Source organism: Microcaecilia unicolor, chromosome 6 (assembly GCF_901765095.1).
Source record: "Microcaecilia unicolor chromosome 6, aMicUni1.1, whole genome shotgun sequence".
NCBI classification, from domain to species: Eukaryota; Metazoa; Chordata; class Amphibia; order Gymnophiona; family Siphonopidae; genus Microcaecilia; species Microcaecilia unicolor.
The window spans coordinates 201,285,422-201,862,137 of NC_044036.1; the positions used below are offsets into that span (position 1 = coordinate 201,285,422).

Below are 576,716 nucleotides of genomic sequence, written 5' to 3' on the forward strand. Positions count from 1 at the left end.
GGGAGTTAGCTAGTTAGAACTCTAGCTTGGAAAGTACATCCATTTTCCACCTCCACTTACAGGGTGAACAGCTTTAGCTAGTCAGAACTGGGGCAGGACTGGAGTTGTTCCTGGAGTAAGTTTCTAGTACAGGCAGATTTTCAGCATTAGCAATCTCCAAATCTGGTTTATATTGTTTAGATTGCTAGAAAGTTTTATCCACAAGTTATGTTTTACTGATTGTGCAGTTTATCAAATACTCAAATAAATAGATAAATAAATGTAGCCAGACTACTTTGGTCACACAATTAGTTGCTCTAAACAAACCAGCTGTTTTTTTTAACTTAGCCATCAATCTTCATTAATTGCATTTCATTACTTTCTAAGAAAAAAAGCACTAAATAAATCGCACAATATACCATATAAGCTAAAGACACTTGAAGGCGCCTGGAAGAGAAATGGGGGTCATTGAACCAGGAAGAACTCTTGTTGTTTTGAAATAAAGCAGTGGAAAAAATCTTTGAGGAGGGCGATAGTAAAAAAAAAATACGGGGTCTGATATTCGGCCAGCGGCGCTCAGCATTCTGCTGACTGCCACTGGCGTTATACCTGGAATTTCAATACTGGACCATATCCGGACTTCGGCATTAAATTTCTGGGTTTGTGGAGCCAGCTAAAACATAGCCAGTTAAGTGCAATATTCAGTACTTAGGGGTCCTTTTATTATGCAGCAGTAAAAAGCGACCTGCGGTAGTGTGGATAAGTGAAATTGGCGCACACTGGGACATTTTTTACCATGGCTGGGGAAAAGGGCTTTTTTAATGGGGGCAGTAAATGGTCGTGCGCTAAAATTAAAAGTAGTGTGTGGCTATTTACTGCCTGAATCCTTACACCATCCATTGACCTCGCGGTAAGGGGTCACGAACTACTCGTGCAGTAATCAGGCAGTACTCGCCAATGTGGCCGCGCTGCTGAATATCGCTGGGAACGCTCGATGGTAGAAAATAGAAAAATATTTTCTACTATGGGAAACAGCACATGTCAACTTCAAAACTACTGCAGAGCTAACACGCTACCCCTGCGGTAATGCCATGTTGGCACACGCTACCCACACATCAGCCCTACTGTTCCTTTCTAAAAGAACCCCTTAATCAGCTGTGGGATAGTGGTTACCTTGGCTGGTTAAGTGCTGACTATCAGCAATTAACCAGCCCAAAATAGCTGATTTTGAGTTAGGAGCCAATCAGACATTTTCAGCAGCACTAACCAATTAAGTGCTTCTTAAAATGATCAGTTAGCTTCAAATAGGTAATTTTAACTGGCCAGGAGCTGTTTCTAGCCAGCTAAATCGCTTTGAATATTGACCTGATCTACATTTTATCTATTTATTGGGTTTCATTTGCCGCCTTTATGAAGAGATTCACCCAAGGCAGTGCACAGCAGGTACAGTTTAACCTAAAACTTAACAGTTTTGTTAACAGCATAACAATAGTAAAAATGGCCAAATATAAACATAAATACAATAAATGAGGTAAACTTGAGAACAGCAAATTAAAACCTAATAATAGGACTACCATGAAACAGTATCAAGAATATACACATTTATCATCGCTGAAGTTCAAATAACAGAGATATAATACATTGTTAGCATGATACTAATGAACATCTAATAAGCACACATTACAATATTCAAATAACATAGATATGATGCTAATTGTTTCATACAATACAGCTTACCATGTAGCTGAGAGGCAGTGCAGATATATAGATGGGGACAAGATGGATGGTACAGAGTCAGTTGGGATAAATAGATTGGTGGCTAAACTCAAGGCAAGTTCTTTGTACAGTTAAACAAGATATAAAGAGCTGGTCTAAGTTACAATGTGTGTTGCAAGCTAGTCCAGATGTAGAGCGGTGTATGCGTTAAAGGCTTGGGAGAAGAGCTAGGCTTTCACCTGCTTCCTGAAGTAGAGGTAGTTTTGAGTTAGACCTAGTCCTTCTGGGAGTAAATCCCAGAGAGTGGGAGCTATTCCTAAGAAGGCTTGCTGGCAGGTATCACATTGTACAATTTCTTTTGATGAGGATACAGAGAGTGATGCTCCTTGAGAGGACCTTACAGGTCTCAAAGATGTATAAAGGGCTAACTTATTCTTTATCTACTCTGGCCCATTTTGTCTGAGGACCATGAAAGTCAAATTTAGAGTTTTAAATCTCTCTGTCAGATACTGGTAGCTAGTGTAGTTTTTGCAGGAAGAGTGTGATGTGGTCACGACACTTGCAACCTGCTATCAGTCGTGCTGTAACATTCTGAATTGGATGGATCTGATGCAAACTCTTTTTAGTTTGACCAGTGTACAGGGCATTACAATAGTCTAGTTGTGATATTATCATGGCCTGGACCACTGTGGTCAGACTCTTATCAATATATGAAGAGAGATATTGTATCTACCGCAGATGACACAGACAATTTTTAAAGGTTGTTTGAATTTGTGGGATCAGAGTAAGTGCTGAGTCTAGCAGTATCCCGAGATTCCTAACCTGTGATTTTAGGGGGAATCCATATTTCCCAAAATATATTTTGAAGTCAGGAATTTGTCCACTTGTGTTAAGTTCCCAAAGAATCTCTGTTTTGCTTGGGTTCAGGCAGAGTTTGCTGTTTGCCCATTCCGAGTTGCAGTTACATAGAGGGGCATAATCGAACAGCGCCGGCCATCTATATGGGCGGCACATAAATCGTAATAAATGTCAATTAGTACTGATAATTGCTTGCTAACATCCAATTGACTGTTCTGATTAGCTACTTAACCAATTAAGTTACGCGCATTTATATAGAATACACTTCGATTTCCACATGGAAATTAAGGCACAATAAATAGAATTTGGAGGTAGCTGCATACTGTGTTACTACTACTACTTATCATTTCTATAGCGCTACTAGACGTACGCAGCGCTGTACACTTGAACATGAAGAGACAGTCCCTGCTCGACAGAGCTTACAATCTAATTAGGAGAGACAAACAAGAGATAAGTGAATATTAAAGTGAGGATGATAAAATAAGGGTTCTGAACAAGTGAATAAGGGTTAGGAGCTAAAAACAGCAGCAAAAAGGTGGGCTTTTAGCTTAGATTTGAAGACGGCCAGAGATAGAGCTTGACGTACCGGCTCAGGAAGTCTATTCCAGGCATATGGTGCAGCAAGATAAAAGGAACGGAGTCTGGAGTTAGTCTTGGAGGAGAAGGGTGCAGATAAGAGAGATTTACCCGGGGAGGAATGTAGGGAGAGATGAGAGTGGAGAGGTACTGAGGAGCTGCAGAGTGAATGCACTTATAGGTCAATAAGAGGAGTTTATGGGGTTATATAGCACACAGTACTTAAGCATCTACCATCACTGGTGCAGATAGAACAGATGCACAGGAGACAGTTTGTACAACTGCACTATTTGTAAGTACACTTACCTCTGGGCAGAGAGTGTCAGGAATATGATGGGAATGCCCCCCTACAGGTTAGTGCAGAGGCTTTGCACTTATTATACAGCAACTAAGATATTTATCGCATGGTAAATGCATATTGCACTTTAATAAAAGGATCCCACGCTTAATCCAACAAAGCAAAATGTAGACAAGTATACAGTGTATCACATATCCACTTAACACATTCCCATGTCACTGTTTTTATGTCATGCCAAAAGAGGATCACAAAACCTATCATACCTAATATGAAAGGATTAATCCCAAAGTCAATCAAGAGTTTGTTTGCGTCTACATGTCCAGACTGGAGTCACACTATTTCATATCATATACTTCAGCCGTAAGATTCCTTTAAATTAAATATCATATCGTCACGAGTAATTAAAAATCAGTTCAAAGATGCCCTATTTGAATGTTCAAAAATTGTCTTATCCTTCAAAAAATAAAATAAATTTTCCTCAAGTATTTGTGAAATCTGAAGGCCTCAATCAGAATAAATCTCACAACCCAATTTAAAGCATAGTCCCTGCAGATAGTCCAGTGCAAAAGGCTTCCAAAGATGCTGTAACTTCCTTGCAAAAGAACATATAGCCTGACTCCTCTTTCAGCCTTGCTTGGTGTTTGGGCAGAGATCTGCCTGTACCAGGGGCCTGATTTTATGAAACTCTAGGGGTTTGTCCTTTAATATTAGTCACAATAGATTTTCCGATACTCCCTTTGACCTTACATAAAATCTGACATGAGAATGTTTTTAATAAATGTATACGTGATGTGCTATACACTGCTCCACGTTTTCCTTTCTTTAGTATTCTTTTGCAAGGTAAAGAATATGTTGTCTATCTCTAGATAGATGTGTAATTTACCCTGTACTTTATTTCATCTTTGCAGCATCAGTAGAATTACAAAGTGAACTTTTGTCTCCATATCTGATACAATAAACCTTTGCAGACAAAATCCCAGAACTCGCAATGCTTAACACCAATTCCAGTCAAGCAAAATAATAAAAATTCCATCAGAACAAGTATGTTTATACCTAAATATCATTTCATGTCCAAATTTGAGACAGATCATCTCATCGTGAGGTAATAAACATATATCTATAAACATTGCCTAAGAGTTCTGGATTAGATGAAAGCCAACAGAGGTGTTTCACCTGACATGAACAAAGCAAAACTGTGTGTGAAAATGGACTGTTGGAATGTAAACACTGGAGTTTTACTTTGGGAAAATCAATAGAAATCAAACAAAATAAAACATGGAAAAGAAAATAAGATGATACCTTTTTTATTGGACATAACTTAATACATTTCTTGATTAGCTTTCGAAGGTTGCCCTTCTTCCTCAGATCGGAAATAAGCAAATGTGCTAGCTGACAGTGTATATAAGTGAAAACATTCAAGCATTACTATGACAGTCTGACAGGGTGGGAGGAGGGGGTGGGTAGGAAGTATGCATGGGGACATCAAAGCATATCATTGATATTCTAACAGGGTGGGTGTGGATAGGTGAGGGGAGGGTGATCAACAGAGACATACAGCTTTATGGTTTATAATGGGCTAGGAACCCCAGATCCTTGTTAAGTCCTTTCTGTTGGGTGTTAAAATATTCAATCATTCTGACTTCAAAGGTCTTACGTTCTTGTATGGTTTTAAAGTTACCTTTGAGGATTCTCACTGTGAAGTCACTGGTACAGTGTCCTGGTCCTGTAAAATGTTGACCAACAGGCGTGGGAACCCTGCTGGCACCAGTATTGTTCATATGATGTCTATGTAAATTGAATCTTGTCTTAAGCATCTGGCCTGTTTCTCCAATATAGCATCCTTCGTTACATTTTTTACACTGAATGATATATACCACATTGGAAGATGAGCAAGTGAAAGATCCCTTTATGTTGAATATCTTTCCTTTGTGGATGACTTTGGGGTCCTGTGAAATATTTTGGCATAGTTTGCAACTGGATAAATTACAGGGAAGTGTGCCCTTCTGTTCCTTTTCAGTCTGTGAAGGAAGTTTACTTCTGATTAGCTTGTGTTTTAAATTGGGTGGCTGTCGGAAGGCCAGTACTGGTGGGGATGGGAATATCTCTTTCAGTAATTCATCCTCCTGGAGTATAGGTTGTAGATCTCTTATGATTTTCCTCAGTTTTTCCAGCTCTGGATTGTATGTCACTACAAGCGGGATTCTGTCTGTGGATTTTTTCTTTTTGTACTGTAGCAGATTCTCCCTGATGACTTGCTTGGGGAGAAAGCTGATAAAATCATTACATGGCAAGGTACATTTAGGCACCCACTTCACACAGGCTCTGAGTCTGTTATATAATGGCACTTACACATCTAAGTACCATTATAGACTAGAAGTGTAAGTTGGCACCAACACTTACATTTAACAGGTCTATGGCTGGCATAAATGTTGGCTTCTAACTGGGCCAATGATGTGCATAATTTATAGCATTCTATAAGTTAAGCATATAAATGTTGGCCCCACAACTTCGAGATCTGTAAGGTCCTCTCAAGGAACATCACTATCTGTACCCTAATCAAAAGAAATTGTACGATGTGATACCCACCAGCAAGCCTTCTCAGGAGTAGTCCCCACACTCTGGAATTTACTCCCAGAGGGGCTATGTCTAACTTGAGACTACCTCTACTTGAGGAAGCAGGTGAAAGCCTGGCTCTTCTCCCAAGCCTTTAATACATAGTGTGGCTGATTATACACCACTCTGCACCTGGTCTAGCTTGCAACACACACTGTACGTTAGACCAGTTTCTTATACCTTGTTTAACTGTACAAAGAACTTACCTTGAGTTTAGCCACCCATCTATTTATCCCAACTGATTCTGTACCACCCAACATGTTCCCAACATGGCCCCTCGGCTGCACAGTAAGCTGTATTGCAGAAAATCATTAGCATCATATCTATGATATTTGAATATTCGAATGCATGCTTATTAGATGTTTCATTAGTATTATGCTATTTCTCTGTTATTTGAATTTCACTGCTGTTAAATATGTATATTTTTTATTCTATTCCATGGTAGTCCTATTATTAGGTTTTAATTTGCTGTTCTCAAGTTTACCTCACATTACATTTATGTTTATATTTGGTCATTTTCACTATTGTTACACAGTTAACAGAATTATAAGTTTTATGTTAAACTGTACCTGCTGTATACCATCTTGGGTGAATCCCTTCATAAAGGCAGTTAATAAATCCCAATAAATAAATACATTCTCTTCCCTAAATAAGAGCAGCAGCAACACCAAACTATGACAGAATTCTTTGAGCTGGCACACTTCTCCTCCGTGTTCAGGACAATACACTGCATCTACATTACCAATATTCTTTATTTGGATTTGCTATGCCGCCTTAACTGATTCACAGAACAAAGCAGTATGCAGACTAGGGGGAGAAATGGAAAAGAACTACAATAATCCAGACAGGAAAGTTCACACACATAGAGACAGCAGCATTCTAGATTTTGAATAAAGTGATAAAGGCTTAGACCACCTGCAGGCAAGAAGGCCATTTATAGTAACCATAAGTCCTACTGCTCTCCTAATATGCAGGTGACCTACAGAGCTGTCAAGGGGGTCAGCCTCCCGAGCGGGAGATTTAGGGCCCATCGATATCTCCGCCCCAACCTGCCCATAGCCCCCGCCCCTACCCACCCATGGCTCTGCCCAGCCCACCCATAGCTCCGCCCATGACAGCCCACAGCTCCACACAGAACTGCCCACAACCACCACAGTTCTGCCCCAGTAAAGCCTCCCTTTCCAGCAACAGCAGGAGACACCTTGTAAAACATCACTTCCTGCTGCTGTGAGACTAGCAGCAGCAGGATATGACATTTAGTGAAGGCATTTCCTGCTGTCCCTGGAAAGTGGAAATGAAGCTGTTCAGCGGGAGATGCCAGCACTCTGGCGGGAGATGACTCGTAAAAGTGGGAGACTTGGCAGGTCTGGGTCTTCAATGCCTCCAACATTATTTATTTATTTTAGTTACATTTGTACCCCATGCTTTCCCACTCATAGCAGGCTCAATGCGGCAATGGAGGGTTAAGTGACTTGCCCAGAGTCACAAGGAGCTGCCTGTGCCTGAAGTGGGAATCAAACTCAGTTCCTCAGGACCAAAGTCCACCACCCTAACCACTAGGCCACTCATTATGTGTGTGCATGCTACCCAGGTTCCTGTCAAGATGTCTGCATTCTGTCACAATCTGGCAGCTTTGAAAGCAGCAAGAACTCCTGTCCATTCATTAAACCAGACTGTATGGCAATGCCCTAGACATGGATGGGGGGCTGCAGCAGGGATAGGATCTTTCATATGATAACTGTAATACCTGTTCTCATTTAGGGGGGGATTCATCAAGGTACAGTAAAAGTTCTTCCTTTACCTCACCTTGATGGAGGGACCCAAGTTGCCTTTGGCTCTGCCTCCATGTTTTCAGGGGGTGGGGGGGCCAGGCCTGAACCCTCTTCTCCAGGGGTTCTGCAGCTTCTGGGCATGAAAAATAAAGGCAGCTGTTAGATGCATGGTCCTCTTGAAACTACAATAAGAATATCATTAATGTCTGTCCATTTGGGGGTTGATATACAGTTGGCATCAGCCTACTAGGGGGGTGTGTGCATGTGAGAGACAGAAACATAATTTTTTGCTGTATTTTGAGTACTCACCAGTGGTGGACCGACCACTGAGAAACAGGGCAGTGCTATAGGGCCCACACTAATAGGGGGCCCACTCTCTCCTAGCTTCTATCTAGTTTAATCGCTTTTGATAGGTGGTTAGGGGCCCATGAACCTTATTGCCTGAGGTCCCAGATTACTGTCAGTCTGCCCCTGGTACTCACAGAACAGAAATCCCCAAGGCACTTGGATAGAGATGATGCTGGAGAGGCCTTAGGTATAGGGGAGGGGAGGGATAGAGGATAAATGTGATCAGGACCGGTCTTAGGGTGAGGCGACCGCATAGGGCCTTGCGCTCAAGGGGGCCCCGCGTGGCGCGCCTGAAGTAGCCCCGCCCCAACCACCCAAGCTCTAGTCCCCCCACCCTCTGAATTTTAAGTTGCCTCGTCGTCAACGTCGGAGCGGCTGGCAGGTAGCAGCAGCACTGCAGCAGTGAAAAGCGTGCGAGCTGCTGGGTGGCGCTTCGGGAACCTGCCTTTCTCTCATTCAGCTCTGGTCCCGCCCTCATTTGAGGGCGGGACCAGAGCTGAGCGAGGGAAAGGCAGGCTCCCGAAGCGCCGCCCAGCAGCTCGCACGCTTTTCACTGCTGCTGCTACCTGCCGGCCGCTCCGACGTCAGTCAACGATGAGGTAACTTTTAAAATTCAGAGGGAGGGGGGCCTGGGAGCTGGGTGGGGGGCCTTAGAGCTGGTGGGTGGGAGAGAGGGGGGCCTTGGAACTGGGTGGGAGCTCGGTGGGGGGCCTTGGAGCTGGTGGGTGGGAGAGAGAGAGAGAGGCCGGCCGGCCTTGGAGCTGGGAGGGAGGGGGGCCTTGGAGCTGGTGTGTTTAGAGAGAGAGAGAGACCGGCCTTGGAGCTGGGTGGGAGGCTGGGAGGCCCTGGAGCTGGGAGGGAGGGAGCTGGGGAGCCCTGGGGATGGCCCGGGAGCTCGGAGGGAGGGGTGGCCGGCCCTGGAGCTAGGGTGGGGGCAGAGCTAGGATGGGGCCCCCATCAGATTGGTCTGCATAGGGCCCCGCACTTGCTAAGACTTGCCCTGAATGTGATCCAGACATGATGAGCTGTGGGGGGTTTTATCAGTCAGGAGATAGGTTTTCTGTGATATTTACTTTGTCGATAGCGAGTGCTTGGCATGGAATTGGGTTGGGTACAGGAACCATGGCTCTCAGGATACTGCTATCCACGCCTTCAGAGACAGCAGGACAATGGAGCAAGGCAGGACATAAGATATTTATCCCCTCTAGCCCAACAGAGGTTTCCTTCCCCCTGAGAATGAAGGGGGGGGGGGGGGGACTGTGCTATGGGAACACCAGGGCGGGTTCTAGAATGAGGTGACAGCATTGAGTGGTGTGCCTGCTGTGTGTGTGTACTTTAGGCTGACATACACTGGAAGTGGGATCTCACTGTGGCAGGTCACTGTTCAATATATCTGTTACAGCTGGCACTAGTGCTGAGCCTGCTGTGGTAATAACACACATATGTGGAGTCCTTCATTTTGGCAACTTATATACAGTAAGTGCTTGGTACTGACCTACTTCCTCCTCTATCTAGCCATAGACCCTGCCCATGCTGGTTCCATCCACAAAATGGCTGCTGGGATCTCCCATGGCAGTCTCGGCAGACATATCCATTGGAGCAGCACATTGGGCAGGAATGAGTGGGGTTCTTTCCTGCACCCCAAGAAGCCAGTAGACCACTAGGGCTTCCTAAGGTAGGCCCAGGGAGGGCCTACCAGTGTCAGACAGAGAGAGATCACGGGGGAAGGGGGAGTTTTCATTTCAGCTGAAAATGCACAGTCATTTTTGGCCAAAACCCAAACCTGGATTTTGAGTCAGTTTTGGTGCCGAATCCAAAACCACCACCAAAATTCAGTTGGCCTCTACTCTGCCCTTCCATTGGCACTTATCTCTCTAGGGTGTGAGGCATTCCTTTTTGTACCTTTTTTGCAGTCTCTTCCACGCTATCCTCATTCTCAAATGATCCATCATCAGGCCAGACACAGGGAACAATTTCCCATGACTGGAACAGCCTGGCCAAGAGGAGAGTTGTTGTGACAGCCATTTTTCAAGTGTCCCTTCACCTGGCATGTCAATATGTTTACATCATGTACATACATATGTGAACACATGTATCGATCACTGGGCAGGCCACCACTTATGGGTACATACATTTGGTACAGCATATACACCTATTCTGTACAGTATGCCTCCACCTGCATGTATCCTTTTGTACCACCATTTTTGCACACTCCCTTACATATGAGCAACCTTTATAGAATTGCTTGATACTGCTCATTGAAATCAGTCCTGCAAGTCCCACAATGCACCAGAATGGAGTGGTCAGAAATCTAGGACTGTCCCAAAATCTCCAGCTGGAACTGGGTAACTTGGAATCTCTGCCTTAGAGGTAGTTTGAAGTAACTAGCCTATGGAATAAAGATAAAAGTTGAAAATATGAAATGGTCTGCAAACTAGGGAAACTCCTACTATTAAACACCAATAGAGCATTACAAGGTGTACACAGCACTGTACAGATACACATTAAGGGCTGTTTAGGATTCAAATCCTACTTCTCCCTCTGACATTCCTTGTGATCTTGAACAAAACAATTCATTTCCATTGCTTCAAGTAGCCTTTTAGATTGTAAGCTCTTTGGACCAGGGACCTATCAGGCCTAAAAATAATGTGTTAAACCACACTGAGGTAAAATTGGAAAGGCAGTCTAGAAATCCACATTATGTTTATCATTATACAGGGAGCAGGTCTGCTTATAGCTAAGGCATAAGAACCCAGCAGCAATTGTAAGACGAGCTGAACAGGATGCAAGCTAAGTGTACAGAATTATAATGGCATGTTAACTAAACCTATCTACAATCTTATTGAGTTCTCTATGGCATCTCCATGACAACCATTCCTTGTGCTCTTATTCATAACAAGCCTTGTTTGTGAAATAGGTGAATGTAGACAGCACTCTGCAAGGTACTTCTATCAGCAACTTCAATCACATCTGCTTTTCAGGAGAATGAAAAGACCTAGAAACTTAAGCATGTTGCTTCCACTGTGAAGGTAAAATATAGATAAACATTTTAAATCTGATTTAGCGAGGATTCTTTCCATATGTGCAGCATAATATTATAAATGAGGCCCATGATATTTAATAGCTCACTGCCATGGTTAAGCCTGAGTTTAAACGCATTGCAAGGAAGGTTCATGGTAGACCATAATCTCTAGAATATTTGAAAATTTTAGGTGTGTTTTAATCTGATAAGAAAAAAACATTCATGGTAATTAGGTGTATTTCTCTTAAGCAATAGCACCTGTTGGGGAGGGTCCAACCATCTGTCTGTTTGACCATCCATCCATATGCATCTGTTTGTACAGTTTAAGGAAGGACCTGTAAGATGCAGTTGTTGGGGAGACCAGGTCACATCGCATGAACAAAGAAAGAGCCATCGATGGAGTGATGGAGGAGCCATAGGTAGTGGGAGGCCAGGCCTCATCATTCAGAGAGAAGCAGTGGAAATGTCATAAAGAAAGTAACAGAGAAAACAGCAAAGTAGGGTAGTGCAATAGGTCTTCCAAGTAAAAACAGAAACAAGGAATCCACTGAGGGTTATATTTATTGAACATCAATTCAGTTAAGGACTCGAAATGGATCCATGTTTCGGCAAGGAGCGCCTGCTTCAGGTGTCACATGAACTTCTTCCAGTTGTAAGAGTATATATAGAAAACAAAGAATTCCACAAGGCAGATTGCAAAAGGAACTTTCAATCTCACTCTTTGCGAAATGTCAGCTTATGAAGAAACAAAAACACAAACAGCAAAGGTGACAAAAAAGTCCCAAACAAATGGTGCAATTTATTGTGGATATCAATGACTCATTGTAGGTATCGATGACTCAACACGAACCGTGTTTGAGCCGCAAGGCCTGTCTCAGGAGTCAATCCCAAATGTCTCACTTGATTTAAATGTACCTTTCAAAAAACATAACTGCATCAAAGTAGCACATAAATGTAGTCTGCCTTGTAATAGTGCTGGCAACCAAGGTGACTTTTTTGTCACCTTTATGTTTTTCTTTGTTTGTATGCAAAGGTTAGTTCTTCTTCTGTTGTTTAGCTTATGAAGAAAGCAAGGGCATCCTGAGAGATCCAGCCCCCACCAGCACAGGAAGAGATGCATAGTCATAGCCACAGGGAAGAATACAAGGGAGAGGGCGGGATACAGTATAAGGGGGGAAAGAGGGGAGTGTACAAGAGAGAGAGTGCCAAGGAGGATGGGCAGGAAAGAGAGAAGGAGAGTGGAAGAAGGGGAGAGTTCACGGAGAAAAAGGGAAGGGAGGAGAGAAAGTGAGAGAATTGAGACTGTAGTGGGGAGAGCAGAAAAAGTAGAAGGGGATGGGAAGGACCAGGAGTAAGTACAGGAAGAGAAAACTATGCTTGCCCACTTTACACTTAACATTCATATTCGCTATAACCTTTACATGCCAATCACTGAACATCCTGACACAATAAAACATGGGATTAGAGGAGTAGCCTAATGGTTAGTATAATGGGCTATGAACCTAAGGAACAAGGCTCAGTTCCCACTGCAGCTCCCTGTGACCCTAGGCAGTCATTTAACCCTTCATTGCCCCAGTCACAAAGCTAAAATTGTGAGCTCACTAGAGAAAGTACTTGAATTCAATATGCAAACTGCTTTGATTGTACCACAAAAAGACAGTATATAAAGAATCTAATAATAATATCTGTTCTTCTCCACAGTACATGCATCCACTCACTGGCACCATCTCCTCCCAACTGCTTGAATTAGCTGTTTGGAATTTTGAGGAGCCTCAGCTGCTACAGGCTTGTGCACGCTCAAGATGCTCAGAGCATGCGCCAGCAGCCAGCCTTAGCCCCTTCTGTGTCAGCACAAGTAAATTTTGCACATGCACACAAACAAAATTAAAGCATTGCTTCACTAAATATTTTCCCGGCAGATCTCCAAAATCTTCTGGGGTTTTTTCCCTCCTTCTTCTTCCTGTCCTGCATCTTGAGGTCATTGCACGCTCATTGCACGGCTCTGCTCTACAGCTGTCATTCAAACATGCCCAGTGCTCTGAGTGCATGCATCTCCCCCATGCCTGCTCCTCTTTTCCTCCCGTCTCCTCTCCACTTCTCCTGGCTCCTTTCAGACCCAAAACTGGCACCACAGAGCCATGCAGGCTGTGGCCTTCCCGATTGCCTCTGCACAAGCGCCAGGACATCCAGGAGCACGCACATACGCAAAGGATAACTATGTTTTATTTTAACCAGTAGTATTGTGTAACATCCTCTATCATTGCAGAAATGAAAACAGTAAACATCCATAGGTACATGAAAATAGCAATATATGTCTCCTATATTAATGCAACTTCTCCAGTCTTAACATCAGACAATTAAGAAGCATCTCCATGACAGCGAACAAGTTGAGTGTGACAGCACCCAGATGTAAAGAAGCACCTGGGTGAAAAATACTGGCTGTTCAAGAAGAGTAAGGGGCCAGGAGGTGACATCACTGGTCCTCATGTTCCAGCCTATGGTCAAGTTCTCCTGGTTGAATGTGTATGCAATGAGTCACAATACCCATCCTGGGATTACATCACACAGGCTAGATTTTAAAAAATCCTAGTGACTGCACAGGAGCAGGAGGTGGCTTGGCCTGCTCTCAGATTAGTGTCTGCTTCTATTTGTAATATAACAGTCTTACCAATATCTCTCACACAGACTTGTACACATCTGCATGCACACCCCCTACAATTAATACCAGTACCAAAATATTGCTTGTGTGGACTCAAGGATGGCATCTATATGTGAAATTAAAATTTGATTTCTAAAACTCAATAGATCAACATTTACGGTGGAATACCTTATACAAACAGGCTTATTTTCAAAAGAGAAGGGAGCCCCATCTTTCGACACAAATTGGGAGATGGGCGTCCTTCTCCCAGGATTGCCCAAATCGGCATAATCGAAAGCCGATTTTAAGCGCCCTCAACTGCTTTCCGTTGCAGGGATGACCAAAGTTCCCGTGGGCGTGTTGGAAACATAGCGAAGGCAGGACTGGGGCGTGCTTAACACATGGGCGTCCTCGGCCAATAATGGAAAAAAGAAGGGCATCCCTGACAAGCACTTGGCTGACTTTACTTGGTCCATTTTTTCTTGTGACCAAGCCTCAAAAAGGTGCCTGAACTGACCAGATAACCTTCGGAGGGAATCGGGGATGACCTCCCCTTACTCCCCCAGTGGTCACTAACCACCTCCCACCCTAAAAAAAAAAACTTTAAAAATATTTTTCCAGCCTCTATGCCAGCCTCAAATGTCATACTTTGCTCCATGACAGCAGTATGCAGGTCCCTGGAGCAGTTTTAGTGGGTGCAGTGCACTTCAGGCAGGCAGACCCAAGCCCATACCCCCCCTACCTGTTACACTTGTAGTGGTAAATGTGAGCCCTTCAAATCCCACCACAAACCCACTGTACCTACATGTAGGTGCCCCCTTCACCCCTTAGGGCTATGGTAGTGTTGTGCAGTTGTGGGTATTGGGTTTTGGGGGGCTCAGCACACACGGTAAGGGAGCTATGCACCTGGGAGCAATTTTTGAAGTCCACTGCAGTGCCCCCTAGGGTGCACGGTTGGTGTCCTGGCATGTGAGGACAACCAGTGCACTACGAATGCTGGCTCCTTTCATGACCAAAGGACTTGGATTTGGTCGTTTCTGAGATGGGCGTCCTCGGTTTCCATTATCGCCGAAAACCGGGGACGACCATCTCTAAGGTCGACCTAAATGTTGAGATTTGGGCATCCCCGACCGTATTATTGAAACGAAAGATGGACGCCTATCTTGTTTCGATAATACGGGTTTCCCCACCCCTTCGCCAGGACGTCCTGCGAGGACGCCCTCAGGGTAACTTGGGCGCCCCGTTCGATTATGCCCCTCCACGTGTCCCAAAGTAATTCTTCTCTATATCTTTCCCAAGCTTTGAGAAAGGGTCTCAGTGGGCAAGCAGGTTTAAGAAAAAAATCCCCTAACCTTTCTTCAGGTAAATCACAGTTTAGATCTAGAAACCTGTGTGTATCTTCTTTCTATTCCTTTGCCCCAGCTCCTACACCCAGACTTTTAATGTTGCACAGTATTTTATACACATTACCGAATCACAAAGTACTCATTTTATATAGCTTAGAAAGATGGAAAAATTGGCATGGCCCTCTCAGTGTATTACAAATGTTGTGGGCAGGGACAGACTCAGGAAGTCACAAAATCCAAGGGTGATGCTTTGCTCTACTCTCTAACCATCTCATATAGACATGCATATTTCAATTCCTGAAGTAAACAGAGAACACTACTACCAATTTGCTTAATATCTCACTAAAAACAGCCAAAAATAATCTTTTTTCTCACAGAAAGCAACGGTCAATGTAACTGCTGTGAATTATGCAGATAATTGACAGTATTCTAAAAGGTTAGCACATAAGTACTTGGTAGACCCCTGTTCCATCAATGCCCTACCACATCCACACTCCTCTTGCAGTTAAACTCTATAGAACAGGGTTGTCCAGCTTCGGTCCTCGAGGTCCACAACCCAGTCAGGTTTCTAGGATTTTCGCAATGAATATGCATTAGATCTATCTGCATGCACTGCTTCCATTGTATGCAAATAGATCTCATGCATATTCATTGGGGAAGGCCTGAAAACCCAACCCGGTGAGGGCCAAGGTTGGGCACCCCTGCTAGAGAACTTAGACGCTAAAATTATAGAATGTACTTAAACGAAGATACACATTTAACTACAAACTAGGGTCAATTAATGCCAATTAACTCTAATAATCACTGACATTACAGTGTCTCTTGGCCACTGACCAGGTGAAGAGGTAACCACTTGGGATTCCTCTGCTACCAGAAGAACAGGAGGAAAGGATGTAGTATGTTCCAGAGAGCTCAAGGAAATTTCTATTAGGGATAGTACCTGCACTCTTGAAGCAATCAAAAAGCCAGATGATATCAGGTGTTTATCCACTGGGCTTGCAACATTTAGGGTGGAGAGTTTAGCTTTAGTATTGCGTTTCCCCATGATAAGCCAAGCAATCCAAATATAAATTAATATATAATTCTCTCCTCAGAACTCCTTGGTGCTCCCAAGGGGCAGGACATGCACCTTTGGGCATGCCCCTTCAGTCTGCGCCACAAAAGTGCCGGTCTCAAATAGCAAGAAAGAGAAAAGCCCTGAATGATGTCACGAGGCATCCAACCCAGTGTCTGATGAAAAGAGGCACCCGGTAACCCACCAAAAGTCTCCTTGCTAACCACCTAATGGAAGAGGCAGATATGCGTACCTCCAACAAAATGCCACCAGGTAGATTCTCATTTGATGTTCTCAAAAGGTACTGGCTTCAAATAGCAAGGAAGAGCAAAGCCCTTGATGAGGTCACAAGGCGTCCAGCCTCCAGAATGATATGGGAAAGTGACCTGCAGTTAACTGCGGGGACGGGGATAGAGCTTGCGAGGATGGGACAGGGACATAGCCTGCGGGATGGCACTGGGATGGGGATGGAGCCCATGGGGACAGGGATGGGACTGAGCATGTGGGGATGAGGACAAACTTTATTCCTGTCCCTGTGTCACTCTCTAATGCAGATTACAATATTTTGATTCTTTGGAAAAAGAAGTAAAAGTCCTGGCCAAAACTGGCAAAACTTGCACAGGTGTTTTTGTGCATTCCTGCTACCAACACATCTTCTGAGAGGACATTTTCTATTATGGGAAGGACTGTGGAAGACAGGAGAGCTAGACTGAATCCTGAGATTGTTGATGATTTATTATTCATCCACAGATTTAAAAAATAATAAGTGCTTCATAGGGCATATTTCATCCCCACTAGGGCGTACAGAGTGGGTTGTATTTTGTACCCCTGGATATTTTAACAGGGTGGAATAGGGTTTCTTGGGGTAGTAGAAGTCATCTATTGTTGGGGTTGGAAGGGTAGAGGGTGGCGGGGGGGGGGGGTATTTCAGTTGCTCATTGTTATTATTTTCAATTTGTGATTTATAAACAACAGTTATAAAGAATATTGTTCCATTTTATATTTTAATAAAAAGATTTAAATATAAAATCAAGGCTTGTGCAGATGAGGAGAGAGCCCACGGGTACGGAGACAGAATGCACAGAGATGGAGCTGGGATGGGGACAAACGTTGGCCCCCCCATGTCATTCTCTAATCCAGGAAAGATCACACATGTTTTCAATTCAAAATTGCCTATGGAAGAAGTGCCTACAGAGATGTGCATCTATTATTTTCTGTAGGTAACTTTATAACTAAAAGAATGCACATGGCTTAGAAAATACAAAACTATAAGTATTGTACTAATGCCTCCATGTGTCAAAAATTACCATATTTAGATGTCTTGTGAGAAAATCATTTTAATTGTAATTTTATCCTCTCTTAAAGTCATGAGGAGTTTTGGTGGAGTTACAAGAAAAGACCCTGTGGAAAGAAAATCAATCATTACATTTCCCAAAAAGGTATTGCAAATATGGGTTTTGGAGTATAACACAGGAACTCACACATAAACGTATCAGAAATAGATGAGAGAGATAGAGAGAGGTTCATAATAATTGTAATTACTCTTCCAGTTAAACAGAACATGAATATGGACCTCATTAGTATTTCTTTCAACATTCATGTTTCTCACTGTCTGCACAAATCCAACAAAGTAAATTTCCATGCGAGAACAAAAACAGTATCTTTTGCAATGTTACTACTTTCACAATACGTAATTATGACACCATTTCTTCCTCTGCTTCACAACACGTGAGACTTAAAAAGAATCATCTGTGTACTAAAATAAATAAAGCAAAAAGAAATAAAGCATGTTTGGTAAATAAAAAAGAAGATTTATATAGAACCCAGTGTTTCTGTTTGTTCTATTTGACTATTTTTCTTGGCCTAATCTCATTTTTATAACCTTTGGTCTCTCTCCTTTGTCTTTTTGTCCTCTGTCTTTCCATCTTCTGCCTTCCATTGCTATTTCCATTTTCTTCCTTTGTGTGATTCTCTCCCCCCACCCCTCTAGTAATAGGCCTCATAAGTGTCCTGGCCTCATAAGTGCCCTATAGAAGAGGTTTGGGGAGGCTAAGCCTCTCTAACCCCAACTGTGACTGCCCCCTCCCTCCCATCCACCCACTTATTGCAACCTCAACCAGCCTGCTCTGTTCCTGGGTCTATAGCAGCACTGGTGGCAAAAACAACAAGTAAGGTGTATGGGTATCATTGCCCTGTGCGCACCACCATTAGCTCTGCTGGTTTTCCCCCTCTGATATAACTTACTGTTTCAGAGGTGTGGGACTGACAGAACTGGCCATAGCAGACATAAGGCAGTGGTCCTATGTGTCCTTTCTGTTGTTTTTGCCTCCGCATCAGACCAAGAAATCAATAGTTCACAAAGGTGGCAGAGAGTGACGTGAAGAGAGAGTGAGAGAGGGGATGATACTGTTATGGGGTGAGGGGAAGAGAGAGACATAGACAGAGATGGAGACAGGAAGGAGCTGCTAGATGGCAGGGGAAATAGAAAGAAGAGATGTTGGATGGTAGGGGAAGAGAGAGAGATAGAGAGGTGGTGCTGTATGGTGAAAGGAGAGATTGAGAGAGTAGTTGTTGGATGGTAGGGGAGAGAGACAGAGAGAACAAGCTGGGGGCAGAGGAGAGAGAGATAGAGAGGAAATGTATGGTAGGATGAAAGAGGAGAGAGAGAGAGAACAAGCTGCAAGAGAGAAAGAAAGGAGATTCTAGATGGCAGGGGGATAGAGAGAGAGAGAAGATGCTGGATGACGGGGGAGAGAGGGAAGACTGGGAAATAAGAGGAAGAAAAATGGGAGGACCGGGTTTAGAAAAAAAGATGGAAAACTGTAAGTAGTTGCAGTAAAAAAGGGGGGGGGGGAGATTAAAGACTGGATACTAAAAGTGAATGAAATCTGAGTGAACAGAGAGGCAGATCGTGGAAGAAAGATGAAAGGAATAGATCAATGTCAGAGATGAAGTGAAGGAGTGAAGAAGCCAGGAGGAGAGAAAAAATGACAAATGGAGGTCAATGACTGAACTATTTGGGGAGGCTAAAGTGAGCAGGATTAAGGTGAGGGGGCAAGTTAAAATCCTTAGGGTGGGCGGAGGGCAACACCTGTGTTAGCAGTTACTGGGAGCACTATCAGTTACTGGGGGCACTATTGAACACCATAGGGAAGTACTCCATCACTGTGTCTCTGGCGCAGTAGACTTACACCAACTGTCTCCCTCTAGTATCTCATTTCTGATGGTATCATGAACTCTGATCAGACTCCAGGGAATGATGTAACAAAATAAAATAATGCACACCAAAATAATACAGTCCATCATATACATTGTATAATTCACTTCAGTTCACTTCAATTGTCTATATTTTATATTTAATATCATATCAAATGTGATCATATCTCAATATGAACTGCTGCAATGCCAACACAGAAAAGCTTCTGGTATAACACTATGTTTCTTGATGGCTGCATCAGGGAAGCATTCTAAATTTTTTTATTTTTATTTTTTTTATTTTATATATTTATTAGTTTAACATTTTACCAAGCATACACTTGAAATTTGCAATACAGGAATAAGAAAAATGGTAATAACACAAATTATAGAACTTAAATACATATTTCCCTCTTTAGACCACAAAATCATTAACAGGGGGAGGAGATCGTTATTTCTGGAGAAGAAATCGGTTAAAATAAGAAAAAGGAAAATCAATTTAGCATAGCACTACGCTCAGCCTAATATTATTATACAATCCTTTTATCATTAGACAATAAACTACCAACTACTTTAACACTTTTTTATGATTAATGAAAGCCTTCAGTTGTTCTGGTTGAAAAAAGACATATTTCAAACCTAAATATTTAACCACACATTTGCACGGATAATTCAGGTAATAGAAAGCACCCAACTCTAAAGTGTCTTTCCTCAATGCTAAGAAGGCTTTCCTTCTTTCTTGTGTTTGTCTAGTTACATCGGGATATAACCATACTTTTTTGCCATAGAATAAGGATTGTGAGTTTTTAAAGAACAGTCTCTTAACAGCTTCCATATCTTGCTCAAAGACAAATGAAATAACCAGAGTCTGGCGTTCGGTATCCTCTGTTATTGTAGATTCCAATATCTCTGTTATATTCAAAGTTTTTTCATTTAAGTCTTTTTGTGTAGAAAACCTTTCCGCAATTTCTTCATCCTGGTTCTTTTTAAGAGGCACATAATAAATCCGGTTTATAGGGGGAATGTGTTCAGAAGAATAGTGCAAAATTTCCACTAAGTATTTTTTGAAGATATCTATAGGGGCATATCCCAGGCATTTAGGAAAATTTAAAATTCGTATATTCAATCTGCGATTATAATTTTCTATTTGCTCCAATTTTCTATGAAGAATAGTTTTATCTTTTATAGTCGCTACAGAGAACTCTTGGAGTTTCTTAACTTCGTCTTTTACTATCGATATCTGAGTTGAAGATTCAGTTTTAAATGTTTCTAGCGATTTTGTTAATGAGTCAACCGTTGCAACTAGAACAGAAATTTCTTGCGTTGAGTTGGAAAGTTTAGTATCTAAACTTTGGAGAACTTGCCATATTCGCTCCAAAGTAACCGGCTCCATAGGTGGATTAGTTCTAATAATAACCTGTTGACCCAGGTCTCCGCATGCTATTCCCCCAGCAGCGCCTCTTACCTGAGGCCTTTCTAGTCCAACTTCGGGGTTCGAAGACCTCTGCTGCAACGGGGAAGCTGCGGGTGGAGGCGGCGGATTGATTTCCGGGGGAGAAAGGGTGACATCAAGCCCCAAGACGAAGGGTTCTCCTTCTCCTAAGTCAGCGGGGTCACTCCCGGTTTTCGCGCTGGGCGTCTTCACCGCAAACCTCTCAATACTCATCTGAGAAGGCGACGAGGTTCTAACCGTTGAGGCTCCGGTTTTAACCAGGCCTTTTCGTTTGGTATGCGGCATAATCAAGTAAGTAAAAAGTATACTTCCAGATTGTAAAGAGTAGCTCTCAAGCAAGTGAAGTGCGTGCCGCCATCTTAGCTCCGCCCCCGCATTCTAAATTTTTATATTTCTTCAGGCACTCAGTCCATGTTACTTGTTTGTTGCATAACCAAAATAATACAACTTATTAAACAGAATAGTATTTCCAATATTCTGTAAATATCACTTTATCACTTGCTTCCGAGTTAGCCATAACTCCCCAGTCCAGCATCTTCCTGTTGGTCAACACTGGAGTTTGGCAGTACTGTAACAAAAATTCTGTGAATACTGACAACCATGCTTATCTTGGGGAATTCTTGCCTGACCAATTTACTTCAATTCTTTCAAGGAGTAAACAAACATGTGGACAAAGGGGAGCCAGTTGAAAATGTGTATCTGGATTTTCAAAAGGCATTTGATAAGGTACCTCTTGAAAGGCTACAGAGGAAATTGGAGGGTCATGGGATAGGAGGAAATGACCTATTGTGGATTAAAAACTGGTTGAAGGATAGGAAACAGAGAGTGGGGTTAAATGGGCAGTATTCACAATGGAGAAGGGTAGTTAGTGGGGTTCCTCAGGGGTCTGTGCTAGGACTGCTGCTTTTTAATATATTTATAAATGATTTAGAGATGGGAGTAACTAGCGAGGTAATTAAATTTGCTGATAACACAAGGTTATTCAAAGTCGTTAACTCGCGACAGGATTGTGAAAAATTACAAGAGGACCTTACGAGACTGGGAGACTGGGCGGCTAAATGGCAGATGACGTTTAATGTGAGCAAGTGCAAGGTGATGCATGTGGGAAAAAAGAACCCAAATTATAGCTACGTCATGCAAGGTTCCACGTTAGGAGTTACGGACCAAGAAAGGGATCTGGGTGTTGTCGTCGATAATACACTGAAACTTTCTGCTCAGTGTGCTGCTGCGGCTAGGAAAGCAAATAGAATGTTGGGTATTATTAGGAAAGGTATGGAAAACAAATGTGAGGATGTTATAATGCCATTGTATCGTTCCATGGTGCGACTGCACCTTGAGTACAGTGTTCAATTCTGGTCGCCGCATCTCAAGAAAGATATAGTAGAATTGGAAAAGGTGCAGCGAAGGGCGACTAAAATGATAGCGGGGATGGGACGACTTCCCTATGAAGAAAGACAAAGGAGGCTAGGGCTTTTCAGCTTGGAGAACAGATGGCTGAGGGGAGACATGATACTAGGACTAGGGGGCATGCGATGAAACTACAGTAGTAAATTTAAAACAAATCGGAGAAAATGTTTCTTCACCCAACGCATTATTAAACTCTGGAATTCGTTGCTGGAAAACGTGGTGAAGGCGGTTAGCTTAGCAGAGTTTAAAAAGGGGTTAGATGGTTTCCTAAAGGACAAGTCCATAAAAATCCACAATTCCAGGAATCACATGTATAGAATGTTTGTACGTTTGGGAAGCTTGCCAGGTGCCCTTGGCCTGGATTGGCCGCTGTCGTGGACAGGATGCTGGGCTCGATGGACCCTTCGTCTTTTCCCAGTGTGGCATTATTTATGTACTTATCTTTTTTTTTGGTAGGTGGCCAAGTGACCATCAGGGTTCAATCCGCTTTCATTTAGTTTATTGTTGAGTTGCCAAACATGTTTGGACTATGCTTTTTTGTATTAGCTGGACCTAATGGTTAGAGCAGCAGACTGAGAACTAAGGAAACCAGGGTTCAAATTCCACTACTGCTCCTTGAGATCTTGGACAAGTCACTTAACTCTCTGTTGCCTCGTGTACAAAATAGATTGTAAGCTCTTGATGGACAAAATAATATGTACTGTACCTGAGTTACTGCTGAGAAAAGTGTGAACTAAATTCAAATCTAAAATCCAATATCAGACATATTCTGAAGTAATACAATACAATACAATACACTAAGGGGCCCTTTTACTAAGTCATGATAGGCCTCCCCGGGCCTATCAGTACCACAGGATGCACTACTCCCAAAGTAAAAAATAGATTTTAATTTTTTTGCCACAGGAAGCATGTCTGGGAGCGAACAGTAGGTGTGCATTTGTTAATCAGGTAGTGCAGGCCTATTACTGTTCGCTACCCGATTAGCACAGGAGCAACACAGAAGCCCTTACCACCTCCTAAATAGGTGGCAGTAAGGGTTCTCAGCAGTAATGACCAGGTGCTAATAGGAAAATTAGCGCATGGCCATTAAAAGAAAAACAACCATGGCCATTTTTTAGCGAGCAGCAAACTCACATGCTAATCACAACAGCAGCCCCTTTTTAGAGTGCCTTAGTAAAAGGACCCCTAAAAATGTTAATCAGGACTTATAGAGCATTTCTACTATAGCATAAAAGCAGTAACTTCCAAGAGTCACACAAAAAGGGCCTACCTAGGAAAAGCTAACACTGTAAATATTGCAGTGACACCAAAACATCAATACATCTATAGGAAAATTAACCAAGGCAGGTTAATACTGATTGATCTTACACATATATTCAGTGCTAACAAAATACCTGGTCTTTTACACACATGCAGAATGCAGATAGACTCTCGCCAAGTGCAGAATAAGCAACTACAAACTAAAAATAGAAATATGTAAACATAAATATAAACAGAGGCAAAAATTAAACTGTACCCCCAAGAAACCAGATGCTACATAAAATTCAACAACTGAGAAAGAGAAATAGTGACAGCATGTCCCCCTGTAGTGTGCAAAATATAAAGATAGCAGATATAAATGTCAAGAAATGGCATATTCCAATCACTATAAATAAAATTAAAACAAAAAATGGAAAATAAAATGATACCTTAAGTCACAGATGTTGACATGTGATAGACATTTTAGGAAACTCCTAGAGCCTGTGATGTATTTTACAAACACAGGACTAAACAAGGAAGCCTAATGTAAAATCAACGTATCTCCACCCCCTGATCAAGGCATCCTAAAGACATTCAAAAACATACAGCACATCAACGGCAAACGGTGATGTCTCAAAATGTAGTAATGTAAAATACCTGAAATAAAAAGTGTACACAAGGGTTCCCATGAAGCAGAAAATGGTCCACATGAGCTCACACTATCATGCCCTGCCCCTATAGGACAAGTACATAGGGGGTCTTTAACAAAGCGTTGGTAAGCCCAATGGGGGCTTACCGAATGTTAAATCAGGACTAACGCCGGCCCAACGCAGCTGCCGGCAGTAGTTCCACCCCAAGCGTGCACTATTTCTGGAGGAAAAAGAAAACCTCCAGAAATGGCTTGTCCGGTAGTAACCTGGCAGTAATTGGGCATTGCTGTGTGCTGCCCAGTTACCACCGGGTTACCGTGAGAGCCCTTATTGCCACTTCAATGGGTGGCGGTAAGGGCTCCTGCCGCATGGACATGAGGTAAGAGTTCTCTTACTGCAAGGCCATGTTTGTCTGGGGGCTTTTTACCCACTGAGTTAAAATGGGCCCTGGTGCATGGGGAAAATGACCCCCAACACTAGTGCAGGGCCCTTTTTCCAGTAACTTAGTAAAAGGACCCCCATAGTGTCGACAAGGTACCCGCTGTGTCCCTGGTGTCCATTCAGTGCCTGCAGGGGAAAATGTCTAGTGCTGCCTGTGGTGCTAGTACAAAATGTATAACATGTGCAAAATGTTTAGCATTGCCAAACATTTTGCACTGATCTGGGGTACAGGATGTTTATCCATTTATGACACCCCTTTTGCAGTGGTAGCTCAACCTCTGTTGGGCTCACAATCTAATTTTGCATTTGAGACAATGGTGGGTTAAGTGACATACCCAAGATTACAAGGAGCAGCAGTGGGATTTGAACTGGGCACTTCTGGTTACCTAGCCTTGTACTCTAACCACTAAGATACTTCCCCAAGCCATTCTGCACTGCAAAATGTTTAGTCCTACTCTGACCTGCAAACTCACTACCAGCACTCAAGGTGATGTCATGTCCGATTTCCTATTTGAATCAGCCCTCGCCAAGGCACCTGTGTTGCAGTGCACACAAGGAGCAGATCCAGCTCCTTGGGCACTCCATAGGACACTTCCTTGAGCCTGACTGGGTCAGGCTGTTCTCATTTCTGCTACCTCTGTCTCATTCTCCTTGGCTTTCTGGTGCTTGTCTCCTTCCCTTCTTTTAGAACGGGTATGTCATCTATCTCGGTTCTTTGGGGATGGCGCCCCTCATCTTTTCTTTGACCCCTGCCTTCTAGTCATGCTCTGCTCCCTGTTCCCATCCTACCTGACTGCAAACTGCGGTTCCTCCCACCCCACCACTCCCGCTTTCATTCTTAAGAATGTGCTCCTTAATACATGCTGTCTTCACGACAAGGGTACCCTAGTGGCTGACCTTATTTACCTGCATGCACTTTCCATGCCTGGTTTACGGGGGGGGGGGGGGGGGGGCATTGCCTTCATTTATTCCAATACTCTCTGTTCCTCTTCCTGCACCTTCTCACCCCTTTCCCTCTCTGACATTGACATTCTTCAATTCTCCACCGTTGACTTGGTGTTTTATATTGCTCTTGTCTATCATCCACCTCCTCCTACTTCTACCACTTTAGATGAGCTCGTTGCCTTTATGTCCAGGGTTAGTGTCCTCTTCAGCCTGCTTCTTATTCTTGGAGACTTCAACCATCCATTTACCGACACCGATATGCCTTTTCTTTTGCTATCCCAGCAACTTGGCCTCATACAACACAGTGCTTCCCCGACTCACGTTGCTGGTAATATTCTAGATCTGGTCTTTTCTCCTGGACCAATCATGCTCTTCTTCACTTCTCAATCCCCTTTCTCTCTCTTTATCTCCACCTCCATCCACCCCCCCCCCCCCCACCCCACCACAGCTTGTTAATGGATGAGAATCTTTCTTTCACTCTCCAGCCTGCTTTCCTCTCCTCCAATGTCTTCCCTCCGGACTCACTTTCCCCTTGACTCTAGAATCTCAATTCTTCCCTCTGCCATGCTCTTGATACAGTTGTTCCTCTGCTCCCTTCAATTCATAAGTGCTTTACTAATGTGCTTTAGTTCTTATAAGCTCTCAAACCCCTCAAGATTCAATTATGTAGTGCTGAGCGTGGGTGGCATAAGCGTCATTCCCTTTCTACTCTTCGTCTTTTTTGTTCCCACTAGCAGCAGTATCGCGCCCTACTTCAGAAATTAAAAAGTACTACTTTTCGCAATGAATTTCTGAGGCAGCCAGCAAGTCTCAAGCCCTTTTTCAGCTGATTAATTATGCTGCATCCTCAAGATCTTCTGTCCCATCTTATGATCATTCTATCACTCACCTTCTACTTCCATGTGGAAGTATCTTTTTTTTGTTATATCTTGAGCAGAAGAAGCTTACTGTGCTTCTGTTTTGGTTTTAAGTGTTTGGACTTCTAACATGCCCTCTTCCTAGGACAGAGCTGAAGGGGGGGGGGGGAAGCTTGGCATATTTATGAGAAAAGCCAAGAGGAGGTTATCCTAAAATGCTGAAATACTGTGGTAAGACTGCCTAGAATTAAGAGAGGCAAAACTAGGCTAATTTTATGTGGACTTGACAATTGAACCTGAACTAATTTGCATAAAGCTTCTCCCAATCTTTGATCAAGGTTATTGCTGTGCTTTCTTCCTTCTCAAGGGGAAAAGAGAAAGATGTGATTGGAAAGATTAAAAAAAAACCTCTAATTTCTGATTGAGGGGAGGAGGCCAGAAGACTTCTTAAACTATTCACTCTGCAGTAAAAGGGAGCCTTCTAGCTTGACTTGGAGCATACAAGAAAGCCTTGAATAAAGAATTTTCCTAGTGACTTCTTTTTTTAAGAAGACGTTCTGGTTTTCTAGAATCTGCTGTTTGAAAGAGTAGGAGTGGGAAGGCCTTCTCTGGTTGAAAGGAGGAGAGATCTGTGGGCATTTTTGTTTTGTTATACTGACTATCTTTATTCAATTTTTATATCAAAATCCCATTAAATCCTTTAAAATATCCACCACTCATCATAATCCTTAAAAATCAAACATACTTCAAATACTGCTCTCACTGCCTGAATTGGATTGCTTCCTGAGTTTGTGTCCATGAAAGCGAGAGTTAAAATTAAGCTAAAACCCCTGATGATGCATAATAGCAAAACACAGGACTGTTAGGTTTAAGCAGGTGGAATAATGCTGATACATTCAACTAGACAATCAAGAATTAAAGGAGAGTAAGGAGTAGTTGATGTTCATGTTTAATTACATTGTTGGACATTTGAATCCACAATAGTATACCAACTGGAGTTACACACAAAGCAGTTTATTTGAGGTGGAGTTTTTGTTGGAGCAACCTGGACATCAAAATTTTGATATGGTATACTAATGTGGTGGATGATAGGACTCAAGAACAAAAGGAAAATGCTATGGATAAAGATATATGAGATCAAAACATAATACTATGATGTGAAAGGGATTATGATATGTTGATACTGAACCACAAGCATTCTAATAGAGGAAAAATGATGTAGTGTTAGGTCCATATTTACAACAAATATTGCTGTTATAACCCATTTGTTATAAGTGTGTGTGTATTTGGAGTATGTTTGATTTTTAAGGTACAGTAGTATGAAAGATTATGTTTAATGGTGGATATTTTAAAGGATTTAATGGAATTTAATTAAGAAAGGAGATTTAAGAATTTAGAGAAATTTTAATTGGACAATTTTGATATAAAAATTGAATAAAGATAGCTAAATATATTGTATGGTTACATAAAGTTTAAATAAAAAGATATAATGGAATAAGAAAAGGTAAAGAGAAGGGCGATGAAAATTATAAAGGGGATGGGACAACTTCACTATAAGGAAAGGCTAAAGAGGCTAGGGCTCTTCAGCTTGAAGAAGAGGAGGTTGAGGGGAGATATGATAGAGGTCTATAAAATACTGAATGGATCTGCGCCGCTAACTTGTCCATCGTATCGGAGCTTTTCCCCATGTTATTCATGGGGAAAAGGAAAACCAGAGGCCAGTCCTCCTCTAACCCTGGAGCAAACCTTACCCTGAGACAGGTGACTTTGGAGAGGTTTGGCATCCAGACATTTGAAATGCCGACACCTGCTTCAATTGGATCCGCGATGTTGTTGGCAGATCACAGCATAGAGGGAGCTTCGTTAAGCACTCCCTCGAATACAGCTCCCCCGCGACCTGGAAGCAGTTTGGTGTCGGCTGGGGAACAGCGTTGTGAGACACCTGAAGTGGGGTTGATCTCCCAAACTGCTGGAGGAGGACCCACTGCCACCTCGACCCCAGAAGTGGTAACAACAAGGGATATGCGGGCTAGTAAGCCCTCTTCTTCCTTCGATCTGGGAGCTGCCTCCATTGGTGTCGGGGGAAATAGAAAACCTGTTGTGGTGACTATGGATGCCCTGTGGGATGCTATACAGGGATTGAACTCTTCCCTTCTCCAGGTAACTAACTCCTTCAGGGGAGAAGTTTCTGATCTAAAACAATCACAGCAAACTTTGTCTGGGAAAATTGAATTACAAGAGGAAAAAACTGAACTACTAGAAGGAGAACTTGACAATCATTAAGGAGAGAGATATTCTAGCTAGGAAGCTTGAATATTTAGATAATCACGGGAGGAGGAATAATTTGAGATTTCTAAATTTCCCTAAATCACCATTAATTCCTGCTATAGAAATGTTGAAAAGATATTTGGAGAAATATTGGGAGTCCCGGCTGAGGGTTTTCCACCCATAGTCAGAGCCCAATATATAACTGGAATTAGAACTCCAACCATGAAGGCTCAACTTGAACTAAATCTGACTGAATTTTTGGAGAGCTCTTTGGAGGTAATTACGGAACAAATAACTCTTCTAGTAACTTTTGCCTTAGAACCAGAAAGAAACAACATATTTCGACTATATTTTAGACATATGGATGCAATGTTCTTTAGAGCTAAGGTCCAGTTTTTTCCTAATTTAGCTAAAGACACACAAAAAAGAAGACAAGAATTCTTGGGTTTCAAACCAAGAATACTCGCTTTAGGTGGTACATTTGTATTAAAATTTGCATGTAGATGTTTGGTGCCTTTAAACTTGATAAACCACGTGTTCTTTGACCCGAAGAAATTGCAGGAATTTGTAATATCTAAGGAAGGTGAAAGAGATACCTTCCTGAATGCTCCCACAAGTTAAAATATGCTGGATAAATTGGCTGCAAGTGTCGACATCTCCCTACTCTAATTGATTTGATTTATGTTTCCTTTTTTAATTTTCCTTGTATCTTGTCTAATTATTGTGGACTAAGTTGGGGGCATTTTTCCTACCTTGGTTAAGGGTTTAAAAAAATTATGTCCTATTTTGTTATGTTTCTGATATTTCAAATGCATTTATGTATATGAATGTAATACTGAAAACTTATAAATAAATACAAAAAATACTGAGTGGAGTGGAATGAGTAGATGTGAATCACAAGTTTACTCTTTCCAAAAATACTAGGACTAGGGGGCACAATGAAGCTATTAAGTAGAAATTTTGAAACAAACCAGAGAAAAATATTTATTCACTCAACCTATAATTAAACTCTGGAATTCATTGACAGAGAACATGGTAAAAGCAGTTAGCTTAGCGACGTATAAAAAAGGTTTGGATAATTTCCTATAAGAAAAGTCCATGATCCATTATTAAGATGGACTTGGGAAAATCCACTGCTTATTTCTAGGATAAGCAGCACAAAATCTGTTTTATTCTTTTGGGATCTTGCCAGGTACTTGTGAACTGGATTGGATACTGTTGGAAACAGGATACTGGCCTTGATGGACTTTTGGCCTATCCCAGTATGGCAATGCTTATGTTCTTATGTTCTCTACTTAGCAGAATGGATAAGTATGCAGAGGAAATATCAATGGTGTACATGGTGAGAGAAGAAATACCAAATAAACAGAAGACCCTGGATAGAGAGCTAGGAAAAAAACAGAGAAAAGCAGAAAAGAGACACTGGGTCCAAAGTGAATAGAAAAATAAAATGTTCAGACAACAAAGGTTTTAAAAAAGCATTTTATTCTTAATATATTCATTGAAATAGATCAGCATGGGTAAATGAAATATCTCTGATATCTTGCATTTCAGTTTCCATTTATCTAGTTTTGCTATAAATGTAAATCTGACTTCTTAAAATCTCCAGTTCATTTTTGCCTTTATATTTCTATTACTGATATGTGGTTCCCCCTCCCTTTCTCCCCAACTCCACTTGGGAGAGATGATGTCATAGGGGGCCATCTTGATTATTCTGCCCAGAGCCTATTCAATCCTAGCTAAGCCATTGTCTGAAGAACAGTTACATTTCTTCCAGTGATGGTTGGGCCTGTGCATTAGCACTTTTTATGGAATGATACTTAAATCTGCATTCATAAGTAACAAACCTATTTAAATAATTTTTCAGCTAATTAACTACTTCTCACGAAATGCCTAGCCACCCACCTGGGGTTACCCCATGGCCTCTTAGAGGGTCTATCCCCAGCACAGCTCAGGTCCGCCTGCACCTGCCGCTTGTGTTATACACTAGCACCCTCCTCTCACCGAATGGGTCACAAACACCTCTGGACGAGTCTCCCACTCTCAAATTATCCCCAGTGATTTATAGGTTCTAGAGGCCACACTCCCAGTGGTCCCACAGTTCCCAGAACGCACTCACAGACTCAATACACATACCACCAAGATTCTTTATCAGTCCAGACAGGCAGAGGCAACAGACTAATAGTGTTTATTGACACAGAACTTGGAACAGTGAAACAGAAAAAGAGCAATTAGCAGAACAATTACAGGTAACTGAAATATGGATCAATTATAATACTAAGTAGTACTTGGGAAGATCAGAAAATATAACTTTTCACAGAGCCTCAGCAAGGAGATCCTACTCTCATAAGTACATAAGTACATAAGCACCACCATACTGGGAAAAGACCAAGGGTCCATCAAGCCCAGCATCCTGTCTCCGACAGTGGCCAATCCAGGCTTCAAGAACCCAGCAACCCCCCCCCCCCCCCCCCAAAAAAAAAAAAAAAAAAAAATTTAAAATGTTCAATGGACTTTTCCCTCAGGAATCTGTCCAAACCCCCTTTAAATTCCATAAGGCCAGCTGCTGTCACTACATTCTCCGGCAACGAGTTCCAGAGTCTAACTACACGCTGAGTAAAGAAAAACTTTCTCCTAGTTGTTTTAAATCTACCATATTCTAGCTTCATCTTGTGTCCCCTGGTTTTGTTGTTGTTTGAAAGTGTAAACAAATGCTTCACATCTTTCCGCTGTACTCCGCTCATTATCTTGTAGACTTCTATCATATCACCCCTCAGCCACCTTTTCTCCAAGCTGAAGAGCCCTAACTTTCTCAGCCTTTCCTCATAGGGAAGTCGTTCCATTCCCTTTATCATTTTTGTCGCCCTTCTCTGCACCTTCTCTAATTCCTTTATATCTTTTTTCAGATGCGGCGACCAGAATTGGACACAATACTCAAGGTGCGGTCGCACCATGGAGCGATACAACAGCATTATAACATCCTCATGTTTGTTTTCCATCCCTTTCCTAATAATACTCAACATTCTATGCACTTTCTTAGCCACGGCAGCACACTGGGCAGACGTTTTTAACGTCTTATCAACGATGACTCCCAGATCCCTTTCTAGGTGCATAACTCCTAACGCGGAACCTTGCATGACATAGCTGTAATTCGGGTTTTTCTTACCCACATGCATCACTTTGCACTTGTCAACATTGAACATCATCTGCCACTTGGACGCCCAATCCCCCAGTCTTGAGAGGTCCTCCTGTAATCTTTCACATTCCTCCTGCGTCTTGATGACCCTGAATAATTTTGTGTCATCTGCGAATTTAATTACCTCACTAGTTACTCCCATCTCTAGCTCTAAGACTACAGCAACAGCTAGTATCAATTATTTCTGTATTATTATTATAACTCAGTTTTTGAAGGCTCAGACTAAGAAAAACATTTATTTGAAACTGGTGTGACTTTAAAGTCCATAATACCCATTCAGAAAATAACCAGAGCACAGAGTTGTTTTACATGGACAGCTGACTCAGTTTAATAATATCGAAGTCTGCTGATCTTCTCTGAGAAAAATTACTTACTTTAAAAGTAATTAAATTGAAACACCTGTATGAATACTGATGCGCCATTAAAATTTCAGAGAGAATTAAGGGCTCTCTGAACTACATTTTTAGTGCCTGGTAACTGTTAAGTTTGGTACCTGGCATACAATAAAAAAAAATACGTTCTGAATTAAGAGTTGGTTCCATATATTTATTTAACTATTAAAATGCCAACTTTGAGTTTTTTTAAATTCATTTTGAGAGAATTAATTGAGGGTGGGTGTTAGCATAGGGAATCTTAATTATAAATTTATTTTACTTGGGTAGCTAGTATAAGAAGAAGTTTCAAACAAATTTATAAATAGGGAATAGGTTCTCTCCTTTTGAGTTCTTTGAGATAGTGAATTAGGTGTCTGGATCAGATCTACTATCAAGTCTGTATAAACAGGAAGCGATGGTACCCATCTAAAAGAAAGACCAAGAAAGAAGATTAATACAAGAAAGCTAGAAGATCTCAGCTAAGTTGCCATCATAATTTAAGAGTGGTAGTAGAATATAGAAAAAAATACTTTGAAAGTAATTTTACAGAAGTAGAGGAGAGGAGAAAAGGAGATAAAAAATAAAAAATTATATACGTACCTGTTTCAGCTGAAGTAGCTTTAATACTTGTGCATCTTATTTCCCGTTTTTGTTTAAATTCATCTGAGGTAATTCTATTGGGTACAGTAGGGTGAGTTTGAACTCTTGAGAGTGAGCTCATACCTTCATACATGGAATTTATATCCATAAGGATTTCACGGTGTATTGTTTCCTGCAGAACTTTAATTCTGTTTGACTCAATGGCCTCTTAAATATACAACACACCCCTCCACCAATCTGAGCTACCCTATCATTGCAATGTAATTTGTATCCTGGTGTCACAGAATTGGTTATCCTTCTTCCCCCAGGTCTTCATGATGCCTATTATATGTACTTCATCATTCAGTGTTATATATTCTGACTCTCCTATCTTCTAGCATTTGTATACTACACATTTCAAAGTATGCTTTTTGCCTATATTTACAACCCATTTAGCTACTAACAGGGATTATTGGCAATCTTTCAACTCTGTTCATTACTAAAAGGCATCTCAGCTACTTTTGCAACCCATTTAGCTATTGACAGCAATGATTTTTAATCTTTCAACTCTGTTCTTTAATAAAAGGCATCTGGGCTACTTTTGTCTTTATTGCAACCTACCTCTCTATCTTCCCTATTCTGATGGTTTCCTTCAAAGACACCTCACTCTGAATTCATTCCTAAGCAACTGTCGGCTAGCCCTCAAGTTCCAGTTTCAAAGCGGCTCTATCTCCTTTTAATCAGCAAACTGATTCCACCTGATTAAGGTAGAGCCCAACTTTGGAGGGAAAGGACATCGCTCCCTCCCCCACCCTCAAGAATGTTGCCCTGATCCTAACATAATGAAAAAAGTAGATTATCTATAATAATGCATTGGCCATCTGATCTTCGAATATACTCAAGCTTGTCTAATGAAAGCATGTTAGGGTAATTTTTACTATTAGGCTCCAAGGATAGCAAATTAACAATGACTAACCATTTCAGTGTATCATTAGTGATATTAATCATGGAAGCTTCTATTTTAGTCAAAGTTTTCCTCTTCACGCATCTGACACAATTTTTAAATTGTGATTCTACAGCTACCATTATTTTAGGCCAAAAGAATCTGTTCTGCCTTCATTACATAGGAGGGACAGCTTGTGCTTCCTGTGTGTAACAGTTTACATTGTTCTCTGTGGTTAGCCTTTATGGACACCTGTTTTCTGCCCTCTGTTTCTTTTGGAGCTTGGTTATTATTTCCTGCCTCTGGGTATGCTGGGAGGAGCAGAATTCTCTCCTCTTTCCGATTGCTCTCTTGAGGGAAATTATGAGTGATGGCAGCTGTACCTAAGTCATAGATCTAGCGTGTTGAGAGCTTTAACTCTCCATGCTGAGGCAGTAAACTACTGCTTTTTTTTTTTTTAACTCTCAGGGTAGTAATTTATATTGAGTTGTTACCTGTCACAGCTGCTGAAGTTGCTGTTGCAGCTCTTGTTGTGGTCACTGTTAGTGCTGTGTTTTAGTATTTCATATTTTCCAGCCACAGACAGTTCCTCCTCTCTGAGAGAGGGGCTTATCACAGACACAGACTCACTCTGTATGTATAGAATCCCTAATCCTGCTCAATTTTCTCTTGTCATTAACTGGATTAAGGATTGGAGTCTCTTCTTGGTAATAGTAGCCCCAGGTTTAATTCTCTGAATAGACTCAGTACATCACACTGAGTTGAGGTCAGAAGAGAATCTGTCTTTTGCTGGATTAGATTTCTTCTGTAGTCCCAGAAGACATTCTAATAATATAGAAGTAGAGTAGTAGCCTAGTGGTCAGAGCACCAGTTTGATAAACAGTAAAACCCAGTTCAAATCATGCTGCTACTTCTTGTGATTTGGGGTATATAACTCAACCCATTGACTTAGATACAAAATTAGATTGTAAGCCCTCTGGGGACAGAGAAATACCTATTATACCTGAGTATAACTTATCTTGAACTACCTCTGAAAAGGTGTAAGCTAAATCCAAAGGGGCCGATGCAGAAAGCTTTGTGGTAGGGCTACAGCACTACTACAAAATTACCATTGCATACTATAAGCAATGAGCATTCAAATTACTGCTGTGTTATAATTATGGCAGTAATCTATAGCTCATTGTGAAATGTCACACTTTCTGTCAGTGCCTCATTGTTGATTGAATTAGGAACTAACAGGAAGGGTGATATTAACTGGATTAATGGAGGCAGTGCATACAATTAGATCTCAAGCATATTCATTGGGAAAATCCTAAAAAACCTGACTAGATTGCAGTTCTCGAGGATTGAGGTTGGACACACCTGATCTAGCTGCACGTTGCTATATGTTCAATAATTTTACGTTTTAAAGTGGGGTGATATTTTAAGGTGGCTGGGGTGGGCAGATGTTATGGATAGCAATGATATAGCCCTCTGCCCCTCCTCCATAATAGACTCATGCATATTCATAGTGGAAATCCTGAAAACCCAATCTGGTGAGGGCCGAGGTTGGACAGCCCTGAACTAGATGATATGGCAGCCATGCTGGGAAGGCGAAAAAAAATAAAAGCTCATATGCAGGCAGTATCTATTGCAGACCACATAAGTGGTTCTGATTTATATCCCTTTATATTTTTACTAAAAATTGCCTTTATTGTAATATTTTGAATTTATAGCTATAAATAACTGCCAGGTAGCAAACACTGATGGTTATTTCCAGCACTTGATGTCATCAAGGCCTTGCAAATATTCACAGCAGCGTTTGGATTATGGTACACTGTGTAGAAATATTTAGACAGCAGACTCTTAGAACTATGTCTTGCCTCTGATTAAAAGAAATTTGTATAGCACAGAAAGCACTTAACACCAATAAATATATATATATATTGCTATGAGAATGCTAGCTCCCAGAAATTCTGGCGCTAATGGATGGTAGTACTTACTGCTCAGTGAGAAGTAGCAACACTTTTCCATTTCTCCATCTGTTCCTGTCAAGAACAGAATATGTACTTGTACACTCTGGAGTCATCAAACCAGCACCATGACTCATTTCCCCAAGTAAACTCTGAAAATCTCACAAGTGGAAGGCTGGGATTTCCTCACTGTTTTATTTGACTTAGGAGTTCATTTTCAAAAGCGAAAAATGTCCAAAAAGTGGCATAAATCTGTATTTGGATGTTTTTCTCACAAAAAGTCCAAAATGGTATTTCAAAACCAATTTTTAGACTTTTTCTATGAAGTCCGTCAGAAGTGCATTCAAATCACAAGGAAGCATGTCAGGGGAGTGTTAAGGGTAAGATCTTGGCATTCCTAACACTTAGATGTTTTTCAGCCATAATGCCGCTATGAGGAAACAGGAGACTACCTTGACACAGCGTACAGCAAAACATAGACCTATGTCGGTGAAACCGAGTCTCCAGTATGAACTCTACTAAAGCTGAGAAAGCTAAGTACTCAATTAAAGATTAAATAGTGAGATTATATATAATAGAGAAAAAATAGATAAAAAGAAAGATACAAACATTGAAAATATGTATATGAGGATCAATGAGGATTGCGGTGGTGCCCCCTGAATTATGCTTGGCTCAGTTTAGCCATTTGGGAAACACACATGCTGATCGGACGATCCTATTGAAAGAAAATTGCCTAATTAGACCATAATGTTTGATTAAGTGTTAATTCGATGTGAAGCTGAGTATAATTAAGTAGTTGATTGATGCACTCCCTTCACCTTTAAATAGTGATGTATGCCTAATGAACACATTGACTACTGAGTCTATGGCATTTGAACTTTATAGCATGGCCAGTTCTTTCTAGAACTTCATTTCTAAATAAAAATGCTTGGTTCTTGTGTCTTATTTAAACCTTAGACGGATTTTAAAATGTCTGTTTTATCCCTCTTTCACTCTAGACTGTTGTCTTCAGATGATTGGTAGCACGAATCCTGTTGTTTTATCCTTTTCCTGAGTGTGTTTTTGTCATTTAAATTATTTATCTATGTTAATTTGTATTTTTATCTTTTGTTGTTTTTGGCTTGTGTATTCATCATGTATTTTTACAATTTTTGGTTTTGGTATGTACACATATTTGATGTCTGTTTTCAATTAGTGTTTTATACAGTTTATTAAACATTATGCAGTTGATATTCAGCAGGCCTTATCCAGGAATGGCTCTCCTGAGAGGTGAAGAGTTTGTAATGTCTTTTTTGGATGTCACAGCTGTTTTTGATATTCTTAAGGCCCCTTTTACTAATTCTTAGTATGTACTAATGGCATTAGCGAATGCTATCTACCACCACATCCCATTATATTCCTTTGGCAGACCCCACATGCTAATAGCCATTAGCATGCATTAGTCCTATATAATAATTCTCACCTCCAACGTTCTGACTTGCCTGGGACTGTGGCTCATTCCGAGTTGGTCTGCTAGGCTCCGTAGATCAGGCTGACATCACCGTAGCCATTATGATGTCAACTTCAGAACCCAGGGGGGAAAAAAAACATGCCTCACAGCTAATCCATGTCCAGAGGAGGGTCTCTGTACATGGGTGGCTGGAGGGGGTGCAGGGGAGAGAGGAGGGTCGCTGGACATGGGTGGCTGCAGGGGGTCACTGGACATGGGTGGTGGGAGGGGGGGCAGTGGAGAGAGGAGGGTCACTGGACATGGGTGGCAGGAGGGGGGCAGGGGAGAGAGGAGGTTCGCTGGACATGGGTGGCTGCAGAGGGAGAGGAGGGTCGCTGGACATGGGTGGCTGCAGGGGGGGCAGGGGGGTCACTGGACATGGGTGGCTGCAGGGGGCAGGGGTCACTGGACCTGGGTGGCTGGAGGTTGGCAGTGGAGAGAGGAGGGTCGCTGGACATGGGTGGCAGGAGGGGGGCAGGGGAGAGAGGAGGTTCGCTGGACATGGGTGGCTGCAGGGGGAGAGGAGGGTCGCTGGACATGGGTGGCTGCAGGGGAGCCGAGGAAAACCTTGCTAGCTCCCATTTCATTTGTGTCAGAAACGGGCCTTTTTTACTAGTCATTAATAAAAGGTGTCCTTAGTCACATAATTATGTCACCACATTTGGAGGAGTTAGGTCTGGTCAAGTATTAACCATGGTTTGAACCGCATTTAGGAGCCCTTTTACTAATGTCGGTTAGCACACGCTAAGCTTTATTAAAAGGGTCCCTTAACTGGGAATTGGCATCAGGTAAAAATTTTGAGGAAAAACACACAGATTGGTATATTTTTTAATTTGAATTTTGCTCACACTTTTTTCAGTAGTAGCTCAAGGTGAGTTACATTCAGATACACTAGGTATTTCCCTGCTGGGCTCACAATCTAATTTTATACCAAAAGCAATGGAGGGTTAAGTGACTTGCCCAAGATCACAAGGAGCAGCAGTGGGATTTGAAGTGGACACCTCTGGATGTCAAGACTAGTGCTCTAGCCACTAGGCTACTCCTCGACTATATGCTGGATGCATGAGTTCCACAGAGGTCTGTATTTTTGCCTCTGTTGTTTAACACTTATTTACAATCATTGGCCCAATTGCTAACAGATAGAGGAGTATGTTTCTATGTTTTTATGTAGATTTTAGAACTTACGCTGATAAAATTCAATAGGAATTTGCACAGGTTAAAAAATCGTAGATTTTGCTTTGGAAAATTTGGCTTTTTTTCTCCCATTTTTATTAATTTATTACAGTTTGCTTTAGAACATTTTATTGTTGGTTAAAGTGTACTAAATCAATTTTGAACACACAAATATTTTTCATTTTATTTTTAAGGGGACAATACAATTTCCCCTACTTCCTGTTCCAAATTGCCTCTTCTTTGACCTGGTAGTCAGTTGGCCACTCTGTTGGAAACTTAATACCTCCATTAAATACTTCTTGAAAGTCGCCTTTGGTATTTGGTCTAAGACTCTAAGGAAGTTCACGAAGATTGTGATTCCTCCAAATATTCTCCATTTGTTCTAGTTGCCATTCACGTGCTTTGCATCCTCCAAACCCTGCTCGAGAGCCTCAATCCTAGTAGTCACCCCAGATAAACTATACCTCTGCTGCTGGGCTGATAGTTCCACATTCCTGGCAAGTAAAGAAATATCTTTTGCTCAGATCCTGACAGAATCATTCAGTCTCACCAACGCAGTCCAAATAGAATTCAAGGTGATGATAGGCAGCTTCAGCTCTCCTTAAGAAGCCTTCACTTGACCCTACTTGTCCCTCTAATTACAGACCCATCTCCCTCCTTCCTTTTCTCTCCAAATTACTTGAGCGTGCTGTTCACCGCCGCTGCCTTGATTTTCTCTCCTCACATGCTATTCTTGACCCATTACAATCTGGTTTTCGCCCTCTCCACTCAACCGAAACTGCGCTTAATAAAGTCTCCAATGACCTATTACTGGCTAAATCCAAAGGTCAATATTCCATCCTCATTTTTCTTGATCTTTCCGCTGCTTTTGACACTGTCGATCACAGCATACTTCTCGATACCCTGTCCTCACTTGGATTCCAGGGCTCTGTCCTTTCCTGGTTCTCTTCCTACCTCTCCCTCCGCACCTTTAGTGTTCACTCTGGTGGATCCTCTTCTACTTCCATCCCTTTGCCTGTCGGCGTACCTCAGGGTTCTGTTCTTGGTCCCCTCCTCTTTTCTATCTACACTTCTTCCCTTGGTTCATTAATCTCATCCCATGGCTTTTCCTACCATCTCTATGCTGATGACTCCCAAATCTACCTTTCTACCCCTGATATCTCACCTTGCATCCAAACCAAAGTTTCAGCATGCTTGTCTGACATTGCTGCCTGGATGTCTCAACGCCACCTGAAATTAAATATGACCAAAACCGAGCTTCTCATTTTCCCCCCCAAACCCACCTCCCCGCTCCCCCCGTTTTCTATTTCTGTTGATGGCTCTCTCATTCTCCCTGTCTCCTCAGCTCGAAACCTTGGGGTCATCTTTGACTCTTCTCTCTCCTTCTCTGCTCATATCCAGCAGACCGCCAAGACCTGTCATTTCTTTCTTTACAACATCCGTAAAATCCGCCCCTTCTTTCCGAGCACTCTACCAAAACCCTCATCCACACCCTTGTCACCTCTCGTTTAGACTACTGCAATCTGCTTCTTGCTGGCCTCCCACTTAGTCACCTCTCCCCTCTCCAGTCGGTTCAAAACTCTGCTGCCCGTCTCATCTTCCGCCAGGGTCGCTTTATTCATACTACCCCTCTCCTCAAGACCCTTCACTGGCTCCCTATCCGTTTTCGCATCCTGTTCAAACTTCTTCTACTAACCTATAAATGTATTCACTCTGCTGCTCCCCAGTATCTCTCCACACTCGTCCTTCCCTACACCCCTTCCCGTGCACTCCGCTCCATGGATAAATCCTTCTTATCTGTTCCCTTCTCCACTACTGCCAACTCCAGACTTCGCGCCTTCTGTCTCGCTGCACCCTACACCTGGAATAAACTTCCTGAGCCCTTACGTCTTGCCCCATCCTTGGCCACCTTTAAATCTAGACTGAAAGCCCACCTCTTTAACATTGCTTTTGACTCATAACCACTCGCCTCCACCTACCCTCCTCTCTTCCTTCCCGTTCACATTAATTGATTTGATTTGCTTACTTTATTTATTTTTTGTCTATTAGATTGTAAGCTCTTTGAGCAGGGACTGTCTTTCTTCTATGTTTGTGCAGCGCTGCGTATGCCTTGTAGCGCTATAGAAATGCTAAGTAGTAGTAGTAGTAGGGTAGGAAGAGCCTTGATGCAGGAAGGATATACCTGAGATCAAGGCCTGTACTACTTCTTCTGCCACTATTAGACCATTCATTGAGTCACTGCCACACCTTCAGTCTAAACAGCGGGCACTGCAGATGCTACTGCTGCTCCAGTCACACTGGCAGATGGCCCTCCCAGCAGGGTGCACCAAGTGACTTCATTGGTCTGTGCCAGCAATACCGCAGCTCTAGAGCTCAATTTAAGCTGTCATACATGGAGCAAATCCAGGAACGGTAGCGTGACACCTCTTCTCCCAAAAAGGCAGATCCTCCGTCTTTCCTTGGGGCCCTCACCAAGGGCCATACCATCAGCTGGAGGCTGAAGAAGTCGAATTATTTTTGTTTGTACCAGTATTGGAGTGAAAGCAGGTGGAGGATAATTCAGAAAAACGTTCCTGTTCCAAGGCATAACTGTAGTGAACCAGGTCAATCTAACAGCAAGGGGGAGGGGGAGGGATAGGGGGGATGGGATTTGATATACCGCCGTTCTGTGGTTACAATCAAAGCAATTTACATATTATATACAGGTACTCATTTTGTACCTGGGGCAATGGAGGGTTAAGTGATTTGCCCAGAGTCACAAGGAGCTGCAGTGTTTATTTTATTTATTTATTAAAAACTTGATTACCACCGATTCAAGCAGGTCTCAGTGGTTTACATTCTAAAAACAACTCTTTGGGAAAAGAACGCCATAATAAATAGGATAGTGGGAGGTACACACCACACTCATTCAAGATATAACTTCTAAAAATTACTCACTCAGAACTGATTGCTGGAGAAATGCAGTTTCATCAGAACCCAGTACCGAAACATCCAACTGGATTTTAAAAACCTGTTCAAAAAAATGTGACTTAAGTAATGATTTAAAATGGGGAAATGATAATCCAGTCCGCAGTTACGGGGGCAAATGATTCCAGTTCCCCAGGTACTCAGGCCACTGCACTAACCATTAGGCTACTCCTCCACTCCACGGGAACAATGTGGCTAAAAGGCAGCCTTCTTGCCACCATCTTGCTCCACACCCTAAAACATTCAAGACACCTTAAGCAACCAAATGCACATACCTAATATTAACTCATCATTCCAGCTAACTACTTTAAATGATACTCAGTCCTTAATGGCAGAGTGTTCTGATTATATTAAAGCGTGATTAAAGCATGATAATCAATTAACTCTTAACACCCTCATTGTGGGGCCCTTTTACAAAGGCACATAAGGGCCTATGTGCATCCAGCACATGCCAAATCAGCATTACCCCTGGCTACCACATGCCCCGAATTTGTCATGTACCAAAAACATGGGGTAGAAAATAATTTTCTATTTTGTACTGCAGGGGCATTCCTTATGGTAATTGGCAGCTGGCGCGTGCTGGACGGTTATCGCATGGGTAACACGTGAGCCCTTACTGCTAAGTCAATGGGTGGCATAAATAGAAGTGCACTGATTTTCATTTGGCTGCACGTACATTTCCCAGCCTTAATAAAAAAAAACCTTTTTTCCAGACGCGGTGGAAAAATGGTCCACCTTGCATCCATTACACATGCCCACACTACCGTAGGCCACTTTTTGGCGCACCTTTGTAAAAGGGCCCCTCTAGAATCTTGCACATACATTTTCATGTTTAGAATGCAGAATTGCTTGCACAGGTTATAGAATAGTGTCTGTTACATGCATAAGTCAGTTAGGGGCTTTTTACCAAGCTGCGGCAAAATGGGGCCTGTACTGGCATTGATGCGTGATTTTGTTGCGCACTGAGACTCCCCTTTTACCTCAGTGGGTAAAAAGTAGGTCTTTCTTTTTTCAAAGAAATGGCCGTGCGGCAAGAGAAGCACTTGCTGCGGGGCCATTTCGGGGGGGGGGAGCCCTTACCACCACCCATTGAAATGGCGCTAAGGGCTCCCGTGCTAACCCGGTGGTAAATAGGCAGCACATGGCACTGCCCTATTACTACTAGGTACACACCAGCCAGATATGACAGCACGCTGGGGCCAGGCTGCTGCAGTAGCCCGGCAGTACTTCCTTTTTAGCGAGAATTGTCCAAATTGGGCAGTGACGATAGAGACTAGGGAAACTTAGGTTGCCGCCAAAAACTCAGAGGACACCTCAAGATAAGGCCGGAAGTGCCAGCAATGTTCACTATCCTGGCAGAATGGGTGCAAACCACAGCTATGCTTGATGGTGAATGAGACTCTTTCACCCTCTTTTGACTTACAGTGGGGCACCTGTCAGGGGTGTCCCTTATCTTCCCTATTGTTTCTCTTAGCAATAGAACCCCTGGCTATTAAGATTCGCTCAGTGGTGGATGTCCAGGGGATAGAGGTTGGGGGGGGAGGGGCGTGGAATGCAAAATTAATTTATTTGCAGATGACATCCTTCTTTGCTTGGCACAGGTGAATAAACATTTTGACCCTGCCCTGGCGATAGTTAAGGCATTCGGTCAACTTTCTGGACTGCAGGTTAACTGCAGTACATCAGAGTTATTGCTGCTGGCAGGTGGCCCATGGGCTATATGACATGCAGATCTGTTGAGAGATAGAAGTGTGAGTTTTGGCCTGTGGGAAGATGGGACATGTCTTAAATGCAAACATGTCACAGGGACATTGGTGCATTCATTTCTGGAGCGTGAGTCTCTGGTCAGGCTCTTGAGATACTGGCCGGTGTTCTCCAGCAGGCACCGGAGTGGGACTATGATTCTTTCCTCTTGGGGTCACAGGACTCCCTGATAGCGTAGGATTTTTCATTCCCCCACCAACGTTACTTGTTGATCCTGTCTTATTGGGTATCAACCAAATCGCCACCATTGCAGCAATGGTCGGCCAATACGATCTTGCCCGCTTTGAAATTCAAAATTACCAACATGCGTCTCAGAGATAAGCGCTGTTATGTGGAGATGTGGTGCAGATTCTTGGATGGCCACACTGTACCCACCAAGACTAGTTAAAAACCATATGAGTGCTCAGGGACGGGGGGATGTGAGGGGTGGGGGATGCCTAAGGGTTTGCATGGATTATGGACCACATATGTGGTGGTGTGTTTGTTTGGTATGATTTGGTATATTTTTACATTATAAAAAAGCTCAATGGTGGGAGGCAGAGACATATTGTCAGTTCTTCTTGATGCATTGGTTAGAGTGTATATCCAGGGCCCATTCATGCTCCTGTTTCTTATAGATTAGCTAGTCCTGATTTCTATGGTATTTTGTTTCACTGTTTTGTTCTTTCTGTTGCTTTTCTCTGTTCTTGACCATTGCAATAAAATACATATTAAAAAAAAAAAAAAAGAATACTAGCATGAGTTTGTACTGATACGCCTAAATGTAAGCACGGACAGTTACACCAGATCTATGGTAGACATAACTGTTCATTCCTAAGTGTAACACTTACAGTATTCTGTAAATTTCACAAATAACTGGGAACCCAGCCCATGCACTGCCCACATGTATGCCCCCTTACCTTGTGCGTAAATTATAACAGCTCTCTAGCACTTATGTGCATAAATGAGCATTATTCCCCTTATTCTATAAAAGTTGCCAAAAATTGTGCACACAAATTTGGACATGCGTCCAATTTGCACACATAATTTAACGGAATGAGCCAATTAGTGCCAATAATTGGCTTTTTAACAAGCAATTATTGGCACTAATTGAAATTGGTTAACATATATGTGCATAAATTTAGGCGCATGATGCGCACCTAAATGTTACGCGCATGCTGGAAAATGAGGCATGGAAATAGGAGGGTCATGGTAGTTTCTGGGCAGGGCATGGGCATGGATTCCAGTTACACACACAATTATAGAATAAGGGGACTCTACGCATAAAGTTAGGTAGGGGCATATGCACCACATTTTCATTGGTGCAAATGGATGCGCCTAAATTTACGCACAACTCTTGTGCTTAAGTGCTATTCTATAAACCATGCCTAACTTTAGTCATAGCTTATAGAATTAGTGCTTAATGATTTTTTCAGTGCTAATTCTTAGGCGCGATTTACAGAATTCACCCTTAAATGCATGTAAATTCTATAACATACATGCACAAATGACACCAAATTTTAGGCACCCTGTTATACAATTAGGGGGTATGTGATTTACATAAATTTTACTAATAAATTGGTGTGGGAACAGGAGATGGAGCTGGGATGGAGCTAGGCTTTCTCCAAACAAAAAGGCATTCTGCTGTCCCTGAGGAGGGGAGGATAGAAAGAAGGAGAATACTAGATGAGGGGGGTATAGGAGGAGTGATGAGAGAGAAAAGATGTTGGATGGGGGGTAGAGCACACATGTATGCCCCCACATGTATGCACCCCAGAAAGGATAGATAGCAAGGGGCACCAGAAACCCTAGCACAGGCCCTGGTGACATATCACGTATCTTAATTATTTCAAGCACTTAACAACACTAAACCTCATATATAGTACGACACTGATTAACCAGACTATCCTCTGCAGGGGGTGGTCAGATAATCATAAATCCGGATAATTGGACATACCTAATTTTTAAAAAGAACACACAATCAGAGAATTGTATGTTGAACATAATTTTATTTTCAACAATAAGTTGAGAGAAAAAGGGAAATGTGCTGTAATAAAGTAAACTATAGTATTTAAAAGTAAAGTACATACAGGTATACACACTAATGTACATTAAAAAGGAAGTAATTCTTAATTGCTTCAAGGCCGATTTTAGTTTCTGCGCTGCAAGATCACGTAGTCTTTTCAGATAAAGAAGCTGAATCACATTACTTTCTTCCTGCTTTTCCAGCCAATCCATTGCTATATTTAAACATTCAAAGGCTTCTGCAAGTGTCATTCCCGTATCAGTATTAACCTGGTGATCATCATCAGTTTCTGATTCTTCATTGCTCCTGTGTCGCTGTCCCTGTGCTCCCTCCCAATCCAGCATCTCTTCTGTGGTACCTCCTTGCATCCAGCTTCTCTCCTTTTTTCTTTCCTTTCTCCTGCACCCCAGAACCAGCATCACTCCTTGTCTATCCCTCCCTCCCTCCCTCCCTCCCTCCCTCCATGGGTCCAGTATCTCTCCCCCACTTCCCCCTCCCCTACTTTGTGGTCCTCCAAACTTGTGTATATTTGCCAGCAGTGGCAGTGATTGAGCCAGGCTGCATCCAGCCAGCCCCAAGACATTCCTTCTGCCATACTCCACTCATTTGGCAACAGGAATTTGCATCAGAAGTGGGGCATGGCAGAGGGAATTCTTTAGGGTCAGCTAGAAGCAGCTTGACTTAATCACTACCACTTCCACAAGGGCACATAAATTTGGAGGACTGCGGTGGGCAGGGGTGAATATAGGTAGGAAGGTAGGGAGAGATCCTAGACCTGCAGTTTGGGGGAAAGGGAAGGGAAAGGAAGAAAGAAGCCAGATGATGATGACTGCAGGGGAGCAGGAAAGAACATATAAGAGAAGGTCCCTTCAGCATGGGAGTTGGAGGAGGGGGCCAAATGTGTAACTTTGGCATGTCTGGTGTTGAAAAGACAAAGGCAGGATGGAGGATTCAAGGTAAGCAAAGGGAGTGATGACAGAATACTGTGGCAAGTGGGGGGTGTTTCCCAGTATTCATCTAGTAAACACCTATTCTACTGCTTTTTCTCCAAAAGTATTTTATCAATTAAAACCTAAAATCAGAATTCCTAATTATAATGCAGTTTCCTTATCATCCTGCTAGACCAGTCCAGACATATGAGTCATATTCCCCAACAAGCAGATGGAGGCAGAAAACACCAACAAATCAATAATATTAGAATAATGGATGGTAAAGTCTTGGAACTTGCCAGTATTATTCTGCCTCCAGCAGATAGTGCAAATGGATTGGTACAACAGGACAAATTTTGGTTTTTGCTGGGACTCTCTGGGGCACACTCTATGGCTTGTAACCCCATAGTCAGGTTCCTGACCAGAGAATTTCTCATGAATCAGTCTAAAAACCTTTGCCCTAATTGAGAAGTAGGAGTTTCCTCTGTGAGCCTCAAACCTCAGCTCTGGGCCATGGCTTGATGAGGCATTGGTCTTACACAGCAGAGACCCAGAAAACAGGTCCAGGGGGCCCCAGGTCTTGGTCTCCAGGCATTGATCAGGTGTGGGTGGCTGGAAGCAGTCCCAAATATGACTTGGTTTATCTCTGGTCCCCCTTCACACACCCCTCCCCCAATGAAGATTCTCCTTGTTCCTCTCTCTTGTTTCCTCCCACCAGCTAAGGGCTGAGGCAGAGGTTGTAAGACTTTTTTAAAGTGATTACAGGGAATGGCACAGGTAAGGAGGACAGTCAGGAACCAGTTATCTGAGAGATAGAGATGCTGGTTAACCTCATCCACTCCAAAGAGACGGGAAGCCCCAGGGTCCCAAAGCATTGCCAGCTGTGATACCCAGCAAAGGGGAGTGGACAGTGGTTTGAGGCATGCTTCTGTATTGGCTGCAGGAAAGATTTCCACAGTGGTTGGAAGTGAAATGCTGTCAACACTATGTGGTTTGAGAAATCTTTGGTTTCCCACAGGGGAGACTGCTGAAGAATGATATGGTTGACCCTGCTGGTTTCAGTCTTTCCTTCTGGGTAACCCAATGGCAAAGCATACTGCGGTGTTTGCTTTTTCTTCTGAGGTGGTCTGCAGTTTGCACAGCAAGCCATGTTTCCACACACAGGATCGCAACCATATGGCCCAGCTGAGAGACTTCCCATGCAGGCTGGAAAATGGAGTGCTGGTGAGTTGTTAAGGGTGCTTCAGGTTGTGTACGCATTACATTACACTTTCTGTAAGCCTCATAAAATGCTGACTAATATGCTTTTGCCGTGGCAGCAGGCAAGATTGTTGGCCTGCTTTAGGCTGTACTATATGGCAGTTGGATCACCTGGCCAGGAATTCTGTCTAAGGGGCTCCATTTAGATGTCCCAGTAGTCATATTAGGATGCTATTGGAAAATAAAGAGAAACAGCCATTTGAGAGTGTCTAACACCAAAAACGTGTGTGGTCAAGCATACAGAACCTGTTAGCCTCCCAGTTTTTTCCTACAATCAGTTAGTATTGAAGTATGGGAAGATTCCCTTTCCCCTTTCGGGCATGGTGTGGCTGGTGAAGCCCCTGATCCCTGAGATACATTTACAACAGCTGTCCTCTCATGCAGGTTAGGGGTTCCTACCGTAGCCAAGGGAGGTGATTGAGTGTGACATGCAATGCCTTTTCCCTGTTATTGTTGTGTGCAGTTGCCCAAATTGCCTTTAGCCAGGTTTATAGGGAAGAAAAACAGGATGGTGTCCACTCTGTGCCCCTGCAAGCCAGGAACCATATGCTACTTTTGACAAAGTTCAGGGAACTGGAATGTGCTACTGTATTGGGCTACAGAAAGAGGCAATACAGTGAGGAAAAAAAGCTTCCTCAGACTGAGCATACCATCTCAGTCATACTTCTTCTCACACCACAGTAGTGGTAGCCATTGGTGCATGAAGAATGGCATGATAAAGAACATCTGGACATCATAAAGATGTAAATGACATCTAATGATGCTTTTTTTTCTGGGAAATAATCCTTTTGGAGACAAGGGATAGGTCACTATTTCACAGGTCAAGAATAGCTGTCTCACCATTTCTCCCTAGGAATAGTCCCATTACAAAGCCTGGGGTCCAGGTCCTTGGTCTTGGGAATTTATTCCTTGAGTGGAGAACTATTGGTCCCATCTATCCTCAATAAAGAGAAGCATTGGGCTCACCTAATCAATAGCAGCGGATACATGTTTTTATTTATTTATTACATTTGTATCCCACATTTTCCCACCTATTGGTAGGCTCAGTGGCTACACATTTTCAGAGAGGTGGTTACAGGTTCCGGTGTGAACAAATACAGTGTAGGAGTACAGTTAAAGAGATTTGGAATGGTTCATCCCCAGCGGATTACTAGAGTGGGCTTATGTGTCGGGGGATAAAGAACTGTTCGTTTTCTAGTTCATGTGTTGTATTTCATTGTTCTGTCTTTATATTATTTTCTTCAGTTGCAGTACTCTGGAAGTGCAGTGGGGGTCCAGTGTAGCCCAGTGGGGTTGACATTCCTCCCTGGACCATTTGTTTCTAGTTAACAATTCTCAGCTAGCCCAGAGGTCAGGCTTGGGCAGGGATTAAGTTAGAGTTTGAAGCTTCCTTGCGCCCATTAGTTTCTGAGAGCTCTGGTTCTTGCATGCAGTTGCCCCTTAGTGGATTGCAAGCAAGAAGAGTTTGGTCAAGCTTGGCCTTGTGAGTCCTGATGAAAAGTTCCAACACATTTCCCTGGCATTATGTTGCTCAGGATGGTTGTCAGGGATACTCTAGTCCATCCCAAGCATTATTCTGTTCCTTTGCTGGACCCTAGCCTTCTCCCATGTTCCCAAGGCATCTCTGTAGCCATACATTAGGGACATGGCAAGATATTTCCCTTTCAGTTTCAATAAGGTCGCCTTTCAAATGTAGCCTAATTCAGGCCAGACTGTGTTACAGTGCTTTGGAATTCAGGGTTCTTCGTACAGCTTTAACTTTGTTTGCACAACAATTTTGTGCTGCTGTACCTGAGCTTGATATCCTATCCCAGGTGAAGGTCGTCATTCACAGTAGCAACTTGTGACTCCTTTCTTACAGGTACCTGTCCCTTCATGGCTCAGGCCGAATGTTGGTGTTGGTGTTTTATTCCTAGGTCCTATGGAACGCAAGGCCCTCCTCGTTTGTTTAAAGTGAAGGGTCCATCTGTGCTACCTTAATGGTTGTCTTCACCTCAACCTGGGCCTGGATAGCATACAGCACTAGGTTGGACATTAGACTAGATGGTATACCCGTTTTCCCTCATGGCTGAATTTTGCAATGAGGGTGTATGACAAAGGAAAGTTCACACTATGGATGATGGTGCCTAAGGGCTATTTTGATCTTCCCTCCTGGGGCCTTAAAGGTTTGGCATGTCCCACTTGTATGGACTGGTCTAGAAGGATTCAAGGAAAGAAAATTAGCAGATAAAAACACATTTCACCTTTTATGGGCCAATTGCAAACTTCCATGCAAGCCCTACCATTATTTCAGAATACAGCATGATTACTGACTGGGGCAAATGTATTATCACTATTGTTACTGCCATACTGCAGCTTTGATATTTTTATTTATTTATTTATTTATTTTGATATATTTTTTTTTTTTGCTCACACCTTTTTCAGTAGTAGCTCAAGGTGAGTTACATTCAGGTACACTGGATATTTCTCTGTCCCAGGAGAGCTCACAATCTAAGTTTGTACCTGAGGCAATGGAGGGTTAAGTGATGTCTCTTCAAATGCACCATCATGATAATATTTTCTACCAAAACCTGAAGCCATTTGTAATGAATTGAAGTCATAGAAACCCAAGACAGATGCTCTTTGCTACGAAACTGAGACACCTAAAATGGTAAGAATTCCCAGGAGACAAAACAGACTCAGGTAAACACGCTCTTTGCTGTGTATTTTCTACCCAGATCCTAGAGAAGTTTATTTCACACATGGTTACAAAGATACATTGTTGATTTTTTTGCGTAATTGAATGTGTAATTTACGTTAATGGTTTGTGGAAAATTGCACAAGCAGGGAGCACTACAGACCTGAGCTATGGGCCAGCAAGGAGCACTCAGACTGTGGAAACAAAAGAGCACTTTACGTTAACATGCAAGATGAAACAGCTGGCTTTATTTTTCTACACAAATCTCACTGCCAACTCAGAATTACTAATGCAACAAATTTGCGGAACCAAGATTTTCAATCTTGCTAAGTAGTTCTGCCTATTATATTGCATTGATATGGTGACTGCTGTCTACTAAGATCTCTATTGGGTCAAGCAATCCTCATCTTTATAAATAAAATGGTTGGCAGTATGCAGTGACAAATCATTTGAGTGCAGAGCTGCAGAACTAGGTTCAGTTCCTATAACTGCTGTTATCTTGGGGAAAATCATTTCATTCACTTGTGCTTAAAAGCAGAATGGAAGCGATTGAAGAGGGGGACATTGGAATTATGAGCTACAAAGGTGATGATAATAATAATAATAATACACATGAATGTCATTCCCCACAGCCCTGATAAACTGTGTTCATCTATAATAGGAAACAATGCCACTTAGAGTGAGTAAGCTTAATAGAGAAGTGCAGAAGGAAGACGCCAACACTGTCTACCTTGTAATTCTTCATTGCATACTAAATACAGGCCATTATTTTAGAAATGTATCCATGTGTAAATAGCAGCTTTCACCTGCATATACTACTACTACTATTTAACATTTCTAAAGCGCTACTAGGGTTACGCAGCGCTGTACAATTTAACATATAGGGGACCGATTTCAAAAAGCCGCTGTGTGCATGTGGAAAACCATAGCATGCAGAGATTTCAAGAAGGCATGGCTTGAGCATGCTTTGGGATGGGACTAAAATTTACAAGTGGATTCCCCATTTTGCAAGGGGAATACAAGTGTATAGAGAAAAATATCCATGTTGAGTTTTAAACCGTTCAAACAACCATAGGCTTTTAAAAAGTGCAGGGCTGTGTACAAGAAATTATGGGAGTCATTCTCCTTAATCCTCTGTTGTTTATTTTTGCCTCCAAAATGAATTATGTTCAGACTGTGGCCTCATTACTTAATTGGCAGTACTTACAGGTATAGATTTGTAAACTGGGGCAGCTACACATGAAAGTTGTGAAATCGCAACTTCTACATGGAAGTGTCAACAGCTCCACATGGAAGTTGCCAGTCTGTGCTGAGGAAACAGCAATCATTGATCATTCTTGAACACTATAAAGATGTTCTACATCAATACAAACAGAAGGTAAAATAAGCTAAACAGAACTATATTTCCTCATTAACATACCTGGATTGTGGAGTAGCCTAATGGTTAGCATAGCAGACGTTGATCCTGTCAGCCTGGGTTTGATTCCCACTGGAGTGCCTTGTGACTTTGCACAAGTCACTTAACCCTCCATTACCCCAGGTTAAAAAAAAACTTAGATTATGAGCCCTCTGCATATAATGTACACATCTAGTAGTACTATAGAAATGATGATTAGTTGTAGTAACAACTATATCAACTAGTACATATCCTTTCCCCTTATGACAAAGGAACACCTTCTTTACCAGAAATCCTGCCTAATCAATTTGGTCAGTTTTTATTATAGAAAGTTTTGAACCTATATGGGCACACTTTTCCTAGTTTCTCACCATTTTGAACTGCTTCCCACTGAATCTGTTTGAGATGATGCTCCTGATCATGTTCGATCTAGTGACCTATTATGCTTTATTCCTTTGACGTCTTTCTCACAGGGAAAATTGTTATCATCGGTTCAAAGTACTACTTTTTTAGTAAATAAAATTCCTCCAAAATTACTAAAGGAATGCTGGTCTTTTTCCTCTATATTCCTGGAACTGTTGAATTCTAGTCTATTGACAGAGCATCACCATGGATAGGCAGGATGTGATCCTGTAGCCAGGACCTGCACTCCAGGGGATGCAGTATCCTCTCACAATAAGGATGTCCCTCCAGGAAGGAAGAGTTAGGATGGCTGTTGTAGTTGGAGATTCAATCACTAGGCATGTAGATAGCTGGGTGGCTGGTGGATGTGAGGATTGCCTGGTCACCTAGATAGGATTTTAGATAGTGCTGGGGAGGAGCCGGCTGTCTTGGTACATGTGGGTACCAATGACAGGAAAATGTGGGAGAGAGGTTTTAGAAGCCAAATTTAGGCTCTTATGTACAAAGCTCAAACCCAGAAACTCTAGGGTAGCATTTTCTGATGTGCTACCCATTCCATTGACAAGGCCCAAGAGACAGGCAGAGCTCCAGAGTCTCAATGCATGGACAAGATGATGGTGCAGGGAGGAGGGTTTTAGATTTGTTACGAACTGGGCAATATTCTGGGGAAGGGGGATTATTCCAAAAGGATGGGCTCCACCTTAACCAGGGTGGGACCAGGCTGCTGGCATCAGCATTTAAAAATGAGATAGAGCAGCTTTTAAACTAGAACCTGGGGGAAGGCCAACAGTCGCTCAAAAGCACATGGTTAGGAATATGGTATCTTTCAAAGATATCTCCAAAACAGGGAAGATAGGGTATCCTGATAGTGAGGTTGCAGAAGAGACCATAGTAGATCAGGTGTCCTTAAACAAACATAAAAATCAGACAAAAGATTGCAAATTAATACTGTCAAGTACTGAGCATGATGTAAATAGGAACAACAAACATAGTTTGAAATGTCTATATACGAATGCCTGCCTAATGCAAAGGTGACGGATCTCACAAATCATCTAGATAAGATTTTAGACAGTGCCAGCAAGGAACCTGCTGTCTTGGTACATGTGGGTACCAATAACATAGGATATTGTGAGAGAGAGGTTTTGAAAGCCAAATTTAGGCTCTTAAGTAGAAAACTGAAATCCAGGACCTCTAGGGTAGCATTTTCAAAAGTGCTCTCTGTTCCACATGCAAGACCCCAGAAACAGAGAGGGCTCTGGAGTCTCAATGCATAGATAAGATGATAGAAGGGTTTTAGATTTGTTATGAACTGGGCAACATTCTGGGGATAGAACAGTTTTTAAATTAGAAATTGGTGGAAGGCCGAAAGTCGCTCAAAAGCGCATGGTCCGGAACTAAGTATCCTTAAAATATATCACCAAAACTGGGAAGACAGGGCATCCCAATAGCAAGGTTGCAATAAAGGTCATAGTAGACATGGAGGGACATTTTCGATATATCTAAATCTGATTTTGAACCTGTTGCACAAAATATTCAAAATCCAAATAGGAAAGAAGGTCATTTTTGAAACAAGAAAAACGTCTATCTTTTTTCCCCAAAATACCATTTCAAACAAGGTTTCGTGCTTTGTACATTTTTTTGGACCATTTTTGTAAAAAAAAACATCCAAATGAAAAACAGAGAAAATCAAGCCATTGGGATGCAGAAGGGGCTAGAAGTTTTACTAGACTGGACCCCTAGACATACCAGGAAAGCAATGAGGCACTGCAGTGAACTTCAAATAAATGCCACCAAAGCATTCAGCGTATCCATGATTGCAATGTAGGGGTTTCACCACCAAAGGTACAACCCACTGACCCCAGAAACACCACTGTGCACACCTCCACCTACTGCACCTGGTGAGACCCAGTACCAGCACCCTCACCAGTACAGTCATGAGACACACAAGCAACTTCCCAAAACACTCGCTCTCCCACCAACAAACAACCCACACAGCTGCAACACTAAGCACTCACTCTCCCAGCACCAGCATATAGTCCTCACACACATTGCAGCAGCACAAAGCACTCACTCTCCCAGGAACAGCACACAGCCCTCACACAAACAGCAGCAGCACACAACACAGTGACAAACTGGGAGTGGACAAAACAGAGGAACAATGAGAGATAGGAGACAAGCAGGTAGGGATGTAGAATGGGAGGTGTGGGGGTTTGGGGACAGTGAGGGTTTGATGGGGGAAGGTGACGAGATACAGAGGAAGAGATGGGTGTGGCTAGGGGAATAGCAGGTGTGGGCAAGGACTGGAGGATGCAAGTCAAGAAATGTAAGAGTCAAAAGGTTCAGACTGGAGCAAACACACAAAGGTAACAAAGCACTCGACAACTCTCCACTATTTCTCAGAAATGACCACTTCCACCTCTCCAGTCTCCAACTCAGCAAAATCACAAATGGGTCTAAAGACAGGTATAGCCTTAACCTAGGCATTTTTAAAGCAGGTCTAATTCCGTACCTTTTTCTTTCTGTCCCCAAGAAGTCATTTTGCTGTAAACCTTCATCATGTAACACCATCCATGTCACGCCCCCTCTGGGAACGTCTTCTTTTCAACAGCTAGCGACTTGGGTTGGGTTTTTTTGTGTTGGTTTGATTATATGCTTTAGACACTTTTCTGTGAGAAATATGTTTATCTGCTTGTCATGCCATTTTTTTAGATGTTTTTCTGTTTCAGAATTGAGCCCCTAAATGCAATAAAAAGTCAATCATCAAGATGCCTATTTTAGTTGTATGTTGAACAAAATAATTAAATGTAATTAAAAAAAATCAATGAATGTGAAAGCAAATGGACTAAAAATGGACACTTGTGATGTTTCAGCAATCCTAGAGACCTGATAGCGAGGAATTATTTCCTGGTACTTTACTTGTACAGCTTGCTTTGGCAGTAGATAGGGATTGATTGCTTCATCTGTATTTTAGACATCATGACCTTAAATCATTACACTTAAACCTGATTGCTATGTCTGTTACTTGTTTATTAGACAAATTTGTTGCTAAAATTATCATGGCTTCTCACAGAGCCTCTCTTTTTTACAAAACTTTCCAATTTTGTAAGAGACACTTTTGTCTGGATACACAGAAAGTTTGGGAACAAGACTAAAAAGATACTCTTCCTACAAAAACATGGAATACTTTCTGGTCTCGGGGTCCACGATCCTCTCTTTCTGCCTCAATCACTCAATCACTGTATTTCATGCAATACAGACTGTCCAATATTCAAAAGTATTTAACTGGCCAGGGATGGCAGCTACTTGCCGATATTCAGTGGGAGATAACCAGCTATCTCCCACTGAATATTCCAGTCAGCGACTAGCCCGGTCAGCAGTTATGTCACATGACATAGCTGGCTACCGTCGATTTTAATTGGCTGACCGGTTAAGTTTAGTAGTCAGGCCCACGTAAATAGCAGGTCTATCTTTGGTTGCTATAACTTAGCCAGTTAGCCGATAAATATCGCCTGAACTGGCTATTTATTCATTTACTTATTGCATTTGTATCCTACATTTTCCCACCTCTTTGCAGGCTCAATGTGGCTTACAATACATCATAAATAATGGAAATGTGTTAGAAAATATACATTTAGTATTGCAGTAGGATCTTGGGCAACATGATAAAGAAGAAACATTATAGTAGTAAAACAAGCAGATTTTGTAATACAGTTCTGGGTATATTTATAGGAGTTATATATGTTCACATTTGTTAATTTTTGTGGTATGCCTTGTTGAAGAGATGGCTATGTTTGCAGTGCCCCCCCCCCCCCCCCCCAAAAGCCAAAAATTCAATTCTGGTGGCCAGATACAGCCCTAGCATTGAATTTCGCCAGTGACTGAAGGAGTTATCAAGTCTCTCCCGTGGTCTCAATATTTTCCCACCTATTTGCAGGCTCAATGTGGCTTACATGGTACCGTAACGGCGTTCGCCAGTTGCAGTGTGGAAATCTTGTGCTCTTATGTACCTGCTTACTGATGATGACAAATGCTTTTTTGATTTTCTAATTTCTGTAGCATTAAAATTAGTTATTAGCCATTGAAAAGATAACTCTATGCTAGATATTAATATGTGATGGAACTGCAAAGTTCTAATTAGGAAATATGAGAAAATTTTGGAAATCCATTCTCCCTATTCTAACAGACAATATCGTTGATTCATATCTCTCTTCTTAATGTATTTCTTTTGTCTTGGGATATCTGTCCTTCATCTGGCGATTTCACTCTGCTGTCACTTTTATTTATCTAATAATTAACCTATGATACTCATGTGATACCCATGTTCTTGTTTTCTAATGTTCAAGCTTTGTTTTCTTACAAAATTCAGTAAACATTCTTTGGAAAAAAAAAATCATTTTTCCTGAGGTTTCTCAAGATACTCAAAAAAGAAGGAAGCAGTTTCTTTTGTTTCGTCCAGCTCTTTTGCAAACAGGTGCATTGTTCTAATTGAAGTTTCCCTGTAAGTATATAATTAAGTTTAAAGATAAGGGGGACAATATTCAGACTATGGCAGGCAGGGCCGGTCTTAGCAAGTGCGGGGCCCTATGCAGACCAATTTGGTGGGGCCCCACCATAGCCCCGCCCCACCGTAGCCCCACCCCACCGTAGCCCCACCCACTGTAGCCCCACCTTGCCCTGGTTCCGCCCCACCCTAGCTCCGCTCCATTGATAAGATTATTCCATTTTTAGAAATTTTTTTTATTTATGAAATTTCAAATAAAGACAAATGAAGCTAAACTTATACAAAAAAACTGATTGAAATAATAAGCACAATGCTATCATGAAACCTCCCCTCCCCAGAAATTATTCAGTTCAAGTCCACTACAATTAGTAGTTCAAATTCTCATAACAATTAGAATAAAGGAAAAATATTAAGAAACGATTCAGTACTTTCAAATTCACCACCAACAAAAATCTGCTTCCATGCTAGATTATAGTTTCTTTTGTTACATTTGTACCCCGCGCTTTCCCACTCATGGCAGGCTCAATGCCAGTTGTTAACTTGGTTTGGTTTTGGTTTATTTTTTTAAATAAATAACCACTGTGCCAGGGCTTTTTAAAAACTCTGTTTACCAAAAGACCACTGTCTTATCTTATTTAGGGTATTTTAAAGAACCTTTTTGCATTAAAAAGTTTGGTTTAGAGGCCAGCCCAGCCCAGACAGTTAATCTGCTATGTAGAAGACCTGGTACCTGGGTTTGACTCCAGAGACCAGAGCTAAGCTTCTTTTTTTTTTTAATGTTTTTATTAGTAAGAGTAATCGTAACAGACTTCCATCAGACAAGACAACCACTTTTTCGCTCATCTAAGCGCACATGCAGCTGCAGGGTAAGGGTTCCAGAAAGAACTACCAAAGTAGCATCAATCATCATCATTCATACATGCTTGCTTCCTTGCCCGAATCACTGGGCAAACTTGCTCCAGGCGGCGGTGATGGGTCAGTGGTGTGTGGGTTGCTCCACTGGCACTTGACAATCTTCTTCTAGTCGCACTAGTTCTGACTCCCCAGCGGGCCCAGCGAATCCACGACATCGATGGCTCACCGAGAGGCTCCAACCACGCTCCTCGCTCTTCTATTTCTCCCTTCCCGCTCAATGACTCCCGCCCACAGGAAATACCATCAGAAGGAGGCGGGACATTGAGCGGGAAGGCTGGGGTGAGCTGTTCGTCGTGCTTGCTGGCTGCTGCTGTCTGTGCTGCAAGTTACTCTGTGTCGGGGCTGGGCCGCCATTGAGTTCTGTACTGTGCTGCTGCGACTGGCAGACGGGAGCTGACGGCGGGCAGAGCGGGGGGGGGTGGGCTGTGTGGGCACTGGTGGCGGCGGGAGGCAGCGGAGCGAATCGGCACTTTTGATGATGTGATGCCGCATGCGGTCCGACGAGCGAGCGGGGGTTGGAGGGAGAGGCAGAGTTGAGGCGCGCCGCGTGGGGCCCTATGCGGCCGCCTCGGTCACCTTTGCCTAAGACCGGCCCTGATGGCAGAAAATCTGGCTAACTCCTGTGGTCAGCAGTCAGCCCAGATTTTCAATGCTGAGCAGTTTCAGGTGACCGGCATTGAATATCAGGTTTATTTTTGGATGGTTTAAACATAGCCAGTAACTGGTTAAATTTAAACCATCCAAAGATATTCCAGCTATTTCTGCGGCCCAATGTGGCCACTTACAATAGTGGGCAATGCACTGAATATTCAGAGATAACCAGCTATATTGTGCGATATTGCTGGTTATCTCCTAGTCACTAACCAGGAATATCACCAGACAGCCGGTTAAGTGCCATTTAACCAGCCAGGTGTCGTTCCTGGCTGGTTAAATGGTTTTGAATATTGGAGAAAATAAATATATTTTCTTTGATCCTTCCCAACTATCTGCTTTTGTAACTGCTAACAGACCAATAGGGACTCCTGTAGAAAGCTCCTCTAATGTTTCCTCTTGACTAGTATTTGGATATCCGGATTAGGTAATGCTGATATTGTCTTTTGTAATTGAAAAATAATTTCTTTGTTCTTTTAATCCTTGGATCTCTTCACATTTTGTAGACTGGAATTTGAGTTTTGTTCTTTATTTCTATACAAGTTTTGCTTGATTAAGGCCCCTGTTTACAAAGCCACACCAGCTACTGGCAGTGTGGTACTGCCGACACAGCCCATTCATTTTGAATGGGCTGCGTCAGCTTTGCCACGTGGCAGCCACTAGCGCAGATTTGTAAACAGGAGGGTAAGTTTGTAATTTCATTAAAATAATAATTTTAAAAAACCCAGATATGCTAACTGCTGTTACCGCATCCTCTGGCAATGAGTTCCAGAGCTAAACTATTCGTTGAGTGAAAAAATATTCCCTCCTTTTTGTTTTAAAAGTATTTCCATGTAACTTCATTGAGTGTCCCCTATCTTTGTGCTTTTTGAAAGAGTAAAAATTTGATTCATGTTTACCCTTTCTAAACCGCTCAGGATTTTGTACACCTCAATCATATCCCCCTCAGCCATCTCTATTCCAAGCTGAAGAGCCCTAACCTCTTTAGCCTTTCTTCATATGAGAGGAGTTTCATCCCCTTTAACATTTTGGTCGCTTTTCTTTGAACCTTTTCTAATTCTGCTTAATCTTTTTTTGAGATTATGGTGACCAGAATTGAATGCAATACTCAAGGTGAGGTCGCACCATGGAGCAATTCAGAGGCATTATAATATTCTTGGACTTATTTTCCATCCCTTTCCTAATAATTCCTAGCATCCTGATTGTTTTCTTGACCACCACCACTCACTGGGCAGAAGGTTTCAGTGTAATAACACCTAGATCATTTTCTTGGGTTCTCACTCCAAAGGTGGACCCTAGCATCAGGTAGCTTTGACTCAGATTATTCTTCCCAATGTACATCACGTTGCATTTGTCCATATTAAATTTAATCTGCCATTTGGATGCCCTGTTTTCCAATTTCCTAAGGTCTTCCTGCAATTTGTTACAATCCACATATGTATTAACAATTTTAGATAGTTTTGTTTCATCACCTCACTTGTCATTCTGATTTCTGATCCTTCATAAATATGTTAAATAGCACTGATCCCCTCTGTGTCCATATAATCTTCCTTCGTGTCCAGCATTGTCTCTCTTTGTCCATATACCATCCCCATACAGCCTCTCCCCTTTGTGCCCCTATCCCTCTTCCCCCAGCCCATCATCTGCCCTCTGTTTCTGTGAACCTCCTTGTTTCCAGTTTCTCCCCCTTGTCATCCCACACACCCATGTGACCCTTTCATCTCCGGTTTGACCCCATCCATCTTCTTTCCCTCTAACTTCCCTCCCCCTTCCTCCAGCATTTGGCTCACCCACCATCTCTCCCTTTCTCCCTCCTGCTGTGGGTTCAGTATTTGACCCCCCTCTTCCATCATTCCCCTTGGTACGGCATCTCCAGATTACAATTTCAGCACCACCCAGCAGTGATTCACACAGGCTAGTTATGGGTTCTTACTCTGCAATGTCCCACCTTCTCTGATGTAACTTTTTGTTTACACAAGGGCAGAATATGGCAGAGGGAATGCCCCAGAGCAGTGGCGTACCTAGGTTGGCTGTCACCCAGGGCAGGTTACCACTAACCCACCTCCAGTGCATCGCCCCCCCCCCCAGTTCATCACCCACCTCCCCTACTGAAGCACATCATCTTCACCACCTAGGGTGCACAGAGTAGTCATGTGGCTATCGGCTATGTTGGTCCCCTACCCAGGAACAGGAAGTAACGTCAGAGAGGGTAGGGAACCGGCAGAGCCGACAGCCACACGACTGCTCCATGCACCCCCTTGCTGCCTGCACCCGGGGTGGACTGCACTCACCGCCCTGCCCTTGAAAGCATATTTTCAAAGCACTTAGACTTACAAAGTTATGTGGTAACCTATGAAACTTTGTAAGTCTAAGTGCTTTGAAAATGAGCCCCTTGTTACACTAGATCCTCAGACCCAGCCTGTATGAATCACTGTTGAGTAGTGCCAATAATGTAAGCTAGAAGCACCATGGTGGGGTGAAGGAGAGAAAAAGATAGAGAAGTGTCAGACCCACAGGAGAGGGTGGGAGTGAAGGGAAGAGAGAGAGGTGCTGGACCCATGGAAGGAGGGAGGGAAGGTATTGAGGGATTCCCCACACATGGATTATGCTCCTGGAGCACACCTTTGGTATGCTGAAGAGCTGCTTCAGGTGTCTCAACAGAACCATTCCCTGCTTGACCTGATTTTTTTAAAGTTCCTGGTGTCCCTTATATGGCACCTTGGCCCCACCCAGTAAATTCTAGAATGCACCTTGCAGGCAAGACCATTTTAAAGATGACGGCATTGAGGCACTAGACACCAGGAACTAAAAAATCAAGTTAGGTCAGGAGGAGGGAGAAGGGTGCCACCAGACATCAAGGAATTTGGGTTTGTATTATTTTTAGTCCGGGGAGGGATGGGTAATAGGTGGGGTATCCTAGACACCAAAGCCATTTTAAAGGCAGGACAGAAGCTAGGCCTGACGGTGGGGAGGGTGCAGTTTCAGTCATATTGGAATGAGAGGAATAGGGTGTTAATCTGTTCATGAGCCCTTGTGCCTAGACTGAGGCTAGGATGGATCTTGGCCAAGGCTTAGGGCAGACCAAACGGACGCTAAGCAATATCACAGCCACAAAGCCCCGCACACTCAGGACACTCAACTTGATTTGCATACACTGCCTCCATGGTATGCAAATCTATCTCCTGCATATTCATTGTAGATATCCTGAAAACCTGACCTGCCTGTGGCTCTCGTGGCCCGGAGTTGCCTACCCCTGCTCTAGGCTGTACCATACAGCACTCAAATGCACTAAGCTGTGCCACACAGCGCTCAAGGGGAAAGGGAAGCCACTCACAGGAACACTCTAGGCTGTACCATACAGCACTCAAGGGTAAAGGGAAGCCACCTATATGAATACACAAGGCTGTGCCACAGAGTCAAAGAACAGACATTAGAGACAAAGGAAAAGCAAGCAAACAGTAAAAGCTGCCTTTAAATACACCAAACAGATAAGGGCAATGCTCACCAGAATCAGGAGACACACACAGCAGACAAAGAGTTAAAGCAGGCTAAAGGGAAGGACTGCTATTAACACAAGTCAGGAAGAAGCAGGGCTTACACTGCAGTCAAAGGATTAAAGCTAACAAAGGGGAAAAAACAATGTTCTTACCAGAACTCAGTCAGCACACAGACCACCCACAGGTGCATGGAAGTAAGGTAATCAGGGAAAGCAGCTTGGCTAGGGAAACAAACAAGCATACGCTGGGAACAACCAGCACACAGAGAAGCTACAAGCAATGAGAGGAGTAAGTAAACTCCCACGAAAGCACAGGGTGCTACTAACACAGACAAAGAGAGGGAAACAGGCTTCAACTGAAAGGAATCAATGCTAAAGCATAAGCTGTAGGGAGAGGTAGGGTTAAATAGATCTGGCTTCTGACGTCTGCTGCTTCAGATGTCAGCTCAATCCCTGACAGGCCAATCATAAGCGAGTCCCAGTCATTCCCCTGCCTGTCTTAGCAGAATCATAACATCAGGTAGGGTTGGGTTGGATTGGAGGGGAGGGGAAATCGGGCAGATGCTGACTGCCAGCAAGTTTTTTTGTCACCTTTTCTGTCAGTGCCTGAGCCAATCATGGCTCAGGCACTGATAGGAAGGGTGACATTTCACAATGAGCTGTCAATTACTGCCACAATTTTAACATGGCAGTAATTTGTATGCTTATTGCTTATAGCATGCCACAGTATGTGTTGCAGGCTAATTTCAGATAGAGCTGCAGGTCTACCATGAGGCTTTCTGCATCAACCCCTGAATCTTTGAGCCAATCTAAGGCATAACCTTCCCAGTACACTGTTTGTTCAAGGAGTGGGCACACAACTATTGTTATCAGGGCCAGTCTTAGGCCGAGGCGACCGAGGCGGCCGCATAGAGCCTTGTGCTTAGGGGGGCCCCGCGCAGCGCGCCTCGACTCCGCCTCCTCCATCCTGCTCCGGCCTCCAGGTGCTGCCTTCAACAGTTCTGCTGCGCTGCGAGTCCCGCCGCCGCCAGACCCAGCCAGATGAGACTGCTGGTGCCTGAGTGACTTCTGCGCTCCCAGCGCCATGACACACTGTGTCACCCCCATGACACCTCCTCCTGACCGCTGATGCGGCGTGTGATCCCGCCCACCCCCGTGACGCGCAGCCCACCCACCCCCATGACGCGCCAACTTCCTCTTTCCTGCAGGGTGGAACGCGTCAGAGGGGGCGGGGTGTCGGAGAAGGGAAACTGTGAGAGTGGTGGCGACTCTGGCGAGTGACTACAGGCATGAGTTTGATGGTAGGATGGGCAGGGGGAGCTTCAGATTGTGGGAGAGTTGCCGCAGAATCAAAATACTGGTGGGAAAGTTCATGTATAACTCAAGTTCTGTTACTTGGCATACTCAGTTCTGTCCAGTTAGATTTTAGTGAGAACATATTATCTTTTAATCCTCTGATTTAAGTAATCTAGCTACAACAAGTATATCTGGCTCTCTTCTGAGCACAGAAATTTGAGTGGTAATAATGGGAGAAGAATAGAGATATTGCAGAGGTATTAGATCCCCAAGAGGCTTGATGAGTAAAAGAAAAATACTCTTAAAAAGTGAAAGAAATTCAGAGAAATAAAGAAATGGCTTCCACCCCCCCCCCCCCCCCCCCCCAGATGACATCTTAAGTTTTTAGATATAATTCTAGGCAGCACTGATATATATTTTTTTGTCACTTCAAAGATAGTTTAGAGTGAGGGGCATGGTCAGCATAAATATGCAGAGATGGTTCTTGAGGTTATCTGCATTTTAACTTTGTTTTGTAAATATCTGTTGTGTTAGGGTTACCATATGGCTCCAGAAAAGGGAGGACGGATTGAGCCAGCCGGGTTTTACTTCCATTGCTTGAAAACAATGGAAGTAAAACCCGGCTGGCTCAATTACTTCCATTGAAAGCAATTGCTTTCCATTGAAATCAATGGAAGTAAAACCCGGCTGGCTCAATCCGTCCTCCTTTTTCTGGAGCCATATGGTAACCCTATGTTGTGTCATGTGTTTTTCATGTGTGATCAAGGTGAAGTATTCTGCTAGTGTGTAGTATTTGCAGCCCTTTTTGTTTTGGGTTTTTTTTTCATTAGAGCCTGGTGTAATTATAGTGCTGCCTTTCCACGTATAAGGTTGTAGCTCGTCTTGTCCTTGAAATTAGTGTTGTTATGGTTTGGTAAGGTTATGAGTGTGTTTTTGCACAAGTTTGTGTATAGTGTTTTGCAGTGGAGAGATTGTGTGTTGGCCTTACTGAAGTGGCACCAAAACATCAGAAAGGGTGTAGAGCCTAAATCATGATGGACTACCTCCAGTGGCGTACCAAGGGGGGGCGGTGGGGGCGGTCCGCCCCGGGTGCACGCTGCTGGGGGGTGCCGCTGCGCGCCCCTTCTGCGAGAGTTCGCTAACTTCTCTTGTTCACTGCAGCTCCCTCTGCCTCGGAACAGGTTACTTCCTGTTCCGGGGCAGAGGGAGCTGCAGCGAACGAGCAAAGTTAGTAAACTCGCAGCAGACACGCGCTGTGGCACCCCCTGGGGGGGGGTGCTGCACCCGGGGGGTGGGGCGCCGCCCCGGGTGTCCACCCCCCTAGGAACGCCATTGACTACCTCTTGAAGGATCTACATATGGCTGTTAATAAAAGGAGCTCATTTGTTGCTTGTATCATATATTTTAAAACAATTTTAATACCTTGGGGTGGAGCTAGGGTGGGGCGGGGCTAGGGTAGGTGGAGGTAGGTGGGGGGGGGCTAGGATGGGGCCCCACCAAGTTGGTCTGCACAGGGCCCCGCACTTGCTAAGACCGGCCCTGGTTGTTATGCACCTTGTGTATGTATACATTTGCACAGTGGGTGCCTTGTGCCTCATCCCAGTCCTCAGGGCGCATCCTGTCAGTCAGGTTTTCTGTATCTCCACAATGAATAGGCATGTGTTATATTTACATACCAGAGTGGCAGTGCATGTTAGAGTATGTGGTGATATTTTATTCAGGTAATCTGACTGTCCGGACCCAGTTTTTTGTCTTCTATAATGATAACAATTGCTGGTCTCTTGGAAGCAGATGCCCGCTGTGAATGTCTCGCCTAGTCAAATGGCCAGCATGATGCCTCGATATGCCAGAGGGACAATCCACTACATAATACCATGCTTACTTGTCCAAGTGAGCAGGTCTTTGAGCATCTGGAATTTACCCCTAGAAGCATAGAGTATCATCAGCTCTTTTACTTGTTGACACTCTTCTTCAGACAATGGATGTTCCTGTAAGTTCAGGATGAAGTTGTAAAACCATCTATTGATAGGATCTTCCTTTTGAGCTGTGACAAGATCAAAGGTTGGCACTTCACTACACCATTGCAAAGTTGGGGTTTCTACAGCCAGTTTTGCCTGCTATTGGGTTTATCAGCATGCACTCCTAAGGTCTTAGGCTCCTGGAACTGCCATAGTTCTCCCGTCAGGGCACCTTCTTTGGCAAGTTGGTCTGCCAGGTCATTTCCTTGTTTGTCAGTATTATTGACTCTGGCATTGCCTTTCATCTTCTTCCAGTACATGGTCATGTCATTTTCCTTCAACAGTTGAACTGGTTTTCCTTGGGAGTTTAACATGTTGTTGGTCTTCCAAATGGGTAGGTGGGAAACAAAATTCAGACAAACATAATCAGAATCTGTGCAAATGATTAAGTCCTGTATTCCTTTCTGAATCACAGACTGTACAGCCACCAAGGTGTTGACAATTTTGGCATATTGGTTGGTCTTGGAACCTAATCGGTACTTCAGAGACTCTTCAGGAGTAGCTTGGTCCCAAACCACTCCAACTCCTGCGACCAGTTCATGGTCAGAGTCATGGCGGAGGAAAAGCCATCTACATAGACCTTAGGAATATCAACACAGATCTTCTCTTCATATAGATGATGACAATGAGGCTCCAATTCTTCCAGTGGTGAGTCTGGTGCCTGTATACCTACAAAGTACAATCATGCAATTCTGCCAAACATTGAGCTACTTCATTTCAATGTTTCTGAGCATACCTTATCTCCAATGCCCATCCTTGGAGTGCCAGCATCCAGAAACTATCCTGCTGTTGCAAACTCAACTAGACTTGGTCCAGTCACTACCCAAGAAACTTATGGGCTGATAGCAAGTTTCCACAATCAACTTCTCATCATAGATGTAACTCCTAAAGCGCTGGATGGCCCAAATAGTAGACAGCAATGCCTTCTCACAATCAGAGTACTTCTAACAGGCTTTTGCTAGCATAAGCAATGACCCATTTGTTAGAGTCATACTTCCGATACAAAGTTGCGCTAATAGAATGTTCTGAGAATCCCAGGTCAAAGTAGAACTCGTAACCCCCTTCTGGATATGAAAGACAAGCAAAGTGGCTTAGTTGATCCTTCTGCTCTTGCATGGCAGATTCCTGTTCAGGACCCCCACCTCCAGACATAGGAGCCAACTTTTCTAAATAATTGGGGGTGCTTAATTCAGCACAAATTACCAAGTCTATGTAACCCCCTCTGAAGGGGTTAAATGTTTTTTTTAATATATTTTTGGTTACGTGGGGGGAGGCCTGAGGTGAGAGTCCCTGGTGGTCAGTGGCTTCATTGATAGCCAGCTAGTAAGTTGCCTGGGGGTCCAGAGGCGTTTTGGGATCCCCATGGAGGAGATTGCGCCAGGCTCAACTATTCTGGACACTGTCTGGCCTGGGAATGAGGTTTCCCAAGGCCGGAACAGTTAAGAAAACTACAAAACAGGAAAAAAAGTAGGACTGGGTTCATCTCTCAGCTGAGGGCAGTTATACTAGTGGATATGGGGGTTATAGGCACTCTGTAATGAGGATAGCTGCATACTCAGGCCTTGATCCAGGACAGAGCTATTATAGGGGAGCAATGTCTGTGGTACTTACATCAGGCCCTGAGGCGCTCCCTCATGCACCAGGGCCTGGATCTTCCAACAATGGAAGGGTCCCTGTGTAAACCGAATTATCTACCAAACACAAGTTAGAAGAGACAGGATTCAGGTGATGGGCCTTCTTGGCGTCACATACATAATTTTTTAAATGATGTGTAATGTTCCTTACATAGCCTGTGACAGATGGCTACATCCAGATTGTGTGTGTGGGGGGGGGGGGGGGGGGGCGCTGAAGAGTGGGTATCCAGTATACAGGCACAGATGCTGTGTGAGCTGAGTTGGCCAGAGGATGACATGGTGGTCTTTCTGTGGAGCATGTGTTGTGCAATGTTGCTAGGAGGTGGAGATTGGCAGTGGGGTAAACTAGGTGAGCCTTTGAGTGGATCAATGTACTTTAGTGATCTGTTGGCAACATTCTCATGAGTATGTAGGCAGGGGGCAGCATGCTTGCACTGGGGGGGAGGGGTAGACATGTGAAGACCTTCATTTCAGCATTGAAGGGTTAGTGGGGCTCCATAATTACTTGTCATTGGATATTCTGAGTTCAGCAGTGTTTTGTTATTCTTTCTTATGGATGTGACCCTGCCTATGTATGGAGCTTTCACATGATTGCTGATATGATCCTGGGGACACTACTTCACACTCACCTTTCAGGCTGCTCCTTTTGGATCCCCATGCCCTCATGGAGACATTGTGGGGTGACACATGAGTACCAGGAATTCTGACTCTGGCTCAGAAAAGTTTGGCTCCCTGTTCAGAGACATAATCGAGCACACTGAGGAATGTTCCTTCACATGCAGAGGTATATATGCACATTTTGCACATAAAGGGAACATGCTGCCATTCCCACAGACGTTTTCTCGACATGGGGTCCAGTACCACCATTGCATGTTTTGTGTAGTGTATTTCTGATTGGCGGTGGCATTTATCTCTAAACGTCTATGACTTTTGCAGTGCATCTTCTTACTAAAACATTTTTTTGCATATTCGAATATCGGAAAATGTTTATTTACTTCTTCCATTATGGACTTGGGGCCCTGTTTACTAAGCCGTGCTGTAGGCACACTAACATTTTTAACGCGTGCAAAAAATTGGCGCATTCTAATGCTACAGACACCCATATATGGGCATCTCTAGGGTTAGGGCGCACTAATTTTTAGCACATGCTAAAAATTCTAGTGCACCTTAGTAAACAGGGCCCTTGGTTTTTTAAACATTTTCCAATTATTTTTTTTTTTTGCCATTTGGACAGCATATCGAAAATGCTCCTTTCAGCATCACCCTCAAGCAGAGTAACCAATGGTGACAAGTTTTTCTGAGGGCCACTGTCAGTAACTTCTTGTGCCGGATAATACAAGTAAAATTAGTATGGCTTTGATATCACTTTTATAGCTGCTCATCCTGAGCACTCTCTAAAGACAAACCACTCAATCTTCAGCGCTATTTAACCGGCCAGGAATGACTCCTGGCTGGTTAAATAGCACTTAACGGCTATCTGCAAATATTCAGCAGGAGGTAGCTAGTCAGTGCTTAGCAGATAACTGGCTATATCACACGATATAACCGGTAATCTGTGAATATTCAGCGTATCACTAGCTAAGTTTGGTGGTCAAATTGGGCTGCCGAAATAACAGGCCCATCTTTGGCTGGTTTAAATTTAACCGGCCAGCGCTGAATATCGACTTGGCTGGTTAAGTTTAAACTGGCCAAAAATAAACCGGATATTCAATGCCAGTCACCAGAAAGTGCCCGGCATTGGATATCCAGGGTCAGCACCAACCATGGAAGGCAGCCCATCTAACTCCCACGGTCTGAATATCGTCCCTAAAATGACTATGAAGGTCCCAAGCAGTTTGTCATAAACTAAACTCAAACTAACACCTTTAAATAAAGCTATACTAAACTTCAAAATGGTCATTCTCTTTAAGTTTGGAACTATGTCTGTCATAACAATACTGTGCTATAAAAATACAAAAACAAGCAAGCTCTGGAAAAAAAATAGAATAGAATAAAGGAAATCCTTTGAAACTCTAAAGAAGCAATTTGAAAGCTTTGAGGCTTAATGGGATTATTTATACAGTGGATTAGAAGATGTTCAAGTCAATGTATTTTTCAATGCAATTCAGCCAAAGGCTCAAATCAGTGTCATTTGAATGCATGTAGACTCTGCACACAATAATGACTTTACTTATTCCAAACCACCTGGAAATATCGACTGTGGACATGGAAAGTCAGAAATACCACTTTGTTGATCCTTTGCAATCCTGAAAACAACAACATAAAGATGTTCAAACATTGGTAATTAAATCAGTTCATAAGTGACTATTCAAAGAATGTCGTAAACAAGCTATTTGTACAAAACATTCCCTCAACCATAGACACAAAAGGCTTGGTTAAGTAATAGGATATCTATGTGAGAGACCAAAAATCTACCTATTTTATAAAGGTAATAGAGGTATCTATGTTCATAAAATAGGCACCCAGAACCAGCCAGAAAAGTATGTAAAAGCTCAAGCTGATGTACATATTTATACCCTGCTCCAAAGTTGGTGTGTACATTAAAACTCCACCTCCACTCCACCCAAACTATATCTCTCAGAACACCTACACCTTGATTATGTAAAAGTAGGCATCCACTTTCCATTTGTGTACTTTTTACATTGCTGTTAGGTGGCTTTCAATAAGTAGGAGATTTTTTCATATCAATCACTATCACATAATGGTGGTTATTATAGAAGTTCTATTCTTGTTTTGGATGTCTTAAAACTGGCATTTAGACATACATATTGAAAGGAAGTCCAAATCCAGGATATGGACATCTAACACTGCAGTATGTCCATGTGGCAAGGGGGTGTGGCTTGGTAATGTTTTGGGCAGGACTAGGGAGAGGCTAAAATATGAACATCCAACTCCAATCACAAAAAAGGAAGGGACCACTATGTCTAAAAAGATAGACATTGGTACTTAGACCTGATATTTGACACATCCAGATTATAGAAAGGTTCTCTGATTGAACAGCTAATCACTGGAGGGATTAAGGCATGCCACCTTCCTAATTCCCCAGTGGTTGCACTCCCCTGAATATGAAACAGGCAAGGGATATGTACAGATCTGAGGAGTAGCCCAATGGTTAGTATAATGGACTGAGAACCAAGGGACCCAGGTTCAACTCCCTTTCCAGCTTTTTTTTCTTTTAATTTTATTTCAAAATAGTGAGTCCTCTAGGGACAGAAAAATACCTACTGTACTTTAGAGAGTGGTCAAAACTGGGGCTTTCAATTTCAACTAAAATTAACCATGGTTTCAACTGGAACCGAAGCCAAAAACAAAACCATAACCCCACCCCTGGCACAACCACAAGCCTCTCCCCCCAGGTCAGCCTCCCCCTGACAAAAAATCTGTCTCTCCTGGAACACCCACCAACTGTGCCCTCTCCTACCCTCCACCTGTCGGCCCTCCCCAGGCCTACCTTCTAAAATCCCTAGTACTCTAATGGCCTCTTTGGAGCAGAAGCAATCCTGAGTTGCTCCTCCCCCTACCTGCTGTATAGTCAAAATAGCAGCCATGACTTCCAGCGACAATTTCGTGAGACTGCCAGGGGAGGTCATAGCCATCTTTTTGGGATTGGAGCCAGGGCAGGCGCAATCCCCAGGCACTCCTGCTCATGTAATTTCCAATCTCAAAACGGTAGTTGTGACCTCCCATGGTAGTCTTGCAAGAGGAGGCACCAGCAGGCAAGAGTGGTGCTGTGTTATGCGTCCCACTGGATGAAGAGGTGATGGAAAGGGGGGGAAGAATCACAGACAGACAGCTCTGCATCCAGTTGCAGCAGGTGGGCTACTGTGGGAGTGAGTGGCACTGAATGGTCACTGCAAATATAGCTTATCCCTTCCCCATTAAAATAAAATTACATTATCCACTGGTGCACTGAAGAAGGGTGGTGTAGTTTTATGTTATTGAGGTCACTGGGAAGATCAAGTTACCCTTCTCCCCTCCGATGCAGAGTTTGATCTTGAAACATCAGCTATATTGAAGTTGTTGTAAGGATTTTGGTCAGTCAGTGTCTGACACTTAGGACATTCATCACTGAATTGTGGAACTGTTAAGGATGGATTGAAGAAACTATGATAAGTTTTAAAACATTTTTAATTGTATTGAAAAAAATACATAAAAAGACAATCATTTCATGCATGAGTGATATTGGCTCCCAGGACATCCTGAACTCTATGGGTTTGATGGTGATACACTTGGAGGGGATAAGGGCAGAGCTACTGTAATGGAGCTGCATCCATGTGTTTTACAGTTAGACAAAGTGAATATTTCATAAAATATTTTTATGAACTCTGCCTTAAGTCTGATCTTTTCATTTTTCAGGGGCTACACATGTTTCTGCCATTACAAGCTGGTTTTCCACAACATCTGTGAACAATCACCTGCACACAACTATCAGATAATTATGTGCACTCTCCATGGGCATGGCAACATAGGCCACTGTACCTGGATGGTGGGGTTTTCTCTTTTACTATGTAGTTCAGACAGCTCTAGGTCACCCTCTATGTGGTCTTGTCACTACATCCTGCCATAGAGGCCTATATATGAGATACCACTTGCACAGAAAATCAGGTAAATAAAATAATAAATAAATAATAATAAATAAAATTAATAAAGCAATCTTAAAGTGGAGGAGTAGCCTAGTGGTTAGTGCAGTGGACTTTGATCCTGGGGAACTGAGTTTGATTCCCACTGCAGCTCCTTGTGACTCTGGGCAAGTCACTTAACCCTCCATTGCCCCTGGTACAAAATAAGTACCTGAATATATGTAAACCACTTTGAATGTAGTTGCAAAAACCTCAGAAAGGCAGTATATCAAGTCCCATTTCCATTTCCCTTATTGAGGAAAATATCTAGAACTGTCAACTTTTATTATGGTTGTTCAATCTGTACTGTTATTGCAACTTGACTACTGCAATATAGTTTATTTGGGATATTATTTGAATGTTTTTACTGCTGTAATTGTCAATTGCTCATATTTGATTTATTCTTATTGTACACCACCTTGTGTGAACTCCTTCAAAAAACGGTAAATAAATCCTAATAATTCCTAATAAATAAATAAATATTCTAAAGCTTTAGTTAAGCCTTATGGCTGTGATTTGAATTCTTTTACATTTTTTATCTTATCTATTCATAAGTTTGATAATATAACACCATTTTTTAACTGCACTGGCTATTGATTATATTTGATAGATTATGTCCATGTTTTAAAAGGGAGTAATAGATATTCTTTACAAAATCAGATATTACTATCTTTTCCAGCTAATAATAAGATAAGATCTTAGCAAAAATTAACATCTTCTTTTCTGTATCAGGCAGTTCTTATATGGAATTCTCTTTTATCTCCAATCAGATTGCAAACAAATTATAGGTTATTTAGCAAGGCAATAAAAACCTTCCTATTTCAAAAATATTTGTTATCTAGAAAGTGATTCAGGCTATGTGTGTATACATATTTTTTTTATATTGTTACATTGTTTAAGTTTAAAGTCAACGCCAAAAAAATAAGTGCTAAGTGCTATTCTATAAACAGTACTCCGAGGTGGGTGCCATTTATAGAATAGCACCTAACACTAAGATCCACGCCTTATTTTTAGGTGCAAGGATTTATACCAACTGAAACCTGGTATAAATCCCTGCACCTAAATTAAGCACAGATTGGGTGCATTCTGAAACAGTGCATGCAAATTCTTGGATCAACCCTGTCCTGCGAATCTAGATCCAGTTGGCAGCCTTAGTCTAGAATGGAACCTCACCATTTCAACACACAGTTCAGCTCTGGTAAAAGCAGTTAATGTAGTTGGGTTTAAAAAACAAAGCCTTGAACAACAGGATCTAGTCTACGACCATGTTGTCTCTCTCTACAAAAAGACAAAAAAAAGGTTGTCAGTGAATGCAATGACACCATGTGACGCATATCCCTGTAACTGATCACTTTGATGAAAGTGTGGTTGCCTGTCCTAAACTATCATGAGTGCACAGCTCCATTACATAGCCTTGCAGGTTAGATACATAAATGGGAATGACACCCCCATCAGTGATCTCAATGATCCCATCACATATGTGTTAATAGTTCTGGGGTGGTGGTCGATGAGGAGCAGATGCACAGGACCCTTGGCTTGTTTGGTCAGTGGTACTGAAATCATCATGAAAGATCTGCCAGAAATGACCTTGAACTATGTACAAACATTATATACATGTATAACCCATTCAAAATCTGTTGGCAACCATGTGTAACTACTAAATATATGCACAATTGCCAGCTATTTCAAAAAGAGCTATATGTAAAATGTGGGCAAATATGCAGCAGCTTTTACACATGTAAAAAAAAGTACCATTTATACTGGAATCCATCCATTTTAGAAGCCAAGACATTGCTGCGGTTATACATCATAAAAGAAAACACATAGAAACCTAGTAAAATAGAAAAATGAAGACCATGTGGCCTATCCAGTCTGCCCATCCATGCCTTCTACTGTCCCTTCCTTTCCCTTAGAGATCCTATGTACTTGCCACAAGCTTGCTTGAATTCAGATACAGTCTCCATCTCCACCATCTCCACAGGAAGGCCATTCCATGAATTCCTTTCTGTGAAGAAGTGTTTTCTCAGGTTACTCCCAACTCTGTCCCCTTTAACCTTCATCCTATGCCTCCTCATTCCAGAGCTTCCTTTCAATTGAAAAAGACCCGCCTCGTGTGCATTTATGTCACAGTTGTATTTAAACATCTCTATAGTATTTCCCCACACTAGAAAGGTCAACTTCAGTCCACGGGGAATTAATGTGATGGTCTCAGAGGTCTTAAAACATCGCAGAGCCCTGTTTGGACAGCCAAGACAGAAAGTCAGCACCTACATGAAATAAAAGCCGTGGGTGGGGATCTGCCACAAGGCCAATGGCATATTCTATAATAACAGAGAAGAATGGAGGGAGCTGAGTTGCATTGCAAAGAAAAAGGCAAGTAACAGATCCCTATCCGGGCAGGTGGAAGCACTCACAGCCCAGAAGCAAAATGTACTGGAAACCCTGGCTAAGGACTCTCTGCAGGAGGTCTGCAAACTGGATATATCATGGACCTACAAAGACCACCAGTATGATGCCAGTTCTATTCTGTTCTTATATCCAATTATTCTCAGGCATACAACCGCAATATGTGAGGCATCCTCCCTATCTACCTCTACTACTGTATGGTGCTGTCATGAAATATTCACAGGGACATTACTCCAAACTAGCTTCTTGTTTATAAATTATTTGCTATATAATTATGAACATAAGCATAAACAACCAAGCATATCTCACTTGTACAGAAAGTGATTAAATCCATACACCATACATCAAAAACAGGAAAAAAATAAAGGAAAACAACCAGAAAACTCTGGAACCTAAGGGGGTCTTTACTAAAGCTTAGCTCGAGTTATCTGCAGCCGGACCCATAGGAATAAGCTTTAGTAAAAGACTACATTTTTAACAACTGAAGTCCACAAAATGTGGAGGTGAGGTCCATCACTTAAGCTGAAGAAATTTTCTAGTACATTAAAGAAAAAGTCTGAATTAATGTGAATGTACTGGCCACTAAAGACTCTACGCAGATCCAACCTTCTTATTAGCAGTCAGGAAGCTGGATAACTGAACAGGATAGAAAAAAGCATACTTAATAACCCTGAACTTTACAATATCAAACAATGCTAGCAAATCCCACGCAGCAATGCCGACAAAGGGCTTTCTCAGCATTGCTGCACCGGGAATCAGTAACGCAGTTTAGTAAAAGAGGCCCTACATTTGCAAGGAAATTTTTTTAAGAAAAGCACTCCTAACTGGAACACTACAGGTCTCATCAACAAGAAATCTTTTCTACGTTTTTGGGTCTCCCTTGAGACATCTGGATATAGCCTTATTTTAGTATCCATGAAGAAATCTTCCTTGTATTTATAGAAAAGAGGTACAACCAGGTCCCTATCAGTTTTTAAGGCAAAAGTAACCATCAGCATTGTAAGCTCTTTCAGTTCTGTATCAGAAGTTTCCAAAACCTGTGAAACGTTTGAAGCTGCTGCTCCCATATCAGATTGTTTTCCATGTAGTAGTTTCTTCTTAGATAACTTGCATCATAGCTGGTAATGACTCTTTCAGTGTATAAAAATCACCTTTTAATAATACTTCCCCTTTCATAGCTATATTTTGAATGTCTTCAGTTACATCTCTGTCCTTCTACCTGTGAAGAAGGCCTGTATATAACACCAATGAAAATACATTTGCCATTCCCTCTTTCCAGATTGACCCATGGCCTCCTCCATTCCCTATGTGCCTCCTATAGAATGAACTGCACAATTCATTCAGGGTGTTCATAACTCCTGGCTCCCTACACCAATATCCTATGAACCCCCCACCACCTCCAGCACTCTAGCAGTCCACACACTATGGGGTCCATTTACTAAAGCATGCCAAAAAATGGCCTGCGCTGTCATAGGCGTGTATGCTGGACACGCGAAGGCTCATTTTTTAGTGCACCAGTTTTAATGTCCTGTAATTTCTTATGAGTTGTATTGTTGATCATTTTTTGAAAAGCATAAATTAAAAAAAAAAAAAAAGAAAGAAAACCAGTAATGAGGGGAGATATGATAGAGGTATATAAAATAATGAGTGGAGTGGAACAGGTGGATGTGAAGCATCTGTTCACGCTTTCCAAAAATACTAGGACTAGGGGGCATGCGATGAAACTACAGTGTAGTAAATTTAAAAGAAATCAGAAAACATTTCTTCACCCAATGCGTAATTAAACTCTGGAATTCGTTGCCGGAGAACGTGGTGAAGGCGGTTAGCTTAGCAGAGTTTTAAAAGGGGTTAGACGGTTTCCTAAAGGACAAGTCCATAAACCACTACTAAATGGACTTGGGAAAAATCCACAATTCCAGGAATAACATGTATAGAATGTTTTTACGTTTGGGAAGCTTGCCAGGTGCCCTTGGCCAGGATTGGCCGCTGTCGTGGACAGGAAGCTGGGCTCGATGGACCCTTGGTCTTTTCCCAGTGTGGCATTACTTATGTACTTATGTGTATTTTAGAACAGCAAAACCCTGCTTGACAGCGTACTTCCTGCATATTCCAGCTTTGTAAATCAGCACAAAGTTGTACTATGAGAAAGTTGCTTTTGGAGTCCAGATAAATATACTGATTGAACGCTTACTGCTATTGTGCAAATTGGTTGCAGAAATATAAAAGTATTATAACAAAATAATCTCACAGGGAAAAGTGCCTAGCGTGGGATGCTTTAAATCACCATGAAATGCTTAGTCCTAGTCATACCTTTGTTAAAAATTATAAGAAAATACAATACAATATTATGTAAACTTCTAAAACATATGAAGAAAAAAGCAAGTGATTGCTGTAGAATTGTGAATTTAGTAACAGCCTTAGAAAGAATGTGTCATCTGCTCTTATGTGCTGTGCTTCTAAATGGTCCAAACACCTACATCATAATCAGTTTGAAAAGCTCCCATACGTCTGTCTAAAGAGTTTCCTCTGATTTGAATCACTCATGTGAAGCTGCCTATGCATGAACACACAAATCATGAGCCGTGGTGGTATACAAAAAGCAGGAGACCTAAAAGGCTTTTCCATGGAACCTGTTACAGCAAAACGTGACCCGCATTAATCTAAACAGCCTTGCTTGTAAGGAACAAGAAGGTTGTTTTCTTTCTAAACATATTGCAATATCATTTCAGGCTAGCCAACCCATATTAAAAAACAAATAAACATAAATACACTCATGCAATCAAGGGAGTAGTGAGAACCAAGTCAGTAAGAGCAAAATAAAGAACAAAATTACAGAGCATATACCTAAGCATGGATTAATGAGACAAAGTCAACATGGATTTAGTGAAGGAAAATCTTGCCTCACCAATCTACTACATTTCTTTGAAGGGGTGAACAAACATGTGGATAAAGGGGAGCCAGTCGATATAGTGTATCTGGATTTTCAAAAGGCGTTTGACAAAGTACCTCATGAAAGACTCCAGAGGAAATTGGAGAGTCGTGGGATAGGAGGTAGTTTCTATTGTGGATTAAAAACTGGTTAAAAGATAGAAAACAGAGTATTTTTATTTATTTTTTGGATACATTTGTACCCCACACTTTCCCACTCATGGCAGGCTCAATGTGGCTTTAAATGGGGCAATGGAGGGTTAAGTGACTTGCCCAGAGTCACAAGGAGCTGCCTGTGCAGGGAATCAAACTCAGCTCCTCAGTTCCCCAGGACCAAAGTCCACCACCCTAACCACTAGGCCACTCCTCTGGTCAGTATTCTCAATGGAGAAGGGTAGTTAGTGGGGTTCCCCAGGGGTCTGTGCTCAGACCGCTGCTTTTTAACGTATTTATAAATGACCTAGAGATGGGAGTAACTAGTGAGGTAATTAAATTTGCTGATGACACAAAGTTATTCAAAGTCATTAAATCAGGGGAGGATTGTGAAAAATTACAAGAGGACCTTACAAGACTGGGAGATTGGGCATCTAAATGGCAGATGACGTTTAATGTGAGCAAGTGCAAAGTGATGCATGTGGGAAAGAGGAACCCAAATTATAGCTATATCATGCAAGGTTCCACGTTAGGAGTCACGGACCAAGAAAGGGATCTAGGTGTCGTCATTGACTTCTGCTCAGCGTGCTGCTGCGGCTAAGAAAGCAAATAGAATGTTAGGTATTATTAAGAAAGGAATGGAAAACAAAAATGAGGATATTATAATGCCTTTGTATTGCTCCATGGTGCGACCGCACCTCGAATATTGTGTTCAATTCTGGTCACCGCATCTCAAAAAAGATATAGTGGAATTAGAAAATGATAAAGGGGATGGGACGACTTCCCTATGAGGAAAGGCTAAAGCAGTTAGGGCTCTTCAGCTTGGAGAAAAGGTGACTGAGGGGAGATATGATAGAGGTCTATAAAATAATGAGTGGAGTTGAATGGGTAGATGTGAAGCATCTGTTTACGCTTTCCAAAAATACTAGAACTAGGGGGCATGCGATGAAGCTACAATGTAGTAAATTTAAAACGAATCAGAGAAAATATTTCTTCACTCAACGTGTAATTAAACTCTGGAATTCGTTGGCAGAGAATGTGGTAAAGGCGGTTAGATTAGCGGAGTTTTAAAAAGGTTTGGACGGCTTCCTAAAAGAAAAGTCCATAGACCATTATTAAATGGACTTGGGGACAATCCACTATTTCTGGGGTAAGCAGTATAAAATGTTTTGTACTTTTTTGGGATCTTGCCAGGTATTTGTGACCTGGATTGGCCTCTGTTGGAAATGGGATGCTGGGCTTGATGGACCCACCTTTGGTCTGTCCCAGTGTGGCAGTACTTATGTACTTATGAGGAAGGAAATCAGAATAATCAGCAAAAGGGAAAAGCATATGCAGTTCTGAAAAGGTGAGTCTTTAGTGCCAGTTTGAAAGATGCAATGGTGGGTTGAACCTGAATCTGACGTAGGAGCTCATTCCAGAGTTTAGGACCTGAAGATCTAAAAGCAGAATCTTGAGTACTGGTGAGACAGTTAGAAGAGGGCAATGGTAAGAAAAGAAGATTATTATCAGCTGATCTAAGACAACGTAAAGGGGAGGAGGGAATAAGATACCTGTTCAGATAGAGAGGGGCAGAAGGGGACTTAGATTTATATACCAACAGTAGAATGTTGAATTTTATTTGGGAGGAAATAGAAGCCAGTGTTCAGAAATAGCGGAATTAGAAAAAGTTCAAAGAAGAGTGACCAAAATGATAGAGGGAATGGAACTGCTCCCACATGAGAAAAGGCTAAAGAGGATAGGTCTCTTCAGCTTGGAAAAGAGACGGCTGAGGGGGGATATGATTGAGGTTTACAAAATCCTGAGTAGTGTGGAGCGGATGGGTGCAAATCGATTTTTCACTCATTCAAAAAGTACAAAAACCGGGGACACTCAATGAAATACTTTAAAAACAATTAGGAGGAAATATTTTTTCATTCAAAGAATAGTTAAGCTCTGGAACTCGTTCAGGATGTGGAAATGGCAGTTAACGTATCTGGCTTTAAAAAAAAGTTTGGACAAGTTCTTGGAGGAAAAGTCCAAAGTCTGTTATTGAGATGGACAAGGGGAAGCCACTGCTTGCCCTGGGATTGGTAGCATTGTATAGTGCTACTAATTGGGTTTCTGCCAGGTACTTGTGACCTGGATTGATCACTGTTAGAAGCAGGATACTGGGTTAGATGGACCACTGGTCTGACCCAGTATGGCTATTCTTATATTCTTCTGTACCCTCCACCCCAGGGCTAGTATCTCTCCCTCTCTGTCCATTGCCCACCTCCCTCCAGTGCAGCATCTTTCTCTCTTTTCCCCTCCCTCTCTCCCTCTGTGGGTTCAGTATCTCACTCACATCCACCCTCCAGTCTGGAATCTCTCCTCTCTCTGCTCCCAAACCCAGTCCCAGTATTTCTCCCTCTTCCCGTCTCCCTCATCTGATCTCTCTCTTCTCTTCTCTTCTCTCCACTCCACCCCCACACATCCAGCATGTCTCTCCCTCCCCACCACTCCTATGGTCAGACATATCTCTTTCCCCTTCCCTTCCTTTCCCCACTCATGGGTATTTTTTTTATTTATGGTTCGCTTATATCCCACATTTTCCCACTCATGCAGGCACAATGTGGCTTACAGAAAGTTAAAATTACTGAGTGAGGTGGACATGAATCACTTGTTTACTCTTTCCAAAAATACTATGACTAGGGGGCATGCAATGAAGCTACTAAGTAGTAAATTAAAAACAAATGTTTCTTCACTTAATGTATAATTATATTCTAGAATTCATTGCTGGAGAATGTGGTAAAAGCAGTTAGCTTAGCAGGGTTTAAAAAAAGGTTTGGCTAATTTCCTTAAAAAAAGTCCATAAGCCATTATTAAGATGGACTTGGGAAAATCCACTGCTTATTTCTAGGTTAAGCAGCTACCTGTTTTACTTCTGGCGTCTCTTGCTCTCACTTCCCCCTCTCCCCACATGGGTCATTATCTCTTTCTCTCCACTTCCTACCCCCATCCATCTGGCATCTCTCTCTCTTCCCTACTCCCCCACCCTCATATAGTTGGTATCTGTCTCCCCTCCCACCTCCCCCCTCTCCTTCAGTCATCTACCCTTCCCCCAGGTCAACCAATAACATTAGTGACCAAGGCAATTTGCCTCCAGCTGGTCCTGGATGCCTTCCCTCTGCCACATCCTGCCTACAAAGAAACAGGATGCTGTAGGAAGATTGGAGGACTGGTGGGGGGGAGGAAAGAAGGGGAGAGAGAGATGCCAGACTGTGTGGAAGGGGAGTTGGAAGAAGGAGATGCCAGACTTCACATGGGGGGATCGAGGCATTCTGTTCTGCTGTCCCCATCCCCCAAACTACCTGGGATGGCAAAGGGGTGTCAAATCATTTTTTTGGAAGTGGCCCTTGCCACTCATGTCATCCTGTAATCAATACCTATATTTTGTTCCCCTAAAGAATAACTATTCACTGGCTTCCACCTTTGCTGTACAGCTAAGCTCCTTTGGTTTAAGCTGCTAGTGCCTAGCCTGCAATTTCAAGGATCGTAGTTGGGTCACTGATGATTACTACTACTACTTATCATGTCTAAAGTGCTACTAGACGTACACAGTGCTGTATACTTGAACATGAAGAGACAGTCCCTGCTCAACAGCTTACAATCTAATTAGGACAGACAAACAGGACAAACAAGAGATAAGGGAATATTAAAGTGAAGATGATAAAATAAGGGTTCTGAACAAGTAAATAAAGGTTAGGAGTTAAAAGCAGCATCAAAAAGGTGGGCTTTTAGCTTAGATTTGAAGACGGCCAGAGATGGAGCTTGACGTACCGGCTCAGGAAGTCTATTCCAGGCATATGGTACAGCAAGATAAAAGATCTTGAGGTGAAATATGAAAAATCTTGAGGTATTTTGCCAAGAAGTATGAGAGTGAGACACTTATCCTGAATGACTCATGACTGTTATTGAAGCTAAATGGATTTCCACATAGTACTAATTGAAAAGATATGCAGTTTTATGCAATCAAAAATGTTTGATTTCTTAATCTTAATTACTTTTTGCATGTTTCTGTAATTGTTCTTTTACTTTGAAAGTGCAGAATATATTGGGTAGATCAGTTTACAAAACATAATTTAATGCAAAAAATGTTCAGAAGTGGGAAGACTTTCAGAAGGCACTACATCTTAAATACCTGAACGACAGATTGAAAACAACTTATCAGATGCAAATTTTCCAAATTTGTCATTCTATTATGCAAGAGCAAATTGTTCTTAACCAACAAAATCTTATTGGTTTCAAGTTCCTTCCATCTACCTTCTTGTACGTCAAATTTGCCCTCAGTTCCAGTATCTAAGATTTCATTATTGCAGATTCTTAGACCACTGTGTCCAACTGACTGGACAGTTGCTGAATCTGCCCAGGTAGAAAGAACTGCGTTGCAGCTGTGACTTCTTAAAGAGCCAAATGTTTCAGGTGGGGATACAACTTCATTCGCATGCATTTGGCTTTTAAGATGCCTTAAAAAATCAATTTAACACATATTAACCTAAGAATTAATGTGTTTACAGTCCATTTTCATGCATTGAAAGGCTCCAATGTGAGTTAGACCATTTTTGTTAACATGAATGTAAGAAATCAACTAAAACATACCTAGTTTCAAGGCATTTTAATATTTCCAACTGCAAAAAAGAGACTTGCATGTTCCACAAAGAGATCTCCTCAGATCTTTCCTATTTGTCCAACTCACCACCTTATTGTTCTATTACTTTGCATCCATTTAGTTCCAGCCTGTTTTATTCATCTCATCATTGTATCTCCATAGAGAAATTCTGCTGCTCTGAGTTAGGCCTAGTACTGTTTCCTCCTCCTGCAACTCCAAGGATGACATCACAGTAAGGGCTCTGATTAATCTCTGTGCCAGTGCTACTCTAGCAACCCAAGCCTCAAGAGACAGAATTGCTCCCTTGAGGGAAGGTATAGGCATTTCCACTACACTTGCCTCCCCCACTGAGAACATCATTGAGGCACCTAGAACTGTACCATAGACCACAAAGGTGACAGGCCAGAAAGGAGAACAAGTCCAAGCTCAAGGGGAAAAGTCTGAACCTTTTCCCTATGCTTAATCATGTTGTTAGAGACCAACTACATGCCACCTTGTCTGGTCTACCATTTTGGAATGACTCCTCATTTGTTTTATTCTAAAATAGCATAAAACTTGCATTCTAAATTATTATCATTAAAGTAGTCAGTTATTTAAAGTCTCACTTGGTTCATTATCTTTAGAATCAGCCTCCCAGCCACTAAGCAGAAGCTTTCTGAAGTGTCTTTAGAATTATACAACTGATGACTAGGTAGAATTACCTTTGTTCTCTCAGGCTCAGGAAACAAATTAATGTATGGTCAGTATTGATTGGTTTATTCGTATTGTAATTTGCAATACAGTTTGCAAACAACATTTCAAAGCACATAAACACTGAAAAAAAGAAAAATAAAACATTTATTAAACCTAAATGAATACATATCCAGAGTAAAGAAAAGGAAAAACAAGTGAAAAAAAATCAACCTTGCAAAACCATTCATAATATAGTTGGAAGATATCCAAGGAAAGAAAATATAATAAAAATGAAATAAAGTCAAAAATCATTTCTACGCTAATCTAGAAATGTAACAAATAGCTAGAGAGAAAGCAGTATTAATGGATTTCAAAGCACTAAATATGAGTTTGTCTACACATGAAAAAAACTTGTTAACTATCTGGAGGAGACCTCTAAGGTTCTGCTTTGCTTAGATGGGTTTTCCTGACCAGTGAGGTAATGGTGGGAGGAGACCTCTCTTGGAGAGAAAATGGGCAGACCCAATGTTTATCTGGGTCTTTGACTAGCTATGCAATTGCACCATAAGGAGCAAAAGAGTGTTGAGGAGTTGCTTAGGCCTCTGAACTTCTAGTTAACTAATCCCTGCTCTTAAGGAGAAGATTGAGAAACAGAAGGAAGAAGCCTTGAAGTAACTAGGATAGGGGAGCCTTGATCCTGGAAGAGGAGAAATCAATGGACATCCCTGAGATCTTTGACAAACATGGCCAAGGTCCACAAAAAGTGATGCATATTCATTGTGGATATCTTGAAAACTAGACTGGCTTGGGGTTTCCCAAGGACTGGATTAATAAACCCTGCTCCAGAAAGTACTCCTAGGGAGAAGTAAGAGTGTCTTATTCTAAATGTTTCTACTCTACCAACTATTTTGGCAGTTTATTGACTCTTAAAGAATTTCCATACAACTTTTGGTTCAGAACAAACTCTGATCTGGACTGAGTTACTGGAAGTGAAAGGCAGGATTGAGTAGATTCTGGTGCCAACACCCTCTCAATTTTATTGGTCATAACATGGAACATTAAAATCCTAGAAAGGTAGACTTGAATAGCTCCCTGAAATTGTGCTGCCCCCCGCCCACACCCCATACAGCAGGAAATAGCAGCTGTAAGGGTCCCTAGTCTAGTAACAACTGGCTAGATCTGCAAGAATAGCAACTTTACCGCACATCAGAACTGCTAGTTTCACTAGATTTAGCCAAGATAGAAATAGGCCATTTCAGGAGTGGAGATGAATCAGTTATAAAAATGTTTAACAGGCTTTGCAACTTTGTGAGGTAAACTTGGAATTAACTTCTGTTATAAAATGCAGATAAATGTGGAGGTCATTTAACAAAAGCATATTTTCCTGTTATTCCACCAGAATGTCCCAACTGAACTGGAGCAGGCTGTAAGGTCAAAACAGTTTCCATTTCACTTGAGAGAATTTGTGATATGTCACAGGCAAACTATAAATGTTATAGACTAGAAGCCAAAAATCCATTTCACAAAAATTCAGCTTTTGAAGCCATATCCAGTTCTATAGTAGCTACCAGGAAGGTCACTGCTCCAGTTTAATCACCTCATTCTGATTTGGTCTCCTGGACTCAGTCTGAAGCTCCTTCCTCCTCTTGCTAATATCACTAGTACTTTGAATCTTTCCCCACAAACGTTGGAAGGCAATATACTTTGAAAGTGGGTGGTATAACCACACATTAACCCCCTCATTCTATAACTTGGTGTCAAGTATTAGGCACCAGGTGCATGCGTGTCAGAGGCACAAATAAGTACATAAGTATAGCCATACTGGGACAGACCGAAGGTCCATCAAGCCTAGCATCCTGTTTCCAACAGTGGCCAATCCAGGTCACAAGTACCTGGGGCAAGATCCCAAAACAGTACAATACATTTTATGCTGCTTAATCTAGAAAAAAGCAGTGGATTTTCTCCAAGTCCATCTTAATAATGGTCTATGGACTTTTCCTTTAGGAAGCCATCTGAACCTTTTTTAAACCCCTCTAAGCTAACCACTTTTATTATATTCTCTGGCAACAAATTCCAGAGTTTAATTACATGTTGAGTGAAAAAATATTTTCTCTGATTTGTTTTAAATTTACTACTTTGTAGCTTCATTGTGTGCGCCCTAGTCCTAGTATTTTTTGGAAAGAGTAAACAAGAGAGCGATTCATATCTACCCATTCCACTCCACTCATTATTTTATAGACTTCTATCATATCTCCTTTCAGACGTCTTTTCTCCAAGCTGAAGAGCCCTAGCTGCTTTAGCCTTTCTTGATAGAAAGTCGTCCCATCCCCTTTATCATTTTTGTCGCTCTTCTCTGTATCTTTTCTAATTCCATTATATCTTTTTTGAGATGCCGTGACCAGAATTAAACACAATATTTGAGGTGCAGTCGCACATGGAGCGATACAAAGGCATTATGATGTCCTCATTTTTGTTTTCCATTCCTTTCCTAAGATTACCTAACATTCTATTTGCTTTCTTAGCTGCCATCACACACTGAGCAGAGGGTTTCAACATATCAACGATGATGCCTAGATGCCTTTCCTGATCGGTGACTCCTAATGTGGAACCTTGCATTACATAACTATAAATTCAGGTTTCTCTTTCCCACATGCATTATTTTGCACTTGTTCACATTAAACATCATCTGCCATTTAGATGCCCAGTCTCCCAGTCTCGTAAGGTCCTCTTGTAATTTTTCACAATACTCTTGCGATTTAACAACCTTAAATAACTGTGTGTCATCAGCAAATTTAATTACCTCACTAGTTACTTCCAATCTCTAGATCATTTATAAATATGTTAAAAAGCAGCGGTCCCAGCACAGACCACTTGGGAACTCCACTATCTACCCTTCTCCATTGAGATAACTGACCATTTAATCCTACTCTCTGTTTTCTATCTTTTAACCATTTTTAATCCACAATAGGACACTGCCTCCTATCCCATGACTTTCCAATTTCCTCTGGAGTCTTAATGAGGTACTTTGTCAAATGCCTTTTGAAAATCCAGATACACAATATTGACTGGTTCACCTTTATCCACATGTTTGTTCACCCCTTCAAAGAAATGTAATAGAGTGGAGAGGCAAGATTTCCTTTCACTAAATCCATGTTGACTTTGTCTCATTAATCCATGCTTTTGAATATGCTCAGTAATTTTGTTCTTTATAATAGTCTCTACCATTTTGCCCGGCACCTTACAAGCATTAATGTTAGGCACTATTCTGTAAAGTACATGCCAAAGTTACTTAGCATATAACTGTGAGGGGGGTGTATGCACAGAAGGAGCATGAACTGACCATAAGCGTGTCACCAAGCAATGAATTTAACATAGAATATACTATCAGTTGTGTGCATTGCATGGTGTTCTTAGGCCTGTTGTAAGTGGACGTGCATAAATTTTAGTGTGCCAACACGGCTTTGCACTAGTCCTCTATAACGGCTTAGGAAATTAAGGCAATTAAGATTGGTAAGATCATATTTTGACCAGTCTGTTTATGCTCTATTGGTCCAGATGTTGATCCTTCCACACCTGGATTATTGTAATATGCTTTATGTGGGACTGTTGTCTAAATTATTAAGGAAACTGCAACATATTCAAAACACACCTTTTAGGCTGATATTTAACCTGTGGAAATGTGATAATTTTTCTTCTCATAGATTAATAGTACATTGGCTTAGTACAGCAGAGAATCTTGTTCAAATCTGGTGCATACGCCACTGGTGTATACTGTAAAAAAAATGTAAGAGTTTGGTCTGCCCCCATTGCATGGGGACAGCTTGGGCTGTCTGTGTGTGACAGATTACATGTCTGTGTAATTATTAAACTATGTATATGAACCAGGTCCCTGTATTTCTGAAGTCCTCTATGATTAGCCTTTATGAACACTTGTGTTCTGCTCTCAATGTCTTTTGAAGCTTTGTTGTTGCTGCCTTCCTCAGAGCATGCTGGGAGGATCAGAATCCCCTACCACCACCACCTTCTTTCTTAAGTAAACTTGAGAGATATGGTAGCTGTACCTAGGTCATAGATCAAATATGTAGAGGGCTTGAACTCTCCATGTTGAAGCAGTAAACTACTGCTTGTTTTGTCCTCTCAGTGTAGTAATTCATACTGATTCTTTATCTCTGTGGTTGTGCAGTTCCCAGTGCTGCTGCTGTGAATTCTGCTAGTCCTGTGTTTCAGTATTCAAATTGCCAGGTCTCACACTTTCTCTCTTCTCAGGGAGAGAGGTTAATCACAGGCATAGACTCACTCTGTATGAACAGAATCTTTAATCCATCAGAATACAACTATGAAAGTGATTTGTTTTATCTTGTCAACAACTGATTAAATAAAGAATGGGATTAAGGATTGGAGTCAATTCTGGTATTTAGCAGTTCCAGGTTGAAGTCTCTAAATAGACTTGGTACATAATACTGAGTTTAGGAATGGACTCAGGGCATAACACTGAACTGAGGTCAGCAAAGTGCTCATATGCAGTGGGGCATCTAGTGGTCTCCCTGATTAAATCACACTAAGTGCCTCAGAAGGCGTTATTCAGTCACACCTAACCTTTGACTGCCATGGCAATGCCTGGGCAGCACCAGGGTGGTCCAGAGGCAGAGTCAGATAGATCCTGGAAGTAATGTAGGCACCAACAATATTAAGTGCTGGTGCCACATTGCTAATTTGCTGTATTTGACCAGATTTCTTGAACATACCTTACTTCATATTATGCACTCCTGAGTGACTGTCAGCTTTCCCCCAAGTTCTGGTTTAACAGCTGTTCTGTCTTCTTTTTAAAGGTTAGTGCCAGCAAGTTCCTATCCTCCCTAGTTAAGCTAAAGTCCATCCTATTTACTATGTCATGCATAGGAGCCAACTTTTCAAAATTATTGGGGGTGCTAATCCCAATGAAAATAACCCCTCCCTGGACACATACAAGGAATATTCTCACAGAGTCGGCTCCAATGATGTCATGGGACCCCTCTGTCCTTCTCATTTACATTTCCACCAGTAATTGCTGTACTAGCTTATAATACAAAGTTGTGCTCTTCTCTATACCTTATTTAAAAGGAGGGGGTGGCTTCCCATCACTGGGAGGTTGAGCAGAAAAATATACAGTGCAGTACAAAAGTGAGAGAAGCCTACAACCTAGACAAGAAAGCCTCAGTAGATTCCTATGAATTTTTAGTACGTAAAACTATAAAATGGGATATGAAAACTAAGCAAAGCCAGGGTTATCCCAGTCAGCACCTAGCATTTCTACTTTCAGGCAACAGTAGAGCCAGATGAAAGCAGGTCCCGCTCTTCAGATCTCCAGCTAGTAAAATAGGTCGTAGCACTGAAGAAGGCTACAGTAATTGAGCCTCTTCATTCTGTAAGGGCACAGCACATTGCTCTTCCCTTACATTTTTCTTTTGCAGAAACTAGGGCATTGCTCTCCCTTAATAGGCACCATCTCCTACAGCCTTCAAATAACAGACAATAAAAATCAATATTCAGTTAATTGTAGTAGCAGTGAGAGCAGTGTCCAACTGAGCATTCAGTCCACAAAAGCCAACCTTTTCTTTGGAACATAACTGCTATTCTTTATTATTATTATCCCCCACCCCACCCCGATATTCAGCACTATTCAACTAGCCACAAATGGCTCCTGGCAGGTTAACACTTAACTGCGAATATTCAGTAGGAGATAGTTGGTTATCCTCCACTGAATATCAATTTCATACTTATAGACCGCTAATTTCCTATCATCAGGGTTCAATGCAGTATACATAGTAAACAAAATATAATTTACAAAGACATTCTACAAGCACAAAACATCAAAATATTAACTAGCAATTAAAATTGAAACAGATCTACTGTAATTCAGAAAGTTAAATATTACAGAGGAGGGTAGTTAGTGGGGTCCCGCAGGGGTCTGTGCTGGGTCCGTTGCTTTTTAATGTATTTATAAATGACCTAGAGATGGGAATAACTAGTGAGGTAATTAAATTCGCCGATGACACAAAATTATTCAGGGTCGTCAAGTCGCAGGAGGAATGTGAACGATTACAGGAGGACCTTGCGAGACTGGGAGAATGGGCGTGCAAGTGGCAGATGAAGTTCAATGTTGACAAGTGCAAAGTGATGCATGTGAGTAAGAGGAACCCGAATTATAGCTACGTCTTGCAAGGTTCCGCGTTAGGAGTTACGGATCAAGAAAGGGATCTGGGTGTCGTCGTCGATGATACGCTGAAACCTTCTGCTCAGTGTGCTGCTGCGGCTAGGAAAGCGAATAGAATGTTGGGTGTTATTAGGAAGGGTATGGAGTCCAGGTGTGCGGATGTTATAATGCCGTTGTATCGCTCCATGGTGCGACCGCACCTGGAGTATTGTGTTCAGTACTGGTCTCCGTATCTCAAAAAAGATATAGTAGAATTGGAAAAGGTACAGCGAAGGGCGACGAAAATGATAGTGGGGATGGGACGACTTTCCTATGAAGAGAGGCTGAGAAGGCTAGGGCTTTTCAGCTTGGAGAAGAGACGGCTGAGGGGAGATATAAGTGTATAAAATAATGAGTGGAATGGATCGGGTGGATGTGAAGCGACTGTTCACGCTATCCAAAAATACTAGGACTAGAGGGCATGAGTTGAAGCTACAGTGTGGTAAATTTAAAACGAATCGGAGAAAATTTTTCTTCACCCAACGTGTAATTAGACTCTGGAATTCGTTGCCGGAGAACGTGGTACGGGCGGTTAGCTTGACGGAGTTTAAAAAGGAGTTAGATAGATTCCTAAAGGACAAGTCCATAGACCGCTATTAAATGGACTTGGAAAAATTCCGCATTTTTAGACCTTTGGTCTTTCCCAGTATGGCACTACTTATGTACTTATGTACTAAGTTACAAAATAAAAAATTTTACACATGAAATTGCTTTTATTTATTTTGTTACATCTGTACCCCACATTTCTCCACCTATTTGCAGGCTCAATGTGGCTTACATAGTATCGTAGAGGCGGTTGCCAATACGGTTGATAACAAATACAAAGTTATGTTAAGGTCAAATGAGGTAGCTATGAATCAAGCGTTATGGGGTCGAGGGGAATGAGGATAGTAGATTGTCCAGTACGATCAACAGTTATGCTGTGTTGCTGGGTATGGAGATTTACGTTGGATCGGTGGGATAGGCCTTTTTGAAGAGGTGAGTTTTTACTGATTTCCTGAAGTTTAGGTAGTCTTGGATTGTTTTCACAGCATTTGGGAGTCCATTCCATAGTTGTGTGCTTATGTAGGAGAAGCTAGATGCGTATGTTGTTTTGTATTTTATATATTACATGATATAACCGGCTATTTGCAAATATTCATCACATCACCGGCTAATTTTGGCGACCAAATTGGGCCGCCCAAATAGCAGGCCTATCTTTGGCCACTGTCCCCCAGCTTCTATATAGCATGCCTAGAGATCCACGCCAAACTCCAGGCGTATTCTATAACAATATATGTAACTTAATTGGCTTAACAAGTTAATTAGCGTTGATAACAGCACTTAAGCAATAATAAGCACTAATTGGTAATAATTAGAATGTATGCACAGAACTTGCTAAGGGCCTCTTTTACCAAGCTGCAGCAAAAAGGGACCTGCGATGCATTAGCACGTGTTTTTGACACACTCTGAGGCTCCCTTTTACTGCAGCAGATAAAAGGTAGGTCTTGCTTTTCTGCCACCCATTGAGTCTGTGGTAAGGACTCCCACGCTAACCTGGTGGTAACAGGGTAGTCAACAATACCTACTCAGGAATCTAAACAATCAAAATTTACCCCAATTGAAACTCAAATACAAAACAGGAAAATATTACTAAAAATCATAATTAAATTTTCATATACATTTTTTTTATTCCCAAACAAATCATATATTAAACTTATCAAAATACCTTATTTTTACTATACAAATGCACAACAATCCCTAACAAAATTACCTAAAACATATCTTCACATCCATCCATTCATTACCCTTATAAGTTCACTAAAAAAAACTCCTCTGGAATCGGAAACAGTCCGTGATAGAGACTTTTCTTCTTAATGAATCACCAGTCCATCTGGTGAACCACATCTGGTTCTGCCCATATCATAGTTCCAATTTTAACCACGGAACTCTTCCCATATTCCGTCATTTCAAAACAGATTTAGAGTCAAACACTCCTATTTCTCCAAAAGATTGTCCAGACAGGATTATACAAAGCAGCTGAAAGACCTGATCAGAACATTTCCTAAACAAGTACAGCCATATCTGAAGAAACTCATACCAAACCAGCCTTCTGTGGGCACATTCTACATGCTACCCAAAATCCACAAACCTGGACACTCTGGCAGACCAATCATATCGGGTATTGGCACACTCACGGAGGAAATATCGACTCGTAGAGGGAATTCTGAAACCCCTCGTGCACAAAACAAACAGCTTCACACAAGACACCACAGACTTTCTGAATAAATTGAAAAGCATCAAGCAATTACCACCAAGCACCCTTCTGGTCATGATGGTCTGCATGTGAGAAACTCCTAAAAACAGCCACATTGGACCATCAATACTCACCAGAAACCATTACAAAACTAATCAAATTTATTTTAACTCACAACTATTTCCACTTTAACAATGATATCTATCTACAAATAATGGGCACTGCGATGGGCACCAGGACAGCACCCCAATATGCCAACCTCTTTATGGCTGAGCTGGAAGAGACATTTCTGAATAGATACCAGACCAAACCCCTAAAATACTAACGGTACATTGATGACATTTTTATGATTTGGACTGAGGGGAAAGAAACTCTGAAACAATTTTACAATTCTTTCAATACATACCATCCTACAATCAGATTCAAAATTGACTACTCCCCAGAAAAAGTCAATTTTTTGGACACCACAGTCTCAATCAGCGATGGCTATATACAAACATCCACATACAAGAAACCCACAGACAAATGCAGCTACCTCTACAACTCCAGCTTCCACCCTTCATATACAAAAAGATCCATTATTTACAGCAAAGCCACAAGATACCACCGTATCTGCTCTGACCCTGGAGACAGAGACAGACACCTTGAAACCCTGACTGCATCCTTTGAACAGAAAGGCTACAACCCCAAAATAATCTCCAAGAATATTGCCTCCTCCCTCAAAACACCCAGGGAAAATCTGCTACAGTACAAAGAAAACAAATGCCACATACAGAATCCCCGTTATGACATACAACCCAGAGCTGGAAAAATTAAGAAAAATCATAAAAGATCTGCAGCCTCTACTCCAGGAGGATGAATTCCTGAAAGAGATATTCCCATCCCCACCAGTGCTGGCCTTCCGACAGCCACCCAACTTAAAAAGAAAAGAATGGCACATATTCTTGCAATATATCCAGCTGCAAACCATGCCAAAACATTTCGCAGGACCCCACAGTCATTCAGAAAGGAAAAATATTCAACATTAAGGAATCTTTCACGTGCTCATCTTCAAATGTGGTATATAGCATTCAGTGTAAAAAATGCAACAAAGGCTGCTACATTGGAGAAACCAGTCAGATGCTAAAGAAAATATTTAATTTACATAGACACCATATATAAAATGGCAGTACTAATAAAGATGTCACGCCTGTGGGGCAGCAATTTACAAAACCAGAACACTGTACCAGTGATTTCATGGTAAGAATCCTAAAAGGGAACTTTAAAACAATACAGGAACGTAATACCTTTGAAGTCAGAATGATTAAATATTTTGACACCTACCAGACAGGACTTAAAGATCTGGGTTTTCTAGCCCATTATAAACCATAAAATTGTATTGCTTTGACACCCACCTGTCTCCATGCATATCTCCCTGTCTCTCACCTACCCACCCCCATCCTGTTAGATTGTCACTGGAATGCTTTGATGTTTCACTTATATATACTAGGAGAAGATCCACCAACAGGTGGAAAACTCGAGCACCCCACGGAAAAGTACAAAAATGTATAAAAAAGTGGGAGTACGACCAAGGAAACCAAAAACTGGAAGATGTTCTTAAAAAAGACTTTATTAAAGGTTGGAAGACTCGACACGTCGTGTTTCGGCCGTCAGGCCTGCATCAGGAGTCTATAAAAAGTACATTTATATGTGATATGTGTAATACAGGAACAGAAAAAATATTTTAAATAAAAAGTTAAATCAATAACTACAGTAAATTATATGAACTCATAAAATGGTACAAATGATAATTTTGTAAAATGATATAAGGAAATATAAAGAAAATTTTTTTGAGAAATATATATAGTAATAATGAGAATGAACAACATACATATAATAAATTGATAAGAATACTATATATGAATTTATAAAGTACAAGAACATATCTTATATAGGCAATAACTGTTAAAAATCGACAATGTATATGTGAATGTAAATCTGAACAATAAAAACAAAACAATATGGAATATACATACATAATAAATAGTAAAAACAAGTGACGAATTATAATGGTAAATATTTAAAATTAAATTTAATAATGAAATATGTATGTCAATACATCTATATATGTGCTAAAATAGAATGATATACATATGTAAACTATGATGATATTGAACAGAGGCGTAATGACAACCACATAAATAAAAATAAACATAAAAAGTATAGGGAAACCATGAGAAAAATTTCTGACATAATACATAACCACATAGCATAAGGAAGAGAAATATGTAAAAAATGGCAAATTTGAATGGAAAGGTAAGGTCACACAATTGAGATATTTTAATAGGAGACAAAATTGTGTTTATTAATAAAACTGACCTGCTATGTAGGATACTGAAGAGCAATGACAATGAAAATCCTCCGAAAGTATTGCATCAAATCTATCAAATAATATATAGAAAAGATAGAAAGAAAGAGAGATAAAGAGAGAGAGAGAGAGAGAGAGGGAAAAAAAAAAAAAAAGGACTATGAACTAAATAAAATTCAAACAAAAAATATAAACCAAAAATATTGTGTGATATAATAAAGAAAACTAACCTCTTGTGCTGTAAATTGATGAAAAATAGTAAAGTTGATTCTTCAGAGATATCGTATTAATCTGATGCAAATATACAAGTCTGTTGCGAATATACAAGTGGAAAAGTGTTTCACAAGAAAGAAAACTCAAAAAGAACTCAAAAAAAGGATTCAGATTTAGATTGAAAGGGAAAAAAGGTAAAGAGAGGGGGCAAAATTTAATACTTCTATATAAACAGTTGTATATGGAATACTAGTACTGGAGAAGCTATTTAAACCGTCAAATACATAAATGAGCGTGTATAAAATGGACAGGAAAGACAAAGGGAGTAAGAAATGTGATTGGCGATACTGACCTTTAAAAAGACTGTTTTAGGAAAAGTACGTCGGAGGCGCTGCTCGCTCTATCGGTAGTATAATTGAAAAAATCTCTCTCAATGGAGCTGCACTTTAAACAAGAAAAGGCGCCAAAGGGAAACGCTAAAACGGAAATGACATATCACGAAAAAAGTAGTCATTAAATGTTTAAAAGTCCGTCGAACGCGCTGCTCACTCTGTTGATTAATATAAATGTAAAAAATGAAAAAAATGAAAAAAATGTCCCAATGGAGCTGCACTTTAAAACAAAACAGAACACCAAAGTAAAAAAACCGCCAAACCGGAAGTGACGTAACGCGAAAAAAGTGGACACATAATATTTAGAAGATTAATACGAGAATACGCTAAAAAGTCAAAAGTTTATAATGATATAGTTGAAATTTAATATTAATGCATATAAAATGGAAAATAGATACCGATATATTGTACCTGAAAAAATGAACGTAAAACCGGAAATGACATCACCTCAAGAGACTTAATGCTTTTCAATGATATGTGATATATTGAAACTGAACATATTTAAAAACGGAAATCTATGGTATTTTAATCAATGTGACTAAAAATGGAATAAAAACAATAATGGAAAGATTGAATAAAAATGTAAAAAATAATTAATGAGGAAAAAAGGATGACGGTGACCCAATACTGGGAAATCACATATGGTGGAGTAAAAATGAGGTTAAATGCTGCCTGGAAGCCAGAGACTGAATGAAAAATGTTATGACCAAAAACACAGATAGGAAAACACTATATAAATTTAGAGAAGAAAAAATGATGCATGAATGTTATGACATACATCTCTAATCGTATAAAATATTAGTATTAAAAAGGAGAAAAAAATTATGAATTATAAAAATTTTTATAAAGAATGTATTAGATAGTAATATATCAAAAAAACATAAAATAATTGAACAAAATATAGAAATGCGCTATTATAAAATATGAATAGAGCAAGTATCGTGAATTGTTATTGATAATAAGTGCTACAAAATATGATTCGAGAAAAGAAAAGAAAAAAGAAAAAGAGAAAAGAAAGAAAAAAAGAAAGAAAAGATGCTAGCTTATGAGGAATTGCTAAAAGGAGGTTGGGAAAATGAAAGGATAATAAACGTAAAAATTGTGTGAAAAGGAAATACGTAATGATTCTTTTTGAGTATCCAAACTTATGAATGTGTTGAGAAAAATATTCATAAAAATGGCCGATAATCGATTTCATTATTTAATCCTTCTGGTGTTAAGGTATTGAGGTCAAAAATCAGTTTCTGTTCTTCCTGTAGTAATTGTTTATCCAAATCTCCTCCTCTCCATTTTTTAACAAAAGTTTTAAAAACAAGATATTTTAGATCTGAAATGGAGTGATTTGCTGAATACCAATGTTCAACCAAGGGAGCAGATTCAATCTTTCGTTTAATACAGCTCCTGTGTTCGATAATGCGGGTTTTTACTGCTCTCAGAGTTTTGCCCACATATATCATTGGGCATGGGCAAACAATAATGTAGATGACGGATGCAGTGGTGCAATCTGAGGTATGATTCAATTTAAATGATTTCCTAGTTTTTGGATGGATAAAGTTGATGGTTTCGATGCAATGGATGCATACGCTGCAATGTCCACATTTCTGGTGACCAAGTGGTGGTGTAACCGTGGTGACATCTGGTAATGTAGAAGGCACGAGATGTTCCTTCAGGTTTTTATTCCTAGAGTAAGCAACAACCAATTGTTTGTTCTGAAAACATTCTAGACCTTCTAGAATGTGCCAATGTTTTCTAATTGATCGTGAGATATGCTTAGCTAGAAAAGAATATTTTAATGTGCAAACTATGTCAGGTATTTTTTTCTTTGTAGATGACTGTAATAATTCTGAACGTTCTTTCTCTATGGCTTTATTAAATCCATTGCTGATATGCTGTGGTGGATAGCCTCTTGCTGAGAATCTATCTTTCAAAATTCTTGCTTGATCATAAAAATCATCAAAATCTGAACAGAGGCGACGAAGGCGAAGGAATTGACTCAAAGGTAAGTTACTCTTCACATATAAATGCACTCACTTATATATACTGTCATCTACCAACATTTGCCTATTTCCGATCTGACGAAGAAGGGCAACCTTCGAAAGCTAATCAAGAAATGTATTAAGTTATGTCCAATAAAAAAAGGTATCATCTTCTTTTCCATGTTTTATTTTGTTTTATTTCTATTGATTACCTTTAAAAGTGGACTAACATGGCAACCACACCTCTCTACCTTAACTCTAGAAATGCAAATTACTCTAGTAATGTGTAACGTGAACAATTCAAGAATTTGGCATCCAGAAGTTGGGCTCCACAATGGGGCATGCTTAGCACCAATTCTATAACAGCTCATACGCACACCAAAGTCATTATAGAATACTAGTGCAAACCCGCTTTAGCACTCCAAAAGTTAGGTTCAATGGGCCAGATTCTACATAAGGCACCTAAAAAATCAGAGTGGTAAATATTTCGCCTAAGCATATTCTGTTAAGTGGTGCCTAGGTTTAAGTACAGTATATAGAATATGCTTAGTTAATATCTTAGCGGCTAAAACTATGCACCTCCATTTACACCAATGAAAATGTGACGCAAATCCCCACATATAGATTTACATGCACTGGGCCATACTCTATAATTATGTGCACAAATTTGGGAACACCCATTTCCCTGCCTATAACCATGCCCCTTTTGAACTGCGCACATTAGAATTTAGGCGCAGTTAATTACAGAATATGCTTAGAGAGTTGTGCGTGCAAATTCTAAATATTGCCAATTAGTGTTCAATATTGTTTAAGTGCTGTTATCAATGCTGATTAGCATGTTAAGCCAATTAAATTACATGTGTTATAGAATATGGGTGGATTTTGACATGGATCTGTAGGCGTGCTATTTAGAATCCAGAAGAATACTACTTACTTGTAGTAGTAAGTACTTATCATTTCTATAACACTACTAGATATATGATTGGTTTAAGTGGGCACACCTAGTGCCCTGATAGAATTCTATAAATTGTGTGCATTGGTCCATCCATGCTGTACACCCATATGTGCCCCCTTGCAGTTATTCATTATAGCATACAGGGCTAGATTCTATATATGGCACCTGAAAATTCCGCACGGAAAAATAAGTCTAGGTATATTCTCTAAAGCACGCCTATAGTTTATAGATTAGGCTTAAATTTCCATGTGATATATAGAATAATGCTGAGCGCCTCTCCACGTGACCAAAATATAGTCGTGGCCATTTATGCCATGTTTTACTTGGTGTAAATTCCAACACCTACATTAGGCACAGAGTGTGTGTATTCTACAACAACGAGCATAGATTTTAGAAACACCCATATCCTGCCCGTTGCCACGCCCCCTTTCCAACTATGTGACTTAGAATTTAGGCTCACCACGTTACAGAATACGCTTAGTGAGTTATGTGTGTAAATCTTAATTAGTCAATTAGTGATGATAATTTTTAACATTCAATTAACAGCACTGATTAGCTAGTTAACCAAGTTACGTGTATTATTATAGAATACGCTTTGATTTACATGCAGAAATTATGGCGCCATATATAGAATCCTGGGGATATGGGCTACCTTATAGAATAGCACCTAGGGGTATATTCTAAAAGTAGCACCTAAAAATCAGTGCTAAAAATGTAACGCGCTTAGTGTAATTCTAAAAGAGTATACATCATTTATAGAATCGTGCTTAGGCATAAATTGCGCCTAACTGTAGGCACCTCAATTGGACCTGCTATGAGCAGCCTTAAATGCCAGTTAGGCGCAGTTTAGCCATATTCTATATCAACGCACATAACATTTGGGAATACCCCAGAAATGCCCGTATCCACACCCACAAAATGTATACACATTAGGATTTACTCGCACATCGTTACAGAATACGATGTGTGTGTAAATCCCAATATTGCCAATTAGTGCTGATAATTGGTTGTTATCAACCAGTTATCAGGACAGATTGGCTTGTTATTCAAGTGGGCACATGTAACTCTTAGCACCAGATATAAATTCTGGCACCTAGTGAATATACCTGCATCACTGCCAACTCTTGGTGCCAATGACATGAGCAAGTGGCGCGGTGCATTCTTCATAGTGCCCTTTATATGATTTCCCTGAAAGTCTTTTATATACTTGGACAATCACATTTGATCAAAAAATATTTACCACTGGAACATTTTTAAATGACTGTTCAAGCATATATATTGATTCAGCAGGAGACTCGTGAGACTGCCGTGAGAGGTCCCGGTGGCCATTTTGAGCTTAGAACCAACAGCATAAGGGAGAGCAATCTCTTGTCGTTCCTGCTTATACTGTTTCCAATCTCAAAATGGCCACCAAGACTGTGGAACCAGCGAAGGCAAGAGTGACTGTGGATTGCTCTTGCCCTGAAGAGCCACTAGATCACCAGAAAATTTAAAGACAGGCCCGGGGAGAGCCTTTGGATGATGGGTGGAGGGTGGTAGTGAGTGGGCATGGGTGCCAAGAATGATCATGAGTTGAGTGGAGAGGGGGTGACAAGAGCAATCACAGTGGGGGTTTGGTTTCAGCAAAAACCAAAGTGCAAATTTCAGTTGCTGGTTTGATTTTGGTCAAATACGAGAATCCCGGTTTCGGTCACCTACACCCTATGCTCTATATTAAAATATTTCTCTATGTTGCTACACATAATATGCCATACTTTGTACTGTTATTTAATTATTTTTACTGCTGTAATTGTCTCTTACTTATATTTGACTTATTTTTCTGTACACCACCTTGAGTGAATTTCTTCAAAAAGGCAGTAAATAAATCCTAATACATACAAATAAAATAAATAAATAAAAATATTATGGTGGAATTAGAAAAGGTACAGAGAAGGGTGACAAAAATGATACAGGGGACAGAATGACTTCCTTTAAGGAAAGATTTAAGATGTTAGGGCTGTTCAGCCTCGAGAAGAAATGAACTTTATCATGTCTCCTTTCAGTCTACAGAATCAGGAGTTGAGTAAAAAGGGTAAATGCAAATCAGTTGTGTACTCTTTCAAAAAGTACAAAGACTAAGGGACACGTCATTAAGGCCCAGATGCATCAACCAAACGTTAAAAAATAAGAAACGTAAAAGTGCTTAACGATTTTTTAAAAACGAGGAATGCACTACAAAAACACTCCAGAAATGTTCGGATCGGTATTGCAAAGTAGGATGTATCACTGAATCGTTAACCTCATCGTTAATCAGCGCCTAAAGCATGCGCAGAGCAGCCAAGCGTTATGCTGGCTGCTCTGCGCATGCCACAAAGGCCCAGCTGTCAACCCCCCCCCCCCCCACACACACACACACACACAAACAGGTGTGTTTCGGGAGGGGGCAAAGGCACTCGTCATGAGCATCCTGTATGGATGCCTTGCCCCCCCCCCCCCCCGCTGCTCTCCGCTCCCCCCCCCCCCACGAAAAATCTCCAATTTTAGCAGCCTCGGGCCGGCTCTCCGCTCTTCCTGTGTATTCTCCCACACTAGCTCCGCCTCCTGCCATGCTCCGGTCCCGTGCCCCACCCCCGCCGCCCCCCCTTTGGTCATGGCTGCCGCTCCCCCCTCCAACGACCCCCCCCCCCTTTGCCTTACCGGCCCATGCAGCGCCTGTCACCTCTGCTGCACGGGCAAGAACAGCTGATCGGCAATTCAGAAGGCCTCCTCAGATGTCCCTTCTTTCTTCCTGGGCCCGCCCTCCTCTGACGTTGATAAAATACGTAGTTTTTTGTGGGGGGGGGGGAAGCGGAGAGCAGCGGGGGGGGGGGCAAGGCGTTCATACAGGACGCTCATGACGAGCGCCCTTGCCCCCTCCCGATCCTTTTTTTTTTGTTTGTTTCTTTTTTGGTGCTGAGGGAGAGGGGAGCAGCGGCGACCTGGGGCGTCAATAAAGGACGCCCCTGACGCGTTTTCGCCCCCCCCCAGTTATTTTTTTTAATGGATTTTGTAAACTTCTAGCAGACAGACAGCCCTAATGAGAGGTACAGACTCTCGTTAGATTTCACGGTGTTTCCTGCGTTAAACGAATCGGAAAAGGTTAGGGCATGTCATTTCAATGGGATTTGTAGAAGAATTGCTCATCTGCATTCAGTTTTCGTTAGCTGCTACTATCGTCGGAAAATAGGCTTTAGTGCATGGAAAGGATAGGAAATTCTGCCTTAAGGGCTCATTTAACGATGAAAAACGTTTAGTGCATCTGGGCCTAAGTTACTAAGGACTTCTTTTACAAAGCTATGTTAGTGATTCCTATGCAGCACATGAGAGGAAGCCCATTCAATTCCTATGGGCTTCCTCTCATTTGCTGTGCAAGAATCACTAGCACGGCTTTGTAAAAGAAGCCCTAAGTGTACAATTTTTAAAAAATTGAAAAAAATATGTTTTTTCTCAATGCATAATTAAGTTCTAGAATTCATTGCCAGATGATGTAGCAAAAAGCAGTTACTGTGGTTGGTTTAAAAAAAAAAAACATTTGGATAAGTTCCCAGAGAAAAGGTTCACACACCATTATTACAGTAGACTGAGGGAAATCCACAGCACAAAATTTAGCTACATTTTGGAATCCTGCCAGGCATACTTTGGCCTGGATTGGTTACTGCTGGAAACAGGATACTGGGCTTTATGGACCTTTGTTCTGACCTAGTAGGGCGTTTTTTATGCTTATATGTCAGCCCAGATTTCCCTTCGACAACATATATTAACATGGACCATCTTCTTGTTTGTGTGTGAATATAAGTACATAAGTTTTTCCACACTGACAAACAAAAGGTCCATCAAACCCAGCATCCTGTTTCCAACAGTGGCCAATCCAGGTCACAAATACCTGACAAGATCCCAAAAAAGTTCATGCTGCTTACCTCAGAAATAAGCAGTGGATTTTCCCGAAGTCATTTTAATAATGCTGTATGGACTTTTCCTTTAGGAAGCCATCCAAACCTTTTTTAAACCCTACTAAGCTAACCACCTTTAGTACATTCTCATGCAACGAATTTCAGAGTTTAATTACATGTTGAGTGAAGAAAACTTTTTCTCAGATTCATTTTAAATTTACTACTTTGCAGCTTTATATATATATACTCATATTCACCTTCTCTGTCTTCCAGCACACCATCATTCAGTGATAGATATCTTACTATCTGTTTTCTTATCACACAACTCTTTCCCGCATAGCTCTCCATGATGGCCGATCCTACCATGCCCTTTAGACAAGCCAGTCTGCAACTATACTGGTATACTGTTACTTAGTTAGAAAACAACGAAGCAGATCAGTGGAAAATTAAAATAGACTTAATTAATAAAATAACACCTAGAGTATATTGCCCGACACAAGCCATGTTTCGCCCAGCAGGGCTGCGTCAGGGGCTACTCAATGATTCTTACTATCAATGTTTATAAATGTGTGTACCAGTAACCATAAATGCTCAGGAAACAAAAACGTTTTTCCACTTAGGCTTAAAGTAAAAAAAAAAAAAAAAACAGCACAAACCATATGACTTAGATGATGACATGCAGGAGTCTTCATACATCCTCGCGTCTCAGTAGCAGCCGAAAAAAAGGCAATACTGTTACTTAGCTCTGATTTTTTTTTCACTATTCAAAACATCACCAGTTCTGTTCCATGAGCCTGCATTTCTTTACGAAACATAATCCCTTAGAATTAATTTTCCAGAGCAGTTTACTTTTTTGTATGTGCAAGGGGATTACGCTAAACTAAATTATGACCATGTTGGCCATCTGCCTCTGTTGATAAGTAAGTGGAGCCAGCTCTTCCATTCTGGCAAAAGGCAGTTAGTAGCATCAGAAGGAATCCCAAAATAGCTTTTCAGTGCGACAACATTGCATTATCAAGTTGACTTTGTCATAGAACTAAAAGGTCCCAGGGCAGTAAGCTCTTAAATCCTTACAGCAGTTTTTTGGGGCAGCAAACATTTGTATTTGGCAGGTGCAAAACATATGCTGTTTACTGCAGGGATATCAAGTTCTTTTAACCTGGCATTGTTTAATGTCATAAAATATGGCTCTATTTTTTCCTCTTCTAAACTTTGTTCAAATAGAACAGGAAAGACAAATATGTGGATATTGTCCCTTTGCTGTGCAGCTGTATTTGTAATTAGGTAGAAAGGCATATTACTAGCTCCATTTATTAAGTTATTATAATGACAGCAAGTACTTTTAGAATTTTAATTGCAAAGCATATTTGGATTGGTGCTCGTCATGGTGCCAAATTGATGGGATGCTGCAGAGTATTTAATTTCACCCCACTACTACAACCTGGAGTATAACCATCATGGCTCATTTATGGCACTAGGGGAGTACTTATTATTAAATGTTTTTTTAAACAATTTATCATCTTCAATCAAAGACGCATATAAGGTTCATAAAACTGCTGGAAATACTTTACATAAATTACATTGGCATCAGTGGAAATTTCCACAATCCAAACGATAGAGCACATTTTCTCTATATACATGTCTGAATGATTTGCAGCTAAGTAACACCTTCCCCCTCCCCAAGCTTTCAAAAACAGCAGCCCTAGAAGGAGGCTCTTAACTGGCTTCAGATTTGCCCAGGAGGGATGGTCCATTCCTGGGTTTACTCCATTGCCTCTATACTCCAGAGGCTATGCCATGCTGGGATCTATACACAGTATTTACATAAGTACATAAATGTTGCCATACTGAGACAGCCCAGTATCTTGTTTCCAACAGTAGCCAATTCAGGTCACAAGTATTTTTTTTTTCATTTGTACCCTGCGCATTCCCACTCATGGCAGGCTCAATGTGGCTTACATGGGGCAATGGAGGGTTATGTGACTTGCCCAGAGTCACAAGGAGCTGCCTGTGCCTGAAGTGGGAATCAAACTCAGTTCCCCAGGACCAAAGTCCACCACCCTAACCACTAGGCCACTCCTCCACTCCTGGCAGGATCCTAAAACAATACATTTTATGCTGCTTATCACAGAAATAAGCAGTGGATTTTCCCAATTTAATAATTGTCTATGGACTTTTCTTTAGACAATTTAGAACCGTCAGCTGACTTTTCTCCCATGACCCTTCCCATGCTCTCTTCCTATCAATGGCTATGCCTAAACTCAATTATTGTAACAGTCTATTCTGGCTGCCTTCAAACTATCCTAAAGAACTTACAAACTCTTCACAAAACCATTATATGTCTTCTGTGTCATGTTTGGACAAGGTTCCTTTTTTTGCCTTCAGTTGAAATGCTGGGCATTGTATTGTTGATGCCAAGCGACCTCTGACGCAGGCGCTGTGTGCAGAAATACGGCCCGTGTTGGGTCACTGATGTACAAAACTGTGTGAATGACTGATCTATGCTGTGAAATAAAATGACCTGTCCCGGTTTTGAAGGCTCTTGGTACTTTTTGTGTTTTGGATTTTACTCCAATGCATACAGGGATTTGGAGTCTTAATTTTTTTTTTTAGGGAAGCCAACTGAAAAATCAGGACTACAAGTCCCTACCTGCAGTGGGGTAGATCTAGAACTGGATTAATCCTGTCAGGCAAAACTGGAACCAGCTGGCAACCCCATTTATAAAAGAACCTTTGTTTTTAACAAATGTGTTTATTCCTTTAAAAGAAAATCAGTGCTCGCACAGCATTTATTATACCAGTTACATTTTCTTATAACAAATTCTCTAACAAGCTACTTGTCTTCAATAATGACAAGCCAAAGTAACTGGCTGATGACACAAATGAAATTTCCACTGAGACTATAATCACTGTTTGCTTGCTGTTTGAGGGATTCAGAGTACTCTTTGCTGACCTAGTGCCTTTTCTTTTGTGATTATATTGGGTTCTGTTTGTCACAAGAGTTTTGACAATAAGCCCCATTAGTATTTTGTGAGAAGGTATTTATTTATTCATTATTTATTTTATAAATTTTTATACCGCACAATCTACAAAATATGCAAAATCATTGTATACAACGAAGCCATACAAAATCATACATAAGACAGACAATGCTCCCTTCTTATTACATCATGACCTAACTTTTAACAAAATAGCACAGTCTACAGCCTGATTAACTACTCAGAAAATATGAGAAAGCATACTAAAAGAGATATGTCTTCAGCATCCATTTAAACTGAGCCAAAGATCTAATCATTCGCATTGTTGAAAGTCACTTATTCCACAATAAAGGTCCCACGATATATAAAAATTGAGGCTCTATACTGTTGCACCACCCGTAAAGTAGGTATATCAAATAAATTTGCTGTATTGGATATCAAGGATCTAACAGGCTGATAAAGATGCAGATAGCAGAGATAGTAGATGGTGCAGAATTAGTTTCAACTTTAAATAGTAATAACAGTAATGCAGCTTCATCAGTATTGCAGAGATACGATCAAACCGACTTAATTCAAACAAAATTCTAGCAGTAGCATTATATGCAATCTATAAAGCTCTTAGGGGATCTTTTACAAAGGCGTGGCACGCCTACCATGGACTTGAAGCATGTCAATTTGGCAGTATCTCCAGGCTAACACAGAAGCACGATGGGTAGTTCCTGCCCCCACCGTATGCCATTTCCATTGCTTGAAAAGTATTTTCATATTTTTAGCACTGGAGGGCTTACCCAGCAGTAATAGAGCAGTGCTGCACATTGCCCGGTTACCGCCAGGTTAGCACGGTAGCCCTTACTGCCTTCTAAATAGGTGGCACTAAGGACTCCCCCAGGAAATGGCCATGCAGCAAGTGTTTAACTTACTGCATGGCCATTTCCTTTTTTAAAGAAAAGCCTTTTACCTGCTGCAGTAAAAGTGGGTGTCGGCGTCCAGCAAATCCACACGCTGACACCACCGCAGCTTGGTAAAAGGTTCCTTAATGTCTGTTTAGAAACTCCAATTAAAAGACTATTACAATAGGCAAACAGGGGCATCACAATACTTTGAATCACTAATCTAAAATTCTCAATTGTCAAAAAGTCCCGCAAATGCCTAATTATCTTCAATTTCATAAAAATGGTACTAGTTATCTTTTTCAAATGCTCCCTCATAATCAAAGATGAATCAAGAACACCACCTAAAGTACACAATTTCTGTACAATCTTAACATCACACCCAACAGAAAAAAGCAAGGAGCAACTAGAATAGCAGAACCCGCTAATACCATTACTTGAATCTTAGACGTGTTCAACTTTAAGTGGTTCCCTTTTAACCAACATTTTAATAGTACTCAGGTATAAGCATAATTGCTTAATACTATCTGCTACAGACTTATTAATTTTAAAAAAGAACTGTATGTTATTTGTATAAATTCTATATTGGAACCCAAGACCACACAATAATTTACATAAAGGGTGCAGATAGATGTTGAACAATGTCACAGATCGTGCAGATCCTTGAGGCGTACCAATAACATTCTCAAAAAATCTGGATAGCTATTGACAATCAATTACACAAAAGTGTCTATTAGCCAGAAAATGAAAACCATTGTAAAACAGTTCCACTAATACCAATCTCCTTCAGTCTTTGCAAAACTTATGCCTAACAGTTATCTACCTTGTTGCTTCCCTCATGCTCCAGCCTATTTGAAGAAATTGCTCATTCCCTATGCCCCTCCAAGATGTCTGTACTCATCCACAGATAATCTTCTTTGTGTCTCCTCTTTATCTGCCTTGTGACACCACATTTAGGGGTCCTTTTACTAAGCCTTGTAAGCGCTTATGCACCCAACGCGCATCAATTCTGAGTTATCACCCGGCTACCACATGGCCTGGGCGTTAATTTCACCTTTGACACGCATCCGATACACGCTTCAGAAAATATTTTTATTTTCTGGCGAGCAGGCAGTAATCGGCATTTGGATGCGCATTGACCATTACTGCCCGATTAACACATGAGACCTTATTGCTAAATCAATGGCTGGTGATAAGGTCTCAGACCCAAAATGGACGCGCCAATTTTCATTTTGCCGCACGTCCATTTTGGCCCCCCCCCCCCCCAAAAGGCATTTTTTACAGGTGTGCTGAAACACACGCCTCCACTACTGCAGGCCATTTTTCAGCACACCTTAGTAAAAGGGCCCCTTAGCTATCTGGGCCCCAAGCTTCAAAATAGTCTCCCTGCTGCAATGAGAGCACTCCAATCCTTTGCAGTTCTTCAAGACTCTCCTGAAGCACAAACTTTTTTCTGACTCCTTTGATTCTCTCAACTTGAAACTTGTCTCTCTCTTTTTGATCTGCTACCTCTCCTTTCTGCCCTTGCATTCCCCATTTCTCCCTCCCTGACCCCCTTTTCCCTCCCATCTATCGCACTCCTTCCTTTCCCCCTTTATCTTCCCCTTCATCAGCAGTGTCAGAATTTTTATTTTAAATATTATTGTAAACCACTTAGTCACCTCTCAAGGATCTATAACTACCAGGCTATACCACTATGGAATCCACTACATTACATGGAGGGGCATAATCGAACAGGGACGACCATCTCTAAGGGCGCCCATCTCTGAGGATGTCCCCACGAATGGGCGGGACATCCCATATTATCGAAACAAGATGGGCATCCATTTTTCATTTCGATAATACGGTCGGGGATGTCCAAATCAAAACATTTAGGTCGACCATCTGAGATGGGCGACCTTAGAGATGGGCGACCTCGGTTTTCGCCAATAATGGAAACCAAGGACGCCCATCTCAAAAATGACCAAATCCAAGGCATTTGGTCATGGGAGGAGCCAACAATCGTAGTGCACTGGTCCCCCTCACATGCACTGGTCCCCCTCACATGCCAGGACACCAACCGGGCACCCTAGGGGGCACTATAATGGACTTCACAAATTGCTCCCAGGTGTGTAGCTCCCTTACCTTCGGTGCTGAGCCCCTCAAAACCAACTCCCCACAACTGTACACCACTACCATAGCCCTTAGGGATGAAGAGGGGCACCTACATGTGGGTACAGTGGGTTTCGGGTGGGTTTTGGAGGGCTCCCATTTACCACCACAAGTGTAACAGGTGGGGGGGGGGGGGATGGGACTGGGTCCGCCTGCCTGAAGTGCACTGCACCCACTAAAAACTGCTCCAGGAACCTGCATACTGCTGTGATGGAGTTGGGTATGACATTTGAAGCTAGCATAGAGGCTAGAAAAATGTTATTAAATTTGTTTTTTGAGTGGGAGGGGGTTGGTGACCACTGGGGGAGGTCATCCCCGATTCCCTCCGGTGGTCATCTGGTCAGTTTGGGCACCTTTTCGAGGCTTGGTCGTGAAAAAAAAAGGGACCAAGTCGGCCAAATGTTTGTCAGGGATGCCCTTCTTTTTTTCCATTATCGGCCAAGGACGCCCATTTCTTGACCACGCCCCGTCCCACCTTCACTACGCTGCCAACACGCCCCCATGAACTTTGGTCATCCCCGCGATGGAAAGCAGTTGAGGATGCCCAAAATCAGCTTTCAATTATGCCGATTTGGGCGACCCTGAGAGAAGGATGCCCATCTTCCGATTTGTGTCGAAAAATGGGTGCCCTTCTTTTCGATTATGCCCCTGCCAGTCTCCCAGCCAATATTTTTGCTAAAATTTTAACATCCAAATTTATTAGGGAGATCCCCCACTGTGGAATTAACTACCTTACCCAGTCTACCAGCCAATATTTTTCCTAAAATGTTAACATTCAAATTTATTAGGGAGATAGGTTGATAAGACCCACACTAGGAAGGATCCTTGCCTGGCTTGGGCAGGACTGTCACTCTTGCCTCCATCGTAGAGGCCATAAGCTGTTTGCCCTGCAAACACATGGGATAAACACAAAGGAATCCCGTTTGGTAGGAATGGATCCAATGAAGCATAGCGGAGATTAGGTAGCAACACTGCTAATTGGGAAGCAAAGTCAATGCTGGGCAAGACTTCTATGGTCTGTGCCCTGATTGTGGCTAAATAGATTTGGATGGGCTGCAGTGGAGCTTTTCAGAGGCTTCAACAACTTCAAAAATTTAGAACAAGGGGGCTGGGCAAACTTCTACAGTCTGTGCCCTGAAAAAGGCAAAAACAAATCAGGATCAGGTATACATATGAAGTATCACATCATATGCATTGAGTTTATCATGTTGGGCAGACTGAATGGACCATATGAATTTTATCTGTAGTCATCTACTATGTTATGTTAAAAATATTCTTATATCCCAAGCAGTCTCACATATAAATTGCAAATAACCACATCTACTCAGAATGCTAAAATAGATCTATATCCTTTCTAACAGACCTCAGCAGTTCCTTGATAAAGTCATGGGGCGAAACACAGCAAGTATTGGATAAATAGCCCCATAGGCGCCCGGTATAAGAGGCTTGGGGAGGCTAAGCCTCCCCAGCCGCAGCAGGAAAGGGTTAGGCATCCGGGGGGGGTTTGGGCAAGCGAACAGCGCCATGAGTGTCCCCTTCCCTCCCTTTACCTTGCTTACTATCTGCCCTGCGCCATCTTTAATTTACCTCCATCCCAGCGTCGGCCGCATCATTTCAAAGCCCGCCCTGCTACCCATCTCTATTCTTCCCTCCCTTCACAACGTGAGTTCATTCCACAGAGTCCCGCCCTCGAGGAAATGATGTCAGAAGGCGGGACTCTGCGGAATGAATCACGTCGCGAAGGGAGGGAAGAATAGAGATGGGCAGCAGAGCGGGCTTTGAAATGACGCGGCCGACGCTGGGACGGAGGTAAATTAAAGATGGCGCGGGGCAGATAGTAAGCAAGGGGAGGGAAAGGGGAGACCCACGGTGCCGCTCGCCCAGGTGGATGGAGGCAGGGGAGAGGAGAATCATGCTGGGTATGGATGGAGGGGGGCAGGGGACAGCTGGATATGCATGGAGGGCAGGGGAGAGGAGGGTTGCTGGACATGGATGGAGGGGAGGTGAGGGGAGAGGAGATTTGCTGGACATAGATGGATGGAGGGAAGAGTAGAGTTGCTGGACATGGGTGGGTGGCTAGAGGGGAGAGGAGGGTTGCTGGACATGGGTGGATGGAGGGGAGGGCAGGGGAGAGAGAGGAGGGTTGCTGGACATGAGTGACTAGAGGGGAGAAGAGGGTTGCTGGACATGGATGGATGGAGGGCAGGGGAGAGAGGAGGGTTGCTGGACATGGATGGAGGGAAGGGAAGACAGGAAGGAGATGCACATGAATGAAGGGGAGAAATTCTGGACATGCATGGAGGGGAGGGAAGACAGAGGAAGGAGATGCACATGGATGGAGGGGAAGGGAGAGAGAAGAAATGCTGGACATGGATGGAGGGGAGAGAAGAGAGAGGAAGGAGATGAGATGAGGGAAAAGGGAGAAAACCTGCACATCGATGGAGAAAACAGGCAGAAGCTGGATCCACTGGACAGTCAAGTCTGCAGAGGACCCAGCTTTTACTTACGGATGTAAGGCAAGAAATGAAGAAGAAAGGCGGAAAGTAAAGAAATAAATAGAAAGGAAGCCCTGGAAACGGAGTTAAGAGGACAGATAGCAGCAGAATCGGATACTTGGCCAGCATGATCAGAAAAACAAAGTCACCAGACAACAAAGGTAGAAAAGATCATTTTATTTTCATTATAGTGTTTGGAATATGTTCACTTTGAGAATCAGGTGCTCAACATTAAAAGTTTATATTTATTTACTTATTTTTGGCATTTTATCCCACATTAAACATGAATTAGGGTGTTTTGTGGCTCTACATGAGAATTGTGATATTATGATCCCTTGTTTCATATTGTTGATGGTCTGCATTTTCCATATGGGTGGTATATTGGTGTATTAGGTTCTGCCCAGTGTAATATTTATGGTGCAGTAAGGTTCTGAGTGTGTTTGTGCACAAAGTTGTGCATAGTGTTTTGCAGTTGAGCGATTGTGGTTAGTATATGCTTTGAGCAACCACTTTATTCTTTGACATATGATACATAGCTAATATCTAAATTTAATAAAAGGTATTAATTGTGACTTTTATTTTTATTTATTTTTTCTGTGTGTTATCAGACAATTATGGATTTAAGTTCCACCCCTGGCCCCACCCCTAACCCACACCTTTTAGCCTCCCCAAACAGTTGGGCCACCGACCGCCTATGAATAGCCTCCTTGCCGATTTAAACTTCTTACCATTTAAAGATAAGTGTAGATTTTTGTAAATGTTTTCAGCATTGAATTTCAATAATATATTATATGGAAATGCAGTTTTGATAGTGTGCTGCCTGAGGGAATTATTGTGCATATTTAATAGGAATATTATTTATATAAATAGCATTGTTTACTGGGGGCTTCCCTTCCCCCCTGTCTACAGTTGCAGTGAGAGGCTTGGGGAAAATCCACTGCTTATTTCTAGGATAAGCAACATAAAATGTATTGTACTGTTTTGGGATCTTGCCAGGTACTTGTGACCTAGGATAAGCAGTATAAAATGTATTGTACTGTTTTGGGATCTTGCCAGGTACTTGTGACCTGGGTTAGCCACTGTTGGAAACAGGATGCTGGCTTGATGGACCTTCAGTCTGTCCCAGTATGGCAATACTTATGTATTTATGTACCTTGTATGCTATGTGCTAGCAGCTTTTCTGAGAGCTGACCTTTCTTGGTTCCACTGTGCTTCCATCAAGGTTTTTTACCTTCTCTTTCTCCTTTCTCTCCTTTAGGCTCTTTCGTTAGAGCAAATCCCTTCCCATAAGTACATAAGTATTACCATGCTGGGACAGACCAAAAGTCCATCAAGCCCAGCATCCAGTTTCCAACAGTGGCCAATCCAGGTCACAAATACCTGGCAAAATCCCAAAAAAGTACAAAACATTTTATATTGCTTATTCCAGAAATAAGCAGTGGATTTTCCCCAAGTCCATTTTAATAATGGTCTGTGGACTTTTCCTTTAGGAAGCCGTCCAAGCTTTTTTTAAACCCCACAAAGCTAACCTCCTTTACCACATTCTCTGGCAATGAATTCCAGAGTTTAATTACACATTGAGTGAAGAAAAGTTTTCTCCAATTTGTTTTATACTTACTAACTTTGTAGTTTCATTGCATGTACTCTAGTCCCAGTATTTTTGGAAACAGTAAACAGACGCTTCATGTCTACCCGTTCCACTCCACTCATTATTTTATAGAGCTCTATCATATCTCCCCTTAGCCGTCTTTTCTCCAAGCTGAAGAGCCCTAGCCGCTTTAGCCTTTCCTCATAGGGAAGTCATCCCATCCCCTTTATCATTTTTGTTGCCCTTCTCTGCACCTTTTCTAATTCCACTATATTTTGTTTGAGATGCTGTGACCAGAATTGAACACAATATTCAAAGTACGGTCGCACCATGGAGTGATACAAGGCATTATAACGTCCTCACTTTTGTTTTCCATTCCTTTCCTAATAATACCTATTTCCTTTCTTAGCCTAACATGGAACCTTGCATTATGCAGCTATAATTCAGGTTCCTCTTTCACACATGCATCACTTTCCACTTGCTCACATTAAACGTCATCTGCCATTTAGACGCCCAGTCTCCCAGTCTTGTAAGGTCCTCTTGTAATTTAACAACTTTGAATAACTTTGTGTCATCAGCAAATTTAATTACCTCACTAGTTACTCCCATCTCTAGGTCATTTATAAATATGTTAAAAAGCAGCGGTCCTAGCACAGACTCCTGGGGAACCCCACTAACTACCCTTCTCCATTGAGAGTACTGACCATTTAACCCTACTCTCTGTTTTCTATCTTTTAACCAATTTTTAATCCACAGTAGTACACTACCTCCTATCCCATGACTCTCCAATTTCCTCTGGAGTCTTTTTTTTTTTTTTTTTGTTACATTTGTACCCCACGCTTTCCCACTCATAGCAGGCTCAATGCGGCTTACATGGGGCAATGGAGGGTTAAGTGACTTGCCCAGAGTCACAAGGAGCTGCCTGAGGTGGGAATCGAACTCAGTTCCTCAGTTCCCCAGGACCAAAGTCCACCACTCTAACCACTAGGCCACTCCTCCACTCATGAGATACTTTGTCAAACGCCTGTTGAAAATCCAGATACACAATATCAACCGGCTCACCTTTATCCACATGATTTTTTCACCCTTACAAAGAAATGTTATAAATTGGTGAGGCAAGATTTCCCTTTTCTAAATGCATGTTGGCTTTGTCTCATTAATCCATGCTTTTGAATATGCTCTGTAATTTTGTTATTTATAATAGTCTTTACCATTTTGCCCAGCACTGACGTCAGGCTCACCAGTCTATAATTTCCCGGATCTCCTCTGGAACCTTTTTTTAAAAAATCGGCAGTACATTGGCCACCCTCCAATCTTCCAGTACCACACTCGATTTCAAAGAAAAATTATATATTACTAACAATAGTTCTACAAGTTCATTTTTCAATTCTGTCAGTACTCTGGGATGAATACCATCCGGTCTAGGAGATTTGCTACTCTTCAATTTATCAAATTGCCCCATTACATCCTCCAGTTTTAGGGAGATTTCATTCAGTTCCTCCGACTTCTCAGTTTTGAATACCATTTCTGGCACCGGTATCTCTCCCAAATCTTCCTCGGTGAAGACCAATGCAAAGAATTCATTTCATCGCTCCACTATGGCTTTGTCTTCCATGATTGCCCCTTTTACCCCTCAGTCATCTACCGGTCCAACCGATTCTTTTGCCAGATTCCTGCTTTTACTATGTGTTTTTGCCTCCATCGCAATCTTTTTTTCAAAGTCCCTCTTTGCCCTCCTTATCAGTGCCTTGCATTTGACTTGCCCCTTTGTTTTAGAGACTTGCATGGGAACGGGGTTTGCACGGGAACGCAGGTTCCACGGGATTCGCACAGGGATGGAAGCAGTTCTGCGGGGATCCCATGGGGACGGAAGCAGTTCCTGTGGGGTTCCCATGGAAGTGTATTCTGCACTTGCGCCAGCCTCTCACCTACCGAGTACCAAGTTCTTTGAGTGCTGTCTCCTCCTCCTCCTCCTTGCTTTAACAGCACAGATGTGGAAAGCCTCCATTAAGGAGGTGGTAGAGATACAAATGGTGACGAAATTCAAAAAGGCATGGGATGAACACAGAGGATCTCTATTTAGAAAATGGAAGTTATAAAAAACCTAAACTTAAATGGCTGCATGTGTGTGGATGTGTCGTGTGACACATGGTGACTCTGGCTGTGATGAACTAGGGCCGATACTGGGAGACCTGTACAGTCTGTGTCTCATATATGGCAATCTGGTTTTGGATGGGCTGGAAAGGGTTTAGACAGCTACTTTAGTGGCTGGAACATGAGGACAGTTCTGGACAGACTTTTACGGTCTGTGTCCCGCAAATGAGAAGATGAATAGGCAGGAGTGGGCTTTGAGGGCAACTCCAGCAGTTGGAACATAAGGATAGGGCCAGGCAGACTTCTATGGTCTATGTCCCAGAAACGCCACAGAAAGACCATAATCACGTATATAATATCATAGTCATTGTTGATTTAATCATGAATTGATAATGATTGTGACTATTGGGCAGACTGGATGGACCGATCCGGTTTTTATCTGCTGTCATTTACTATTACTATTAATCCTCTCTGCTTCCGGGCTGATGCGCAGACCTCAGCTCTGACATAAGCATGAGCATCAGATGTCACCTGACCTACTGGCGCATGTATGTGGTGATCTCTTAGCACACAATGCCAGTGAATCAGAGAAGTCTTATATGTGCGCACCAGAATGTTCCAACTTCCATTCCTTCCTTGCCTGCAGTGCTGCGGCTCAAACCCAGAGACTGAGAGAGCTGACAGGAATTTTTTTTAATGTACCATTAAATTCTTGTGGGTGAGGACAGGTTAAATTCTTGCGGGGACGGGTAAGATTCCCCACTGGGATGGGCGGGGATGGGTTAGATTCCCTACGGGGATGAATGGGGACGGGTTGGATTTCTGTCCCCATGCAACTCTCTACTTTGTTTCTCCCTGTTTCAGTTTACAGCTTTGCTTCTCAGCAGTGCTGAGATCTGGCCTCTCCTTGCCTCTGAAGTAGCTGAGTACAGATTCCATGTTGCAACAGGCACAGTTCTTACAGGCAGCTGAATTGTAGATTGGATTCTCTTTGTGTATTGGGAGAATTGCAATAAAGAAGATTTGCCTAAGAATTGAGAGTCTAGTGGTAAATTTTATATTTGTGCTGCTGAGGTCTATTAGAAAGGATATAGATCTATTTTAGCATCCTGGGTAGATGTGGCTATTTGCAAGATCTAATGTACATATCAAATGTACAAATAAAAAATAAATGATGCCGTCATGCAAACATGCTTTAAAAAGTTTATTAAGCATTCAATATTTCATGTGCTCTCATTTGTGCTATGCAGTCCTGGTACAATTGACCTGACAAGCCAGTTCAAGGGGCAATTTTATAACTTGGCACAATGGGGCACATTTAGCATCGATTCTATAAGGATATTTGGGTGCACCTAAGCCATTATAGAATACTAGAATAAAGGCTCATAGGTGCATCGACACTTTGGTGCACCAACTTACAGCAGGTCAATGGCTGATGTAAATTGGTGTGCCAAAGAGTGGTATACAATGCACAAAACTGATAGTATTCTGTAAGTTGTCTGCTTTATGTGGCAACATGCCCATAGCTCACCCATAATCCAACCACACTAAGCAAATATGGCACACACTTTATAGATTTAGGTTTATTATTTATAACTTGCCCTTATCCAGGGCAAGGTACAAAATATACTTACATAAAATACATAAATCACAGAAACCTAAAAACACAACTAAATATTACAAACTCAAACCTACTTTATAGTCCATAAGCACAAAAAAATGCCAATTATTGGCGACACTGATGCTCGTTAGAGTTAGTACTATAACCTACATGCATATTTGGCTCTAACATTAGGTGCCAGCTTGTAGAATTGACTAAGCCAGTGGTTCCCAAACCAGGTCCTGGAGGAACCCCAGCCAGTCAGGTTTTCAGGATATCTGCAATGAAAATTCAAGAGAAAAATTTGCATGTACTACATGCAAATGTATCAATATTCATTGTGGATATCCTGAAAACCTGAGTGGCTGAGGTACCTCCAAGACCAGGTTTGGGAACCACTGGACTAAGTGTTGAGACTCTTATCACCAAATGAATTACAATCAACAGCAGAAGACAAAATTAAGATAGACAGAAACTAGATGACTGAAGAAATATAATATCCCCTCTCTCTTATGCCGTTTCCACTTTTCTTATAAATATTTAAAGTATTGTGAACACTGGAGCTCCTGTATGGCCAACATTTTTTCACAAGGGGTGGGGATGGTGATTTCTTCCATTCAATCAAAGTAAATTGCCACTCATAAATCTGTGTCCCTTTTACGTGTCATTGTAAGGAAAATGGGTTTTACATGCAAACACCACATTTTATTCACCAATTTCTCTTTGAGCTTTAGAATGTTAGGCCACACATATTAGCCATTATCACCTTGAGACAAATTCCAAAAGCAAAATGGCCAAACTATGTGACAAGTTCAAACAGCAACTTTTCTATTCCATCCAACACCTTATTTAGAAATGCAGGTCAGACTCAAACAAGGCGTCTCTCTTGGTGATATTCATAATGTCATTAAACAAATACACAGCACAGCTGACACTTATCACATGCTTTGTGCCAGCCCTGATCTGTTCAAGGCAATTTCCTGTCATAATCACTGTTTACTTGACTACTTGTTAAAATATTTGAATTTATAAAATCCACATAACAAAATGCTCAAAGCATGAAATAACACAGGTTTCCATGGTGAGTACCGGGGCTAATGTACTCTTGACTGCACTTTAGCTCAAGGAATACCAGTTCTGCATTCAGGCCCTACAACAACTCTTGTAAACTCATTCAGGCATTCCAGAAAGCTTATGTAAGGCCTCCTTGATACCTTCTTTTAATTATGTCTCTAGAGGACTATTAAGTGAAGGGAAAAGCTTTCTTCTTACCTTCAGGGCTCATATGGGATTGGGGAGAAGGATTCAATCAACTCCATTCCTCTTCCCTATGCACCCATGCATCGTTCTGGCTTTTGCTGTCACTTCTTCTACCTGTTTGGTCCTCTTAAGATCATCAGATATGATCATTCCTAGGTCACACTCTTCTTTCATGCACATAAGAACTTCATCCCTACACAGTACTGTTCCCTTGGATTTTGCAGCCCAAAAGCATGCCCTTGCATTTTTTTTTTGCATTAAGTCTTAGCTACTAAATTCTAGAGCATCCTCTATGCTTTACTAGATCCCTCCTCATGTTATCAACACAATCATAGAAACATAGCAAATGAAGATAGATAAAGACTATATTGTCTATCCAGTCTGCCCATCCATGCCATCTATTCTCCCTTTTACTCCCTTAGAGATCCTATGTACTTGTCCCAAGCTTTCATGAATTCAGATACAGTTTTCATCTCCACCACTTCCACCAGGAGGCTGTTCCACAAATGCACCACTCTTTCTGTGAAGAAGTATTTTCTAAGATTACTTCTGAGTCTGTCTCCTCTTACCTTCATCCTCTGCCCCTCATTCCAGACTTCCTTTGAAAGAAGCTCACCTCCTGTGCATGACACATAGGTATTTCAACATCTTTATCATATCTCCCTCTCCCGCCTTTCATTTTAGTAGCCACCCTCTGGGCCAACTCTATCCTGTTTATATCTTTTTGAAGGTGCAGTCTCCAGAATTACACACAATATTCTAAACAAGATCTCACCAGAGTCTTACACAGGGGCATCATTATCTCCTTTTTCCTACTGACTGTTCCTCTCTCTATGCATCTTTCTAGCTTTCACCATCGCTTTTTCTACCTGTTTGGCCACCTTAAGGTTATCACATATGATCACACTCAAGTCTTGCTCCTCTCATGCACAAAAGTTCTTCACCCCCCTAAACTATACCGTTCCCTTGGGTTTTTGCATCCCAAATGCATGACCCTGCACGTTTTTAGCATTAAATCTTGGCTTTAAAATTTTGGACCATTCCTCAAGCTTTGCATCCATCCTCATGTTATCCACACATCAAGGGTGTCTACCCTATTGGCCGATTTTACAGCACAAATGCATGACCCTGCATTTTTGAGCATTAAATCTTGGTGCCAAATTCCGGACCATTCCTGAAGCTTTGCTAGGTTCTTCCTCATGGTATCCACATCATCAGGGGAGTCTACCCTCTTGCAGATTTTGGTATCATTTGCAAGAGGCAAGCCTTACCAAACTGCTCTTCAGTAACATAACTTACAAAAATGTTAAAAGAACTGGCCCAAGAAGTGAACCTTGTAGCACACCACTGGAAACATCCTTTTCCTCAGAGTGAACTCCATTTACCATTACCTTCTGTCACCTTCCACTCAACCAGTTCCTAATCCAGTCAGTCAATTAGAGCCCATACCGAGGGCACTCAGTTTACTTACCATTCGTCTATGCAGAACCGTGTCAAAGGCTTTGCTAAAATCTAAATACACCAAATCTAGTGCTCTCCCTTGATTCAACTGTCTTCTCACCCAGTCACAGAAATAATCAGATTTGTCTGACAAGACCTGCCTCTAGTGAAGCAATATTGCTTCAGATTCTGTAACCCATTGGATTCGAAAAACTTCACTATACTCCATTTTAAAAAGCATTTCCATTAATTTACTTACTACAGAAGACAGAACCTCAGGGGTATCTACCCTATTGAATATTTTGGTATCATCCCACAAGAGGAAAAACAGCCCTGTCATATGCTCACAAAATATTTTACAAAGAAACAGACTGAGAACTAACCCTGGGGCTTACCCTTTTCTCAGAGTGATCTCCATTATCCTTTGTTAATTTCCACTGAAACTGGTTCTTACCCAGTATGTCCCTTTAAGACCAGCAGAAATGGAAGAACTGTTAAATTCACTGCTTCATGTTTAGAGCCACCTATTGAATGAACTTCTTTTGCAAATATAGTCAGACTACGTTGGGAACCACATGAGCTCCCTAATCCCTTATTTGTCCTGTTTATCTGTCTTGAACAGATTGAAAGCTCTATCAAGCAGCGAAGGTCTTTTATGTGTTTTGTGTATAGCTCTGTGTATATAGCGCTATAGAAATTGATAAATAGTAGTAGCAGTAGTAGTAGTAATTGAGTATGTCTGAAATTATCAACAATCCATTCAGGTAGAATTTGACTTTGCAACCCAGAGAACTTCTACTTTATCATGATTCTACCTGCTGGAGGTAGGTGGGATTGCTCCTGCCCCTGTGACCCCTAGAATCACCATTGGATTTAAAAGGTAGGCCAGGTGCGAATGGGGGGGGGTGGCCTGTGGAGGTCTAAAAGGCTCTGAGGGAGTGGGAGGAAGGGGATCAATTTGGGGGTGGGACTTTGACCTTGGAGGATAGGGATCAGATTTAGCAGGGGGGGGGGGAGGAGAAGGGGAACTGACCAGAGACACTTATGTGGGTCTCTGCCATATTCAGCCAGAACCCTCAAATGTTTCGTATGCAAGTGCCCACCTGAAATTGTGTGCAATCTGCAAAAGTACAGGGGTTAGTTCAGTCTGGTCAGACAGTCTAAACTGCACTGCAATGATTTTGCTGCATATTTTGCAAAACAAAATTAGTCTCCATCATGATGTACAGGCAATCTCACCCAGTTGCCCAACCAGTCAACCAGGGGTGCACAAACTCGCCCCCTCCTAACAGAGACAGATGGAACACTTTAACCTAATGACAGAGGAGAGCCTTGACAAAATCCTAAGAGACCTTCGACCAACTACCTGCTCCCTCGATCCCTGCCCATCAAAGATAGCGCAGCAGGCAAGTAGTGCTTATAGAAGGCGCCACAAAATTGTGAACACCTCTCTTTCTAATGGGCAACTATCAACAGCATTAAAAAGGGCAGTGGTTCGCCCTCTGCTGAAGAAAAACAACCTTGACCAGGACAAACTGAAAGTTACAGGCCAGTATCCAACATCCCCTTTCTAGGAAACTCATAGAACAAACAGTCTGTGTTCAACTAATGAATGGTTAGAAAAGAGTAACTGGCTAGATCCATGTCAATCTGGATTCAGACCTGGTTATGGAATAGAAACGGTCCTTGTATCCCTGCTAGATGATCTTCACAGAAACCGAGACAAGTGATTTGCCTCGATGTTAGTACTGCTAGATTTCTCAGCAGCTTTTCACACTGTGGATCATGATACTTGCTAGCACGACTGACAGAAACAGGTATCAATGGAACAATACTTGCCTGGTTCAGATCATATCTATCTTCTATCAGACAGGCAACAATCCATAATGATTGGCAGCAACTCATCACCACCATGGACATTGACCTGTGGGTATCACAAGGATCAATACTATCACCTATTCTGTTCAATATCTACCTCAAGACCACTAGCTGAGCTGAGTCGGTCAATGGACACTCAGTTCTACATCTATGCGGATGATGTGCAGCTACTCATACCCATTGAACCTGACTTACCTACAGCCTTGAATAAACTGATCACTTGTCTAACATCAATTCAAGAATGGGCTAAACACAACAAACTTTGCCTGAACCCAAGTAAAGAGAGCTTCTCTGGGTCCCTAACACAAGTAGATGCATACCTGACATCAAAATCCCTTTTGGGAAGTATGAACTCCCCCTCAAATCACAAGTCAGGAACCTTGGAATACAGTTAGATTCAACACTTTGATTTCCCAATCCAAACAACCTTCAAGAGCTGCTTCTATTATTTGTGACAGCTACGCTGCCTCTCTCCTTACATCGAGAAGGTAAATCTTATCCCAGTTGTGCATGCCATGGTAACATCAAGACTGTACTGCAATGCACTGTACAATGATCTGACTACAAAGGGCCTGCACCAGCTCCAGTTGATTCAGAATGCAGTAGCAAGACTCATAGAAGGTTGCAAGCGACGTGACCACATCACACCATTTTTGCAAAATCTTCATTGGATACCAGTACAATACAGGGCTAAATTTAAAACTCTATGTCTGATCTTCAAGGCCCTGAAAGGAAATGGCCCCGAGTATCTGAAGAATAAGATGATCCTCCACACACCGCCAAGGACACTAAGGTCCTCCCAAGGACACCCTCTCCACAAGACATTACACGATGTGATTACCCACAAGCAAGCCTTCTCTGGAGTAGCCACCACACTCTGGAATGCATTGCCTGAAAGACTCCGCTTAACACAAGACACTACTCTACTTCAGAAGCAGGTGAAAGCTTGGCTCTTCAACAAGCCTTTAATGAAGAAGTAACTAAGTTGTTAGTCTCACTCACACACACAAGGATTGACTCGGGCTGCACATACTGCAGTGGGACATGTTTATCCACTTCCTACCCTAGCTGAGATAATATTTACCATCTCATGTGCAACTTTCTTCAATCAATCACCTTACTTTCTAATTCTTCCTACTTTCTTACTCATCTACAACTTTGCCTTACCCTCACCACCAATTATAATGTTCTAGTATATATTGTGTTGTCATTGCAGTAGTATACCATGCCATACCTTATATTGTTGTTCAAATATTTTTACTGCTCTAATTGCCTACTGCTCATGTTTGATCTATTCTTACTGTACACCGCCTTGAGTGAATTCCTTCAAAAAGGCGGTAAATAAATCCTAACAAATAAATTTGATGCTGATGCCTGCACATGGTCTGGTATTGGATATCTAGGTCTTCATTTGCCTAGATTTGTGAGCCTAGTGCTGAAATTCAATGCTAAGCTCCTAATTTCTTGGCCATATGCTAGCGCAGTATCTTAAGGGGTGTAAAGATAAGGCTAGAGTCCCTGTCATTGTTGACTATCTTGGTGATTCTCATTTTAAGGACCCTGGTATTTTGCCACACAGTTTTGAACCTTTTATGAGATATTATACTATTCATAGGAGAATTCTTCAGAAGTAGGCTTTGCAAACTCATGGGCATCTTCATCCGATGCTATCTCCACAAAAATGAACAGTTTTGGACAAGGATCTGGGAATAGATAAGATTAATGAAGCCATTAAGACACTCCTGACTGCAAGGCACCAATGCCCTAATGCCTGAAGGGCTTATAGCAGAGTTTTATAAAGTTTTTTTTTTTAGAGTTGCTGGCACCTTATCTGGTGCAGCTTTATCAAGCACTGTTGGATCAAGGGAGAACTGAAGGTTCTTTTATGGAGTCTCGAATAATTGTAATCCCAAAGCCTGAGCATGATCATGCTAAAGTGCAGAATTATAAGCCTATTTCCCTTATTAATGTGGATTATAAGATTTATGTGAAGATTTTAGCAATGAGGCTAGCTACTTTTAATACACAGGGATCAGAGTGGATTCACGCCAGGGAAATTAGCTGCGATAATTCTCAAACTTTTTGGACTGATAGATCTATGGCTTCTGCATTACCTGACTCTTTTGTTGCCTTGTCACTAGATGCTGAGAAGGCATTTGACAGGATTGAGTGGAGTTATTTGTTTAGCGTACTACATTGGTTTGGGATGGGTTCACAGTATATAAATATGATTCAACTTTTGTATTCTGTGCCAAGTGAACGAGTGTTCATTAATGTTTTTTTTAAATCACAACCATTTCCCCCTACTTAAAGGTACTAAGCAAGATTGTCCACTATCCCCTCTTTTGTTTAATTTAGCCTTAGAGCTTCTTACTATTGCCATTAGGGAGGCTGGTAATGTCATAAGGTTGCAGTGCTGTGGTGCCACTTATAAATTGTCTGTTATGTAGGTGATTTGCTACTTTATCTGCACATTCATTCTTGGTTTATTGGTCCTGATTGAGCAGTTCTCTAGAATTTCTGGGTATAATTTCAGTGGGGAAAGTCAGTAGTTATGCATCTCAATGTACCTGTGAACAGGCAGCATTTGAAAGATTTTCCTTTTGTGTGGCCATCTAATAAGGTTGAAATATTTAGGAGTATTGAACTTGGTTAAGGACAAGGGGTGGAATTAATTTTCTAGATTTAAGTTGGACCATTATTCTTATCTGGTGGTCACTGTCGCTACATGGTTTACAGATAGTGGTTAATGATTGGACGCAAGGTGCTTGCAGTTGGAAAGGGCTCAACAGGTCCGTTTTCTTTGCATAGCTTGGTCACGGCTCAAAAGTTGTGCCTCGTTTTCCAATAATGCTTGCTACATCAAAAGTAGTATGGTATACTGCCCAAATGTTTGAAACTATCTTGGCCTGATATAGGGTCTATTTCCCTTTGGTTCAATCTGACTTGAGGATACAAGATAAAGGGAGAAAATTCTATAAATGGTACTCAAAATTTGCTGCAAAAAAAAAAAAACAAAAACTGGTGCTAATCGTGATTCTATAAAGGGCACATACCTTTTATAGAATTAAGCTTGGAGCAAATTCCTGTGCCTAAGTTTTGGTGCGAGATTTATGCCTGCTAAACCCTGGCATGCTCATGCTCCTCCATGGTCACACCTCTTTTTAAGTTACATGCTATTAGAGTTAGGCACCATGCTTTATAGACAGCACACAGCCAGACGTGGGTGCCAATTATCAATAATTGGTTAGCACCCAATTAGACATTAATTGGCTCATTAGCCAATTTGCATACTCAGGAGTGCATCCACATTTTGGCATGCACATCTAGATGTCATATATAGAATTTAGGGAAAAGTGTTTAGCTAATGTGAATGGCAGGATAGGGGTGTTGATATGTGCACCACCGTTTGCATAGTGGTAAGTTTAAGCTACGTGAGACACTTAGTAGAAAGTATAAACATCACCATCAGTTATGCTTATGATGCTCTTAAGAGGGTTGAAGAGTATGATTTGGAGGGGGGCCTATCTGAAACACAATGGAAAGGTTTTTGGACTAAAGACTGTAGAGCGTCATATCAGCAGTGGTCGCTCAATCTTTGTATTATGTAATCCACTGGACTTTGTGGACCCCTTCAAAGGTCACAAATTGATTGTCAAAGGTTCTACTAGATGTTGGTCTTGCAGGTCTGCTGTGGGTACTTTATCTCTTATGTTGTATTCTTGAGTGAATTTGAAATAGTTTTGGGTGCCAGTATGAGAGTGGATTACAAATGTGTTAGAAATCTGGTCTGATATCAGTCATAAAATTGTTATTTGGAGGTCAGCTGCTTTAATCTCATTTACCAAGTAAAAAGAAGGCTAGATTTTTTTATGTATTTATTGCTATAACAATACAGATCTTATTGTTGATGTGGGTGAAGAATAGTGCTTTGTCCATGAATGCTTATTGAAATGTAGTATGTTTCATTAGAAAGTATGGCAAAGCTGTTACTATGAAAAGGTGGAGCTTCTCAATGTTTAAAACAGTTTGGAGTCCTTTGGATTTGTATTGTCAAAATGCTAAAGTATGATTTTGAATAAAATTTCAGGTATTTGTGATGTGTTTGTATAAACCAAGGTTATTGAGAGGTTGTATTGTTTTCTTTGTTAATAAAGATAGAGGCCAACAAACTGTTTTTCCTAGTTACGTCCAAAACCAAAACTGTCTGAAAGCTTTCGGCCAAAACTGCAGTCAAAAATTATCACCTGCTTTTGGCCAAAGCCGAAACCCAAACTAAAAGCTCAAATATGGTTGTGTGAATGTGAACCAGTGAGGGCCACTAGGGATTGTCAGAGTTGTAGTCTTCATCCTTCTGGTAAATCCAAGACAGTATATAATTTAAATAATGAAAGACTATTTTATCTCCAAACAAAATAGCCTCCACACACATGGACTGCAGCTAATGGAAATTGGAACTAAAAACAAATGGGCTTTTATACTTGGAGTGACAGGTGACATCATAACTCTACATAAAGGCCAGTTCCTAAGGAGCTTTATCATCCCAAATTTATAGGCTTAAATTCCTGCTAAAATGTACTCTATTTACCATATAAAGCATTTTGCAAGGTCATAACTGCATTACTTACAATCCCAGTACAAAAAAAAAAGTTAATACGTCCCTCCCCCCCCCCCCCCCCCCCCCCCCCCCCCCGGATTAGGTTACAATCTTTGATGATCTAATTATGCAGTCAAGGAAGCCATTTTGAGAGTAGAGTTCAAATCAGTGGAATTAACTCAAGATTGCTCATGTTCCAACTACACCCTAGACCACCAGGGACAGTAAAACAGGCCCAGTGAGGCATATGGGTGGGGGGAAAGGCACTCGAAAGACAAATGGAACAAAGCACAAATTTTCAGCTTCCATTGAAAACACATGGTCATTTTGGCTGATACCGAAACCATGGTTGAAGATTAAAATGACCTTTTGCCACTCACAAATTTTGAGAATAAATTTAGGCACTCAGGCCTAGTAAATTTTCAAAGAGGCCAATTTAGGAGCATGGGCAGTAATTCTCAAAAGGTTGCCTAAGGTTAGATGTCGGGATGCTGCATGTAAGTGCAAATTCTATATCAGCAATTACACATGTAACTGTTATTACAGACTACTGGCATATGTCTGCATTTAGGTGCACTTACACTAGCTCAATATATGGTGTAAATTATGTGCATAATTGTCAGAAATCTGTAAGTATAGCACATAAGTGATGGGCATGCTCCTGACCTGCCCATGCTCCTCCCACAGCAACACCTCCCTGGAAGTTGCATGCTATGGTCATAGAGTGCTGACTATGTGGATAACTGCTATGTGGATAACTGCAAATTAGTGTTGATTAGCACAAGTCCACACCAATTAGCACCTTATTAAAAATTAATTTTATGAGCATAACCGATACTATTCTAGAATTTATGCACACAAATTTGTTCCCAGTTGAAAAATTGTGCATGCAAGTTTATAGAATGAAGGGGATGACCTTCAAAGTTAGGAGTATAAATCTATTGGATTCTCCTCATACACCTACTGACCTCCTTCCTCGGAGTGAGGACACCTCTTCAATGCCTCTCCAGAATTCTCTCATAGGTAAATTCCCTTAATAGCAGCTCTATGTCTTTTTTTCCTCTCTCTCTGCTACTACTTAAGCAACCTATAATATAAAATTTTTTCAGGCAGGGAATGTAACTGAGAACACACCTTCCCACTAGTTTTTGGGTGACAGTGGTAGTTTGAATTCTATTTCTAAAGAGTATATTCTATAAAAGGAATAGCTTATACAGGAACTAGAAGGCAAACCCTTCTAAACTAGGGTTGCATTTTGATTAAAATTTTTATTTCATGTGATTAAAGGCTGGGCATAGCCAGCAGTCCATGGGGGGGGGTAACACAGGGGTGGACTGGGGCACACATTTCCTCCCCTACCCTTCCATTAGGTATACCTTTGCTTGTGGGGATGCTGAAGCCCCACAAGTTGAAGAAATCCACTGCCTCAGTCACCCCCTTCCTTCTTGTACTGCCTCAAGGGCGAGAAGTTGGCGGGGTGCCTCCAGTTGCTATTGCCTGAGCATGCTCAGTTCGCGCACAAACTTAGGGAGTGCATCAGTGGCTGGAGGAATGCCACTGACTTCCTCATTCCTGAGGCAGTACAAGGAGGAAGGGGGTGACTCAGGCAGCTGATTTCTTCAGATGGAGGGGCTTCAGCACCCCCCACCACCCCAGGTCTATTCTCTCTCCCTCCACTATTCTCCTCAGGTCAATTACCTCTCTCTCTCTCCCAACTCCCCTTCCCTAACACTTCTCTCTTTTCTTCCCTCTACTCTCTCCACCCCAGGTCCGTTATCTTTCTCTCTGCATAATCAGCATCTCACCCTTCCCTCCAGCTCCCCTTGCAGGTCCACATCTGTGTCCCATTCCTCCAGCCCTCCCCTGCATATCCAGCACCTCTCTCCTTCCCTTCCACCCAACCCCCTGTCCCTTGCAAGTCCAGCACCTCCTCCTTCCCTCCAACCCCCTGCATGTCCAGCACCTCTCTCCCTTTCCTCCAACCTCCCCTCTCGCAAGTTCAATAGCTCTATCGCTTCCTTTTCCTCCAACCCCATGCCCCTCATGTCCAGCACCTTTCCCTTCCCTTCAGGCCTCTCCCCTCCCAGGGCCAACACCGCTGTATCTTCCTTACCCCACCTCCAAAAAGTCCGGCACCTCCATGTATTCCGTACCCTCCTGCAAGCCCAGCACCTCTGCGTCTTCCTTAAACCCACACACACACATCTGCAAGTCCAGCACCTCTCCCTTCCCTTCAGCCTCCTACCCCTTGCAGGACCAGCACCCCACTGTCTTCCTCACATCTCCGTTGTAGCACTTGCATTTAACGCTATCACAGCCTGGCAGCAACTCACAGATGCAGCGTCCTGCTACAGGCCTTCCCTCTGCTGCGTCCCGCCCTGCAAAAAACAGGAAGTTGTATCAGTGCGACAGAGGGAAGGCCCCAGAACAGAACACCACGTGTGAGTTGCTGCCAGGCAGTGCCAATAGCAAAGTGCAAATGCTGCGGCAGGGGTAGGACAGTGAGGCAGGGGCGTAGCCACGGGCGGGCCCAGGTGGGCCTGGGCCCACCCAATTTCGGGTCAGGCCCGCCCAGCAGCAAACTTCCTGACGGCGATTCTAGTCGCAGAGATTCCCACACGCTGCCTGCCAGTGCCGGCTGCCACTCATTCTCCTTGCGCTACTAAGCGCTAATTCCGGAAGTCTCTCCTCTGCAGGAGAGACTTCCGGGTTTGCGCTTAGTAGCGCGAGGAGATTGTTGAGCGGCAGCCGGCAGGCAGCGTGTGGGAATCACTGCTACTGGAATCGCCGTCAGGAACTTTGCTGCTGGGCGGGCCTGCAAGGAGGGTGAGATGCTGCAGTTGCACGGGGGGGGGGGGAGGGGAAGATGTCGCATGGGGGAGGGAAGATGGGGGGACACAGCAGCTGCACAGGGGGCAGGGAAGATGGAAAGAAAGATGCTGCACAGGGGGGAGGGAAGATGGAAAGATGAGGCTTGGGGTTGGTGGGTGAGGGAGATGCAGCAAAGGGGTGGAGGGGTGAGGAAGGGAGAAGTCTTGGCTGTGTATGAGGTTGAGGGGAGGGACACATGCTGCATACAGAGGGGAGGTGGGGAGGGGGAGAAATGGTAGGCATAGGAGTGGAGAGGAGGGAGAAATGATGGGTATAGTGGTGGAGGGAGGGCGGAGCAGAGAAAATTTTGTGCCCACCCACTTTGGGCTCAGGCCCACCAAAACTGGCTGTCTGGCTACGCCACTGCAGTGAGGAAGACACAGAGGTGTTAGAATTGCAGGAGGAGATTGTGCTTCATTCAGACCCACCCATAGCTATGCCCCTGGTCCTTGCTCTGCTCTATATCTATTGTTGGTGGAGGACCAGGAGGTTCTCTGGGTGCGGAATGTGTATGGCTTCAATACACATGTGTGTTGGAGGACAATGGTTCAATGGGGCTGCAGAGTGCAGTATATTGTACTTCCCTTAACTCTCAATTGGCCCACAGCCACTTAAGCTTGCACTGCCACCCTCATTGAAGTTATTGGGAGTGAGGTAGAGGTCAGCATGGAGTGGAGTAGGGCCAGAGCATGGGTGCATTAGATTGCTGTTTTTTCTCTTTCAAAAAAGTTGGCTACTCTAGTGTCCACCCATCCAACCTGTTCGCCCACCTAAAAATTGCCTTCTGGCTATGCCACTGCTCTCAGGTTCCCCACCTCTGTGGGTCTCCCAAGCACCATCCCCTTGTACACACCTGTAGCTCGCTCTCCTTCCCCTCACACACCTGCCCCACACCCACTCTAGACTTGCCTGTGGCTCTGGTTCTCACTCCCTGCATCCCCCAGACATGCCCATGGCTCTGGCTCTCCATTCCCTTCGCCCCCCCCCCCCCAAATGTACCTTTCTAAATAGACGTCTTCAACCCTACAAGCCAGCAGCAGCTGTACTCAAAGGCCTATATGGGCCTTTCCCTCTGATCCGGCAAGCCCCTTCTGTAAACAGGAATTTGCGTCAGAAGGGGAGGTTGGGTCAGAAGGAAAGGCCTATGCAGGTCGTAGGCAGCCTTCGAGCACAGCTGCTGCTGGCTTGCAGGGCTAAAGACTTCTGTTTAGAAAGGTGCATCGGGGTGGGGTGTGGAAAGGGAGAGCCAAGTGGAGGCGAGGGAGGGAGGTAGAAGGCAGGTAGCACGTGATTAAAATTTTTTTTAAGTCTTTCTGATTTTTGCAAAAAGACACAATAAGTAATAGATATCTTTACAAAATACATGAGTAAGTACAGTGCACTATAAATGGCAAACTGCCAAATATATTAAAAACAAAAGTAAAAACAATAAACCAAAACTAATATAATAAACCTAACATATCAGTAGGTTATCGAAATGAAATGAACAGTAAATGTATAGTCATAAAAGAAAAAAGGATCTATATAAAATGATATAGATGTATCAGTTAGCAAAGTTGTCTAATAGTGACCATGTCTTATGAAAAGATAAAATATGACCATCTTTATGGCAGCTCTCTCCTCAATCACTGGCTGACTACTTCCGCGACAAGGTGCAAAAGATCACCTTGAGTTCACTACCAAGCCACCTCCTCCTCTTCACCCTTCAACCCTCTCACTCAACCAACCAACCCAGACCTCCTTCTCCTCCTTTCCTGATATCTCCGAGGAGGAAACCGCCCACCTTCTTTCCTCCTCAAAATGCACCACTTGTTCCTCTGATCCCTTCCCCACCAACTTACTTAACACCATCTCTCCTACTATCACCCCCTCCATCTGTCATATCCTCAACCTCTCTCTCTCCACTGCAACTGTCCCCGACACCTTCAAACATGCCGTAGTCATGCCACTCCTCAAAAATCCATCACTAGACCCTACCTGTCCTTCCAACTACCGCCCCTCTCCCTCCTACCCTTCCTCTCCAAGATACTTGAGCGCGCAGTCCACAGCCGCTGCCTTGATTTTCTCTCCTCTCATGCCATCCTCGATCCGCTTCAATCCGGTTTTCGCCCTCTTCACTCGACAGAAACGGCACTCTCTAAAGTCTGTAATGACCTGTTCCTTGCCAAATCAGAGGCCACTACTCCATCCTCATCCTCCTCGATCTATCCGCCGCTTTTGACACTGTCAATCATGACTTACTTCTTGCCACACTGTCCCTCATTTGGGTTCCAGGGCTCTGTCCTCTCCTGGTTCTCCTCCTATCTCTCCCACCGCACCTTCAAAGTTCACTCTCATGGATCTTCCTCCACCCCCATCCCCTTATCTGTTGGTGTTCCCCAGGGATCTGTCCTTGGACCCCTTCTCTTCTCAATCTACACCTCTTCCCTGGGCTCCCTGATCTCATCTCATGGTTTCCAGTATTATCTCTATGCTGATGACACCCAACTGTATCTCTCCACACCAGACATCGCCGCGGAGACCCAGGCAAAGGTATTGGCCTGCTTATCTGACATTGCTGCCTGGATGTCCAACCGCCACCTGAAACTGAACATGTCCAAGACCGAGCTTATCGTCTTTCCACCAAAACCCACTTCTCCTCTTCCTCCACTTTCTATCTCAGTTGATAACACCCTTATCCTCCCCGTTTCATCTGCCCGCAACCTTGGAGTCATCTTTGACTCCTCTCTCTCCTTCTCTGCGCATAGCCAAGACCTGTCGCTTCTTCCTCTTTAACATCAGCAAAATTCGCCCTTTCCTCTCTGAACACACCACCCGAACTCTCGTCCACGCTCTCATTACCTCTCGCCTGGACTACTGCAACTTACTCCTCACCGGCCTCCCACTTAGCCATCTATCCCCCCTTCAATCTGTTCAGAACTCTGCTGCACGTCTCATATTCCGCCAGAACAGATATACTCATATCACCCCTCTCCTCAGGTCACTTCACTGGCTTCCGATCAGATACCGCATTCAATTCAAGCTTCTCCTTCTTACCTACAAATGCACTCAGTCTGCTGCCCCTCACACTATCTTTCTACCCTCATCTCCCCTTACGTTCCCGCCCGTAACCTCCGTTCACAGGATAAATCCCTCCTCTCAGTACCCTTCTCCACCACCGCCAACTCCAGGCTCCGCTCATTCTGCCTCGCCTCACCCTATGCTTGGAACAACCTTCCTGAGCCCTTACGCCAAGCCCCCTCCCTGCCCGTCTTCAAGTCTTTGCTTAAAGCCCACCTCTTCAATGCTGCATTTGGCACCTAACCCTTACCGTTCAGTGAATCCAGACTGCCCCAATTTGACTGCCCCTATCGGACCGACCGTTCACTTGTCTATTAGATTGTAAGCTCTTTGAGCAGGGACTGTCTCTCTTTGTTAAATTGTACAGCGCTGCGTAACCCTAGTAGTGCTCTAGAAATGTTAAGTAGTAGTAGTATTTCCTTATACCGCCTATACGAACAAATTAAGTTCCACCATTTATGAAATGAAACGTGTGAATTGTTTTTCCAATACAGAGCAATTAGCTGAAGAGCAAGTGAAATCATCAAGTTGAATAATTTTGCATATTTTAATGAGATTTGTAAACCAGGAGAGGATGCTTTTAAAATTAAAATGTTAAATGACAAAGTTATTTGTAATATTGAATCATTTTTTAAAAATATCCCATATCGATTTCCAATATGATTGTAGGTTATGACAAAGAAATATATGGTCAAGAGATCCCACTGCAGACTGGCATGACCAACATAAATTTGATATGATTTAATAAGTTTTATAGGTGTCCAATATGATTTGTGAAAAATGTAGTAAGTAGATTGTAAAAGGACAGCTGATAATGAAGAACGCATGGTTTTGGTCCAAAAGAATTCCCACTCTTTTTTGGAAAGTGAGACATTCAATTCCTTTTCCCAGGCAGAAGTAAGAGTGGAGCATATATTCAGTTTACACTATTGCAGGAGCTTATATGTTTTTGATGCAGATTTGGGAACCATAAGAGTTTGACATAAATTACTAAAGCTTGAAGTCAAAGTCTGACAAACTAGTGACGTAGGATCAGTGGCGTAGCTAGGGTAGTTGACACCCGGGGCAGGTCATTTTTTTAACACCCCCCCCCCCCCCCAATCCAGTACTAGGCATACCGAGAATACAAAACACGACCTATAGAGCAATTTTACCATAGCATAAGCAGTCGTTTCTATGAGTCACACAAGGAAAAGGAAAGCATCTTAAGCACTACAGTGAGCACTAGAACATCAATTCACCTATTGTAAAACGAAAACAGACAGATTAGTACAGATCATCAATCCTGCACAGTCAATGCCAACTGAAAGCCATGTCTTTTTCACAAACACAGATACATCCTAATCCACTATAGAATAAGTAATCATAAACTTTCTATTTAGACAAAAATTAAACTGAACCCCCGATGCCAGACTCTGCATACAATGCAACACCACAGAAACAGAAAATGTCCCCTAGTACTGTGCAAAATATAAAGACAGCAGATGTAAATTTGAAAAAACTAACAAATACCAATCACCACTTTACAAATTAACAAATAGAAATAAAACAAATACAGAAAATAAAATAATACCATTTTATTGGACTAATACATTTGGCTTCCAGAAGCCAAAATCTCCTTCCTCAGGTCAATACAGTATAGTAGTGTTACAGTATCCTATCCTGACCTGAGGAAGGGGGCTTTCTTCTCTGAAAGTTAAGTCGAAATGTATTAAAATTAGTCCAATAAAAAGATTACCTTATTTACATGTTCTATTTATAAACATTTATTAACACAGCTATAATACTATATCCTAAAGCAAAAAATAAAAATATATATTTTATTTACAGTTTGTTGTCTCTGGTTTCTGCTTTCCTCATCTTCTTTTCAATGTCTTCCTTCCATCCAGCATCTGTCTTCGCTCTCTGCCATCCAGTGTTTGCCCTCTCTAATGTCCCTTCCATCCACTGTCTGCCCCTTCCATTCACTGTCTGCCCTCTCTCTCTGCCCCTTCCATCCACTGTCTGCCCTCTATTTCTGCCCCTTCCATCCACCATCTGCCCCAGTCTGCCATCTCTCTCCCATCCACATCTGCCCTCTATCTCTGCCCCTTCCATCCACCATTTGCCCCAGGCTGCCCTCTTTCTCTCTCCCCATTCCACCCACCATCTGCCCTTTCTCTCTGCCCCTTCAATCAGTCTGCCCTCCCTCTCCCATCCATCCAGGGTCTGCCCTCCCTCACACTCCCCACTTCCATCCAGGGTCTGTCCCCTCTCTCTCTGCCCGCTCTTTTCAGCCCCCTTCATCCACCACATGCCTTGCATCCCCCTTTTTTCAGCCCCAGACCCATTCTCCCACCTGCCCCAGGCATGGATCCATTTTCCCTCCTGCCCCCTTGTCAGACCCCAGTTACAGCTTCAGACCCCTTCTCCCCTCTGAGCACTCCTCTCCCCAGTCCCCTTCTACCCTCTAAGCTCTGCCACCCTCCCCAATCCTTCTCCCCTGAGCACCCCTCTAAGCTCCCCCACCCTCCCCAATCCCCTTCTCCCTTCTGAGCACCCAGTGACCAATCTAAGCTCCCCCACCCTCCCCAATCCCCTGCTCCCCTAAGCACCCCTCTAAGCTCACCCACCCTCCCCAATCCCCTTCTCCCCTGAGCACCCCTCTAGGCTCACTCACCCTCCCCAATCCCCTTCTCCCCTGAGCACCCGTCTAGGCTCTCCCACCCTCCCAAATCCCCTTCTCCCCTGAGCACCCGTCTAGGCTCTCCCACCCTCCCAAATCCCCTTCTCCCCTGAGCACCCCTCTAAGCTCACCCACCCTCCCCAATCCCCTTCTCCCCTGAGCACCCCTCTAGGCTCTCCCACCCTCCCCAATCCCCTTCTCCCCTCTGAGCTTCCCCCTCCCCCGAGCCGGTCCCGTCCTGTGCCCCCTCCGTTGAGAGCCGACAGCTCTCGTCTCCTGCCGCTACCCTGCTTTTTTTTTTTTTAATCCATTGCACCGACGCAGGCAGCACTTCCAGTCTGCCCTGTGAAGGAGAAAATCGCGTCGCTGGCGTCGGGCCTTCCCTCATTGTGTCCCGCCCTCTTCTGAGGTAACTTCCTATTTCCTCGAGGGCGGGACACAACGAGGGAAGGCCCGACGCCAGCGACGCAATTTTCTCCTTCACAGGGCAGACGGGAAGCGCTGCCTGCGTCGCTGCAATGGATTAAAAAAAAAAAGCAGGGTAGCGGCAGGAGACGAGAGCTGTTGGCTCTCGACGGAGCACCCCCCCCCCCACCCGCCGACACCCGGGGCGGACCGCCCCCACCGCCCCGCCCTTGCTACGCCACTGCGTAGGATAAAGGTGATTGATAAGTTGAACAAGATGATCCCAAAAAGCTCTAAGGGTATAAGGGATATTATGACACGTACAAAATTTAAAAGAAAACAAGGTTAATTGAACGTGAGGTAATATTAAATGGTCTACAGCAAAATGAAACTTGTTCATGGCTAGAAGTAAGTTTAAAGGTAAAGGAAATATGTTTTTTTTTCTCAAAAATCACCCATCTAGGAATGTCATATGAGAAAGATAATGAGTACCACTGTTTGTCCTGAGAAATCTCAAAGGCTAAATGGTAAAGTCTGGAATATTTAAGCCCCCAAGACTTTTAGGAAGTTGAAGTTTTTTGATAGCAATACAAGGCGTGGAGGATTTCCAGAGAAATTTGGAAATTAACACATTAGAGCCTATGTTTACTAAGGTGCGCTATAGGTACGTTAGCGGTTAACGCACATTAAACGCTAACATGCCTATAGAAATGTATTGGTGCGTTAGCGTTTAGCATGTCTTAACTTTAAAGGTGCGTTTAAAACGCTAATGCACCTTAGTAAACATACCCCTAAGCTTTTTATAAAATGAATCTTTAAATAGTATAGGAATCATACTAAAGACATAATTAAGTATCAGTACTAACCATAGGCGTAGACTGGGGGGGGCGAGGGGGGGCAATGCCCCCCCAAACAATGCGAGGCGCCGCTGTGCCATTAGTTTAAAAAAAAAAAACACATGTAGGCACGCACTCCTCTCCATGCGCTTGGCTTCCCTGCCGTCTCTATCTGCGTCCTGCCTTCCTCTGACGTCATTTCCTTTCGGGCGGGACGCAGACAGAGAGGGCAGGGAAGCCAAGCGGATGGAGAGGAGCGTGTCCGTCTACCCCTCTCTCTTCCTCCCTCCCTCCGGCGCAGGCAGCAGTTTTTTTCCAGCATTCCTGGCATCAGTAGCGTTGTACACGCTGCCTTTGGCTCTGCCCCGAAGCCTTCTCTTCAAGTTCCTGTTCCCGCATAGGTGGGAACAGGAACTTTAAGAGAAGGCTTCCGGGGCAGACCGAAGGCAGCGTGTACATCGCTACCGCTGCCAGGAATGCTGGAAAAGACTGCTGCCTGCGCCGGAGGAGGGAGGAAGAGAGGGGGTAAACGGAGTCACCATCTTGGACCTCGCGGGGGGGGGGGGGGGGGAGCAGAGGGAAGATGGATGGGACGGAGGGATGGTGAGCAGAGGGAAGGACCAGGAGATGGATTGGACTGGGAGGGGTGGGGAGCAGAGGGAAGGAGCAACAGATGGATGGGACTGGGAGCTTTGGGAGCAGAGGGAAGGAGCAAGAGATGGTTGGGACTGGGAGGGGTGGGGAGCAGAGGGAAGGAGCAACAGATGGATGGGACTGGGAGGGTGAAGAGCAGAGGGAAGCCTACTGGAAAGAAGACACTGGGATCAAAGCGAATAGAAAAACTAAATAATCAGACAACAAAGGTAAATAAAAGTATTTTATTCATAATTTATTAATTGAAATGTGTCAGCTTTTTGAAATGTGCATCTGTGATATTTTGCCTGTAAATTTCATTTCCTTCCTCCATATTAGCATATTCATTTGCATATGTATATATGCAAATGATATGCTAATATGCTCCGCCCATTCTTTGCCCCCCCAAATGAAACAGTCAAACTACGCCTATGGTACTAACACCATTTTTAAAAGTTTCAATTTTACCCCACCAAGATAAATAGAGCTTGGTCCATGAGTTTTAAGAGATCATTAGTAATCTGTAGGATATTGGATTCATTAATTTTGAGTGTATCTTTTGGAGAGGTGCTGTAATTTATTCCTAAATATTTTAGATTATTAGATTCCCAAATAAATGGATATTGAGTAACATTAGATTTTAATACAAATTTATCAATAGAAATCAAACAAAATAAAACATGGAAAAGAAAATAAGATGATACCTTTTTTATTGGACATAACTTAATACATTTCTTGATTAGCTTTCGAAGGTTGCCCTTCTTCGTCAGATCGGAAATAAGCAAATGTGCTGACAGTGTATATAAGTGAAAACATTCAAGCATTACTATGACAGTCTGACAGGGTGGGAGGATGGGGGTGGGTAGGAGGTATGCATGGGGACATCAAAGCATATCATTGATATTCTAACAGGATAGGTGTGGGGAGGGTGGTCAACAGAGAAATATAGCTTTATGGTTTATAATGGGCTAGGAACCCCAGATCCTTGTTAAGTCCTTTCTGTTGGGTGTTAAAATATTCAATCATTCTGACTTTAAAACCATACAAGAACGTAAGACCTTTGAAGTTACCTTTCAGGATTCTCACTGTGAAGTCACTGTTGGGGTGGGAGCCCTACTGGCACCAGTATTGTTCATGTGATGTCTATGTAAATTGAATCTTGTCTTAAGCATCTGGCCTGTTTCTCCAATATAGCATCCTTCATTACATCTCGTACACAAAACTAACAGCTTCATACAAGACACCACAGACTTTCTGAATAAATTGAAAAATATCAAGCAACTACCACCTAACACCCTTCTGGTCACGATGGATGTAGAATCACTATACAGCAACATTCCACATGCGGATGGCATAGCTGTATGTGGAAGACTCCTAAAAAAATCCACACTGGACCATCAATTCTCACCAGAAACTATAACAAAATTAATCAAATTCATTTTAACTTACAATTACTTCCGCTTTAACAATGATATCTATCTACAAATAATGGGCACTGCGATGGGCACCAGGACAGCACCCCAATATGCCAACCTTTTTATGGCTGAGCTGGAAGAGACATTTCTGAATACACACCAGACCAAACCTCTAAAATACTACCGGTACATCAATGACATTTTTATGATTTGGACGGAGGGTGAAGAAACTCTGAAACAATTTTATTCTTCCTTCAATACATACCATCCTACAATCAGATTCAAAATTGACTACTCCCCAGAAAAAGTCAATTTTTTAGACACCACGGTCTCAATCAGTGATGGCTGTATACAAACATCTATATACAAGAAACCCACAGACAGATGCAGCTACCTCCACAACTCCAGCAGCCACAGACAGAATCCCCCTTGTAGTGACATACAATCCAGAGCTGGAAAAACTGAGGAAAATCATAAGAGATCTACAACCTATACTCCAGGCAGATGAATTACTGAAAGAGATATTCCCATCCCCACCAGTACTGGCCTTCCGACAGCCACCCAACTTAAAACACAAGCTAATCAGAAGTAAACTTCCATCACAGACTGAAAAGGAACAGAAGGGCACACTTCCCTGTAATTTATCCAGTTGCAAACTATGCCAAAACATTTCACAGGACCCCAGTCATCCACAAAGGAAAGATATTCAACATAAAGGAATCTTTCACTTGCTCATCTTCCAATGTGGTATATATCATTCAGTGTAAAAAACGTAATGAAGGATGCTATATTGGAGAAACAGGCCAGATGCTTAAGACAAGACTCAATTTACATAGACATCACATGAACAATACTGGTGCCAGTAGGGCTCCCACGCCTGTTGGTCAGCATTTTACAGGACCAGGACACTGTACCAGTGACTTCACAGTGAGAATCCTGTAAAGTAACTTTAAAACCATACAAGAACGTAAGTCCTTTGAAGTCAGAATGATTGAATATTTTAACACCCAACAGAAAGGACTTAACAAGGATCTGGGGTTCCTAGCCCATTATAAACCATAAAGCTATATTTCTCTGTTGATCACCCTCCCCTCACCTATCCACACCTATCCTGTTAGAATATCAATGATATGCTTTGATGTCCCCTTGCATACCTCCGACCCACCCCCATCCTCCCACCCTGTCAGACTGTCATAATAATGCTTGAATGTTTTCACTTATATACACTGTCAGCTAGCACATTTGCTTATTTCCGATCTGACAAAGAAGGGCAACCTTCGAAAGCTAATCAAGAAATGTATTAAGTTATGTCCAATAAAAAAGGTATCATCTTATTTTCTTTTCCATGTTTTATTTTGTTTGATTTCTATTGATAACCTTAAGAGTGGACTAATATGGCTACCACACTCCTCTACTTAATACAAATTTAGAAAGTGGCATAACAGCTGATTTTGACCAATTGACTTTATACCCTGATATTTGTGAGACTACATTAATGCAATTAAAGATGTGGAGAATAGAGTCAGTAGTTGCATACATTAAAATACTATCAGCATATTTTATTTTTGATACATTTGTACCCCGCGCTTTCCCACTCATGGCAGGCTCAATGCGGCTTACATGGGGCAATGGAGGGTTAAGTGACTTGCCCAGAGTCACAAGGAGCTGCCTGTGCCGGGAATTGAACTCAGTTCCTCAGGACCAAAGTCCACCACTCTAACCACTAGGCCACTCCTCCATTGGCCAATTTAAATGATTTATCACGTAATTTAACTCCTAATATGTTTTGGTTAGCAGGAAAAGAAATTGCAAGAGGCTCTAAGGCCTGTTTAAATAATAATGGTGAAAGAGGGCAATTTTGTTTAGTTCCTCTTTTAAGAAACATTTTTTAAAAAGAAATGACATTAGCAGACATGAATGCTTGAGAAGAATTAAAAAGCTTAATCATATTCAAAAAATGGAAAGCCAAACCAGTGAAGAACTTTAAAGAGATAAGACCATTTGATACGATCAAATGCTTTCTCAGCATCAAGGGACAAAACAATCAATGGGTGATCGCTATCAATAGAGTGTGCAAGTATATTTCAGAATAACCTAGAATTATCTGATGGTAATCTTCAAAGTGTAAAACCATTTTGGTCTCAATGTATAAGAAAGGGTAGAATCTATTGCAAATAACTGGCTAAAATATTGGCATAAATTGTATTATTTACATTTATAAGAGAGAGGGTGATAATTAGAAACATTAGTTAGATCTCTCCCTGGTTTAAGTATAACTACAATTTTAGATTCCAGAAATGAGCCCATTTCCCCATTATGCTGAATCATATGCTCATACAATGTGAGGAATCTGAGACTAAGAACAGTTGCTAAGGCATTATAAAATTCAATCGTTAAACCATCTCTGCTAGGGCATTTATTTTTAGGCAATTCTTAATTGCTGCTAATATTTCTGACAGTGAGATATTTGCAACTAAGGATGCCTTTAGCTCAAGAGAGAGAGAGGGATGAGTAAGTTTACCCATAAAAGAATGATAAAGGGATTCAGAGGAAATTATTTCAAAGTTATATAGATGTTGAAAGTAATCCGGAAATTGTTGAGCAATTTTAAATTCAGTATGTGTAACTCCATCAGCATCTGTAATGTGTGAGACCCTAGAGTAATTTATTTTAGTCTTCAGATACTGCACAAGCATGTGACCTGCTTTGCTATGTTCTGTATAATAGAAGGAGTTTTGCAGAAAAATAGATACTGCTTCTTTACTTGAAATTGTATTTGGCTTTAAGCAGTTTCTGATAGGTAATACAATCTTGCATATACAAACAAGCATTTTCCAAAGATTTAATATTCTGTTCAAGATCATCCAATTCTTTCCTTTGCTTTTTAGCTATTCCTGTTGTATAGTTAAATTATAACTCCACGTATCATAGTAACATAGTAGATGACGGCAGAAAAAGACCTGCACGGTCCATCTAGTCTGCCCAACAAGATAAACTCATATGTGCTACTTCTTGTTTATACCTTACCTTGATTTGTATCTGCCATTTTCAGGACACAGACCGTAGAAGTCTTGCCCAGAACTAGCCCCATTTTCAGGACACAGACCGTAGAAGTCTTGCCCAGAACTAGCCGCACCACCCAAACACCAGCCCCGCCTCCCAATCTCGGCTAAGCTTCTGAGGATCCATTTCTTCTGCACAGGATTCCTTTATGTTTATCCCACGCATGCTTGAATTCCGCTACCGTTTTTATCTCCACCACCTCCTGCGGGAGGGCATTCCAAGTATCTACCACTCTCTCCGTGAAAAAATACTTCCTGACATTTTTCTTGAGTCTGCCCCCCTTCACTCTCATATCATGTTCTACCGCCTTCCCATCTCCGGAAAAGGTTAGTTTGCGGATTAATACCTTTCAAATATTTGAACGTCTGTATCATATCACCCCTGTTTTTCCTTTCCTCCAGGGTATACATGTTCAGGTCCGCAAGTCTCTCCTCATACGTCTTGTAACGCAAATCCCATACCATCCTCGTAGCTTTTCTTACACCGCTTCAATTCTTTTTACATCCTTAGCAAGATACGGCCTCCAAAACTGAACACAATACTCCAGGTGGGGCCTCACCAACGACTTGTACAGGGGCATCAACACCTCTTTTCTTCTGCTGGTCACACCTCTCTCTATACAGCCTAGTAACCTTCTAGCTACGGCCACCGCCTTGTCACACTGTTTTATCGCCTTCAGATCCTCAGATACTATGACCCCAAGATCCCTCTCCCCATCCGTACCTAGCAGACTCTCACCGCCTAACACATAAGCCTCTCTTGGATTTCTACTCCCTAAGTGCATCACTTTGCATTTCTTCGCATTGAATTTTAATTGCCAAACCTTAGACCATTCTTCTAGTTTCCGCAGATCCTTTTTCATGTTTTCCACTCCCTCCCCGGTGTCCACTCTGTTACAAATCTTAGTATCATCCACAAAAAGGCAAATTTTACCTTCTAACCCTTTGGCAATGTTACTCAAATATATTGAACAGAATCGGTCCCAGCACCGATCCCTGAGGCACTCCACTACTCACCTTCCCCTCCTCCGAGCGAATTCCATTCACCACCACCCTCTGGTTTCTGTCCATCAACCAGTTCCTAATCCATTTCACCACTTCAGGTCCTATCTTCAGCCTGTCCAGTTTATTCAAGAGCCTTCTGTGGGGAACCGTGTCAAAAGCTTTGCTGAAATCTAAGTAGATTACGTCCATAGCACATCCTTGATTCAATTCTCCAGTCACCCAGTCAAAGAATTCAATGATATTCGTTTGACATGATTTCCCTTTGGTAAAACCATGTTGTTTCGGATCTTGCAACTTATTGGCTTGCAGGAAATTCACTATCCTGTCCTTTAGCATTGCTTCCATTACTTTTCCAATTCCAATAACTGAAGTGAGGCTTACCGGCCTGTAGTTTCCAGCTTCTTCCCTATCACCACTTTTGTGAAGAGGGACCACCTCCGCCGTTCTCCAATCCCACGGAACCTCTCCCGTCTCCAAGGATTTATTAAATCTTTAAGAGGACCCGCCAGAACCTCTTTGAGCTCCCTCAATATCCTGGGGTGGATCCCGTCCGGTCCCATGGCTTTGTCCACCTTTAGGTTTCCTAGTTGTTCATACTAGTTTCCTAGTTGTTCATGTATCGTGGCTTTATAAGCAACCCACCAAACATGTATAGGATAATCAGTAAATTTATTATTATTAAAATAATCTGTAGTGGATTGCTCTAGTAAAGAAATAAAGGATTCATCTTTAAGAAGAGCAGCATTAAATCTCCAAGAAAAGCTTGTATTTGGTGAGGTGACTCCTGAGACATTGATAGAGATAGCAGAGTGATCTGAAATATAAGTACCAAAAATAGTTGGCTCAGGCTGCTTGCTATCTGAATATTCAATCACTGTTTCATTATTGCTACCAAGTATTACATATTAAGGGGATTCATTTTAATTCATTTATCCAGTCCTTACATGCACATGGTTTGGCTTTTTAAAACCAAAGATTTCCTATTATAGCATTTTACATGTTTGAATTAGTTTTTCTATACAATTTTGCTTGATTTGTCTTTATTTGAAATAAAAGAAAATGTTTAAAACAAATCTTGTCAACAAGGGGCGGGGCTAGGTAGGGTGGGGCTAGGTGGGACGGGGGGGGGGGGCACCAAACTGGTCTGCATAGGGCCCTGGAATTGCCCTGCCTCCCTTGCCAAAATTACATTTGAATTATGAGAATTATTAATTTCCAATGCCAGGAGGTGAAAGAATTCTGGGGAATCTTTATTTGGAGAATACACATGCAAAAGGGTATAATCAATATCATCAACTTTTACAGAATATGCAGATTGATTGATAATATGTAAAGGAAAGGATTTATGATAAAGTATAGCCACCCCATTTTTCTTATTTAAGGCTGGGGATTGACCTGCAAGTATATAATTTTTATCAAAAAGATGCTTAATATCTGCTGCTAGCAAATGGGTCACTTGAACAAAGACTAAAATCAGCATTCATATGAGAGAGGTATAGTAATAATTTCTTCCTTTTTATTGGGTTATTTAACCCTTTGATATTAACGGAAACAATTCTCATAAAACAGAATGAAGAAAATCCTGTGTAAAGACAACTTCAGAATACTCCCAACATAGGTTTTGATACACAAACTGTGCATAGCAATTAAAATAACTGAAATACCTACTGACTTAAAAAAAGACCAAAGAAACAATATGAAAACCTGGAATTGAAAAAGTGCCAATTATTGACATTATAACTGGGTCCAACAAGGCAAAATGAGACAATAGCGCCACAAAATATATAATAATCTGAGCAGATTACAGCATATAATAACACAAACCAAGTACATAGAGGTATTGTAATTCACAATGTAATCAGTAGCAATAAACCAACAGAGGAAACAAGGCAGCAGCATTGCTAACATTTATAACATAGCTGTACTGAATCATTTAACAAGGAGTAATGTAATAAGTAGAATAACACACTGGAAAGTTCAGAGAGGGTACTATTAACCCCACTATCACTAAAGAGCCACAAAATATACATGGAGAGTTACATCAGTCAGAGTGTGTCCAGAAATTGTTTAAGAGCCTCCGGATCATCAAAGGTACCGTACGGGTGTTATTGTGCACCGTTACTCTCATATGAGCTGGATATAAAAAAACAAATTGTGCACCTAAAGATTTCAAACAATCTCTCTGTAGAAGAAATTGCTTCTTCCTTTATACTGTGGTCTTACTGAGATCTGGAAAAATTAAGATTTTCAATCCATCATGAAAAAGAGGATACTTTAACTTCACTTTTTGTAAAATCATAAGCGCTTGGGGGTACCAAAGGATTTTAATAACCATCGGCGAGGCAAAGCTTGTTTCGTGGGTTTGCCAGCAGATACTGGAGCAGATTCTGCATGGAAGTGATAGGGTCCAAACCTTCAGAATCCTCACGAATCCCAAGAACCCAGACATTACTACATCTGGCTCTGTTATTTAGATCCTTAAGTTCTTTCTTCAAAATGGCGATTTCGCTTGTGTTCTTCCTCAGCCAAGTTATCCCCTGAGTATTAGCCTCACAGCGCAAAGAAAATGAATCCAATAGAAACTGTGTTTGAATCAATTGCATTTTAATCTTTGTATCTTCTAATTGAGGCAAGATGCACAAAAGTCCTCGTTAGAGCCGTTCCGTATCGAATTCCATAATGAAGGCTATGCACAAGGATAGGGAATGCAAATGAGCTGCTCGTTGCAGCTCACTTGCATTCACTAACCCTTCATTAAAACCATCGGTAATCGGCCCGTAAAGCATGCGCAGAGCAGCCAAGCGTTATGTTGGCTGCTCTGCGCATGCCAAAAACGTCTAAAAAAAATCAAAACAAACACGTCCTTAAGGACGGCCTTGCACCCCCCCTGCCGCCCGAGATCGTCGCTGCTCCCCACTGCAGTAAAATCATGACTTTTTTAGGCAGCCCCGGACCCCAGTCCTCCCTCCCTTCCTGTTTCTGCTTTTTTAGAAGAAACACCTCCCGCCATCCTCCGCCCCTGTGCCTCGCCCCCACCATCCCCCCTGAGGTCGTCGCCGCCGCTCCCCCCCTCCACCGGGTCCCCCTCCATCTGAAACTGGGTCCGTGCAGCGCCTCTCATCTCTGTGTGAAGGCGCTGCACGGACAAGAACAGCTTATCGCCTCCTCCGAGTCTCCGACGTCCCTCCGTTCCTCCTGGGCCCGCCCTCATCTGAATGTGGAGGGGGGGAGTGGCGACGACGACCTCAGGGGGGATGGCGGGGGCGGGGCACAGGGGCGGAGGATGGTGGGAGCTGTTTTTTCTAAAAAAGCAGAAAGATAGGAAGAGAGGGAGAGAGGGGGGAGCGGGGGCTGCTTAAAAAAAAAGTCACGATTTTAATGCAGGGGGGAGCGGGGAGCAGCGGCGACCTCAGGTGGGGGGCGGCAAGGCCGTCCATAAAGGACGCTCCTGACGAGCGTTTTTGCCCCCTCCTGTTTTTTTTTTACATTGTTTTTGAAGCCGGGCAGCCCCAACAAGAGGTACAGACCTCTCGTTAGCTTTCCCGGAGTTTTCCTGCGTTAGGGCAAGCAGAAAACTTTAGTGCATCCCGTTTCAATAGGGTTTCTACACAATTTGCTCATCTGCATTCCGTTTTCGTTTGCTGCTACCGTCGTCGGATATTGGGCTTTAGTATATGCCAGGGTTAAAAACTTGTTCGTTAAAGTGTGGTTAAAGGCTCGTTAAAGGCTCATTTAGTTTAGTGCATCTTGTCCTGAGAGAATAAATTGAATCTTGTAAGAGCCCCCAATGCAATAGTAATTCTCTCATTATAGACTGAAGGGAGACATCTATTGGATCTACCTCTGCCGCCATAACTTCTGAGCTTGACGGATCTTGTCTAAGCTTTTTCAGAGCAGGTGACTGGAAATGTTTAACATCTGATTTTGGAGGTTTAGCCGGCATCCTTTCTTAAAACGAAAGTTAGCTATAATTTGAAATTCCTCCCAAATAGAACAGCAATCTGCAGGATTCTTAATTCCCAAATGGGAGACATAAAATTAGGCAGCCATTTTATTTGTGCTTACTAGCACCCCCGTAATTAAATTTTTTTATTGTGATTAATTATTAACATGTTAACCACAATTAACATGCAGACCTACTCTAAACCACTCTACTTGGTATGTCCCCCTACATAGATACAATACTGTTAGTAGGGATCCAAAAAGGATCCTACATGTAAAAATGTAGAAAACCCTCTATGTTTGAGTATTTGCTCCAGTGCTCTCTCTTCAGAAGGGAGGGACTATGGAGAAGTCGCTCCTGAGTAAGCTCCTAGCTTGTTGTAAGCCCAGGCTCCGGCAATAAGGTGAGCAGAGTGGCGATTGGAGCGGCCAGGCCGAGTAAAGGCGGCAAGCAAAACCGCCTTCACCCCGGTGCAGGGAGAAGTTGTTGACCCTCTCCCCAGGGGGACCACGCAAGGCCTGTGCAACGGTGCAACGCTTATACGTCCACCCACTAGAAGTCCAACTCTCCACTTTCAGCAGTGATTACAACTTCCAGACTGACTGAGTAAATCACCTATACTCATTAAAAAAAAAAAAAAACAGACCTAATCCTACCATGCGGCCTGCCAGAAGCCAAACTAATCTATCACCAAAATGCACACCTTCAAATTATCCCTAGTAATCTACTCCTTATGGAGAAGTAGCCTAGTGGTTAGTGCAGTGGACTTTGATGCTGGAGAACTGAGTTTGATTCCCACTGCAGCTCCTTGTGACTCTGGGCAAGTCACTTAACCCTCCATTGCTTCTGGTACAAAATAAGTACCTGAATACATGTAAACCGCTTTGAATGTAGTTGCAAAAAACTCAGAAAGGCGGTATATCAAATCCCATTTCCCTTTCCCCCTTATCACTGATCCACCTAGCATTAACTACCCCACTCGCAAAAAACATCATTCCCATACTACACTATCCCCAAAGACTGATCAGACACACCTCGCCTCATCAAACCAACAATAACCAAAACAAAGGAAGTACATCAACATGCGGAAACCCCCAACAGAAGAGAAAGGTCCCTCACAATAAACCCACTATAACAAAGAAATGCCAACTAACAAAAATCCACATTACACCAAACACAGCTGACCCATACCAAACAATTCAAATGGGCTACATCAACGCCAGATCCGTAGTAAACAAAAATGACACTAATAACAGACTGTATCACGTCAGGAAACCTTGATCTTCTCTTCATCAACGAAACATGGATCCATGACCAAAATGACCCCATAATCTTATATCTCTGTCTCCCAGGATACAAAATCGTTCACTGGACCAGGAAGGAAAAGAGAGGCGAAGACCTAGCATTAATCTATCGATCCCAGTTTACCATCGAAAGCACTGCTGAGTCCATAACATCCCAACTTGAAATTGCCTCATTCAGAATCTACAACAAAACCTTACTTGATCATCTGAACTCTGTCCTATTTTATAGACCACCAGGAAAGTGGAACGAAAGTCATACTATCTTCACCGACTTCATTTCAAACACATGTGCGACCAACTCCAATATACTAATACTAGGAGATATCAACCTTCACCTAGAAGACCCAACCTCCACCAACGTACGAAAATGTAAGGAATTCCTCCACTCTTGGGACCTCACATAGCCACTAACACAAGCAACCCACGTCAAAGGGCATACACTGAACCTCATCTCACACAAACTGCCAACAAACAAGACCCTAATATTAAGACATTAACTGGACAGAAACACCTTGGACCGACCACTATAAACTAATCTTATCACTAAAATGGAGGAAGAAGGGCTCATACCACACACAAGACCACACTACCTACAGCACTAGAGGTCAAATAGATCCGGAAGCATTCTGGTTACAGATATACAATAACAAATGGAAAGCTCAAACGAACTCCACAGACTACCTTACAGAATGGGACAACAGATGCAGAAGCACACTAGACGAAATAGCGCCTTTACGAACAAGAACATCAGGTAGGCATACCTCCATACCATGGTTTTATGATGAATTGAAAAGACTAAAAACTCAATCCAGGAACCTCAAACGAGCTTGGAAAAAACTAAAAGACGAACACACACTTAACACATGGAAACAGACACAAAGAAAATATAAATACGCAATAAGACAAACCAAAAGAATACTATAAAACTAAAATAGGGCCAGACTATAAAGACACAAAGAAGCTATATTAACTTGTGAACAAACTTCTAGACACCACAGCGGTCACTGCTACCAATATAGACATCCCATCCGCAGACAAACTCACTAAATACTTCAAAGAAAAAATCACAAACCTACGCAAAACGCTACCCCAGGTCAATACTGATACAGATAACTTCATCAATAGTTTGAATCCAAACCCTGGAGAACATCCAGTCGACCGAACTTGGTCAAATTTCACATGCCTCACCATCGAAACAGTCACCCAGGCGATCAAAAGATTCTCCAGCACCCACTGCAAACTGGATACCTGCCCCAGCCACCTACTAAAATCCACCTCGGGCCGCTTCTTAACAGACCTCACATCCCACCTAAACTACCTGCTCCAACAAGGTCTTTTCCCAGCGGAACATGGAAACATCCTACTCACCCCAATCCCAAAAGATACCAAGAAAAAAAACAACCGAACTTGCCAATTATCATCCAGTTGCATCTAGTCCACTAGCAGTCAAACTGATGGAGAGCATGGTGACCAACCAGGTCACTGACTACATGGACAAGTTCTCAATACTACATGAATCACAATCGGGATTTCACCCCCTCCATAGTACCGAAACTGTGCTAGTCACTCTCCTGGCCAAATTCAAGCAAGAAATAGCCATACGTAACAGTATACTCCTCCTCCAATTCGATATGTCGAGCGCATTCGACATGGTCAACCACAATATATTACTAAAACTCTTAGACTATTTCGGGATTACTGGAAACATACTTAACTGGATTAAGGGTTTTCTAACCACCAGAACAGACCAAGTGAAATCAAACCTAAACATATCACCACCTTGGAAAGCAGACTGCGGAGTACCTCAAGGATCACCACTATCACCAATACTATTCAACATAATGATGATCCCACCGGCCAAATCCTTATCTAAGCAAGGCCTCAATCTGTTCATCTACGCAGATGACGTTACTATATACATTCCCTTCAGATACGATCTAACAGAGATCACCAACAAAATCAAACTTGGATTGAACATCATGGACTCATGGGCAAACTCTTTTCAACTGAACACTGAAAAAACACACTGCCTCATCCTCTCATCTGAACACAATATGTACAAACCCACAACCTTAACCACTCCAGAACACACCCTCCCCATTTCAGACAACTTGAAAATACTCAGCATCACAATCAACCGTAATCTTACGCTCGAAAGCCAAGTGAACTCCACAATAAAGAAAATGTTCCACTCAATGTGGAAACTTAAACGAGTAAAACCTTTCCTCCTGAGGGACTCATTTCGTAACCTAATACAATCAATGGTACTAAGCCACGCAGACTACTGCAACGGAATCTATGTGGGATGCAAAGAACAACTCACAAAGAAACTTCAGACCACTCAAAACACAGCAGCCAGGCTGATATTTGGCAAATCACGATTCGACAGTGCCAAACCCCTCCGAGAAAAACTGCACTGGCTTCCAATCAAAGAGCGCATCACCTTCAAAATCTGCACCCTGGTCCACAAAATCATCTACGGCCAAGTCCCAGGTTACATGACAGACCTCATAGACCTACCACTCAGAAACCTAACCAGATCATCCCGAACATACCTAAACCTCCACTACCCAAACTGCAAAGGACTTAAATACAGTCTATGCATCCAGCTTCTCCTACATAAGCACACAACTATGGAACGCACTACCAAAAGCTGTAAAAACAACAAATGACCACCTAAACTTCAGGAAATCATTAAAAACCAATCTGTTCAAAAAGGCATACCCCACTGACCCAATATAACCACTTACACACTGCAACACAGCAAAACCAAAGATCGTAATGGACACTACACAGCCTCCACTCCTCAATCCCCATTGTAATGGACACTATTTAACCTTCCTCTCCTCTATCTTCATTGTACCTGAAACACATGTATCTATATTCGACTTTATCACCTTGTATTTGTTTCCCTACCGAACTTGGCGAATGCCTTTACGGTATTATGTAAGCCACATTGAGCCTGCAAATAGGTGGGAAAATGTGGGATACAAATGAGACAAATAATATTTACCCTTTCTGACCTTCACCTCCAATCTATGTCTGATCTCCTATCCATGTCCCCTTGACTCCCTTCCCAGCCTCCAACAGTATATCTTCCTCTCCCTCCTCCAAAATACTTTATCCATCTGAGTCTCCAGCTCTTGCCCCCTTGATAGCTATGCTTCTGATGGCAATCCAAGGCAATGAAAACCCTGGCTTACTTATCCCTTGGCCACTCTCCTTCCTGGTCTTATCATGCGCATTACCGGACAAGGATGGGGATGAGGGAAAGCTGCATTAGCATCAGGTTAGGGTCATTGTACAGAACTGCTGCCTTCTACTGCTCATGGCACTCAGCTGGCTCGAAGGTAGTAAGACCAGGAGGAAGGATTGACAGAGTTCACATCATTCAGTGCCACCTACTACCAAAGTGACAGCACCTGCAGTCTACATACATGCTGGTATGCTTACTGGGCTATACTGACTGAAAGACATGCAGGAGGAGAATGAAACAGTGTTTTAAGAAGGGGCCCTCATGCCAATACAAATAAAATCATACACAACTTTAAGCAGTGTCCCTCCCCTCTGGCATGTGTGTGACTTCGGTGTTTTGTTAAATCAGCCATCTCTGATGTCATTCCTATATTTTTCTTCTTTTTGGGAATAAAAAGACATTATAGCTGCACCTTCACTTTTCAAACATCTCCTTCCTGAGGGTGCTCTTAGCTGCTCAAAGGTAATGGTGGGATGCTGGAATGAGGTCAACGAGGAAAAAACACCAATATCTTAAATTCATAATGGTAGAAGCAGTTCAGTGAGAGAAACTTTCAAAATACTCTTCAGAATCAAAGTTTTTAAAAAAATACGCAAAACAAGAGGATAATTCACTCAACAAAATCATTCAAGGAAAGAAAAACAATGCTATTATACTGCTATAACATTCAGCACTGGCAACTCACATTCAGACTGTCCGATATTGTGTTCCTAATGAACCACTATTTTATAACTTACTTGTAAGCCTTCCAAGACCCATTTTTGAGTCATGAGCCATGTGGAGATCATTGTTTGAACATTTAGGCAGTGGCTGATGCATTGTTGTCAGTGGCAAAAATCAGACGTTTTGTACTCTCAGATGGATAAAAGAATAGCCATACTGGGTCAGATCAAAGATCCATCAAGTCCAGCATCCTGTTTCCAAAAGTGACCAATCCAGGTCATAAATGCCCAGTACAGACACAAAGAACAGATCCAATCCTTGTTACTTACACTCCAGGATAAGCAGTAGTTTTTAAAAGTGAGAACACCAAAACACACAAAGGAGAACAGCACAACACATTTCTTCTTTATATATTCTTTTAATGAAACAGCTAGACAAGTTTATCATGGTTATACAGCATATTACTCTACTGCTAATTTTCTATAAAACTATGATGAAAATTTAACAAGTGGGGTAAGTAGGCAGAGCATAGCTCATGGAATTCTTTATGATCCCTTTGCATCTACATGCATTTGTGTTTAAGGCAGTAGCGGGGAGTTGCTTGTAAGTGAAGGAAGCTTTCAGAGTAGTGGGGCAGTTGTGGGGATAGATTTTGAAGCTGAAGAACAGTGCAGGGTTGTGGGAAGTTGTAGGGAGTAGTTTTGGGGGTGAGAGAAATTTGCAGGATGGTGGGGCAGTTGCACAAGGGTAGTTTTTAGGGGTGGGGCAGTTTGTAGGGTTGTAGGTCAGTTTGCAGGGTGGTGGGTCAGCTGTGAGAATTACGTTTGAGGAGTGAGGCAGTTTGTGGGACGGTAAGAAAGTTGTAGAGGTTAGTTTTTAGGAGTAGGGGCAATTGCAGGTGTAGTATTTGGTGTGGGAGCATTTTATTTATTTTCCGTATTTATATACCGCCTAAACCTAAGCTGTTTACAATTTTCTTTTTCAGGTACTGGTACTGTCCCTAATTGGCTTACAATCTAGTATTACATTGTACCTGGGGCAATGGAGGGCTAAGTCACTTGCCTAGGGTCACATGGAGTTGCAGAGGAATATGAACCTGGTTCTCCAGGATCTCACCCACTGCTGACAATTATGCAACTGTGGGAGTCGAACCCAGTTCCCCAGGTCCACAACCCACTTCACTGCAGGGTGGTGGCTCAGCTGCAGAGAATATTTTCGGGAGTGGAGCTGTGAGGTGGTGGATTTATTCATTTATTTGTGACATTTATATCCCACAGTATCCCAAAAAGGTTTGAGTTCAATGTGGCTTATAATAAACAGTATAGGATACATAACAAAGAATAATGAATAAGAAAGTAATTTGTTGTGAGAATCCAATTTTACAATATACTGGGAACTATGGAAGTTTAACATTTAGTAAATCTATTATGAATGAGAAATTGTACATGAAGCAAAGAGAAAGTTAATGGTAAATAGAGTAATAAACAATTCAGGTAATAATAAATTGTTTGAGATATGGTTGTTCTTTGTGGGGGTTTGTTTGAAAAGGAACGATTTGAGGATTTTGCAGAATCTAATATATTCTCGTGTATTTCTTATTTTGGGTGGTAAGGAGTTCCACCATTTGGTTTCTAGGTAAATTAAATCTGCAGAGTGGACAGTTTTGTACATCACCTTTTTGCAATTTGGGAGGTGTAATCGGAGATAGTTTCTTGCCTCATATTTAGTGTTTCTTTGAGGTAAGTTTATTAATGGTACCATATAGTCTGGAGCTGTGCCACTTAGTATTTGAAAGATAAAGGTACATAATTTGAAGGTGATTGTCACTTTGATGGGAAGCCAGTGTAATTTGATTAATAAAGGGGAGGCACTTTCAAAACGAGAAATTTTGTATATGAATCTGGCTGCAGTGTTTTGAGATGTTTGGAGTTTTTTCAACAGGTACTCTTTACAGCCAACATATATGGCATTACAATAATCGAACTGGGATAATGTCTTTTTTTTATTTTTTATTTATCATTTTAAACATTTTACAAGCCTTCACTTGAGTAGGAAAAACAGATTTAACAATATTGTAAGAATATATTCAACAAAGAAATCTAATCTTTTCATCTTATCTTAGACCACTTTTCAGGGATGTAAGCCAAAAACTCTCAGGAGAAGAGAATTAAAGAAACTAAAAAGAAAGGCATTAACGGATTTCCACTGTATTCCTACATTCTTATCCCAAGGATTAATGTGGTAGTTTCTCAACAGTTTTCATGATATTTTTTTCTGATCTATAAATTGTTTTAAGTAATCCGGTAAAAGAAAAACATATTTAACATTCATATATTTTATAATGCATTACACAGATAATTTAGATTGAAAGTAGCGCCTAACGCCAAAACAGCAGGTCGTAAAGATAAAAATTCTTTCCTTCTCATTTGTGTTATTTTAGTAACGTCTGGGAAAACCCAGATTTTCCCTCCATAAAAAAGATTATGGAGGTTTCTTAGAGCCAGTTTCCTCACCAGCTCCAAGTCCTGTTGAAATACAAATGAGACCAACAATGTTTGTCTATCAGTTGTAGAAGTCAAAGAGGTTTCCAACAGTTTTGAAACATTTAAATCACTTTGCGGAATCTGTTGAGCCTCATTAAGATTTTTTGATGGCAGGTAATAGATTTTATTCAGACGAACTGGGATAATGTTAATAATTGTACCAATAGTCTGAATGTTTCTGATAAGAAATAGGGTCTGATTGTTTTTAGTAAGAGACCTGAAAGATTTTGCGATTACTGAGGAAACCTGAGTATCAAATGTTAAATGTTTGTCTAGAATTTTCAGATTATTGTCAATGGGGAATGAAGTGTTGTCAATTGTGAAACTGTTGTAGTCATTTTGGTCAAATAGGTTGATAATGACCATGAATTTATTTTTTTTTCTTTATTTAGCTTTAGTTTGGATTCTGAGGTCCAGGTTTCCATCAAATTTAAGCCAACCTTTGCCTTTGTAAGATGTCTTGAATGTTCCTTTGAAGATTATGTATATGGTAACATCGTCAGCATATATGAATATCTTGAATCCTGCTATTTCTAGTCTGTTACCTAGTGGTAACATCATTAAATTAAACAGAACCACGAGAGGCAAAATAGATCCGCTAACATTTTGGCAACAATTCTATAACGACGAATGGACAACACCTACAGATTCACCCCAATTTCTTCTGTGAATGGGACAACAGATGTAGAACCATACTAGACAACATAGCACCGCTTCAAACCAGAACCTCATGTAGAAAAAACTCAATACCATGGTTTACTGAAGAACTGAAAACACTAAAAACACAAGTCAGAAGATTAGAATGAGCATGGATCAAGAAAAAAGACGACTCCACACTCAAGACTAGAAACAACTACAAAGAAAATACAAATACATCATCAGACAAACAAAGAACATATTATAAAACCAAAATCGGACCAAACTACAAGGATACCCATAACTCTTCTTACTCATAAACAAACTACTAAATACTACACCTGTTACTTCCTAACAACATAGAAACCCCATCTGCAACCAATCTTGCGAATTACTTCAGAGAAAAAAATATACAGCTACGACTCCTGATACCTACCAACATAACTGATTATGCAAACCTCCTTGAGTGTTTAGACCCAATACCTGGGGAATACCCTGCAGACCGATCATGGACCAACTTTGATACACTCTCATTCGACTACAAAAAATTATACAGCTACGACTCCTGATACCTACCAACATAACTGATTATGCAAACCTCCTTGAGTGTTTAGACCCAATACCTGGGGAATACCCTGCAGACCGATCAAGGACCAACTTTGATACACTCTCATTCGACTACATCTCACAATTGATTGGAAAATATGCCAAATCGCAATGCAAATTAGACATTTGCCCTGCCAGCCTTATTAGATCCGCCCCCCAACAATTCAAAACAGACCTCATGGAACATCTAAACCACATGCTACAAAATGGCCTCTTCCCCACAGATAAAGGAAACATACTACTCACTCCTCTACCCAAAGATGCGAAAAAAAGCACAATGGACCTAACCAACTATCGCCCAGCAGCATCTATCCCGCTCATAACCAAACTCATGGAAGGAGTAGTAACGAAACAACTCACAGAACACCTAGATAAATACTCAATTCTACACGAGTCCCAGTCAGGATTTTGGTCAAATCACAGCACGGAAACTGTACTAGTGTCTGTAATGAACTCATTTAAACAAGCAACTGCAACTGGCAACAACATACTCCTCCTACAATTCGACATGTCCAGTGCCTTCGACATGGTCAATCATTGAATACTACTACATATGCTAGAATACTTTGGAACTGGAGGTAAAGTTCTTAACTGGTTCAGAGGATTCCTGACCACAAGATCATATCAAGTAACAATGCACACAGACATATCAGCCCCTTGGACACCTGAATGTGGAGTCCCCCAAGGATCGCCCCCCTCTCACCAACCCTCTTCAACCTAATGATGATACCCTTAGCCAAATTTCTAGCCAATCAAAACCTCAACCCCTACATATATGCAGACGTCACGATCTATATCCCGTTTAAACATGATCTAAATGAAATCACCAATGAGATCAACCAAAGCCTCCAAATCATGCACTCCTGGGCAGATGCATTCCAGTTAAAACTCAATGCAGAAAAAACACAATATCTTGTACTCACCTCGCAACACAATACTAGGACCTTCACCACCATAACCACACCAAAATTCTCTCTTCCCGTCTCAAACAATCTGAAAATCCTTGGAGTTATCATCGACCGAAACCTCACACTCGAAACCCACGTAAAGAACACAACGAAAAAGATGTTCCACTCCATGTGGAAACTCAAAAGAATAAAACCTTTTTTCCCCCGAGATCCATATTCCCTAACCTGGTACAGTCAATGGTACTAAGTCACCTGGACTATTGCAATGCACTGTACGCCGGCTGCAAAGAACATACTATCAAGAAACTCCAAACAGCCCAGAATACCGCCACCAAACTCATAGTTGGTAAAACAAAATATGAAAGTGCTAAACCCCTCAGAGAGAAACTCCACTGGCTCCCACTCAAGGAATGTATCGCGTTCAAGATCTGCACGATGGTACACAAAATCATCCATGGAGACGCCCTGACCTACATGCTAGACCTCGTAGACCTGCCTCCTAGAAATGCCAAAAGATCATCCCGCAAATTTCTTAACCTACACTTCCCCAGCTGTAAAGGACTAAAATACAAGCTAACACATGCGACTACCTTCTCTTACATGAACACGCAGCTATGGAATGCCCTACCAACCCGATCTGAAACAATCAAACGAAACAACAAACTTTCGTAATCTCTGAAGGTTATCAATAGAAATCAAACAAATAAAATATGGAAAGAAATAAGATGATACCTTTTTTATTGGGACATAATACATTTCTTGATTAGCTTTCGAAGGTTGCCCTTCTTCCTCAGATCGGAAATAAGCAAATGTGCTAGCTGACAGTGTATATAAGTGAAAACATTCAAGCATTACTATGACAGTCTGACAGGGTGGGAGGATGGGGGTGGGTAGGAGGTTATGCATGGGGACATCAAAGCATATCATTGATATTCTAACAGGATGGGTGTGGATAGGTGAGGGGTGGGGTGATCAACAGAGACATACAGCTTTATGGTTTATAATGGGCTAGGAACCCCAGATCCTTGTTAAGTCCTTTCTGTTGGGTGTTAAAATATTCAATCATTCTGACTTCAAAGGTCTTACGTTCTTGTATGGTTTTAAAGTACCTTTCAGGATTCTCACTGTGAAGTCACTGGTACAGTGTCCTGGTCCTGTAAAATGCTGACCAACAGGCGTGGGAGCCCTCTGAAAAAAGTACCTCTTCAACAAGGCCTACAAAGCGAACACGTAGCTAATCTGCACCACACCGCTAATCCACCCCAGCTCTGAAAGTCATCTTTCTATAACTATCTGCTTAGACCTCTTTTCTTATCCATAATCTTTTTCCAATACAAACTGTATCTGACAACCTGGAATGGCTATGCTATAACAGGTTTCTGTAAGCCACATTGAGCCTGCAAAACAGGTGGGAAAATGTGGGATACAAAATCCAATAAAATAAATAATAAATAATGGGAGCCCTGAGGGACGCCACAGTTCAGTGACCAAGGAGAGGATAAGGTTCCTTCATTTTCACTTTGTAAGATCTTGATTTCAGGAATCCTTGAAACCATTTGTGGACTGTGCCACATAAAGCAAAGTTTTCTAGTATGTTCAGTAGGATATTATGATCTACTACATCGAATGTGCTAGACATTATCGAATTGCATTATTAAGATCTTAGACCCTATGGATCAGTTGTGGGGAATAGTTTTGTGGGGATGGGATAATTTGTGGAGCAGTGGGACAGTCATAGGGATACATTTTTGGGAGTAGGACAATTTGAAGGGTGATGGGGCAGTTGCAAGGGAGTAGCTTTTGGAGGTGGGGGCAGGTTATAGGGTGGTGAGACCACTGCTAGAGGGAACAGTTTTAGGGTTGGGATAGTTTGCAAGGGAGAGTAGTTTTTTGGAGGTTGAAGCAATTTGGTGGTTAGAACAGGGGGGGGGGGGGGTACAGTTTGAAAGAAATTTCCTAACTGCTGTTTTACTGTATATGTTTCTATGCTACAGAATCTGGAAGTCCTTCTCCCATCAAAATGCACTGAGCCATTGAGCCATGGGGTGGGGGGGGGGGGGGCACTTACAGAATTTCTCTGGAACTCACAGATTGATTTGGCACATTTTCAAACTTGGTGTGTCTTTTTACTTTTTCCCCACATACCAAGTTTCATACCATGCCATTACATTTTCAATGAATTATTTTCACTCTAGATGGACATACATTCTCAAACCCTTTTTACACAATTCTTTCCAACTTTCATTGGATTGGAAAGGAGGATTGGAAAGGAATTTAAAAAAAAACAGAGAGAGAGAAGTAAAGCCAGCAGAAGAAAGGAGGTGGTGGAGATGCTTCTACCTAAACCATTGGCAAGAGCCAACGTGAAGCACTGTGTCCAGCACTGGAGACTGAAAAACAGGAAAACAAAGGACTAGTACAATGGACCCATAACAGTAGGGCAGCATTGGGAAAAAGCAAATATCAAGTGGGGTCTAAAGTACTTTGGAGAAAAAGACAGAGTCGAACGATCTTGTGATTTATTTTTACACTCGCTTTCTATGAACAGATGGACAAACTTCTTAAGCTTTTCTCAGTTTGAAAATGATGTAAACAAAGTGGAAAATATTCCACTCAAACTCAATGGAGAAACTCAAACGCATAAAACAATACTGCCCACAAGACACATTTCGCAACCTGATTCAGACCATGATCTTGACTCATGTTGACTACTGCAATGGAATTTACACAGGGTACAAAGAGCAAATCCTAATAAAATTACAAACAGCACAAAATACAGTAGTGAGATATCCTCGGAAAAACAAAATTCGATAGTGCCAAACCCCTCCTCCTGAAACTACACTGGCTACTGATTAAGGATCGCATAGCTTTCAAGATCTGTTCGCTGGTATACAGAATAATCTTCGGCCTCTCTCCAGGCTATATGACCAATCTAATAGATTTACCAATCTGGAACACAAACAAATCAGCACAATCCTACCTTACCCTCCACTTTCCAATATTTAAAGACATCAAGTACAAATCAGCTCTCACATCTACTTTCTCCTATGCACCAAAACCTGGAATACACTTCCAAAAGACCTAAAACTGAAAGACAACTATCTAACCTTCCGAAAACACCTGAAGGCCCCCCTTTTCAGAAAACACATCCCTGCTGAACCAACCTAACCAGTGGACTGATCATATCTACCCCTAAATGCACAGCTGAATGGAAAAGGCACAAGTTCACAGCGACCAACCCGAATCCAATCACTAAATACAACTTTCTGAAAACTTATAATTTAACCTACCCTAACGTCCTTAAACATTCACAACCAGGACCCATTTTAATCCCATTGACCCACACAATCTCTTTGCTCATTATGTATTACATAGATTCTACTACGTACCCAATGTCCACCTGAACTGTAACTCTGCCTGACCAATGCTGTAACCTTATTTGACTCTTTCTGTAACTTTCTAACAATGATGAATCATGTAAACCCCATTGAACCTCCTAAGGACTTAACCTGGCTCAATACTTCCATGAGAGAGCTCTACAGACTCTCACTGTCTCTCTCGAACTGTTAATCCCACTCGATACTTAGTAACTGCCTCCCATTGTTCCATGTAAGCCACATTGAGCCTACCAATACGTTGGAAAATGCGGAATACAAATGTAATAAATAAATAAAAAGAAGTGCAAAGGTCTGAACAGTTGCTTTGTGTAAACACTATTATTGATCTGTTGGAACATGGAGGAGGGATTATGCAGAACTCCCTGACAAAGGCTGCAAATCTGGCTGTGGCAGTTCTAGATTCAGGCTCTACTTTAGCCTCCCTGTTGGAGGTGCATTGCTTGCAGGCTACATAATAGGGCTGATGAAGCACTCTACAAAGTAGGCAACTACCTAGAATGCCACAAGTTCTTAACTTGCACTCATTGCCTGCCTGCTGTGCCTCCCCAAGAGTTTTAAATGGATGAGGCTCCATCCACCCCAGGCCAAAATGTACAGGGACAAATGTCAAGCAGCAGTTACCTTGGTGCGGACTGCAAAGTTTTGGCCATTGAAGTCCTGCTTAGTGCTCCTAGCATAACGGCATCACATCTGTGACATAATTGAAGGGGTGGGACAAATTCAGTGAGGATTCTGAGTGAAGATGATTGCAATGCCAAACATTTCCAGCTCAACCACTGTCCATGGCCTGGCAACGTATGGTGGATTTTGTGTAAGGGAGCAAGCGGCTCAGCAGCAGCAGTTGCACCTCAGTGTTAAGTGAGTAGTTCAGCTCAGCAGGCTCCAGAGAGGCAATGCAGCAGCCAGAGGAGCCCAGTGAGGATGAGAAGCACTCACCATCACACCCAATTTGCCCATCTCAAATTGTTGCAGGCTGCAACAGCGATAGCTTGCTGCATTAATTAACCTGGTGGGCCTGCTCTTACTGAGACAAGAGGGGAAACCAGGAGGGAGGGTTTGTCTCTGGGGTTTTGTCTGTGCCACTAAGAAGAATGCTCCTAGGGTCTGAGGGTGGGGAGTACAAAAAGAGGAGAATATTCCTGGGGTGGTCAGAGAGGGGAATGCTTCTGAGGTTAAGATTAGATCAAGAGACAAAGAATGCTCCTGCAGAGTAGTAAGGGGATATGGAAGAGTGTTTGTGTGCCTGCAGGTAGTAAGGGGATGAGTACTGCTGGGCATAGGAAAACAGAGGGGATGCAGAGCAGAGGGTGATGAGGAGGGAAAGAGAGGGATGGAAAATTTTCTTCCTTATTAATTTAAATTGTTGGATGTTATCTGATGTGTGATATTTTGAAATTTTGCTCTGTATTAAAATGTTCATGATTTTTTTTTAATTGTTGGTGGTTCTATTCATCAGGTGCCTAAAAATATTTTAATAGGTTTTATAATTATACTTCTGGTATTTTTAAGCTTATCATTACTGAATGATAATTTTCCAAAAGTATAGGAAGGGGAACATGGCTAAAGATTCACCAATGATGACCAACACCCTCAACCTGCCCTATCATAAAATAATTACAAAAGTGTGCTGTACTTGTAATTTCAGGGTCTTTACTAGTACTGAGTTATGAGGTCAAAGAGGATGTGCTTTAAATTTACATATCCCTTACCCTCCCAGGCATAATCACCTTTTATCCACCCTTCCTTACAATCTCTTTACAAAATTACCTTTCCTCAAGGACTGCTCTATTAGGCACCTGAGATAGAGGCCTCAGACAGCAGTTTACAGCGAGCACCATCACAGACAGCAAGACAATGAAAAGTAAAACATAATTCGAATTTCCTGATGCCGAATAGCCCTACAAATGAGCTGCAGCAGAGAGCAAGACACAACACTTTGTTGCTGTTCCTGCTCTTTAGCTCCAGTGATTGCTGCTGTAGCCACCACAATCTAAGGCCATATTGGATTCAGGAGCAGAGGAGAGGGCGGTGCACAAGACAGGAAGGAAAATGAGATTTTTTTTTCCATGCCCAAGGCCCCCTTTTACAACCGCCTGGTAAAAGGTAATTTCTGGCCAAAAAGGAAATGGCTGTATGGTAAATGAAAAACTTGCCACGCAGACATTTCCTGGGGTAAAAAAAAAACAAAACCAACCATCTGATATGCTTGGACCACTGTTTTTCCACTTTTCCTACGCCTTCCCACACCAATACCTCCTTCTTCAGGTATTCCCCCATATTATCAAAATCAGTATGTCTGAAATCCAGTACTTTGAGTTTTGTGCATCTGCACTCCGCCTTCTTCCTTATATCAAACCATATGGGCAGTATCAACTGGAACATTTTAAAGGATGTGAGTCAGTTGAAGGATATTTTAGGAATACCAAATGACACAACATGAGATTTACAAGATTGGACAGACTTTCATGCTCACAAATGGTAAGTCCATCCCCGTGCCCCAAGTACACAGACCCAGGAAATAGAGGGATGGAACTGAAGCAGTGGTTGCTGGCAGGAGAAAATATGGTGAGTCTGCTGAAGAGAAGGAGGGGAAACAAGGTTTGCTGGGGCAAGAATTGACATTAGTACATGGTTATTCAAGAGAGGAGGGATAATTTTCTTTCCTTTAATCATACCAGACCAGTCCAGACTAATGGGTTGTGTCCATCTACCAGCGGAAGGCGACAGAGAAAATAGTTCCAAGTAAACCACCCCTTAAGGGTATTGTGCAGCCTGGAATGTTCAGTATTTGAATAACCAAGCAATGGTGCTCTGAAGTCTAGAAGAAACACAGTTAATACCAAACAGGCAAACTCTTGGAGCCAATATGCAGAACCTCACTGTTCCTGCTGGCCAAAGGCAACTGCACCTCCCCTCACAGTAAATTAAGTGTGAGGGAATGGTCCATACTGAGCTTGCCCAAGCACATAGAGATCTATCCCTGAATCTGGAGAAAGATGCCGTGATCCCAAGTAACAGGAGATACAGAGCTGGCACAACAACAAGTGGCAGGAGACTGAATAGAGAAGATGAAGTAGGCAGTGCTGTAGGACATCCCACCATACTGCAGTATCTTGGAACCAGCCAGGGATACCTAAAGGAAACAACACTCTGACACACTTTAGACAGGGAGGGCATCTGGACTGGTCTGGTATGATTAAAGGAAAGAAAATTATCAGGTAAGAACATAATTTGTCCTTCCTTGTCATCTATACCAGACCAGTCCAGACTAATGGGATGTAGCAAAGCAGTTTCCCAAGAGGGAGGGGAGAAAAAGAAGAATGCAGAAGGTTGAAAAATCAACAAAGCTATACACACAGCAAAAACTGATCAGCAGAAAAGGATTCAAATATCCAAACCACCAGGCTACCAAAATGGAACAGAGTTAGGACACTAGAAAATGAACTGAAGCCGTAGGATGTAAAACAAACATCCTGAGCAAAGAAAAAAATTATGTACCCCTGTCCCGAGAGTAGCAAAATATACTCATGCCAAAGGACCCCCCCTTGGAAAGAAGGCAACAGTCGTATCCGTAGCAACAAGGAGAAGAACTGTTCTCCTAGACCACGATCCACTTCTCCGAACCCTAGCAGGCCAAGACTAACTCCCAAACCTGCCAGTCTGCCTTGAGTACAAGATGGTCAGATGAAGCGACCCTAACAAGGTACTAGGAGTACGCAACCCCAAACAGTACACCACACTTCATAAAAGAAAGGAGCAAAGCCCAGGAACCACCCAGACCCGCGCCTAGTGAGAGAATCTAACTCCACAGAACAAGAAGAGACTCCAGAGTCGAGAGAACCAACTAACTGGAGCGCTAGTCTCTCCAGGAGAACCATAAAGAAATGGGCAGCAGCATACCAGGGTACAACTGTAGAAAGAGAGTACTCCTCAACCAGCTCGCTCTGGACTTAGGGATGAAATAACAGAGCCAAAAGAACAAAGGAGACAAAAAGAAAGCGTCGAGAGCCACACTGTGGAGAATAGACCCCCAAGGTGCCAAGTAGCCACAAAAGGAGCAGAGACTAATTCAAACTCCAGCAATGGAGAAGCTTCTTGCCAGCCACCAAGAGGCTACGGTAAAAAAAGGTGCCACAGGAATGGTAGCTAACAGGAGACAAGACAGCCTTGTCTAGCAACCTAACTGCGGTATGCCACAGCTGCCGAGAAGTTACTGTATCCAACGCACAGAAAAGAGCTGGGGTTGACTGACAAGGTGAAACAGTGCCAACAGGCAAAGGTGAAAATACGCTCCACAGTCAAGAGACTGAACTGTGCTGAAGGGACAGAAACGAAGCTGCGCTCATCAGGCAGAGTAGGATCCGTGCGCAACGAGAACGGATTGCACTCAAAGCACACAAACTGAGCCACACACCATGGGCAGAGAAAGAGTTTCACACCTCTGGCAAGATAGAAATGCACTGAACAAGCAGAGAAGCTGAGAGTAACAGACAGAAGATGAGCAGTGCCCCACTGAAAGAGCTGGATGTTAGAGGTACCTGCAGAACTGGAGCTGCGGTAGCAATGGAACTGTGTATAAAGCACAGACAAGGAGCCGCTTTCCACACGCAAACAAGGAGCTGTGCTCCTGACACCGGCAAGGAACTGAGCTCCAGACGCCGGCAAGAAGCAGCGCTCCACACGCCAAGGAGCTATGCTTCCTATGCAGACATGAAGCTGTGCAGCACCTGCAATCACAGAGCTGTGCTCTACTACTACTACTGTGTTTCCCCGAAAATAAGACACTGTCTTATATTTATTTTTCCTCCCCAAAACGCGCTAGGTCTTATTTTCAGGGGGATGTCTTATTTTCTTGGAAACATCGGTCCCGTCCCGCCCCCCCCCCCCGCCCCACACCTGAGGTCACCGGGCCCCCCCCCCTCCGTCGCTCCCAGAACTAACCTGAAGATCCTTTCACCTTCGCAAGTTCGGATTCGAAGCAGCAGCGCAGCAGGGCAGACCTCTCCTTCCTTCCGTGTCCCGCCCTCGCCTGACATAATGTAACGTCAGGCGAGGGCGGGACACAGAAGGAAGGAGAGGTCTGCCCTGCTGCGCTGCTGCTTCGAATCCGAACTTGTGAAGGTGAAAGGAGCTTCAGGTTAGTTCCGGGAGCGACGGAGGGGGGGCCCGGTGACCTCGGGTGGGGGGGGGGGGGCCGACCTCGGGTGGCTCTCGGCGGCCCTGCTTAAAAAAAGGTTTGGTAGGTCTTACTTTTGGGGGGGGATGTCTTATATTTTAAATTTGCAGGAAAACCCTGGTAGGTCTTATTTTCGGGGTAGGTCCTATTTTCGGGGAAACACGGTACTACTATTTAGCATTTCTATAGCGCTACAAAGCATACGCAGCGCTGCACAAACATAGAAGAAAGACAGTCCCTGCTCAAAGACCTTACAATCTAATAGACAAAAATAAAGCAAGCAAATCAATTAATGTGTAGAGGAAAGAGGAGAGGGGGTAGGTGGGGAGAGTGGTTACAAATCAAAAGCAATGTTAAAGAGGTGGGCTCCACATACTACCCTGGAACTGCACCCAATCTGCAGAGTTGTGCTAAACACACAGAGATGGAGCTATACAACAGGCGGTGGAGTTACGCTCTGCACGTAGAAAGGGAGCTGCATGCCACAGACAGACAAGGAGCTGCGTTCCACAGGCAGACAGAGCCGTGTTCTACACGCAGACACAGGACTGAGCCCCACACTGAGACCTGCAGAGAAAGAACTACACTCAACATGTGACAATGGAGCTGCGTTCAACATGCAGAGATGAAAGGTTGCAGAATAAGCAGCGAAGGAACGTCACTCAACATGCCATGAGCTGTCCTCAACATACAGCGATGGAGTTAAAGCCAACCTGGAACTACGGAACTGTGCCCAATACAGTGAAACTGCATGGAACAATGAAGCCACACTCACCATGCAGCGATGGAGCCGCGCTAAACAAGCAAAATGCATAGACGGAGCCCCGGGGAACAGCCAGAGAAGAAGGTGCTGCCAGGAGGCCAACAAGAAAGGAGAACAACCTGTGGAAATGCAGACCTTGCATTGCACTCCCCTGGCCCAGAGGGACTAAAACTACAAGAAGGGAAAGTCCCATGCCCCAAGAGACACTCTCGGCCCCCAAGAGGTCCCTTGAGCCACAATGACCGCCCTCCTAGGCAACTGAGACGGAGCAGCAGTCAAAGTAGAGACAAAACCTCCCACCAAGAGGGAGGTAAGCACCACAGATCTGAATTCTCAGACCATAGGGAGCAAAATGCAGCCATAAGGCAGTGAGGAAGAAACAACTCTCGCCAGGCAGGAAACAAAGAGGAAGCTGGCTGCTAACACCAAACCGAGCAAAAACCAGCTAAAGGAGAGTCAAACTCCAGACCTAGAACAGAGCCACTTCCCTGCAGAAAAGTAGAGAAAAGCATAGAGCTAAGAGATGATAATCCAGATTGCACAGCAATAGATCTGCTCAGCAGGAAAGAACTGTGTCCCTTACAGAAAAGGAAGGAGTGCCAAATGTGCCCGGAGAGAGGCGCCTGAAACTAGAAAAGGCAAAATCCGCCTGTGCCAGGCTAAAACTCCCATCTGAAAGCAAGGAAGAGCTGTTGTACACTAGTCCTAAAAAAGCAAATTCCCATAGACAGTGAACTGAGTCCAAGCAAAAGACTGGCAAGAATGGTGCTCCCGGGGGGTACTCAGAAGAGGGATTTGAGCTAGCAGTTGCACACCAAGGGCAACTTGGACCCCCGCCAGAAGGAAAGTACCCTGCAGACAAACCAGAGCAGACAGGAGGGATCCATGGGTACGAGAGAACCAGAACCTCCCTAAGGAAGGGAGGAAAACTGCTACCAAAACAAGAATCAAATAGCAGGGGCGTCTCAAGATAACCTGAAGCAGCAGAGACCAGACGTCTGAAAAAGAACTGACCAACAGCCGCTGACAGGAATGAAAAAATAGCCCTGGACTAAAAAGACAGAGCCTGCAGCCAAACGGAGCCAGCGAGAGACTTCCCCCACTTTGGAAATGGCAGACTAAGACCTCCGAACCACAAAGGTACAAGTTCCAGCAACAAGGCTGCCCTCTGAACCAGCCGCCGTCTAGGGCCGTGAAGAGGAGAAAAAACACCGAATTTCGTGATCCAGACACGAGCCATGCCCCACAACAAAAAATCAAAGCAACTGGTACAGCTCGAAGGGTCCAAGATCAGAATCAGACGCTGGCCAGTGAAATTCAAAGAAACTTCGCAAGCGGCTCCCTAGAATACCTTGCCAAAGGAAGGAAAATAAATCAGGCAAGGAAAGAAGGGAAAAAAAGTTTATTTTTTTTAAACAGTCTTCTTCACTAGTAACAGGATAAATAAAGATTTACCTCAGAGGCAAAAAGAGGAGGAGGAAAAAACCCAAAGTTCTTTCTCCTTTTTTTTTTTGTAAACAACCTTCTTCACTAGTGGACAGGAATAATGGCTTACCACAGAGGCAGAAATTCAGATATACCTACCACCACAGAAGAGAACAACCTCCACAGGGGAGACAAGTTACTCCATGCCACAATCAACCATCACCCTATCTAGAAAGACAGCCAGGGGAGGTAGGGGAGGGGAGGGAACCAGGGTCACTGGATATCACCCTAGCTGGCAGATGAGGAACTCAGGACCACTGAGTATCATCTAAAAGTAGCCCCAACACGGTACCAGCACACCCTTGGCTCCACTGTCACCAAGACAAATCTGGACAGGAGCTACCAGCCAGCAATTAGAGCAGCTTCACAATCCGTCCACCATCCGCTAGGAGACATAGAAAATACTGAAACATTCCAGGCTGCACGATACCCTTAAGGGGCGGTTTACCCTTGGAACTATTTCTCTGTTTCCTTCTGCTGGTAGATGGAGCACAACCCATTAGTCTGGACTGGTCTAGTATAGATGACAAGGAAATGATGATTGAATGGCAGGAGAGAATGAGTATTAAACATACACGCATAGGATTATTATAGAATTCATACACTTGGGCTCTGATGAAAACAGGAAAGCATGAATCTGGCAAAAGATGCACCAAGGGGTTTAAATCTCAGGAAAAAAAACATTCCAACCAGCCAGCCTCTGCAAGTAAGGAATCTTGAGATACCCAGGGCAGAGGGCTATACTAAAGGAAAGGGGGGGGGGGGGGAATAAGTACATACTTAGTGCATCTAGCATGAATTTCCATAAGATATATGACCACCCTGTGCTGGATGCAGTAAACGCACTTTGTGAGGCAAATAATACAGAGCTCTGTGCCACAAGAGGCAAGCTAACCCAGTTACAGTCTTACCCCAAAGAATCTATATCTATATATAGGTTCTGATTCCTAAAAAAAAACACGGGTACATCCGCCCTGCATGCAAAGTGGGTAAAACCAGGACAGGTAGCTTGTCCAGCTGGATGTGCAACCCTGGTACACACATTCCTCCAATGTACCATAGGAAACAGTGCAGTCAGTCCTTACAGACATGTTGATGTTTTGATCAGAGACACACTTTAAGGCAGTTTGCCAAAATAAAAATGGGAATATTTTATTATCATTTGTACAGTCAATCATTAAACATTGGATCATTGCAAACATTTTAAAGCAGATAAAATTATAGCTCAACCACCAACACAGAAATCAGAGGACAATAACCGATACAAGTCAGACATATAAGCAGACTTGGGAAGAGCTACTAAATATGAAGGAAAAGGGTGCTGTGGAAAACTGAACTTTCCCTACATTTGTGATTTGCCTGTAAAAGAAGAAGGGTAGGTGGTATCATGGGGAAGGAACTAGACACCCTCTGCAGGATAGGGGTGCAGGATAAACAGAAGGATAACAATTTTCCACCTATTACATGCACATGATGCAGAGATCTCCTTTCCACACACCCTCTCAGGAAACAAATGTATAACTCAGATCTGTGCATACAGGGCAGCTGGCTGAAATGGGCTGTGCACAATGAAGGATCTTTTTATGAGTCCCATCTTTAATACTCCTGGCTCCAAGACAAAACACTCCTCTCATGCTCTCCACTAGACAGGTCTGATCATTTAGCTTCCTGTGCTTTCTTCGCATTCTGTTTTTCTTTTGCCTAAGGGGAAAAAAAATGAACACACACCACATTATAAATGGCAATATATTTTAAGCACGTTGGGTCTACTCACTCAGCTTTTCCATTGCCTTAAGTTCACCAGGCACACAGCATTTTCTTACAGCTGCTTTTGTGACTTACTGGATAATTGAACATCCTGGTGTTCTATTAGAAGTAATAAAAATACCTTAGCAAAAGGGCAGGAGGCATGTGAATGTTGGGTCTAGGGAGGGGCTACATTCCCTATCTTCCATGGGTAGGACATAAAACTACCGGACAAAACAAGACTTTACAAACCCTACCACTGCTGGAAAACTTTGAACCAACCACAAAAGTTCACTAAGAGCCAAGAATCTGAGTTTCTAGCCTATAAAATTCCATACATTCAAGTGAAATTATAGGCACCTGGGTAAGGAGATAGTTGGTCTTTCCATGCAGAATACTCATTTCATATACTATGCATGTCTATATGCATTGAAAGCCTATACAATGCAACATGATGCACTGATCCAAGCCTTCCCAAACAATGAAGCCCTGACACTGACAAACCATCCTGTAAAAAGACATGATCCATGTCCATAGTGAAGTGAATTCTGTATGTTTTCTGGCAAACAATACAAGATGGTACTGCAATCATGAAACCATGTCCTTTGATTTTATATAGCTTCAAGAGTCCTTTCCAGTTCTCATAGCAATTGTTTCAGTAAGGAAAGCATAAAAAGTAATCAAGATACAGAGACTATATTAACTTCCTATTTTCTCAGGGCATGCACCAATATTTAATTACAACTAGTACGCTTTTACAGGGATTAGTCACTTTGTAAGCTGTTTCCACTTCCCTCCTCTTCTGTATCTCAGCAGTAAGCCTAAGGATTGGGCGATTCAGCTGACCACCACCACCACCACTAGCAAATCTCTGTGATCACTGTGTCACAGTCACAGCACTTGTCAGCAGTCAGAGCTGAAATGCATCTAGTTCTGGCTGCTTGACCATAAATATCCAGCGGCTTTCAAGGAAATTACATTTATAATTACGAATGTACTTGGTGTGCTTGCCAGTCACTGGAACTGTCCAGTTTTAGACCATTATCATAAATTTATCTGCTGGATGGACTGAGTTGGATTGATATCTTTACTAAAGTCAATACAACATATGATGATATAATCAGGATTTCAACATTTTCAAAATTTATAGCAAAGACACAGTTGAAATCTACCAAAATAAAATGCAATATTTCAACAAGATCAAGCACAAGAATATTCCTCCTTACAGTTATTCATGTTCTCATTAAAGCTTCTGGATCTGCTTCTCCTCAGGCCTCACTGAGCTTGGGACTGCCATTTGGACTTGTATGTACTGTGAGGATGAGTAAAACTCCACAGTGCCCTTTCAGCAGACTCAAGAAAAGGTGTATTCTGGAACACTACTCTAATCCCTCCTCTCCCTTTCAAATGTGTTGAAAGAGAGTGCCTTTGGATGTCAGCACTTTGCAGACTTCCTTTAAGTCTGATCATGAGGACTGCACTTGACAGTGTCCCTGGGTTTCAATATCAGCCTGATCAGATTATTCAAGGCTCTGTACAGATGGGTCTGATTGTCTGATAACAGCTCCTCCCCTATTTTATGCTTATTAGAGATCTGTGCTGAATTGCCACTTCTGGTGCTGTGAGCCTGGGTCTGGGTGAACCGTTTCAAGACCCTGTTAGTATTATAATCTGTTCCTGTGGGTGCCTTAGTAGGGCTTGACAGGAGAAACAAGGGAATCTTCCTTGGGCAATGCCCTCTGGAACTTCTCCTGGGTCCACTGGGGTTTGCTTATGGGCAAAGAAGTAGACTTTCCTTTTTTTTTCTTTAGCACCTCTGGGCTATCACGTGCATAGTTGAAAATTGAATGAACAAGCAGCTGATGGGTGCAAGGGAGCCCCTGTACATTAGAAACTGCTCCTGAGTAAAGGAGAGCAAATTCATGTTGGTACCACCAGGAAGACACCATCAGTACCAGGAATGGATCACTTGCTTGTCAACAGAGCCTGTTAAGATAAGCAACTTCACTTTTCTAGCCTGAAACAGAACTGCTACTGCTATGGAAGGACTCTCTTCCAGTATTGTCACAGATGTCTTATGATAAACATTAAAAAGAAACCACTCACATAGAAAACAAATGGAGAACACATCAGGTCAGCTGAACAAGGGGAGAAAGCAAAGATACTTACCTGTAGGAGGTATTCTCCAAGGACAGCAGGCCTTATATTCACACAGATGGGCAATGTGGGTCTGCATTGCCAGTCCGGCGCTTCAGTCCAGAGCTTGAAACAAGCTTAAAAATATGTCTTTGAGGATCCACCGAGCATATGCGAGTGCCTTCCTGCCTGCTGCGAGAAGAGAACAGGACCAGCAGTACAATATAAAGCATAATAATAAGAAGGACAACTTCAAGGGGGAGATGGGAGGGTATGTGAGAATATAAAGCCTGTTGTCCTTCACTAAACCCATGTTGGCTTTGTCTCATTAATCCATGCTACAGATAAGTATCTTTGCTTTCTCCAGGGACAGGCAGGCCTATAATTCTCACAGATGGGAATCCCTAGCTACCAGACTCACTAAGAACCACCACCACCAGTCAACTGGACCTCACAACGGCTATGACAAAAAAGTAGCCTAAAACCATATACATCTGAGTGAATGTAGCCTGCAACAGAACAAAAGAGCCTAGGAGGGTGGAGTTCGACTCTAACCCCAACAAATTCCTGCAGAACTGTCTGTCCAAACCGCTGTTGCATTGGGTATACTGCTCAAGGCAGTAATGAGATGTGAATTTATGGACTGAAGACCATGTCACAACCTTACAAATTTCTTTAATGGAGGCTGATCTCAGATGGGCTACTGACGCAGCCATGGCTCTGACATTGTGAGCCTTGATATAACCCTCAAGGTCAGCCCAGGCACGTGAAAGAAATGCAATCTGCCAGCCAACTGGAAACTGTGCATTTTTGGTGACCCCCATCCTGTTGGGATCTAAAAGAAACAAAAAGTTGGGTGGACTGTAGAGCCTAGTCTGCTCAAGTAAAAGGCCAATGCTCACTTTCAGTTCAAGGTGTGCAGTGTGATTTTGCCAGGATGGGCATGAGGTTGGGAGAAGAATGTTGGCAAGACAATCCCACTGGTTCAGAACGAACTCCGACACAACCTTAGGCAGGAACTTAGGATGCATGCAGAGGACTACTCTGTTATGATGAAACTTCATATAAGGTGCATCCGCCACTAAGACCTCAAGCTCACTGATCCTGCATGTGAAGTAACAGCCACCAAAAATATGACCTTCCAGGTCAAGTACTTCAGATGACAGGAATTCAAGTGGCTCAAAGGAGCTATCAGCTGGATGAAAACAATGTTAAGGTCCCATGACAGAGGTGGAGGTTTGACAGGGAACTTTATCAACAGGAAACTTCTCATGAGGTGAACAACTAGAGGCTGTCCAGAGATGGGCTAACCCTCTACATATTGATAAGCACTAAGTGCACAGAGGTGAATCCTTAGAGTTGGTCATGAGAGATGCAGAAGGTATTCAAGTAGGGTCTGTGTAGGGCAGGAAGTAGATGGCAAACCTCTTCCATTTGAAAGAGTAACACCCCTTAATGTAATCTTTTCTGGAAGCCAGCAAGACTCTGGGCATCCTCAGAAAGATTCAAGTAAGCAAATTCTAAGCTCTCACCATTCAGGCTGTGAGGCCAGAGACCAGAGGTTGGGATGCAGTAGAGACTCCTTGTTCTGCGTGATGATGGCAGAAAACACTCCAATCTCCATGGTTCTTCGGAGGATAACTTCAAAAGAAAAGGGAACCAGATCTGCCAGGGCCAGTAGGGAGCGATCAAGATCATGGTCCTGCAGTCTTGCTTGAGTTTCAGCAAAGTCTTCCCCAGAAAGGAAAAATACACATACAGAAGTCCTGTCCCCCAGTGAAAGAGTAAGGAATCAGACACTAGTCTGTCATGAGCCTGGAACAGAACTGAGGGACTTTGTGATTGGACTGAGTGGCAGAGATCCACCTGTTCTATAATTTTTAGCTATAATGCTAAAATGTTCTACCTCAGGTATGCTGCACTACTCCCATCCCCCATCTTTGCTTTCTGTGTGTTTCTGCTAGCCTCTACTATCAGCTACATGCAGGAATGTTTACCTATCCATAAATTCTGGAAAGACCCCCGTTGCTATGGCAGCCCTATAACTTTTTTCAGTTACGAGATGATAAGGACCCTATTTTAAGTTTCCAGCACATATGCTGGATCTATGATTGGTGTAGGGGAAGGGAGAGGTGACTGCATCATTAGTACTATAAACGTACGCGGGAGGACAAAGAGCCCTTGGAATGAGCCTCTAGCAAGAGAGGTTTCCTGTTCTGACTTAGGGCGTTGTCCTTGCTTAGTGGCAAATTCTCCAGGAAATACTCTTTCCTTATTTACTCTTATTGAGAATTATTTCTTTACAACAGACAACTATTTACCTCTCTCTTTATAATTTATTTCCCTTCTCTTTGTCATCTGATTTTTAGACCAAATGGTATTTCTTGTCATTGGTCTCTTTCTCTCTTCTTCTTTCTCCTGTTCTTTACATAATAAGCTGAGGTTTTACAATTACCAAAGCTACAGATGTTAGATTTTGTAAGTTTGCTATTATTTTTCCACAGCTTGCTACTGATATCTGATCACTGTGCTGGTGAGTAATAAAATACATTTCCTCTTTCTGAATCTTGTCTAACCTTTTTCTGTTGTCAATAGCATAGCCAAATGAAACGCAGCCAGAACACACTGAGGCCGCTGACTTTCCCACAAGGTAAGAGGCCTTGAGGAGCATCCTGTGCTGGTGCACCCAACACTACATCGGACGGCCTCCTGACACAGAGGGCTTGATCCAGTGCCCCCAGCTTGTTTGTAAAGTACATGGCAACCTGATTGTCTGTTTGAAACGAGTACCATGTGGTGGTTCAGCCTATTCCTGAAAGCCTTTAGAAATCTCCAGATCACCCGGAGCTCCAGAAGGTTGATTTGGAGAGCTGTTTCCTGGGTTGATCCAAGCACCTTGTGTGTGAAGCCCATCCAAATAAGCTCCCCACCCTAGGCGGGATGCATCCATCGTCAGCACTTTAGTGGGTTGTGGAATTTGGAAATGAAGTCCCAAGACTGACTATTTGAAGAAACCCACTGATCAGGACATTACAAGAGGGGGCCACCTTTTTTTTGGTAAACTTCAGCCTCCCCCTGACCTGCAAGTACCTGGGATGTTCACTTTTATGGCGGCTATGCTCTGCTGTAGCCAAAGCTCGTCCCCTGCTTTGACTGGGGAGCCGTCTGGGCCTTAGGTGCATGCTGTTGACAAGAAAGCAGGCTCAGCCCCAGCGTGCTCAGACATGACGAAAAAGAGAGTACCTACACCTCTGCAAGTAATAAGTACTCTTGCTAAAAAACTTTTAAAGGAGGCAGCATGTGTAGAAGGTGCCCGAAGGGAGAGAGAATCTACGGTATCAGTGTGCTTCTTCATGAGGTCAGCAACCTCCTCCACCTTCTCTCCAAAAGATTATCCCCCCAGCACGTGACATCCACCAATCTCAGTTGGACTACCGGGTCCAAGTCAGTCACAACACAGCCGTGAGAGTCTGCCCATTGCTATACTCTGGGCAAGATCCTAGAGGCCACATCAAAGTGTCGTAGGTTGCCCTGGTCAAGAACTTCAACATGCCTTCTGCTGCTTGGCCAGCTGGAGAAGGAGATTCAGCCTGTTGCAGTGGGAGAGAAAGTCTGCTAAATCAGACATACTGTGCACCAAAGACCGCAAGTACAGGCTCGTGTACAGCTGGTATGATTCGATACAGGCAATGAGCATGGAGGCCTGATACATCTTCCACCCAAAAGAATCCAGGATTCTAGTTTCTCTGCCAGGGGGAACTGAAGCACAGTCCCTAGAATTCCTGGCCCTTTTGAGCACGGATTCCACTAATAGGGAATGAGGCAACTGGGGCCTATCAAACCCAGGGGAAGACTGAATCCGGTACATGGTGTCAATCTTCTTGGGGAGAAGAGGGACTGAAAGAGGAGACTCCCAGTTCTTCACCTGAACGTCCTGAAAGATCTTGTAAGCGGAAGTGTCACAGCCTCTCTAAGAGGATAGTAATAGTCCATCTTAGCCTTAGGCTCCTCTTCTGCTTACAAAGGAATTAGGATGGCAGCCACCATCTCATTTACAAAAATGAGGGGCTCTCAGGTGGACATTTCTCTTTTCCTGTGGAGGGGAGGGATCAGATGGGATGCCATAGGTTTTCCTCCTCTGCGAAGTACATGGATCCTCTTCTGAGTCCCATGAGTGCTTCTCAATGGAGTCAGCCAAGATCTCCCCGTGGAGGTGCTGAGACCAAGCATGTCGGCCTTGGCTCCAGAGAAGCTTCCTCCACTGACGTCGAGGGTGTGCCAACACGGGTAGCAGTCAACGATGAGACCGCAAGCTTCATCGGAGACCTCACCGCAGGCTGATAGACATGTGGGACTGTAGCAAGAGGCATGGCAAGCATAAGCACCCCAGACGCCAATGCACTCTGCAAGAACCCCACCAACATCTCAGGGAGCAAGGTCTGGAGGCACTCATCGAGGGCCGACATAGGAAAAGGCTGCTGAATCTGCGGACTCGAAGTGGGTGCCTAATCCTGGCTGTCTGAAGACCCACACTTCAGCACCTCCTGTATGGAGAGGGAGTGGTCCTCCAGACTCAGGCGCTTCTTGGAGACTGGTGAAATTCTCAGTGCCATGGAGCTCCCAGCATCATATGTCAAGCAGAATCGATGCTGATGATTTCTCCGATGCCTGGCATCAACGTTCCCAGTGCCGAAGAGGATGACCGAATCCTTATGTCGTCTCGGGGTCAGGTCCGACGCCGAACAGTCCCAGGGGGCCTGCATAGCGACCAGCGTGAAGGCAGAAGGTGACCCACTCAATGAGCAGTCACTCCCAACGTGCAAGGGTCTCACAGCCATATGGACCAACACAACTGATGCAATATCCGATGCCGATCTGGCTCCAAAAATCTTCTCTCTGAGCCTCTCTGGCCAACTGTATTTTCTTCATACAAAGACAAAGAATACAGTTTGCAGGGGTATGATCAGGCCCCAAACACTGTAGACACCAAGAATGATGTACTTGTCAGAGATGGTCCTGTTGCACCAAGTACAGTGCTTGAGGCCACTGGGAACCTTCAATGACATGAAAGGAAAAGCAGAAGTGGCCAAATCAAGTGACTCAATAATGCTACAGAGAAGAGCACCAAAAAAAAAGAGAAAAAGGAAAAATCCAAGTGGAGCTCAGGCCTAGACGCGGCCTAGTGAACAAGGTAAAACAAAGAAAACTTGATCCAAGATGGCTGCCTGAGCAGACGTGCAGGAAGAGTTCCAGATATCCTCCGAAAGTTTGCTAATTGAAAAACCACGGTCCCGTAATGGGAAAGCGGAAGGGTAAACTCGGAGTACCTACCTCCACAGGTAGAGATGAGCCCTCTCTCCTGCAGCAACTAACGTTGGAAGAATCGGACTCCGAATGCCGGGAACCGGAGAGATGCTTTGGTGGTCCGGGAGAACATGCGGACCTAAGGTGCTGAAGGAGTGTCTTTGAGCCCTCTGTCGATAACGGCGCCTCCAAGACCAGGAAGGGAAACCGCGGGAGCGAGTACACAGCCAGCTGAATCCGGGAAGTCGGTCCTCAGCGGCCGTGCGTGGAGACCCCGTTGCCGCATCGACGCCAGTGAGAATACCATCTCAGGCATTGTTACCTGATAGAAAATCCTGACGGACCCTTTTACAGCCTCGGAGTTTTGATTAACCCTAGAACGCATGACGTTAAAAATATACATATTAACGTCATGGGGGCCTTTTAGGCCCCCATGCACATAATGTAGAAAAACACACTTAATAACTTTCACAAGTTTATTTCAAAATTGCTCAATAAAATATGAATAGTGGACAACATTTTAATTATAATTTTTCACAGAAACACCAAAAAATCTTTTTTTCCCCAAATTTCACGCAAAGACATGAAAACACACAAAAATGCATAGAAATCTATAGCAAACTAGCTGCAGCTACATTTTTATTCTAACTTTCTTTTCTATTATATTAGTCTTCCAAACAATTCTGAATGTTATTTTTTTCAGAAGAGTGTTCTTTGCAAACAGTTTCCTTACAAGTGGAACAATATCGCTCAGTTTTCCTCTCTATGTTTCTTGGACACATGAAACAACGCTTTCGTTTTCTTTCTCCTGGCTCTGGAGTAATCTGAAACGTACGCCACACCGTTTCATTGCTTCTTTAGTTTTCTTTGGCAAGCATTTCAAGTCGCTTCGCTCTATCATGTGAGGTATTACAAGTTCATGACAAAGGTCCTTCAAGAATAAGCGTCTCCTGTCCTTCCTCTGTGCATGAAATTCAGGATGAGTTTCTGTATAAATAATGAATGAATTTAGGGCTGCTACATCAAGCATATTTGAAAATAGTACTACAGGCCATCGTTTTGTTTGCCTCTTACACGAATATTCTCCCACCATCTCATCCATTTTATCTACACCTCCTTTTGTTGGCATTGTAATGCAGGATGATTTCTGGTTTCAATTTTTGGTTATTGCTGTCAACACTGCAATCGTGATGCATGGTACTGAGTAAAATTACAGATTTCTCCTTCTTTGCCTTGTAAGATACCAAAGTCGCTTTGTTATTGAATCCAAAGACACTCTCATAAAGTGCTCGCTGACGATTGTGTTTGAGTGCTGCTGGAATTTCTCGTCTGTTTGCTTTATAGTACCAACAAGTGTAATAGCTTTTGCAAGCAGAAAATTGCCTAGTTCAACATTGGTGAAATAATTGTCCATGGTGATGTTTCTACCTGAATTGAATATTGGAACAGCAAGAGTTTTGACTATTTCAGACCCCAGATCCTTCTGTACTGGTGCCACACAACCTCTTTGCCACAGTAGATTACGCCATTTATGCCATAATAATTTGCAGAATCACACATCCAGAAGATTTTTATACCGTACTTGGCTGGCTTGCTGGGCATGTATTGTATGAATTTGCAGCGTCCTCTGAACGGTACAAGTTGCTCATCTACAGTAACATTAGTACTAGGATTGTAAAGTTTTTGTGCAATTTTTGATAAATATGTTCACGATATAACTGATAGGGGCTATTTGTCTGTTTCAAAACCTCGCTGCACGAGTTCGCTTATCATCAAAGCGAATGATCCTTCTAATTTCCTCATATCTGCCCACTGACATTGTCGCCTTATAGTGTGGATCAGAAAGGGGTCCAGAAATAATTCTCGTATTGGGACATCATACGATTTTTGACTCCCTGCCAGCAGGAAAAGTCCAATATATGCATAAAGTTCCTCTTTTGAGATATTTTCTAGGACTTATTTTTTGCTGAAGCGATACGTCTTCCTTCTAGGTTTGAACATAATAGGACCTCTTCTGCAATATTGTCAGAAAAATAAGTACAGAATACATCTTTAGGGTAAAGTAACTGGGACTTCCCACAGCTCCTTGAGCCTGTCTCACAATATTGTGTATTGGAGTACGTCCGACTAATGTAGGATTACTGTCCCAAAAAACATTTGTTTTGGATGTTCTACTTATCACTTCTTGAGGATCCACTAGATTCACTTCTTCATCATCAGAAGAATCACTGGATGAGGATGTTTGATTAGCTGGTGGCAGATATTCTTCATCAGACAAGATAGTTCACTTTCATCATCGCTTTGAAACATAATCGCTTCAATCTCTTGGTCAGATCAGACACTTGGAGGAAGACTGTGCCATTGCTGACTAGATGTTAGAAAATGAAACAGATTTCCTCTCACAGCTTATCTTATCACAGGTCCTTCAGCAATTAGCTCACAGTGTATACTGTCCTCAGTGTTCAGAGGACCTGAGGTGATGTCATGGCCTTATCACATCCCTCCAAAAATCACATGACATCCTCACATGTTATTATCCACACCCTGGCCCCTCCACCAGCATTACTGAGTACAAATAAAGTAACTTGAGACACAAACACTTCTGAGAACATGATAAAAACAGCGGGGGCCTAAAAGGCCCCCAATTCGTACAGATGTAGTTTTCACCAAACAAGCATTGTTACACCATAATGCCTATGAAAAAGAATTATATGAACAACTGGATATTATCAACAATGACATACTTGAGTAATACCTTGAGGTTTCAAAATTCTAACTAAAGTAATTTTGCAGATAATAGCAAAAATGTAAGCATGGGGGCCTAAAAGGCCCCCAATATGCGTTCTAGGGTTAAACCATCAACCGTTACACTGGATTCCTTGTGGGAAGCACTACAGGGACTAACTACCAACCTGCAGCAAATAACAGGTACTTTGAGGGGTGAAGTAGTGGAGGTAAAACAACTACAAAATGACCTTGTAACAAAAACTGCTGAACAAGTTACGAAGATGGAGCATTTTGATGAAGAATTTAAAACTGTGAATTCCATTACACAGACATTGATGAGGGACAATAGTCTCCAAAAGCGGAAGATAAGAGTATCTGGAAAATCAGATTTGGGGAAATAATCTGCGCTTTTTGAATTTTCCGAAGTCTCCTCTTATGCCAGCTCTAGATATGTTAAAAAAGTATTTTAATGAAGTACTAGGTATTCTCCCTGAGGGGTATCCACCTATTACAAAAGCATTATATATTTCTGGAGCTGGAGAGACTAGATTGCCTAACCCCCAATCTGATTTAAATTTAACAGAATTTTTAGAGTCCTCATTAGACGTTGTGACCGAGAGAACCACGCTTCTGGTTACTTTCGCATTGCAATTAGATCAAAATAATGTCTTTAAACTTTACTTCCGTCACACAAATTCACCGTTCTTGGGTTCAAAAATACAAGTATTTCCTGATTTTGCACGAGACTCAAAGAAAAAGGAAGACATTTTTGTTGTTAAAAGAAAGAGTATTGCGTATAGGTGGAACCTTTATGTTAAGGTTCCCCTGTAAGTGTTATATTTCTTTGAATTCTGTTAATTATATCTTTTTTGAACCTGAGAAATTATCAGATTTTGTTTCCTCTAAAGAAAGTACTGCAGTAGTTCCTGAGTGATAGCGTGAAGCCCAGCTGCAATCCTCTAGGCTCTGTCTCAAAAATGTATTAATTTACCTTTAGTTTACCTATACTTATATTTCCTAGTTCTTGGATCAATATTATGTGGACTAAATTGTTATTGATTTTGCCTTTATTAAGGGAATTAATTCCCATTTCAGATATTTGTTTTATTTCTAGAAGTGAATTTATGTTGATCGCATAAATGTATTGAATAAATGTAAAAATAAAATAAAAACAAAAAAAAAACAAAGAAAACTTAGAAAAAAGGCAAAAATAATCTAATAAAATACAGGGAAGGAATAAATTAAGAAAGACACCAAAAGAGGTATCAAAAAAACAAAACAAACAAAAAAAGGAAAAGGAGGTACAAAACGACGAAATCCAAACCAGCGTGAGGAGTGGATAAACACTCCATTACAGAAAAATGAAAATACATACCTGTAGCAGATATTCTCCGAGGACAGCAGGCTGGATATCATCACGCATGGGTCATCGTCCGCAACGGCCAGGAGACTGGAACAATAACAAACTTTAGAAAGTTCCAGAGCAGCGCGCCGCGCACGGGGACAATAGCACCGTGCATGCGCGAGTGACTTCCCACCGACGACACCCGCGTGCTTCCCTCAGTTATATAAAAAGCAAAAAGAGAAGACAACAACTCCAAAGGGGAGGAGGGTGGGTTGTGATGATATCCAGCCTGCTGTCCTCGGAAAATACCTGCTACAGGTATGTATCTTCATTTTCTCCGAAGACAAGCAGGCTGGAAATCATCACGCATGGGGTATCCCTAGCACCCAGGCTCACTTAAAACAATGAACATTGGTCAATTGGGCCTCACAACGGCAAGGACATAACAGAGATTGACCTGAAAATAAAATTCAACTAAGTGAGGAGTGCAGCCTGGAACAGAACAGAATTGGGCCTAGGAGGGTGGAGTTGGATTCTAAACCCCAAACAGATTCCGTAACACCGACTGCCCGAACCGACTGTCGCGTTGGGTGTCCTGCTGAAGGCAGTAGTGAAATGTGAATGTGTGGACAGATGACAACGTTGCAGCCTTGCAAATCTCTTCAATGGAGGCTGACTTTAAATGAGCCACTGACGCCGCCATGGTTCTAACATTATGAGCCGTGACATGGCCCTCCAAAGTCAGCCAGCTTGGGCATAAGAGAAGGAAATGCAATCTGCTAGCCAATTGGAGATGGTGCGTCTTCCGATGACAACTCCCATCCTGTTGGGCTTAAAGAAACAAACAACTGGGTGGACTGTCGATAGGGCTTTGTCCACTCCACGTAAAAGGCCAATGCTCTCTTACAGTCCAAGGTATACAACTTGTCCTCACCAGGGCGGGTTATGTGGACGGGGGAAAAAATGTTGGCAAGACAACTGACTGGTTCAGATGGAACTCCGACCCACCTTCGGCAGGAACTTAGGGTGAGTGTGGAGGACTACTCTGTTATGATGAAACTTAATGTAAGGAGCATGGTCTACCAGGGCTTGGAGCTCACTGACTCTATGAGCTGAAGTAACAGCCACCAAGAAAATGACCTTCCAGGTTAAGTACTTCAGATGACAGGAATTCAGCGGCTCAAAAGGAGGCTTCATCAGCTTGGTGAGAACGACATTGAGATCCTATGACACTGGTGGAGGTTTGACAGGGGGCTTTGTCAAAAGCAAACCTCTCATGAAGCGAACAACTGAAGGCTGTCCAGAGATAGGCTGAGTTTCTACATGTTGATGATAAGCACTAATTGCACTAAGATGAACCCTAACCGAGTTGGTCTTGAGACCAGACTCTGATAAGTGTAGAAGGTATTCAAGCAGGGTCCGTGTAGGACAAGAAAAAGGATCTAGGGCCTTGCTGTCACACCAGACGGCAAACCTCCTCCATTTAAATAATTTTTCATGGAATCTTTCCTGGAAGCAAGCAAGACTCAGGAGACACCCTCTGAAAGGCCTAAAGAAGCAACTTCTAAGTTCTCAGCATCCAGGCCGTGAGAGCCAGAGACTGGAGGTTGGGATATAGAAGCAACCCCTCGTTCTGAGTGATGAGGGTCGGAAAACACTCCAATCTCCACGGTTCTTCAGAGGATAACTCCAGAAGAAGAGGGAACCAGATCTGACAGGGCCAGAAAGGTGCAATCAGAATCACAGTTCCGCGGTCTTGCCTGAGTTTCAGCAGAGTTTTCCCTACTAAAGGTATGGGAGGGTACACATACAGAAGGCCTGTCCCCCAATGTAGGAGAAAGGCATCTGACGCTAGTCTGTCATGGGCCTGAAGCCTGGAACAGAATTGAGGGACCTTGTGATTGATCTGAGTGGCAAAAAGATCCACCGAGGGGGTGCCCCACGTTCGGAAGATCTTTCGGACAACGTCCATGTTCAGTGACCACTCATGAGGCTGCATGATCCTGCTCAACCTGTCGGCCAGACTGTTGTTTACGCCTGCCAAATACGTGGCTTGGAGAAACACGCCGTGGTGATGAGCCCAAAGCCACATGCTGACGGCTTCCTGACACAGGGGGCAAGATCCGGTGCCCCCCTGCTTGTTTGTGTAATACATAGCAACCTGATTGTCTGTCTGAATTAGGGTAATTTGATTGGACAGCTGATCTCTGAAAGCCTTGAGAGCGTTCCAGATCGCTCGTAATTCCAGGAAGTTGATCTGAAAAACCTTCTCCTGAAACGACCAAGCTCCCTGAGTGTGAAGCCCATCTACATGAGCTCCCCACCCTAGGAGGGATGCATCCGTCAGCACTTTTTGTGGCTGAGGAATTTGGAATGGACGTCCCAAGATCAGATTGGAGCGAATGGTCCACCACTGAAGGGAACTGCAAAAATCGGTGAAAAGATGGATGACATCCTCTAGATCCCCCGTGGCTTGGCACCACTGGGAAGCTAGGGTCCATTGTGCTGATCTCATATGTAGACGTGCCATGGGAGTCACATGAACTGTGGAGGCCATGTGCCCTAAAAATCTCATCATCTGCCGAACTGTGATCTGTGGAGCAGAGGACCCTAAGACCAGAAGATTGTGTGCCCTTGCCTGGGGAAGATAAGCTTGAGACGTCCGTGTGTCCAACAGAGCTCCTATGAATTCCAACTTCTGCAGTGGAACAAGATTGGACTTGGGATAATTTATTACAAACCTCAGTAGCTCGAGCAGTTGAATAGTCATGTGCATGGGTTGTAGAGGCTCCTGCCTCTGAGGTGTTCTTCACCAGCCAATCGTCGAGATACGGGAACACATGCACTCCCAGTCTGCGTAGCAATGCTGCAACAACTGCCAAGCACTTTGTAAAGACCCTGGGCACAGATACTAGACCAAAGGGTAGTACGCAGTACTGAAAGTGCTGGGTTCCCAGATGAAATCGAAGGTACTTCCTGTGAGTTGGGAGCACCAAGATGTGAGTATAGGCGTCCTTTAAGTCCAGAGAGCATAGCCAATCATTTTCCTGAATCTTGGGAAGAAGGGTGCCCAGGGAAAGCATCCTGAACTTTTCTCGGAGCAGGAATTTGTTCAGGCCCCTTAGGTCTAGGATGGGACGCATCCCCCCTGTTTTCTTTTGCACAAGGAAGTATCTGGAATAGAATCCCAGCCCTTCTTCCCCTGGTGGAACGGGTTCAACCGCATTGGCCTTTAGAAGGGCGGAGAGTTCCTCTGCAAGTACCTGCTTGTGCTGGGAGCTGAAGGATTGAGCTCCCGGTGGGCAATTTGGAGACTTGGATGCCAGATTGAGAGTGTATCCTAACTGGACTATTTGAAAAACCCACCTGTCGGAGGTTATGAGAGGCCACCTTTGGTGAAAAAATATCAACCTCCCCCCAACAGGCAGATTGTCCGGCACGGCTACTTTTACTGCAGCTATGGTGCTCTGGAGCCAGTCAAAAGCCTGCCCCTTGCTTTTGCTGGGGAGCCAGAGGGGCCTTAGGCGCACGTTGCTGACAAGAGCGAGCCTGCTGGGAGCGAGCTTGAACAGGCTGCCGAGAGGTAGAAGTGTACCTACGCCTATTATAGGAATAGGGAGCACTCCTCCTCCCTCCAAAAAACCTCCTAGTGGAGGAGGTAGTAGCAGAAGGCGTCCTGTGGGAGAGAGAATCCATCGCATCATGGTGCTTCTTGAAGGTATCAACCATATCCTCAACCTTCTCTCCAAAAAGATCATCTCCCCAGCAAGGAACATCCGCCATTCGCTGCTGGGTCTTCTGATCCAGGTCAGAGACACGCAGCCATGAGAGTCTGTGCATCACTATACCTTGAGCAGCTACTCGGGATGCAGCATCAAAAGTGTCATAAGCTCCCATGGCCAGGAATTTGCAATACACCTTCTGCTGCCTGACCACCTGGTGAAAAGGTTCAGCAAGCTCCAGAGGAAGAGCTTCAACTAAACTGGACAGTTGCCTCACCGAGTTCCGTAAGTGAATGCTCGTGTACAGCTGGTAAGTTTGGATCTTGGCGGTGAGCATTCCAGCCTGATACGTACGCCTCCCAAAAGAATCCAAGGTCCTAGACTCTCTGCCTGGGGGCGCCGAGGCATAGTCTCTAGTACTCTTGGCTCTTCTGAGAGCAGAGTCCACCACCATGGAATTGTGAGGAAGCTGGGCCTTCACCATTACAGGCTCTCCATGGACTCTGTACTGGGACTCGGACTTCTTGTGGACAACTGAATTAGAGAGAGGGCAAGACAAATTCTGCATCAGCACTTCCCTGCGTGTATTGTGCAGGGGGGCCGTTGCAACCTCTGCAGGTGGAGAAGGATAATCCAGGACCTCGAGCTTCTCAGCCCTGGGCTCATCCACAACCTCTATAGGGAATGGAATGTCCTTAGACATTTCCCATACAAAGGATGAAAAAGTAAGACTCTCAGGCGGAGACTGTCTGACTTCAATAGGTGGAGTAGGATCAGAGGGAAGCCCACAGGAGTCTTCCTCCGAAAAATACCTGGGGTCTTCCTCCTCTCCCCCATAAGCGCTCCTCTTCGGTATCGGACAGAAGCTCCTTAAGAGCAGCCAGAACCAGAGCCTGTCTCGACCTTGAGGATCGACGTCCTCGTGGGGGATGTCGAGAAGTCGACTCCTGCCTGGACTCCGGCGAGGCTTCCTCTACCGACATCGAGGGGGAGTCAACCCGGGTGGTAACCGGCTCCAGTATCACAAGTGGTACCGAGGACGGGGACCTCCTCACAGCTGATGGCACAGATGCCGTCTCAGCAGTCGGTATGGGAGGCATAAGCACCCCCGACACCGAGGCAGACTGACGAAGCAATCCCTCTAGAAGTTCCGGAAGAAGGGCCCAGAGACGCTCATCGAGAGCTACCATCGGAAAAGTTGTGGGGTCGGTGCAGAAGTCGGTGCCAGAATTTGAGGGGGTTCGAGAGCCGGTACCAGGCTGCCGGCACCTCCTGAATGGATGAGAGGTCCCTCCCGGCGCCGACGCTTCTTGGGTGCCGACTTCCTCGGCTCCTCGGAGCTCTCGGTACAGTGTCTGGAAGGAGATCGATGACTATGCTTCTTCGCCTTCGCTCGACACCCGTCATCGACATTCCTCAGTACCGCGGAGGATGTGGAATCCTCACGCCTCCTCAGAGCCGGGTCCGACTCAGGTCGGTGCCGGGAGGCCTGCATAGCAGTAGGCCTCTGGAGGTGGAGACCCATTCGATGCCTCGCTGCTCCCAGCTCTAAGTGGTCTCTTGGCAGCCATTACCTGGACTCTCGGTGCTGCTTCCCTCAACGTCGATGTCGACGTCAAAGGACCAGACCGATCAGGAAAAAGTCTCTCGCGCCGAGCCTCTCGAGCCACCTGGGTCCTTTTTTTCATCAACTTACACGCAGCTGGAAGATGATCGGGCCCAAGACACTGGAGACACCTCGCGTGAGGGTCGGCACTGGAGATGGGCGGGAAAATAGTGTCCGCGAAATTAAAAGGCTCGACTGTGCCAATTAACAAAGGCACAAAGAAGGGGAAAGGAGACGCGGCTGAGCGGACTAAGGACGGCCGCAATGAAAAAGAAAGAAAACTTTAGAAAAAGAAGGAAAAGGAGCACGATAAACGCGAAAAAATTCGATCTCCTGGGTAAACAGATGAGGAGCAGCGAAAAGCACCACTCCTTCGCAGCACGGAGAAAAGAAACTGAGGGAAGCTGCACGGTGTCACCGGCAGGAAGTCACTCGCGCATGCGCGGTGCGATTGTCCCCGTGCGCGCCGTGCCGCTCTGGAACTTTCTAAAGTTTGTTGTTATTGTTCTGGTCTCCTGGGCCATCGCGGACAACGACCCTTGCGTGATGATATCCAGCCTGCTTGTCCTCGAAGAAAAAAAAACTACCAATCTCGCACTTTCGCAATAGGCTGGAAGGTGTGTCTAATGCTCAAAGACCTATTTTTATGCTTGTTATAAGCTCCGGACTGCCGACACGGACCCGTGTTACCCATATGTGAGAATTTTAGGCCTGCTTGTCCTCGGAGAAAAGTGTATATTAATATCTAGGAATGGAAGCAAGCAATAATAGAATATCAGTTACTGAAAGAAAGATCAAAGATCTCATTGTTGGCTACAAGTTTCTGGTGGGACAAAATCTGTATGCAGAAAGGCAGCACATCCCATCCCATCCACTAACACTGATGTAGCAGAAAAGCACTGATACAGAGGTTGTCACATAGGTTGCGCCCATTCCAACTGAGAAACTTGATGGGGGGGGGGGGGGGGGGGGGGGGGGGGGGGGGAAACAGGACAGTGAGAGGAGAAAAGCACAAGAACAAAATGTACCAGTGAAATATTTCCCAAAGCCCTGGGTATCATAGATCTGCCTAAAAAATACAATTTTCAAGCAAAGTTACCTATTCACAATGTATCCTACAAATTCTAGAGAGATCTCTTTGGTACAATGCAAGTATTAAGGCATGCACTAGCACTAAACCCGAGATTGAGACCAGCAATATGCTTAGGAGTGAGGTTTATTACTGTAATGATATCATTAAAACTAACCCATCTGAAGAAATACCTTCTTCCTTTTCATTTCCCCTCCTCTCCCACCTAAAAGCTTCCTAGAGCAGTTTCACACATCACTTAGGTAGGAAATGAATCTCATTGTACATACAAGTTCAAATGCCTGCTTATTCAGACCAGAGAAACAGATTCAGAAGCTATAACCATTCACACACAGCTACCTCACTGTTCAAGGAATAACACTGGAAGTCACAGCTTCCTACTCCCTGAACCATGGCAGTATGAATCAAACTCTACACTTCAAGGTATGTGGTTGGGACACAGCTTTAAAAAGATATTCATTTCATACCCGAGTACACAGTTTGACCTGCTCTATAAAAAAATGTCAAACTAATAAGAGTGCCAAATCTCAGCCCATCGCCCCGTGTGTAACAGATGGCTTTCAGAAAGGGAGACATGGTGAGTGTGAGAGATATACTGGCATTTCTAAGTAATATGGAACAACACTGCCACCTAGCGTCACCACCATACAATTTCTAAGTTAAAATGCATCAAATGATTCTAAGGAGTGGAATCATTCCAAAAGACTAGAACACCCCACCCCAACACACAAATACAAATCACACAAAACAGAAAAAAAATTGGGATGTGTCAATGCCACATAAGGTAAAATTATGTATCATACCTGATAATTTTCTTTCCATTAATCATAGCTGATCAATCCATAGACTGGTGGGTTGTGTCCATCTACCAGCAGGTGGAGATAGAGAGCAAACTTTTGCCTCCCTATATGTGGTCATGTGCTGCCGGAAACTCCTCAGTATGCGATATCAAAGCTCCATCCGCAGGACTCAGCACTTAGAGAATTACACCCACGAAGGGACACTCTGCCCAGCTCACCACCGCCGAAACGGGGGAGGGGAATTACCCAGCTCATCCCCACACAAGTGGGGGAGGGGAATCCGTCCAGCTCATCCCCGCGGAGCGGGGAGGGACACCACACCCGCCGATGCGGGGGGATCTGGCTTATCCTGCAACCGCAACCGCGGGAGGAGCTGACTGACCCTAACACCGCCGAAGCGGGAGGGGTACAAAGCTGCCCTACAGCCGCACGAAGCGGGAGGGAGTGCCGGCAGAATTTAAATCTCAATCCAGCCCCGTAAAACGGAGGGGAGAGGAATGCAGCAGCTCACTGTAACACAAACTCGTCTCAACTCTTGAAGAATCCAAGTGAAAGAAGAACTTGAACACGAAGTCCTCCTGAAGTAACTGAAGGCTAAACTTGAACCTAAAATTCAACCAGAATATAAACAGTACAGATATCTGGGAGGGGCTATGGATTGATCAGCTATGATTAATGGAAAGAAAATTATCAGGTATGATACATAATTTTACCTTCCATATCATCAAGCTGATCAATCCATAGACTGGTGGGATGTACCGAAGCAGTACTCACCCAGGGCGGGACATAGAAATCCCTGACCGCAACACTGAAGCTCCAAACCGGGCCTCCGCCCGAGCAGCCACAGTCAAGCGGTAATGCCTGGCAAAGGTATGGGCCGAAGCCCAAGTTGCCTCCTTGCAAATCTCTTCCAAGGAGACGGACCCTAAGCCGCTGCAATGGCTTCCTTGCCCATCTTGCCACTGTAGGCTTAGAAGCCTGCAGACCCTTACGAGGACCTGTAACAGGACAAACAGATGATCCGATTTCCGGAAATCATTGGTCACTTCCAAGTATCTGATGATGACTCGTCTCACATCCAGAAACTGAGAGCAGAGTATTCCTCTGGGAAGTCCTCCCTCCGAAAGGAAGGGAGACAGAGCTGCTGATTCACATGGCAGCGAGAAAACAATCTGGGCAGGAAGGAAGGCACTGTGCGAATAGTCACTCCTGCCTCAGTGAACTGCAGAAAAAGCTCTCGACATGAGAGTGCCTGGAGCTCGGAAAACTCTTCTGGCTGAAGTGATAGCCACCAAAAAGACTGCTTTCAACGTCAGGTCTTTCAGAGATGCCCTCGACAAGGGTTCAAAAGGCGGCTTCTGCAATGCTCTTAGCACCAGGTTGAGATTCCACGCAGGCACCACTGAGTGCAGAGGAGGGCGCAGGTGATTAACTCCCTTGAGAAAGCGCACCACATCTGGCTGCGAAGCCAGGGAAGCACCCTTCAGGCGGCCCCTGAAGCAAGCCAGAGCCGCTACCTGAACTTTCAGGGAACCTGAGCGACAGGCCTTTGTCCAGACCTTCTTGCAGGAACGCCAACACTGAAGAAATTGGAGCAGTGAAGGGAGAAAGTGAGCCTGCTTCACACCACGCTGCAAAGATACGCCAAACCCTGGCGTAAGCAGTAGAAGTAGAGCGCTTCCTCGCTCTCAGCATAGTGGTGATGACCTTGTCTGAGAAGCCCTTCTTTCTCAGACGCTGCCGCTCAATAGCCAGGCCGTAAAACCAAAGGGGGAGGGATCCTCCATCACCACGGGACCCTGATGCAACAGGCCCTGCTCCACTGGCAGCCGCAGAGGATCGCCGACTGAGAGCCTGATCAAGTCCGCATACCAGGGACGTCTGGGCCAATCCGGACCCACCAGGATTACCCTGCCGGGATGCTTTGCCACCCGGTCTAGCACCCTGCCCAACATGGGCCAGGGCGGGAACACATAGAGAAGCTCTTGTGTCGGCCACTGTTGGAGAAGAGCATCTACTCCCAGGGATCGAGGGTCCCGTCCTCTGCTGAAAAAGCGCGGCACTTGGCAATTGGCCGATGACGCCATCAGATCTAGGCTCGGCTGGCCCCAGCGCTTCGTGATGTCCAAGAACGCCTGAGCAGATAGCTGCCACTCTCCGGGCTCCAAGGTATGGCGACTGAGAAAGTCCGCCTTGACATTCATGACTCCGGCAATGTGGGCCGCTGAAAGCTGCTCCAGGTTCGCTTCCGCCCACTGGCATAGATTCATAGCCTCCTTGGCTAGAGGGGCGCTCTTGGTACCTCCCTGGCGGTTGACATAGGCCACAGCCGTGGCATTGTCCGACAGGACCCGTACTGGCTTCAACACCAGTACCGGGATGAACTCCAACAACACCAACCGAATGGCTCTGAGTTCCAGGAGGTTGATAGACCACTTGACTCTGCAGGAGACCAGAGCCCCTGCGCTGTCCTTCCCAAGCAGTGGGCTCCCCAGCCCATCAAAGAGGCGTCTGTCGTGACGACAATCCACTCCGGGGTCACCAGAGGCATTCCTGCAGACAACTTGTCTGTCTGCGTCCACCAGCTCAGCGCCTTGCGCACTGCTGGGTCCAAGGGAAGGCGCACAGCATAATCCTCCGACATCGGAGTCCAGCGCAGCAGCAGAGATTGTTGTAGTGGTCTCATATGAGCCCTGGCCCAGGGCACTACTTCCATCGTGGCCGTCATAGAGCCCAACAGCTGCACATAGTCCCAAGCCCGAATAGGAGAGGCTACTAGGAACTAGTCCACCTGAGCCTGAAGCTTGACAATCCGATTGTCTGGCAGGAACACTCTGCCCACTTGGGTGTCGAATCGAACTCCCAGATACTCCAGGGACTGAGTCGGGCGCAGCTGGCTTTACTCCCAGTTGATGATCCACCCCAGGGAGCTCAAAAGAGCAACCACCCGGTTCACAGCTTTGCCGCACTCTGCATAAGAGGGGGCTTGGATCAACCAGTCGTCCAGATAAGGATGGACTTGAACTCCTTCCTTCCTCAGGAAGCCCGCGATGACCACCATTACTTTGGAGAAGGTCTGCGGAGCAGTAGCCAACCCGAACGGGAGGGCTCTGAACTGGAAGTGTCGGCCCAGTACTGCAAAACGCAGAAAGCGTTGATGAGGAGGCCAGATGGGAATATGCAAGTACGCTTCCTTGATGTCCAAGGATGCCAGGAACTCTCCTGCCTTCACTGCCGCTATAACAGAGCGGAGGGTCTCCATGCGAAAGTGCCGAACTTTCAAGGCCCAATTGACCCCTTTGAGGTCGAGGATAGGCCGTACAGAACCTCCTTTCTTTGGTATCACAAAGTAAATGGAGTAACGTCCCTTGCCAAGCTGATTTTCTGGCACCGGAACGACCGCCCCCAGGCGGATCAGATTGTCCAAGGTCTGCTGCACTGCCACAGCTTGACCGGAGACTTGCAGGGAGAGAGTACAAAACCGTCTTTTAAGGGTCGGCAGAACTCTAGCTTGTAGCCGTCTCTGATGACTTCCAGCACCCAAGCGTCTGAAGTTATTGTGGTCCACTCACCCATAAACGAGGACAGCCGTCCTCCAATCTGCACTGAGGCGTGGACCAAGGCCCCGTCATTGGGTACGAGACCCTGGGGGAGGACCGGAGGGAGCACCTCCGGGACGGCGGTCTCTGCGAAAGGAATGCTGCTTGGGGGAGAAGTTCCTCTTGAAGGGAGAGGGGGCAGAGGAGCCCGACCTGCCCGGGCGGTACCGACGGGCTTCCTGAAACCGTCCTCTGGAGGTACCAGGGCAAGTACTAGCCCGACCTCTGGTAACTTCTTGCCCTTAGACGTGCCGAGATCGGTCACGATTTTGTCCAGCTCGACCCCAAAGAGCAGCTTGCCTTTAAAAGGCAATCTATCCAGGCGGGATTTAGAGGCTTGGTCAGCAGACCAATGCTTCAGCCAAAGCCACCGCCGCGCAGAGATTGTCTGAGCCATGCTTTTAGCTGAGGCTCTCAAGACATCATACAGCAAGTCTGCCAAATAGGCTAAGCCCGATTCCAGGGCCAGCCAATCAGCCCTCAAGGAATGATCCGAGGGGAAAGCCCGCTGCACCATAGTCAGGCACGCCCTGGCCACATAGGAGCCGCAAACTGAGGCCTGCAAACTTAAAGCAGCCGCCTCAAAGGACGACCTTAAGGCCGCCTCCAATCTTCTGTCTTGGGCGTCCTTTAGGGCCGTGCCACCTTCCACCGGCAACATCGTTTTCTTAGTCACCGCAGTGATTAAAGAATCCACGGTAGGCCACAGAAAGGCCTCACGTTCACTTACAGGCAAAGGATAGAGGCGGGACATAGCCCTAGCCACTTTAAGGCTCGCTTCCGGGACATCCCATTGAGCCGAAATTAAGGTGTGCATGGCATCATGCACGTGGAAGGTTCTAGGCGGGCGTTTCGTCCCCAGCATAATGGCAGAGCCAACAGGGGCTGAGGGAGAGACGTCCTCCGGAGAGGAAATCTTCAAAATGCCCATGGCCTGCACAAACAGGTTGGGCAAATCCTCTGAGCTAAAAAGTCGCGCTGCAGAGGGGTCATCCGCTCCATCCGAGCGGGGATCCGTCTCCTCCAAGGAATCCGCAAAGGACCGTTGGGAGAACTCAGATACGCTGCCCTCATCTACATCGGAGGAGACAAAGTCCTCCAAGGCCTGGGAATCAACCCGAGGGCGTTTACCTCCGGGGGCCTCAACCTCTTTACCTGACGAGGGAGCAGGGGCAGCGTTCTGCATAAGGAAGGCCTGATGCAGCAGCAAAATAAACTCGGGGGAGAAACCCCCCAGACTGTGCACTTCCGCAGCCTGGGCAACAGCCCTAGACGCACCCTCAACCGGCGCTTGCAAGAGCGGGGGAGAGACATGCTGCGCATCCAAGATGGCGTCCGGCGCGACACTCCGCGAAGGAGCCGCGCGGGAAAAATGGCGCTTAATTTTAGCCGCCTTTGTGCTGTCGCCCAAATTAAGGGCGTTCATGGCATTAATGTCTCCTACCTCAAGGGCGGCCCAAGAAGAAGCCGTCCGAGCCGCGTGGCCGGCCAAGATGGCGGAGGCGAGGAGCGGGGGATGGGCGTTTATGGCGGGAAAACCGCCACACCGGAGGAAGGACCGGGACACTCATCGGTCACAAAACTGTCACCCAACAAGGGCGAATCAGACTTTAAGACCCCTGCATCCCCTCTAGAAGCGCCCAAGCGATCCGGGGAGCGACTCTTTACGCCCTCGCCCTCCGACGCCATATGCCACGTGGAGATAAATCGGGGAACCCCCTGCCCGCTATAAAAAGGTAAAAATTACCTGCTTTCCACTCCGAGCTGTAACGACCTGGTGTCCCAGTGAGTAGCTGCAATGAACGTTTAAATAAACGTCGAAATAAACGCCTTTAAGGACGTTCAAAATGTTTTGTTTTGTTTTTTAACAGAGCCAGCGGGAGGGGGGAGAAAAGGAGGGACCTGGCACCACCAGGTTTGCACTTGCTCAAAAGAGCCCTCAACCCCAGGCACTCAACAAAACCTAAGAATTAGGCTTGGAGGCCTAGCCAGAGCTGCTGCTGTGTGTGACCACCACCTGCTGAGATAGAGAACATACTGAGGAGTTTCCGGCAGCACATGACCACATATAGGGAGGCAAAAGTTTGCTCTCTATCTCCACCTGCTGGTAGATGGACACAACCCACCAGTCTATGGATTGATCAGCTTGATGATATGGAATTTAAAATTATATAGAAAAAACATTAACAGGACTAAGGGCACAATTCATGACACATGTTGCACCCTGTCTCACAAGGAAAGCAAGGAGGCCCACATTATAATTCCTCTAGAACAGGGGTTCTCAAGCCAGTTCTCAGGACACACCTAGCCAGTCAGGTTTTCAGGATACCTACAATGAATATGCATAAGATAGATCTGCATACAATGGAAGTAGGGCATGCAAATCTATCTCATGCATATTCACTGTGGGTATCCTGAAAAACTGATTGGCTTGAGAACCCCTGGTCTAAAACAACAGAGGCATAATTAACACAACGTGATCCTGACACCTGTAAAACGGCAAACCTTGGTATGAATGGGGTGCTAGAGATACAAGCAAATACTTGTGATTATCCTGGTGGATGGACAGACAAATAACTAGGGGGATTGGAGATATGCGAGTCCAAACACCAGGATTACTTCTGTTAGTATTCTACCTTTGTTTCTCAAGGATGTAGGGTCAGTATTTTCTTGCTTTCCCTGTACTGCATGAGACTTGAGTACCCTTTCTGAGACCTTCTCTTGCAAAATGCATTTCCTCACTGACAATTTATCCACATATTTTCACTTCTGTTGAAGAATGAAAGTGAAAAACCGCCCTTGAAGCTCCTTTGCCCAAACACTGAGCCCGCAAATAGGTGAGAAAATGTGGGATACAAATGCAATAAATAAATAAATAAAACAGGATTCAGAGTCTGTAAACAAAGTTGGACAAACACCGCACAAACATTTTCTTTTATATTCAAAAAATGTTATCGCTAGAAAAGAAAGAAAACTGCCAATAGAACGTATTTTATACAACTAATAACCAGTGAAAAGCAAAAGGAAAAACAAGATCCAGTGTCCCTCAAAGCATCTGAATGTGTTCATGGATCTTCTGACAAACCAGTGAAATCCCTCCCCCCACCCAAGCAAAAACAAATACTATGCAATTTCACTCACATTCTCATGACTCAGACTATTGCTACATGCTGATTTGAAAAAGGGAAAAAAATGCTACCACCTTTTCACTAGGATTTCCCAATGTGATTCTACCTTGCTATACCTCATAAAATAGCAAGACCTAGAAACCAAAGGAATTAAACCATTTAAAAGCTGGGTTAATGACTTCCAGCTGTGAAGAGAACAGAAAAACAAAGTAATCCCCTCCCTCAGGAATGTATATGACCAAGGCTGACTGACAGACTTTTGCCTCAAGTGTTTAAATGTTCACACATGGATTAACTGAAAATTATGCTTGATGGCCCTCCTCAAAATACAATTTAAACAGGTACACACCAGGGAATTAAGTACATGCACAAATCTGTATGGATTTGCCTGGAAACCTCATCCTCATCACCACCACCTCTAAAGGCTCCACTTTGGAAGGAGAGAGGCTAGACCTGGGGAGGGGCAGGGTTTACCAAGAAAGGGACAGAAAAGACGATAGTGAGGGTATGCCATGGGCACAGGGGGTACAGAAACAGCACCTGGGGAGTGGCAGATGCATCATTCCCTGGGGTTGGAGGCAGACTTAGACGTTGTTACAATCACAGAGACATGGCTCAATGGTTCCCATGAATGGGATGCAAACATACCAGGCTATAATCTATTTAGGAAGGATAGAGAGGGTCATAAAGGTGGAGGAGTAGCTCTATATGTGAGAAATGATATCACAGCAACCGAAATGACAGGGACCTGGGGTAAGGAAGAAGCGATATGGATCACCTTAAAAAGAGATGATAGAACCTCTGTCCACGTGGGTGTTGTCTACAGACCTCCAACACAATTGGAAGAATTAGATAAAGACCTGATCGCAGATATTCAAAAGTTGGGAAAGAAGAAAGAGGTGCTGTTGCTGGGAGATTTCAATCTGCCGGATGTAGATTGGAAGGTTCCGTCTGCGGAATCGGAAAGAAGTAGAGAGATTGTGGATGCTTTCCAAAGTGCTCTGCTCAGACAAATGGTCATGGAACCCACAAGGGAGGGAGCGACGCTGGATCTGGTGCTCACAAATGCGGATAGCGTGTCAAATGTCCGAGTGGGTGCCCACCTGGGCGGCAGTGACCATCAAACAGTTTGGTTTGATAAACTCAAAGTCCTGGATTTCAAGCGTGCTGACTTTAGTAAAATGGGGGAATACCTAAGGAAGGAACTGATGGGCTGGGAGGACGTACGAGAAGTGGAAGGACAGTGGTCCAGGCTGAAAGAAGCTATAAATAGGGCCACAAACCTTTATGTAAGGAAAGTAAATAAAAGCAAGAGAAAAAGGAAACCGCTATGATTCTCCAAGCAAGTGGCTGAGAAAATAAAGGCTAAAGAGTTCGCATTCCAGAAATACAAAGTAGAGGAGTGTGGTAGCCGTGTTAGTCCACTCTTAAGGTTATCAATAGAAATCAAACAAAATAAAACATGGAAAAGAAAATAAGATGATACCTTTTTTATTGGACATAACTTAATACATTTCTTGATTAGCTTTCGAAGGTTGCCCTTCTTCCTCAGATCGGAAATAAGCAAATGTCACAGAAATACAAAAAAACTCAAGACGAGGAACACGGGGAGGAATACCGGAGGAAACTGAAAGAAGCCAAGAGAGAGGTATGTCTGGCGAAAGCGCAAGCGGAAGAACAAATGGCTAGAAAGGTAAGGAGGGGTGACAAAAATTTCTTCAGGTATATTAGTGAAAGAAGAATGACTAAAAAGGGAATTGTGAGACTAAAGATACTGCAAACCGCTATGTAGATAATGATGAAGAAAAGGCAAATTTGCTAAATAGATACTTTTGTTCTGTTTTTACTGAAGAAAATCCGGGAGAAGGACCACGATGGACTGGCAAAAGTTCATTTGAGAATGGAGTGGATATAGCACCGTTCACGGAAGAAAGTGTGTATCAACAACTAGAAAAACTAAAGGTGGACAAAGCCATGGGACCGGATGGGATCCACCCCAGGATATTGAGGGAGCTCAGAGAGGTTCTGGCGGGTCCTCTTAAAGATTTGTTTAATAAATCCTTAGAAATGGGAGAGGTTCCGAGGGATTGGAAAACGGCGGAGGTGGTCCCTCTTCACAAAAGTGGTGATAGGGAAGAAGCTGGAAACTACAGGCCGGTAAGCCTCACTTTGATTATTGGAAAAGTAATGGAAGCGATGCTGAAGGAAAGGATAGTGAATTTCCTGGAAGAAAATGAGTTGCAAGATCCGAGACAACATGGTTTTACCAAAGAGAAATCGTGCCAAACGAATCTCATTGAATTCTTTGATTGGGTGACCGGAGAATTGAACCGTGGACGTGCTATAGACGTAATCTACTTAGATTTCAGCAAGGCTTTTGACATGGTTCCCCACAGGAGGCTCTTAAATAAACTGGATGGGCTGAAGATAGAACCCAAAGTGGTGAACTGGATTAGGAACTGGTTGACGGACAGGCGCCAGAGGGTGGTGGTGAATGGAGTTCGCTCGGAGGAGGGAAAGGTGAGTAGTGGAGTGCCTCAGGGATCGGTGCTGGGGCCGATTCTGTTCAATATATTTGTGAGTAACATTGCCGAAGGGTTAGAAGGTAAAGTTTGCCTATTTGCGGATGATACTAAGATTTGTAACAGAATGGACACCCCGGAGGGAGTGGAAAACATGAAAAAGGATCTGCGGAAACTAGAAGAATGGTCTAAGGTTTGGCAATTAAAATTCAATGCGAAGAAATGCAAAGTGATGCACTTAGGGAGTAGAAATCCAAGAGAGGCGTATGTGTTAGGCGGTGAGAGTCTGCTAGGTACGGATGGGGAGAGGGATCTTGGGGTCATAGTATCTGAGGATCTGAAGGCGACGAAACAGTGTGACAAGGCGGTGGCCGTAGCTAGAAGGTTACTAGGCTGTATAGAGAGAGGTGTGACCAGCAGAAGAAAAGAGGTGTTGATGCCCCTGTACAAGTCGTTGGTGAGGCCCCACCTGGAGTATTGTGTTCAGTTTTGGAGGCCGTATCTTGCTAAGGATGTAAAAAGAATTGAAGCGGTGCAAAGAAAAGCTACGAGGATGGTATGGGATTTGCGTTACAAGACGTATGAGGAGAGACTTGCGGACCTGAACATGTATACCCTGGAGGAAGGAGGAACAGGGGTGATATGATACAGATGTTCAAATATTTGAAAGGTATTAATCCGCAAACAAACCTTTTTCGGAGATGGGAAGGCGGTAGAACGAGAGGGCATGAAATGAGATTGAAGAGGGGCAGACTCAAGAAGAATGTCAGGAAGTATTTTTTCACGGAGAGGGTGGTGGATGCTTGGAATGCCCTCCCGCGGGAGGTGGTGGAGATGAAAACGGTAACAGAATTCAAACATGCGTGGGATAAACATAAAGGAATCCTGTGCAGAAGGAAGGGATCCTCAGGAGCTGAGCCTAGAATGGGTGGCAGAGCTGGTGGTTGGGAAGCGGGGCTAGTGCTGGGCAGACATATACGGTCTGTGCTGGGGCTGGTGGTTGGGAGGCGGGACTAGTGCTGGGCAGACTTATACGGTCTGTGCCAGAGCTGGTGGTTGGGAGGCGGGGTTGGTGGTTGGGAGGCGGGGATAGGGCTGGCCAGAGTTATATGGTCTGTGCACTGAAGAGGACAGTACAAATAAAAAAAGTAGCACATATGAATTTATCTTCTTGGGCAGACTGGATGGACCGTGCAGGTCTTTTTCTGCCGTCATCTACTATGTGTATCTTTCATAAATTTAGGAAGTTTGGCAAATAGTTCTCTAGAACATAAAGAGAGGAAACTTGTGCACTCCTCCTGTTGTTATGGCTATTTCAAGGTTCACACTAGAGAATGACACGGGAGCGGGTAACTGCAGTAAAACCGAAGGAAAGGGAAAATTTTTCAAAGTTTTACCACGGGTGCAAACAGAGGTTATATTCCCACGGTAATAACCCCTGCACCCACGGTAAAACGGATGCCTACTTTTTTCCCATCCTCCCTCTCTTCCTTACAAGTCCAGTGCCGCTCACTCGCGCCCCCCCCCCCCCCCCCCCCCCCCCCGCTGCCACCAGATCATGTATCTCACTCTCCCTCCCCCCCTGTAAGCTCCGGTGTCACTCCTCCACCTCTCCACTGTGCTCCTGCTGCAGCCTTTCCATCTTCTGGGCTGCCGGCAGCGTTAGCAATGAATGCACGCTGCCTTCGCCCGGCCCAGAAGCCTTCTCTCTATTGCGACTTCCTGTTTCTGTGTAGGCAGGTCGCTCGCTGCAGAGAGAAGGCTTCCTTGCACGCGAAGGCAGTGTGCTTACATTGCTAACGCTGCTGGCAGCCCGGAAGATGGAAAGGCTGCAGGAAGTATAGCGGAGAGATGGAGAGTGACACCGACCCTGTGGGGGGGAGGGGGGGAAGAGGCAGTAGGATTGGGAGAGCGACATCAAACTTGGGAGGGGGAGGGAGGGAAAGTGACACCAGACTTTGAGGGGGGGTGTGGTATGGAGGGAAAGCAACACCAGACTTTGTGGAGGGGGAGAGGGAGGAAAAGTGACACCAGACCTTGGAAGGAAGGAAGAAGGGAGGGAGGGAGAGTGACAAGACCTTGCAAGGAGGAAATAGGAAGGAAGGGCATGGGGTATAGGGCCTTGGAAGAAAGGGAATGAAAGAAAGACAAGGATGGAGCTGGGGACTGATAGGGTGATGAGATCCAGTGGAAGGTAGATGAGCACTAATAGGATGGGAATAGGGGCTAAGGAAGTGGGTGAAAGATGGGGAAAAATAGGGGTTTAGAAGACTGGATATTAAGTGAGACACAGAGGAAGCAACGGTAATAGCTAGTAGGTAGTTGAGAAGTGAAACAGAGACTAAGGTGAGAGAAAGGGGAATAAACACAAATAAGGCAGGGGACGGACATGAAATGAAAGGTCACTGTCAGACAGATGTAGAAAAGGAACGGAAGAAGCCAAGAGAAGAAATGGAAACGCTAATGTGGAAAAGAATTTAGAGAAGACTGACATGTGGAAAGTGGAAAAGAGACTGGGACCAGCCCAATTAGAAAAATAGAGTGCTCGGACAGCGAAGGTACAAAAGAAATATTTTTATTTAATACTTTTTAAGGACTGAGATGTGCCTGCTTTGTGAAATGTACGTCTTTTCTGTTTTTGTATTTTGCAGAGTGCAGGAGAACATACATTTCTGTTTCTCTTTTACCAGTGTTTACACAGCTTACAGAGTTTGGATTTCTTGAGGGAGATCTCTATTTCAGTTTTTCTGTGGTGCCCTGTTTTGTATAGTGAGAAAAGAATTAAATGTGCTTGGAGTTGTAGAATGATTAGAAAAATTAGTGCTCATTATTGCTTGTTATGTGAATGAATATTCCATCACTGTTTCATTATTGCTTGCCAGATCAGTCCAGCATTATTACATTTTAAGGGCATTTGTTTTAATTCGTTTATGCAGTCCTTGCATATGCACATGATTTTGCTTTTTAAACCCAAAGATAAATCTTAAGGGTGGTTAAACAGTGAGGCGTCTGTGGATAGGGATAGAGTTCACAGGGACGGGGCAGGGACAGAGTTCGCGGAGATGGGTACAAACTTTGTCCCTGCGTCATTCTCTAACTCACACATTACTGAGGACATTAATATATCCAGACTCTCCAACCCAATTGTACTGTGTGAAAGAAATCCTTAAAAAGGACTAAACTCATTACAGTATTAGTCTAAATAACTAGACCTCATTGCCTGCCTAAGCAATAACCCCACTCATCTTGTTGGACTTTGATAATTTACCAGCTGTATGTGTCTGACAAAAACATGTGGTACTCTCAGCCATAACTGGATATTGACAGAAGTGGAATTCCTCCTTTCCCTTTTTCCCTTCAAAAGCTACTACACAGACAATGAAAGTGTCTTGCCAATCTCAGAGTCCCTAAAAATATTAGGTGTCATGGTTGATAGAAACTTAACCCTGGAGCAGCAAGCGAACTCTACTACCAGGCAAATGTTCTTCTCTCTCTGGAAACTAAAATGTATACAACCTTATTTCCCTAGTTCAATCTCTAGTCATAAGCCGCCTTGATTACTGCAATGAAATTTATGGGGGGTGCACAGATATGCTCCTAAAAAAAAAAAACTACAAATTGCCCAGAACATAGCGGCTAGGCTCATCTTTGATAAATCGAGATTCGATAGTTCAAGACCACTGCGTGAAAAGCTGCACTGGCTTCCTGTGAAGGACCGAATCGCTTTTAAAATTTGCACTCTGGTGCACAAAATCATCTACGGTGAAGCCTCTGCTTATATGGACACCCTAATTAACCTGCCGCCTAGGAACTCTCACAAATCAGCTCGTTTGTACTTAAATCTCCATTACCCAGTATTTTGTGTCCTCAAGTATAAGACCACCTATGCATCCACCTTCTCCTATATTAGCACTCAATTGTGGAATGGGCTGCCTCAATTGGTCAAACTTACTCCTGATCACCCGACCTTCAAGAAGCACCTCAAGACCTTCCTTTTTGGTAGAGCTTTCGCTCCAAACCCGCCTGGCATCTCTTCCTTCTGAATTACTACTGTCGTAGCGACATACTGATCACTGCTACTCTTTCCCCCTTTCCCTCCTTAGCTATTTCCCTTTTTCTCTTACGACATTGATTGTTTGATGAATTGTTGTATGTTTTTATAGAATGTTGTATGCCACATTAAGCCTGCCCATGAGTGGGAATATTGTGGGATATAAATGCTATAAATAAATATACCAAATGATTTACCAAAGGCTAGCCTGGGCTATGGCACCAGGAGGCAGTTTTTTTTTCTCTTCCCTTGTTACCCTCCCAACCTCATCTAGCCACCAGTGATAAATGTTGGCCAAATTCACTGGCCCGCACCAAGATGATACGGAAGCTTTAGAAAGTGTCCATCAACTTTTCAGGAAAACAACAGAATTTTAACAGTACGTGTGCAGGCTGAGCCATCAGACAATGGCTGAGATTCCTTCTGTCCATTACCTCCACAGCACCTTCAATCTCCTGTTGACCCTGGGAGCAGGAACCAAACCTCAGCCTCCCACACAGTAGTGCAGAGCTGCCACTAACTATCAAGGTATCTCATTATCCCCTAGAAACATGACAGTAGAAAAATGCCATATGACTCATCCAGTCTGCCCATGTAGTCCCTAATTATTCTTGTTCCTAAGCGATCCCACATGCTTATATCATGCCTTTTTAAATTCTGGAAGTCCTCGACTCCACCACCTCCACCGGGAGGCCATTCCACGCCTCCACCATCCTTTCTGTGAAATAATACTTCCTTCGGTTACTCCTAAGCCTATGCCCTCTTATCTTTGTAATATGCCTCCTCATCCCAGCACTCTCCTTCATTTGAAAAAGGCTCTCTTCCTGTACATAAATACCCTTGAGATAGGTTAACTAATATGAAAATGCAATAGCCAGTTTAAGATGTTTGCATTATTTATGTGCTTAGTGGTACCAGGTATAAGTAGTATTGTAAGACACACATAAGATATGGTTCAAGGCCTCTTTTAAGTCTATATGGGGATAGCATATACTGGGCTGTATGTAACAAATCTGATAAATTAATATTGTACCCTGTAATCCTTGAAGCACAAGAGAACGAATTTAAGAGATACATGCAGAGACAAAGTCACTTCCCTTCAACAGCTCAAACACAAACTGCTCTGTTGTTAAAGAACAGACTCCAGCTTATAAACACAGGGCATGCAAGAGAAACATCTGCCAAGCTTTGTGGAGCCTGGAAGCTCAACTCAATGACCTTTAGCTGGAATGTGTCAATAATCTGAATATAAAGGATATACAGCAACCAAAATACATTTCATTTCAGGTACCTATGATCACTACTTAATAAAGGAGAAAAAGGAAACAAACAAACAAACAAAAAAAAACAAAAACAAATTTCTGGCACTGAAGGTACACATGTACACACTGTTCCCTGTGTTCCCTCATTTCACTACCACATTTGACTCTTTCCTGGACAGTCAGCTGAAAAAAGGCACACGAATGAGTGTTGGAGACAACAGTTCAGGAGTCAGCAACCTGTGGCCCACGAGACCATAGAAAGATACACAGAAAACATTATTAACCAGCATTCTTTGGCCCATTTTAAAAACAGCATTTTGCAAATATTTTCAGAATAGCCAACTTGATTCCATCATTTTAGTTAATTTTTTACTTATTTATCATAGTAGCTCTATGGAGCTTTGTGCATTTCTGGTACTGACATTACATAATACTGCAGTCCACTAGAGATAGTACTGACATTCAAGAGGCCTTCTCCCACAATACTTAGTCTTTTGGTCCAATACTAGAGATATTACCTCTGTTTTCACTAGAACCACCTCAACGTTCATTAGTTCTAAGCCTGCAAAAGTGGATGTTATCTCACAAGCTGCACCTTTAAAGGAAAAAGAGACTCTTCCACCTTACACTGAAATTCAACCAACTTTGGGGAATAAGAAACTGGAGCATTAAGTATCCCCAGTCAAAACAAGTCAATTTTGTGGTCTGCATGTACATTTTGTTAATACTGTATTGCATTTGAATTTTTAATTCTGTACAGCACTTTGGATGACTCCATCCAAAGTAAGGGAAGTGGATTATAAAAGGTTTCAAATGGTTATTTTCTAGAAGTCCTGCCCTAAGGCCTGTGGGATAGAGACAACAGCCAAGTACTACGGACAGAAAGGCTAATTTGCATCAGAAGTGTGCAAATGTCAACACAACACGGAAAGCACAAGGAGGACTGGCTTACTTTTTCTACCAGTGGTATTAATTGCTGATGTTCTGCTAACGTCTTGAGCAATTCCATGATAAAAGGCAGATAGTTATGTTTTCTTCTTATGTTTTCAACCTGAAAAATAAAATTGAACACACAATCATGAGTTGAGAGTTTCTGTTTTACTGCCACCAAGACGAGATATAGATGCACCAAATGTTCATTGGTAGACTGGTGCCAAGAATAACTGAAAGATTTGAGGAAAGCCACCAGCTGTTTTGGAACACTAGTAAACCACTTGAATATCCCAAGTTAGAAAATCATTCAGAGATATTAGGTCCCTTCTTCAGACAAATCTGTAGCCACACTACAGAAAATGGGCTTTAAAGTGAAAGAAGTGTATTGCTATTCCCCATGAACTGCAACTGAGGGAAGGATGTGCAGACTAAGAAACAGAAGCTGTGAGCAAGTTCATGATAAACCATTCATCCACTACAGCCATTCAAGAGCTGAAAAATAAATCCTAAAGGGTTCTTCTCAGGGGCCAATGTAATAAACTGCCTTCAAGATTTGAGTACAGTTAGCACAGTTTAAGCACACAATTTTGTGGGTGCATGATGCAGAAAGTGTTTTTTGCACCCTGAGCAAAGCTTTAACTTAAACCAGAGATTCTTAACAAGGGGGTGTGGGACGAGATCAAATGGGGTATGGAGAAGGGTCTTGAAATCTGAACCAATTTATCATTTGTAAACAGTAATTTTATTCAACATTATGTGCAATTTACATAGCACTAAGCGAATGCTACATACCTGTAGAAGGTATTCTCCGAGGACAGCAGGCTGATTGTTCTCACTGATGGGTTGACGTCCCCGGCAGCCCCCTCCATCGGAAAGTTTACTAGCAAAGGCCTTTGCTAGTCCTCGCGCGCCCATGCGCACCGCGCATGCGCGGCCGTCTTCCCGCCCGAAACCGGCTCGAGCCGGCCAGTCCAGTATGTAGCAAGACAATACACTTCAAGGGAAGACTCAACTCCAAAGGGGAGGCGGGCGGGTTTGTGAGAACAATCAGCCTGCTGTCCTCGGAGAATACCTTCTACAGGTATGTAGCATTCGCTTTCTCCGAGGACAAGCAGGCTGCTTGTTCTCACTGATGGGGTATCCCTAGCCCCCAGGCTCACTCAAAACAACAACCATGGTCAATTGGGCCTCGCAACGGCGAGGACATAACTGAGATTGACCTAAAAAATTTACCAACTAACTGAGAGTGTAGCCTGGAACAGAACAAACAGGGCCCTCGGGGGGTGGAGTTGGATCCTAAAGCCCAAACAGGTTCTGAAGAACTGACTGCCCGAACCGACTGTCGCGTCGGGTATCCTGCTGCAGGCAGTAATGAGATGTGAATGTGTGGACAGATGACCACGTCGCAGCTTTGCAAATTTCTTCAATGGAGGCTGACTTCAAGTGGGCTACCGACGCAGCCATGGCTCTAACATTATGAGCCGTGACATGACCCTCAAGAGCCAGCCCCGCCTGGGCGTAAGTGAAGGAAATGCAATCTGCTAGCCAATTGGATATGGTGCGTTTCCCTACAGCCACTCCCCTCCTATTGGGATCAAAAGAAACAAACAATTGGGCGGACTGTCTGTGGGGCTGTGTCCGCTCCAGGTAGAAGGCCAATGCTCTCTTGCAGTCCAATGTGTGCAGCTGACGTTCAGCAGGGCAGGAATGAGGACGGGGAAAGAATGTTGGCAAGACAATTGACTGGTTCAGATGGAACTCCGACACAACCTTTGGCAAGAACTTAGGGTGAGTGCGGAGGACTACTCTGTTATGATGAAATTTGGTGTAAGGGGCCTGGGCTACCAGGGCCTGAAGCTCACTGACTCTACGAGCTGAAGTAACTGCCACCAAGAAAATGACCTTCCAGGTCAAGTACTTCAGATGGCAGGAGTTCAGTGGCTCAAAAGGAGGTTTCATCAGCTGGGTGAGAACGACATTGAGATCCCATGACACTGTAGGAGGCTTGACAGGGGGCTTTGACAAAAGCAAGCCTCTCATGAAGCGAACAACTAAAGGCTGTCCTGAGATCGGCTTACCTTCCACATGGTAATGGTAAGCACTGATTGCACTAAGGTGAACCCTTACAGAGTTGGTCTTGAGACCAGACTCAGACAAGTGCAGAAGGTATTCAAGCAGGGTCTGTGTAGGACAAGAGCGAGGATCTAGGGCCTTGCTGTCACACCAGACGGCAAACCTCCTCCAATGGAAGAAGTAACTTCTCTTAGTGGAATCTTTCCTGGAAGCAAGCAAGATGCGGGAGACACCCTCGGACAGACCCAAAGAGGCAAAGTCTACGCCCTCAACATCCAGGCCGTAAGAGCCAGCGACTGGAGGCTGGGATGCAGAAGTGCCCCTTCGTCCTGTGTGATGAGGGTCGGAAAACACTCCAATCTCCACGGTTCTTCGGAGGACAACTCCAGAAGAAGAGGGAACCAGATCTGACGTGGCCAAAAAGGAGCAATCAGAATCATGGTGCCTCGGTCTTGCTTGAGTTTCAACAAAGTCTTCCCCACCAGAGGTATGGGAGGATAAGCATACAGCAGGCCCTCCCCCCAGTCCAGGAGGAAGGCATCCGATGCCAGTCTGCCGTGGGCCTGAAGCCTGGAACAGAACTGAGGGACTTTGTGGTTCACTCGAGATGCGAAGAGATCTACCAAGGGGGTGCCCCACACCTGGAAGATCTGTCGTACCACACGGGAATTGAGCGACCACTCGTGAGGTTGCATAATCCTGCTCAACCTGTCGGCCAGACTGTTGTTTACGCCTGCCAGATATGTGGCTTGGAGCCCCATGCCGTGACGGCGAGCCCAGAGCCACATGCTGACGGCTTCCTGACACAGGGGGCGAGATCCGGTGCCCCCTGCTTGTTGACATAGTACATGGCAACCTGGTTGTCTGTCTGAATTTGGATAATTTGGTGGGACAGCCGATCTCTGAAAGCCTTCAGAGCGTTCCAGATCGCTCGTAACTCCAGGAGATTGATCTGCAGATCGCGTTCCTGGAGGGACCAGCTTCCTTGGGTGTGAAGCCCATCGACATGAGCTCCCCATCCCAGGAGGGACGCATCCGTGGTCAGCACCTTTTGTGGCTGAGGAATTTGGAAGGGACGTCCCAGAGTCAAATTGGAGCAAATCGTCCACCAATATAGGGATTTGAGAAAACTCGTGGACAGGTGGATCACGTCCTCTAGACCCCCAGCGGCCTGATACCACTGGGAGGCTAGGGTCCATTGAGCAGATCTCATGTGAAGACGGGCCATGGGCGTCACATGAACTGTGGAGGCCATGTGGCCCAGCAATCTCAACATCTGCCGAGCTGTGATCTGCTGGGACGCTCGCACCCGCGAGACGAGGGACAACAAGTTGGTGGCTCTCGTCTCTGGGAGATAGGCGCGAGCCGTCCGAGAATCCAGCAGAGCTCCTATGAATTCGAGTCTCTGCACTGGGAGAAGATGGGACTTTGGATAATTTATCACAAACCCCAGTAGCTCCAGGAGGCGAATAGTCATCTGCATGGACTGCAGGGCTCCTGCCTCGGATGTGTTCTTCACCAGCCAATCGTCGAGATATGGGAACACGTGCACCCCCAGCCTGCGAAGTGCCGCTGCTACTACAGCCAAGCACTTTGTGAACACCCTGGGCGCAGAGGCGAGCCCAAAGGGTAGCACACAGTACTGGAAGTGGCGTGTGCCCAGCTGAAATCGCAGATACTGTCTGTGAGCTGGCAGTATCGGGATGTGAGTGTAGGCATCCTTCAAGTCCAGAGAGCATAGCCAATCGTTTTGCTGAATCATGGGGAGGAGGGTGCCCAGGGAAAGCATCCTGAACTTTTCTTTTACGAGATATTTGTTCAGGGCCCTTAGGTCTAGGATGGGACGCATCCCCCCTGTTTTCTTTTCCACAAGGAAGTACCTGGAATAGAATCCCAGCCCTTCCTGCCCGGATGGCACGGGCTCGACCGCATTGGCGCTGAGAAGGGCGGAGAGTTCCTCTGCAAGTACCTGCTTGTGCTGGAAGCTGTAAGACTGAGCTCCCGGTGGACAATTTGGAGGTTTTGAGGCCAAATTGAGGGTGTATCCTTGCCGGACTATTTGCAGAACCCACTGATCGGAGGTTATGAGAGGCCACCTTTGGTGAAAAGCTATCAACCTCCCCCCGACCGGCAGGTCGCCCGGCACTGACACTTGGATGTCGGCTATGCCCTGCTGGAGCCAGTCAAAAGCTCGCCCCTTGCTTTTGCTGGGGAGCCGCGGGGCCTTGCTGAGGCGCACGCTGCTGACGAGAGCGAGCGCGCTGGGGCTTAGCCTGGGCCGCAGGCTGTCGGGAAGGAGGATTGTACCTACGCTTACCAGAAGCATAGGGACCAGTCTTCCTTCCCCCGAAAAATCTTCTACCTGTAGAGGTAGATGCTGAAGGCTGCTGGCGGGAGAACTTGTCGAATGCGGTGTCCCGCTGGTGGAGAGACTCTACCACCTGCTCGACTTTTTCCCCAAAAATGTTGTCCGCACGGCAAGGCGAGTCCGCAATCCGCTGCTGGATTCTATTCTCCAGGTCGGCGGCACGCAGCCATGAGAGCCTGCGCATCACCACACCTTGAGCAGCGGCCCTGGACGCAACATCAAAAGTGTCATAAACTCCTCTGGCCAGGAATTTTCTGCACGCCTTCAGCTGCCTGACCACCTCCTGAAAAGGCTTGGCTTGCTCAGGGGGAAGAGCATCAACCAAGCCCGCCAACTGCCGCACATTGTTCCGCATGTGTATGCTCGTGTAGAGCTGGTAAGACTGGATCTTGGCCACGAGCATAGAAGAATGGTAGGCCTTCCTCCCAAAGGAGTTCTAGGGTCTTTGCCCGGGGGCGCCGAAGCATGCTCCCTAGAACTCTTAGCCTTCTTTAGGGCCAAATCCACAACTCCAGAGTCATGAGGCAACTGAGTGCGCATCAGCTCTGGGTCCCCATGGATCCGGTACTGGGACTCGATCTTCTTGGGAATGTGGGGATTACTTAATGGCTTGGTCCAGTTCGCAAGCAATGTCTTTTTCAGGACATGGTGCAAGGGAACAGTGGACGCTTCCTTAGGTGGAGAAGGATAGTCCAGGAGCTCAAACATTTCAGCCCTGGGCTCGTCCTCCACAACCACCGGGAAGGGGATGGCCGTAGACATCTCCCGGACAAAGGAAGCGAAAGACAGACTCTCAGGAGGAGAAAGCTGCCTTTCAGGAGAGGGAGTGGGATCAGAAGGAAGACCCCCAGACTCCTCGTCAGAGAAATATCTGGGGTCTTCTTCGTCCTCCCACGAGGCCTCACCCTCGGTGTCAGACACAAGTTCACGGACCTGTGTCTGCAACCTTGCCCGGCTCGACTCCGTGGAGCCACGTCCACGATGGGGGCGTCGAGAGGTAGACTCCCTCGCCCGCATCGGCGAAGCTCCCTCCGCCGACGTAGTCGGGGAGCCTTCCTGGGAGGTGGCCGCGGTCGGCACCGCACGCGGTACCGACGTCGGGGACCTCAACCTGGGCGATGGACCAGCCGGCGCCACGCTCGACGGTACCGGAGGCGCAAGCACCGCCGGTACCGGAGGGGTAGGGCGCAACAGCTCTCCCAGAATCTCTGGGAGAACGGCCCGGAGGCACTCGTTCAGAGTGGCTGCAGAAAAAGGCTGAGAGGTCGATGCAGGCGTCGACGTCAGAACCTGTTCCGGGCAAGGAGGCTGTTCCGGGCTGTCCAGAGTGGAGCGCATCGACACCTCCTGAACAGAGGGTGAGCGGTCCTCTCGGTGCCGATGCCTGCTGGGTGCCGACTCCCTCGGCGACCCAGAGCTCTCGGTGCCGACACGGGGAGGAGACCGGTGTCGATGCTTCTTCGACTTCTTCCGAAGCATGTCACCGGAGCTCCCCGGCACCGACGAGGAGGACGTAGAATCCATCCGTCGCTTCCTCGGGGCCGAGACCGAAGAGGGTCGATCCCGGGGGGGCTGTACCGCAGGAGCCCTCAGGGTAGGAGGAGACCCACCCGAAGGCTCACCGCCACCAGCAGGGGAATGGACAGCCCTCACCTGCACTCCTGACGATGCACCTCCGTCCGACGACATCAGCAGACGAAGTCTCGGTACCACCGACGTCGATGCAGTCGCCCGATGCCTCGGCGCCGATGCAGAGGTCCTATGCCTCGATGCAGTCGATGGAGCGGCAGCCAAGGAAGATGGTCCGGACGCTGACGACGTCGATGCACTCGATGCCTCCGGTGCCGATGCCGACAAAGAGCCCGAGAACAAAACGTTCCACTGGGCTAATCTCGCTACCTGAGTCCGCCTTTGTAACAGGGAACACAGACTGCAGTTCTGAGGGCGGTGCTGGGCCCCTAGACACTGAAGACACGCAGAGTGCCTATCAGTGAGCGAGATTACCCGGGCGCACTGGGTGCACTTCTTGAAGCCGCTGGAAGGCTTCGATGTTATGGGCGGAAAAATCACGCCGGCGAAATCAAAGGCCGAAATGGCGAAAATTGAAGCACCAAAATTTAAAGGGAGAAAAATCTCGACCGAGGCCAAACTAGGCCTACCCCGACAACGAAAGAAAACTTACGGGGCAAAAGCTGTGAAAATTACGGGAAGGGCAGAAAACCCGAAAGGGTCTTCCGGAACACTTCCGGAGCGCTTCCCGAACTTTTTCAACGAAAAACAAGGAAAAAACACGTCGAAAAGGACGCGCGAGGTCGACTCTCTGGGGCACGAACGGCGTAACACGACCGTACCGAGCGCGGACGAAAGAAGACTGGCCGGCTCGAGCCGGTTTCGGGCGGGAAGACGGCCGCGCATGGGCGCGCGAGGACTAGCAAAGGCCTTTGCTAGTAAACTTTCCGATGGAGGGGGCTGCCGGGGACGTCAACCCATCAGTGAGAACAAGCAGCCTGCTTGTCCTCGGAGAATAGCTTTAAGTGTGACTTTTTTGGTACTACTGTAATTTTAGCAAAATGTTAGCAGCAAACTTTTCTATCAACATACACAGCTGTCAGTGGTCACTAGTGGACACATGTTTAGGAAGGGTGTGCAGGAGGTTTCACTGATCAGTTAAAGGGGTGCAGGAACCAAAAACGGTTAAGAAAATCTGCCTTAGATACTAGAACACAGTCATTTAAAACCACGGGTAATGAGGCCAATTAGCTATTCTACTCTGATGTACAGAAGTGCAAAGAAGATTTAAAGCCTGAGCACAATGCCAGGGCTTTAATGCCAAGTCTGATAAGGTGTGGGAAGGTTAGCTCGTTCTTCTACAGTAGCATCTATGAGATGTAATGCCTGTTTTTCCTACAAGCGAACCAGACCCACCAACTTTTCTTGTGGCCTCAATGAAGAACACGGATAAAAATGACAGAATGAAGTAGGTGGCAGTTCTGTGCTAAAGGCAGCTATGGCAGTGCAGAAGTCTGAGCAGAAAAGAAAAATCCACTGGCACATCGGCTCATGTGCTGGAAATACATTCTGCAAGTAAGTATCTACATTGCAAAAAATTTTAGGTGCAAAACATTCCACCACATGCGCTGATGTGTGCCGATACATTTTTCTGCTCAGACATGCACACAGCACTAGCTGCAATTAGTGCAGAACCGTGTGCAGCATGCATCTGGTCAGCTTTCCCTAGTTAATGCACAAGTTCTTCACAGATCCTATTTGCATATACTTTGTTTACTGCACTGGCGAGGAAAACTAATGTTACACCTGAATTAGGAAACTATGCGCTAAGCCATCAATGCATGCTTTCTGCATCTGCCCCTCAGTATCTACACCAAGCTCACAAATTCTCTGATAGACCCAGTAAGAGATACACATGGCATTCCTTCTCCATACTGCTTGGTACAATGGAAGCCTTGTGATCTATCAAACAGATGTGCTAGTCCTGGTCTCACTTTCAGTAGGCTATCAAGGGTCAACAGAAGGATAAAGGCAAAGAAATAGTCAGGTCCCAACAGTGTACCAGAGGCATGCTGAGTTCAGTGCTCTGCTCCTTGCAGTAAACAACCAAACTGCTCATGTTTTGTCAACCATCAAGGAATTACAGAATCTGCAAAAAGACTTTTCTTTTGTACACCTTTACGAACTTTGAACAAAGTGCTTGAAAAAAAAAATTCTGCTGTAGAATGCTTACCATGACTTTCAAAGTGAGATCCCAAATATAAACAGCAACAGAGAGAAAACACCAACCCTATGTACAGAGCATCAAAATAAACCCTCACTACTAAAGGAGATTAAGCCTTGGCTTGCCTTCTTCCCATCCCTGCTCCAATGATGCTGTGAGATAACCTTTACCCCTTTCACAAAGCCAGCACTGGCTTTATACATGCACCCGTCAGCATTTCTAGTTTTTATTTTGGTTTAGAAGACCACAAAGGAGTGAGTTTGGTGATTCTCTTATACATATTAATATTTTTTTTAAGTTTGAAGAAGGGGTGTTTTCTAAGTTATAGAAATGAGGATTATTTTCCTCATACCATCCTTGCCATTTTCAGTTTAAGAGGGGATGTTCTCTAAGTTTAAGAGCTGAAGTCTGTTTTTTTCTTTCTTTGAATATCACCCTTAATCCCTAAATTTAAAAAATGAAATTTGATTTTTTTTTTTTAAATATCATCCCTTTTCCCTTTTTAATACCATCCTTGTCAGTGTTTCTTTGCTCCATCATAAAAACGAAACTATTTGAACATGTTTTTGCAGTACTCTTGGAAGTTCCGGCTTCAGCTAGCTGGAGGGGTTTGGTTATAGAGTTATAGTCAGCCATTAAACCCCATTCATATTCATACATACGGTTACCTGAATCATACAGTCCAGAGCAGGGGTAGGCAAACCTTGGTCCTCAAGGGCCGCAACCAATTTTCCCTCTAAGCGGAGCACATGAGCGATTGCTCATACATTTTAGGAGTATCGTTCACAGTTTTTACATGGCTGCTCACAAAAATGTTTTTTTGTGCTATATACAGCAATGCATTGCTAATACTGGCACTCAAAAATTTTTGGTTTTTAAAACTTACTCCTCACACGAAAAAAAAACATTTGCACACACCAAGCCACTCAGAGGAAACACTGGCTGCAATTCAATTGGATTGTCAGGATTTCCCCAATGAATATGTATGAGATCTCCTTGCATACAATGGAGACAGTGCATGCAAATAGATCTCATACATAGCCACTAGGAAAATCCTGAAAACCCAACTGGGTTGCAGCCCTTGAGGACTGAGGTTGCCCACCCCTGATGTACAGTGACAACAGCATTAGAAATCCTTATTTTGCTTTGGCTCCTTCAAGTAAAGATTTTCTGTCTCAATGCCATTTTGAATAATATAGCAGTATTTGCTGGACCAACCGATTGTAAGCACACTTTTTTTAACCAATAATTTTGCATTTATAATTTTATTCTTATTTATTATCCTTTACATATGAGAGGCTAAGGTCAGCTGTAACATAACTTACAAATTTCTCTATATAACAGTATAACAAGAAACCTCTATATAGGCATTATATTTGCTTTAGAACTTTTTTCCTTAAAATTATGTATATCTATTCATTTAATTCAGTATTTTTAATAAGGTGTGCTTTTTTAAAATTCTTTTTAAAGTATTGCTTATGTTTAAATTATGTTTTCATATGACTTTTTTAAAATTTAAAATGTATGAAGCACTTTGCAACAATTTATTTATATGTTATGTTAATGCTAGGAACCCTGATGCAGGCACTTTCAGAAAACATGGACGTGTTGGGTCAACAATATATTTTATAACCTACCTTGTATCTTTTCAATTTTTGGTTTTCTTCATCAATTAGCATCTGGTATTTTGCAACTTCTGACTGTATAGAACTTAGTATACTGCTGCTCTGATCTGTATCCATTGGCTCTTCCTAGAATTAAAAAGAAATAATAATACATCATGAAAACCTGAACAAAATGAAGAGTACAACAATGTACACACACACTGCCTAAAACTCCCCCTTTCCTGTTTCCCATTAGTCTTTCACAGCATCTTGGTTTCTATTGTGCTTAGGGGCCTGTTTACTAAAGTACAGTAAGTTTTTCCATTTATTGTATTAGTTACCAAACTTACTGTGCATTAAGTGCAAGTCTGTGTGATAATTGTTGGGGACATTCCTGGCATCTTCTCACACAGTTAATGCATTAGCAGATGGTGTGGTTAAAGTATATCTGTGCTACCTCCCACTGTATTTACTGCAGCCCCATGCATTTATTGACCACAATTCCCTAGTATCACGCCCCTTGCCTTTCAATCCCTTGCAGAAGTAGGTTGCTGTCCCCCATCACATACTGGAGTCTTGCTTGATGGTTTAGTGTGGGGCAGGAGCAATCCTATGTTCAAAATGGCAATGCTGAGCTCTAGCTGTAGACTTCTGGTATCACCACTAGGTGAAACTGAGGTGGGGGCAGGGTTGGGAGAACTTGATTGTTCCCCTCAAGGAAGTTTAAAGTGAAGTTACTTACCTGTAGCAGGTATTCTCCGAGGACAGCAGGCTGATTGTTCTCACGACTGGGGGTGACGTCCGACGGCAGCCCCAGGTCCGGAAATCTTCCTAGCAACAAAGCTTGCTAGAGCCCTCGTGCGCACGAGTGCGCGCATGCACGGCCGTCTTCCCGCCCGTCGAGCGAGCGTGGCACTCAGTCAAGTTACATGCAAGACCAGGGAAGAGACAACTCCAAAGGCGAGGCGGGCGGGTTGGTGAGAACAATCAGCCTGCTGTCCTCGGAGAATACCTGCTACAGGTAAGTAACTTCGCTTTCTCCGAGGACAAGCAGGCTGCTTGTTCTCACGACTGGGGTATCCCTAGCTCCCAGGCTCACTCAAAACAACAAATAGGGTCAATTGGGCCTTGCAACGGCGAGGACATAACTGAGATTGACCTAAAACCAGAAACAACTAACTGAGAGTGCAGCCTGGAACAGAATAAAAATGGGCCTAGGGGGGTGGAGTTGGATTCTAAACCCCAAACAGATTCTGCAGCACCTACTGCCGCTTCAAGTATCCTACTGAAGGCAGTAATGAGATGTGAATGTGTGCACTGAAGACCACTTCGCATCCTTGCAAATCTCTTCAGTAGTGGCTGACTTCAAGTGGGCCATTGACGCTGCCATGGCTCTAACACTGTAGCCGTGACATGACCCTCAAGAGTCAGCCCAGCCTGGGCATAAGTGAAGGAATTATGCAATCTGCTAGCCAATTGGAAATGGTGCGTTTCCCGACAGCCACTCCCCTTCTGTTGGGATCAAAAGAAACAAACATTTGGGCAGACTGTATGAAGGGGCTTGTCCGCTCCACATAGGCGGCCAATGCTCTTTTGCAGTCCAATGTGTGCAAATGACGTTCAGAAGGGCGGGTATGAGGCCGGGGAAAAAACGTTGTCAAGACAATTGACTGGCTCAGATGGAACTCCCTCTCATGAATCGAACAACTAAAGTCTGTCCTGAGATAGGCTTACCTTCCACACGATAATGATAAGCACTAATTGCACTAAGATGAACTCTTACGGAGTTGGTCTTAAGACCAGACAAGTGCAGAAGGTATTCAAGAAGGGTCTGTGTAGGACAAGAGCGAGGATCTAGGGCCTTGCTGTCACACCAGACGGCAAAGCCTCCTCCATTTGAAAGAGTAACTCTTTTTAATGGAATCTTTCCTGGAAGCAAGCAAGACTCGGGAGACACCCTCAGAAAGACCCAAGGAGGCGAAGTCTACACTCTCAACATCCAGGCCGTGAGCGCCAGGGACCGGAGGTTGGGATGCAAGAGGCACGGCGTCGAAGACCTCACCACAGGCGGGGAGCCAGTCACCGCATCTCTCACCGGTACCGGCGGCGTAAACACCTCCGGTACCAGAACAGACGGTCGCAGCAGCCCTTCCAGAATCTCCGGAAGAATGGCTCAGAGGCGCTCGTCTAGAGTGTCTGTCGAGCAAGGCTGTGGGGTCGGTACCGGAGATGAAGCCAGAATCTGTCTGGGGCGAGGAGACGGTACCGGGCTGTCCGGAGAGGAGTGCATCGACACCTCCTGTATGGAGGGTGAGCGGTCCTCCCAGCGTCAACGCTTCAAGGGTGCCGAATCCTTCGGCGCCCCGGAGCTCTCCGTACCATGATGGGAGGGTGACCGATGAGGTGCTTCTTCGCCTTTGCTCGAAGCACGTCACTGGTACCCCCCCCCCCCCCCCCCCCCCGGTACCAACGAGGAAGATGTGGAATCCAAACGTCTCCTCGGGGTCGGGTCCAAAGAAGGGCGGTCCCAATGGGCCTGTACCGCAGGAGCCCTCGAGGTAGGTGCAGACCCACTCGATGGTTCACTGCTGCCAGCGTGGGGTGGTCTCTGGACAGCCATTACCTGCGCTTCTGAGGTCGATGCACTCTCCAGTGCCGACATCGACACCGCCAATTTCGGTACCGCTGCCGACGTCGATGCCGAAGTGCCGGGCAAAGCTCCAAACAGGCGCTCCCACTGAGCTAATCTCGACGCTTGTGTCCGCTTTTTAAGGCGGAGACACAAAGTACAAGCGTCGGGGCAATGACCGGCCCCAAGACACTGAATACACGAAGAGTGTGGATCAGTGGCTGAGATTGCCCGGCTGCACCGAGTGCAATTCTTGAAGTCGCTGGCAATCCTTGATGTCATCGACGGAAAAATAGCGGCAGCAAAATCAAAAGTCGCGATGGTGTCAAAAAGAAAGGCACAAAAGGGAAAAACCCTGTACGGGCGGCTAAAATGGCCGCATACGAAAACGAAAACTTACCGGCAAAACTAAGAAGTTAAAGGGAAAAGTTTTGGGGAAGTTTTTTTTTTTTTTTTTTTTTAACAAGGGCAACGCGAATGAGCTCGCGGAAAAGAAAAAAACGAAAAAGACGCTAATGGTTGAAGAGGGCTTTCTCCTGAGGCACAGAGCGACCGAAAAACGGCCACTCTGACCGCGGAAAAAAAAGAGACTGAGTGCCACGCTCACATGACGAGCGGGAAGACGGCCGCGGGCTCTAGCAAGCTTTGTTGCTAGGAAGATTTCCGGACCTGGGGCTGCCGTTGGACGTCACCCAGTCGTGAGAACAAGCAGCCTGCTTGTCCTCGGAGAAATTAAAAGGAGCCATTTTTTTGGGAGGGGGACCCCAGGTGTACCCCTTAGAAAGGCGGAAATTGAAGCCTTTTTCCCATGAGCTCAACTGAACTAGGAATCCTAGAACAGGAGCCAGGGTCCAGACAATAGACCAACAGTGGCTAGAAGCACACATCTACCACCTGCTAGAAATAAATATTAACATAGTAACATAGTAAATGACGGCAGATAAAGACCTGTACGGTCCATCCAGTCTGCCCAACAAGATAAATTCATTTTACATGGTATGTGATATTTTATAAGTATTCCCGAGTTTGATTTGTCCTTGCCTTTATCAGGGCACACACCGTAGAAGTCTGCCCAGTACTGTTCTTGTACTAATTTCTGAAGCTTAACTGACCCAGATGCATACCATTTTATATGGCAGACCTCAGTTTGTATCTCTCTATATCCACCTGTATGTAGATGGACATAATGGACTGATCTAATCTAATATGGAACTTATTTACCGTGTAAATCTCAACTGGTGGGAAGAAGTCCATGTAATACATAAGGAGAATTACATCAGACATAATATATGAGCAGAAATACATTAAAACATCACAATTATCAAAGAACAAAAAAACACACAAAATAAAGTTTTCAGTTTCCCTCAAAACTGAAGATGGTTTGGCTCAGTACTGATACACTGGGGTAGATCATTCCATGTAATGATGGCATGGTAAGAAAACATCAAAGCTGATGATTGCATCATAGTTCTTTAACAACAGAATACCTTAATAGAAATGTATTGAATATCTGAGATGAAGAAAGATGATTGACACAGAAGTTGAATTAATAGATCTGGTGAAGAAGTATGTAATATATTTTAAAAAAATGCAAGCAATTTTAAAAATAATTTGAGTTTTTAAAGGTAGCCAATGGAGCTTATGAAGATAGCCAAAAATGCTATCGTATTTCTTAATCCAGAAAATTAGTCGGGTCACTGTATTCTGTATCAGGTGGAATTTTCTTAACTATACAGAGTTTAATCCCATATACAGAGTTACAATAATCCAAATAGGACAAAACCAATATTTGGACCAATAGGGAAAAACGATGCTCATGAAAATATCTTGACAGATACTCCTCTTCCCAGCTTAAGCCTTTTCTGTCCCCATTCAATACACTGGCCTTCTCTTCCTCTCCCCATCCCAACTGCCAATATACACAAATGTATATACTCATTCTCCTCCTTCCACCTCAAGTCCCCTCACCCCTTTCATAAAACTTTCATCCACTAAATCCTTTTCATAACCCCCATATCCATCAGCCCCTCTCTCACACAAACCTCTATCCTCCTTCACATAGTCCCTCTTCCCTCTTTGCTCCTACCCTGTTTCCCCGAAAGTAAGACATCCCCCGAAAATAAGACCTAGTAGAGGTTTTCCTGAATTGGTAGATATAAGGCCTCCCCCGAAAGTAAGACCTAGCAAATTTTTGTTTGAAAGCAGGGCCATCGAGAGCCGGACAAGGCCGCCCCCCCCCCCCCCCACCCCCCCCCACCCGAGGTCGCCGGGCCCCCCCCCCCCTCCACCCACCCTCCGTCGCTCCTGGAACTAACCTTAAACGCCTCCTTTCACCTTCGCAGCAGCAGGGCAGACCTCTCCTTCCTTCCGTGCCCCGCCCTCGCGGACGTTACGTCAGGCGAGGGCAGGACACGGAAAGAAGGAGTTGCCTGCCCTGCTGCTGCGAAGGTGAAAGGAGGCGTTTAAGGTTAGTTCCGGGAGTGACGGAGGGCGGGCGGGCCAACCCCGATGTTTCCCCAAAAAATAAGACAGCCCCTGAAAATAAGACCTAGCACATTTTGGGGGGCAAAAATTAATATAAGACAGTGTCTTATTTTCGGGGAAACACGGTAATGCAGTCTCCCACCACCATCCCCCAGCCCTTTTTTGGCATACCAATCCCCTGCTCTCTCCAGCAAATAGCAACCAGCAGGTGGTAAGGGGAGCACAGCATCCTAGATCACATCCATCAATACCTGTTGTCTGAAAGGAATGGCTGTTTTGAACTACACAGGATACCATTCTACCATGTGTTCAAAGCAGTATTTGTGGTCTAGGAAGCAGAGGACATGCTCCAATAGGCTGCAGCTCTCCTCCTCCTAATGGCCTGATCATTATGGGGGAGAAGTGAGCATAATGCATATATAGGATAGCACCACTTCCCAGACTCAGCTCATCTCCTGTAGCAATTCTGGCAAAGTTCCATGAAAATCTAAGTCACTGACCTCTGCAAGCTGTCGCTGTAACTCTGCTATTTTTTGTTCATAAATCATTTTCCTGTCAGATACAATGGCCATCAGATTGAACCGGATCTCCCCCTCACTGTATCTGAAAGAGAAAAATGCAAGTTAGTGTAGGTCAATTTAATTTAAGTAAAAAAAAAAACAAAAAAAAAAACCACACACACACACAAAAACCTTTCAAATAAAGTCCTACAGTGCAGGGTACAAAAACCCAAAATGAACTAAATATCAGCTTTTTATGCACTACAGTCTCAATCTGCAATGACCCCTTACAAATATCAGTACAAAGGAAACAAAATGATGCATGCAACAGCTCCAGTTTCCATCCACCACACAACAAAATGCACACTGTTCTAATGCACCAAAGTACCCTTCACCTTACCTCAGACAAGAAAGGGCCGCAACCTAAACCTTGAGAGAGTTTAATGTCAGCCCCTTATGAAGGCTAAACTGAATGGCGCCTATGCTTGCCAAGCCACACATTCTCCACACCAGTGCTCAAAAGACATGCCGCATGCCGATGTACGTCAAAGACTAGAATTCCTATATGCCTTAAGAATAACTATGATCAGTGTCAAATAGCTCTTGCACATCAAATGTCACGTCTCAAAAGGCCAAGCTGTAAGTCAAAAGGGATCAGGATTCCTCAAGAATGCCAGACCCCTTGGCAACAGAAGTGGGGAGCCTTCCCACAAGCAAGCCAGATCCACATACCATGGGGTCTGTACTGTCAGTGTGGCACCACCGGAATGCCTCATTATGCCTTGAAGAACCTTGCCAATCAGAGATCATGGTGGACAGGTAGAGGCTCCCACCTTGGTCAGGGTTGTAACTATCACAGCTGCTCCTTCCAGCAGATAAAATGGCAAAACAACATCTCTATGTATCACCATTCTATCAGGGAGTGGAAGCCTTCAACAGTCCACCACCAGCTGGAAGGTTTTGGGCCATTTCCGTTCTCTCAGGTCAAGCATCTAAAAAAAGTTGCCCAGATGTTTTCTACCTCCAAATGTGGGTTGCACAAAGCATTATGAGATGGATTGCCACTGATCTCCCAGGCTACCACTGTACTCTATGCCTCCCTGCTTGTTCATGTAAGCTACTTCAGTCTCATTGCAGGACATTACTTGGACTGCCATCCTTCTTACTAATGGCAGGAACCTTTCCAAGGCCAAGAGAATAGCTTTTGCCTCCTAATAGACCACAATGCCTCCAAATGTGATTGATGACCCTGTGCAAGACTGTTCAATGGGCTCCCCAGTCTCTCAAGCTGGTATTGGTCGTTACCATCATCCAGTCTGGTGAATCCAAGGGAATTCCCTTGATCAGATAAAGTAGGTCCCATCAGGCCACTTGTTCCTGAAGAGTCACAGAGTGGAAGCTCAACCTTGAACTACTGGGGCTTGGAGGAGGAGGGGGAACCAATCAGAAGGTAGAGCACACCAAAGAGGCCTCATGTTTAAGTTTATTTTAAGATCTCGATATACTGCCTAGACTGGCACCATATCAAAGTAGCCACCATGGAGCTGATCAGCTGCAGGTAGTCCCAAGCTCCTGGAACCCACCTTGTGCAAACTGACCTCTTGTGAGTAAGATCATGTCCACTCTGTCTTGGGTAAGGTATACTATCCCTGCTCTAGTGTTAAAGTGAACTTGCATGTACTCCAGAACTTGTGATGGAAACAGATGGCTCTTGGCGTACTTGATCACCCAACTGAGGTGTTCCAGCAGCCCAAATATCCTGATCATCATATAGCTCATACATCAATTTCCAAGCTGGTCTGAGTCAACCAACTGTCCAAATTAGAATGAACCTACCCCACCCCTTGTGTAGCAACGTCACCAGAACTGCCATAAAAATTTGGAGGTGGTTTGTGGAGCTGTCACAAGCCCAAAGGGGAGTGCCCTGAACCAAAAATGCTTGCTCAGGATGCAAAACTTGACAACTTGTGATTTCCCCTAATAGCAATGTAGAAATAAGGTTCAACAAGATCCAGGCACATCAAGAACTCTCCCAGCATGACCCCAGGGATAACTGATCACATCTCCATGAAAAACTATGGGACCCAGAGGAAGAAACTGATCCCTTTCAAATCCAGAATGAGATGAAAACATTCTCCCTTTGAGACCACAAAGTAGATGGAATAGCATTCCAAATTCTGCTCTTGGGAAGGCACCAGCTCTACCACTCTCAGCTGGATCAACCATTGAAGCGTGTCCAAGATAGCACCTCACTTGAGAGCCAAACTGAAAGGCAACATCATCAAACCAATCTATTGGTTCTGTGAGCTCCAGAGCATATCCATGTTGAATTACTTTCAGGACTGGTCAAAAGAGATTAAGGGACCACTCCTGGTAGAACACGTGATTCTCCCCTCCCACCTGTACCTTTGCAGAGAGGGCTGTCCCTCACTGAAGGCACTTGGCAGTAGAGGAGAAGGATAAGAAACCATCTTTCCTCATCCTCCTTGCTTCATGAAAAGGCTGCCTTTTCTGCAATCTTGACAAAAAGGATGCTGCCTCTATGTACACTGTCTTTGGAAAGTTGCTGTAGTTTGGCTTCCCATAGATCTCTGACAAGCTTTTCTGAATACTCACCAAACAGCAATCACTTCCAAAAGGGAAGCTTGATTAGGCGTTAATTGGAGGCTGAATTCACAGACCAGTTATGCGGTCATAGACATCTGCAAGCAACAACCAAGGTCACTGCCTGACAGCTTATTCAAATTAAGTCACAGGACATCAGCCAGGGAGAGAGCATCACCTTCTGCAATACCGAGATCAGCCGAGTCCAGAACATGACCTGTGCCTACCACCACCTGAGCACCAAGTGCATAAGTGCTGAATGCCTTCTTTAGAAGCAATTCCACTTTCTTGTCCTGCAAGTCCTTCAATGGGAATAGTAGCCTTCTTGGTCACTATCAGCAAGGTGTCAACTCTGGGAACCCAAAGGAGCTGTTTAGCTCCTCTTGAGGGTAAAGTTTACACATCATAATGTTCATGTCTCAAAGCACCAAGTCTAGAGTCTTCCATGATTTGAGGGTGCTTTCTGAAGGCAGTAATGAATTGGGGCCCCAGGTCTGAGAGCTCCAGGCCACCCCTATATTTGGAGGAGCTGGAAGCTGTCCCCCCTCCCCACCAAATGAGCCACATAGCGGTTTGGTGCCCAAATGGCCAACATTATTATAAATATCAGGATAGCTGCAACATGATCCACCACACCCTGGGGAATCTTGCCTATATAAATTTTGATAGCTTGGGCAACTCTCTGGAACCACAAACTGCTGCTGCTGTCTCTCCACCACTAATCGAGGAAGGAAGTTCCAGAAGCACTATTAATCTTCTAGCCCCCAAATACCCAGCCAGAAAGCACTACAGGAATAATCTGCTGACCCAGAACACAATCACAAACACTCCCTTTCCCCAGGATCCCCAGTGTACTCACCCTCAATGGAGAATCTCTTCAGCTCTGCTGGCTTGCCTGCCTTTCTTTAGACAGGAACTGCCTCTTTTTTTGTCAAAACTCAACAAGCCAATTGAAATTTGTATTTATATGGGGTCTATGCTTTTGGGGCTCCTGGGGAGGGGTGGGGGACAGAGGACACTCAAACCTGCTGACAGAGGTCCCATGGAACACTTGCCAGCGATGTCACCATAAGCAAAGGACCATGGGCCAAGGCTTGAGGGTATAGAAGAGCATGGGCTCCTCTGGTTCAACCAGGGTAAAGACCATGGAATGATCCCCAGGAAGAAGACACCAGCAAAGGAACTCAACCACGGGTCACAGGCCATGTTACTGTACTGCTCAGCTTCTCTGTCACCATCAGCTGGTAAGGTCTGGACTGTCTAGCAGACTGGCTGTATATAATGGATTTGATCTTTCAATCTAAAAGATAACTCTGTATTTGTTCCCTACCTTGTGGGTCAGAGCAAACAACTTAAGGTTCTAACAGAACTCTAAATAAATGGGCTACCACCCAAAAAATCATCTTCTGGAAAACTATCCTCATCCAAAACATCTAGGGAAAGCCTATTACAAGGAAAGGAAAACAATGGAACGTATACCACTTGTATTAATATAACAGAAAACCTAATGAAAATTGTAAGAAGATCTTCAACCCCTATTTCTAGAGAATGAATTACTAAAAAGACATAAGAACATAAGAGTAGCCATACTGGGGTCTGACCAATGGTCCATCTAGCCCAGTATCATGTTTTCCAAACAGTGGCCAAGACAGGTCACAAGTACATGGCAGAAAACACAAATCGTGGCAACACTCCAAACTACAAATCCCAGTGCACGCAGTTGCTTCCCATGTCTGTCTCAATAGCAGACTATGGACTTTTCCTCCAGAAATTTGTCCAAACCTTTTTAAACCCAGATACACTAACCACTGTTACCACATCCTCCGGCAAAGAGTTCCAGAGCTTAACTATTCCTACTACCAATTGTAACCTTGTATCAACCACCTAACCAGAAACAGTCAGTTATAAGTTGTAAAATCCAAACAAAAGGAAAAAATGGCACAAATCCTGCAAGATATCACAATGAAAGTCATGTTTACACATATCACAGGACCTAATGGCTACTCACATGGGAAAGACATTAAAAATAAAAGGCCCACATTCATACTCCTTTATGAATATAAAATATATGATTCAATGCAAAAAAAAAAAAAAAAAAAAAAAGAGGGCTTCAACAATAAGCCAAAAACTGAGGATATGTATCAAATCTTCATAAGCAAGCTATTATAGAAACACACGGCAGCTCAGTGGGTGAGCATTTCACAAAGGAAGATTGCTCCCTTCGTGGCTTTACAGAAAAAGATGCTTAGAGGAAACTTCAGGAGCATACAGTTACAGAAAACTTTTGAAATTAGAAATAACACTGAGGGCCCTATGCAGAAAGCTGTCACAGATGGAAATGCAGTTGGCACGACACCTCTGCACAAAGCAGAAAAGGGTTTTGCACAGAAACTAATCCTGACCAAAACCTCAAATTAGACACCAGTGCAGAGCATATTAAACAACTGGTAATGAGGCTATTGGTTATTCTGTACTGATGCAGAGGAATATACAGAAGACTATGGTAAGAACAACGCAGTAATATGAATACTAGGTCTGAGGCGACGTAGAGTCTGAAAATTTAATGCCTGTTTTTCAAGCATTAACAGCACCCTCAACTTTTTAAGACAGAGCGGGAAGGAGATGGCTCTGTGCACATGCTTGAACAGGGGGAAAACAACACTATTTTGCATATAATACACAGGTATCGACATTACAAAAATTTCATATGCAGAGCAACATTCCAGCACATATGCAGATATGCAATTACTTTCTCTTGCTCAGATATGTGCAGTTCTAGCTGCCCCAAGCACAGAACCTTGTGCACATGCATCCGTTCTGCTATCCCTGATTAGTGGACAAGTTCTGCACGAATCAAATATGAATATAGATAGCTTACTGAATTGGCTCGCAGAACTGTGGCATCATGGCTGAGCACGTGATATCTAAAGTGAACACAATGCATGGCTTTAGCGCAAGCTTTTTTGCATCAGTCTAAGAGACTGGTTCAAAAGGACTCAAAACACTGGCTCTCTCACCAGTTATCAGATATATGGTCTCTGATGTGTAAAGTGTTACTGTCTCATCACCTGTCTATCCCCCCACCCCTTTCACTGAGCTTTACTAACATAAGCAGACAACCTAAAACCTAGATGGGTTTGAAAACTATTTAAACCCAACTGCATCATTTCTTTATTGACCTGATGGAGAAGGTAACTCTCTAAAGCTCAAAGAAAAGTTAATCCAATAACAATTATTCACCTGCAACTTGATTGTTGCCGTTATTTCCACAGAATTAAGAAACTAAAAGGCTTGACTGTGTAAGTCTCCACACCCTTTGTCAAAACAAACCCAAATTAGTTCATTTCCAAAACCTGCCCTAACAAAGCCTGTAAGTTAAATAGACCATTTGAGCCCAATCACAAGAGCTCAGCAGATTCAAATCTCCTGATGCAGATCAAGCTGTTTCCATTGTATGATATGAATGAGATGCAATGGTCTATACGTGCCAAACAGAGAGCTGCCAAAAGAACTCTGGTATAAAGTTACTGAAAGGTAGAGATTGGAGAAAGGCTATAAGAAAATTTCAGGGTATTTGAACGTCCCTTGGAACCAGGGCTGTGGAGTCGGTACAAAAATCCTTCGACTCCGACTCTTCAGTTTATGGTACCTCCGACTCTGACTCCGACTCCTCAGTTTTTAATATGTATTTTTTTTGCATGTTGACTGAAAGAGTGCAGCATGCAAGGCTGCATGTTAATGTTTGGGTTTAAAAGCTATGTCATTGTGACTTTATTTTATTTATTAAAGAAACTATAAATATTCATTAATCCTAAAGTTTAAACAAAAAAACACACATAAAAAAAACAAGGTTATGTTTATTGTTTTTTTTATCAAGTATAAAGTCATCATAGCAAGTATAAAAATCTGGAACCACCACATCCTTTGGAAATTCTAGAACAACATCCTTTGGAAATCAGAACAAAATCAAAGTTAACCTACATAAACCAAAAACATTTGGAAAACCTAAAACAACTTATATATTATTTAAACTTCGCATAGCTGTAGAATAGCTGTTAAACATAATCCAAAATTAACTAATATATTGTTCTTAGAAACAGATTTGCTTCTGCCAGATCCTCCTTCATAGAAGCCCTTAAATCTGATTTGATTATTTTCAGTGCTGAAAACAGTCTTTCAACACTGACTTGGGTGGGTGGCATTGCTGTTACGGTTCTAGCTGCATCACTGACAATCTCTGGATAAACAATGATGGCTTCTTCTATAGTCAGTTTTGATGAGCGGTCAAACTTTTCCACTTCTTTTAATCCTTTAAAATAACTCTTGCATGAATTTCTTTATATGGACAGGTTGCTTTTCCATGCTTAACCGACATTGCTTTGCTTTTGAAGCTTCCATTTTGTCCAAATAGGCTTGAAAATTCTCTTCATTTGAAGATGATGAACCTGAGTTACCATTACCACCAGTATTTATAGCTTTAGCTTCATCCAGTGGTTTATGAGTTTCAGGTAGCAACCCTTTCATGCGAACTGCTATGTCATAGAGTGCCTGTTTTCCTGTAGCAATTTGGTCACTGCTCAACAAAATTCGGCTCATTGGATCAACATAAATAGCAGCTAAGAGAATTTGATTATCCAGCAAGAGCTCCTCTCTTTTCCTCATTGAAGATACAATGCCATCAGCAATTAACCCCCCACTTTTGTTAAGGTTATATATCAAGCCCTTCCATTCCAAGAAGAATTTACCTGGTGTTAAATCTTCATATTGCAGCTTCTTGGTAACAGCAAAAGGGTAAGAAAGTAGCCTAATTCTGTAACTTGAGCCCACTGGTTTTCTTTTAATGAAACATTTACATTGTCCAGTTCTTCAAGAAAGTCTTTTAGTTCAAGCAAACGCTTTATCATCAAGTAAGTGCTTCCCCAGCGCGTTGCTTGATCCAAAATGGCTCCTTTTCCAGCACGTCTCTTCAGAATAGCATCTGTTTTAGGGATCCTGGCTGCAACAGCTACTTGCCTCAACTTGCTAATTAGTGTAGCCGAATGACGATCCTTCAATCCATCTCTTATTGCTAGTTCCAGAGTATGAACAGCACAACGCATATGTTGAATGGTAATAAGCTTAGATGCTTCTTCAGCAATATCATCCAAACTTTCACAGCTTTCTTGAATTGCAGAACTGTCATCTTCTGATATTTGTATGCTGCTTTCTTCATCAACTTCCTTCATTTTTTCAATTGTGCTTAACATATTTGAAGCATTATCAGTTACAATACATAGAATGTGTTCCTTTTTAATTTCAAAATCTTCTAAAACACCTTCCACTAACTTCTGCAGATACTCACTGGTATGATGTGCCTGAGTGTCCTTTACTCCTAATGTCCGGGTTATTGTTTTTTTGTTTTCATCAGCAAATCTAACATTAATTGCAAAATAATTGACTCCGTGACGTGTGCATGCATCCATTTTAATAAAGACAAAACGTCCCTTCAGACTTTTTCTTAGTTCTTCCTTCTTACATTTGGCCTCTTCAGGTATAAGTCTCCTTATACTTTCTCGTTCCAGAGAAACTCCAAGCTTTTTAGCCATTTCTCCATTTAAGCCTAAAAAGGCTGGTTGTGAAAAAAAAAAAGATAGTGGTATACTATTCTTTACTGCCATTTCAATGATGTGGTTTTTGAATTTTTCTGGTGTCATTGTTATAGTAACTTTGTCAGCTGTAAAAAATCTTGATAGTTGTGTCTGGCCTCCAGTAGATTTCTGATCTTTTATTGACCCTGAAGTAGATGGAATGTTTTCATTGCTATCTTTCTCAATCACAGCTTCTAACACTTTAGGATGGAAATGCTGCAAGTGTCTTTTTAAATTTGATGCTCTTGTAGGTGCATTTTTTTCATAACCACTGAAACTGCTAATTTTTGCATCACATGCTTTTTCACCATCATCATCTTCTATAATACATTGACATACATAATGTTTCCCATCTGTTGATATTGTAAAGTGTTCATAAACAGCAGACTTTGTCATGTTTCCTGACATTCTTTTTGCCATTGTGAATGGTGTGCCACTTCCACTAAAATATAAAGCTCTTCTTGCAGAGAGAGAGGAAGTTGGGTGGAGTCTCTCTGCTGCCTTTTTCTGTGTGTGCTGAATGATCTTCTCTTGGAGCTTAAGTTCTCTGTGGGGTCAGAGAGGAGGTGCTCTACAGCAGGTCAGTAAATACAAAGGGAGACTGAGCAGAGGGAAGCTCTCCAGCAAAATAGTTCAGCTGGACTTCACACTAGTGAAACAACTAGGTACTAAGCTTTATTCACAGCAGAGAAGTACTTTATTCAAATGTATGAGGAGTCGGAGTCGGTACATTTTTGCCGACTCCAACTCTGACTCAATGTACCCAAATTTGCTGCCGACTCAGACTCCACAGCCCTGCTTGGAACGGTCACGTCCATCCATTTGAAATAGAAATAGTTTGACAGTACCAAAATTAAGGAACCAAGGAATTTGAGAATGCAGCACTTGCATCCCTGAAGAGGTTTTGAAACAGGGATTCCTGTAGGACGTTTAAGGAGCAGGCGGTGTTGGAGCAAGGAAACAGAAGTTTTAGGTAAGTTATCGCCCATGTCTGGTGGTCTCCAATATGTCCGGTGCTCTGCTATTTTTGAAGTATATTTTGATATAATTCATTTTTTGCACGTTTTTGTTTTGAGCCAGCTTTAAGGGTTCCTTTACATAGTAACATAGTAAATGACGGCAGATAAAGACCTGTACAGTCCATCCAGTCTGCCCAACAAGATAAACTCATTTTACATGGTATGTGATACTTTATATGTATTCCCAAGTTTGATTTGTCCTTGCCTTTATCATTGTCCTTGCCTTTATCAGGGCACACACCGTAGAAGTCTGCCCAGTACTGTTCTTGTACTAAGTTCTGAAGCTAACATCAAAGCCCCTTAAAATTTACAGTCCAGCCCACCCCTATCTATTCAGTCACAATCAGGGCGCAGACCATAGAAGTCTGCCCAGCTCCCGTTTTGTTTCCCAATTAACGGCGTCGCCACCCAATCTCCGCTAAGATTCCACGGAACCATTCCTTCTAAACAGGATTCCTTTGTGTTTATCCCACGCATGTTTAAATTTCATTACCGTTTTCATCTCCTCCACCTCCCGCGAGAGGGCATTACACATATCCACCACCCTTCGTGAAAAAATACTTCCTGACATTACTCCTGAGTCTGCCCCCCTTCAACCTCAATTCATGTCCTCTAGTTCTACAGCCTTCCCGTCTCCGGAAAAGGTTCATTTGTGGATTAATACCTTTCAAATATTTGAACGTCTGTATCATGCCACCCCTGTTTCTCCTTTCCTCCAAGGTATACATATGTTCAGGTCAGCAAGTTTCTCCTCGTATGGCTTGCAACACAAATCCCATACCATTTTTGTAGCTTTTCTTTGCACCACTTCCAGTCTTTTTACATCTTTAGCAAGATACGGCCTCCAAAACTGAACACAATACTCCAAGTGAGGCCTCACCAACGACTTGTAGAGGAGCATCAACATCTCCTTTCTTCTGCTGGTTACACCCCCTCTCTACGCAGCCTAGCATCCTTCTGGCCATGGCCATCGCCTTGTCACATTGTTTCTTCACCTTCAGAGCCTCCGACACCAACACCCCAAGGTCTCTCTCCTGAGTCGAGCTTACTAATCGCTCCCCTCCTATCCGGTATCTCTCTTTTGGGTTTCCACACCCCAAGTACATCACTCCAACCCGCAGTGTGAAACTGCTGTCTACCCGCTTTTACATCATTGCACCCCCTGCCGCCACCTTTTCAACAATGTGGTTACCGCGCTAAACTGTTCCCGCTACTGGTCAGTCGAACAGTATTTAATTATGGAAGAATTTTGGGTATACTTATTTCAGAGTGTAGTGGATTTACGAAATGTTGACAGAGAAATAATCCCATAACATGCTATTGATTGATCACATTGCATTTGTTTCAGTATAACGTTCCCCGGAAGACGCCAGTGGGCGAAACATGCTCGCATGTAGGGAACCGAAGTAACCTTAGGAGAAACAAGCGCTGAGGACCAGGATACAGCATTCATTTTAAAGCACATTAAATCAAGGACTGGGATCTCAACAGGACTAACTCTCAGCAATCCCTGCAACCACCTCACATCAAGATAAGTAGCACGCCTGACATACAAGTATATACTACAATAACATATTGTGACAAACAACAAAGAGACAACATTTGACCCGGTTTAAACGTGACTGGATTGTAACTAATACTTTAGTGTATCGGGGATAGGAGAATAAACAGTCACAGAACTGATAATATTGAAAAGGTGGCGGCAGGGGGTACAATGATGTAAAAGCAGGTAGACAGCAGTTTCACACTGCGGGTTGGTTCAGCGCAAAATACCCAGTCACTGAGCACCATTAGCATATATCAAAAAAAAGAAAACAATTGTGTATCACAACACAAATAGTTTTTAGGTAGTTTTTTTAGTGTGTTAATATGATTTGTTTTTTTGGTAGAAATTAAATTTTAACTGCCAGACCCTCGACCATTCTTTTAACGATCGGAGATCCCTTCTCATCGTTTCTACTCCCTCAAGGGTTATATAGTCTCTATAAAGTTTTTCACACTCGTTCCTGAATATCTTAAAATTTGTAATTTTATATTAAGAGATAAAGTTTTGAAGGGTTTCAAGGCAAGGAGTACAAATGATTTACAGAATATGTGAGCAGTTGATACGGCTAAAAAGTGACGGCTATTGGAACAGCCTATACTGAATTCTCCTTTTGTTCCTCTTCTTTATTAGAATTGGTATGATAATATATATTTGGGAGTGTGAAATCCTTTTTTGAGTGTCCTATATACTCATAGGGCTTGCCCATTGTTTATTTTTGTATTTGGGAGTGTCTCTTCCTTGGGATTCTACAACTGAAAGTGATCAAAAATTAGCAGCGGTGGGTTAAGGAAACTGCTGAGGAAGGTCATTGTGAGGATTAAGCTAATAATAAAGAAAAACCATATGATGTGTAGCATACCGTTCCCAAACCTACTCAAGAAGATATTGCACACAAGAGGAAGATGGTCAGATTTGACCGTTTGGTCTCAACGATATGTGATGTGAAACACAGCACATCACTCCTAACACCTACAGTAACTACGGTGGTGGCAGTAGAGTTATGTTGTGGATTTGGTCTATTGGACCATTCGTCTTCCATTTATATTTGTCATTCTAAGAATCATTATTACTTCTTTTCCCTTCACCTGTAGGTCCTTAGGTATAGTAAATATTGGAAGGCATCCTTCATATTTTTCAGTTTCTCTCTGGAAAAATTTACCTTAGTTCTAAAGGATTGGATCCTTTTTTTATATTTTTTAAATAATTTAGGAAGAAATTGAAAACACACCTTTTAAAGAAGTACTTGAATGTGTAGAATTATAACTTAATAGCAGTGTTTTTGCTTTTAATGATATCTTAACCCATTTTTATTATGGGTATGTTACTTTGTAAACCACTTAGGACCGGAAGGATCTAGCGATCTAGAAATGTTTGGATTAGATTAGATTGGCAAGAACAAGAGGATTGTAAAGACTGAAAAAAAAATATGGTGTGAAGTCAGGAAAACCTATTACGAATCTGCCACAGACTTTGAATGGGGGAGAATATTCACTTTTCAGCAGGACAATAATCTTAAGCACAGAACAAAAGCAACAATAGAGTAACTCCACAAGAACAAAGTCAATGCCTGAGTTGGCTACAAAGTTAAGACTTGAACTCAACAGAAAATCTATGGCAAGAACTAAAGCAGGGGATAGGATTTGATATACCGCCTTTCTGTGGTTACAATCAAAGCAGTTTACATATTATACACAGGTACTTATTTTGTACTTCGGACAACGAAGGGTTAAAGGAGTTACCCAGAATCACAAGGAGCTACAGTGGGAACTGAACCCAGTTCCCCAGGCTGTCAGGCCACTCCTCTAGAAACAATCCCCACACAACCTGAGAGAGCTCGAGTCGTTCTGCTAAGAACGGGTGAGAACTGTACCATACCACTGTGCAAACTTGACAAACGTATCCAAAATGACTCATGGCTATTACTGCTGCAAAGAGGGCTTCTACCAAATATTCAATCAAGGTGTGAAGACTTGTGCAATCAATTTTTGGTTTCTCATTCTTTATTATTTTTGTGAATTTCAGTTAATAGTTTTTCCGTACTGAAAGTTTAGAGCATGCTGTGAAAGCTACTTTAATGTATTCCAATTTTTTTAACAAGACACAAGAATATAAAAAATGTAGATAGGGGTGAAGAATTTGCAAGGCACTGTATAAATAATGGCCAAGGCATGATTGTTCTGAACAGATTCTGATAAAGTTTATGAGCTTATGCTATAAAGAAATTTGTTAGTGAAGGTTAATGCAAAAAAAAAAAAAAAAAAAAAAAAACGGTCATTGCTTACTGATCAGTTTACAGAGCAACGACTGGCACTACACCACATTGCGGTAATCAAGTTTTCTGCCTATGCTAAGGAAGAGGAACAAAAATGCGACCATCACTGCTGGTGGGAGGTTGGCACTGAAGGACTACCCTCAAGTTCTTGGCAAGTGAGCGTGCTGATAATTAAATGTCAAGGAGGCACATAGTTACTATTAGGAGGAGAAAACATACTTATTCCAACAATCCACGTCTGCAACAGAAAAATGGCAAATATTATACTCTAACTACATTTCTCTCTGCATTTATTTCTAATGGCATCAGCTGTATGACAGTAGCCCAGCCATGAACATGGTCCAAGTTGGACCAAACAGTATCTACCTTACAGTACAAACATTTAGCATATCAGAAAACAGACATGAGGAAAATAAAATGCATTTACTTCTGTATTCGTTTCTCTATGACTGGTCGTACAGCACTAATCCAGTCATCTTGATTGCAAGCACCTATTAAAAGAAATAGAAAATAAATAGACATTGCCAAACCAGTAAACACAAGTAAACACAAAGACCAATAATGAAATGAGAAACAATACAACTTAATAAAAAGACAGTAGCCAGAGGAAATGAATCCAGTATATTTCAACTGAGCGGTTAAGAAGCAGACCTTCACATTAAAAAGAAATGGGGAGATACTTGATTCCTTAACAAGGCTGGTGAAGTCTGAAGTATCTTTAAAATCTACTTTGCTGGTATTTTGCAATTAACAGTAATGTTCTCCAATTTTAACAAATCTAAAATTTCAAATCACTTAAATGCTATGCTAACCTGAACTATGACAATTCCATTTGTGAGGAACAATTTTATATTTAGAAATGGTTTTAGTCTAAAGAGAATTTAGTTTACAGCATTCCATAAAAACAGAGTACAGCAAATCTACAATAAACCAAAATTATAAACCTTCACCTCCCCAGGGACAAAGACAGGGGAGCAATGTAAAACACCTCCAATTAAAAAAAAAATCCCTTCCACACCAAAAATACCTTTGTCCTCATCCTGTCTCCCAAATTGAGACTGGATCTTCCTGGAGCCTACATGAAACAAGTAAAAGCAGTAACAGCAGAAATCTAGTACCTATACTGAAACAAATGTTTATCCTATCATGTGTTATTAAAAACATACTTGATTTTTTATTATTAAAAAAAAAATCTACCCCATGCCACCTACAATTCTGGGTGGCTTATAACACACGTATATTTAAATAAAAAACAAATACATACAAAACACACAAAAAAACTAATAATTAAAAAGTCCAATATCTGAAAGCCTCAAAGGCTTTTTTTTTTTAATTTAAAAAATCTACCCCGTACCATCTACAATCCTGGGTGGCTTACAACCAACACATATTGAAACAAAAACACACAAATACATACAAAACATAAGAAAAATTAATAAATAAAAAAAACTCCAATATCTGAAAGCCTCAAAGGCTTTTTCAAAAGAGAAAGCTTGCTGAAACAAGTGGGGAAAGAATGCAGAGCATAGCACATGGACATCTTTCCACCATGTCTAGAGAAGAGGGGAGGGGGGTTGGTTGAATGTAGAGACCTGCACAGGAACAGGGTTTGCGGGAAAGCCACAGAACCTGCAGGGTTCCCATGGGGACGGAGGAAGTTCCTGCGAGGTTCCCGTGGAAATGTAAGCTGCACCTGCGCCAGCCTCTCACCTACCAATTTCTTGAGTGCTGTCTCTTCATCCTCCTCGCTTTAATAGTGCAGATGTGGAGAGTCTTCCGTTAAGGAGGTAGTAGAGACACAAATGTTGAAGGAATTCAAAAAGGCGTGGGATGAACACAGAGGATCTCTGATTAGAATTTATTTATTTATTTATTGCATTTGTATCCCACATTTTCCCACCTATTTGCAGGCTCAATGTGGCTTACAGAGTATGGTTATGACATAGTCATTTCGTGATAACAGGTACAATTCTTAATGTTTGAAGATTAGGTAAGGGAAGATAGACGGAAGGTGTTAGGTAGGATATAGGTGAAATGTAATAAGTGTGTGGATTGTTGAGGTAGTTTCGTAGGCTATGTGTTTTCTTTGTAGGTCTTTTGGAAGAGATGAGACTTCAGAGATTTGCGGAAGTTAGCTATTTCGTCAGTAGCTTTCAGGTCTGTAGCATTCCACAGCTGCGTGCTCAAGTAGGAGAAAGTGGTGGCGTGTATCAGCTTGTATTTTAGTCCTTTACAACTGGGGAAGTGCAGATTGAGAAATTTGCAGAATGATCTTACAGCGTTTATGGGAGGTAAGTCCACAAGGTTTAACATGTAGATTGGGGTGTCTGCATGAATGATTTTGTGTACAATCGTGCAGATCTTGAATGTCATGCGTTCTTTGAGTGGGAGCCAATGAAGGTATAAAAAACCTAAACTTAAATGGCTGCATGTGTGTGAATGTGTTGAGTGATTTAGATGGTGACTCCAGTTGTGATGAACTAGGGCCGATACCGGGCAGACTTGCATGGTCTGTCTCTCATATATGGCAATCTGATTTAGGATGGGCTGAAAGGGCTTAGAACGCAAAAAGATCATCACGCACATTCCTCAATCTCCACTATCCTAATTGTAAAGGGCTAAAATACAAATCCACATACAGGACCAGTTTCTCATACATCTGCACGCAGCTATGGAACGCACTACCGAAGGCCATAAAAACAATACAAGACCTAATCATCTTCCGAAGGCTACTGAAAACAGATCTTTTCAAGAAAGCATACCATAAACATCCATCTTAAACACCAAATAATAACACTATACACGATCTATATAAAACCGAACTCCAATCACATGACTGATTAACCTCTTTGCTATGAACAATCAAGCATTACCACTTTAAACCTTATATCGAATAGGGTCTCTCTATAGTCGATGACCTAATGTATGTTACAATCTAATTCATTACTTCGGAACCTTCATGCAATACCATAACGTATTCTTCTTTACCATGTATGTATGCACATGGCATATATACATACCATGATCTGTTCCATATATGTTATATTCCATGTATGTTCCTTGTATGTTACCATGTATGTTTGCACCTTAACGCAATACCATTTGTAATTCTGTTACCCGGAAATGGCAACCACCATTACGGCAAATGTAAGCCACATTGAGCCTGCAAATTGGTGGGAAAATGTGGGATACAAATGCTACAAATAAATAAATAAACAAACTTCACTGGCTGGAACATGACGACAGTGCTGGATAGACTTTTACGGTCTGTGTCCCGCAAATGAGATGTTGAATAGGCTCAAGTGGGCTTTAACAGCAACTCTAGCAGTTGGAACATAAGGATAGGGTGGGGTGGACTTATATGGTCTATGTCCCAGAAACACCAAAGAAAAACCATAATCAATCATCACGTTCATTGTTGATTTAATCATGAATTAATAAGGAGTGTGACTATTGGGCAGACTGGATGGACCATTCAAGTCTTTATCTGCTGTCACTTACTATGTTACTAATAATCCTCTCTGCTCCTGGGCTGATGCACAGACCTCAGCTCTGACACAAACATCAGGTGTCACATAACGTACTGGCACATGCATGTGGCGACCTCTCAGCACACAGTACCAGTGGATCAGAAACAAGTCTTATATGTGCACACCACAGAGTTCCAAGTTCCAACTTTCGTTCCTTCCTTGCCTGCAGTGCTGCAGCTCGAACCCAGAGATTGACCGAGAAAGCCAACCGGAATTTGTGTCCACCAGCAGGTGGAGATAGAGAGCAATCTTTTGCCTCCCTATATGTGGTCATGTGCTGCCGGAAACTCCTCAGTATATCGATATCAAAGCTCCATCCGCAGGACTCAGCACTTAGAGAATTACACCCACAAAGGGACACTCTGCCCAGCTCACCACCGCCGAAGCGGGGGAGGGGAATCAATCCAGCTCACCACCGCCAAAACGGGGGAGAGGAACCCACGCCCGCCGACGCGGGGGGGGGGGGGGGACTGGCTTATCCTGCTACTGCAACCACGGGAGGAGCTGGCTTACCCTAGCACCGCCGAAGCAGGAGGGATACAAAGCTACCCTATTGCCGCACAAAGCGGGAGGGAGCGCCGGCATAATTTAATTATCAATCCAGCCACCGTCGAAACGGGGGGAGAGGAAGCAGCAGCTCACTGTAACACAAAATCGTTTCAACTCAAGGAAATTCCAATTGAAGAACTTGAACACGACATCCTCCTGAACAGGAACTGAAGAAGATTAAACTTGAACCCGAAACATAACCAGAACACAAACAATACAGATATCTGGGAGGGGCTATAGATTGATCTGCTATGATTAATGGAAAGAAAATTATCAGGTATGATACATAATTTTACCTTCCATTTCATCAAGCAGATCAATCCATAGACTGGTGGGATGTACCGAAGCCGTACCGGAATTTTAATTAATTAAATTTATTTATTTATTAATGTACCATTTAACTTTTGCGAGGACAAGTTAAATTCTTGTGGGGATGGTAAAATTGTGCATTATACCTGATAATTTTCTTTCCGTTAATCATAGCAGATCAATCCATAGACTGGTGGGTTGTGTCCATCTACCAGCAGTATGTTCTCTATCTGCTGGTAGATGGACACAACCCACCAGTCTATGGATTGATCTGCTTGATGAAATGGAAGGGTAAGATTTCTGTCCCCGTGCAGCTCTCTAGTTGAATGTTCACTACCCAACCATTCTGTTGGGTAGGAAAGAACAACAAAAATTAACACACACACATAACATATCAAACCATTATGGGGGCAATCCAAAAATGGGAACCTCCAATTAAATGCCCTGATGCCATGTGGTGAGAGCCTATTCTATAATGGCATGTGAGCACTCTGATTCCTTTATAGAATATTAGAGTTAACTGGTATCAGCAGTACATCTTACATTTAAGTACCCGTACACCAGTCAGTGCTGATGTGCATAAGTGGGAGCTCCTCCCATGTGAAAGGTTCCTTTGAATGTACATGCTATGCCACTTACATGGGTCCTTACAAAATAGCACTAAGGTGTTTGCTGCCACTTGCACATGTAAGAGTACACACACTTGAAACTGAGAATTCTGTATACGCTCAAGTGGCGTGAAACTGTGGGCGCCCTATTACAGAACTGTCCTTTAAATAAAACCAACTGATGTCAAAAGATGGATTTTACAGTTTTAGTACTGGCTTCCGATCAGATACCGCATACAATTCAAGATTCTCCTCCTTACCTACAAATGCACCCGGTCTGCGGCTCCTCACTACCTCTCTACCCTCATCTCCCCCTATGTTCTCGCCCGTAACCTCCGCTCACAGGACAAATCCCTCCTTTCAGTTCCCTTCTCCACCACTGCCAACTCCAGGCTCCGCTCATTCTGCCTTGCCTCACCCTATGCTTGGAACAATCTTCCTCAACCCCTACGCCAAGCCCCTCCCTACCCATCTTCAAATCTCTACTTAAAACTCACCTCTTCAAGGCTGCTTTCGGCACCTAACCTTTCGTGAAATATAGTATGCCCTATCAGACGGACTCTACACTTGTCTTTTGACTGTACACTTGTCTTTAAATTGTTTAGATTGTCTTTAGATTGTACACCTGTCTTTTAGATTGTAAGCTTTAGATTGCACACCTGTCTTTTAGATTGTAAGCTCTTTGAGCAGGGACTGTCCTTCCATGTTAAATTGTAAAGCGCTGCGTAACCCTAGTAGCGCTTTAGAAATGTTAAGTAGTAGTAGTAATACCTATGTGCCTGACAGAAAATCGAACGGAGAAAACTCCAGGGTGAAGTCAATTGCAAGAAAACAAAACAAGGCAACCCGACACAGCTGTGTTTCAGGTACTGTGTGCGCCAAAACACAGTTGTCAGATCGCCTTGTAGACACTGTTTACGCTGGGAATAAAGTTGTCTCTGGTTCCATCAGTGGACTGCGTGCTCCACTTTTGTTTTCTTACCACTGTGCCAGATCCAGGACCAGATTAACTCTATGGTGGGACCTAAGCAACCATAACATGGACCCTCATTTATTTTTCACCCTCCTCAGCCCTGCCCCCCATGGATTTTCATTCACTCTTCCTCTCCTCCCCCCAATCACCCATGATCTTTGTTCATGGTTCTCTTCACACACATTTCACCTCTCCAGAAGTTTTTTTAACTATTAATTTTTCTTATGTTTTGTATGTATTTGTGTGTTTTTGTTTCAATATGTGTTGGTGTGAGTCTTTGAGTAAAGTGGTAAAATGCTGAGAGAAGGTTTGAATGGGAAAGCATGTTCAGGGAAGGGGGCAGAGGAAAAGAAGCGATTATGGTGGTGATGGGGGAGCACTCACTGAGCACATAAGCTGCAGCACAACATCAGTGGTGATTTTATGAGGAACAAAAAAGTGCATGTGTGTGTCTGGTCTCCACAGTGTCACGATTTCCCTTTGAAAATATGGGCTGGAGAAATTGACTGCAGATATATCTGCGTGCACACTAAATGGAAGGAAACTTTCAATCTGCAGAATTTAACTAAACTATTTAATTACCTGGGGAAATTCTTTAGAAAACTGTCTTAATATTGCTTCCACCATATCCTTTGAGGCCCCAAAGAAAGCTAAATATTTTTCTGCTTCTGACTCTTAAATCTTTCTAGATTTATTGCTCACACATAACCTATTATTCTAATTTTAGGGCTGTCTGCTCTTGGTATCTTTGGTTTGTACCAAAGGGAGCGATGGTGGTGAAAATGACTTCTCCAACTTTGTTTCTCGACCCATTATTCCGACCCAGTGATTCCAAAACCTGTCCTTGGGATTCCCTAGCCAGTCAGGTTTTCAGGATATCCACAATAAATATTTGTTTTAAATTTACTACACTGTAGTTTCATCGCATGCCCCCTAGTCCTAGTATTTTTGGAAAGCGTGAACAGACGCTTCACATCCACCTGTTCCACTCCACTCATTATTTTATGTACCTCTATCATGTCTCCCCTCAGTCGTCTCTTCTCCAAGCTGAAAAGCCCTAGCCTCCTTAATCTTTCCTCATAGGGAAGTCGTCCCATCCCAGTTATCATTTTTGTCGCCCTTCGCTGCACTTTTTCCAATTCTACTATATCTTTCTTGAGATGCGGCGACCAGAATTGAACACAATACTCAAGGTGCGGTCGCACCAGGGAGCGATACAATGGCATTATAACATCCTCACATCTGTTCTCCATACCTTTCCTAATAATACCCAACATTCTATTCGCTTTCCTAGCCGCAGCAACACACTGAGCAGAAGGTTTCAGTGTATTATCAAGGATGACACCCAGATCCCTTTCTTGGTCCGTAACTCCTAAGACCATAGTGGAGAAAGCATGCAAAGCATCCTCAAACTATTTCTAATGCCTGTCTACCAGCCTACGTCTCTATGTGTCTATGCATAGGAGAGAAGCATTTATTTTGAAAGGAGAAATTTCCTAACTGCTATGAAGGACTGCCCCGAGCTGGAAATGCACCCCATACAACACACCCCCTAGAGCCCCAATCCCACCAACTGCATCACAGCCAAGCAGGGAAGGCAATGGACAGGACACAATTTTGGAGCCCCCACCTGCCTTGCACACTGTATGGCTGCACTGCCAACACATAGCTCACTAGGGCCCTGCTGCTATGTTTCACTGTATCAAAGTTCACATGCTGCAGAAGCTGGAACTGCTTCTTCCACAAAGGCACTGGGGCATTATTTTTGGGAGGGGAGGAGGGAACAGAACAGACTTCATCTGGACCCCTGGTGTATGAGCTGGCCCTTTTTCAATTTTAATCTGTCTTTTCACAGGTTCTTCCTGCTAAAAATGTGGTCCCATTCATTTCAATGTTTTGAGTTATTTTGTCCCCATTCTCAATGCTTATGTATCACTGTTCAACTTCCAATGGACTGGAAAGAATACAAAAGCTAAAATACTTTCAAACAGGTCTCAATTCCCTTGAGAAAGTATATTACCCAAGTCCACAAGCACAAATACTTTAAATCCTGAAAAAAAGCCATACACCTCGGTCCAACTTCCTATTAATCTACTACATTCTGAAACACCAACAAAAAAAGTGGTGAATTGTGGTCATGAAATTGCTGACAACTACAGGCTGAATTCCTCAAGACCTGTATGGGTTTACTATTGTACTAATATAAGGTAGTGGAATTCAAAACAATAGAAAAATCAAAATACCTCACACCAAGATAAAACTATTTGTCCTCTTACTTATGTTTAACAAACAGTAGGAGAAAAAAGTCTCAGCAGACTCAGATCAGCTTAATACACAATGGTTTTTAAGGGCTCTATGTTTCAATCATTGGCATAAAAACCTCCTGCATTTTTGTATCAATGCTATATAAGGAAGTTCCTTTCAAAAGTGCTTTAAAGAAAGCATGACTACTTAGCTTTAGCTTCAGTAGTTATGCTTTCTTTAAGCACTTTTGAAAGGAGCTTCTTTATAACACTGATATAAAAATCATTCTTTATGCCAATGATTGAAACAGAGCCCTTAAAAACCATTGTGCATTAAGCTGGTCTGGATCTGCAGAGACTTTTTCCTTCTGTTTATTAAATTATTTGTCCTCTTCTAAGTATCTTGATGTGAGGTATTTTGATTTTTTTTTTTACTATTGTAATTACACAAAGATAATGCAGTATTGGAACTTTTATGTTGATTCCGGCTGTCAGACGTACTCTTGGAGACTACCTTGAAACAGCGTTTTAACGCGAAACATGGATCTATGTCGGTAACATTCTGTCTCCAGTACTAAGAACCCAGTAAAAGCTAAGTACTACCTTGAAAGTACTATATGAATATAACATATATATATATACAAAATTGAAATATTGAAATTAAAATGCCACAAAAGCTAAAAAATATTGAAAAAAATATATAAAGTGGAACATCTTGGGATTGATAAGGATTGCGTTACTACCCTTGAAAGACATATGCCTGGCTCATTTTAGCCAAATTAGGGGAATGTACGCTGATCTGATAGATCCTACTATGATCCCATGTCTCAATTGACCTTTGAATAATTAGATGAATTTGAACATGATGAAGCAGAGTGTATGTTAAGTTATTAGATTGTAAGCTCCCTTCTATACTAATGATAATTGGTGCTTTATGACTATTTGGATCTTTTATATTAGGCCATTAAAAAAATGTAGCAGACTAATAAGATTTCTAGCATTAGATACCAATCATCATATGACGAATATAATTTTATTTGGTTAAAGAGAATTCTTCTGTATCTGGTATATGGGGTCATTTTTCAAGTAACTTACATGTTTTCCAGTGGACATTAAATATCTACCTTCCCTAGCCATATTTTTATCCACCCTGGCGCTATCTGTATGGAAAGGGGTGGAAAGATGGTAAAATGAAGGTTAGTACCAAGGTGGCCTGTATAGAAAGGACATTCACCTACTATACAGCTAATTCATAGCTTTAAAATCACACCTGTTCAAAAGCCGGCCCAAAGTAAACTAGCAATAGTGCTGACCACATACCTTTATTCACCACTGCAGACCTTGTTAGGTACAAAAAGATCTGGTATACTGTAACCAACCAGTAGAAAAAAAGATCACGTTCTGTTCTGTGCACCTGGGAACCTGAGCAGCCACAAGCAGATGTATATTAAGCCTGTGCATATGCTTTTATGTGCCTTTTGCCTCATAAGCACCAAGAGGAGTGCAGGAAACTGTTCAGACTGAATGAATCCTTATTCGTTTTTTTTTTTTTTTTTTTAATACTACCAAAGAATAGTAAACGAACAACACTGCTCTCCCCGAACACCACCAAGAAACTAACTGGTCAGGAAAAACCAACAGACAGAATAAACAGTGGGAAGGTTCTGGGCCAGTCTGGAGGAACTAAAGGAAAGCAAATTAGCAGGTAAGACCTAATTTTTCCTTCCCTAGCGTCCCTCCGGACTGGCCCAGATTGTGACTGATGGGAAGTAAAGCAGTAAAATCATGGGCTGGAACCCCAGCAAACCTGCTGCGAGAACATTTACCAGAGAATGTAGTAAAGGCAGTTAGCTTAGCGGAGTTTTAAAAAGGTTTGGACGGCTTCCTAAAGGAAAGGTCCATAGACAGTTATTAAATGGACTTGGGGAAAATCCACTATTTCTGGGATAAGCAGTATAAAATGTTTTGTACTTTTTTGGGATCTTGCCAGGTATTTGTGACCTGGATTGGCCACTGTTGGAAACAAGATGCTGGGCTTGATGGACCTTTGGTCTTTCCCAGTATGGCAAAACTTATGTACTTATGTAAAAACTGCATCCTGATGACTGCACATCCAATCAGTAATGCTTAGAAAAAGAATACAAAGAAGACAAGTTGCCGCCCTACAAATCTCCAAAGGCGGAACTAAAAGATGCTCAGCCCAAGAAGCTGCCTGCCCCCTAGTAGAATGAGCCTTCACTCCTTCGGGCACCAGTTTGCCTGCTAGAAGGTAGGCAGAAGCTATCATTTCCTTAAGCCATCTAGAAAGAGTGGGTTTGGAGACCGCAAACCTCTTCCAAGATCCTCCAATCAACACAGACAGGCGAACTCTTCCGTAACCATCAAAAAATGCTTGAGGGCCCTCCTGACATCGAGACACTTCAGGCAACGCTGCTCCTCCAACCTAGAAGAGCCCAGAACAGCCAAGACCATGGACTGAGACACATGAAAACACGACAAGACCTTAGGAAGAAAAGAATGTACTGGCCGCAATATTATCCAGTTTTTAGCGAATTCCAAAACTGGAGAACAGCAAAAAGAACCTGCAACTCTGACACCCTCTGAGCTGAGGCAATGGCCACCAGAAAAATCACCTTGAAAGTCAGATCCTTCAAAGTTCAGGCTGCCAAAGGCTCAAAAGGAGACCGAGAAAGAGCTGAGAGAACAAGATTAAGGGAAAGACCGACTGCAAGGGAAGCCACAGAATACCTGCCCTTCTTAAAAACCGAGACCATATCCAGATGAGAAGCCAGGGACGTCCCCTGAACGTGCCTCCTGAAACAGGATAAGGCTGCCACCTGAACCTTAAGCGAAGAGCACTAAACCTTTCTCCAAACCCCGTTGCAAAAAAATCTAGAATCTGCACAGAGGCCCAAAAGGGAGAAATACTTGACTCATCATACCATGCCTCAAACACTCTCCATATCCTGATATAGTTAAAAGAAGTGGAGCGGTGCTGGGACCAAAGCATGTTGGAAACCACACTTGAAGAATAACCTCTTCTTGTCAATCTTGCCACAAATCATCTGAAAATCTATCCAGAACTCTCTCAGACCATCGAAAACAAGCTCTAGCCATTAAGGAACCGCAGAAGGCCACCTGCACTGCCAAGGCCAACATATCGAAGCTGCTCTTCAACAATGCCTCCATGCGCCGGTCCTGCACATCTTTAAGCGATGTACCTCCATCCACGGGCACTATATTCTGCTTAGTGACAGCCGAGACCACTGCATCCACCACAGGTAGCTTCAAGAGGGATTTGTCAGCCTCAGGGACCAGACAGAGACGGACCATTGACTTAGCTGGTCTAAAAGCTGAGTCAGGGACATCCCTGATATCCTGGTTTACGGACCCCTTTTATTAAAAGATCTACTTTAGATGGCTCTGAAGATTCCTCTTCCTCAAAATGCAAGGTCGAGGAGCGTAAGAGATTAATTCCTGCAAATCTTCTTTATGAAAGATTCTAAGGACAGAAGGATCCTCTCCAGGTATAAAAGGATCAGCTCCTGAATCCCCTTGACCAGAGTCCTCCTTTAAATTGTCTGCCTGAGAAAACTCCTGTTCCTGCAAGGCTGACATCAACTGATCTAGGTCAGACATTAGGTCCTCCTCCAGAGCGCAGGATTCCACTAGCTGTCCTTCTGAAGGCCTTTTCCCTGTTACTACAGGAAAAGGAATAGATTGGTGAAACATTAATGCCTTATACATTTGCAGCACAAATTCTGGAGGAAACCCCCCTATCCGACCCTGTAGGTAAGAGGGAAAGACGATCCGAAGGTGGCTAGTCTGAAAGAGCTGCCAGAGAAGCAGCTGTTCTGCCTGCCTGGCAGGAGCAGACAATTTGGTGGTGATTCCTGCTGAAATCGGGACCGCCGATTCCTCCCTTCCCACTGCCAAGTCTTTGCCCCCCCCCCCCCCCCCAACAGAGCCAGCAAAATCACAACCGAGAGACCTGCCTCAGAGGAGCTTGTCGATGGCTGTGCAGTACTTGCAGCAGCCGCTACCATCTAAACTGCGGCGCTGACAGAGCAGCAGCGGAGTTTTTCAGCCATCACAGAGCAAACGGCGACACAGTACCTTTTTAAAAATTTAACTCAGACCGCCGGAGGAAAGAGGGAGAAGACAGCAGACAACAAACCACATCAGGAGAGCCGGTATGCACGCTGTACAGAAGGAAAGGAAACTACTCACAAAAATCTAGACTAATAAATTAACAGAAAGAAATAGAAGAAAATTAGAGAAACTGAAGGATTCACCACCTTCCACCTGCTGGAGACTGAGATTACTGGATCTTTCTTTACCTGGCAAGGGCTCTTATTGGGTCACTCTGTAGAGTCATAATTCTCAGTTTCCACCTGCTGGAAGGCGTGCACAGCCCATCAGTCAGAATCTGGGCCAGTCCGTAGGGACGCCAAGGAAGTAACAGTATAAAAGGGTACACTGCTATTAGAATTTAAACAGCCCAAGTCCCTGAGAACTACACAGTTTACATACGTCTATGCTCCAGTCTGATCATATTAACATAAAAAGAAGACATTTCTATTTTGATGGTTCCATTTCTCCTAGCAAATGCACACAAACATATCAGCAGAAACAAAGTTAATGGTGTCATCATCCTTACATATCTAGCTTTCTTATTCATCATGTCAACATGTTAGAGTCTACAAATACAAAACGTACAGTTCTAAATGCAGTAAATATAGATTTTACCTAAATCAATTGGTCCTTCTCTTAGTCCATCTAATTCATATAACCTTCCATTTACAGGAACGTAGCTAACAAAATGGAAGGCATCTTCATCTTTGGTTGATGACTTGGCATCAAATTCAAACATTTGCTGTCTGGTGTAAGAAAAAACAAAATTCAAGTTATACTTCAGAAAAGCAAAGATACCTGTAGCAGGTATTCAAGGACAGCAGGCCAAGTATTCTCAGAGTAGAGTGACATCATCCAGTGTGGACATGGACTAACGAGATCAAGAACTTTCTAGCAGCATCCCACCACTCATATGCTGGTGCCTTCCTGCCTGACGCACGAGTGACGGTCATTGTAAAAAAGCTAAAGAATTGAACTCCAAGAGAAGGTGGGAAGGTTTCTGGGAATACTTGGCCTGCTGTCCTCGGAGAATACCTGCTACAGGTAACTTCGCTTTCTTCGAGGACAGGCAGGTCCTTGTATTGTCACAGCTGGGAATCCCTAGCTACCAGGCTCTCTAAAAACAAAGCTAGGACAATAGAGACTCGAAACATCAAGATCTGTTATTCAATCAATCTGAAATAATTTGTTTACTAGTTGAGGAGATGCAGCCTGGAACAGAAGAAAACTAAGCCTAGAGGGGTGGAATTGGATTCTAGACACAAATTCTGCAGGACTGCTTCCCCCAACCGACTGTCTCATGAGGTATCCTGCTCAAGCAAATAATGAGATGTGAATGTGTGGACAGATGACCACATCGCAGCTTTGCAAATTTCCTTTATGGAGGCTGACCTCATGTGGAATATCAACATAGCCATGGCTCTGACACTATGAGCCCTGACATGTCCTTCTAGAGTCAGTCCAGCCTGAAGATCCAGTAAAGAAGATGCAATCTGCTAGCCAATTGGAAATTGTGCATTTGCCAATGGCTACCCCTGTCCTGTTTGGTTCAAGAGAAACAAAAAGCTGGGTGGGCTATGGGTTTTGCCCTCACAACAGACAGCAAACCTCCTTCACTTAGAACAGTAACACCTCTTACTCAAGTCTTTCCTGAAAGCCAGCAAGATGCGGGAGACACCCTCCAGCAAATCCAAGGTTTCAAATTCAATGCTCACAACATCTAAGCCATGAGGGCCAGGAATTGGAGTTGGAGATGCATAAGAGACCCCTTGTTCGTTCTACGTGATGAGGGTTGGAAAACAGTCCAATCTCCACAGATCTTCAGAGGATAACTTCAGAAGAGGAAACCATATCTGCCTCAGCCAGCAAGATGTGATTAGGACCACAGTTCCCTGGTCTTGCTTGAGTTTCAGCAGTCTTCTGTATGAGAGGTATTGGAGGGTCTTCTGTATGTGTATCCTCCCCCCAATGCAGAAGAAAGGCATCTGATGCTAGTCTACTGTGCGATCTGAGCAAGGAACAGAACTGGGGTCCTTGTTGTTGAGATGAGTGGCAAAAAGACCACTGAGGGAGTGCCACACTCTCGAAATCTTGCGGGTTACACCCGTACTGTGAGACCACTCATGAGGCTGCAAAACCCTGCTCAGTCTGTCCACAAGGCACGTGTCCTTTCCTGGGAGGTATGTGGCTCAGCAATCCAACCCTTGAAAGAGGGCTCACTGCATCCCCACTGCTTCCTGACACAAGAGGTAGGATCCTGTACCCTCATGCTTGGTTACATAAAACATTGCAACCTGGTTGTCCATTTGGACAAATAGCCCTGAGCTTGAGGAAATTGATATGGAGATCTGTTTCCTGAACAGAACCAAGTCCCCTGGGTGTGAAGCCCATCCACATGACCTCTCCATCCTAGGATGGATATTCATCCATTGTTAGCACCTTCTGAGGAGGTGGATTTTGGAATGGTAGTCCCACAGTCAAACTCGCCTGAATTGTCCACCAGAGAAGAGCATGAGTCAACTCTGGAGAAACGTGGATGAGATCCGTAAGTTTCCAGCCACATGAGACCACTGGGAAGATAGGGTCCACTGGGATTCTCTCAAGTGGAGACGTGCCCATGTGGCCCATCAACCTCAACATTTGCTGAGCTGTGACCTGCTTGCTGCTTTGGACTTGCAAGGCGAGAACTAATAAGGTCTCTGCTCTCGCTTGTAGAAGAAAAGCTCAAGCTTGCAATGTATTTAGCAGGGCTCCTATGTACTCCAATCGCTGAAATGGGAGAAGGTGGGACTTGGGATAGTTTATGATGAACCTTAGTAACTTCAATACCCAAATAGTTAGGAATATTGACTGTGATGTGCTCTTGACCAGCTAATCGTCCAGATAGGAAACACACACTCCCAGCCTTGGTAGATACTCTGGGAGATGATGCTAGGCCAAATGGCAGTAAGCAATTGTGGCAAAACAAGGGGTTTTCAAGTCTGTGAATTGTATTGTTTCCATGTAGTGTATTTTCTCTTGTTTGGCCAGCAGATGGTGTTTGTTTTCTGTTTTAAAGCTGTTGCAGAAAGGCTGTTTTCTTTTCAGTTTAAACCCCGAGAAAAGGCAACCTGCAGTGCTATTAGCCAGATATTTTCAAAGTTCATGCCCTGGCTCTGATTGGTCCTGGAGGTCAAAATCTAGCCAGGAGGTACTGGATTGTCCCCCGTCTCAGATAGGGAGTGCAGAGGGTAACAGCTCTGCTCTGAGGCCCCATTCAGACCTGTGAGCAGTTATTTTCCTAAAACTCCCTAGGTGCTACCCAGGTAGCGACAAAGTCTTTAGATAGTTTTAAATACTGGTCCTTATTCAGTTACCTGTTATTGCTTATTGTTTTTCCACCTGTTTTATATCATTCACTGTTCTATTTCTGTGACAATAAACCCATTAATTATTAGCTCTGATTTCTTGAACTAAGAAACCTGGTGGTTTGTGTTTTGGGTCTCTTGAGTGCTTTCTAGGAACTGTGAGACCCCTGGGAATATGGCCCCATTGTCCTAGAAATTACCGGGGAATAACTTGAGTGGGAGACTAGCCCAGAGGCAAGTGGGACCCATTCAGTGGGAGGAAGGTGCAGTGTAGAGCATATGCCCAAGTGCAGGCAGGCCTCAGCAGTGCTGGGGACAGACCCTCCAGGTGGCCACAGGGTTAACCTCAGGAGGGTGCTAAGCATTTTATGACAGCAATACTGGCAATGGCGTTTCCCTATTCGAAACCTGAGATACTTCCTGTGAATGGGAAGTATTGAAATGTGGATATAGACATCTTTTAAGACCAGAGAGATGGAACAGCCAATCATTGTCCTGAATCATGGGGAGAAGGGTGCCCAGGCAAATCATCCTGAACTTTTGACCAGGAATTTGTTCAGGGCCCTTAGATCTAGGACAGGACGAAATCTCCCCGACTTCTTAGGCACAAGAAGTACCTGAAATAGAATCCTTTCCCTTCATCCCCTGATGGCATGAGTTTGACTGCATTGGCCTGGAAAAGGTGGAGATTTCTTCTACAAGTACCTGCTTATGCCGATAGCTGAGTGACAACGCTCTCTGTGGACAATTTGGTGGTCTCTAATACCAACGCAGGGAGTAACCGAGCTGGACTACTTGAAGAACCAATCAGTGGGAGGTTACAAGGGGCCACCTGTAATGGAAAAATATTCAGCCTCCCCCCTACAAGTAGGCCATCTGAATGGTTACTCTGTGTGCATCTATACTCCTGGAGCCAGTCAAAAGTTCATCCCTTGCTCCAACTGGAGCATCTAAGGATGGGGTTGGCGAAATCAGAGAATGCTGGGCAAAGCAAGAAGGCAGCTGGAATCTACACCTTTGAAAGAGTAGGTTCATCGACTAGGCCCACTCAAAACCCTCCATGTGGAAGAGGATGCAGCTGTATGGTGCCGAGAGACTTTGGATGGTGTCCATATGTTTCATTATGAGGTCAGCAATCTCCTCCACCTCATCTCCAAAGAAGTTGTCAGCCCAGCAAGGAATGTCTGCCAACCTTTCCTGAACTGCCGGTCAGAGACACGCAGCCATGAAAGTCTGCGCATCCCCACACCCACAGCAGAGAGTCTGAATGCCTCATTAAAAAAAAAAAAAAATCATACTCGCCCCTGGCCAGATATTTTCTACACTTCAGCTGCTTACTGGCTAATTGGCAAAGCTCTGAAGCCTGCTCCTGTGGGAGTGTATCCACAAGAATTACTGTACTGCAGACCAAAGACTGCAAGTAAAGGCTCGTGTAAAGCTGGTAGGACTGGATACTGGCAATGAGCATGGAGGCCTGAAAGGTTTTCCTCCCAAACGAGTCTAGTGCCCTGCCCTCTCTATTTGCGGGATCTGGGGCATGAGTCCTGGAGCTTCTATCTTGATTGCGAGCAGATTTGACGACCAGAGAATGATGTGGCAGTGGAGATTTCCAGTTCTTCATCAGTGCATCTACAAAAATAGGGTACAATGGTATAGTGACCCCATCCTTAAGAGGACAGTCGCAGACCTGGAGAGTCAACATCTTTTCCTGGGCTCTTCCTCCATTTCTAACTTATATGGGATGACAGAAGCCATCTCCCTGATAAGATCAGTGAAAGACCCTCAGGTGGAGATTCTCATCTCTTGAGGTAGGGAGGGTCAGAAGGTATCCCATAAGATCCATCCTCTAAGAAGTAATGTAGGTCCTCTACTGAATCCCACGAGAGCTCCCATTCAGATTTCACCATACTCAGACTGCACTGAACAAGTCTGTGCCTGCCTAGACTCAGTTGACTTATGTGCATGCCCTGAAGAGTGCCAAGGTACAGTCCTACTCGGACACCAGGGAAGCTTCCTCCCCAGTCATCAAAAGCGATCCTGTATGCGCCGAGGTAGACACCCTATGGGGATCTCTGCACCAGCATGGCAGGAGCCTCGGGGATCTCTGCACCAGCATGGCAGGAGCCTCAGGGAGAATCTGGAATCTGGGCCGGATCTACAGTTTGCACAAGCACCCTTGAAGACTGAGCACTTTGTAACTGCAGCATCTGTGCCAACTCCTCCATGAGCATGGCTCAGAACCACTCATCAAAGGAAGGTACCAGCAATGGCAGTGAGCGAAGAAGGCAGCCTGAGATGTGGTGTCAGGCAGGCAGTGGGGACCTGGTGCTGGGAATCTTGTGCACTGGCACCTCTTCCAAGGAGGAGGAGCACTCCTCCTGGTGCCAGCACTTCTCGGGTATCAGCGATGCCAATGCCTTGGCACGCCCAGCACCAGGCTTCGAGGAGGACCAATGCTTATGCTTCTTTGGCTTCCCCTGATACACAGCATCAGAGTTCATTGGTGCCAACAAGGACAACGTTCAGGGCCTATTCTCAGCACTCAATGTCGAGGAAGGTGGAAATCCCCCCTCGATGCCAGTGCACTCCCAGTGGATGCTGAATTCTTGGGAGCCATTCAGGTCAATGCTTCTGGTGCCGATGTATCGGCCTTCAAGGAGCCAAAAGCTGTTGAATCTGCCTCATCCTCTGTGTCCTCAGCTACATTTGCAGAGAGAAGGTAAAATTATGTATCATACCTGATAATTTTCTTTCCATTAATCATAGCTGATCAATCCATAGACTGGTGGGTTGTGTCCATCTACCAGCAGGTGGAGATAGAGAGCAAACTTTTGCCTCTCTATATGTGGTCATGTGCTGCCGGAAACTCCTCAGTATGTCGATATCAAAGCTCCATCCGCAGGACTCAGCACTTAGAGAATTACACCCACGAAGGGACACTCTGCCCAGCTCACCACCGCCGAAACGGGGGAGGGGAATTAACCCAGCTCATCCCCACACAAGTGGGGGAGGGGAATCCGTCCAGCTCATCCCCGCGGAGCGGGGGAGGGACACCACACCCGCCGATGCGGGGGGATCTGGCTTATCCTGCAACCGCAACCGCGGGAGGAGCTGACTGACCCTAACACCGCCGAAGCGTGAGGGGTACAAAGCTGCCCTACAGCCGCACGAAGCGGGAGGGAGTGCCGGCAGAATTCAAATCTCAATCCAGCCCCGTAAAACGGAGGGGAAAGGAATGCAGCAGCTCACTGTAACACAAACTCGTCTCAACTCTTGAAGAATCCAAGTGAAAGAAGAACTTGAACACGAAGTCCTCCTGAAGTAACTGAAGGCTAAACTTGAACCTAAAATTCAACCAGAATATAAACAGTACAGATATCTGGGAGGGGCTATGGATTGATCAGCTATGATTAATGGAAAGAAAATTATCAGGTATGATACATAATTTTACCTTCCATATCATCAAGCTGATCAATCCATAGACTGGTGGGATGTACCGAAGCAGTACTCACCCAGGGCGGGACATAGAAATCCCTGACCGCAACACTGAAGCTCCAAACCGGGCCTCCGCCCGAGCAGCCACAGTCAAGCGGTAATGCCTGGCAAAGGTATGGGCCTTCCCCGCGGCAATGGCTTCCTTGCCCATCTTGCCACTGTAGGCTTAGAAGCCTGCAGACCCTTACGAGGACCTGTAAACAGGACAAACAGATGATCCGATTTCCGGAAATCATTGGTCACTTCCAAGTATCTGATGATGACTCGTCTCACATCCAGAAATTGAGAGCAGAGTATTCCTCTGGGTAGACCTCCCTACGAAAGGAAGGGAGACAGAGCTGCTGAATCACATGGAAGCGAAAAACAATCTTGGGCAGGAAGGAAGGCACTGTGCGAATAGTCACTCCTGCCTCAGTGAACTGCAGAAAAAGCTCTCGACATGAGAGTGCCTGGAGCTCGGAAACTCTTCTGGCTGAAGTGATAGCCACCAAAAAGACTGCTTTCAACGTCAGGTCTTTCAGAGATGCCCTCGACAAGGGTTCAAAAGGCGGCTTCTGCAATGCTCTTAGCACCAGGTTGAGATTCCACGCAGGCACCACTGAGTGCAGAGGAGGGCGCAGGTGATTAACTCCCTTGAGAAAGCGCACCACATCTGGCTGCGAAGCCAGGGAAGCACCCTTCAGGCGGCACCTGAAGCAAGCCAGAGCCGCTACCTGAACTTTCAGGGAACTGAGCGACAGGCCTTTCTCCAGACCTTCTTGCAGGAACGCCAACACTGAAGAAATTGGAGCAGTGAAGGGAGAAAGTGAGCCTGCTTCACACCACGCTGCAAAGATACGCCAAACCCTGGCGTAAGCAGTAGAAGTAGAGCGCTTCCTCGCTCTCAGCATAGTGGCGATGACCTTGTCTGAGAAGCCCTTCTTTCTCAGACGCTGCCGCTCAATAGCCAGGCCGTAAGACCAAAGGGGGAGGGATCCTCCATCACCACGGGACCCTGATGAAACAGGCCCTGCTCCACTGGCAGCCGCAGAGGATCGCCGACTGAGAGCCTGATCAAGTCCGCATACCAGGGACGTCTGGGCCAATCCGGACCCACCAGGATTACCCTGCCGGGATGCTTTGCCACCCGGTCTAGCACCCTGCCCAACATGGGCCAGGGCGGGAACACATAGAGAAGCTCTTGTGTCGGCCACTGTTGGAGAAGAGCATCTACTCCCAGGGATCGAGGGTCCCGTCCTCTGCTGAAAAAGCGCGGCACTTGACAATTGGCCGATGACGCCATCAGATCTAGGCTCGGCTGGCCCCAGCGCTTCGTGATGCCCAAGAACGCCTGAGCAGATAGCTGCCACTCTCCGGGCTCCAAGGTATGGCGACTGAGAAAGTCCGCCTTGACATTCATGACTCCGGCAATGTGGGCCGCTGACAGCTGTTCCAGGTTCGCTTCCGCCCACTGGCATAGATTCATGGCCTCCTTGGCTAGAGGGGCGCTCTTGGTACCTCCCTGGCAGTTGACATAGGCCACAGCCGTGGCATTGTCCGACAGGACCCGTACAGGCTTCAACACCAGTACCGGGATGAACTCCAACAACACCAACCGAATGGCTCTGAGTTCCAGGAGGTTGATAGACCACTTGCCTCTGCAGGAGACCAGAGCCCCTGCGCTGTCCTTCCCAAGCAGTGGGCTCCCCAGCCCATCAAAGAGGCTTCTGTCATGACGACAATCCACTCCGGGGTCACCAGAGGCATTCCTGCAGACAACTTGTCTGTCTGCGTCCACCAGCTCAGCGCCTTGCGCACTGCTGGGTCCAAGGGAAGGCGCACAGCATAATCCTCCGACATCGGAGTCCAGCGCAGCAGCAGAGATTGTTGTAGTGGTCTCATATGAGCCCTGGCCCAGGGCACTACTTCCATCGTGGCCGTCATAGAGCCCAACAGCTGCACGTAGTCCCAAGCCCGAATAGGAGAGGCTACTAGGAACTAGTCCACCTGAGCCTGAAACTTGACAATCCGATTGTCCGGCAGGAACACTCTGCCCACTTGGGTGTCGAATCGAACTCCCAGATACTCCAGGGACTGAGTCGGGCGCAGCTGGCTTTACTCCCAGTTGATGATCCACCCCAGGGAGCTCAAAAGAGCAACCACCCGGTTCACAGCTTTGCCGCACTCTGCATAAGAGGGGGCTTGGATCAACCAGTCGTCCAGATAAGGATGGACTTGAACTCCTTCCTTCCTCAGGAAGGCCGCGATGACCACCATTACTTTGGAGAAGGTCCGCGGAGCAGTAGCCAACCCGAACGGGAGGGCTCTGAACTGGAAGTGTCGGCCCAGTACTGCAAAACGCAGAAAGCGTTGATGAGGAGGCCAGATGGGAATATGCAAGTACGCTTCCTTGATGTCCAAGGATGCCAGGAACTCTCCTGCCTTCACTGCCGCTATAACAGAGCGGAGGGTCTCCATGCGAAAGTGCTGAACTTTCAAGGCCCAATTGACCCCTTTGAGGTCGAGGATAGGCCGTACAGAACCTCCTTTCTTTGGTATCACAAAGAAAAAAGAGTAACATCCCTTGCCAAGCTGATTTTCTGGCACCGGAACGACCGCCCCCAGGCGGATCAGATTGTTCAAGGTCTGCTGCACTACCACAGCTTTGACCGGAGACTTGCAGGGAGAGAGTACAAACCCGTCTTTTAAGGGTCGGCAGAACTGTAGCTTGTAGCCGTCTCTGATGACTTCCAGCACCCAAGCGTCTGAAGTTATTGTGGTCCACTCGCCCATAAACGAGGACAGCCGTCCTCCAATCTGCACTGGGGCGTGGACCAAGGCCCCGTCATTGGGTACGAGACCCTGGGGGAGGACCGGAGGGAGCACCTCCGGGACGGCGGTCTCTGCGAAAGGAATGCTGCTTGGGGGAGAAGTTCCTCTTGAAGGAAGAGGGGGCAGAGGAGCCCGACCTGCCCGGACGGTACCGACGGGCTTCCTGAAACCGTCCTCTGGAGGTACCAGGGCGAGTACTAGCCCGAACCCTGACCTCTGGTAACTTCTTGCCCTTAGACGTGCCGAGATCAGTCACGATTTTGTCCAGCTCGACCCCAAAGAGCAGCTTGCCTTTAAAAGGCAATCTAGCCAGGCGGGATTTAGAGGCGTGGTCAGCAGACCAATGTTTCAGCCAAAGCCACCGCCGCGCAGAGATTGTCTGAGCCATGCCTTTCGCTGAGGCCCTCAAGACATCATACAGCAAGTCTGCCAAATAGGCTAAGCCCGATTCCAGGGCCGGCCAATCAGCCCTCAAGGAAAGATCCGAGGGGAAAGCCCGCTGCACCATAGCCAGGCACGCCCTGGCCACATAGGAGCCGCAAATTGAGGCCTGCAAACTTAAAGCAGCTGCCTCAAAGGACGACCTTAAGGTGGCCTCCAATCTTCTATCTTGGGCGTCCTTTAGGGCCGTGCCACCTTCCACCGGCAACGCCGTTTTCTTAGTCACCGCAGTGATTAAAGAATCCACGGTAGGCCACAGATAGGCCTCACGTTCACTTTCAGTCAAAGGATAGAGGCGGGAAATAGCCCTAGCCACTTTAAGGCTCGCTTCCGGGACATCCCATTGAGCCGCAATTAAGGTGTGCATGGCATCATGCACGTGGAAGGTTCTAGGCGGGCGCTTCGTCCCCAGCATAATGGCAGAGCCAACAGGGGCTGAGGGAGAGACGTCCTCCGGAGAGGAAATCTTCAAAGTGTCCATGGCCTGTACCAACAGGTTGGACAAATCCTCTGAGCTAAAAAACCGCGCTGCAGAGGGGTCATCCGCTCCATCCGAGCGGGGATCCGTCTCCTCCAAGGAATCCGCAAAGGACCGTTGGGAGACCTCAGATACGCTGCCCTCATCTACATCGGAGGAGACAAAGTCCTCCAAGGCCTGGGAATCAACCTGAGGGCGTTTACCTCTGGGAACCTCAACCTCTTTACCAGACGAGGGAGCAGGGGCAGCGTTTTGCATAAGGAAAGCCTGATGCAGCAGCAAAACAAACTCGGGGGAGAAACCCCCCAGACTGTGTACTTCCGCAGCCTGGGCAACAGCCCTAGACGCACCCTCAACCGGCGCTCGCAAGAGCGGGGGAGAGACATGCTGCGCATCCAAAATGGCGTCCGGCGCGACACTCCGCGAAGGAGCCGCGCGGGAAGAACGGCGCTTAACTTTAGCCGCTTTTGTGCCGTCGCCCAAATTAAGGGCGTTCATGGCATTAATGTCTCCCACCTCAAGGGCGGCCCAAGAAGAAGCCGTCCGAGCCGCGTGGCCGGCCAAGATGGCGGAGGCGAGGAGCGGGGGATGGGCGTTTATGGCGGGAAAAATCGCCACGCCGGAGGAAGGACCGGGACATTCATCGGCCACGAAACTGTCACCCAACAAGGGCGAATCAAGCTTTAAGACCCCCGCATCCCCTCTAGAAGCGCCCAAGCGATCCGGGGAGCGACTCTTTACGCCCTCGCCCTCCGACGCCATATGCCACGTGGAGATAAATCGGGGAACCCCCTGCCCGCTATAAAAAGGTAAAAATTACCTGCTGTCCGCTCCGAGCTGTAACGACCTGGTGTCCCAGTGAGTAGCTGCAATGAACGTTTAAATAAACGTCGAAATAAACGCCTTTAAGGACGTTCAAAAATTTTTTTTTTTTTCCTTTAACGGAGCCAGCGGGAGGGGGGAGAAAAGGAGGGACCTGGCACCACCAGGTTTGCACTTGCTCAAAAGAGCCCTCAACCCCAGGCACTCAACAAAACCTAAAAATTAGGCTTGGAGGCCTAGCCAGAGCTGCTGCTGTGTGTGACCACCACCTGCTGAGATAGAGAACATACTGAGGAGTTTCCGGCAGCACATGACCACATATAGGGAGGCAAAAGTTTGCTCTCTATCTCCACCTGCTGGTAGATGGACACAACCCACCAGTCTATGGATTGATCAGCTTGATGATATGGAATAATAGTTAGACTCATGGTCAAGTCCAAGGCACCCGATGCACCAGTTGTGTGAGTCTGTCAATGGAAATCACCCGAGTACACTGGGCACACTTTTTGAAGTCACTGGGAGCCTTCTTGGACATCAAGACAAGAATCGCGACCAAATTAAGCTCCTCGATCTTGAACCGGAAAAAGGGGCAGTGTTCAAATCAGGGTTGGGGCTATGGCCTAAAAGGGCCTACCAATATGTGAAAAATAAAGGAAACTAAGGGCTGAAAAACTAAAACAAATTAAAAGGGAAACTGAAGAAAGGGAAAATTAAAGGAAAAATTATCCGAGAGGACTTAAAAACCCGCATGGGAAGGCACAAGGAAAAAAAACCCCACAATCGCACATGCGGAGAACACGTAGACGCGTCTCCCTGCTCCGCAAAAAACACAGGCTGAGGGACCTGCGCTTGTGCATGGGGCGGGAACACACTATAGCATAAACGGTGGGATGTTGCTAGAAAGTTCTTCTCACTACAACATCCGAACCGGGCTCAGTCAAATGATGTAACCAATTTGAAGGCCTGCTTGTCCTTGGGAAATAGTGGCTATTAACACGTTTTACAAGATGAATATCTGAACTCTCAGATAAATCACCCAAAGTTCAGTCTGAAAGGAGCAAATCAGATGTTCTGTGGGACCATGTCTGGTATTTGCCAAAAGTTACATTTCTACTGTGTCTGTACAAATACGCTTCACAGGTATGTCCTCTACTCCAGTCCAGTCAGCTCAGAGTACTTTATCCCAATTTAGTCAACTTGTGCAGCTCATGAAATCACCATATACTGATTAGGAGTCCCTTTTGCCTCATGTGGGGCAGACTTCAAACATTTCTAAGGCATCTCCCATATTCCCCCACTTGTCATGCTAACTCAAAATTGATAGGGGCTAGTACACACCCATCCTTCAGAATCTTCCACATTTTGCTTCACGTAGTCCCTTCAGGAGTTAAGCTTTCCTGTCCATTTCTGGGATTGTCTTATTGCTGTTTTAAAAAAATCTCCCATTACCCGAGAGCAACACTGCTTACTTATAATGTGCTCTCTGTGGACAGCAGAGGAAAACACTTCTGGGTGGATATCATTACAAAATGTCCTTGGTCAATCACCCCCTACTTGTTAACTCAAAGCTGGAAGACAGTCACACTATCCCTCCACATCATCCCCACTGAATTTGCTTTGCTTCAGGCCATTTAGTATCTGAGGCTAATATGCTATGGGCCTTTATTTAGATGGGTCTACCCGAAGAATGCAATATGTCTTTTTACACTGGTATCACAGAACAAGCCCCAAGCTTGGGATATTAGGAGGCAAAAGCTGAAATCAAGAGGTAAAAGGATGGGTAGAGCTATCTGGTTCTCTCGAGGTGTTTGGGCTTCAGTTTATTTAACCACAGGAGAACATATGAGACCTAAAGCATGCAAAGAGAGGAGAGCCAGAGGAACATGTAATGACACACAGAACTATAGAATCACAGCCAGGTGGCTGCTCTTCGGACAGCAGTATGCGGGCACATGGCCAGCACAGCCTAGAATCGATTAGACTAACAATTCTGCAGGACACGAAACACATCTTGGAATCCCTATGGATAGAAAGTCCAGGTGTAAAGGGGAAAAGGATAGTGATAGGAGTGTACTACTGTCCATCTGACCAGGATGAACAGACAGAAGAAGAACAGTTATCAGAAATTAGGGAGGCTAATAAACTGGAGAACACAATAATAATGGTGATTTCAATTACCCTGATATTGACTGGGGCATGCTAGGGAGGTAAAATTCTTTGACAAAATCAAGAGCTGCTTTATGGAGCAGCTGGTACAGGAACCAACAAGAGAAGGAACAATTCTAGACCTAGTCCTTAATGAAGCGCATGACCTGGTGCAGGAGGTAATGGTGCCGGAGCCGCTTGATAACAGTGGTCATAACATGATCAAATGTGATATAAGCTCTGGAGTAAGTACACACAGGAAATCCAATACAGTAGCATTTAACTTTCAAAAAGGAGACTATGGAGGAAATGCTAAAGCGGCTAGGGCTTGTCAGATAGGAGAAAAGACTCACAACTTAGAGGAGCAGCTGCAGGCATAGATGCTGTTCAAAAATATCATCCTGGAAGCCCAAGCCAAATATATTCCATGTATTAAAAAAGGAGGAAGAAGGAAGGAAGCCCAAACGACAGCTAGCACGGTTAAAAAACAAGGTGAAGGAAGCTATTAGAGCTAAAAGAAAATTCTTCAGAAAATAGAATAAGGATGTGACTGAAATTAATAGGAAACAGCATAAGGAATGGCAAGCCAAATGCAGAGCACTGATAAGGATGGCAAAGAAAGACTTTGAAAAGATGATTGCATTGGAGGCAAAAAACACATAGTAAAAACTTTTTCAGGTATATTAAAAGCAAGAAGCTAACAAAAGAATCAACTGGATCGCTAAATAACCAAGGGGTAAAAGGGGAACTCAGAGAAAAAAAGGCCATAGTGGAGAGATTAAATGAATTCTTTGCTTTGGTCTTCAACGAGGAAGATATCGGAGAGATACCGGTGCCAGAAATGGTACTCAATGCAGAGTCAGAGAAAATCAAAACTCTGTAAACCTGGAAGATGTAATGGGGCAATCTGACAAATAGCCTGAACCGGATGGTACAGAACCCAGAGTATTGATAAAATTGAAAAAAGAACTTGCAGAACTATTGTTACTAATATGTAATTTAACTTTAAAAATCAAGCATGGTACCGGAAGATTGGAGGGTATGCAATTGTATATGCCTTCCTATGCTTGGCCTAAGGCCTGTACAGTCAGTTTGGTTCTCACAAGTTAGCCTACTAACTCAGCATCTTGTGTAACAATCATTGCCTTCTCAGGAGCTGAGAACTGACACTTCATAACATTTGTTTGCAGCTGAGTATGTTTTTCATATAAGGTGGATGTAACCTTGATAGTTGCTAAGGGACTGAGGACACAGTGAAGCCTACCAGTATGTTGCATTTGTGGAGAGACACAGAGAGAGGACACAAGGGTATTGTTCTGACTGTGCACGCAGAACAGATCACTGACTAGCCAATAGGTACCGATTTTGCACGTGAACTCCCATCAGGAGAGACTGATAGAATACAGGAACAATCCATATATGGTAGAAGGCAACCTACTGGTGCTAGTTTACGGGAAATCACACGATTTATGAGAAATGGAATTTGCAACAGTATATATGTGATGTCCGGGAGGTGTTAGCTGAGCAGTCCTTGTCTTTCAGGATGCGCATTTGCTGACTGACAACCTGCTTCAGGGAGAGAACTATTGTTTGTATTTTTTTGGTTCTGTGATAATAAAGGTAATTACTGACTGCATCTAACAGAGTCTAAGTTATCTTTCTTATTTTTCCAGCTGTTGGGGCTGTAATGCTTTCGTAATGCCGATTTTTTAAAAAGGGTTCCAGAGGTGATCCTGGAAATTACAGACCAGTGAGCCTAACATCAGTGGCAGGTAACATGGTAGAGAGTATAATTAACAACATTGCACAGCATATAAATAAAGCATAAGACAAAGCCAACATGGATTTAGTGAAGTGAAATCTTGCCTCACCAATCTATTATATTATATTTCTTTGAAGGGGTGAACAAACATGTGGATAAAGGTCATCCGGTTGAAATTGTGTATCTAAATTTAAGGAAATTAGAAAGTCATGGGATAGGAGGTAGTGTTCTATTGTGGATTAAAAACTGGTTAAAAGCTATGGTTAAACAGTCAGTATTTTCAATGGAGAAGGGTTGATAGTGGGATACCGAAAGGGTCCTGCTGGGACTGCTGCTTTTTAACATAATGATCTAGAGATGGGAATAACTAGTTGAGGGAATTAAATTTGCTCATGACACAAAGTTATTCAAAGTTGTTAAATCTCAAAAGGACTGTGAAAAATTGCAAGAGGACGATACTAAACTGGGACACTGGACATCCAAATGGCAGATGACAATTAACATGAGCAAGTGCAAAGTGATGCATGTGGGAAAGAGGAACCAGACTATAGCTACATGATGCAAGGTTCCACATTAGGAGTCACTGACCCGAAAAAGGATCTAGGTGTCATCGATGACGATACGTTGAAAGCCTCTGCTCAGTGTGCAGTAGCGGTGAAGAAAGCAAAATAGAATGTTAGATATTATTAGGAAAGGCATGGAAAACAAAGATGAGGATGTTATAATGCCTTTGTATGGCTCCATAGTGCAACCGCACCTCGAATACTGTGTGCAATTCTGGTCACCACATCTCAAAATAGAAATACCGGAATTAGAAAAGGTACAGACAAGGGCAACAAAAATGATAAAGGGGATGGGACGACTTCACTATGAGGAAAGGATAAAGTGGCTAAGGCTCTTCAGCTTGGAAGGAAGATATGATAGAGGTATATAAAATAATGAGTGGAGTGGAACGGGTAGACATAAGTACATAACCATATTGGGACAGACCGAGGGTCCATCAAGCCCAGTATCCTATTTCAAACGGTGGCAAATCCAGGTCACAAGTACAATACATTTTATGCTGCTTATCCCAGAAATGTGCAGTGGATTTTCCCAAATCCAATTTAATAATGGCTAATGAACTTCTTTTAGGAAGCTAGCCAAACCTTTTTTAAACCCCGCTAAGCTAACTGCTTTCACCACATTCTCTGGCAACGAATTCCAAAGTTTAATTACATGTTGAATGAATAAATTTTCTCCAATTCATTTTAAATTTACTACTTTGTAGCTTTATTGCGTGCCCCCTAATCCTAGTATTTTTGGAAAGAGTACACAAGCGATTCACGTACCTGTTCCACTCCACTCAGTATTTTATATACCTCTATCATATCTCCCCTCAGCCGTCTTTTCTCCAAGCTGAACAGCACAAGCCATTTCAGCCTTTCCTCATAGGGAAGTGAATCGCTTGTTTACTCTTTCCAAAATACTAGGGCAAGAGGACATGCAATGAAGCTACAAAGTAGTAAATTTAAAACAATTCATAGAAAATAATTTTTCACTTAAGCCATTATTAAGGTGGAGTTGGGAAAATCCACTATTTCTAGAATAAGCAGGATAAAATGTATTATGTTCTTTTGGGATCTTGTCAGGTACTTATGACCTGAACTGGCAACTGTTGGAATCAGGATACTGGGCTTGATGGACCTTTGGTCTGTCCCAGTATAGCAACACTTATGTTAAGAGAGAAGATGTTTATGAAGAACAAAGAAACACAATTGCTTCAGGAGCAGATAACATGAAAGCTGAAGAAAATGAACAAGATAAAAGGAGATAAATTATAAAGAAAAATAACATTTAATTGTAAGTAAATAAATCAAGCATCTAGTTTTGAGGAAAATCACCACCAGGAGCCCTGCTACTGGACTGGCATCAGCTGCATTATTTCATCACACAGGACAATTGCAAGAAAACTATCAAAATGCTGCTATTCATAAATCAACAGTCATGACAAAAAAAAAAAAAAGAGAGAGATGTAAATTGTACCTTTTATGTCTCATTTGTAAAACATGACTGAAGCCCTGGATTAACCATTAAGGAAAATAAGCATGTATTTAGGGCATCAAGGGAAGGGAGGCACCACAGTTTTTTCCCTGGCTCTCATGCCCTTAACTCTTTCACTGCCATCTGCCACACCCTTTATCCAACATGAATTTCAGTATTTTTCTAATCATTCATATATATGTTATTGTTTCATACAATGATATTATGATATTTCTTAGCATTTGAATCTGTCTTTATCAGTTAAGCCCTTGGTTTCCAAACCTGGTCCTGGAGGCACCCCGCCAGTCAGGTTTTCAGGATATCCACAATGAATATGCATGCGAGAGATTTGCATACAGTGGAGGTAGTGCATGCAAATATCTTTCATGAATATTCATTGTGGATATCCTAAAATCCTGACTGGGGTGCCTCCAGGACCAGGTTTGGGAACCACAGAGTTAAGCAATGAAATGGCCAAGGAGCACCACTGTTGGGCTGTGCTTAGGGCATTACTTGGCCTTAATCTGGCCCAGTATGACTACTGAAAGAGTGAAAAAGTATAAGGACAGGAATTTTTTTTAATACTACAGCTGATCAGAGTTATCCTGCATTTCAGGTGTGGGAAGAACCAATTTTGTAGCCAATAAAAATCAATTAAGAGGTTTTCTCCAATTGATTCTAATGCTGGGGACTAGAAGAAGCAAACAAAAAAAGTGAGGTGAAAGAAGATGAGAATTCCAAAGGATTAAATTGAAACCTTTAATATTGTCAACAAGACCGATGGTCTAACACAGTGTTTCCCAAGTCAAGTCCTGGAGTACCCCTTGCCAGTCAGGTTTTCAGGCTATACACAATGAATATGAATGAAGATTTGTATATAATAGAGGAAGTGCATGAAAATGAAGTTCATGCATATTCATTGTGGATAGCCTGAAAACCTGACTGGCAAGGGGTACTCCAGGACTGGACTTGGGAAACATTGGTCTAACATATAAAACTCGATACAGCTATGTTTCAGAATGTGTGCCTGCGTTAGGAGTCAGTAGTGTCCATCGCTATTGCTGGTGTGATCTAATGCTGTGTATATGTAAATAATGCTGGCAACAACTGGCTCTTGACAACAAAAAAACAAATGAGGTCGTCAGCAGCATTCTTACTGCAAAGAAAATCCGGCAGCGTCTTCTTGTGTTACCTCACTTTTTTGTTTGCTGCTGCACGTCCACGAGGATTGGATTCTCTCCTTCTTTTTGGGGACTAGAAGAAGGCATCACTCTATAAAGCTAATCGCAAATACTGTAATGAAAAGCTATCACCTTGGCCTCTATTTCTACTATAATGACTATTACCAGCTTTCTTCAAAGGCCACTACCTAAATAAAATGACCCCACAACCAGCAAGAGCAATTCAATTAGAATAGAATCCTTCATAATTACCTGGCAAAACCATTATGCACTTGTCTTATTACTTCTGAATTGCTTAATGCCAAACCCTTCATCTAGGGAAGAAGAAAAGGGGGAGAAAAGTTAGAGAACACAACCCACACTTCAGAGTGACCAGAAAAAGGAAATCCACACTTCTTTACTTACAGCTGCATCAAAGCTGTTGGAGAACTCCTTAAACTCCGACAGTGTCTCCCCGAGTTGTATATCTGAATGGCTGCAATTTAACAACACGCTGACTATAGCCTGAGTCGCACAAGCATTATTTATAACCTTTAAGGAAAAAAGAAAAAAAGCTTAGTTGCATAATTAGAAACCGTCACCGGGTAGCATTGCTCAGGTTATTTTTGCTACAGCAGATTATTACCCTTGAAAGTGTCTCAGATCTGTTAACCTGTAAAGTATTACGGCTGGTCAAGCTGAAAGGAGATGGGCAGTCCAAGTTCGATCTAATGGACGTCTAATCTACTTGTTAAATCCAGTCTGCCCATCCTCAGTAACCACTAAGAGATCAAACATGCTTGTCCCAATTCAGACACAGTCCTTGTCTCCACAACCTCCACTGGGAGGCTATTCCACATGTACACCACCCTGTGAAAAATTATTTTCTTAGATTAGCATGAGATGAAGCAAAGAGGTTATAAGCTCAGAAGATATTTCCTTCATTTGAAAAAGGCTCACCTCCTAATCATTAATGCCACAGAAGTATTTAAATGTCTCTAAAATCCCCCTTCTCCCACCATTCTTCTAGAGTATACATATCGAGGCCTATAAGTCTGTTCCCATACGCTTTATATACGTCTAATATAATAAAAAGGCCTTATTTGTGCCACTTTACTTGGTTCAAGCAAGTAAGCAACCACTCTAAGGCAAGTGACACTTTTTAGCTGCATAAGGCAAGGTTGATTTTTGCCCTCACTGGATTTTATTGGATTTTAGCTCTATTGCATGTATGTGCCATTTGGGACCGCAATAGCTGTCTTAGCCCCTGACGCAGCCTCTACTGAGGCGAAACGTGGCCACATCGGGACATTTTACAGAGTGGCACAAATAAGCAATTATCATATTAGACGAATGCTCTGCTCTTCTTGGACTGCTTTCTGCATTGCAGAGCATTCTGTTCCTCTTCTGGTGTTCCCATACACTTTATGACAGAGACCATTAACCAATTTTGTAGCTGCCTTCTCAACCGACTCCATCCTGTTTATATCTTTTTGCAGGTGAAGTCTCTAGAATTGCACACAGTACTCTAAATGGAGCCTTAGAGACTTATACAAGAGAAGGCACAAAAAGCTGTGAAAAATAAGCACTGTACCAGACGCAGTGAGGCAGCTGTGAAACAGCACTTCTTTCCCTCAAAGAAGATGAGAGAACACTGCTGGTCCCACGCTTTTGCAGCAGGCACCCACTCATACTTGGTGGGGACACTGGCGCATGTCTTAAACCTGTAGTATGCTATTTCAAGCGTTCTGCACCAGGCATCACCCACACATGTGAGAACATGGCCTACTTGTCCTCTGAGACAGCGAAGACACTTAGCTGCAACAGGCACTCTCCAAGGACAGCAGGCCTTATATTCTCACATGTGGGTAACATGAGTTCATGTTGCCTGTCCGAAGCGTATAAAGCGAATGCTACATACCTGTAGAAGGTATTCTCTGAGGACAGCAGGCTGATTGTTCTCACTGATGGGTGACGTCCACGGCAGCCCCCTCCAATCGGAATCTTCACTAGCAAAGTCCTTTGCTAGCCCTCGCGCGCCGATGCACACCGCGCATGCGCGGCCGTCTTCCCGCCCGAAACCGGCTTGAGCCGGCCAGTCTCATATGTAGCACAACAAAGACCAGGGAAGACACAACTCCAAAGGGGAGGCGGGTGGGTTTGTGAGAACAATCAGCCTGCTGTCCTCGGAGAATACCTTCTACAGGTATGTAGCATTCGCTTTCTCCGAGGACAAGCAGGCTGCTTGTTCTCACTGATGGGGTATCCCTAGCCCCCAGGCTCACGCAAAACAACAACCATGGTCAATTGGGCCTCGCAACGGCGAGGACATAACTGAGATTGACCTAAAAAATTTACCAACTAACTGAGAGTGCAGCCTGGAACAGAACAAACAGGGCCCTCGGGGGGTGGAGTTGGATCCTAAAGCCCAAACAGGTTCTGAAGAACTGACTGCCCGAACCGACTGTCGCGTCGGGTATCCTGCTGCAGGCAGTAATGGGATGTGAATGTGTGGACAGAAGACAATGTCGCAGCTTTGCAAATCTCTTCAATAGTGGCTGACTTCAAGTGGGCTACCGACGCTGCCATGGCTCTAACATTATAAGCCGTGACATGACCCTCAAGAGCCAGCCCAGCCTGGGCGTAAGTGAAGGAAATGCAATCTGCTAGCCAATTGGATATGGTGCGTTTTCCTACAGCCACTCCCCTCCTATTGGGATCAAAAGAAACAAACAATTGGGCGGACTGTCTGTTGGGCTGTGTCCGCTCCAAATAGAAGGCCAATGCTCTCTTGCAGTCCAATGTGTGCAGCTGACGTTCAGCAGGGCAGGAATGAGGAAGGGGAAAAAATGTTGGCAAGACAATTGACTGGTTCAGATGGAACTCCGACACAACCTTCGGCAGAAACTTAGGGTGAGTGCGGAGGACTACTCTGTTATGATGAAATTTGGTGTAAGGGGCCTGGGCTACCAGGGGCTGAAGCTCACTGACTCTACGAGCTGAAGTAACTGCCACCAAGAATATGACCTTCCAGGTCAAGTACTTCAGATGGCAGGAGTTCAGTGGCTCAAAAGGAGGTTTCATCAGCTGGGTGAGAACGACATTGAGATCCCATGACACTGTAGGAGGCTTGACAGGGGGCTTTGACAAAAGCAAACCTCTCATGAAGCGAACAACTAAAGGCTGTCCTGAGATCGGCTTACCTTCCACACGGTAATGGTATGCACTGATTGCACTAAGGTGAACCCTTACAGAGTTGGTCTTAAGACCCGACTCAGAGAGGTGCAGAAGGTATTCAAGCAGGGTCTGTGTAGGACAAGAGCGAGGATCTAGGGCCTTGCTGTCACACCAGACGGCAAACCTACTCCACAGAAAGAAATAACTCCTCTTAGTGGAATCTTTCCTGGAAGCAAGCAAGATACGGGAGACACCCTCTGACAGACCCAAAGAGGCAAAATCTACGCTCTCAACATCCAGGCCTTGAGAGCCAGGGACCGGAGGCTGGGATGCAGAAGCGCCCCTTCGTCCTGTGTGATGAGGGTCGGAAAACAGTCCAATCTCCACGGTTCTTCGGAGGACAACTCCAGAAGAAGAGGGAACCAGATCTGACGCGGCCAAAAAGGAGCAATCAGAATCATGGTGCCTCGGTCTTGCTTGAGTTTCAACAAAGTCTTCCCCACCAGAGGTATGGGAGGATAAGCATACAGCAGACCCTCCCCCCAATCCAGGAGGAAGGCATCCGATGCCAGTCTGCCGTGGGCCTGAAGCCTGGAACAGAACTGAGGGACTTTGTGGTTGGCTCGAGATGCGAAGAGGTCTACCAAGGGGGTGCCCCACACTTGGAAGATCTGTCGCACTGCACGGGAATTGAGCGACCACTCGTGAGGTTGCATAATCCTGCTCAACCTGTCGGCCAGACTGTTGTTTACGCCTGCCAGATATGTGGCTTGGAGCACCATGCCGTGACGGCGAGCCCAGAGCCACATGCTGACGGCTTCCTGACACAGGGGGCGAGATCCGGTGCCCCCCTGCTTGTTGATGTAGTACATGGCAACCTGGTTGTCTGTCTGAATTTGGATAATTTGGTGGGACAGCCGATCTCTGAAAGCCTTCAGAGCGTTCCAGATCGCTCGCAACTCCAGAAGATTGATCTGCAAATCGCGTTCCTGGAGGGACCAGCTTCCTTGGGTGTGAAGCCCATCGACATGAGCTCCCCAGCCCAGGAGAGACGCATCCGTGGTCAGCACTTTTTGTGGCTGAGGAATTTGGAAAGGACGTCCCAGAGTCAAATTGGACCAAATCGTCCACCAATACAGGGATTTGAGAAAACTCATGGACAGGTGGATCACATCTTCTAGATCCCCAGCAGCCTGAAACCACTGGGAAGCTAGGGTCCATTGAGCAGATCTCATGTGAAGGCGGGCCATGGGAGTCACATGAACTGTGGAGGCCATGTGGCCCAGCAATCTCAACATCTGCCGAGCTGTGATCTGCTGGGACGCTCGCACCCGCGAGACGAGGGACAACAAGTTGTTGGCTCTCGCCTCTGGGAGATAGGCGCGAGCTGTCCGAGAATCCAGCAGAGCTCCTATGAATTCGAGTTTCTGCACTGGGAGAAGATGGGACTTTGGGTAATTTATCACAAACCCCAGTAGCTCCAGGAGGCGAATAGTCATCTGCATGGACTGCAGGGCTCCTGCCTCGGATATGTTCTTCACCAGCCAATCGTCGAGATATGGGAACACGTGTACCCCCAGTCTGCGAAGTGCCGCTGCTACTACAGCCAGGCACTTTGTGAACACCCTGGGCGCAGAGGCGAGCCCAAAGGGTAGCACACAGTACTGGAAGTGACGTGTGCCCAGCTGAAATCGCAGATACTGTCTGTGAGCTGGCAGTATCGGGATGTGCGTATAGGCGTCCTTCAAGTCCAGAGAGCATAGCCAATCGTTTTCCTGAATCATGGGAAGAAGGGTGCCCAGGGAAAGCATCCTGAACTTTTCTTTTACGAGATATTTGTTCAGGGCCCTTAGGTCTAGGATGGGACGCATCCCCCCTGTTTTCTTTTCCACAAGGAAGTACCTGGAATAGAATCCCAGCCCTTCCTGCCCGGATGGCACGGGCTCGACCGCATTGGCGCTAAGAAGGGCGGAGAGTTCCTCTGCAAGTACCTGCTTGTGCTGGAAGCTGTAAGACTGGGCTCCCGGTGGACAATTTGGAGGTTTGGAGGCCAAATTGAGGGTGTATCCTTGCCGGACTATTTGCAGAACCCACTGATCGGAGGTTATGAGAGGCCACCTTTGGTGAAAAGCTTTCAACCTCCCCCCGACCGGCAGGTCGCCCGGCACTGACACTTGGATGTCGGCTATGCTCTGCTGGAGCCAGTCAAAAGCCCGTCCCTTGCTTTTGCTGGGGAGCCGAGGGGCCTTGCTGAGTCGCACGCTGCTGATGAGAGCGAGCGCGCTGGGGCTTAGCCTGGGCCACAGGCTGTCGAGAAGGAGGATTGTACCTACGCTTGCCAGAAGAGTAGGGACCAGTCTTCCTTCCCCCGAAAAATCTTCTACCTGTAGAGGTAGATGCTGAAGGCTGCCGGCGGGAGAACTTGTCGAATGCGGTATCCCGCTGGTGGAGATGCTCTACCACCTGTTCGACCTTCTCTCCAAAAATATTGTCCGCACGGCAAGGCGAGTCCACAATCCGCTGCTGGAGTCTGTTCTCCAGGTCGGAGGCACGCAGCCATGAGAGCCTGCGCATCACCACACCTTGAGCAGCGGCCCTGGACGCAACATCAAAGGTGTCATAGACCCCTCTGGCCAGGAATTTTCTGCACGCCTTCAGCTGCCTGACCACCTCCTGAAATGGCTTGGCTTGCTCAGGGGGGAGCGCATCAACCAAGCCCGCCAACTGCCGCACATTGTTCCGCATGTGTATGCTCGTGTAGAGCTGGTAAGACTGAATTTTGGCCACGAGCATAGAAGAATGGTAGGCCTTCCTCCCAAAGGAGTCTAAGGTTCTAGAGTCTTTGCCCGGGGGCGCCGAAGCATGCTCCCTAGAACTCTTAGCCTTCTTTAGGGCCAAATCCACAACTCCAGAGTCATGAGGCAACTGGGTGCGCATCAGCTCTGGGTCCCCATGGATCCGGTACTGGGACTCGATCTTCTTGGGAATGTGGGGATTAGTTAGAGGTTTTGTCCAGTTCGCCAGCAATGTCTTCTTAAGGACATGGTGCATGGGTACAGTGGACGCTTCCTTAGGTGGAGAAGGATAGTCCAGGAGCTCAAACATTTCAGCCCTGGGCTCGTCCTCCACAACCACCGGGAAGGGGATGGCCGTAGACATCTCCCGGACAAAGGAAGCGAAAGACAGACTCTCAGGAGGAGGAAAGCTGCCTTTCAGGAGAGGGAGTGGGGTCAGAGGGAAGACCTTCAGACTCCTCGTCAGAGAAATACCTGATGTCTTCCTCTTCCTCCCACGAGGCCTCACCCTCGGTGTCAGACACAAGTTCACGAACCTGTGTCTGCAACCGCGCCCGACTCGACTCCGTGGAGCCACGTCCATGATGGGGGCGTCGAGAGGTAGACTCCCTCGCCCGCATCGGCGAAGCTCCCTCCGCCGACGTAGTCGGGGAGCCCTCCTGGGAGGCGACGGCAGTCGGTACCGCAAGCGGCACCGACGCCGGTGACCTCACCTCGGGCGATGGACCAGCCGGCGCCACGCTCGACGGTACCGGAGGCGCAAGCACCGCCGGTACCGGAGGGGTAGGGCGCAACAGCTCTCCCAGAATCTCTGGAAGAACGGCCCGGAGGCTCTCGTTCAGAGCGGCTGCAGAAAAAGGCATGGAAGTCGATGCAGGCGTCGACGTCAGAACCTGTTCCGGGCGTGGAGGCTGTTCCGGGCTGTCCAGAGTGGAGCGCATCGACACCTCCTGAACAGAGGGTGAGCGGTCCTCTCGGTGCCGATGCCTACTGGGTGCCAACTCCCTCGGCGACCCAGAGCTCTCGGTGCCGACACGGGAAGGGGACCGGTGTCGATGCTTCTTAGATTTTTTGCGAAGCACGTCACCGGCGCTTCCCGGCACCGACGAGGAGGACGTAGAATCCAGTCGTCTCTTCCTCGGGGCCGAGACCGAAGAGGGCCGATCTCGGGGGGGCTGTACCGCAGGAGCCCTCAGGGTAGGGGGAGACCCACCCGAAGGCTCACCGCCACCAGCAGGGGAGTGGACAGCCCTCACCTGCACTCCAGACGAAGCACCACCGTCCGACGACATCAGCAGACGAGGTCCCGGTACCACCGACGTCGATGCAGTCACCCGATGTCTCGGCGCCGATGCAGAGCTTCGATGCCTCGATGCACTCGATGCACTGGCCGCTGAGGATGAAGATCTGGACGCTGCAGACGTCGATGCACTTGATACCCCCGGTGCCGATGCCGACGAAGAGCCCGAGAACAAAAAGTTCCACTGGGCCAACCTCGCTACCTGAGTCCACTTCTGTAAAAGGGAACACAGACTACAGGCCTGAGGGCGGTGCTCGGCCCCCAGACACCGAAGACACGAAGCGTGCCTGTCAGTGAGTGAGATTAGTCTTGACCCATAAGGCCTTTTATACACTAAATCCTGACTATCTGTCAAATCTAACTATTCCTTACACTGCCACACGAACCCTTAGATCCCTGACAGATAACAGGTTAGTGATTCCTCCTCTTGCTAGGGCTAGATGGGAATCTACACGGAATTCGGCTTTTTTCTATCTGTCTCCCTCTCTTTGGAATGGCCTTCCAAAAGAGATCAGACTTGAGAAATCTTACTTTCATTTCGGAAACTTTTGAAAACCTTCTACTTTATCGAGTATGTAGATCAGAATTTAGAATAATGGAAGAAAGGTTATAAATGGGCATCTGTAATATATACTAAGTCAAAACTGTATTATCTGTCTGTGTAGATTATATTATGTATTTAATTTTGTATCTGCAGTGTTCTCCTGTGTATTAATCATGAGTTATATTGTTTTCATCTTATGTAGCTAGTTTGTTGGGTTTGCTGTGCTTTCCTGTAATGATTGGAGTTCTAATGTTTGTCCAATTTGTACTTATTGTACTGCTTTTTTTTTTTTTTTTTTATAAATTGTAAACCGTTCTGTCTTGCAGTAGCAATAAGATACGGTATATAAATTGATGTAAATAAAAAATAAATAAATAAATAAATTACCCGGGCGCACGGGGTGCACTTCTTGAAGCCGCTGGAAGGCTTCGATGTCATGGGCGGAAAAATCACGCCGGCGAGATCGAAAGACGAAATGGCGAAATTTGGCACCAGCAGAAAAAAGCGGGAAGGAAATTTCGACCGGGGCCTAAGTAAGGCCTACCCCGACGACGAAAGAAAACTTACCGGGGTGAAAAACTCGAACTAGAGGAAGGGAAAAAGCCAAAAAAGGGTTTTTCCAACACTTTTGAAGTGAAACGAGTCGAAAAACGACGCGCGAGGTCGACTTTTACGGGGCACGAAACGGAAACACAACCGTCCCGAGCGCGGAGAAAAGAAGACTGGCCGGCTCAAACCGGTTTCGGGCGGGAAGACGGCCGCGCATGCTTGGTGCGCATCGGCGCGCGAGGGCTAGCAAAGGACTTTGCTAGTGAAGATTCCGATTGGAGGGGGCTGCCGTGGACGTCACCCATCAGTGAGAACAAGCTTTAAACAGGTCTTGGAGTGTGAGATTCGCTCCACTGGGCATGCGCGAGTGCCTTCCCACCGGCCACGAGTGTGGGACCAACAGTACAATATAAAACATAAGAAAAAATAAAAAAGGAAACAATTCCAATGGGAGGTGGGAGGGTATGTGAGAATATAAGGCCTGCTGTCTTTGAAGAATACCTGCTACAGGTAAGTATCTTCACTTTGTCCAAGGACAAGCAGGCCTATAATTCTCACATGTGGGAATCCCTAGCTACTAGGCTCATCGAAAACAACAACCAGCGATCAACTGGACCTCGCAACGGTGAGGGCAAAAAAGTAATTAACTTGAAACTATATACAATCTGAGTGCAAGTGCAGCCTGGAACAGAACAAAACAGGCCTAGGAGGGTAAAATTGGACTCTAGACCCCAAACAAATTCTGCAGAACTGTCTGTCCAGACAGACTGTTGCGTCGGGTATCCTCCTGAAGGTGGTAATGAGATGTGAATGTGTGGTCTGAAGACCATGTTGCAGCCTGGCAAATTTCTTCAATGGAGGCTGACCTCAAGTGGGCAACTAATGCCACCATAGCTCTGACATGACCCCCAAGAGTCAGCCCAGCCTGGGCATAAGTGAAAGAGAAGCAATCTGCCAGCCAATTGAAAATGGTGAGTTTCCCCGACGGTGACCCCCATCCTGTTGAGATCAAAAGAAACAAAAAAAGTTGAGTAGACTGTCTGTAGGGCCTAGTCCGCTCCAAGTAAAAGGCCAATGCTCACTTGCAGTCCAAGGTGTGCAGTGTGCTTTCACCAGGATGGGCATGAGGACAGGGGAACAATGTTGGCAAGACAATTGACTGGTTCAGAAGAAACTCCACAAAATATGGAGAATATCCAGATACTAGTAAAAAAAAGGCTCATTTCTGTCAGAAATGAAACGGGCGCTAGCAAGGTTTTCCTCGGCGTTTATGTTAGAGACAGAGAGTGTGATAGACAGAGAGTGTGTCATAGAGAGTATATATGAGAGACAGAGAGTGAGTGAGTGCCCCCTCCCCCTCCCTTTATGGTCTGAGGCCCCCCCCTTCCACCCCCACCTCCTCTCCCCTACCCCCCCCTCCAGCCACCCATGTCCTGCGACCCTCATCTCCCCCTGCCCCCCTGCAGCCACCCATGTCCAACGACCCTGCTCTCTCACCTGCCCCTCCTTCATCCACCCAGGTTGTGTAACCAATTCTTTGGGGCAGGCAGGAAAGATCCCCAGTCCTGCCTGCCCGCTGCTGGCGCTGACGCTCCCCCGCTGCCGGATCGCTGTTCAAAATGGCCACCGAGATTCTGTTGAAGTCTTGGAGGCCACCCTTGTAAGGGCGTTTCCCTACTCCTCCCCCTGCTTAGGAATCAGCTGTGAGTGACGTCAGCCTGGCTACGGAGCCTAGCTCAGGAACTCCGAAGGCGCCACGGACACAGGCAGACACATTAGAACGTTGGTGGTGAGAATTATTATATAGGATAGTGCCTTCACTCCCACTCAGTTCAAATGCAATCTTTCTTCTTAAAAGGATACACATATGCATCACTTTTCCATATATAGAGAGATATTTTTGCATAATGTCTCGTCATTTAAATTGGTGACCTCAGCAGTGAAACCTGCTAATGTGTTACCACTATTGCAAGGCTGTCCTGCACCCATCTCTCTTCAATGGTACACCCAGCTAACAAGCTTCAATGTGCCTTAAATGTTTAAGTTATTTTGTACTCATCTTAAGAGAAAAATGCCAGACGGGGGACACCACGACCAACATGCATGCTTCGCCTCCTCAGGCTGTTTCAAAAAAACCCACTGTGTGAGACATATTCTTTATATTTTCCAAAAGGTGATCTCATTTTATTTCTAACTCTTACCTCAATCTCCACTACCCCAACTGTAAAGGACTAAAATATAAATCCACATACGCAACCAGTTTCTCCTACATTAGCACGCAACTATGGAACGCATTACCGAAGGCCGTAAAAACAACGCAAGACCTAACCATCTTTCGAAGGCTTCTGAAAACTGATTTGTTCAAAAGGCATACCAATAACACTCGCCTTCAATACTAAATAATAAGTCTGTACGTGAACTAGAATAACCGAACCCCTATCATTTGACTGTTTAACCTCTCTATATTAATGAACAAGCATTACCAATCTAATCCTTACGTCGAATATGGCCTTTCTATAGTCGACAACCTAATGTATGTTACAATCCAATCTATCACTCATGAACCAATATACAATACTATAATGTATGTAATGCACCTTAATGCAATACCTTTGTAATTCTATTACCCGGAAATGGCAACCGCCATTATGGCAAATGTAAGCCACATTGAGCCTGCAAATCGGTGGGAAAATGTGGGATACAAATGCTACAAATAAATAAATAAATAAAATATATCAGTCATTAGTGCCAGCTTAGCTATAATTAATGGAAAAATCCATGCCAAGATGGCAAAGGCATTTAACTGCTAATTAATATACTACTTCCTGATATACGTCAACCACCTTCTCCATTCTTATTGGACTATAACACTGACATCTACTCTAATTCTAAAGTTAAACCTCCCAGTATCACAGTTCGAAGCTTAAAAATCATCTGTTCCCTGTAATTTAGCAGCAAATGCCCCTGTAATCTGGGAGGCTAAGTAGTCGTCCTATTAAATTACGTCTCACTGAACATAAGTCACGTATAGTAACTTAGAATGTCCAAGTCCCTTTAGTACAGCATTGGGTGGCTTGTCAACATACAGTTAAAGATTTACGGTGGAGGATAATAGAGCAGATACAGCCAGGGAGGGAGGCTCCATAGATGCAATGCTAAATTACAGAAAACAACAGATGATTTTTAAGCTTCAAACTGTGATACCAGGAGGTTTAAATTTAGAGATGGACTGGATGTCAGTGTTATAGTCCAATCAGAATGGAGGGCGTGAGTGACGTATATCAGGAAGTAGTATATTAAATTAGCAGAACGCCATTGTGGTATGGATTTTTCCATTAATTAAAGCTAAACTGGCGCTAACGATGGTTACAAGAGTTAAAACTAAAATAAAAAAAAGAAGATCACTGTTTGGGAAATATAAAGAATATGGTTCACACAATGTTTTTTTGTAATATGTTTAGGGGACAGTCCTTGAAACAGCCTGGGGAGGAGAAACATGCATTACGGATGCCATGTTCTCCGTCTGGCATTTTTCTCTTAAGAAGAGTACAAAATAACAAACATTTAAGGCTTATTGAAGCTTGTTAGCTGGGTGTACTGATGAAAAGGAGGGTGCAGGATAGCTTTTTAATAGTGGCAACAGACTAGCAGGTTGCACCACCGATGTCACCAACTTAAGTGAAGAGACATTATGCAAAAAAAATATATATCTATATCTATATATAGATATCTACACATATCTCTACTATAATAAAAAGCACCTCCAACGTTCTGAAGCTGACTCCGTGGCTTCACTGAAATGAAGGGTTTGTAAGGTTCGTCAGATTCGTCAGTCTGTCACCATCTCTCTCGGCCCTGCCCTCGCGTCAAAATGTGATGACGTTGAGGGCGGCGGACCTATCAGAGTCGCGAGGGCGGGGCCGAGAGAGATGGTGACAGACTGACGAATCTGACGAACCTTACGAACCCTTCACTTCAGTGAAGCCACAGAGTCAGCTTCACAACGTTGCAGGTGCGTTTTATTACACTACACAGCTCCCTAATTTTGCAGTTAAACATTGCAGGGTGGCTGGAGGGGGGGGGGAGAGAGGGGGGGCAACAACCCTGGAACTGGGAGGGAGGGAGAGAGGGGGGCAACGACCCTGAAACTGGGAGGGAGGGGGAGTGGGAGCTGACCCTGAAACTGGAAGGAAGGGAGGGGAGGGGGGAGCTGACCCTGAAACTGGGAGAAAGGGAGGGAGGGAGGGGGGAGCTGACCCTGAAACTGGGAGGGAGGGGATGGCCCTGGCACACACTCATTCTCACACACACTCTCGCACCCAGTCTCACTCTCTTTGTCACACACACTCCGAGGAAAACCTTGCTAGCGCCTGTTTCATTTGTGTCAAACGGGCCTTTTTTCCAACTATATACATATATATATATATACACACACACATATGGAAAAAAGTGATGCACATAAGTGTATTCTTTAAGAAGACAGATTGCATTTGAACTGAGTGGGAGTGAAGGCACTATATTCAGATGGAACTCTAATACAACCTTAGTTAGGAACTTGGGTGCATCCGCCACTAAGGCCTAAAGCTCACTGACCCTGCGAGCTGAATTAAGAGCCACCAAAAATATGACCTTCCAGGTCAAGTATGTCAGATGACAGGAATCAAGTGGCTCAAAAGGATCTTTCATCAGCTGGGTGATAATGACATTGAGGTCCCATAACACAGGTGCAGGTTTGACAATGGCTCTGTCAACAGCAAACCTCTCATGAAGCAAACAACCAGAGGCTGTCCAGAGATGGGCTTACCCTCTACATGTTGATAAGCACTAATTGCACTGAGGTGAACCCTTATGGAGTTGGTCTCGAGACCAGACTCAGAGGTGCAGAAAGTATTCAAGCAGGGTCTGTGTAGGGCAGTAAACAGGATATAGGACTTTGCCATCATCCCAGACAGCAAACCTCCTCCATTTGAAAGAACATCTCTTAGTGGAATCTTTCCTGGAAGCCAGCAAGACCTTGGAGACACTCTTAGGAAGATGCAGATGCAAGGAAGCAAAATCTAAGCTCACAACATCCAGGCCATGAGGGACAGAGACCGGAGGTTGGGTTGCAGAAGAGATCCCTCATTCTGTGCGATGAGGGTCAAAAAACACTAATCTCCAGAGTTCTTCGGAGGATAACTCCAGAAGAAACGGGAACCAGATCTGCCAAGACCAGTAGGGAGCAATCAGGATCATGGTCCAGTGGTCTTGCTCAAGTTTCAGCAAAGTCTTCCCCACAAGAGGAATGGGAGGATAGGCACACAGAAGTCCTGTCCCCCAATAGAGGAAAGCATCCGACCCTAGCCTGTCGTGGGCCTAAAGCCTAGAATAGAACTTAGGGACTTTGTGATTGAACTGAGTGACTAAGAGATCTACCGAGGGGGTGCCCCACAATCGGAAGATACGGGCAGACTGTTGGATTTGCCCACAGGTAAGTGGCCTTGAGGAGCATCCCATGCCGGTGCACCCAATGGCACATCCAGACAGCCTCCTGACACAGAAGGCGTGATTCGGTGCCCTCCTGCTTGTTAGTGCAATACATGGCAACCTGCCTGTTTGAATGAGTACAATTCGGTTGTTCAGCCAATCCCTGAAAGCCTTTAAAGCGTTTCAGATTGCTCAAAGCTCCAAGAAGTTTGATGTGCAAATCTGTTTCCTGGGCTGCCAAAGCACCTTAAGTGTGAAGCCCATCTAAGTGAGCTCCCCACCCTAGTTGGGATGCATCCATCATGAACACTTTCATGGGCTGTGGAATTTGGACTGGGAATCTCAGAGCCAAACTGGATCAAGTTGTCCATTAGAGAAAGGACTGAACCACCTCTGGCGAACTCAAATGACATTCTCTAGGTTTCCCGTGGCCTGACACCACTGGGAAGCTACAGTCCACTCAGCAGTTCTCATGTGAAGACATGCCATGGGTGTCGCATGAACAGTAGAGGCCATGTGGCCAAACAAGCTCAACATCTGCCGGGCTGTGACCGGCTGAGCTGCTCAGACTCGAGTGGCAAGGATGACAAAAATGTCTGCCTGCGCCACAGGGAGAAAAGCCTGAATTGGTCGAGTGTCTAGAGGGCTCCAATGAACTCCAATAGCTGGACAGGGAGCAGATGGGACTTGGGGTAGTTTAAAAATGAACCCCAGTAGCTAACATCTGAATACTTCGGAATCCTGAGCACCATTCTGCGACATGCTCTTGACCAGCCAGTCATCGAGATACAGGTACACATGGACTCCCAGTCTGTATAGCAACGTTGCAACTACTGCAAGACACTTGGCGAAAACTCTGGGAGCAAACACGAGAGCAAAAGGCAACACGCAATACTGAAAGTGATGTGTCCCCAGACAAAACCAGATACTTCCTGTGAGCTGGAAGTATTTGGATTTGAGTATAAGCATCCTTTAAGTCCAGAGAGCATAGCCAATTGTCTTTCTAAAGCATGGGAAGAAGGGTGCCCAGGGAAACCATCCTGCACTGTTCTTTTGACCAGGAATTTGTTCAGGCCCTTTAGATCTAGGATGGGTCGCATACCGTTTTCTATTGCACAAGGAAGTACCTGGAATAGAAACCCTTCACTTCTCCTGCATGGGCCTTGAGAGTGATAGAGAGTTCCTCTGTGAACACCTGCTTGTGCTGAGAACTGGAGCGATATGCTCTTGGTGGGCAATCTGGTGGTCTCTATAGTCAATTCAGGGTGTAACCAAGCTGGACTATTCGAAGAACCCACCGGTCGGAGATTATAAGGCGCACATAAAATTTCAGCCTCCTCCCAACCGACAAGTCATCTGGGACATTCACTTCTATAATGCCTATGCTCTGCTGGAGCCAGTGAAAAGTTCATCTCCCTGCTTTCACTGGGGAGCTGCCTTGGCCTTAGGCGCACGCTGTTGATGAGAACGAGAATGCTGGGGCTGAGCCTGCTTAGGCTGGAAAGAAGTGGTGTTTCCCTTGCCTCTGCGAGTATAAGTACTCCTCTTTGACTTGCCAAAAAACCTCTTAGAGGAGGAGGCAGGAGCACAAGGCATCCGATGTGAGAAAAAAATAAAATAAAATTGATGGTATCAGTGTGTTTTCTGATGAGGTCCGTGACCTCCTCCACCTTCTCTCCCAAAAGATTATTCCCCTGGCCCGTGACACCCACCAACCTCTGCTGGACTGCCAGGTCCAAGTCAAGAGACATGCAGCCACTGGAGTCTGCATATTGCTATACTCTGGGCAGATATCCTAGAAACCACATAAAAAGTGTCATAGGCACCCCTGGTGGGAGAGTCTGCCAAACCAGACAGACATACTGTGCACCAAGGATCTCAAGTACAGACTCGTGTATGGCAGCTGTTTTATAAAGTTTTTAATCTAATGGGACTGCTTCAAACAGACCCTTTCAAGCTAACTCAGTAATTAGATTGCCCTTAGTAACCATTGAGACTCTCTCTCTCTGCACTTCATGGTTATGCAATCCTCTCCAGAGAGGTTAGAATGCGAGGATGTATGACTGGGCCACTGACATCAAAAATGTATGCTTCCGTACCAGACAGGTCATACCACACATAGCCTGCATTTTATAAAAGATAGCCACGGTGAAATAATATATTTTAAAACAAAAGGCCCATATGAATCACTAAGCATTAAAAAGGGCATACCTAGAGGTAAAAACAGAAAAGAGAAAAAAGGAAACTTTAAAAACATGGAATCGGAACCTAAGGAGGCCCCATGTATGTCAGAAAACTTCTATGCAGAAAATTACACATATTTAGAAAGTGTACCATGAGGGGAAAGACATTTTTGTGGGTCTGTGGAAAAATGAAGACCAAGACCCTGCTTGGTAGCTTTAGAAATAAGTAGTCCTATGATGCACATGCACAGTAGGGTCCAAAAGCTTCTAGAACAGTGGTTCCCTAACCTGCCTTGAGGGAACTGCCGTCAGGTTTTTAGGATATTCACCACAAATGAGAATGAGAAAAATGTGCATACCATGCAGGCAGTGCATGCAAATCTCTCAAGAATATTAACTATAGACATCCTGAAAATTTGAAAATCTGGGGATCCTCTGGATAAGTATGAGAACTATTATTCCAACAGTCACTCCAAGCTGTGGAATCTCCCTCCCTCCTTCCCAGGTAACTAAACTTCGACATCTTGCTTGTCCTCAAAGAAATAAATAGCACAACACAAAGGCTACTTTTGCATGCAAAAGCCTAAAACAAGTCAGCCCAAGGACCACCGATGCCTGAAACAGCCAACAGGGAAACATCCCCAATTTTGCTTTCATTAAATTTAATCTGACATTTACTCATATATCATCATTTTAAATAAAGTGAATCAAAGTATGGAAAGGAGGCAGAAGTATGTCATATCAAGTTGGTATTCTTATATACCAATAAAATCTTTGCCTACATGTTCATTCTTACTAGATTGTTTTTCTCCAATGATTTTTGTTCAAGAGACTTACCGTACCTGCTTAGCAAAAAATAGTGTGTCAAGTCGAGAATCTTGAACAATGGAGCCAGCTGGTTCTTCCCCTGGCTGCCATTTGAAGAGGAAAATTAATCCATGAACTGGTCTGCAAAATAAAAGTATCACAGTGACACAAACAAAAAGTGTGTTAGAGGCATGTCAAGAGCCAGAGTGCACTGCAGGTTCCACCCCCCACCCCCATCAAGAAGCCAAATACATTTACAAACTAAAAATAGTAGTGGGACCTAAACAGTTAGGTGAATGGTCTTGAGATCTCCACTTGGAAAATTTATCTAGTCCCAAGTGTAATGTTTGCTCCACCATCAGCGGACATAATGTGAAATAATAGAGCACTACTATGTACACAAATGCTTGCACAATGGAGATAACCAGAAGAGATCAGAAAAAGGCACACGATGTAACCTTCCAAGAGCAGGAACCAACAAACTATTAAATACAGGAACACATTTAGCAAATAAAAGCAGAAAGGAAAACTTATTCCAACTTATCTGGCACAGCAGCCAATTAAATGCTATTCTCTTCATAGCACTGTATTTCTGAGAAAGTACATTTTCCTAATTTCTATATAGTACGACGTTGCACGCGCAAATCTGGTCATATTCTGGATTTGCGCATGCAACTTAACTAGTCAATCAGTGCCAAAGCAATTGACAGTAATTGGCATTAAAATTTACACGCACAATTAAGCATATTCTATAAAGTGATGTATGTAAATTCTAAGTCACATAGTTGAAAAGGTATGTACGTTGTTACCCGGTCTGTACCTAATTTAGGCATCAGCATTTACAGCAAGTTTTATTTGGCACAACTGCCCAACGACTAAAATTTAGTCGCACGGATAAGCGCTTGGCGTATTCTATAAACCACTTGGAAATTTAGGTGTACTTTATAGAATACACCTAGGCGTATTTTATTTCAAAGCTGATTTTTAGGTGTGATACAGAATCCAGCCCATTATGTCTGAAAAGTGATTATGCCTCCCTGCAAAGCTATGGTCGTGAACAGGCTACAGCAGAGGTTTTCAACCCAGTCCTCAGGGCACACCTAGCCAGACGAGGTTTTCAGTATATCCCCATCTGGCTGGGTGTGTCCCAAGGACTGGGTTGAAAACCTCTGGGCTAGAGTCTGGCAGACTAGCGAAATAAGTTATTTACATAGCTTTTAAGGTAAAATTAGTTCTTACTTGATAATTTTCTTTTCATTAGTACCAACAAATCAATCCAGAGACTGGTGGGTTATGTCCCTCTGCCAGCAGGTGGAGAGAGAGAGAGAGAGAGAATTTCCAAGGTTCACTATATGTGGTCATGTGTAGCCACCTAAACCTCAGTATTGTCGATACCAAAGCCATGTGGATCTTCAAATCACCACTAAAATCGTATTCCTTTGCCTTCAGAAATACTAAAAACACCCTGCAACCGCAAATGCGGGAGGAACTCAAGCAGCTCACAGCAAGTAAAGAGATTTGCTCCAACCTTCATTGAACCTAGAACAAATAACCTGTAACCATAAAACTGAAACACAAACAAGAAACCCAACAAATAATACCAGCAGTAAATCTTAGGGTGGGTCTCTGGATTGATCTGTTGGGACTAATGGAAAGAAAATTATCAGGTAAGAACTAATTTTAACTTCCATAGCGTCCCACAGATCAATCCAGAGACTGGTGGGATGTACCCAAGAAGTTCTTAAGTAGGGTGGGACACAGAGATCACAGTTTGCAGGACAAAAGCCATCAGTCCGCGCTACTACGTCCACTCGATAGTGCTTTGCAAAGGTATGCACAGACGACCAAGTCGCCGACTTGCAAATCTCCAAAGAGACTAACCTCGACTCTGTCGTAAAAGTGGCCTGTGATCTCGCAGAATGCGCTCGCAACCGAGCGGGAGGATCTTTCCCTGAAGAGATGTAAGCCGAAGAAATAGCCTCTTTTAACCAGCGAGCCACCATGGCCTTAGAGGTTTGCTGCCCTTTCCTCTGACCCGCAAAAAGAACAAACAGGTGATCCAAATGACGAAAGTCATTCGTAACTTCCAAGTACCTGATGAGAACTCGTCTCACGTCCAGACACCTTAGAACCCGAAACTCCGTAGGATAGTCCTCCCTAGGAAAAGTGGGAAGACAGTTGTTGATTTACAAGAAATCGTGACACGATCTTCGGTAGAAAAGAAAGAACCGTCCGCAGAGTAACTCCTGCCTCCGTAAACCGGAGGAATGGATCTCTACAGGATAAAGCCTGCAACTCCAAAACTCTCCTCGCGGAGGAAATAGCTACCAAAAACACCGTTTTCAACGTCAAGTCCTTTAACGATAAAAGAGACAGAGGCTCAAAAGGAGGCCGCTGAAAGGCCCACAGCACCAAATTAAGATTCCATGTTGGAAACACCGAGGTACGCGGTGGACGATAATGATTCACTCCCTGCAGAAATCGAATGATGTCCAGATGTGAGGCCAGAGAGGACCCTTGAAGACAACCCCTAAAATACGCTAGGGCCACCACCTGAACCTTCAGGGAACTCAAGGATAGGCATTTTTCAAGGCCATCCTGCAAAAAAGCCAAAATAGAAGCCAGCGAAGCAGACGCTGCAGTCAGAGCTGCTACCTCACATCACGACTCAAAGGTCCGCCACACTCGAGCGTAAGGTGTATTAGTGGAATGCTTCCTAGCCCTTAACATAGTGGCAATGACCCTGTTTGGATAGCACTTCTTTCTCAACCTTGCCCTCTCAATAGCCAGGCTGTAAGACCAAACGGGGAGGGATCATCCATAACGACTGGACCCCGATGCAGCAACTCCCGATGAGCCGGCAGATGCAACGAACTGTCGACTTGAAGACTAACCAGATCTGCATACCACGGACGCCTGGGCCAATCTGGAGCCACTACAATCACCCGGCCTGGGTGACGAGCCACATGACCTATTAGCCCATCGTGGGCCACAGCAGAAACACATACAGGAGGTTGAACAGAGGCCACGGTTGAAGAACTGCATCGATTCCCCGTGAGAGAGGATCCCTGCCCCTGCTGAAAAATTGAGGCACTTTCACATCGACACCCCCCTCCCCTCCGCGTCTCTGAAACTCGCTCTCCAGTCATGGAGCTGCGAGGGCAGGCTGAGTACATAAGTACATAAGTACATAAGTAGTGCCATACTGGGAAAGACCAAAGGTCCATCTAGCCCAGCATCCTGTCACCGACAGTGGCCAATCCAGGTCAAGGGCACCTGGCACGCTCCCCAAACGTAAAAACATTCCAGACAAGTTATACCTAAAAATGCGGAATTTTTCCAAGTCCATTTAATAGCGGTCTATGGACTTGTCCTTTAGGAATCTATCTAACCCCTTTTTAAACTCCGTCAAGCTAACCGCCCGTACCACGTTCTCCGGCAACGAATTCCAGAGTCTAATTACACGTTGGGTGAAGAAAATTTTCTCCGATTCGTTTTTAAATTTACCACACTGTAGCTTCAACTCATGCCCTCTAGTCCTAGTATTTTTGGATAGCGTGAACAGTCGCTTCACATCCACCCGATCCATTCCACTCATTATTTTATACACTTCTATCATATCTCCCCTCAGCCGTCTCTTCTCCAAGCTGAAAAGCCCTAGCCTTCTCAGCCTCTCTTCATAGGAAAGTCGTCCCATCCCCACTATCATTTTCGTCGCCCTTCGCTGTACCTTTCCAATTCTACTATATCTTTTTTGAGATACGGAGACCAGTACTGAACACAATACTCCAGGTGCGGTCGCACCATGGAGCGATACAACGGCATTATAACATCCGCACACCTGGACTCCATACCCTTCCTAATAACACCCAACATTCTATTCGCTTTCCTAGCCGCAGCAGCACACTGAGCAGAAGGTTTCAGCGTATCATCGACGACGACACCCAGATCCCTTTCTTGATCCGTAACTCCTAACGCGGAACCTTGCAAGACGTAGCTATAATTCGGGTTCCTCTTACCCACATGCATCACTTTGCACTTGTCAACATTGAACTTCATCTGCCACTTGCACGCCCATTCTCCCAGTCTCGCAAGGTCCTCCTGTAATCGTTCACATTCCTCCTGCGACTTGACGACCCTGAATAATTTTGTGTCATCGGCGAATTTAATTACCTCACTAGTTATTCCCATCTCTAGGTCATTTATAAATACATTAAAAAGCAACGGACCCAGCACAGACCCCTGCGGGACCCCACTAACTACCCTCCTCCACTGAGAATACTGGCCACGCAATCCTACTCTCTGCTTCCTATCTTTCAACCAGTTCTTAATCCATAATAATACCCTACCTCCGATTCCATGACTCTGCAATTTCTTCAGGAGTCTTTCGTGCGGCACTTTGTCAAACGCCTTCTGAAAATCCAGATATACAATATCAACCGGCTCCCCATTGTCCACATGTTTGCTTACCCCCTCAAAAAAATGCATTAGATTGGTGAGGCAAGACTTCCCTTCACTAAATCCGTGCTGACTTTGTCTCATCAGTCCATGTTTTTGTATGTTTTTGTATGAGCATGCTCCTAATGCTGCTCTCCAGCTCCCACACCGGGAGCAGCGTTTAACTGTATCTAAGGGAGCTGCCATGTGCTTCAGCTGAAGTAGCTGAAGTACCAGGGCTAACCCCCCCCCCCCCCCCGCCAGAAACAAGGAACTTACCCCAACGAACTGTTCAGCTACAAAATGAAGCCCTTCCTTCTGTGAGTGCCAAGCTGACAAAAAATATTTTTTTTCCCAAAGACTCACGTGAGGCTGCAAAAAAGTAGGGTTCTCATGGGGAGGGGGGAGGAAGGAAGGGACCTGGCACCACCACAGTGAGCCCTCAACCTCCTAAGGTATGCTCAACTCGGCCCGAGGGAACGGGTGAGAAGCCCAGGATCAAGAGCTGCAGAGTTATGACCCTCCACCTGCTAGAAAGAGAGAATACTGAGGTTTAGGTGGCTACACATGACCACATATAGTGAACCACAGAAGTTCTCTCTATATCCACCTGCTGGCAGAGGGACATAACCCACCAGTCTCTGGATTGATCTGTGGGACGCTATGGAATGCTCAGTATCATTCAACTTTGAAGAGCATAAAGTGCCCAGGAGAACAAAGCAGAAGGAACTGACTTTTTTTTTATGCCCTCCAAACAACTGCAATTTATTCTGTAAGGTATTGGGAAGGATCTGAGTAGCCTTATTAGTATAAGGGTTGGCTCACTCTTTGACCAGAATGCACCACTGTACCAATGAGCATACAGCGCAGAACTAAAAACAACCCAGAGATTTAACCCCATCCCCTCATTTCAAATCAAGTCACTTTGATTTAAGACTTTGTAACATGGTTATTAAAAACTGTACCATGGATACTGGTCATTGAAATACTATCAAGTCAGAAAATGGAACACTTCCCAGCAAGTTCACCTGCAACAAAACAGCATATTTTATCTGGGTTCAGAAGACACAAGGAATTTAAAGGGGAAGGAGAAATTGTGTCTTATCCGATAATTTTCTTTCCTTTAGTCCTACCAGACCAGTCTAGAACCTGTGGGTTATGTCTGATGAGCGGATAGAGACAAAGAAACAAAGTAGTTCCATGTGATTTGCCCCTCAAGAGCATTATGCAGACATATAATATTCAGTATTTTGAAGACAAGCAATGGTACTCATGCTGATACAAAAATCAATCAATGAATAGAGTTATTCCCTTATTAACCTGGTATTGCTATCCTCTATTAACTGAAGTTCTCCATCTGGGTCAGGAGACTTCTTGAGCCATCCTCCAGTCCAAGAATGTATTCATTCATCACATTTACCAAGAAAGCACTAGGACTCCAACACAAATATATCCAACTATGTTAAGAGGCACCTCATCATCAAATAAGATCAGCTAGTTGAAACGTAAAACAGAATAATCTGGAGCTGAGAAATGAGAAAACAGTAGAATAGACCAGAATGGAAACGTAAAACAGAATAATCTGGAGCTGAGAAATGAGAAAACAGTAGAATAGACCAGAATGGAAACGTAAAACAATCTGGAGCTGAGAAATGAGAAAACAGTAGAATAGACCAGAATGGAAACGTAAAACAGAATAATCTGGAGCTGAGAAATGAGAAAACAGTAGAATAGACCAGAATGGAAACGTAAAACAGAATAATCTGGAGCTGAGAAATGAGAAAACAGTAGAATAGACCAGAATGGAAACATGTTGAATAATAATCACTAAGAGACAGCTTCTGGACTGGTGGGGGGGAAAAAAAAGACAAAATTTCTCCTTCCTTAAGAGTCCCATACCAGACCACTACAGAACCTGTGGGATGTGGGAAGGCAGTTTCCAAATAGAGTGGGACTTCATTGAAGCCAGAGGCCAAACAAGATGAAACCCAAAGGAGGGGAAAGGCTGAAGGCATAAGAACTGGAAAGAACTCACTTAAGTAATAAAAAAGACTTTTGAGACATAATGTAAAGTAGAATTCAAGTGGGGAAAAGTATAACAGTGGATATCTTGTACTAGGGTAAGGAACACCACAAAGGGAAAAAAACTATACTTATTATACAACATTATCCAATGACATAGGGCCTGCAGAAAAAAAGTGGCTAGAAGAAAATCTCCCTCAGCAGACTCCTCCAAAAAGGCCAGAAACATAGAAAACAGAAAATGATGGCAGATAAACGCCATATGGCCTATCTAGTCTGCCCATCCATATCATCTGCTATCTCTTCCTCCCACTAAGAGATCCCACATGCCTGTCCCATGCTTTCTTAAATTCAGATACTGTGCTTGTCTCCATCACATCCACCACTCTTTCCATAATGAGAAATGTAAAAATGAAAACCTCAGGAGATAAAGATGAGTACAAATAAAGTCCTTCAACTACTGGACCAGAATAGAAAGAACCCCAAATTAACAGACTGGAAACCGATATAATTATCATATGAGGAAGCTAAAGCTGATAGTTCAGATCAGAATGCTAAACTGGTAAAGTCAGGATTTCCAAGGATAGACCATACTTGTAGCTCAGCAATTACAGAGAATTGCAACATGATACAATACAGTAACATTCTGTGAAATACCTCTCAGGTTCTTTACAGATTACAAAACAATAACTAGGTAAATAACTAGAATGTCAGAAATCAAAGTATAAATTCACAGTCACAATAAACAGCAAAATTAACATTTTCCAAAGAGATGAATCTCTGCGTTAGCTGGAAGGCAAACTGTTAAGTTGCAGACAATGGAAGCCACTGGAATGGTTCACATCAGGGCTGTGAGGCTGTTACAGTAAACCTTAAATTTTGATTCCTGTTTTTCTACCATCTGACCCCCCTACTCCTATAATAAATCTAAGAGAAATTTAATTACAAATACATATTTATGTACAAAATTAGGCCTAATAGACCACACAATATATTTAAGTTTGAACAAAGAACCTGAATGACTGCAGTCAAATAAAAATATGAAAAAACACCATTATAAATTGTTATTGTGAAGCTGGAGTCAGCGTAAGTACATTTTTATGGACTAACTCCAACCAAAATGTGAACCGAGAACCTTTCTGGCAGTAGACAGCTTGGTAACTTACATAGGAAAGAATCAGAGGTAAAGGAAATTATACTTCTTAATTGGCTTCTGCAAGCTGGCCTAATCACAGGCCAAGGCCAAAACTTAATAGATACACCAAAGGTCTACAAGTGCTCAGAAGCAATTAAATCCTTCTTATTTCAAGTTACTGTAAGCCGCTGGTAAAACAGGCATGGAATAGACTGTAGAGACAACCTTTCACAAATAAGAAGGATAAAGTAGGTGGGGTGGGGAGATCAGGGACAGGTCCCCACAAATCCAAGACCCGCAGTGTGCTATAAATGCATAGAGTTGGTGAATTTTTATAGGAAGGAGATTAAGACTGCAGATCCAAGAGGAGGATCACTAGCAAACAGTTGCATCCTGTGATATGCCTGTATGATGTTGTAGAGTACCCCCTGAAGGAGGCAGAAGCTGCAACACAGAACTGAGGTAAAGGAAACTTCAAAGACTGCAGTGTTTTTCAAGTACACTGAAAGAGATATGCTGCCTCCATAAGGTGGCAAAAGAGACTAAAGAGACACCATGACCAAAACAGGTGTCTACAGTTTTTTGGGTTTGGGAAGGGTGGGGTTTGAAGGATGCTAGAACTATGAAAGAGTATGCCCTGCAAAATGAAACCTTCCAGGATGGTGCAGAATATCGTCAAGGGTGCTGCATTAGCTGTACCCTTAAGGTGAAATAATAGTTATGACCTCTTTCAAAAGAGCGTAAGTCATTTGGGGGAAAGGAAACTGCTTGCTGACAGTCAAGAATGTCCTTACAGGACATTGATTCCAGAAGTTGTAGAATGAGTGCTGCATTGTATCCAAGCCTAAGACTTACAAAAGTAAGGGACATGCATTGATTTAATCGCCCTTCTGTGGTACAACCACAGCTGTTTACACAAAATATAAAAAAAAGATACTTCCTCCGACTAAAGTGGGCTTACTATATAAGTTTTGTACCTGGGGCAATGGATGGCCAAGCAACTTGCACAGGGTCAGAAGAAGCCACTTCCCCAGTTTCTCAGGCCACAATGCTAATCATTAGGCTATTCCTGCAAAGGTAATAGTCTCAGAATGCAATACAGCAGAGAAACCCAAGATAACAAATGGATGATGATTTTAGAGCACATCATAGCAGAAACTCCAGAGTACAGCCGAAGGTTACATTTCTAAGCCAAAGTACTGAAAGCTGCAACACAGCCAATTCCTTCAGGCTGTAATGCAGATGAATCCTCAAGGTGAGAATGCAGCTGAATAGCTGACTTCAAAAGGGAAATAACGTATATGGTCATTTAGACTGCCAATGCAGTTGACTGCTTTCAATCATGTATACAGCCATCTCTGCCAGAGTGCCACCTCTGCCTGTATGCCAAGACATTCCTTTTTTTTGTAGTCCCGCCAATAGGAAACTATTACTATCTTGTAAAGGGTATAGAAATTCACATTAAAAAAATAAGACTTCAACTGAATACCAAGATCACTTACTAAACAGCAAATTGTAGAATTTTCCAGATGACAAATTCTCTAAAAAGCCCTGTTCGCCTTGCTGCGTATGCCTTGTAGCGCTATAGAAGTGTTAAGTAGTAGTAATTTGCAATTGACACAGAAAAAAGGTATGTTGTTTATTAGTAGCTGTGCAAGATGGAAGCCAGAGAATACCTCAGGGATGCAGGGAAAACATAAAAACAAGATACTTACTGAAAGTACTTCGGCCTACATGCTCAAGTAAAGTGAGATCTTTGTTACATACTAAAACCAGAGACCACAGCATAAGTGCAGATCTGTACTGGATGAAATCCTCCTAAAGAACAAAGCTATGGCATCAGTTTAAACTCCCCTGGGAACAGCCTCAGTGCAAAAGAACTGGAAGGAAACAACAACTGTCTTCATGGATACGCTTAAAGAAAAGAGAGATGTGTAGTTTAATGCCTGAGAATCCACGTACCAACTGAAGCAAAAATCAAATGAGCAACTATATTGCAGGCAAAAAATAAAAATCTCGGCCTGGAGTTTAGCAGACCGAAGTAGACTGTGTAGCTTTAATGGGCACCCACAATGAGATTTCCCACTCTCCTTCTGGTCATTGCTACTTAAATGTGTTGTGACAAATGAGAAGTCTAACAGATAAAGAAGGCAAACAAGCCATAGTGGCGGCATGTATAACATAAGAGCTATGCTGGTTAGAGCTCTCAGCTCCAAACTCAAGCTGACAGGCCACTACCGGAATCTTGAAAATGACATGCAGAGCATAACCTACCTCACTCTGAAGTCACAGAGTACAGTGAGCAGTGTAAAACCCAGCTGTCTTGCTTCAATGGAAATATATATAAAACTAAGCACTGAAACTGATGTAGAGAAGACTGTGAAGAAATGAAAGCTCCTCTGAAGTCTGCCAAAGAAAGCACCAACTGTCTCAAAAAGAAACCATAAAAGAAATAAGGCAGTGTAAAACCCAAGTTCCACTGGGTACTGCCAGAATAGAGCAGTTTGCCACCAAAATAAAAAAATGCACTGTTTGCAAATACAAAACCTGAGGCATTAGAAAGAACCTCCCTTTTGCGTTTCATAAATTATCAAAGAAGCCAAGGAAGGGGAAGGTCTCAACACAACCGAGTGTCACCTCAGCTCCAAGCAATTTCTATTTATATTCTTCAGAATTCCTTAAAGCATAAATCTCCACAGGAGATACACAACTGGGTGTCAGTAGAGCAGATGGGATAACTGGAGCAAGAGCTGCCTCAGAACAGCCAAGGAGCTGCACAATCCATCATCTGCTCGAGACAGAGAAATACCGAGCATTCTATGGCTGCACAATACCTTTGAGAGGCAAATCTCATGGAACTATTTTGTTTCTCTGTCTCCATCTGGTGGTCCACAGACACAACCCTCTGGACTGGTCTGGTACAGACACTAAGGAAGTTAAGGTTTTTATCATATTTTTTTAATCATTCCCTATTTACTCTGAAAGCAAGATAAACTATTTTGATGCCATTAATCGTCTGCTGCTATAAGATCCACTGAACACCCATAAACCATGATTTACTTATGCAGGTAGGTAAAAAGCAACAGCATACCATGTGAAATACTTTCAGAGGCTGTGAGGCCAAAATTCAAAGCAATTTAAGCAGACCTCTCCTGCTCGCTTAAATAGCTTCCCGGTGCCTAACTGGGGATATTCAACAGCACTTAACCAGACAGTACCGTTGAATACCGCACCCCCTCACCCCCCCCCCCCCCGAGACTACCCAAACAAAAAAAAAATGGGAAGGTTAGGGGCAGCGCTGGGGGCAGAACTGGGGAAGGGCCCCAGTTTATGTAGGTGCCGCCAATATTCAGTGCCGACACCCACTTAGATACCCAGCTTCATTTAGGACAGCTCAAGAGTTGTCCTAAACAAGGCCGCTTACCTATGTGGGTGCCGGCTCTGAATATCGGGCCGGCACCCGCGTAACTTTTATTTTGTTTGTTTAAAAAAAAAAAAAAGCCTTCAAGCTCCCTCCTGCTCCAATGCCCCCTTTTAACCTCCTTCCCTCCCCTCCGTGCATAAGACACCTCCGCGCATTAAAGACGCCCCCCTGCAAGACCCACTATCCCCCCCCCTCCAACGGTGAAGGTAAGTTCCCAGGCATACCTACATCTCTGATGGTACGGCGGGGTCGTTAGACAGCAGAAGCACAGCTCCGTCACTCCTGCCCCTTGCGGCGCCTCAGTAAAATGGCTGTCGCAACCTCTCACAGTAGTTTGCGGTACTTTGTGTAGTACACACAAGCTGCTGCGAGAGGACACAGCAGCCATTCTACAAAGGCAACATTAAGGGGCAGGAGTGAGGGAGCTGAACTCCTGTCCCACACAACCCCACTGGACCACCAGGGATGTAGGCAAACCCGGGTTACCTTCACCATGGGGGGGGGGGGGGAGAGGGAAGGAGGGAAAAAGGGTACACTGGAGCGGGGGGGGGGGAGCTCAAGGGATTTTTTTTTTAAAGTTATGCAGGCCGGAGCAGCCCGATATATTCGGCTGGGGCCACATCTCTTATGCGGCACGGGCTGAATATTAGCCAGACCTGCATAACCTCTGGCAACCTGCCGGTCCCAAATTATCCCCCAAAATTCAACGCCAGTGCTTGGACATGGCCCGACACTGAATATTGGGATAATTTAGCCAGCTGAATATTGTAAGGGGGGGGGGGGGGTCCAGGCAGTGCAATATATTTTTCGGTGTAAGCTTTGGATAAAATTTCTTAAGGCTAATCAGCATGTTTAGAGTCAGAAGCTGTGTCAAGGTCCCACATATGCTGAGAAATGTGCACAGTTTTTTTTTCTTTTTATTTGCATATTTCTTAGAACGTTAAAAGAAAACTTATCAGTGCACTCTTAGCACAAAGGTCCCTAAAAATCCAAAGAGTTGTGTTCCATTCACCCTGCAGATTCTGAAGTACTGGAACCTCACAATATGTCAATCAACAAACTGTCAGAATATATATACGGGAGGGGGGGGGTGTCAGGGAGGTTTTACAAACATGTAGTGTCAGGGTGAAGCCAAAAGCAACAAAAACCAAGCAAAGCACGTAATTCCAATGACGTTTACCTGATATGCTCACCAACTGCACATAAACAGCCAGTTTATATCCCAAAGTAAAACAAGATTACAAACTAATCATTAAATCTTAGAAAGAACTTTTAGTCTATGAATCTCCAATGCTTACTTAAGTTTTTCAAAGTTTTCTGGCTCCAAACTCCAAATTTCTTCAACTTGAGCTCCCCTACAACCTGCAAATAGAAAATGATGTTTTTACCATTACACCAACTTAAAATCTCTTCCAAAAAAAAGAATTCACACAGAACTATAAAAATGAAATGCAAATGAAGTATTATTAGTGTGGTTACCTTGTTCGTTAAGCTACCACCTCCTATGATCTATTCAAATTATTGCAACCCTTCAAAATGGTTTTACACGTAATTTGGATTTTATAGCACTTTACAACTCTTTAATTGGAGTAATCATCTGCTCTTGGTGAAACTCTGAATGATTTTGGGATGGCCACTGAACAGTTCCGATAAATATCAACAGCGGATTCCTGACCCACAGCTACCTCAGCATGAATTACGAACTTTATCGTCCACTTCACTGAACTTTCTTTCATACCCTTTAGATCAGCAATTCTGAGACCTATCCCGGGGAAGCACCATACAGTCAGGTTTTCTGGATGCCCATATTTATTTCATGAATATTCATGCAAACCTTATAGGGTGATGCCTCCTCAGGAGAAGTCCGAGAACTACACTTCCAAACGGAGACAAAATCACAACTGCTTTTCTAGAAGTACTATAACCCAACTGAGGGGGACATATTTAAAGACTTAGGCACTAATCCAAATGTTAACTCAATTAAAATAGTTTATAGGCTTTTTTTGTAATAATTTCTTCCCCCCCAAGCTCCTCAGCCTGTCTTGGCCCTAATGGTGGCTCCTCTAGTTGCCTAAAATTCAGTGCTTGTAATTAGTATCTGGGATTCTATCAGCCCTGCTGATGCTCTACACTTTTACACATTCCTCCCTCAACTGCCGTTTTCATGTCTTTCCCTCCTCTCCACTGACCCGCATCCCTGCAATGGTATGTAGAGTGTTGCTATGTGGAACTGATCAGCAGTAAGTTTATAACACAAGCTAATGCAGTCCCAGCATAGTCCCTCTTCCCAGGGGACTCAGGAAGGGGAAAAAGTGAAGAATGAACATGCACTCCCCCACCCTACTGCTGTCTCAATTCCTTAGAATAACATCCTGCACATTTCTGCCACAGCACAAGCGGAGAAAGAGGTTGCAAAAAAAAAAAAAAAAAAATCTAGTTACTAGCAATACCTTTTCATTGAAAAAACCAAATGGCACACACATTAACTTGAGACCTCTGCAGAACATGTTGAGAACAGTGTTACCCAGGTATACAACTAAATTATAGCTTGCATTACTATGAAAAAATAAGAGGAACCAGGACAAATGATATATAGATATACTATATTACTTTAATTTGTTTTTGCAGAGCACAAGGAATGTGGGGGAGGGGGAGGAGACAAGACAGTTTAAGTGACACTTGTTTACAGATCATAGAACTGCCCTGGTCACCATGATGGCAAAACAGTATGCCATCTCTTTATAGTACATTTGGAAGAGACCAGATCTTTCAGATATCCTCAGTACATCAATAATATTTGGATGATTTGAACAGAGAGCGAAGAAAATCTTAATGTCACACCATCTTTCAAAGAGACATTATACATTAGTATTTAACTTTCAAAAAGGAAACTATTATAAAATGAGAACGGTGAAGGAAAAAAAAAAACGTAGAAGAGCAGCTGCGAGGGTCAAAAATTTACATCAGGCGTGGATGCTCTTCAAAAATACCATCCTGGAAGACCAGACCAAATATAATTCCGTGTATTAAAAAAGGAGGGAGGAAGACCAAACGACAGCCGGCATAGTTAAAAAGTGAGGTGAAGGAAGCTATCGGTGCTAAAAGAAAATCCTTCAGAAAATGGAAGGAGGAACAGACTGAAAATAATAAGAAACAGCATAAGGAACGTCAAGTCAAATGCAAAGCGCTGATAAGGAAGGCAAAGAGGGACGTTGAAAAAAATATTGCGTTGGAGGCAAAAACACATAGTAAGAATTTTTTTAGGTATATTAAAAGCAAGCCGGCAAAAGAATCAGTTGGACCGCTAGATGACTGAGGGGTAAAAGGGGCGATCGGGGAAGAAAAAGCCGTATCGGAAAAATTAAAATTAATTCTTTGATTCGGTCTTCATCGAGGAAAGATTTGGGAGCGATACCGGTGCCAGAAATGGTATTCGAAGCTGACGAGTCGGAGAAACTGAATGAAATCTCTATAAACCTAGAGGATGTAATGGGGCAATTTGACAAATTGAAGAGCAGCAAACCTCCTGGACCGAATGATATTTATCCCAGAGTACTGACAGAATTGAAAAATGAACTGGCGGAACTATTGTTAGTAATATGTAAATTATCTTTAAAATTGAACGTGGTACCGGAAGATTGGAGGGTAGCCCATGTAACGCTGATATTTTAAAAAGGTTACAGAGGGGATCCGGGAAATTATAGACCGGTGAGCCTGACGTTGGTGCCGGGCAAAATGGTAGAGACTATTATAAAGAACAAAATTACAGAGCATATTCAAAAGCATGGATTAATGAGACAAACCCAACATGGATTTAGTGAAGGGAAATCTTGCCTCACCAATCTATTATAATTCTTTGAAGGGTTGAACAAACATGTTGATAAAGGCAAGCTGGTTGATATCGTGTATCTGGATTTTCAGAAGGCGTTTGACAAAGTACCTCATGAAAGACTCCAGAGGAAATTGGAGAGTCATGTGATAGGAGGTAGTGTCCTATTGTGGATTAAAAACTGGTTAAAGGATAGAAAACAGAGAGTAGGGTTAAATGGTCAGTATTCTCAATAAAGAGTAGAAGTGGGGTTTCTCAGGGGACTGTGCTGGGACCGCTGCTTTTTAACATATTTATAAATGATTTAGAAATGGGAGTAATTAGTGAGGTAATTAAATTTGCTGACGACACAAACTGGAGGCATGGCCTAGTGGTTAGTGTGGTGGACTTTGGTCCTGGGGAACTGGATTCGATTCCCACTTCAGGCACAGGCAGCTCCTTGTGACTCTGGGCAAGTCACTTAACCCTCCATTGCCCCAGGTACAAATAAGGACCTGTATAAAATATGTAAGCCACACTGAACCTGCTATGAGTGGGAAAGCGCGGGGTACAAATGTAACAAAAATAAAAAGTTGTTAAATTGCAAGAGGACCTTATGAGACTGGGCATCTAAATGGCAGATGACGTTTAATGTGAGCTAGTACAAAGTGATGCATGTGGGAAAGAGGAACCCAAACTATAGCTACGTAATGCAAGGTTCCACATTAGGAGTCACCGACCAAGAAAGGGATCTCATCGTTACTGATAATACGTTGAAATCCTCTGCTCAGTGTGTTGCGGCAGCTAAGAAAGCAAATAGAATGTTAGGTATTATTAGGAAAGGAATAGAAAACAAAAAAGTGAGGACATTATAATGCCTTTGAATCGGTTCATGGTGCGACCGCACCTTGAATATTGTGTTCAATTAAGGTCACCGCATCTCCCATTGTAATGTTATGCACATGACAATTGTATAAGTATGTCTTGTATTGCTGTTAATAAAGATAAATTTAAAAAAAAAAAGGTACAGAGAAGGGCAACGAAAATGATAAAGGGGATGGGACGACTTCCCTATGAGGAAAGGCTGAAGCTGCTAGGGCTCTTCAGCTTGGAGAAGAGATGGTGAGGGGAGATATGATAGAGGTCTATAAATGAGTGGAGTGGAACGGGTAGACGTGAACAGTTTGTTTACTCTTTCCAAAAATACTAGGATTAGGGGGCATGCGAAGAAGCTACAAAGTAGTACGAATCAGAGAAACTTTTTCTTCACTCAACGTGTAATTAAACTCTGGAATTCGTTGCCAGTTTGTTTACTCTTTCCAAAAATACTAGGATTAGGGGGCATGCGAAGAAGCTACAAAGTAGTACGAATCAGAGAAACTTTTTCTTCACTCAACGTGTAATTAAACTCTGGAATTCGTTGCCAGAGAATGTGGTAAAGGAGGTTAGCTTAGCGGGGTTTAAAAAGGGTCTGGACGGCTTCCTAAAGGAAAAGTCCATAGACCATTATTAAATTAACTTGGGAAAATCCACTGCTTATTTCTGGGATAAGCATCATAAAATGTATTGAGCTTTTCTAGGATCTTGCCATGTATTTGTGACCTGGATTGGCCACTGTTGGAAACAGGATACTGGGCATGATGGACCTTTGGTCTGTCCCAGTGTGGCAATACTTACGTACAATATTGAAAAAAAGTTAATTTAGACACCCTCTATCATCAACCGACGTTTACAAACACCAATATACAGAAAACAAAGCATTATTGCAGGAACCACATATCAATCAAAACCGGATACATAAATAGCTAAGGACAGGTCAAGTAAACCTAAGGACTGGTGCAGCCAAGGATTGTGGATTACAGACAAGATGATTCTCAGCACATACAGGAGGAAAAAAAAACCCACCCAGTAAACTGATACATGTAGATTCTCTATGAAAGAGCTGGAAAGGGTTACTCTAACATCTGACTGCTACATTCAGATGGCTGAAAATTTCAATATGGAAAGGCACAATAAAGAGGGATGTTTCATCCACTGGAAACTTTGCACACAATATATTATTAAAGGTAAAAGGTAGTCAGTCCCATTTATTAAAGTACCAAATCATTAATGACTTATGGGCGCTGCTGTAGTTCTCTCCCCCTTTAACTCCCAGCAAGATCCCCAATTCTGCCCCCTGTCTTCTCCCACATGCAATACCTCCACACTTTACTTTTCCTCCCCCCAGGCATACCCCCAACCTCACCTTATCTCTTTCTCCTCCTCTTCCCCCCCTCCCCATGTCACAACCTCAGCTTTCTCTTTCCCCTTTTCCAAAATCCACATGGCACACCCTGAGCTTTCTCTGCCCTGCTGCACCCAAATCCCCAGAATAGTCTCACCTTGCTGTATTTGGGCAACATCAGTCTTAACTCATTCTGCTCTCAAATGCTAATCACAAATAGTGGTGTGCAGCCTCCAAATCTTTTTTTTTTTTTATCTCATTGCCCATATTATTTATGGAAATTTTCATTTTGTTCATATCTCTTTCAATTTTTTTTCATTATAGCAGAAACTAACAATTTACCCTCTTTTGGGAAAAAGATGTCCTAGTAATGACACACTAGGGAGCACAAAGTTTTGTGGGGTTTTAATGTCATTTTGGGCATAAAACATAGGCATTGTAATTAGCACTTCCCATGTAGTGTTCTCCTCAGAAATGTTTTCCAGCTAGTTGGGCATGAAGGAGCAGCTAGGTGGGGGCAGGGGAGTAATGAACAGTATTATACATTTTTCTGTTAAGTTAGCCAGGGCATCAGTAAAATCAGCTGGGTGGAATGCCCATTCAAAAGGTCCTGGAGAAAATACATCCATGTAATTTCAAATGAATACACATCCCTAGTCAGAACTATACCAAAGACCCTATCGAACTTATTTTCAAAAGAGAAAGACGCCCATATTTCGACTCAAATCGGGAGATGGGCGTCTTTCTCCCGTGGGCGAACAAATCGGTATAATCGAAAGCCGATTTTGGTCGTCTTCAACTGCACTCCGTCACAGGAATGAACAAAGTGGACGGGGGCGTGTCAGAGGTGTGGTGAAGGCGGGACTGGGGTGTGGTTATCGGCTGAGGAGAGATGGGCGTCATTAGGTGATAATCGGAACAAGGGCTTTTTGGACGAGAATTTGGTCCGCTTTATTTGGACCCTTTTTTTCTAGGTCCAAGTCCCAAAAAAAGTGCCACAACTGACCAGATGACCACCGGAGGGAATTGGGGATCACCTCCCCTGACTCCCCCAGTGGTCACTAACCCCCTCCCACAAAAACAAAAACCCACTTTACAAACTTTTTTTCCCAGCCTGTATGCCAGCCTCAAATGCCGTACCCACCTCCATGACAGCAGAATGTGTTCTATCCTCTGACAGCCTTTCCCTGGTTCTGATGTGGCTCTCGGGTGAGTGTGACAACTTTTCCGTTAAGGGCACTGCAGAGTCACATCAGCAATACACTGTGGTGGGTGTAGGGTATTGGGCTCCGTGATTCCACTAGCTTGTGTTAAATGCTCACGATGTTGGTAGTTGGTAGGCTCTACTCCCATGGTGCTTTTCCTTCTGCTTACTGGGTCAAAGTGTGCCCTGTTTTGTTTCCGGTAGTCCATGAGGTAGTGGCCATTTTTGTAAGCCAGTTTTAGCTCCCTTTCATGTGTTACCCATGTTACTGAAAGTGGGCATTGTACAGCATTCTGCCAGTTCTGACCTACTGCTAATCTCAGTACTAGGAAGACTCTTTGCCAGTGGGGCACAACTTCTGATCTGCAGTTAAATGTGAGTAAACGTGCTTATTCAAATAAAGGACTTTTTCAAAGAGATTAGTCTTCAGGTGTCAACTGGTGTGCCAAGGTTCTACAGCAGCAACAAGTCCTAGAGGCCTGCGTTTATGCAGGTCCCTGGAGCACTTTTAGTGGGTACTGCCGTGCACTTCAGGCAGGCGGACCCAGGCCCATCCCCCCTACCTGTAACACTTGTGCTGGTAAATGGGAGGCCTCCAAAACCCACTGTACCCACATGTAGGTGCCCCCTTCACCCCTAAGAGCTATGGTAGTGTTGTACATTTGTGGGTAGTGGGTTTTGGGGGAGGGGGTTGGAGGCTCACCACCCGTGGTAAGGGAGCTATGCATGTGGGAGCTGTTTCTTAAGTCCACCGCACTGACCTCTAGGATGCCCAGTTGGTGTCCTGGCATGTCAGGGGGGCCAGTGTACTATGAATCCTGGCCCCGCCCACGACCAAATGGCTCAGATTAGGATGTTTTTGAGCTGGCCGGTTTTAGTTTCCATTATCACTAATAAAAAAAAACGCCCAGCTCAGAAACAGAACAAATCCATGGCATTTGGTCCATACAAACCGTATTTTCGGGGGGGGGGGGGGGGGGGGGGGGAAGACATCCATTTTTTTTTTAAATACGGTCTGTCCCTCCTCTTCACGTACCCGTTTTCAGACATAGACGCCCATGGAGATAGGCGTTCGCATTCGATTATGCTCCTCCACATGCTCTAAACATTTTCCCCCCACCACACACAGTAGGGGCCTGTGCACCAACTCCCTAATTCTATAACCTTGAGTGCTAAGCATGCAGGTTATAGGATAATAGCAGTTACACTTGCAACTTGCTACTTTAGACGCTAATTTGCATCAATAACTGGAGTTAATTGTGGTAATTGGTCTTAATTTGCAGGTACACATATACCTGCTCTAAGTTCATATTCTATAACCTTAGCAAGTAATTCCTCCAGCACGCAACTACTAAGTAGTGCAGATGTGGGAGGGACATGGGTGGGTCAGGGATGTGCCCAGCACTTATGTGCTAAGGTTATAGAATACTGTCAATTACACATGAACATTTACACCAGCCTCTGACATAGTGTTAAGAGCTCACAACTAAAGTTAGAGGCTAAAATGCGTAACTTGTGCATGTAATTGTCACAGAGTACTAGTGTAATTGCCAGTACAGAATTTGCGCTTCTTGGCCAGGATTTCAGGATCTCACTTTAGACGACTTTTAGAGGATCACCCTCTGAATATTTTCTCCTTGCTAGGCCTATAATATACTTACCAATCTACCTTCCTTAACACATGGCAATGGACACAGACTAATTTACTGAATGGCATTTGCATGTCTAATGTTAATATTCGTTAGTGGTGGATGTGTGTTTAATCATCCCATCCTCCCATCTGTTACGTGAGGGAGGGAGTTATGCTATTGTTAAGAGGTTTACTAGATTCAGGAGGGGAATTGAGGTATCTAGAAACATTAAAGTTTCTCACTATTTTCTGATCCATATCTCCTCTCCGTACGTCCCATTTATTTAACTCATGTTTCAGAAGTTACCTACATTTACGATACAAACTCTAGCCTTAACATTCAACTGAACTAATTAAAATGCTAGTTTACTAACTACACACAGACTACTGCAACCCCAGGAATAAGGGAATATAGATTTTATAATGCACCCAAAACTTGTACAGCTGAAAGCCAACTTTCTCAGTAACTTCAAAAACTGAAGTTTACACACTTCCTGAATATCTTCAACTGGGGTCTATTATCTTTATTACTATTATTTATTGCATTTGTATCCCACATTATCCCACCTATTTGCAGGCTCAATGTGGCTTACATAGTTTTGTTATGACATTGTCATTACAGAATATCAGATACAGTTAGTAGTGTGTAGAGATTAAGTAGGGAAGAAAGAGGAAATGATTAAGCGGGTGATAGTAGAAGTGGATTTTCCTAACTGGTTGAGTTGGGAAAGTGAATTAGTGAAGCTGTTGGCTTACAATCACATCACAACTGTGAAGTTCAAAGTTTTAATAAAATGTACAGCAAGTTGATATTAAGTTATCCTGTACAGCTGTAGTTTGGTTATTTGTATTCAATTTGATCCAGCTCCAAATACATTATTTGTATTTGGCTGAATACTGATGGCTCTACTATGCTAACTCCCACTCAAATAAAACATGGATCTCTGATTTGACTTGCTTCCTTCATTGTTTATGTTAAAGATCAATGCCCATTATTCATATTTGGTCAAATAGTAAAATATGCGATTTGGTACAGCTTCAAGTCCTCACAAACTGTGAAATTGAGCAAATACTCAAATTCCTAAACGAAAATACCATTAATAAATATTTACACCAACACACGTATATAGTTTGACACATTGTTTATGAGTAGCAGAGATCCAGACCAAACTACTTTTTCCACCCATCAGCAGAAGAGGAACCCGAAGGGACCCGAGTGGTAATATTCCCATATTAGGGTGCTGTGCAGGAAAACAAAGACAACACCATCCACGACCTGTGCGATGCACCCATCAATAAATCACGGCAAAAGAAAAGGTTTTGTCCCAGTGGGAAATCAGGCCTGAGTCCGGGCCCTGCAGCGTCCTTTCTCGCTTAGCCCTAGTAAAGGACAAATGATGCCAGGAATAAACCCAGCACCCAGCGTGGCTATTCCCGGGCAAAGTGGAAAGCGCAGCCGCTATTGCTCACCGAACCCCTTGATAAGCTCGGTGAAGACGCCCGGGTCGCTCTCCATCAGACACCATTCACCAGCGCTCCCGGCCATTCTTGACGCGGGCTGAAGAGCACTTCCCTACTATATCACCAACGCTAACGCTGCCTCAGCAACCGCACTCTTTCCCAGCAACCTTTGCGCCGTCATAGAGTTCAGTCAGCCTTCACCAGCGCGACACAGTAGAGCCGCGCTTTCCTCAATACCAGGAAACTCTATAGCTCGCTCGCGAGCGGTGCTTTCGATATTCGTAGGAGGACTCTTCCAAGCAGTTTTCATCCAACCTCCTTGGCCTCGTGCGTCAAGAAATGTGACGCAACCTGCGCGAACGAACCAATCATCGCAGCCGCCTGGGAACCTAGAAACGAAAGCCCAATCGGAGAGTTTGTCTCAGGCGCACCGCTCAGCAGACGCCGGGAGAAAGGGAACTCGGGTAGCCGGTGCAGGTTCCCTAGTGACGTCACGCGACAGGTAAGGGCGGTACGGGAGCGGAGCAGAGGGGGCTCCTAGCTAGTGACGCGGTGCACCTACGCCGCCTCTCAGCTCGGGAGCCTGAGTTTCACGGGAACGGCCTCCCAGTCCTTCGCTTCTATTCCTGCGAGGAAAGAAATGGCAGACGTGACGTAATACCACATGGGCTGGGAGCGCTATAGGGAGGGTGGCGCTTGCCGCGGCTGCTGTTCTGTAATACTGCTACTGATTGGCCTGGGATAGCAAAATAAAACAAGCTCATAGTGAAAAACTAAGAGTGCCCCCCGCCCCAGCCCTTGCTGTGAATGGGACAGGAGGGCGAAAGTTCAGTAGGCTATTCATACGGAGAAATGTTAAAAAGCAGGGCTTGGCTTCCACTAGTTCACTGAAAACATTTTCTCGTTTTCTGTGATGGTTAGTGTATTGAATCAGGGAAACGGGGTTTAATTCCCACTACAGTTTAGAGGCCAACCGAAACTGCTTTTTTTTCAGTTTCTGCCAAAACTGAAACTGTGTAAATACTTTTAGCCGAAGCAAAGCGTATCGCCCAAAACCAATACCGAAAGCTGAAGGTTGGCTGTGTGAATGTGAACCAACGAGGCCCATTGGGAATTGTCAGAGCTTGTAGTTAGCAGCCCTCCCTTAAACCTATAGGTGATTATTACTCTCCAGTCACAGGGGACTCACCTGGACCATTCCCACCCATCAATTACCATCTGGACAATTCCCACCCGTAACTAAAAACAAACAAAAAAAAAACAGTAGAGCAATTAATCTCCTTCCCTTTCCCCTTCCAGATCACTTGGGGGGGGGGGGGGGGGCAATGTCCACTCACCCCCCCCCCCCCAAACATTACCTTTTACATATCTCTTTCCCCTTCTAGACATTCAGGCCATGTGGGGGGGAGGTAATGCCCCCAACATCCCCCAAACTAAACCCACTATGCACAGGAAAAAAAGATTTTAAACGCTCCCGGGTTTCCATTGTTGCAGGAATTGAGATAGGAATTTGTGATACTTCAGGAGTCAGACAGCACACACCAGTATGAGAGAGAAATCTTCTTTATTTGCCAGCAAACACAGTAGGACATCAGTTCTAGCTCTCTCCTCTTCTCTTAGCTCTTTTTGTGTCATGTGGCTTCTGTCTCAGCTGCTTCTCTTCTGCTGTCTCTCCTGTTGTCTTCCAGCTTTCTTCCTTTCTTCTGACGTAAACTGCTTCTGCTCTTACTTAAATACAGTTTCTAGCCCCCCCTTACTCTCCAATTGGTTAAGGAATAGATTGGTTACCTGGCCTCAACCAATCATTACTTTAAAAATATCAGTTACATAGGTTCCAGACATCCTAAACTGACCTGTGACCTGGGGCCCCTTACACCAGACATTTGGTCTCCAGAACTCTTGCATGTTCATTATGATTGATTTCTCATCTATAGCTTAAACTGGGTTCCCTTAGAGACCAAGAGGCCCAATCTAACATTGGTTATTCTCATATTCCTAATCAGCTTCATACTACCTGCTAGCTGAACTCTGGCATTCATTAAAGGGGTCAAAAGCCAATCTTACTTAATGGCATTCAGGACCATTTCTACATTTACCTACAATTAATCAAGGAGAAGAGAGCTGACTAGTCCTGACCTCTTTCACCTATCAGCTTCCTTCACAGAACTAGCTAAGACCGTAGTTAATTCAAAACACATGTTGGCCTCTTCACTACAGTCTTTGCTTAGAACGTCAGACAAAGAATAATACAGAATTTAGAAAGGTATCCTACATATTAATTACACAGAAAAACATATTCTAAAATAAGCATCCTTATAAGACATATTCTAAATATCAAAAACTTGTAAATACTAATCTATTGCCTCTCTCTCTAAATAGTATTTTCTTCTAAGCATTTTAAACTAATCCTAAACAAACTGCCTGCAATATGCCGGCTCATAATAGAATACATATGTGTTTGCTTAGCAATCCATCAATCACAAGGGTCTTTCTGACCTTTCTAACCCAGCCCGGCAAACGCTAGACTTCTAGTAATTAATTCCAGCCTGCATTCCTTTATCTTGCTTGCAAGGTAAAAAGCTAGAATTCAAACACCACTTTTAAACCCCAGATTTTAACAGAATTAACCCTTAGTATGATTTCTCAGAATTATTCTTTGCCCATGGCTGCCTCATTCCCCCCTTTGAGACTAAAATCAGCTTATGCAGAGATAAGTCTCACAACTCAAACTCTGGAGATTATAGTGATCCTAACTGGGAATAGACTTATGAACCACCATTACCCTACTTGTTAAGGTCCGACGGCATACTGCCGAAGCACATGAGGCCAGGAAACAAAACAAAAACCCTGCTAAAACTAAGACTATTAGGGAAATGAACAAAGGACGTATCCAGGAGGTCAATGACCACCACCAGGAGGTAAGGTCTAATCCTCCTCGGTAATCCTCCACATTAAGGCTAGCCAACTGTAGGACTTTATCCATGGCATGCCTAACTACATGCGTCCTATTTATGACAATAGTACAGCACTCTGAAGAATTTAACACTGTGCAGAGACCACCCTGGGCTGCAAAGAGGTAGTCAAGACCCATACGATTATACCGAGAAACTATACTTAATTCATTAATTTGATCCTGCAATGCATTGACTACCACGTTCAGCTCATGAACTAAAACATGAAGTAGGGACTGAAGTCTCCGGGTAGCCATACCTAGTTCAGTAATACCCGCTACCGGGCCTCCAATTGGAATCCAGGCCGTGGCAGAAAGGGCTACAAGTCTCTTTTTAGTCAGAGGATAAGTAGAATTGATATACTGGAGGGCTAATTCAATCGCCTCATCCTCTGTGGCAACGGAGGAAGGTAAGGACAAAGCCTCTCGCTTAGAGCGGTGCGGGGATGGTGGCTTGAGAAGAGGAATAACTTTAGGAAAATAATTCAAGGTTACCAATACACAAAAATCATATGTGGAGGGAAGAATCATGTGGAGGACATTATCACAGAGCCAGTAATGACCAAGGAGAGGGTGAGGAAAGTTCCCAATAAATGTTGGCTCAGGCTGGACAGGGTACTTAGGGTGCCCATAATGCGAGCCCCTATCCCAGGGGGAACGAAGACGAAATGGAGACTTTGCACACCATAGGCGCCAATCCCCAATTGTGACAGGCTGCTCATTTGTTAGTAACTCTTCATACCCCGGGGACTTATGAAAGTAGAAAATAAGCTTGGACACTATAGTCTTCTCAGTGGTACGCTTAGGAGCCAGATAATCACCTGGGTCATAATCTGCAGGTACGGTAGCAGGGCACATAGGAGTACCTGGAGAAACTACCCACACAGATTCTCCTTTTTCTGGGAGAACATTAGTATAGTTACAGGGAATGGGAAGAACAGTTGAGATGCTTCTTGTTAAACAAAACACTCCAGAGGCTGGATAGGGAGACGTAAAAACTGGCCTTAGAGAAGAGTCAGAGGGGGAAGTAGCATTATAAAAGGACCACCAAGTATAATCCTGGCTCCAAGGACCTGAACTCGAAAAATAGGGAGGTATAAGAGCTGGGAGTTGCACAGGGACAGGAACAGCTGGGACATCTGTGGTATAAGGAGAAAATCGGGAACACACAATACAAGGGGAAGTAATCTTTGCCTGGCTAATTAGTTCCTGGACTGAGTGTAACCAAAGGTTGGAGCGAGTTGGGGTATTAGGAACAAGGAGGCAAGGAGTAGAAAACAACAAAAGCATCCAAACTACTAACATTTTCTTTCTTCCTAATCTAAAACAAATACAGCAAACTAATTAAGCAATAATATTTCAACAGTCTGTGCTAATCACAGATTACTCTCATATAGTGTTCTCAGTCTTTGAGTTCTTATACCAGTTGGGATAGACCCTCAACTGACAAGGATCAAGCTTTCAAATTCCAAGAAAGCCAGAATCAGGCAAGAAAGAGTCTCAGTGTGAAGCCGAAGTTCAGCCGCTCCTGCAGTATACAGTTGACCCTTCTTTTCAGCTAGTAGATTCTTTGGTTCGGGTCAAGCGCAACTTCAATGGCTCCGCTGGATCTCTTTCTGCTCTCCACTGTCTAGGCTCCGTCTGATCCGTGCTGGGCTCAGTCTGGTCAGCAGACTTAATTCGAGACCAATGGACCCATGGAGTTATCCCTGCGACCTTCACAGCTGTAGGAGTAGAAAGCAAAACAGTAAAAGGTCCTTTCCACCGGGGCCCCAAAGGCTGGAGCCTCCAGTCTTTCACCCAAACTCTATCCCCTGGCAGGAAGGAATGTACCTGAGCCTGGAAGGGGACAGGGTTTATTTCTCTCACATAAGACTGAAGCTCAGAAATTATCTTACCCAGGAGGGCTACCTGCTCCTGCACCTGGGCAGACCCTAAAGTCCCTATGTCTCCCTTAATTCCCTGTAAAATGGCTGGGGGCTTCCCAAACACAATTTCAAAGGGAGAGAGGGCTGTTCCTTTAGTTGGGGTACATCGGAGGCGAAAGAGGGCTAGTGGCAATGCCTGTGGCCATTTCAATTGGGTTTCCTGACAAATCTTTGCTAGGCTATTTTTCAAGGTTCTGTTTGCCCGCTCAACCTGCCCTGAACTCTGGGGACGATAGGCACAATGCAATTTCCAGGTAATGCGCAATGCGCGGGACAGGGCCTGAAGTGTAGCTTCAACAAAGGCGGGACCATTATCTGAACCTATGGCAAGGGGCAGTCCATACCTGGGGATGACATCCCTAAGGAGGGCTCGAGCTACTTCTGTGGCTTTCTCAGTGACTGTAGGATATGCTTCCACCCACCCAGAAAAGGTACAAACCATAACTAAGAGGTATCGGAGCCTACCGCTCCTGGGCATTTCTGTGAAGTCTATAACTAGGGACTCAAAGGGTGTTAGTCCTCTAGACTGAACTCCTGGTGGAATACGGGGTCCCTGACGAGCATTATTCTGGGCACAGAGAGTACATCGGGCAGAGGCGGTGGCAACCAGACTATCCAATCCTTCCAGCACCACTACTCGATTGAGTAGGCGGGCTAGTGCTGTTTTCCCTAAGTGTGATAGGTCATGAGCTTGAGACACTACAGGCCAAGCTAGATGGCGTGGCACCAGAACTCTGGTATCAGGGAGATGTAACCAGCCATCAGGTCTCCTTACTGCACCTTCTTCTTGAGCCCATCTCTCTTCCATTTGGGTATACATAGGTGTCCATTCTTGCAATCGAATTTGGAACAGGGGAGTCACAGTACTTGCTGGGGGTCCTCGAGCAGCTTCCTTGGCCACCCGATCAGCATGGCGGTTCCCTCGGGCCACTGGAGTATCTATTCTTTGGTGTCCCCTACAGTGAATGACAGCTACCTTCTTGGGGGCCCAAACAGCCTCTAGCAGCTGAAGTATTTCAGGTCCATACTTAACAGGTTGGCCTGCAGCATTTATGAGTCCCTTTTCCTTATACAAAGCTCCATGAGCATGTAGGGTTGTGAAGGCATACTTAGAATCAGTATAAATGTTGGTTACCAGTCCTGCTGCTAGCTCCAGAGCTCGTATGAGGGCCACAAGTTCTGCTTTCTGGGCTGAAGTTCCTTGGGGCAGGGCTCTTGCTTCTATCACCTTGTCCTCTGTCACCACAGCATAGCCTGCCAGTCGCTTAGAGTTCTCCACATAACTGCTTCCATCTGTGAAATAAATTACATCTGGGTCCCTCCACGGAACATCTTTAAGATCTGGTCGACTGGAGTACACTTCATCCATAGTTTGGATACAGTCATGATCCGGTGGTCCCTCAGATGCTGGCAAAAGAGTGGCAGGATTAAATGTAGCCACTGTTTCCAGGTGTATCCGTGGATTCTCACACAAACTGGCTTGGTACTTAACCATGCGGTTATTTGTAAACCAGTGGTTGCCCTTATACTCCATGAGGGTGAGAACTGCATGGGGGACTTTAACAACCAGTTCTTGCCCCAAAGTCAACTTATCAGCTTCCTGGACCAGTAAGGCTGTTGCTGCAATGGCCCTCATGCAGGCTGGCCATCCTTTAGCCACTCCATCCAGCTGTTTAGACAGGTATGCAACAGGCCTCTGCCAGGATCCCATCATCTGGGTCAGCACACCCAGAGCAACCCCCTGTCGCTCGTGGACATACAATGAGAAAGGTTTCTCCACATCAGGAAGGCCTAACGCAGGGGCTTGGAGTAGGGCTTTCTTTATGGCAATGAAGGATTGTTGAGCTGTAGGTCCCCATTCAAATGGTTCCTTTTCACCCCCCTTTGTGGCTTGGTAAAGGGGTTTCGCCATCAGTGCAAAATTTGGAATCCAAATTCTGCAGAATCCAGCTGCTCCCAGGAATTCCCTAACTTCCCTTCTGGACTTGGGTTGGGGAATTGCAGCTACCGCTTGCTTCCTACTAGCATCCAGTCTCCGACTTCCCTGGGAAATGCAAAAGCCCAAATACTTCACTTCTGACTGACAGAGTTGGGCCTTTGAGCGTGAGACCTTATAGCCTGCATCCAAGAGTAGCTCCAGCAATTCTCTGGTAGCCTCAAAACACTCTTCCTGGGTCACTGCTGCAATCAGGAGGTCATCTACATACTGGAGTAAAACTCGCCTGGAAGGCTCAGATTTAAAAGTCTTAAGGTCTTGCCCTAGGGCAGTCCCAAAAATGGTGGGGGAGTTCTTGAACCCCTGTGGCAGGCGAGTCCATGTATACTGAAGCTTCCTTCCTGTTACTGGGTTTTCCCATTGAAAGGCAAAAAGCAATTGACTGGCTGGGGCCACCCGAATACAAAAGAAGGCATCTTTTAGATCTAGTGTCGTGAAATGGGTAGCTCCAGAAGGTATCAATCCTAGCAGGACATATGGATTAGGCACTACAGGGTGTAATGAGATAGTGGATTTGTTGACCACTCGTAAGTCTTGGACTGGCCGGTAGTCCTCAGTCCCTGGCTTCTGAACTGGCAATAGTGGCGTATTCCATGGAGACTGGCAAGGACGAATAATTCCATGGGATAACAAACGATTCAGATGTGCTTGAATCCCTTCCAGAGCCTTTCGGGGAATTGGGTATTGGCGAAGATGGATTGGCCGGGCACTTGGAAGTAAATCTACATGAACAGGAGGAATATTTCGGGCCAACCCTGGGGGATTATCTTCTGCCCATACCCCACTAACCTGAAAGCTGTCTGCCAGGGGTAGGTCAACTTGGCCCTGCGACTGATGCAGCCGCCATTCTTCCTCAAGGGGGCAGCAGAAACTCAATATACCCTTAGGGCTGGATGCTGGGGGCCGAAAGGAGACTGAAGTCTGGCCATCAGAGTCAAAGGAAATTTGGGCCCTAAGCTTGGACAGCAGGTCTCGACCTAACAAAGGGATTGGACAGTCTGGCATATACAGGAATTCATGAGTGACTATGTGTGAGCCTAATTGGCATCTACGGGTTGTCAGGAAGGGCCTCCGGTTCTGCACCCCCGTGGCACCCACCACTCGGACAGTTTTTCCAGACACAGGCGCTAATCGCTCCGTCACAACAGAATGTTCAGCTCCTGTATCAATCATGAATGGAATTGAGCGGCTCCCTATAGTTAGCTTGACCATAGGTTCCTGGGAGCCCAGTTTGTAGGAACCCGGTCTGTCCTATTCGTCCCATTCTGCCATCTCGGCTATCCCGATGATGTCAGATTCAGGAGGCTCATATCTTCCCTCTCGAACTCGGCCTCGGCTTCCTCGATCTCCTGGTCCCCTTCTCAGTCCCTGGCGCCTCTGGGGGCATTCATCTTTCCAGTGCCCTCTTTCCTTACAGTAGGCACACTGATCCCTCTCCAATCTTGGTCTGGGATTCTCCCCCCTTGGCCGGGATTGATTGAAGGAATCTCGGGGCCTGGCTGGTGGTCCGGGGTCCCACTTTGGCTTCCCATTAGCTAGAGGTCGACCTCGGTTAAGGGTGGAATTAGTAATGGCTGCCGCTAAAAGGTCGGCCTTCTTCTGCATCTTCCGGTCAGCCTCTCGGCGCACCTCCTGATCTCTATTAATGAAAACCTTGGTTGCGATCTCAATTAGCTGGGTGGTATTCATCCCTGCGAATCCCTCCTGACGCTGCAACTTCTTCCGGATATCTGGCATACTCTGGGCCACCAATGCGCTATTCACCATTCTCTGGTTTTCTTGGGCTTCAGGGTCAAATGGGGTGTATGTTCTGTAGGCTTCAATTAGTCGCTCTAGAAAGGCCCCAGGGGATTCAGTTGCCCCTTGGAGAATTTCAGAGACCTTTGCCAGATTAATGGGCCTCTTTATGCCTTTCCTCATACCTTCCAGTAAGTCCCGGCGATAGCCAGACAACAGTTCATAGTGCTGCCCATCATTTGGATCCCAAACTGGAGCTGCGCGAGGAAACCGAGCTCTAACCCACCCCTCTGGGTCCTGTGTCCCCCCGGGGACACGCTCTCGCGTGATGGCCTCAGCATTTTGCAAGATCTTCCGCCTCTCCTCAGTTGTGAAGAGGGTCAGGAGAAGTTGTTGACAATCAGTCCAGGTTGGGTTATGGGTGGCCATAATGCTAGTCACTAGGTCCACCACTGCCTGAGGCTTTTCAGTATAAGAGGGGTAATGCGTCTTCCAATTCAGGAGATCGGTGGTTGTGAAGGGTACATACTGATAGGCCTGTGCCTGTATAACCTGACCCTCATTATTAGGATCCGGTCGAGTGATGGTTACCTGTCGGAGTGGCAGAACTCTCGAGGAGGTGGGAATGGAACCTGAGGTAGAGCTAGGAGCTACCCTCCTATCATGCTCAAAAGTAATTGCAGCGGGTCTAACCCATTCAGTGGAGGTAGGTTGAACCCCTGAGGGATGGGGAGGGGTACTCATAGACTGAGAGGTGGTCACAGGTGATTCAGTCCATTGAAAGGGATGCCGGGCCCCTAATGAATGGGTAGGGGTATTAGAGGGAGAGGCTGGGCTGTCAGGAGTTGAGGAGTCAGGGAGTGGAACCCAAAGCGGGTCTTCAGAGGTTAACAGGAGAGGATGTGGCACAGAAGGGTAGAGACTGGGTGAAAAGTCCAACCTAGGGTGTGGCAGGTGTGGCACAGGAGGGGAAGAACTATCCGGAGAAGCCTGTGCTGGAGAGGCTTGGGCTGGGCGGCGTGGATCTCTGGGGGTGGCACGGAACCCCAACAATGGGCCATAAGGTGGTGGCTCAAGATCTGAGGGGTCATCAGAGAGTATGGGTTTCTCGGACAGGGTAGGGGCGGAAGCCACCGATTGGGTGGTAGGCTTCCTGGGGCTCTTTCCCTCTTCTAGTTTAGATTTTCTAATCTTTCTTTGAACTTGGCCTAACATGAATTTTACTGGGGATCCCATATAAGTTTTCAACCATAAGGGAGGGTCAGTCACAAGGCTGTCCCAGGAATCTATATAAGGGAGTTGTTCAGAATATTCTGGTTCTCCTACAACTATGCTGTAGACCTGGGTGAATCGGATTGGTGGAGGGGTAGCATTGTATATTAACGAGAGCCTTGAATCAAATAGATTGAAAATTCTGCAGGAAGCAAAACACTCCTTGGAATCACTGTGGATTGAAATTCCATGTGCAAAGGGGAAAAGGATAGTGATAGGAGTGTACTACCGTCCGCCTGGCCAGGACGAACAGACGGATGCGGAAATGTTAAAGGAAATCAGGGACGCAAACAAACTGGGCAACACAATAATAATGGGGGATTTCAATTACCCGCATATAGACTGGGGTAATGTAACATCTGTACACGCAAGGGACATAAGATTTCTTGATGAAATCAAGGACAGCTTCATGGAACAGCTAGTTCAGGAGCCGACAAGAGAAGGAAAAATACTAGACTTAGTCCTTAGTGGTGCTCATGATCTAGTGCAGGGGGTAACGATACGAGGGCCGCTTGATAACAGTGATCATAATATGATCGGTTTTGATATTGGCATTGAAGGAAGTGAAACTAGGAAATCAAGTACGCTAGCGTTTAACTATAGAAAAGGTGATTACGACAAAATGAGAAAAATGGTGAAAAAAAGACTGAAAGGAGCAGCTCACAGAGTAAAAAACTTGCATCAGGCGTGGATGCTGTTTAAAAACACCATCCTGGAGGTTCAGGACAAATATATTCCACGTATTAGAAAAAAGGGAAAAAAGACTAAACGTCAGCCGGCGTGGCTAAACAGTAAGATAAAGGAAATCATTAGAGCCAAAAAACAATCCTTCAGAAAGTGGAGAAGAGAACCAACTGAAAGTAACAGGATAGATCATAAGGAATGCCAAGCCAAATGCAAAGCGGAGATAAGGAGGGCAAAAAAGGACTTTGAGAAGAAATTAGCGTTGGAAGCAAAAATACATAGTAAAAACTTTTTTAGATACATTAAAAGCAGGAAACCGGCCAAAGAGTCGGTTGGGCCGCTGGACGAAAATGGTGTTAAAGGGGCGATCAAGGAGGACAAAGCCGTAGCGGAGAAATTAAATGAATTCTTTGCTTCGGTCTTCACCGAGGAGGATTTGGGGGGGACACCGGTGCCGGAAAGAACATTTGAAGCGGGGGAGTCGGAGAAACTAAACAAATTCTCTGTAACCTTGGAGGATGTAATGGGTCAGTTCAGCAAGCTGAAGAGTAGTAAATCACCGGGACCTGATGGTATTCATCCCAGAGTATTAATAGAACTAAAAAATGAACTTGCGGAGCTACTGTTAGAAATATGCAATCTGTCCCTAAAATCGAGTGTAATACCGGAAGACTGGAGGGTAGCCAATGTTACTCCGATTTTTAAGAAAGGTTCCAGAGGAGATCCGAGAAATTATAGACCGGTGAGTCTGACGTCGGTGCCGGGCAAGATGGTGGAGGCTATTATTAAGAATAAAATTGCAGAGCATATACAAAAACATGGACTGATGAGACAAAGTCAGCACGGATTTAGTGAAGGGAAGTCTTGCCTCACCAATCTAATGCATTTTTTTGAGGGGGTAAGCAAACATGTGGACAATGGGGAGCCGGTTGATATTGTATATCTGGATTTTCAGAAGGCGTTTGACAAAGTGCCGCACGAAAGACTCCTGAAGAAATTGCAGAGTCATGGAATCGGAGGTAGGGTATTATTATGGATTAAGAACTGGTTGAAAGATAGGAAGCAGAGAGTAGGATTGCGTGGCCAGTATTCTCAGTGGAGGAGGGTAGTTAGTGGGGTCCCGCAGGGGTCTGTGCTGGGTCCGTTGCTTTTTAATGTATTTATAAATGACCTAGAGATGGGAATAACTAGTGAGGTAATTAAATTCGCCGATGACACAAAATTATTCAGGGTCGTCAAGTCGCAGGAGGAATGTGAACGATTACAGGAGGACCTTGCGAGACTGGGAGATTGGGCGTGCAAGTGGCAGATGAAGTTCAATGTTGACAAGTGCAAAGTGATGCATGTGGGTAAGAGGAACCCGAATTATAGCTACGTCTTGCAAGGTTCCGCGTTAGGAGTTACGGATCAAGAAAGGGATCTGGGTGTCGTCGTCGATGATACGCTGAAACCTTCTGCTCAGTGTGCTGCTGCGGCTAGGAAAGCGAATAGAATGTTGGGTGTTATTAAGAAGGGTATGGAGTCCAGGTGTGCGGATGTTATAATGCCGTTGTATCGCTCCATGGTGCGACCGCACCTGGAGTATTGTGTTCAGTACTGGTCTCCGTATCTCAAAAAAGATATAGTAGAATTGGAAAAGGTACAGCGAAGGGCGACGAAAATGATAGTGGGGATGGGACGACTTTCCTATGAAGAGAGGCTGAGAAGGCTAGGGCTTTTCAGCTTGGAGAAGAGACGGCTGAGGGGAGATATGATAGAAGTGTATAAAATAATGAGTGGAATGGATCGGGTGGATGTGAAGCGACTGTTCACGCTATCCAAAAATACTAGGACTAGAGGGCATGAGTTGAAGCTACAGTGTGGTAAATTTAAAACAAATCGGAGAAAATTTTTCTTCACCCAACGTGTAATTAGACTCTGGAATTCATTGCCGGAGAACGTGGTACGGGCGGTTAGCTTGACGGAGTTTAAAAAGGGGTTAGATAGATTCCTAAAGGACAAGTCCATAGACCGCTATTAAATGGACTGGAAAAATTCCTCATTTTTAGGTATAACTTGTCTGGAATGTTTTTACGTTTGGGGAGCGTGCCAGGTGCCCTTGACCTGGATTGGCCACTGTCGGTGACAGGATGCTGGGCTAGATGGACCTTTGGTCTTTCCCAGTATGGCACTACTTATGTACTTATGTACCTTCCGGATTACTTCAATATCTAAGCTGCCACTAGGGGGCCACCCCACTCCCATAGATGGCCACTCAACTTCACACAAGGTTCTTAGAGTACTTGAGCTTAAAGTCTGTCCATAGTCATTAATTAAAAATCCTTTTTTAAAGTTCTTAAGCATACAATCTAGGGGGGTAGCAATTTGTCTAGATGATGTCCCACCCATAATGCTTACAGTTACAACACACAAAAGGGAGGGAGTTTTTGGATTTGCGGTAAGGGGTCCGCAGATCCGGAAACAAAAGGGTAGAACAAACAACAATCGCTTCCTTCCGTTGCTGGTCAATTGAACTCGCGTTAACTGCGGACTTCTTATAGCTGCGTTTTCACTCAGTTAATCATTCACGCATCACACATTCCATACAGAAAATCCCACCCAACAATTTCAGATTTCTCAGATACAGATAAGCTCAAGCGTTTTCGCTTCTAGTCCCCGCGACTAGAAGGTACTAGGGCCTTCGCTGAGAGTTGATCAGGCTCTCCTTCCTCAATTTTTGAGGGGCTGATTTACAATTTTCTAGCTAGAATTACAATACAAAATACAGAATACATACCCGGCGAATGTTCTCCAGTCAGTTGGGTGCTGGGATTAATGCAGGATTCAGGATCCCACCGCTGCCACCAAGAATTGTTGCAGGAATTGAGATAGGAATTTGTGATACTTCAGGAGTCAGACAGCACACACCAGTATGAGAGAGAAATCTTCTTTATTTGCCAGCAAACACAGTAGGACATCAGTTCTAGCTCTCTTCTCTTCTCTTAGCTCTTTTGTGTCATGTGGCTTCTGTCTCAGCTGCTTCTCTTCTGCTGTCTCTCCTGTTGTCTTCCAGCTTTCTTCCTTTCTTCTGACGTAAACTGCTTCTGCTCTTACTTAAATACAGTTTCTATCCCCCTCCTAGCCTAGCCCCCCCTTACTCTCCAATTGGTTAAGGAATAGATTGGTTACCTGGCCTCAACCAATCATTACTTTAAAAATATCAGTTACATAGGTTCCAGACATCCTAAACTGACCTGTGACCTGGGGCCCCTTACACCAGACATTTGGTCTCCAGAACTCTTGCATGTTCATTATGATTGATTTCTCATCTATAGCTTAAACTGGGTTCCCTTAGAGACCAAGAGGCCCAATCTAACATTGGTTATTCTCATATTCCTAATCAGCTTCATACTACCTGCTAGCTGAACTCTGGCATTCATTAAAGGGGTCAAAAGCCAATCTTACTTAATGGCATTCAGGACCATTTCTACATTTACCTACAATTAATCAAGGAGAAGAGAGCTGACTAGTCCTGACCTCTTTCACCTATCAGCTTCCTTCACAGAACTAGCTAAGACCGTAGTTAATTCAAAACACATGTTGGCCTCTTCACTACAGTCTTTGCTTAGAACGTCAGACAAAGAATAATACAGAATTTAGAAAGGTATCCTACATATTAATTACACAGAAAAACATATTCTAAAATAAGCATCCTTATAAGACATATTCTAAATATCAAAAACTTGTAAATACTAATCTATTGCCTCTCTCTCTAAATAGTATTTTCTTCTAAGCATTTTAAACTAATCCTAAACAAACTGCCTGCAATATGCCGGCTCATAATAGAATACATATGTGTTTGCTTAGCAATCCATCAATCACAAGGGTCTTTCTGACCTTTCTAACCCAGCCCGGCAAACGCTAGACTTCTAGTAATTAATTCCAGCCTGCATTCCTTTATCTTGCTTGCAAGGTAAAAAGCTAGAATTCAAACACCACTTTTAAACCCCAGATTTTAACAGAATTAACCCTTAATATGATTTCTCAGAATTATTCTTTGCCCATGGCTGCCTCACCATCTTAATGCGGGAGATAAATGTCATAAATAAGTAAATAAATAGATAAGAAATTCTGAATGCTGAGCACAACACATACCCCTTATAATCAGCCCCTCAAAATGATAACCAATTACTACTCTACCTATGAAAAGTTATTCTGTTATTATACTTCTGTGTATATCTGTATGTTTCACAAACAAAACGGGGATGACTGCTGAGCAGCATGCCATCTGTTCTCAATCTTACCTCCTTGTTCACTGTCAGCGAGACACCCGATCCACCGTTAGCGTTAAAAAAAATGTAAAAGACACAAAACAAGTATGGAACAAAGGTTAAAAAAAAAGGATAGGGACGGTGGGAAATGACCTGGGGGGGGGGGAGGATGGAGGCCTGGGGGGGAATTGTCCCGGGGGGGTGGGGAATTGCACAGGGTGGGAATTATCCTGGAGGGAACTGGTGGGTGGGAACTGTCTGGATGGCTGCTCACCAGATACCGTCCCAGGAACAACACAGGCTGACAACTAGAAGAGACATTTTAACAAGAACTTCTCAACAAGTAAGTCTGACATGTTTAGGTTCCCAAGTCAATGCATATGTAGTCATCACTCCTGTCCTAACTGTACCCCTGGTATACACTAGGGAATGTAAGATAGACCCAAGGTGGGGTACCTACAAGTGGGCGGAGGGGGAGGGGGGAGAGAGGAGGGAGAGAAAAGGACAAAGCACACATTTTATCCATCAAAAACACACAGTCAATTTCAGTAAAAACTGAAACCATGACCATAGCTTTTCAGTCAAACCCAGGTAGAAAAAGGATTTGGGGCCAGTTTCGGTATTTTAACAAACCAAAAACAAAATTTGGTTGGCTTCTACTGCAGTTCCTGACTCTGGGCAAGTCACTTAAACCTCCAATGCCCCAAATACAAAATAAATATTGTAATCACAGAAAGGTGGTATGTCAAATCCTATTCCCTTTCAGTTTAATTTTTCCTCCTCCTTTTTACTTCTAAACTTTCAAGTTTCATATTGAGTCTTTGCATTTACAGGAACTTGGTTATTTAGCATGAAGCAGCGAGCAGTTGAAAATGTTATCTGTGATAAGGGCTAAGATTTGCAAAGCTGCAAGGTATGCTTGTTGACAAAAAAAAGAGAACCAATCCTGATTTTATGGCCACAATACCCTACCTTTAAGTGTAAGATAAACTGGATCTAGATATTTAATGAGATAAAACTGGGACTGCCCCAGCATTTTTATTGTGTATGTGCTATTGTGACCCGTCTAGATTTGGAGATGGCGCAGGATATAAATATTTTAAAGTAAATAAACATGGAGCCATATACAGCAGAATAGGGTGGGCCATAGTGGCGATGGCCCCACCACCATCAATATTTTACTCAACATAATATCAGTAAATGAAAAGCGTTAGAAGGGGGCTGGTTTGTTTGGTCCCTCCAGCCAAAAAGATATGAGAAATGGGACTTGATATTCCGCCTTTCTGAGGTTTTTGCAACTACATTCAAAGCGGTTTACATATATTCAGGTACTTATTTTTGTACCAGGGGCAATGGAGGGTTAAGTGACTTGCCCAGAGTCACAAGGAGCTGCAGTGGGAATTGAACTCAGTTCCCCAGGATCAGTGTCCACTGCACTAACCACTAGGCTACTCCTCCACTGCACCTGTATGAAGATTCTTGGCAGTCAGCCATTAAGCTAAGATCACATGTAATATACACAAAGTATTGAGATAATGAGTTGAGATTACACTTTTGGCTGAGACTGAGCGGTCCTTTTACCAAACTGCAGTAAGTGAAAGGAATGATCAGTTAAAAAAAAAGGAGGCGATGATGCCCCTGTATAAGATGGATGGGAAGGGGTCTGGTAAATGTCCACTTCCGGCACTGAACCTGGATATTCAATGCAATACCATATCTGGTCTCGTCTTTTACGACTGTGTCCCTGGGGGCAAATATGGCGTCCAAGCAGCACCTCACCAAGTTGCCCTTTAGGGGTAAACTTCTTTTTGGGGGAGGATCTTGAAAAATTGGTTACAGATTTGGGCGATTCCAAGTCCCAGCATCTCCCAGAGGATAGGCCGAAGACCGTTCTGCAGTCCGGGGGTTTGAGACCTCTGCTTCAGTACTTAAGGAAGTACTGTCCGGGCCAAGCCGCTGACTTCCTTTCAGGGAGACAAGAGACCTGCTGGCTCAGCGGCCCGTCAGGTACCAGCTGGGCGAACCTCCCAATGATGGGGCACCAGCCCACTCTTTGCCGCTTCTAGTAGGGGAGTCCCCTGACTCTCTTCTTCAACGAGTGGGCCAAGATTACTTCGTATCAATGGGTCCTGCATATTATCCGAGATGCTTACCAGTTGGAGTTTTCCTCGCCTGTCGTAGATTTCTTTTTGAGTCCCGCTGCGCAATGCTTTTCAAATGATCCACTGTCCAGAACACCTTGCAGTTGCTCTTGGACTTTGAAGCCATGGTACCTATGCCTCGCTCTGAGGAGCGACAGGGACAATATCCATTTACTTCTTCGTCCCTCGGCAAGGAGACTCCTTCCTCCCCATCTTGGATCTCAGGAAGGTGAATCAATTTCTGAGAGTTAGGCACTTCCACATGGAAACCCTTTGGTTGGTCTTGGAGGCGGTGCAGCCGGGAGAGTTCCTCACGGCGCTGGATCTGAAGGAGGCCTACTTGCATGTTCCCTTTTGGTCGCCTCATCAGCGATTTTCTTTATTTTGCCATGCTCAGCCGTCACTTTCAGTTCCAGGCTCTTCCTTTTGGCCTGGCCATGGCCCCTCGGACTTTCTCCAAAGTCATGGTGGTGGTATTGACCTTTCTGCAGAAGGAGGGCATTCGTGTGCATCCCTAAATTGTTGATTGGCTGATCCAAGCAGCATCTGAACAGGAGAGTCGCCAGGCTACTGGTCGGGTAGTGTCCTTGCTGCAGTCCCTTGGCTGGATTGTCAACTTGGCAAAGAGTCATTTTGTCCCAACCCAGTCCTTGGAGTATCTAGGCGTGTGCTTCAACACAACGCAGGGCAAGGTGTTCTTGCTGGAAGCTTGGAAGGAGAAGCTCCAGATGCAGATTCGACAACTTTTGGTAGTGGCGATCCCCTGAGCGTGAGATTATGTTCAGGTGCTCAGGTTTATGTCAGCCACTTTGGAGGTGGTTCCGTGGGCCAGGACTCGCATGCATTCTCTGCAGCACTTGTTGCTGAGCAGGTGGTTGCCAGTCTCTCAGGAATATCACAGCTATCTCCTTTGTTTGTCCCTGGTGCACCTCAGTATGGTGTGGTTGGGGAGCACATTGTCTCCACCGCCATGCACATGGCAGTTGGGCAGAGAAGGAGACTAGCTGGCTGATCAACCGCTTGGAGCTGAAGTCAGTAAACAATGCTCTTCATGTCTTTTGGGATCTGTTGACGGGCAATGCGGTCCGAGTTTTCTCCAATCAGTAGGGTGGCATGTGCAATAGCATTAGAGGCTCAGCACATTCTGGGGTGGGTGGAGTCCATCTCCTTTATTTATCAGCAGCTCACATTGCCGGTCAGTTGAATGTTCAGGCAGATTTTCTCAACCACAATCTCCTAGATCAGGCGACTCATGTCGACTCACCGGAATGCCAGAGTTCCCTGATTCTTCAGCCGGCGTTAAGAGGTCGGCTTCATCAGTCTGGATACTCTTCTGCAGCCCTGGCCCGTGACGCATCGACTCTTCTTTATGTGTTTCCTCCCTGGTCTCTAATAGGGCGAGTTCTGCACAGAATCGGAAGACACTGGGGGACAATAATTCTTGTTGGTTTGGATTGGCCATGGCATCCATGGTATGCAGACCTGATCCGTCTTCTTATGGCTGTTCCGTTGCAACTACCTCTTTCAGCCATTCTGTTATATCAGAGTTCAGTTCTAATGGAGGACCCCTCCTGCTTTGGTCTTACGGCCTGTCTCTTGAAAGGTCCAGATTAAGGAAAGAGGGGTATTCAGACGCAGTCATTGCTACCCTTTTTTGCGCCCGGAAGAGATCTACTTCTTCTGTGTATGCTCGGGTGTGGCGCACATTTGAGGCTTGGTGTGCTGAACTCGCCTGGTCTCCCTTTCGAGCAACGTTTTCCCAGATCCTGGCCTTTCTGCAGGAGGGTCTGCAGAAGGGATTGGCATATAACTCTGTTCGAGTTCAGGTAGCAGAGCTCGCCTGCTTCCGTGGCTGCCTCTCGGGTTCCTCCTTGGCAGCACATTCTGATGTAGATCGGTTCTTGCAGGGCACTCTTCACTTGCGCCCTCCCCTTCGTCTTCCGTGTCCAACCTGGAATTTGAATTTGGTTCTTAAAGCTCTTCAGAGGGCTCCCTTTGATCCTTTGCACAGGGCTTCGGACAAGGATCTTAACTTGAAAACGGTCTTTCTGGTGGCTGTTGTCTCTGCCCGGCAAGTGTCTGAGCTCCAGGCTTTGTCTTGTCCAGATTCCTTCCTCCAGTTTTCAGAGGCTGGGGTTATGTTGCCTCTTTTTTTACCCAAGGTACTGTTGGCTTTTCATCAATCAGCTACTTTTTCTGCCTTCTTTTTGCCAGGGAAGATTATCCTTAAGAATTTGCGAGGCTTCAATTGTTGGATGTGCGGAGAGTTCTTCTCCATTATTTTCAGATATCTTATGACTTTCGGTGTTCAGATCATCTTTTCGTGCCCCTTTCGGGGCCTCGGCAGAGCCACATATCCTCCATGGCGATGTTAGCATGTTGGCTCAAAGAGACAATTTAGTTGGCCTATCTTCTGGAGGGCAAGACTGCTCCACCCGACCTGTGGGTTCATTCTATGCAAGCACAGGTGACCTCTTGCGCTGAGACGGGTGTTTTCTCTTCTGATAAAATTTGTCAGGTGGCCACTTGGGCTTCCTTGCATACGTTTTCGAAGCATTACCGGTTGGATGTGGCTGCCCATTCTGATGCCTGGTTTGGGGTAGCAGTACTGTCTAGTGGAGCAGCGGCTTCCCACCCTCGTTAGGAGATGGCTTTGCTACATCCCATTAGTTTCTGGATTCATCTGCTGTGACGCATAGGAAGGTAAAATTATGCCTTACCTGATAATTTTCTTTCCTTTAGTCACAGCAGATGAATCCACTATCTCTCCCAGCTACTGCTTCCTCTTTGGGGGTCTCCTTTGTCTGTGGTTGTTTTAGTTTGTATTTTAAAAAGAAGGGACAGTACTCTGGTGGCGAATGGGATGATTTTCCGTGTTCTTCAGTTAAGGTTAGTTCTTTGTGAGGAAGGTTGTTTCTGTATTTCTTCTGCTTCTACTTTGTGATGTGACATATACTGACAGACTGAGAGGCTGGCCGTCCTGTATTCTCTATCTCCACCTGCTGGTAGATGGACGAAACCTATCAGTTTCTGGATTCATCTGCTTGACTAAAGGAAAGAAAATGATCAGGTAAGACATAATTTTACCATATCTGGTTGGTATGGTGGCAGATTGCCGATTGTCCTGTTTACGCTGCCAGTATTTAATCATGAAGAACTGTAGCCTTTACAGAGTGATGGCTCCAGCTCTGTTCGCCTTGTTGGGCAGTCTGGATGGATCGTGCAGGTCTTTATCTGCCATAGTCTACTATATTCTAGACCAGTTCAGGACTTGCTGTAGAAGACTGTAGTGTAAGGGTACCAATCCTTGGTATGCTCTCTTGGAATTCAAGGGGATTGTTTTGATTAATGTACAGTATGTAGGTTTTTTACACAGGTTCCCTACAGAAAAAAAGAATTATTTTGGGTTATGCTGTGGTTTACTGAAGTCAAAGTTTAGAGAACATACCTAGTACTTATTGTGCTTTGGCATTCGCATACTGAAGGATTCCAACCTGCAGCAACCCTTTTACCAGTGATGTCACTGGGAAAGTTCAGTATCACTGCATCTATCTGCTGGTCAGGAAAGGACACAACTTTTTGTTTTAAACTGGTCTAGTATGACTCAAAGTAAATAAATTAACAAGTACGAATACATTTCTCCATTTCAGCTTTCTGTGAGTTCTGATGGTTGCAATATAAGTTTGTCAGACACATAAAGTTTTAGCAATTCAGACTGATATTTTCATTAAATGTTCTACATTTCCTTTTTACCTTTAAGCTGAAAAAGCCTAAATTAGAGCTAGAGTGGAGAAACTACATGTAGTTTTTGGAAACATGATGGAATTTTTCTTTTGCTATGAAAGGCAGAAATTGAAAATGAGGATCATGTGTGATAGCAGATTGTCATTAACAATGCCTGAACTGGACTGGCCTCATTCCTGAGATGGACAGGAGGGCACGAGGTAATGGGAGGATACAATCTGTCATTCCTTTCCCACTGGGAGCAGTATACCTCCATCAGGCCTTTTCCTGCCCATCTTTGGAGGGGGAGTAGTCTTGAGTATTATGTGTTGGCCTTTCTGAGTGTCCTTGTGACTGTGTTCTGCCATTGCTAAAATCCTTCTAAGATCAGAAGTCATTTCTTCACTTAGTGATGAAAATAGATGGACCAATCACGCATTCTGGCCACTACTGGTTGTACTGACCACTCCTGAGAAAAAATGCAGAGAAGGATAGGACAGGATGGGGCTCATTTTCAAAGCACTTAGCCTCCCAAAGTTCCATAGAAACCTATGGAACTTAGCCTCCCAAAGTGCTTTGAAAATATGCCTCTGTGTACAACATTGGTCTGTGAAATTGTAGTCTTTAAGGTAGTGACCAATAGCCACAACGTCTGAATATTTAGGGATTGTGTTAGCCTTTGCTTGATGCATAAGCCTGCATCAAGTTAACAGCTCCCTTGTCTATTTGATTTGGGTGCACACTGTCAATAAATGGAATGCTACTCATTTTAAACTTTGACTTGCGCAATACTGAATCAGTTTCACTGATGTTTACTGTTTCCTGCAGGTCTACCGAAAGAGCTAAAACAATGGTGGAAACAGTGAGCCAGATGCAGCCCCTGAACGAGACACAAGTGCCCAACTCTGAAGGTGGCTATGTATGGGAAGTCACAAATATGAACAGACTGCACCGCTTCCTCTGCTTTGGTTCTGAAGGTGGCACTTACTACATCAAGGAGCAGAAGCTAGGGTACGAGAATGCAGATGCACTGATCAGACTGATAGAGGATGGCAGAGGATGTGAAGTGGTCCAGGAAATAAAGACCTTTAGCCAGGAAGGCCGGGCAGCAAAGCAGGAACCTACGCTATTTGCCCTCGCCATCTGCTCACAGTGCGCGGACATGAAAACTAAGCAAGCTGCATTCAAAGCTGTGCCTGAAGTCTGCCGTATTCCCACCCACCTCTTCACTTTCATCCAGTTTAAGAAAGACCTGAGGGAGGGCATGAAGTGTGGCATGTGGGGACGTGCCCTGCGAAAAGCTGTGGCTGATTGGTACAATAGCAAAGATGGCATGGCGGTTGCTCTGGCAGTAACAAAATACAAACAGCGGAATGGCTGGTCTCACAAAGACCTCTTGAGGTTGTGCCACCTAAAGCCAGCCAATGCAGGTAAAGAAGTTTGTGCAGACAAAGGGAAGTTACTAAAACCACTTATTTTATTTAGTAAAAGTGTTTCTATGGTTTAATATGATTGAGAAGTGACTAGTATCAGGGGAGGGAAATGAAAGAAGGTGTCCACTTGCTCACACTCTCTCTTCTGATCTCAGATTTTTCATGGCATAGAACAGGTTTTCATTTCAGATTTAGGCATCCACTCCTTATTTAGGCTCTAGCTCCAGAGGAGGAACATCCAAAGAGTCCCCAGATCTGTTGCACAGACTTTAAATGTGAAGAATTTCAATGCAAAATTCTGTAGTATTGCAACTTTTCAGTGGTATAAAAGACTACAGTGAGGTTTGGAAAGGAGGAAAAAGACTGCATTTTCTAATAGAGTTGTTGTTCAATATATTTGAGGAAATTAGGCTTGTTTTGGGACGTTTCTCTGCAGAGGTAAAAGACCTTATGGTGCTGTATTTTGTTTTGGTGCAAATGCTTTTACATGTTCTTTTCTGGGAATGAAGAAGGAATCTGCTGATACTTAACAGCAACAGCTAGTGTTCAGCCAAAGTGCTGGCCAACTGCATCCTGCCATAAGCCACAAGAGTTTGCTGGATTGCTTTACTGTGGAGGGTGATGCTAGCATCTGTTCATCTCAGTGCTTTTCAGCCCTCTCATGGAGGCACACCTAGCCAATCAGGTTTTCAGGATTACTGCAGTGAATATGCATGAAATAGAGTTCTGTATGTATGCAAATTTATTTAACATGTATTCATTAGTACAATTGTGAAATCTCAACTGGCTTGGTGTGCCTCCAGTAGAGGATTGAAACACACTGCCATATAAAAGTCTCTGGTAAGGTTAGATAAGGAGACGTGAGAAGAAAGTACTAGTGATGACTTTCAGATGGAAGGTTATTGAAAAGTACTTCTGTCAAGCACAGAAGATCCTTAGTGGAGGAGGGAAGATAATGCCAGAAAAAAGAGGTGGAACTTGTACCTGCCTAGCACCATAGTTTGTGTTAAACTATAAAAGGCTTTCCTTCTTGGTGTTTCAAAAGGGAAATTTTAGAGTCCACTTTGAGGGGCATAATCGAATGCGAACACCCATTTGTAAAAACGTCCATCTCCGAGAACGGGTCCGTGAAGGGGCGGGCCGAATTGTATTTTCGAAAAAGATGGACGTTTATCTTTAGTTTCGAAAATATGGTTTGTGCCGGGCAAATGCATAGGATTTGGGCGTTTTTTTGAGCTACGCGTTTTTGTTTTTCAGCGATAATCGAAACCAAAGCGCCCCAGCTCAAAAACGAACAAATCCAAGGCATTTGGTCGTGGGAGGGGCCAGCATTGGTAGTGTACTGGTCCCCCTGAGCTAAACAGCTGTGATTGGCTGACAGAAACTTGGAGGGACAATGGAAAGGGAAGGACGTCTAAACAACTGATTCATGTGGTGCAGTGCTTAGAGTACTGGCCTGGGAATCAGAAGGTGGCTGGTTCAAATCTCCCTTTTACTATTTTTTAATTTGGACGTCCCCAACTGCACTTGCATGGTTTTTTTTTTTCCTTCCGATTTTTGCTCTCTGCATGGGTCCGGGCAGCACCAACTAAACTAAATTTGCTCGGGGGACCTGCATACTGCTGTCATGGAGCTTGGGATGATATTTGAAGCTGGCATAGAGGCTGGAAAAAAAAGTGTTTAAAGTTCGGGTTTTTTTGGTGGGAGGGGGTTAGTGACCACTGGGGGAGTCAGGGGAGGTCATCCCCGATTCCCTCCGTTGGTCATCTGGTCATTTAGGGCACTTTTTTGGGACCTGTTCGTGAAAAAACAGGGTCCAGAAAAAGTGTCCTAAATTCTGGCTAAAAACGCCTTTATTTTTTCGATTATCGACCGAGCGCGCCCATCTCTCCTCAGTCGATAACCACGCCCCAGTCCCGCCTTCACCATGCCTCCAACACACCCCCGTCAACTTTATGCGTTCCCGCGACGGAGTGCAGTTGGAAACGCCCAAAATCGGCTTTCGATTATACCGATTTGGGCACCCACAAGAGAAAGACGTCCATCTCCCGATTTAGGTCGGAATTTGGGCGTTTTTCTCTTTCGAAAATTAGCAGAATTAGAAAAGATACAGAGAAGGGTGACGATAATGTTAAAGGGGATAGTACGTGAGGAAAGGCTAAAGCAACTTGGGCCCTTCAGCTTGGAGAAGAGACGGTGAGAGGAGGTATGATAGAGGTCTATAAAATACTCCGCGTGGAATGGGTAGAGGTGAATCGCTTGTTTACTCTTTCCAAAAATACTAGGACTAGGGGGCATGCAATGAAGCTACTAAGTAATACATTTAGAACAAACAGGAGAAAATATCCTTCACTCCGTTGCTAACTGGTAAAAGCAGTTAGCTTTGCAGGATTTAAAAAAGGTTTGGAGAATTTCTTAAAAGAAAAGTCCATAATCCATTATTCCTTAGCGTCCCTCCGGACCGGACCAGGATTGGACTGATGGGTTGTGCTCGCCTACCAGCAGGTGGAGACTGAGAAAAAACTCTGACTCTAGAGAGCCAATAGGAGCCCTGGCCATGTGACCTTAGCCTCAGTATTTTCTCAGTCTCCCAGCAGGTAGGAAGTGAGCCCATTAGTCTCTCTCCTTTTCTCTTTAGATATTACAGATATTTGTGATAATTCTTCTGTGCCTGGAATCTTATTTAGAGGCTTGACAGGGTTTCCTTTCTCTTCTTTCTTTGACAGCCTCGGGGGTGTTAAACTCGGGTGTCTCGAGTCCACCCCCCTTCCTCCCCATCTCCCTGGCTTAGCAGGGAAGGGCCGTCCCTTTCTCTGGAAAGGTGTACCGTCTTTGGGAGAGGCAGCCACTTTTAACAGGTAGCTGCTTTAAAAGAATTAAATCAAATAAAAGGAAATTCAAAGAAGCAGCCTTTCTTTCCCCAGACTTCTAACGAGCAGGCAGCTCCAGTGTTTTATTATGATTGAGGGGTTATAAAAAAAAAAAAAAAAAAACAGAAGAAAATAATTCAGTATCTGTGACTTTAAACAGCGATTTTTCTTGTCAGATTTAATTTCCTCCATTTTCTTGCGTTTTGGCGGTGGCAGTTTAAACAAATGAAAAAAAAAAAAAAAGGTGCGAACCGCGTAAGCGCGGCCACCTGTTTTTTCCGATATGGCTTAAAAGTTCAGACAGCTGCTGTCGGTCAGCGTCGCGCAGTTCACGCAGCCGGAACGTGTAAATTTTGCTCTCCCTTCAAGGTTTCTTCGGGTCCGGTGCTGCCTCCAGTTTTTTCGGGGCCTTTTTCGCCGGCTGTTGTTTCTTCGCCGTTCCACTGGGCTCCGCTTGTTCGGAGGTGTCGGGCGCGCTGTCGACGATCGCCACAGGGCCAGTGGAGCGAACGGCGGCCATTTTGTTTCTCCCTCCATCTTATCAGTCGGGGATCTCTCTGCTGAAGGTAAGGCTGCAGTTCATAGAGCAGTTCGGCTCCAAGATGTGTACACTTTTGTATGTGCTGAACGGCGTATTCTAAAATGCTCTTCACATCAGCAGGCAATATTTGGTTGAAAGGGGGCTCCTTTCATATATGGATATATAACAAGCTTTTCTTCTTTTAAATTTCTATGTATCACGGGGCTGTTAACACTAGTTTTTTCTGGTGCTCAGTCATTTTTCATTGCCTGGTGGAAAATCTACATCTTATCATAATATCATAATTCATTTCAAGCATTTTCCTCAATAGCTGTAGTATTATACAGTGTTTTAAGAACTTTAGAAACTTTCTCTATAGGCATAGAGTAAATTTCTGTCTTTCTCATTCCCTGGTGAATAGGACTACATTGTCTAAGAGTCAATTGATTGGTACTTTGCAATTCTGACCATAATATCTTAGTTCCTTTCAAGCATTTTACTCCATGCCTATGATGTTATATAGTGTTTTAAGAACTTAACAGACACTCTCAATGGCTGTAGTGTTATACAGTGTTTTCTTTTTCCGACTTTAAGAAGCCTTCTCTAGAGGCATACAGTATATTGTTCAGATGCCATGGGGATATATCAGCTCTTTCATATTCTCTGAGGGACAGTCCTGTCTACCAAGCTCCCAGTCACTCAGCTGCCTTAGCAGGCATGCTTTATTCATGTCTTCCCTTCTTTTCCAACTGCCTTGAAGCCTCTCATTTTTCATTTTAGCTTTCTTCTGGTTTTTACAGGACATATGGTCACTTAGAGAATAAAGTCATCCTTTCACTTAAAGATAGTGGACGATCCTCAAACCATCTACTCGTGTTTGTCTCTACTCTATCAGTTCAGCATTGGCAGATTATAAACATCCTGGTTTGGTCCAGTATGCCTATACATACCATCTGCTATCTCTTCCTCTTCCTTAGAGACCTGATGTTATATCAAGCTTTCTTGAATTCAGATACAGTCTTGTCTACACTGCCTTCACCAAGTGGCTGTGGCACAACTTCACTTTTTTCGTTACAGGTAATTTCCAAGTTTGTCCTTTTTCATTTTCATTCTATGCGCCTTCACTCCAGAGTGTTCTTTCAATTGGAAGGGGATTCACTCACTTCCTGTGTATTTATACCATAGGTACATAAGTATGGTTATGCTGGGTAAGGCCTAAAGTCCATCAAGTCCAGCATTCATATCTAATGGGCATAGGTACATAAGTTTTGCCATTCTGGGGAAGCTCAAATGTCCACCTTTCTACAGCCAGAACAGCATTAAAGAAAAGAAAAAAAAAAAAAAAAAAAACCTCTCACGAGAGTATCGAACAGAAATCTCTGTTCCAAAGCAAGGCTTTGCAGTAATTCTGCAAACTAACGCATACAATATTTGCCATGGCTGTTCACCACTAGGAACACCGGGGACCCTGGGCCTAGGTTCGGTGTTTTAACCTGAAACAAGCTCAACATTCATATCTATTGGGTGTGAGTCTGGTACTACTACTACTACTTAACATTTCTAGAGCGCTACTAGGGTTACGCAGCGCTGTACAAATTAACAAAGAAGGACGTTCCCTGCTCAAAGGAGCTTACAATCTACATCTCAGTGAGGGAGGACGCATGACCGTGGTACGTGGATTAGTGGTATGTGGATTAGGGAGATCCAAGAAATTACAGGCCGGTGAATCAGACGTTCATACTGGGACAATTTTTTTCTGTCCGGAGCGTACTACCATAGCTGGTGGACTCCTATATTCAGAACTTTCTATATTCAGAACTTACCCAACTATGGAACGCCATAGAGATAGGGTTGGAGTTTGTAGCTCTATTTAACTGGTGTCCTTGGTCACCCTTCCTCTTCTCAGGATCCAGAGAATGGCTAGTTTTTTGCTTATGCATTAACCGGTCATTTTCAGCAGTACTCTCTCTTCCGTTCTTTTATAGATCTAAGAGGATGTTCATGGCGCTCTTAGGGTCATTTCATTCTTACCTAGACGACTGCCTAATTGGAGAAAGTCTTATCAGCAGAGTTCTCAGGTCACGCACCGGGTGTTGCATTTCTTACAGTCTCTAGGTTGGGTGGTGATTGTAGCCAGGCCTCTCATTTGATCTCTCATTTGATCTCTCATCAGATATCTCTGATTTTCTCTTTGTTTAGTTAGGTTGGCGCACAGTCTTTTGTCTCCTCTGCAAACATCCCAGTTTATATTTTTCTTGGTGACCTTGGGCCTTCGGCCATTTCCTCGCTCTATTCTGCAGAATGCAATTTTACTTTCTAATGCCCAAGAAGGAATTTTCCTTCATCCTATTGCGAATCTCAGGGTCATCAATCGCACTATTGTGTCATCTAGTTATCTCAAGAACCTTAGTTCTGTCATTGGGATGCTTCGTGCAGTACACTTTTTGGCAGAAGCTTGTTTGTATATATTTTTTTTCTGGGGGACCTCAGCAATTCGTTTTACCTTCGGGTGAATTTTGTTTTCCCTACTGACAAACAAGGCGGAGAGAGCTATGTTGGTCCTTGCCATGGCAATGGGTTATGTCATCCGCCAAGGAGGAGTTAAGAGTATACTCTTGAGTTTGTACTCATTTTTTCTTAGCTGTGTCACCCTGCATTTAGGTGAATGGACTCTCATTTTTTCAGCCTTACTTCTTCACTGCGACACTTCAGGGCTATCTCTTTTTGCCTTCAGGCTCACGAACATTTCTTGCTTCTTCCGTTCAGCAACAGTCTTGACAGGGACAGATGCCAACGTCCAGCAGGGGTTTTTCAGCCTTCTTTATGCGTTTCTTCCATCATCTCACTAGGTGTTTACGCAGAACCAAGGCACCCTTCTACATCCGGACCCTCAGTCACTCAAACTTATGGCGTGGTTACTGGGTCTGCAACATCTTTGATATTTTCGCAGGAAGTACTTCAAGTTTTAATTGCTTCCAGACAGAAATCTACATTAAAGTCCTATGAATCAAAGTGGCGACGGTTCACTCTGTGGTACTCCTCTCGCCACTTCATTCCACAAACAGTATCCATTTTGCATGTTTTGGAATATCTTCTGCATCTTGCGAAATCTTGTCTGTTTTACTCATCCATTAGAGTTCATTTGGCAGCTCTATCAGTGATGCATGATACTGTTGACAACCGCACGCTTATGCAGCATCCACTGTCAAAGCGGTTTCTTAAAGGAGTCCTGCACCTGTACCTCCAGCTAGGTGAACTAGGTGAACAGACTCTTAAAGTTCTGTTTTCTAGTAGCCATAACTTTTTCTATAAAGTTTTCCTCTTCAAGCAGTGTTTCCCAGTAGCCATTGCAGCAAGTGGATCTATGTGTGGAATACTTCTACGGTTGGTAACTTCTTTTCGGTCTGCTGTAGTTTAAAGTTTTCACCTTTCCCAATCGGTTTTTTCTTATTGGTTTTGTCCTTCTAGCCAGTAGGCGTAAAAGTTTTTCATTGTTTCTAACCCGCTATATCGCGAAGGATCAAGGAAATGAGAATGTCTATTTCTCTTCTCGCTGAGAGGGCAGTTCCACAGCGTATTACAACATATTCCACAACTTCAGAAGCGGGCTCTATTCTTACTACGGCGATTTTTGGTGCTCTCGGTGCACATTGGTAAGTTGGCAACTTAGTCCTAGTTTCATTTTATTTTGCTCATTGGGACACACTACATGTTAGTTGTCGCCAGGTGGCCTATGCAGCATGAACATTTCTCTGCAGTTTTCATAGGGTCCCTCCCTTCAGATTACTGCTTTGGTACTTCCCATCAGTCCAATCCTGGTCCGGTCCGGAGGGACGCTAAGGAAGGAGAAATTAGATCTTACCTGCTAATTTGCTTTCCTTTAGTCCCTCCGGACCGGACCAGGCCCCTCCCATGTTCTCTCTACTCTTTAGCTTCTTTTATTAAGTAGGAAGTGTATTCAGTAGGAAGTGTATTCATTCCTTTACGATTCGTGGAACAATACTATATATATATACAGAACTTTACGTGGTCTATACCACTTCTCTGGTGGTTGCTGGTGAGCTCAATTGCTGGAATCTATCTATAAAACCTTAAATACGCCATACCACTTCGCTGGTGAGAGTTGTGGCTGAGCTCAGTTGCTGGAATATCTATAAAACCTTAAATATGATTTACCACTTTTCTGGTGAGAGTTGCTGGTAAGCTCAGTTGATGGAATATATATAAAATCTTAAGTGGGCCATACCACTTCTCTGGTGAGAGTTGCTGGTGAGCTATATTATACGTGAGCCATACCACTTCTCTGGGGAGAGTTGCTGGTGAGCTATATTACATGTGAGCCATATCGCTTCTCTGGTGAGAGTTGCTGGTGAGCTATAGTACAAGTGAGCCATACCACTTCTCTAGTGAGAGTTGCTGGTGAGCTGTAATACATATCGGGCCATACCGCTTCTCTGGTGAGAGTTGCTGGTGAGCTCTGATACTTGGCATTGCCGAATGCTTTGTGGCTGCTAGGATTCCATACGGCACAGAAGGTCTTTCTTTCTTTCCTGCTTTGTTATTCAAATACTGAGGCTAAGGTCACATGGCCAGGGCTCCTATTGGCTCTCTAGAGTCAGAGTTTTTTCTCAGTCTCCACCTGCTGGTAGGCGAGCACAACCCATCAGTCCAATCCTGGTCCGGTCCGGAGGGACTAAAGGAAAGCAAATTAGCAGGTAAGATCTAATTTCTCCTTAAGATGGATCGGAAAATCCACTGCTTATTTCTAGGATAAGGAGCGTAAAAGCTGTTTTGCTGTTCTGGGATCTTTCCAGGTACTTGTGACCTGGATTGGCCACTGTTGGAAACAGGATACTGGGTTTGATGGACCTTCGGTCTGTCCCAGTATGGCAATGCTTATGTTCTTATGATTTTTTTCAGCAAAAAGATTGGTGCTGAAGACAGTGAAGTCTTGAACATACAGAAAGAGTGTAGTTAACTGAGCTGAAAAATCATTCTTGTAATCTCTGCCTTTTATTCCAGGGATATTTCTCTAGCTAGAGTTGATCATACCACAGACCTAAAGGACAGTGAGCTCGCAGGAAATTACAGAAGCCACAGTCCCAGGCACACCTGACAGCTTCCAGAGGTGCAGAGGGACACCTTAAGGAGTAGATGTAATGAATAGTGTGGCATACCGCATATGGGGAACACACAGGCTGTGTTTTCTCTTCAGCTTTCTGAGCAATGTGCTATCCTAAATAAATGATCTTTTCTTTTTTATATAGAACTTACTATGGTGTCAAAGTACATCACTAAGGGCTGGAAGGCGGTCCAGAACACATACAAAGAGAAGGAGCTGTCTACAGAGTGTGATCACTTGTTGAAATATCTTGAAGCTGTGGAGAAGGTGAAGCACACCAAGGACGAGCTAGAAGTCATTCACCTGATTGAGGAATTCCGGCTGGTCAGGGAACATCTCCTCACCAACCATCTGAAGTCCAAAGAGGTAAGATGCTCCTGAACTGTAAGGGACAATCTTCATGGTCTCTCGGCAGCATCATGTTCCTTACTTAATTATGTCTTTCCTGGATTATACTCCTGGCAGCAGTGAACACATGCTGAATAGGATATGAAATGTCATTCAGCCCAACCACAGCGCTCCAGTTGCTACATTGACCCTAGAGAAAACAAACTACATTCAGAAAGGATGTGATTGATGAACCTTTGAGACCATGTAAGTCCCTTCTTCAACTGAGCCTGGTGAACTGACATATAGAGGCTCATTTTTAAAGCACATAGACTTACAAAGTTACATAGGTTACTATTGGTCTCATTTTCAAAAGAGAAAATGTTCAAAAAGTGGCCTAAGTCTGCATTTGGACGTTTTTCTCACAAAAATGTCCAAATTGGTATTTTGAAAACTGATTTTTAGACGTTTTTCTATCAGGTCCGTCAGAAGTGTGTTCAAATCACAAGGGGGTATGTCAGGGGCATGTTAAAGGTGGGACTTGGGCGTTCCTAACACTTAGATGTTTTTCAGCCATAATGGAACAGAACAAAACCGCCCAAGATGTATATAGGGCACTCCCTTCTTGCCTTTAAAAGGGGGGATCTGAACAGAAGAGACTGAAAAAAGCAAGCCCTTCTGGCAAAGGAAAAACACTTTAGATTTCAGTTTTTCTCTTTTATAATAATGCTAAAATTTATTAGCGTAAATAAATGGTTACAATAAAAATTCTTTTAGCCCAGTATTACAGAAAATTGAATTACTATTTATATCAGTCCAAATTTCAGTATAAGGAAAATAAAATCTCTCTCTCTCTGTTTTCCTTTGGAAGCGTAACAAAACCTGACTACCACAAGTTGTGCTTGTCAGATTACTGAAGCCCAATTTTGTCCAATCAGTTAATGCCTTATATTTTCTCTCTTACTTATCTGGTATTCTTCAACTCTGACCTCAAAGGCCACCCTCACATAATTCTGTTTCTTTGGTATTTTTCTCAAATATTCATCATTTGCCCTTTGTTATCTCTCTCTCCCTTGAATACCTATCACTCATACTGGTCCTTCACTGAAAATGGCTGTGTTAATTCAGAGTCTGTTTGAAACAAACAAACAGACACTTGTTAAAGTTTATGTTCCATTACTAGGGCTAAGCAAGCCTGTCTATGGTCTGTGAGAAAACCAAGAAAACACAAGCTAGCTAATTGCCCTACTAGATCAAAAATAAGGGAATGTTATATATACAAAGCTGACTGATTTGAAAAACCAAACAGTTCTATACAAAGACTTAGATGTTTTGAGCTAGACCTGTTTTTATAATGAATAAGGCACAAAAGGGTGCCCTAAATGACCAGATGACCACTGGAGTGAATCAGGGGCGACTTCCCCTTACTCCCCCAGTGGTCACTAACTCCCTCACACCCCCCAAAAATGTGATTAAAAACACTACTTGGCAGCCTCTATGCCAACCTCAGATGTTATACTCAGATCCATTAGAACAGCATGCAGGTCCCTGGAATAGTCCAGTGGTGGGTGCAGTGCACTGCAAACAGGTGGACCCAGGCCCATACCTCTTCCTACCCGTTACACTTGTGGAGGAAACTTTGAGCCCTCCAAAACTCACCAGAAAACAACTGTACCCACATATAGGTGCCCCCTTCACCTGTAAGGACTATGGTAGTGGTGTACAGTTGGGGATAGTAGGTTTTGGGTGAGTTTTGGGGGGGGGGGCTCAGCAGACAAGATAAGGGAGAAATAGTGAGATGTATACCTGAGTGCATTTTATGAAGTCCACTACAGTGCCCCCTAGGGTGCCCTATTGCTTTCCTGGGATGTCTGGAGGACCAGTCTTCTAAAAATGCTGGCTCCTCCTATATCCCAATGGCTTGATTTTGTGCGTTTTACACTTGGACGTTTTTTGTTTGAAAATGGATCAAAAAACAAAACATGCAAATCACAAAACCTTGTATTTTTGAAAACAAAAGATAGACGTTTTTCTTTTTTGAAAGTGACCTTCTTTCCTATTCAGATTTTGGACGTTTTTTGCAAAATGTCCAAAGTCGGACTTAGACATCATATCGAAAATGCCCCTCCGTGTAACTTTGTAAGTCTAAGTGCTTTGAAAATATGCCTCCACGTAACTTTGTAAATCTATGTGCTTTGAAAATGAGCACCATAATAGCCCTCCAGGGTAGGGTGCTGTGGTGAAGCTTGCCCTGTCGCAACCTATCTATAACACTTCAGAGAGGAAACAGAACAATTTTAGTTTCTGACAATTTCATCTCGCATATTTCCCAGCTGGCTACTTTCAGTTTAAAAACATCTATATTAATAAATCCCACCTTGAACGTTCTGAAGCTCACTCCAAGGCAGAGAAGCTCACTCCACGGCAGAGAAGCACAAAACTCCTGTAGTCTTCATAGGCTAGGACCAGTCAGCCTCAATCATAGACCCGCCCTCAGCCACGCCCCATCTACTATAATAAAACGCAGCCTCAACGTTCTGAGGACACTGACGTCATTGAAGTCACTCACACACCGGTTCGTGGTTTCATGGTGGTGAAGCCACACAACATCTTCATGCCCTGCCCTCGCGTCACACGTGATGACATCGAGGGCGGAACACCAAAACAAATTAACGCATGGCGAGAAGTAGTTTCCCTACTCCTCCCCTTCCAACAAATCCCAGCCACCGCCAACGTGCAGATGAACCCGGCCCCTTTCGCCACATAGCCCCGCCCCTTACAACTTACCGCCCCACCCACAGTAGCACACGCTTAACCTCACCAACCTCCCTCCCCCCCTGTCACCTCCCCTCCCCTTACGCGTGTCTCCCTGGTGGTCTAGAGGTAACTGTTCGGTCGGGCCAGGAAAGAAAGAGCCCCCTCTTTCCTCCGTAGCGGTGGCTTCCTTGCTGCATCGTGTGGGAGTCCGGCTCTCGGCGTTTGAAAATGGCTGCCGAGACTTCAAGCTGCCTCGCGAGACTTCAACTCTCGGCGGCCATTTTGAAACGCCGAGAGCCGAACTCCCACACGATGCAAGCTACCACCACCGCTACGGGCAGGAAAGAGGGGGCTCTTTCTTTCCTGCCCCGACCAAACAGGTACCGTAAGGGGAGGGGAAGGGAGTCCCGTGCCCGCTAGCGCCCGTTTCATCGGTGCCAGAAACGGGCCATTTTTACTAGTCTGTACATAAAACGCTACCTCAACATTCTGAAGACAACCTGCTGAAGCCATCTGCAAAATCCCTAAACAGTTCGTAAGTTCATGGTGGTGAAGCCATCCAACTCACCATGTCTCTCTGCCCCGCCCTCGAGGGCGGAACACAGAGAGTAAAGGGATCCATAAAGGCACCCCTACCAACTGGCAACCGCCTCCAACAAACAACGACCCAGGCAGGGGGAGTGTTTCCGTACTCCTCCCCCTGCCTAGGAATCGCTACAGACTGCTGGCAAACTCCCCAACTACACGACCACAAAAGCCACCCGCAACCCCCCCCCCCCCCCCCCCACACACACACATAAACACACACCCAAACACACACACACAAACACATACACATACACACACATAAACACACACACACAAACAAACGCACACACACATAAAAACACAAACACATACACACACATAAACACACACAAACAAACGCACACACACATAAACACACATACACATAAACACACACACAAACGCAAACACATACACACACATAAACACAAACGCACACGCACACACAAAAACACATACACATACACACACGCAAACACACAAAAACACATATGCAAACACACACACACAAACACATACACACACAAACACACACACACATAAACACGCACACAAACGCAAACACACAAAAACACATATGCAAACACACACACACAAACACATACACACGCAAACACACACACACAAACGCACGCACACAAACGCACACACACAAACACACACACACATAAACGCACACAAACACAAATACAAACACACACACAGAAACACAGAAACACAAACACACACACGCACACACACGCACACACACGCACACACACACACGCACAAACACACAAACACACATACACATAAACACAAACAAACACACACAAACACACAAGCACAAACACACACACAAACAGCCTCGACGGTGCACCTCTAAGTGCCCCCCCGCCACATCGCCACAACAACCCGTGCAACGGGGCATCAGAAAGCCCCTACCCCCCTTCCCTCCTCGCTGCATCACCAAGCCCCTCCCCCCCACATCGACCGCCTTGCCACCCACGACCGCTAATACAAACTGTGTCCGGCGGCTGCTGCTGCTTCTATTCAGCAACAGCAGCCCGTACATAAAGAAAACAAAAAAACAACCTCCTAAAACGCACCTCTGTGGAGAAGCATCTCACATTGGCTGACGTCTCTGCAGCCGCTCCTCCTCTCCCCTCAACGTCAGTGCCCCTGCCGGAAGACCCCGGAGAAACGCCGAGACGTCAGAGGGGAGAGGAGGAGTGCATGCTGAGACTTCAGCCAATGTGAGATGCTTCTCAACAGAGGTGCGTTTTAGGAGGATTTTTTTTTCTTTATGTACGGGCTGCTGCTGCTGAACAGCAGAAGCAGCAGCCGCCGGACACAGTTTGTATTAGCGGTTGCGGGTGGCGAGGAGGTTGATGAGGGGGGGAGGGGCTTGGTGATGTGCCACGGTGGGGGGGGTTGGGTGATGCGCGAAGGGGGGGACAAGGGGCTTTCTTTGGGTGCTGCGCCGGCTGGGGGGGAAGGAGGGTCTCACTGGACATGGGTGGCTGGAAGGAAGCGGGGGGGAGGGGAGGGTCGCTGCACATGGGTGGCTGCAGGGGGGGCAGGGAACAGGGAGATAGGGATGGGGCTCCACACACCACACGGGTGCCTGCAAGGGGGACAGGGGATACAGGATGGACACTGCAGGGCAGGCAGGGGGACAGAAGGGTTGGTGGTCATCAGGGGGGACAGGTGGGTCGATGGACATGGCTGGCCACAGGGGAGGAACAGGGAAAAAGGAGAGGAGTGTCCTCAGACATGGGTGGCTGCACAGGAGAGGAGGGTCGCTGGACATGGGTAGCTGCAGGGGGGGCAGGTGGACAGAAGGGTCGCTGGACATGGCTGGCTGCAGGGGGGACAGGGGAGAGAGGAGGGACGCTGCACATGCGTGCCTGTAGGGGGACAGGAGGGATGCTGAGGGGGGGGCCTGAGACCACATGGGTGGCTGCAGGGGGAGCAGGGGAGACAGGAAGGACGCAGCAGGGGGAGAGGAGGGTTGATGGGCATGGGTGGCTGCAGGGGGAACACGGGGAGAGGAGGGTCGCTGCACATGCCTGGCTGCAAGGGGGCAGGGGAGAGGGAGGGGTGAGGGGGTTCCTCACACCACACACGCAGTCACTTATTCTCTGTCTGCCACATACACTCTCACTCACACACTCACTGTCTTTGTCCCTCTCTCTCACACAGTGTCACACAGAAACACAAACACTGTCTCTCACACACGCTCTCGCACAAACACATACACTCTGTCTCTCTCTCTCTCTCACATTCTCTCTCTTGACACGCTCCATCTCTCACACACGCTCTTTCTGAAACATACACTCCAAGGAAAACCTTGCTAGCGCCTGTTTCATTTCTAACAGAAACGGGCCTTTTTTACTAGTATTAAAATAATATAAAAATATCTACATGAGATACATACCGTATTGAGAACAGATTTTAGAAGTAGGGAATATGTGCCAGCCTAAACTGCAACACTAGCTCAGGGAACGTGAGTTTAAGTGTCTTATCCTGCAGGGGTCAGACACATCATGAGGCAGGCAATGCCCTTGTGCGCTTGGTAAGGGGGAAAGTGGCAGCTGCTTTTTACAGAAGAAGGAGGTTTGCAGGAAACTTCTTCCCTCCGTCCCCAAGATCTTGGCCAGTGAAGAAGCAGGTAGGATAGAGCAGAGGAGCTGGGCTAGGGAAGAGCAGCATCCTAGGGAGGAAGCCGACCCTCTTTGTGAGAAAATTCTGGAAAAGTGGCCTGGACCGTGATTAAGGCAATACAGCGTTGGGTAGCCTGAATCACCCAGGCCTGTCATCTGTAGAAGAGGGAGATAATCAGGGAGGAGAAATTAGTGAAGTAGTTTATGATAAGGTGTGGCAGTTTGATTCTTGCAATGTAATGTGTAAGAGTGTCTTGTGCGAAGATGAGAACTTGAGCACTGTTATGACTTTCACTGTGTAACTTCACCAGATCTGGAAAGCACTGCTCCAGGACATGCCTCTGACAGCACTTTTGAGGAATTTGGGAAAGATGACCGCAGATTTGGTGCTGGCACCATCCAGCCTAGAAGCTGTGCTGGTTTGTGAGAGACTGTGCAACGAGAAACAGTTAAAAAAGGTACAAAACACAGTGCCAGAGTAATTCATTTGTAGTGAATGAATGAGAGAAGCACGGTGATGAGTATACTGGGGCATTAAACACAAAAGACAGTTATTGAAGGGGTCTAGCCAGGTAAGTGAGGAGCTATCCAGCTAGATGCCCAGAGTGAAATCTGCAACCATCAGAGTGACTTGAAAGTATGCTGGGACTTTGACAACATGCAGTCTTGTAGCTGGATTTAAAGGAAGACTTCTTGAGTATTTGTTTAGGTCAGGAGAATGAATAGTGCATGTACAATTTGTATTTTCAATTTTATATTTGTAGTGTTGCCCCTATTCTTCCACCTGCAGGTGATGTGCATATGTGAATCACATTTTCAAAGAGAAACAACGTGGCTAACGTCTGTTTGAAAATTCATTATTAAGTAAGCTCATACAAAAGAGTCCACTTCTCTTGCTACTATCCAAGGGAACTGCTCTGCTCTTTTTGAACCTTTACCACCTCCCTGTATTTGAAATCAGTGAGGAATGGAATTAGGATTATTGTAGTGGGAGTATCTGGATTTGGGAGCACTAGTCAAGACAGATGGGCAAGAAAAGTTCCTCAGTAGTTGTGATAGATTTTATTTCCCATTCTCTTAAACTTCCACAGAATTGTATTGTTTTGATAGCAAGGGGAACAGCAGAGGTAAAAGACTTTTGGGATGTTTAACCATTCAGACTGCATGGTTGTTACATAACCAGTTAATATAAATTCCATGTAAGTTCCCTTAACTGAGTTTGAAATCATTTAGTAGGGCTGAGCCATTTGCTTTTGTATATACCATTATGGTCAATGAATTTCCCGAATAGTCACATGTCCAATCGCATAGACTGACTGCTTTGGTAAGATTTGATATTCCGTAGAGCCTACCAGGATGCAAATAGAAAGACTCTCCACTGCAGAAAGCACAAGACACCAAAAAAGACTGTCTGGGACACAGAATATATTAAATTTCAAATTGAAACAATGCAACATGTTTCATCTAACTGCCTCCTTAAGGAGTACATCATGACATTGCTAACCCTGTGGAGCAAGGCAGAGATGCTGGTGCTTTTTATTTATGTGGAAGATCTTACACACCGTGGAGTTGCTTTAAGATAAAATCTTTCATATAGGTCTTTTCTTGGCAAAGGGTCTTTATGAAGGTGAACATTGTTTCTGGTGTGTGTTAGCAGTGTTATGATGTACCCCTGAGGAAGTGGTTAACCAAGGGCTCTGTTTACTAAGGTGCACTAGCGTTTATAGTGCACGTTAATGGTAGAGACACCTATATATTCCTATGGGTGTCTCTAATTTTAGTGCACGCTAATTTTTAGCACGTGCTAAAAATGTTAGCATGCCTACAGCACAGCTTAGTAAACAGGGCCCCAAACATTGAGGCTTTGAAGTTTGAAATTTAATACATTTTAGTTTGTATCCTGGACTATAAGTTTTGTGGTCTCATTGCTGTTTTTTGGTGAATAGATCCTAACAAGACTAATTTCAGATGTGAAGCAATGTAAAATAATCTGCTGGACTTTTTAAATGTTTTTTTCTTTAGACACTCGAGATGACATACATAGGCATATTTTCAAAGCACTTAGCCTTCCAAAGTTCCATAGAAACCTATGGAACTTTGGGAGGCTGTGCTTTGAAAATGAGCCCCATAGGGAGTAACTTTATTACAAAATTTTGTGCAAAAAGCTGGTTCTATGTGCTAATATGGTCTTTTATAAAATTGCATAACTGTTTACATGCATATAAGAATGTGCTTAGACTGCATGTACTTATGAGTGCACCACATGTTGTCAATGTAGGGGATATAGTTTGGGCGGAGCAAAGGTGGAGTTGCAGTGTATATGCATATTTTATAAAATACAGGGGTACATGCCTGCACTTAGACCAACTTCAGAGCAATTTATATATTTCAATTTGTGCTGTTGGATCAGGCTCTAAGAGCAAGTTTTATAAAGGTACATCGTGCCTATTGGGCTCATTTTCGAAAGAGAAGGACGCCCATCTTTTGACATAAATCGGAAGATGGGCGTCCTTCTCACAGGGTCATCCAAATCTGTATAATCGAAAGCCAATTTTGGATGTCCCCAACTGCTTTCCGTCGCAGGGACGGCCAAAGTTCAAGGGGGCGTATCGGAGGTGTAGCGAAGGCGGGACTTGGGTGTGCCTAACACATAGACGTCCTCGACCCATAATGGGGAAAAAAAAAGGGCCTCCCTGATGAGCACTTGGATGACTTTACCTGGTCCTTTCTTACAACCAAGGCACAAAAAGGTGCCTCAGATGACCACCAGAGAGAATCGGGGATGACCTCCCTTTACTCCCCTAGTGGTCACTAACCCCATTCCCACCCTCAAAAAATATCTTTCAAAATATTTTTTTCCAGCCTCAGCTGTCATACTCAGGTCCGTGACAACAGTATGCAGGTCCCTGGAGCAGTTTCAGTGGGTGCAGTGCACATCAGACAGGCGGACCCAGGCCCATCCCCCCCCACCTGTTCCGTTTGTGGAGGAAACAGCGAGCCCTCCAAAACCCACCACACACCAACTCTACCCACATCTAGGTGCCCCCCTTCACCCGTAAGGGCTATGGTTAGTGGCATACAGTTGTGGGTAGTGTTTTTTTTTTTTTGGGGGGGGGGGGGGCTTAGCACACAAGGTAAGGGAGCTATATACCTGGGAGCAATTTATGAAGTCCACTGCAGTGCCCCCTAGGATGCCCGATTGGTGTCCTGGCATGTCAGGGGGACCAGTGCACTACAAGCGCTGGCTCCTCCCACAACCAAAGGGCTTGCATTTGGTCGATTCTGAGATAGACGTCCTTGGTTTCCATTATCACCAAAAATCAGAAACGACCAAGTCTAGGGACGACCTAAATTTCAAGAGTGGAGTACCCTAGTGGTTAGTGCAGTGGACTTTGATCCTGGGGAACTGAGTTCGATTCCCACTGCAACTCCTTGTGACTCTGGGCAAGTCACTTAACCCTCCATTGCCCCTGGTACAAAATAAGTACCTGAATATATGTAAACCGCTTTGAATGTAGTTGCAAAAACCTCAGAAAGGCGGTATATCAAGTCCCATTTCCCTTTCCTTTCCTTCCCTGACTGTATTATCGAAATGAAAGATGGACATCCATCTTGTTTCGATAATACGGGTTTCCACGCTCCTCCATCGTGACGTTTTGCGAGGACGTCCTCAACAAAACTTGGACGTTCCTTTCGATTATGCCCTCCACGTCACCTTAATAAAATAAAATAAGCAACATATGGGACTTTAAGCATGGGTGTCCTCTTATAAAATTATCTCCTTACTGCTTTGAACTGACCTACCTGTCTTGCTTTGGCAGGCAAGAATTCACCCCTTCCATGTTCTGGTTGCATTGGAAACGTACAAACAAGGACACGGGAACCGAGGGAAACTGCACTGGTCTCCTGACCAAGCTATTATGGATGCTCTTGACAGGGCCTTCTACAAAACGTTCAAGGTAATCCTGGTGGGGAGAGGGCAGAGGCTGTATAAAGTGAAAGGTCTGTCCTGGATAAAAACGACTCTTACCAGAATTTAAGGGGCTACAGATTTTCTTTAAGAGTATAATTCTCAGCAGCCACTAATCTTTCTACATAAATGCAAAGGAGTAAAAAAATAATTCTGGAAAGTCTATTCATTTAGAATGCACAAAGAAACATCCATATAGAATGTGAAAAAAAAAGAAGTCAGATATAGTCAGTGTGTTTTTTCTAGCGAAAAAGGTGCCGGTACTCAAATGCCAGGCCACCCTTCATGGGTGGGGTAATCACTGAGGGACCCACCCCACAATAGCCAGGCCCCCTGCAACCAGTCACAGAATCGATGACAAAGGCAGAATTGGTGTGTAGAGCCTGAGCTCTTTCATTAAAACTTGGGGACCATGGGTCAAATTTAGCAGACAATAGAAAAGGTGCCGGTACTCAGTACCCCCTCAAAAAAAGCCCTGGATATAGTAGAGGAGATGGGCCAAGGAAGAGCAGCATCATACTGAGAAGCCTGAACCTTGCCACAAGAAGATTGAGGAAATAAGGCCCAAGCCATGAATGGAGAAGGATCGTGGTGGGGAGCCTCAACCTCACTACGGGAAAATGGAGAAAAGCAACTTGGGCCGTGACTAAAGAAGCACAGTGATGAGGTAGCCAAGCCCATCACTGGAAGATACAGATAAACTAGCTCAGACAGTGAAAACAGTGAGTTGAAGAAGTCTGGAGGGAAGGAAAGGAAAGGAGAGTGGAATGAGAGGGAAGGAAAGGGGAGAGAACACGAGGAAGGAGAGGAGAAAGGGGAAGGATTACAGGGGGGGAGGGGGAAAGGGAGAGAGCACAAGGGAGGCCAGTGCAGGGATGGAAAGTAGAGATAATGCAAGGCAGAGGAGGAAGAGTTTACAAAAGAAGGAGGGACAGAACGCAAGGGGGAAGGGAAAAGGAAAAGAATGCAAGAGAGAGGGGATAGGAGAGGGTAGGGACAGAATGCAAAGTAGTCAGGGAAAAGAAGAGAGAAGATCCCTTCCCCCATGTGTGTGCACTCACATACATCCCCTGCCCCCTCACTGTCCCCTAAAACCGCCTCTCCCCCCCCCCACCCCCACACATACAAATATCCATTTCACCTTCTTATCTCCTCAAACAATTGAACAGCCCACCCTCCCATACATTTTCTCATACCACACACTGGTGAAGAGAGATCTGTGTCTGCACTTATCCACCAAGCAGCAGCTCTCAGGTGGTAAGCATGGTTATACAATTCAAAGTCAGGGAATCTAACCCCACCTTTGGATTTGTCAGCTTAAAGCTTTCTAAGAGCAATACAAGGTGGTTTCCTGTTCCATAGAAATTTGGATAGTAAATTGTCAATTTTTGTAAAAAAGGACCCGGGGAATTGGACTGGCAACATGCACAGTAGATACAATACTAAGGGGGATAACATTTTTATAGAATCTAATCTACCCCACCAGGAAAGAAACAATGGATTCCACTTTTGACAGGATGATTTCAGGAGATTCAAAACCCTATCCATATTAGTTTGCATAGTTTCCTGTAGGGTGTACTTAAAGGTGAGGCCTAAGTATTTTATGCCCTGGCAACACCAACAGATTGGATTAGATACATAATTTTCAGGTACACAATGAACGTTCAAAGGGAATATTTCTGTTTTCCTTAGCGTCCCTCCGGACCGGACCAGGATTGGACTGATGGGTTGTGCTCGCCTACCAGCAGGTGGAGACTGAGAAAAACTCTGACTCTTGAGAGCCAATAGGAGCCCTGGCCATGTGACCTTAGCCTCAGTATTTTCTCAGTCTCCCAGCAGGTAGGAAGTGAGCCCTTTAGTCTCTCTCTATCTCTTTCTCTTTTAGAGGTTCATAATTACAACAACAATAATACTACCTCTTCTTCTGTGCCTAGGAATTCTCTATTAGACGCTGGGCAGGTAGGAATTTCTTTTCCTTTCTTTTACAGCCTCTGGGGGTGTTAAACTCGGGTGTCCCCGGGTCCCTCCCCCCTTCCTCCCCATCTCCCATATGTAGCTGGGAAGGGCTACCCTTTGTTAGAAAGGTGTATGTCTTTGGGAGAGGCAGCCACTCTAGAAAGTCACAATTTTTATGAGCAAGCTCAACTGTTTAAAAAAAAAAAAAAAAAAAAGGTATATACCCAGGCTGTTAACGAGCAGGCAGCTCTGTGCTAGTCTACTTCTCTTCAGCACTGTCTTTTCTAACTCGGAAAAAAAAAAAAAAAAAAAAAAAAAAAAAGAAACTTAAGAGAAGATTTCTCTTTGGGGATTGTACTTTAAAAGAGTTAAAACAAATAGAAGGAAATTTCGAGAAGAAGCCCTTTTTTCTTTCCCCAGATTTTTCCTGGCAGTCAGCTCGGTTGTGATTTATTATGCTTGCGGAGCTTTTTCTTTTCTAGTTCAGCTGTGCAACAATAAATAAATAAATAAAGGATTGGAACAATTCAGTGTTTTAGACTTTAAAGGATTGGAACAATTCAGTGTTTTAGACTTTAAAGGGCGATTTTTTCGCAATTATGTTCCTCCATTTTCTGGCGTTTTAGTAGCTGTAAATGGAAATTGAAAAAAAAAAAAAAAAATGGCGCGAACCGCTTCGGCGCGCGCCCGCTCTTCTCCGATCGGTCTGAAAAGCTCAGGATGTGCTGCGCTGTCTATTAGCGTCGGAGGAGAAGCTAAAGCATGTTTTTGCTCGGCACTGGAGGGTAACTTTTTTCTCGGCAGCGATTTCCGGCTTCTTCGTTTGCGATCGCATCTCCTTTCATGTCCTCCGTGTTTTTTCTTCTTTGATCCTCGTTCTTTTACTTTGGGCGCGCTAGGTAGCCATGTTTGCCTCTAGCTGCAGTTCCCTTTACGAGGCAGCGTTTCTCCGGTTCGGTTTTGTTTTTTCTCGGGAGTGTAGAAGGAAACGGAGAGGTTGTTTCTGGGGTAGTCTGGGGATTTGCAGCAGACGGGTATTTCCCTCGGGCCTTTTCTTCTTTGGCCCAGGGTCTGGCCATGGGTCAATGACTGCTTCTCTATACTATATGTTACATAAAGACTTATGTGGGTTTTTTGGAGCAGGGATTGTCTTTCTGTGTGAGGTGTTCTGCGCTGCGGGCATCTGGTACCGCTATACAAATGTTAATAATACTTATAATAATATTTTGCTTGTCCCTTATGTTCTTAATGTCAGGTCACCCTTTAGGAGATACCTGTATGTTTTGGTGTCGATATCTTTTGCTTTTGTATTTGGTCAGACTGTTTGATATTTGTGTGTGAGTAGATAGCGTACAGTGAGGACCTCTTTCACAGTATTTTTGCCTTTTCTCATGTCAGGTATCTGATTTTTGTGGCAATTCAGGTAGCTGCACTTGCTACAGTCCTGTCTACCAAGCTCCCAATCATTCAGCTGCCTTAGCAGGCATGCTTTATTCATGTCTTCCCTTCTTTTCCAACTGCCTTGAAGCCTCTCATATTTCATTTTAGCTTTCTTCTGGTTATTACAGGACATATGGTCACTTAGAGAATAAAGTCATCCTTTCACTTAAAGATAGTGGACGGTCCTCAAACCATCTACTCGTGTTTGTCTTTACTCTATCAGTTCAGCATTGGCAGATTATAAACATCCTGTTTTGGTCCAGTATGCCTATATATACCATCTGCTATCTCTTCCTCTTCCTTAGAGACCTGATGTTATATCAAGCTTTCTTGAATTCAGATACAGTCTTGTCTACACTGCCTTCAACAAGTGGCTGTGGCACAACTTCACTTTTTTCGTTACAGGTAATTTCCAGGTTTCTATGCGCCTTCACTCCAGAGTGTTCTTGCAATTGGAAGGGGATTCAATCACTTCCTGTGTATTTATACCATAGGTACATAAGTATGGTTATGCTGGGTAAGGCCTAAAGTCCAGCATTCATATCTAATGGGCATAGGTACATAAGTTTTGCCATTCTGGGGAAGCTCAAGTGTCCACCTTTCTACAGCCAGAACAGCATTAAAAAAAAAAAAAAAACAAAAAACCTCTCACGAGAGTATTGAACAGGAATCTCTGCTCCAAAAGCAAGGCTTGGCAGTAATTCTGCAAACTAACGCATACAATATTTGCCATGGCTGTTCACCACTAGGAACACCGGGGACCCTGGGCCTAGGTTCGGTGTTTTAACCTGAAACAAGCTCAACATGCATATCTATTGGGTGTGAGTCTGGTACTACTGCTACTGCTTGGCATTTCTGGAGCGCTGCTGGGGTTGCGCAGCGCTGTGCAGATTAGCAGAGAGGGACGTTCCCTGCTCAAAGGAGCTTACAATCTACATCTCAGTGAGGGAGGACGCATGACCGTGGTACGTGGATTAGTGGTATGTGGATTAGGGAGATCCAAGAAATTACAGGCCGGTGAATCAGACGTTCATACTGGGATAATTTTTTTCTGTCCGGAGCGTACTACCATAGCTGGTGGACTCCTATATTCAGAACTTTCTATATTCAGAACTTACCCAACTATGGAACGCCATAGAGATAGGGTTGGAGTTTGTAGCCCTATTTAACTGGTGTCCTTGGTCACCCTTCCTCTTCTCCTCAGGATCCAGAGAATGGCTAGTTTTTTGCAGTACTCTCTCTTCCGTTCTTTTATAGATCTAAGAGGATGTTCATTGCGCACTTAGGGTCATTTCATTCTTACCTAGACGACTGCCTAATTGGAGAAAGTCTTATCAGCAGAGTTCTCAGGTCACGCACCGGGTGTTGCATTGCTTACAGTCTCTAGGTGGTGTGGTGATTGTAGCCAGGCCTCTCATTTGATCTCTCATTTGATCTCTCATCAGATATCTCTGATTTTCTCTTTGTTTAGTCAGGTTGGCGCACAGTCTTTTGTCTCCTCTGCAAACATCCCAGTTTATATTTTTCTTGGTGACCTTGGGCCTTCGGCCATTTCCTCGCTCTATTCTGCAGAATGCAATTTTACTTTCTAATGCACAAGACAGAATTTTCCTTCATCCTATTGCGCTATTTAAGTGTCATCTAGTTATCTCAAGAACCTTAGTTCTGTCATTGGGATGCTTCGTGCAGTACACTTTTTGGCAGAAGCTTGGCCTCAGCAATTCGTTTTACCTTCGGGTGAATTTTGTTTTCCCTACTGACAAACAAGGCGGAGAGAGCTATGTTGGTCCTTGCCATGGCAATGGGTTAGGTCATCCGCCAAGGAGGAGTTAAGAGTATACTCTTGAGTTTGTACTTATTTTTTCTTAGTTGTGTCACCCTGCATTTAGGTGAATGGACTCTCATTTTTTCAGCCTTACTTCCTCACTGCGACACTTCAGGGCTATCTCTTTTTGCCTTCAGGCTCACGAACATTTCTTGCTTCTTCCATTCAGCAGTCACTCAAACTTATGGCGTGGTTACTGGGTCCGCAACATCTTTGATATTTTCGCAGGAAGTACTTCAAGTTTTAATTGCTTCCAGACAGGAATCTACATTAAAGTCCTATGAATCAAAGTGGCGACAGTTCACTCTGTGGTGCTCCTCTCGCCACTTCATTCCACAGACAGTACTATTTTGCATGTTTTGGAATGTCTTCTGCATCTTGCGAAATCTTGTCTGTCTTACTCATCCATTAGAGTTCATTTGGCAGCTCTATCAGTGATGCATGATACTGTTGACAACCGCACGCTTATGCAGCATCCACTGTCAAAGCGGTTTCTTAAAGGAGTCCTGCACCTGTACCCCCCGCTTCGTCCACCAGCTAGGTGAACTTGGTGAACAGACTCTTAAAGTTCTGTTTTTCTAGTAGCCATAATTTTTTCTATAAAGTTTTCCTCTTCAAGCACTGTTTCCTAGTAACCATTGCAGCAAGTAGATCTATGTGTGGAATACTTCTACGGTTGGTAACTTCTTTTTGGTCTGCTGTAGTTTAAAGTTTTCACCTTTCCCAATCGGTTTTTTCTTATTGGTTTTGTCCTTCTAGCCAGTAGGTGTAAAAGATTTTCATTGTTTCTACCCCGCTATATCGCGAAGGATCAAGGAAATGAGAATGTCTATTTCTCTTCTCGCTGAGAGGGCAGTTCCACAGCGTATTACAACATATTTCACAACTTCAGAAGCGGGCTCTATTCTTACTATGGCGATTTTTGGTGCTCTCGGTGCACATTGATAAGTTGGTAACTTAGTCCTAGTTTCAGTTTATTTTTTCTCATTGGGACTACATGTTAGTTGTCGCCAGATGGCCTATGCAGCATGAGCATTTCTCTGCAGTTTTCATAGGGTCCCTCCCTTCAGATTACTGCTTTGGTACTTCCCATCAGTCCAATCCTGGTCCGGTCCGGAGGGACGCTAAGGAAGGAGAAATTAGATCTTACCTGCTAATTTGCTTTCCTTTAGTCCCTCCGGACCGGACCAGGCCCCTCCCATGTTCTCTCTACTCTTTAGCTTCTTTTATTAAGTAGGAAGTGTATTCATTAGGAAGTGTATTCATTCCTTTACGATTCGTGGAACAATACTATATATATACAGAACTTTACCTGGTCTATATTGCTGGTGAGCTCAATTGCTGGAATCTATCTATAAAACCTTAAATACGCCATACCATTAAAACCTTAAATACGCCATACCACTTCTCTGGTGAGAGTTGTGGCTGAGCTCAGTTGCTGGAATATCTATAAAACCTTAAATATGATTTACCACTTTAGCTTCTTTTATTCAGTAGGAAGTGTATTCATTAGGAAGTGTATTCATTCCTTTACGATTCGTGGAACAATACTATATATATACAGAACTTTACCGGGTCTATATTGCTGGTGAGCTCAATTGCTGGAATCTATCTATACAACCTTAAATTCGCCATACCACTTCTCTGGTGAGAGTTGTGGCTGAGCTCAGTTGCTGGAATATCTATAAAACCTTAAATATATATAAGATCGTAAGTGGCCCATACCACTTCTCTGGTGAGAGTTGCTGGTGAGCTATAAGACAAGTGAGCCATACCACTTCTCTGGTGAGAGTTGCTGGTGAGCTATAGTACAAGTGAGCCATACCACTTCTCTGGTGAGAGTTGCTGGTGAGCTATAGTACAAGTGAGCCATACCACTTCTCTGGTGAGAGTTGCTGGTGAGCTGTAATACATATCGGGCCATACCACTTCTCTGGTGAGAGTTGCTGGTGAGCTCTGATACTTGGCATTGCCGAGTGCTTTGTGGCTGCTAGGATTCCATACGGCACAGAAGGTCTTTCTTTCCTGCTTTGTTATTCAAATACTGAGGCTAAGGTCACATGGCCAGGGCTCCTATTGGCTCTCAAGAGTCAGAGTTTTTCTCAGTCTCCACCTGCTGGTAGGCGAGCACAACCCATCAGTCCAATCCTGGTCCGGTCCGGAGGGACTAAAGGAAAGCAAATTAGCAGGTAAGATCTAATTTCTCCTTAGTCCAGTTGATGGTATATCCAGATAGAACTCCAAAATTTTCAATGATATGAAAAACAGCTGAAACAGTGGTTTAGGTGAGGAGACATAAAATAAAACGTTGTCAGCGTAAGCTCTCAATTTTACCTGTTTGGCAATGTTAAAATACCATTGATGTCAGAGGAAGACCTTATAGTAATTAGCAATGGTTCAACAGCAATAATGAAAAGTAGTGGGGAGAGGGGACACCCCTGAAGGGTTCCACAAGATAATGTAAACTGCTGAATTAATGCACCATTGATGAAAAGACAAGCTGTGGGTTTGGAGTATAGTATTTTAACCATATTAATAAAATTATCACCTGAGTTGAACCATTCCATCACAAAAAAAATAAAAATTTCCACTCAATATAATTGAACGTTTTTTCAACGTCTAAAGATATTACACATGCAGGATCAGACATATTATAAGCATGATAAAGGATTTGTGAAAAAAATTCTGGTATTATCAAAGGCTAAATCTACCTTCAATGACACCTGACCGAGAAGGATGAATAATAGTACCAATGACTTTTGATAGTCTTTTTGCTAGGATGTTTGCATAAATCTTACAATCATCAAACATATAAATTGCGAGTGACCATACTCACCCACAAATGCGCAGTAGAGACTTCCCTCTCTGTCCCGCCCCCGTGTCAATACGTGATGACAGGGGCGGGACAGAGGGAAACTGCGCGAAGGGGAGGGAGGGAACCGCTGAGATCGCTACTGCTCCCCCCCCCCCCCCCCCCCCCGAGGTCGCCGCCACCGGTAACCCCTCCCCCCTTGGAGTCGCCACCCCTCCACCCGGCCCGGGCCCTCTCTTCACTATTCAACTTACATCGCCGCAGCGCACAGATCAGCTGAGCTCCCGTCGGCCTTCCTTCCCTGTCTGTGTCCCGCCCTCACCGACGTTACATCACACGAGGGCGGGACACAGGCAGAGAAGGAAGGCCGACGGGAGCTCAGCTGATCTGCGTGCTGTGGCGATGTAAGTTGAATAGCGAAGAGAGAGCCCGGGCTGGGTGGAGGGGTGGCGGCGGCGACTCCGGGGGGGGGGGGGGTACCGGTAGCGGCGACCTCGGAGGGGGGGCCTTGGAAAACCCCCATTCCAATACTAGCCCGTTTTAACGGGCTCAACGGCTAGTCAAACATATAAATGGCAAGTGACCGACTCACCTGCAAATGTGCAGTAGAGACTTCCCTCTCTGTCCCGCCCTCGTATCAAGATGTGATGACGTCAGAGGGCGGAACAGAGAGGGAAACGGAGTCGGACACTGCCGCTGGAAGCAAACATCGCGCGCACCAACCTCCACCCTCCCCCCGATCCCCGCCACCGCTCCCGCCCCCCTCCGTATCGGGCCCCCTGCACTGACCTGACAGCGCCTCTCACCTCCATGTGAAAGTGCTGCAGGCAGCAGCAGAGATCTGCTGCTGCCTGCAGCGCTTTCACACGGAGGTGAGAGGCGCTGTCAGGTCAGTGCAGGGGGCCTGGCACGGAGGGGGGAGGGAGCGGCGGCGAGGAGGGTAGCTGGAAATCTCGCCCGTTTTAACGGGCTTAACGGCTAGTAATTTAATAAAGTAATCGGTGTATAATTCTTAGCATATAGAGGATGTCAGCCAGGTTTTTCTAAGATTACAATGTTGTCTTCCGCAAATGTACCAGTAGTTTGGGAAGTTGAAATAAAATGTTCATATAAATCCAGAAGCTTGGGTACTAGCAGGGATGAAAAATGCTTGTAATACTCAATAGAGAAGCCATCGCTTCCAGGAGCTTGACCAGATTTCAAGGAAGAGATAGCAGAGGTGATATATTAATAGGGGCATTCAGTTTATCAATATCTGATTTGAGAAGGACAGGTTTCTGCAGGCTGTTCAGGAAACTACAGATCTGAGAATCGGATGGAGATTTATTAGACTTGTAAACTTACGAATAGAACTCTACAAAGTATTTAACAATGTCATCGTTGTTAATAAGAATCTTATCCATTTTGTTATGGATTGCCGATATGTGGGTGGATTTCTGTTTAGCTTTCAGAAATTTGGCCAACAACTTACCAGTTTTACTAGATACAGAATCAATTAAATTGAAACCTCAACTTTTGAATAGATAAAAGTAAGGAAGAGTTTGGTTTGTGAAAGTACTCAATTTCAAGTTTTTAAATTTCTAATTCCATTGTATTAAGTTCTTTCTTTTTTTGTTTTTAAGAGAGCTCAATTTAATGATTTCTCCTCTTAAATAAGCTTCGTCCCAAACAGAATGGAAAGCTACTTCTGGAGAAATATTTACCAAAAAATATACAGAGATCCAATGCACATTAGAATTACAAAACTCCCCATCCTGTAATAGGGAGGAGTTAAATCTTCACCCTTCAGAGGTAGCGAATGGCATATCCGTAGATATGAATAGTGATATGCAGGCGTGATCAGAGATGTGGATGGGTTCACTAGAGGATTTCACAATGCCAGGACCAAACTTTTAGAAATGAACAGATAATCCAATCTTGAGAAGGAGTCGTGTGGTATGTGAAATCTAATTCAGTAGGATGAGTAATACTCCAGGAATCAATAAGGTTCCAAGATGTAAGCAGATGAGAAAGGGATCAATTCGCCTTTAAAGGTTTAGCCCGTATTTTGGATTTATAGTCCATTTAATAGGATGTAAGAGTATATTCATGTCTCCACTGAAAATAATGTAGTCCACATTTAACAAAACTAATTATGATGATAGTGTAGTGAAGAATCCAGGATCATCAATATTTGGAGCATATGCATTGAGCAGGGCAAAGTTTTGATCAGCAAGTTGTATAAATCGTTCTTTAAACTTGAACTTATTTCTGATCTCTTAACCCCAATTTTGGAAATCTTGTCTTGTGAACTCAGTGACCACACACTGCAAGGAAATATTTGTTTTATATTATTTTATCACCCACCTGGTAAGTGGAAGGATGTTTAGGATGTTTTCATGGATTTTGTCTCTACTAATTGCACTCACAATAATAACGTGGTTTTGTTAAACAACATAAACCTATACTTAGATTGTAGGAGCAACAGAGACACTCAGAACTTGTTGAACTCTTTAGACGTGGGAATTCCAGCATCTGACATCTAATGCTACCCACCACTAAGGTCACATTCTAGACATGCTAGCTCACAGGTTTGAGACTAATCACATGATGGGAATCAGAGATGTCCTTTGGTCACTGACTCCATGGTCAGATCATAACAAGCTAACCGTTATCCTGGATTGGCCAGAACAGGAAAAAAAGAGAATTGGTGATTTCTCACCCACCCCCTTTAAATCAAGAGGTAAATTTGATATAGTCCATTTCTGGAACAACATAAACGAAAGTTCTGTGCTGGACCAACCTGAAGCAGCTGTTGCCTTCCTGAATCAGTGGGATGAGAAGAGTCGTGTAATATTGGACAAAATAGCACGTGAGAAGCTGAAATGTAATTCCAGGAATAGAGCCTCCCCTTTGTTCAGTCAGGAATTAACATAGATGAAAAATGCCTGTAGAATGTTAGAGAGGCATAAATTGATCCAAAAATACAAGACTATGATTTAAAAAGCCAAAACCAAGTATTATGTAGGTGAAGCTCTACTGAATTTTAAAGAACTTTTTGGGTTAGTTAATGGACTGTTAGACACACAGGATCTGACTGCAGATAATAGACAACATTCTTCAACCCAGAAATTGGCTAATTACTTCGAACAGAAATTCACCACTATCAGAAGAGGTTTGCCCACACAGTCAAGGGACAAAGGGGAATATCTTGATTTGGCAAGAAGTACAGAGGATTCCCTACCAGCTGACAGATCATGGTCATCTTTCACGCCACCTTCTAATGACTGGTTAGATACTTTGTGAACAGATATGCTAAATCCCACTGTTTACTAGATACGTGTCTAAGCTTCTTACTGAAGAACGCCCCTGATGTATTCATACACAGCCTGACCAAGTATATCACTTTTATGTTTTGCCAGAGCCAATTTCCAAAAGAGAAGGGATACATTATCCTAACCCCTATTCCTAAAAACAGGAAGATCACGCGAGATGTAGTATCCAACTATAAACATGTGGCCTCCATCCCCTTATTTACTAAGGTGATAGAAGGCATAGTTGCCAAACAGCTCATGGAATATATGTTGCATTTTTCAGAATCCCGTCTGCAAGTACCAGGTTTACTTTTAATTACGATTTTTCAGTATTGCAAACTTAGCAATTGGGCTTCTGCCCTAATTATAGTACAGAAACTGTTCTAACAACCTTGAAGGCGCATTTTCAAAGCACTTAGACTTACAAAGTTCTATAGTAAGTCTAAGTGCTTTGAAAATGAGTCTGTTGGTGACAGAACTGAGAAAGGAGGTTTGCATGGGTAGGAGAGTCATGATCTTCCAATTCGACATGTCCTCAGCATTTGACTTGGTGGACCATGGGTTGTTGCTGAATATGCTTGACAACATAGGAATAGGGGCCAAGGTACTATCTTGGTTTGAGGGATTCCTGAGCCATAGATCATACAATGAAGATGTCAGGAAGTCTGTTATCAGAATGGATCCCAGAATGCAGAGTGCCTCAAGGCTCTCCCATTTCTCCATCATTATTCAATGTTTTGATGGCTCTATTAGTCCAGAAATTGGAAGCGAGCGGTTTTAAAACATATATCTATGCAGATGATATAACCATTTGTATTCCTTTTGTTAATGACATTTTGGATGTGCTAGGAGACATCAAACGTATTCTAGATCTGATGGAATCCTGGGCCATGGCTTTTAAGCTGAAACGTAACAGAGACAAGTCGAAGTTCATGATGATGACCAGCCCATTCAAACCTATATTATGTAATAAATTTTCTATTGATCAAACAGAATACTCCCTAGATACAAAGTATTGAGAATACTACTTGACCAACACCTAACATTAGAACTGCAAGTGTCTGCTCTAATGTCTAAAATATTCAGATCACTCTGGCAGCTGCAACAATTCAGAGCTTTTGCATTTTGGTCCAAAGTTTTGTTCTGTCCCAGATTAGACTATGTGGGATACAGCTTCAAAAAGTACAAAATCTATTTGCACATTTGATCTGCGGCATATCCAGATATGATCATGCCACACTATTGCTGCAATTTTTGCACTGGCTAGCAGTAAGAGCAAGAGTGGTTTTCAAAATTTGTGGTTTTGTATATGAGGTTGTTTGTGGCAGAGCTCCAAGCTACATGATGTCACTGGTACAGCTACCATTGCAGAATCTTAAGGAAAGGCTGAGAGACCATCTAATAATCCACCTCCCTAGCTATAAAGGAGTGGTCTATAAATCAACCCATATTGCCGGCTTTCAGTATAACTTGGCCAAGTGGTGGAATGCATTGCACAAAGATATACACCGTGACCTATTTTATGAAAGATTTTGTAAAAAACTGAAAACGTTTTTATACAAGAAATCTCTTTATGTGGGTTGTATAAGATATTCCTGATAGTTGCGACCTGAACATGTATATCTTCCCTCTCCCACCTTAAGATCTGTTAACCCAGCTTTGGGCTTCTCATTGCAACCATGCATCCTTGAACTGTATCTGTATCTCTGCCTAATTTTATGTAATTTTACATAGAACCGAGCTCGTAACTCAGTTGATTGTGGGGTATAAATCCAATAAAATGAAAATAGTAACCAAAATCCATCTTCCTTCAGAGTCATGTAATTGTGAAATAACAGAATATGACAGGGATTTGGCTAGGAGAATGGCCACACCATTCCTTTTACCTGATTCAAGGGGAAAAAAGCAATAATTGACCCAGTCCTGTTTCATCTTCAAGGCATCAGCAGAAGATAAATGCATCTCTTGTATGAAGACTATGTTAGGATAGAATTTTTTTAAATATAAAAGGAGGTTTGGATTTTTTTATTTTAATTGGATGGGATACACCCTATACAGTCAAAGAGAGAGAATATTCAGATTCTTAGCCATGTAAAATGAAAAAAAAAAAAGATAAATTGTGGCATGCATTACTAAGGCACATCCATAATAGGGCTGTATGATTAAAAGAGTTAAAGTAATTGAAGGGCACTGATATGCTGTAGAGCCGTTATAAAGTGCAGATAATGAGGGGCATAATCGAACACGAACGCCCATCTCCATGGGCGTCTATGTCCGAGAACGGGTACGTGAAGGGGCAGTTTGAACCGTATTTTCGAAAAAGATGGGCGTCCATCCGTTTCGAAAATACGGTTTGGACGGACCAAAATGCCATGGATTTAGTCGTTTCCGAGCTGGGCGTTTGTTTTTTTTAACGATAATGGAAACTAAAAATGCCCAGCTCAAAATCGTCCCAATCCAAGCCATTTGGTCGTGGGAGGGGCCAGGATTCGTAGTACACTAGCCCCCCCCTGACATGCCAGGACACCAACTGGACACCCTAGAGGTCAGTGCGGTGGACTGCAGACAACGCTCCCTTACCACGGGTGCTGAGCCCCCAACCCCCCTCCCCCAAAACCCACTACCCACAAATGTAAAACACTACCATAGCTCTTAGGGGTGAAGGGGCACCTACATGTGGGTACAGTGGATTTTGGAGGCCTCCCATTTACCAGCACAAGTGTTACAGGTAGGGGGGATGGGCCTGGGGCCGCCTGCCTGAAGTGCACTGCGGTACCCACTAAAAGACATATGATGGGGTGAGGGTGCGGGGCACTTGGATAGCAGAAGGGACTGGGTGGGAGACAGATGGGGTGAGGGGGACTCGGATGGGCAGAAGGGACTGGGTGGGAGACAGATGATAGGGTGAGGGTGGGGGCACTTGGATAGCAGAAGGGACTGGGTGGGACACAGATGGGGTGAGGGGGACTCGGATGGGCAGAAGGGACTGGGTGGGAGACAGATGGGGTGAGAGTGAGGGGCACTTGGATAGCAGAAGGGACTGGATGGGAGCCAGATGGGGTGAGGGGGACTCGGATGGGCAGAAGGGACTGGGTGGGAGACAGATGGGGTGAGGGTGGGGGGCACTTGGATAGCAGAAGGGACTGGGTGGGAGCCAGATGGGGTGAGGGGGACTCGGATGGGCAGAAGGGACTGGGTGGGAGACAGATGGGGTGAGGGTGGGGGGCATTTGGATAGCAGAAGGGACTGGGTGGGAGACAGATGAGGTGAGGGGGACTCGGATGGGCAGAAGGGACTGGGTGGGAGACAGGGTGAGGGTGGGGGGCACTTGGATAGCAGAAGGGACTGGGTGGGAGCCAGATGGGGTGAGGGGGACTCGGATGGGCAGAAGGGACTGGGTGGGAGACAGATGGGGTGAGGGTGGGGGGGCACATGGATAGCAGAAGGGACTGGGTGGGAGACAAATGGGGTGAGGGTGGGGGCACTTGGATAGCAGAAGGGACTGGGTGGGAGACAGATGGGGTGAGGGGGACTCAGATGGGCAGAAGGGACTGGGTGGGAGACAGATGGGGTGAGGGTGGGGGCACTTGGATAGCAGAAGGGACTGGGTGTGAGACAGATGGGAGAAGGGGCATGGATCTGGAACTGGGGTCTGAAAAGTGAGCAGGAGGGAGAATGGGGTCATGCCTGGGGCAGAGGTGGATGGGAGAATCAATGGATCTGGAACTAGGGGCAGCCGCAGGTGGGAACTGGGAGCCGAAAAGAGGGGGCATTGAGAGAGGGGGGATAGATCCTGGATGGAATGGGGAGTGAGAGGGAGGGCAGACCCTGAATGGATGGGAGGGGGAAAGAGAGAGGGCAAATGGTGAATCGAAGGAGCAGAGAGAAAGGGCAGACAGTGGATAGAAGGGAGTGAAAGAGCAGACAGTGGATGGAAGGGGCAGAGATAGAGGGCAAATGCTGGAGGGAAAGGAGAGAGAGAGGGCAGATGGTGGATGGAAGGGGGAGAGAGAGATGGCAGACTGGGGCAGATGGTGGATGGAAGGGGCAGAAATAGAGGGCAGATGTGGATGGAAGGCACATTAGAGAGGGCAGACACTGGATGGCAGAGAGAGAGCGAAGACAGATGCTGGATGGAAGGAAGACGGTGAAAAGAAGATGAGGAAAGCAGAAACCAAAGACAACAAACTGTAAATATATATTTTTATTATTTTGCTTTAGGATATAGTATTTTAGCTGTGTTAATAAATGTTTATAAATAGAACATGTAAATAAGGTAATCTTTTTATTGGACTAATTTTAATACATTTTGACTTAACTTTCAGAGAACAAAACCCCCTTCCTCAGATCAGGATAGGATACTGTAACAGCACTATACTGTATTGACCTGAGGAAGGAGATTTTGGCCTCTGGAAGTTAAATGTATTAGTCTAATAAAATGGTATTATTTTATTTTCTGTATTTGTTTTATTTCTATTTGTTAATTTGTAAAGTGGTGATTGGTATTTGTTAGTTTTTTCAAATTTACATCTGCTGTCTTTATATTTTGCACAGTACTAGGAGACATTTTCTGTTTCTGTGGCGTTGCATTGTATGCAGAGTCTGGCATTGGGGGTTCAGTTTAATTTTTGTCTAAATAGAAAGTTTATGATTACTTATTCTATAGTGGATTAGGGTGTATCTGTGTTTGTGAAAAAGACATGGCTTTCAGTTGGCATTGACTGTGCAGGATCGACGATCTGTACTATTCTGTCTGGTTTCGTTTTACAATAGGTGAATTGATGTTCTAGTGCTCACTGTAGTGCTTAAGATGCTTTCCTTTTCCTTGTGTGACTCATAGAAACGACTGCTTATGCTATGGTAAAATTGCTCTATAGGTCGTGTTTTGTATTCTCGGTATGCCTAGTACTGGATTTGGGGGGGGGGGGGGTGTTAAAAAAATGACCGGCCCCGGGTGTCAACTACCCTAGCTACGCCACTGCTGCCGACGTCTCCCTTCCCTTGCACTCGTTGGTTCCCTCAGTGTCCCGCCTTCTTCTGACGTCAGAAGAAGGCGGACACTGAGGGAACCAAGAGCGCAAAGGGAAGGGAGATGTCGGCAGCGCTCCGCTTTCACTGACGCTGCTGCGACCAGAAGTAAAAGATTTAAAGGCCCCAGGGCGCGGAGGGAAGGGCAGAGAGGCATGGATGGGAGGGCAGAGAGGCATGGATGGGAGGGCAGGGCCCAGGGAGAGGACAAATTGCTGGAAGGGGAGGGGAGAGAGGATTGCTGGCTATGGATGGAGGAGGGAAGGGCAGAGAGGGACAAGGATGGACATGGCCCAGGGAGAGGACAAATTGCTGGAAATGGAGGGGAGGGGAGAGAGGAGGATTGCTGGCTATGGATGGAGGAGGGAAGGGCAGAGAGGGACAAGAATGGACATGGATGGGAGGGCAGGACCCAGGGAGAGAGGAGAAATTGCTGGAAATGGATATAGAGCAAGAAATGAAGAAGAAGAAAGGAGAAAAGTAAAGAAATAAATGGAAAGGAAGCCCTGGAAATGGAGTTAAGAGGACAGATAGCAGCAGAATCAGATACTGGACCAGCATGATTGAAAAAAGAAAGTCACCAGACAACAAAGGTAGAAAAAAAATCATTTTATTTTCATTTTAGCATTTGGAATATGTCCACTTTGAGAATTTACATCTGCTATCTTATTTTGCAATGTATACCAATTTGTTTCTAAGAATATTGCTGACAATTCCTTTCAGTGTGGCAAGTGGTGAGCGATCATTTTCATGGGGGGGGGGGGCGTGATCATTTTCACGGGGGGGGGGGGCGCCAATTGATAGTCTGCAGGGAGGCGCCAGAGACCCTAGGCACGGCCCTGCACTACCTCATGGACTACCGGAAACAAAACAGGGCACACTCTGACCCAGTAAGCAGGGGAAAAGCACCATGGGAGTAGAGCCTATCAACTACCAACATCGTGAGCATGTAACACAAACTAGTGGAATCACGGAGCCCAATACCCTACACCCACCACAGTGCATTGCTGATGTGACTCTGCAGTGCCCTTAACGGAAAAGGTGTCACACTCACTCGAGAGCCACATCAGAACCAGGGAAAGGCTGTCACAGGATAGGACACATAATGCTGTCATGGAGGTGGGTACGGCATTTGAGGCTGGCATACAGGCTGGGAGAAAAAGTTGGCGGGAGGGGGTTAGTGACCACTGGGGGAGTCAGGGGAGGTGATCCCCGATTCCCTTCAGTGGTCATCTGGTTAGTAGGGGCACTTTTTTGGGACTTGGACCTGAAAAAAAAGGGTCCAAATAAAGCGGACCAAATTCTCGTCAAACACGCCCTTCTTGTTTTGTTTATCAGCTAAAGACGCCCATCTCTCCTCGGCCGATAACCACACCCCAGTCCTGCCTTCACCACTCCTCCGACATGCCCCCGTCAACTTTGTTCGTTCCTGCGACGGAGTGCAGTTGAAGACGACCAAAATCGGCTTTCCATTATACTGATTTGTTCGCCCACGGGAGAAAGACGCCCATCTCCCGATTTGGGTCGAAGTATGGGCGTCTTTCTCTTTTGAAAATAAGCTGGAATATCCTCCAGCACAAGAAAAAAATATTGCAAGCTTAAACCATTAAAGAGAATAGCAGCAAACACCACCATATCCACACCCTCATGTAGAGGAAAATAGATAGTCAAGGGATAGGATAGTAGAAGGAGTAAGGCAGAAACTCCCATGTGGCTCATATTACATAAGAAGCATAACAATCCAGGCAGTTATATAGATCAGTCACACAGATGTCATTCCAGTAGATTCCTGTTCATCCAGAAATTTATCCAGCAGAGCCAGATCAGTGAATGATTTAGTGGTATTGCAATGAGTAACTTTCATCAGGGTCAAGTAGAAAAACTCAAATTTGGCATTCAGCGATTGTAGTTTAGCATAATCTTTTACCATTGCATAAAAGAGTCTATTTTGGATTTTACAGCTTGCATGATTTCCAGCACCTGTGAGAACCTTAAAACTTTATATATTATAGGTCGCTGGAATTTTTGCGAGCCACCACAACAGATGGAGATCCTATGGGTAGTTAATGCAATCAAATATGGTCCATGTTACTTGATGGCCCCCTTTTGATTTATTACAATTGGAACCTATTTTTAAACAGAATATTGAAGGAATAGATGATTTACATGTGCAGGACGTTGTTAATTTACAGGACACACTTTGCAATCTGCACAGGATTCAGGAGAGGGCCTTCTCAGGTATAGTGCAGCGCTTGGGGCTGCCGGTAATGAATTTGATAGCATTAGCGATCAACGCAAAAGTTCCAAGTTCTTTCCATCTCAGAAGGGAGATAGTCTGCAGGGATAGCTGCTCTGGTCCAATAGTAACATAGTAAATGATGGCAGATAAAGAACTGTACAGTCCATCCAGTCTGCCCAACAAGATAAACTCATTTTACATGGTATGTGTTACTTTATATGTATACCCGAGTTTGATTTGTCCTTGCCTTTCTCAGGGCACAGACCGTAGAAGTCTACCCAGCACTGTTCTTGTACTAAGTTCTTTCCTTCTAGCAGTCTGCTCTATTTTTCCTCCATGGCTGCTGCTGGGCCAAGTGGTTCAGAGGATAGAGGGTCACAGAGGCCTTGTGGTTCTGATGGTGCTATTGGCCAAAGAGGTCTTGGTATGGAGATCTGGCTCACCGTTGAAGGAAGACCTGTTGGTACAAGGTCGGGTGAGGATGCTGAACCTGTCTCCATTTTAGCTCTTGAGAGAACATCACTGTGAAAGCGAGGATACTCCAGTAAGGCCAATTCTGTGCTTTTGAGTTCCTGTAGAAGGTTGTACTAGGTCCGTTTGGATCCCAGTCAGAAAAAGCAAGAAAGCACACTTGCACAAACAAAGGTACTAAAGAAATATAGACATTTATTAGAAGAAGATTAAATATACATCACCAAATTCATCAGCATCATCTCAGTGCCTCTTCAGCTGGGAAAGCCCCTCTTTAGCTACGCCTGAGAGTAATTTGGGATACCTGCATTCCACTCATCAGTGGAGGACTTCAGCTTGGAAAGGGTCTTTCCCTTTTATAGTCTGTAACAAACAAGTGACTTCTTAGTCAGGTACCTTGACTCATCTTCTGTTTGTTCCCTCTGCACATACAATTTCCAACTGTTCTTAACCACCAGTCCAGTAAGCAAGTAGCACACCCTCTTTTTGCAAGCTGCTCAAACTTGCACCATAAATGAGGGGTCAGCTAAAGTGCAGACTCCACAATGAGCCTAACTTTAGGCCCATCACAAAGGTGCACCTGCTTGGCCTGTGTTCGCATGTGGCGTATTTTTGAGACCTGATGTCAGGATCTGGAGTGTGGCTCCACTGACATATCAGTTGCAGATGTTTTAGACTTCCTGCAGAATGGGCTTGATAAGGACTTGACCCAGGCTTAGTGTGCAGCCTTAGTGTGCTTCTGGGACTTTGTAAAGGATAAGTGGTTACCTTCTCACCCAGATGTAGTTTGTTTTGTGGGGTCAGATTTCTTCGACCTCCTCAACATTCTCTAATCTCTTTATGAGATTTGAATTTGGTCTTGTCGGCTCTGGTGCTCACCTCCTTCAACCCTGGAGATACTGTACCGTGAAGAATATCACTTTGAAGGTGTTGTTTTTAGGGGCTATCACTTCAGCAAGGAGGGTTTCGGAACTGCAAGCCTTGTCATGTAGGGAACCCTTTGTTGTATTCTCAAAGGAAAAGGTAGTGGTGAAACCCGTTTAGTCCTTTCTTCCTAAGGTGGTATCCACATTTCATGTCAATCAGAGTATTTCTTTGCCAGTTTTGGCAGAGCCAAGGAGGATTGCGAACAGTGGTGGTTGCACCATTTGGATTCTAAAAGAACCTCTCAGAAGTACCTCTGTGGGATAGAGGGTTTTCGGCACACGGCTCATTTGTTCATTCTCTTTGGAGGACAGAGAGGTAGCTTCCAAAGCTACTATTTCCCGATTGATCAAGGTATGCATTGGCATACATTCTCAAGGGTTAGCTGGTTCTGGAAGCTGTCAAAGTGCATTCTAGTAGGGGCCAATGGCTTCTTGGGTGAAGAGCTCTCTCATTCTTGTGCTGGATATTTTTAAAGCAGCAGTTTCTTTTGTTAGACATTAGTGCTTGAATATGCAGGCATCTCAGGGTGTGGCCTTCGGTGTGCTGGTACGTTCCGCTGGATTCAGTAAGGCCCTCCTTTGATGATCACTGCTTGGGTACTTCCCCTGCATCTGGATCAGTTTGAAGGGATGCTAAGGAAGAAGAAATTAGATCATACCTGCTAATTTTCCCTTAGTCCCTCCAGATGAGTCCAGAACCTGCCCTTATTCAGTCATCTAATGGTATTAGGTTTGGGTTACAGCAGAAAACAATGCTTCTTGGAAGAATCCTTTCACAAGTGTTGTGCAGGTCTTTAAAACTCAATATTTCTTTTTGGTCTTTTGCTGTTTTATCAGGCATTGGTGTTGAAAAAATATTAAAATAAATTATCAGGCACAGAAGCCTTTGGATTGGTGCCGGTGGTGGTGGTGGTAAAAGCATTCAAGTGAGAGAAGTTTGGGGGGATCGTCTTCTGGCTCTGGTATGAAATACTGACTTAGCTGGGACTGCACAGGATAGTTTTAAGGCATTCAGAACTTCTCAGTTTCCATCTGCTATTTGGAGCACATAAATGAGTGGAGGAGTGGCCTAGTGGTTAGGGTGGTGGACTTTGGTCCTGAGGAACTGAGTTCAATTCCCACTTCAGGCACAGGCAGCTCCTTGTGACTCTGGGCAAGTCACTTAACCCTCCATTGCCCCATGTAAGCCGCATTGAGCCTGCCATGAGTGGTAAAGCCCAGGGTACAAATATAACAAAATAAAATGTATGCATCTAGACCGGTCTGCAGGGGCTAAATGAAAGAAATTTAGCAGGTAAGATCTAGTTTCTCCAACATACATGGGGCTTTCCACTCAATAGACTGGATAGTCCCCATCTCTTCTGGACTGCTGTTTGCATCTTAGTATTGGTGAGTTGGTTAGTTATTTAAAATTGATAGGGGACTAGGGGCACTTAAACTAAGTCCCTTAAGCAGTACTTCTCAACCCTCTCCTGGAGGCACACCTTGCCAGTCAGGTTTTCATGATTACTATAATGAATATGCATGAGGTACATTTGAATTTTTTAGAGACCAATTGTATACAAATCTGCCTCATGTATATTCTCTGTGGTCATCCTGAAAACCTGACTGGATAGGAGTGCTTCCAGGGAAAGCACTGCCTTAAGCTTATTAGATATGTTTATTTTATGTTTGCTTCAAGATGAACTGTGTTACGCTATCCAAGCAGGGAACTGGGTTTGTGAGCCCTTGGACCACTGCCGAGGAGCGGCAGTGGCAGGCAAAACCACCCCACACCGGAGGCAAGGCAGAACTCTGATAAACAGTTAGGCTTCACCTGCACATAGCCACCTTTCACCAGGAGTTGAGCCCCTGGCTGCTGGCGGCCGGCAGGACTTATAGGACAGGGCAGGACTGGATAACAGCTAGGCAGCACAGGGACTGAGGGTCAGAGGGAAAAGGAATGAACATGGGCAGCAAGGCAGGAAACTGTGCTAGGACTCATAGATAGACAACACAAGGCAGGGAATGGACAAGCTAGGGGACAGAAACTAAACGCTGCAAGCAGCCACTAAACAAGAAACACAGAGAACCCAGAACTAGACACAGAAAACAACTAAAAATCAAACTCAGGCTGAAGTGCAACAAGCACTAACATATCAGGGCCTTTGCATCGCCTAAGGCCCTGAGGTTTGTTGGGGTGCGTTTGCACTTCTGCTCAGTCTAGTTCTTTCCTGAAATTCTTGTCTGTTTTTAGTTAGTCTATGTTTAGTTTAGGGTTTGCTTGTTTCTTAGTCTTGTTCCTTGTTTGCAGTTCTTTGTGTAGTGCTTAGGTTCTGTGTTGTTTGTCTTCAGTGGCTGCTTGCAGCTTCTAGTTCTGTCCCTTGTCTGTCTGTGTTTGTTTCCTGTGTTAGTGGCTGCTTGCAGCTTTCAGTCCTGCCCTTTAGCTTTCCCTTCCTTGCCCTGCCTCTGTATGTTCCTTTCCCCTCTGACCCTCAGTCCTGGTTCAGCCTAGTGGGTATCCAGTCCTGCCTTGCCCAGTAAGTCCTGCCGGCCACCTGCAGCCAAGGGCTCAACTCCTGGTGAAAAGCGGCCAAGCGCAGGTGAAGTTTAAGTGTGCCTGCTCTGCTTATTCCTGCTTGTTTGCCTCTGCTGCAACTCCAGTCCGGGGTTCCAGTCCTGTTCTGCCTAGTCTCCGGTATGGGGTGGTTTTGCCTGCCACTGCCGCTCCTCGGCAGTGGCCCAAGGGCTCACAAACCTAGTTCTTGTTGTGAAAGCGTGACAAGCTGCAAGGACCTAGAACTAATCTGTTCCTAAGGGCTAATAATTTGCTGATGAAGGTTCTCAACTAAACCTTGAGATGAAAATGTCTTTGCTATTCTTTTAATTGGCTTACAGCCTATAAATCAAAGATTGATCCTGGATTGAGTTGGGGTAGGAGTCAAAACACTGATCAGAAAGTTTTTGCAGGTAAGCTATGTTTGAACTGACTAATGGGCTCATTTTCGAAAGAGAAGGATGCCCATCTTTCGACATAAATCGGTGTAATCGAAAGACGATTTTGGACGTCCCCAACTGCTTTCCGTCACAGGGACGACCAAAGTTCAAGGGGGCTTATTGGAGGCGTAGTGAAGGCGGGACTTGGGTGTGCCTAACACTAGGACGTCCTCGACCCATAATTGAAAGAAACAAAGATGCCCCTGACGAACACTTGGACGACTTTACCTGGTCGTGTTTTTCTTACGACCAAGGCACAAAAAGTTGCCTGAAATGGCCAGATGACCAACAGAGAGAATCGGGGATGACCTCCCCTTACTCCTCCAGTGGTCACTAACCCCCTCCCACCCTCAAAAAACATCTTTAAAAATATTGATTGCCAGCCTCTATGCCAGCCTCAGATGTCATACTCAGGTCCATCACAGCAGTATGCAGGTCCCTGGAGCAGTTTTAGTGGGTGCAGTGCACTTCAGGCAGGTGGACCCAGGCCCATCCCCCCCTACTTGTTACGTTTGTGGAGGAAACAGCGAGCCCACAACAAACCCACTGTACCCACATCTAGGTGCCCCCCTTCACCTGTAAGGGCTATGGTAGTGGTGTACAGTTGTGGGTAGTGGGTTTTAGGGGGGGTTGGGGGGCTCAACACACAAGGTAAGGGAGCTATGTACCTGGGAGCAATTTATGAAGTCCACTGCAGTGCCCGGTTGGTGTCCTGGTATGTCAGGGGGACCAGTGCACTACAAATGCTGGCTCCTCCCATGACCAAATGGCTTGCATTTGGTCATTTCTGAGATGTACATCCTTGGTTTTGATTATCGACGAAAATCAGAAACAACCAAGTCTAGGGATGACCATCTCTAAGGACGACCTAAATTTCAAGATTTGGGCGTCCCCGACCGTATTATCGAAACGAAAGATGGATGTCCATCTTGTTTCAAAAAATCGGGTTCCCCCACCCCTGGATGGGGACGTTTTGTGAGGATGTCCTCATCAAAACTTGGACGTCCCTTTTGAAAATGCCCCTCTAAATAAACTCAGAATTTTCAGTAGGCACTAATTGTTTTCAGTTTGACTTGGGGAAAAGAGAGAACTAAGTCAAACTGAAAACAATTAGTGCCTACTGAAAAGACAATTCCCAGCATGTAAATACTCATAAGTTCAGATTCCTTCCCAGTAGTAACAGGTCCTGCCTCAGCACTTCATCAAGATGTGTTTTGTTTTGTAGACAGTTGAGCCAACTGGAAAGCGTTTCTTGCTAGCGATTGATGTCAGTGGGTCTATGGAGCAGAAAGTTTTGGGAAGCGTACTTAATGCTAGCACTGTGGCTGCATCAATGTGCATGGTAAGGAACAGATCCCTGGATGATTATTTGTGTACTGAATGAAGATGGCATGGTGTCTATAGTAGTTTTTCCTGGACAGTTTACCCACCTTGTACCTGCTAAGAAATAGCTGCCTGTAATTCTCATCCGTACTGACTATTGAAATAGTGTTTTCTCATTCGGATAGCCCTCTGTGTGCATTACCTTCTGTTCTACCCAGTGCACCTAGTGCTCTGAATATCATTGCATCTGAGGTTCTTCTTGCTTATCTAGAAGTGACATGCAGATAAGCATGATGCCGTGGAAGCCCAGCTGCAGCAGTATTTAGAAATAGCAATGTTACAGAGTAAGTGAGAGGCTGGGGATATCTGTTCATCTTTGACTGAAGGTCTGGGGTATGCCAGTAACAAAGGCTCTTAGCATTTGTTTTAATGTTTAACAAAGCCATTAATTCACTAAGTACTGTTGGCAGTAAACCTGACTTTCCACTTTATTGGTCTTGAAATGTTCAACCTCTCTTTCACAGGTTGTGGCACGCACAGAGAAGGATTCCCATATAGTTGCCTTTTCATATGAAATGTTTCTATGTCCCATAACAGTGGACATGACCTTACCAGAAGTCTTGGAGAAAATGCAGGAGGTATGTATAGGAAGCAGCAACCCCGGATGGCAAGTCCATCTCCTAGCTCTTTCAGTTCCTGTTATCTTGTATTAGTCACTTCCTTGCCTGTGTGTCATGTACTGACATAGATTCTATGCTGTATAGGGAAAGGAGTCATTGCACCCATGTACCATAAAAAGTAAGTACATGGAAATATGTTTGCAAACCTATTGCCCTTGTTCAACAATAATAAAGTAAAATTATCCTGTACTAGATAAATAATTCTTACAACTTCAATGAAGTGTGCTGAGTCCAGACTTGATGAGCATAGACTCTCAGTTATATACCTTGAAGAAGAAAAAAGACATTTTAATAACACAAATTGTGTAATTTTGAGGGGATAGTGAGTAATGAATTCTGGATTCTTTGGTCCTGTCAGGCCTTACTCAGCATTATGATCGGAGGGATTTAGCTGGGGCCGCAGACGGTGCAGGAGAAATATGAGACAAATTACATGCATAATAAAGGATGTGAGTAACTTAATTTTAAAAAACATTGTTTTCTTCTCGAATTAACGCTGCTCTTTCAGGATTCTATTAACAGTATAAAGGTGAACCCCTTCGGGCACATGCCTGCAGTCACCTGCTGCAGCAGCCTTGGATTTTTTTAGGCAGAAGTCAGGGTGTTAGGATGGCGTCACTCTCTCTGCACTCACCAACCAAGTCTCTCCACCCCAGAACCTTACTCACTCACAGGTGGAGTCACCACCTCGCCTCCTGTCCTCTCCTCTCTCAAATAACTTCACACATCCCTTGGAGCTGCAAGGAGTTGAGAAGCAGCCATAACTTTTCTAGCAGTGAGTTTTAACTGTATAGCATGTAAGGCTTGATATATGAAAAAGGTTTGTACAGGTCAATTGTTTAGACTATGGAAAAGAGCAAAATTTAAGAAAAGTTTAATTTCCTCAAGTAAATGCCCTATGGACAAGCATGCCCAATTGGTATCTGGAGGTCCAGATGATTTCAGCACTTTAAACTCTCCCTCTGGAGTCAGGTCCCTCATTGAGCCACGAAAGCAGAACCCTTCCCTTGCGACCTCTGGCTTCTCTGGGGGACCCAGGAGAAGGTTCCTCTATAGAGGGTCAGATAACTGCTCCCATGTTCACCCAGGAAGGAACTTGTTCTCCCTCTACAGCAGTGGATCTCCACCTTTCTTCTGTTGTAACACACCTGATAAATGATGTTCATGTGCTTGACACAGTGAACAGTAAAATTCACAGCTGAACAAAAAAAGAAATCCTGCCTTGTTATTCAAAACAATTTAACCAGGTTAAATCATACTGAGTTGCCCAACCATTAATATTCAGTGAAACATAACCGGATAGTGCCACTGGATATTAGCACTGGCCACTGTGGCGGTATCCAATTAGGGCTGAAGACAGTGGTGTGCTGGTAAATTTTTAACAACAGGCTCTCTCCCTGGTCCACCTCGGCGGCCCCCCGTCCACCACTGCGCCCCACACCCACCTCTGCGCCCCCCCCCCCAAAAAAAAAATTGCAGAGCTGGCTATACCCGGGGGGGGGGGGGCCGCGGCCAACACATTACTCTCTCCATGAAAAAAAAATTAAATAATCCCAGGTTCCAATCTAATTCATGTTTAATATGGGATAAAATGCCATAAATAAGTAAATAAACATAAACTTTTAACGTTCAGCACCTGATTCTCAATGTGGACATATTCCAAACACTATAATGAAAATAAATTTTTTTTTCTACCTTTGTTGTCTGGTGACTTTGTTTCTCTGATCATGCTGGTCCAGTATCTGATTCTGCTGCTCTCTATCTGTTCCCTTGACTCCGTTTCCAGGGCTTCCTTTCCATTTATTTCTTTTCTTTCCTCCTTTCTTCTTCATTTCTGGTCCTCCGCATACTTGACTGTACAGTGGATCCAGCTTCTGCCTATTTTCTCCATCCATGTGCAGTTTCTCTCCTCACTTCCTTTTCCCTCATCTAATCTCCTTCCTCTATCTTCCCTCCATGTCCAGCATTTCTTCTCTCTGCCTTCCCTCCCCTCCATCCATGTCCAGAATTTCTCTTGCTCTCCCCTCCATCCATGTCCTGAAACTCTCCTCTCTCCCCTGCCCCTCTCTATCCATCCATACCCAGCAATTCTCTTCTCTCCCCTGCCCTCCTCTGCCCATCCATGCCCAGCAATTCTCTTCTCTGCCCATCCATGCCCAGCAATTCTCTCCCCTGCTTCCCTCTGCCCATCCATTCCCAGCAATTCTCTCCCCTGCCCATCCATGCCCAGCAATTCTCTCCCCTGCCCATCCATGCCCAGCAGTTCTCCTCCCTCCCCTGCCCTCCCGCTCCCATCCAGGTCTAGCGATGTCCTTCGCCCCCCCATCCTCCCCTGCCGCTCCCATCCGTCAGTTTCAATTACCTGCCTCGAAGTGCCGCATTATTTAAGGCCTGCCTGCTGCCCGTCTCCAGCTGCCTTCCCTGCTTGCTTCTCAGGAGTTCGGTTCGCGCCCTTAGTCCCGCCACGGGAAAAGGAAATGACGTCAGAAGGCGGGACTAAGGGCGCGAACCGAACTCCTGAGAAGCAAGCAGGGAAGGCAGCTGGAGACGGGCAGCAGGCAGGCCTTAGATAAAGCGGCGCTTCGAGGCAGGTAATTGAAACTGACGGATGGAAGCGGCAGGGGAGGATGGGGGGACGAAGGACATCACTAGACATGGATGGGAGCGGGAGGGGAGGTAAGCATGGCGCCCTTCTGCCATGCTTACCTCGTGCAATGGAGCCGGCTCGCCCCGTACAACAATCGCAAGAGCTGTCAAAATTTAACAAGCGGCTCTTGCGAGCCGGTGCGAGCCGGCTCCAGCACACCACTGGCTGAAGAAGTCCAGGAACAGTCTATTGGGCGGACCCAAATTATCCAGGCACTCGGATATTTAGTACTGGGGTCCAGATAACTAACTGGGTATGTTGAACCACATATAACACAGTCTTATGCCCAGTTAGCTATCCATATATACCAGTTCCAGGTTTGGAATTGAATATTGCCCATACTCAGATAACTTCTGAACTCCGCCAAATTCCTGGATATTCAGCGTTGATACCCGGATAGGTGCTAGCACTGAATATTGGAACCTAATTCTGCCTATAGTTTCCAAGTTTATTCAGCATTTACTACCCTTCCCTTTGGGAGCTGTCAGGGCAGTTTACAGTCTAAAAAGAAAGCAGGGAATTGATAGTTAAAGACAACAGACAAGGACATTATACAGTAGGAGCAGGGGAAGAACTACATTCAAGATAGTGGGGGGGAGGGATAAAACATTAGGGATGCTCTACTGCAAAATGGCCATCTTCTTCAGTCATGCAGAAAAGGATTACTTATAAGCCTCTGCGAATAGGTGACTTTTTAAGTTCAGTTTTAAAATTAGGTAAAGCGGATAGAAGCCTGAGTGAAAGGGTAAGAGCATTCCAAAGATAGAGTCCTTGCACAGAAAAGATTAAAATCTCTGATGTGTTCATGAATTAGAATGCAGTAACTGGGAATGATTAATTAGTTTTGTTGAGAGGAATGTAATGTTCGGTTTGGACAATATGGAATTAGAAGTCAAGAGAAATACAACGGTTCATTAACAGATACGATTTTGAAGACTAGTAACAGAATTTTAAAGGTAACGATATATGGGGAGCCAGTATGCATCTTTGAGGTGAGATGTGACATGATCAAATTTCCTATTCTTAGTTATTAGTCTGATAGCTGTATTTTGTATAATCTGGAGACAGTGCATTTCTTTTATTCTAATGCCTTGATAAAGTAATTCAGTTGTGTTATGACCAAAGAATGAACTAGGGTATTAAATGCAGATGGGGATAACAAGGTTTGTATGGAACGAATTAACCGTAGTTTGTAGAAGCAACTGTGTACTACCTGAGAAATCTGAGGACCAAAAGAGAGTTCAGAGTCTAAGAGAAACCCAAGAATATGAACTGTATCCATCTGAGGGACCGGAAAGCCTGAGAGAAGAATAGGTATGGGCAATTGTGGGTTTATTACTCTTGAGAAAATAATTAATTTAGATTTTGAAGGGTTTAACACCAGATGATTATCACAGAGCCGATCCGTAATCATTGTTAGCTTATTGTTCAGAGTGGTAACATCTAGAGAGGATCAAGAGTCCAAGGGAAAGAGAATTTGGATATCGTCGGCATACACATACATTGTGAGTCCTAGAGTTTGTGCCAGAGTTAGAAGGGGAGCAAGAAAGATGTTGAAAAGCATTGGTGAAAGAAGGGATCCTTGAGGGGCCACTATTCTGGGTTTAAATGTCTTGGATGTGGAACCGTTAAAGGACATAGTATATGTGCGATCGGTGAGAAGCGAGGTAAACCAGTCTAAGACTCCTCCGAATCTGTCGACAAGGCTGTCTCTGCTTACAACGCCACTCTCTCCTCTGCTGTGGACACCCTTGCACCATCCATCCCCCCGTCCCACAAGGCATACTAATCCCCAGCCCTGGCTGACACCTTGCATCCGATACCTTCACTCCTGCGCCTGATCTGCTAAACGCCTCTGGAGGAAATCTCACACCCATACCGACTTCATTCATTACAAATTCATGCTATCCTCCTTCCAGTCCTCCCTATTCCATGCCAAACAGGACTATTACACCCAATTGACAAATTCTCTCGGCTCCAACCCTCATTGTCTCTTCGCCACCCTCAACTCCCTCCTCAAAGTGCCCTCCGCTCCCCCCCCCCCCCCCCCCCCCCCCCCCCCGCACTCTCTCCTCAATCACTGGCTGACTACTTCTGCGACAAGGTGCAGAAGATCAACCTCAAATTCACTACCAAGCCACCTCCTCCTCTTCACCCTTTAACCCACTCCCTCAACCAACCAACCCAGGCCTCCTTCTCCTCTTTTCCTGATATCACCAAGGAGGAAACCGCCCACCTTCTTTCCTCCTCGAAATGCACCACCTGTTCCTCTGATCCCATCCCCACTAACTTACTAAACACCATCTCTCCTACTGTCACCCCCCCCCATCTGTCATATCCTTAACCTCTCTCTCTCCACTGCAACTGTCCCTGACTCCTTCAAGCATGCTGTAGTCACACCACTCCTCAAAAAACCATCACTAGACCCTACCTGTCCTTCCAACTACCGCCCCATCTCCCTCCTACCCTTCCTCTCCAAGATACTTGAATGCGCCATTCACAGCCGCTGCCTTGATTTTCTCTCCTCTCATGCCATCCTCGATCCGCTGCAATCCGGTTTTCGCCCTCTACACTCGACAGAAACGGCACTCACTAAAGTCTGTAATGACCCTTGCAAAATCCAAAGGTCACTACTCCATCCTCATCCTCCTCGACCTATCCACCGCCTTTGACACTGTCAATCATAATCTACTCCTTGCCGCACTATCCTCATTTGGATTCCAGGGCTCTATCCGCTCCGGGTTCTCCTCTTGTCTCTCCCACCGCACCTTCAGAGTACATTCTCATGGATCTTCCTCTACCCCCATCCCGCTCTCTGTTGGTGTTCCTCAGGGATCTGTCCTTGGACCCCTTCTTTTCTCAATCTACACCTCTTCCCTGGGCTCGCTGATCTCATCTCATGGTTTCCAATATCATCTTTATGCTGACGACACCCAGCTTTATCTCTCCATACCTGACATCACTGCGGAAACCCAGGCCAAAGTATCGGCCTGCTTATCCGACATTGCTGCTTGGATGTCCAACTGCCACCTGAAACTGAATATGGCCAAGACAGAACTCATTGTCTTTGCACCCAAACCCACTTCTCCTCTCCCTCCACTCTCTATTTCAGTCGATAACACCCTCATCCTCCCCGTCTCATCTGCCCGCAACCTCGGAGTCATCTTCGACTCCTCCCTCTCCTCCGCGCATATCCAGCAGCAAAATTCACCCTTTCCTCTCTGAGCACACCACCCGTACTCTCATCCACTCTCTCATTACCTCTCGCCTTGACTACTGCAACCTACTCCTGACTGGCCTCCCACTTAACCATCTATCCCCCCTTCAATCCGTTCAGAACTCTGCTGCGCGTCTTATCTTCTGCCTAGACCGATATGCTCATATCACCCCTCTCCTCAAGTCACTTCACTGGCTTCCGATCAGGTACCGCATACAATTCAAGCTTCTCTTATTAACCTACAAATGCACTCAATCTGCAGCCCCTCATTACCTCTCTACCCTCATCTCCCTTTACGCTCCTACCCGTAACCTCTGCTCACAGGACAAATCCCTCTCAGTACCCTTCTCCACCACCGCCAACTCCAGGCTCCGCCCTTTCTGCCTCGCCTCACCCTATGCTTGGAATAAACTCCCTGAGCCCATACGCCAAGTCCCCTCCCTGCCCATCTTCAAATCCTTGGTCAAAGCCCACCTCTTCAATGTCGCTTTCGGCACCTAACCATTATTCATCTATTCAGGAAATCTAGACTGCCCCAATTTGATTGACTGCACTTTTTTATCCTTTGGATTGTAAGCTCCTTCGAGCAGGGACTGTCCTCTGTGTTAAATTGTACAGCGCTGTGTAACCCTGGTAGCGCTTTATAAATGTTAAGTAGTAGTAGTACGTTTGGGAAGCTCGCCAGATGCCCTTGGCCTGGATTGGCCGCTGTCGTGGACAGGATGCTGGGCTCGATGGACCCTTGGTCTTTTCCTTATGTAACAGAGTGGTCGACCAGATCAAAAGCTGCTGAAAGATCTAATGATAGAAGAAGATCTGATTTGTGTTGATCAAGATAGTAGCAGAGAAAAGTTGTAACACCTTTCAGAGAAGTTTTCTGTGCTGTGTTGTTTCTGGAATGCTGTTTGGTTTGGGTGAAGAACTGAGGTTTTGGAAATAAAGTCAAGAAGCTATTCATTTACTACAGCTTCCACAATTTTGGATGTAAATGGAAGATTGGCATGGCCTGTAATTGTGTGGCTCTGCAGTAGAACCAGACAAGCCCTTGACCTTTGGGCGAATGGTAGCAAGTTTCCAGATGTCTGGGAAGAGCCCTAAGGTTAGGCTTTTGACAATCATAGCATGGAGAAATGGTCATAAAGAATCCAAGGAGCGTTTAAATAATGAAGTTAGGATGGGGTCAGTAGGTGCAGTGGTTGTCCTCATAGAAGTGATCAAATAGCTCAAATCAGCTTTAGAAGGTATATTGAAATGGCTGAAGGTACTAACTGGAACCATGACTGTATTTGAAGTTGGGGAGGGGAGTTTTAGTGGGATTGTAGGAAGAGAAGTTCCCTGCAGTCAAAAATGCTGACTGTTGCAAGCAGAATATCCGGGTGAGGGGGCCTGGATATTTCATTGTTAAAATTGATGCAAGGGAAATGTAAAATATTCTTAAAACAATTTATAAACTATTGTTAAAATTAAAGTTATTACATTTTATTTTTTCTCAAAGAAGTTTTAAAACTTCACTTACCTTATCAGTCAGAATTCTGAGGCTGATGTGTTGCAAATAAAAACACCACTGTATTTTTAAATTTATAGTTCTAAACTTCTGTGGCAGTCTAAACGTACCATGAGGTAGTAAATCTTAACTAATTTCTTCATGGTAGGAAAAAGACTCAGATATAAAGGTAGCCTCACAATATTGTTCATTCTCCCCACTTTTCAATCACTGGCTTAAAAAAATCTCCCCACTTTTCTTATAATATTGTCAGGGACATGGAGCTTTATCAAACATTAATACAAGCAACTGCTTGAATCATTCCCACAAAATGAATAATCTGTATGTGAAATTTCACTTTTCTCAGTTTGCTCTGAATGCAGCCAAAGATCAAAATTTTAAATGCAGTCTTATTCATCAACTTTGATTTATTTATTTATTGAATTTATATCCCACATTTTCCCACCTATTGGTGGGTCCAATGTGGCTTACGTACAACAAGGTATACAGTTACAGAGTTTGTATGTTGAAGCATATCTTTAATACAGATTGAACAGTAATAGCCTAGCCTATATTTACGATTGGTACACTGATGTGTTGCATACATGTTTTTGATACTGAGTTGAATGGTAGATAAAATACAGGTTAATCTTACTGTCAGCATCAAGAAATGTTTACCCATTCTAGAGTCTATACAGAGCATAGAGTTAGGATGTTTCCTCTTACAGCTTGTCAAACAAAAATATTTATTAAAATTCTGACGTCTCCTCAGTATCAGCAGCAGAAAATCCCTCCGCTGCCACATGCTGTGAAGTAACACAAAACTCATAAGAACATAAGCGTTGCCATACTGGGACAGACAAAAGGTCCATCAAGCCCAGTATCCTGTTTCCAATAGTGGCCAATCCAGGTTACAAGTACCTGGCAAGATCCCAAAACCGTAAAATAAATTTTATTCTGTTTATCCTAGAAATAAGCAGTGGATTTTCCCCAAGTCCATGTTAATAATGGTTTATGGACTTTTCTTTTAGGAAGTTATCCAAACACTGCAATTATGCTACTTAGGAACTATGACCCTGATATTCAACCAACGGCAGAGAGTGTTTTGCTCACTGCTGACGGAGTTATTCTTGGATATTCAAAGCTGGCCCTGTCTGGGCTTCGGCTTTGATTATCCAGTTATTTTTGAGCCAGCTAACACAAAGCTACTTCAGTTGATATTCAGCACTTAGGTGGCCATGGGGTAGCACATAAATATAGAACAGACATTTATGTGGTAAGGGCTGAATATCAGAAAAAACAAAAAGGTGGGAATATGAGCCAGGCTATCCAATAATTGGACCTGAAGTTTAAAATAAAATGTAATAATATTCAAACAAATAATAATAACAAAATTCCACATTAAAAATGACTCAACACAACGTTGTGTTTCGGCCGGATGGCCTACATCAGGAGTCTTGTGGCTAGTGACGATGATAAAATATGATCATCAAGTAACGTGATGATGAGAACTCAAGTCACGAATGAGAAAAGTGCAGACAAGGATTTTAAAATGGTCTTTAAAAAGACCGTTTGTTAAATGATCCGTCTGACGATGCACGTTGCAAAAACAATTACAATGTAAGCTCCATTTTTAATGTGGAATTTTGTTAATATTATTTGTTTGAATATTATTAAATTTTGTTTATTTTAAACTTCAGGTCCAATTATTGGATAGCCTGGCTCATATTCCCACCTTTTTGTTTCTATTTTACGTGCCGTGGGATCTATTGAGTTCTCCACGTACGCAGAAGGGCTGAATATCAGCACTTAAGTGACCATGTGCTGACTTCGCCCCTGGAACACCCCCAACATAGCCAGCTTTGAGTTAGGCGCAAACTGTGAATTTCAGCAGCACCTAGCCAGTTAAATGCCGCTGAAAATTAGCAGATAGCCCCAACCAAGCGATTTAACCAGTCAGCGGCTGGCTAAATTACTTTGAAGATCGGCCAGCTTGTAGCAAACAGATTGTGGTTATATGGTTTCTCATTGATAGTACTGTGTATGTTACAATTGTTACTGCCTATAATTGTGGATAGAGTGGGATAGAAATTTGTAAATAAATAAAACCTATGGACAACAGACCTGTAACATTTCCAGTTGAGGTTGGTGGTAGCAGTTAATCATTGGGGGAACTGGGGAAGCAAAAATAGGGGCCAATCAAGTACCTGACTCTGGTTCTGGCCCTCCCAACTTGCAGGCACAGATAGTTGTTAAGAAAAGCACAGACTTGCTATCCCATGCCAAATTTAAATGTCGCACCTTCCTCCTCTTTGTAACACACCAGTGTGTCCCTATGCACTGGTTGAGAACCACAGCTCTACAGGGATTGGAGAACGGCGGATGTGGTCCCTCTTCACAAAAGTGATAATAGGGAAGAAGCTGGAAACTACAGGCCGGTAAGCCTCACTTGGGTTTTGGAAATGTAATGGAAGCGATGCTGAAGGAAAGGATAGTGAATTTCATGGAAGCCAATAAGTTGCAGAATCCGAGACAGCATGGTTTTACCAAAGGGAAATCGTGCCAGGGAAATCTCATTGAATTTTTTGATTGGGTAACTGGAGAATTGAATCATTGACGTGCTATAGACGTAATCTACTTAGATTTTAGCAAAGCTTTTGACACGGTCCCCCACAGGAGGCTCTTAAATAAACTGGACGGGCTCAAGATAGGACCCAAAGTGGTGAACTGGATTAGGAACTGGTTGACGGACAGACGACAGAGGGTGGTGGTTAATGGAGTTCGCTCGGATGAGGAAACGTAAGTAGTGGAGTGCCTCAGGGATTGGTGCTGGGGCCGATTCTGTTCAATATATTTGTGAGTGACATTGCCGAACGGTTAGAAGGTAAAGTTTGCCTATTTGCGGATGATACTAAGATTTGTAACAGAGTGGACACCCGAGAGGGGAGTGGAAAACATGAAAAAGGATCTGCGGAAGCTAGAAGAATGGTCTAAGGTTTGGCAATTAAAATTCAATGTGAAGAAATGCAAAGTGGTGCACTTAGGGAGTAGAAATCCATGAGAGATATATGTGTTAGGCGGTGAGAGTCTGATATGTACGGACTGGGAGAGGGATCTTGGGGTGATAGTATCTGAGGATCTTAAAGCAACGAAACAGTGTAACAAGGCGGTGGCCTTAGCTAGAAGGTTGCTAGGCTGTATAGAGAGAGGTGTGACCAGCAGAAGAAAGGAGGTGTTGATGCCCCTGTACAAGTCATTGGTGAGGCCCCATCTGGAGTATTGTGTTCAGTTTTGGAGGCCATATCTTGCTAAGGATGTAAAAAGAATTGAAGCGGTGCAAAGAAAAGATACGAGAATGGTATGGGATTTGTGTTACAAGACGTACGAGGAGAGACTTGCTGACCTGAACATGTATACCCTGGCGGAAAGGAGAAACAGGAGTGATATGATACAGACGTTCAAATATTTGAAAGGTATTAATCCGCAAACGAACCTTTTCCGGAGATGGGAAGGCGGTAGAACGTGAGGACATGAAATGAAATTGAAGGGGGGCAGACTCAAGAAAAACGTCAGGAAGTATTTTTTCACAGAGAGAGTGGTGGATACTTGGAATGCCCTCCCGCGGGAGGTGGTGGAGATGAAAACGGTAACGGAACTCAAACATGCGTGGGATATACATAAAGGAATCCTGTGCAAAAGGAATGGATCCTCAGAAGCTTAGCCGAAATTGGGTTGCGGAGCTGGTGGGGGGAGGAAGGGTTGGTGGTTGGGAGGCAGGGCTAGTGCTGGGCAGACTTCTACAGTCTGTGCCCTGAAAATGACAGATACAAATCAAGGTAAGATATACACAAAAAGTAGCACATATGATTTTATCTTGTTGGGCAGACTGGATGGACCATGCAGGTCTTTTTCTGCCGTCATCTACTATGTTACTATCAGGCTTATTTTCTAAAGTGATCGCCGGCCATTTCCTGACATAAATCGGGAGATGGCCGGCGATTTCTTAAAAGCGGCGAAATTGGTATAATCGAAAGCGGCGTTTTTGACAGCATCGCCGCTTTCCCATCGCCTCGCAGGTGAAAGTTCAAGTGGGTGTGTCAGTGGCTTAGCGAAGGCGGGGCATGGGCGTGGCTACCAGATGGCCAGCTTTCGCGGATAATGGAACAAAAAAAAGCGGCGTTAAGCAGTATTTCGCCGGGGTTTACTTGGTCCTTTTATTTTCACGACCAAGCCTCAAAAAGGTGCCCCAACTGACCAGATGACCACCAGAAGGAATCTGGGATGACCCCCTCCCACCCTAAAAAACACAATTATAAACATATTTTGCCAGCCTCTATGCCAGCCTCAAATGCCATACCCACTTCCATGACAGCAGAATGTGTTCTATCCTCTGACAGCCTTTTCGTGGTTGTGATGTGGCTCTCGGGTGAGTGTGACACCTTTTCTGTTAGGTGCACTGCAGAGTCACATCAGCAATGTATTGTGGTGGGTGTAGGGTTGTGGGCTCTACTCCCATGGTGCTTTTCCCCCTGCTAACTGGGTCAGAGTGTGCCCTGTTTTGTTTCCGGTAGTCCATGAGGTAGTGGCCATATTTGTAAGCCAGTTTTAGATCCCTTTCATGTGTTACCCACGTTAGAGAACTTAGTTATTACCTTGAATGTTGCTGAAAGAGGGCATTGTACACCATTCTGCCAGCTCTGACCTACTGCTAATCTTAGTACCAGGAGACTCTTTGCCAGTGGGGCACAACCTCTGATCTGCAGTTAACTGTGAGTAAACGTGCTTATTCAAATAAAGGATTTTTTCAAAGAGATTAGTCTTCAGGTGTCAACTGGTGTGCCAAGGTTATACAGCAGCAACAAGTCCTAGAGGCCTGCGTGTATGCAGGTCCCTGGAGCACTTTTAGTGGGTACCACAATGCACTTAAGGCAGGCGGACCCAGGCCCACCCCCCTCCTACCTGTAACACTTGTGCTGGTAATGGGAGCCCTCCAAAACCCACTGTACCCACATGTAGTTGCCCCTTCACCCCTAAGAGCTACAGTAGTGTTGTACATTTGTGGGTAGTGGGTTTTTCTTTTTTTTTGGGGGGGGGGGGGGTTGGGGGGCTCAGCACCCAAAGTAAAGGAGCTATGCATGTGGGAGCTTTTTCTGAAGTCCACCGCACTGACCCCTAGGGTGCCCACTTGGTGTCCTGGCATGTGAGGGGGACCAGTGCACTACAAATGCTGGCTCCTCCCACAACCTAATTCCTTGGATGTCGCCGGGTTGGAGATCGTCGGCATTTTTTTCCATTATCGCTGAAAAACAAAACCGGCCATCTCAACCCCGGTGAACTCTGGCATTTGGCTGGGCTAAACCGTATTATTGAAAAAAAAGATGGCCGGCCATCTTTTTCGAGAATACGGTTCTGGCCAGCTGTAGCGCTGCCGCCAAAATAGATCACCGGCAATCTAATTCGCCGGCGACGTTCTATTATGGCCCTCTGTTACATCCATCTTTAGTTACTTTTCCTGTTCAGTCTTCTGACTCTTATTCTGGGCATAGACACTGAATATTGCCAATCCCTGTGTAACTCCCAGTTCCACCCTGACTCCAACCCCAGACTGCCTCAGCACTGCCCAAATTGTGCCTGGACAATCAGAGCCAATATTTATTGGCACTGCCTGGATAAGTGTTGCTGAATATTGTGGCTGGCCAATTAAGCATGGTTTAAATGTGCTTAAACCATGCTCAGTATATACCCCTTAGTCTTGAAATCTTACTTAAAATATAATGATAAGTTCTACTGTACTTGAATGTAACTCATCTTGAGCTACTGCTGAAAAGGTGTGAGCAAAATCCCAATGAATTAATAAACAAATTTTCTTTTTTCTTTGGTTTTTGTTTGTTTGTTTTTTGCTTTATGTTTCTGGTATATTTCTTATTTCTTTTTATTTTTTTAATTGTAAACACAGTGTAAAATAAAAATAAAAAAAACAATAATAGGATTTAGTTTGTCATGGCATATAAGCAATGAGAAAACTGAAACAAAACGTCCATTAAGTGTTGTATGTAGGAATATGAGAAAAGCCATGCAGAGTTAGACATTGAGCCCAGTATTCTGTGTCTGATGGTGACCAGTCTGTGTCACAAGTAACTGGCAGTTTCCCTAACAATTTTTTTATGAACTGTTCTTCAAAGAACCTGTCCAAATCTCTTTTGAACCCCCCCTATGTTAATCGCTTTGACCATGTCCTCTGGCAACAAATCCCACAGCTTGGGAAAAAATACTTTCTACTGTTTATTTTCAATCTGCTGGTCATTAGTTTCATGAGGTATCTTATTGCTTTTTTAGTTAATTTATTCAGTTTGATTATTCATGTATTTCAGTTACAAAATCTTGCAGCAAAATGCAATTTAAAAATCACTACAATTAAATTACAATAAAATTCCCACTAAACCTACTGAACAACATACCCACTTTATACAATCCCTTCAACCTCCTGTACAAATACCAAGATTTTCAGTTTCTTTTGAAAACCTATATAGCTCAGCTCAATTCACAACATTCCACTTGGGACCTTGGTACATAAAAGCTGTAGTAAAGTAAATAGCCTCAAGTGGGATGAGTACAGTTGATTTAGGGGGAACATACTCGGTCACTAGAAAAGTTAAAATACTCAGGGGTGGCCTTATATGCAACTATAAACATCAAAAATACAAGTTTACAATAAATCCTCTTTTCAGTGGGAAACCAATGCAATTCCAACAGTAAAATCTATATTTGATCCCTCCTCCTTGCCTTAATTAGAATCCTTGCCATGGTATTTTGAACTACCTGTAAATTATTTAGCCAATATTTGGTTAAAGCGGAGTACAAGGAGTTGCAGTAGTACAACTGTAATAAGATGACAGCATTGTAAATATCTCATTGTTCACGGAAAACAGTGTTTATGAATGAAAATCTTATCAGTGACTGGATCCATCCTAGGATATTGAGGGAGCTCAGAGAGCTTCTGGCGGGACCTCTTAAGGATTTATTTAATAAATCTTCTGAGACTGGAGAAGTTCCCCAGAACTGCAGAAGAGTGGATGTGTTCCCTCTTCACAAAAGCGGTGACGGAAAACAAGTGGGAAACTACAGACCCGTAAGCCTCACTTTAGTGGTTGGAAAAATAATGGAGGCACTGTTAAAGGAAAGGATAGTGAACTTCCTGGAAGCCAGTGGGTACAAGATCTGAGGCAACATGGTTTTACCAAAGGAAAATCATGCCAAACAAATCTGATTGATTTCTTGACTAGATGATCAGAGAATTGGATTAAAGACACATGCTAGGTGTAGTCTACTTTGATTTCAGCAAAGCCTTTGACACCATTCCTCATAGAAAGGTCATAAATAAACTCGACAGGCTGAAGGTAGGACTCAAAGTGGTGAACTGTATTAGATACTGGTTGACTGACAGATGTGGTATTGTAGTGGTAAATGGAATTCAAAGGTGAGTGGAATATTTCAAGGATAGGTATTGGGGCTTATTCAATCCAGTATATTTGTAAGCAACATTCCCAAAGGGTTAGAAGGTAAAATTTGCTCTTTTTTTCATTTGGTACTGAGATTTGCAGCAGATAGGGACACCATGGAGAGAGTGGACAACATGAAAAGTGATCTGCAAAAATTAAAAGAATGGACTAATGTTTGGTAGTTAAAATTTAATTCGAAAAAGTCCACTTGTGGAGTAGAAATCTAAGGGAGCTGTATATGCTAGAAGATGAGAGGCTGATATGCCCAAACAAGGAGAAGGACCTTGTGATGAAACAATGTGACAAGGCAGTGGCCATGGCCAGAAATATGCTAGACTGCATAGAGAGGCATAACCAGCAGAAGAAAGGAATAGTTGATGCCCCTGTACATGTCATTGGTGAGGCCCTATTTGGAGTGTTGTGTTCAGTATTGGAGACACTATCTTGCTAAGGATGTAAAAAGACTTGAAGCAGTTCAGAGGAAGGTGACAAAAATGGCATGGTGTTTGTGCCAAAAGATGTATGACAAGAAACTTGAAGACCTGAATTTTGTATACCCTAGAGGAAAGGAGGGATAGGGGAGATACGATAGACATCTAAATATTTGAAAGGTAATAGGACACAAATCTTTTCCAGAGATGGTAAAACTAGAGGACATGAATTGAGGCTGTAGGGTGGTAGACTTAGGATTAACATCAGGAAATACTTTTTTAATGGAGAGTGGTAGTCGCCTGGAATGCCCTCCAAGTGGAGACCAAAACAGTGATGAAATTTTAAAATGCGTGGGATAAGCACAGAGGATCCCTAAGCAGAAACAGGATGGTATCATAACAAAACACATCAGTATCCATGAGGTCATTAAAGTTATTGTTAAACTGTGTGTGAGCCCTTGTGCCCAGGCCGAGGCTTAGGGTGGGCCAAACAGGCACTAAGCAATACCCCGGCCACAAAGCCCCACACACTCAGGACAAACAACTAGCACCACCAGAAAAGGGAGATAGTCCACTCAAGCGGGCCTCACGGCCGAACGGAACCCACTCATGCAGAGTCCAAACGTGCGTGCCTCACGGCCGAACTGGAACCAGGTCACATACTGGGGAAGGGAAAAAGAACAACAAGGGGTCCCAAAAGGGACTGGCGCACATGCACGCACACAGCGCTAGCTAGTGACACAAGTCAAGGACAGAATGGGACACAGACTCTGTAAGAGCGAAGCTCCAGAGGAACACTCTAGGCTGTACCATACAGCACACAAATATACTAGGCTGTGCCACACAGCACCCAAAGGAAAAGGGAAGTCACCTAAAGGAATACACAAGGCTGTGCTACACAGCACTCAAGGAGTAAAAGAAACCACTATAGGAATACACAGGACTGTGCCACACAGCACTCAAGGGTCAAGGGAATCCACACACAAGAGTTCACAAGGCTGTGCCACAGAGTCAGATAACAGATACTAGAGACAAAGGGAAAAGCAAACAAACAGGAAAGGCTGCCTTTACATACACCAAACAGATAAGGGCACTGTTCACAAGAATCAGGAGACAAGCACAGCCGACAAAGCATAAAAGCAGCCTAAAGGGAAGGGCTGCTAAACACAAGTCAGGGAGAAGCAGGCTACACTGCAGTTAAAGGATAAAAGCCAACAAAGGGGAAAAACATACAACTTTCTTACCAGCACTCAGTCAGCACACAGAGATGGAGCAACAGAGTACCCACAGGTGCAGGGAAGTAAGGTAATCAGGGAAAGCAGCTTAGCTAGGGAAACAAACAAGCATACGCTGGGAACAACCAGCACACAGAGAAAGAGCAACAGAGCACTCACAGGTGCAGGGAAGCAAGGTAATTAGGGAAAGCAGCTTAGCTAGGGAAACAAACAAGCATACGCTGGGAACAACCAGCACACAGAGAAGCTACAAGCAATGAGAAGAGAAAACTCCCACAAAAGCACGCTGTGCACTAGCAGCTCAATCCCTATCAGGCCAGTCAGAAGCGAGTCCTAGTCATTCCCCTGCCTGTCTAGCAGAATCATAACATCTATGATGGGCAGGAATGGTTCTTGGATGGCAACTCCAGCTGTAAGGAACTAAGACCAGTGCCGGGTAGACTTTTACATTCTGTGTCTGCATATGGCAAGACAGGATGGGTTGGAGTGGGCTTCGACAGCACCTCCAGTAGTTGGAACATAAGGACAGTGCCGGGTGAATGTCTATGGTCTGTGTCCCAAAAATGGCAAAGAAAGGTCATGATCAAGTATACGTATTTTATACCACATTCATTATTGGTTTAATTATGAGCTGATAATAAATGTGTCTGTTGGGTAGACTAGATGGATCATTTCTTTATCTGCCATCATCTACTATGTTACTGTATAATTTCTCACTGACACTAAATTCTGCCATTGCAGATAAGCACACAACTAGCTTAAAAGTTGTAGCCCACAAATAGCGAATTTCACCACAGCCAATATTTGCAGTTTGAAAAACAATTCTTAAACAAAATTCCCAAATCCCGTTTTTGGTCACGTGATGGAGTAGAGGAGAGCGGCAGCAAGCTGTCTTTCCTCCTGAGCCCCTTCCCGGTTCTCCAACTTAAATAATGCGGAAAAAGACGGGAAAGGAAGAAACAGTAAGCTAAGCAAGTTGCCAGTATATGGATCCTTTCTTAATCCGCGCAGAGGCGGGCATGCCAAGCAAAACAGGAAAAAAAGAAACAGCGAAGCCACGCGGGCCGCCCGAAGCCAAGATGGCGCGGAGTCCTGGGGCCGACCCGTCTTTGTTCAGGGAACCCCAGCTGCAGCAAATAATAGCAGCAGTTAAAAGTGCGACGGAACCACAATTTGCGCTCTTAACACAACAAATGTCAGTAATGGACAAAACGCTGGAAGAAACAGTGAGGCGCACAGGAGATCTAGAAAACAGAGTGGCTGGGACGGAAGATCGAGAAACAACAATGGCGTCGTCAGTACAGGCCCTGCAAAAGCTGGTAAGAGAGCAGGGACAACTGATAGACGAATTGGAAAACCGCTCGCGCAGATCGAATATAAGACTTGTAGGCTTTCCGGAGTCGGTCCCAGATCAAAATTTGTCAGCAGTTCTGGAACGCTGGATAAATACCGAATTAGCGCTGACGGATAGCATAGGAAAATTATGCCTGGAACGGGCCCATAGACTCGGCCGCAAACAAGAAGGAGCGCAGCGCCCCAGAGTGATAATAGCGAAGATCCACAATTTTTTACATAAAGTGGAAATCCTCCGGGGCGCAAAACAGAGAAAGGACGATCTTCAATATGAGGGCCATACTGTAAAGATATTTCAAGATTACTCTTGGGCGTTGCAACAGCGTCGCCGAGAATTCAACCCTATTTGTAGTGCGCTATACACAAAAAAAGAAAAATTCATGTTGGTGTATCCAGCCACGCTAAAGATTCACCATAAGGGGAAATGGCATGCTTTCACAACACCTAAAGAAGCAGCAGTTTTTCAGAAAGCAATGCACGTAAAAGCAGAATCCCACCAAGAATAATTAAAACCACAAACACAGCATCTGGAAAAGGAGACCATGTGGATTACAATAAATGGGAGAATTCCATGAATCTAAGAGGAAGCGAACAAGACGGTGAATGGGGGAAGATTGATAGACTCAGTCATGGCCATAGACATCTCCACCACGGCCAGGTTTGGGAGGTGGTGGAATAGAACATTACTCTGAGTAAAAGAGTCGAGACTGTAACAAATAAGCCAAAGGTTCAAGTTGGGGTTACATGAAAGTGTTTGTTTGAGTTAACATGTAAAATGAGGAATTGCAGTGTTTATAAATGTTAAAGATCATATGATGGAAATAAGGATTTGAGGGAGGACCGGGGGGGCTATCACAATGACCTATGATCATCCAAGATCCAGGGGGAGACGAGAAAGGTAAAGAAGGGTGTAAGGGAAGACTCGGGGTACGTATGGGGGGAAGGGTAGGGAAACTAGAGAAGAAGAGGGGGGAGGGAGGGGAAAAGAATGGAAGGGGGGGAGGGGAAAAAGGGAATCAGGGACTACATTTAACAGATCAGGAAAAGAACCAAAGAGAAAAAGAAAGGCTCTGTCCTCCAGATAAAGTTATAGGCACACAATGTAAACAGATATCCTCAGACCAGGCAAAACAAAACAGAAAGGATCAGGGTGAGGCTGGGCGCCCGATCCATCATTACAAAACCTTTTCTTATAAGAACCTAATAGAAGATGAAAATGGCTAAAACCATTAGATTTAATACCTGGAATGTAGGAGGAATTACCTCTCCTGTCAAGCGCGCTAAAGTGCTGACAGCGTTACGTAGGAAGCAAACCGATATAGCGTGCATCCAAGAAACCCGCCTGTCCCAGGCAGAAAACCAGAAATTAAAAAAGAATTGGGTGGGCGAAGTATATGCTTCTCCAGCAGAAGGTCGAAGAGGGGGTGTAACTATTCTCATACGAAAAGGGCTAGTATCAAAATCAGAACTAATTGCAGTAGATCCAAAGGGCAGATACGTATTGTTACATGTATGGTTACAGGGCAGAGAACTACTGCTGCTAGCCCTTTATGGGCCTAATATATATGACAACAATTTCTATAAACATTTGATACAACTATGTAGGCCATACAGATCTCTGAAGCTAATGGTCATGGGAGATTTTAATTTAGTGGCGCGACCTATGGAAGACTGTTCAGATCCAAACAGGGCTCATAGGGGAGGCCCAAGGGCTAGGACACTATCATCATTCATGCGAGCCTTGAGCCTGGTTGACTCTTGGAGAACCCTGCATCCGGGTCAGAAAGATTTCACTCATCTGTCGAGAGCCCACGGGACGTATTCCAGGTTAGACTATATTCTAGTGGATCGATCGTTATTTCCCAACGTGACCTCAGTAGAAATAGGGACTGCTGACATATCAGATCATGCTATGGTCTGGTTGGACTTAGAGGCGCCAAAACACTACCAACAGAAGGGAAGGGGATGGAAGTTCCCGACCTATCTATATAAAAATCAGGAATTTGTAAAATATATACAGGTTAAGTGGGATGAATACGAGCAATTTAATGGACAGCACAAAGATAACCCCACATTGTTCTGGGCCACGGCCAAAGCAGTGATGAGGGGTGAGGTGATCGCATATGTAAATGGTAGAAATAAGAAAATTTCTAAAGCTATTATAGATTTAGAGATGAAATTACGAATAGCTAAAAAGAAAGTTATAAGAGCACCCACAGGGGCAAATAGAGATAATATGCAGTCGGTGCAAGTAACACTTAACTCCCTTTTACACGAGAGAGCTACAAGGGGAATCTTATACAACAAATACAGACTTCAGAGATTTGGGAATAGAACGGGCCCAATGTTGGCGGGGATGGTTAAAACATGGGGTAACCAGCAGGTAATAACAACATTGAAAGATGATCAAGGGAAATTACACCACAAAAGTGAAAAGATAGCAGAAATTTTACGACATCATTTCTCGAGAATATATTCAGCCCCAAGTAAGAGTGATGCAGGAGAAATAAATCAATATTTGAGACAGGCCCATCTACCAAAACTGACTCAACAGGAGCTGGAGTCCTTGAATGGTCCAATCACAGGCAGGGAAGTACAGGAATGCATAAAGCTCTTAAAATTAAACTCAGCGCCTGGCCCGGATGGACTGACGGGAGAGTTTTACAAATTACTAAGTGCCAAGTTAGTTAAGCCACTGATGTTAAATTACGAACAGGCAGTACAGCGGGGACAGGTGGCAGATCATGCCAATGAAGCCCTAATAGTACTTATAAAGAAACCAGGTAGAGTAGAAGAACTCCCAGACTCGTACAGACCGATATCCTTAATAAATGTTGATTTAAAAATATTATCAAAGATAATGGCAAACCGCCTTTCTAGGATATTACCCCGGGTGATAAGCACAGAACAGGTAGGCTTTGTTAAAGGGAGGCAAATAGTGGGAAATGTCAGAAGACTACTATTGGGAATGGCCTCATGCCAGAGATCTGAACAACAATCCTTGGCAATCAGCCTGGATGCAGAAAAAGCTTTTGACAAGCTGCACTGGGATTATCTGTTTGCAACCCTACAGACTATGGGATTTCAGGGCTGGTTTGTTAGGGCACTTCAAGTATTATATACGGATCCAACAGCTGCAGTGTTAGTTAATGGGATAAAAACACCATCATTCAATATAGCTAGGGGGACACGCCAAGGTTGTCCGCTCTCACCACTTTTATTTATCTTGTCCCTAGAACCATTGTTAAGGAGACTATGCCTCAGGACAGACATTACAGGAGTAGAGGTAGGAGGTACCACAATTAAAACATTAGCATTCGCAGATGACTTATTAGTTCTTCTTAAAAACTCTAGATCATCAGTACCGGCACTATTACAAGAGATAGAGTCCTACGGGAGGCTCTCCGGGTTTGTGCTGAATAGGCAAAAGTCGCAGGCACTTCTAGTGTATGGGATACCACCTGAAAGGGGAGGAGGGGAGATACCAGTATTACCAGAGGGGGTGCCTCTGAAATACTTAGGAGTATATATCCCACAGAACTTGAGCCATCTTTATGATAGAAATGTCCAAAAGCTGCTACGAGATACAAAAGACAGACTAATTACATGGCAGGGATACCCATTATCCTTGATGGGCAGAATTGCCTTATATAATATGGCAATAATACCCCGCTGGTTATATGTATTTCAGGTTCTGCTGTTATACTTGAAACATAAGGATGAGAGAGAACTTAACAGGCAATTGCAAAAGTTCCTGTGGAATGGGAAAAAGGCGAGGCTCCCTTTAAGGACATTACAGGTGCCTGTTGAATATGGAGGCTTAGGCCTGCTAAGCATTAGGCAAATGACAATTGCAAGTGGGATGAGACACATAGCAGATTGGTATAGAAATACGCAAGATTTCTCGGATACATCACTGGAGTTAGCCTTGACGGACAATGTACATTTCAGTTGTATACTACATGAAACAGGGGGAACCCTGCCTTATGAACTTAGACGATCAATGATAATGCCCACAGCAAAGAAAGTTTGGCGATGGGTCTGCAAACTCCATAGATTCAACGCGGGAGCAACTCCATTCATATCTATAACAAGAAATCCAGCTTTCCCAGCAGGAGATATGTATCAGATCTTCAAGAGATGGCAACAGCGAGGAATACAATATGTATACCAGATCATAAACGAACAGGGACGCTTGATGCCCTTTAAGGAACTGCAAGACAAATATTCCCTCCCAAATACAGATCTCTTTCATTATGGTCAGTTAAAACACTACATTGACAGTTTAAAATGGCAGAATTTAGCTGAAGATGTACAAGAAGAACTGGGCGCAGCATATTCCTTATCTGCCCAACAAAAGGTTCCCTTATCGCTATATCATAGACACATCCGGGATACTGCAGCAGAACTGCCTTATGAAAGGCTAGCACAGGCCTGGTCAGATGAACTAGGAGCGACCATATCAACAGACGTTTTTAAAATTCATGTTCTGAACTTGAAGAAATCAACAGGCTTTGTTTGGTGCTGGGAACTACAATATAAGTTTGCAGTCCGAATGCATATAGCCCCCAGACGGGCGTTCCACATGGGATTGTCCCCGGCAGGGGAATGCCCTAAATGCAATTATGTTGGAGCCACGTTGGGACATATGTTCTGGACATGCCCACATATCGCAAAATTTTGGAGACAACTGCTAACAAATATATCGCAGATGTGGGGCACTCGCTGGCTTCCGGATTACAAATTATTATTCGGCCATGTTAAAGTTGCGGCCCCAAAGCCCAAATGACTTAAAGAATTTGCAAACAGGGCGATCATTGCAGCCAAAAAGGTGATTCTGCTGGAATGGATAACATCAAAGGCCCCAACTTCACAACAATGGAGATCTCAGATGATAATGTTAATGAGAATGGAGAGAATGGATGTAGTTCACTTGGACAATAAAAGAGGACAGCAGTTTGAACGGCGATGGGCACCATTCTGGCAAACACTAACACCAGCAGCACGGGGACACTTGTTGAATTTATAATAATTCATAATAATCTAAAACAATGTTATGGAGGGAGGATAGAGAAATACTGTGTAAAGTAGTCTCGGAGGGTATGGGTGGACGGGAGGGAGGGATAGGGAGGGATTGGGAGGGAAGGGAATGATAGAAGAAGGGGGGGGGGGGAAAAGGAAAATGTATGGAACAGGATGATTATTGTATAGACAGCTGGAAGTTTTGCAACCACAGCAATGATGTAAAGTTGAAGTAGTGGATGTATCTAGTTGATGTGTCACATTATGTCGTGTTCCAGAATAAACAGATTTAAATATAAATTCCCAAATCCCACTCATCTTCTTCAATACCGGAGGGGCAGCAACAGACTCTAGGGACCTGAAATCTCTTCTTCATGCCTTTATCCTTGTATATTTAGATTACTGTAATTCCTTCTTTGTAGGTCTTACACTTTAATCAATTAAATGGCTACAACTTATACAAAACACAGCAGTTAAGCGTTTGTGTAGTGCCTCTCAGTTTTGATCACATAACCCTTTTACTGGCTTCACAACATTTGTTACCAGTTAATTTTAGAATTCAGTTTAAAATTCATCTTGTTCACAGAGCCTTGCGCACTGGTTATGTTCACTCATCCAGTGCCAATTTTTTATCAGTACTATTCTTCACTAAAATCCATTGTGATTCATCTTGTTCAATAGCTTTTTGTTGTGATTCCCCTTCCTTATGGAACTCTCTTCCTTTAGAATTCCATACCAAACTTTCAGAGAAGAAATTTAAGACAGCACTTAAAACATGGTTATTTCAAGCAGACATTCCCTTCCAGTCTTTTTTCCTTTCTTGCCTCTCATTTTATGTTTCAGTTATGCTTGTCTGCTGGTTAATTTTTATTGTGCTATTCAATTTCTGTCCTCTTTCCTATCCACTGGGAGTCCTCCGCCAGCATTCTTGCAAGTGAGGGGAGCTGTAATGATATCACAGTTTCTGCACATCCCTTGTGACTGAAAGTGTGATATCATCACTCCCCCCCCCCCCACCACTAGCAAGAATGTGTTTTGATATACCGCCGTTCACAAAGACATTGTAGCAGTGTACAACATTAGAACAAAAATTAATTGTACATAATTGACATTCAACAATAAACTAACTTTAAAATGGAGCAACCTCATAAGACTGCTAAGGGAAGTTGCGGCCACCATTTCACAATTTCCTGCAGCAGCCTTATGAGACTGCCAGAGGAGGTCGTAAACTCCATTTTAGGATTGGAACAGGCATGGGCAGGAGCAATCCCCAGTTGCTCCTGCTCATACCATTTCCAGTCTCAAAATGGCAGCCACAACCTTGCGCAGCATTCTCATGAGGCTACAGTCGTTCCTGCTCCAAAAAGACCATTAGACCACTAGGACATTTAGAAGGTGAGGGGGGGGGGGGCACTGGCCCGAGCTTGTCGTGGTGGTGGCACCAGCAGCTGGTCTGGGCTAGTGGCGCTGGGATTTTCAGCCAAAACCCAAATATGGGTTTCAGTGCTGAATCCAAAACAATTCAGTCAGCCTAAATCCTCCTTCCAGTGATTAATAATAATTTAGTTACATTGTTTGATCATTATTGCCAAGCAATCCACCACCATTACCTGTAGCACCAGTTCATTCTAGTAGTTCCCCCTCTCGGTTTCAGGACCAGTATCTCCATATAGGAGTCATGTATCTAGAAGCTTTACCTCCTCAGTATCTCCTAATTGTATGTTTACCCAAACAATATTAGGATAATTGAAATTGCTTATTATTATAGTGTTATCAGATGTGTTAGCCTTCCTAATTCCATGCAGCCCATAGGAGCCTTTAGCACTTGTTCCAGAGTTCCAAGATAAATTAAATTTGCTTCATCAAATAGATTTAACACTCCCACCGCCCACCCCAGCACCACCAAATGTTGGGAGGACTCTTGCTTCTCTCAGTAGGGACTCTTGGAGCACTGGTGACAGCTAGTAAAGTACCGTTCCTTCTAAACTTCTCAGCTTAGGAACATGCCATGATTATAAAATGTAATCCAAGCGCAATTAATTCTTCAATCAGGAGGAGGTAGAAAATATCACAGCATAGCAAGAAACCTTACTCCACAGCAAATAAAGCTAAATTCACAAATTACATTGTAATATTATTGGATCCATCAGAATCGCATAATTCAACCCTCAGGCAGTAACTTAGCCATTTAGCAATAGGGAGAATATGTAATAGTCATTGATCCAGCTGTGTAAATGTCCAAATTTTTATCAAAATATCATATCACTTATGCTTATTTAGATTTTCTCTTTCCTCTCTGTTCTTGTTTCTTCCTACAATTAATAGTGTAGTTTTTTAATATTAAAGATTCAAGGCAGGAGACACATCACACCGACATGAATTCACGTTTTGCCATAAGGCTGTCTCAAAGTCTGTCTCCATTTAGGTGCATTGCTGTGGTGCATCAGTGATTATAAAATTGCGAGCGGTGCCCAGTGGAATATCTCTCAGGTGGTATATCTAACATATTGCCTCTTACGATTCTTACAAGCACTTACAAAGCTGTTACATCAGTTTTCTGAATAAATTGTATACAGCTGCACACTGAACCCTATATCATTGCCAGAAAGCAAAAGTGTCATATATGCAATTATCGTATGAAGTGAGATAGACATAGATTTCCGTAAATTGCTGTAAGATCATCTTCAATGCCAAACTGTTGTAACTTCTGAAAGACCATATTTCAAGTAAAAACCTGTGAAGCAATTGTACGTGAGTTTTGTCATTATAAATTAAACATATCTCTTTTTTTCTGTTTCGCATCAAGCGCACATACAACACTCTGGGTTTTAGGCAACAATTTATATTTTTTACACTACTTTCAGCTGCCTGCCCTTTGGCCAGTAATATACAGTTTATCGTATTGGTTTCTGAGGTAGAGTGGCAAAGGAGCTGTAAATGGTTGGAGTTCTCTGGTGAAGACCAGTTTCTGAGGAAGAATGTTAGGTGACTGGTACAGGATGAGGTGCAGGTCAGTGTCTGAGACTTCTAGGGCATGGGCGTAGCTAGGTGGGGCCACGGGGGCATGGGCCCTCACAGATTTAGTCCTGGCCCCCTCTACTTTCGACCCCCCCCCCCCCCCCCCCCCCCGCCAGCCTTAGTCTTCTTCAGCGCCAGTCTACGGCGCGTTCGCTGATCTGTGCTGTGAATCCTCATGTCCAGCACGTTCCTTTAAGTAAAACTGAGCAGTTTCACTTAAAGGAACGTGCAGGATGTCAGGACTCACAGCACAGATCAGCGAACGCAGCGGAAACCGGCACTGAAGAAGACTAAGGCTAGCGGGTACCTTGCAGCGGCGGGAGGACGCGGGCTAAAATGTGCCCCCCCATTGGGCTATGGACCCCCCTCCCGCCGAGGTCTGGCTATGCCCCTGTTCTAGGGGACGCTAAAGTATACTGTATATCTGAGAGAGAATGCCAGGATGTTGCACAAGCTGGGGACAATGAGGTGCAGACCAATGTTCAATGTTGCTAGGGGCCTGTACAGGGTGAAGGATGCTGAGGTACAGCTGCTTATCTGAGGGAGAATGCTAAGGTATTGCCCAGGGTCGGGACACTGAAGTGCAGGACAGTTTCTGAGAGAAAATACCAGGCACAGAGGAGGGCAGACAGCACAGTGCAGGTCAGTTTCTGAAACTGAATACTAGAGGCAACACAGGGAAGTCGTGCTGCAGTGCTTGATGATTTCTGATGTGAGTGGCCACTACAATCCCTTCTTGAACTTTTGTTTCCAGCATACCATTTCCTCTGTCACTGGGGCTCTGGACCTTCATCTGCTGGCATTCTTTATTATGAACTCCCCAGCATACACCAAGGGATGTATAGCACCAATCTCTTATCAAAGAAATATTTTTAAGTGGTTTTAAAAAAAAAAATTTATAACTTAATAGAGAGAAGGGGTTTGGCTAGATAGAGGTGTATGGAGCAGAATAAATACCTCGTATCCAGGAAAGGCTGAACTTCAGTGGAAAATCAGGACTTCAGGGAATATTTCCCCCTTGTTTATCTATTTGAGAACAGCTTATCTAACATATCCTTGATTTCAAGGTTTTGGCTTTTTTTTTTTTTTTTTGCAGATTCCAATGGGTAGCACTGATTGTTCTCTCCCGATGCAGTGGGCTCAGAAAACAAATACAGCTGCTGATGTTTTTATTGTGTTCACCGATAACGAGACCTACTTTGGAAACATTCACCCTGCTGTAGCCTTGAGGGAGTACAGAAAGGTAAATTGGCTTTTTCTTTGTAGAAATAAAAAGTAATTAATTCCATAAAATTTGAGAGGTGATGCAGAGTAGGCTTTTCTGTGCTGGGGATACTTTTGGAGATGAGCAGGGCTGTTCAGTAAATGGGATGCTGGTGGGGGATCTAGGCTGGGGCATTCCCTGGATTTAGATGAATAATAAATCACTTGCATAATTAAGACCTTTATGTGATTCCACAGAGCTGCAGGTTAAGTAATTGGAGAGGGCTTCTGTATATTGACTCACCTCTTCTGTAAAGGTTGCTGTACTATTCACTTCATTCCAGTGAAATTATTTCTTATTTTATTTATTTTAATTCATTTATAAAAATGTGATAAACCACTTTCCACTATATGTGCATCAAAGCATTTTACAATTGAAATCATATACCCATCAACATGGTATTCCTTCCAATTTATATTTTCCTCCCCCTCCCAATCCCTATCCCTAACCTCCTTTCCTGTTGCTACTTCACATTGTATTGCTAAAAGTCCAAAGCTGGTAAATAGCTTAGAAAAAAAAACACACCCCTTCCCCAAAAAATGTTCCTTTCAAAATTTTTATAAGCAATATTATAGAAGAGCTATCTGGTAATAATTGCCTCTTTAAGGATCATACCAAAACTTTGCAACAGGTTAGACACCCTGGAAAGTGTGGATAACATAAGGAGGGATCTAACAAAATTTGAGCTATTGGGGAGGAGTGGGTCATGTGATACTGCCAACCTAGACTGTCACGTTCCTACCTGCCCGTCGCACTCCTCACTTGTTCCGCTCCTTGTTTCCAGCTCCATGGAGGGGAGCGTCGGGCATCAGCCCTCATGGCTGGGTCGATGTTCCTGCAGCCACGCTCGTCTTCACCCGGGAGCACTAGGCACGCTCCCAGGGGCGTCCTGGTTCCTGCAGTGGAGCGCCGGCCATCTTGGCAGTGCCAGCGACCCGGTGACTCCTCTTCTGGGTGCGAAGTCTGGGAGCGCGTGAGATCTTGCTCCGCCTCCGGTTGTCGGGATTAGGCTCCCACAACTTGGCTCCACCCCCCTCCAGCAGCTAACCAACCCAGAGCCTTCCTCAACAGCTGATTCTTGTTGCTCCCGAGGGTGGGGGCTATTTAGGAGCATCTACTCCTTCTCTCAGCGCTTCGGCTTCTACTTCGGTAGGTGAAAACTGTGGTGCTGTATCAGTTCTTAAGCTGTTTTTCTTCTCATGTCTGACCTGACCTTTTGCCTGAATACCGGATTATCCTCTGCCTGACCTGACCTTTGCCTGAACACCGGATTATCCTCTGCCTGCTGCCTGACCTGACCTTTGCCTGAACACCGGATTATTCTCTGCCTGCTGCCTGACAGGACACTGCCCGTATCCGGACAACTCTCTGCTTGCCACCTGGCCCAACCTCTGCCCGAATCTTGACTACTCGCTGCCTGCTGCCTGACAGGACATTACTTGTATTCAGACTCTCTGCTTGTCGCCTGACCTGACTTCTGCTTCCATCCTGATTAATCCTTGCCTGCTGCCTGAATCCAGTTCCCTCTCTGCCTGCTACCTGCGGCCATCTGACCCCTGCCTGCATCCAGAAGCCCTGTTGGCTGCCTGCACCTGAGGGCTCAACGCTCGGGGAATGGCAGTCATCAGAGGTGAAGCCTCGGGGTTGTTTGGCTGCCCAGCAGAGTGCAGGTTCGAGTCTTTGCCTCCGTGCTCCACCTGGGCACAAGGACTCACGAACGTGACAGTAAGCCGAAGCCATGAGTTCGCCGGACAAACCCGAACTAGTGGACCTGGCACAGGTTCTTCAGCAACAACAGGCCCGCTTGAATAGGCTGTCTGGAGCCTTGCAAGATGTTTGCACTCAGATGGCTACTCTCCAGGCCCAACGACAGCCTACCGCCCCAGCTCCGAGACCTGCTCTGCCTTTCCCGGGGTTGCAGCTCCCTGAGCCTCCTCTGTTTGACGGTACCCCCTCGGCCTGACGGGGATTCTTGAATCAATGCTTGATGCTGTTCGAGATGCAACCCGGGTCTTTCCCCTCGGAGAGCATCAAGATCACTTATATTATCTCACTACTCTCTGACTGGCCCTGGCCTGGGCCTCCCCTCTCTGGGAGCAACATGATCCGCTTCTGTCAGACATAGGAGAGTTCCTTTGCCAGTTCAGGATGGTTTTTGATGTCCCGGGGAGGCCCTCCTCTGCGGCGGCAGAGTTGCTACGAATTCAACAGGATAGTAGTTCCGTGGGAACCTATGCGGTGCGGTTTCGGACTTTAGCCGCGGAGGTGCTCTGGAATCAAGAGGCCCTCACCGCCATCTTCTGGCAAGGTTTGAACGGACGGATTAAGGACGAATTGGCTGGTCGGGATCTTCCGACTACCCTGGATGCCCTTATCACCCTTTGCATCCGCATCGACATCCGCTTTCAGGAGAGATCACAGGAGCACACCACACAACGTTCCCCAATGTGGCCTGCTCCTCGGCCGAGGCATCCAATTTCACCTAGAGGAGCGACGAGCTCCCTGGCAGGTGTTCCTGAGGAACCTATGATGATTGGGTGGCCTTCGTGGCCACACCTCTCCTACTCTCCTCCGCTCTCTTTTACTCCTTCTCTTACTCTCAGCTGGTGACATCAATCCCAATCCTGGCCCTCCTCACCAACTATTATCCAAACTCTACAGATCTCACTGTGACCTCTCTAACCTCATCTCTATTCCTCTACTCCCCTCCTCTTCTCTGCCCTTCTCTTGCGCCCTATGGAATGCCCGCTCTATCTGTAACAAACTCCCCTATATCCAGGACCTCTTTATCTCGCGTCACCTCCATCTGCTCGCCATAACAGAAACCTGGCTGTGCCCTGATGACTCTGCTTCAGTCGCAGCCCTGTGCCATGGCGGCTATCTATTTTCACATACTCCTCGCCCTGCTGGCCGTGGGGGCGGTGTTGGACTACTTCTCTCTCCCTCCTCCAGATTTCAACCCCTTCTTCCACCTCAATCTCACTGTTTTTCCTCCTTTGAAGTCCACTCTATCCGCCTTTTCTCTCCTCTGCCTCTTCGAATAGCGGTCATTTATCGTCCCCCTGAAAAGTCCCTTTCATCCTTTCTCAGTGACTTTGACGCCTGGCTTGCCTTCTTCCATGATCCTTCCTCCCCCTCTCTCATCCTTGGTGACTTTAATATTCCTGCTAATGATCTTTCCAACTCTTATATTTCCAAGTTACTCGCTTTAACGTCGTCCTTTAATCTCCAACTATGCTCCACCTCCCCCACTCATCAAAATGGTCACTGTCTTGATCTCATCTTCTCCTCCAACTGTTCACCTTCTAGTTTCCTTGCCTCTGATCATCCCTCCTCTGATCACCATCTTATAACTTTCACACTTAAATCTCCTCCCTCCCAGTCCCGTCCTATCCTATCTAATTTATCTAGGAATCTTCACGATATTGACCCTTCATCTCTATCCTCCCATGTTTCAAACCTCCTCTCTACTATGGCACCATCCACGTCTGTCAACGAGGCTGTTTCTTCTTACAACAATACTCTATCCTCTGCCTTAGACACTCTTGCACCTTTGATGACCCGCCCTGTAAGGCGTACAAAACCCCAACCTTGGCTGACTTCTAATATCCGCTACCTACGTTCCTGTACCCGCTCCGCCGAACGCCTCTGGCGGAAATCTCGGGCCCTTGCTGATTTCTTACACTTTAAGTTCATGCTGACCTCCTTCCAATCTGCTCTTTCACGTGCCAAACAGGATTATTATATCCAACTGACCAACTCTCTTGGCTCTAATCCTCGACTTCTCTTCACCACATTGAACTCTCTCCTCAAGGTGCCCCTCCCCCAACTCCCCCTTCATTATCTCCTCAGACCCTTGCTGAATTCTTTCACAACAAGGTTCAAAAGATAAACCTTGCTTTTCTCTACCTCACCAGCTCTCCCTCCACTAGTCCGTTCCCCTCTCTCTCCTTCCCCTCATTCCCTTTCCTCCTTTCCTGAAGTTACTATTGAGGAAACTACACTTCTCCTTTCTTCCTCAAAATGTACCACCTGTTCCTCTGATCCCATTCCCATCCACCTTCTTAATGCCATCTCTCCTACTCTTATTCCTTTTATCTGTCACATTCTCAAACTCTCACTTTCCACTGCGACTGTCCCTGCTGCCTTTAAACATGCTGTGGTCACACCTCTCCTTAAGAAGCCTTCACTTGACCCTACTTGTCCCTCTAATTACCGACCCATCTCCCTCCTTCCTTTTCTCTCCAAATTACTTGAGCGTGCTGTTCACCGCCGCTGCCTTGATTTTCTCTCCTCACATGCTATTCTTGACCCATTACAATCTGGTTTTCGCCCTCTCCACTCAACCGAAACTGCGCTTACTAAAGTCTCCAATGACCTATTACTGGCTAAATCCAGAGGTCAATATTCCATCCTCATTCTTCTTGATCTTTCCGCTGCTTTTGACACTGTCGATCACAGCATACTTCTTGATACCCTGTCCTCACTTGGATTCCAGGGCTCTGTCCTTTCCTGGTTCTCTTCCTACCTCTCCCTCCGCACCTTTAGTGTTCACTCTGGTGGATCCTCTTCTACTTCTATCCCTCTGCCTGTCGGCGTACCTCAGGGTTCTGTTCTTGGTCCCCTCCTCTTTTCTATCTACACTTCTTCCCTTGGTTCATTAATCTCATCCCATGGCTTTTCCTACCATCTCTATGCTGATAACTCCCAAATCTACCTTTCTACCCCTGATATCTCACCTTGCATCCAAACCAAAGTTTCAGCGTGCTTGTCTGACATTGCTGCCTGGATGTCTCAACGCCACCTGAAATTAAATATGACCAAAACCGAGCTTCTCATTTTCCCCCCCAAACCCACCTCCCCGCTCCCCCCGTTTTCTATTTCTGTTGATGGCTCTCTCATTCTCCCTGTCTCCTCAGCTCGTAACCTTGGGGTCATCTTTGACTCTTCTCTCTCCTTCTCTGCTCATATCCAGCAGACCGCCAAGACCTGTCGTTTCTTTCTTTACAACATCCGTAAAATCCGCCCCTTTCTTTCCGAGCACTCTACCAAAACCCTCATCCACACCCTTGTCACCTCTCGTTTAGACTACTGCAATCTGCTTCTTGCTGGCCTCCCACTTAGTCACCTCTCCCCTCTCCAGTCGGTTCAAAACTCTGCTGCCCGTCTCATCTTCCGCCAGGGTCGCTTTACTCATACTACCCCTCTCCTCAAGACCCTTCACTGGCTCCCTATCCGTTTTCGCATCCTGTTCAAACTTCTTCTACTAACCTATAAATGTATTCACTCTGCTGCTCCCCAGTATCTCTCCACACTCGTCCTTCCCTACACCCCTTCCCGTGCACTCCGCTCCATGGATAAATCCTTCTTATCTGTTCCCTTCTCCACTACTGCCAACTCCAGACTTCGTGCCTTCTGTCTCGCTGCACCCTACGCCTGGAATAAACTTCCTGAGCCCCTACGTCTTGCCCCATCCTTGGCCAACTTTAAATCTAGACTGAAAGCCCACCTCTTTAACATTGCGTTTGACTCGTAACCACTTGTAACCACTCGCCTCCACCTACCCTCCTCTCTTCCTTCCCGTTCACATTAATTGATTTGATTTGCTTACTTTATTTTTTGTCTATTAGATTGTAAGCTCTTTGAGCAGGGACTGTCTTTCTTCTATGTTTGTGCAGCGCTGCGTATGCCTTGTAGCGCTATAGAAATGCTAAATAGTAGTAGTAGTAGGGTGGCAGTGCCTTTCCGAATCTGAGAGGTCCCATCGGCGGACCAATAGACTGTTTATACTGTGGACAGCGTGGTCATTTTGTAAAATCCTGTCCTAGTAAGCCAGGAAACGCAGGAACCAAGGCTCCATGAGGGGGGTGGCCTTGGGTCGATCCTCGCCCCTCCCAGATAACCTGATCTCGATTCCCATCACCCTGTGTTGGCAAGAATTTTGTATCAATACGACCGTTCTGTTGGATTCAGGAGCAAGAGGAAATTTCATAAATGCAGACCTTCTCAAGCACTTGGGAGGACCGACAGTGCAGTGTAGTCCGGCTCTGCAGGTAACCTTCGTTCAGGGATCGACCCTACCTCATCCCATCACTCAGCTCACCCCCGCCTTTGCGGATGCAAGCCGGAGTCTTGCATCCCGAAGAGATTCAACTTTTGATACTTCCCCGGGCTATCCACCCAGTCATTTTGGGGCTGCCTTGGCTACGCCTTCACGCTCCCAGCTTTGATTGGGTCAATGGTGAGATCAGCAGATGGGGGTCCCGCTGTTTCCACTCGTGCCTCTCGTCAGTTGACCCGCCGGTACAGGTCATTCTGGCTCTCCCCGGAGCTCTCCACCCCTGTGAAGCCTCTTTACCTGGGGAGTACCAAGACTTCAACGCTCAGGAGGCAGAATCGCTGCCCCTTCACCGACCCTTTGACTGTCCTATTGACCTGCTTCCAGGCAAGATTCCTCCCAGAGGCTGACTGTACACTCGCTCTAGAGAGGAATCCAAGACCATGCACTCATTCAGGAGAACCTTCAGAAGGGGTTCATTCGACCCTCCACTTCCCCCTGCGGGCGCAGGGTTTTTCTTTGTGTCTAAGAAGGATGGTTCCCTGCGGCCTTGCATTGATTATAGGGGTCTGAATGACATCACTATCAAGAATCTGTACCCTCTGCCCCTTATCTCTGAACGTTTTGACCGCCTGCAAGGGGCGGTAATCTTTACCAAGTTGGACCTCAGGGGAGCTTAATCTGGTCCGTATACGCCAGGGGGATGAATGGAAGACCGCGTTCAACACCCATGAGGGCCATTTTGAGTATCTGGTAGTGCCTTTTGGCCTTTGCAACGCCCCTGCGGTCTTCCAAGATTTTATTAATTCTATCTTTCAGGATCTCCTGTACTCATCGGTAATCGCCTACCTCGACGACATTCTGTTTTTCTCGTACTCCGTACAGGATCATGTTTCCCATGGACGCACCGTCCTTCAACGACTGCGAGAACATCACCTTTTTGCTAAGCTGGAGAAGTGTGCCGTTCACCAGCGAGTTATTCCCTTCCTGGGGTATATTATCTCCCCGGAGAGACTTCAGATGGACCCAGCCAAACAAGGCGATTCGGGAGTGGCCTGTGTCCCAGGGACGTAGGGCCTTGCAACACTTCCTGGGATTCGCCAATTATTACTGGCAATTCATTCAACGGTATTCCTTGATCACTGCTCCTCTGACTGCCCTTACTAGGAAGGGGACGGATGTCAAGAATTGGTCCCCAGAGGCCCTGGAGGCCTTCATTACACTAAAGGAAGCCTTCGAGAGCGCCCCGGTGCTCCGGAGTCCTGACATCACAAAACCCTTTGTCGTGGAGGTCCACAGTGTTTCCAGGAAATTAAATAGAAGAGTTGTCCCCTCTGAAGCTTTGAGTCCAAAATCTCCTCTATTTCAAATTCAGGGTCGGGTTCAGAATCAGGAGTGATGTCTTTCTTTGGCGCAGGATGCCATTGGGAAGTCACAAACGGTTTTAATAATGACACATGGAAGGCATTATAGATTCGGAGATTACCAGGTAGTTGCAGACGATAAGTGACGGCGCCCACCCGGGATTGAATTGGAAATGGCCCAATGAAAGAAGGGGCAAACTTAAATGAGGGTAGACGGAGTCTTAAGTACCTGATGCTGAGCCAGACCTTCTGTCCTGGTTTGGTCGGCAAAATGCTTGTATTTTGCTGCCACCCGTTGTAGATGGTGCTGAACCTCCTTCCAGGTCTCCCGAATTGTTGCAAGGGTGTGCTGGAGCTGTGGAACGGAATGATCCGTCAGGAGAGGAGGAGGTATTCGAGGATGCCTTCCAAAGACTGTAAAGAACGGAGATGTCTTAGAGGCGGAGTGGAGACTGTTATTGAAGGCGAACTCGGCCCAAGGGAGCAATGATGACCAGTTGTCCTGACGGTTGTTAGAGAAAACCCATAGGAAGGTCTTGAGAGTTTGGTTGGTTCTTTCTACCATCCCATTGGTTTGGGGGTGGTAGGCCGAGAAGTGAGTAGTAACCCCAAATACAGAGCTCTCCAAAATTTAGAAGTAAATTGTGCCCCCCCCCCCCCCCCCCGGTCACTGATGATTCGTACATAAGTAATGCCATACTGGGAAAAGACCAAGGGTCCATCGAGCCCAGCATCCTGTCCATGACAGCGGCCAAACCAGGCCAAGGGCACCTGGCAAGCTTCTCAACGTACAAACATTCTATACATGTTATTCCCGGAATTGTGGATTTTTCCCATCCATTTAGTAGCGGTTTATGGACTTGTCCTTTAGGAAACCGTCCAACCCCTTTTTAAACTCTGCTAAGCTAACCGCCTTCACAACTTTCTCCGGCAACGAATTCCAGAGTTTAATTATACGTTGGGTGAAGAAAAAAAATTTTCTCCGATTTGTTTTAAATTTACTACACTGTAGTTTCATCGCATGCCCCCTAGTCCTAGTATTTTTGGAAAGCGTGAACAGACGCTTCACATCCACCTGTTCCACTCCACTGACCTGACTTCTGCTTGCATCCTGATTATTCCTTGCCTGCTGCCTGATCTGACTGCTGCCTGAATTCAGTTCCCTCTCTGCCCGCTAGCTGCGGCCGTCTGACCCCTGCCTGCATCCAGAAGCCCTGTTGGCTGCCTGCACCTGGGGGCTCAACGCTTGGGGAATGGCGGTTATCACAGGTGAAGCCTCGGGGTTGCTTGGCTGCCCAGCAGAGCGCAGGTTTGAGTCCGCCTCCATGCTCCGCCTGTGCACAAGAACTCACGAACGCGACATAGACAAACGTGGTGAGCGGAGCTCCGGCACTTACCTCCTCAAAACCTGCTTAATTCTGCTGTTGCCGAGAGCGATCGTTCCTCTCTGACCCCTATAGCATCAGCTGTCACATTCTGGACCCTTCTGGTACATTCTGGGGGTGGCCACACAGGTCTTGCAGAGGTTGGCCAGCAAAGACCCCAAAGGCACCACATGAAAAATCATGGCCTAATCCACCTAAGATGTCAGAGACCCCAGCGATATTTACCATCCTTGCAGGAGATAACTTGTCCCATGGTGGCTGCTCTGGAGGATCGCCTTAACAAACTACAGTCGGCGGTTGAGGAACTGTGGGAGCAACTTGACAGCCATGGCCAGCGGATCTTGGAGGTGGAGCGAAGGGTGTCTGAGGGGGAGAGCAGGAGACATGCTTATAGCGCTGGATGGAGGACCTTCAAGCTACAACGCGCAACCTCCAAGACCAGCTTGAGGAGCAGGAGAATCGCGGTAGGCACAACAATCTGCGTCTCATTGGCGTCTCAGAACAGGTTACGAATGCAAAACTTTACACTATAATTAGTATGTGGCTCTCAGAGAAGCTGGGCCTGGAGATTGTGCCAGGGAGATTTGTGTGCGAGCGTGCCCATTGCATCGGCAACATAGCTCAAGGAAATGGTATACCACAACCTGCCATCACCCGCTATCTGAACTGGCATGACAAGGAGCAAATTTTGTGAGCTTACCAGAGAGCGGGTCCCCTGGAGTATGAGGGTGCGCGGCTCATGATTTTCAATGGTGACGGCCCAGCGCAAGATCATGGTGTCCTTCTGCACTAATACCAAAAAGGCATCCAATTCACTTTGATCTTCTCAACCAAGTTGAAGGTGTGGCACGAGGACTGCACAGTTCTACTGCAAACAGCTTATGAGCCTAAAGCCTTCATGGAGGGCTTGAATCACCCGGCATGAGGATCCCTTCACTTCTTTCTCGGGGTCAGATTGCTGCTGTCCTTGAGTAATTCCTTCCTCACTTACATCTGACGGAAGCATGGGTCCTCTGGCACTTCGGGACCACTGGCTTGATTTTATGGAAAGCAGCAGTTGCTCCTGGCACCTGTTTACCACAAATTTTTGGGTGCACTGGGAGTTCAGTGCTTTGGTCTTCTGAGCCTTCTATGCGGCCTGTGGTTATGGCTGAGCGCTGCTTCTGAACCTGATTCCTGGGTGACTTGGAGGGCTTCAACCAGCAAAGTGTGCTCGTTGTTGTGTTGGATGGTTGTTGGAGCACAAGGTCAGAGCTGGCAATCTGCAAGGTGCTTCACTTAGTTAGGTGCTCCTGGAGCCTCTCTGTTCCTTGTGTATTTTGCCAGCACTGTGGAGAGTGGGGGCTTTGCTACCCGGAGTTGGGTTTTAGGTGGGATTTGCATTGTAGGGCACTCTAGTGATGGAAGGGACTGCATTGGTTTAGAGGGGTTGCTCTCCAGGATGGGGGGTGGATGGGAGTGGTAGCTGGATGTTGGATGGGTGTGTGTATGTATGTGGGTTTGTTTGTGGTGCGTTAGTGGTGTGTTTGGGTGGGTGTGTGGATTGGGGGATTATTGAGATGGAGACTAAGGTTCTTTTCATGGGGGTCTTGGAGTGGGGTTATGGTGCTCTCTAGATGGAGGGAGGCAGAAGGGGGAATCTGTTTGCTTTCACTGACCTTGAGGGGCTGAGCTGGGCAGCCCCTATGGGGTTACCTGTTGTGAGACATTCATGGATTCTACATGTCGATCTGTTCTCAGTTGGCTGACCTCATGATTACTGTGCTTAACGTGATGGCATCCACTCATCCGTTAAGGACATTGGTAGTGGGGGAATTATGGGGAACTAAATTTGTTTTTTGCAATTTGTATGCTCCAAATATGTGTAATCGCAAATTCTTTTCACAGCTTCTCTCACTCCTAGTGGGGTACCTGGAGTATAGAATCATCTTAGTTGGTGATTTTAATATTACTGCTGATCCAGCTTTAGATTGTAAAGGAGGCGGAGCAAGGACCATGATATGAAGGGCGTAAATTTCTTTACCCATCACTTAGATCTTTTAGTTGTATGGCAGATGTGTCATCCTTTTGACCTTGATTATACTTTTTATTCTAATGCCCATAATGTGTTTGCTCGCCTGGCTTATTTTCTCATTCCTAGTTCACTTTTTTCCCAAGCCCAGAGCATAGATACTCACAGCCCTGTGGTTTTTGATCATGCTGCAGTGGTTCTTCACTTGGTCGCTGTACCGGCTGTTCAGGAGTGCTCCTGGAGGCTGGCTCCCCTCCTCTACCATGATCCTGATTTTAAGGTGTTGCTTGCCAAATGGCTGGAGCATCATCAGTTTAATGACGCTCCGGAGGTGGGGGCGGTCTCCTGGAATGCTTCCAAGGTGGTTATGCACATCATTGCTTACACAGCTCATAAACGCTGGGAGTGGGAGGGCGAGATACTTCAGCTATTTCATGAACTAGTGACCCTGAGGCGCCGCCATGTTACCACGCTGGATCCCGTCTCTAAGGCGTGGCTCAAGGAGATAATGTCGGCAGAGCGATTCCATATTGCATAAGAAAGTGGAACAAACTCTACCAGAGGTATCCGCTTCGCCAATGGGGGAGTAAAACCAGGAAATAGTTGGCTAATCTGATCCACCCTGTTAAACAGAAACAAGTGATTACCTCGATTAGAGATAATCGGGGGCAGGTATGTACCCAGCGGCTCAGAACAAGGAGAAGTTTGTTCAGTTTTACTCCGAGTTATATGGCAGACAGTAGCTTGACAAGGTGATGCTGATGCACTTCTTTGAGGGATTCCCCATTCTTGTACTTACAGAGACGAAGACGTTACATCTCAGTAGGCTGCTTACTCTGGATGAAATCCTGGTCAGCATCAGGAATCTTAAGTTGACCGAGGCCCTGGGGCCAGATGGGTTTGGCCCTGAATATTATCGTCTGTTGCGCGATCTGGTAGCTGACCCGCTGGGGGACATGTGTAACACATTGGCGATGACAGGAGCGGAGGGGAGGGAGAACGTGGCTCATCTAGTACTACTCCCTAAGCTGGGTAAGGATCTGACTCAGGTGGGCTCATATTGGCCCATTTCGCTCTTGAACCAAAATGTTAAAATCCTGGCAGCAATGCTAGCGTGACGTATTATCAAATATCTCCTTGCGCCTATCCACTATGATCAGGTAGGCTTTGTACCAGGCAGATTGCTTCCATGTGTTTGTTGAAAGTGATGACTGCTCTACATGATCATAGGGGGCAGAGGGGCACGTTGGCCATATGGAGAAGGTCTATGACAGCATTTCCTGGGTCTGGGACTATATGGGTTCATGGGTATGTTCGTGGGCTGGGTTCAAGCTTTGTATTCTGAGCCTCGGGCGTGACTGTTAATGAATGGGAGTTTGTCAGATTCTTTTCCGCTTCAGAGAGGCACTTGACAGGGGTGCCCGCTGTCCCCGATACTTTTTCTTTTGGCTATAGAATATTTGGCTATTAAAATTCGACTGTCATCTGCCATTCGTGGCATCTGGGTAGGGGGTGGGGGTAGTGCGAATGTAAAATCAGCTTGTTTGCTGACAATATTCTTCTTTATCTTAATGAAGCGCCCTGACACTTTGAGCCAGCCCTGGCACTGGTTGGTGGTTTCATTTCGGGTCTCCTGGTTAACTGTGCCAAATCAGAACTTCTCCTTTTGGACGGGGGCCCGGAGGCAACATGACACCGTACTCTGGTTATTCCACCTATATCCAAACCCATGTGATATTTGGGTATTTATCTCAGTGCTAACCCGGTTACTATGTATCGCTGTAATGTGCAAAATTTATTTATTTATTTTATTTATTTTGCTGCATTTATATCCCACATTTTCCCACCTATTTTCAGGCTCAATGTGGCTTACAATATAATACAACTACAATCACATTGATGGAATAGAGAATCAGAGTATATATAACAGATAAGGTGCATAGGAATATTAATGGCAATCATATTAACAGAGAAGAATTTCAGAATTATTGCTATTAAGGTTCATACGAAAATTATGTTGATTAAGAAGTGGGTAAGTGGATAACAACATAATATAATGATATCAGGACAAGGTATAATTGTCAGTAATTAGGATAAATGGATAACAACATAACATAATGATATCAGGACAGGGTATGATTATCAGTAATTAGGGTGTAAATAAAATAGGCAAAATAAGAGTTCCAATATAAAATTGTGTCTGGTGTAGTTTAGAAGTCAGATCGTTATGAGGGATCCATTTTGTACTCTTTTTTTGAACAAGTAAGTCTTCAGTAGTTTCCGGAAGGTCATGAAGTCGCGTGTTTTTCTTATAGTGGTTGGTAATTCATTCCATCGTTGTGTACAGATGTATGAAAAGCTAGATGTATGTATTAATTTGTATTTAAGTCCTCTGCAATTGGGATAATGGAGGTTTAAGAAAGTACGGAATGAACTTTTGTTGTTTCTCTCTGGTAGACTATAATGACTGACATGTAAGATGAGGCATCTCCATAAATAATTTTGTGAACTAAGGTGCATATTTTGAATGTAACTCGATCCTTTACTGGAAGCCAGTGTACTTTTTCTCTAAGGAGTTTAGCACTATAGTATTTCGCCTTTCCGAACATCAGTCTGGCTGCGGTGTTCTGGGCAGTGTGGAGTTTCTTAATGGTTTGAGCTCTGCATCCCGCCTATAAGGAATTGCAGTAATCCAAATGGCTCAATACCAGTGATTGCACTAGTTTGCGGAATGTCTCTCTTGGGAAGAAAGGTTTTATTCTTCTAAGCCTCCACATTGCATAAAACATTTTCTTATAACATTTTTCACGTGGTTATCTAGACTAAGGTTACGATCGATTGTTACACCTAAGAGTTTCAGGTTGTCTGCAACAGGAAGAGTGTGGTTTAGTATATTTATATTGGTATAGTTGATTTTATTTTACTGTGATGATAATATAAGGCATTGTGTTTTTTCTGCGTTGAGTTTTAGTTGGAATGCATCCGCCCATGAATTCATAACTTGGAAGCTGAGATTAATTTTATCTACAATTTCAGACAAGTCAATTTCAGACAAGACAAAAAGTGTAGTCAATCTTGATTGACTGCACTTTTTGTCCTTTAGATTGTAAGCTCCTTTGAGCAGGGACTGTCCTTCTTTGTTAATTGTACAGCACTGCGCAACCCTGGTAGCGCTTTAGAAATGTTAAATAGTAGTAGTAGTAGAGATACATATCGTCATCGTCAGCATAAATATAAGGGTTAAGGTTTAGGTTGGATAAAGATCTGGCTAGTGGTAACATCATCAAATTAAAGAGGATAGGGGAAAGCGGAGATCCTTGTGGCACACCACATTCAGGTCTCCATGGCGATGATATGATCGATTCAGATATTACCCGGTATGTTCTTGCCGTTAGGAAACTATGAAACCAATTCAGTACATTACCTCCAATTCCAAAATATTCAAGAATGTTTAATAGGATACCATGGTCAACCATGTTGAACGCGCTGGACATGTCGAATTGTAAAAGAAAAACATTGTTACCGTTTGCAATAATTTGTTTAAATTTGGTCATGAATGTTAAAAGAACTGTTTGGTGCTGTGATTGGCACAGAAGCCAGATTGGGATGTGTGCAATACTGAGAAGTTGTTCAAGTAGTTGGTAAGTTGTTTAGTTACCAGGCTTTCCATCAGCTTGACTATCAATGGGATGGATGCCACTGGACGATAATTAGATAATTAGGATATTTCTTTTATCCGTGGGAAAGGATCCATGTTGAAGCATGTGATTTAGGTAGGAGGTGAGATCTGCTATGAAACGCTGGGGGGCAGATTTTATTAAGTAGCTGGGGCATGCGTCCAGTTTGCAATGGGATTTGGTGAATTTGTTGATCTCTAGGTTGACAGTATCTTCCGTTAGTGAATAAAAATTTGTCCAAATTCGATCTGCTGAATACTCATTGGTTGTTGGGTCTAAGTCGTCAATGAATTTTACATAGTCGGAGGAATTAGCTGATAAGGTGGATCTTAGTTTAATGATTTTCTCATTGAAGTAAGTAGCTAGTTTATCTGCTGATGGGGTATCCGTGTTAGTTAAGGTAACTGGTGTGGTGTCTAGAAGATTATGTACAAATTGGAATAATTGTGTAAGTCTTTATGGTTTTGTCCTATTTTGGAATTATAATATGACCTCTTGGATTACCTGATGGTATATTTGTATTTTTTTAACATTAATTTCCTTAACATTAATTTCCAAGCAGTGAATGTTTGTTCATCTTTCTTTTTGTTCCAAGCACGTTCAAGTCTCCTTGTTTGGGTTTTTAGTTTTTTCAATTCGTCGTTAAACCATGGGAGTGAGTTTTTTCTTTGTGATATTCTTGTTTGTATTGGTGCCATTGTATCAAGTATGCTATTGCATCTTGTGTCCCAGTTTAAAAGATATTGATTGGAGTCTGTTTGTACTGACCATTCATTCCTGTAGACCTCTTGCCAGAATAATACTGGATCAGTGTGACCTCTTGTGGTGAAAGTTTTTCGTTCTTGATTCAGGCTCGAATTTATTTTTATTCTCAATTGCATGGATATTTTTAGTTTGAAGTGATCTGACCAGGGTACTTGTGTCCAATTGATATCTGTTATTGTAAAGGTTTGTTCAGGAGTAAATTTGTATATAATGAGGTTAAGTGCATGATCTTTGATATGGGTTGATTGAGAAGTGGTGGGTCCCTCCCCCTTTCCCTACTAGGCCAAGTGGCATTAGTGAAAATGTTTATGATACCGAAAGTACTGTATCCCCTACAAACCATGCCCATTTGGCTGAAACAGGGGATGAGATGAAATTCCGTTTGATCATCTCTGGCATGCTAAATTGCCTCGCATCACCTTGACTAAACTGATGTTGGATCGCCCTCTGGGTGGGCTCAACCTGCCAGATATTAGACTAGCGTTTTTCAACCAGTGTGCTGTGGCACATTGGTGTGCCGCAGCTGCTCCCCAGGTGTGCTGTGGGAGTTGGGCCAGCTTAATTTGTATTCAGAAAGATTAAACTGGGGATTCATAGAGTATAAGGTTTCTCCTAGTTTAGCAAAATGTATCCAAATAGAAACCTAGTTTACATATGCAAGCAATCACCTCTGTGAATAGTGTCAAGCAATATAGCACACCTCGAAACACTCAAGAATAAAAAATGTGAAAAAATATAAATAATTTAAATATAGTGTAAACAGTGCTCAGAACTGGGTACTTGGGTGAAGCTGTCGAGCAGCGTATTCCACCACCACTATCGGCATCATCGCACCGTCAGCCCTCCCTACCTACCAGGTTATAGTTCAAAATGGTGCTTAATGTACTCTAGGCCAGCATGGTATGGTGTAATAACAGTACTTAGCTTGGGTTGACACGGCACGGAAAGCTCTAGGCAGCTGTGCTTGACCCAGTTCAATAATAAATTTTTCTTTTTCCTTATTCTTTTTTTCTTGTTTCTTATGCTGTGTGGTCAAAAGTTTAAGGCTTCCTGCTTAGTTGCACTCTCAAAGTATCATTGCTTGATCACCAGCTTAATTTGTGCCAGAATGGAGTAAGTTTTCATGTCTCTAGTGGTCGGTGACAGGGAGCAGCGATTCATACAGCTTTCTTGCGCCAATCCCGGAGACTTCTTTCCGACATAACTTCCTGCTTCCACATTGACAGGAAGAGTCAGAGACAAGGAAACTTAAAAGGTACCTGAGGGGGGAGGGGTCAAGAGAGACAAGGGGAGATGCCTAGTTGCCACCTGGAGAGGGGATAGGAGGGAAGAGGGAGAGATGCTGGATGCAGGGGAAAGAGAAGGTAAATACTTGATTATTTGTGAGGGTAGGGGAGGAGAGAAGGTAAATGTTGGACTATTTGTGAGGGTGTTGGGGGAAAAGAAGGTAAATGCTGGACTATTTGTGAGGGTATTGGGGAAGAGAAGGTAAATGCTGGACTGTTTGTGAGGGTGGTAGGGGAAGAGAAGGTAAAATGTTGGACTACGTGTGGAGCTGCAGGTGGGGTAGGAGGGGAGGGGAAGAAGGTAAATGTCGTGTTCTCGAGGACCTTGGCATACTGTCAGGCTTCTTCCCCGGGAGCACTGGTTTTGTGAGTCCTTGGACCACTACCGTGGAGCGGCAGTGGCAGGCAAGGTCACCTTCAAGGTAGAGACGAGGCAAGACTGCACTGGAACCTCAGACTGGAGTTCTGCACAGGAATACACAGGACTGGAACGCACCAGACGGGTACACACTGGAGCGGAGCCAACTGGACTGGAACCCCGGACTGGAGTTCTGCACGGAATACACAGGACTGGAACGCACCGGACGGGTGCACACTGGACTGGAACCCACTGGACTGGAACACACTGGAGTGGAGCCCACTGAACTGGAACACACTGGAGCTGAGCCCACTGTACTGGAACCCAAGGGACCAGAACCCGCTGGACAGGAACACACTGGATCTAGGCTTCACCTACGCTTAGCCACCGTTCCCCGAGGGTTGAGCCCTCAGGTTCGGGCAGCCGGCAGGGCTTACAGGAAAACCGGAACTGGAACTAGCAGGCAGGAACAACAGGAGTCAGGATACAGAAGTGCCCCCAGTCACCTAGGCGAAAAGCAAGGCAGACAGGCAGGGAATGTCCGGGTACCGGCAATAGTCAGGTCTGACCGCAGGCAGAGAATATCCGGGTCCAGGCAGTAGTCAGGTCAGACAGTGGGCAGAGAGTAGTCAGATTCAGGCAATGGTCAGATCAAGGAGCAAGACTATGGCTGGAGCTCCAGTAACAAGGAGTAGTGGCAGCAGACCGGACTAGGGCTGAAGCTCCAGAAGCAAAGGAAAACGCACACGGGAAAACCAGAAAGCAAAATACAAGAAGACTAGCAAGCTGTACACAAGCTAACAGGAAAGCTATGCCCAAGCTAACCAGTCACAAGCTAGAAACTAACACTAAGCAAACACAGGAGAACTAGTAAAGCTGTACACAGGCTAACAAGCAAAGCAGTGCCCAAGCTAACTAGTCATATGCTAGGAACTCACACTGAGCAAACACAGGAGAACTAGTAAAGCTGTACACCGGCTAACAAGCAAAGCTGTGCCCAAGCTAACTAGTCATAGGCTAGGAACTCACACTGAACTGGACAATGTGGCAGTGCACAGAGCAATCTAACATACCAGGGACCTTAGACGATGCAAAGGCTGGAGTCTCTAAGTGCTTAATAAAGCCCTTCAACCCCAGAGGCGCAGCTGCAGCAATCTCTAAGTAACTATGGAGGCTGTTCAGGCACAAACCACAGAGCAGGCAGAAAGCACAGTGAAACACAGAGAGGCTACCCACACCCAGGTGTAGTGTAGTGAAGCAATTAGAGTCATGCTGGAAACAGCCAGCACAGAGAGAGAGAGCTAACCCAGGCAACACCCACAGGTGCAGTATAGTGAAGCAATTAGTGTCATGCTGCTGGATGCAGCCAGCACAGGGAGCCAGAGCTAGCTCAGAAAGGACAGACAGAAGAAACAGGAGCCAGCCAGAAAGCTGACCCCCAGGAAATAAGGTAAGTCTGAGGGTGGTCACGGCCACAGACGTGACAGTAAAATGCTGAACTATATAAGTGTGTGGCAGTGGGGGGGGGGGGGGTGGTGGAGAAGTTAAAATGCTGGAACATGTGTGGGGGTGTGCCTTGACAATTTTTGTGCCATGTAAGTGTGCCATGAGATGAAAAAGGTTGAAAATCTCTGTATTAGACACTCTAATGTTGCTGTTCTGATGCAGTGGCTGCACAAGATCTTGACAGGAGAAATATTTCCTTCTAGGTTGGGTGAGTGGGTGGAGTGCTCCCTCTCACTTCTTTAATCTGGTTCACAGGCAGGGAGGTCAGGATCAGCGCATGGATTCAAAATTCCACTTTTTTAATCCTCTGTGGCAGAGGTGGCGGAGGCGCCAGGGAAAAATCTCGGAGGTGTCCCATTTCTTATTGTTGGAAGGGAATACGGACTTTCCTGCTGGGTGGGGCTCCACTGTCTTTCGACTCTAGACGAAGGAGGGATGTACTTCTTTAGCCAACTTGTGTAATCTGAGTGAGGATTCTTTCCCTTTGTTTTCCCAAGTGCAGGATAGGTGGCATCTCCCTAGCATCAGGTTAGGCACTACTGGGATGACTTGACCACTTGGTACAAGGACACGTAGGACTTTGGGTGGCTGGATTCTCAGTTTATGCCATGCCTGTTACTGATAATATCTTCCTGGTAGCAACTATTGCGGGCCACAGTCAGTCTGGAGGGCATTACAAGCCTCCGGGAGCAATGGTCTGAAGACCTAGGACAAAGTTTTTCGGAGCAGCGGTTTTTGAATCTTTTTGTTTGATTTTACTAAATCCGCCACCTTACAGGAACTTCAGTTTAAAATCTTACACAATGTATATTTCTAGGGCAAATGGTGCCTCCTGTGGGTTGTGGGCAGATGGGACCTGTATCAAGTGTAAACATGTGGAGGAGCAGGTGATTCAGTGCTGCCCAAAGTGTGGTTATGGATCTCTACTCTTGTGAATGCAGAATTCCATGTCGACTCAGGACAGTGCCGTTTCCTGCCCTCTTCTCAAAAAACTGATTCCCCCCCCCACCCCCACTGCAGCAGTGGTTTTGTATCCATGAGGGAAATGGTGACTGTATCAACAGTTCTTTCCTCTTGATAAGTGCTGCTGCATTGCTATGTGGCACAGATTTTTGCATCTGTATCCTGCCTTTGCTTAGACTTTGCTTATCATGGTCCTTCTGAGGGGGGCATAGTGGGGGGAGTGTGTGTCTGGCTGTATGTGGAGTATGGATGGGGGGTGTAAAGGTATATCAGTTGGTGTGCTTGGTGATCTCATTTTACATTTTTGCTCCTGTTGTTGTTCACAGCATTCTTTTTCTTGTGGAGTTATTGGTTGTTCTGTACACTTGCCTGTTTTGTTATTTTTTCAATGATATTGTCTTTCTGGCTGTTGCAATAAATTACATTTCAAAAAAAAGAATTGAGGAATGGTGAAGAGTTTGGCAGGTAGGATTTAATGCTAAAAAATGCAGGGTCTGTATTTAAACTGAGTTCTCAAGTTGCGACTCCAAATGGGGTAGCAAAATCTTAATTTGGGGTCATGAGCAGGTTTGCACTAACAGTAGGGCCTAGTTCAGTTTAAGAAAAAAATAAAAATAAAAGAGAGAGAAGCAAGCATTAACTAGTTTCCATAGTTTACAATTCTTTTCCCCATAGTTTTAAACTGAAACTTTCTCTAGAGATAGAAACTTAACAACCAAGAGTATAAAAAGGATTGTAGCAAGGCTTAAACTGTCCTAAAAGAAAGTTATTTTCTGTTCTTGCCTGCTGGAGAGGTAGCACTACTACTGACCTGAATTAAGTGTTAAGGTATGAGGAAATAGAATATTTGCAAAGGTTACTAAGGGCAATCTGATTACTGGCTTACTTCAAAGGGTTTGTTTGAAACAGTCTCCTTAGAATCCAAACTATATAGAGAGGAAAGGTCCCACTTAACTTTCTTTCTGAGAAGTTCTGAGAGAAGAGGACATTTCTGTGAGTAAGTGACATTATTTTATTCTGTGCTTGATAACTTAAAGATTGGGTTTAAAAGAGGAATTGTAGGATATTGATAAACACAGAATTAAAAAAAAAAAACTTTATTAGCTAGTCTCTATACTCTTTTCCCCATAGTTTTAAAACTTGAATTTTCTGACACAGTATTAACAGATAGTTTCCAGAAGGCACATTAGGGCCTAGTTCAGTCCTCATTCCCACCCAGCCCTAGCTCAACTCTTCACTTATAGTCAATTATTCTAATTAGGACAAGAGGGGTGTTTTCATTACAGTTTTAATTACATTTAACTAGTTTCTGTGAATCAAACACTAAATACATTACAAATTAAGCTAATCTTAATGCTCTTTATATTCATCTGATATCCCTAGTACCTTAAGAAGTTTTAATTAAACAACTCTATAATACTAAGATGCAGACAGTAGTCCAGCAGCAAGAGGGGTGCTATCCAGTCTTACATTGAGTGTCACATGTATGATTATCTCCCAGTTGGTTTAATCTTTTTTCAATAAAAATGTATTGATGATAAAAAAGAAAAAGGAAGTTCCTCAGCGACCCTCCAGACCGGTCAAGACGCGTGGGTTATGTCCTCCTACCAGCAGAGGGAGACTGAGAAAACACTAAGCTTTTGAAGCCTGTATATATAACCTGTGCAGAACCTCCACTAGCCAGTATTTTCTCAGTCTCAGCAGAGGTAGCAGTTGACAGCCTGTGCAGTCTCCAATAATCTGGTGAGGTAGTTTGTCATTGGGTCGTAGGATTTTTTCCTTCCAAACTTTATTCTGTTGCAGTACCCTGTACGTGTGTGTAAAAAAAAAAAAAAAAAAGTGCTTTGGGGCCCTGGGTCTGGTGGGGCCCAGTTTTTTCCCCCTGGGGTGTTACACCTATGTTTGGGTCCCTCCCCCTGTGCTGCTCTCTATTTCTGTTTGCTTGGCAGCTCCAGATGCCAGAATTAGAGTACTGTGCCTTTAAGGTCAGTTATTCTATTTCGTTTTGCTTGGCAGCTTTGTGCCTCGGCTGCTTTCTCAGTATTGTAGCCTTGAGTGCCTTACAATTTCCAGCTGCCAGAGTTGGAGTACTGTGCCTTTAAGGGCATTTATTTCTTTATTTTCAGCGGGGTTTAGATTCCTTGCTGGAACGAGGGAGCAGCGCTTTCTTCAGTGCTTTTGCAGTGTGAGTGAGATTTTGGTTTGGCGCGTTTGCTGAACAGCTTTTCCCGTCCCTCATGGTTTATGGCGGCCCAGCTCCTCCGATGTCGCGCGTGCTTGTGGCGAGGGGTAGAGGCACCGGGCGCTCAGTGTAGCTTTGCGGTGCACCTATAAAAGTGGCTGTGGCTCCCCCCGACTTGACCGCGGAGGGATCGATGGTGTCGGGAGTCTCCGGGTCAGCGAGAGCGTAGGCAGGGCCGCTGTCAGCGGGAACAGTTTCGGCGGGAACAGCCGCCATCTTGAGTCCGACACGGCCCGTGGAGCCAGCTGTTTTTGGGCCTGCGGCCTCCGTTTTTGGCACAAAAGGGCCTAATGACGGTCCAGGAATGGTGGGCTTTCCTCCAGATTTTGTCTGGACGCGGTATCAGGCCTGGAGATCGGGACCCCCTCCCCCCCCCCCCCAATTGGAAGAGGGGGCTGTTTTCTGCTTGGCTGAGAGACCACGGTTAGAGTGGTCAGAGGACAGGCAATGTTTTTCTCCTGTAGCTGCAGAAGCTGCGCTTAGTGATCTGGGGGAGTCAGATGGAATTGACGGCTCTCAGGAGCAGGATTGTTGGATTCCTGGAGAGGATCCTTCAGTAGTGCGGATTTTCCATAAAGATGAGCTGTCAGAACTCATAGATCAGGTGTCGTCCACCCTTCAGTTTGGTCCTGAGGAGGCTTTGGGGGAAACTGTCCAGGATCCGTTGGTGAAGGGCATTCAGCGTCAGGCGTGATCCTTCCCTATGAACAAGGATCTCCGGGAGATGATTTGTCAGGAATGGGATTTGCCGTGTAAGGTGGCAAAGGCAATGGTGAGGCTTTATCCCCTCCCTCAGGACGATAGGGATTCCTTTAAGGCTCCCATGGTAGATGCAGTAGTGACGGCAGTAATTATAGCTACGGCTATCCTGGTTGATGGAGGAACGGCCCTCCGTGATCCTCAGGATAGAAGGTTGGGATCTTTTCTCAAGCTTAGTTTTGTTTTGTCGGCTCTAGCCCTGCAGGCCTTGGTTTGTGGGGGTCTGGTAGCTCGGGCATGTTTTCGTTGGGCCGAGAAGCTCCTGGATGATTCGGTAGATGTTGCTTCATCCTTTTTGTCTGAGGCTTTTATGATTTGTTGCGTACTTCAGACAAAAAATATGGCTATGGTTGTGGGTCTCTGCCACTTAAGGGAGCTATGCTCTTTGGAGAAGATTTGGACAAGTTAGTGTGAGGTCTTAGTGATACCAAGGTTCTATGGCTTCCAGATTTTCGGTTCAAGGCAGGGGCCAGAACTAGTTCCTCTCGGGGACGGTTTAGGGAGGCTCAGCGGTATAGGCCGGGCAGATCGAGTGGGACCTACCCCTAGCTGTCTGTTCGTCTGTCCAATTTAGATTGTAAGCTCTGTTGAGCAGGGACTGTCTTTTCATGTTAATTTGTACAGCGCTGCGTAAGTCTAGTAGCGCTATAGAAATGTTTAATAGTAGTAGTAGTAGGACCTCTAGGGGTCGGTTTTTCCAGCGCACACAGTTCTTTCGTGAGAGTCGTCGCGGAGGGCGTGGCTTTTCCGCGGGAGGTTAGTATTCAGGCCGCAATTCCCAATGAAGGTGTGGCGGCTTAGGCTCTGTTGCATGTTGGGGCTCGGCTGAGTCTGTTTTACCAGAGCTGGGCCCAAATCAGGTCAGATCAGTGCGTTCTCAAGGTGTTTCGAGGCGGATATGCGCTGTAATTCGAAAGCTGTTCTCCCGAAGTGTTTCTGGAATCCCTCTGTCGGTCTTGGAGCAAGAGGGCAGCAGTGAGGGACACTCTGCGGTGGCTGCTCGCGTTGGGAGCCGTGGTTCCTGTTCCTTCAGATCAGCACCGCTCAGGGTGCTATTTGATCTATTTTGTGGCCCACAAGAAAGAGGACACTTTTCGTCCCATTTTAGATCTCAAAAGGGTCAATGCGGCACTCAAGGTGCCCTCTTTCCGAATGGAGACGTTGCGGTCGGTCACTGGTGCGGTCTGGAAAGGAGAGTTTCTCACTTCCCTGGATTTGACGGAAGCTTATCTTCACTTTCCTTCGTGCGGCCTTTTGGTTCCAAGTTACAGGGTCCGATTCGTCGGTTCCTTGCAGAGAAGGCGCCGACGGCCCATACTTATCGTCAGGTCCTGGGCCTGATGGCGGCGACCATAGAGGTAGTTCCGTGGGCCAGGGCGCACATGCGTCAGGTACAGTCAGCTCGGCTCAGTCGTTGGTCCCCTCTGTCGCAGGACTTGGAGAGGTGTTGTCCGCTGTCGGTGGCCCCTCGTCTCAGTCTCCGATGGTGGCTCAACCCGCGCAATTTGGGAGTCCCCACAGGGGCTGGTAATGGTCACGGATGCCAGTCTGCAAGGTTGGGGGGCCACATTGTCTCAGGTAGCTCAAGGCCGGTGGTCTCGGGCAGAAGCAGAGTGGTCCATCAAACCGGCTGGAACTCGGGCCATTCGGGTGGCGCTCCAGGCCTTGCCGTCGGTGGTTCGCCACAAGGCAGTCCGAGTGCTCTGCGACAACGCCATGGCAGTAGCGTATGTCAACCGTCAAGGGGGGACGAAGAGCCTTGGCGGCGCAGTTGAACTCATCCTCAGGCTCTCTTGGCAGCGCATGTGGCCGGGGTAGGTCACATAGATGCAGATTATCTCAGCAGGCACACTCTAGATCCCAGAGAGTGGTCTTTTCTTCGGTCAGTGTTCCAGCGAGTTGTGTCGGTCTGGGGACTTTCGGTGATAGATCTTAGGGCAACGGCTCGCTATGCGCAAGTTCAGAGATTTTTTTTTTTCAGTCGCTGAAGAGACCCTCGAGCGGAGGGAATCGACGCTCTTCTGTTGCCTTGGCCTCGGGAGTGGCTGTATGTGTTTCCTCCGTGGCTGTTAGTCGGTCAAGTAATATAGCGCATCGAACATCACTCCGGTCGGGTGATTCTGGTGGCTCCGGATTGGCAGCGTCGACCATGGTACGGAGACCTGGTGCGGTTGGCAGGGGCGGCGGCCCTGCCTTTGTTGGGATCAGTTCTGTGTCAAGGCCCGATAATCAAGCCGGATCCGGCTCGGTTTTCGCTTACGGCTTGGCTCTTGAGCGGCACAAGTTGAAGAAGAAGGGGCTTTCGTCCAGTGGCTTTGCTACGATGTTGAGTTGCCGTAGACGATCCACTTCCTTGGCGTAGGTCCGGGTTTGGAGAATCTTTGAGCACTTGTGTGAAGACCATCGAGTTCGGCCGTTTCGCTCTTCGGTGGTGGAAGTTTTGGAATTTTTGCATGATGGTGTTGATAGGGGTCTGGCCTTGTCTACACTGAAGGTTCAGGTGGCAGCTTTGTCATGTTTTCGTGGGAAGCTTCAGTGAAAGTCCTTCGCTTCTGTGCCTCAGGTAGTGCGTTTTTTGAAGGGTGTTAAGTTGCTGCGTCCGCCTCAGTGACGGATGGTGCCTCCGTGGGATTTGAAGCTAGTTTTGAATGCTTTGATCAGGCCTCCGTTTGGGCCTCTGGTATCGGCATCTTGTAAGGATTTATCTTTAAAGATGGTCTTGTTGGTGGCGATTACTTCAGCACGGAGGGTTTCAGAGCTTCAGGCTTTGTCTTGTAGGGAACCATTTTTGTCCTTTCTGAGGGAAGGTTTCGTTGCGGACGGTGCTTTCCTTTTTTGCCCAAGGTGGTTTCCGAGTTCCATGTTAATCAGGTCATCTCTCTGCCAGTGTTCAGTGATATGGCTGGAGATTCGGAGCAACGTGGTATTGCCAAGCTGGATGTCAGGAGAGTTTTGAGTTGTTATCTCTCTGGAACTCAGGACTTCAGAGCCTCTGACCGTTTGTTCGTTCTTCATGGTGGCCCAAAGAAGGGTGCAGCGGCTCCTAAGGTGACCATAGCACGGTGGTTGAAGGAGGCGGTTGCATCTGCTTACTTGGTGAAGGGTCCTGTGGTGCCTAGTGCTGGTCTGCTCATTCCACTAGGGGAATGGCAGCCTCGTGGGCGGAGAATAGTATGATTTCTCCATTAGATATTTGTCGGGCTGCGGTTTGGTTTTCGCTGCATTCCTTTGTGAAGCATTATAGGATTCCTGTGCATGCGAAGGACGAGGTGCGCTTTGGGGCAGCAGTTTTGACCTCTGGCCTTAGTAGGTCCCTCCCGTAAGTTAGTTACTGCTCTGGTACGTCCCACGCGTCTTGACCGGTCTGGAGGGTCGCTGAGGAAGGTGAAATTAGATCTTACCTGCTAATTTTCTTTCCTCTAGACCCTCCAGACCGGTCAAGAGCCCGCCCTGTCTGTATTGGAGGCCAGGAGGTGTGTTTGTTGGATAATTCTTGGCTGCTGTAGATTGTTGTTTCTCTAATTGCAGACTCTGTTTATTTCTGTTTTGTGATAGGAGTCTGGGACAGGTGAGGCTCTTCTTTGATAGTCCACCTGTAGAAGCCCAACTGTTTTATCAAAGGCAAAGGAACATGTTTCCGTAAGAGCAAGCGGAAGATGTTTCTTGTTTTTGCAGTTTACTGTGACCACGTACAGGGTTGCTAGTTGTTGTTAGTGTTTTTTGTTTCTCTGCTTTGTCAGGGTTATACTGGCTAGTGGAGGTTCTGCACAGGTTATATATACAGGCTTCAAAAGCTTAGTGTTTTCTCAGTCTCCCTCTGCTGGTAGGAGGACATAACCCACGCGTCTTGACCGGTCTGGAGGGTCTAGAGGAAAGAAAATTAGCAGGTAAGATCTAATTTCACCTTAGAATTTAAGAACAAATTTTACCTTGTACTTCCCGTTTTACAAGGGGAAGTGTATTTCAAAACATTTCCCTGTTGGCATTTACACCTCCTGCAAATCACCCATGAGTGAGAGGAAACTGCTTGTTTGTGTTTATCTCTCTGGCCTTAAAATCCACCTCAGAAAGCAAAAAGATTGTTCCTTAATTGACTTTTTTTTGTGATGTGTCGTTTTGTCAGATCTGGCGCTTACATGTATGAGCTACAAGTTTAGCACTGTTTTTGCAAGTGCTTTTTTTTTTGTTTTGTTTTTTTGTAAAATGGCTGGTCCCACTGTACTTACTGGCAAATACATGTGTATTCCTGCACTTCCTTATACGTGTCTTACAAACAGTTCTATGTTCAGCGAGTCTTTTGTAAAATACCCAGGAAACTGTGAACATTCTGATTTTGCTAGTCCCTTGTTTATCTTAGATGTTTTAAGCAAAATAGGATTTTATATGTGTGCTCAGCAAATAATTTCTAGTGCCTTCTTTGTCCTAGAAAATGAATATCCCATCCAAACTGATCGTCTGTGGCATCACCTCGAATGGTTTCACCATTGCGGACCCGGAGGACCGCGGCATGCTGGACATATGCGGCTTTGACTCTGGTGCCCTGGACGTCATTCGCAGCTTCTGCCTGGATTTAATTTAAATTAGGAGGCAGAGCAACATTTGTTGTACCCCCTAAACTCTCTCTGCACACAAATTGGAACCCACGAGGCATTGAATTGTGGGGAATTTGGGGGGGGAATAGAGGGAGGGTTGTGTTAGTGTATGGTTTAGCCACACCAATCCTTGAAAGAAAGTTACTGGGATAGCTGGTGACACTCACTGTAGTGTTAGGCCTGCTAGGAGCAGAAGTTGAAAGCACTGCCTTGTCTCCTCAGAGTTGGTGTAGTTCACTCTATTTTGTCCAAACATGTTCTGTTTTTTAGTAATTTGAAGGACAAGGGAAGGGTTTGCACATTTTGCTAATGTCTTTCTCCACAGAAGGTATCAAGTTATACTAGTATAGCTTTCAAGCTGAACGCAGCAACAGCCACAGATGTTACCTTAAATGCACAATGCTGGGCATGACAATCTGGGAGCAAAAAGGAGATCTTTCATAGCTATTTAGAACCAGGATCTGTACTAAAATGTGTGTGCAAGGGTCACTGTTGATTTAATTCAGCCCTATATTGGTTGCATGGCGTATCAAGCAGGTCAGAAAGAAGTTAGTGGGGCAGTGGCCCTAGAGTAGGTTTTTCAGTCCGTAGTTGAGCCAAAGGATGACATAAATGCAGAACAAAGGTAGATATTGCTTTTCTAAACTAAAAGCATTTTTTTTTTTTACTTCGGAGAAATTGGTAATTCTGCAACTTTGATGTTATATATGATTACATATTTGCAGTTGCAAAGCTGAATACCATAGGGTCTCTGGAAACTGCTGGGTGAAGTCTTTTATTTTATAACACCCCAAAATATGTGTAGAATATAGCTTCCTAAAAAGAGGACTCTGTTATTATCATGATCCTTTCCTGATTTTGTTGGAGGTTTTTAGCAGATAGGATGCTTCAACATCCAAGGAGGTGCTTCATCGTGCATTCAGAGTGCTGAGAGCCTACATTACAATTGTTTGACGGGTCTCTCACCACCCTCAGTTGTGACTGAGTTTAATTCTTTACAGTAGAAATGAAGAGTTGATTTTCTGGGTCTGTTTCATAATGCTGAATCCTAGAAGTCAAATCAGGTAGCAGTGTTTCCCATTGCACCTTAGACCAGGTAACTGTGATGGGGTTATGTTACTTGTAAAATCAAGATGTCAACTGCTACCATTGATACTACTATAAATCATGTAGAGTTACCATATGTGCACAGCGCTGTACAGATATGCACGCATGCACACACACATACAAAAAAGACAGTCTCTACTCAGTGGAACTTACAGTCAGTCAAGATAGACAAGATAAATAAGAGGTTATATCATAAAATCAGTGAAGGGCTAACTGGGAAGAACCAGAACCTTAGTTCCCAAAACTAACAACAGTACCAGCTAGATTGATCAAAATAGCAACTTGTTTGTTTCATGGCTTTCTCTTGTAGTCTTACTCTGAATTCTCCTGTCAATTTTGCCCTAAATTATATGATGCTTCCCTTATGTTTAGAATAAAAAGTAAAGGCATCATTTATTATAGCTGCACCCACTGTTTTAAAAAAAAATCTTTTTCCCCCAAGGCCCCTCTTCAGCTGTTTATATTGTGTTTGTCCGCATGGAGTTTTGCTCAGGCTTAGCTAGCCACCTTTGATTTATGAGTTCTCTCATAGCGATGGCAGTGGCTAAGCAAAAGGAGCTTTCAAAAATTGCATGTAATCATTTCTTCTCAGACATGAAATCATTGTTCTTTATAAGGTTTGATACTTTCAATGGACCAACAAATAAACGGAACTTTTAAGGACCACATGGGTTCTTGCTAGTACAGAAGTAAAAAACTGCTGAACTGCTTTTATTTTTTGTTTTGCCTATTCTATTACTCTAAATGAGGGCCTCGTTTGCTTTTCCTGGTGTTCTCTCAGAAACTTCTGAATTAAAGTTCAGCGGTTATTTGTATCTCTCAGTACCGCATCCTCTCCTACTTATAGGAGTCCTAACTCTCCTGGAAAGGGCAACCATTAGGGGTGCCAGTGGCCTCCAGGGATTATCAGTTCTGATTAGAACCAGTGACATACACAGAGCTTCAGCCCTGTGTTTTGGAGGGAAATCAGAAGTGCTCAGCAAGAGTCACAGGCTGCATAGTAGTAGTGTAGGGTTTCTGGTGGCCCCGAGTCACTTTATGCTTTCTAATTTCTATTTTAAAGCAAAATTAAATGTATTAACAAACTAATGGGGCCTTTTACTAGAGCTTAGTGCACGCAAATGGAATTAGTGTGCCCTAAAGGCTAAGAAGCCTATAGGTATAAAATGGAATTCTTAGCACTTAGGGGGTCCTTTTACTAAACCACAGTAAAAAGTGGCCTGCGGTAGTGCGAGTGTGTCTTTTGGGCGTGCGCTGGGCCATTTTTTACTGCGTCTAGGAAAAAGGGCCTTTTTTTAAGATGCTGGAAAATGGACATGTGCTAAAATTGATACCAGCACAAGTCTATTTTCGGCCTGAGACTTTACCACCACCCATTGATCTAGTGGCAAGGGCTCACGTGGTACACGCATGGTGACTGGTCAGCGCGCGCCAACTGCCGATTAACGCCGGAAACGCCACACATGGTACGAAATTAAAAAATAATTTGTCACAGCGTTATGGGCGAGCGCCAAATCCAAAATTGCCACCAGGGGACATGGTAGTCTGGCAGTAGTCTTGTTTTGGCGTGGCGTGCACTGCACATGCAAAGAGTCTACCATTCCTTTGTAAAAGGGCCTCTTAGTGAGTGCTGAGCTTTAGTGAAAGGGCTCCTAAATTACAGCAATTAAAGACCAAAATTACCGATCCAGTCTGCCAAGCAAAGTGTTCAGGCCTTTAAACTGCTGCTGTGATTATTTTTGCACATCCCTATGCAGTTCTATAGTAGCTGCTGCTCTTTGCAGATTATCCCGCATGCATTTTTGGAAGCACACTATAATTTTACCGCTCTTTTGGGCTGAACAGTCGATCTGTGTAGTTTATCCTAGTTCTTTCTTACTGCTCTTTTACCAATAAGGTATCCTTGAAAGACATTTCTTTTCCCACACACTTCTGAATTCCATTAATGTTTTTCTCTCTACTGCCTTCTTTGGGGGTCCATTCCGTAGTCCTTATTCATTTAAAAATAAATCCAAATATTTGAAGGGACCTGTGATTTGTAACCTGGGTCAAGGACAAAGTCGACATCAAGCACTAGTCTAGGCTGCCCTTCTCTCCTTTTCTCTTGTTTCCTCAGTATGTTGCATGGCAGTGTTAATGTACAGTTGGTATTTCAGTACTCCTAACTGTAAGGGTCCCTGAGCTTTTCTTTCAAATGCACTAAAATAAGCCCATTTCAGCTTGGAATCTTAGTCTAGCCACTTGCTTTTCTGTGCTTTAACTAACGACAGTCCACACTAAGGGGGTCATTTTATAAAGGATTTTTTTTATGCATAAACCCTGTTTATGTATAAAAGGCCTCTTGTAAAATTGTATGTTCAGTGGAGGAGTTTGGGCAAAGCAAAAACAGTCACAAAGTATACATGTAGGTTATAAAATATGCACATACTTTAAGCATGTCCATTTACACCAGTTCCCGATGCTATTTTGTATAGAAATATAAGCACCCTTGTGTCTTTAGAAAATAGGCTCAAATAGACACCTACTTGTAATGGTGTCTAGTTGGGAGTAGTGGGTTTTGGGGGGCTCAGTGGACAAGATAAGGGAGTAATGGTGAGATGTGTACCTAGGAGCATTTATATGAAGACCACAGCAGTGTCCCCTAGGGTGCCCCATTGCTTTCCCGGGATGTCTGTGTGGCCAGTCCACTAAGAATGCTGGCTCCACCTACATCCCAGTGGCTTGCTTTTGTGCATTTTTCAACTTGGGCTTTTTTTTTCTTTTTTTCAAAAAATGGGCCAAAAAGATAAATGCATAGAGCACAAAAACATCTAGTAAATAGCCATTAAAAAAAAAAAGAAAATAGACGTTTTTCTGTTTTGAAAATGCTATATTCCCCACTTGAATTTTAGATGTTTTTAACAAAATGTCCAAAGTTGGACTTATCAAAAATGCCCCTTTTGATCTCTCAACTTAGATGACCTGTTATAAGATTTCCCTCCAAGAGGTAGGAAACTGTTCTATAAAGGAACATAGACACCTACATTCCTTTACAGAATGCAGTTTATCTTGAAATTATGCACCTATAAATTAGGTGCGAGGACTTATGCCACTTATTAAGCTGGTGGGTGTGTGCCTAAGTTCCAATGATATGTGCATAACTTGCAGTTAAGTTACACACATAAATGTGAGTCCTGCCCAGACTCTGCCTGTTCATACATCCACCTGTAATATGCATTCTATGTAAGATGTGCATATTTAGAGATTAGCCCTTAGAAGGGGAATTTTGGCATATATGCATATAAATAACATTATTCCATTGATTTACTTGCATAATCAGTGTGTAACTTTTAGCACATACTTTATAGAATTTCTCTGTTTGCATGTTTCTTGGCATTCATCTGTATAGGGAGGAGTGACAGTACTGCTGCTATTCCCATGGCGCTGACTGGGAATCCTTTAACACCAGGGTGACAAGGAAACTTCTGCCTTGGGTAAATTTCTTCATAAAGGCAGTTAATAAAGCCCAATAAATAGGGGTTTCCACTAGAAAATAATGAAAATATTAATGGGCTGGCCTGTATTCAGGTTTATGTTCCTTTTGAGTTAAGTGTATGGCAGTGATTGGGGAAGGGAGGGGCAATTGTTAGATATTGCTTCTAAATGGGGGGGCTACTTTCTTGCACAGAGTAGCACTTTCAGATTCTGTCTAAGATGAGAGAACAGGACAAGAGGTGCCCCTCATTGTTATCCTGGGGAGGGAACAGAGATCAGGTGAAGTCGAGTAGCACCTGATTGTTTGGTTACATTGTAGATGAATAGGAGTGGTTTCCAATTCATTACTTGTTGGGTCCATTCTTACTGATAAAACTGAAGAGCAGTTGCTTGATTTCCATATACTGTTTTATGTCAAGCTGTATGTTCTGTACCCCACTATGGTGAATTTCTTCATAGAGGGTTTTAATACATCCCCATAAATAAATAAATCATTCCACTGTTTTGGAAGGAATTTGTAAGGTAGTGAAGCACAACTGAGCTTGGTTTGTAATTAGTTGGAACAAGAGTGAAATGCATGAAAGATATAAGGAGTAACACATCCTGATCTTATATTCATGTAATTAGCAAGGGTAGGTATGGCTGTGTGACCTCACACCAATACACTAGGGGGGGGGGGGGGCGGTGAAGGCCAGAAGTAAATAGTAATTAGAAAAGCTCTGCATATCAAGGTGTACAGAAAGCCTTCAACAGTTTCTTGGAATTGTTGCATTTGAAAAATGTATTTGTAGCCACCCATGGGGTTGACAGCCTGCAGTCTTGTTATTGATGCATTATTTCTTTAGGTGATGGTAGAAACAGATGGATGGACAACAAGAGAGGTGAAAGTGAAGAAATACATTTTCAGGCTGAAGTGAGATGGGGCTGGAAGGAGTATAGCACTTGCTGTACGTTCCCATCTAACTGGAAGATTTTCCAGTACTGTCTGAACAAAGCATTTAAAGTGAACCTGTTTTCAGGCTGAAGTGAGATGAGGCGGGAGGAAGTATTTTATTTATTTAAAAAATTTATAGACCACTCTATCTCACAATTCTAGGTAGTTTCCAAAAGAGCATGCACAGTAAAATCATTTTTAATATAAAATTAACATATAAACCACAAATACAAAAAATACTCGCTGTACATGCAGTCTGACAGGAAGATTTTCCAGAACAAGGGTCATCTTCCTTGACACACTTACACAGGGGAGCAGAAAGGAAGAAATGTAGCTGAAGCATTAGTGACTACTAATGACTCTGGCTGAGCAGCAGTGCTGCCTCTGAGACCTAGATTTCAGTGAAGTTTCTGGGCTATGGCAGAGCTGATATGCTTGAGCCACAGTGAGAATGCAAAATGATGATCAGCAGTCTCCCAAAAACCTGTGCTGTGGACCTCCAACTCTTTTCTAACCACTAACTGGCACTCCAGCTGCATCACTTTCTGAAATCTGTATGGCCGGCACCTCCCAAAACCAGGATACAGCTGATTGGCATACGGAGCCTGAGGGTCACCATGCAGGTTAGTGGGAATATTGATTTCTAGCTACAAGGATGCCTCCTGCTGGCACTCTGGGGAACTGAAAGTCTTACAGTATACTTTCCTTCCAGTCTTTTACCAATAGAGGGACCAAAGTTACTAAACATAGTTGTACTGCATGAAGGTAAGAAGAAAGATGGAAGCCTGTTTCTACAGGTGTTTGTAGACTGTTGGGATTGAGATGAAGAAAGAGGCAGAGATGTGTCAGAGAGGATGTGTTACAATTGACAATGTTGAGGGATAAAAAGTTATGTATGAACTATTTAGAATTGTGATGTAAATCACTTTTGGATCTTTGGAAAGAGGCAATTAATAAATATATATAAATGAAGGACATGCTGTTCAGGAAAAAAGAGTTTAATAAGATACTTCTGTTAAGCTCAGAAAGCCAATAGGGCTAGCTCTGAGATGGAGCAGGAAAGGCAAAGGAAGAGTGGAGATGAAGGATTCATTCAGAAAGCCCTTGAAGGGCCCCAAATGATACTTATTTTATGGAATGCTAGTTAAACACAGTGACCATTTTAAATACTCCAAATGGGTTAATATTGTGTATACTGTGACAGAATTGAACCTCTCCCCTGTGCCACAGTATGTTGGAGATTTCTTGTACAAGTGGCCACACTTTTTCAGCTGACAGCTGGGGTTTAACCTTAGCAATGTGGATAGGAGTAACTAAGCAGGTTGCATGAGTCTATTGGTCTTTATCTGCTATTATAATGTAGTTGAATTATCTTCTGTGTTGCTAAGATTAACACAGGAAGAAATAGAATGTCTAAAATGAAGTAAGTTGCATGCAGATGATTTCAGGTCAGCAGTAAGCAACACATTTGTTAAACCTTAAAACACACTGATTTACCAAAACAGAGAAAGCTTTTATCATAGTTGTGCTCTTCAGTGAAAATGTATGTGGGTTTCTTTTAGCTGTTTTTGAAGAGATTAAAGGAATCTATTTAAACATTAACCTTTTCGATTTGTTGGGGAGTGAAACTTACTTTTTTGGCATCATTTGATTTGGACAGGAGTTATTATTAGAATAGTTGGGCTGAATGGAGGAGGGGAGAATTCTCCTAAAGAACCTGTGGACAAAGACTCCTGTAGATGCCAGCTGTAATTGAGCTCATACGCCAAAAGGGAACAAGAGCTACTGTGATGTAAAAGAAAAAAGGAGGAAAAAATAGAAACCGGCAATTGCGTCAGAAGAGAGCTTGTCACGAGCGAGCAGCTGAAAACTTAGTTGCAAGTTGGTGCGACATTCTATAGTCCCCAGAAGCAGGTCGCTTAATCGAAACGCTGTTTCCAGCATGCTTATCAGCGTCGGGCATTAGAAGTCTATCAGCGCTGAACCTGCAAACGCAGGATAAGTAGTTGCCAATTATTATCATCACTTATTTTCTTAGAATTTTTCTGTGACACTTAATGTTTTGAAGTAGTCATCATCCTTTCTAAATTGGTGTGTTACACACATTTGTATTTTTGATTATGCTTTTCTCAATAAAGTAGAGACATTACTCCAATGGAGGTTTTGGTTCTGGTAGGCAAGTGATTGATGTTACGCACTAGGCTTAAGGGTTTGAAATAGCTGAGTGCTATAGGAGACATAATAGACTGGCCACTGATATATATCTGATGCCTCCGGTTCCTTTTTTTTTCCCTCCTTTTTTTCTTTTACATCACAGTAGTTTTTGTTCCCTTTTGGCATGTGATCATTTTTGAGCAGCAATAGTATGTTTATTATATTATTTTCGCTCTTCCCTCCCTCCCTCCCTCCCTCCCTCCCTCTGTTGATAGCTGTAATTGAGCTGGCAATGTAAAGAAACAGGGGGAAACTAATGGATCAAAGAAGCCTTCCCCCATGACAGAAAGGAAAGGATATATAATCAGAAGCCATGTCTTGAGGAGGTATTACAGCAGGTGCAGGGCCTGAAGGCTCATGGTCTAAGGTCTCAGTGCTGTTGATAATAACATGTTATGTACTTTGGTTAGAGTGTCGTATCCAGCAAATCTAAAGAAAGAAAACCAGGCCCCTTGAGCACCTCTTATTGAGGACAGCTGCAGTCCTGCCTCCATGTTATGAAGTTATGTGATTTTATTCTTCATCTAAAGAGAGTCAGATAGCACAGACACCCCTGCTGAGCATATGTTCTATAGAATATACATAGTAGTCATCTGTGTGTAATCTCTCTGATTACATCAGTGCAAAGGACCTGATTTACCACAAGTTTCTCCTTTTGGTACTGATGGTGTGCAGAGATCTTATAACTGGGTTGGTCTTTGAGTGTTTATTGAGGGTTGTGATACATTTTTATTGGAGTAATAGAAAGATTAGCCAGGGGTAATGATGTGTCTGAACTTTCAGGATGCTCCAGTACTTAGGTTGCGCCTAGGGGTGAAACAATTGGTAAATCAGGCCCCAAAAATTAACAAAAGTTGTTTATTCTTGCAATACAAACTACTAGTCAGTATCAATGTGACTTACTTCACTTAATCTTCACAGATGCAGAAAAATGCACTATGTCTTGCTGTGACTAATTGTTTCTTATCAATGACTTGAAATATTTTTCAAAAATATTAAAACTGTTTGGACCGAGTACTGTCAGCCTTTTAACTTACAATACAATAAACATGTTTTGTTTAACAGTGTATCCTCAAAATAATGTAATAAAAAGATAAAATACCAGCTGTCCTTTCTGTATGTTTTGATTTTCCATTGTTAGGTGGCCTTCAAAACAGTGATTCTCTGACACCTTACAGAAAGCAGTGGTTTGCAACTCCACATGCTTCTGGGTGGCACATTCTCTCACAACAGCACAGCTACTGGTATGTTTGACATTTATTGGTTTACATTTGTTGCCTCACCAAAAAACTGAAAAAAAAACCCCAGAAAGCAGACACTGGAGGTCCAAACGGTTCCTTTATTCGTATAGACCCGACGTTGCCATGTTTCGCCAATTAAGGCTGCATTAGGGGTAGTAATATAAAATGGCTAGCCAGGAACATAAAAAGGCTTAGCCCGGATAGCACAACTGATCAAGATGATTTCAACAGTGGTTCCTTCACAGAAGTGGAGTAGCAGCTTCAATCCTCTGTATGGGGCTTGGGGAGGCAGGGTTGGGGAAAGGTTTGCATTCCTGCACATGCTTTTAACTACTACTAATAATTATTTCTATAGCGCTACTAGATGTACGCAGTGCTGTATTTAAAAATTCAGGTGCATGCCAGTTAAAGTACTACTACTACTACTTAACATTTCTAGAGCGCTACTAGGGTTACGCAGCGCTGTACAAATTAACGAATAAGGACGGTCCCTGCTCAGAAGAGCTTACAATCTAAAGGATGAAATGTCAAGTTGGGGTATATGAGATTTTCTGAGAAGAGATGTAGTGATTAGGTGCCGAAGGCGACATTGAAGAGGTGGGCTTTGAGCAATGATTTGAAGATGGGTAGGGAGGGGGCCCGGCGTTTGGGCTCGGGGAGTTTGTTCCAAGCATGGAGAGAGGCGAGGCAGAAGGGGCGAAGCCTAGAGTTGGCGGTGGTGGAGAAGGGTACTGAAAGGAGGGATTTCAGAACAAGTACATAATTTCCCTGGGGTAATTTTCAAAACGGAGGTCCATACAATACAGTGTCTTGCAAAAGTCTTCATACCCTTGTATATTTTAAAGGGTTGAATCTGCCACAGTCCAGCAACCAAGGTCAGAACATGCAGATCACAACCTGAAAAATATGCAGTATTCGCTCCCATGGGTCTCCATTAGAGTCCAAGAAAAAAATATAAGTAGGAAGGGTCAGAAAAGTAAAACTAGTACAATGTCATTGAAAACTAATTGGTGCATTACCTATGATCTGGAATCATCATACAAGTCTGGATAGCTCCACAACATCTATATTAATAAATCCCACCTTGAACGTTCTAAAGCTCACTCCAAGGCAATAAGTAGTAGTAGTAGAAGCTCACTCCAAGGCAGAGAAGCACAAAAATCCTGTAGTCTTCATAGGCCAGGACCAGTCACCCTCACTCATAGACCCGCCCTCAGCCACGCCCCATCTGTACATAAAACGCTACCTCAACATTCTGAAGACAACCTGCTGAAGCCATCTGCAAAATCCCTAAACAGTTTGTAAGTTCATGGTGGTGAAGCCATCCAACTCACCATGTCTCTCTGCCCCGCCCTCGAGGGCGGAACACAGAGAGTAAAGGGATCCATAAAGGCACCCCTACCAACTGGCAACCCCCTCCAACAAACAACGACCCAGGCAGGGGGAGTGTTTCCGTACTCCTCCCCCTGCCTAGGAATCGCTACAGACTGCTGGCAAACTCCCCAACCATACGACCACAAAAGCCACCCGCAACCCCCCCACAAACACACGCAAACGCACACACACACACACATAAACACGCAAACGCACACACAAACACAAAAAAACATACAAAAACACACAAACGCAAACACACACATAAACACGCACACACACAAAAAAAACATACACAAAAAAATATACAAACACACAAAAACACACACAAACACACACACAAATGCACACACAAACACACATTAAAAAACACACACAAACACACACACCCAAAAAACACACACACACACAAACAAACAGCCTCAACGGTGCACCTCTAAGTGCCCCCCCCCCCGCCGCATCGCAACAACAACCCGTGCAACGGGGCATCAGAAAGCCCCTACCCCCCTTCCCTCCTCGCCACATCACCCAACCCCTCCCCCGCCGCTTCACCAAGCCCCTCCCCCCCCACATCGACCGCCTCGCCACCCGCGACCGCTAATACAAACTCTGTCCGGCGGCTGCTGCTGCTTCTATTCAGCAGCAGCAGCCTGTACATAAAGAAAAACAAACAAAAAAACAACCTCCTAAAACGCACCTCCGTGGAGAAGCATCTCACATTGGCTGACGTCTCTGCAGCCACTCCTCCTCTCCCCTCAACGTCAGTGCCCCTGCTGGAAGACCCCGGAGAAACGCCGAGACGTCAGAGGGGAGAGGAGGAGCGCATGCTGAGACTTCAGCCAATGTGAGATGCTTCTCAACGGAGGTGCGTTTTAGGAGGATTTTTTTTTGTTTTCTTTATGTACAGGCTGCTGCTGCTGAATAGCAGAAGCAGCAGCCGCCGGACACAGTTTGTATTAGCGGTTGCGGGTGGCGAGGGGGTTGATGAGGGGGGGAGGGGCTTGGTGATGTGCCACGGTGGGGGGGTCGGGTGATGCGCGAAGGGGGGGACAAGGGGCTTTCTTTGGGTGCTGCGCTGGCTGGGGGGGAAGGGGGGGTCTCGCTGGACATGGGTGGCTGGAAGGAAGCAGGGGAGGGGAGGGTTGCTGCACATGGGTGGCTGCAGAGGGGGCAGGGAACAGGGAGATAGGGATGGGGCTCCACACACCACACGGGTGCCTGCAAGGGGGACAGGGAAAACAGGACGGACACTGCAGGGCGGGCAAGGGGACAGAAGGGTTGGTGGTCATCAGGGGGGACAGGTGGGTCGATGGACATGGCTGGCCATAGGGGAGAAACAGGGAAAAAGCAGAGGAGTGTCCTCAGACATGGGTGGCTGCACAGGAGAGGAGGGTCGCTGGACATGGGTAGCTTCAGGGGGGGCAGGGGGACAGAAGGGTCGCTGGACATGGCTGGCTGCAGGGGGGACGGGAGAGAGGAGGGACGCTGCACATGCGTGCCTGCAGGGGGACAGGAGGGATGCTGGGGGGGCCTGAGACCACATGGGTGGCTGCAGGGGGATGCTGGACATGGGTGGCTGCAGGGGGAACACAGGGAGAGGAGGGTCGCTGCACATGCCTGGCTGCAAGGGGGTAGGGGAGAGGGAGGGGGTGAGGGGGTTCCTCACACCACACATGCAGTCACTCATTCTCTGTCTGCCACATGCACTCTCACACACTCACTGTCTTTGTCCCTCTCTCTCACACAGTGTCACACAGAAACACAAACACTGTCTCTCACACACTCTCTCTCTCTCGCACAAACACATACACTCTGTCTCTCTCTCTCACATTCTCTCTCTGACACACACGCTCCATCTCTCACACAAGCTCTTTCTGAAACATACACTCCAAGGAAAACCTTGCTAGCGCCCGTTTCATTTCTAACCGAAATGGGCCTTTTTTACTAGTATTCCCATAAAGTGCTGATTACAGTTTTGAAAGAAAAACATTCATAATTTCATGTATGCTGCTTATATGGTATGAATTTTTTTTCTTTCAAAACTGTAGATTTCTCTATACCTTTCCCTTCAGATCTTTCCAAAGTCTAAACCGTCCATTGATAGATCTATCTTCTCTCTGATTTTCACCTTGTTTCACTACCTGTATATCCACAGGAACACAGTAGATTGTAATAAAAAATAGGTGAGACTCCAGAAGAATCTCTTATTATATTATAAATTTAAAATTACAATCTGAAAATTAAAGGAAAAGGGACACAAAAGGTAAAACAAAAACAGGAAAACAATCATAAAGAAAAAAAAAAAAACACATTCCAAAAGTTCACCACTGGAAGAGGCTGAGAAGATATAAGAAAATCAACATAATTACATTTTTAAAAAGTTATACCTGTTAACATTCATGTATTCTCTATTACACCCTGTGATGGAGTGTACAGGAAACGGCCAGTCCCCCTTAAGCACGCTCCCTCATAGGGTCACATAACGAGACCTAGCTCTGGAGTGCTTAGCAGGGAGGGTGTGGTTCAGTCAGAGAAGACAAAAGGCCACACTAGATACAAGCCACAGAGGCCCAAGGAAGCTTATGCTTCCACATCTTACAAGTGATGTGAAAAAGTCCTGCATCACCTGTGCGATAATGATAACTTTCATCTCTGATGAGCTTTCTGCCCAAATGTAAGGTGGAAAATATTGGATATCATATGCCATTTTATTCAGAATTCAAGTTTACATCAGTTGTATGTGTTTTCCTGATGTTTTGGTGACTGTAATGGTTTTTATCCTGGCCATGGGTGTTCCATTAGGAGCTTCTAAATTTGATGCATTTTTGGATTGAAATGAACCAATGGTGTTGAGAGTTTTCTGACCAATGAACAGGGCCGTGCCAACACAGTAAGCAGGGTAAGCACCACAGGGGGGTGCCGACCTCTGGAGGGTGCCGACCTCTGGAGGGCGCCGCCGCACCATGCTTACCCTCTGCGCTTACCACAGCTCCTGGACCCTGACAGCAGCCCTTTTATTTAAATTTACCTCCGACGTCGTAGCAGCTAAGCAGCGTCAGTGAAAGCGCTGCCAACGTCTCCAGCCTCCCTTCGCGCTCGTTCATTCACTCAGTGTCCCGCCCTCGCAAGGAAATGATGTCAGAAGAAGGCGGGACACTGAGGGAACGAACGAGCGGGAAGGCTGGAGATGTCGGCAGCGCGTTCACTGATGCTGCGCAGCTGCTGCCACAATGGAGGTAAATTTAAATTAAATACAAGAAACCAGACTCAGAGGGCGGGCAGGTGGACATGGGAGGGCAGGGGAGAGAGAAGAATTGCTGGATAAGGAGGGATGGAGGAGGGAAGGGCAGAGAGGGACAAGGATGGACATGGATGGGAGGGCAGGGCCCACGGAGAGAGGAGAAATTGCTGGAAATGGAGGGAAGGGGAGAGAGGAGAATTGCTGGATATGGATGGAGAAGGGAAGGGCAGAGAGGGACAAGGATGGACATGGATGGGAGGTCAGGGCCCAGGGAGAGAGGAGAAATTGCTGGAAATGGAGGGGAGAGAGGAGAATTGCTGGATATGGATGGAGGAGGGAAGGGCAGAGAGGGACATGGATGGAGGGGAAGGGAGAGAGAAGAAATGCTGGGCATGGATGGAGGGGAGGGAAGAAAGAGGAAGGAGATGAGATGAGGGAAAAGGGAGAAAACATGCACATGGATGGAGAAAATAGGCAGAAGCTGGATCCACTGGACAGTCTGCAGAGGACCCAGCTTTTACTTATGTCCTTGCTTTCCTGGGACTCCCCCCCCCCCCCCCCACAGGTACTTCAGCCCAGCCAATACTTTAGGGAGACTTCCTTCACTTGGAGCCTCCCTCCAGGAGATCTCTGAACTTGGGATCTCTTTCCTGGAGACCTCTTGCCTCAAGGCCTCACTGATTCTACTCTTTCTCAGGGCATTTAACCTTCTTTTCCTCTGAGCCCTGCCCTTCTGACTCAGGACCTGTTTTGGCAGTTTAGCGCCCATCCTCTCTGTGCCACCTGCTCTAAGGTGGCTAACCTGCACTTACAGTGAGAGAGTGTACCTAGGGACACCTGCCGCTGTCCCACTCACTCCCTCAGACTTACTTTGAAAATTACAAAAGCAGTTAAGGCAAAGTTGCTTCAGTAATCAACAAAATAGGGAGTTCCTGCTGAATTTGTTGTAATTCACAACTCAGTAACCTAAAATCCAATGTGCCATTTTTATGTTGCCCCCCTGCACAGAATGGAGCAAAGCAGAATAAGGTTGGAATCTAGTGAAGGTGGGTGGGGGGGGGGGAGAGAGGGAGTAATATGAAGGTGCATCCACTGCTTTCATGTATTGGGTGAGGAAAATGATTAGGCTGGCAGTGTGGCCAGGACCACATCTTGCCTACCACCGTCTGCACACTGCCCTCTTTATTTTATTTTTTTATTTACTTCTTTATTTATTTTTAGTTGGTTACTGAGAAAAGGTGCTCCACTTTCCTTCCCCGCCCTGCTGTTAGACTCTTCCTATTGTGACTCACCTGCTGAGGGATGACTGGAAGCAGTGGTCAGCAGGTTGGGCACAGGCAGGTGTACAGTGCTGGCAGTCAGTAAAGTGCTGCAGGCTTCGGTTCCTCTGGGGCACATGCACTCTATACAGCCCCCTCTCCTTTCCTCTTTTTTTTCTGCTGCAATGACAGTCCCTTGTTCTTGCAGTTATGTCTTTTTTCTTATCTCTGTATTTTACCTCTTGAAAGCCATGAAGGCAATTTTTCTGTCTGTGTTTCCCACAAAATGTTTGCTGGGAAAGGACCACAATTTTTTGTCAGTAAAGGAGATTAAAGAGGTCTCCAACAGAAGATACTACTCCTCATAGAGCCAGGCAAAAGCTCGGGCTCCGTAAGTATATGAATCAGATACCATAGCTCCCAACTTGCTCTGGGGAAGTCGCTGGGTTTCCACATGTGCTGAAGAGATCTGATTCCTGGCACTTCTCAAGGGTTTCAGCTGTAAAACATCCCCATATCCAATGCAATGCCAGGCTGTGTCAGAGAACATGGTCACCTCTGCTAAAATGCAAGAGTATTTCATACAAAACATTGTTATAGCAGTCACAATGATGTTTGAACTTAGTGAGATGATAAGGCTGGAGTGCCAGCTGGTTCTTAGGTAAGATACGACAGAGGGATGCAGTGGACACAGTAGTGTCACCTGTTCCCCCTCCCCCCATCTTGTGGTCCCATTCAAACCCAGCCCAGTTCAGTAATAATCCTAATGATTAAATCTTTTTGTAGCTTTGGGAAGGTGTTTAGTGGTCTGTATGAAATGAGACCTATAACCTTTGTATGAATATCTGGTGTGTTCACCAATAAATATCCATCAGAACTGAAGATAACTGGTACCATATTTATAATAATCATGGTTTAAGAATTAAAACAATGGGTGTAATTTTATAAAGCTTTTGGCATACACAAAACCTGTTTTACATGTGAAAAGGGGCTTTTTACAAATTTGCAATAATACATATGCACATAAAAAGAGGGCTAAGTAAAAGGTGGATCCTCCGGATCTGCCAAATCTAGTATGTACTACCTTAAATCTGGAGGATCCAGTCAGTCACGTCCCCAAATCTACTGCTGCCTCAGTCAAAAACTGGAGGATCTGGATTTTGCCCAATCACATCTCTGGATCCTCTCCTCTGTTCAGCTCAGATCCAGCCGGATCCTCTGCTATTGCTGCCTTGGCCAATCTCTGTTCTGCCCCTGAACCTCAGAATTTTTTCTTATCTTCACATTAAAATTGGATCCAGATGTTCTGCTCCAACTGCCTGGAACTGTTCAAAGGCAGGATCTAGAGGAGACTTCCAGATTTATTAGTTCCCATAAACACTATGCAACACAGATAATCCCCTGGACTCTATACAGTGGTGGAAATAAGTATTTGATCCCTTGCTGATTTTGTAAGTTTGCCCACTGACAAAGACATGAGCAGCCCATAATTGAAGGGTAGGTTATTGGTAACAGTGAGAGATAGCACATCACAAATTAAATCCGGAAAATCACATTGTGGAAAGTATATGAATTTATTTGCATTCTGCAGAGGGAAATAAGTATTTAATCCCTCTGGCAAACAAGACCTAATACTTGGTGGCAAAACCCTTGTTGGCAAGCACAGCGGTCAGACGTCTTCTGTAGTTGATGATGAGGTTTGCACACATGTCAGGAGGAATTTTGGTCCACTCCTCTTTGCAGATCATCTCTAAATCATTAAGAGTTCTGGGCTGTCGCTTGGCAACTCGCAGCTTCAGCTCCCTCCATAAGTTTTCAATGGGATTAAGGTCTGGTGACTGGCTAGGCCACTCCATGACCCTAATGTGCTTCTTCCTGAGCCACTCCTTTGTTGCCTTGGCTGTATGTTTTGGGTCATTGTCGTGCTGGAAGACCCAGCCACGACCCATTTTTAAGGCCCTGGCGGAGGGAAGGAGGTTGTCACTCAGAATTGTACGGTACATGGCCCCATCCATTCTCCCATTGATGCGGTGAAGTAGTCCTGTGCCCTTAGCAGAGAAACACCCCCAAAACATAACATTTCCACCTCCATGCTTGACAGTGGGGACGGTGTTCTTTGGGTCATAGGCAGCATTTCTCTTCCTCCAAACACGGCGAGTTGAGTTCATGCCAAAGAGCTCAATTTTTGTCTCATCTGACCACAGCACCTTCTCCCAATCACTCTCGGCATCATCCAGGTGTTCACTGGCAAACTTCAGACGGGCCGTCACATGTGCCTTCCGGAGCAGGGGGACCTTGCGGGCACTGCAGGATTGCAATCCGTTATGTCGTAATGTGTTACCAATGGTTTTCGTGGTGACAGTGGTCCCAGCTGCCTTGAGATCATTGACAAGTTCCCCCCTTGTAGTTGTAGGCTGATTTCTAACCTTCCTCATGATCAAGGATACCCCACGAGGTGAGATTTTGCGTGGAGCCCCAGATCTTTGTCGATTGACAGTCATTTTGTACTTCTTCCATTTTCTTACTATGGCACCAACAGTTGTCTCCTTCTCGCCCAGCGTCTTACTGATGGTTTTGTAGCCCATTCCAGCCTTGTGCAGGTGTATGATCTTGTCCCTGACATCCTTAGACAGCTCCTTGCTCTTGGCCATTTTGTAGAGGTTAGAGTCTGACTGATTCACTGAGTCTGTGGACAGGTGTCTTTCATACAGGTGACCATTGCCGACAGCTGTCTGTCATGCAGGTAACGAGTTGATTTGGAGCATCTACCTGGTCTGTAGGGGCCAGATCTCTTACTGGTTTGTGGGGGATCAAATACTTATTTCCCTCTGCAGAATGCAAATAAATTCATATACTTTCCACAATGTGATTTTCCGGATTTAATTTGTGATGTGCTATCTCTCACTGTTACCAATAACCTACCCTTCAATTATGGGCTGCTCATGTCTTTGTCAGTGGGCAAACTTACAAAATCAGCAAGGGATCAAATACTTATTTCCACCACTGTATATGGTGCCTGGAGTTACGCGCGCAAATCTGGGCATATTCTGATTTGCACACATAGTTTAATTTGAAAACAGCCAATCAGTGCTGATAATTCGATGGTAACAAGCAATTATCAGCACTAATTGGCAAAATTAGAATTTACATACACTACTCACTAAACATATTCTATAATATGTTCTGAGTAAATTCTACCGTGTAGATCCCCAAAGGGGGGCATGGCTATGGGAGGAGCATGGGCGAGTTGTGGGCATTCCAAACATTTACACACAGTGATATAGAATAACCCGCTCCACACTTAAAGTTAGGCGTGGGCATTTACACCAGATTCTTGATGGTGTTAATGACTGCACCTAAATTCTAGTCACATGGATGGATTTAGGCGTATTCTGTAAACTGTACCTAACTTTAGGCATGGTTTATAGAATATGCCTGTGTGTTTTCCTTCAGCACCAATTTTTTAGGCTACCTGAACATGTATACTTTGGAGGAAAGGAGAAACAGGGGTGACATGATACAGACGCTCAAATATTTGAAAGGTATTAATCCACAAACAAACCTTTTCTGGAGATGGGAAGGTGGTAGAACTAGAGGACATGAATTGAGGTTGAAGGGGGGGAAGACTCAGGAATATTGTCAGGAAGTATTTTTTCATGGCGAGGGTGGTGGATACGTGGAATGCCCTCCTGCGGGAGGTGGTGGAGATGAAAACAGTAATGGAATTCAAACATGCGTGGGATAAACACAAAGGAATCCTGTTTAGAAGGAATGGATCCACGGGATCTTAGCGGAGATTGGGTGGCGATGCTGGTAATTGGGAAGCAAAACCAGTGCTGGGCAAACTTCTACGGTCTACACCCTGATCATGACTGAATAGATAGGGATGGGCTTGAGTGTAAATTTTAAGGGGCTTCGATGTTAGCTTCAGAACTTTTAGTACAAAAAGAGTGTTGGGCAGACTTATACGGTCTGTGCTCTGAGAATGGCAAGGACAAATCAAAGTCTGGTATACATATAAAGTATCGCATATCATGTAAAATGAGTTTATCTTGTTGGGCAGACTGGATGGACCGTACAGGTCTTTATCTGCCGTCACTTACTATGTTACTTTGATACTATGAGGGGCATTTTTGATAAGACATCTAAGTCTGAATTTGGACGTTTTACAAAAAACGTCCAAATTCAGAACAGGAAAGTAGGTCATTTTCAACAACAAAAACCCCACATCTATCTTTCCCTTTTGAAAATACTGTTTGGAAAAACGTTTTGTGATTTGCACGTTTTATTTTTTGGTCCATTTTCAAACAAAACGTCCAAATGCAAAATGTCCAAAATAGAGGAGGAGTGGCTTAATGGTCAGTGCAGCAGGCTTTGATCCTGGCAACATATGTTTGATTCCCACTGCGGCTCCTTGTGACCTTGGGCAAGTCAAGTGCAAACGGAGCATTTTTGGATATGACTTCTAAGTCTGAATTTGGACATTTTTGTAAAACGTCCAAAATCAAAACAGGAACGAAGGTAATTTTCTACAAAAAAAAAGTCTATCTTTTCCTTTTGAAAATGCTGTTTGGAAAAACATTTTGTGATTTAGATGTTTTATTTTTTAGTCCACTGTCAAACAAAAAACTTCCAAATGCAAAACATACAAAATACACAAGAAAATCCACAACAGAGTGAAACCATTCACAAGTTCTAAGTGTGGTAAAAGCTTTGGTTGTAATATAAATCTCAAAGTGAATCAAAGAATCCACACAGGAGAGAAACCATTTACATGTATACATAAGTACATAAGCACCGCCATACTGGGAAAAGACCAAGGGTCCATCAAGCCCAGCATCCTGTCTCCGACAGCGGCCAATCCAGGCTTCAAGAACCCGGCAACCCCCCCCCCCCCCAAAAAAAAAAAAAATTAATAATGTTCAATGGACTTTTCCCTCAGGAATCTGTCCAAACCCCCTTTAAATTCCGTAAGGCCAGCTGCTGTCACTACATTCGCCAGCAATGAGTTCCAGAATCTAACTACACGCTGAGTAAAGAAAAACTTTCTCCTATTTGTTTTAAATCTACCATATTCTAGCTTCATCTTGTGTCCCCTGGTTTTGTTGTTGTTTGAAAGTGTAAACAAACGCTTCACATCTGTCTGCTCTACAGTGTTGTAAAAGCTTTGGTCAGAAGGTAAAGCTCATAATGCACCAGAGAATACACTCAGGAGTGAAACCATTTACATGTCCTGAGTGTGGTAAAAGCTTTGGTTTGAAAGAAAGCCTCACACGGCATCAAAGAATCCACACAGGGATGAAATCATTTACATGCACCGAGGAGGTAAAAGCTTCAGTTGCATTGGGACAGATAATTAGGGAATATACACTCTTGCTATGAAGTATGGGAAAATAGCACTCTGGTATTTAGCTATATGTAATGAGACCTCCTTTTTATCTATAGATCTGAATGCAAAGCCCAAATCTAATGATAAACAATAGACACAAGGCTCAGATGTTATAAAAAAGAAATAGAAAGCTTGGCATCAGGTAGAATAGTGGACAAGTGACATCCTAGGAAAGCAATAGGGCATCCTTGGGGGCACTGCAGTGGACTTTATAAAATGCACCCAGGTACACATCTCACCATTGCTCCCTTACCTTGTCTGCTGAGCCCCCCAAAACCCACTACCCTCAACTCTACACCACTACCATAGCCCTTACTGGTGAAGGAAGCACCAATATGTGGGTACAGTGGGTTTCTGGTGGGTTTTGGAGGGCTCACAAAAGTAACAAGTAGGGGGAGGAAGAAGCCCGGGTCCACCTGTCTGCACTGCACTGCACCACTACTAGACTACTCCAGGGACCTGCATGCTATTCTAATGGACCTGAGTATAACATCTGAGGCTGGTATAGAGGCTGGCAAGTAATATTTTTAATCACATTATTTTGGGGTGGGAGGGGGATAGTGACCACTGGGGGAATAAGGGGAGGTGATCCCTGATTCCCTCCAGTGGTCATTTGGGGAATCTTCTTGTGTGGAGTGGAGGAGTAGCCTAGTGGTTAGTGCAGTGGACCTTGATCCTAGGGTACTGGGTTCAATTCCCACTGCAGCTATTTGTTATTAAAACAGGTCTAGCTCAAAACGTCTTAAGTTTTAGTCCTGGATGTTTTTATTTTGTTCCATTATGGCTGAAAAACATCTAAGTCTTAGGTCCTGCCTTGAACACACCCCTCGCACACCCCCTTGAGATATAGACGCACTTCTGATGGACTTCAGAGAAAAACGTCTAAAAGAAGTTTCAAAAATACTGATTTGGATGTTTTTGTGAGAAAAACATCCAAATGCAGACTTATGTCACTTTTTGGATATTTTTTGCTTTTGAAAATGAGCCCATATGTCTGTTGTATCCAATGTGTGTGTAGGCTTTCCTGGACATTAATTTAGGAAGTGTGAAAGCAGTTGATACCTTATCCAGCTTTCAGAGTGAATTCCCGTTTTTATTCCACTTTACAGTTGGGATTTCCATCTGGTAAAAAAAAAGTCCAGTATAACAGATCTCATGATGGTTCTTTTGTTTTCAAGCTAGTAAATTGTGAAATTCTATACCTGTACAAATTCGAGCAATTTTTGGTTATCTACAGTTCTATAAAGGATTGAAGACCAGACCTATCTTTTCAATAAGTATTTGAGGGGTCCTTTACTAAGCTGTGGTAAAAGGGGGCCTGTGCTAGCATCAGTACGTTATTGACCACAGAGGATAAAGGGCTGTCTTTCTTTCTCAAAAAGAAAGGGCCATGTGGTAAGTGAACCACTTGGGTGCAATTACCACTACCCATTGAGGAGACAGTAAGGGCTCCCTCGTTAATGTAGCAGTAACCGGGTAGCACACGGCGCTGACCAATTACTGCCGATCTGTGCAATGGACCTAGTCCATTGGTCAAGTAGTGGAAGAGGCTTTACAACATCAATAGGAACTGACAAGTTAAATTGGATTAAGGTGTGATCTGTCCATGAGACTTAGTGGAGAGAACAAATCCCCCTCAGATTAATATAACCCATGCACATCATATGAGATGATATATCTTATATGTGTGTCCCTGACCTAAGCCTCCAGTTAAGATGCATATGGTTACCAACATGAAGACAACTATTGTAGTTTCTACAATAAACAGACTTTGTGTAATTAAATAAATTCAGAGAATTCTTTTTGGTAACATGTATTATGATAACGCAAGAGGGGATGATGAACTGATATATGATCATGTGCTACAATTTGTTAAGTCTTGTTGCTTCATTCTTTCCCTGTTTTTATCTAAGGTGCAAGGTCTCCAGTGTTTCAGCTCACCCACAACACCTGAAGTCCAAGGACAGAACCAAGAGCGACACATTCATTTCCAAGCCAGAAGAATGCATTCATATTGCTGTCCTTAATGAGCTCACCATAATAAACACAACAAAACAAATTGAATAAAAAGAATAGTTTTGTCCACAGAGGAAGGAATGTGGAGGAAGGAGGCAGAGGAAATGGGTCAGGGTATAGGAGGGAAAAGCTGTGAAAATATCTGTATTTATCTTACAAAGTGGGAGAAGGAATGAAACAGTAAGAAACGTGGAAAAAAATATAAGCAAATGAATAAATAAAGCAGAATTGTAAAAAGGATCCCCACCAAGCTTTTTAAAATAAGGTGCCCCACCTCACCTGGGTTTCCTGGTCACTAAACTCAATTGTTTATTATCACATTTAAATCATTCTGAGCAGAAGAGTCAAAATCCTCATCCTCTTTGGTTGTCTAAATACATTTTTCCTACATAAGATATAGCTCAATAGTTCCATAAAATATTCTTCTTTCATTACAAAGTTTCTTTATTATTTTTTATACCGCCCATCGGTTTCCATCTAAGCGTTTTACACAGATAAAAACCATATACCTTTTTATTTCAATTCTGCGCCTGCTAGAAAGAAATTAAATATAAGGGGTTGAGAGTGTCAGACTGGGGGCAAAATAACTCTTCCAACTTTAACAAGTAAATATTGTCTCATTCAGTGTTAGAGGGATTACTTCCCCTATTAAGAGGAAAAATATATTTTCATATCTTAGGAAACAACACACACTCTTAGCAAGCAATGGTGCAAGAGACACACCTTACTGACATAGGGCACATTATACTCCTACAGAAATGGGTGGGTCAGGTACATTGTTCTTCAACTGACACACACCTTTCTACTGTATCTTAATACACAACAAGTTTTCCATAGTAATTACGAGAATGAGACTGGGAAAGATAGCATTGTAAGATCCCTGTATAACCAGAGAATGGTGTTAGCATGTATGTGTGACAAAACAATGGGTTTTAAGCCTATACACTGTTATTGATTATTTCTTGAAGTGTATTTGTCTAGTTTGGCTAGCAGGTGGTGCATGTTTATGTTTAAAGCTGTTACAGAGAAAAGATTGTTCCGTCGTTAGCACACAGAGAAGAAGTTAACCTGCAGTGATGTGGCCAGCTACTTTTATAATATGCTGTTCTGGGCTCTGATTGGCCCAAGAGCTCAAATTCATCTAGGATGTACTCACTTTTTCCCCCAGTCTTAGCCAAGGAGAAAAGAGAAAGATTTCTTCGCTGAGATCCTGTGAACAGTTACATTTGATAACCTGTGAGCAGCTATATTTCCTGTACTCTCCAGGCACTATTCAGATCATGAACAAATGTTTAGTTTTATAATTGATCCATAGTAAGCTACTTGTTACTGTTTGCACCTTTTCTGTTCATTGTTCTAATTTTTTCAGGACAATAAACATTTTTAGATTATTCCCTCTGCTTGTCTGGACTGACTAATAATTCTGGTGGTTTATGTGTTGGGTCTGTGGGTGCTTTATAGGAACTGTGGGACCACTAGCAGTGTGGCCCCAGTAACCTAGGAATCACTGGGGATAATTTGAGAGTGGGAGACTCGCCCAGAGGTGGTTGGGACCTAGTCGGTGGGAGGAGGGTGCTAGTGTAAAGCACAAGCAGCAGGTGCAGGTGGACCTGAGCTGTGCTAGGGATAGACCCTCTAAGTGGCTGTGGGCGTTTCATGACAGTATATATATATGCAGGAGTGTATCAAGGCAATCTGCTGCCTAAGGTAAAGGATGAAACAGCATCACCTCAAGACACCAAGGGGAGTTCCCTTTTACAATTCTAGCCAAAGATAAGGTGAGAGGGACTCTACCCCCCTTGTCACACAGTGATATTCTGTTTACCATCCCCCAAATACAAAATCAGACTAGAAATGGCATCTTCATAAAACAAGAGGAGCTTAGTGTCACAGTCATTGTCGGCGACGTCCGTGCCTTGCTCGTTTGTGCTGTGTTCCTCCTTATCTACTACAATTACCTGCAGTTCCAGTCAGTGACCTGTGGGGTCACTGTTGAGTGGTGGAGGCCAAGCTGGTGATGTCATCAGCACTGTGCACTTCTTAAGCTGGCTTCTGAGAGTGCTCAGTGTTCTGGCAATTACCCTTGATTGGGCCCAGGGCAGGCCCTCCTGGGCTCTGCTAGTTCCAACTCTGTTTCATTATGAGGCCGTGGCCTGAAGCTTTGTAACAGCTTTACCTTATGCTGCGTTCCTGTGGAGAACTGTTTCCATGCCAGGGAGTCCTGAGGAGTAAAAGTTTGGCCTACAGCTTTTCCATTTGCTGTGTTCCTGTGAAGTTTGCTTTCAAGCTTGGTAGTTCGGAGGAGTAATAGCTTTGCCTTCAGCTTTCACCTTTGTTTGGGTCCAGTGAAGCCTGCTACCAGGCCTGTGAGTCCAGATCCTCCCATGCCTCAGTTGACTTTCCAGTTGCCCACCGTGAGTCTTACTCACTTTATGCAGTGAGTGGCTTTGTGCTGTGTTTGGAACTGTGTGGGCTGGATGACGGGGAATGCTGCAGGTACAGTGGCTGAGGCCACGTTGTGAGGTAGCTCTGGACGAGGGAGCGGTGCTTGAAGCACGGAGGGGCCCTTGGGTGCTGTGCAGGACCATTGAGTCTTCTATCTTGGGATCATCGGCTCAGGTTTGGCTTCTTTACCTTGCTTGCCTTGGGAGCGTTGGCTCGGGCTTTGTTGCTTTATCTTGCTTGCCTTGGGAGCATCCGGCTCAGGTGCCTTAGTGACTGTTTGCTTGTCTTGGGTGACATCACTAGTCTTCTGTGAGCGAAGTGTCCCGCTCTTCCCTCCACCTGTGGTGCAGGTCCTCAAGAGACTTTCTTTTCTCTTTGTTTTGCTTCTGCTCCACTCTGGTTTGAGGGAGCTTGCCGCGGTTGTTCCGTGGCTCTTCTAAGTGTACTGACAGAAGAATGAACCCTCTCCTGAACCACTAGTAGTGTTTCCTCTCTCAGCCAAGTATTACCTGTTTGTCTTTTTTCCCGCTAGGGTGGCCCTTTGCCTAGTCTATTGTGTTCTACTGTATGCCATATGTTTGCATTGCTCTGCTAGCATTGAGAAGTGCAGATAAGCTGCTTGTGTTTGATTTCCCCTTACAGCTAGGCTGTTTTACTTTACCTTTACTGTATACTTTATGCTTTGCATTGTGTTTGCTAGTATTGAGATGCGCAGCTAGGCTGCTTATGATACAGCTAGGCTGTTCTACTTTACCTTATTTTATGTTTTAGGTTTGCTTTGCTTCATCCAGGTTAGACTGTGTGTAGCTAGGCTGCCTGTTTTCCTTTCTGTGCCATTTGGATACCCTTTTAGCCCTGTATTTTTGCTAATAAAGCTGCCTCAGTTCATCTCCACTTGTGGTCCGGTCCAGTTCTTGCGAGCACTCTTAGTTCCGAGGGGACTTGGTCTACCCAGAGGTAGTTGGGTGATTCTCACGCGGCCACCTCTGGGCCAAGGGCTCACAAGCATCACGATTAGCAACCACGAACATAATACCATTCACACTGCTTTTCTCCCTAGAAACAAGTATCCCTTCCCATACCTCTTTCCTCCTGAACATTTTGTACAACAGCTTTCCTCTCCCTCTTATCTTCCCCATCTTCCACCCAGTCACACAATCCTCTTTCTTTACTCCCACCCCTCACCACTGCCCTGCTCTGCCCTGTGCTTTCTGCTTTCTATCACTTAGGGCCCGATGCACAAAGGCAGCCATTAAATACAGCTGCCATGGGAGAGCTTACTGTGCAGTGACTGATGCACAAAGGGGATGATATGCAAATGAGATACAGGGATCCCTCTTTGTTCATCGGTCACTGTTTGCGACTCGAACTGTCAAATGTATTTGACTTTAGACCACCATAGAGTTTCTTAGTTGCACTGGGGGGGGGGGGGGAGAGGGGGTTCAAGAGGGGGTCCACAGCAGACCCCCCTCCCATCAAGGCCCACTTCCCGTGTAACTCAAAAAATTCCATGGTGGTCTAGTGACCCCCCTCCCCTTCCAGAAAATTCCTGGTGGTCCAGTGGACCCCCTCCTTATCCCCTGGAATCGAGCCCCTGGTGGTCTAGTGACCCCCTCACCTCCCCTCACCCTCTAGAGTTGGAGGCAGGAGAGCAAGAGCAACACTTGGGGGGGGGGGCAGAGGGGATGCAGGGGGTGGGGGTTTGGGATCCACTAGACCACCAGGGAAGTCTTCAAAGGTCTTGGAGAAGAGGTCAGGTCAAATGTCCATGAGTGCCTACCATGGAGAGCAGTCTGCTTGCAATATACAGTGCAAGCAGACTGCTTCCCATAAGGACAGGTCCAGACCTGCCATAAAAGTTTGCATGTTAAAGGTAGGCGCTTAGATTTGTGCATTGCTTGGCAATCTCATTTTAATATTAATGAGCTCATTGCAATGCATTTGCATAGGGTTGTTGGTAGCGGTAGCTGCTATAGGGAACGGTAAAAAGGACGTAGAACCCCTTTGTGCATTACACGGTAATAACGTTTGCTTTAGACAGGCTACCACCAGTCTAAAGCAAATGTTCCAAACACAGTAAGCTTTGTGCATTGGGCCCCTAATCTCAAGCTCTCCTTTCTGCTCCCTCACCCCACCCCTGCCCTAACAGTGCTACTTTATCAAAGTAAGCAAAACAAATAAAGAGGAGATGCTCACTCTTAGCTGGTAAGTGGCACAGCGGGTGGCACCATAGCTTCAGAGGCACTTTTGAATGCAGCTGTATGTATACTCAAAATGGATTTTATTTTATGCTCCTCCAATATGCTTGCACCATATGTCAATAATGACAACTTGGATTTGACCTTCCACGTCGACTGTGGTCATGATCATGACTGAAATTATTTTGGTTAGGAGGTAGCCAGTGCACATTTGATACATGAAACTGGGAGTTCAGACGTGACACGCACTGCTCCAATTGGGTCAACCAGACAATGGAACCCATTGTCAATACAGGTCCACTCACACATCTGCCTGACCACCTCCTGACATATATAGCTGTAGATTTTCAAGTTATCAAAAAGAGAACACAAACCTCAAGGTTAAACACTGCTGTGCTGGATGATAAAAAAAAATCAAAAGATGACTAAGGAAGCAGTTTAGCTATTTCAATCCCCGAGGCGACTATAACCCAGTCCTTCACTGGGAGACCTTTAAGGTTTTCCTTAGAAGTAAGATCATCACATATGCCAGTCTGTGCAGATGCTTCATAAAGGAAAACATGTCATCAACTTCCTTTCATTTAATATAAGACTAGCCATCCCGCTTCCAAGAGTGGCCAATCCAGGTCACAAGTACCTGGCAGAATCCCACACAGTAGCAATATTCCATGCTATTGACCCCAGGGAAAATAGTTGCATACCCCATGTCTGTCTTAATAGCAGATTATGGCATTTTCTTCCAGGAACTTGTCAAAACCCATTTTCAACCCAGATATACTAACTGCTGTTACCACATCCTTGGACAATGAGTTCCAGAGCATTAAATACCTCTCTCTCACTCTCCACCAGCCAATTGGGTTTTCAAGATAACCCTAATGAATACGCATGAGAGAGATTTGCATGCCTGTCTCCTCCATTACTTGCAAATCTCTCTCATGCATAGTCATTAGGGATATTCTGAAAATCCAACTGGCTGGTGATCCCACAAGGACAGGTTTGAGAAACACTACCCTAGTCATTGTACTTTTTGAAAGAGTAAACAATCAAATCACTTTTATCCATTCTACTCCACTCAGGATTTTGTAGGCCTCTGTCATATCCACCCTGAGCTATCTCTTTTACAAGCTGAAGAGCCTTAACTTCTTAAGTCTTTCCTTATATGAGAGAACTTCTATCCCTTTTATCATTTTGGTTGCACTTTTTTGAACCTTTCCTAATTCTTCTACATTTTTTTCAGATACAGTGACCAGAATTGCACATAATACTCAAGGTGAGGTCGCACCATGGAACAATACAGAGGCATTATATTCTTAGTCTTATCTTCTGTCCCTTTCTTAATAACTTCTAGCATTCTGTTTGCATTTTTGGCCTACACTTCACACTGAGCAGAAGATTTCAATGTATTGTCCATGAAGACACCTAGATCTTTTTCTTGGGTGGTGACTCCTAATGTGGAGCCTAGCATCAAGTAACTGATTTGGATTACTCTTCCCTATGTGCTTCACTTTGCATTTGTCCACATTAAATTTTGCCTTCCATTTGGATGCCTAGTCTTCCAATTTCTTAAGGTCTTCTTGCAATTTTTCACAGCCCACATATGTTTTAACAACTTTGAATAGTTTTATATCATCTGCAAATTTAATCACCTTACTCGTCATTCCCATTTCCAGATCATTTATAAATATGTTAAATAGCACCAATCCCAGTTCAGATCCCTGTGGCACTCCACTATTCACCTTCCTCCATTGAGAGAAATGGCTATTTAATCCTACCCTCTGTTTTCTATCTTTTAACCAGTTTTTTTTTTGTTACATTTGTACCCCGCGCTTTCCCACTCATGGCAGGCTCAATGTGGCTTACATGGGGCAATGGAGGGTTAAGTGACTTGCCCAGAGTCACAAGGAGCTGCCTGTGCCTGAAGTGGGAATCGAACTCAGTTCCTCAGTTCCCCAGGACCAAAGTCAACCACCCTAACCACTACGCCACTCCTCCACAGATCCCTGTGGCACTCCACTATTCACCTTCCTCCATTGAGAAAAATGGCTATTTAATCCTACCCTCTGTTTTCTATCTTTTAACCAGTTCCCAATTCACATCAGAACATTGCCTCCTACCTCATGGCTTTTTCATTTTTTCAGAAGTTTCTCCTCATGAGGGACTTCGTCAAAAGCTTTCTGGAAATCTAGACACTCTACATCAATTAGGTCACCTTTATCCACGTTTGTTTTTTTTTTTGTGCCTTCAAAGAATGAAGCACATTGGGGTGGCAATATTTCCCTTGGCTGAATCTGTGTTGTCTCTGTCCCATTAAACCATGTTTGTGTCTATGTGTTTGGTCTAATGTTTGGTAATTAAAGTTCAATGGAAATAAGTGCACAGTGATGTACTTAGGGAGTAGTAATCCAAGGGAGCCATATGTGCTAGGAGGCGAGAGGCTAATATGCACAGACAGGGAGAGGAGTCTTGGGGTGATAATATCTGAGGAATCTTTAGGTGACAAAACAGTGTAACAAGGTGGTGGCCATAGCCAAAAGGATGCTAGGCTGTATAGAGAGAGGCATAACCAGCAGAACAAAGGAAGTGTTGATGCCCCTGTACAAGTCATTTGTGAGGCTCCACTTGGAGTACTGTGTTCAGTTTTGGAGGCCATATCTTGCTAAGAATGTAAAAAGACTTGAAGTGGTCCAGAGGAAGGCGACAAAAATGGTACAGGGCTTGTGCCAAAAGACGTATGAGAAGAGAATGGAAGACCTGAATATGTATACCCTACAGGAGAGGAGGGTCAGAAGAGATATGATACAGATGTTTAAATACTTAAAAGGTATTCATATGAAAACAAATATTTTCCAGAGAAGGGAAAATGGTAAAACTAGAGGACATGAGGTTGAGGGGTGGTAGACTTAGAAGTAATGTCAGACTTAGGAGTAATGTCTTTTTCATGGAGAGGATGATTGATGCCTGGAATGCCCTCCCGAGTGAAGTGGCGGAGAAACAAAACAGTGATGGAATTCAAAAAGGCATGGGATGAACACAGAGGATCTCTAATTAGAAAATGAATGGTATAAAAAACAAAACTTAAATGTTTTAATTGTGTTTACATATCACGTGGCGCTTAGATGGCGTCTCTGGCTGTGAAGAACTAAGACCAGTGCTGGGCAGGCTTGTATGGTCTGGGTCCCATATATGGCAAACTGGTTTAGGATGAACTGGAAAAGGCTTCGACGGAAACTGCAGCAATTTGGATTGGGAAGACACTGCCAGGCAGATTTTTATGGTCTGTGTCCCGCAAATGACAAGATGAATTTGGATAGGTTGGAGTGGGCTTCGACAGCAACTTCAGTAGTTGGAACCTATGGTCAAGGCTGGGCGGACTTGTACAGTCTATGTCCTAGAAATGCCAAACAGAAACTATGATGTATTATATATCACATTCATTGTTGGTTTAATCATGACTTGATAATGAGTGTGACTGATGGACAGACTGGATGGACCATTCAGGTCTTTATCTGCTGTCATTTACTATGTTACTATGTGTTCGGTAATTTTATCAGGCTTACTGGTCAGTAATTTCCTGGATCATGAGAGGAATCTTTTTAAAAAATTGGTTTTACATTGGCCACTCTCCAATCTTTAGGTATGTGAGGGAGTGGACAGTTTGGATGATGCAGTTCAGCCTCCTTGCAGCAGGAGGCACTAGTCTGCCGAGGCTGAGGTATTTGCTGAGTCACAGGGGCTGGGCTCAGATCAGGATGAAGCTAAAAGCCCTGAAGCTGAATAGATCAGGGAGGCCCCAATACAGAGGTCTCAGAAGGAGAGAAGCCACCCTGAAGTGTAAGAGCTCCCTAGCTATTGGTAAGCTACCAGAACCTGGCTGAGGTAAGCCACTTTTGCTGCTTAATTAAGACTTGCAAGTCTTGTTTTGAGATGTGGCTGAAGCCAGACCTGGGACTTGGAGAAGAACCAAGAACTTACAGGTTTTGTTTGGGGCATGGTAGCCCCACCAGCCACAGACTATGTTTGGGTAGTATGACCAGAGACTGTTTATTGAATGGAGGAAGGTTTTCCAACTTATGTTCCTAGCCCTGTAAAGTAACAGGCCTCAGGAATCAGATAAATAAGCTGAATTCTTCCACCGGCCCACACTCAACCCTTGCTCAGAGTATCACAAGGTACTATGGATGATTTTAATGACAGGTTACAGATCACTAACAGCAGATTATGTTTGCGTTCTTTCAGTACTCTGGGGTGTAAACTATCCACTCCAGTTGATTTACTCTCTAACTTGTCCATTTGGTTCAGCACGTCTTCCAGGTTCACCGAGATTTGTTTTAGTTCCTCTGTATCATTGCCCTTGAAAACCATTTCTGGCACAGGTAGATTTCTTACATCCTTTTCAGTAAATATTGAAGCAAATAATCCATTCAGTCTCTTCTCAATGAACTGAGGCATCTTTCTATGCACATACCAAATGAAAACTTAAAAATAAATAGCACATAGTAATGATACTGGAGTAGAAAAAGTCTTCAGAACATACAAGGAATGCAACCACAGCCATTTATGCTCAAGGCATGGAGTGTTATTTCTTTGTGTTCTGTGCTTAGAACATCTAGAAATCAGTACAGTTGGCATGATCTGTCTCATGTCTAATTCCAGCTCTGGCAGATGTACATTCCAAAAACTGTCATTTTAATCATGGCAAAAAAAATAAAATGACAGGTTCAATATTCAAAGCAATTTAACTGGCCAGAAACAGCTCCTATTTGGGGCTGTGATACTGTAGGTAAGCTGGGCTTGGGACCCGGATAAAGTGACATCATGCAGCAGGTTAGAGTAAGCAAAATTAACATTTATTAAAGGTGTTGGGAAGGGAGCCATCTTGAGTTCACAGGGGAAGGAGAAATCCAATGCAAAACTTAGTCTTTTAACAGAAGAATGTCCTTTGTGGCCTGCCCCTGCAGGACCACTGCAAGCATTACGGTCTCTTGGTAAAGCAATATTTCCTCTTAGCTCTGGGCCGGCTTCCCAGAGTTATCAGTACAAATCTTAACATTTCAGCAGCCAGTTTGCCTCTGGCTGGATCCAACATGCAATGCTAGAAGGTCCAAATGAAAATTGGCCTACCTGACTATTATGGTGAAGGTATATACAATAGCCTGCACGCCTTTCCTCTGGGACTCCGTAAACCCACTCCGGCCCTCCTGATTTTTATAGTTCCTGATTTCAGCTCTACCCCTCCCATCTCACTTTCTCCCTGGGCAGGGCTAAGGGTTTTAAGGTGGCTCGCAGTACCTGAGGGATCCTTCTTAAGGGTGAGGGGCGGTATTCTGTATGCAGGGACTAACTGCAAATTTTCAGTGGCACTTAACCAGTTAGTGCTGCTGAAAAAATCAGTGCCGAACTGCAAACCGGCTATTTCAGGAGCATTCCAAGGGCAGAGTCAGCACTTGGCAGGTTAAGTGCCAATATTCAGCACTTATCCAGCCAGGTTAACTGTACAAATAGGACTGCATAAAAGTCAGTCCTATCTTTATGCGGTAACCCATAGGTAGTTAAGTGCTGAATATTTCACATAACTGGCTATGAGTTAGCTGGCTCCGGAAACCCGAAAATTCAATGATGGTGCCTAGATATGGACTAGCATTGAATTTCTGGGTTTAATGCTGGCGGCAGTCAGCAAAACACAGATCGCTGCCAGCTGAATATCAGGCCTGACTTCTATCCTTGTTGGCTGTTTCTTTTAGTTTTCTAATCATGTTGGTCCCAGTCTCTGGTTTATGACTTCTTCTGTCTCTCTTCACTCTTTTGCCAGGGTCTCCTTACCATTTAACATTTCTTCTCTCTCCATATATATCATCCATCTCCCTTTTCTGTATCCCCATCTTTCTTAATGTTCAGCATCTCTCTTCTCTATGTCCCTATCTTCCCTCACGTTCAGCCTTTTCCCTTTCTGTATCCCTGTCTTTCCCCATATTCAGCATCTCCCTTCTGTGTGTCTGTCTTACCCCATGGTTAGCATCTCCCTTCTCTGTGTCCCTGACTTTCCCCATGTCCAGCATATCCCTTCTCTCTTCCCTCTCATCCCAACATGGTCCAGCATCTTTCCTGTTGTTCCCCGACATAGTCCTCATCTTTCCTTTTGCACCATGGCCTAGGCACTAGCATCTTTCTCTGTTCCTTTTTTAACATATTTATAAATGATCTAGAGATGGGAATAACTAGTGAAGTAATTAAGTTAGCTGATGAAGCAAAGTTATTCAAAGTTGCTAAATCACAAGAGGATCTTACGAGACTGAGAGACTTGGCATCCAAATGGCAGATGACATTTAATTGAGCAAGTGCAAAGTGATGCAAGTAGAAACGAGGAAACCACATTAAGGCTACATGATGCAAGGTTCCACATTACGAGTCACCACCCAGGAAAATGATCTAGGTGTCATCATTGATGATACATTAAATCCCTCTGCTCAGTGTGCAATGGTGGCTAAGAAAGCAAATAAAATTTTGGAAATGAATGGAAAACAAAAATGAGAATATGATAAGGTTTCTGTATTGCTCCATGGTGAAGTGGCAATTAAGAAAGCAAATAGAATGTTAGGAATTATTAGGAAAAGAATGGAAAACAAAAATGAGAATATTATAATGCTTTTGTATTGCTCCATGGTGAGACCACACCTCGAATACTGTGTGCAATTCTGGTCACCGCATCAAAAAAGAAATAGTGGAATTAAAGGTACAGAGAAGGGTGACAAATGATAAACGGTCTGGGATGACTTCCATATTAAGAAAGACTAAAGCGGCCAGGGCTCTTCAGCTTGGAGAAGAGATGGCTGAGGGGAGATAGAGGTCTATAAAATTCTGAGTGGAATAGAATGGGTAAACATGAATCGCTAATTTACTCTTGCCAAAAATACTTGCAGTAGAAGGCACACAATGAAGCTACTAAGTAGTACATTTAAAATGAAACAGAGAAAATATTTCTGCACTCAATGTGTAATTAAACTCTAGAATTTGTTGCCAGAGAATGTGGTAAAAGTTAGCTTAGCAGGGTTTAAAAGAGGTTTCGATACTTTCCTGAAAGAAAAGTCCATAATCCATCATTAAAATGGACTTGGGAGAATCCACTGTTGCATTCTAGGATAAGCAACATAAAATCTGTTTTACTGTTTTGCAATCTTGCCAGGTATGTGTGACCTGGACTGGAAACAGGATACTGAGCTTGATGGACCTTCGGTCTCAGTATGGCAATGCTTATGTTCTTGTGTCCTTCCCTCCATTCCCATGGGTCTGGCATCTCTTCCTCTTGCTCCCTTGCCCCAGTGTCCTAAGCTCAAACTTGTCAGTAGTGACCGCTATAGTGCCTTCCCTCGGCCGAGTCGTGCCCAAGCAAAAAGAGGAAGTGGTATCAGTGAGGGTGGGATGTAGCAGAGGGAAGACCCCCACAGTGGCTGAATGCAGCCTGTGGTAATCACTGCCACTGCAAAGTTGAACTTTTAACAGGGGAGGGGGGAGAGATACCACACCCATTGGGGTGGGAAGGATGATGGAAAGGAAAAGAGACAAAGTGGGATGGCGAAGCAGGGAGCAAGCGGCAGAAAACTGGCACTTACAATGGCTGTTTTTCTGTCTTACCAGGCGGTGCAAACCCCCTGCTGATGTCTCACATATCCCTTGGAGTACATGTACCATATGTTGGGAAACTATGGGTTAAGTGACTTGCCCAAGATCACAAGGAGCTACAATGGTTCTTAGTCCACTGCTCTAACCATTAGGCTAATCCTCCAGTCACCTTTTATGTGGATCACCTTTAGATATTCCTGAGGTTGGATTTTGGGCAGTCGTAGTTGTGGTGTGTGCATGTATTTTATAAACTATACATATAGACACATGGAATTGATGCACCTTCTCCTGAGAAGGTGTACATTTCTGTGAAAGAAGTATATAGTAACCTATGGAACTCTGTAAGTATATGTGCTTTGAAAATGAACCCCTTAGTATTCTACTATGGCTAGTTCTGGGTGCCTATTTTATAGAGGCACAGAGGTCGTTTACATAAGCACCCTAATATAAAATTTCCCCCTACATGCTTTATGCTTGCAGGACATGTTTCCTTTTAACAGATGAGGAGATCCTCAGACATTGAGAGAAATGATCTTAACCTGAATATGTTATCGGATGCACAAAATGAGCAGATATTAAGGACAGGATCCACAACTGTGTATTCTTTCTGGATATGGGTCCCAAAAATTTGTGCTGGGGGTATTCCAGGGAAATCAATTATATAATCCAACATAGCATTCCCTAGTGGGCAAAACTCAGAACCAAGAAATGAGTCCACCCTTCCTATCCTCTCCTGCCAAATTGAGCAGGAAAATACTCATACTGAATATGTGACTCACCTTGAGCTTGAATTTTAAAAAGGTGAGTAATAATTCTAAAATCCAAATCCAATTGCATAAAGCGCTGTGAGTATAGGGAGGATGGCACCGTGGGGACTGAACATATTCCGAGTCCCTGTGATCCTCGCAGCTATATTTGCTTCTGGGTCAATCCTGAAGAGAGGCAGAGAGCAGGCAGCATGACACACTGCCAGTTCTACCTGCCGAGACAGTCATGCTATCCTACACTGAGGCCAGAAGCTGTGGGTGGGATCTGGTGATGCCATTGACCCGCAAAACACCCCTTTCCAATACCTATGTCTGGTCATGTTACATATCTTACCTCAGCTTATGATTGACTGTTTTATGTTCTTTCAAATCATGTAACGACGTTTTCAATTTCCATACTCTGTAAGCCACATTGAGCCTGCAAAAAGGTGGGAAAATATGGGGTACAAATACAATAAATAAATATAGCATATCTTGCAGCTATAGCTGCTGTTTCTGGCAGGATCACATAGAATATCTCCTACTTACTTTTAAAAAACAAAATTACTGAACATATATAGTTGTGGTTTAATAAGGGAAAGCCAATATTGAGATTTAGCCATGAAAAGTCTTGCCGCATCAATCTGCTACATTTTTTGAAGGTGTGGATAAAGGGGAGCCAGTTGATGTGAAGGGGTATTTTCAAACAGGATATAGCCTGTTCAAAATAAGTGAGATGGATGTCCATGCGCTGGAAACATGCAGTATGAACATCCATCTTACAAACTGAAAGATTCAGATTTTGAAGAGGGGGAAAACAAGGCACATGGACATCTGTATAAAGGTATTCTTACAAAATGGCCACACAGACATCCATATAGAGCAGAGGGTCAGCCTAGTGGTAGGGCAGTGGACACGCAGTAAAGGTAATTGGGACCCTCGCCCCCCCGGGCACTGCCTGCACTTCCCGATCTGCATCCACCCCCCCCCCCCCCACACACACACACACTAGTGCACCCTCCCCGGTCCTACCTTGAAGGACCATGGTGGTCTAGTGGCCTCTTTAGGGGGCAGGAAAGATCCCCACTTTTTCCTGCCCGATGCTGTAGCCTTGCGGGTCTCGGCAGTCTCACGAGACTGTCACAGGGAAGTCTCAGCATTCATTTTGAAAATGCAGCAGCACCGGGCAGAGTAGCGGCTGCCTGTATGGTCAGTCTGCCCCCTGCTTGCAGGTGTCTTGTATATATATATATATATATATAGGCACAGTGAATATTTTCTGTTTCTGGAGGGCTCACATAAAAAAAAAAAAAGTGCTGCAATCAGTGGCGTCCCTAGGGTAGTTGACACCTGGGGCCGGTCATTTTTTAACCCCCCCCCCCCCAAATCCAGTACTAGGCATACCGAGAATACAAAACACTCAGGACCTATAGAGCAATTCTACCATACCATAAGCAGTAATTTGTACGAGTCACACAAGGAAAAGGAAAGCATCTTAAACACTACAGTGAGCACTAGAACATCAATTCACCTATTGTAAAACGAAACCAGACAGAATAGTACAGACCTTAGATCCTGCACAGTCAATGCCAACTGAAAGCCATGTCTTTTTCACAAACACAGATACACCCTAATCCACTATAGAATAAGTAGTAATATTTAAACTTTCTATTATGACAAAAATTAAACTGAACCCCCGATGCCAGACTCTGCATACAATGCAACACCACAGAAACAGAAAATGTCCTCTAGTACTGTGCAAAATATAAAGACAGCAGATGTAAATTTGAAAAAACTAACAAATACCAATCACCACTTTACAAATTAACAAATAGAAATAAAACAAATACAGAAAATAAAATAATACCATTTTACTGGACTAATACATTTAGCTTCCAGAGGCCAAAATCTCCTTCCTCAGGTCAGTACAGTATAGTGCTGTTACAGTATCTTATCCTGACCTGAGGAAGGGGGGTTTGTTCTTTGAAAGTTAAGTCAAAATGTATTAAAATTAGTCCAATAAAAAGATTACCTTATTTACATGTTCTATTTATAAACAACACAGCTACAATACTATATCCTAAAGCAAAATAATAAAAATATATATTTACAGTTTGTTGTCTCTGGTTTCTGCTTTCATCTTCTTTTCACTGTCTTCCTTCCATCCAGGATCTGTCTTTGCTCTCTCTCTGCCATCCAGTGTCTGCCCTCTCTAATGTCCCTTCAATCCACTGTCTGCCCCTTCCATCCACTGTCTGCCCTCTCTCTCCCTTCCATCCACCATTTGCCACAGTCTGCCCTCTTTCTCTCTCCCCCTTCCACCCACCATCTGACCTTTCTCTCTGCCCCTTCAATCCGTCTGCCCTCCCTCTCCCATCCATCCAGGGTCTGCCCTCCCTCATGCTCCCCACTTCCTTCCAGGGTCTGTTGTCCCCTCTCTCTCTGCCCCCCCTTTTCAGCCCCCAGTTCCACCTGCCCCTAGTTCCAGCCCCAGCCCACATCTCCCACTGGCCCCCCCTTTTCAGCCCCACTATCCCACCAGTCCCCAGCCCTTTTCTCCCATCAGTCCTGAGCTTCAGCCCCCAGCCACTTCTCCCTGTCCCCTTTTCAGCCCCTAGTTTCAACCCCAGCCCTTTTCTCTCACCAGTCCTGAGCTTCAGCCCCAGCCAGTTCTCCCTGTCCCCTTTAAAGCCCACAGTTTCAGCCCCTGCCCCGTTTCAGCCCACAGTTCTAGCACTAGCCCCCTTATCCCAAATACCCTCCTTTTCAGCCCCCTTCATCCACCACATGCTTTGCAACCCCCATTTTCAGCCCCAGACCCATTCTCCCACCTGCCCCAGGCATGGACCCATTCTCCCTCCTGCCCCCTTGTCGGACCCCAGTTCCAGCTTCAGACCCCTTCTCCCCTCTGAGCACCCCTCTGAGCTCCCCCACCCCTCCCCAGTTTCCTTCTCCCCTCTGAGCTCCCTTGTCCCCTCTGCGAACCCCTCTGAGCTCCCCACCCCTCCCCAGTTCCCTTCTCCCTTCTGCAAACCCCTCTGAGCTCCCCCCACCCCTCCCCAATTCCCTTCTCCCTTCTGCGAACCCCTGAGCTCCCCCACCCCTCCCCAGTTCCCTTCAACCCTCTGTGAACCCCTCTGAGCTCCCCCACCCCCCCCCAGTTCCCTTCTCCCCTCTGCGGACCCCTCTGAGCTCCCCCACCCCTCCCCAGTTCCCTTCTCCCTTCTGCGGACCCCCTCTGAGCTCCCCTCACCCCTCCCCAATTCCCTTCTTCCTTCTGAGCTCCCCCACCTCCTTCTCCCATCTGAGGCCCCCCCCCCCTCCGTGGAGAGCGACAAGCCCTCTTCTCCTGCCACCATCCTGCGTTTTTTTTAAAAATCCATGCAGCGACGCAGGCAGCGCCTCGTATCTGCCCTGCAGTGTGCTGTCAAAAAAGAAAATCGCTTTGCCGGCGTCGGGCCTTCTCTCACTATGTCCCGCCCACTTTTGAGGTAACTTCCTATTTCCTCGAGGGCGGGACATAGTGAGAGAAGGCCCGACGCCGGCAAAGCGATTTTCTTTTTTGACAGCACACTGCAGGGCAGATACGAGGCGCTGCCTGCGTCGCTGCATGGATTTAAAAAAAAAACGCAGGATGGTAGCAGGAGATGACGGAGCACCCCCCCACCCGCCGACACCCGGGGCGGACCGCCCCCACCGCCCCCCCCCCTTGGTACGCCACTGGCTGCAATTAGAACCTGAGTCCCTTGGTTTACAGTGCACTGCACTAATCACTAGGCTACTCCTTAGACTTCCTTCCTTTTCTGTTAAGGATGTCCATGATACCTGAAGCTGATATAGAGCCCAGTATACCCTTCCAGCAGTGACGATCCTAGGTCAGCTGCCACCCAGGGCGGATCGCCGATGCGCACCACCCCCCCCCCCCCCGGGTGCATCTTTACCTGCGGGGAGCAGCCGCGTAGCTCTCTGCTCTGCTGGCTCCCTCTGCCCTGGAACAGGAAGTAACCTGTTCCGGGGCAGAGGGAGCAGGGAACCAGCGGAGCTGACAGGCGCGCAGCACTCCCCCCAGTAGCGTGCACCCGGGGCGGACCGCCCTGCCCTTGGTACGCCGCTGCCTTCCAGTTTTACTTTCTGGGGAGAGGGAGGAGGACTACAACCACTAGGGGACTAAGGAAGTGTTATGCTTTATTCACTCCAGTGGACAGCTGCTCAATCAGATCACCTTGCTGTAACCTGGATGTTTCTGAAACAGGTCTGAGTAAGGACCTATTTCAGAAAGAGTAGCCTAATGGTTAGTGCAGTGGCCTGAGAACAGGGGAATTGGGTTAGATTCCCACTGCAGCTCCTTGTGACTCTGACTCTGGGCAAGTCACTTAACCCTCCATTGCCCCAGGTACAAAATATGTTGTTATATATAATATGTAAACTGCTGCACAGAAAGGCAGTATATGAAATCCCATTCCCTTTCCCATTTTAGACATGGACATTTCTTCCTCTTTTGGTAATCACTGTTGGACATCCATATTTCAGGCCCTCTAGTCTCAACCAGAACACACCCCCTTGCTATATGGATATACTGCAGTGTTAGACATCTCTATTCTGCCTTTGCAAAATCATGTTTTGGATATTTCAAGCACATGGATGTCAATTCTAGCCTTTTGAGACATCCACATGTTTCAAAATGAGCGCCATGGTGTATCTGGATTTTCAGAAATTGTTCGACAAAGTCCCTCAAGAGAGACTTCTGAGGGAATTAAAAGATACAGAATAGGAAGCAATCCTCTGTTGTGAACATGAAATTGGTTACATGAGATAACAGAGGTTTCTCATTGGAAAAAGATGAATAGTGAGTACCACAGGGATCTGTACTGGGACCAGTGCTTTTTTTTCTTTTTTTTAATAGAAAAAATTATTCTCAAGGGACCCTTTTTACTAAAGCTAATGGACATTAGCATGCACTAAGTGACACATGGCCCACAGGCATAAAATAGGCCGCACATCATTTATTGCATGTTAATTCTGTTAGCACATGCTATGCTTTATTAAGAGCCCCTTTAGACATAACATAAGTATCTATTTATATAAAAAAACATAATCCAGGAGCTGACACAGATAAAGAAAAAGGGGCCGATATTCAAAGTGATTTAAGTGAACAGCAGCCTCTCCTGCCTTCTTAAATCGCATCCTGCCGCCTAAGTGGGGATATTCCACAGCATTTAACCAGAGAGTCCTGTAGAATATCCCCAAAGATCCCCCAAATAAAAAGTGGGTAGGTCAAGGGCAGTGCTGAGAAGCTCGAGGTTATGCGGATGCACCCACATAGCTACCGATGCGACTGCCAGCTCTGAATATCAGGCTGGCGCCCACATAATTTTTTTTTTAATCAAAGAGCCTTCTCTACTCCCCCCCCCCCCCCCCCCCGGTCAATGCTCCTTTTTTTCCCCTCCAGCCCGCGACATGAACTCTCCCTCAGAAGAGGTCATACAGCCATTTTAGAATGGCTCCGCAAGGGGGCTGTGCTCTAGCCCCAAAGACCACTGCTAGACCACCAGGGTACAGGTAGGCCAGAGGAGGACTACCTGGAAGTTGAGGGTTCCTGGGGGGCCTTTGTTCTGTGGGCTTGGAGAAGGATAGGGGGGCCAGAGAGGGCTTAGGGGAATTTAAGAAAAATGGTCACGTGGGTCCCAACTTGAAATTCAGCCTGGGCCTGCATAACTGCCTTTTGTGGCCTGGATGAATATCGGCTGGACTCTCATAAGCTCCGAGTGGCCAGGCTACCCAAAATTATGCCCTGCTCTTCAGTGCCGGTGCCTGGACATGGCCCAGCACTAAATATCAGGGGATAATTTAGCCAGTGACTATCAGCGTTTTAAAAAATGCTAGCAGCCACCAGCTGAATTTCGGGGGGAAAATATGCAATCAACGACAAAAGAAAAAAATCAATAGTCCATCCAAAGTTTTATCAGATCACAATATAAAAATTAAGTGGAAAGAATACACTACAGAAAAATATATAAACAAGGGAAAAGGGACTGGTGTGATATTATCAGGGCAATACCAAATATGAACATTCATCTTCAATACCAGGATCTTGGAGACAGTGATTCTCAGCCTCTTTATCCAGAAAAGATTATTTTGGGATTTAAAAAGAAGACAAAAAATGAAGTAAAATACCCCCCCCCCCCCCCCCCCCCCCCGTTTACAAAGCCGTGCGGCAATGCCAACACAACCCATTCAAAGTGAATGGGCTGTCGGTACTACCGCACCGTGGCTTTGTAAACAGGGGCCCAAATCTCATCCTCATTTACTTAACAATATATTTACATGGATAATAAAGTAAAAAAGGTAGCCTCAAAGCTAAAGTCTCGTGATGCATTGCCAAGACCTTACATCTTTGAGTTGCTTGAGCCATATCTGCAAATATCCATATCTTTTGTCCCAAAAATAAAACTTGTAAATGTAAATAGCAGAAATATCCATACTACCAGTTTCAGAAACTTCCTCTCTCCTCTTCTTAGGCAGCTGTGGATTTCATTGACGTGAGGTACAGATTCTGCTGGAATATGCAGCACTTCTGTTAAGCGTTCCTTAAAGTTGTCTAATGGCTGCATACCAGACAATTTGGGGAAACTAAGCAAACACGGGTTTCAATGCCTGGCTCACTATTTGTCATGAGACTTTAAGCTTTGAGGCTACTTTTTTTAGGCCTCTCTTTACTAAGGTGCGCTAGCATTTTTAGCATGTGCTAACCGTGTAGACACCCATAAGAATATTATAGGCATCTATATGGTTAGCGCACGCTAAAAATGCAAATGTGCCTCTAGCGCAGCTTAGTAAACAGGGCCCTTACTTTGTTATCCATGTAAATATATTGTCAAATTTTATTGGGGTTGAGAACAGAACTACATTCTTTTCTGGATTTTAAGATGCTGAGGGGGTCTTTTACTAAGAAGCAGTAGCATTTTTAGCTTGCAGCACCACCAGCTAATTTCTACTGAGTTAAAAATGCTACTGCAGCTTAGTAAAAGACCCCGAGTGTCCAGGCTTCAGAAGGAATGAAAGAACTGAAACTGAAATAAAGCTAAAGAAAGCTGAAGACCATTTGGAATTGCTTCTTTCATTGGCAAATACGGTACTTTGATCTTTCTAGATTTATGCCCAGTAGACACCTCTGAACAAAATCTCATTCTTTGGGATGGGCCACATCTCTGTCCAGGTCTGTGAGCCTGTTCACAGTGGGGCCCTTTTACTAAGCCATGTAGGCACCTATGCGCATCCAACGTGCACCAAATTGGAGTTACCGCCCGGTTACTGCATGGCCCTTGCGGAAGTTTCAATTTTGGTGCATGTATGAAAAATATTTTTTATTTTCCGATGCATGGAAATTGACGCACCTAGACCATTACTGCCCGGTTACCACATTAGACCTTACCACTAGGTCAATGGCTTGCAGAAAGGTCTCAGACCCAAAAAGGACGCATGACAATTTTCATTTTGCCGCACATCCATTTCTGCAAAACATTTTTGTAGGTCCACTAAAAATAATTCTGCACGCTCCCAAAACACGCGTCTACACTACAGCAGGCCATTTTTCAGTGCACCTTAGTAAAAGGACCCCAATGGCAGGCCTCTCTTCCTGTGCGGGCCGTGCTCCAGGGCTGCACACAGACTCACAGCCCATTCGTGGCCTGCCTCTTCTGCTTCCTTGCTTCAAATGGAGGAAGACTGGAAGTCAGCTACTTCGGGCAGTCATCTGGGAGTATGTGAATTTCGAAGTGTTAAAACCGAGTCATATACGAAAAAGCATTGTTCTGAATAATCTCAAAAACACATTTGTCTATTTGGGACCCAGCTCCTCCTCTTTTCATTGCAAAGCTTAGAATTGATAAGCCCAAACAGAAAAAGAGATCAGAAAAGCACTATTTTACAGCAATTTCCATTTCAAGAGTTCAATAACCTTAACATTGTGTGTTTATGTGTTCATCTAGAGAATGGCACAGAAACAAAGAACATGACAGCAGATAAAGACTATACGGGACATCCATGAAAATGAGGTGATGCAGGGCATGTCTGAGGGTGAGCTGTCAGAAATGATGACAAATGGATGTAAGAGGGAAGGAGGGCACCTACGTGTCTTTAAAAAACAATCTCACAAAATCTGCTGAAATGCAGCTTCATCCATTTATATCTGCTTGGGGACAGGCTGTCAGTGATCCTGTGCTTTGCTGCTATTTGAATAAGTTTTCATCTTTGTTGCCTGATGGTTATTTCACTGTTCCCCTGAGGTGAAAACTAGTGCTGAGAACATGGCATCACTGCTCAGAGCCTTTCTTTTTCTATCACACTATTGCTGCAAGCAGAGTCAAACACTGCCTCAGCTACAGAGTGGAAGCTGTTTGGTGACAGGGATATATTGTACCTTGATCTTTATGGTAATGGTATTTGTAATCCACCAACTCCCATCAACAGGTTCAAAGCGGATAACACAAAATACAGATCACAAATGAGAAATAAGAGAAAAAAACCCCAAGAACTAATTAAGGATTAACAAAAAAAATGTTTTAAACAAATAAAGGGCCCTGTTTACTAAGGTGCGATAGTGTTTTTAGCACGCCAGCACTTAGCGCACACGCTAACCATGTAGGTGCCTATAGATATATTATAGGCAGGTACATGGTTAACGCGCATTAAAAATGTTAATGCGCCTATAACACTGCTTAGTAAACAGGGCCCAAAGTCTTCAGTTGTTTTCAAAATAATAAATAGGAAGAAAGTGTTCTTAACCCAACAGGCAAAGAACACCATGCTGAAACTGCCTTATAAGGACTTTTTATACTTGACAGTGCGGCTCTAAAAACAATCAACAGGATTATAGCAGCATTTGTGGAATATTTGTTAAAATGTACAAAGGAAATAACTCTTGCAGGACTACAAGGAATAAACTTCAATGGTCACAAATTCCTGCATCTTGAAATGGCTGCAGAAAATGGTATCCTGCCCACAACTGCTTTCTTGCCTCTCTTTCACCTGTATTTAGAATATTTTATTAATAGCTGGCTTGCAAAACAAACCGCTGAAGCTCCTGGGCAAAGTTTTAAAATTCATTTTTAATATCACCACGGCTAGCAGATTGGTTCCAACGACGGCATGGAAGCAAACTGAGGTCTCTGCCCTCCAGCAAGTCCTTGGTAAGGTGGACTTTGTGAGCTATATGTCCAAGTTCACGGCCCTTCGAAGAAATAGACTGGTGAACTTTAACAAAATTTAGGGCCCATATGTTAGATGGAAGGAACACACTAGAGCATAAAAACCTCTGCCTGATCTTTGATGTGCCAGCAAGGCCCAGCTTCCTGTGATCCCTTCTGAACTTAGGGGTAAGAGTGGAACTGTGAGCAAGGGTGAGGAAAGGGGAAGGAGCTTGTAATTTTATGATTTGATGGTAATGTGTATTGTACCGAAGAGTGACGGCATGGCAGTTGTGATACTCTTGGTTTTTTTGTTATTGTTTTTTTTTTGCAAACTGTTTAATAATAAAAATAAAGTTGGTTTGCAGAAACCAAATACTGTACTGAACACAATTGACTTTATTGAAGTTTTTGCACAAATTACATAAGAGTTACATCATAGAATTACATTCACGTACCCATGGGCACAGTGTGAGAAGAGGTCTTAGAAGCCCAACCCTTCCCTGATGCACTATGGTTCACTAGACTAACCACAGTCCAAACACTGGGGCAAACAGCTTCCTGGCCTTTGCAGTGCTCTCCGTCTAACTCCATGTCATCACAGGACACAACTCCAGTTGTTCCTCATTACCCTACAGAATAGCTTAAGCTGGGACTGGACATACTCCAGTGGGGTTAAAAAAGGTTAGCAACACAGCCTTCTCCTCTGCTTCCTGTTACGGTTCAGGAATAGCACATAGCACAGGCTGCCTTGTAGCATTCATGAAACCCAATCTTTTCATTTACAGGCAAAGGGAGACCAATGAAAAGCCCAGGGACAATTTTGATATGAAATTAGAAAGTTGGGATACTATAGACCTAACAGCAGCAATTAGATTGCTGAGTTCTCATATTACTTAGTTTGCAGCGTAACAGATTATTATGCACCGCTGCACATCACCCTGTCTGCCGTGGGCGCGCAAGACATTTTTGCTGATGTCTGCGCTCATTGCGGCACCCTGAGCCAATCTGGGTTAGTGGCTTTTTCCAGGCGAGTGCTCCCAGCACCCAAGGCTGCCCCAGCCATGTATGAAACAGCAGCAGTGCACCAGTCACTGCGAGCCGTGTCCACTCCTATCTATGCCCAACACTAGCTCTGCATCTTTGCTACAACAGAAGTCCCTTCCTGCACCACAGTTCTCCATTTAAATTCTGGCACAAAAGACCCTTGGATCTTATTAGTGCTTATGGACCACCTTGGAGCACTGAAGCAAAGTCAAGTTGTAGAAAACAACAACCACAACCAAAACACCTCTCAACACAAATACAGAAGACTTTCCACAACAGGACAGTATAAGCATGCTTTAGGTTGTGACGAAGCTAATGGCAGGGCTGGGGCAGACTGGCAAGGTCATCAGTTCTCAGAGCGGAATACACAGCTCCTAACCATCGGCAGCAGTTTGCCTTCCTGATGAAGTTTACGCGTGTCCGTTCCCCCACCGATGCACCTTCCGTTGACGAAGACTCTCGGGACCTGTTATGCAGGCAGAAATTACAGCTGTTATTTATTGAATTTTGGGTAGAAGCAGAAGTCCTCAAATATGAACTGCAGACCACAAAAGGAAATACAGACATCAGGTGACTGATACCATCAACCACAGATTCATAGTCAGAGCTTTCTACTGAAGTTCTATTGAGCTGTTTATTTTTTATTTATTTATTTTTGTTACATTTGTACCCCGTGCTTTCCCACTCATGGCAGGCTCAATGCGGCCTACATGGGGCAATGGACGGTTACGTGACTTGCCCAGAGTCACAAGGAGCTGCCTGTGCCTGAAGTGGGAATTGAACTCAGTTCCTCAGTTCCCCAGGACCAAAGTCCACCACCCTAACCACTAGGCAACTCCTCCACACTGTTAGAACACAAAGTGAAGTTTAACCCTTGAACTAGGAAGAAAAAAATCTCTAAACCACAAGGATAGAAGCAGGTTATAAAAGTGCCAGTTTAAATTGAATAAAGATTTTATTTTAGCTATTGAACTTATAGAGAGTCAAGATGCTTTAAATTGGATGTTGTATAATTAATGAGAGACTTTTTTCTCTGCACTATTGTTTTTCTTTTTGTTTTATGTGTTTCTAGCATATGGCGCTCTTCCTCATGCATGTATATATACTTGTTCATTTATAAATAAAAATATAAAATTAAAAAAGAAAAAAAGAGATCTCCATGGTTATCTTTATTTTCACCTACTGTAGAATACCAGAGATATCATGGAATAAAAATAATGCAAATTCAAAAATGTTCCATTCAGGTCAGTGACAAATTCAAATGCCAAGCAAAAGTTTTATGAAGAACCATTGGAGCAGAGGAGGTTGTCTCCGTTTCTGAAGATCTGCAAGGGTGAGAGAGGGCAGAGCAGGGCATGGCAACCATTTCAAAGAGAGAGCAACAGCAGCAGCAGCTAGGAAACTGTCGGGGACCCATGGACTCTTCTTAGTTCCTTTTTCTCCTACCCTACCTGCCAGGGGTTCTTCCTGGATCCTCTGCCTTCTAGCTTCCCTTCCCCCCATGGGCCCTTGCTCCCTATCCTCCCTGGACCTTTCAGCCAGTGGCGTACCAAGGGGGGGGCGGTGGGGGCAGTCCGCCCCGGGTGTCAGTGGGTGGGGGGTGATCCACTTCGCATCCCGCTGCTCCCACCCTACCTTTAAAAAACTTTTTTTGAAGCGTCGTTGCAGGCAGCGCCTCGCGTCTGCCCTGCTGGTAAAAGAAGTAAATCTCTTCGCTTCGAAGTTCGTCGTCGTCGGGCCTCACTATGTCCCGCCCTCCTCTGAGGTAACTTCCTATTTCCGCGAGGGCGGGACATAGTGAGGCCCGACGACGACGAACTTCGAAGCGAAGAGATTTACTTCTTTTACCAGCAGGGCAGACACGAGGCGCTGCCTGCAACGACGCTTCAAAAAAAGTTTTTTAAAGGTAGGGTGGGAGCAGGAGAGTCGGGTCGGGGTCCTCAGTTGGGAGAGGGGTATTGTGGGGGTTCTTAGATGGGGAGGGGGTTTTCAGATGGGAGAAGGGGACTGGAGTGGGGAGGGGGTTTCCAGATGGGAGAAGGGGTGTTGTGGGGGTTCTCACATGGGGAGGGGAGGGGAGGGGGTTTTCATATGGGAGAACGGGACTGGGGTGGGGAGGGGGTTCTCACATGGGGAGGGGAGGGGCTTTTTATATGGGAGAAGAGGACTGGGGTGGGGAGGGGGTTCTCAGATGGGAGAGGGGTGTTGTGGGGGTTCTTAGATGGGGAGGGAGTTTTCAGATGGGAGAAGGGGACTGGAGTGGGGAGGGGGTTTCCAGATGGGAGAAGGGGACTGGGGTGGGGAGGAGGTTCTCAGATGGGAGAGGAGAGGGGTGTTCTGGGGGTTCTCAGATGGGAGGAGGGGGCTCTCAAATGGGAGAAGGGGGCTGGAACTGGGGTCTGAGAAGGGGTCATGACGGAAAATGGGGCATGCCTGGGTCAGGTGGGAGAATGGGTCGGGCTGAAAAGGGGGGCAAGGCATGTGGATGAAGGGGGCTGAAACTGGGGGCTGAAGGAGGGTAGGTGGGATAAGGGGGCTAGTACTGGGACTGGGGGCTGAAAGGTGGCAGGGGCTGAAATTGTGGGGACTGGGGGCTGAAAAGGAGACAGGGAGAAGTGGCTGGGGCTGAAGCTCAGGACTGGTGACAGAAAAGGGCTGGGGTTGAAACTGGGGGCTAAAGAGGGGACAGGGAGAAGTGGCTGGGGGCTAAAGCTCGGGACTGGTGGGAGAAAAGGACTGGGGCTGAAACTGGGGACTGGTGGGATAGTGGGGCTGGAACTGGGGGCTGAAAAAAAGGGGCAGAGAGGGGACAGATCCTGGATGGAAGGGGGAGTGAGAGGGAGGGCAGACCCTAGATGGATGGGAGAGGGAGGGCAAATGGTGGATTGAGCGGACAGAGAGAAAGTGCAGACAGTGGATGGAAGTGATAGAAAGGGCAGACAGTGCATGGAAGGGGGAGAGAGAGAGGGCAGACAGGGGCAGATGGTGGATGGAAGGAGCAGAGATAGAGGGCAGATGTAGATGGAAGAGGCAGGGAGAGAGGGCAGACATTAGATGGAGGGGACAGCAGAGAGGGCAGACACTGGATGGCAGAGAGAGAAGAAAGACAGATGCTGGATGGAAGGAAGACAGTGAAAAGAAGATGAGGAAAGCAGAAACCAGAGACAACAAACTGTAAATAAAATATATATTTTTATAAAGTAGTATTGTAGCTGTGCTAATGTTTATAATAGAACGTAAACAAAGTAATCTTTTTATTGGACTAATTTTAATACATTTTGACTTAACTTTCAGAGACCAAAACCCCCTTCCTCAGGTCAGGATAGGATACTGTAACAGCACTATACTGTATTGACCTGAGGAAGGAGATTTTGGCCTCTGGAAGCCAAATGTATTAGTCCAATAAAATGGTATTTTATTTTCTGTATTTGTTTTATTTCTATTTGTTAATTTGTAAAGTGGTGATTGGTATTTGTTAGTTTTTTCAAATTTACATCTGCTGTCTTTATATTTTGCACAGTACTAGTGGACATTTTCTGTTTCTGTGGTGTTGCATTGTATGCGGAGTCTGGCATCTTGGGGGTTCAGTTTAATTTTTGTCTAAATAGAAAGTTTAATATTGCTTATTCTATAGTGGATTAGGGTGTATCTGTGTTTGTGAAAAAGACATGGCTTTCGGTTGGCATTAACTGTGCAAGATGGACGATCTGTGTTATTCTGCCTGGTTTCGTTTACAGTAGGTGAATTGATGTTGTAGTGCTCACTGTAGTGTTTAAGATGCTTTCCTTTTCCTTGTGTGACTTGTAGAAATTACTGCTTATGGTATGCTAGAATTGCTCTATAGGTCCTGAGTGTTTTGTATTCTTGGCATGCCTAGTACTAGATTTTGGAGGGGGGGGGGGGTGTTAAAAAAATGACCGGCCCCGGGTGTCAACTACCCTAGGTACGCCACTGCTTTCAGCAACATAGAATATGCCAGCAGATAAAGCCCATACAACATATCCAGGTGCTGATACACAAAGATACTGTAAGCCCATGTTATTTTCTGAGCAATGCAGAGAGGAACTGTGTGCGGGTATTAACTTATGCAGAAGACATGGCCACACACTACATTAAAATACATGGTAAAAAGACCATTAATCATTCTGCTGCAATGCATGGAAAGAAATACTGGCTGTAGACACACACATACAACCCAAGAAATTTTGCACCACGTCCAGAGCAGTGTAGAATGGTTGGTGATTGTCTAGTGGCACCCCCTTCTTCCCTTGATCCTCAAGTCTCTTACCCCCTCCCCCCCGATAACTTTCCGCATCAGTGGTGTATAGTGGACCTCTACCTTCAACTGTAAAAAAAAAAAAAAATCACTGGTGTCTAGGGCACACTCCCTCCAACCTAACCCCCTTACTGCTACTAAAAAAAAAAAAAAAAAACCCCCCAAAACAAACCTATGATACCCACTTGTTCCTGATTCTGCCACTGCCATTTTGTTGGTGGAGACCACCAAATAAGGGAAAAAATTCCCTTATATTGTATACTGACCATGCTTGATGCATCCCAGGATTCAGTGTATGGAATTAGTTGCCACCATTTTCTAAGATGGCGGTGCTGGAGGCAGAAGCAAATGGGCATCACTGTAGTCTTTTTAAAGGTACAACCTAGAGTAGAGGGCAGGTAGGTGGAGGTTGACACTAGATACCAGGGAATAATCTGTTTTGCCAGAGGTAAGGAAAGGGGGGCGGATACCGCTAGACATCAGGGATTTATTTTAAGTAGTGGGGAGGTAGCCAGGCAGGGGTGTGTTGTAGATACCAGAGAATTTTCTTTTAATTAACTCAGGGGGCAGGGGTTGCTGCCACACAATAGGAATTGGGGGTTCAAATCAGGGAGGGAGAGAAGGGGATCAATGTAGATGCTAGAGGCTTTTTTTTTTTTTTTTTAACGATACCCTTCCTGTCAGTGCATGAGCCAATCACCACTCACACATGGACAGGAAGGGTGACATTTCGCAATGAGCTGCAGATTACCGCTGCAATTATAACACATCAATAATCTGCATACTCATTGATTACTGTATCCAGCGGTTGATTTTTAGTGGGAACCTCACATTAAAAGCTGTGTGGTCAGCAGCTTAAGGTGCAGCTTTCTGCATCGGCTCCCTATCCTTATCTTTCACTTCCTCAAAGAACATCACTGCTTGCACCATGCCTTCCTGAACTCCAAAATTGTCCTTCAGAACAAGACTCTTTCAGGCACCCTCACCCTTTCTTTGAAGAAATACTCCCAAGTCTACTCCCTTTCACTCTTATCCTATGATCTCTCTTTCCACAGCTTATGTTCGAATGCAAGAGGCCCATCTCTTGTGCATTTATACTTTGGAGGAATTTAAATATATTTATCATATGTTCCTACTCCCTCCTTTCCTCCAGGTTATACATACACAGATGTGACTTGCAGCCATGTAAGCACAAGCAAGAGTGTTGGCATCAACTCCACACAGCAGTTGTCTAGCTTCTAGATGCACATTTTTGTTACTGCTGAGGATAAGGATAGCATCAAATGCTTACAGTTAATTCAACGCCCACCGGTTCGATCATGTCACCCTTCTCCTGCAGAAAGAACACGGGCTTCCCATTTCAGCCTGAATTAGATTTACAATACTCTTGTTGACCTATAAATCCAGGTTCCCTACTGCCCCCCCACTTATCTTAAAAATCTTCTCATCCCTACTCCCCTCTTTGCTGCCTCCGCTCTGCTGCCAACTCTTTCACCACCCTCACTCCTCTGCCTCAACAGTACCCGCAACTCTGTCTTTAGCTACCTTGGACCCAGACTATGGAGTGACCTGCCACGCCATATTCGAGATCAACCAACAAGTTCCACCTTCAAGCAGGTACTTAAGACACACCTCTTTATTACCTTCTTCCCTCCATCATAGCTCCTTCTTCCTCTTGCACACGCTCTCTTAGTTTTAAACTCCCCTTTTTCTATCTACCCGTCCTGTTGCTTCCCTTTCCTTAAATAGACTTCTATTGTGTAAATTGTTTTAATGCCTATATGAAGGCCCTTAGCGATATATCAAGTATGTTGTTGAAATAAAGATCACGCGTATTCTAATGATGCTCCTCTCTCTTGGGATAGTAAAACAACTCGGCGCTAATAATCCAATACTTTCTGATATAATTCAAGGAGAATATGGTTTCAGCTTTGTACCTACTGTTTCGAATGATCCTTTCAAAACACGGATTGCCCTCTATAGAGTGTTTCAGAAGTTGCAACTCAAGTTACATTTATAAAATTCAACTTGTAGTGGCGATGTTTCAGTAGTAAGCATTCCATCTTCTTGGATCCCTCCTGGTTTGGTCGATGCTTCTCTACAATCTTTGCAAAAACTGATTGTGAGAGATTTGGGACAGCTGGAAAGTTCTTTCCTTGCACAACCAACTTGGTATAACATCACCAGGACAGAACACTTAGCTCTCATGGATTTGCATTCAAATTTGGACATGGTGGTTCTTAAAGGGGTGGGGGGGAGAGCTATGACTGTACAATCTAAAGACGTGTATAATCCAAGAAGCCAATAAACAATCATCCAATTTGATGTGTTACTGACAGCTGGATTTTAATCCAGTGAAATAGTTGCAAAAGTCTATTTGTGAGATAGTGGGTTAGGCTTTTATGACAAATTTGATTACTGCAAAAGAAATGTCCTTTTTGTGCCAAAATTTCAAAAACGTGTGTGACCTATTGTTCGATGAAGAGCTCACAGCCCGATGATCAGAAGCCCCACGCTGTTCCAAACAGTGCTGTAAAAATAGCGTGGGGCTATAACGCTCCTATGATCAGAACTAATAGCGTGCAAATTTAGGCACGCTATTAGTTCTGATCATAGGGTAAAAGTGCGGGAGGATTGTGCCTGAATCCTCCCATACTTGACATGTCCAGGCTGTCAAAAGCCCGAACCTGTCAAACACATGGGCTGGAGGTCCGTGGGACCCCAGGACCCCCATCCAACTGCAAGGCCCTGATGGCCTAGTGCCCCCCACCGAGCTCCCCCCGACAGCGACATGGGAGCTGGAGAGCCGGTGGATCTCCAGCCCTCTAAGCCCCCTTCGCACCCAAAACAAAGCCCTGGTGGCCCAGTGAGCCGCAAAACCAACCCCCCCACCTGGTGGTCTAGTGGCCCCCTTTCCCTCCCAATATATTCACAGTGGAAGGAGTAGCATATTCCCTCCTCTTCCAACGCTGCACCGCCATTTTTATCTATAGCCCCCCATACCATTGTGTTGGGGGGAGGTTTGGGGGGACTGGAGACCGCTAGACCTCCAGCCCCCATGTCGCCAGCTTGGGGTGGGGGTCCATTTCGGGTCATCTGCTCTGAGCTAGTGTAGGATTTTCAGTGGTAGCGGTGCGCTGCCCATTGAGCATTGGGGTGGAATACCAATGTCCCTCTTTCGCATGCATTTGCATACTATTAGCATTCAGAGATGGCGAGCGCATTGTTACACTCACTCGCTGGCTCTGATTCTGGGACTTACGTAAACGCGGGTGCTAGTCTGGCACTAATAGCCTCTAGTGCCTGCATTTGCTTTTGATCATCTTCATATCAGTTTTGGAACCTTTAAGTAAACTGTTGACATCTTTTTGAAACCCATGGCATAGAAAGTGAAATCTTATCTTCAATATACCACTCATTTATTGAAAGAGTTATAAGGAGTTACCCTTTCTCAGTCTAGCATTTTTGTATCACTAGACATTGTATCACTTTATACTATGATTGCACAAAAGGAGGCTCTACAGATTATAACTACTGCATTAAGGGTCTCTTTTAACAAGCCGCGCTACCAGTTCCCACGCGGCAATGCCGACAGAGCCCAAAGTGATTGGGCTTTGTCAGCATTACCACAGCAGGAGCTGCTAGCTCGGCTTGATAAAAGAGGCCCTAAATGATACTGTGGGCACTCAAAGGATTTCAACTGAATTTTTGTGTAATCTATCAGAGTTGGTGATCCAAAAGAATTATTTTTGGTTTCAGGAGAACTTTTATGAGCAGTTATAGGGAGTGGCTACGGGGGGCATCGTTGGCCCCCTCTGTAGTGACATTATATGTTGCTCAGTTTGAAGAGCAACACATGTACCCTTCCAATTGGTTTAAACATATAGAATTCTGGAAAACGTTTCTAGACCCTGACGAGACCCTTGGAGTTTTTACAATGGTTAAATACCTTGTCGCTGTATTTACAATTTACCTGAAGTTCAGATAGTACCAGCATGGATTTTTTGGATGTTCACATTTATAGGAGTGGGAACCAAATTCTTATTATCCCCTATTAGAGTATGGTAGCACACATGTGAACTTGTCTTGTTTGATTGTCGTGGGCTCTTTCTTTGAGATCAGAAGCCAATCAGGGTGCGCATTAGATGCCCGCTTGCGCGCTGCTTTATCTTTGATGGATACCCACGCTTTCTGAATCTCTGTTGCATTTTAACAGTTTTCATCCTAGGGCAGTTAAGAATGGTATCCCGATGGGCCAATTTCTGAGAATCAGGAAATTATGTGGGAGGAAAGAAGATTTGGAAAGAGAAGCGACCATCATGCAACAGAGATTCAGAAAGCGGGGGGGTATCCATCAAAGATAATCAAAGAAGCATGCAAGCGGGCATCTAATGCGCACCCTGATTGGTTTCTGACCTCGAAGAGAGAGCTCACGACAATCAAACAAGACAAGTTCACATGTGTGCTACCATAGTCTAATAGAAATACATCTGTACAAAGCATTATCAGAAAGCATTGGCCAATGCTGTCTTTACTACAATTCAAAGATTACTCATTGTTCTCTAACACTAGAGGTAAAAATACAGGGGAAATATTGAGATCCCATACAAGTATTGACATTAACATCAGGGAAAATCGTGGCGGGGGGCATAAACCATGCTCTAGATGTGTCTACTGCAGGTACATATGGCAAACCAACCAAATAATCCATCCTAGAACTAGACGTCCTTTTTACCTCCTTGACAATACAGATTGTGAATCAAGTCAAGTAATATACAGCATATTTTGTCCGTGCCAAAAATGGTATATTGGATATACAACTAGAAAAATAAAACAACGTATTGCTGAGCACATCAGCAATCTAAGGATACGGAAGCAGGAGGCTCCCCTAGTTAAAACACTGGAGTGAAAAAAAGCACACAATAATGGATCTAAGATATACAGTGTTAAAACAGATAACGAAGTTTCATGGTGGGAATATAGCCAGGATTTTAAAACACAAAGAACGAATGATATTCCAATGGGACACGGTTGCCCCTAGTGGTTTGAACCACGAGATAGAGTGGCTACATGAGTGACGTTGTAATTACATCAGGGATACTAGCTATTTTAGCAGGGTGCATGCACCGGCGTTATCACGATTGTGGTTGGTGTCTTGCCTTGGAGGTAAGCCAAAAAGATTATAATAAATAAGCGAAAATGATAAGAGATACATAATATGACAGGGAGTTTAAGTATGATGAAAAAATGTGATGAAATCATGATGACAACAATAAGACATAAGCAGTTATTACTCTTTCATTATTCCAGGTCATGGATGAGGGAAATTACTAGTCTTGGGATTATTGATTCAGGTTCTCTTGAGAAAGCAATTAAAGTGAAACACACGTTGTGTCGAGAACCATGAGAACTATATATATATTTTTTGTTACATTTGTACACCTTGCTTTCCCACTCATGGCAGGCTCAATGCGGCTTACATATTATATATACAGGTACTTATTTGTACCTGGGGCAATGGAGGGTTAAGTGACTTGCCCAGAGTCACAAGGAGCTGTGCCTGAAGTGGGAATTGAACTCAGTTCCTCAGTTCCCCAGTTCCCCAGGAGCAAAGTCCACCACCCTAACCACTAGGCCACTCCTCCACTATATGAGAATGGACAAAACATTCAACTAAGAACGTGACGGACTAGAGGTTTTAAGACACGTTGCCATATTCATGAGCACAAGACACCTTGGCAATCTACTGCACTACCATCCATCAGAAGATTTATAGACAACAAATGCATTCAGCCCGAAGCTAAGTGTCAAATTTTAAATCAATTTGTATTAGGCTTAGGGACACATTAACATCTGGAGAGTTAAACTGTTGGGTTATAAAGTGAAAGAAGGAGTGAGGGAGGGCTGAAGTGCAATGATGTATAAAAAAAGCATACAGTGTGCAGTAGACCAGCCAAAGAACGATGCTATTTCACTGAGCACTCATATATCAGATTTGATATTAGAGGTTTATAAGTGGTTGATTTAGTACTTATGCACATAAGATTTTTTGCACAGAGCACAGCAGAAAAAAATAAAAAAAATTGTTTATTAAAACGGTTTCTACCGTATAGAAGTTAAAATTTAATGCCAAAAACTACAGAGTGATACATTTGGGGTGTAGAAACCCAAAAGAGAGATACCGAATAGGAGGGTAGAGACTAGTAAGCTCGACTTAGGAGAGAGACCTTGAGGTGCTGGTGTCGGAGGATATGAAGGCGAAGAAACAATGTGACAAAGCGACTGCCGTGGCCAGAAGGATGCTAGGCTGCTTAGAGAGGGGTATAACCAGCAGAAGAAAGGAGGCGTTGATGCCCCTCTAAAAGTCACTGGTGAGGCCCCACTTGGAGTATTGTGTTCAGTTTTGGAGGCCGTATCTTGCTAAAGATGTAAAAAGACTGGAAGCAGTGCAAAGAAAAGCTACAAAAATGATATGGGTTTTGCATTGCAAACCGTAGGAGGAGAGACTTGCCAACATGAACATGTATACCTTGGAGGAAAGAAGAAACAGGGGTGACATGATATAGACATTCAAATATTTGAAAGGTATTAATCCGCAAACGAACCTTTTCCGGAGACAGGAAGGTGGTAGAACTAGAGGACATGAATTGAGGTTGAAGGGGGACAGACTCAGCAGTAATGTCAGGAAGTGGTTTTTCACAGAGAGGATATGTGTAATGCCCTCCCGCGGGAGGTGGTGGAGATGAAAATGGTAATGGAATTCAAACATGCGTGGGATAAACACAAAGGAATCCTGTTTAGAAGGAATAGTTCCGTGGAATCTTTGCAGAGATGGGGTGGCGATGCCGGTATTTGGAGAATAAAACCGGTGCAGGGTGGACTTGTACAGTCTGTGCCCTGATCGTGACTGAATAGATATGGAGTGGCTGGAGTTTAAATTTTAAGGGGCTTCGATGTTAGCTTCAGAACTTTTAGTACAGGAACAGTGCTGGGCAGACTTTTATGGTCTGTGCCCCATGAAAGGCAGGGACAAATCAAACTCGTGTATACATATAAAGTACTACATGCCATGTAAAATGAGTTTATCTTGTTGGGCAGACTGGATGGACCATTCAGGTCTTTATCTGCTGTCATTTACTATGTTACCCTAAAACAATACTGAGAAGGGCTTTTTTGTGACAGAAATTTGCCCAGAAGGATGCACTACTTCAATATAAATCATCCACTGAGGAAGAAAAATTAGTGGCAGTGTTTCCCTTTACTTTACGTATAACTTCCATGGTTTCATTACTCTACAAGTATGGGTCGCTTTTGTCTTTACATACTGCTTTACAAGATCAATCACTGATAGCTTACAAGCAGGGTAAGACGATGGGTGAAATTTTACCTTATAAGAGGCTTGATTATGGAACTCAGGATTTAGAGCTTGTTAGACACAAATTTTTTTTTTATTATTTAATTTATTTATTTATTTTTTTTTTGGGGGGGGGGGGGTTGGCGGGTTCTTGAAGCCTGGATTGGCCGCTGTCGGAGATAGGATGCTGGGCTTCATGGACCCTTGGTCTTTTCCCAGTATGGTGGTGCTTATGTATTTATTGCCAATGGTGTGAATTGACAATTGAAGGGATTGCATGGACAGACATTAAATACTGGATATAAAATAACAGCACGATCTAACACAACTTGTGGTTCACAGAATATTATCTATTTGATACAATGTCCTTGCAAATGATCATATGTGAGTGTGTGTGGGGGGTGGGGGAGTCACATCACCCAGTGAAGATATGTTTGAATGAGCATAAATGAAGAATTAACAATGGGGTTTTCTCAGCGCCCTTAGTGGCACACTGGCTTGATAAAACAAACAAACAAAAACACTTGATTACAGATATTAGATGAAGGATATTAGACAAAATTGAGATGGGGTGGGAGGGTGAGTCAACTTTTGAATTATAAGGAGCAGAGATGGATCTTACTAAAATGAGTAACCCCAACAGGCTCGAATTTGGAGCTTGACTGGGCATTTTTGCTCTGATGTGTCAGGTTCTGATTGGGAGTTTTTCTATCAGCTGACCCTTTTAAATTGGGTTGTTCACGCTGGTGCCATTACGAGCAGTACATGAGTGTTATGGAGCATTAAGCATCCTGCATAAACATATAAATTATTTTTTTAAAAGTGTGTGTGTGTGTGTGTGTATATATATATATATATATATATTTAATTTGGGAATTGTTTTGTTACAAACATATGATTTTGAGCTTTATTACATTTTAGGACCTTCCCTGATGCAGAGTCAGAACATGGTCAGTTCTTTTTCAGTCAAGCTCAAGATAAGTTGAAGTTTTACTAAAAGAAATTTTGTTATGAAGATAAATTAAATTTTGTATTAGAATATATCAAAAACAATCTCACTACTTAATTTGGAGCTTATAAAGATTAAGATGGGCCACAAACAAGTTGTCACTGAGGCTCTTGTGTTTTGATTGAGTTCTCCTTGAATTATACCAGGAAGTATTGAATTATTAGCGCTGAGTTGTTTTACTAACAGATTCTGTGCCCCCCGCTATAGAGATCGACTCCTACCCATTGAATCTGACCTCTCTCTTGGGATGCATTAACCTGCCTATGATAGTGTTACATAATACTAGCAGATAAGGCTCAGCTGGCCTATCCATACTGCCTGGCTGTTCCTGTTCTATATTATTCTATCTTAGAACATCACACCTGTCAGTGGTTCACACTGCTTCAAGTCACTTTCCATGATTAAAATTAGATTATGACATGGACAATGAAAGTTCATTATGGCCGTGTACCCAATCCCTACTGCTCATCCATTTTTATACTACAGTTTAGTTCCTGAAACATACAGTGGCCAGGGGCCCACTATACCAGGAAGAATGTGTCATCTGACAGGAGCATTGTAGGACTAAATGGGCAATAAGCTGCCTCATTTGCGATCACAGAGTCCTTGGCAGAGCAGAACTAGAACCCAGATTACAGTCCTGCCCACTGTTCTCCTTCTCTACATTTCCTAGATTTATTGCTATTACATGGTTTTGTTTGGCATCAGGCAGAAAGCCCACAAGTCTGCTTTCTTGCGCAGTTTGAAACGGCAGAGTTTTTTTGTCACAGATTGTACTGCCTGCAGCTCCTGGAAGGAAAAAACATTTCAAAGAAAGAACTATGCAAGCAGTAACTTCTGCCAAATGTGCTGCAGGACTCCTGCCCACAGGATCTCTATTTAAGGAACAGGCCAGGTTCCTCACTGCCTTTTTCAAGATTTTATCCTCCCCATTGGAGATGCTGAAATGAAATCCCTGGAGAAAAGAAGGGCTATTTTCAAACTGTACAGCCAACTGCCTAGTGGGCTTTGTGCTCTTTTCTTGCTATTCTTATCCCCAATCCCTACAAGTGGCACGAGGCTGGGGAAGGCCACTCTATACTCACAGTGCCGGCTCCTGTCATGTGATGCAGTACAGCCTGCAGCTGTCTCCCATTTGCCTGCAGGTCTAATTCAACTGCGGTATAGTTCACATTTATGTCGTTGAACACGTTCTTTGCCATAACGCAGAAGGGACAGGCTGTCTTGGAAAAAATCACCACGCAGTTGTCAGATATCGTTTCCTGTGTGGGTAGGAACATATGCATGTAAAACACAAGTTCATGTTCAAGTTTATTATACTTGATAATACCGCATGTCAGAGTTGTTCCAAGTGAAATCCCTCTGCACTGTTTTTCCTTATATGGAAGTTAGGCCCCGCCTAGTACATCCCAGGATGCACAGAGCAGGGTGCCGCCATTTTAATGATGGCCCCAGATCAGGAGGTAGTAGGCATCCCTCCTGCCTCATATGGAGGTACGAAGGAGTCTGGGGGATAAGCCACCATTAGGCTACCAGGGTTGACATTGAGGGGGGAGGAGTCAATGCCAGGGGTCTCACTGGACCACCAGAGCTTTTTATATTTTACTTGTGGGGGGGGGGGGGGGGGGGGTTTGTGAGGGAGCTAGGAGGGGTCCACAGGACTACCATCAATTTTTGTTAGTTTGGTGGAGGAAGGGAAGGGGTCGGAGGGGAGAGGGTGCAGCACAGAATTGCGGCATTGTTGGGACAGGGTGGTCGAGTTGGTGGGAAAGCCAACCCTTCTGACGCTGCCCTGGACCTGGCATTATTTTTTCCAGTGCTAAATGTGCCTGAGAGGCTTTTTCTTTTCATTCTTTTTTTTTTTTTTTTTTTTAAGAATTTGTGCAGGGTACAAAATGACCGCATTTAAATGCCCATGCTGAAACCATTATAGCATTCAGGACACTAAGGCCAGCACTAGTACTGGTGCTGTTTTGAGCACTGGCCTGCTGGTGAGGGAGGGGATAGCAATGGGGGATGATAAGAAGCAAATGCCGGCGCTAGAGGCCATTAACGCCATACTAGCGCCGGCGTTTGCTACAGCCCCATGATCAGAGCCCTTGAGCACGTGAAACAACGTGCTCGAACACAACTAGCATGCAAATGCATGCTGAACAGGGCTAAACATATTCATTCCCAATGATCAGCGGCCAGCGCGCCAAAGATTGGGTCGCAGGCTGCGGCAAACCCTAAGCCAGCTCTGAACTGGCGTTAGGGTTTGCAGATCATTGAGGAGGAATGAGCAGCCCTGTCCAGCATGCATTTGCATGCTGGCAAGCCCCCATTCCCCCCAAAAGCAAACCTGTCAGCGACGGGGCTGGAGGTCCCCCCCGACGATCCCCCCCCAGGTTCAGGGAGGGCTAGTGGTCCGGTGGGTCTCCAGCCCCCCCCCCCAACTCCCCTCAACAAACAGTCCCTGGTGGCCTAGTGGGCGACCAACCAACACCCCCCCCTCCCCAGCGACAGGGGGGCTGGAGGTCTGCTGGACCTCCAGTACCCCTGACGATCGCCCCCCCCCCCAATTCAGGGAGGGCTGGAGAACCAGTGGGTCTCCAGTCCCCCCTAATTCCCCTCAACAAACAGTCCCTGGTGGCCTAGTGGGCGACCAACCAACCCCCCCCCCCCCCCCAGCGACAGGGGGGGGCTGGAGGTTTGCTGGACCGCTGGTCCCCCCCCCCCCCCCGATGATCCCCCTCCAGGTTCAGGGAGGGCTGGAGATCCGGTGGGTCTCCAGCCCCCCTAGTCCCCCAGCAAAGGGTCCCTGGTGGTCCAGTCCCTCCTACCTTGTGGTGTATAGCCCCGCCCAGTGCGTCCCAGGATACACTGGGCAGGGTGCCGCCATTTTGCAGCATCGCTCCCTCCCGCCTCCAACCCACAAGGTAAGGGGGTAGGGGGGACTGGACCACCAGGGACCCCTTGCTGGGGGACTAGGGGGGGCTGGAGACCCACCAGATCTCCAGCCCTCCCTGAATCTGGAGGGGGGAGGATCGTCGGGGGGGGGGGGGGGTACTGGCGGTCCGCTGGACCTCCAGCCCCCGTTGCTCAGGGCAGGGGTAGTTGGGGCCTGGTGGTTCCCATGGACCTCCAGCCCCTGTGTTTGACAGGTTTGGGCTTTTGACTTCTATCCCATGATCAGAGATAATTGTGTGCTTAAATTTGCATGCAATTATCTCTGATCATGGGTGTGGTAAATCCCCGTGCTGTTCCTGCGCTATTTTAGAGCGCTGTTTGGAACAGCGCAGGGCTTTTGATCATCTGCTTGTGAATCAGCTTCTTGGATTTCACAAAGAGGAACACATGGGGAGATAATTAACTGGTGTTTACAGACTTCCAAGCTCTGTGCTCAGAACCTATGACGCAGATTGTGATAACACCACCCCCCTTTCAGTGACAACTCAACCATATCTTCTCAAAAATGCAACACTTACAGTTTAACACCTTATGCAGCAAAGAGAATCATAATAAATGCTCTCTCTCATTCATAAGGATGAAATAGCTACTCTCACCATTATCAGATACTGGGATATCAGTAAGCCTTGGCAGAACACAATGATGGCAGAGAGACAGACTAATTGACCCCATCCACTCTGCCAGCCCTGAAACGTGGATACTGAGAAATATCTCTACCATGAGGAAATGCTGTAGTCAAAAGTAGAGGCTGACAAAGGACGAGTCTCTACCGGAGATGCAAATCCAACAGTCTTCTTTTTAGAATTATAATAAGACTGTTGGATTTACATCTCCGGTGGTGACTCGTCCTTTGTCAGCCTCTACTTTTGACTACAGCCCTGAAATGTGACCATTTGCGAGATCTCTTTCCTTACCCATTCAGTTCACATCCAGCACCTCTTCCCTCCTTCTCATGCTTATACACAAGGCTCTGTAATAGCCTAATTAACACTATCAGAAGAATGTATAGGTTTCCTAAATGACTTGTAACATTTTATATTACTCATGTGCCATTTATTTTGCCAGTCCCACTGCTAGTTGCTGAGTCAGTTAAATAGGGCAGTGCTCCTCAAACCAATCCTCATGTCCTCATGGCAGACCCAGACAGTCGGGTTTTCAAAATATCCACAATTAGGGTTACCATTTTAGGAACCAGATAATTCTTTATTGCCAATGTCCAAAATATTCAAAGAGCCCGACACAGCTGTGTTTCGGCATAACAAATGTCTTCATCAGGGGTTCTGTTCAGAGCAGCACACAGTTACAATTTAAACTACTTTGTTTTTTGTTTTTTTACTTTGTTTTTTATTGATATACTAGTAAAAAAGGCCCGTTTCTGACACAAATGAAACGGGCGCTAGCAAGGTTTTCCTCGGAGTGTGTATGTTTGGGAGAGTGTATGTGAGAGTGAGTGTTTGAGAGTCAGAGTGAAAGTGTGAGTCCAATCCATGCTCCTCTGTCACCTGGCCCCTCCATTCATCCCTATCCAGCAATTCCGCTGTCTCCCTGAGGCCTGCCCTGCAATCCATATCCATCCATGGCCATCTGTCCCCTCCATTCATCCCTATCCAGCAATTCCCCTCTCCCTGAGTCCTGCCCTTCCAATCCATGCCCATCCATGCTCATCTGTCACCTAGCCCCTCCATTTTTCCCTATCCAGCATTTCCCCTCTCTGCCTGAGGCCTGCCCTGCAATCCATATCCATCCATGCCCATCTGTCCCCTCCATTCATCCCTATCCAGCAATTCCCCTCTCCCTGAGTCCTGCCCTTCCAATCCATGCCCATCTGTCACCTGGCCCCTTCATTTTCCCTATCCAGCAATTGCCCTCTCTCCCTGAGGCCTGCCGTGCAATCCATATCCATCCATGCCCATCTGTCCCCTCTATTCATCCCTATCCAGCAATTTCCCTCTCTCCCTGAGTCCTGCCCTCCCAATCCATGCCCATCCATGCTCCTCTGTCCTCTGCCCCCTCCATTCATCCCTTTCCAGCAATTGCCCTCTCTCCCTGAGCCCTGCCCTCCCAATCCATGCCCATCCATGCTCCTCTGTCCCCTGCCGCCTCCATTCATACTTTTCCAGCAAGTCCCCTGTCTCCCTTCCATGACCCCCCCTTGCATCCATGCTTCTCTCTCTCCCATGTCCCAGCCTGGCCCGCCCTCTTCCCCCCCCCCCTTCGCATCCATGCTGTCGTTTCTCCCCTGCCCTCCCGCTCCCATTGTTGTACTTTAGTGGCCACCCTCTTCTCTCCCCCCAACATGTTTTTTTTTTTTTTGTTGTTCTTGTTTTTAAATTTACCTCCGTGGCTGTTCCGGCAGCGAAGCGTCAGAGAAGGAGGCGGCGCTCAGCCTCTCGACGTCTAGGTTTCCCTTCGCTGTGTTCCGCCTTCTTTTGACGTCATCCTTGACGTCAGAAGAAGGCGGAACACAGCGAAGGGAAGGCTAGACGTCGAGAGCGCCGCCTCCTTCCTGACGCTTCGCTGCCGAGCGTTGCGATTGGTTGAGTGTCATTGCTCCGCCCTCGACGTCATCACGTTTGACGCGTGGGCGGGGCAGACACAATGCGATCTCACCCCCTTCACTTAGAATGTTGGCTAACTAACAGAGGCTTCATTAGAACGTTGGAGGTGCGTTTTATATAGAGAGATTGTACATTAGTAAACTGTATACAAAAATAACAACCAAACAAATGGTTACCACTTTAAAAGAATATATCCTCCTTGTGGACATCTTCAGATATGTCCTCCAGGATTTATAATTTTTTTAGGAAAATGTCCTCCTTTTCTTTTATGTGCCTATGACTAACACACCTATCCACATAATGAGAGAAACCATCTCTGGCCTATTAGTCTGGACACATGGGGGTACTAAAGAGAGAGAGAAAGGTATTGCTGATCTCCTCTTTGTTTCCCTGCTAGTTGAATCTGTCAAATGAATTGTGTTGGTGCAGCACAAACTTAAGCATATGGTATGCAAAGACTTTCACAGGTATCTCAGAAGCCAGCCAAAGTTATTGAGGGATATCCGCTCTTCTGATAAGTACTCTCGGGCTCAAACTCAGTCCAACTCAAATCCAGAACACTTTGAAAAGCAGATTATTGTCTACTGCTGTGCTGTAAGTCCGCCACTGTTTCATGTGTGCTCATTAACTAAAAGCCATTTACACATTTGCTACAATTAAATATTTCCTTAGCAAAGGTAGCAACCATTTTTAATTTTTTTGGGGTCCTCTTTTTTGTCTCTGCCAATATGGTAGCCCTATCCACAATGAATATGCATGACATAGATTTGCATGCACTGCCTCCTTTGTATGCATATCTAATGCAGATTCATTATGGATATCTTGAAAACCCAACTGGCTGGGTGTGCCCCAAGGACTGGGTTAAGAAACACTGGAATAGGGTACTGGAAACACATGCTTCTAGGCTGTGCTTCCACTGCAGTTTTTAGCGATTAAGAATCACCTCTGCATATCCCACAATTTCATTACATGATGCATAAAAAATTCTCAAACAATTTGCCTATTTTATAAAAGGTAATACAAGCGCCTACGAGCCTTTACACAATAAGCTTCAACAATGATCCCCAGTAGTGCAAAAAGCCTCTTGCACAACTTTACACCTCCCATGAAGGTGTAAATGTGTGAAAGTACACGTGTATTTTATAAAACACTTATACATTACAAGTCCATCCTGTCATTGCTCAAATCCTATGCCAGGGGTTTCCAACCCAGTCCTTAGAGCACACCAATGAATTCAATGGGAATATCCTGAAAACCCTGACTGGATGGGTGTGCTCCGAGGACCGAGTTGAAATCCTCTGTCCTATGCACAGATCATGTTAATGGATGTGCTTGTTTTAACATGTGCATTCTCCTTCACATTATTATAATAGCCATTCTTCACGTATAAAAAGCTTTATACGGTTACCCCTTTGAAGTCTGCACCACCCACCCACACTAGGATTCCAAGTATCCACTATCCTTTCAGTGAAAAATCAATCCTGATGTTACTCATCAGACTATCCTCTCAGAACTTCATATTAGGATCCCTTGTTCTAGAATGTAGTGTCCACTGAAAAGGGTTACTATTCGTTCATTAATACACTTTAGGTATCTGAATGTCTCTATCATATCTCCCCAGCTCTACTCTCCTGCAGGGTTATACATATTGAGATCTTCATGTCTTATCTACCACCTAGGACCCAAGGCACAGACCCTGCACCATTTTGGCAGCCCTTCTCTGGACTGTCTCCAGTCTACTCATACTCTTTTGTTGGTAAGGTCTCCAAAACAAGACAGCATGAGGAAACGAAGACTTCCTTGCAATGAGAACTTTGCTCCAGAAATAAAGGAGCATCCTTTCCCAAATGCAAACATGCATGCAACCACAGTCATCACATATATATGGACAAAGGAAATACACCCTGTCCTTGTCCTCATGTCTCTGCTGACAAATTCTGAAAATCTAGTTTGAACGTTACATCAAATGTAACAGTTATCATGGGGGCATATGTACACCCAATCTTTTAAAGCCTTCTTCAGAAAGTAGACAATAATAGGGAGTAATTATAATATGTTATAATTTAAAAATACTTTGGATTTGTGGATTATAAAGAAATAAATGTTATCTGAACAAAATGGAATGAAACCAAGTAAGATGAGGAGATGAAAAAGCCAAGGCATGGCCTACCTTGTGAGGAGGGAGGTGGAACAATGGAGAGCTGGTAATAACTCAGACAAGCACTCTGATTGTATCGCAGGCTGAAGCGATGCCATTCATTTACTAACCCATCACCTGAAAGTACTTTGGGGTATGCCCATCTCCTCATGCTGCTCATGTCCAGCTCAGGGCACCTGGCAGCAAGGCTGAGGTGAATGAGCCAGCTCAGTCAACCTGGCTCATTCACCTCATGCCTGCTCCTGAAGTAGAGATGTCCCAGAAATGTCATGTGCTTTGTGGCAGCTCTCAAGGCTTCCACTAGCTATAGGAATTGCAAACATGTGCAAGGGTTTGCCTAAGATTTCCCTGCCATTCAAACAGTCATGAACCTAGATTTAACCTGCACCCCTATGACAAGAAAAAGTGATCTAACAGCGCACAGCACCTCTGTCCCTTTCAACAGAAAATACTTCATTTTATATACTGCATCCTGGTTGAACTAGTTAAAATCCTTCACTTACCTCAACAAGCTTCACAGCTGCAGGATCTAACTGTTCTGAAGGGCTGGATGAGCTGCCTCCCATTCTAGAGAAACAGAAAATATATGGAACAGTGTTTATGGGGCACAGTGTAGTCAGCAGAGTTACAGATGGGTTCTTGATGGAAATAAAGAGAGGATGTGAAAAAAGAGAAAAATGCTAAATCTTGCTATTCTAGCAGGTACAATGAAATGCAGTGCCAAGTTATAAACCCTACATATTTTGCAGGCAGGAGGAAGATGTGATATGCACAATGAACCAATTTAAAATATAAGTTAAATAATCCCCCAGTTTCAATAGCTCCAATTGACAGAATATAATCTAAACACAGAGAAGCAAAAAAAAAAAAAAAAAAGCTAACTCTAACCGTGGGCTCCCTCTTGTGGTGAGAAGTCATAATTACAGCTGAGAAAACAGCTCAGACTAGTGATTCCAAATTTTTAGCCAATATGATCCCATTTTAATGTTTAAAAATTCACATGATTCCAGATGATGATGACTACAAAACAGCAAACCTTTACTACCCTCCCTTCCCTCATTCACTTCCTTCTCCCCCCACAGAAGTCGGCTCTATAGGTTGTTGAGCACCCCCAATATTAATCAAACTTTGAGTTCAACGAGGAGTAATTTCCATTGGGTTTGGCATCCCTAATCATTTTGAAAAGTTGGCTCCTATGCCCCCACTTATCCAAAGCATGAAGGCAGCAGCAGTGGTGGCAATAATAGCAGAAATCAGCCCTGGGCCCTTTGCTTTTGTGTACACTTCTAGGCCTCAGTACTCTGCATGGGTTTAAATCCACAATGAATATACGTGAGATAATTTTACATGCAGTGCCTCCACTGTATGCAAATCTATTCATGCATATTCATTGTGGATGTTCTGAAAACTTGACTGGCATGGTGTAACCTGAGGACTGGGTTGACAACCCCTGGTCTAAGAGGAAGCCTACACAGGAGGAGGGGATGGACCTGTGAACACTCACTCACAGTCCCCATGTTGAATGCCACTACTGGGCACTGATCACACTGGAGGTCCAGAGGAAGGGAGAGCAGCCCTGTTTTGTGACCCCATTCATCGATGATGTGATTCCATTTGGGATCCCAACCCAAAGTTTGGGAAATACTGGCCCAGTCCCTCTTCTCAGTGCCATCAGTGCCAATACAGCCCAGACCCTCTTCCCAGCATCAGCACAGTCCGGACTCGCTTCCCAGCCCCATCAGTACCACCACAGCTTGAACTCTCTTCCCAGTTCCACCAATTCTGGAAGAGTCTGAGTGCTCCCAGATAGATGATGGTTCTAGTTTTGTCAAAAATATTTCTTCAATTGGCCATTTTCTAAAGTATGAGCCACTTCACCAGAGGGCAGATTAAATATCTTCTCTCTCTCCTCAGTGCCTCCTGCTTGCCGTGAATATCCACTCAGTGGACAATCTGAACATAAGACCATTTTAAATGTTCTGCATCTCCTGTACCTAGACAGATTTTTTCCTTGCATTCTGCTTTCTGGCCCTATCTTCTCTTTAATCTATATACTGTTTGACACAGTTGAAGTTATGTTTTCAATGTTGTTGTATTGGAGTGTATATTTTTTCAGGTTTTTATTAGTAGTTTTATGATGAGGTTATATAAATTATTAATTAGGGCTGTATTGAATATTTGTATTTGATTCAGCCCCAAATAGTGCCCTGAATATATAATTCATAGTCAGCCAAATAGTGGTTTAAATTTGATTACAAATAATCCAGGGTTCTACCATGCTAAATCCTACTGAAATAAACACTTGATCTCTGATTTCACGTTGCTTCTTTTATTATTTATTATGTTAAAGCTCGATACCCATTATTTGTATTCAATATTTGGCTGAATAATATTTTTCATTATTCGTATTCAGCCGAATAGTAAAATATGCTATTCGGTACAACTTTAATTTTTTTGTCTTTTTAAATATCGGACAGTCTTGTCTGGGGAAACCATCAAAGAGGCCTTGTTGTGCTACACAGACTGCAGAAAAAGCAGCAGCTAAAGGGGCTTGGCTGAGCTTTCCTGAATCTATGTGCAGATCTGTGTGGCATGCAGCACATCTGGCAACAAACATCTGGGTTGGTCCTTTTAACTTAGGATAAATCCAAAGACGTGATGAGTAGGCCTGGCCAGTCTCACAAACAACTGCAAAGGCAGTTGCCAGGGACACAAACTGGGGGGGGGGGGGGGGGGGGAGGAGAACAGAGTCAAGATCAGCATCAATCTTTCTCTGCTGTCTCATTTCCCTTCAGTTCTCTTAGAATCCCTCTCCCTGATCATTTCCGTCCTTCATCTCATACCACTCCTAGAGGAGCACAGCTCCAGTGCCGAAGTCTCTCCCTGGTCACATCAGCACAACTCCAGCTTTGCAGCCTGTTCCCATCTACATTCAGAGCCCTGAAGCCTGTTCTCAATCACATTAAGTACAAGCACAACCCAAGACCCAGAACATCTCCCACCACATCCATCACAACCTGAGACTGGAGCCTCTCCCTAACCAAATTCAGCACTAGCATAACCCAAACACCAAGCCTCTCTTTGGCCATGTTCAGCACCAATAGAACCCAAGCACTGGAGCATATCCCTGATCACATTCAGCACCAGCATAACAAGGACCCTAGAGCCTCTCCTCAACCACATTCAGCACCAGCACAACCAGAGCTCTGGACCCTTTTCCCAACCACATTCAATACCAGCATAACCAGAGGCCTGGAGACCCTCCCCAACTACATTCAGCCCTACCACAACCAGAGCCCCAAAGCCTCTCCCCAACCACTTTCAGCACCAGCACAACCAGAGCTCTGGATCCTCTTTCCCAAGCACATTCAGTGTCAGCACAACCAGAGCCTCTCCCCAACCACATTCAGCACCAGCACAATCAGAGCCTCCAAACCTCACCCCAACAACTTTCAGCACCAGCACTACCAGAGCCCTGAACCCTCTCTCCAAGCACATTCAGCCCCAGCACAACCAGAGCCCCCAAACCTCTCCCCAACCACATTCAACACCAGCACAACCAGAACCTCCAAACCTCTCCCCAACCACATTCAGCACCACCAGCACCACCAGAACCCCCAAACATCTCCCCAACCACATTCAGCACCAGCATAACAAGAGCCCCGGTCCCCGGAGCTTCTACACAACCACATTCGTGAACAACATAACCCTAACTCTGGAGTCTTTCCCCAGTCACATTCCACGAGTACCCTCCTCCCCCAAGCTCCGGAACCTCTTTACCCAGCCATATTAAATACCTGTTCAATCCGATCCCCGTAGCCTCTCCCTCTCCAACCACATCCAGCACCAGCACAACGCAAAAACCCTGGTATCTCTACCCATATCTGCACTAGCAACGCTGGAACCCCAGAGCCTCCCCTGCCACACTCAGCGTCAGCACAGCCCCAGCCCCTCTCTCCAACCACATTCAGGACCGGACACCCCGAGCCCTGGAGCTTCCTTCTCTCCCGGTCCCGGCTTATCCTCTCCCGGCCTCGCGTTACCTCCACGTCCGGAACCTGCCGAATCTTCTCCGAGCCCCGTACCGGCAGCCGAGCGCTGGCACCGCCCGCCACATCCCACGCTACTCCGCCCCCGGGCGAGGGAGGAGCTACACACGCCTAGAGGGGGGAGGGGGATATGATGAGCTTTATCCTGTTGAAAGCCAAGGAGATTTCTTCAGAAAGCAAAATGCATTTCCTGCAGCCATCTCTGTCCAAAATAGGAAGACATTAGCTACAAACATATCCAGTAGCCAAAATCAGCGTTGGGAAAACGAAAACCTTGTCCAGTCTTGGGGGGGTGGTGGAGGAAACAGCAGCTAGAACAGCACAACCTGCTATAACCTGCTGCCGCTAGCAAGGAACGTGACCCAACCATGGACAAAGTAGATCGAGATCAGAGCCTGAAATTGGCCTTGTTATTGTCCCGGCTGCACATAACTTTTTTTTGGCTGATGTTAATTTATAAATGATTTCTTTCTGTGGTTTTACATATAGATAGATAGATAGCAGTAAGTAGAAATACATAAAAAACTGTCTTGCCAATTAGGTTGTCTGAATCTATATCCTACTGTTCCGCAAGAACGGAAGCGGAGGAGCCATCCTATCCCAATCATTTTGAGTGCTCTAAGCCCCCGCATTGTTTTTAATTAAAATTTTTTAAATATTTGTATTTAAAATGAGAAATATACAAACATAATTAAATATATGTAATAATATATCATGATGTTAAAGAGAACAAAATAATATAATCACTACAGAAACAGCCATGTTATACTATTAAGAAGAAGAAGCAGAAGAATTCAGATATTCATCAAGTAATTTTTTGGAAGAGGGAAACGTGTTTGTCAAATAAGCTTGTTCATATATATTTTTAAACAAAATAACCCAATTCCTCCAGATGTACACTGATATATTTGTATTGTCTTTCCAGTGGTCAATTATCACTTTCAAGGCAGTTGACAATAAAAGGTCAAATAAAGCTTTGCCTTCCTCGTTAAGGCTAGTTACTAGGTTGACGATTTCCATATTACCCCCTCTGTTTACTAAGCTGCGCTAGCGGCCGCCCTGCACTAATGCTAGTACAGCCCATTCACTGGGGGAGGGGGGGAGTGCTCATGAAGCTTTTGTAAGAGTTATTGCCAAATGTCTGACAAAATAAATTGATAGGACATTCGAAGATAACATAAGTTAAGTTTCTAATTGAAGATTTGCAGGACCAGCAAGGATCTGTTGATCCACAAAGTTCACCTTTTCTTGGTGTCCATAATGAGCGATGAAGAAGGAAAAACATAGATTGAGTGAAGGATGATGATGACAGTGAGAGCTTGTGGGCCTTTTGACCAAATCATTTTCCAAAGATCATTAAATTGTCTTTTGAATATCAAGTTCCCACACTTTTTGCGTCTGATAGCTTTAGTTTTTTTTTGTACATAAAAAGGACTTATGAAATACTGTTGCACTGTATGTAACTAAACAATGTTTGGAAATAAAATAATTTATTGCAATAATCTGTCCAATTTTATGAAAGTTCCATTTGGTGGATTTGACAGCATGTGACAATGAAGCCCATGAAAAAAAAAATTAAGAGTTGGGAAGATAAAAATCTTTCTGCAGTTGGATAAGGAGTGTGGTAGCCGTGAGGAAGAAGGGCAACCTTCGAAAGCTAATCAAGAAATGTATTAAGTTATGTCCAATAAAAAAAGGTATCATCTTATTTTCTTTTCCATGTTTTATTTTGTTTGATTTCTATTGATAACCTGCAGTTGGATGAAAATTTTAAGAGGACCAAATACCACATTGTTGCCATTTCAGCCAGTTTATTGATTTCTTATCTATTTGAATATCAACATTATTCCGGAGTTTTACAATTCTTTGGAATAGTGCTGTTAAGTTTGTTAGAAGATGAGATCGTGGCTGAAATAATTGGGGATAAATTTGGCTTTACTACTGGTATTTGATAATATATAAAGAGGCACAGGGAGGTATGCAAAATTCATTTTCAATCAAAAACCATGTGCGAGTTGTGAGCGGAACGGAAGAATTTATTTACTGGGATTTATTAACGCTTTAATGAAGAGATTCACCCAATTTAGGCTGAGTGATAATGTAGGTCATTTGGGAAATTAACACCCCCAAAAGTTTAAGGTAATTTAAGAATTCTTTAAGCAATACTAGGTGGTTTAAAGATTACACCCCCGCATTAAGGAGTTTGCAAAAAACAAAAAAAAGGTGGAGGGTGCATCAACAGAACGGGAGCCTGGTACCACCGCCTGCTACTCCACTTATACAGCTATAACCAGGGCCCAAGTGTTACGTACGCACGGCGGGTCCCAGTAGCACCTCTATGTTTACCTCCCATATAACCCATTTCCCACTTATCCATGCGGCTAGAGAAAGAAGGGAGCCAGCTGCAAAATGTCATCAGCTGTCATCAGTGCAATACCAGAATCTTAGTAACTTTCTACACCTTGCAGTTTTATTAGATTATCATCATCAATTTATACATTATTTTCTCTCTTTTTTTTTCTTTAGTTCCTTATCCTCACAGAAAATTTGTCATGTCGATAAAGTTATCAAACGCTGAATTTGTCACATGGAGCCACCAGAACGAGGCTAAACTGCGTTTTCCCGGAAATTCCCATTTCTTTCCAGCTCTGTCTCTTTTTTTTTTTTCCGACTGCTTCCCGGGCTCCCTCTGGCGCTCGGAGGCCGCCACAGCCAGCTCCGCGCTCGCTTTTCTCGGCTCTCAGGCGTTTGACGAGGGCAGCCCTTGGCGCGCGGGTTATAGCTCGGGGAGGGGTCCTACCGCTGGCCCTGATGCTCCGGCAAGATGGCGGACGTGTTGAGCGTTCTGCGTCAGTACAACATCCAGAAGAAGGAGATCGTGGTGAAGGGGGATGAGGTGATCTTTGGAGAGTTCTCCTGGCCGAAGAATGTCAAGACCAACTATGTTATCTGGGGGTGAGTGCGAGAGAGAGATAGAGAAAACAGGGTGGTGTCTGTGATTTCTCTCTTTACAGTTCAGGTGGATCGGGACTCATGTTCTGTGCACAGCTTCCTATTCCCTGCCTGAGCTGCGGGTCTTTCATTTAAAGTACTCGGGACTTGGTGTGCTGAAAAAACTCTCTCCCGTTGTGCACATAGGGAGCATGAGCTGACTGTCTCCGGAGCGTTATTCTGATTGAACCAGTTGCCTCTTCGTTCCCCCGTCTCTGGTGTATGTTTGTGATGTACTTTTCTGAGCAACCGAATCTCCTATTTCTTTTTCCTCTCTTGGATCTAGATGTTTGTATAGCATTCGGCTTCTTAAAACTGTTATTTTTGAGTGTCTGCTGTTAACTTTTAGTTTCTCGTTGATCGGTATGGGATGAAAGTTTTGAATCGGCTAGTCTTATCAGAAAGAGGCATTTGCCTCTTGTGCACCAGGAAAGTACAAGAGATGCCCCTTGGTATGTTCAACCCCTGCGATTTGTAGTTTTATGAAGTTAGAACGGGAATCAGTGGTTTACAAATGCTTGTGGTATAGTACAAGCGCGGTGCTAAATATGCAGTAACAAACTTTTGAACTCTGAAGAGCAATTAGCACATATGAGTTTATCTTGTTGGGCAGACTGGATGGACCGTGCAGGTCTTTTTCTGCCGTCATCTACTATGTTGTTATGTAATTATTCTTTGGATTTAGCTCACTGCTTTTTAGTAGTAGTTCAAGTGATTACATTCAGATACACTATGTATTTCCCTGGCTCTGTAGGATTTGTCTATTTGTACCTGATTTAAAGGAAGATTAAGTAACTAGAATTAATGGGGTTTGTCCACTGGTCTGGCCTGTTTCTCTTGTTACTAGGCTCTGCCTTAGTGGGTTGGCATTATATTGAGACTTCACTGGCCTTTGGACAGTGAAATATAAATATGAAAAGTTACTAAGCTTTTCGGTGTTGTCTATGCTGGTGGGATTTGTATGCTGCAGATGCACACTTTTAGTCCAAAAACTCAGAAACTATTTTGTGTGCAGACTTCAGCAGGACACTTAGTTATATTGGTGTCATCATTAAAAGTACTGCACAATATTTCTTTGCTGAAAAGCTGGTTTCTCAGTGAAATTCAAGGAAGCACAAGAAACTCAGTCTCAAAGAAGTGAAGAAAAGCCAGAGATCAGCTAGGTTCTATGGCATTGAATCGAGAATGATATAGGGTAAACTAGGTAGGCCTTATAAGTCTTACCTGCTGTTAACTCTTTGTGCTACTTTCTTATTTCCATTCATATAATTTCCTATCTAATGATTTTTATAGTACTGCAATAGAAATAACTGGTATACATAAATTTAGAACTATTTGACTTAGAAACCTCATATATAATTTGAGTATTTTTTATGTTGGTGGTATGACCCTGTTAAAACACTCCCAATACTTAGTCCCTGGAAGTATGGTGACAAAAAAAAAAATAATTGAAAGGGGTGAAATAGGAGGACCATCTTCAGGCTGGTATTATTATGGATTAAGAACTGGTTGAAAGATAGGAAGCAGAGAGTAGGATTGCGTGGCCAGTATTCTCAGTGGAGGAGGGTAGTTAGTGGGGTCCCGCAGGGGTCTGTGCTGGGTCCGTTGCTTTTTAATGTATTTATAAATGACCTAGAGATGGGAATAACTAGTGAGGTAATTAAATTCGCCGATGACACAAAATTATTCAGGGTCGTCAAGTCGCAGGAGGAATGTGAACGATTACAGGAGGACCTTGCGAGACTGGGAGAATGGGCGTGCAAATGGCAGATGAAGTTCAATGTTGACAAGTGCAAAGTGATGCATGTGGGTAAGAGGAACCCGAATTATAGCTACGTCTTGCAAGGTTCCGCGTTAGGAGTTACGGATCAAGAAAGGGATCTGGGTGTCGTCGTCGATGATACGCTGAAACCTTCTGCTCAGTGTGCTGCTGCGGCTAGGAAAGCGAATAGAATGTTGGGTGTTATTAGGAAGGGTATGGAGTCCAGGTGTGCGGATGTTATAATGCCGTTGTATCGCTCCATGGTGCGACCGCACCTGGAGTATTGTGTTCAGTACTGGTCTCCGTATCTCAAAAAAGATATAGTAGAATTGGAAAAGGTACAGCGAAGGGCGACGAAAATGATAGTGGGGATGGGACGACTTTCCTATGAAGAGAGGCTGAGAAGGCTAGGGCTTTTCAGCTTGGAGAAGAGACGGCTGAGGGGAGATATGATAGAAGTGTATAAAATAATGAGTGGAATGGATCGGGTGGATGTGAAGCGACTGTTCACGCTATCCAAAAATACTAGGACTAGAGGGCATGAGTTGAAGCTACAGTGTGGTAAATTTAAAACGAATCGGAGAAAATTTTTCTTCACCCAACGTGTAATTAGACTCTGGAATTCATTGCCGGAGAACGTGGTACGGGCGGTTAGCTTGACGGAGTTTAAAAAGGGGTTAGATAGATTCCTAAAGGACAAGTCCATAGACCGCTATTAAATGGACTGGAAAAATTCCTCATTTTTAGGTATAACTTGTCTGGAATGTTTTTACGTTTGGGGAGCGTGCCAGGTGCCCTTGACCTGGATTGGCCACTGTCGGTGACAGGATGCTGGGCTAGATGGACCTTTGGTCTTTCCCAGTATGGCACTACTTATGTACTTATGTACTTATGTAGGCTTATTTTCAAAGCACTTAGCCTTCCAAAGTTCCATAGAAACCTATGGAACTTTGGAAGGCTAAGTGCTTTGAAAATATGCCTGCTTGTGAACCCTGGGAGAAGGAGCTCTATCTGGAATTAAAAAAAAATTCTTCCCAAGACTTTGTTATATACACATAACAATCATTCAAGTATACACATTTATTACTCTTCAGTCATTGATGAGTGTCAATGGTAAATATGCAGATAAGTATTTTCTCCATATTCTGCTTTAACATTCATTGATATTGCGATTGTAATGTGCTCAACGGGCTTAACGTTTTTGGAAGAATTTTTTTGAATTTTGGATTCTGTCACATAATTCATATTTTTAAATCACTGTGGCTTATGAACACAAAAGAATGAGAAGGACTTCATGATGTTTATATGAGCCTGTATGAATAACTGACATGACATTTTAATTGAATATGGCTCTTTGAACCATTGCTTTGGTCTATATCAGAGGTAGGCAATTCCAGTCCTCGAGAGCCGGAGGCAGGTCAGGTTTTCAGGATATCCACAATGAATATGCAGGAGATAGATCTATCTCCTGCATATTCATTGTGGATATCCTGAAAACCTGACCTGCCTCCGGCTCTCGAGGACCGGTTGCCTACCACTGGTTTATATAATAACTGATGGTCCTATCATGTCACCTCTCATTATAATTTTCAATAATTCCAGGGACCCAGTATTGGGAGTGACTAAGGGACCAATGCACAAGAGTCCCCTCCCCATAAGGTACCAATTGCTATTTCCATCTCAGTAAAAACGACCTGTATGGACTTTTACCGTTCAGCTCAGGCCAGGGTGCAGTCAGTGGGTAAACATGGTTGCTATGCGCATGTCCAGAATGCCTCCGGAGATTCCACAGCGTTTTATGGATTTCATATACGCATAGAAGCAGTATTCGTGTATGAAAGCCCTCTGCAGCTTTATGCTTTTGTTTTTTTTGTTTTTTTTTTTGCAAAAGTGCTTTTTGGGAAAATTGTCAGGGTCCCTCTCCAATGCCGGGGTCTTGAGCAATTCCAGGACAGGAAGAGCTTGTCCCAGCTCCAGCCACTGCTCCTCTTTCCCCGGGGGTCTTGGATCTCTGGGTGCACTTTCCTCTACAGGACCAGTCAGGAGGAGGAACAAGAGACGAGCATGGAGCTAAAAGCCAATAAACAGTGTGTAGTGTGACAGTGTGCATCTGGGAGCAGCTTTCTTTTCAGCTCCCCAACTTTTTTCCGTCCTCCTTGCTGTGCAGACTCTGTGACCTTGGCTACGGCTGCTCCAGACATCCCGTAAAATTTTCTCTTCCTAGAGGTGGGTGGTCCTTTCTGTGACTCACTCGGGAATGGCTGTGCATCACTTGCAAAGCACATCTGAATATTAAACAGCTCATTATAAACATTAGCATGTGACTCCTGTTGGCTGCCACTGTGGACTGAAAGGAGCCCACAGAGCCTTTGTGTGTTTCTCGCTGAATAATCTGCTCACTAAACTGTCTGGAACCGGTTAAAAAAAAAAAAAAAAGGGACATTGTTGGCTCAGTAAGTTTTGTGCATCTCCCCCTTAGTAGAGTTGTGGAGTAATTATTTTCTGTCCCTAGAAATTATTTTTATGTGAAGAGGTTTTATGTTACATGCCTAATTTTATCTGGTGAGCTATTATGTTTGCTAGTGTTTGACTATTGGCCCTATACTGATTTAACATTTAGCCATAGACCGAAAAACTCTTTCCCTGAGTTAAGTATACAACTTTTAGTAAATTCTCTTAATGCTTGTTGTAGTTGTATTTAGGGGCCCGTCAGATCCACGCTAGCAGTTTCTGTGCGGCAATCCCGACAGAGCCTATTCAAATGAATGGGCTTTGTTAGCATTACTTCATCGGGAGCCGTAAGTGTGGCTTGATAAGGGGCTGTTAATTGATTGATGGCTGTTGGGCCAAGGTGCCATGAACCTTCATTTGCAATTATCAGGGCTATTTCCCATTTTCCTAGACTAGCTAGTTCTGCGAAAGTCCTTAGCCAGGAGCCAGGTTTTTTTATGGAACACACTACATTTCATCCTTTTGACCCAACAGATATTGCTGTTTAGTGGCTGAAAAAATGCCTAGTTATTAGGCAAATAAGTTGCCTCTCTACTATTTCCAGATAGCTTGGGAAAAAGAAACTGGGCCTAAAATTATATACAGATACGTTCTCTGCCCTTAGTGGGCTCACAATCTTAAGTTTTTGCAGAGTGATTTATGGCACTTCCATTGAGATGCCAGGTCTAACACGTCATGTTATTTGAAAGCAGATGTGAGCGTTGTTACGGACTTTGAAATTGCTAAAAATCACATTGCATGCTTTGTGTAATTATGTTTGGATGATCCTTAAGGGATGAGATTTATGAGGCTGGAAACTTGGTAGTGAAGGTGTGTAGATGTATGTTAAGTAGATGTACAGTATGAGGTGTCTTCTGATAGCTATTATGGTGCTGGTTTAGACTGTGTAGAGAGCTGGCGTTCTTATTTAGCACCTTGTATATTGGCCCTCCCAACAGCTTTACAGGGTGGTTTATAAAGCAGTACAGAAGACAGACTATTACAGTATGCATGAAACGGTACAGAATAGTAAGATACAAAGACACATTTAAATTCAAACAGAATACAAAATAACTGATACATTATACACAAAATAACAAGTGCCAACAAATAGATAATGTGTGAGCCAGAAATAATCCTAACACAACTGTATAGAAGCCTTCATCCTCAACTGGTCCAAGTCTGTCACTATAAAGAACTTTCATAAATATTGAGTATTCCATGTGGAACATGATGCACAAAGCAATGATGCATGACACTGGGTGTCAGATTTCTAGGTTCAGGCAAAACTCCTGTAATAGTGTTTTAGAGGTGCTTTCCTTTTCTGCAGGCTCTGAAAGGAAAAATATGACTAGTCATGTTAGGAAAAACAGCCAAAAATGCTTAGTATTTTTTTAAGTTTAAGGACCTTGGTCTAGCTTAGTTGCTCTGATGCTAGATGATAATGCCTTGCATTGTGGAAGTCCTTGGTTCAATTTCTTGAGTATGGTGTTTTGCTCCCTTGGTCAGCTGGGACAGAGAAGCTGCTGAGGCAGCGTTCACAATCCCTGGGGAGTTTGGGGAAGGCGTAGCTATTTCAGGGTGACATTTGGTGGCCAGATAGAGGGTTTCTGAAAAAGCTGTTGTGCTTGGCCCCTGACCAGGAACACTTTGCAATAACCAGGCTAAGTATGAGCATATGGATATAAATTTAAGGAAAAATCACAAATGAAGGTCCCTGGTGCCAGATTCCAGATCTAGTTTCAATTGAGCTTCAGTACAAGGGAGCAGGAGGAAACACCCAGATCAAAAAAAGTTTGACCTTGGTCACAAGTTCTACTGCACTTGTTGCTGAGGGTTTTGTTTGTACTATGTTTTGTGTAGAATGTTCTTGAAGTAGAAGAAAATGAAATCCTTGGATTTCAAAGAAACTTCAACTGGTTTTGCCCAACAGGCTAGCTAATTTGCAAGCCTTTGTACTACTTTTGCCTGAAACTTTAGTTCGCTCTTAACTCTTGAAGTTTCTTCGTGTTTTGTGACATGGGATGGAGATATTAGGCCCCACTGTGGTAGAAGTAGCCCCAGTTTCAGTAGCAGATACTTTTTGACATGTTTGGCAATTTTCAAAGCTATTTCTGGAGGTAAAACAATTTGCTGCTGAAAATGAGCTTTTTGGAAATTGGCATAGTTTTACCATTACACAAGGGGGCATCTGTCTTATCAACACGAGTAGCAACCTGCATTATCTAGGGCAGTGGTTCCCAAACCTGATCCTGGAGGCCCCCCAGCCAGTCAGGTTTTCAAGGTATCTACAATGAATATTCATGAAATTTGCATGCAGTGAAGGCAGTGTATGCAAATCTCTCGTATGAATATTCATTGTGGGTATCTTGAAAACCTTACTGGCTAGGGTGCCTCCAGGGCCAGGTTTGGGAACCACTGGTTTAGGTGTAATGTGAGTGGATTTAGGGTAGGGGTGGTAACAATAACATGTATCTTCAGCTGGAAATACTTTTAGAGAAAGCAGGTATACATTGCTGTGGGAACCCCATCCTAAGGTGGTAAAACAACCTGCTTTGTTTTGATTGGTGCAAATTGACAGTAATATTATCCGTAGGAGTTGCGACTGTGCCAATAGTTTGTCCTTTGTATGTGTCCATGCTAACAGGTTTTCTTAAGCTTTCTAGCATTCCTCGTCTCTGATGTTTCTGGACTATATTTTCCACCAAAAATTTGGAGCATGAGGTTATACAGAAAATCTCACATCCTTATTAAAGTTACAAACTGCACTTGCTGAGAATGGTTTGGGAAACTTAGGTTGGTATTAATTCTATTTAATTGTCATTGTGAAACCTGGTGTTTGGTTAGGGCGAGAGCAGGAGCTTCTGGGATTGCTTAATTATGCAGTCTTGATCTGGATGTGACATGAGGACACGCATCTTCCTGTTCTTTCTCCACTGAAAAGTATTTCTTGTCTCTGGAGGATAGTGTGCATTACACTTCCTTATGGGGTTTTTTTTTTTTTTTGTTACATTTGTACCCCGCGCTTTCCCACTCATGGCAGGCTCAATGCGGCTTACATGTGACAACGGAGGGTTAAGTGACTTGCCCAGTCACAAGGAGCTGCCTGTCCTGAAGTGGGAATCAAACTCAGTTCCTCAGGACCAAAGTCCGCCCCCCTAACCACTAGGCCACTCCTCCACTCTTTCAATACCTTGACAGCATTAAGTTTGGACTTTGTTCAGTGTAACCTTTTTTGGCTCTTTTTTTATTTTATTTTTGTTTAATCTTTCAGGACAGGGAAGGAGGGCCAGCCTCGGGAATACTACACTTTGGATTCAATCTTGTTCCTGCTGAATAATGTCCACCTTTCTCATCCTGTCTATGTCCGGCGTGCTGCTGTAAGTACCTTACTTTGTTCTGAATGAATGTGGAGAGAGACGCCTGTTTGTATAGCTCCTTACTTATAACAATCACAAAGGTTTGCTTATAGCAGGTGTTGAACCTTGCAGCCATAATTTATTTGTATTTGTTAAAAAACCTCAAATGTGGCATGTCTGTGTGTGTTAAGAGTTTCTTTCTTGATGGTGTGTCCTGTCCTTCCCTCCACTTTATAAATTTTCACCAGATGGACCTAGTTAATTCAAATAGAGTGGTCCTTGGTGATGGGTGGTGTTTCAGTTTATAAATGTTAAGTTATGCAGGAGGGCACAATTGTAATCTTTGCCATAAGAAATGCACTAGGATACAAATGGAGGCTGAACAGAATGTTGCTCCTTATAGAGTGGCACGGATGTTTTGATTTAATTTGTTTGATATTTTTAACATTATGGGATGTTGGAATTAAGGGCTCTCTAGATAGGGCACACTTCTCTTGTATTACATTGTTTAAAAAAAAGTGTCTTCCTATTTTTTTGTGATGAAAGTATTGATTTTAATTGCTAGCTATAACAGTTTAAAATATCATTGTTGTTCTGTAGTTGGGAGAAGGTGAGAGAACTTTTTAAGTGAGCCCATTTACACAAAGACCATAGTACACTCCTCTGCTTGGAGAGCAGCTGTATGAGGAACCAACTTGCTTGTAATCCCTTTGCTAATTCTTTCTAAGGTGCTTCTTTGGAACAAGAAGTTTGGGGTTTGGGGAGAACTGCATACAAGCACCTTTTTGTCTTTTGAACCCTAATGTCTAGTATCACAACAGTCTCTCCTTCCCCTGTCGCTTCTGGCCACGCTGTAATGCTGCTATTAGCTGCCTCTCACCCACTGATGTTTCTGCCACCACCAACTTCTCTCCAACATAGTGTAAAGATGCCACTGGCTGCCTTTTCTGATATGTTTTTTTTTTTGTTTGTTTGTTACATTTGTACCCCGCGCTTTCCCACTCATGGCAGGCTCAATGCGGCTTACATGGTGCAATGGAGGGTTAAGTGACTTGCCCAGTCACAAGGAGCTGCCTGTGCCTGAAGTGGGAATCGAACTCAGTTCCTCAGTTCCCCAGGACCAAAGTCCACCACCCTAACCACTAGGCCACTCCTCCATTAAGCCCGTTTTCCCACTTCTCTGACCAATTTTTTTTCCCCCTGCTATTGACTGGCCCTTACTTCTGCTCTCAGTTGCCCAATTATGCTGCTGCAGTTAATGATCACTTCCTGTCATCAGGTAAAGTTTCTGCTATTGTCTATTCCTCCTTATGCCTGCTGCTGCTGCTGCCATTCCTCTTCCCTCTCCTTCAACTCTTTTAATTTTGTTGATGCTTGTAGACCTGGGGTTCTAATCCTTCGGGACATACCTAACCAGTCAGGTTTTCAGGTTACTCACAATGAATATGCATAAGGTAGATTGGCATACTAAGGAGGCAGTATTTATCTTATGCTTATTCATTGTGAATATCCTGAAAACTTGAGGACTGGGTTAAGAACCTCTAGTGTAGACCTCTTTATTTCCTGCCTTGTCAGTGCTGATGCCATTGGCTGTTCTTCTGTCCAGTTGTGATTGTGCTACCGTTGCTTCCCACTCAATGTTGGCGTTCTGCCTCCTTCAAGCTGTTGCTGATTTTCTCACATTTTCTTTACCTTCTATAGTCTTTAAAAATTTCTTATACACCTATCAAATATCTAAGCAGAGTACAAGAAAAATCATGCTTATTCAAAAACATAACATTCTAAAATAACAATCAGCCATGCATAATCCATAAAATCACCCTTTAATACTAAGACTAATATATATCTCATGACATCAAATATATAAGAAGAAAAAACAAAAAAAACATTCTGCAGCAAAGTCCCAGACGTAGCAAGGCACTGTCATCACTCACTTGCTGGCATTGTACTTTGCTTATGTCTCGATCAGTGAAAAACAAAAATGGCTCTCTTTAAAAAGAGGACCTTCAGCTGCTCTTTAAAGGTAGCTATATCTGTCGGGAGCCTAAATTGGCTGGACAATTTATTCCATTAAAGTTGGGTAACTATATCAATAACAGAGTTTCTGGTTTCCGAAAAATGGATCTACAAATGGTGGATGTAATCATAATGGCATTCCTGTTGAGTGTAATGATCACACCTGTTGATGCAAATCTTAAAACAGAAGATAAAATGGGATGTCGTTTTTGTTAGACTTTGTGAATTAAAAGTAAAAGTTTAAACTTAATCCTATAAAAAAATATTGGCACACAGTTAAATAACATAGATAAGGTGTTACATGCTCAAACAGCAGTGCCCCAGTAAGTAGCCTAACTGTGTAATTTTGGAAGATCTGCAAAAGTCCTAATATTAACCTGAGTTCTATATAAGTAGAATTACAATAGTGTAGCTTAGATAAAACAAGGCTGTGGAATACTGTTCTAAAGTCTACAGGCAATGTTTTTCAGTATGCTCACAAGTCTAAGGGGTATAGGTATTATGGGCTACTGTTAAGATGATATTTTAGTACAAGTCCTATTTTATGCGGAGACCTAGTTCCTAGTAATTGGGGTTAACAATAAAGTAGCATGTTTTAAGAGTAGCCCACATTGATAACTCTTTAATCCCTCAGTCTTTAAAAAAAAAAAAAAAAAAAAAAAAAAGCAGATTGAGTAACGGCATTAATCTGTGTTTTCATGAAACTAGAGTCCAACATGATATAGCATTACATATTTGAGGTAAAATCACAGTTTGGGTGGAATGAACTTGAATAAAAGATGGCAAACCAAGAATAATAGACCATCTCATGATCCGTGGTCTTGGCTTTAGTAAGATTTCATGCTAGCTTATTTGCAGACATCCAAGTTGCCACTGTATAAAGACAGTGCTGTAGTTTCACCAATGCTTTGACTAATGCGCCTTCAAAAGAAGAAAAAAAAAAAGTATATCATCCTTGTAAATATGATGATGAACATTTAAATGGCCTAGTGGTTAGAGGAAATCCCACTGCTGCTCCTTGTGATCTTGGGCTTGTCTTATTGTTTTAGTTTTACTTGCCAGTTCATATATTCATCCCTGTTGTCTCCATTTGAGTCTGCAATCCATTTTTTGAAAGATGCCCTTTTTCAGTGCTTCTTCCATTTTACCATTAAACCACAATAGCAGGTTTTTGGTTGTTTTTAACCTTTTATATTTCTGCGGAAAAGTTTTTTATTTATGTATTTATTTCTGGGCTTCCAAAATAGTATTTTAAATGTCTATGGCCTATGCAACACTTTGAGCCCTGTTTACTAAGACACAGTAGCGTTTTTAACGCGCCTACAATTAATTAGCACATGCGCTAACCATGTAGGCGCCTGTAGGTATATTGTAGGCGCGTACATGGTTAATGTGCGTTAAAGATGTTAACACGCTTATAATGCGGCTTAGCAAACAGGGCCCTTTGTTTCCTAGCATCTGCTTATTTTTAGTTTTTTTTGCTCTTAAGTTACTCACTTTTATTATAGCCTGCAGTAGTTACTCTGTTTTGCTTTTGAGTGATTTGTCACATTTTATTTCTGCTTTTCCCTCCTTGTTCTAGTGCTTCCCTTGTTCTTTCTGGCCTTTCTGCCATGCAACTTTCAAACTTCACTCCACTCCTCTCCTCTCTTTGCTACTTTAACCCTTTCCTATTCCTTCTAAGGATGAGAGGACAAGCTTGTCTGTCAGGTAGGAAAGGACTTGTGAGGACAGGGATGAAAGAAGATCCTGAAAAAGAAGGACTTGGAAAATACCAGACCTGAAAAGTGAGAGAGGAAATTCCTGAAGAGGGTACTTTGATGTGGGGAGAAGATCCCTGAAAGAGGTAGAGAACGATGAAGGAAGGGAAGAGTAAAATAGAGGGAAGCACCCTGAAGTAGGAAAGGAGGGAGTTAAGAAGGTCTTGGGTGAAGTGGTATGGAGAAGAGGAAAAAAAAGGTGGAGAGGGCAGGAGCAGTAATGGAGGGGGAATAGAACTGCAAATCTGACCTATTTGTGGTTCTTGAGGAGTATGAAGTGAAAGGGGGAAAATAGCTGGAGATATAGGCAGCAGAGGTCTAGAACGGTGATTCCCAAACTTTTTACTATGGTGTAACCTTTTTTTTATACACCAAGGAGCCCTCAACTTATGTAAACCATATATGCTCTTACAATCAGTTCCTACAATCTAACTTTCTTGAGGAACCCAGTTTGGGAAATCACTGGTCTAGAAAGATAAAGATGCATTCTCGCTTCTTTGGCTAAAGCCATTGCCGTGCTCTTTCTACTGGCGAGGTTTAAGGAGAGCAACTAAGGCTAGGGTGAGGAGGAGAGACAAGAAGGACTGTGCTTTGAGAAAGTGAACTAGAAGAAAAAGTGCAGGGTTAAGGGAGAGATGAGGCAGGGAAGAAAGACAGCCAGCTGGAGAAGCTAAATGGAGAGGATTGAACAGCTGCTGGGGAAGTGTTTTTTTTTTTTTTTTTTTTTTTTTTTAAGTAGTTTTGCCTGGTTGCCACACAGAATTGTTTTGTAACAGTGTTGCACAAATGTAACTGTAAAACATTCCCTAGCACTTTTTTTTTTAAGATTAGTTTTTTCTTTGTGTTTTCATGTAGTGCCTGGAGTTTTTGTGTTTAGTTTTTTAATTACCTTTTTCTGAATCTGAGCTCTAGGCGAGTTATATTTTTGACAACTGTATTTTTTTTCCTTCTGGGTGCTGTACAGTGTGGAATACGCTGCTGCAGAGTTGGGGATGACATGGGTGATCCTTGCCAGGATAACCGAGTGTATAGAGTTGGAATAGTTTATGTCTGCGTTTTGCTATATTACTCCTGCCAGAATTCTTCCCGGCTGTGGAGCACAGAAATTGCGCAGAATTCTGCATTTTTGCTCGGGATCTGCGCTCTGAGGCTGGATGGCTGGCCTCCATGCCCCCCCCTCCCCCGAGCCTAGGTGTGCCCTCCCTAACCAGTGGCAAAAGCAGGCTGGCTCTCCACACCCTCCCAGGGCTATCTCAGTATATTCTGGTGGTTTTGTGGTCTCTTTGGGGGCAGGAAAGAGCCCTACTCTTTCCTGCTTGCTGCCGCTGCTCTCTGACTCCCAGACCAGTGGCACCGGGCAGCAAAGTGTGGGGTTCTTTCTTTCCCCAAAGAGGTACTCTGGTGCAGCTCCTACATCGTCATGTTGATGGCCTGTGGGTGCAGGCAGGGAGGGAGCTGTGTTAAAAAAAAAAAAAAAAAAAAAAAAAAAAAAGGGGGAGGGGGCGGGAAAAACAATTGTGATACAATGGGTTGCGGGGAAAAATATAGATGCTGTCTGTACTGAGGGGGGGGGCGGTCTAAGTTGTGACAAACTTGCAGAACTTGCAAATTTTGTGTGCAGAATTGTTTAAATTTTTTTTTTTTTTTTGGGCACAGAATTCTGGCAGGAATATATATATGCAGGTGATTCCTGCTTATGTTACATTGTGTTCAAAGTTCTTATAGCATTTCCCTGTCTGCTACAACTCTTCCCCCCCCCCCCACCCCCCCCCAAAAAAAAAAATGTAAAGAGGTTTTGTTCTATACCTCATATACTCCTTTTCTGATCAGCTTTTTTTTTCTTTAGCAGCAGGAAAGCTTCTTTGTCCTTTCATGGAGTATATGGCCTTCACTCTCAGCTCCCATGTAGCGTACATGTATGGAAGACCAAACTGAGAAGGGTTTTGGCAGTTCTGGGAAAGAGATTTAAATATTTGTTATGGCTTTTTCTGCAGACTGAAAATATTCCTGTGGTGAGAAGACCTGATAGAAAAGATCTACTTTCATACCTAAATGGCGAAACATGTAAGTGTTTGCTTTTGTTTTTGAGACATCTGTTTGGGAAAAGGCTGGGACCATGTGCAGTGTAGGTAATACAGCAAAGAAGCATTATATAAAAAAAAAAAAAGCTAAAGAAATAAAATTTTGTCGCCCCCCCCCCCCCTTCCCCCTTGGCTAAACCAATTGTCCTGTGCTTTTGATTCCCCGAAGAAAGAACTTTGTGTTAAATTTAAGGGGGGAAGTTATTAATGTGGGCTACTGTTGGGCTGCTTTACCCCAATTTGGGTCAACATTGTATAAAATGGGATCCTGCGCTAAAATAACCCGACTTGTGATAAAATAACCCAACTTAAAAGTAGCCCATGCTGATAATTTCCCCTCCTTAATGTACTTTGTGGTTTTCCAAAAATGTCCAAACTTTTTGCACTATAAAAACATTAAAGTTATAGCAAATTAAAGATTATCAACTCAGATCCTTCCTCTCTAACTCCTATTAATTGGAAAGTGAAGAAAACAGCATAAGCAAGCTGATTTCCCCACATGTCAACGTTTTTTTTTTCCTTCTTTGTTTTTAAGGCAAGACTGAGGTTTGAATTTCTATCATAATCCTCAATCATGAACATTTTAGAAATGTCTTTGGCTTTGAGCTGAATAATGTGCAGGTCAGAGCAGCTCCACAGCATGGGCGACCGAGTCGTATACTCCCAGATTCTGTATAAGTTGCCCAAATTGACGGATCCTAGATTTATGCTTAAACTAATTAGTCATTTAGGTGCTAACAATTATTGGCGTTAACAAGCACATGGCGGTAAATAGGAAGTGCAGAATAGTACTTAGGGCAGATCCACACCTAACATGCGTGCCTCAATTTCATAGCGAGCAACTCCAAAGAGGGTGTGGCCAAGGGAGGGTCATGGGTGGGTCGGGATAGTCCAAGGATTTAAGTGCTTAAATGACATTCTATATCATTGTTACTAACTGCTGTTAGTTGGGTGCCAGCATTTACCCCAGTGAGAAGTGCGCTAAGCTGGTATTCTGTAAAGGCCGTTCTGTGCATAATGCCTACTGCAGAATACTAGCTTAGTTCAGGTCACCCCAGTGCCTATCTTTGGCCATCGGATACTGAATTCTCTCCCCCCCCCCCCCCCCATAGGCTGTATTCTGTCGTAAGAAAGATTTCTGGAACTCTGGAGGTTACGTGAAGGTAAATGTGGAACTATCTTAAACGAGGCATTCAGTCTTCTCTTGTAACAGTTCTGTGCAAAAATACCAAGTCATTTTGAACACCTATGGTTGGGGTAATTGACTGCCTGATCAGGTAGGGGTGATGAGAAGCATGATGTAGTCCAGCAGCAGAGGTGAGGTTAAGAATCCAGAGAAATGGTGGATTCTAAAATTGACCGCTCACCTTTTTTACTTGCAGGCCTCTGTGGGCATGGTGGCTGGAGACCTCACAGTTTTGTTAAAACTCTGTCTCTACTGGTTCCGTTTTACATTTGTGAGGGAGTTTGGATGTTTGTTCAGTTGGTCATGTTCTAAGATTATTTGTTTGTTTTATTATGTACTTCAAGAAGATGTAATGTTCGTTAAAACTTTCACCCCTCCGAAGGGACACCACCTTGTAGTGGTGGAGGGGCTTCTGTGTTTCAATGACTCAGAGGGCTATGCTGAAGGGTTACCCATATCAGACAGGCCTCTGAGGAGAAACCAGAGTGTCCCAACTAGGGAGAGTGGAAAGATGGAGACCTGAAGCTCGTACGCTCAACAGCCCAGCTGACTTCTGAAGTTCTGTCTTTGTTTACTTGAAATTTCCTCTCTGCAATTGCAGTTACCTTAAATGAGAGAAAGGGGACAATCGGGGGTCAGTCGCCGATGGTTAGCGTTTTGTTCCCTGTGCAGCAAGTGTGGGACCACTGCGTGACGAACTGCCCACAGATAACTGGGTTGGTGAGTCCTTTGATTAGTGCCGGCGAAGGAGCGTCTACGCTCTTGGACCTGGAAACAACTTCATCGCTCCTGAATCATTTAACCACCATGTCCAAAGGAGTGGAGGAGTGAGTTAGGAGTGTATGCTGAACCCGTGTCGGCGGTGCCACTCCTAAACCCACAAGAGCTATCAGCTTGGAGTTTGTGGCTCCCGTGGAGGTTACATTGAATATCATCTGGAAGGCGCTCCAGGACCTAACAGTGGTAGTAAATAAGTTTGCTTCCAATATCTTATTAGTGAGCTACATGGATAATCTAATCGAGTCCTTTGAGAATGAAAAATTGATACGGCAAATGAAGTTCTACAGTAGGAAATGGTTAAGATTTTGAAGATGATAATAGACCAGAAAAATTGAACAAAATTAATATTATTACAGATATCGAGATTGTTGTTTTCCCAGAGTTCTGGGTATGACTCCTAAAGTTTTTTCCTCTGAAATAATTCCTCTTAGTATATTTATTCAAAAGGAGTGAAACCTGTGAAACTGGGATTACCTTAATCAGTGGGAATTGGATTAGAGACTCAAGTGTTTGTATTGTTAAATAATTTCTGGTTTTAAAAGAGAAAAAATGAAATCAGTGGTATTATTACAACTAATATTGTGCAATAAGTATGTTTCCAACAAAATAAATTGACTATATACCATTTTGGGTTTGAAGAAGCCAACCAGACGATCAATGTGGAATAATGATTCAGATAAATAATAACTGGGGATAATCAGGTTAATACCACATTTTCTTTGTTCACTGTTGTTTAATTGATCTCCTTGTCTTGTTTCACTCTCCCTATTTTGTGGTCTAAGGAAGAGTATAGAATTACCTGATTGAAATAATTCTTGTATTTAGTCTGTATTTCTGGCAAGTTATTTTAGTGCTTGTAAAATTAAATTGTTATAAATAAAATAAAAAAAAAAGAAACAAAAAAAAAAACTTTCGGTACCGCATATACTGGCAGGCAGATGTAAGTGGTACACAATATAAAATAAACAAAAAGAAAGGAACTCCATTGTCAGATAGTAAAGTAGACCGAACATATAGGCACGTCCACAAAAGATAGAAACATGAAGAATAGGGAAGTTAAAGGAAGGCAGTCAAGGGTCACTGGGACCATATGCCAAGGTAAAGAAATGACTTTTAAGAAGTGATTGAAATTTAAGAAAAGAGTAATAGGTGAATGGTCGGTGGAAGATCGTTCCACAATCTTGGAGAGAGGAAGAATAGCGAGTAGATTCCCAACATGCATTCTTAAGATTGGTACCCAAATGATTAGAATCATGAGCTTCGTTCAGACAATACTTGTTGACAGTTCCAGATTACCGGCTGCTTCAGTTAGATGATATCAGGAAATGTATCATTTCTTTTGCTGATCCAAAGAGTGGAATAACTTACCTGGACCTCTGAGGACACAGAAAAATTCGAGTTTGTTTAAGAAACTCCCTGAAGCAACATTTGTTGGCACAAGCTATGAAATGATCTGGACAGCCAGTGTGCATGTTATGCTGTTTTTTTTTTTGTTGTTGTTTTATTTTAGATGAATTTGTATTATTTTGCCTTGTATTGTTTATATATGTGTTAAGTTGTTCACCGCTCTGGATAAGGCCGCTATACAAATGGAATCAAGTGAGTACAACAAATGGGATGGAGGAGTGTATGGAATAGTGAGTTACAAATATGTAGGTTGGCCCAGGTGAAAGGCTCTTTAGATTAAAATGAGAAATTAAACGAAATCTGGTGGCTGATTGGAAGTCGATGGAGTAATGTGGTCCAGTTTTTTTTTTTTTTTTTTTTTTTGGCTCTACAAAGAAAATCTGGCCACATTAAAAGCATCTTTTTAAGTTGTTCTTGTGTATAGTGATTATGTTCTGATGTGACTGGTTTTTGTCTGGGTAGATAGCTGTTAAAGCCTGAATTGTACACAAAGCTTCTGCTTCCTAATGGTGCATAGTTTGAAGGATGTGCTCGCAATTGGTTTGATTAATGCTTTAAAAACAGTAAAATATAGTAAATAAGTAAGATCTACCCAGTATTTCCTCAAGGGTCCAATGTTGGTGATTGTCCCTCCCCCAATTGAATTTGATTCCACAGAATCCCAGCATGACAGTAGAGATTGGCCAGTGTGAGACCAGTATTTGAATCGATAGTTCAGTTAGTGTCCAGTATGTAGTTAGGTTCATTCGTTCTAATCCGCTGTTAAATTTCTAAAGGATGTTTCTTACATTTTGCTTATTTAAATTTGAAAGGTCCCTTGACCTTGTTCATTATAAATATTCTTTGCCTTGTTTTGGTGTTCTCATGCTTTTACATCACATTGCATTGTATTTCTTATATTCTGTTCAGATTACAATCAGAGGCTTGATATATCCTAGGAAATATTAAACTTGGCACATATTTATAAAACAAAGTTTCCACAGCTTTCCTAAAAGACAAATAGTTGGGGCTCATTTTGAAAGCACTTTAACCTAAGGAACTTTGTGAGTCTAAGTGCTTGGAAAATACGCCTGTTGTCTGATTTCCATTGGTAGTGAATTCTAGATTGTAGCTGCTTGCCTTGTATGGAAAGGTCAGTGTAAGATCTTTGTGAATCTAATTCTCTTTGGGTTTGGAAAATATAAAAGTTTAAAGTTTATTGAAAATTTACTATCCCGCCCAACAGAAACTGCAAAAAGAACTGTTCCCATAGTGAATGGGTGTAATTATTAATCTAAACATGTAAAATGAGGCTTTACTGTGCTGAATTTTATACATGTTTTTTTTATACTGCTTAACTTTACAATAAAAGAAAGCAGGACACAAGAGAATTAGAAAAGAATGCCAGTAGTGTGATGGGGCCTGTCAACAAGCAGTTATTCAGAAAACATTTATACCTCCATAAATATTGTCTAACAAGGGTACTTTAAATATTATTTTAGCCTCTATGGTAACTAATGAAGCTGTACGGGGAGCTATCAGGTTTATGTACCAAATAAGCTGCTGTATTCATCTTTTTATGCAGATATTCAGAACATTCTGAATAAACCATATTGCAGCAATCTAGATGTGATAAAGCCTGTGCCACTAATTTTAAACTGAACATATGTTAATCCTTTAACTTTTGTCAGGGTAATGAAAAAGCTTTTAATCAATAAATTTACCTGTGGTCCCAAAGATAAGGTACTATTACCACCGCTAAAATTTTCAAAGTAGATTTCAGAAACTAATCTTTACTATTTTGAGGTACTGACTATTCCCAAAAATATAAATAGATTGTGTTTTTTTTTCTTTAGCTTTTTGTCTCTGATGAATTTAATATTAAATTGATTGTAATTTTGTAATTCTCAGCAACATCTTCGAGCATCGACAGAAGTGCGCCACTGGAAATTGGCCTTCAGCGATCCACGCAAGGTAGGATCTACACCCCAAGAGCACAGAATGTAGCTAGAAATGTAACATTAGAAAATGCCTGTTAACGCTGCCTCTTCTTTCTCCTTCAGTTAAAAGAGCAGCAGATGAAATTCTAGCGGAAGCAAAGAAGCCAAGAATCGAGGTAATTCAAGTGACTGGCACATGTTGTGATGGAGGTTGATGTTCTTTTTTTTTTCTTTACATTGTCATAACTCAGCCACAGCTACTCACATTCCTTAGGTACAGGGTAATTTAGAACGAGTGGCACCAGTGCAAACGTTTTTTTTTTTTTTGTTTGTTTTTATTTTTAGCTGCTGGTAAAACTTATTTTCCTTTGAGTCTCCCTACACTCCGTCCACTCTGTTTCTTAGGAATATTTTTAAAATTTCTTTGCTCTTCATGTTGCTCTTCTCCCTCTGTCCCTAGTAGTTCTGCTTCTATGTGATGAGGAGGGAGTGTATGTATACAAATATGGTGATGTGAAAAAGTCCGTCCCTTCCCCCATTTCCGTTATTGCATAAACATTGCATTGAATGGTTTTCTGATCCTTAAATTGTAATATTAAACAAAGTAAAATATATATTTTTAAATTTTTGCTTCATGTAAGAAACATTATCCAACACCCATATTACTAATGTGGAAAAGTAACTACCACCTTAATAAACCAATTGACCACATTTAATTGATAATTGAATTCAGCTGATTGCATCCAACCCTGTTGAATCTGAACATCATTACATATTGAGCCTTACCACGAGAGTGAAGTAGTAGTCATCACAAGGTCTCTACAAGAACACTATACCATGATGAAAGGAAATTCCAGAAGAGATGAGAAAAACAGTTATTGAAATAGCCTGAAAAGGGGTACAAAGCCATTTCTAGGACTCCATGAGACCACAGTGAGAGTCGTTATCTTCAAATGGAGGAGACTTGGAACAGTGGTGAATCTTCCCATGAGTGGCTGATTTGCCAAAATTACTCCAAGGGTGCAAAGATAACTCATCTGAAAAGTCACAACATCGTAGAATATCCAAAGAACTGCAGACCTCTATCTAAGGACAATGTTCATGATGCTACAATAAGAAATAGACTGAGTTTCATGAAAGACTAACAGAAACCGCTGCTATCCAAGAGTAAGAACAATGCTTGTTTCATATTCGCAGAAATAAACTTAGATGATCCCCAAGCCTTTTGGTATAATGTTTTAGACAAGTCCAAAGTGGTACTCTGGTCATCACAGGTCTCATGTCTGGCGTAAAGCAAATACAGTATTCTATAGTAAGAACATCATACTGACGGTTGAAGAGTTATGCTAGCCCTTGCTCTCAGTAAAATACAGGCCAATGGCTCATAATAAGAGCTAGGCCTCTTAAAATCAAAACCATCTCTGATATAAAAGAGAGCTAGCTTGTAAAAATCAGAGATCACCTTTGACACAGTTACATTTCACTGTGGCAAGTACTGAGATGAGGTAATTGAGAGCTGGCAAGGGTGGGGGCAAGGGTGGGGGCAATCTACTCTATAAACAATCCTGAGACTGGCACCTGCAAGACGTCATAAGCAAGAGTTGCTATGGTTATGTAGAGATAGTACTGGGTCAGCTGCAACCCGGTTGAGAAAATCCAAAAGGGGGGGGGGGGGCTAGAGGAAGGTTTGGGAACATATGAAGTCATTCTGATCAACTGATAAGAACCAAGAGCCCTGGTGAGAGAGACTGGGGTCCATTGAAATGAATAGGGCCAAAATGGTATATAAGGACCAGTCTGGAGAGTATTAGATCAGACAAGAGGAGAAGAAGAGCAGAGAAGGAAGACTCCAGAAGGCTAGAGAGAGAGAGGAGGTACCATGATATGCGGTTCCATTATGTGAATGCCTGACTTGCCTGTACTGCTATTGGTAAGATTATAATAAACTATCTTATATCTATTGAATACTGGGTTCCTTTCTAATTACAGACCTAGCTACAGCCTGACCTATGCAGACCTGCCATGCGCAGATACAGGATTGGGGTAATTAAGCATCTAGAGGGGATTTGCAGTTCTCTCTAGGATAGTACAGAGAGCCCATGGCTTCCGCTGCCCAAATGGGTGAGGCAGATCTAATTATATACATTTATGGTAGCAGAGGATGGTAATGGTAGTGTGATGGTGTGGGGATATTTTGCTGTCTCAGGATCTGGAAAACTTACCATTATTGAAGGAAACACAATTCTGCACCATACCAGAAAATTAAGGAGAATGTCCAGTCATCTGTGAGCTGAATCATAATTTGGTAATGCTTTTGTATGTTGGATCATTGTCTTTCTGCAAGTTTAAATCTGAATGACTGAGGGAACTAACGTTTTGAATTGGCCTGGTCAGTCCTGATTTGATCCCAATAGAGATGCTGTTGCAAGACCTGAAATGAGCAGTTTGTGCATGAAAAACTTATGAAAGTGTCTTAAAGCAGTTATGCAAAGGAAGAGGGCTAAAATTTCCTCAGTAGTGATGTGAAAGAAGACTGATATCAAATTACAGGAGGTGATAGGTTGCAATTATTGCAACTAAATGTGGTGTAACCAGTTTGTTTAGAGGATTTTCTTTTTCACATGGGCAATGTGGGTTTTGGATACATTTTTGCTCCTTTAAATAATTTTAAAAACTGTGGGGTTCATTTTTAAAGCACTTAGACTTACAAAGTTCCATAGTAACCTATGGAACTTTGTAAGTCTAAGTGCTTTGAAAATATGCCACTGCGTGTTTAGACACAGGGACCCTGAGTAATCTTTTATTTTGTTTAAATATCAGAAACCGTTCAGTGTATATGCAATAAGAGATATCAGGAGGGGGAAGAAATTTTTTCATGTGATATCTGTAGAGAACAGTTGACTGATGGATGTAAGTATTTCATATAATTGGTGTATTTTTTCCTTAATGTTTTGATCAGGCCTGTGACTGGTCAGGTAACCTTAAAAAAAAAATTTTTTTTTTTTAAGAGCAATGTGTTCCCCTTGAGTTTGGCCAGAGTAATGATTGCTTTTCAAGTTGATAAAGTATTTACTAGGGGGCCTGGAACTGGAAGGGAGGGCCGACGACAGCCTCATGTTAGACGTTGCGTTGCTTTGCCTGGCAACTATGCTGCGTCCCCTTCCCTCCCAGTGTTCAGCCCTCGATGTCACAACGTTATGACGCGAGGGCGGGACAGTGAGACAGATGGCTACAGGCAGCACGGACCCTGCGAACCCTTCAGTGCCATGGGAGTCAGCTTCAGAACGTTGAAGGTGGAAATTATTATATAGGTTTGAGAGCTTTCTTGTACCCCAGAGTTGTTTTTTTTTTTTAAGCTAATTGTATTTTATGTATGTCTTTATTTGTAAGCCGCTTAAGCTATAGGCAAGGTATATAGTTTTGAAAAGTAAATAAATCTCTTACCCAGTGACACGTTACTTCACCTGGTCATTAATATCTCATCCACTAAAATTCCCCATACAGTTTCATTACAAAAATTGTGGCCTGTATTGCATATATAGTAGGTCATCTTTCTGAATTGACTGCTGTTTAGTAATGGAAACTATTATTTTCCTTTTTTTCCTTCACTGAGAGGTGCTATTGAGAAATAAGACCCAGTTTACCTGAATGAATGATTTGTTATAATGGTAGTTTTGTTTGGCAACAGAGTAATGAGTTGTCTTCAGGTGGGAAAAACTGGCACTTTTTAAAAATGGAGACACTCCTTCATGTTTCTCGTTGCTTGGCTCTGGGAGACAGTAGAAACCACTAAGGGTTGTCTTACCTCCTGGTTTATGAGAACAGGGGTGGAGAAAGGAAGGGAGTCTGTGAAGGATTCTGGATAAAAGCAAAAAAGAAAAGTGACATTTAGGTGTTGTGGATAAAGTAATACAGGGCATCAAATGGGTAGATCATGTCCTACATGTTTCTGTGATTCTTCAACTCCGAATCCAGCAGATAGACATGAAAACTGACATTGAAGAGTTAAGCAGGTCACTTAGAAGCAACACATCTTATAACCTAAGATGTTCATATAAGTTCCTGGTCTGTTTGATTGGTGTGTTGCCGAGTGGTACACTGTGCTTGGTGACAACATACCCTAATGAGCTTTAATTCATAATTCACTTCTGCTGTGTGTTACAGCATGGGACTGTATAGCCAAAATGCATTAGCCCATGGTAGAAGGAAGCTTTCCATAACCAATGTACTATCAGTGTGTGAGGAAATACCAAGCCTCATTTGTCACACCCAGGATGAAGAGTGCGTGCGTCGTGACAAGGAGCGCTTGGCTGCTCGACTGGAGGGCCATAAAGAGGGAATTGTACAGACGGAACAGATCAGGTAAATTTTAAAATCACACACATGCATTTTTGGGCTGCGTTACTGGCAGCTTATACTCCTTGTTCTTGACATGTAGAATTCTTTTTCTAAATGCCTGTAGAAGATGCAGTTGACATAAAGGCATGAGAGACACTGACCGTGAGTTATTCTTAGAGTTTAACTAACAGTCTTTATTTCTAGGCAGGTTTTATTACTGTTCTTCATTTATAGGTACATCCTTCACTATCCTAGCTACGAAACAGATTAATTCACAGAAGTTCTGTGAAGCGTGTTTTATCTCGACAGCTGCACATGCTCAGGAAGCCTTTTTTATTTATTTATTTTTTTCCTTTTTAAAGAGGGCTTCTATGCAGCGTGAGCCAATGCATTCCTGTATGGTTTGGCTCTGCCCGCTAATCAGTAAGGCAGTGCATAAAAGTAGGATTACTAGATAATCTTAATTATACTAGTGAGTATTTTAGTTGAATATATTTTAGTTTAATACTGAGAAACAGAAATGCCTTTGAAAGGGTGTCTGATGCTGCTGTTCAGTTGGTGGAACTGCATGAGGAGTTGCACAGTAGTGCTGTGACCATGGGAGTAGGAGCAGTTTTCAGCAAATTTAGATCCCGCTTTTTTCTTGGCAATTTCATAAGGAAACGAACAGCAGAGATGGTCCAGAGAAGAAAACCATGGATTTGCCACATGCACTTTTATTGGATATTGACCAACTTGGCCAAGCTTCGGCAGAATGCCTTCCTCAGGGGTCAACAAGGTTTTTGGAGAAAAGAGGCAAAAAACCAAGGATATTTACTATTCTTGTAAATCTGTCCTCATCTCGGACTCTGTCAATGCTGCAGCACCGTTATGCAAAGTTGACTTGGCTAGTTGGGTCAATATCTAATAACAGTGCATGTGGCAAATCCATGGTTGTTTTCTTCCCTGGACTGCCTCTGCTGTTTGTTGGCTGTGTTCATATTGTGAAGTGCTTTCTCCTGTTCCTTTTTGGGAATCTCATAAGGAACATTGTCAAAAATACATCTTATGAAACTGTGGCCTGGAATGTTGGTAACTTCTGAGAATACACTGTAGGTTTGACAAGTGGTTGTTCCATGTTATTTACTTTACTTTGGATTTCTAGACCGCTTATACCAAGAAGTTCAAAGCAGTTAATGGGGTTACAAGAAGGGACAGCTGAGACAGACCCTCAGGAATTACATAGCAGTTAAAGAACAGTTATCAGTCAGACATGAGAAGATTCACGTTTTTGTTGTGCGGTTTCAAAACAAAAGTGTATTATGAGCATAGGTATTTTTTGAATAAAGTTGTTGTCTGAATAGTGTATAGTTAAGGTGGTCCAGATTTATCCCTGTGCCTTTCCATGTGTAGGGGCTTGGTAGGAACAGCAAGCAGGAAAGACTTCTACGTCAGATAATCCAATCAAACAGGAGTAGAGGTTGACTAAAGGACGAATCAAACGCTGAAGATAGTGCTAAAAAAACACTCTTATTAGTTGCTTGAACAAAAGGACCCGACACTGTCCATGTTTTGGTGTCGCAGAATGCCTGCTTCAGGAGTCACAATGGTGTTCTAGGATAACGCTGTACAAACAAAACTGCCCGAAGGCTTCCGCTCAACAGAGAAAAAAAACTTGGGCAGCCAATGTTACCCGAAGTAGTTGGCTCAATGTTTGGAAAATAAAAAAAGGGGGGGGGGGGGGTTGGTAGACCAGTAGTTGTGTAAATATGCTGATTCTTTTTACCGCTTTAAGTGAGGGGAATGCAAAAGGGAAGTGGTTGAAAGTTCTCGATCTGATAACATAGTTATAATTCTATATGTGAAGTGGAGTGGAGGAGTGGCCATGTGGTTAGGGTGATGGACTTTGGTCCTGGGGAACTGAGGAAGTGAGTTTGATTCCCACTTCAGGCACAGGCAGCTCCTTGTAAGCCGCATTGAGCCTGCCATGAGTGGGAAAGCGCAGGGTACAAAAAAAAAAAAAAATGAGGTAACTTGGACAATCCCCTGTTAGGATTTTAAACAGGGTGCAAACCAGTTTAAATTTAGTCCTTGCATCTGTTGGCAGCCATGTAGTTCTTTGAACAGATGAGCGACATGATCGTGCTCATGTAGGGAGAACATAAGGCATTCTTCTGTGTTTTGGACAGACTGTAGTTTTCTTGTGTGTGTGTTTTTTTTTTCTTTGAGCACCTAGTAGTAGGAGGTTGCAGTAATCTGGTTTCAGTAATAGTAACGACTGGACCAGCAGTCTAAACTGCATGGTCTCAAAAGTATTTTCTGATTCGTTGGAGATTTCTAAGCAGGGAGAAGGAGGATTTTACTATTGTAGAGACTCGTAGATTAAATGATAGTGTCTGACCTAGCTGAACTCCCAGTAGTTTGGTTGTTGTCTGTAGTGTGAATTGTGTCTCCCGCCTTGATTTGACTTTGGATTATAGCCAAAGAGCAGAAATTTGGTTTCTTCTGAGTTGAGCTTTAGTTTGTTGCTTCCTCATCCAGGAGCTTATGGAGTTTAAACAGTTTTACCCTGTTAATCACAGAATGCCCGACTCATTTTGGGTTCTTCATTGTAATGTGGATCTACTAATTTTTGGCTGACTGGTTCTGATTCACATAATTTTCATGGCAGAGGATGTCGTCTTGGGATTGTAATGAACACTGATATATGTTTGCTTATTGAATTTTTGCCTTGGTTGGTTTGTATGGGATTGTGAAAGGGTTTTAAGAGAAAAATAGATGACTCACTCCTGTTGACTCTGCAATGTTCTAGTGCTTGTAAATTGAATGGTTAATTTATGATGAAGCAATGATAACTATAATCTGCGTAGAGCCTTTTTGGTTTGTAGCAGAATATAACTAATACATGTGGTTTGGGTTTTTTCATTTGTGTATTTTTAGTATTAAAGCTTTTCAGATGGATGTGATTATAAAAATAGAAATAAGCCTTTTTTCCCCTCTTTAAATGATTGATTTTTAATGGTCAGCAGAAAGCACTGTGTGGTACTAGCTACTGAGGCTAAGTGGTAACTAATGTATTTTGAGAGCTGCTGTTTGTGATCTGAGCAACTCTTGACTGCAAGAATTTCTGTCTTGCCATGCAGTTCATGTTGCTTTCCAGGGGTTGTGCTAGAAGTCTTTAGTTTGTTCACCTGCCTGTGAAACTACACAGGGAGATTTTCCAAAACTCTTCTTCTGCAAATGGTCCAGTGAGACAAACTTCAAATATTTATATATTTCTTCTGGAATGCTGACTTAAAGTAGGGAGAGCATGCTAAGTTGCATAAAGGGGCATAACCAGTAGAAATGAGGGGGTGGTAATTTTCCTGTGAGGCCCTGTTTGGAGTACTGTTCAGTTTTAGAGGCTGCATCTCGTTAAAGATATAAAGACTTGAAGCAATTCAGAGGAAAGCCGCCAAAGTGGTATGAGGTCTGCACCAGAAAACAAATGATAGTGCTTGGATAGGTATACCCTGGAGGAAAAACACACAGGAGATGGATGCTTAAGACTGAAAGAAGATGAAACCAAAGTATAAAACATTTCTGCTCAAGATAAAACTTATATGGCTGAAAAAGAATTGGGAGGTAACCTACACTGTGGCAAGTCCAATCCTAACCACCTTACTGAGCAGACAGATGGATCATTCTGGTCTTTACTGTGTGTGTATATCTGTAATCTGGAGGAGAGAGGTGTGGGATGGTTTGAATGGAGCAGTATTTTTTTCCAACTCTGTAGCTATTAGAAATTTATGCATAAAGGGTCAAGACTGTGTCTTCTGAGGGCTAAGTACGTCTCTGAACATTTTAATAGAATGGGACCAGAGGTGGTGGTCTTCTCCCCCCCCCCCAAAAAAAAAAAACACAAAAAAACAAAATGAAGTTAGAAGCCAGTTTGTAGGTGAAACACTTCTAGTTTCTAAAGTATAGGAAAATGACAGCAGATGAAGACCACAAGGGCAATTGTATAATCTAGCCAACCTCGCAATATCTAGAATATCTACCATGTAAATGCTAGCAGGGTGCCTAGGTACTGTTCTGCAAATATTGGATTAGCTTGCTTCGTGCACATTTGGTAGGGAATGGAGCATCGGTGGGGCATAGACAGGGCTCCCACTTTTATGTGTAACTTTATAGAATAAGTGACATGCCCCTACCTAATCCAACTCAATGGTTGGTATAAATGCACCAATACCAAACTACATTTATATTCTGGAATGGAACTTGGGCGCCTAGATTCTATTATAGACCAGGCTCCTACTGTGTGTTCTCAGGCACTGTGTAGAGACACCTGGTTATAGAAGTGCTGATCCACACAACTATAGAACTATACAGTTCCTCCCTCTCTTAAGGATACTCTGTGCTAGTCCCATGCTTTCTTGAATCCAGATACATTTCTCATCTCCACCATCTCATGAACATGTATAGAGCATATGCGTGTGTGCGCACACATACAGGGATTGACAGTTTCATGAGGGTGCAAGGATCAATTCCTGGTTCTGTTCTTTAACATTTTTGTAAGTGATGTTGTGGTAAGGTTTGCCTTGTGGCAGATGATATTAAAATATGCAATAGAGTGGATAATATGGGGAGGGATCTAGTAAATCTTGAATAATGATTCAGAGTTGGGTAGCTAAGATTGAATGCTAAAAAATTCAGGGTAATGAATTTGGTCTGCAAAAACCCAAAGGAGAGGTAGTTTACAGGATGAAGTACTTCCATATATGAAAGAAGAGTGGGGCTTGGAGGGTGATCCTATCAGTTGATCTTAAGGTGGCCAAACAGGTAGAAAAGGTGATGGCAAAAGCCAGAAGGATGCTTCCGTACATGGGGAGAGGAATGGCAAGCAGGAGAAGGGAGGTGATTATGCCTCTGTACGAGTCTGAGATCCCATTTAGAGTACTGTGTACAATTCTGGAGAACACACCTTCAAAAACATGATGGAGTCGGTCCAGAGGGCAGCAGCTAAAATTGTCAGTGAGCTTTGTCATAAAGCGTGTGGGGATAGACAATACATATACTTTGCAAGAAAGGTGGGAGAGGCGACATATAATAGAGATATTTAAATACTACTTGTATCATCATAAATGCACAAGAGGCAAGTCTCGCTCTCTGTAGCTCTGAAGCTCTGGAATAAGGGGGCATAGGATGAAGGTAAAAGGGATTATGCTTGAGGTAATCTCAGGAAATACTTTATGGAAAGGGTGGTGGATGTGTGTAATAGCCTTCTGGTGGAGGTTGTGAGGATTAAGACTGGATCTGAATTCACAGAAACCTGGGACATGCACATAGGATCTCTAAGGGAGATGAAGGGTATAGTAGATGAATGGGCAGGCTTGATAGGCCGTCTGATCTTTATCTGCTGTCATTTTTTTGTTTCGTATGATGTGCCTTTGCTGACGCCACTGCTGTCATGCCCCTGTCCTTGTTGGGTTGGCTTTTGGTAATTCAGAAATTTCATTGTGTTGTGAATTCTGCTATGAAACCTAGTGACTGAACCATATAGTTTTTTTTTTTTTAATAGTTATTAATGTACCACGGCAGCAACCAGTAAGTAGTAAATGACTAGTTTACTATGTGCGTATGAAATTCCTCTAGGTCACACACAAAGAGGCTGAAAAGAAGATGAACTATACTTGTCATTCTTTCCCCACTTGTTTTTCCAACATTTCTTAGTTTTATTTTAGCTCTTTGCAATCTATCTGTTGGGGAGCAAAAAGAGGAGGAAATTGAAGGGATAGATGTTTAGGAGAATCCTCTTGTCAGGTTCTCAGGTTCAGAGCCCGCGGGGCCGGGCTCTGGAGCAAACGTGAGCCCTTGGGCTGCTGACGAGGAGCGACAGCAGCAGGCAAAACCCACCAACCAACGCTGGGCAAGCACACCGACACCGGCAGGGACTGCAGGCACCGCCCAGCGAGCCGGAACACATGGACTGGAGGACACAGGACTGGAACACACACCGGACCGGAACACACTGGACTGGAGCACACCAGACTGGAACACACACCGGACCGGAACACACTGGACTGGAGCACACTGGACTGGTCCGCACAGCTTCACCTGCGCTTAGCTACTAAGCCCCCCAGGAGTTGAGCTCCTGGGTTTGAGTAGCCGACAGGACTTACTGGATACCGGATGACATAGGGACCAGGACTGGAAGCAGAAGTGCTCCTAACCCTAAACTGATCTACGTGCTCCCAAGCCCTAAACCAGCAGGAGTGTTCCTAACAGTAAACTGACAAAAGGACTTCCTAAGCCCTATACTAAACAGGAGCTCCTAATCCCTGCTCAAGAAAGGGACTTCCTAAGCCCTAAACTAACAAAGCAGGGAACTAAACACAAAGCTAACACAGGTGCTACTAAGCACCAAGCTACAAGCAGAGCTCTACACTAATAAGCTAAACACAAAACTACCAAGCTACCTAAGCACTGCTCTAGCAAGCTAGATACAACTAACAAGGTGCTTCCTAAGCACTACTCTGGTAAGCAACCGGAAGAGCTCCTAGCACTAAAAGGGAAGACAGGGGAGCCACAAGGAAAAAACAGGGAAGCTAACACATAAGCCAAAAGTGCTTCTAAAGCACCAAACACCAACAGCAAAGACTGCAATGCTCCTAATAGCACAAACACCAGAAGTATTTCTAACAGCAAACTCTGCAGTGTTCCTAACAACACCAAACCCTGAAGTACTTCTATCAGCAACAGAGCTTCAAAAGCCCTACACATAGCAATGCTTCCAAAACCAAGAGGGAAAAGCAGGGGAAGCATAAGGGAAAAGCAGGAAAGCTAAACACACAGTCACCAGCGCACACTGCACTAACACTAACCTGGCCCTTAGCAAAAGCAAGCAGGGAAACTAGACACAAAGTCAGAAGTGCACACTGCACCACCCTACCTAAAGCAAACACCACTGTTGCAAAGGCCCTGAAGGAAAGAACCCACTTCCTTATCAAGGCCCTCCCTGATGATGTCACACTCCCTAGACCTAGGCAAAAGCACACTGACCCAGAGAGGCCCAACCCACACCAATGCAAAACCGTGAAACACTAGAAGCCAGTACACCCAAAGAGAGGTAGAGCAACTCAGGCAACACACACACAGGTGCAGTATAGTGAAACAATTAGAGCCATGCTGCTGGAAGCTGCCAGCACAGAGAGACAGAGCCAGCTCAGAAAGGACAGAGAAAAGAAACCGAAGCCAGCTAAGAAGCTGACCCCCAGGAAAGAGGTAAGTTTGAGAGGGGTTCAGACCCCAATCATAACACCTCTTAGGCTTATGGTTCAGTTTGTCTAAGTCAACGCTTGGATTTTGATTTGGATAGTGTTCAGATGACATTTCTATGTAGAACAGAGAAAAAAAACTTTAGATTGCAGTGACCTTGAATGACTTGCCGCCGCCTCACTTTTTGAAGTGGTTCCTCCAGAGCAGGCTTGAGGCATCTTTGGCAGGACAGGAAGTGGCCAATGGTACTGCCACTCTGTCATATGTCTTCTACCAATAACTGGAATGCTTTTGGCTTCAACTTCTGTCAGTTGAGCACTTTTCTCAAGTGCTAAAATCATAAAATCTGTTAGTATCCTGGGAAATGAAGATTGAAAACAAGTAAATAGGTTTTTCAATGAAATTTGTTTCTCATATTCTAGTATGCTAGAGCTTAATAGCCAAAAAATAAAAATCAATCCAACTATATCTAAGATATCTATAAGAGGAAACTGTGGAGCACCAAAGTTTGAAATCAACAAGGAAAATATAAAGGGAGGATTCAGTATAGGTATCTAATCAGCTGAGCTTGCTTTTAGTGAGGAATGCTGGAAATTTCCGCTCACTAAGCTTTAGTAAAAGGGCCCCATTTTGTACAAGAAATTAAGGGGCTCTTTTACTAAAGCTTAGAGTGCACTAACATAATTCATACACTAAGAAACCCATATAAACTGGGCTTCTTGGCATTTAGCAAATGCTAAGCTTCAGTAAAAGGGCCCCTAAGTTACTATCAGGCTCATTTTCAAAAGAGAAAAAAAGTCTGCATTTGGACGTTTTTCTCATAAAAAAAAGTCCAAATCAGTTTTTTCGAAACCTCTTTTTAGACGTTTTTTTTCTGAAACCTGTCAGAAGTGTGTTTAAATCTCAAGGGGGTGTGCCAGGGGTGTGTTGAAGGCGGGACTTGGGCGTTCCTTAGATGTTTTTCAGCAATAATGGAACAAAACAAAAAAAATGTCCAGGACTATAACTTAGATGTTTTGAGCTAGACCTGTTTTAATAACGAATAGCTGCAGTGGGAATTGAACCCACTACCCCAGGATCAAAGTCCACTGCACTAACCACTAGGCTACTCCTCCACTCCACACAAAAAGGTGCTCCAGATGACTACTGGTAGGAATCAGGGATCACCTCTTTACTACCCCAGTGGTCACTAACCCCCTCCTACACCAAAGAAATGTGATTAAAAATATTACTTGCCAGCCTCAGATGTTATGCTCAGGTCCATTAGAATAGCATGTAGGTCCCTGGAGTAATCTAGTAGTGGTGCAGTGCACTGCAGACAGGTGGGCCCAGGCTTCTAGCTCCCCCTACTGGTCACTTGTGGAGGAAACTGTGAGCCCTCCAAAACCCACCAGAAACCCACTGTACCCACATATTGGTGCTCCCTTTACCTGTAAGGGCTATGGTAGTGGTGTACTGTTGAGGGTAGTGGGTTTTGGGGTGCTCAGCAGACAAGGTAAGGGAGCAGTGGTGAGATGTGTACCTGGGAGCATTTTATAAAGTCTACTGCAGTGCCCAAGGATGCCCTATAGCTGTCTTGGGATGTCACTTTTCCCACTATTATACCCGATGTCAAGCTTTTTTTATTTTTTCTAATAACATCCGAGCCTTGTGTCTATTGTTTATCAGTAGATTTTGGCTTTGAATTCATATCTATAGATAAAAAGGAGGTCTCATTACATATATCTAAATACCAGAGTGCTATTTTCCATACTTCATAGCAAGAGTGTACATTCCCTAATTAATCTTTCCCAATCCAACTGAAGCTTTTACCTCCTCAGAACATGTAAATGGTTTTACTCCTGTGTGTTTTCTCTGGTGCATTGTGAGGTTTACCCCTTCTGACCAAAGCTTTTACCACACTCTATACATGCAAATAGTTTTTTCTCCTGTGTGGACTCTCTGATGCACTTTGAGATTTGCATTACAACCAAATCTTTTATCACACTTAGAATATGTGAATAGTTTCACTCTTATTGTGGATTTTCTTGTGTATTTTGTACATTTCACATTTGGAAGTTTTTTGTTTGAAAATGGACAAAAAAAAAATGTCCAAATCACAAAATATTTTTCCAAACAGGATTTTCAGAAGGAAAAGAGACTTTTTTTTTCTTTTTGTAGAAAATGACCTTCTTTCCTGTTTAGATTTTGGAAGTTTTACAAAAACGTCCAAATTCAGACTTAGACATCATATCCAAAAATGCCCCTCATGCATTTGACTTGCCCAAGGTCACAAGGAGCTGCAGTGGGAGTCGAACCCAGGATCAAAGCCTGCTGCACTAACCATTAAGCCGCCACTCTATTTTGGACATTTTTTGTTTGAAAATGGACCAAAGCATGATTTTTAGGTTGTACATTTTCTTGCTAAACTTTTGGAGGAACTAGGGTTAGGTCAATTCTGTTTAACGTTTCAGATCTTTGTCAGAAGCCATGTCTGTGGAAAAAATTGCCGCTATCAAAGCCAAAATCATGGCCAAGAAAAGATCCACTATTAAGACTGACTTAGACGATGACATCACGGCCCTGAAGCAGAGAAGCTTTGTGGATGCTGAGGTGGACGTGACCAGGGACATTGTCAGCCGAGAGCGAGTGTGGAGGACGAGAACAACCATATTGCAGAGCACAGGCAAAGTAAGGGCTTGCAGATTCCTGATAAGGGTTGCTTTCAGGATGGTATTTAACTGATGTTTGCTAAATATGTCTATCCACGCTCAGTGATGTATGTATATAAAACAAGCCCTGTATACTGTGAATCAGATACTTAATAACAATGGTAAAAGCAGCAGCCCCTTTTACACAAAATGAAATGCCCCTTGTGTGCTTATGCAGAAATCTGTTACCATGCTAAGCCACTTGTTTATAACAGATGATGTCTGAAAATGATGAGCTTTAGTTAGAGGCAGGTCTTAGAGCGTGTTTAGATTTAGCTTACATTTTTTTTTTTTCAGTAGAAGCTGTGTTGACTTATTCTAGGTAATAGCCTGTTACCAGAAAGCTTACTGTTAAATTTTTGTGACTAGGGCAGTGTAGGGTGAAATGACTCATCCAGAGTCTCACAAGGAACATTCTTCCCTTATTTTCAAAATACATGCAACCCCCCCCCCCCCCCCCCCAAAAAAAAAAGAAAAGTTGAAAAATTGTACTTTGTGGTGTGCAAATGGGGAGCCTGTGGTGTTTTTACTCATGACATTATTGTTACTGTTACCATTGTCCTGGCCTTCAACTTCAGCCTGGGAGCATGGCCCTTATCCTTTTCAACTTGTATGGTCCACCGATGTCTGGCCCACATGTGTGCTTCTTTGTTCTCTACTCTATTCCTAGTGTCCCACAAGTTGCTCTTAAAAGTAGCCTTCCATCTTGTACTTGTAAGTGTGGATTGCTGCTCTTTGTAATTGTTGGGGCTCATACCAACTACAGTCTCTGTGCTCCATCACCATGTTTCCCCATGCAGGCTCTTCTGCTGTTACTCTCCCGCGATTTAGTAGCTACCAAGACCAGTCCATAACAGAACTATGTGCACCCTTGCACCTTGATAAATGATCTTTATCAGCTTTCTTGAAAATCCATCTGGCTACATCTTGACCCAGAAGAGGTTATAGAAGGGCAGTTATGAATTCCACACAAACCATCTTTTGTTCGCCTTGTAAAGAGTACTTATGTTACACTTATTCCGCAGCTACCTTTTAAAGTTCTGTGTGGATTACAAAATATGAAAGACTTAATACAATAAATCCAAGAATTACAATTACATTAAATCCAAGCGAGTAACCTAAGACAAATACTTAGCCAAGTTTTTGAACAGTTATGAAACACCATATCGGTAATAACTTGTATACGTGCTGGCAACAAATGCCATATTACAGCAGACTGATAATAAACTGAATATTTTTCAAGATTTAAGCCCTTTTATAATGGAAAAAGTAAAAGCATCTGCTTACAAGTTTTGCTTATGGAATTATTGCGAAGAAGCGTTGCCCAATTGCAAGTAGAAGGAGCAAACCCATTTAAAATCTTAAAGATGATGGTAACATAGTAGATGATGGCAGGAAAAAGACCAGCACGGTCCATCTAGTCTGCCCAACAAGATAACTCATATGTGCTACTTTTTGTGTGTACCTTACCTTGATTTGTATCTGTAAGTCTGCCCAGCACTAGCCCCGCCTCCAAACCACCAGCCCCTTGATGATGGTACACAACTTGCAATGAATTCTGGCCTTGACTGGCAGCCAGTGCACCTCAATTAATAATGGAGTTATTGATTCAAACTTGTAGAAAGTCTTGCACCTGCGTTCTTACATTGCTAAAAAAGGTACAGCTAATTATTTGAACATCTGACATAAATGTTATAGTCTGTTGGTTTTTTATTTTATTTATTAGGATTTATTTACTGTCTTTTTGAAAGAATTCACTTAAGGCGATTTACAGTAAGAATAAATCAAACATAAGTAATAGACAATTACAGCAGTAAAAATATTTAAATAATACAAAGTATGGCATAGTATACTTACAATACGAAATAGAACTATTAGGATTTATTTACTGCCTTTTTGAAAGGATTCACTCAAAACGGTGTACAGTAAGAATAAATCAAGCAAGCAATACATAATTACAGCAGGAAAAATATTCAACAGTACAAAGTATGGCATAGTATATTACTTACATTAACACAATGTATAATAGAACATTTTAATTGACTAGTGTATAAACAAACATGGAACATATAGAAAATAAGCTGACTTATTTTAAAGAATGTTGCACATGAGGTCAGAAAGATGGTTAACTTATAGATAGGTAAGAGAGTAAGAGGAGTTAGAAAATAATGTGACTAATTTAAAGAAAGGGGCACATGACGTCGGAGAGATGGTTAAATATTATCTCAGCTAGGGTAGGAGTGGCTGCCTTTTCCACTCCTTGTGTGAGTTAGACTAACAAGTTAGTTACTTCTTCTATTAAAGGTCTGATTGAAGAGCCAAGCTTTAATCTGCTTCCTGAAGTAGAGATAGTCTTGTGTGAAGTGGAGCCTTTCAGGGTGTACATTTCAGAGTGTGGGGGCTACTCCGGAGAAAGCTTGCTTGCGGGTATTACATTGTGTAATGTCTTATGGAGAGGGTGTGGTTAGTGATGGTCCTTGAGAGAGGACCTTAGTATCCTTGGAGGTGTGTAGAGGATTATCTTATTCTTCAGGTACTCGGGGCATTTTTCTTTAAGGGCCTTGAAGATCAGAATATAGTTTTAAATTTAACCCTGTACTGGTAGCCAGTGAAGTTTTTGCAAAAATGCTCTGATGTGGTCATGTCATTTGCAACCTTATATTAGTCTTGCTGCAGCATTCTGAATCAGTTGGAGCTGGTTTAGACCCTTTGTAGTCAGACCATTGTAGAGCGTATTCTCCGAGGACAAGCAGGCTGCTTGTTCTCACTGATGGGTGACGTCCTCGGCAGCCCCTCCAATCGGAATCTTCCTAGCAAAGACCTTTGCTAGCTCTCGCGCGCCCGCGCGCACCGCGCATGCGCGGCCGTCTTCCCGCCCGAAACCGGCTTGAGCCGGCCAGTCTTCTTTCGTCCGCACTCGGTACGGCTGTGTTTTTTGCCGTGGTGAGTCCCGGAGAGTCGACCTCGCGCGTCCGTTATTTACTCGACGTGTTTTTTCTTCGGAAAAGTTTCTTTTCGTTCGGAAAGTGCTCCGGAAACCCTCTTGGGTTTCGTTTGCCTCTTCCCGTATTTCCAGTTTTTGCCCCGGTAAGTTTTCTTTCGTTGTCGGGGTAGGCCTCTTTTCGGCCTCGGTCGAGATTTTTCTCCCTTAAAGTTTTGGTGCTCCAAATTCGTCATTTCGGATTTTGACTTCGCCGGCGTGATTTTTCCGCCCATGACATCGAAGCCTTCCAGCGGCTTCAAGAAGTGCACCCAGTGCGCCCGGGTAATCTCGCTCACTGATAGGCACTCTTCGTGTCTTCAGTGTCTGGGGGCCGAGCACCGTCCCCAGAACTGTAGTCTGTGTTCCCTCTTACAAAGGCGGACTCAAGTAGCGAGATTGGCCCAGTGGAACGTTTTGTTCTCGGGCTCTTCGTCGGCATCGGCACCGGGGTCATCGTGTGCATCGACGTCATCAGCGTCCAGACCTTCTTCCTTGGCTGCCAGTGCATCGAGTGCATCGAGGCATCGGCCCTCTGCATCGGCGCCGAGACATCGGATAGCTGCATCGACGTCGGTGGTACTGGGACCTCGTCTCCTGATGTCGTCGGACGGTGGTGCATCGTGTGGAGTGCAGGTGAGGGCTGTCCATTCCCCTGCTGGTGGCGGTGAGCCCTCGGGTGGGTCTCCTCCTACCCTGAGGGCTCCTGCGGTACAGCCCCCCCGAGACCGACCTCCTTCGGCCTCGGCCCCGAGGAAGCGACGGCTGGATTCCACGTCCTCCTCGTCGGTGCCGGGGAGCTCCGGTGACATGCTTCGGAAGAAGTCGAAGAAGCATCGACACCGGTCCCCTCCCCGCGTCGGCACCGAGAGCTCTGGGTCGCCGAGGGAGTCGGCACCCAGCAGGCATCGGCACCGAGAGGACCGCTCACCCTCTGTTCAGGAGGTGTCGATGCGCTCCACTCTGGACAGCCCGGAACAGCCTCCACGCCCGGAACAGGTTCTGACGTCGACGCCTGCATCGACCTCCATGCCTTTCTCTGCAGCCGCTCTGAACGAGAGCCTCCGGGCCGTTCTCCCAGAGATTCTGGGAGAGCTGTTGCGCCCTACCCCTCCGGTACCGGCGGTGCTTGCGCCTCCGGTACCGTCGAGCGTGGCGCCGGCTGGCCCATCGCCCGGGGTGAGGTCCCCGACGTCGGTACCGCGTGCGGTGCCGACTGCGGCCACCTCCCAGGAGGGCTCCCCGACTACGTCGGCGGAGGGAGCTTCGCCGATGCGGGCGAGGGAGTCTACCTCTCGACGCCCCCATCGTGGACGTGGCTCCACGGAGTCGAGCCGGGCACGGTTGCAGACGCAGGTCCGTGAACTTGTGTCTGACACCGAGGGTGAGGCCTCGTGGGAGGAAGAAGAAGACCCCAGATATTTCTCTGACGAGGAGTCTGAGGGTCTACCTTCTGATCCCACTCCCTCTCCTGAAAGACAGCTTTCTCCTCCCGAGAGTCTGTCTTTTGCTTCCTTTGTCCGGGAGATGTCTACGGCCATCCCCTTCCCGGTGGTTGTGGAGGACGAGCCCAGGGCTGAAATGTTTGAGCTCCTGGACTATCCTTCTCCACCTAAGGAAGCGTCCACTGTTCCCCTGCACCATGTCCTCAAAAAGACATTGCTGGCGAACTGGACCAAGCCTTTAACTAATCCCCACATCCCCAAGAAGATCGAGTCCCAGTACCGGATCCATGGGGACCCAGAGCTGATGCGCACTCAGTTGCCTCACGACTCTGGAGTTGTGGATCTGGCCTTAAAGAAGGCTAAGAGTTCTAGGGAGCATGCTTCGGCGCCCCCGGGCAAAGACTCTAGAACCTTAGACTCCTTTGGGAGGAAGGCCTACCATTCCTCTATGCTCGTGGCCAAAATTCAGTCTTACCAGCTCTACACGAGCATACACATGCGGAATAATGTGCGACAGTTGGCGGGCTTGGTTGATGCTCTTCCCCCTGAGCAAGCCAAGCCTTTTCAGGAGGTGGTCAGGCAGCTGAAGGCGTGCAGAAAATTCCTGGCCAGAGGAGTTTATGACACTTTTGATGTTGCGTCCAGGGCCGCTGCTCAAGGTGTGGTGATGCGCAGGCTCTCATGGCTGCGTGCTGCCGACCTGGAGAATAGAATCCAGCAGCGGATTGCGGACTCGCCTTGCCGTGCGGACAACATTTTTGGAGAAAAAGTCGAGCAGGTGGTAGAGTCTCTCCACCAGCGGGACACCGCATTCGACAAGTTCTCCCGCCGGCAGCCTTCAGCTTCTACCTCTACAGGTAGACGATTTTTCGGGGGAAGGAAGACTGTTCCCTATACTTCTGGTAAGCGTAGGTACAATCCTCCTTCCCGACAGCCTGCGGCCCAGGCTAAGCCCCAGCGCGCTCGCTCTCGTCAGCAGCGTGCGCCTCAGCAAGGCCCCGCGGCTCCCCAGCAAAAGCAAGGGGCGAGCTTTTGACTGGCTCCAGCAGAGCATAGCCGACATCCAAGTGTCAGTGCCGGGCGACCTGCCAGTCGGAGGGAGGTTGAAAGCTTTTCAACAAAGGTGGCCTCTCATAACCTCCGATCAGTGGGTTCTGCAAATAGTCCGGCAAGGATACACCCTCAATTTGGCCTCCAAACCTCCAAATTGTCCACCGGGAGCTCAGTCTTACAGCTTCCAGCACAAGCAGGTACTTGCAGAGGAACTCTCCGCCCTTCTCAGCGCCAATGCGGTCGAGCCCGTGCCATCCGGGCAAGAAGGGCTGGGATTCTATTCCAGGTACTTCCTTGTGGAAAAGAAAACAGGGGGGATGCGTCCCATCCTAGACCTAAGGGCCCTGAACAGATATCTCGTAAAAGAAAAGTTCAGGATGCTTTCCCTGGGCACCCTTCTCCCCATGATTCAGCAAAACGATTGGCTATGCTCTCTGGACTTGAAGGATGCCTACACACACATCCCGATACTGCCAGCTCACAGACAGTATCTGCGATTTCAGTTGGGCACACGCCACTTCCAGTACTGTGTGCTACCCTTTGGGCTCGCCTCTGCACCCAGGGTGTTCACAAAGTGCCTAGCTGTGGTAGCAGCGGCGCTTCGCAGGCTGGGGGTGCACGTGTTCCCATATCTCGACGATTGGCTGGTGAAGAACACATCCGAGGCAGGAGCCCTGCAGTCCATGCAGATGACTATTCGCCTCCTGGAGCTACTGGGGTTTGTGATAAATTACCCAAAGTCCCATCTTCTCCCAGTGCAGAAACTCGAATTCATAGGAGCTCTGCTGGATTCTCGGACGGCTCGTGCCTATCTCCCAGAGGCGAGAGCCAACAACTTGTTGTCCCTCGTCTCGCGGGTGCGAGCGTCCCAGCAGATCACAGCTCGGCAGATGTTGAGATTGCTGGGCCACATGGCCTCCACAGTTCATGTGACTCCCATGGCCCGTCTTCACATGAGATCTGCTCAATGGACCCTAGCCTCCCAGTGGTATCAGGCTGCTGGGGGTCTAGAAGACGTGATCCACCTGTCCACGAGTTTTCTCGAATCCCTGTATTGGTGGACAATCTGGTCCAATTTGACTCTGGGACGTCCTTTCCAAATTCCTCAGCCACAAAAAGTGCTGACAACGGATGCGTCTCTCCTGGGATGGGGAGCTCATGTCGATGGGCTTCACACCCAAGGAAGCTGGTCCCTCCAGGAACGCGGTCTACAGATCAATCTCCTGGAGTTGCGAGCGATCTGGAACGCTCTGAAGGCTTTCAGAGATCGGCTGTCCCATCAAATTATCCAAATTCAGACAGACAACCAGGTTGCCATGTACTATGTCAACAAGCAGGGGGGCACCGGATCTCGCCCCCTGTGTCAGGAAGCCGTCAGCATGTGGCTTTGGGCTCGCCGTCTCGGCATGGTACTCCAAGCCACATATCTGGCAGGCGTAAACAACAGTCTGGCCGACAGACTGAGCCGGATTATGCAACCTCACGAGTGGTCGCTCAACTCCAGAGTGGTGCGCCAGATCTTCCAAGCGTGGGGCACCCCCTTGGTGGATCTCTTCGCATCTCGAGTGAACCACAAAGTCCCTCAGTTCTGTTCCAGGCTTCAGGCCCCCGGCAGACTAGCATCGGATGCCTTCCTCCTGGATTGGGGGGAGGGCCTGCTGTATGCTTATCCTCCCATTCCTCTGGTGGGAAAGACTTTGTTGAAACTCAAGCAAGACCGAGGCACCATGATTCTGATTGCTCCTTTTTGGCCGCGTCAGATCTGGTTCCCTCTTCTGCTGGAGTTATCCTCCGAAGAACCGTGGAGATTGGAGTGTTTTCCGACCCTCATCACGCAGGACGAAGGGGCTCTTCTGCATCCCAGCCTCCGGTCCCTGGCTCTCACGGCCTGGATGTTGAGAGCGTAGACTTTGCCTCTGGGTCTGTCAGAGGGTGTCTCCCGCGTCTTGCTTGCTTCCAGGAAAGATTCCACTAAGAGGAGTTACTTCTTTCTGTGGAGGAGGTTTGTCGTCTGGTGTGACAGCAAGGCCCTAGCTCCTCGCTCTTGTCCTACACAGACCCTGCTTGAATACCTTCTGCACTTGTCTGAGTCTGGTCTCAAGACCAACTCTGTAAGAGTTCACCTTAGCGCAATCAGTGCATACCATTACCATGTGGAAGGTAAGCCGATCTCAGGACAGCCTTTAGTTGTTCGCTTCATGAGAGGTTTGCTTTTGTCAAAGCCCCCTGTCAAGCCTCCTACAGTGTCATGGGATCTCAATGTCGTTCTCACCCAGCTGATGAAACCTCCTTTTGAGCCACTGAATTCCTGCCATCTGAAGTACTTGACCTGGAAGGTCATTTTCTTGGTGGCAGTTACTTCAGCTCGTAGAGTCAGTGAGCTTCAGGCCCTGGTAGCCCAGGCCCCTTACACCAAATTTCATCATAACAGAGTAGTCCTCCGCACTCACCCTAAGTTCTTGCCAAAGGTCGTGTCGGAGTTCCATCTGAACCAGTCAATTGTCTTGCCAACATTCTTTCCCCGTCCTCATTCCTGCCCTGCTGAACGTCAGCTGCACACATTGGACTGCAAGAGAGCATTGGCCTTCTACCTGGAGCGGACACAGCCCCACAGACAGTCCGCCCAATTGTTTGTTTCTTTTGACCCCAATAGGAGGGGAGTGGCTGTAGGGAAACGCACCATATCCAATTGGCTAGCAGATTGCATTTCCTTCACTTACGCCCAGGCGGGGCTGGCTCTTGAGGGTCATGTCACGGCTCATAATGTCAGAGCCATGGCTGCGTCGGTAGCCCACTTGAAGTCAGCCTCCATTGAAGAAATTTGCAAAGCTGCGACGTGGTCATCTGTCCACACATTCACATCTCATTACTGCCTGCAGCAGGATACCCGACGCGACAGTCGGTTCGGGCAGTCAGTTCTTCAGAACCTGTTTGGGCTTTAGGATCCAACTCCACCCCCCGAGGGCCCTGTTTGTTCTGTTCCAGGCTGCACTCTCAGTTAGTTGGTAAATTTTTTAGGTCAATCTCAGTTATGTCCTCGCCGTTGCGAGGCCCAATTGACCATGGTTGTTGTTTTGAGTGAACCTGGGGGCTAGGGATACCCCATCAGTGAGAACAAGCAGCCTGCTTGTCCTCGGAGAAAGCGAATGCTACATACCTGTAGAAGGTATTCTCCGAGGACAGCAGGCTGATTGTTCTCACAAACCCGCCCGCCTCCCCTTTGGAGTTGTGTCTTCCCTTGAAGTGTATTGTCTTGCTACATACTGGACTGGCCGGCTCGAGCCGGTTTCGGGCGGGAAGACGGCCGCGCATGCGCACGAGAGCTAGCAAAGGTCTTTGCTAGGAAGATTCCGATTGGAGGGGCTGCCGAGGACGTCACCCATCAGTGAGAACAATCAGCCTGCTGTCCTCGGAGAATACCTTCTACAGGTATGTAGCATTCGCTTTACAGTAATCCAGTCTTGATGTTATGGCATGCATAACTGGGATAAGATTTATCTTTTCAATGTAAGGAGAGAGGCAGCATAGCTGTCGCAAATAGTAGAAGCAGCTTTTAAAGGTTTCTTGGATTTGGGGAATCAGAGAAAGTGTTGAATCTAACTGTATTCCAAGGTTCCTCACTTGTGATTTGAGGGGACTTCCATTCATCCCAAAAGAGATTTTGATGTCTGGTATGTATCCACTTGTGTTAGGGACCCTGAGAAGTTCTGTTTTACTTGGCTTCAGGCAAAGTGTCCCTGTATCTGCTGGTTACTGTCGTTTGACTTTAAGAAGCCATACTGGGTCAGACCAATGGTGCATCTAGTCCAGTATCCTGTTTCCAGCAGTGGCCATTCCAAGTCACAAGTACCTGGCAGAAACCCAAATATTAGCAACGTTCCATGCTACCAATCCCGAGGCAAGCATTGGCTTCCCCATGTCCATCTCAATAACAGACTATGGACTTTTCCTCCAGGAACTTGTCAAAACCTTTTATAAACCCAGGTACGCTAACCGCTGTTACCACATCCTCTGGCATCAGGTTCCAGAGCTTAACTATTGTTTGAGTGAAAGTGTTTCCTCCTATTTATTTTAAAAGTATTTCCATGTAATTTCATTGAGTGTCCCCTGGTCTTTGTACTTTTTGAAAGAGTGAAAAATTGATTCATTTTTGCCTGTTTTACACCACTCAGGATTTTATAGAGCTCAATCATATCCCCCCTCAGCAGTCCCTTTTTGAAGCCTACACCACTCAGGATTTTATAGAGCTCAATCATAAATCCCCTCAGCCTTCTCTTTTTGAAGCTGAAGAGCCCTAACCTCTTTAGCCTTTCTTCATACGAGAGGAGTTCCATCCCCTTTATCATTTTGGTTGCTCTTCCTTGAACCTTTTCTAATTCCACTATCTTTTTTTTGAGATATGGGGACCAGAATTGAATTGGTCAAAACGATAAAATGCTGGAGAGCAGAGATCACTAGATAAAACAAAAACCCACTTATTTCTTCTAGACATTAATGAAAGAAAATTGCCAGCTGATATCAATTAAATAAATAAAGGAAACCTCAGCTGCCTAGGAAGCCTACAAAGATGGCATTCCACTATTGGCTTTTATCATAGGTTTCATAAGTCCTCCAAAAAAAAACTGCAATAGAATACAACTCCTTCAAGGGGAGAAAAAAACTATTGCAGCCAAAAAAGAGACATCTATATATATAAAAGGCAAGACCAACATTCTATGAAGCCTCCAGCCGGAAGTGTGAAGCGCCAGAGATATCCGGTTTCCCCATGAGTGAAGGAAAACAGCACAGCACGAAATCCCTCTCTCTGTAACAGTGAAGGACTCAGAGGGGGAGGGGAGAGAGATGCCCTCACTCTCTCTGTAACACAGAACAGCAGGAAACTTAACACTGAAGGACTGGACTCCAAGGGGGGGGGGGGGGAGGGGGAGGGAGAGAGGGCAGAGGGCAGGGACACACACTCCCACATGCACACTCTGAAGAAAACCTTGCTAGCCCCCCGTTTCATTTGCATCAGAAATGGGGCTTTTTTTTTACTAGTCTTTATATAACAAATCCCCACTAAGGCAATTTTCATTTCAGTTAGTGTCATTCATTCACTGAAAAAGCATTTTTAATTTCAGGAAAAGAATGCATAAGTGTTTTGCATGCAAATACATTGATTAAATAGTTGGAGGTGTGTACTGAGTGAATGCAGAAAAGGAGAGACCCACTCAAACAGATAAATCAGTATTGGGATCCAGTTGTGCATGAGTATTAACCCCAGTCATTATTCAACATCAACACATCTTCTATCCAAGTCAGCTCAAAAATAGTCCAACTGTAGCACAGATGAATCCTCGACATGGGGCTCCCTTCATATCTGCATCAGGAGGAAATATACTCGGTAGATTCCTCCTGATGGCGATACAAAACAGCTTTTTTTCGGAGGAACTTATGAAACCTGTGATATAAGCCAATAGTGGAATGCTGTCTTTGTAGGCTTCCTAGGCAGTTGAGGTTTCCTTTATTTCTTTAATTGATGTCAGCTGGCAATTTTCTTTCATTAATGTCTAGAGGAAATATATAGCTTTTTTTTGTTTGACCAGAATTGAATGCAATTTTTTAAAACTTGTTTTATATTTGGGATTTTGCTGTATTGGGAGTCCTGTTTGGATGACTTTTGTATGGTGTTTTAGTTTGTACACCACTCTGGGTAGCCTTAGTTAGGCTTGGAGGGTGGATAATCAGTCTGTAAATAATGGCAAAAAAGAGTAGGACTTGCTTTAATGCAGAAAGGTTGTCTTGAAAAATGTCTGTACAGGAGACACCATCTTAATGTTTGTGTTCTTCAATATGGTGTCATGGGGACATGGACCCTGAAACTATTGCATAGAGGTGGAGTAAGAAGCATAAAGAAGCCATGACTGCTTCAGGTTAAAAAGAATAAAAAATGTGGATACCTTATTTAAACAGATCATTTCCTACACCAGCTCAGCATCCTGTTTGACAGTGATCACTCTGTCACCTGGAAAAATCCAGCATCTAGTATTAGGAAATATGTTCTGAGGTGTCTGATCCAGGGCATAAGAAGTGCTTTATCTTGGCAAATATTTGTTATGGATCTATTTTATAGAAAACTTGCTAGACCAGGGCTGGGCAACCACAGTGCGTGAGGGCCAGAACCCAGTTGGGTTTTCAAGATCTCCACAATGAATAATAATCTCGTGCATATTCATTGTAGAGATCTTGAAAATCCAACTGGGTTGGTTGCTGACCCCTGTGCTAGATCTTACTGAAGCTTGAATAAACTACTAGCCTTGACCACGTTTTCTATCAAATGTATGCAGGAGTCTTAATGTTTTGCATCTCAGTAGTATTTATGTAAACAGTCACTGAGATTGCAAGTGATCTCGTACATTGTCCTCGAGCTTGGCATCCAGTATAAAGAGTAACTGTGTTCAGGGTATTTCTGTCCTTTCTAGAGTTTCCAGTATGTTTTACTCTTCCGGATCTGCTCAGTTTGCTTTAGTTTTCTCTTTTATGTTGACTGCTGCTTGCTTTAAAACTGATTTGTCAGTTTGAGCTAAGATTGCAGAGTGTGTGTGTGTGTGGGGGGGTGGGGGTTAAAGTTCTAAATACCTATGTTTTCTATGGACTTTCTTTCTCCGAGGACTGCAATGCTTGTCTATTTGTTTTGAGAAACGATAGATACAGAAGTGACAGAGAAGGAAAGTGGATTTCCAGGCCAACAAAAAAAGAAGTAGGGAAATGTCCTCTTTACACCCAGATGTTTTGTAAGCTGGGGTAGTGTAACTTTTAATACTCTTAAAGTGAGAAAAAAGATTTGAAAGGAAACTTAGTGCAGCTGATCCTGTGCCCCACCATAGGCCAAACAAGGACTTTTTTTTTAATTGCATGTCAGGAGATGCAGAGATCAGAGAAATCCTGTAGTGTAGTCATTTGTAAGATTTATGTACCACACTGTTTGCAAAACTCCAGGTAGCGTACAGATCAAACAAAACAAAAGTAAGATGGAAAGTTACAAGAATAAGTAATGTTGAACCAGAGTAATCCAAAATGCCAATGTAAAATTCAAAAACAGTAAGACAGGCCTCCTTGATATGCTATCTTCATTTAGATTCCAGGGCTCTGTTCTTTCCTGGTTCTCCTCCTACCTCTCGCTTCGCACCTTTAGTGTACACTCTGGTGGATCCTCTTCCACTTCTATCCCTCTACCTTCAGGGTTCTGTTCTCGGTCCTCTCCTGTTCTCCATCTACACTTCCCATGGCTTTCAATACCATCTCTATGCTGACTCCCAAATCTACCTCTCTACCCCTGAAATCTCAACCAGCATCGAGACCAATGTTTCAGCCTGCTTTTCTGATATCGCTGCCTGGATGTCTCAACGTTATCTGAAAATTAACATGGCCAAAACCGAGCTTCTCATCTTTCCCCTTAAACCTACCTCTCCTCTCCCCCCTTTCTCTATTTCTGTGGATGGCACTACCATTCTCCCTGTCTCATCAGCTCGTAACCTTGGAGTCATCTTTGACTCCTCTTTCTCCTTCTCTGCTCACATTCAACTGATTGCCAAAACCTGTTGTTTTTCTCTATAACATCAGCAAAATCTGTCCCTTCATCTGAGCACTCTAGCAGAACCCTTATCCACACTCTTATCACCTCTCGTCTTGATTATTGTACCTGCTTCTCACCGGCCTCCCTCTTAGCCATCTCTCTCCTCTTCAATCAGTCCAAAACTATTTTCCGCCAAAGTCGCTATGCTCACATTAGCCCTCTCCTTAAGTCACTTCACTGGCTCCCTATCCGTTTCCGCATTCAATTCAATCTTCTCTTATTGACCTATAAGTGCATTAACTCTGCCGTTCTCCAGTACCTCTCCACTCTTGTCTCTCCCTACGCCCCTCCTCGGGTACTCCGTTCTGTAGATAAATCTCTCTTATCTGTCCCCTTCTCCTCTACTGCTAATTCCAGACTCCATTCCTTTTATCTTGCTGCACCTCTCACCTGGAATAGACTACCTGAGCCTGTACGTCTAGCCCCATCTTTGGCCGTTTTCAAGTCCAAACTTAAAGCCCACCTCTTTACCACTGCTTTTGACTCCTAACCACGACTCACTTGCCCGGTCTTTTTATCCTCGCCTCTTTATTCCCTTACCCTTATTGTTCTGTTTACCTGTCTTATCTAGATTGTAAGCTCTTTGAGCAGGGACTTTCTTTTTGTGTATGGTGTACAGCGCTGCGTATGCCTTGTAGCGCTATAGAAATAAGTAGTAGTAGAATAGCTCAAGCCATCGGATATACAAGGTGTACAGAAAACAGGAGGCAGAAACAAAAGCAATTAAAACATGTTCCTTAGCATATGCAGCAGATGAATCCAGCAACTGGTGGGTTGTGTCCATCTACCAGCAGGTGGAGATAGAGATTACAAAGCTGAAGGCAGTGATACCAGATGGTCAGCTCCTCCTTCACTTCAGTATATCTCTATCTCTAGCAGGTGGTAGATGGTGTCTCTTAGGCCTGCTCCTGGATCTTTTGGCCAGTTGAGCTTAGGGGGTATTTGGGCTTTGTGCCAACTTTAGGGGCATACCAGGTGGCCTGGGTCCCTGCCTCACCCTGTGGTCCCTTTCCTCCCAGAGTGGACTGTTGTTTGGACTGTAGCCTTCCTCACTAAAAGCAACAACAACAAAAAAAAAGTCTAGTCCACAACAGACCTCTGTTTGCTGCTGTTATCAGCTGTTAAAAAAAACAAAAAACAAAAAAACAATTCAGAACACAGGCTCTGCAGCTGCAACAGGACAGCAGATTGCTAAGAGGAGCCTTGGGGACAGTGTCTCTGGAGTCGCTGTGTGTGTAGCCTGCTGAACCGGTTTGGTGGCAGGTTTGCCTGGGAGGACCTGCTGTCGACAGGAAGTCTGGCTGTGTGTCTCTGGTGAGTGCATTCTTTTTCTGCCATTGGGGGAAGCGCAGTATTGATGGCGGAGGCCACTATAGGAGGCTTGTGTTCTGAGCAAGCGTTGGCAGCAGCGGGGACGTATGTTACTGGGTGCACAGAGGCGCACAGGCAGGCACCGGGGATTTCTGTGTCTCAAACGGGATTCCTGCTCTGAGGTGTCTGGTGCACGCACCATTTTCTTTTGGTGCTTCCCAATGCGGCTCCTGCTTTCTGGCTGTTGGCTGCGTTGGCAGCTTCGCCTCTACTATGGGGACTCCTTCAGGCTTTGTACCAACCTCTCCTGATTTGGGGGAATTATTTTGTTCCCAGATTTCTTCCTCCTTTTTCTCCACGTCCACTGGCTGAAGTGACATTTGTCCCCTCAGCATTTCTAGCCTGCCCCTTTTGAGGGTTTCTTCAGGTACAGTAATGGCTTTGCTACCCTCTATGGTAGATCCAGTGTTCCAGGAGAGGCGGCTGGGTGCCGTGTTGGAGGTGGGGTCATTGGAACCCCTCTTTGTTTGCCCCTCGATAGTTTCGGGATCAGTGGAGTTCTTATGCCCATCTCATGCGGATGGGTTCCAAACACAAGGTTTTCCAGAAGGAATCTGATAGTTCTTCTGCGGTGCGCCTTACTTTTCGGGGTGCACATCAACCAGCCAATCTGAAGTATTCTCTGGGACTGGGGGCTTTTGATCTCCCCCCCCCCCCCCCCCCCCCATATGCCTATATGTTGCTCTGGTAGGGGAACTGATTGTTCCTTTTTAGTTCAGCCTTTGGAGATTTCTGCCTTGTTCCCTGTCTGTGTCCACTGATGGACCCTGCCCCGAAGAGGGAATGTTTACTCTCCAGCTCAGCAGTAGATTCCATTGCTCTCCTGTCTTCCTGTATTCAAAGGGAGTCTTTTCAGGGCAGTTCCTTTCTGCACACAGGCAGCAAGAATCACCTGAGCTGGAAAGTCATGTTTGCCTAAGTGGGTGCATTGATGGCAGCAGTCTCCAGTAGGCCTCACTGTGGTGTTAAGATTTTCTTATAGTTCCTGCGTTGGTTAAAGGCTGTTCCTGGTGTGGGAAACAGTGAACAGCATCAGAGCAGGGCTCCTTATGGGTTGGTCCTCTGAAAGGGCTTATTTTGTATTTTTATTTACAAGACTTTTTGGTCCCCTGGTTTTTTTTTTTTTCTCTGAGGGCAGTTGCTTAAACACCCTGCAAGTTTTTTTCACTTCCTTTGTGGAACTCTTTATATTGGCAGTATAGGTATTGTCTGTGGGTACACCACCCTGAGTGTGCCTGATCCCCTCTGAAATTAGAAGCTTAGCAGGGTTGTGCCTGGGAATACCAGGTGTGGTAGGTTTTTTTGTTTTTTTCCTGTGCCTTTAGAAGGGGGTTTCTAGGCTTAGTGCCTTTGGCTCCACATTTCTGTGGGGAATGTTACATATTGTTGTTTTCTGGGGCTAGTGCTCTGGTCTCCATGGGTAAACCTCAGTGCTGCCATAGGAGCATTATCTCCAGGTGCAGTAGTTTCAGCAAATATATATTTTTTTTCTGGAAGATGGTTGGCTGGCTTTCAACCTGAAGGTTACAGGTTTAAGGCTGGTTTGTGCATCATATTAGAAGTTGTGGCCTTCGCCTCCTTTTCATATGGGGGCATATTTTACTTCACTCTCCCATATTGCTTGCCTTGACAAGCAGTTCATTGCATAGCTGGGACAGCTTACACTTTGCTACAGTGCCAAAGGTTAGCTGTGGTGGTTTCCCACAGCATCTTCTCTTCTAGTATTGCACTCGGATACTGGTCAAACTTGCATACCAGTTCCACCTTCCACTGTATTGGTGGCACCTCTAGCTAGCTGTATGTTGCAGTGTCTCTAGGTTTTTATTGCACTTTTGCATTTTTTTCTTTGTATTGGACATCTAGCTATATTGCAGATCTACTTCAATTTAGCATTCTTCCCTGCACTTCTCCTCTAGGAAGCATGTCTGCGCTTTCCTCTTTGCCCCCCCTCATCTGCGGTTTCTCTGGTTGGCCGTTCTGGACCCTCATGTTCAGTTCCAGGCTTTGCCTTTCGGCATGGCTATGGCTCCTTGCACTTTTTTCCTAGGTTTGGGAGTGTTGTGACATTCTCTGCAAGGACGGCGTCAGAGTATACCCCACTCTAGACGAGTACCAGGAGTTAATCTTCCTGGGTCTCACTGTTGGAATCCTTGGTCTGGGTGGTCACCCTTCAAATGAGCCACCTCGTCCTGTTCCAGACAGCTCTGGTACAATTTTTTCTTGACTGAGGACTGGAGGATCTAATTTCAGACTCTGATGCGCAGTCTGATCGGGGCGCAGAGTCCTCGGGACTGGCAGTTCATTCGTGTCTTGGGCTCTGTGGCAGCTACTTTGGATGTACTGCTGTGGGCTGTGCTCACATGCGACATCTACAGCTCTCGCTTCTCGGCAGATGGTCTCCTTTGTCCCAGGAGTGTCAACGCCGTCTTCCGTGGCTGTTCTCAGCACAGCTGCACATGAACTGGTGACTCCTGCAATTCCTCCCTGTGGAGGGGATTCCTTGGCGCCTCCTCAGTGGATGGTGGTGGTCACGGATGCAAGTGTTTTGGGGTGGAGAGCCCTTTCCCGCCTTCTTCTGTCTCCAGGGCGGTGGATGACACGGGAGACACCCCCCCCCTCCTCAAGTCACTTCACTGGCTCCCGATCCGCTACCGTATTCAGTTCAAGCTTCTCCTATTGACCTTCAAGTGCACTCAATCTGCAGCCCCCATTACCTCTCCACCCTCCTCTCCCTGTATGTTCCCACCCGTAACCTCCGCTCTCAGAACAAATCACTCCTATCTGTACCCTTCTCCACCACCGCTAACTCCAGACTTCGCCCCTTCTGCCTCGCATCACCTTATGCCTGGAACAGACTTCCCAAGCCCATACGCCATGTGCCCTCCCTGCCCACTTTCAAGTCCTTACTCAAAGCCCATCTCTTCTCCCTTGCTTTTGGCGCCTAACCACCTTCCCCATTCATGATACCTACACTGACTACATAGTTTGTCACCTTTAGATGGTAAGCTCTCTTGAGTAGGGACTGTCCTTCCCCATGTTTAAACTTGTACAGCGCTGCGTAACCCTGGCAGCGCTATAGAAATGCTAAGTAGTAGTAGTAGAGACAGTGTGGCCGATCTCCCACCTGGACCTGGTTTTGGTGCTGTTTGTCTTCTAGCCTTTCAGGACTTGTGGGCCAGGTGGTGCTTGTGCCGTTGGAGAACATGACTGGAGTGGCTTCTTCTTCTTCGACAGAGTGAGACTCAGAGTCTAGCCCTGGCCACCAGGGCATGTCGCCCCCTTATGGAGTGAGCAGAAGATCTTGTGTTCTGTTTCTCCGCAGCCCACTTTGTGGCCTTTTCCTACGGTGAGCTCTCTCTTTCTGTCGTCTTCTGTTCTCGGTGGAATGGTTATTCCGCACCAGTGCTTCACATTGGCCTCAGGTAGAGAGCTCCGGAGGTAGATGGTGTCCCGGCTGTACGCCGAGGTGCCTTCTTTCTTTTGTCATGGGAGAGAGGGTAATATGGCAGGGCTGGTTATTCAGCTGCTTCATTAGCCGGAGGATGTTCTTCAATAATTTTCCTCCGTGGCTTCTCTGTGGCTGAGTTCTTTATGTATCTCTCTCCACCAGGGTCGAGTCATTCTGGTAGCTCCAGATTAGCCACGGCGCCCTTTGGTATATGGATCTGGTGGAGCTCCTGGTGGCACCTCTGTTTCAAATTCTGCTAGACTCCGGGCTCTTACTTCAGAGTCCATTACAGAGTGCAGGATTCCTCTTGCTTTGGTCTTACGGCCTAGGTTATTTGAGAGGTTGACTCTGAGGAACAGAGTTCTTTGGGGACAGTGATTACTGCTCTATTGCGAGTTTTATGTGGTCCACTTTGACTGCGTATTCTCAGATGTAGAGGATTTTTTTGAGGCATGGTTGTGGCCCACACTTGGTCTCCATTGTGGGTGTCTATTCCTCCATGATTGGTTTCTTTCTGCAGGATGGGTTGCAGAAGGGTATGGCCTCTAATTTGCTTTGGGTGCAGGTGGCAGTAGCCTGCTTCTGGTAGAAAGTGTCGGGCTCTTTTCTGGCTTCATACCCGGATGTGGTGCATTTCTTGCAGAGTAATTTGCTCCTCCGCTGCTGTGACTTTGTTCACCCTGAAACCTCATTCTTGTTCACCGAGTCTAGCTTAGGGCTCCTTGTCTACTGAGCATTGCTTCGGACTCCTTGTGATCCTTTTTCAGAAGGCTTCGCTTAGGAGCTTACTTGCAAGTGGTGTTTTTGGTTGTCAGTTCTTTGACATGCAGAGTGTCTGAATTTTTAGCGCTGCCGTGCTACTTTTCTGCAATTTGCTAACTCTGAAGTGACCATGCATATGGTTCCTCCTCTTCTTACTGTTTGGCCTCTCTTCTTTATTAGCCTCTTTCTTCCCTCCTTTTGGGAGGGGGATTTTCACGCAGAGTATGCGGAGCTTTGGCTTCTGGATGTTTGGAGGGTTATCCTCTGGCATTTATAGATGTCTCATGTTTTTCAGCGTTTTGATGTTCTCTTTGTCCTTGCTGGTTCTTGCCGTAGAATGATGGCCTCTAATCCAGCGATTTGTCGTTGGATTGCAGATACTTTGTTTCCTTGGATTTTTTTGAAGGTCGTGTCCTGCCGGTGGTGTTACAGGCTCGTTCCACAAGATTGCTATCTACCTCTTGGTCAAGACAGGTGTGCTTTTGCTATTTGGATGCTGCCTTTGCAGTGGCTGTTCTGTCTTGGGGAGCGGCGACTTCCCACCCTAATTAGGGATTACTTTGGTACATCCCACCAGTTCCTGGATTCATCTGCTGCATATGCTAAGGAAGGTAAATTTATGCCTTACCTGCTGATAATTTTCTTTCCTTTAGTACCAGCAGATGAATCCAGAACCCTGCCCTCTGTCAGCAGCATTTGTTTTGCCTGTCCTTGTCCTGGTCTTTAGTTTAAAAAAAAAAAAAAAAGAGAGCGAGATAACAGAAACCACTGAAGAGGAGTCCATCGTAGTCATGGTTTATCTAAGTTGGACTGACGAGTTTTTGTTTTTGGTTGGTGAGGAAGGCATCCTGGTTTCTTGTCTGATTGTGCTTGGTGATGAGACATATACTGAAGTGGAGGAGCTGACCATCTGGTATCACTGCCTTCAGCTTTGTAATCTCTATCTCCACCTGCTGGTAGATGGACACAACCCACCAGTTCCTGGATTCATCTGCTGCTACTAAAGGAAAGAAAATTATCAGCAGGTAAGGCATAATTTTACTGTTTTCTAGTTCAGAAAGCATAAAATAGAATTGGGACAAATCTAATTTCTGAGGAACTGATTTCATAGTCTAGTTAAATAACAGGAAAATGACCAGTTGATGTCTTTAAATTAAAAATTCTCAAACAAAAGCACCGAGCCCTTCTGATAACAAAACTTTTGTGACCAAACGACGTCATTAATAGATGTTAAATATCGGAAGGAAAAAGCCTCAAAGAGCTCCAGATTCCAAGATCTATAGAGCTGAATTGATCACAAACGATGTGTAATTCAGCATTGACTGAAAAAAAACTTTCGTGAATAATTTTTATGTAGTACATCACAATGTCAACTTACTATGTGCATCAAAATATTAAAGTATAGTTGAATTTGCAAGGAGAGTATTTAGCTTTCAAAAAGCTCCACAAGTTCCTCTTAGCAGCTCTAGTGGCTGTCTTCCTCATACGCTAGCACCCCTAGACCAACGTTGGCCAGCGTTTCGTTCCGCTCACGATTGTCCTGCTGCTTCAGGGTCTCTGAATTCGAGGCTGCGAAAAAATAATACTGTTAGGTCCATTGATATAGCCACAACTACTTGTAAAATCTAATCACACGTCTTACTGAACGCAGATGGCCACTTCAAACCGAAACACTGTCTGGCGCTCCTGCCTGCTCTCAAAATGGCGGACTTATAAAATGCATATGACCTCAGGTGCTGTTAGACTGAACCAATCAGATGTGAAATTAAAAAGTGACACCATTCAATGTGTGAATTAACCCCTCAGGTTCCAGGGAACGCAGCATGTAAATCCATCTTTGCTCCTTTTGTAATAGTCTATGGATATCACTGCCTCTTTTCAAAGGCTGTATTTGCTGCACAATTAAGCATCGAAGCTAATTAAACATGTGACATGTGCTAAAATAGCACAAGTTAGTGTTAAAAAAAAAACAACAAAAACCTGCCTTAAGTAGCCCATGCTGAAGATTTTTTTTTTTTGTATTTTTTTTTGTTGGGGGTATGGGGGAGAGGAGTTAAGACTGCATTTATCAGTTGATCATTTAGGGGCTGTCTTACTAAGATGCAGTTACTAATAACTCAGGTTAACAGTAAAATAACCCATCTGAGCAGTAGCCCACGTTAATTTACCCCCTTTAGTCTTAATTCTTATTTAACATTTTAAAGCCGTGTTTACCAATTTATTGCAAGATATCTAGCACAAAACACATTGCACATTAAGTGTTAGTAAATAGAGGCCTTTAGTACATTAAGAGTGAGGTGGTACGAGACTGGCTTCAGTGTTTCCTGGCTGCATCTGCAGTGGTGAGATTTTGGGCTAGAGGTGGGACTGTCACCATTCTTATGGTATAGATGCAGTGTTGTCAAGCTGAACGAGCTACAAGGCCACGTCTCCTTTGCTTTGTACTACCTCGCAACTTTTCTCTGGCATTGTTTATTTTCTATCAAGTAGGATTGAGTCATGACACGTGAAGATGGTGACATCACTGCCTAATGCTGGGATGGAACAGCTGTCCCAGAGCTCAGCACTGATTGCAAAGTTAAATATTTGTGACCCTTCCTGCCCACAGCAGTCTCCCCAGTACCACTTTTTTTTTCCCCCTGTTCTATTGCGCAGCTCGTTTGATTTGAATTTTAACCTCCTGCGCTCGATCTTGTGTGGCTTTTGTCCTTTTCAAAAGGAGAAAAGATTTTGTTTTCTTTTGAACATGTTCCAGCCAGAGTCGGGAGTCCTCCCTACCTGCAGTGTAGCAGAAACATCCAGAACTCCCACCCAAGCTAACTATAAATGTTTCTCCACCAGCCTAGAGAGATCTTAAGTATCTGGCTGCACAACCAGTATTGATGGGAAAACAAGCAGCTGTTAACTTGACAGGATGAAAGAGGTTTCCCCTGTGCAGAGGTCAGCTGACACTGCCCCTTCCAGCATATCCACTTTGGTATTAGATTTCATCTGTTTCCTTAAGTAGTGGGGAGTATCAGAATGTGTTTGGGTTAAAATTCTCCTTGGAAGTTGTCGGGCCAAGAGTATGTTCTGAACACTCGAAAAGGCCTGAAATAAAGGCATCCTCGCAACCCTTTCAAAAGTACATGCTCATCTATGCTGAGGCTTCTAAAGTGTGTCCTGCAGACCTGTGCAACTTTGACCCAACACTTCAAGGACATTACTGGCACATTCCAGCCTCTGTCAGTATAGTGGTCGTGTCCACCAATGGTGCAGGTCACCTGCATGTTGATTCAGGGCAGAATCTTTTTCTATATGAATAGCAGAGATATAGCAGAAAACTCCACCAGCTCTGAAGTACAGCCTTGGCTCTTTCCTGTTCAATAGCCAGCAGACCAACCTCCAAGGTCTCCAGTTCCACCATCAGAGCCAGATCCCATCTCCAGCTGTTTTGTGACTGCTTCTAGATTATCTTGTATGTTCCTGCAGCAGATGATTAGCAAATTAGATGGGGTACCCCAAATATTGGCCAAAACTTAAACATTGCCCTGGTGTAACTCCTGTGCAGACACACATACTCTCCAACATCAGAGAGTCTCTTTACTTTTAAATTGCCCTCACACTTAGACCATTCACTACCATTGCTCTTCCTGCACACTGAGATCTCACAGAGTGACTGGAAAACTTTCTAGGCCTGGATTCTATTCATCATGAATCATCCATAGAAGCAGATGATCTCATGCCTAGGATTATTTCAGCATGTAATTTGGGGGGGGGGGGGGGTGCTGTTATCACTTCAGAAAGAACAGCACCATAGCCACATTTATACTGACTTTTGAACCAACTTAGGGCTTCATACAGAGCCCCGGTTTAAGTGGGGAAGTAATAAACTATGAAAAATCATTTTCTTATACATGTCCTATTTAACCCCCCCCCCCCCCCCCCCCCCCCCCCCAAAAAAAAAAAAAAAAAAAAAAAAACAACCTTTGTTCTCCAAGGTCACTTGGACAACAAGCTGTTCCAAAGAGGTGCTGCTATCACACTTGCTGCCATGCTGAAATCTAAGAGCCATATGTGTTTCTCACCTACTTAAATCATTGGTTCCATACTCATCTGCTGTAAACCAACTTTAAGTGGTGGTCAGCTATAAATTGCTTAAAGATTTATGATTTGAGGCAAGTAGAAACACATGAGGTACTCAACATCTCTATAATGTTGATCCCCTCAGTATTGCTGTGCAAAGTCAAGTATAGTTGTGTTTCTGGCCTAGTTCCTTATCCTGATAGACCAATCCAGACAAATGGGTTTCACCTTTATAGCATCCACTAGCAGCTCCCTCATTGAGCGATGTAGTAGAGGTCACCACCAGTGCTTGCTGCAAGTGGGAGTGATTTGAGCTAGTCTCCTCTTTGGGGGAGGATGGGGGTGTTACTCCATCTATTTTGTGGTTCCTAAGAAAGGTGGCTGATACAGACCTAGTCTGTATCTCAAAAAGGTCAGTCTCTTTTCATGTCTTGCACTTCCATATGGAGACCCTGAGGTCAGTGATATTCAATCCAGCTGGTTGAATTTCTGACCTTCCTGGATCTGGTGGATGCTTATGTGTTCATTGCCATCTGAGAGTCTCTCAAGCATTTCTACATCTTGGGCAGAGAATTCTAGTTCAGAGCTCTCTGGCAGCAGCTCCCTGGAACTTTTCCAAGGCCCTGATGGCACTGGCAGCATATCTCCACAAACAGAAACAACTGGTTGATAAGGCTGATTTTGGAGATGGACTTGAGGGCAGCTACAGCAGAGGTAATTCACCTGCTTGAGCACCTGGGAGGTTAGTGAATTATGCCAGGAGTTAGTCCACTGTTCTTCACTGTGCTTTGACACCAAACAAGGGACTGTTCTCCTCAGTTCCAGCAGAGCACACCTTACGTGCAGGAGGCCCCTTGAACTTGGAAGTGGTGTCTTGGACAAGTGCTCATGTGTATCTGCTTCTCATTGGGCACCTTGCTCCCAGGAGTTCTGAGTGCTTTGCTCTTGGTCCAGTTGGTCAACTGGTCCCCAATTGAATTTTGTAGGTGGCTTGAGTTTGCAGAGCCATATCTGGAGATTTGATTCCTCTTTGGTGCCCTGCAAACTTTTCTTCCCTCCCTACACTTCTCCCCTGTTTCTTGTGGAGCTCTCCTTTTCAAACACAACCTTAAAGGAGAAGGAAAGAGGTTTACTAGAGAGCATGGGACAGAGTATCAGTGCTGATCCTCTCTCATCTGGGGTATGTTGTTTAGAGACTGAGTTTAGGGGGAGCAGTCGGCAGTGGTGTCCGAAAAGTTTGACTCTGAACTGCTTGGAAGGCTGCAAGTTCTACTTGGTGCAGGAAAGGGATCCTGATTCACTGCTTGGGACCATGTTGTGCTGTACTTGTTCCAGTTGTTAGGAATGATGACTACTGTGGAGGCAATTAAATGGTGTTCTTGCTGTGGGATCTGCTGGCTGGCGTTGCAGTGTGCGCAAGCCATGAATCCTGTTGGAGAAAAGGTCGGCAGCAGCCTGTCTTCAGATTTGGAGCAGTATCTGAATGTGCTGGGGACTTAAGGCTGTCTGGCAGGGCCGGTGTGCAGTTTGATGTGGGACAGTGCAGGAATGGGCACCATTTTGTCAGGGCTGACTGGCATTGAGGAACAGACTGTCTGACCACACGCAGAGCACAGCCACCATTTTACAGCCTCAGGGCCTCACAGCATTCAGCTGCTTCAGGATTTTTATTTTCGCTAGCGCTTGTAGTGCTCTTACACCAGACCTATTTATTGAAGCAGAAACAGTCAGTTGCTGCAAGAGGTGCCTCACTTTCTCACCTCAGTGCCTCTCCTGCTACTAAGAGATCTTATTTAGACCTCCAGGAGTGGGCAGATGAGGCTATTTCTGCTTCTCCCTCCTCATGTGATGTGGCCTCTCTTTTCAGAGGAGCCATATTTGAAGGAGCTGTTAGGGAAGGGAGAGCTCTCTCTTGAGGAGGAGGATGATTCAAAAGTACTGAGGTTATTTCATAGAGGTGCTCAGTACATTTCTGAGGCACTGGTGATGCTTTCCATCGAGGAGCCTTCTGCTTCAGTCAGGAGTTACATCTTCACTGATCATGAAGGGGCTTAAGGGTCCTTGAAAGTTCTTCCCAATGTGTTCATACATTCAGAACCTGATTACAGCACAGTGGGTTTTATCAGACACAGGGCTGAGTGGGAAGAGCCATGACTCATCTCTACTTGTTGGCTCCAGAGGAGAAAGATAAATTGCAACTTCCTAGGGTGGATTCCCTTGTTACAGTGGTGACTAAGAACCTGGCTGGTGGAAGAGGGCATTGCCCTAAAAGAACTACAGGATAGGAAGCTAGAAGGCTCACAAACAAGCCTTTGAAGTGGCCTCTTTGGGCCTTCAAGCGACAGTGTGCACTTCATTCATGGCAAGAGCATACCTGAAGGCTGCATCAACAGTCTGTAACACAGGACGGATGCCATAATGCCCAGCTAGAAGCAGGGTTAGCCTACTTGGTGGATACTATTCATGTCATGTTACAGGGTTTGGCCCACAGTATCTTTGGCTATCATGGTACATCGGAAACACTGGTTGTGACATTGGGCAGCGGATGCAGCTTCAGTCGTGTCTAGTCAAACTGCCTTTCCAGGTCAAGTGACTATTTGGAGAAGATCTCGGTAACTTGGTGAAAGAACTGGGTGAAACTAAGCCACAGTGGTTGCCGGAGGATAAGCCGAAAATCTCTGGTTGTCCATCTTCAGGGGTCCCTTGATCTCATTTTCAGACAGTAGATATTACTGACCTGGTCACCACAATATGGTTAGAAGTCCCGCTTTCAGGCATGCTAATCTTTTTGTGTGGACTGGAAGTCCTCCTCTCAGTCAGCTAGAGCACCCAATGCTTCCCAAGCTTAGCAATAATGTGAAGCTGGTCCATTCTGTTCTTCCGGTGGAAGGACATCTTCAGGAGTTTCGGCAGGAGTTAGCCAAAATCATGTCAGACTAGTGGGTTATGGATATTCATAAAGAAGATTACAAGTTGGAGTTCTCCCTCCTGGTTGCTCCTCTCTTAGTCTCCCAGTAAGAAACCAAGGCAGTCGAGGTCCAGACCACCGTAGATTGCTGGCGCTCTGGACCATTGTTCAAATTTCCCAAGCCAAACAGGAACAAGGCAGATAACCTATCTACTGCATTATCCCCGGTGTCAACCTGCTCCAGAGAGAACAATTATGTTGTATTGGCTTAGAGAAATACCAATAAAGATTTTACTTGGTTCCTCCTTTATCTGAGTCTCTTATTCCAGCCAAGGCGTTTATATCCGAGGGCTGAAGTGTCTTCCCCTCTTACGGGACAAGGGACCGGGGAGATAACAGTACCTTTCGTCTGGCCTTAGATCTCAAAGGTCTAAACTGCTGCCTCAGAGTGTTCTGCTTTCGCATGGAAAAACTAAAAGCAGTCATAGCATTGGTTCAAGGGAGAGAATTTCTCACCGCTATCTCAAGGAGGTGTACTTGCATATACCCATATGTTTGCCACATCAGAAGTTTCTACATTTTGCGGTGCTGGGCTTTCCCTTCCAGTTTACAGCTTTGCCCTTCAGTCTTGCCACAGCACCAAGAACGTTTACCAAGGTTATGGTAGTGGTGGTGGCCTTCTTTCAGAGCGAGGGAATCTGAGTTCACCCATATGTCGACGACTGGCTCATCCTGTTCGGACAGCGTGGTGGTGATGGACAAAGTATCTGTCTTATGCTGTTGTTGGGTTGTGCGATCAATTTTGACAAAAGCAGACTAACTCCGTTGCGGATGCTGGAATATCTTGGTGTTCTGTTTGACATAGAAAGAGAGGATCTACCTCATAGAATGCAAGAGGTCAGCTGGTTCAACAGATTAGTCTTCAGTCAAGATAGGCCCGGGGTCTGGGACTACATCCAGGTTGTGGGGTCAATGACAGTGGCAATGGAAGTTGTCATGGGCAAGGTCTCGTATGAGACTATTAGACAGGAGTCGCTTTTCAGCTGCTTGTTTCTGGTGTCACAGAAGTACAACCTTCATGTTCTCTGGATGCTGGTTGCCAGACGTATGCAGTGATGGTTGTCGCCCAGGAATTTGACTGTTGGAGCTCCCTTTCTGATAACACAATGGGAGGTGGTGACAGCGGACACAATTAAGCTGGGTCGGGGAGCTCATTACAAGTTCCATCTGGTACAGGGCATCTGGATGGAGCAGGCATTTCAGTGGTTGTTAAATCGCTTGGCGCTCGGGGAAGTGTGGAATGCCTTACGCGACTTTGCTTCCTTTCTGGCGGAGGCCCCAGCTGAGTTTTTTTCTGACAATGAGATGATAGCTTATATCAACAAGCAAGGTGGGACCTGTAGCCATCTGATGGCGGTGGATGCAGTCTCCTTGATGAATTGAGCAGAGAAAAATCTGTTTGGCAGCTCATATTTCTGGGTCCTGGAATGTGGAGGTACACTCTTAACATTGTCTTAAGTCACTCTTTGGACCCGTGAGAATGAGAAATATCTAGCCAGGGTTTTCATCTGGTAGAGGACCAGTGGGCTTCCCACTTCTGGACTTGATGACAACGAAAAGACATGCCTAAGTGCCTAAGTTCTTCAGCTGTTGGAAAGCATTGTGATTGATGCCCTACTTCAGCCCTGATCGGAGACAAATCTACTGTATGCCTTCCCTGTTTGGCCATGGTAGGCTGTATGTTGAAAAGGATCACTTTGCACCGGGGTTGAATAAATTTTTATTTTTATTTTTTTAATTTATGAATTTTCAAGTTTACATTGCTCCCTTATATGGTCTGTAGCCCCGCCCAGCGCATCCCAGGATGCACTGGGAGGGACTGGGCGCCAGCATCAATCCAAGGAAGAGGAGGGAGGCGCAGGCTACCTCCCTTCTCCAACTAAGGTAGGGGGGCAGTGAGGGGGTTCTTTTTCATGCTGGACCACCAGGGATTTGGCAGACAACGCTGAGGGGGGGGGGGTGGATTTGTGGTTGGGCTGAAGGTCCGTCGGACCTCCAGCCCCCCTGTCGCTCGCTGGGAGGGGGGTGTTTGGCTGGTGGCCCAGGGACCATTTTCTGGGGGTTTGGGGGGGGGGGCTGGAGACCCACTGGATCTCCAGCCCTCCCTGAACCTGAGGGGGGGGTCGTCGGGGGGTGGGGGGACTGGAAGTCCACTGGACCTCCAGCCCCCGTTGCTCGGGGCAGGGGTAGTCAGGGCCTGGTGGTACCATGGACCTCCAGCTTCTGTGTTTGACAGGGTTTGGGCTTTTGACAACCCAAACCTGTCAAACAAGTGTGGGAGGGTTGTGCTGAGTGCATGCTCAGGCACAATTCGCCCGCACTTCTACCCCATGATCAGAGATAATTGCGCTACTTAAATTTGCATGCATTATCTTTGATCATAGGTCTAATAGCGCCCCACGTTGTTCCAGCGCTATTTTAGAGCGCTGTTTGGAACAGTGCGGGGCTTTTGATCATCTGCCTGATAGTTTATAGATTATAATTTATTAAAAATTTGCTAAACCGCTCTGACAAACAGAACTAAGTGGTGTACAGGCTATAAAAAGAGAGGAAAAGAACTCCCATTTTTCAAAAGTAAAGGAACAAGTACATTAAGACAAAAATTAAGAGAAAAGATAACAAAGAGAAGGGTCATGAAAGAACAAAGCAAGCTGCTTGCCAACTCAGTCATTCAGAACTGCCATACGCTTGTTGAAACAGCCAAGTAATAAATAAATATCTACATCTATCTCTCATCTCTACATATATATACTCTGTAATTTTGTTCTTTATAATAGTCCCATTTTGCCCGGCTCTGAAGTCGGGCTCACTGGTCTGTAATTTTCCAGATCACCTGTGGAACGCTTTTTAAAAACTGGCATTACATGGGCCGCCCATGCTTGATTTTAAAGATAAATTATGTTTTACTAACATAATCTCTGCAACTTCTCACCCCCCCCACCTCGGTACTCTGGGATCTATACCATGATTCAGGCTGTGTTGCTCCTGAAGGACACGTAATTTGGAGCTTGTAGTTTTGATTTTGGTCTGTAGGTGGCAGAATTGCTCCATGTTCTAGAAGTGCCCTGGTAATTACAGTAAGGGAAGGGACCATGGCTTCTCTTTTGTTAAGAACAGGGTCTCCCTGCTTCTATTTATTTGAACTGAAGAATGAAACTTATTTTACTATAATTCTGTAAGTTTATTTCCTTATTTTCTTAGACTGCAAGGTCTCCTCTTTGGGATGATTTACATCTCTTTCGTGAGAAGAATTTTCTGCTTTTTATCCCCTATACACAGATGTTCGTGCAAGATTTCTGTTTTGTGTTGTCATAGGAAGGTGCAGACAGGTTTCTGTGTTGTCAGGTACAGGAAGCAGAATTTCCTTTTTTTTTTTTTTTTCTCATTTTAATGCTTAATAGTGTGTTCTTGATGGCTCAAGGTGTTTACTTTCCTTGGAACAGATGAAGGAATACAGTTAACTTCAACTCTTTGTGATCACGGCATTTTAAAAAATGTACAGTGCATGTCGGATAAGAGCATGCTCTGTTTAACTGCATGCTGTATTTTGGTCCCGTTTTTGGCACCATCAATTTCTATGGGGACAAACTTCGGTTTAGCACACCACTGATAAGTGCAAGATTCGCTTATATGCATGGTTCAAGACCGCTCCTCTGCAGGAAAGACTCCGCATAAGCGTGCGCACGGAATATGGAAGCCGATTGGCGCGTGACAACCAACGAAATTTCAAATTTACCACCCCTTTATCTGCCACAGGCAGAATAAGTGAAAGAATGTTGTTAGAGCATACACTGGGGTCGTCGCTGCGGCGGAACTGTAAGACTTTAACCCTGGCTGAATGAATAGAAGTTCTTAAATTATAAAACAAAGTCAAGTATCTATTGCTAAAGAATATGGTGTCAATCCCAGTCAAATTTCACATATCTTGAAGCAGAAATACCTCTGGAAGACTGGCAAAACAATACAAATCCACAATGGAAATGAAAACGGGCAGGAAAAGCTGAGGAGGTAGAAGATGCTCTTCGGTGGTTTTCTCGAGTCAGGAGCAGACAGTTTCCTGTTAGTGGTCCACTGCTTATGAAGAAAGCTAACCAGCTAGCTGAAAGTCTTGGACTAACTGAATTCAAAGCCACTGTTGGATGGTTGGAAAGATGGAAGGAGAGGAACAGCATAAAATTCAAGAAACAGCATGGTGAGAAACAAGACACTGACTTTGGTGCTGAAAATTGGGTTGTTTCAGTTCTTCCTACCATCTTGAACGAGTTTGCAACTTGTGACATTTTCAATGCTGGCGAAAACGGACTCTACTGGCGAGCGATTCCTGATGGAACACTTGCATTCAAACATGCCAAAACTACTGGAGGTAAAACGTCGAAGGACCAACTGACGATCCTCCTTTGCTGCAATATGGATGGGAGTGAGAAGTTGGAACCCCTCGTCATTGGAAAGAGCAAACAGCCCCGTTGCTTCAAGAAAGTTAAGCGACTTCCTGTGTCATACGAGGTTAATGCAAATTCATGGATGACTGGGGAAATTTGGAAGCAGTGGCCAAAGAAGTTAGACACTAGAATGCGGGCACAAAAGCGTCAGATTTTGCTGCTTTGTGATAATTGTGCTGCACACAGGGATGATATCAGGCTGTCTAACATCAAGGTGGTCTTCCTGCCACCAAACACTACCTCTCTGATCCAACCTATGGATCAGTGTATAATAGCCAATTTCAGCCAACATTATTGAGCTCTTCTGCTACGTCGTCTGATGAGCATTATGGATGACCAGACTGGGAAGGATAAACGTGCTGTTGAACTGGCTCGTAATCTATCACTGTTGGATTCCCTACATATGCAGAAAGAAGCCTGGAATAATGTTACACAGGCAACTATTGTGAACTGCTACAAGCAGGCAAGCTTTAAGGATGTGGCGTGGGATGAAACAGGCGCAGCTGTTGCAAATGCGTCAGATGAACAGGTTGACATCCCAGCTGGTGCTACTGAAGAGGAGTTTCATCGCTACGTAGCTGTTGATTACGATCTACAAACAGCTGACAACAGCACTGATGTCGAGATATGCACCTACACGCAGGCAACAATGGCTGATGATGAAACAGGATGAAATGAGCAGCGAGGCACATGCTGACGAAATTCAACAACCTCCTGTCACTTTTGCAAGAGCGCTGGAGAGTCTCAACACCGTGCGGGCCTATCTGGAGGCCACTGGATGTCAGTGATATGACAGTTTTTACTGTCTGGCAGATGTAGTCTATGGAACTCGCAGATTGTACAGAGGGCTATAACTGATTACTTCAAGTAAGCCTATCATCAGTTAACGGAGACTGTATACTTTATGTATAATAATAAACAGTACTGTACATATGTTTATCAGATGTCATGCTTCTTTGGGTCACAACGGTTAAGTGCACGCTTCGGTTAACTATATGCATTTCTTTGGTCCCAGACCCTTGCACCTAAGCAGATTGCACTGTATTGGTAAAGGTTCTTGAATATTAACTCTCAGTAGTGCTAGAGACATTCAACTTTAGAAGTATATGGGCTTTCTCTTTGAGGTATTTAACCTTAAGACCGCTGGCAGACCAGTAGGCGCTTTCATGTGTCTATAAAATGTATTAGCCTGCCCATCAGTCAAACCATGAGTGGTGTGCGGACTAAAAATGGTGTTGTAGGGCCCACAGATTGAACTAGAGAGGGAAGGAGAGGGAGCTACAACATTTTATAGGATAGTGGGGGATGGAAAGCACATGAGGATAAAGGCTGTATTGCAAGGGATTTGCATCTGGCGGTAGCTTAGAGAGTTGGGGTTAAGGGAAGGTATCTGTGAAAAGGAACTTCTTAAGATCAACCTTGAAATGTTTAAGGAAGGATTGCATTCTGATGTGCCCATACAGCATATTCTGGAGTTCAGGGCCCTGAACAGAGAAAATGGATCTCTGAGTTTTTATAAACTATTTCTCTGAAGGTGCGACCCCGCAAGGTGGTTTTGTTGGAATAATCTGTGTCCTAGTTGGAGAGTAGGGCATTAGGAAGCATGATAGATAACCAGGTTCACTAGAATTACGTTTTTTTTTTTTTTTTTAAAGACTAATAGTAGTATTTTATGGGTTTTGCAGTGGGAGGAGAGCCAGTGTGCTGCTTTTAAGTGTGGAGTCACTTAAAAATGTGCATACTTTCTTCAATTTAATTGCTGTGTTCAGGACAAGTTGCAGATGTTGAAGGTCTTTTACTCTAATACCCTAAATCCCTTGTATAAAGAATTATAGTAGTCTAGCTGACTAATCCATTCTTCTGTCATCTCTTCCTCCACTCTCACTGAAGACAGTCCACACTATCGTTGTCCTTCATTGACTCTTTGGTTTACCTCTTCTTGGGCGGTCTCTGACACTAGCAATACTGGGCTGTAGCGATTTACTATAGAAAAAATTTTCTTTTGGGCACTAGTACATCCTCTACAGTGTTATGGACTGCTTTGCCTGTGAGGAGGGGAGAAGATGGGCATACTCTTTCTATACTTGTCCTGATTTTTGGTCTGTTGGTGGTGGTCATTTTTTTTTTAGCTCTGTCCCTGACTTGTGCAGACTGCACCAGGGTTGCTGAGGGCTGTATGTAACACCACTGAGGACTGGCTTGAACACAATAGTCTTAAACTTTCAGGCGAGTCTTATACTTTGCTTTGACAGTAAGCTGCCTAAAGTTGAAAGTACATGCTGTGCCATTAAATCTGTACTTCTCTCTCTCCCCCCCCCCCCCCCCCCGGCAGCTTGCCCTTCTAGCTCTGCTTTTCTTCTGTCTTCAAGCAAATAATAAAGCATTAGAGATTTTGGAGGACACCAGTAGCAGCCTAGGAAAGCTTTAGTGAGGCATGACTGCCTATGATTTGCCATTCCTGCCTGTTATGACTTTATTTTTCCACTTGCAGGTTTAAAAAAGAGCACTATTTGCTGTATGCCTGCAGAAGGATAGCACATGCAGAGTTTACACTAAATGTAAAAAAGCCAATTGTAAAGTTCCTAATGTGCTTTTTAATCCCACCCTTCCCTTCTAATTTCGGGGAAGGCAGAGAGCTTTCTAACTTGGAATTTTGGATTGTAACTTTTTATTCTCCCTCTTTGATTACTGTGTACTTTTTTGTATTGTAAACTGCTGTGCCAGTATTTTCCAAACAGTTATATTTCAAAAGCTAATAAACTAAACTGTGTGTTGAACTCTGAAAATGCAACAGGAGGAGCTCACTGAAGAAGAGTCCTTGTCTTGTGTGGCCTGAAAGAGTTGCTGTTTAGAAATAATGAATCAGCAGAGCTTTGGGTATGCTCTGTTGTGTAGATATGAAGTTTCTCTTAGGCTCTCAGGGCTTTGAACTGTCAGTTTTATTTATGGTGATCTTCCCCCAGAAATTGCCTCAGTTTAAGACTGTTAACTTGGAAGACTGGGGAGAGGAGGATCAGATTCAAGATGCTTTGGCCTTTTGATTTTGTTATCAAGCTCCCACTTAGTTACTGTGTCACCAGTTCTTTTAACAAACTTGTGTTCTTAGGTGTAGTCAACATTTTTTTTTAAAAATTTGATTAGTGTGTGCTCAGGCTAGGTTGTTTGGGATGGCCCCAAGGTTGTGGAATGAATTTCTTTGAAAGGTGTTTTTTTAGTCTCTGGGCTGCAGAAAAGTATTTTGTGCTTTTGTTTTTCAGAAGGATGAGTAAAGGGATGGGGTATGAGTTTGATTGGGTTTTGTATTTTAATAGTATGCTGTCAGGTAATTCGGTTGTACTTTAGCTTGTACAGAATTTGTAAAGGTGGCTGTAAAATTCTTAAAAGAACTATAGACCAATTATTTCTATACCAGAACATCTCTTGTCAATATAACGTGTATCTGAGTTCTTAAAAGGATTCAAAAATACTTGAAGCTTTAGAGTATTATCTGTTCTAATATGTTGTATGGCAGCTAGATTTTATAAGCATCCACATTCTATAACAAGATGGATAAAATCACCTCAGAGGAAATGGCTGCTTTTTACTTGGCTATTAGTCAAGCAGCAAACAGATATTTTGACTAAGTAGCCAACCTCTAGTGTACCTGAATGTGACTCGCCTTGTGCTACTTCTGAAAAAATACATAAGTATTGCCATAGTGGGACAGACCAAATGCCCATCAAGCCCAGCATCCTGTTTACAACAAAATCCAAGTAAATAAGGAAACCAAGCAAAGCAGAAGAACTGTGCAAGATGGGGGACTTCCTGGTCAGAACAGCTTGATTGCTGATGTATTAGATGAAGCAATTAGAAAACTTAACACTTCAGCAGGTTCTTTGGTAGGCCAGCACACTGCAAAGTTATATATGGAGAAGAGCAACACATAGTATTCAGAAGAATGGATTGGAGCAAGGTTCTGGTTACAGGGAACAGATGCGGTTGAATACAGAATGCAAAGGTCTAGTGTAGAGGTTTTCAACCCAGTCCTCAGGGCACACCCAGCAAGTTGGGATTTTTAGGATATCCCTGTTGAATTCCTAAAATCCTCAACTGGCTGGGTGTGCCCTGAGGACACTGTGTTGAAAACCCCTGGTCTAGTGATAGCCAGGTGTTTTAACTCGAAGGAAGTGCTTCTCAATCCAGTCTTTGAGGCACACCTAGTTCCATCAGGTTTTCAGGATATCCACAATGAATATGCATGAGATTTGAGTGCACTGCCTCCTTAGTATGTAAATCTATCTCATGCATATTTGTTGTGGATATCCTGAAAATCTAATGGGACGAGGTATACCTAAAGGACTGTGATGAGAGGAATACACACCGATTTTCTGAAGCCAGAGACCATTTGCAAAAGACACCATATCTCTCTGACTTAGGTGATAACCACAGCTTTCAGTTAAAACATTTCCTGGTTCTATTCATAACCTCACCTGTTCATTCTTTTAAACGAAAATATGTTTGCATTCTTTCCTGCTCTCTTGATTTCTGTGGTAGGAGACACTCCTTTTACAGCAGCAAAAAGCCATATTGAATAACAGAAAAACTAGTTTTGTGATACAAACTCGCATCTGTTATCTGGCTCTTAACTTTGGGTAAATAGAGCCTGTGCTTTGTCATCCTGTTTTAGTTTGTCTTCATCTGGGACCCTGATAAATCTACCCTTAGGAATGTGCATTTAACCACAAGTTTTAGAATGACTTTTTCTATAGCGCTATACAAGTGATAGCACAGACCAAAGGGGAGCAGCAGAGCCAGTTGAAGCTCAGCCTTGACTACTAATCATCTTTCAGAAGTGTTCCTAATTTTACTAAGTATTTTTTGTATCAGTTTAATATAACTGAAGGGATTGAGCACTCTGGCTTTTAATCTTGCAATTTTTCTAGTGCAAGTATTTAACAACATGGGGATCAGATCTTGTCTGAAGGAGAGAAAATAGTCTGATAGAGGCACTTTAGAAGCGTAAGTAACTCAAACTAGCTTGTGGAGTGATTTTGCTGAAACACAAAACCAGTCTCCTTTAAATTGTGTGGTCATGTATTTTACTATTTGTCATGTTTGTACAAAGAGGCGGGATCTTGAGAGATTAGCAGTCTTTTGAATCTTTGTCCAGGCAACGGGGGAGAGTGTAATGAGTACTGCATAGAGCAACAGATGAAAACCCAGTTGTAGTGGCTTAGTCTTATGGCATGATCCTGTGCACAAAGCAGGACTCCTCAGCATTGCTGTTTTTGGTGCTGATAAAGGTGCAGACATTAAGGCTGTACGTGAATTTTGGGCAGCTGGAATTTTGGATGCAGCACAGGCAAAAGGTTCTCTACTTCACCTCCACTCCCCCTCCCTCACTGACCTCCAGTATTTGTCGGGGGCAGGGTTGTACATGCTTGCTGCAGTTGGGGGACCTTGGGTAGAAGGGAGATGTCCTCCCTCGCAGGCACAACCTGAGACAGCCCACAGCAGGGTTTCTGAAGCACTGTACTTACTCATAGGCACCACCTGGGGCAGGTCATATCTCCTTTTTGGCTCAGGACCCCCATCTACAGTGGACAGGTGCAGCCCTGCTCCTGACGAATGCCAGAGTTTGCTGCTTTTTTTGAGTTGGGGGGGGAGGGGAAATGGCAACACTAAAACTGCAACTCCAAAACCTCATGTGTCTCCCCCCCCCCCCCCCGGGTCTTCCAGCTTTGATGGCAAACTGTAGAAAGGAAACTCATTAAAAGAAAAAAAAAAAGTTAATGTATAAACTGTAGTGCTTTTTATTGGTCTCTAAACTAATTCTAGGTTTGTTTTTACCTTTTTCCAGAATTTTTCCAAGAACATTTTTGCAATTCTTCAGTCTGTGAAAGCTCGAGAAGAGGGGCGTGCCCCTGAACAACGACCAACACAAACTACAGCACCAACGGTAAGGGCAGAAACAGTAATCTAAAATATAGATCTGATCTTGATTTGCCAACAGTTAAATGGAAAATTTTGATGTGATGATAGTACAATGCAACATATCTTTGAATGGTCTTCTGACTGTATAGCAGTGATTTTTGCATAGCTGGCTGACTGCTAGCTAGCTCAAGCTCTTTGTTTTCAGGTCAAAATAAATCATTTCTAGGAAACATCACTAGAGAAATTCACTTAACTTTGTTAAGGTAAGTTGCCTGGAGAGTTCTATCTTCCTTGCCTGTGATTATTGATGAGTTCTATTAAGATGAGGATGTCCTCTGTCATAACTCGTCTTTCTTTATTGGTTACCAAAATGTGCAAATTGATCTCAGACCAAATGTGTGCCGTTACATTTGCAGAGTACTTGCTCTGGATATTAAAAATCAGCTTGGCTTTTGTCCCTTGAAGACTGGAGACATATACTGCGAGCTGAACGCTGTTTGCCAGTAAATGATTGCATAACATATAAGGTGCTGTTATTGGTGTTTCAGGTTCTTCGTACAGGTACCACTCTATTTTTGTCATATTTATAGCCTTATACCCCCCCCCCCCCCCATATGGGCTCTGTGCTCCAGTCATCAGCTTTTACTGAATATTCCTTCACTTCAGGTAATACCATCTCACACAATTCGGAATTGTTTAATGTAGTAGGACCTACACTCTGGAACGCCCTACACTTTTAAGCAAAGAGCCTCCTTCTCTCTTCATCTCAAGGTTTTTTGTTTGTTTTTTTTGTCAAAAACACATTTGTTTTAGTCAACTTTTAATGTCTGACTCATCTGCTAACATGTTGGACTGCTTTAACCCAAGAATCCTATAGGACATAGCAGGGTTGTCTTTTCTATTGTTTCTTTTCACTCTATATAATTTTTATTACATATAAACTTCTTTGATAGCACTGCCCTCAGTAAGGCCAATCTATAATTCCTCTACTGGAAAACAATATGCGCACACTTGTGAAAAACACACTGAGAAACTTACCATACTTAACATCACTAACTCCCAGGGCTCGGAGAAGAAACCTTATCCATGAAAAGGCAGCATTGAATATTACACCTGGCCCTAAAACACCCATATACCATCTAGTGAGAGAAAACAGAATTGCTACATATTTCCACACAAACTGTGGATTGTGGATATCCAGAAAACCTGACTAGCTGGGGTTCCCCTGGGATAGGTTTGGGAACCACTGCTCTAGACAGTTGGTATTTGTACAGTGCTGCGTAACCCTAGTAGCGCTCTAGAAATGTTTAGTAGTAGGACAGGTTTTGGAACCACTGCTCTAGACAGTTGGTATTTGGAAATGTTGCGCATGTTCATTGATAACCTGAAAATGACTGTGGAGCTACAAGGACAGACTAAAAGAAACATGAGTTAGGCTGAAAAGCAAGTTGTCATGAGTATTAGCTGGAATTCAAGTTTCATGTATAATATACATGTTCTTTTCATTGTGGAAACTTAAACAGATAAAACCTTTCTTCCTGAGAGAAGTATTTCGTAATCTAATACAATCAATGGTATTATGCCACTTAGACTACCGCAACAGAATATATACAGGATGTAAAGAACAACTTACAAAGAAACTACAGACCGCCCAAAACATAGCAGCCAGATTAATCTATGGAAAATCCAAATTCGATAGTGCTAAACCCCTTCAAGAGGAACTGCATTGGCTTCCAATTAAGGAACGTATCACCTTCAAAATCTGCACCCTAGTCCACAAAATGCTTTACGGAGAAGCCTCTGGGTACATGACAAACCTAATCAATCTACCTTCCAGGAATATGTCCAGATCATCCCATTCATACTTAAACCTCCATTACCCTAACTGCAACGGTCTCAAATATAAATCCACTTATGCATCCACCTTCTCCTTTATAAGTACACAACTGTGGAATGCACTGCCAAAAGCTGTGAAGACAATCCACAATCATCTTAATTTCAGGAAATCACTCAAGACCAGCTTATTCGGAAAGGCCTACCCCAAGGATCCAACATAAGTCCCTATATTCTGCAACACAGCAAATTAATTTTATTTATTTGTTACATTTGTACCCCACATTTTCCCAACTATTTGCATTGCTCAGTGTGGCTTACATAGTACCGTAGGGGCGTTTGCCAATTCGGTTGATAACTGTGGTCAGATGAGGTAGGTGTGGATCAGGCATCAAGGGCCCAAGGAAGTAAAGATTATAAATTGTCCAGTACGATCATCAGTTATGCTGTGTTGCTGGGTGCTGGGATTTATGTTGGATCGGTGGGATAGGCCTTTTTGAAGAGGTGAGTTTTGAGTGATTTCCTGAAGCTTAAGTAGTCACGGATTGTTCTCACAGCATTTGGGAGTCCGTTCCATAGTTGTGCGCTTATGTAGGAGAAGCTGGATGCGTAAGTTGTTTTGTATCTTAGTCCTTTGCAATTTGAATAATGTAGGGTTAGGTATGATCGTGATGATCTGATTCTGTTTCTGGTCTATCATGTATCCTGTTACTACTAGTGAAACAGTATGACAAAGCTGTAACAGGAGCCAGAGGAATGCTAACATGTATAAGGAAGGGAAATGATTAGTAGATTATCACCACCTTTTTAATGCTACTGTATGAATCATTGGTGAGATACTTGCTTCTGGGAACAGTATTTCTGAAGGATATAAATAGATCGGAAGTGCTACAGAGAAGATCTACCAACATAGTGGAGTCTATACCAAAAACCCAATGAGTTATGTCTTAAGAACTTGCAGTATCTTGAGTGAGGGTGGACTTGGAGCTCAGGTAAGAGAGACCACAGAGCGGTTGCAGGTAAAGGCAAATAATATTTATTGAAGGTGTTGGGCAAGGGGTCCTGTTTTTTCTACAGGGAGGAAAAAGGCAAACTCAAAGCAAAATCCTTGAATGTGACAGTCCTTGGGTTAGTTCCCATATTACCTACCATACATACTCAAGTTTTTAAACATATATACATGTTCTACCTTATGCTTTTATATCTAATGCTTTATTTCAAGACCATTATTTGTACATTTTTTTGGTCCCTTTTAAACAGCGTTGCATATTTGCTTGTCCTTTTTAACTCGTTTTATTCTGTAGCCTCCTTTTTTAACCTTTTTATCTTTTTTTATATATTCCCTCATTTTTACATTTGTCATTACTTTTTGTGAATGCATTTTAACCGATTGTTCAACTCTGTAGCCTTGTATCATTATATATTATACGTATATATTTTTTTAATCTACTTTTTTGATGTGTGCGCTAGATGTTTATATATACTTCTATCTATTTTGTTTAGACTCCTGAAGAAGGCACTTTCAGTGCCGAACCATGGTACTGTGTTGTCATCCTTTAATAAATTTTATATCTACGTTGGACATATTTGGTCTATTTTTACAGACCAGATTCTGTTCCCACTCTTCTCCTGTTCCAGTGACTTTGGGTGCCTGCTGTTGCAGGACCACAGCATATATTCCTATCTCTTGGCACAGCAGCACACTATACTTATCTGTGGCATGGCTCTCCAGTTACCAGTGCAGTCTCTACAGAGTACTCTGTTCAAAATAGAGTCTGAAAGGTTCCAAGTTGGACTTGGCCTACCTGACTGTAGTAGTTGTAGTTTGCACATAGGTGATGGTGTCGTATGCCGCGGGGCGCTGCTGCTTCCTTCTGGGCCTCTCTAACCCAACTCTGGCCCTGCCTTTTATAGTTCCTAGCAGCAGTCCTCCTTAATTCTACCCCTCCTGTGTCACTTCCTCTTTGGGCAGGACTATAGGGCTTCAAGTAGTTCTGTGAGGGAATATTCTTAAGGGGAAGGAGCAGCATCCTATAGATTCTTTTACAAGGACCTAGCTATGAGTTGCCAGAGGAGAGGGGAGATGCGGTAAGAAGCAAGCACAAATCAGTGGAAGTCATGATAAAAGCCTTAAAGGGATAGACTTAACTGTAACATTTAGAAAACATTTCCTCAGAGGGCAGTGGGTGAATAAAATAGCCTCCCAGGACAGGTGATAGAAGCAAAAACATGAACAGAATAATATACAGTTGTATAGTATATATTAAAATTTGTGTGTATGTAATATATATATTTAAAAATCTTAAAATAATCACAGGATCGTTAGTTAAAGGAAAGCATAGAGATGAATATAACATGCAGAAGAAAGGCAATGTTAATGCTCCTGTACAAGTCGTTGGTGATGTTCCACTTGATGTGTTGTTTGGTTTGTGTTGGAGGCCTTATCTGGCTAAGGACATGAAAAGATTTGTAGCGGTTCAGAGAAGAGAGATGAAAATGTTATGTGAGACTTGAACATCTATACCTTGAGAGGGGTATAACCTGCAGAAGAAAGGAGGTGTTGATGCCCCTGTACAAGTTGTTGGTGAGGCTCCAGTTGAACCAGTGTGTTTGGCTTTGGAGACCATATCTTGCTAAGGATGTAAAAAGACTTGCAGTGGTTCAGAGAAAAGCAATGGAAATTGTTATGCGAGACCTGAGGACTTGAACGTCTATACTCTGGAGTAAAGGAGAGACAACGGTTATATGGTACAGGTATTCAAATATTTGTAAGGTATTAGTTTACAAACAAATCTTTTCCAGAGACGGAAAGGTGGTAGAACTAGAGGACATGAATTGAGGTTGTAGGAGGGCCAACTCGAGAATAACATCAGGAAGTACTTTTTCATGGAGAGGGTGGTAGATACCTGGAATGTCTTCTTGTGGGAGGTGGTAGAGATGAAAACAGTGATGGAATTCAAAAATGCATGGGATAAACAAAGGAATCCTGTATAGAAGGCATGGAGCCGGACCTGCTTAGTGGTGATTTAGATGGCAACACCAGTAATTGGGAAGCAAAACCAATGTTGGGTAGAATTCTGTGGTCTGTGACCTGATTGTGATGGACAGATTTGGATGGGCTGGAATAGGTCTTGATGACAACGTCAGTAGTTGGAGAATAAGACCAGTGTTGGGCAGACGTCTATGATCTATGCACTGAAAATGGTAAAGACCAAGCAAGATCAAGTATACATATGTAGTATCACTTCATACCTTATACTATGAGTTTATTGTCTTCATCTGCTTTATTTTTATCTTCACCTGCTGTCATGTGTAAGTTGGAAATCAATAGGAGTCTATTGCAATCAGAAGGAAATTGAGTATTATGGTCTTTCTGCTGTCATATCCTATGCTTCACTGTTAAAGCTTGCCTGTCGTCATATGTAGATCAACTGCACTGAAATGATGCTTTACAGAGAATGGCAGTGTTAGGGAGAACTTTTGTTCAGCAGCTGTTTTTAAACCCTGGAACTGTGATTGCCACTATTTAAATTGAGTTGGGAAAGAAACCTCCATGTGAGAGCCACTGGGCAAGGGAGGAGTCCCATTTCAGTGATGCAGCTGGATTTTTTTTTGGAGGGGTGGGACGGGGATATCTATTTAATGATGCAGTTGACTTGGCTGGCTACTAGGACATTTTAGTGATTAGTGTAATGAAAACAGATTCTCCCATGCTTTCTTTAAGATTCTTTCCCCCCCCCCCCCCCACCCCCAGCATGCTTGCTTTCCAGTTCCTCTAATCTGCATACAGTTTCCAAACTACTTCAGAAGCAGAAAGCCTGCAAGGGAATCTGTGGGACTGTTAGATCATGAAGGAGCAAAAGGGATGCTCAGGGAGGACAAGACCATAGTGGAGAGACTGAATGAATTATTTGCTTCGGTCTTTATGGAAGAAGATGTAAGAGATCTGCCTGTACTGGAAATGGTTTTCAGGAGTGATGATGCAGAGGAACTGAAAGAAATCTTGGTGAACCAGCAAGGTGTACTGAGCCAAATTGACAAATTAAATAGTAGTAAATCACCTGGACCAGATGGCATACATCCAAGGGTACTCAAAGAACTCAAGCAAGAAGTTGCTGATCTGCTGTTACTAATATGTAACCTGCCTTTAAAGTTGTCCATAGTACTTGAAGATTGGAGGGTGGCCAGTGTGACGTCTATCTTTATAAAGGGTTCCAGGCTGATCCGGGAACTTACAGACCGGTAAGCCTGACGTCTGTGCCAGGCAAAGTAATGGAAACTTATACAATTACGGAACACGTAGACAAACATAGTTTAATGGGACAAGAGTCGGCATGGGTTCTGCCAAGGGAAGTCTTGCCTCGCCAATTTGCTTCATTTCTTTGAAGGGGTGAATAAATGTGGATAAAGGTGAGCCGGTTGATGTAATGTATCTAGTTCTTCAGAAAGCTTTTGATAAAGTTCCTCATGAGAGACTCCTGAGAAAGTTAGTCATGGGATGGGACACAAGGTTCTGGTGGAATTGGTTATTGGACAGAAAACAGAGGTTCGAGTTAAATGGCCATTTCTTTCAATATAGTAGGGTAAACAGTGGAGTGCTGCAGGTACTGGAACTGGTGCTATTTAACATATAAAAATGAGCAGATTAAATTTGCAGATGACACAAACTATTCAAGGTTGTATGTGCAGACTGTGAAATATTGCAGGAAGAACCTTAGGAAATTGGAAGAGTGTGCATCCAAATGGCAGATGAAATTTAATGTGGACAAATGCAAGATGATGAACTTTGGAAAGTATAATCCAAATCATAGTTACCTGATGCTAGGGTCCACCTTGGGGATTAGCACTCAAGAAAAAGCTCTAGATATCGTTGTAGTATTACTTTGAAATCTTCTGCTCAGTTTGTGGTGGCGGCCAAAAAAAGCAAACAGGATGCTATGAGTAAAGGGATTGTGAATAAGACTGAAAGTACTCTGTATCACTCCATGGTGCGACCACACCTTGAGTATTGCGTTTAGTTCTGGTCGACATATCTCAAAGAAAGATATAGCAGAATTAGAAAAGGTTCAAAGAGCGACCAGAATGATAAAGGGGATGGAACTCCTCTCATATGAGGAAAGGCTAAAAAGATTAGGGCTCTTCAGCTTGGAAAAGAGATGGATGAGGGGAGATGTGACTAAGGTCTACAAAATCCTGAGTGGAGTAGAAGTAAATTGATTTTTTTACTTGTTCCGAAAGTACAAAGACTAGGAGACACTCAAGGAAGTTACATGGAAATACAAACAAAAAGGAGGAAATATTTTTTAACTCAACGAATAGTTAAGCTCTGGAACTCTCTTTGCCGAATGATGTGGTAACAACAGTTAGCATATCTGGGTTTAAAAAAAGGTTTGAACAAGTTCCTGGAGGAAATGTCCATAGTCTGCTATTGAGACAGACATGGGGAAGCAACTGCTTGCCCTGAGATTTGTATCATGGAATGTTGCCACAATTTGAGTTTCTGCCAGGTACTTGTGACTTGGCTTGGCCACTGTTGGAAAGAGGATACTGGGCTAGATGGACCATTGGTCTGACCCAGTATGGCTCCTCTTGTGTTCTTATATACTCTTCTACCATTTCATCCTGTTACAGCCAGTCTTGATCCCCACCCACCATTCCAAACAGCCTTTTGCTATCATGTTTCAACCCGCATTCCTTTCAAGGTAGCTATCCCCATTATATTTTCCTTAGAAGTTTGTTGTCAGTAGAGGCTGACCGAATTTTGGATTCTGCACTGAAACAAACCCAAAATCCAGGTTCAGATTTTGGCCTAAAATGCCAGTGTTTTTTTTTTTTTTTCATGAAGTCTTTATTAATAAGTAATACACAAAGTCGAATACATAGCACATCAAGCACAACATAGTACAGTTCAGTTATACATGTATTTTTGGCTGAAATTTGAAACTCCCCACCTCCCTTTTCCCACTCGTCCAATGCCGTCCAACCACCTTCCAGGCCAGCCACAGCCCCTCTGTTCTCCCTTGGCCTACTTTTAAATGCCCTGGTGGTCTAGTGGCAGTGTCCTGTCTGGTTCTACCTTTTTTTTTTTTTTTTTTTTAATTTTTTATTTCATGAAGGCTTTATTATCCGTTAAAACATAACAGAAAGCTCATGGAGCAGAACTTATAATACACAATTGCTGAATGCAAACAGACATTTACAGGCAACTTAAGCATCTCATTCTCACATTTTCAATGTCCCGCTAAGAAACATAAGGAACTTCATAATTTTGTGGGGTTTTTTTGTTTTTAGTTTTTAACTGGAAAATGCATCCCCCTTCAACTGGTTCTACCTTTTTAAACTCTTGCTGGTCTAGTGGCCTCTGCTAGGCGAGTGCGATCCCCGGTCACCCCAGCCACTGCCAGTTCTTCAGCCAGTATGACTGCCGGGACTTTTTGCAACAGCCTTATGAGACTGCTGCAGGAGGCCCTCGTGTCCATTTGGGGATTGAATCTGCATAAGTAGACTTCTGCTTGTGCTGGTTGCAATCCCAAAATGGCTGCTGGGACCTTTCTCGGTAATCTCAGTAGTCATATTGGCCGAGGAACTGGTGGTGTCAAGGGTGATTGGATATTGCTCTTGCTTGGAAGAGGCCACTAGAACACCAGGAGTTTTAAGTTAGGCCTAGTGCCGGGGGGAGGGGGCTTCACCACTAGATCACAGGACATTTAAAAGTAGCCTTCAGGTGACTGGAGGATGGGGGGTGGGGTAGGGGTGGATGGTGGGTGGTGGTAGGACCTGCTTTCTGCTGGGAGGAAGAGGAGGTGCTTTTGGTTTTGGCCAAAGCCAAGTGGCAAATTTCAGCTGCTGAATCTGTTTCAGTCGAAAGCCAGAACCCCGATTTTAGTTAGTGCCTAGTTGGCAGTACCACTTCTGGAACAACTGTTGTGTTCTTCCAGCAAACTATTGCATTGTTCTCATAAGACAGAGAACAGTACAATAGTTTGAGCAGCACATGGCTCAGAGTTAAGAGAGCTGTGTTGCACAGATAGAAACAGAACAGCTGTTCTTTCTGCTGGCACCACCTTCATTATTTGGAGAAGTGGGGTTTGGGGGCGATGGATATAATGAGGGAAGAGTGAGGGGCCCGCCACTGACTCCCTGGGTCTTGAAATGAAAAATACTGTTTTTTAAAGAACCTATTCCCAGATGCTCAAAAGCAAATGTGGCGCTAGAGGCCAATAGTGCTGGACTAGCACCCGCATTTGCTAGCGCTGTATGTTCAGAGGGCCCTAGCACAGGGAGCAATGAGCACACCAAGGATATTGCAAATGATATGCTAATCATATTTAAATTACGTCATTTGCGATTTGCTTCCATGCTCAAAGAAGAGCACTCTGAACCTAACACCAGCTCGGAGCAGTTATTAGGGTTGTGTGTGATTGCCACTTACCAGAGAAGTCCAAAAGACGGTGATTCCAAGGTGCATGCAGACTGCACTCAGTTACCGGTATACAAGAAGCAAAACAGCCATGTATGGGGGAAGAAAGTTTTCTGTCTCCAGAACCAAACGTAGGAGAAGCTGCACTAACCGTCCCCACCTCCTCCTCCTCCTTCCTGTCACCACCTCCTCCTCCTTCCTGTCACCACCTCCTCCTCCTTCCTTCCTTCCCCTCTGTTGTTCTGGGCATGCCCTGAAGTGCTGTGCTTAATGCACAACTCTTGAGTGCATGTGCCTGGTACCATACCCCTAACTCCCAAACAGCTCCCTAATGCTCAACGCTATGAGGGTGCCTATATTAGCATCTCATTAGCGTTGAGCATTAGGAAGGAGTTCTTCAGCACTGATCTGGCAGTATTTCTCTCTAGCATTGTTCAGTACAGCGCTGGAGTTTTGAGCATCTGCCTAGTAGTGAGATGTTGATAGCTTTGGTGTACACAGCACTCGGTAAGGATGTAGAGTAGAGCTTGGTTTTAGGATTGCTGCTTAGTTGTAAACAAAGTAAAAAGCAGCCATCAAAGAAAAGAATGAATTGATGACTTTCATTTGCATTGCTGTTTAAAATTCATGATGTTTGATATGTAAATTTTTATATAAGCCTGATTCAAAGAGTATTTAAAATAGGCCATGAAAAAGCTTTGACAGTTGAAATACAGTGCCTGGTTTGTGTGGACTGCAACTAGACTGTTTGTTAATAATGTACTTTCAGCCAGAATTTTGCATTTTTATATGCTTGTTTGAAGGGTCAGTTACCTACTGTTTGGTATCTGTTCACCAATGCTTAGTCTGTAGAAGTCTTGCCATCAGTTTATAAATTTTGGTGGTACTGTAATTAATTAAATGATAGTGTTGCTTTGATTATTAGTTGTGCTGAGTGCCAAATCAGGGAAACAGCATAAACTAGTTATGCTGATCAGAATAAATAAAAGCAATTCTTTTTGTGAATTCTGATGACAATTATTTTAGTCATTCTGAGTCTTATATCACTGTATTCTTGGTGTTCATTACACACATCAGATGCAGTGATGTCTCCAAATCTAACTTGTATGCCACCTACTTCCACACCCCTCATGCATCGCAACAGTGGTTCTGGATTTCGCTTTTCTGACCTTTCCAGCCCATCTAGTTTTTAGAATAATCAAAATGTGCCATTTACCTGGTTAATAAACCGGGATGTATGTAAATCTTATGAACAGTTAATTGGAAATGATTAATTGCATTCCATTACTGTAACCTACGTTGTAGTGGAAAGGTGGGTATAGCATCTTGAAATGAACTAACAAGACTGCCTGAAGATCAAAATCCAGAGTTACAATTCCATTGTAATGTGAGAATGGCTACACATGAACATGTGTATGTGATAGTCACTGAGGAGCAAATTCTGAGAAGAGTGACTGTCAGTAAATGGTTTTCCAAGCAATAGCTGGCTCTTAAATTCCACTGCTCACGCATCATCATCCAGCTCACACTGGTTATATTTAATCCCTCACTAGCAGTTGCAAAAGGACTTATGCAGTCCTGATTTAAGTTTTATATTGGCAGGGCTGAAGACAAGAGCAAGACACAAATTCATGATTATCTTTGTTTATTGTCAAAAATGCTAGACTCTGCTCAACTGTGTAAAATCTGTTTCAGGATCCAGCTCTCCGAACCAAGCAACCTATTCCAGCTGCCTACAATCGATATGATCAGGAAAGATTCAAAGCCACAGAAGGTAAGAGGAGTGCTTCAGTTATTGCCTCTCCTGGAATACTTTGCAGTGGGAAAACTTTTAGTTTCTGTATTAAACTTTACATCTGCAAAATACATTTTTTACCATTTTCAAATCATTAGGTTTTTGCTGTGAAACCTTTACATATTCAGACTAGAGGTATGTCTTCCATATAGTAAATGTGCTTTTGTGGCTTGAACCCTGTTCTCTTCAGTCAGACTTTATTTTAATGTAAATTCTTCTTTGTCTGTCTTGAAAGTCTAAGATACACAGAGTAGGGACTTACTTGCCTGTGCCTGTACATTGGCTGTGTATTCTTTGTAGCATTCACTAATTGTTTAACAGTAGTAAGTAGTAATATACTTGTATATTTGAGGTGTCCATTCTTAGAATACAGCTGTTCAATATTCAAGTTATAGTTAAGTGAGAGGAAGCTGTGGTTTGTGTCCTTGCCTCTTCTCACGTTTGTTGAACCTATCCTTGAAAAAGCTGAAACAGGCATTCTAAACAAGGCTTTCTTAGCAAGGGCCACAAATAGAAGTATAATTTATAGGATACTCACCAAGAATATTCATTAGTGGGGGAGTAGGTTTTGGTCACTTGGAGTACAGGCAAGAGAAATTCAGCTCCATATGCTCTATTACTTCAGAGTTGTTCAAAGCAGCAGGAGCAACCCTTGTTGGTGGGAATACTGGTCTGAATGACATCAGAAGACACCAAGCAGTCCTCATTGCAGCATCTGGTTGGGAGAGAGTGGGTGCTGGTCACCTGGAGTACTGGGCTCACTGTGGTGCATAACCGCAGATATGCTTTCAAAGGGGTATGAGCTCAGAAGGAGCAATGCAGAAAAGGCTGAGTAATAGGTTGATTCAAGATGTGCATAGGAAACAGAAGGGTCGCGGAGCCTTTTTCTGCATTGCCCCCCTCTGGAGTTCTTAGCCTGTTTCACTTTGTAGCGAATGCTAAAGTTCAGAGCTCAGCTTAAAATCCATTCTCTCAGCTGTGTTTGCCTGCATATTTTAAGATAACATTTACTTAATTTGTTACTTTTGAAAATCAGGTCTGTTGGCAGATATTAAGGATCAATGTAGGAGGAGTGGCCTAGTGGTTAGAGCACTGGTCTTGCAATCCAGAGGTGGCTGGTTCAAATCCCGCTGCTGCTCCTTGTGATCTTGGGCAAGTCACTTAACCCTCCATTGCCTTAGGTACAAACTTAGATTGTGAGCCCTCCTGGGACAGAGAAATATCCAGAGTACCTGAATGTAACTCACCTTGAGCTACTACTGAAAAAGGTGTGAGCAAAATCTTAATAAATAAATTAAATAAATCCTCAGAGACTTTGCGCAGAAAAAGGGTTCTCAAGTACACAGGGATGTGGACTGAAGCCACAAGCATGCATCTGTCTTGTAGCCCTGGGGGCAGATGCACAAAGCTTACAGTGCTGGGAACTTTTGTTTAGCAGCTGCTGAGAACCCCATGCAAATGTATTGCAATGAGCTTATTGGTATTCTAATGAGAATTCTGGAGATGCACTGCTCCAGAGTGCCTATCTCTAATGAGCAAATTTTACGGCTGCTCTGGAGCTGTGTGAGACAATGAAGTACAAGCAGGCAGCTACAAATGGAATTTTGAAAGGGGAATGAGGGTCTGGAGGCGGTCCACTGGACCACCAAGGTTTTTTGTTCAAGCTGTTAAATTTAAACAGCGACCAATGCACAAAGGGGGATTGGTTCATCTCATTTGCATGTGATCCCCTTTATCTATTGGCAGCTGTTTGTGACTCAGTAAGTTTTACGGCTACCATTGTGTATCAGGCCCCTCGTATTATTGCTCATTTGAGCAAGTGATCCTACACTGCTTTAGGAGTTAAAACATGTTTTTTCATGAGACTAGTTCCCTCAGGTGTGGTAGATCAGAGGTAGGATTGATTTTCCTGCTTTGTAGTGATTCTTATGCTGTATTAACTCATAAGAACATATCTCCCCTTTTGAGCTTGTGTGTACATTTTGTTGCTGATATATTGATTGACAGTTATAGATCTTTTATGCGTGTGACATTACTGACTGAAGAAATACCTGGGTACTGCATCAGTGTATTCATAATAGTAGTTGTTCTCATTAGGTCAGAGCGCATAACTCTGTATTGCACTTAGTTTGACTTCTGTAAGTGGTAATGTTACTAAGATTAGATGACTTAGAGTCTGAATTTGCATCTCTGCTTCCCAGATATTTTTTTTTTGTTTTTCATTCCTCTGTAGAGCATTTATGTTTCTGCTTTGATATCTGCCTCTGTGTATTGATGGTCCATTTGTCTGTGGGGGTGGGGGTGGGGGGGAAGCCTGTGGATCCTTCAGTCATAACATTTCAAGTCCCATTAGCATCATTCAGTTTGTGCTTATCCAAGTCAGAATTGGAAAGAATCCTCACTTTAGGTTTGCAATAAATTAATGAATGTTGTATGACAATACTTTGTTGGATAGCTTTCAGTGCATGTAGATTTCAATTGACCCACAATTTCTAAGAGAAGAAAACAATCCAGTAGTATACAATACAGCTCCCCTGTACTTCAAGCAACAACTCCCTAAGATGACTGATACCAGTGAACCTCTAACTTTTTAATAACAAACTTTGAAGAAGAAACCATCAGTAATTATACAATGCAGCTGTATCATTGCTGCTAATAGGCATGCAATATGCTATATTTTACAGCTCATTTGGGGCTCTCAACAGTTTCAATTGCTAATTCATCATGGATCTCTAATCCCCTTAAGAAACGTACTAACTTGTTTATCAACTTATGTTCAAAAAATTCAACAGTGTGGCAGTGCAAAAATCAAAGATGGAAATGATAAAAGCATATCAATAATAAATATACATAGAATTTTATTCATGCAAATAACAATCTCCTTGCATCGCCCAGCACTGGCTGTGTTTCGCCCAAAAAGGGCTGCCTTGGGCTACAAAACAGTAAATTAAATTAAAAACACAAATTAGTAAAAACAGACATAATACAAAATCAATAAACAATTAAAATAAGCTTAATATAGAATAAATAATAGACAATAAATATAATAATAAGCTTAATGCAATATCTAATATGTATTTTAACATGTCTTATGGTTATTTGTATATATTGTTTTTATTATTATTCCGGCACTCCTGGATCACCTCTGGAACCTATTTTAAAAATCGGCATTACGTTGGCCACCCTTCAATCTTCCAGTACCATGCTTGATTGTAAAGATTGTCGTCGGGTCTTTGCCAAGCTTCAAAATGACTGACTGAAATCCCCGCCTCATGCATACTAGGAGGGAGAGAATGGCCCAAGAAACAATCATTACCTACCCTCCGCAGGAGAGGGGTCAAGTCCTGGGCAAAGATCTTATAGAATGTGGCTGTATATCCATCTACTCCTGGGGCTTCCCCCCCCCCCACTTAAGACCCTTGATCACCCTTAAGATCTCTTCAGAAGTTATCGGGAACTCTACCCATCCCGCACAGTAACAGACAACTCCTTAAGCTCAATATCTGCTAGGTACACTTTAATCCTTATTGATGGGACCTCCACCCCCCTGGATTATAAATTGGTGTAAAACTGAACAAATTGCTCTCTAATCTCCCCATCCAAAAAGAAAAGAGCGTCGCTAGGCCCTTTAATCTTAGCAATGGTGAATGCAGACTGGCGCCTCCTAAGACAACGGGCCAACATTCTCCCCGCCTTATTGCTAAATTCAAAAAATTTTTGTATCTATGAAACTCCATCTGATCCACCTGAAGCCTCTGCAACTCTAGCCTACATGCCAAGAGCTGGGGTAGTATGTTGGGATCCTTGTGCCCCACTTTATAAGATAACCTCTCACCACTACCTTAAGAGCATCCCAGAGGATGCCATCAGTGACCCCGCCAGTGTCATTAAGTTCAAAGTAATTTTTGATGACCTCGCGTATCTCCTTACAAACTTCCACATCCCCCAAAATGGATTCATTCAACCTCCAAAAAGTATGTTGATCCTTCCCGCCAAGGCCAAGCAAATAAACCCACACAGGGGCATGGTCAGAAGCATGAATACTCTCAATATCAGTGATTTGTACCTGACCCCACAAGGAGCGGCTGCTCCAGAGGGCGTCAATCCGCGTATAAACCTGTCGAGCATGTGAATAAAAGGAGTAAGTACGCTGCCCCGGATGTTGCAATCTCCTAACATCAAGCAGATCGAGATCATTAGGTAAATGTACAAGTTTCTCTCTATGTGCCTTACCACTGCCCCCTACCCCCCTCCCCAGATTGGTCCAAAGGTGATAGGGTGGAATTAGTCGCCTCCGATTATCACTCACCCAGCAGCAAATTGAGAAAGGGGTACCTGCAATGATTCAAAAAATTCACTCTGTTTCACATTAGGAGCATATAGATTAACAATAGTGACACTTTGATTGTACAGAGAACCCTTCACTGCAATACATCTGCCCAAGTCGTCAAAAACTACATTCACCTTAATAAAGGGAATCCCAGCCCGAATATATATCACTAGGCCCCTCGTTCCCCCCCCTCTAGGGTCTGCAAGCGTATAACACCCACTGTACTCTGCGATGAAGCAGTAAGGCATCCTTCTTAATATGGGTTTCCTGGAGCAATACTACATCCCATTTAAGACGCCTCAACTCACGGAAAATAATACTCCTTTTACCTGGATCATTTAACCTATTAACATCCCAAGAACCCGCCCCAATCCCCCCTGCAGCTGACTAGGTCCACTTCCAGCCATCTAAATCCCCGAGGAAGTGTGCCATCGCCGGAGGCAAGCACACTCTCTCTCAACAGTACGCCCCACCATCCCAGATAAGTTTAGTGTAACATAAATCACATCAACTATACCAACCCCAAACTTTCCGTTCCTCACTCTCTCATCATGCACACACAATTCCATTATCGACCCCCCCCCCCCCCCCACACTAAGTTTCACCTAATGACCCTCCCTGGACTAATCAATTGTATTACACACCTTATAATCTCCTATGAAGTTACACAGAAATTATCATTTTAGGATTTAACAGACTCAGAATCAGAGTATTGGCACCTTGCCCAGGCTGAGTATCAGGGGCAGAGCGCTTCCTACCCCCTCGAACCCACTGCACTTTTCATGTGAGGTGGCCGGACCTGGACTGGAGCTGCTGACTACTGCAGGAAGGTCAGAACATCCCAGCTCTGAGAGGGCCTTCCACGCCCCTGCAACAGTTCGAACTCTCCATGATTGAGCGCTGACAGAAATTTGCACTCCAAAAGGATAAAGCCAGTGATATCTTAGACCCGCCTTTTGCAAGTAGGTAGTCACTTCACGGAAGCCTTTTCGACGCTGGAGAGTCATCTTGGCCAAATCTTGAAATATCTTAACTTTACAATTATTCCAGGATATATCATCCAAAGAACGGGCCTTTTTCCACACTGTATCTTTCTCTGCATAATCATGAAAATACGCGATGATATCTTGAGGCAAAGAGTTCCTTTGAGGTACCAAAACTATGATGGGCTCTGTCCAAGGCAATAGAGACAAACCTTGCATCTCCTGATTCAGCTTCACTGGGGTTCAAAAGTGAGGCACATATCTCTTTCACCACTTGTACACCATCCTTAAACTGGTCCTCCTCAGGCACCTTTAAAAACGCAAATTACAGTGTCTGGACCTGTTCTCCGAGTCCTCCAGCACCAATTCCATGTCTACCTGCATTTGTCGTTCCTTTTTAAGTTCCATCTGTAATGTTTGCAGGTCCTCAGAAAAAGCATCCATCCATTCCATTAATTTGGTCTAATCGACTCCCAGCTTCTCTGACCTCCTCCCGTATTTCTGAAACCGCTGCCTGTATCACTTTGCGAACCGCAGCCATTTCAAATTTAAGTTCCTTGAACCAGCGAGCAACATCGCACTTGGTAAATTCAGTATCACTGTCCATCAGCTTCGCGTGGTCTGGGTCGGAGTCAGAGTTCTCTGTCATCTTGGCTTCATCCGTCCCCGCCTTCTGCATCGCGCTTGACTCAGATTCGTGTTTCTCAGCCGTAAACATAAATTTGGCCAGCTTCTTCTGTGCTTCCATACCTCAGGGTGCTTCAGAAGATGTCAAGAACGGAAAACAGCGAATATTTCTTGGGCGTATCGCTAATTACAAGTCCCTCTCCAGCGGAGCTCGGGAGTCAAGCAGCCATCTCACTGCGATGATGTCACTTCCTCCGCATTTAAAATTAATTTAAGAAACTATTTCTTCACTTGTAGTTAAACTCTGGAATTCATTGCCAGAGAATGTGGTAAACTGCATAGCAAGTTTAAAGTTTTTTTGAGAAGCTCCTAAAAGAACAGTATTCAGAATGGTGAGGTGGACTTGGGGTTAAATCCACTGCTTATTTTTGAGATAAGCAGCATAAAATCTGTTCTACTCTTTTGAGATCTTGCCAGATATATGTGCCATGTATATATATGATGTGGATTGGCCACTGTTGGAAGCAGAATACTGGGCTTCTTTAGTTGGTCACAGGATGGTGATGCTTGTGCACTTATCTCAGGCAGTGAAACTCTTGACACATGCCTGTCACTGCAACCACCTGACCTAGGAAACCAACCCCATTGTCCTTCCATTGATGAAAATGCCCCCCCCCCCCCCCAAAAAAAAAAAAAAAAAAAAATTTGTCATGACTTTTAGATTACACCAAAGATCATTTGGGTCAGAGGTAGGTGCTTCTAATTTTGTTGGTGAATGAGATTTTCCTATTTACATAAGTACATAAGTAGTGCCATACTGGGAAAGACCA

At 44.1% G+C, this 576,716-nt stretch overlaps 4 protein-coding genes and 1 long non-coding RNA gene across 8 annotated transcripts in view; 3 read left to right on the forward strand and 2 right to left on the reverse strand.

The window, feature by feature from the left end:
* The first annotated feature begins 62,559 nt into the window (after positions 1-62,559).
* LOC115473268 lies at positions 62,560-70,935 on the forward strand. Its single transcript, XR_003942629.1, has 3 exons — positions 62,560-62,645; positions 65,074-65,306; positions 70,649-70,935. It is a non-coding gene; the product is annotated as an uncharacterized LOC115473268 (long non-coding RNA).
* A 93,760-nt stretch (positions 70,936-164,695) lies between these two features.
* Positions 164,696-297,173, reverse strand: UCHL5 (ubiquitin C-terminal hydrolase L5). 2 transcript variants are annotated; one of them, XM_030205678.1, is made up of 11 exons: positions 296,998-297,173; positions 287,960-288,023; positions 275,679-275,784; positions 259,249-259,374; positions 259,096-259,157; positions 240,955-241,085; positions 228,421-228,484; positions 214,926-215,028; positions 209,346-209,459; positions 199,554-199,652; positions 164,696-165,264 (listed from the first exon to the last, which is right to left on the reverse strand). In XM_030205678.1, the coding sequence occupies exons 1-11, from the start codon at positions 297,071-297,073 to the stop codon at positions 165,220-165,222; spliced, it is 990 nt and encodes a 329-aa protein (XP_030061538.1). In that variant the 5' UTR covers positions 297,074-297,173; the 3' UTR covers positions 164,696-165,219. The 2 variants fall into 2 exon arrangements, with proteins under 2 accessions (XP_030061538.1, XP_030061540.1); XM_030205680.1 differs by lacking the exons at positions 228,421-228,484; positions 240,955-241,085.
* Positions 297,174-297,321: 148 nt separating this feature from the next.
* On the forward strand, positions 297,322-419,301 carry RO60 (Ro60, Y RNA binding protein). 2 transcript variants are annotated; one of them, XM_030205676.1, is made up of 9 exons: positions 297,322-297,490; positions 318,498-319,099; positions 327,760-327,980; positions 334,222-334,368; positions 337,732-337,869; positions 362,072-362,188; positions 362,694-362,807; positions 389,851-389,997; positions 416,819-419,301. In XM_030205676.1, exons 2-9 carry the CDS (start codon positions 318,520-318,522, stop codon positions 416,969-416,971), a joined length of 1,617 nt encoding a protein of 538 aa, XP_030061536.1. In that variant the 5' UTR covers positions 297,322-297,490; positions 318,498-318,519; the 3' UTR covers positions 416,972-419,301. The 2 variants fall into 2 exon arrangements, with proteins under 2 accessions (XP_030061536.1, XP_030061537.1); XM_030205677.1 differs by lacking the exon at positions 297,322-297,490 and adding an exon at positions 312,064-312,148.
* A 42,499-nt stretch (positions 419,302-461,800) lies between these two features.
* Positions 461,801-486,916, reverse strand: GLRX2 (glutaredoxin 2). 2 transcript variants are annotated; one of them, XM_030207163.1, is made up of 4 exons: positions 486,819-486,916; positions 483,279-483,342; positions 476,196-476,372; positions 461,801-462,937 (listed from the first exon to the last, which is right to left on the reverse strand). In XM_030207163.1, the coding sequence occupies exons 1-4, from the start codon at positions 486,890-486,892 to the stop codon at positions 462,818-462,820; spliced, it is 435 nt and encodes a 144-aa protein (XP_030063023.1). In that variant the 5' UTR covers positions 486,893-486,916; the 3' UTR covers positions 461,801-462,817. The 2 variants fall into 2 exon arrangements, with proteins under 2 accessions (XP_030063023.1, XP_030063024.1); XM_030207164.1 differs by lacking the exon at positions 486,819-486,916 and adding an exon at positions 486,573-486,738.
* Positions 486,917-489,605: 2,689 nt separating this feature from the next.
* Positions 489,606-576,716, forward strand: part of CDC73 (cell division cycle 73) — a 476,174-nt gene continuing 389,063 nt past the window's right edge. Inside the window, exons 1-9 of the mRNA XM_030205684.1 lie at positions 489,606-489,779; positions 497,342-497,447; positions 503,197-503,266; positions 508,547-508,609; positions 508,699-508,751; positions 512,849-512,937; positions 522,603-522,819; positions 558,825-558,923; positions 569,847-569,925. Of these exons, the coding sequence (XP_030061544.1) occupies positions 489,649-489,779; positions 497,342-497,447; positions 503,197-503,266; positions 508,547-508,609; positions 508,699-508,751; positions 512,849-512,937; positions 522,603-522,819; positions 558,825-558,923; positions 569,847-569,925 (907 nt within the window). The 5' untranslated portion in view covers positions 489,606-489,648. The remainder of the gene's footprint in view (positions 489,780-497,341; positions 497,448-503,196; positions 503,267-508,546; positions 508,610-508,698; positions 508,752-512,848; positions 512,938-522,602; positions 522,820-558,824; positions 558,924-569,846; positions 569,926-576,716) is intronic.

Coding starts and splice junctions, on each gene's coding strand:
- UCHL5 (XM_030205678.1), bottom strand. CDS start 297,073: ATGGCCGGGAGCGCTGGTGAATGGTGTCTGATGGAGAGCGACCCGGGC. Junction 241,086..259,095: donor GTGCATAATGGTTTTGCCAG/GTAATTATGAAG, acceptor TTCTTACACCAG/ACAGCAAATGTTTGAATTTG. Junction 215,029..228,420: donor ATAGAGAAACGAATACAGAA/GTAAATGCATTT, acceptor TTTCTCTTTCAG/ATACAGTGAGGGGGAGATCC.
- RO60 (XM_030205676.1), top strand. CDS start 318,520: ATGGTGGAAACAGTGAGCCAGATGCAGCCCCTGAACGAGACACAAGTG. Junction 319,100..327,759: donor CCTAAAGCCAGCCAATGCAG/GTAAAGAAGTTT, acceptor TTTTTTATATAG/AACTTACTATGGTGTCAAAG. Junction 334,369..337,731: donor ACGAGAAACAGTTAAAAAAG/GTACAAAACACA, acceptor TTGCTTTGGCAG/GCAAGAATTCACCCCTTCCA.
- GLRX2 (XM_030207163.1), bottom strand. CDS start 486,892: ATGTGGCGGGCGGTGCCAGCGCTCGGCTGCCGGTACGGGGCTCGGAGA. Junction 476,373..483,278: donor CAGCTGTGAAGCTTGTTGAG/GTAAGTGAAGGA, acceptor CTACCCACACAG/GAAACGATATCTGACAACTG. Junction 462,938..476,195: donor ACATGACAGGAGCCGGCACT/GTGAGTATAGAG, acceptor CCTGCATAACAG/GTCCCGAGAGTCTTCGTCAA.